The 458,295-nt window shown below is 36.4% G+C and overlaps 11 protein-coding genes and 1 long non-coding RNA gene across 19 annotated transcripts; 5 read left to right on the forward strand and 7 right to left on the reverse strand.

The window, feature by feature from the left end:
- Window positions 1–30,692: 30,692 nt before the first annotated feature.
- On the reverse strand, window positions 30,693–82,287 carry LOC123551393 (aldehyde dehydrogenase family 16 member A1-like). 2 transcript variants are annotated; one of them, XM_053540879.1, is made up of 16 exons: window positions 82,137–82,287; window positions 70,065–70,167; window positions 67,811–67,937; window positions 65,823–66,001; window positions 46,866–47,128; window positions 46,420–46,572; window positions 45,826–46,023; window positions 45,046–45,144; window positions 44,274–44,417; window positions 42,875–42,973; window positions 41,806–41,945; window positions 40,546–40,713; window positions 38,019–38,223; window positions 37,294–37,479; window positions 36,638–36,825; window positions 30,693–33,626 (listed from the first exon to the last, which is right to left on the reverse strand). In XM_053540879.1, exons 1-16 carry the CDS (start codon window positions 82,236–82,238, stop codon window positions 33,515–33,517), a joined length of 2,466 nt encoding a protein of 821 aa, XP_053396854.1. In that variant the 5' UTR covers window positions 82,239–82,287; the 3' UTR covers window positions 30,693–33,514. The 2 variants fall into 2 exon arrangements, with proteins under 2 accessions (XP_053396854.1, XP_053396855.1); XM_053540880.1 differs by lacking the exons at window positions 67,811–67,937; window positions 70,065–70,167; window positions 82,137–82,287 and adding an exon at window positions 66,817–66,828.
- Window positions 82,208–106,663, forward strand: LOC123551396 (PIH1 domain-containing protein 1-like). Of its 5 annotated transcripts, none has more exons than XM_053540883.1 (11): window positions 82,208–82,320; window positions 85,801–85,895; window positions 86,734–86,806; window positions 88,118–88,185; window positions 88,912–89,029; window positions 90,339–90,482; window positions 93,244–93,337; window positions 102,466–102,555; window positions 104,816–104,903; window positions 105,686–105,829; window positions 106,557–106,663. In XM_053540883.1, exons 2-11 carry the CDS (start codon window positions 85,821–85,823, stop codon window positions 106,593–106,595), a joined length of 933 nt encoding a protein of 310 aa, XP_053396858.1. In that variant the 5' UTR covers window positions 82,208–82,320; window positions 85,801–85,820; the 3' UTR covers window positions 106,596–106,663. The 5 variants fall into 5 exon arrangements, with proteins under 5 accessions (XP_053396858.1, XP_053396859.1, XP_045196240.2 ...); XM_053540884.1 differs by having other exon boundaries at window positions 82,246–82,338; XM_045340305.2 differs by having other exon boundaries at window positions 82,247–82,352.
- An 8,291-nt stretch (window positions 106,664–114,954) lies between these two features.
- Window positions 114,955–154,099, reverse strand: LOC123552797 (DDB1- and CUL4-associated factor 6-like). The gene is made up of 12 exons (XM_053542125.1): window positions 153,922–154,099; window positions 150,584–150,676; window positions 144,106–144,264; window positions 143,259–143,306; window positions 138,796–139,069; window positions 133,879–135,732; window positions 129,397–129,568; window positions 128,419–128,572; window positions 126,854–127,010; window positions 122,584–122,672; window positions 120,249–120,354; window positions 114,955–119,670 (listed from the first exon to the last, which is right to left on the reverse strand). Exons 1-12 carry the CDS (start codon window positions 154,018–154,020, stop codon window positions 119,594–119,596), a joined length of 3,282 nt encoding a protein of 1,093 aa, XP_053398100.1. The 5' UTR covers window positions 154,021–154,099; the 3' UTR covers window positions 114,955–119,593.
- A 15,324-nt stretch (window positions 154,100–169,423) lies between these two features.
- On the reverse strand, window positions 169,424–193,114 carry LOC123551397 (NADP-dependent malic enzyme, mitochondrial-like). Its single transcript, XM_053540886.1, is given in 12 exon segments — window positions 169,424–169,656; window positions 169,659–169,724; window positions 170,448–170,593; window positions 173,160–173,383; window positions 174,720–174,817; window positions 175,452–175,561; window positions 175,980–176,083; window positions 179,805–179,966; window positions 183,733–183,808; window positions 184,217–184,500; window positions 185,063–185,213; window positions 192,989–193,114. Coding segments are annotated over 12 exon segments (1,638 nt in total). The 5' UTR covers window positions 193,051–193,114; the 3' UTR covers window positions 169,424–169,501.
- An 8,098-nt stretch (window positions 193,115–201,212) lies between these two features.
- Window positions 201,213–246,173, reverse strand: LOC128556590 (NADP-dependent malic enzyme-like). Its single transcript, XM_053542126.1, has 8 exons — window positions 246,059–246,173; window positions 226,012–226,162; window positions 224,863–225,146; window positions 222,474–222,549; window positions 217,752–217,913; window positions 208,799–208,902; window positions 208,304–208,413; window positions 201,213–201,343 (listed from the first exon to the last, which is right to left on the reverse strand). The coding sequence occupies exons 1-8, from the start codon at window positions 246,118–246,120 to the stop codon at window positions 201,213–201,215; spliced, it is 1,080 nt and encodes a 359-aa protein (XP_053398101.1). The 5' UTR covers window positions 246,121–246,173.
- Window positions 246,174–248,026: 1,853 nt separating this feature from the next.
- On the forward strand, window positions 248,027–252,762 carry LOC123533565 (uncharacterized). The gene is made up of 2 exons (XM_045315243.2): window positions 248,027–249,558; window positions 251,256–252,762. Exon 1 carries the CDS (start codon window positions 248,053–248,055, stop codon window positions 249,109–249,111), a length of 1,059 nt encoding a protein of 352 aa, XP_045171178.2. The 5' UTR covers window positions 248,027–248,052; the 3' UTR covers window positions 249,112–249,558; window positions 251,256–252,762.
- On the forward strand, window positions 249,940–338,792 carry LOC123551399 (uncharacterized). Its single transcript, XM_053542127.1, has 23 exons — window positions 249,940–251,551; window positions 276,371–276,547; window positions 276,819–276,941; window positions 278,425–278,646; window positions 278,994–279,136; window positions 285,742–285,937; window positions 290,233–290,457; window positions 292,564–292,731; window positions 300,872–301,000; window positions 301,957–302,133; window positions 302,533–302,669; window positions 308,485–308,665; window positions 313,107–313,265; window positions 313,679–313,825; window positions 314,029–314,166; window positions 314,712–314,894; window positions 323,066–323,253; window positions 323,645–323,748; window positions 324,635–324,845; window positions 325,654–325,869; window positions 327,888–328,111; window positions 328,790–329,020; window positions 330,010–338,792. Exons 1-23 carry the CDS (start codon window positions 249,940–249,942, stop codon window positions 330,173–330,175), a joined length of 5,457 nt encoding a protein of 1,818 aa, XP_053398102.1. The 3' UTR covers window positions 330,176–338,792.
- Window positions 338,793–349,660: 10,868 nt separating this feature from the next.
- Window positions 349,661–397,008, reverse strand: LOC123551400 (glycoprotein endo-alpha-1,2-mannosidase-like). The gene is made up of 4 exons (XM_045340313.2): window positions 396,956–397,008; window positions 389,032–390,100; window positions 370,224–370,333; window positions 349,661–365,787 (listed from the first exon to the last, which is right to left on the reverse strand). The coding sequence occupies exons 2-4, from the start codon at window positions 389,672–389,674 to the stop codon at window positions 365,092–365,094; spliced, it is 1,449 nt and encodes a 482-aa protein (XP_045196248.2). The 5' UTR covers window positions 389,675–390,100; window positions 396,956–397,008; the 3' UTR covers window positions 349,661–365,091.
- LOC123552799 (DNA ligase 1-like) lies at window positions 351,542–352,165 on the reverse strand. Its single transcript, XM_045342541.1, has one exon. The coding sequence runs from the start codon at window positions 352,163–352,165 to the stop codon at window positions 351,542–351,544; it is 624 nt and encodes a 207-aa protein (XP_045198476.1).
- Window positions 371,294–372,960, forward strand: LOC123561382 (uncharacterized). The gene is made up of 3 exons (XR_008370544.1): window positions 371,294–371,459; window positions 372,031–372,218; window positions 372,483–372,960. It is a non-coding gene; the product is annotated as an uncharacterized LOC123561382 (long non-coding RNA).
- Window positions 397,009–397,127: 119 nt separating the features above from the next.
- LOC123552800 (SR-related and CTD-associated factor 4-like) lies at window positions 397,128–456,523 on the forward strand. Of its 2 annotated transcripts, none has more exons than XM_053540887.1 (18): window positions 397,128–397,264; window positions 415,350–415,478; window positions 425,172–425,333; window positions 425,645–425,762; window positions 426,820–427,022; window positions 430,787–430,993; window positions 431,245–431,318; window positions 431,967–432,132; window positions 435,763–435,950; window positions 439,522–439,608; window positions 440,612–440,694; window positions 441,013–441,113; window positions 442,446–442,553; window positions 444,113–444,278; window positions 444,557–444,697; window positions 448,510–448,685; window positions 452,980–453,085; window positions 454,165–456,523. In XM_053540887.1, the coding sequence occupies exons 1-18, from the start codon at window positions 397,235–397,237 to the stop codon at window positions 455,883–455,885; spliced, it is 3,966 nt and encodes a 1,321-aa protein (XP_053396862.1). In that variant the 5' UTR covers window positions 397,128–397,234; the 3' UTR covers window positions 455,886–456,523. The 2 variants fall into 2 exon arrangements, with proteins under 2 accessions (XP_053396862.1, XP_053396863.1); XM_053540888.1 differs by having other exon boundaries at window positions 435,799–435,950.
- On the reverse strand, window positions 402,859–406,693 carry LOC128556296 (uncharacterized). 2 transcript variants are annotated; one of them, XM_053540897.1, is made up of 3 exons: window positions 406,200–406,693; window positions 405,718–405,900; window positions 402,859–405,269 (listed from the first exon to the last, which is right to left on the reverse strand). In XM_053540897.1, the coding sequence occupies exon 3, from the start codon at window positions 404,189–404,191 to the stop codon at window positions 402,935–402,937; it is 1,257 nt and encodes a 418-aa protein (XP_053396872.1). In that variant the 5' UTR covers window positions 404,192–405,269; window positions 405,718–405,900; window positions 406,200–406,693; the 3' UTR covers window positions 402,859–402,934. The 2 variants fall into 2 exon arrangements, with proteins under 2 accessions (XP_053396872.1, XP_053396870.1); XM_053540895.1 differs by having other exon boundaries at window positions 405,718–406,693.
- Window positions 456,524–458,295: the final 1,772 nt, after the last annotated feature.

Genomic DNA, 458,295 nt, shown 5'->3' on the forward strand with positions numbered 1-458,295 from the left:
AGGTTGCAATATAATGGCCCAATCTTCATGAAAATTGGTCAGAATATTACTTCAATAAAATCTCAAACAACATGTAAACTGGGTCACCTGTGGCCAAAAACTAGGTTAGTAAGTCGAATGATATGAAAACCTTGTTAATACCCTAGAGACCATATTTTTATGCCCCCCTTTGAAGGAGCGGTATATTGTTTCGCAGATGTCGGTCGGTCTGTCTGTCGGTATGTAGACCAATCTGTTTCCGGATGATAACTCAAGAACACTTGGGCCTAGGATCATGAAAGTTGATAGGAAGGTTGGTCATCACCTGCAGATGACCCCTATTGATCTTGAGATCTGTATGTCAAAAGTCAAGGTCACAGTAACCCTGAACAGTTAACGGGTATCCGGATGATAACTCAAGAATGCTTGGGCCTAAGATCATGAAAGTTGATAGGGAGGTTGGTCATGACCAGCAGATGACCCCTATTGATTTTGAGGTCAGTTGGTCAAAGGTCGAGGTCACAGTGACCCGGAACAGTAAAACAGTTTCCGGGCGATAACTCAAGAACGCTTGGGCCTAGGATCAGGAAAATTAATAGAAAGGTTGGTCATCACCTGCAGATGACCCCTATTGATCTTGAGGTCAGTTGGTCAAAGGTCAAGGTCACAGTAACCCTGAACAGTTGAAGGGTATCCGGATGATAACTCAAGAATGCTTGGGCCTAGGATCATGAAAGTTGATAGGGAAGTTGGTCATGACCAGCAGATGACCCCTATTGATTTTGAGGTCAGTTGGTCAAAGGTCAAGGTCACAGTGACCCAGAATAGTAAAACAGTTTCCGGGCAATAACTCAAGAACGCTTGGGCCTAGGATCAGGAAAATTGATAGGGAGAATGATCATGACCGGCAGACGACTCCTATTGATTTTGAGGTCATTCGGTAAAACATCAAGGTTACATTGGCCAGGAACAGTTAAATGGTTTCTGGACAATAACTTGAGAACGCTTGGGCCAAGGGTCATGAAAGATGATAGAGAAGTTCATCATGACCAGCAGATGACCCCTATTGATTTTGAGGTCAGTAGGTCAAAGGTCAAGGTTACAATGACTCGGAACATTTAAACCATTTCCAGACAATACCTTGAGAACGCTTTGGCCTAGGATCACTAAACTTAATAGGGAGGTTGATCATGACCAGCAGATGACTCGTGTTGATTTTGAGGTCAATTAGGTCAATGTCACATTGAACCAGAACAGTAGAACTTTTGTTTACAGTGAGCAAATAATTTCTGTTCCTTGTGCAATTACTGAATGCATCAAGGGGGGCATTTTGTGTTCGACGAGCTCTTGTCTACTTGATCTTCATAAAACTTTGCCAGAATGTTTGTCTCTGTGAAAGCTAGTTTAAGCTTATAACTACATTTGTATTACCTGAGCTCAAAAACCTAGGTCACTAAGTCAAATCTTAGAAAAACCTTGTTATTAATAAGAATCTTCGAGTCCACATTTTCTACTTGATCTTCATAAAACTTTGTCAGAATGTTTGTCTCTATGAAATCTAGGTCAAGTTCAAAACTTGGTTATTTTTTTATGCAAGCTTGCCACAAGGATGTTTTACTGGTATGGGAACACAACTGAAACTGGAGCATATCCGTACGACCTGGATTATCAATGTAACTTTATAAGGACAGATTTATGTCATTTGTTTTTAGCTCCCCTGTTGATTGCAAAATGTGGTCTCTTATTGTGTTCACAAGCCAAAAATAGCAAATTTTGGCCCTTTAAGAGGCAATAACTCTGGAACGCATAATGGGATCTGGCCAGTTTTCGAAAGGAACCGAGATATTATGCCAATACAAGTTGTGTGCAAGTTTGATTAAAATCAGATGCAAATTATGGTCTCTTTTTGTGTTCACAAGAAATTGTGAACCGACGGACAAAGGGCAATCACAAAAGCTCACTGTGACAGGCGAGCTAAAAACACTTGTTGAAACTATCAACTTGACTGTTTTGACAGTTAAAATGTGAATGACGCATGATTACAGACATAGACACAGGGCCATCACATTTGTGCTTCATGCTCAGCTGACCTTAAAATCCACCATATGAAAAATTCCTCCTGTGGAAACATGTACAAGGATGATTTGTTTGTTTTGGGTTTAATGCCATTTTTCAACAGTATTCTAGTTGTGTAACAGAGAGCAGTTAACCTGTTCTTCCCCACATGAATCAGAGGTGGAGGACAATTGATTTCAGACACAATGTCTTCCATCAAATCGTCAGAAAAAACATACGCCCCACCTGGGGACTGAACTCATGACCTTGTGATCCTTAGATCTGCACTCTCCCTATTGAACTAAGCAAGGATGAGTGAAATAAAAACAAAATATTGTGTATATATAATATCTATTCAATCATAAATGTGCAGTTACATTTCACAAAATGTAGTGCGAGTCAAATTCTGGTATATATGTACATAATAATTATATAAAATTCATCTCGGCCTGGCAAATATATGCTTACCCATCTTGAACCTTAACCGTGTTTGATTTTCAAAGGGACATTTTGAATGTTTCTGAATAATAAATGTGTTAACAGTGTCTTAAGCCATGATAAACTGTGTGTTTAACAGTCACTGTGGTTTAATAGTGTAAAGACACTTTACTGACTTAACAGTATGTTAAAGTTAACTAGATGGAAAAACAAATCCAGACACATGCACGCACATACATCAAACAGCCATTTGGACGACTCTGTCTTCGCTTCTGCAAACAGGCTAGACAAAAAAAAAACTCTCAAGAAATCAACGAAAGAGAGGCATTTCTAATGACCTACTCTTATAATATTTGCAAAAATATATAAACTGACCAACAACTACATGTCACCTCATCATACAAGAGACATGCATTTTACTAGATGTTACCCACAGAAAGTGCATGCTGTTAGATAAAAATTGAAACATTTGCTATTCCAGAAAACAGACTATACACGCTGAGCAAAATAGAGTTGTCTCTGGTTAATTGATGTACCAATGTCCCACTGATTAACTTTCTCAATATGAGAACGTTCTGAACTCAGAATTACAAAAATGTTTCTTGACATGGGTAATCAATAGATTCAGATAGAGAAAGCATATATTTCTTCAAACCTTATCACAGATACATCAATGTTAAAGGCCTATATTCCGTAAGTATACAATCAATATGTGCCTTTGTACATGTCAATACATAACTGGTCATACAGAGAACACTTGGAAATGAATGTGAGCCAGTACATAGACCATAGATTACATACACTTGGAATAATGACCTGAAAGTGAAAATGTATAATGTATGGATACAATACATCAATATGTAAACATTCAATATTGAAACTAAAACTTGTAACAAGCTATAAATTCCTAATAAAATCAAATACAACAAAAAATTCAAAGGTAAATCATTTAAATATTTTCTTTGGAATAATTCCTTTCTAAAGTTAATATTGCTTTAAGTTATTGTACACGATTAATGATGGACAGGCTCTATAATTTACAGTCAATTCTGTTCAACATGCATTATTGTACCATAATTATACATAATAATACTCATTGACTTTTCTAACTCCACACCTACTTTTTTTTCATCTCTTTGAATGAAATTTGGGCACAATGTTTAATGATTATTTTATTATCACAAAATACAACAACAATAATAATTGAAAGTAAACACAATACTTTCATGTCACTGTTATTTCAGTAAAACTGCAAATGCTGTGAGCTTTTTATTTTTGGCAAGTAATATCATTTTATTAACATGAACATGATTTGGTCTAGGGTTAATACAACATACCCTGTATCTACAACTATCTGTTCCATTGGCAATATATCTGGAAGAGTACCCATTTGAAAAAACAATTGGACAAACTGAAACTTAAGATGAAACTATGATTGGTAGGGATGGACCAACACTGACTAGAGAAACTAAAGGTGAAAACAGTGTATCTACACAAAATATGTTAAAATAGGTAAAAACAAGCATTTACAAACAGAATGCTACACTGCAAAATTTATAAAATATGCAACATCAGTATTGGGATTTCACACAGTTTGCAAAATATCAATTACATCAGTATTTGGATTTCTCTAGTTTGCGAAATAAATTACACCAAAATTATTGTAATTTTACACTGTTAGCAAAATAATCTATATTAGAATTTTATAATGCAAAATAATTTACACATGAATTGAACTTTTACATTAATTGCAAAATGATTTAATTCTATTGGAATATTTAAAAGGTAACATAAATGGGAATTTGACTTGTCTGCTGAAATAAATATTGAAGGCAAACTCTTTGGTGATATATGAATTCCAGACTTTAAAACTCTTATCAATGGGAAGTTGATTTGTCAGTTGAAATTAAATGTTGGAGGTAAACACCAGCTTCATTAGTTCAAACATACATGTATGAAAGCCACTTCCTTCCCAAAATAACAGAGATTGTAGTGACATACATAATGTGAACACTTTAGTGAAGCGCTCTACTGGCTAGCGACCACCAAGTCCGGACAACCACCAAACCGAAAAGTTCCGTAAATGCTTTATTTCGGTCTTTAACCTTGCTTATCTGTTTATGATCAAATGGACGCTTGCTTTTATACAACACAGAGAAGTTACAACGGTTAAATTTAAGTATTTTACAATAAATGCTACATTTCATTTTGTCTGTACGCACGAAGCATGTTTACCTGGCGGGGAAGTTGGAAGTGGCGTGATGCGCATGCGCAGTATTTCCGTGAGGTCCCCCAATGCAAATTTGAGGTAAGCAGACGATACGTTTAGTAAGCACTTAAGCCAGGAAAATACAGCTTTGATAATTTAGTGTGTGATTTTAATACACCCTAAAACACATTTTCATATCAAAATATCCACTTCGAAAAGTGAATTTTTTAAAGATTCAGTCGGGAGAGATAAGATCAAATAATCGATTCAAGAGATGTAATTTGTACAATTCTATGACTCAGACACAGTACGACTAGTTTCCCTTGGTTGAAAATAAAGTTTAATTCAATATTGAAGGTAAATTGAAAATCAATGAAGTGACAACTCGCTATCCATATATGATCCGGAAATATAGTACTGTTAGACCTTAAAACAACGTGATTCGGTGGCCCTTCGTTTAGGCCTCGAAAAAGGATTTTACATAATTTTAGAAGTAAACAAATTAGCTCTTTAGTTGGGAAGAGAACCTAACTTTGTTCATGTGAAATTTCAACCATTAGATATATCTATTTCCCGTGTTATCGTGAAAAATATTGCAAAAGTGTCCGGTTGTAGGACGCTAGCCAGTACACCAGTGATAAAGTCTCTGTTTAAATGTGCCCGATAAAATTTATCAAGTGACTTGTTACAAGTAAATCTACATGTCTAAAAATTTAAATATTAGATTATCAAAGTACATTCTAGACTGTGAATATCTGAACATTGTAAATTCTGAAAACAAAGAATAAAATCCTACATGTACATTTAAATATAAAAGTAGTTTAAATCACACTCACTCCAAAACTAATTTTATAGAATGTTACAAAGCAATAAAACCATCTGTTATGTAACTATATTAAATAACACCTCATTTACACAAATATTAATCACATCAAGCAATAAAACACCAGCTGCTGTCTGTTAGAAAGCTTACTCAACCACAGGAAAGTAAGTTCCTAGGGTGAAAATCCAGTATATGTAGTTTTTTACCAATGTCAATGCCAACAATACCCAGATTCTTTGGATAAGAAAGCTTAAAATGAGATCACTTTAACACTCAAGTAAATAAAACTACAAGAGGGCCATAACTCCCTCACCTCAAACTGACCTTGAATGTATGTATGACACACTGAATCATGAATGGTAATAACTTTGTTTAGACAGTCAAGTGCCCCAATTTAAACAAATCTGAGAGGTTCTTACAAGGATGATACAGGCATAATTTATTGAAGATCTGCCTGAAAAAAAGTCCCTTAAAGGTATTTCTATTTTCAGCTAAACTGTCCCTTAAAATGCCTAAATGTTCTATTTTTAGTTCCAGCAGCCCCTTCAAAGGATTAAGTACCCTCATTTAAATAAAGAGGACCTTGCTAGGATGTTACAGACCAAGTTTGGTGTAACTGAGACAGGTAGTTTTAAAGATGATGATGTTTACATACACTGTGGATGACGAAAGATGGATAATGGATGACAGACCATCTATCTATACTAACAGCTCACTATCTGGTTCAAGCGAGCTAGTAAAAATATACAAACTGATAATCAAACTGATATAACATAACAAAATATCATAAGTAATGTTATAAATATACAAAATTTAAATACAACAAAGTAATTTTTGATTTTTAGATTGTAAAAAGTGCCCTTTTTTCAAAATTTCGTAATACACCATTACAATGGACTAATTTAACTTCACCCAAACCTGAAACTCACATTCAGAAAAGAAATGGTATTCAGGAAGGTGTAGGGATAAAATCAATTCGTTAGTAACTATGCAATTTTTCCAATATGATCTGATTACTTGGTAAGTTACATAAAGAAGGAAAGCAACCGTGGTAAAATCTGCAATAAACAACAAGGCACACAGAGCTGAAAGCACCAGCCTGTATATCTGCTTTTCTTCATGCTCCACAAAATTTAGGAACACCCTTTAGCCTAAAACACTGCAATTTCGACACTTTACAATGGAAATATCTAGGGTTTAGTACATCATCATTGTTTATTGTCACATTAATGACTGTACGTAAATTCTGATCCTCATAATCTTACCAAAATATTGCAAATTTAAAATTCCAAACCATCATAAACTTGAAAACAAACAATCATAACTCATTAATTTTATTATTTCTTAAACAGAAATACTTAATACTTAGCTAAAACATACCTGTATTATCTGTGTTTGGCAATACACAATCTCCGCAATAGTTACAGCATGTAACATACTCAACAACAACAACCACCAATATAAAACTTTGGCTCTATACATTAGTCATTTCTGGGAAATAATTTCAATATAAAACACACAGAATACACAAGCTGAAGCGCATATATACATAATACTCTAGAGAATACAAACACGGTATATGAATGTACAAACAACAGAGTGTTTAGAAAAATCACAAGCTATCAAAGCTGGTATCAAATTTCTACAAAAAAGATACATTGTATATAACTAAATGCTTTACTGTAAAAGTTAAAAAATCTCATAATAAAAAACGACACTGGTTTGATTTGAAAAACTTCCCCACTAGAAATATCTTTATTGCTCTCAAAAATATGGCATTGTGCGAACTGTCATAAAATACTTTGTTTTTCTAAATACATACAAAAACTGCAACATTTAGTATACATATATTACTTCTAAGACTGTATGAATACTTCATAATATTTTTTTCATTAATGATTTTTGTGTATTTTAAATCATTCTCTTACAATAATAAAATTTTCTGCTCTTTATCATATTCCATACTGCTTCCACCACAGTGCTCAAGAACATTTGGAGTTTATAAAGTATCAATAAAAACTGCTTCCTACTTCCCCAGATTGATCATATTTACATGCATGTTTACCAACCCTAGAAATTTTTATCTGCTACTTTAGTATTGTTCCGCCACATTTTAACTTTTAATGAATCATTAGAGGCTTCTGACATACACTATTTATAAGTGTTAAGGAAATATTGTACTTTTCTATCTTTTGCCGATCTACCTATCTCATATATATAGGTCTTGTAACAGGAAATAATTTTTTTTTGGCCTAATCATGATAATCAACACAAAGTAATAAATATCAACTTCATAAGTACAGATGATATGTTAGAATCAAATCTTTAAGGGCACTTCAAATGATATTAAAACATCACCATTTATAAATATATACTTTCTAAATCTAATGAAATACTGAGAAATTCTGCGAGATCATCTAATTTCTAGAGCAAGGAATTTTGTGAATTTTACAAAAACGGCAAGTACATGAGGACTTGAATTAAAGAATTTCAATTTCTGAAGTTGAAATTAATGAAATTTTATTTTTTGTTTGGAGTTAATTTCGTGCATCGACACAACCACAAAATGCAAGAAAATTAGTCCCACACGAATAATAATAATTTCACAGACCTGAAGAAATACTGATGAAACATAATGCATATTTTTCATTTTTGCAGCATCACTTTTTCACTGCAGTGAAACATTTGTACTTTCAACGGCTTCCCTGAACAATTATTGCATCCTTGAGCATTGATTCTGACATCATCCGAGGGGAAAACAGGCATATAAATAGTGTACTAAACTACCTCCCTACCTTTTAAAAATCTAAAATTAAGGTACAATTTTTCTGGTATTTGTAACAGTGTAACAAAAAAAACTGGCATGATTCCAAGTTATATGTCCTCATTCTTTTTTAAAAGAACAATACCTCTATGCTACTGCTTGTCCAGTTCGTTTCATAACTAACAAAACAAAAAAAAAAAACACCAAATACACATTTTCTAAGAACAAAGAGGGCCAAAATGCATAATGCATGCAAGTGTTCTGGTTATTTGCATACTTACATGTTTTACTATGATGAAGTCTACAGTACGAAACTTTTAAGCTATTGCTAGAAGTTTTTAATAAAAAAATCAAAATTCTAAACAGAAATCTTTACCAACCACCTTGCAAAAGATCAAGAAACAACAGTACAGTCATTTTTTAAAATGAGAAGAGTTAAAAACTCTGTATAAATCTCTCTATCATTATCATACACCTAAAATATCACCTCAAATAAACTGATTCATGACTTTGGATATTAAACACAAGTTGTAGCAGTTAAAAACAAGAATGCCAGGCTGTCACAAAATACACCCATTGCTTCAGTCACACATAAAGTGATAGTCATTGCCATAGTTACTGCATGTAAGTATTTATTTATTACAACAGCCACACAAAATGATGATTGACATTTTAATAACATTTTTATGGTATGGAATTTTGACACTCCTTGGCCTATATGGAAAGCTGCTGTTGGTATAAATGCAGGGTTGAAATATTTCATCAGGAATTGAATTGCAGTGGCTATAGTAAATGCTTCAGTAGACAGAAAATATATTTGTACTTTATATTGCTGAGTTATTGTTTTTGTACAATGTTTCCAATTTGTGAGACTATAAGGTGATTATACTAAATTCTAGACTATTTTCCCTTACATTATTCCCTTCCTTCTTGACAACTTATAAAGGAACAGGGTAAAAACAGCTCATACACTAGCTTCAGACTCTTTACGCCTGTTTTGGAATCTGATGGCGCATGTGTCTGTCTGTTTGTTCGTCCATCTGTCTGTCATATTTCTTGTCTGTAGTATAACTCAATAACCGTTCAAAATATTTACTTTAAACTTTGCATATAAATAGATGATGATGAGAAGATATGTAGATCATATGAGTCTGGTCATTAGGTCAAAGCTCAAGGTCCGAAATGGAGTTCAAAGGTCAAATTAGATCCACATATTTTGTGTCCAGAGCATAACTTAGTAACTGTTCAAGCAATGGACGTTAAACCTGGCATGTATGTAGGTGGCAATAAGATGATGTGTAGAGCTTATGAACCAGGTTGGTAGGTCAAAGGTCACAAATGGAGCTCAAAGGTGAACTTTGTTTTTATGTTTCGTGTCCGAAGCATAACTTGATAACCATTCAAGGTAATGACTTCAATGTTTATCGGGCCTCTGTGGCAGAGAGGTTAAGGTTGCTGACTTCAAATCACGTGCCCCTCACTGATGTAGGTTTGAGCCTCACTCGGGGCGTTGAATTCTTCATGTGAGGAAGCTATCCATCGTCTTACGGAAGGTCGTTGGTTCAGCTCAGGTGCCTGCTCGTGATGAAATAATGCACGGAGGGGCACCTAGGGTCTTCCTCCACCATCAAAGCTGGAAAGTCGCCATATGACCTATAATTGTGTTGGTGCAACATTAAACCCAACAAAACAGTCCGGAACAGACTTGATAACCATTCAAGGTTTTGAATTCAGACCATGCCTATAGGTAGGTAGCAATGAGATGGTATGCATAGTGCATGAACTTGTTCCATAAGGTCAAAGGTCAAGGTCACAAATTGAGTTCAGATCTGTCCTTTGTATTTTGTTTCCAGAGCATAACTTCAAAAATATCTAAGGTATTACTTTAATTTCGACATATAAGTTGGTTATGACCATTTGATTTAAGAAGTGCAATATTCCACGTTACTACCCACAAGGCTTAGTACACAGGCACATGAACCAGGTTGATAGGTCAAAGTTACAGCAAGATCAAATTTGTCCATTTTGTGTACAGAGCGTAACTTAATAACAATTTAAGGTATTTACTAAAACTTGGCTTGTAGGTAGGTGGTGGCACATGAAATTGGTCGATAAGTCAAAGGTCAAGGTCATAAGACTACAAATCTATTTTTGTATTTTTTGCCAGGAGCACAACATAAAAGTATTCATGGTATTGGTTGACTTTAATCTTGGAATAATGGTGGATGGTGTTGAAATGATTTGAGGAGCTCGACAATCCATATTACTCTCCCCCCCCCCCACACACACACATTAACCATACACACACATTAACCGCCTTCCCCTCCCCACCAACAAATGAAAAAGAAAGGAAAGAAAAGAAATTCACTATTTTCTTTTACCTAAGTATTCCGTCACTGCTGCCAAACAAAAACTCAAAGCCTAGTGCCACAGTTCATCCCCCCCCCCTTCCACTCTTTGAACCCCTAGTGCCACAGTTCATCCCTGCTCCCCATCCTTCCACACAAACGCACAAAAGTACTTTAAACTTTACTTCCCTCCTCTTACCTTGAATTTGGACGTCCGCTTTGTGGAGCTCTTGCTATAATTCTAAGGAAGTAGTCATTGTATTTTTCCAGACACACTGGTTGATTATATAATCTGAGAGTTTTTTCTGTATTTCAGTGATTTTACTGATGAAATGGATGATCTCATTTTCTGAAGTGAAACATGGCACATCATATGGTCTGCAGGGAAACCAGAATGGAACAAAGAAATCACAATAATTTCACAGTAACGCCACATAGATTTTAACTCATAAATGTTGCCAAAATAGCCTGATGAGTCATTTCATTTTGTGTAAAGGAGAAACCTTTCTAGAGCAAATTCCAACGGGTAGACTGTGAGAATCTTTCACTGGTTGAAGATACAGATCGAAATAACAGGCTCAAGTGAAACTGTTTAGACGTTAACAAGATTCTGCCAAGTTGCTGCAAAAACAGTTACTGTAGATCCAGATATTTCCATCCAGACCTACAATGAGCGATAGATTCTTTTTCTTGCATACAGTATATATCAAATATTAGTGTTGATCCAGAAGTAATGTCACTGCATCCATAGCGCTTTAATCCAATGTTACATTATTATAAAAATTATATCACTCGGCATCCTGATTCAGATGCAGTCACATGACAAATATTATTTTCCAAGCTTGTTTCATTTTAAATACACAGAAATTTATATTACACCACTGGCTATAATGTTAGTATCAGATACAGGAATAGCAATCAAATATGTACAATCACCATTTAACATTAGAATAATAAGCCAAATCATGTAAAATTATATTGATGTTAACTAATGTCTTCCATTAAAAATTTCAGCGATGGAATTGCAGAGTAAAGTCTGATATGTAGTACAAAATTTGGTAACTGCTTAATAACAGATTATTTGAATTCTGTTCTAGAGAGGTTTATTTATTAAGAATCTTACTCAATAAAAGAAAATATCTGTGTTTTCAGAGCGGTGTTGGCTCCTTGGCGGTGTTGGTAATAGAGGTTATTCTGAATTTTATATAAGCTGGGTACCTTTCTGCTTTTTCACCAGACAAATTATAATACCTGAAGTGGTCTTATAGCTAAATAATTGTCTCCAGTACAACAAGCTTTGTATTTTTGTAATCGTTCAGTTTTAAGCACTGGCATTCGATTTAGTCAAATATTTCATAAGTCTTTATATAGTTCTTTCAGTGAGAATTAAGTTAGAAAATTTCTGATTTTTTCTTTCAGTGAGGATTAAGTTAGAAAAACTCTGATTTTTTTATCGTTAAAAAAATATGCTTTATATTGATTTTGCCTATTCACTAATTAAGTGCTAGGTGTAGTAATAATTGCTGAAGAGATATATTTGATTCAGTTACCATGATTAAGTTGCCAAAGAGAATTATCTTTGATGACCAGTAAGTTACCAAAGAGAAATAAAGAGAATTAGCTTTGATTAAGTTACCAAAGAGAAATAGAGAGAATTAGCTGTGATTAAGTTGCCAAAGAGAATTAACTTTGATTAAGTTAGTTTGCAGTCCCTTAGATAAATCTAAACAATATTATCTAAGCTTAAATAGTTTTTAGCTTGACTATTTGAAGAATATGTAGAGTTATTGCATTCACCCATTTGTTCCAGTTTATTCATTTCCATCCTACTGTTTTGTTGGTTGTTAGTCTTTCGTTACTCCATTTGGTTTCCACAGCAACTAGGGAGTACTTGGTCTCATAGTGGATCATTGCCTATGGTCAGTAGATGAATCCTGTATGGTGGTCAGTAGGTCAGATGTCCAGTTAACAGTGACCTTGAGACTAAGAACGTTTCCTCTCATTGAGCAATATTCGCTTCAACCTACAGTCATCAGACTTAAAAGAATGAATCATTAGAAAACCCCTCTTGTTTTGGGGATCATTGTTAATCAGTAGGTCAAAGGTCATGGTCACATGACCTAAAGACTGAAAACGGTTTCCTGTCAGTAATTAAAGAATGCTTTGGCTGTCAGTCTTCTTAGACAACAATACGAATATAGTCAGCATTGGCTGTCTTACCAATAGTTCTTGTTGCTTAAGTTTTTTCTATGTAAGCAGGCTGAAACTTAGCGCACTTGGTCACAGTAATGTTATGACATGGTAAACACAGGTCTCATAACTCTGTATTGCTTTTTTCCCCTTTTTCAACACGACAGTTTTATGGCATGATCTGTGATGTCATTGAGCACTATAAGGGTTAAAAGTTTCATGCTTTAAAATTATTGCCCCTACTTTACTTGTTTTAGTGTATGTTTTCATTATATTAACTTTTTTGAATGACAAAGCTTTTGAATAGCTTAGCATTGCTGTCTTCCTTTCAGCATACACCTCTTGCTACTTGAAATGGGAAAAAAATTAAATGCTGCTCTGAAAAAAATGTTGAGAAACAGATCACTAAAAATCCAACTAAATTTTGTATTTATTTAAAACAAGTGTATTTATGTTTAAGATTTATTGATTTATTTTATCATTGAAAACCATTTACATATAGTGTTGTTTTTCACCGCAGCAGGACACTAGTGTATTTATGCAGTTACGATAGTTTAGCGATGGTTTGAACCTTTACATAACAGCTGTATGGTTAATGGACCTTGATATACTTTGTTCTTGTTTATAGAATTTTATTTATATGTAAGTATATACAGATATTTTGAAGATGCTGCTGGATTTTTATTAGCATGTTATTTAATTGTTTTACACTGCATTTTATATGACTGTACCATTGAAATAAAATCCTTCCACATTCTTACCGTCATCCTACAAATATAAGACGCACATTTTTTACCGAGATTCTGGTCTCGAAGGACCGATGCGTCCTATATATAGGGATAGAAAAAGACCAAACATTTCCCCGACTAAAAAAGAAAAAAAATCGATCTTTGTTTACACCGCATACCTCTATATTGAAGAGAATTCAAGGGGAGTAAATACCAATGACTCAGGCATAGCTAACAGCCGGTATTAGGACCCAGCGTCTTAAATTACTTTTGAATAAAATGTAAAATTTAGAGCTCACGTAAAATCTTAAGATAAATAAATGCTGTTTTTCATTAAAATATATTTTACAACGCATTTCTGTAACTGATCATTAAGTTTTTAACAAGACCTGTGTAAAACTTTCCTGGCGTGGTTTCACACATTTTGCATTAAAATACTTTAAACTCCATATCAGGTAGCCCGGAAATCGATTATCTAGTCTTCAAACATAATTTTGATAGTTGTCTATAATCCTCTTGTTCATCGAGAAGTTCACGCCCATGGCATTACTTATCTTACACCTACTGTCGCAATCTGCAAACAATTAACCGTTTAATCATACCGGGAGGCAATTGTAAACATGTGCATGAGAGATTTTAGACTGATCCAATATGATCATAGTCGCTGATCTGTAATGTTCAAAATAATTTGCAAACCAGTCTTAAAATTACATCATTTTACCGCCACATGCGAAAGTGTACTTCCGTTTTCACTGGCGTCAATATTCATGGAGTGATCAGAGGATGCCGCAGTTTAGTGCTTACACAGAGTTTATGCTTTTCAATTTAAATACTTTCACAACATGCAGAGACATCGACAGTGATTTAGCAAAAACCGGCGAGTTTGTAGAAACTATAGCGAATTTCGGACAAACATAAATTCAGATAAGTGATTAGTGGGTATAAGCATTTTTCTAGAATTCTGCTGATACTTTTTCACTGCTTCCTATACACTATAATCGGCCAATTGCGGTACATAAAAATCAAATGTTTGTATATATTGCTCCAGGTTAGCATCATTTTTATACGCCCGTCTCTGAAAAAGTAGGGCGTATTATGTGAACACCCGTGGCAGGTGGCAGGCGGGCGGGCGATCAGCGTCCAAAGCATGTCCGCTCTCTAAGTCGAACAGTTTTCACCCGATCTTCACCAAACTTGCTGACAATGTTTGTGGGCATAATATCTCAGCCAAGTTAGATAACCATCCAAATCGCCCCACCAGGCACTCTTGGATTATGGCCCTTGAATTACTCGAAAAAATGAGAATTTAGCCTTGTCTGCTGTTTAAGTCAAACAGTTTTCTTCCGACTTTCACCAAACTTGCTGGCAATGTTTGTGGGTACCGGTATAAAATCTCGACCAAAATCGATAACCACCTAAATCGCCCCAGGCACTCCTGTATTATGACCACCTAAATCGCCCCAGGCACTCTGGATTATGGCCCTTGAGTTACTCGAAAAACTACAAATTTAGCCTTGTCCGCTCTCTAAGTGGAATGGGTGTATTTTGTGACAGCCTGGCATTCTTGTTTTTAACTGCTAGCAACTTGTGTTTAATATCCAAAGTCATGAATCAGTTTTATTTGAGGTGATATTTTAGGTGTATGATAATGATAGAGAGATTTATACAGAGTTTTTAACTCTTCTCATTTTAAAAAATGACTGTACTGTTGTTTCTTGATCTTTTGCAAGGTGGTTGGTAAAGATTTCTGTTTAGAATTTTGATTTTTTTATTAAAAACTTCTAGCAATAGCTTAAAAGTTTCGTACTGTAGACTTCATCATAGTAAAACATGTAAGTATGCAAATAACCAGAACACTTGCATGCATTATGCATTTTGGCCCTCTTTGTTCTTAGAAAATGTGTATTTGGTGTTTTTTTTAGCTCACATGTCACACAGTGACAGTGTGAGCTTTTGTGATCGCGCAGCGTCCGTCGTCCGTCGTCGTCCGTGCGTCCGTGCGTGCGTGCGTAAACTTTTGCTTGTGACCACTCTAGAGGTCACATTTTTCATGGGATCTTTATGAAAGTTGGTCACAATGTTCATCTTGATGATATCTAGGTCAAGTTCGAAACTGGGTCAGCTGCGGTCAAAAACTAGGTCAGTAGGTCTAAAAATAGAAAAACCTTGTAACCTCTCTAGAGGCCATATTTTTCAATGGATCTTCATGAAAGTTAGTCAGAATGTTCACCTTGATGATATTTAGGTCAAGTTCGAAACTGGGTCACGTGCCATCAAAAACTAGGTCAGTAGGTCAAATAATAGAAAAACCTTGTGACCTCTCTAGAGGCCATATTTTTCATGGGATCTGTATGAAAATTGGTCTTAATGTTCATCTTGATGATATCTAGGTCAAGTTCGAAACTGGGTCACGTGCTGTCCAAACTAGGTCAGTAGGTCTAAAAATAGAAAAACCTTGTGACCTCTCTAGAGGCATATTTTTCAATGGTCTTCATGAAAATTGGTCAGAGTGTTCATCTTGATGATATCTAGGCCATGTTCGAAAGTGGGTCATGTGCGGTCAAAAACTAGGTCATTAGGTCTAAAAATAGAAAACCTTGTGACCTCCCTAGAGGCCAATTTGTCAATGGATCTTCATGAAAATTGGTCAGAATGTTCATCTTGGTGATATCTAGGCCATGTTCGAAAGTGGGTCACGTGCGGTCAAAACTAGGTCAGTAGGTCTAAAAATAGAAAAACCTTTGTGACCTCCCTAGAGGCCACATTTTTAAATGGATATTCATGAAAATTAGTCTTGTTCATCTTGATGATATCTAGGTCAAGTTCGAAACTGGGTCATGTCCGGTCCAAAACTTGGTCATTAGGTCTAAAATAGAAAAACCTTGTGACCTCTCTAGAGGCCATATTTTTCCATGGATCTTCATGAAAGTTGGTCTGAATCTTCACTTTGATGATATCTAGGTCAAGTTCGAAAGTGGGTCACATGCAGTCAAAAGTAGGTCATTAGGTCTAAAATAGAAAAACCTTGTGACCTCTCTAGAGGCCTTATTTTTGAATGGATCTTTATGAAAATTAGTCAGAATGTTCCCTTGATGATATCTTGATCAATTTCGAAAGTGGATGACGTATGGTCAAAAACTAGGTCATTAGGTCTAAAAATAGAAAAACCTTGTGACCTCTCTAGAGGCCATAGGCCATGAGATCTTCATGAAAATTGGTCAGAATGTTCACCTTGATGATATCTAGGTCAAGTTCGAAACTGGGTCATATGCCTTTAAAAACTAGGTCATTAGGTCAGATAATAGAAAAACCTTGTGACCTCTCTAGAGGCCAAATTTTTCAATGGATCTTCATGAAACTTGGTCAGAATTTTTATCTCAATATCTAGGTCAATATCAAAAACTGGGTCACATGAGCTCAAATACTAGGTCACTATGTCAAATAATAGAAAAAAGCGACGTCATACTCAGTTCAAAACTGGGTCATGTAGGGACAGGTGAGCGATTCAGGACCATCATGGTCCTCTTGTTTTGTTTTGTTAGTTATGAAACGAACTGGACAAGCAGTAGCATAGAGGTATTGTTCTTTTAAAAAAGAATGAGGACATATAACTTGGAATCACGCCAGTTTTTTTTGTTACACTGTTACAAATACCAGAAAAATTGTACCTTAATTTTAGATTTTTAAAAGGTAGGGAGGTAGTTTAGTACACTATTTATATGCCTGTTTTCCCCTCGGATGATGTCAGAATCAATGCTCAAGGATGCAATAATTGTTCAGGGAAGCCGTTGAAAGTACAAATGTTTCACTGCAGTGAAAAAGTGATGCTGCAAAAATGAAAAATATGCATTATGTTTCATCAGTATTTCTTCAGGTCTGTGAAATTATTATTATTCGTGTGGGACTAATTTTCTTGCATTTTGTGGTTGTGTCGATGCACGAAATTAACTCCAAACAAAAAATAAAATTTCATTAATTTCAACTTCAGAAATTGAAATTCTTTAATTCAAGTCCTCATGTACTTGCCGTTTTTGTAAATTCACAAAATTCCTTGCTCTAGAAATTAGATGATCTCGCAGAATTTCTCAGTATTTCATTAGATTTAGAAAGTATATATTTATAAATGGTGATGTTTTAATATCATTTGAAGTGCCCTTAAAAATTTGATTCTTAACATATCATCTGTACTTATGAAGTTGATATTTATTACTTTGTGTTGATTATCATGATTAGGCCAAAAAAAATTATTTCCTGTTACAAGACCTATATATATGAGATAGGTTTGATCGGCAAAAGATAGAAAGTACAATATTTCCTTAACACTTATAAATAGTGTATGTCAGAAGCCTCTAATGATTCATTAAAAAGTTAAAATGTGGTGGAACAATACTAAAGTAGCAGATAAAAATTTCTAGGGTTGGTAAACATGCATGTAAATATGATCAATCTGGGGAAGTAGGAAGCAGTTTTATTGATACTTTATAAACTCCAAATGTTCTTGAGCACTGTGGTGGAAGCAGTATGGAATATGATAAAGAGCAGAAAATTTTATTATTGTAAGAGAATGATTTAAAATACACAAAAATCATTAATGAAAAAAATATTATGAAGTATTCATACAGTCTTAGAAGTAATATATGTATACTAAATGTTGCAGTTTTTGTATGTATTTAGAAAAACAAAGGATTTTATGACAGTTCGCACAATGCCATATTTTTGAGAGCAATAAAGATATTTCTAGTGGGGAAGTTTTTCAAATCAAACCAGTGTCGTTTTTTATTATGAGATTTTTTAACTTTTACAGTAAAGCATTTAGTTATATACAATGTATCTTTTTTGTAGAAATTTGATACCAGCTTTGATAGCTTGTGATTTTTCTAAACACTCTGTTGTTTGTACATTCATATACCATGTTTGTATTCTCTAGAGTATTATGTATATATGCGCTTCAGCTTGTGTATTCTGTGTGTTTTATATTGAAATTATTTCCCAGAAATGACTAATGTATAGAGCCAAAGTTTTATATTGGTGGTTGTTGTTGTTGAGTATGTTACATGCTGTAACTATTGCGGAGATTGTGTATTGCCAAAACACAGATAATACAGGTATGTTTTAGCTAAGTATTAAGTATTTCTGTTTAAGAAATAATAAAATTAATGAGTTATGATTGTTTGTTTTCAAGTTTATGATGGTTTGGAATTTTAAATTTGCAATATTTTGGTAAGATTATGAGGATCAGAATTTACGTACAGTCATTAATGTGACAATAAACAATGATGATGTACTAAACCCTAGATATTTCCATTGTAAAGTGTCGAAATTGCAGTGTTTTAGGCTAAAGGGTGTTCCTAAATTTTGTGGAGCATGAAGAAAAGCAGATATACAGGCTGGTGCTTTCAGCTCTGTGTGCCTTGTTGTTTATTGCAGATTTTACCACGGTTGCTTTCCTTCTTTATGTAACTTACCAAGTAATCAGATCATATTGGAAAAATTGCATAGTTACTAATGAATTAATTTTATCCCTACACCTTCCTGAATACCATTTCTTTTCTGAATGTGAGTTTCAGTTTTGGCTGAAGTTAAATTAGTCCATTGTAATGGTGTATTACGAAATTTTGAAAAAAGGGCACATTTTACAATCTAAAAATCAAAAATTACTTTGTTGTATTTAAATTTTGTATATTTATAACATTATTTATGACATTTTGTTATGATATATCAGTTTGATTATCAGTTTGTATGTTTTTACTAGCTCGCTTGAACCAGATGGTGAGCTGTTAGTATAGATAGATGGTCTGTCATCCATTATCCATCTTTCGTCATCCACAATGTATGTAAACATCATCATCTTTAAAACAACCTGTCTCAGTTACACCAAACTTGGTCTGTAACATCCTAACAAGGTACTCTTTATTTAAATGAGGGTACTTAATCCTTTAAAGGGGCTGCTGGAGCTAAAAATAGAACATTTAGGCTTTTTAAGGGACAGTTTAGCTGAAAATAGAAATACCTTTAAGGGACTTTTTTCAGGCAGATCTTCAATAAATTATGCCTGTATCATCCTTGTAAGAACCTCTCAGATTTGTTAAAATTGGGGCACTTGACCGTCTAAACAAAGTTATTACCATTCATGATTCAGTGTGTCATATTATATTCAAGGTCAGTTTGAGGTGAGGGAGTTATGGCCCTCTTGTAGTTTTATTTACTTGAGTGTTAAAGTGATCTCATTTTAAGCTTTCTTATCCAAAGAATCTGGGTATTGTTGGCATTGACATTGGTAAAAAACTACATATACTGGATTTTCACCCTAGGAACTTACTTTCCTGTGGTTGAGTAAGCTTTCTAACAGACAGCAGCTGGTGTTTTATTGCTTGATGTGATTAATATTTGTGTAAATGAGGTGTTATTTAATATAGTTACATAACAGACAATTTTACAGCTTTGTAACATGCTATAAAATTAGTTTTGGAGTGAGTGTGATTTAAACTACTTTTATATTTAGATATACATGTAGGATTTTATTCTTTGTTTTCAGAATTTACAATGTTCAGATATTCACAGTCTAGAATGTACTTTGATAATCTAATATTTAACTTTTTAGACATGTAGATTTACTTGTAACAAGTCACTTGATAAATTTTATCGGGCACATTTAAACAGAGACTTTATCACTGGTGTACTGGCTAGCGTCCTACAACCGGACACTTTTGCAGTATTTTTCACGATAACACGGGAAATAGATATATCTAATTAGTGTTATTTCTAGAGCTCAAAAAGGGCAGGGTGCTGCCAAAAAGGGGCAGGGTGCTGTCCGAAAGGGGCAGGGTGCCCTTTTAGATGTGAAAGTTACCATAGCAGTAGTTGCATTTCTAGATGTCTATAGTTAATACAAGTATGTATTCCATTTATCTTTATTGCACACTTAAAAGAAATGTCACAGAATAAAGTGCTTAATCTTCCCAAAACTAGTAACAAAGTTTACAAAGGCTTTTTACTTACTTTATAGTTTAGGTTAAACCATTCAAGCCTTTCTCTTAAAAATGCCACCAAGAATGTCAACTTATTCATATGAATGTGAAATAGTGGATGGCCTTAATATAAGCTTAATCTTGAAACCAAGATCATGTTGTAAACAACATAGTTAAAGGCCTGTTTCAGGTCACATTGTGAACTGATAATTATCAAAAGTCCTAATGTATTTATCAGGTCTTTCATCAATATTTCATTAACAGAAAAGTGCTATTACAGTAAGGTTAAAGTTTACTAAATCGCATATCCAAAATATACTATCCGGATACTGGTACACTTTCAGAATGTTGTCTGAAAGTGGTTTTTACTCAGTTTAAATGACCCACTTGGGTAAAGCAGAGATAGTTCCACATATTTTGATGTTTCTCATCAATTAAAATACACCGACTGTCAGCTTTTTTGAAGGAAATATGGAAAAATTGCATACGACATCGGGAGTAATAAGACTCGTGAACGGACATTCTAAACTTTCTTTTACTTTCGATAATCATTAAAATGTGTGCATTTTCTAGTTTAAATTACAGTAGAATCAAACTGCATTGATATATACTTGTTATACTAAACGACGGTCTAATTTAAATTTTGCCCAAAGAAATCTAGGGCACTTTTCACGTGCTCGGTAATCAGCTGGCCGCTTACGCACGCTTTTTTGAAATTTCGCAGGATCCATACTCTTTATCAATTTGTTTTAACACTTCATTGATTCTCATTACCTGTGTGCACTCGCCGTGACGTAATTTGCTGATCAAAAAATCGTCGAGCCATGTCAACAGGGAATTTGGCGGGATTTAGCATAAGATCAAAGGCGACAGGGCACATTTTACGGGCAGCATGGCGGCAGTAAAAAAGGGCAGGGCGGGGCGCCCCGCTGCGTCGCTCTAGAAATAACACTATCTAATGGTTGAAATTTCACATGAACAAAGTTAGGGCCTCCTCCCAACTAAAGAGCTAATTTGTTTACTTCTAAAATTATGTCAAGTCCTTTTTCGAGGCCTGAACGAAGGGCCACCGAATCACGTTGTTTTAAGGTCTAACAGTACTATATTTCCGGATCATATATGGATAGCGAGTTGTCACTTCATTGATTTTCAATTTACATTCAATATTGAATTAAACTTTATTTTCAACCAAGGGAAACTAGTCGTACTGTGTCTGAGTCATAGAATTGTACAAATTACCTCTCTTGAATCGATTATTTGATCTTATCTCTCCCGACTGAATCTTTAAAAAATTCACTTTTCGAAGTGGATATTTTGATATTAAAATGTGTTTTAGGGTGTATTAAAATCACACACTAAATTATCAAAGCTGTATTTTCCTGGTTTAAGTGCTTACTAAACGTATCGTCTGCTTACCTCAAATTTGCATTGGGGGACCTCACGGAAATACTGCGCATGCGCATCACGCCACTTCCAACTTCCCCGCCATGTAAGCATGCTTCGTGCGTACAGACAAAATGAAATGTAGCATTTATTGTAAAATACTTAAATTTAACCGTTGTAACTTCTCTGTGTTGTATAAAAGCAAGCGTCCATTTGATCATAAACAGATAAGCAAGGTTAAAGACCGAAATAAAGCATTTACGGAACTTTTCGGTTTGGTGGTTGTCCGGACTTGGTGGTCGCTAGCCAGTAGAGCGCTTCACTAAAGTGTTCACATTATGTATGTCACTACAATCTCTGTTATTTTGGGAAGGAAGTGGCTTTCATACATGTATGTTTGAACTAATGAAGTTGGTGTTTATCTCCAACATTTAATTTCAACTGACAAATCAACTTCCCATTGATAAGACGTTTTAAATTCTGGAATTCATATATCACCAAAGAGTTTGCCTCCAATTTTTATTTCAGCAGACAAATCAAATTCCCATTTATGTTACCTTTTAAATATCCACCAAATAGCCCTTTTGACAAAAAATAAGTTGAAGGCAGACAAAATCTGTTCTTATTTCTAAGTGGCAAGGAATTCCTTATTACTAAGCAAGTATTGCCTTATTGTACCCCCCGACAACAAAGGTGTAAGAGGGGGGTATACTGGTTTCAAGTTGTCTGTCCGTCTGTCTGTCTGTCCAATTGTCTGTAGACACAATCTTGTGCGCACCATCTCTCCTCATCCCCTTGACACAATTTAATGAAACTTCACACAAGTGATCAGTAAAAACAGTAGTTGTGCATGGGGCATGTTAGGTTCTTTCAGAAAAAAAAAATGCAGAGTTACGGGACTTTGTTTTTTGTTCCTTTACTATATACATAGACACAATCTTGTGCGCACCGTCTCTCCTCATCCCCTTGACACAGTTTAATGAAACTTCATACAAGTGATCAGTAACAACAGTAGTTGTGCATGGGGCATGTTAGGTTCTTTCAACCGCAAAAATTGCAGAGTTATGGGACTTTGTTTCTTGTTAACATACTATGTACATACAGTCTGCATATGCAATCTTGTGCGCGCCTAATCTTCCGAACCCTTGTACACAATTTAATGAAACTTCACACAAGTGATCAGTACCAACCCTAGTTGTGCATGGTGCATTTTACGTTCTTTTAGATAAATATTCTGCATAGTTATGGGACTTTGTTTTTATGCCCCCAAAGGGAGGCATATAGTTTTTGAACCGTCTGTCGGTCTGTCAGCAAATTTCGTGTCCGGTCCATATCTTTGTCATCGATGGATGGATTTTCAAATAACTTGCCATGAATGTGTACCACAGTAAGACGACGTGCAGTGCGCAAGACCCAGGTCCGTAGCTCAAAGGTCAAGGTCACACTTAGACGTTAAAGGATAGTGCATTGATGGGTGTGTCCGGTCCATATCTTTGTCATCGATGGATGGATTTTCAAATAACTTGGCATGAATGTGTACCACAATAAGATGACGTGTCACACGCAAGACCCAGGTCCGTAGCTCAAAGGTCAAGGTCACACTTGGAAGTTAAAGGATAGTGCATTGATGGGCGTGTCCGGTCCATATCTTTGGCATCGATGGATGGATTTTCAAATAACTTGGCATTAATGTGTACCACAGTAAGACGACGTGTCATGCGCAAGACCCAGGTTCGTAGCTCAAAGGTCAAGGTCACACTTAGATGTTAAAGGATAGTGCATTGATGGGCGTGTCCGGTCCATATCTTTGTCATCGATGGATGGATTTTCAAATAACTTGGCATGAATGTGTACCACAATAAGATGACGTGTCACACGCAAGACCCAGGTCCGTAGCTCAAAGGTCAAGGTCACACTTAGACGTTAAAGATCATTTTTCATGATAGCGCATTGATGGGCATGTCCGGTCCATATCTTTGTCATTCATGCATGGATTTTAAAATAACTATGCATGAATGTGTGACACAGTAAGACGATGTGTCGCGCGCAAGACCCAGCTCCGTAGGTCAAAAGGTCCTAAACTCAACATCGGCCATAACTATTCATTCAAAGTGCCATCGGGGGCATGTGTCATTCTACGGAGACAGCTCTTGTTTGTTACTATACTGTATAGATACAGTCTATATACATACAGTCCACATAATTATGCAATCTTGTGTACGTCAAATTGCAATGTACTGTGTCAGTGCATGCGGGGGGTACATTCATCACCTTTAGTGATAGCTCTAGTTATAGCAGCTACAGTTGTAAATTATTTTGAGAACTATGAAGTATTCCAATAGAATTAAATCATTTTGCAAATGATGTAAAAGTTCAATTCATGTGTAAATTATTTTGCATTATAAAATTCTAATACAGATTATTTTGCTAACAATGTAAAATTACAATAATTTTGGTGTAATTTATTTTGCAAACTTGAGAAATCCAAATACGGATGTAATTGAATTTGCAAACTTGTGTGAAATCCCAATACAGTTGTTGCATATTATATAAATTTTGCAGTGTAGCATTCTGTTTGTAAATGCTTGTTTTTACCTTGCTTCAGCTTTATTAACATATTTTGTGTAGATATACTGTTTTCACCTTTAGTTTCTCTAGTCAGTGTTGGTCCATCCCTACCAATCATAGTTTCATCTTTAAGTTTCAGTTTGTCCACTTGTTGTTTTTTTTTTCAAATGGGTACTCTTCCAGATATATTGCCAACGGAACAGATAGTTGTAGATACAGGGTATGTTGTATTAACCCTAGACCAAATCATGTTCATGTTAATAAAATGATATTACTTGCCAGGAATAAAAAGCTCACAGTATTTGCAGTTTTACTGAAATAACAGTGACAGGAAAGTATTGTGTTTACTTTCAATTATTATTGTTGTTGTATTTTGTGATAATAAAATAATCATTAAACATTGTGCCCAAATTTCATTCAAAGAGATGAAAAAAGTAGGTGTGGAGTTAGAAAAGTCAATGAGTATTATACTTTCAATTATTATTGTTGTTGTATTTTGTGATAATAAAATAATCATTAAACATTGTGCCCAAATTTCATTCAAAGAGATGAAAAAATGTAGGTGTGGAGTTAGAAAAGTCAATGAGTATTATTATGTATAATTATAGTACAATAATGCATGTTGAACAGAATTGACTGTAAATTATAGAGCCTGTTCCTTGTTAATCGTGTACAATAACTTAAAGCAATATTAACTTTAGAAAGGAATTATTCCAAAAGAAATTATATAAATGATTTACATTTAAATTTTTTGTTGTATTTGATTTTATTAGGAATTTATAGCTTGTTTAAAGTTTTAGTTTCAATATTGAATGTTTACATATTGATGTATTGTATCCATACATTATACATTTTCACTTTCAGGTCATTATTCCAAGTGTATGTAATCTATGGTCTATGTACTGGCTCACATTCATTTCCAAGTGTTATCTATATGACCAGTTTTGTATTGACATGTACAAAGGCACATATTGATTGTATACTTACGGAATATAGGCCTTTAACATTGATATATCTGTGATAAGGCTTGAAGAAATATATGCTTCATCTATCTGAATCTATTGATTACCCATGTCAAGAAACATTTTTGTAATTCTGAGTTCAGAACATTCTCATATTGAGAAAGTTAATCAGTTGGACATGGTACATCAGTTAACCAGAGACAATTCTATTTTGCTCAGCGTGTATAGTCTGTTTTCTGGAATAGCAAATGTTTCAATTTTTATCTAACTGCATACACTGTCTTTGGGTAACATCTAGTAAAATGCATGTCTCTTGTATGATGAGGTGACATGTAGTTGTTGGTCAGTTTATATATTTTTGCAAATATTAGAAGAGTAGGTCATTAGAAATGCCTCTCTTTCGTTGATTTCTTGGGAGTTTTTTTTTGTCTAGCCTGTTTGCAGAAGCGAAGACAGAGTCGTCCAAATGGCTGTTTGATGTATGTGCGTGCATGTGTCTGGATTTGTTTTTCCATCTAGCTAACTTTAACATACTGTTAAGTCAGTAAAGTGTCTTTACACAATTAAACCACTGTTAAACACATAGTTTATCATGGCTTAAAACACTGTTAACACATTTATCATTCAGAAACATTCAAAATGTCCCTTTGAAAATCAAACACGGTTAAGGTTCAAGATGGGTAAGCATATATTTGCCAGGCCGAGATGAATTTTATATAATTATTATGTACATATTACCAGAATTTGACTCGCACTACATTTTGTGAAATGTAACTGCACATTTATGATTGAATAGATATTATATATACACAATATTTTGTTTTTATTTCACTCATCCTTAAACATGTGTGCCTGCTTAGCTCAATAGGGAGAGCGCAGATCTAAGGATCACAAGGTCATGAGTTCAATCCCCAGGTGGGGCTTTTGTTCTCTGACGATTTGATGGAAGACAGAAATTCTGTCTGAAATCAGTCATCCTCCACCTCTGATTCATGTGGGGAAGTTGGCCGTTACTTGTGGAGAACAGGTTTTTACTGGTACAGAATCTAGAAACACTAGTTAGGTTAACTGCTCTCTGTTACATAACTAGAATACTGTTGAACAAAAGCTGTTGCAGGACAGCAATGCTCAACTGTTCAACAGCCTTATCAATTGAATGAAGACAAAAGTCGAAAAAGAGGCATAATTTCGTAACAAGAGGGCCATAATGGCCCTATATCGCTCACCTGTTATCATTGCACTTCAGGACAAGAAGGTCAAAAAATCATAATCAAGATCAATCAAAAGAATCGTGAGTTAATATAGTTGAAATTTTCTTAAAGGTACAGATATGTCAAAATACACCTAAAAATTGGAGGTACCATCCATGTTGTACCCCAGAAAAGTGGTCTCGGTTTTTCCCTGTGGCCAATAATAAAGAAGTTACCAGATAAGCTATTTATAGTAACATAAAATAAAGTAACCCCTGGGGGGGGGGGTCAAGATTTGAAAATGTTTTGTAGAGGTCCACTAGGCAATGCTGCATGTCAAATATCTAAGCTCTTCTGGTTTATTTTTAGAAAATTTTGAAGATTTTTCTATGTACAATCAAGTAACCCCATGGGGCGGGGTCATAATTTGAACAAATTATGTAGAAGTCTACTAGGCAATGCTACAAGTGAAATATCTAAGCTCTAGGCCTTCAGGTTTATTTTTAGAAAAATTTGGAAGACTTCCCTATGTAAAATCAAGTGACCCCTAGGGCGGGGTCAATTTTGACCCCCGGGTCATGATTTGAACAACTTCTGTAGAGGTCCACTAGGCAATGCTACATGTCAAATATCTAAGCTCTAGGCTTCTGGTTTTTGAGAAGATTTTTTAATATTTTCCTATGTAAAATCAAGTGATCCCTGGGGCAGTCAATTTTGACCCCAGGGGTCATGATTTGAACAAATTTTGTAGAGGTCCACTAGGCAATGCTACATATGAAATATCTAAGCTCTAGGCCTTCTGGTTTATTTTTAGAATTTTTTTGAAGATTTTCCTATGTAAAATCAAGTGACCCCTGGGGCGGGGTCAATTTTGACCCCGGGGTCATGATTTGAATAATTTTTGTAGAGGTCCACTAGGCAATGCTACATGTCAAATATCTAAGCTCTAGGGCTTTCGGTTTTTCAGAAGAAGATTTTTTTATGCCCCCGAAGGCAGGCATATAGTTTTTGAACCGTCTGTCGGTCTGTCCACAATTTTCATGTCCGGTCCATATCTTTGTCATCCATGAATGGATTTTCAAATAACTTGGCGTGAATGTGTACCACAGTAAGACGACGTGTCGCGCGCAAGACCCAGGTCCGTAGCTCAAAGGTCAAGGTCACACTTAGATGTTAAAGGTCATTTTTCATGATAGTGCATTGATGGGCGTGTCCAGTCCATATCTTTGTCATCCATGGATGGATTTTCAAGTAACTAAGCATAAATGTGTGGCACAGTAAGACGACGTGTTGCGCGCAAGACCCATGTCTGTAGCTCAAAGGTCAAGGTCACACTTAGACGTTAAAAGTCATATTTCATGATAGTGTATTGATGGGCATGTCCGGTCCATATCTTTGTCATTCATGCATGGATTTTAAAATTATTGGGCATGAATGTGTACCACAGTAAGACGACATATCGCGTGCAAGACCCAGGTCCGTAGCTCAAAGGTCACACTTGGACGTTAATGGTCATATTTCATGATAGTGCAATGATGGGCATGTCCGGTCCATATCTTTGTCATTCATGCATGGATTTTAAAATAACTACGCATGAATGTGTGGCACAGTAAGAAGACATGTTGCGCGCAAGACCCAGGTCCGTAGGTCAAAGGTCCTAAACTCTAACATCGACCATAACTATTCATTCAAAGTGCCATTGGGGGCATGTGTCATCCTATGGAGACAGCTCTTGTTTCTTATGTAAAATCAAGTGACCCCTGGGGCGGGGTCAATTTCGACCCCGGGGGTCATGATTTTAACAAATTTGGTAGAGGTCCACTAGGCAATGCTTCACACCAAATATCTAAGCTCTAGGGCTTCTGGTTTTTAAGAAGAAGATTTTTTAAGTTTTTCCTTTTGGTTGCCATGGCAACCAAAGTTCTGCATGGAATTCAATTCTTTGAACAATTTTGAAAAGGGGCCACCCAAGGATCATTCCTGTGAAGTTTGGTGTAATTCTGCCCAGTGGTTTTCAAGAAGAAGATTTTTTTACAAATTGTTGACGCACAACTGACGACGCACGACGGACATCAAGCGGTCACAATAGCTCACCTTGTCACTTCGTGACAGGTGAGCTAAAAATGAAAAACAGGGTTATGGAACCTGCACAGTGCTTATCAGCTCATGACAGTGGAAAAGTGTGTGAAGTTTCAATCCATTCCCATTAGTGGTACTGAGATACCAGCTTACATACAAAACATTAACCAAAAATTACTAAGTTGAAAAAGGGCTATTATTTTGTAAAAATACAAAGCAGAGTTATTGAACCTTTGCATTGCATGTCACATCATGACAGTGAACAAGTGTGTGAAGTTTCAGTCCTTTCTCATCAGTGGATACCGAGATATTAGCTTACATACAAAACCCTAACCAAAAATTTCAAAGTTGAAAAAGTGGTACAAATTTGATAAAAAGCAAAATAAGAGTTATGGAACCTGTGCAGTGTAAGTCAGTTTATCACAGTGAATAAGTGTGTGAAGTTTCAATCCATTTCCACAAGTGGTTACTGAGATACCAGCTTACATACAAAACCTTAACCAAAAATTTCTGAATCGAGAAAGGGGCATAACTTTGTAAAAAAGCAAAATAGAGTTACGGAACCTGTGCAGTGTAAGTCAGTTTATCACAGTAAATAAGTGTGCGGAGTTTCAATCCATTTCCACAAGTGGTAACTGAGATACCAGCTTACATACAAAAACTTAACCAAATCGGGACGCCGACGCACGGGCGAGTCCAATAGCTCACTATTCTTTGAATAGTCGAGCTAAAAACGGCATTAAACCCAAAACAAACAAATCATCCTTGTACACGTTATGACAGGAGGAATTTTCATATTGTGGATTTTAAGGTCAGCTGAGCATGAAGCACAAATGTGATGGCCCTGTGTCTATGTCTGTCATCATGTGTCATTCACATTTTAACTGTCAAAAAAGTCAAGTTGATAGTTTCAACAAGTGTTTTTAGCTCACCTGTCAGGGTGAGCTTTTGTGATTGTCCTTCGTCTGTCCATTCACAATTTCTTGCAAACACGATGATAGAGATCATATTTTCCAACTGACTTTAATCAAACTTGCACACAACTTGTATTGGCATAATATCTCGGTTACTTTCGAAAACTGGCCAGATCCCATCATGGGTTCCACAGTTATGGCCTCTTAAAGGGCCAATATTTGCTATTTTTGGCTTGTGAACACAAAAGAGACCACATTTTGCAATCAACAGGTGGACTAAAAACAAATCACATAAATCTGTCCCTATAAGTTACATTGATAATCCAAGTTGTACAGATATGCTCCAGTTTCAGTTGTGTTTCCAAACCAGTAAAACATCCTTGTTGCAAGCTTGCATAAAAAATAACCAAGTTTTGAACTTCACCTAGAATTCATACAGATAAACATTCTGACAAAGTTTTATGAAGATCAAGTAGAAAATGTAGACTCAAAGATTCTTAACAAGGTTTTTCTAAGATTTGACCTAGCGACCTAGGTTTTTGAGCTCCGGTAATAGTTCTAAGCCTGAATTAAATTTCACAGAGACAAACTTTCTGGCAAAGTTTTATGAAGATCAAGTAGAAAATATGGTCTCTAGAGTATTAACAAGGTTTTCATATCACTTTAGCTACTAACTAGTTTTTGACCACAGATGACCAAGTTTCATGAAGATTGGGCCAATATTGCAACCTCTAGGGTGTTAACAGTAAAATTGTTGACAACACATGACAGACGGGCGACATGGCACAATAGCTCACCTTGAGCACATTGTTCTCAGGTTAGCTAAAATATGTGACACACTGGTTTACCCATTGGGGATCAGAGATATGGTTGGTTTGGGCTATCTAAGGTGAGCTGAAGTGTTGAAATTATCAAACATGGGGTCTAGTGAATGTAGTTGGACTGTAAACAGCACCGTATTGAAATGGAAGAACTTAATTGTCGTCTGCACTTTTATGTTACATCAAGAAACCTGAAGTACTTTTACCCTATAACTGTTTAAATAGCTTTCGACTTGTCAGCACAAATGTTATAATATAAGCACTACCTGTTACTATATCTTTACTTTATTATTCAAAGAAAACTCTAATAATATTTGTATATCTTTACTTTATTATTCAAAGAAAACTCTAATAATATTTGATTACATAGTAAGACATAAACTCAACAAAATGTAATATATCGGCATTACACCTACAGATCATTAATAAAATCAAATGCGTAGCAAGAGCTAATATCTAGCACAATATAATAAAACCTACAATCAAGAGGTAGGTGACCATATGACGCACATTTGTTTGCTGAAAATTAGACATGCAATATATTTCTAAACAATACGGAAAAAAAAACAATTTGTAAACTGCAGTGTATGGGACACTGGATTTTAGGCTGATTCAGCACATCTGAAACCAGTATTCAATATAGAATTTTATTAAACTGTATTTTTCCTAAGTATCATTATAGTTTACATGATTGAAATTCAGCTAATAAAAAAAGATAAGTTGTGTGTTTGAATCTTGTTTACTGCATACTGAAAATACTGGTCCTTTGGTTAATTCTGACAATATGCTTCTATTAGAAAATCACATGTTTGATGACATTTTTTTGTATAGAGAAAAATTGTAGATTTCACCTATTTTCAATTACAAATTAAATGTATAGGTCTGTAGCTTTACATGTATTTATCAAAATGCTCCAAATATAGGTTGGAGTCCTCACACTTCTGCTTAATAATAATTAAAACAGCTACCAGGCAACAATCTAGGCTTTACGACAAATGACTTTTTTGGTACTAGCGCGGAAATACAGCAATCACACACTGATAGAATGTATTCAAACAACAATGACTGACTGTCGTAATGAGTCCACCATAGGAATGTACATACTAATTATGAAATCATTTTGATTTTCACAATAAACTGACTAGCTTTTATTAGATTATACAATATTATACAGATTACAAATAATTATTGTATACAATTCTCTTACTGTTTTCAAGGTCTAGAACAAAGTACTACCTTCAAAATTTTGATAAAGTGAAGTAAAAATTAAATCATACATTTTAAATTCTCATTAAAGTTTCATTTAAATTTTCTTTCCAGAACTTTACCCTCTTTACATTTCATTTCTTGACATAATTCTTTCTTCTTTTGTCTTAACCCTTCATTTCTTGACATTAAAAGAAAAAACACCATTTTTACCTTTATTTTCTAGACATACAAGTGGTTGCAGTGAAAAATATATATATTTCTGAAGAAAAGTACAGTTTATTGCATAATAAGAAAATAAAAATAAGAACACTTATCTGATGAAACTGAGACAAGAGTAAAACTAAATAAAATTATTTAGACTTCATTAGTTAATAAAATAATATAAAATACACTTTAGTACAAAACAGAGTTTAACAAAAACTGAACTACATTTAGGCTGATGCTACAAAATTACTGTAGCAAGTCCAGAAAGTACATGAAACAAAACTATTTCTCCCAATCATCTCTACAGTAGTGTTCACAAAAAATACAGTAAACAAAAATATTTTCTGCAGTCATCAATTCTGTAAGATATTCACAAATTCACTTCTCATATGAAACATTTTCACATATGCAAATGTGAAGAAAACTGAAGTCCATATTTATCAAAACTTAAGAAACAAAAATTACTTACTGTTCCACCAAACTTTTCCATTACAAGGTTTTTCCTGATTTCACTTTAAATATAAGACTATTATAATCATATTAATAATAAATATTCATCATTCTACAGAACTACAAGCATGATAATGGGAAATATTTTTTTACAAAATACCTTGTGTAAGTTAAGAATTTCTTACCACTGATATGGATAGGCTATTTTAAACAATAAAATGTTTTAAAATTTCCAGCTAGTCGACGGATTGTTATGCAATTCTCGGGATATCTTAGTTAACATAAAAGCAAAATTTCCAAGTTAATGTTACATAAAATTTGAGAAAACAAAATCAAAATCTTTCAGTCATAATACTGGAACAGTCTGACAATGTATAGAGAGATCCCGACACTTCAGGTAAGACACACTGCATGACAGTATCACCGAGATTGTTTCAATATCTAAATACTGTTCTATGTAAAATATACCAATCACGAACACTGTCGATACACTAAATATCTATAACTAACAAAACAACCGAAGTCACCCACTAATGTACATCTTATATCTTATAACAAGTTAATACTGGAGATTCTTTTTTTATAAACACAATTCTATCTTCCAGAATATATTTTAGAAAAAATGTCTCTTGAGTAGCAAGTTACATCTACTATTGTGTAAATCTTCCAAACAAATCACAGATTTGTATTTAAAACCAAAAATCAGGAAAAATACTTTAAATTTCCCTGCTTGCAAAGGACTCAACAAAGTAAAGACGGAGTTTGTAAAGAAAAAACTTTCTATCATGTAAAAATAAACTTCTGAGTTTGCATCCACTTAATAAACATAAATATGATATTTTACCACAGCTGCCATAATCATAAAGTACAGACACAACAAATAGGCTCTTAACTTAGCATTCATCTAACCACAAAATATTCATTTCTTTTTAGCAGTTTGTTTTAATATTTATGTTTGAATCTTCAATTTTCTTGGTACTACCAGTCCAGCTGTTTAGAATTATCCTGTTTATGGAGAACTGGTCCTTATCCTGTTTATAGAGAACTGGTCCAGTTTGATACGAAACCAGTCTAGTTTGAAAAGCCTTTTCTTCTGAGCCCAGTCTATTTACAAAGACATTTTCCTCCTTAACCAGTCTACTTTAAAAATACCAATTCCATTACAGGTCATATCTATATATTTTTCAAAACCTTTCCCTGAAAGCAGTCTTTATTCATCATTATTATCCAGTCTAGTTAGCAAAGACATCTCCCATCGGAACCCAAATATTTTTCACTTGTATGGACTGGTACAAGAATTCTTCTCCTTGACCCTGTTCAGGATCCTCCCAATCCCTTTCAAACCTGTAAATTCACAAAAGAAAAAACTAATTATGAAAGTACTTAAAGCCCATATTCATCAACGTCTGGTATCTTTGACTCAAGAACTGCAAAATTCAGTTTGTCACAACTTGGTTAACTGCAAACATATAATGAAATTTTCCTCAGCTGTTTGTATCTGCAGCATGCACTTTCATGCAAAGTTTCATTACAATCTGTATGATATGAAAAAGATCAACACATCAACACAATATTTATAAGAGTTGTTTGTAAAACACATATAGCAATTTTCAGGTGTTATCCTACCTTGGCATACATAGATAAGCTTAGTAAACTTATGAAAACTGCACACCCACATCGTCAAAGTAAGGCCCAATCAATCTCTTTTGACAGATGTAAAATGTGAGTTAACACTGCTTCTACAAGAATGAAAACTTGAGGCCAAAATGGCCCTAGGTCGCTCACCTGAGAAACACCCTATAACAGTTTAAACATGTTTGACCTAGTGATTTTATGGAAACAAATATTCTGGCAAATTTTCATTCAGATTGGAACAAAAATGTGGTCTCTTAAGTTTCAACAAGTATTTTCTTAGATATGACCTAATGACCTAGTTTTTGACCCCAGATTACCATATTCAAACTTGAATCAGATTTCCTCAAGGCAATTATTATGACATAATTTTATGAAGATCAATTGAACAAGAGCTATCACTAATGGTGACAAATGCCAACCCCCGCCCCCCCTGCAGCGCCTTGACCTTCAACCTGGTGACCTTGACCTGGTGACCTGGTGACTCCAAAGTCAGTAGGGGTCGTGTACTCAATAAGTACTATCAGCATGTGAAGTCTGAAGGTCCTGGGTGCAGTGGTCCGCAAGTGAAGTGCCTTCATGCAAAAAGTTAACGTTGTGACGAACAAACGAATGGACAGACAGTTGAAAACTAATAATGCCTCCCTTCGGGGCATTAAAATACAGCCTTTATCGCATACACAAGGTTTTTCTTTGATTTGACCTAGTTTTTGACCCCAGATGACCCCTATTAGAATTCAACCTAGATTCTATCAAGGCAATCATTCTGATCAAATTTCATGAAGATCAATTGAAAAACACAGCCTCTATCCCGTACACAAGGTTTTTCTTTGATTTGACCTAGTGACCTAATTTTTGACCCAGTGACCCATTTTCATTCTTAGTCTAGATTTCATCAAGGTTATCATTCTGACAAAATTTCATGATGATGAGTTGAAAAATACAGCCTCCAGCACATACATAAGGTTTTTCTTTGATTTGACCTAGCTTTTGACCCTAGATGGCCCATTTTTGAACTTGGTCTAGATTTAATCAAGGTTATCATTCTGACCAAAATTCATGAAGATCAATTGAAAAATACAACCTCTAGAACATACACAAGGTCTTTCTTTGATTTGACCTAGTTTTTGACCCCAGATGACCCATTTTCAAACTTGGTCTAAATTTCATCAAGGTAATCATTCTGACAAAATTTCAAGAAGATCAGTTGAAAAATACAGCCTCTATCCCATACACAAGGTTTTTCTTTGATTTGACATAGTGACCTAGTTTTTAAACCCAGATGACCCATTTTCGAACTTGGTCTAGATTTCATCAAGGTTAACATTCTGACAAAATTTCATGAAGATGAGTTGAAAAATACAGCCTCTAGGGTATACATAAGGTTTTTCTTTGATTTGACCTAGTGACCTAGCTTTTGACCCCAGATGACCTATTTTCAAACTTGGCCTAGATTTTATCAAGGTTATCATGATTCTGACCAAAATTCCTGAAGATCAATTGAAAAATACAACCTCTAGCACATACACAAGGTTTTTCTTTGATTTGACCTAGTGACCTAGTTTTTGACCCCAGATGACCCATTTTCAAACTTTGCCTAGATTTTATCAAGGTAATAATTCTGACAAAATTTCATGAAGATCAGTTGAAAAATACAGCCTCTAGCACATACACATGGTTTTTCTTTGATTTTACCTAGTTTTTGACCCCAGATGACCCATTTTCGAACTTGGCCTAGATTTCATCAAGGTTATCATTCCGACCAAAATTCATGAAGATCAATTGAAAAATACAGCCTCTATCGCATACACAAGGTTTTTCTTTGATTTGACATAGTGACCTGGTTTTTGACCCCAGATGACCCATTTTTGAATTTGGCCTAGATTTCATCAAGGTTATCATTCTGACCAAAATTCATGAAGATGAGTTGAAAAATACAGCCTCCAGCGCATACATAAGGTTTTTCTTTGATTTGACCTAGTGACCTTTTGATCCCAGATGACCCATTTTCGAACTTGGCCTAGATTTCATCAAGGTTATCATTCCGACCAAAATTCATGAAGATCAATTGAAAAATACAACCTCTAGAACATACACAAGGTTTTTCTTTGATTTGACATAGTGACCTAGTTTTTGACCCCAGATGACACATTTTCAAACTTGGCCTAGATTTTATCAAGGTTATCATTCTGACAAAATCTCATGAAGATCAGTTGAAAAATACAGCCTCTATCCCATACACAAGGTTTTTCTTTGATTTGACCTAATGCCCTAGTTTTTGACCCCAGATGACCCATTTTCGAACTTGGCCTAGATTTCATCAAGGTTATCATTCCGACCAAAATTCATGAAGATGAATTGAAAAATACAGCCTCTATCGCATACACAAGGTTTTTCTTTGATTTGACATAGTGACCTAGTTTTTGACCCAAGATGACCCATTTTCGAACTGGCCTAGATTTCATCAAGGTAATAAATTCTGACAAAATTTCATGAAGATCAGTTGAAAAATACAGCCTCTATCACATACACAATTTTTCAAGCTAAATGTTGACAGACAGACGACAGACGACGGACATTGAGCGATCACAAAAACTCACCTGAGCATTGCTCAGGTGAGCTAAAAATCAACTTTTCATTTAATATTGCATTTGCATGTCTTTTAAGCTGTTTTGACCCTCTAAAAGTTTAGTATTCTTGAAATAAAACCTAAAAATACCTACCCATAATTCACCCAAGTTCGCTTCACATTCTCTGCAGAAATATATTCAACATATTTTGATCCCTCAGCACAACCAAAGTACCACATGGACTGTATATCCTGATGTTCTGCTAGAAACTTTGTGAGATGGTCCCTGTCACCTGTGATAATGTTGACAACACCCCCTGGCAGATCAGATGTATCAAATACCTAAATGAAGAAAAATTAAAGACATCTGGCTTCTCAGAATGATGACCCAAGGTGAGGGAGCAGGTGGGGGCAAGCAAACTGATGACAACCACCTTAACAACTTGGCCTCTATGACTCTTTTGTTTCATTTTTATGGGTTTTAGTGGTAATAAACAGATTTGTAAAGCAGTTCTGACTTAATTACTTATCATCAACCACTAAAGTGTTCAAATATCAATAACACTGTCAAACCAAATTCATCCAACTAAAAAACAAAGAAAATATGAAAAAAAAAACTTGTCATTCAGAACAATCTAAAACTGCACTAGTCAGCAGTTCTCATCAGGAAAACCGATGACACCATAACTGACAATGACGATTTATTTACTGATGTTGGCCACCAGCCCATAACTGAGTGTCCAAGTATTCTCTATGGAATCACTAACTGATTTAAATCTTATACTTACAAATGGTATTTAAAACACTGACCTGATAAAGATCCATGGCCATCAGAGGATATCTCTCACTAGGTATAATGACCATAGTGTTTCCTCTGACAACAGCTGGTGCAAACAGGGATACAAATCCTAGTAAAGGGTAATCATCGGGACAGGCTATACCGATCACTCCAACTGGCTCATGTATCTTTATTGTTGCTCCATATAATGTTGTTTCCTAAAATGTAAAATCTAAATCATTCAAGCATCTTCAGTATTGCAGGTTTGTTAGTTTTGTCAGGTATTTCAGCTTTACTAACATAATTCAGACCATATGCAACTTTTCCTGCTTTATCATGTGAAAAGTCGCCATATGACCTATAATTGTGTCGGTGCGACGTTAAACCCAACAAAAAAAATTATCATGTGAAGGCATTATTTCTTGCAGGGGTCGTGCATTTGGGAAAACCATCAACCTTTTAAAAACCAGCAGTAATTTAATACATATGAAAGAATTTTACACCAAAAAGTACTGAGTAATCACTAGTTTGATTTCTAAGAGGTGATATGAGGGGCAAGTGATTAAGAGTTGAAGATCATAAACACATCACAGTGTCAGCCCTTGTCACAGATATATAACAAAAACAACCAATTGTAAGGTGAATCCCTGCATATGCATAAAAATTTATTCTCTCCTTCTTCAGTACAAAGGTAGAGTGTTTCATGAAAATTTCAGCAATTACTGCATTTGAATGTTGAATCAACATAGTATATTACCTGAACAGAACCTCCATATTTATCACAGTAAGCTCCCCAGTGGAACAATCTGTTGATAGACAGATCCACTTCCCTCAATGCTTCCTCCATTTTCTTCCCTGTCATTTCTTGAAGTCTCCCTGCAAGTTCTTCCCTACGTATCTCTAGGTTTTCCGCCATGTAATACACAATCTGGGCTCTATTGTGTGCAGCTCTCTTGCCCCAGCTTAAAAATGTACATTATTGCATAAAACAGTCTATAAAGCATATTCCTTTTCTGTGACTTTATACAATTATGGAAATACATGTTGCATTTTAAAGCCAATTTACAAAAGAATATGTCTTATTTCTGCAAAACTAGCGGAATTAGTAACAAAACACAAAATATTTCACACACGAGAGTATAAATTAAATCTAAATATTGGATACATTTCCAGACAAATTCATTGTAACACATAAATTTATATAGCAGTCCAAAGTAACTTCTATAATATTTAAATAATATCTTTTAGCAGAAAGGAAGCATGTCCTGCAAAGAGAGTCCTTAACAAGACATGTTTGTAAACCACATATGCCCTGCTTGATGGCCTATTGGAGGAAACTCACTGGTGTATGTAATAAATATTATTTGACCATGACATTTGATATAATGAGATCAACAAGAACTATTGGCACAAATGCCCCCGAAGCGTGCCCAAGAATGCTACAGTTGTCTGTGCAAAATATGCCAGAATAGTTTAGGTATGGATCATTTTGTGACATGACCTTGACCTGAGAGATCCGAGTCATAAGTGTGACACACTTCCTTAATATGGTTTAACATTTGTGTCAAATTATTTTCAAATCCCTTGATAAATGGACCAGACAAGAAAAAGACCATGTCAACCTTTGACTTTTAAGTGTGACCTTGACCTTGGAGCTGGAGGTCTGGGTTTTGCGCATGACACGTCTCATTATGGTGAACATTTATGCCATGTCATTTCAAAATCCCTTTCTGGATGGCAAAGTTACAGAACAGACAAGAATTTAAATGGATGCACACATGAACTCACAGACAGACGGACACAGTGCCATTTTAATATGCCCACATTCAAGGGCATAAAAACAACTGGAGTCATCTCTACTGGCAATCATTAAGTTTTAAGGTCATTGGCTCAAGCATTCTCCCAATACTGATCAGAAACCTTTGACCTTGACCTTTCTTCTACTGGTCTCCAAAACTCTATGGGTCATCTAATGACAAGTAAAAGGCTATATTTGAGAGCTGTAGAACAAAGTTTTCTTTAGTTACTGAGCAGAACCATTTTCACTGTCAAGGGCACTCCTTTTACTTTGATTTATTGACCCCCCCCCAACCCCCACCCCCAAAAAAACAAAAACAATATGGTCATCTTCTTGACACAGACAATAATCCTATGAAGTCTAATGTCTGTAGGTAAAAACATACTTCAGCTATTGAGTATAAATGTTTTGTCCCAATGTCATGCAGACCTATGACCTACTAACCCCTAAAACAAATATCTACAGACCACAGGAAATATCCTACTGAGTCTGACCACTGTAGCCTATGCATAATTTAGTCATCGTTCAGAAGCCAAATGGTCTACCGACTGACTGACAGGCCAACCGACAATGAGCAAAACAATATACCAATATGAAAATACAGTCGAATACCGTTACCTCGATATTCAAGGGACTGTAAAAATTGCATCGACGTATCCGAAGTTCGACCTTACGATATCGACTATGTGGGACAACTTTGTACTTGTGTCGGACGTCTATATTGTCACTATATCCAATGATTTTTTTCCGAGGGTTTGAAAGGGGAAATAAATAATATAACCTAAATACGATTTTAATTTTATTGACAAAAAAAAACCCATCTTAATTAAATAGTAAATACATACATTTAAGTTTTAAATTTTTCAAAATATATGTGTAAACATTAGCATTTTATTCCTTCCATAAACAAGTCTGAATGCAGCTGTAATGTTCCTAGTTGAGTAGTCATTTTGACTGTGCTTCGATAACGAAAATTTGCCTGTGTAATACGCATATTGTTACTCATTCTTAAATGGCAGATACAGAAAAACATTTCATCCAAATTAGTTGTTATATTGGAAAACAAACTGCCCGCTTGCACGCTGTTTTATAAGACTAATTATTGGGAATTAAATGCAAACTTCCTAACATTTGAATTGGATTTAAGATTAAATAGTAAGCACACTAACTTAATTATGATAAATACATCACCGGACAACAATAGGTTGCTTTTCACACCTTACAAATATCATGGATATTTTTTGACACGCTTTGATATCGACGAAACCAGGTGTTAAAACATTACAGGTAAGTTGACAGGACTGAAAAATCTCATCGAGCTAAACAAAATATCAAGCTAATCATATCGAGGTAATGATGAATAATTACATTAGAATATACAGGGAAAAATCGGGACCAACTAAAACACATCGTGCTAACCGGAGTATCGAGCTAACCGATATCGAGGTAACGATATTTAACTGTATTTTAAAAACTTCAAAGTTACCCAGAAGCAGCATTATGGGCAGCCTCGACTGCATTTCTGATGTCCTTCCTGTTACCCTCTCCAACATGGCCAACCACTTTACCGTCAGGGTTTATCACAGGACGGGCATAGGGAGCATCTGGTCTCTTCTGGGCTCCCCCATAATACATCTTGTATGTACGGTCAATCCTGAACACAGATAGAATTGATAATAAAGTTTTCATTATCTTAATGTAATACTTACATGTATGTCCAAGCTTCTTACTTTATCAGCAGTTATTATTTTTGCACCAAGAAATTAGTACACTAAAATTTCCTCAAATTTATTAGATAAAAGGACTTGTCTGTTTGTTGGTCTGATACAGATTTAATGTCATTTTCTTAACAGCTCAGCTTATATAAAGGCACTCAATTCATTTTTCAAGTATTCTTGGATTCTTTACCGAAATTAAAACAAGCTTCAAGAGGTAACTAGCAATCTGCCTACAAAATCAGTAGGAGGGAGAGATCAAACTCTTGACTTCTTCATTTCCAGTCTTATAACGTTCTAGGCATCATAAAAAAGGACATTTTATAAAATAACTCTGTTCTCTCTTTTAATGAAATATTTAGAATGGCATAACACCCAAGGCAGATTACATGACTACTGATCTATTTACAGTTTAACATGAAATTTTATTGGACTAAAGTCGAACTTCAAGAAAACTAGAGCTGCTTTTGAGAAAAGCGCATGTCTCCCACAACTGCCTAATCATCTGAATAGTTATGTATCTGAGTCAACCATGCACCAATGACTTAGAGTGCGGATACTGGCATCTGTGTACAGAGCGATTTTCGGTAATTCAAGGACCATAATGCTGAGGTGCCTGGGCTGATTTGGCTAGTTACAGAACTTGGCTGAGGACTTATTGGCAAACACATTTTGTTCAAGTTTGGTGAAGATTGGATGAGAAATGTTCGACTTAGAGTGCGGACAAGATTTGTGACAGACACACACACACAGACAGGAGAAAATCAATATGTCTCCCACCACAGTGGTGTGGGAGAAATAACAGTGGTGTGGGAGAGTAAATATGAAACTTTCTTTCTGATAATTTCTAAATAAAATACTTATTGAATAGCTTGCCAGTCAATAGTCAAAACTAGTGACCCTTGTACATCCAGACCTCTACCAAATTTTTTCTACAGATCGGCAAAACATGCAATAACTGTATAATACGGTATCCCTTGTGCAAATTGAAATAGAACCCATCTTAATGGCAAAAATTTAATCTAGCTTACTTTGGTATTTGGCCATCATTTGATCCAGCACCTAATGTTGGTCTATTGGCTATAGTTGCACCAAATGTTTTCAGGTCAAGTTCAACACTAGCCGGACGTGGTCTCGACTCCCAGGAAGGCCTCACATACTCATACAATCCCTAAAATTCGATTTAAATAGATGCAACAGGTGGTATCCTAATGGTTCTAATAGAGATAATTGTTAGTTTTAATGTTACTGTTTACTTTTTTTTCTGCTGGGTTTAATTCTGCACTTACACAACCATAGATCTTATGGTGACTTTTCAGTATTCTGATAGTGGATAAGGACTGCAGGTGCCCCTCTTTGCAGGACTTCATCCTGGGCAGGCATGTAGGTAGAATCGCCAATCTTCTGCTGGATTGCTTCCTCACAAGAAATAACCCCAGCAGTGTGAGGCAAGTGATTCAAAGTCAGAGATATAACCACTCAGCTGTTAAATAATATCGTCTATCAATATATACCAGTTATAACGCTTGTACCTCACTGAAAACTACATGGCTTCATTTTTCCATTTCATTGCCATAATTCTGCAATCCATTTGTTTAATACAGAAATAATAGTATTTGTTTGTTGGGTTTCACGTCACACTCAGTTACAGGTCATATGGTGGCTTTATTTCATACAACTGTGAACACCCGGGTAGAACCATCAACCTTCCATATGCCAGCTATATGGTTTTCTCACATGATAGAATTCTATACCCTAAGAGCAGTTTTGAACCCACAGCTGTGAAGGGCAGATACAAAGTCAGTGACCTTAACAACTTGGGCATGGTGGCCTCTGCTAAATAATGTTGTGATCTCAATAGTGTCATTCAGGTAACATAAGCTGTACAAATTAAGGATTTTAGAAGTTATTTTATGGCTGAGTAAATTCCACAAAAAAAAAAAATTACTGGAATCCGAAAAAGAAATTAACTGATATTGCACAGGATGAGGATTTGTTAATTATTCAAAGACCGTTTTTTTTTCTTCCTAACTGCAAAATCTAATGTGTGAGCCCTAAATACTTTATGCACAAATATCTATAACCTGTGTGCAAACATACCTCCTTGCCTCCATCCCTACCATACCCACTCTGTTTGTATCCACCAAAACCTGCTGCTGCATCAAACATGTTGTGAGAGTTTACCCACATTGTTCCGGTCTAAAATATCCACAAATATTCATGAACAATAATAAATAAAACATTTTGCTTTTTTCTTTCATTCAAACTGATAGATTAATAACCTGTACGTTTACAATTTCTTATAAACAGAAATTGTTATAATGTCACTAGAAGCCAGACATTCCCAGAGATCATTACACTTGTTAAGCTACAACTGTACACTAGTACACACGTAACATCGTCATATCAGATATCTGCATTACAGCAGATCTTACCAATGAAAAAACTTCACACTCTTGGTTGAAGTTTCAATCAAATATATATAGTTGTTACTAAGACAAAGCTTGACAGTTAGTTGCACACAAAACTTTAACCAAATTTTAGGTACAAAAGGGCCATAGTTTTTATATATTTATTTTGTTGGGTTTAAAGTCGCCCTGACACAATTATAGGTCATATGGCGACTTTCCAGCTTTGATGGTGGAGGAAGACCCAGGTGCACCTCCGTGCATTATTTCATCACGAGCGGGCAGTAGAACCACCGACCTTCCATAAGCCAGCTGGATGGCTTCCTCACATGAAGAATTCAAAGCCCCGTGTAAGGCTCTAACCCACATCGATGAGTGGCAAGTGATTTGAAGTCAGCACCCTTAACCACTCGGCCACGGCCATAGTTTTTATCAGTCAATACTATTTCAGTAGGTCTCGTGACCAGCAAGCTTTGTGTAAAGTTTCAAACCAGTACATACAATGATTGATGAGATATGCATGCAAAAGTTTCACCAAGAGGTGGTGCCGCCACTGCCGCCATTTCTGGCAAATGAGTAAGTACTAGAATAGCTCTCACTATTCTAACAATAGTGGATCTTATTCAGTCAAATAATACAAAACAGTTTCATTCTTCATGAAGGGTCATTCAATACTATATCTCAACTTGAAATCATTTTACTACACAAAGACCTGGTAGGAAACAAAATTTTGTGTCTGTTTACACAATGAATGTGTAGTTGGACACAAAAATATCAGTAAGTGCAGTACATAGTATCAAGAGTAATTTTGCATGGAAGCATACTGAAACATGTAGCAAACATTACTTGCAGAGATTGTAAAGTCTAGCCAGACATTTCCATTCTTTCAAACCCTGGACCAACACGAATTCATGGACCCGTGTGTTAAAAAGCTGAGTTAGGAATCCTGTCAAAAAAACTGAATGTACAGTTTTGAATTCACTAAAGACAAGGTGGTATTCCTAAACTGGTCTCTAAACTCAGTTTTATAACCATGCACCCATTGTCTTAAACTACTGAACCAAACAGATGCTGCTGGCCACATGACTTACTTTTATACTGATAGCAACTTCCATGGCCAGGGAGATATTTTCTGTCCACACACTGCCACCCAAACCGTACATTGAGTTGTTAGCCAATGTTATTGCTTCCTTGGCTGTTCTGAAGGGTAACACCACCAATACTGGACCAAATATCTGTAAATATAAATTATTTTATACACTTAACTTATGTTCTTTTTGGCAATTTATTATTCAGCTGAAATATTGGACACAGTATTAGATAAATTGTGCATATCATATGCCAGTAGAACCTCACTGAACCAATATGAAAAATAGTGAATATGAGAAAATATGCGATTCAAATACTCTGATCAGTTAAACTGAGGGGGCCGACATGGAGTTGAATAATAGGATAATTATTATCACTAATCATGTGATTTCATACTGGCCCTATTATATGTCATCCGGCAATCATATTCACCCTTGGCCTTGAAACAATGTGACATCCTTAAGACAAATAACAAGGCCAATTTATAATATTATTTTTATTAATAACCTTATACATGTATTACTGGATGCTGAAGTTCAGCATGAAACACACTTGTCCTGCAAAGAAGTTCATTTTCTGTAGAGAAGTCCATAAAATGGCTGTTCAAATTTATTTGTTTCCTATTTATACATCCATACAATAATAACTTTTTTAATGCTAATATCTACATCTGGGACAGGTTTTAAGTAATTCATAATAACATGCATGACATTTCAGACAAATCATTATATTGACATTTATTTTCATAAACTGTGAATCAGTCTTAAACCTTACCTCTTCTGCTACAACTCTAGACACAGTCTGTACATTTGTGATAAGTGTTGGAGGATAAAAACAGCCCCTAGTTGGAATGCAAGCTGTAGCCTGATAAACCTGAATAACAGAAAAGTATATCAACCTAACACATTTCACTGATTTTTCATAGGGTTATAAATATTGTGTACAACTTGCAACAGTAAAACATGACTGTGTCAAATCTGTCTATACTCTGAATAAATTACACCTTAAATGAAGAGAACCTTTTAAACCTGTAAAATACTGGGAGATGAGAAGCAGTCTTTGATAACATGCTGTCTGATATAACTGGCAAAGATGCAATGCTTATGATTTAACAGACAGAAAAATTATCCTTTCAAAGCAAAGTTTTAGAGGCGGCAATGTGAATAAAGTCTTGGCCACTCATGTCTGTGGTAATTATTTGGAATTTAAAAAGTCACCACCTAATACAGAACAGATACAATACTTTTTCAAGAAGCAGACTCAAACATGGTTAAAATAAACAAATATCCTGTGGAAAAGGTGCTGACCTGTAAATCTAGAGGTCAATGGTTCAAAACCCATGCCTCCCAATATGGCACCAAATCTGGTTTTTTTTCTAGGAACTAGACTTTATAGTGATTCATAAAAACTTTAAGATCTGTACACAAATCAGCTCAATGTAATCAGCAAGGAGCTTAAGTTTTCCTCCAAACCAAATCAAAGTAAATCTGTATAGACTACAATAAACATACATTTATAAGAAAGAGAATCCAAGTAAGCCCTGCAATGTATTACCTCTGCCCCTTCTCTGCGTGCATCTTCAACAAACTCATCTATAGTTTTTTTCTGTGAGTCATCCACAATGGCACCCATGTCTACAGTTTTATCTAGACTGTCACCTACTCTGAAGTGAGTCAGTCTGGTTTTCAATTTTCCAACTAATCTTCCATAGACTGATTCCTGAACAAGAAGCCTTGACCCAGCACTGCATACCTAAATAAACAAGTTACACAGCATTATGTGTGTAGACAAATAGACATTGTCTAAATTCTAGCCAATTAACTCCATATAACAATATCTAGGATTCTGAGCATGAAACTATTGTACCTTCTTCTTAATTCATATACAGTAACAACAGATTCGCGCTCAGCTCACGATATGTATATTTAGTTATTAAGAAGAATACATTATATTCTGTGTTTGTAAAAATGTGACTCAAGCATTAATCTTCAGAAGGATGTCAGACTACAGAATGACATACTAACCTTTACAGTTACAAAAGAATCAAATTGACATAAGTATGCAAACTTTCTGCCATAATAATTTTATAACTTACATATTGTTATCAAATAAGAAATGAAAATATGAAAATATCTAAAAGAATTTTACCTGTCCCTGATTGAACCATATGGCATCAACTAGACCTTCCACAGTACTGTCTAGATCTGCTGACTCAAACACAATCACTGCAGATTTACCTCCCAGTTCCAGTGACAACTTTTTCCCAGTACCAGCAATCAACCTTCTCAGTGTCTGCCCTACCTAAACATGAATATACAAGTACATATATCAACTGTCTGCACCACTGGCCAAACTTTTACTTTTAAACTGGGACATCTATATATAAAACAGTTTAAATGACTTTCAAATATGGTCACCACTTGTTTTTTGTTCAGGGACAACAACTTGGATAAAACTTTAGACAAAAGCATTATCTTTTGGACAAAGGTGGCAACTGCATAAGCAAAACTTCAAATGAGAAGGGTTGGAATTAAACAGAATGATGCTTAACAGTCACTAGACAAGATCAATAAATCTGACAGAAAAAATCTTACTCCAGTTGAGCCTGTGAAAGCCACTTTGTCGACATCTTCATGTGCTGCCAGCATGCTTCCCATCTGTCCACTTCCTGTGATCACATTGAACACACCAGGGGGAAGTCCTGCCTCTGAGCAAATCTCGGCTAACAGCAGGGCAGACAGTCTCGTGTAGGTGGCAGGCTTAAGAGTTATTGTGTTGCCCATAGCAAGAGCTGGACACACTTTCCATGTAAGCAACATCAGTGGAAAGTTCCAGGGAACTATGGCTCCAATCACGCCTGAAAATTCAATTACATCACTTTAAAACAAATCAACATGAAACAAGCAAACTAGATGAATTGTTATCCCCCACATGGGTTTGTGGTGTGGTTTACATGTACATTTGAACTTAAAAGAACAGATGTCCTTAAGAGAGCAGTAAGAAATCTGAAATATGGGGGTGGGGCTGCATGATCGGGGTGCTGTGGGGGTGACGGGGTCGGAGGAGTGAGGTGGAGGGTACAACTTTACATGTTGATAGATATTCAGAGAAGGTTTAAGGTTTAAAAAAACAAGAGGGTCATTGACCCTTGAGCGCTCACTTGTATACAAGGCTTCAAATGTGTTTGTATAACGTAATGGTACATAAACACTGTTAGATTTTTTCTATGTTAGTCTATATTATATATATGTCACACACATTTTTGAACCTAGGGCAATAATTTGAACAATTACGGTAGACAGTACAACCCTGATATCACACGCCAATTATCAAGGCTCTAGCTATTATTGATTCAGAGAAGATTTACAAAGTTTCTTATATACAAACCTATAGTTACAGTCCATAAAATAAACAAGCGTGTTTGTAAACATGGACAGATCCAAATGAAAGGGGAAGCATTTTATAGAAATATTTCAATGGCAAAATACTGTACATATCGTAGCCCTGACCAACCTATAAATCGGGCCAAATAAATTAAAAATGAAATAGCTGAGTATTCTATCCATAAATATTGATCCCTACTGGGTTTAGAGTACAAAGCTCGTGGATCCAAGAGTATTACCTGTTATATCTTATATTTTTGTGTTATTTGCTGTCTCTGGGTCATTCTGCATGATTTCAATGATTTTGATTTGATATACTATTACTGCACGTTTATTTTCACTCTATTGTGTGGCGCTGTATTATTAGTGCCCGGGTTAACTGTTGTGCTGGCATAGCTAGAGGCAAGTGTAAGGTTGCATAGATAGTTGCCGATGCTGGAGTTACCGGCACCATAGCATCGCTAAAAATAGAAACCGGCACCAAGCCGGCTCCAGGAGTATCCCAGAAAGCCATATAAAAGCCAAACCGGCCCCATACCGGCTCTGGCACCGGCACCAACCAGCACCAGAGAGTATATAACCAGAATGCAGCATCACACTGCACATAATGCAAAACCAAACTTGCCTTAAAAGTCATTACGGTCAAGTCCTCTGAAGAAGTTCACAACTGCTGAACGAAACCGGTCAGGGAAGATATCTAACCAACAAGAGAGCATGTCTTCCATGGCTCACACCCAACCACATCATACTATAAATCGGGCCAGTCTATTTTATAAGTATAACAACACGGTTGACCCATTTAAACAATTTGTAGTATATGTCACACACAAGGGCATGGCCACTTTTGACATTAGGGCAATAATTTGGACAAGTATGGTAGAGAGTCAAACCCTTATATCACATGCCAAATATCAAAGCTCTAGAGAAAAAGGCTTTTAACCCTTACCCTGCTAAATTTCTATAATGAACTTGTCCATCTTTCAATTATGAAAAAAACATTAAAATTAATGTTAAAAGGGGTGCATACTTAAAAGACACTGACTGAATGGTGAACAGCGCAGATCATGATCTGACTGCATGGATGTGCTGGCTGATCATGATCTACACTGGTGGCAAACGCAGAATCAATCGTGTCCAGCATGAGAAGGGTTAAAGTCTGATAACTGAAAACATATTTTTTAACCAAAAAGGCCCGTATGTTCAATGAACCCGAATCATTCAAACAACCATGAAAGAGGGCTACCCAGAGATCATTTGTGTAATGTTTCATCAAAATCCATTCCGTGGTTATGGATGAGATGCAGTTTAAAGAAGCTGTTGATGAAAAGTGACCACACCCTCTGGCGGCTATGTGTTTTGACAAACCAGAAAAATATTTGTCACACAAGGACAATGTGTGTGAAATTGTTTCAAATGCGGGCTAACAGTTTTATACAAGAAGATTTTCCAAGTTTCTACTACATATAGGAAAAAGTAACCACTCCCCCTGGCGGCCATGTTTTTTGATGTCAATCAGAATAAGAACAATCTTGGTAGAGGGTCACACAAGAACCATTTGTGTACAATTATTTTAAAATTGGGCTAAGAGTTCCACACATGAAGATTTTTTTAATTTCCACTATATACATATACTTAAAAGAGACCACACACACTGGTGGCCATTTATTTTTTGAAGAATCTGTATAATATGAACAAACTTGGTAGAGGGTGACATATGGACCATTTGAGTGAAATTATTTCAAAATCAGACCATCTGCTTAGGAGATGTTGTTTGAAGATTTTTCTATTTTTAGCTCTGGAGGCCCCTATATGCAACCAAGCGAACTGTTTAAACAACTTTGGTAGAGGACTATCCAATGAACATCTGTGTCAAGTTTCATCAAAATCCATTCAGTGGTTTTGGAGGAGATGTCGTTTAAATACAATTGTTGATGACTTACGGACGCATGACGGACACAGCGTGATGATAACTGAGGTGAGCTAGAAAGAAAAACTGAAAGCAAAAAAATTTGTGGGTTGCGGGGTTGGGAGGGAGAGGGTGTGTGACCAAATGGGTGTGAGTACACAACTTCACATGTTGATAAATATTCATGGAAGGTTAGTTAAAAACAAGAGGGCCACGAAGGCCCTGTATCGCTCACCTGACCTATTCACCCAAAGATAATCAAGATAGTTTCATTAAGATATGGTCAAAAATGCGGCCTCTAAAGTATTAACTAGCTTTTCCTTTGATTTGACCCAGTGACCTAGTTTTTGACCCCACATGACCCAGATTCAAACATTCTGACTAAAAGTTTCATGAAGATACAGTCATATATGTGGCCTCTAAAGTGTTAACAAGCTTTTCCTTTGATTTGACACTGACCTAGTTTTTGGCCACACCTGACCCAGAATTGATCTTGACCTATAGATCATCAAGATTAATATTCTGACCAAGTTTCATTAAGATATGGTCATAAATGTGCCCTCAGGAGTATTAACTAGCCTTTCCTTTGATTTTACCTTGTGACCTAGTTTTTGACCCTACATGACCCAGATTCAAACTGGACTTTGAGATCAACATGAGTAACATTTTGACCAAGATACATGAAGATATAGTCATAAATGTTGCCTCTACAGTGTTAACAAGCTTTTCAACTGATTTGACCTGTTGACCTAGTTTTTGACCCCAGATGATTGATTTATTGATTTATTTGGGTTTTACGGTGCACCAACACAGTATAGGTTATATGGCGCCAAACAGGACTACAAATTTTGGTTTCACATCTCATTTACATCGAAATAAAAACATGACCCAGATGACCCAATATCAAACTCGTCCAAGATTTAATTGAGGGTAACATTCTGACCAAGTTTCATTAAGATTCGGCCAAAATCATGTCCTCTCGAGTGTTAATAAGCTTTTCCTTTGATTTGCCCTGGTGACCTAGTTTTTGACCCCAGATGACCCAATATCGAACTCCTGCAAGATTTTATTGAGGGTAACATTCTGACCAAGTGTCATTAAGATTAGGCCAAAATTGTAACTTCTAGAGTGTTAACAAGCTTTTCTTTTGATTTGACCTGGTGACCTAGTTTTTGAACCCAGATCACCCAATCTCAAACTGATCCAAGATTTCATTGAGGGTAACATTCTGACCAAGTTTTATTAAGATTGGGCCTAAATTGTGACCTATAGAGTGTACACAAGCTTTTCCTTTGATTTGACCTGGTGACCTAGTTTTTGACCCCAGATGACCCAATATCAAACTCGGCCAAGATTTTATTGAGGGTAACATTCTGACCAAGTTTCATTAAGATTAGGCCAAAATTGTGACCTCTAGAATGTTAACAGTCAAATTGTTGACGATGACGGTCCCAGACGACTGACGACGGACACAGGGTGATCACAAAAGCTCACCTTGAGCACTTTGTACTCAGGTGAGCTAATAAAAGAAAAAATGAAACAAGAGCTGTCTCCATAGGATGACACATGCCCCCGATGGCACTTTGAATGAATAGTTATGGCCGATGTTAGAGTTTAGGACCTTTGACCTACGGACCTGGGTCTTGTGCGCGACACGTCGTCTTACTGTGGTACACATTCATGCCAAGTTATTAGAAAATCCATCCATGGATGACAAAGATATGGACCGGACACGCCCAACTATCATGAAAAATGACCTTTAACGTCTAACTGTGACCTTGACCTTTGAGCTACGGACCTGGGTCTTGCGCGCTACACGTCGTCTTACTGTGGTACACATTCATGCCAAGTTATTTGAAAATCCATCCATCGATGACAAAGATATGGACCGGACACGAAAATTGCGGACAGACTGACAGACCGACAGACGGTTCAAAAACTATATGCCTCCCTTCGGGGGCATAAAAACATTTTTTGGGGGTGAGGGGTTGGGGAGGGGGAAGGGGTGTGACCAGGGTGGTGGGGTGTGGGTACACAACTTCACATGTTAATAATAAATGTTCAAGTTAAGGAAGTTCAATAAATTTCTACAAATTTCACTTACTCACTCACTCACCGGGTTCGTTTGTTTTGTACAAATATGTGGATTCTTAAACAATTAAAGTGCAATAACTCTGGTTACTATAGAAATCATGGCGAAATTGTGTGTGCACTACCACATTACAGTGATCTAAATCGTAGTTCTAGGTCAAATATATCACAAGTTATGAAGCAGAATTGCCAAATATATAGTACCTAATAATAATACAGTGTGTATAGCAGTTCCGAATCACCTAACAGAAAACGTTCAATATGTCAAACAGAATTGTGTCCTTTGGGGTTTAGTGTTCATATGACAAGATGAAACAAGAGGGCCAAGATGGCCCTAGGTCGCTCACCTAAGAAACACACCATAACAGTGTAAAACATGTTTGACCTAGTGATTTCATGGAAACAAATATTCTGACCAATTTTCATTAAGATTGGACCAAAAAATTGGTCTCTTGTGATAAAACAAGCATTTTCTTAGATTATGATATGACCTAGTTTTTGACCCTAGATGACCCATGTTCAAACTCGACCTAGATTTTATCAAAGAAATTATTCTGACCAAAATTCATGAAGATCAATTGAAAGATACAGCCTCTATCACATACACAAGTTTTTTCTTTGATTTGACCAAGTGACCTAGTTTTTGACCTCAGATGACCCATATTCAAAATCGACCTAGCTTTCATTAAGGCAATCATCCTGACCAAATTTCATAAAAAATCAATTGAAAAAAAAACAGTCTCTATCGCAAACACAAGATTTTTCTTTAATTTGACCTAGTAACCTAGTTTTTGGCCTCAGATAATCCATATTCAAACTCGACCTAGATTTCATCAAGGCAATCACTCTGACCAAATTTCATGAAGATCAATTGAAAACTACATCCTCTATTGCATACACAATGTTTTTCTTCGATTTGACCTAGTGACCTAGTTTTTGACCCCAGATGACCCATTTTCGAACTCGGCCTAGATTTTATCAAGGTAATCATTCTGGCTAAATTTCATGAAGATCAGTTGAAAAATACATCCTCTATCGCATACACGAGGTTTTTCCTTGATTTGACCTAGTGACCTAGTTTTTGATCCCAGATGACCCATTTTCGAACTCGGCCTAGATTTCATCAAGGCAATCATTCTGACCAAAATTCATGAAGATCAATTGAAAAATACCGCCTCTATCGCATACACAAGGTTTTTCTTTGATTTGACCTAGTGACCTAGTTTTTGACCCGAGATGACCCATTTTCGAACTCGGCCTAGATTTCATCAAGGTTATCATTCTCACCAATACTCATGAAGATTAATTGAAAAATACAGCCTCTATCGCATACACAAGCTAAATGTTGACAGACAGACAACAGACGACGGACGACGGACGCCGGACATCGAGCGATCAGAAAAACTCACCTGAGCATTGCTCAGGTGAGCTAAAAATAAAAGGTATAATTTCATTTCTTGGATTACTAGTTTGGTCACAGGGTACATACTGATTTTCGTCGAAAATTTGCAAATAATTGCCATTTTAAAGAAAAATATACAGAATTATGAAAAATACGCAATAAACATTCCAAAATATAGCCATGACTGTTTATTTCCATCTGCAAAAAAGTTATTTTGAAAATAAGAAAGCCTTCAATTTTATATGAGGTCATTTCCAAACGTAGTCAGTCAATTAGTTCCGAATCACTTTTTACAACATTTATCTCCCCTGCAAGAACAATATAACACGCAACTTCTCAAAAGTTTGTGGTATTATTTGTGTTACTAAAAAAATTGAAGTGATTTGGAACTGCTTTAGATTCGAAATACCTAGACATACTGTAGTATACAGTTAACACTAGAAACTACTAAGGGCCATAACTTTGGTGTTACTTGGGCAATCTGACTGAAACCTGATGTACTGCATTTCCCTATAGTGGTGAACAAATATTATATAGTTTTACTTCAATGTTCTAAAATACTTCCTAGATATGGCTCAGGACGGACCAACGGATGACCTTCAGACAGACAACGCCATAACTATATCCCTCCGCCTTTGGCAGAGGATAATAGGTGGTCCTACCAAGCTTGTATGATGGACCAGTCCATTTTAGAAATATAGCAGGGTATAGGATTAAGATAGGTAACAACTGGCTATCAAATCCAGATTAAATGTTTGAGTTATCCTCCTGTTCAAACAGAAAGCGGAAGTAAAATAGGAAAAACCGTAACTAGGCATTTCAAATATCCGATCTGATCTGAAGAGGTTTATAAAAATCCATTTGCTTATTTCAAACCAAACAAAGGTATGTAACACATTTAAAGTTATATTAACTTGAATTAATTTACAATTTTATGGGTTCATTCAAAACAGTTATTTCACAGGGACTTGAGTATGTAGATTTAAAACTAGAACTGTCACAGGAGTGCCAAATACCCCCACAATACGGTCTTGTCACAGAAGAATGGCAACCATAAGAAAGACATGGCCACTAGAAGGTGCAATTTAAATTGAACTTGACCTGTATTTTATGATGTTACACCTGTGTACCAAAATCTACCTAAATCTGTCAAGCCTTTCGTGAGTTATTAACAGTCTGGCAACAATGAGTTTGGCAAATTTTAAGTTGGAAAGGGCCATAACTACATAAAACAAGAGCACCGCCTTGCGGGTGCTGACGCTCATCTGATTTTTATGTCTCTGTATAATAGAAATATTGTCCTACCCATGATTTTCTAAGTCCAAAAAGGGTCATAATTCTTACAAAAAGCAGGATGGAGTTATGTTTCTTGATATACAGAGTCAGCTTATGATGGTAAACAACTGATGCAAGTTTCAAAGCAATAGCTTTGATAGTTTAGGAGAAAAGTTGACTTAAACATAAAACTTAACCAAGAAATCTGATATTTTCTAAGTCCAAAAAGGGCCATAATTCTTATAAAAAACTGAATAGAGTAATAATTCTTGCTGTATGGGGTCCAGCTTGTGATGATGAACAAGTGTTGCAAGTTTCAAAGCAATAGCTTTGATAGCTAGGAGAAAAGCTGACCTAAACACAAGTTTTAACCAAGAAATCTAATTTTCTAAGTCCAAAAGGGGCCATAATTCTTGCAAAAAGCAAGATGGAGTTATGTTTCTTGCTGTACAGGTCAGCTTATGATGGTGAACAGGTGTTGCAAGTTTCAAAGCAATAGCTTTGATAGTTTAGGAGAAAAGTTGACCTAAACATAAAACTTAACCAAGAAATCTGATATTTTTCTTGATGTATGGGGTCAGCTTGTGATGATGAACAAGTGTTGCAAGTTTCAAAGCAATAGCTTTGATAGTTTAGGAGAATGGCTGACCTAAACACAAGTTTTAACCAAGAAATCTAATTTTCTAAGTCCAAAAGGGGCCATTATTCTTGCAAAAAGCAGGATGGAGTTATGTTTTTTGCTGTACAGGCTCAGCTTATGATCAAGTGTTGCAAGTTTCAAAGCAAAAGCTTTGATAGTTTAGGAGAAAAGTTGACCTAAACATAAAACTTAACCAAGAAATCTGATATTTTCTAAGTCCAAAAGGGGCCATAAGTCTTGCAAAAAGCAGGATGGAGTTATGTTTCTTGCTGTACAGGGTCAGCTATTGATGGTGAACAAGTGTTGCAAGTTTCAAAGCAATAGCTTTGATAGTTTAGGAGAAAAGCTGACCTAACATAAAACTTAACCAGGCAACGCCGACGCCGACACCGACGCTGACACTGATCAAGTGATGACAATAACTCATCATTTTTTTTTCAAAAAATCAGATGAGCTAAAAATTTGTGGTTTGTAGCCAAATTTGAACTTTATCTGTGTTTTATGATGTTACACCTGTGTACCAAAAACATTTAAATCTATCAAGAACTGTCACTGGAGTGTTTAATGACTCCAATGGTGGATGAATATTATATTGCACAATAGCTTGAGTCTGTGTTAAAAAATATCAAATAATAAGAGAGGTACAGATAGAGTGTATGAAAACACTATAAAAATATAATTCTATGCAAAAAGGGTGCATAATTCAGGAAATATTGGTGCAAGAGTTATGCACCTTATGTCATATGATGTGGGTGATGATGTGGAACAACTACTTCAAGTTTGAATCAAATGCATTCCGTAATAACTGTGATATAGTGAAAATGCATCAAATTAACCTTAAATTCTAAGTAAAAGGGGGCATTATTCATGAACAAGAGCTGTCCGTAAGACAGCGTGCTCCACTATTCGGGGATTTGACAGTAAAATGAATATATGTCTGAATAAGAGACCTCTAATATAAGAGGAAGATACACCAAGGGGCATAATTCCACCAAATACACAAATTAGAGTTATTAGGATTGTTACAACAAATGCAGATGATGATGGCAGGATATATTTTGAGTTTCAAGTCATTATCTTATATAGTACCAAAGTTATGTCCAGAAAACAAAGATTGTTAAAAAAAATTAAGTATAAAAGGGGCATAATTTGGTCAAAAATACAAATCAGAGTTATGGGGATTGTTACCACACATGCAGATGATAGTGATAAAGATACATTTTAAGTTTCAAATCTTTATCTTATATTGCATTAAAGTAACATCCAGAAAGCGAAGACTGCAAAAAAGTTTAAGTACATAAGGGGCATAATTCTGTCAAAAATACAATTAGAGTCATGGGGTATGTAACCACACATGCAGATGATGATTATAAACAAATGTTTTTAATTTCAAATCATTATCTTTTAAAGTACCAAAGATATGTCTATTAATAAAGCTTTCGAAAAAATTTAACATGAAAATAATTCCAAGTATAACTCCTTTGTGACCTTGACCTTGGGTATAATGGGCCAAGCCCCTGCATATACTATGTTTGTTATACTGGACAATGTTTATGAGAACTTACAGTAAGATATAAGCAAAAGTAACAGTTATGACAGAAAAACAAAGGTTGCCGAAAAACTTTAACCTTAAAAATAACCTAAGTAAAAGACCTTGGTGACCCTGACCTTGGATAAAATGGGCCCAGTCCCAGTACATACTTTGTTTGCATACTGGACAATGTTTATGTGAAGTTACAGTAAGATATAAGCAATAGTAACAAAGATATGACAGAAAAACAAAGGTTGCCAAAAAACTTTAACCTTAAAAATAACCTAAGTATAACAGCTTGGTGACCTTGACCTTGGGTATAATGGGCTCAGCCCCTACACATACATTGTTTGTATACTGGACAATGTTTATGTGAAGTTACAGTAAGTTATAAGCAATAGTAAGAAAGATATGACAGAAAAACAAAGGTTGCCGAAACACTTTAACCAAGAAGGGTCACGCTGACGTCGTTGCGAGTAGTATAGCCCCCCTATTCTCCAAATAGTGGAGCTAAAAATTGGTGTCAGAGTTATGCACCTTGTGTCATATGATGTGGGTGATAAGGTGGAACATCTCTTTTAAGTTTGAATCAAATCTATTTAGTAACAACTGAGATAGAGAGAAAGTGTATCAAAACTTTAACCTGAAATTCGAAGTAAAAAGGGGGCATAATTTATGAAATATTGGTGCAAGAGTTATGACCTTTGTGTCATATGATATGGGTGAAGATTTTGAACAACTATTTTAAGTTTGAATCAAATCCATTTAGTAATAAAACCTTTCCAGGCACACTGAAGTTATGGAGCAAAAACCAAATACCTAATCTTTAACCTTGAATTGTGACCTTGACCTTTGACCATCAGGCATAGGTGATGTGTTCAAAACGTCATCTGGTCTTGCAGAATAATAATGTGAAGTTAAATTAAAATCCTTCCATGCATATAGATTTCGGGACGGGACGGGACGGGATGGGACATGCAAAATTTACTCCTATATAGCCCCCCGACCCAAAGCATGTTTTGAATAGGTACAACCACACACAATACAAAGCTAAATTTCCAATCAATATCAAAGTTTTCACAAAAGTTTAAAATGCAGGTTAATATTATACAATTACCGACTTTTTCATAGGTTGATATCAGGATTTATCAACCCAAAAAGAGTTATATTCACCGAGCTGCAGCAACATGCCCCTAGCACCAGCTTGAGTGTAACTCTATTATAGAGGTACTGAATGGACTCCATGGTCCAAAAGGACCAGAAAACAAAACAATACTGAATCCAGGTACAGGGAGAACAGTACAACATAAGACCTTTATCTGCAAGGCCAAATGGTTATTTTTAGCCCACCAGAGCATCAAGTTTTGTGCCTATAATCTGTCTATTAACCACTATGAACACTTTTCAAATTACTCTGGTTCATATAATAACCCTTAGTATGCTGGACATGATTGATTCTGCTGTTGCGACGGACTAGTGTAGATCATGATCAGCCTGCACATCCATGCAGTCTTATATTAATCTGCACTGTTTGCCATTCAGTCAGTATCTTTTTGGTAAACACCCCTTTTAACAGTTAATGGTAGTGTCCAAACTGAAAGATGGACACATTCATTATAGAAATTTAGCAGGGTAAGGGATAATGGCCCTTCAGTAACACATGATCAAGTGATAAGAATCTTAGAGAGTGAAGTCCTGATTTTTCACACTGAAGCCTTAACCCTTACCCAGCTAAATTTCTATAACAAACTTGTCCATCTTTCAATTTGGACAGCACCATTAACTGTTAAAAGGGGTGATTACTAAAAATATACAGTCTGACTGGATAGCAAACAGTTCAAATCATGATCAGACTGCACAGACTTCCTTTAATGTGAATATTTTTTTCTGTATTTCTTAATCAGTTATTGCTTTACTTACTTTTCAGAATGTTTCAAGCCCCAGATTACATAGAGTCAGTGTCAGTAATACTGTCAGAGGTTCTTTCTGATATAGGAGTAGATGAGAGGATTGTACTTAAGAGAAGAAGAGCAGCTTTACTGGCTGAAACTATGGACTTAATATCATTACAACTATGGGACAACGTTACACTATATTATTTTGGCAGCCAGACAGAGAGCACAACTACATTTCTACTTAATCCAGACTTTGACATACTAATGTGTCTCAATGACTTTAATGTGATACAAGATAGGAGTGATTGGAAACCGGGTGTAATGAATTATCTGATGATCCAGGATGATACTGTATCACCTGGCTATTGTCTTCTGCAACCTATGAGAAAAGATACTCCACTTCCATATCATACTGTGCCTAATAACTATTTCAGTGAAAGAAAAGGAAAAATATTGCTAAAAAATACAGCCATGTTTGAAGTAGCCGCTGCTGTCTATACAGGAGGAATAAGACACGGTCCAGCACAAACATTACAAGATCAACCTGGTCATAGCGATCAGGACTTTGTTGTTGCTTATCACTGTAAATCCTGGCCTCTCCAAGCAAGGCAGTGGCTAGACTGGCAAGGCGTAGGTCAGTGGCCTTCAGCTGACATGTGAAAATACTGCGGCAGTACTGGATGTTTCCTCGTTGGTGTTGGAAGCAAGGTCAGTAAACATGAGGAACTTGAATGGAGAATATCAACATCCCTAGCAGAAAGATGCTTGATGTTCAATCTCAATATTACACAGATTCGATGTTACATCTTGATGAAGATGATACTGAAGGCCTTTATCAAGCCATACTTTGAAGACACCATTTCAAGTTTCATGTGTAAAACAGTTATGTTTCATTGTATTGGAAATACACATTCTAACATCTGGAGAGAAAACAACATACTTGGGTGCCTATCATTGTGTTTATTTGTCCTACACAACTGTATTTTGAATGAAAATTGTCCACACTTCATCATACCTGGAAACAATTTGATGAGAGGAAATATACCACACACAGAAAAACCATACATTCTGCAAAAACTATGTGATGTTGTAACTGGTAGGTGTAGAGCATTACTGGGGATTGAGTGTGAAAGTCTTGGTTTAAGGCTTCAGCTTAAAATGAATAATTTAAGCTTATTCAAAGCAAGTGATATTGTTTCAGGACATATATTAAAGTCACTTGCACACAACATTGATTATGTCATAAGACCTTGTCTAGCTTCTATCAGCAACAGTAGTAACGAAGAAGCTGTACAAACACTGCTGAAGTACATTATCAAACTTGTTGATATTTCTAACCAATGTGAAGGAGTGGATAAAACAGCATGCTCTCTTCTTGCACCAATTTTCTGCACATCCCTGGGAACTGCCCTAGCATCCCGCAGCATTTATTTTTACAATGCAGTATCAGCAAAAGCTCTCACCTGGATCTTCCTCGGTTTGAATACAGATGCTTCATCTGGTAAACTGAAGCTTGCATCAATCTACTACTGTACAGGGGATACTCGGAAAACGGAAATTACTCTTAGGGATATTGAAAGAAGCTACGACCTAAACACTGTTGAGCCTATTTGTCGTTGAGATCTTTACATCAGACAAGCTCCAAGAAAAGGATTTCTTGCAATATCTAATGATCGTAACGAAGAAGCTATACAGCACATTACAGCATTCTGTGTTAAATTTTTGCCATATGAAATAAAATGTGTTCCACATGAACTACAGTATGAAATGTTTAGATCTTCGAAAGACGATCTAGCTTTCAGACCCCCAGATGCTGACTGGATAAAATGGGCTGTGGTTGATTCTCTCTCATACCTGTACTTTCTACAATACAAGACCTACAGATGTCTTGGAAGACAAGATGAAAAGAAAAGAGCACTCTCCAACCTTCTCAGGACAACTGACCGAGAACCAAATCTTGGACATAGGGAAACAGCCTTAAATTTACTAGGACAATGCATGGAACAAGAGGACCGGGCTACAGATGCTTTACGTTGCTATTTAATATCCTTAAACCTAAGAAAGAGATACAATGCTGCAAAGCTCCACATCTGTAGACTTATATCAAGTTTACTAACTAAAAGGTAGAGGTTAGGAAAAGCAGACTGGTTGGCATCAAAAACTAGACACTCAGTTTATTTCTTGACAAATAATTTACTCATTTTTGTACATATTTCACAGTTCTGCTCATCAAAACAAGCTTCAATTCATTCCCTTTCCTTTGACACCACATATATTTAGAAATAGGGCATGTTTTTTAACGGTCCTAAAACAGGGTACCTGAAATTTGCCCTTTTCAAATTTTTGCATCATGACAGATCAAATCAGCAAGTGATTTTTTCATCATAAAATTCGAAAACATTGGAAAATATAGTACTTGTACTATTTTATAGAGAAGTGCTGTATAAACAGGTGTACCAGTTTTACAAAGTCTGTTGACTGCAGTGTGCAATGTTATACAAATCATGTGCACCAGTAAATTTCAGATATAACTGTAAATATCCACATGTGTTAGAAAATGGTACCAGTATTAAAAGAAATTTAGATAAACAAAAGAATTGACTTCCTCCATTGAAAAAAAAAATTAAATTGTGCACAACTTCACATGCTAATTAACAGTTCTATAATGTTTCATGTAAAGACTTTTTGAGATTGATATGACACAAACTTTTGGACTCATTATGCATATTTTTGACTAAGTCAAGGGGTATAACTCTCATCTGGCTGAATGAAATCAGAAACAAGACACCAAGTGCACAACCTTACATACTTAGTAATATCTCTAATATTCTCTGTAAGGTTTCATGATTCAAGGTAAAATACTTTTTTCAGAAACCTGTGTGAACCTTCATGTATGAACTTTCTAAGTTATGGGCCATAATGCTGGTCTGAAATGCCAAACAAAACCCTGGGTGTAACCTTTACATGCTGAAGAACAATCCTCTAAAATTAGATGACTCTAAGTCAAAAGCTTTTTGAGATATGCACAACACAAATTTGAACAGACTGACAGACAAATGGACAGATGTATGTAAGGACATACAGACCAAGGTAAATGTAAGTGCCCATTCCTGTCTCCCCAACATTTTGATGGGTACATGGAATGTACCAATGAACAGAAAAAAAATATGACATCATCTGTTCTTGTTTACCAGATTCGGATTTCCAGAGACTTCACTGGTGCTGCAAAACTCTGTCTGAAGGAATATCCCAGGGTTTAAGGTGACCTTGAACTTTGACTTGGTGACCCCAAAGTCAGTAGGGGCCATGTACTCAATAAGTACTATCAGCATGTGACGTTTGAAGGTCCTGGATGCAGTAGTTTGCGAGAAAACTGCCTTCATCCAAAAACTTAATAATGGCCCCTGTGACCATGACCTTTGACCTGGTGACCCGGAAGTCAGTAGGGATCATGTACTCAATAAGTACTATCAGCATGTGAAGTTTGAAGGTCCTGGGTACAGTGGTTCACGAGTAAAGTGCCTTCATACAAAAAGTTAACAGTGGCCCCTGTGACCTTGACCTTTGACCTGGTGACCCGTAAGTCAATAGGGTCGTGTACTCAATAAGTACTATCAGCATGTGAAGTTTGAAGGTCCTGGGTGCAGTGGTTCGCGAGTGAAGTGCCCACATGCAAAAAGTTAACATTGTGACAAATGAACTAACAAACGAGTTAACATTGGCCCTGTGACCTTGACCTTTGACCTGGTGACCCTAAAGTCAGTAGGGGTTGTGTACTCAAAATGTACTATCAGCATGTGAAGTTTGAAGGTCCTGGATGCAGTGGTTCGCGAGTTAAGTGCCTTCATGCAAAAAGTTAACATTGTGACGAACGAATGGATGGACAGTTGAAAATGTCTCCCATGCCTCCCTTCGGGGGGCATAAAAATACATAATGTTACGCTGCAAATAATAAAACAATATTTGTCTATAAAACGCCATGATGTTTTGTCTTTCCTGTTTACAGACATTGATTTCCCGCACTTTGTTAAAATGTAAGAAAAACATTGCTACAAAGTAATTTATTCATTTGATTTTTTTTTCTATTGTTTGTTGAATATGGTTACAGCTCTCAGGTAACTGTATACATATTAACTCAGCAGAGCCTCGATAAGGCCCACACAGTTATCTTTGAGCCAGATATTGCCATCTGCACCTACAACCAGCTAAAAAATCTTATCATATACCATTGTACAAATATAATCGTATTTGTACAGCTGTGATACCCAGCCCAATATTTCATATTATATTCATATAGTGATTTCATGTTTAAATCAATTTATTTACTCTTAAGGTCAGTGTAACTGTGCTGAATGGGAAAACAACAGTGAATTGCTAATTCAGTTTCACTTAATATAATAAACTTTGCCTGTTGGTTGTCTGTCTGTCTGTCTAGATGTCCGTCCGTCCGTCCATCTGTCTGTCAGAAAACAATCACCAACTCTCCCCATCCCCTTGACACAATTTAATGAAACTTACGTAATCAGTATCAACAATAGCTGTGCATGGTGCATGTTAAGTTCTTACAGAAAAAAATTTGCAGTTACGAAACTTTGTTTTCTGTTACTTTACTATAGACATAGAGTCTGCACATGCAATCTTGTGCACGCCTAATCTCCCGAACCCTTGCACACGATTTAATGTAACATCACACAAGAGTGCCAGACTCACAAAATACTCCTGTCTAAATATTCAGTTACATATCATAAAGGTAATATTATTATGTTGATGTTGTATGCCTTTAAAAAGTAAGAAGGAATCAAGGTATTTGTGAGGTTCAATGTGGGATGAAATTGACAATCAGATCAAAACTGTTCGAATGGACAAGGCTAATTTCGCAGATTTCAAGTAATTCAAGGGCCACAATTCGAAAGTGCCTAGGGCGATTTGGGTGGTTATCCAACTTGGACGAGATATTATGCCAAGAACATTGTCACCAATTTAGGTGAAGATCTGATGAAAACTGTTCAACTTCACAGAGGGTGGACAAGGCCAAATTCACAGTTTTTCATTGAAGTAATCCAAGAAGTGCCTTGGAGTGCGATTTGGATGATTATTGAACTTGGCCAAGATATTATGCCCACAAAGGTTTTCAACAAGTTTGGTGAAGACCGGATGAAAACTGTTCAACTCGAGAGCAGACATGCTTTTGGACACCGACCGCCTGCACTCCACCTTTGGCAGGGGATAATAAAATCTTCACACTGCTCTTGAGAAATTGTGAAAATGGTAAGTAAAATAACCACATCTTTTTCACAATTTTATGCACAGAAACTGGTTCATGAAACTTACTTTATTTAAAATTCAAGTCAACAGTAGCTAAAAATGTACACTAAATTGGCGAAAATTTTTGGATGAATATTAGAATAATGCAGTAACTTTACATAATTCAGCTTGTTTACTTTCTAGCTTTAAAGGGACTCACCCACACAGGTGAAATATAATGTCTCCCAAAAATCTATAACAAGAGTGCGAGAATGCCGCAATATACGCCTGTCATAACAAATTTCTTTATACTAGCACCTGTATTTGCAAATGGAATTTTAATTCTGTTGTTGTGTAGTAATTATTGTAATTCTTTTGTTTTTCTAAGTCCACAAAAAATCCTTACCAGGCAGAAATACCTTAAAATACACCTAAAATTTGAAAGTTACATCTATGTTGTACCACAGAAAAGTGGTCTTGGTTTTTCCCTACAGTCAGTTATAAACAATAGAGCCATGAAGGCCCTGTATTGCTCACCTGACCTATTCACTCAAAGATCATCAAGATTTGACCCGGTGACCTAGATTAACATTCTGACTAAGTTTCATTAAGATGTGGTCATAAATGTTGCCTCTACAGTGTTAACTAGCTTTTCCTTTGATTTGACCTGTTGACCTAGTTTTCGATCCTACATGGCCCAGATTCAAACTGGACCTTGAGATCATCAAGATTAACATTCTATCCAAGTTTCATGAAGGTACAGTCATAAATGTGACCTCTACAGTGTTAACAAGCTTTTCCTTTGATTTGACCTGGTGGCCTAGTTTTTGACCCCAGTTTGAAAAAGTTACAATATAAGCTATTTATAGTAACAACAAAGGGAAGTAATTCTAAAGAAGGGACCTGCGCATGACACTCTGTTGCATGATCGTGTACAATTGTGCGAAGTTACATCAAAATCCCTCCATGCATGAAGAAGAAATGTTCCGGACAAAGTCATTCTTGTATCAGACCTTTGACTTCTAAGTGTGACCTTGACCTTAGACATATGGACCTGGTTCTTGCGCAAAAAACTCCGTCTCATGGTGGTGAACATTTGTGCCAAGTTATATCAAAATCCCTCCATGCATGAAGAAGAAATGCTCCGGACAAAGTTTGCATTCATGTATCCTTTGACCTCTAAGTGTGACCTTGACCTTAGACCTAAGGACCTAATTCTTGCGCAGGACACTGTCTCATGATGGTGAACAAAGGTGCCAAGTTACATCAAAACCCCTCCATTCATGAAGAAGATATGCTCTGGATAAAGTCATTCTTGAATTTGACCTTTGACCTCTAAGTGTGACCTTCACCTTAAACTTAGGGACCTGGTTCTTGCGCAGGACACTCTGTCTCATAATGGTGAACAATTGTGCCAAATTTTATCAAAATCCCTCCATGCATGAAGAAGATACGCTTCGGACAAAGCCTGTAGACACAGACAAACGCCCGCCCGCCTGCCAGGGGTGTTCCCAAAATACGTCCCGTTTTTCAAACAGGCGTATAAAAAATGAGTACTTTGAAAGTGACTAATGGTAAATACTTATTGACATAAGATTTTTGCAAGATATTCTTACAAACAACCCAAAATAGTGTGCAGAAGATAGTAAACTATTGCAATGCAATACATTCTACTTGCATTTTCATCAATAACTAACAATATCTATCTAACTTTTATTTTCATCAACTTTATCATTTTTCAGTGTCATATACGTACATTCCATGCCAAACTTGGTGGAAATGAACATGTTGAAAAATTTTACCCAAAGTGTGGCGAGTAGCTTTAATTGTGAAGGAAGATCTGAGGTGCCACTCAAGACACTATTCTAGGTACAACCATCAACCATTTCACAAGCTAGTGGGACAGATTCATCATATGACAGATTTCTTCATCTCAAACATTTTGAACACACAATGGAGAAGGGGAATTGATTTTATGTCAGTACCCATAACCACTCTGCAACCATTAGGCCCCACTTTCTGCTTCAACTGTGAATTTAGGTGTCTACCTTCTCAAATGATACAGCAAACAAAGGAAACCACAGAACAGATAAGATTAGGTCCTAAGTAAACAGATCAATAGAGAATACTACAGATATAGGTATATTATAGTTAAGCACATCTCTGAGAATAATACTGTCATACCAACAGACTGCCATCCTCTCATCTCTGTATCCATGAGTTGAGCCCAGCCGGCATGGTGGTACCAATGTCTTACCATAACTGGAATATCTGCATCACGAGTCTCCCGGAATGGTTTTCCATTATCCATAGCTTCTACAACACTCAACAGACGCTGATGCTTTTGGATATGTCTTGCCACACTGAAATGTATTCAAGGTTTTTTTCTGTCTCTTTGTTCTAGAACTAAGGAAAGTGGTAAGAATGTGTACCCGGTATTTCCTGCCTTGCTTTACTTCTTTGAGTTTCACATGACATGAGACCAGTACCAGTTTTTCCAGGAGGCAGATATAAGAGTGATTCAAAAAGCTCATGGCTTTCATCACAATCATGCTATTAAAAAATAAGTATAAACTCAAGACGGTTTTTCAAACTGTGTTCCGATTTTTCTTTTCAACAAATATCTGATGAGTTTCAGCATGAATTCAAAGAAGATGATAAATTACTTACTGGCTACTGGTCTGATTTTGTTCACCTTGCATTAGCAAAGTGGTGTCACATCAAGAATTATTAACAAATAAGAAACTCCTGATCTATCTAATGTAAAAATGGATTGAGCATCAACATTACAAAACCATGAGATTGCTACAAGTTGAAGTGATGGAACTCTATTGAATTTTCCACTTTATACCAAAGATAAACCCAACAGAAATTAGAGAATACTAATAACATCATTAGTAACTGATTAAAATTGCATAAATACTTTAATATGAGCATTCAGAAGCTGATAAATGGTTAAAGGTAGACTGGTACTTGCAAATCATTTCTAACTAGATTCTTGGTGACATCAGTCCAATGAGTATGAGTTGATATCGTAACAGACTGGGATCATTTTGTATAACACAGTCCGACAGGCACTGAATAAAATGCATTTCTTGACACAATACAGAAGTATTTTCAGTTTGTATAGAAGCAGCAGAGAAAACAGTTCCACTTTGAGGTGTCTAGCTTTGATCACCTGTACATGTATCTAGCTTATCTTTGATAACCTGTAATGTATCTAGCTTTGATTACCTGTACATGTATCTAGCTCCGATTACCTGTACATGTATCTAGCTCCGATTACCTGTACATGTATCTAGCTCCGATTACCTGTACTTGTATCTAGCTCCGATTACCTGTACATGTATCTAGCTCCGATTACCTGTACATGTATCTAGCTCCGATTACCTGTACATGTATCTAGCTCCGATTACCTGTACATGTATCTAGCTCCGATTACCTGTACATGTATCTAGCTCTGATTACCTGTACATGTATCTAACTCTGATTACCTTTACATGTATCTAGCTCCGATTACCTGTACATGTATCTAGCTCTGATTACCTTTACATGTATCTAGCTCCGATTACCTGTACATGTATCTAGCTCCGATTACCTGTACATGTATCTAGCTCCGATTACCTGTACATGTATCTAGCTCTGATTACCTGTACATGTATCTAACTCTGATTACCTGTACATGTATCTAGCTCCGATTACCTGTACATGTATCTAGCTCCGATTACCTGTACATGTATCTAGCTCTGATTACCTGTACATGTATCTAACTCTGATTACCTGTACATGTATCTAGCTCCGATTACCTGTACATGTATCTAACTCTGATTACCTGTACATGTATCTAGCTCCGATTACCTGTACATGTATCTAGCTCTGATTACCTTTACATGTATCTAGCTCCGATTACCTGTACATGTATCTAGCTCCGATTACCTGTACATGTATCTAGCTCCGATTACCTGTACATGTATCTAGCTCTGATTACCTGTACATGTATCTAACTCTGATTACCTGTACATGTATCTAGATTTGATTACCTGTACATGTATCTAGCTCTCTGATTACCTGTACATGTATCTAACTCTGATTACCTGTACATGTATCTAGCTCTGATTACCTGTACTTGTACCTAGCTCTGATTACCTGTACATGTATCTAGCTCTGATTACCTGTACATGTATCTAGCTCTGACATGGGGTGGTGTTTTACTCCATGATTCGTAAGCTTTCCGAGATGACTTCACAGCCAGATCTACATCCTCCTGTGTGCCTTGTAATGTTGAAGCAAGGATCTGACCTGAAAAAAAAAACAAGCAGAATTTATCATATTCAAAGTCAATGCTTTTTGTCTGGATTTGGGGGAAAAAAGACCCTACCCAATTATCAGAATGGATAAAAAAAAATTGATCAAATAACTAATATTTTGGATTTTGTATGATATAATAACTTTTGCACCTTCTGAACAAATTAAATGCCTACAACAAATCAACATTTTCTATATTTCTATTAATTAAAAATCATTTTTATGCTTCAATAAATCAGAATCATGTAATAATTATGACAACTGAAAAATTATACAACATAATAATTAATTGTTAAGTTTAGGATGTCAAATATTGGTCCATTAATAAAAAAATTTTGTCAGTGACTACTTGATGTTAAGGTCACTAATGTATACTGTAAAATCATAAATTTTTGTGGAGGGCTCCTTTTTGTGGATTTCTGGGTAATGTCAATCCATAAAATTAAAACCAAGGGAATACAGAACAATCCTTTATGTTTCATTTTTCGGCGACGCCGTCTAAATTCGTTTTCGTTACCTATGCCACGTGACTTCAGTTTGCAAATCAAACTACTTGATAACGCATTATAGATAATTTATCAAAATGGAGGATTTATGCAACACTCTGCCTGATTGGACGAGAGTGTCAATTTCTTTCACTCTGTTGATTGTGCTATGCTGAGTGAAATGTAGACAAAGCGTCTATCCTAAACGACGCTGTTCACAGTTTTAAAGCTAACTTTGGCTCAGTATATTTAGCGAGAATATTGATATATCTCAAAATGATAAGTAAGTTTAATAAATATGATAAAAACCTGTTCAAATACCAACATATATCAAATTAAAGAAAGAGCTGAATAGGTCTGTGTATCACATGAAAAAGGGTGTGATAAGAGTCTTTTATGTAAAGAAGTGCTTTTTAAAAGATTTTCCTTGTTACAATTGTCGTCTGTATATGAAAAGGTTTCTTGCTTTTGTGACTTATTCAGATTGCATATTAAAATGAGTACTTGTTTGCTTTGATATATTTGTTATAAATTATTTAACTGATTTATTATATATGAATATTTTTCTTTAGTATGGTATGCAAATATTGAACTCAGTTGAAATCTGTTTTGCTATATAATGACTGAATCTCATTACGCTGAAATGAAGGTACGCTGCGTACAGTTTATCTAAGTGATATGACTACGGTCAAACTTTGCTTATGAAACAGAAATATTGAAATAATTACAATTGTATGTTTTGCTTGACCTTCACTTTTTTATAGGTGTGACGTCATTGTCCAAAGATTCATGAATAGCGAATATGCATTTGTTAAAGCGGAATCAGTTGGCCTATTTTAGAAATAAATAAAAATAATAAATAAAAAAAATCCTTTAATTTATTTTTTCTCATGTATTCTAATCAAAGTTGATTTGTAGCATCTTTATTAGGCCCGCAGCCAACTTTGTTCAGCTGGGACATTTAACCCCTTCTAGGGGCTGCTAGAGCTAAAACTAGAAATGCCTTTATACAGCGTCTCATGAACAGCTTGGTGGATCTTTGTCATACTTGGTTTGGAGCATCATTATAAGGTCCTCTTCCAAATTTATTTATACAGGAACTTGGGCCCTATTAGGGACCACTATAGCTAAAAGTAGATATGCCTTTCTTCGCATTAACCACTAAAATGTAATTGATTTTTATCAAACTTGATGTGTAACAATATCATAAGGTCTCCTGCTATTTTGTTACAAATGGGGATAGGGACCAATTTAGCTAAAAATATAAACACGTTTAATGACCTCTTCTCATGAACCACTTCATGAAACTTCATTAAACTACTGCTGTAATTATTCGTCTAAGGATAAACGAAACAAAATTGCAACCCTACGAAACCTTTGCGAAAAATTAAAAGAGAACCATTTAAATTGTTAAAGTGCGGTGTTTAGTTTTGCAATTTGAAAAATGTTAGATGAAAGATGAATGTTAGATGAAAAATTCATAAACTTCTTTCCTTATTACAATTCGCCGACCATCATTTTTAAAGATATTTCTTGTTTAACTTTGACATACATGAACTTAAGTCCCCAATGAAATAGCTGTTTTGGCCAAAGCAACCAAATCTTATGTCTTTGAAATTAAACGATTTTGCCGTACCTGTTGCTGGGTTTTTGGACTGGTATATTTTCCTGCCTTCTGGTTTCACCCATTTTCCATCTATAAAATGTCCAAAACTTCTTTCATGGTCATCTAACCATGCCTACAAATAATATAAACTGCAAATCATCCAATTTATCAATTATAATATAAATTTCAAACTTTGCAACAAATGCACACCTAGAATCATATCAAAGGTCAGAGTGTTGAATCAGATTTGAAAATAACCATATTTAAAATATAATATATACTTTGTTTATTATTTACATGTAATCCCAAAATTTCTTCAGGCTGTCTTCAGCCGCAGGCCAGACACACTCATACAAAGTGTAATAGTTTTTTTCACTGTCTGTGACATTTACAAAGTGTTTGCCTACCACCAATATAATCATTTGTTTCAAAACTAAATAACATGTAAATGAGACTTGTTTATGATCTCACAACCATTCAGGTATTACAAGTAAGACAATTCCCAATTCTTCTACTTGTAATGTTGTTTTCAACAGTATTTCTTATATGTAAACAGTCAGTTTACGAGCTCGGGTTTCATAACTGATTACATAAGTAACTAACAACTTCCACATGGGGTGTTGCCAATGACAACATTAGCCCTGCAAAGGACAATATTAGCCCTGAAAAGGAGAACATTAACCCTGCCAAGAAGAACATTATCCATGAAAAGGACAACATTAACCCTGCCATTACAACAATAAATCTGCCAAGGACAACATTAACCCAGAAAAGGACAACATTAACCCAGAAAAGGACAACATTAACCCTGCCAAGGACAACATTAACCCTGCCAACATTAACCCTGCCAAGGACACATTTTGCCCTGCCATTTTTGAAGGACAACATTAGCCCTGCCAAGGACAACATTAACCGTGCAAAGTACAACACTAGCCCTGAAAAAGACAACATTAGCCCTGCCAAGGACAACATTACCCTGTGAAGTACAACATTAGCCCTGAAATGGACAACATTAGCCCTGCCAAGGACAACATTAACCCTGCATAGGACAACATTAACCCTGCGAAGGACAACATTCGCCCTGAAAAGGACAACATTAACCCTGCAAAGGACAACATTCACCCCAAATAGGACAACATTAACACTGTCAAGGACAACATTAACCCTTCGACGGACAACATTCACCCTGAAAAGGACAACATTAACACTGTCAAGGACAACATCAACCCTGCGAAGGACAACATTCACCCTGAAAAGGACAACATTAACACTGTCAAGGACAACATTAACACTATCAAGGACAACAATAACCCTGCGAAGGACAACATTAACATTGTCAAGGACAAACTCAACTCTGCCAAGGACAACATTCACCCTGAAAAGGCCAACATTAACCCTGCGAAGGACAACATTCACCCTGAAAAGGACAACATTAACACTGTCAAGGACAACATCAACCCTGCGAAGGACAACATTCACCCTGAAAAGGACAACATTAACACTGTCAAGGACAACATTAACCCTGCCAAGGACAACATTAACCGTGCTAAGTACAACACTAGCCCTGAAAAGGACAACATTAGCCCTGCCAAGGACAACATTACCCTGTGAAGTACAACATTAGCCCTGAAATGGACAACATTAGCCCTGCTAAGGACAACATTAACCCTGCAAAGGACAACATTAACCCTGCTAAGGACAACATTCACCCTGAAAAGAACAACATTAACCCTGCAAAGGACAACATAAACCCTGCGAAGGACAACATTCACCCTGAAAAGGACAACATTAACACTGTCAAGCACAACATTAACCCTGTGAAGTACAACATTCACCCTGAAAAGGACAACATTAACACTGTCAAGGACAACATCAACCCTGAGAAGGACAACATTCACCCTGAAAAGGACAACATTAACCCTGAAAAGGACAACATTAACCCTGCCCAAGGATCAAACTCAAAACTTCTCCATATCTTTTTCAAACCCTTGTGCTCTATACACAGGGTTGACATTATTAGACATGTTTAATCTTTGTTGAGGCAGCTGAAGATTAAACATGACTGTGTTCTCTTAAAATTCAAACAGGTGTTTTATTGTTTTTTTAAATGTTGTAGTACCATGGTAACTGGTTTCTTCAGAGTTGATGCTTGCTGACAATATTAATGGATCACTTGTACAGGGTATGTACATTTGTCAGGTAAAAGGTTTTAAACTATTTTAGTTAAGTAATGGATATGTTTAGATATATGGAAGTAATATCAAAATTTGATGTTCCTATCATGAATGCCCAACCAAGATAGAATTATTCTAGCATAAGAATTAATTTCATAATCATACTTATCCTTGTGAATTATATGAATATAAAAAGAACTGTAGTATTACATTTGTAAACAAGAGCACTGCCTTGCGGGTGCAGACGCTCATTTGATTTTATTGTCTCTGTATGATAGAAATATTGTCCTACCCATGATCTTCTAAGTCCAAAAAGGGCCATAATTCTTGCAAAAAGCAGGATGGAGTTATGTTTCTTGCTGTACAGAGTTGGCTTATGATGGTGAACAAGTATTGCAAGTTTCAATGCAATAGCTTTGATAGTTTAGGAGAAAAGTTTACCAAACATAAAACTTAACCAATAAATCTGATATTTTCTAAGTCCAAAAGGGGCCATAATTCTTGCAAAAAGCAGGCTTGAGTTATATCTATTCCTGTACAGGGTCAGCTTATGATTGTTAACAAATGTTGCTAGTTTCCAAGCAATAGCTTTGATAGTTTAGGAGAAAAGCTGACCTAAACACAAAAGTCCAAAAGGGGCCATAATTCTTGCAAAAAGGAGGATGGAGTTATGTCTCTTGCTGTACAGGGTCAGCTTATGATGGTGAACAAGTGCTGTAAGTTTCAAAGCAATAGCTTTGATAGTTTAGGAGAAAAGCTGACCTGAACATAAAACTTAACCAGGCAACGCTAACGCTGACACCGATCAAGTGATGACAATAAGTCATCATTTCTTTTTCAAAAAATCAGATGAGCTAAAAATTAGCAGCTATATATTTAGCTGACATTAATAAGAAATGCCAGTTTTGATACTGCTATTACCTCTCTTTGTCTATCTTGGCCAATGGGTGTGCGACCTAGACATGCTAGAGGGATTGAAAATGAATTTAATCAGAAACTACAAATGTAAAACTAGGTTATACTGAAATCAAAAGAAATACTCAGCTTTTTAAAGACTTTCGTATTAAAGGGGAGTAACTGTAATTTCAAAATTTTATAAAAATCAATAAAATAATGCATTTCTACTAGGGATCTAACTCTTATGTAATGTGGTTTTTTTTATTTATCAGATAAATCTCCAACAGAATATACAGAAAGTGAATAATGTCATTAAATATTGCATAAATTGGGCCAACAACCCTTCACTGGAATGTTTTTAGTTTAGGTGTAGATTGGAAACATGGCTTTGCATAAATACAATTAAAATTCTATTTACAGTACAGTATCTAACTACAGACAGATTTATAAATGATATAAACAGGGAGGGGGAGGAGAGTGATAGCCAATACACTCATGCAACACTGTCATTCATGTTCACATATCCCAGTCTAGCTCCACACTTTTCTCATCTTCTGATATTTATCTTGATTATTTGAAATTTTTATAAACAGGAGAGCTTTTGTTATCACCCTTTGATTGGCATCAGCTTCCGTATCACAAAAGGTTTGCATGTTAGCAGGTTTCTCTAAAACTACTTAGACAAATGCTTTCAAACTTAACACAATCATCATGTATTTGGCATCATGAGATGACCTTGAGGGACAAGTTCTATAACTTTATCTTTTATTTTGTCAAAACTATGCCCCTTTCAAACTTTAGAATTCCAAGTTAAGGTTTTAAACTTTAGCAAGTTAGCAGGATTCTCAAAAACTACACCACCAAATGCTTCATCTTAAATTTAAACCATTGCCCACACACAGCTATAAACTGCTGCTTAAACTTTTGGCTTTTACACATAAACCATCAAAATTTTAATATTTTCTGTTCCTATTTTCTGAATGTACAGTAACAATTCAATGAACTAAAGAGATATAAAGAAATAGGTCACCTATATTTAAATGTCAGCAATAAAAAGTATAAATTTATTTACTGAGTTTCCTATCTAACCTCCTTATCACAAAACAAACAAATCTTCAGTGCCAATATAAAACCATATCAACACCGATATTACTGGTAATCTTAATGCATGAGATTTATAAAATGGACCAGTTTGGTTTTGTATCAAGATAAATACAAACATTCAGTGAGTTTATAGAAATATATACATAGAAATATAAACAAGAACGCATTTGAGAAAATCCTCCCCACTCTCCATGGTATACCTGACATGAATTTTTTTTACTGAGTTCTAAAATTAAACAATGTTCAACTTCTGCACTAACATTTTAGCTACCAAAACATAACATCATGTACCTACATTCCAAATAGAACGCAAATACGCAAATTCGAGGACACAATTAGAGATCTACCTAAAGTAACATGTGGACATTCTTAAAATATACTTGAAAGATATATTATCATTTTCGAATCTTTTACATGAAATTAAGATACGGATATGTGTACAGTTGAAACAATTTTTATTTTTTTTTTGCTCTCAATTTTTCTACCTTATTTGTATGTGGGAAGGTGAATAAAATTTACAGATGAAGGTGTACTTGGGAAATATGAGGCCAGTGTAAGAAATGTAAAATAAAGGATATTTGTGAGGGGTGTGGGGGGAGGCTAAAATTACTTCTTTTTCTGGTGTCTGCAAAAAATGTAAACATTGAAATCACTTGATGGTATTTTGAGTACAGTAACAGAATCTGATGAATGGCATACTGCAAAATATAGATACATTAAACACTTTCATTATGTTCTGAAAGGTTGTGATATAAATGTCAATTTGCCTGTAGATTATGGCAAGCATTTGATTGACCAGGCATTGCCAAGTGTGTTGCCATTTTAGAATCATATGGATGTACCACCGTCACGTGATTTGCTTGAAGGCAGGGATGATTGTTTGACAATATTCCTGCGCAGAAGTTGCCTGTTCATGTGAAGAAGTTGTTTAAAGGAATTTCTATCTTTTAGCTCTAGCAACCCTAAAATGTTGGGGGTGGGGAGTAATGTGGATTGTTGCCTTCTACACATCGGTTCATGATGACACCACCTACCTATATTCCAAGTTTTAAGCCAGTATCTCAAATAGTTTTTCTATTCTTCTGTTTCCTGTGACTTACCATGTATTTAAAACAACAAGAAAAATACGAGAACAAATTTTTGAAATAATCTCACGTTTTAAAAGATAAAATATAGTCTCCTAGCTCTTTGTAAATACCGTTCTCAGTATGCATTTGATTACCGGACCTTAAGCCAGTCCTGTATGGGTTGTCTAGAGGTCTGATAACTGGACCCCTAGCCACTGCCTATTTTTTTCTTCTTTCAATTAAACAGGTCCCAGAAAAGTTACAAATTAGCTATATAGCTAAATCTAGCTATATATAGCTAGAAATAGCTAAAAAACCAATTACAATTGTTCAATATAATGTCAATATCAAATATAAATCCAAATGGTTTATGATATAAAGGACAATCACAATTTATATCACACAGATTGAGGGAGATCTATGCAGTTTCAGTTTCAATACATGTTGCGAATTTCTGCGGTAAGTCATTACAAAATTTGACTTATGCAACAAGTGACACATTCTTCAATGATTTATTGCAAAATATTGCTGCATTCATTAAAAGGCAGTGGCTAGAGAACCGGAACCAGTTCCCTAGACAGCGAACTTATTCGTCTGGAACCGGTTCTCTAGCCAAAGTACCGTGCATAGGCTAGGGAACCGGAATTTTATTTCTAGGTACATGTATAAAGCTGCCGAAATTCACTTTATTTCTTTTGGTAAGTATCATGCATGTTATTATCTTAATTAATTTTACCATATCAGCAAGGCGTGCTGTTGCATTTGTTGCATTTACTGTGTCTCCAAAAGTGTACTTGCCGCATACTGTCCGCCATATTGGAATGATATAAACTATCGTAGTTAGAATTAATGCGTAAATCAGGGAAGCCGAAAAAAACATGAACTTTAAACTTAAAAGGTACAATACAATGAAAGAAACATGGCATTTATGAATTATTGTCCATAAAAGACCCTTTTCGTGATATAAACCTAGCCTATGCACGGTATATTGGCTAGAGAACCAGTTCCGGACGAGTAAGTTCGCTGTCTAGGGAACCGATTCCGGTTCTCTGGCCACTGCCTTATTAAAAAGGCAGTGGCTACGATTACGGTACCGTAATCCTAGCCTCTGGTTCTAGAATTACGGAAGTTCCGTATTCCTAGACAACCCTATGAGGATAGGCTAGGATTACGGAAGTATTTAAGAGGCATAAAATATATGTTAGGACATGCATAACTGACGTTGTAAAATTACTTATTTCACTATTATTTCGTGCTATCGATCCGCTGTTTTGGGTTAGTATAATCTTAATGGTGGCGCGCGGAAATATTATAGAATTATCTATGTTTCTTATATACCTGCAATTTTTGTCATCAAATCAACACAAATGGTCTTTAATAACATACAATATGGTTATAAATAAAAAATTAAAGTATAGAATATTTTTTAAACCTAACCTTTACCCTCATATTCCTATAATATTTCCGCGGGCCGCCATTAATATAGCGTTTAAGATTATACTAACCCAAAATGGCGGATAGATAACACGGAATAATAAGGCAGGCATCAAAAATCGTTATTTTAATAAAGTGAAATAAGAAGTTTACAACATCATTTATGCATGTCCTAACATATTTTTGATGTCTCTTAAATACTTCCGTAATCCTAGCCTATCCTCATAGGGTTGTCTAGGAATACGGAACTTCCGTAATCCTAGAACCGGAGGCTAGGATTACGGTACCGTAATCGTAGCCACTGCCTATTAAAAATGTGACCGCAGAGATCTTGGTTTTCTGTTATAACAAATAAATAGTCTTTACTCTTATAAACCATTGGGACACGATAACGACCATTTTGCATTTAATTTTGACATATTTTGCATTATTGTTACTGGTTTTATTGCTAATTCTAGCTATATATAACTAGATTTCGCTATGTAGCTAACTTGTGACATTTCTGGGACCTGTCAAACAAGTCTTTTCTCGCAACATAGTTCTTATGCTTCAATTTAGCACACAATTATGACCATGCAGATGGGACAGAATGCCTCAAATTCAGTAGAGTAAAAAAAAAAAAAAAAACATTGCTGGGTAGGCTTAAATTTCATTTAGTATTGATCAACCTATAGGCATACAGACACTAAATAGAAAAATGGCGCGAAAAAAAATGGTAGTCGCATAATGGCGGATACAAATAGTCCTCAGTTTTTTCGCTGTGTAGAGCTATTTTCCTTATTTTCTTTGCATTTTTTTTGGTAAATTCACATGACAGATCTATGCTTGACATGAAGATAGCATTTTGATCATGAAATAACACCATGACAAAATTTTTCATGGAAACTTAGATCATACACCACCAGTATAATTTGGGGTCTCATTTTTTAGCTGATTTTGCAGTTTGTGTGTTTGACTGAAATTATTTTTCTTGCATCAAACATGACCCCCACTTTTCTTTTGATTTTTAGTTAGCACTGACAATATTCTTCAAGAAAATGTAAGTTACAGAAATTTAAAATGGGTCCTGATGTGTGCTGCGGTCATTGGAAATAGGTCAATTTTATATAAAATAAAGAACAACAACTATTTAGTGTGTTATAACCTATAAGATGACATTGGTAAAAAATGAAATCTGGCCAGATAATGGTGGAAAAGGGCTAGTTTGATTAGAATTTGATAGAAAATGACAAATTAATTGCAATTTTGTTGAAAATGAGGATAAAACCCAAAAATATCACATTTTCACTGTTTTGGGTGTATTTTTTTCAAAAACTGCATATTTATAGGTTACTGACTGCTATTTTCTGTCCATCAGAGGTAAAAGTGAAGATATATAACAGTTTAAATGTGTAATTTGCATGCAGATCAGAGTAGAAAATGTCAAAACAGGGCAAAACAAGGCTGAATTTAGGGTAACTGCTTCAACATTATGTCGCGACAGCTATTTTTGACAAAATCTGACGCTTTGTCTTATGGTACTGAAAATGCCATAAAAACTTGGAAACAGTTGATATCAAACTAAAACCTTGTATTTCTTCATGCATTTGGGTTTCTTGTACATTTCAAATGAAATTGGCACACTGTCAGAGAAAAAAGTTTTTCTTATAGGCATACAGACACTAAATAGAACAAGAGCACCGCCTTGCGGGTGCTGACGCTCATCTGATTTTTTTTGTGTAATAGAAATATTGTCCTATCCATGATTTTCTAAGTCTAAAAAGGGCCATCATTCTTGCAAAAAGCAGGATAGAGTTATGTTTCTTGATATACAGTGTCCACTTATGATGGTGAAAAACTGTTGCAAGTTTTAAAGCAATAGCTTTGATAGTTTATAAGAAAAGTTGACTTAAACATAATACTCAACCAAGAAAATGATTTTCTAAGTCCAAAAGGGGCAATAATTATTGCAAAAAGCAGGATGGAGTTATGTTGCTTGCTGTACAGGGTCAGCTTATGATGGTGAACAAGTGTTGCAAGTTTCAAAGCAATAGCTTTGATAGTTTAAGAGAAAAAGTTGACCTAAACATAAAACTTAACCAAGAAATCTGATATTTTCTAAGTCCAAAAGGGGCCATAAATCTTGCAAAAAGCAGGACGGAGTTATGTTTCTTGCTATACAGGGTCAACATATGATGGTGAACAAGTGTTGCAAGTTTTAAAGCAATAGCTTTGATAGTTTAGGATAAAAGCTGACCTAAACATAAAACTTAAAGCCCCAACATCCGATCAGACTATCGGATGTAAATGAGCTATAAAGTAGGCAGTGCTTATCAGCTGAATCAGTGGAGGTTATCTATTTATAACTAAGATGTAAACACAAGCATGTTTTACCTTGAATTGTAGAGCCCAGTTTGAAATAGGGGTTTATATTGATGTTTAGGTTGTTTATGAAACTGCAAAATTTAACAATATAATTATATTTAATGTTATCATTTTAACAGATTTTATTATCATTATTTCTTAAATCTTATGCACCATTCAAGCTCCCTGTAAACTAATTTGACCAGTTTATGGACCATTGCATAATATTGTTTTAATCTTTGACTTAGCAGCACCAATTAGTAATAAATAGCAAGTAAAACATCTGGTATTACAGTACAGTATGGATAGATCTAGATAAGATCTGAGGCAGAAGCTGCAGTGTAACAGTAATTTTACAGTTTGTTTCTCAGTGTATATGTGTTCATAAATGGTAATCAGATGTTCTACAAAAGAAATGCAAAATATTGATAGTTTATAACATTTTTACTGGAAGTGATGCTAAATTATATACCATGTTATTGTTATTTTCTGATATAATGAATGTGGACTTCCACTACTAGTTATTGTTATTATCAAATAAAGAGGAAACAAGTTTATTTGGCGTAAATGGATAGCCCTTCCTTATCCTTGACCAAGTGAACCAGTTTTCTAAGGTTGAGTTTATTTCTTCAGAAGGGGCAATCAAACTAAAGAATAAAATGAACACACTAAAATTGCAGATTCATGTTTAGATTTCTGACAGAGAATCTTAATAAAACTTTAGTAGAATAATGTATAATGCACAAATTGCACTTCAGACCCTGTTTAATGTACAAAAAATCTGTCTACGACAGGTAACATCCCCCTAACTTGGAATCCTTGAAGTATGTCCAGAAAAAAAGTGGCGGGTTGGCATTCTTTAGGCTTTCATTGTGAGAATAAAATGGAAAACCAGAAAAAAAATGTATATCAGTTTTGGTAACTGAGGAACAAAAATTAACAACTGAAGCACTATTTAATCATAATAACTGGGAATTTATTGAAAGACACCAATCAAGAGAGTTAGGTGAAAACAGTGGTGAATTAGCTCAAGGTCATCAAAAAAAATAAATAGAGCAGACAACAGTGCACAAGGAATGTCCAGTTCTCAGGAAAAGGATATGATCGATGAATCGGATGATGATACAGATGATGAAGGAATGTGTAAGGAGTGTTTTTATTTGCCCTGTGTGACAACAAATGAACAAGCATGGCTGGGGAAGGGAAAAGCACCTCATGAAAAAAAATAGGGATTGCAAGAAAAATCCGCTCTAAATTTTTTTTGTCAAATCTGGATCGTCGTAATGCTTGGCGCAGTAAAAATAATTATTAAGCAAGGCAAAGGTTATGAAAAAAGACAATCTAAGTGTTGACATTGTAAGGGTACAACGTGAAATAATGCCAGACTGTGTTCTTGAACTTGTACGCTCACGATATCCAAACCCTGTAGGAGTACCATATACTGGACATACCTGTACTAATACATGTATATGTAACAGTGTAAATAACTATAATATATTTTCATATTATTCACATCTGTACACATATATGCTGCAAAATGAAAAGGATTATGTTCTTACTATAATATATCCTATAAAGAATAAATGCCATGCAAAAATAATGTTACATCATAATATAAGTAATACAATATACTGGAATAATGTGAAGTGTATAAATGGAATTTTATGTCTTTTGACTAATCAAATGGATTTACAAAATTTGCTGTCTCTTAAAACTGGTAAGTTTTGCATGATTTGTGCTTGTGTTTACATTTTGCTCTATACCATGTGCTACTGTTTACAAACACAGATCACATGATCATTAATTATTCTGACTCCTCCCACAAAATTCAAATTTCAAACTGTCAGTGCAATATTTTTTTACTCAAAGGCACCTTTTTTCCAATAAAATGTCATTTTATAACTCACAAAGGAATAAGAACAGGCTAAAGTATATGTGCAAATTTTTAAAAAAAAAATTTTATTCATGATTAAAGTTAAAATTCATAAAAAACCATCACTGAACTGAAAAATGTTCAAAATGTAAGGGAAACAACCCATCCGCCATTGCCTCCCTTTTATATTCCTGTTGGGGGTTTAACCAAGAAAACTGATTTTCTAAGTCCAAAAGGGGCAATAAATCTTGCAAAAAGCAAGATGGAGTTATGTTTCTTGATGTACAGGGTCTGCTTATGATGGTGAACAAGTATTCCAAGTTTCAAAGCAATAGCTTTGATAGTTTAGGAGAAAAGTTGACCTAAACATAAAACTTAACCAAGAAATCTGATATTTTCTAAGTACAAAAGGGGCCATAAATCTTGCAAAAAGCAAGATGGAGTTATGTTTCTTGCTATACAGGGTCAGCTTATGATGGTGAACAAGTATTCCAAGTTGCAAAGCAATAGCTTTGATAGTTTAGGAGAAAAGCTGACCTAAACATAAAACTTAACCAGGCAACGCCGACGCCGACAACCGCTCAAGTGATGACAATAACTCATCATTTTTTTTCAAAAAATCAGATGAGCTAAAAATGGCGCGAAAAAAAATGGTAGTCGCATAATGGCGGATACAAATAGTCCTCAGTTTTTTCGCTGTGTAGAGCTATTTTCCTTATTTTCTTTGCATTTTTTTGGTAAATTCACATGACAGATCTATGCTTGACATGAAGATAGCATTTTGATTATGAAATAACACCATGACAAAATTTTTCACGGAAACTTAGATCATACACCACCAGTATAATTTGGGGTCTCATTTTTTAGCTGATTTTGCAGTTTGTGTGTTTGACTGAAATTATTTTTCTTGCATCAAACATGACCCCCACTTTTCTTTTGATTTTTAGTTAGCACCGACAATATTCTTCAAGAAAATGTAAGTTACAGAAATTTAAAATGGGTCCTGATGTGTGCTGCGGTCATTGGAAATAGGTCAATTTTATATAGAATAAAGAACAACAACTATTTAGTGTGTTATAACCTATATGTGGATGGGACAATATATTCGTGATAAAAAGATACTTCGACACCGTGCGTTCACTATTGTTTCATTTCAACTAATCCGGTCTCAATCCTTACTGTGACAGTAGCTGCCAAGTATTTATATTACCTGTGCAACATTATCGGCCTCCGGTGCTGGTCCATAATTCAATGTCTTAAATATTTCTTTGATAGAATTCGGCTGAGCTGATTTCGGTGCTGTGGATGCCATGTTTGAAGGTCAAGGTCAACCGGATGTTTATGTCTGCATTTGTGAAAACTTGTGCCGACTTGAAGAAATTCTGATTTTTGCTGTAATAATAAAACTTTTGGTACAAATTTGTATGTAAGAATTTTAAAGTAGTAAATTTATTGACAGGCTATAGTGTTTTAATCAGTTTCGCTTTTGTTCAATGCACAGTAACCGTTATTTTTAAGTTGCCTGAAAATCGGATTCATACGTTTTTCGGATAGAGAAAGGTGGATATATATATATATATATGTAGGTTACAACTAACAACACACTAAATAGCTGTTCTTCTTTATTTCCAATGGCTGCAGCCTACATCAGGACCTATTTTGAATGTTAAGTAGGGGGTGTTTACAGACCATATTCTAAACCAAATGGGGGACGTTTTGACCAAAATTGGGAATGTTTTGACTAGGAGGTGTTTTGACTAGGGGACGTTTTGACTTGTTACCAGGTTGGTCATGTTTGATGCAAGAAAAATATTTTCAGTCAAACACACAAACTGCAAAATAGCTAAAATATTATTAGACAAGCTGTCGTGAGTGGCTGCTTTTTAATTTCTGACTTTTGCAGCCACCGCAGTTTGACCATCACAATATAAAACAAACTGTATATTTTGGATTAGTTCGACTAGCTAAAGTGTGAGACCCCAGATTGTAGTGGTGGTGTATGATCTAAATTTTCATGAACAATTCTGTCTTGTTGTTATTTTATTATGAAAATGCTACCTACATGTCAAGCATCTAGTCCAAATAATAGGACATTTCAGGACAGCGTGATAACTTTTGACTGTCGCTGTCTCCGTCATGTCCAAACTTATTCTGCATAGTCTTTTATGTGCTTCCTTTTATATGATCTAGAGGAAGGTGCATGCTGAGGGCTACACCAACCTTAGTAATATATGCTACCAGCATTCACTAAATCTTAAAATGCCTAAAAAAAATCTTTTGACCTTTCCTTGTCTTTTTATATAAAGCTGCTGCCAAAATTAGCACCTTTTTTCTGACAATAAACTCACTATGTAGTGTATTTTATGTATGTCATTTCTCTTTTACTTATATACTTTTACAGGTTTGTGCTTATATGCGCTATGTATGCAAGTTTCTTTATAATCATTTAACCATACCATTCTTAATTGCTGTCATTTAATTTATGTTTTAATATGCTTATTTTTCACTTATCTCTCCTTTTAGCCGCTTTATATTTTGTTATTTCTGTTTTTTCTTTGTTTGTCGGGAAATAGCTCATGAGCTAGTGTTTTCTGTTATACTTTATCCAACGTAAAATAAAGATTTTTGTATCTTGTATCTTGCATATTTGTTAGGAATTAAATCCCCAATGAAAATCCGTTGGGAATGTTTTCTGGTATATGTACAAAGTATTTGTAATGATTACATCTCAGATAATGAAATTATGTTGACATTAAAGCATAAACTTGCCTCGCTGACATTTTATGAATGTATATTTTGTGTTTTGTTTCTGTACGTCAGTTTTCTTTTATTGAAACCGGTGTCAGGGTAGATATCTCCTCGCACCTGTCACATCATATTTTCGAAGATTTAATATTTAAGTCTCTTATTTAAAATTATGGATTAAATTCAACCTGTATGAAGTTTCTACATGAATATTAATGTTTAATTTATTAAAGCAAGTAAGTCTGACCAGTATATTATGACTTTTTTGGATTTTTGAAACTATTGTTTTCCTAACAGTAAAATGCAGATATCGGTAAGGCTAAGAGGGATGACAACTATAAAATATCAGATCATAGAATAAGTCATCCCGATAGGCCAAATGAGTAAGGCTAGCATAGATCTGTCATGTAATTTTAGCAAAAAATTGCAAAGAAACTAAGGAAAATAGATCTACAGAGCAAAAAAACTGAGGACTATTTGTATCCACTATTATGCGACTACCACTTTTTTTTTTGCTCCATTTTCCTATTTAGTGTCTGTATGCCTATATATATATGGGTCTGCATTTCGACGGTACGCAATTTCAATTGATGCTGGCACTTTTATTTTCCTTTGTTTATTAATTAAAGTATTCTTGATATTGATTTTAGTAAAATTCGAGGAAGTGTTGATATTTTAACAGGATGAATGGTGTTGAATCCCAACTTGCGCCGGTCGCCCCTAGTGATAAATAGTGATATGACTTACACAAAAAACTTATGCAGATTTACAACATTATTTAACAGTCTCAGTAAAAAATGTGCAGCCTCAACCGGGACTCGAACCTCGGAACTTCGGCTTACCGTGCCAACGCTCTACCAGTTGAATTACCGAGGCCACTCGGTATGAGAACCGCTACACACCTTCCCTCTTATTGCGAAACATTGGCACTCCTGGCCAACTAAACTGCTTCGCCCCCACATGGGCTTCAAGAGTGAACAGCTCGGTGGAATCTCCAAATGTAACAGTCTCAGGAAAAATGTGCAGCCTCGACCGGGACTCGAACCTCGGACGTTCGGCTTACCATGCCAACGCTGTACCAATTGAGCTACCGAGGCCACCCGATATGAGAACCGCTACAATTATTTCATGTATGCCGACTATTTACAAACAATAGAAAACAATTTTGCAAATTAATTAATATTTTGATAATTTTCAAAAGAAAAGAAAAAATATACAAATTGGTCAAACCCACCCTTCTTTGAAACAGTAATAATTTTGCAGGCATCTGGTTACTGGATGGCTAAAATGCAAGCTAGGGACCCTTTCACCAGACGGCTAGACAAAGAATTGTTAATTCTTTAGCCCCATGTGGTTCTGGGACGATTTGTGTATGAAAAGAATTGGAACCACTGCCTTACCCTTGCATGATCGTAAGAGGTGACTAATAGGGTCTTAACACTTGGTTTTGCTGTAACTCTGTGATCCAGCAGGTATGCAAATTTTGATTCCATACCTCATGTTTTTATTTCGATGTAAATGAGATGTGAAACCAAAATTTGTAGTCCTGTTTGGCGCCGTATAACATATACTGTGTTGGTGTGCAGTAAAACCCAAATAAATAAATAAATAATAAGTTAATTCTTTAATAAAGTGCTTGAAGAGACATTTTCAAAACAGTTTGAATTAACAAAATATCATTTCTAGATCGAAAGTTACAGCATTTAATCTTGTAATTTTGATTTTTCCTCCTATAAAGTCTTAAGATGTTGCATCAAGGGAACCAATATTGATAATTTTTTTCACTATTTTGTTTGTATCTTTATATTACAGTGGTATGGATCCATACCTGTAAAATCTGATTTTAGATGTATGTTAGGGATTATCTAGGAGTATGGACCACCTTTTTCCAGATATAGTGGCTTCTTTACATTTTAAATTTTGTTGCAAATGAAACATCAAATAAGATTTTATCAGTAGTCACTTAAAACTTAAATCTGCTCTGGTTCACATGCACCAGCATTCACTCAATAGTTTACATTTACTTACGAAACATAAATAAACGAGTAACACTAAATGAGTGAACTGTTCAGTGCCAAAATACATACAAATATGAATTATATATGACTGATCCTGCTTTATCTTTATAGATTCTAATATAAAATACACCATGGACCCTTCACTTCTTGATTCCAACCTAGAAGACAAAGATGCTCTGTTCAACCAGCTTCTTATGAATGCTGCTGTAAGTAGATATATTCTTTATTATCTTCTTTTTATTTATCACAATCACCTGTTAGATAGGGCAGTCATTGATTAAAAACTTTGTATTGATAACATAAATGGACAATATCTGCAATACATATACCACATATCATTAGGAATCTTGTGCAGAAGTTATGGCAGGGAAAAAATATGATTAAATAACATTTTTACATCCCTGATAATGTTAGAATTTTTTCTTCAAACATTTAGCATGTAGATATGTTTCTGGACTTTGAGATATTACAACTATATCAGAACATTGTATACTCCTCATACAGTTTCCATCCAGTTGAAATAAAACTTGATATAAATTCTGATATACAATGTACATCATCAGCATGACGTGGACATGCGCTTTAGAGTCATTGACCCTCTTGTTAATTTACTGTTTGATATTTGACAACAAACATTGACCCAACTGTCTGATTTCATCTCGAACCATGGTGATCAGTGTGTCCGGACATGGTGATAGCCAGACATTATATAATTGTCTGTTATCAGTAAATTGAATATTGGGATTTTTTGATGACAGCCCTACCAAAGAATTGAATTTCTCTTTGATTATCCAGTTGAATTATGTCTCAATTTTCAGAGTTGTCTTTGCCTAAATGGTCCACATCTGTCCATTAATCCAATTTGTCTTACTCTTTCTTCTACATTTACCATGTATATGTAGTAAATATTTGAAAAAGTTAACTGTGAAACATATAAAGAATTTATTTATCTTTTATTTAACTCCATGAGTAGTTGTGAATGACGTAAATAAAAATGTCTTTGTATTTTAAGTGGATGTTATTGAAGAGTTATTTATATTTCAGGCAGAAGATCCTAGTATACTGTCAGCTCTGAACAAACAAGCCATACCTACAACACAAGTCAGACCAGTACCAGGTGCTGGAAATTTTCTTATTTGTTATAGACTTACAATCAATATACAAAATACTACTCTAGTTTATTCTTTTGGCCATTTTTCAATATATTCCATTTTGTAACATTTGGAAATCAAATAATCAGTTTACTTGGACTCTGAACCTACATCAACTTGTTCTCAGGTACATGGCAACTTCTCAGCATGAATTACAGGTGGAATAGGAATGACTTCAGTTTGTGTACTGTCATATTAGCCTGCCCGCCCACTTAGCTTAGTAGGGAGAGCACAGATCTATAGGTTGAGTTCAATGCCAGGGCATGGTGTATGTTCCCGGTGATGATAAAAGACATTGTGTCTGAAATTATTCATCCACCACCTGAAGTGGGGAAGGCAGCAGTTACTAGCGGTGAACAGTTTTTTACTGGTACAGAATCCAGGAACACTGGTTACCGGTAGGTTAACTGCCTGCTGTTATATAACTGAAGTACTGTTGAAAAACATTGTTAAACTCAATACAAACAAAACTGTCAATATTTGTCTATAGCCAGGAGACTGTTCCTTTCACTGGTGATCAAACTTTTGACATTGAGGTTTTTAGCCTTGAATAATTGTCAGACCAAGTCTTTGTGAAATATTAGGGGTTGAATCAAATTCTGAGAAGAATTGGTAGGTAAAATGATATCATAATTTACAAATGTAGAGGAGAACAGCAAATTCATTAGGGAGAAATTCTGACAAGTATATAGTCCTTAACAAAGAACAAAATCTTGGATGGCAGACATTCTCCTTTGTGAAATTGTGACTTTACAAAAGATAGTCATTTCTCCTTAACCTTTGCTTAAAAAAACCGACAGTTAATTTCTAGGAACAAGTTGATACGGCTGAAAGAAAATGACTAGGTTCCTGAAAATCACGATTAACTGCCATACAGACTGAACTACTGCTTGAAATTGTTTTGAATGTTAAAGCATTCTTTTGTCAAAACGTACAGTTATAAGAACATGTATGCTGCAAGATTGCAATGTTGTCTAAGATCTAACTTTTCAGATATTTGTGAACAGAGCAACATTCCAATTAAAGTGACGACTATTAACTCCAGTCCAAACCTGTGATTTTTGTTAACTTTCCTTGTCTTTAGTAATGTACATAAGTTACATGTTGTATCAGACTGTAATGAAACAAAAACGATAATTAAACCACTGGTTGGACTTAGCTCTTTTAATTTTTAGCACAGAGAATATGACTGTATCCATCAAATCATGAAACAGTATACTGGTATAAGAATATATAACGTTTTTCTTTCAACTTTAAGTATTGAACTTTCTTTCCAGGATTTTGTTTAAAAACAAAGACTGACAAGAATGAGAAAGTGTTTGTCAACATCTGCATGGCTGATAATGTATGTAAATGTTTCTTTTCATTAAATTGTTTATTCATTCTGTTTGAAAAAGGTGGACTCTATGGCTGACAAGTTAATGTTACTGATTGTATCACTTTCACCATAGCATTATGGGTTCAAAACCTTGCTTGTGTTGTAAAATTCTTCATATGCTTGCTTATGGAAGGTCGATGTTTAGCTTACAGAAGGTTGATGTTCTTCCTATGTGCCCACCTGTGCCTGGTACAGTACCTGGAGAACCACTTGTTGTCTTCCTCCACTATCAAAAGCTTGAAAAGTCACCATAAGACCTATTAGTAACCTAAATTGTGTCTGTAAACAAATCAAAATGTGTATTTTGGACCAAGAACAAAGTTCTAAATTCCAGAATGTTGTTTTGAAGTTTCTGTCAGTGTAATGAAATAGAACAATGTTCCAATCTGGTCCCCAGACTTGTTAACACCAATCCATAATAACAACTTTCTTCAACTTTAATTTACCAGGTGATTCTTCTGTCTGCCCAGGATTTGATTCAGCATTGTTTCAACTTGGTGCAGAAGTCTGTTTCATGTTATTCCTTTTCACTTTACATAGAATCCTCAATGAAAGATTTCCATCTAGAAATGAAATTATCAGACGAGGGGAGATGATTTAAGCAATGAAAGAGCATTTGTTGTTCCAACAAAAACAGTAGCAGAAGAAAATATTTCATAAGCATGTGATAGAATTTAGCTTTCATTATTCTAGGTGCCTGCACCTAAAGACATCTCAGATGAAGAACTCATTAAGTTACTGGAATCAGATGATCCTACAGGATACCGAGTACCTATGTCGATAGGGGAACCTCATGCAGAAATAGATAAATGTAAGTTGAGTCTGCTATAGAAATATATGTGATAAGAAATGTAACAATATACATGTACTTAGTTTTAATTTACTGCCTTAAAAATAGAAAGTAGGCCTTGAGAAACTAAAATGAAACAACACCAAATCATAGAAAGAAAGATTTGTTTGACATGAAAATTGAACAGCATGTATAAGATGTATATTACTTTACGAAACAAGTGTCGGCATACTGATATAAACATTGAATTCCAGAAAATGACTGCCTATAGGGGCCCCACTTCCGGACAGTCAAACGCCTTTAAAAACTCACCATTTTCAAAGAACTGTTACACATGTTCATTTTGATGCATTTGCAGTAGCGTGCGAGTGGTGAAATTTCACTTAACAAGGTGGAAAACAGTTTTCAGCAATTGTTTATCTTTATTTATTTACAAATGGCATTCATTTTCAAAGGGAAACAACTTTTTCTCGACGATTACTTAAAATAATCAGAAAAAGTTGTCTCCCTTTGAAAAAGAATGCCATTTGTACTTAAAGTATTCCGAAAAAGTTGTCTCCCTTTGAAAATGAATACCATTTGTAACGAAATAAAGATAAACAATTGCTGAAAACTGTATTCCACCTTTTTTGCGAAATTTCACCACTCGCATGCTATTGCAATTGCATCAAAACGAACATGTGTAACTATTCTTTAAAAATGATGAGTTTTTAAAGGTGTTTAACTGTCCGGAAGTGGAGCCCCTTTAGGCAGTCCTTTTCCGGAATTCAATGTTTTTATCAGTATACTGACACTAGTTTCGTAAAGTAATATACATGTTTTAAATGCTGTTCAATTTTCATGTCAAACAACTCGTTCTTTCTATGATTTGATGTTGTTTGAGTTTTGTTTCGCAAGGCATACTTCTCATCCTTAAAATATTTTTGCTGATTTCACTTTGTATGAAATTTAAGTTCTGTTGTTGTTTTTTTTTGTGTTTTTTTTGTTGGTGGTGGTTTTTTTTTTCTAAGTCTTCTTATGGTAACATCCTGGGAAATCAATACTTATGTCTTTTTAGAAGTTACACCTGTCCTGTATATGTAGTGTTGTTTGAACCCACAACCATCAGGATAAGATATTCCTTATTCAATAGACCATTCTCATCTCTTTTTTTTCATATTGAATTTTTACACTTTCCATTAATAGGACTCAAACAGCATAGAATTATTCTGATAAAACAATAGAATTTTTCTAGTATAAAAGTTGTTGAAATGGTTTCAGTATTTAGTGTAAAATAAATAAGAAAGGAACTAAGAAAAAAGAAAACAGATGTATTGTGTTTTATTTTCAGCTGGTCAGGGTTGTACAGCATACGATGTGGTTGTATCCCCAGCATTTATGGAGAAAATGAAAACCAGTGAATTGTTCAAGACATTTTTCCTGACAGTAATGATGGAGGGGCTGGAGAATAAATATGAAATGTTACTGAGCAGAGGTACAGATTACAGGCCTTTGTATTTACATACTGCAGAATCAGAACTGTTCACAGGGGAATTGTATTTAATGTTCTAGCTTACCATCTGCATTTGCAAAAATAAATACTTATAGAAGTGCCTTTATTGTCATATAAGTTTCACAAGATAGCCAAGTATTCAGCTTCTCATAACTAATTCTGAGGTTAAAAACAGCAACTTTTTAGCCTTCTGAGAATATCTGGTACAGTTTACATTTAATATTTCTTCATTTTCAGCACGTTAATGGTGTTTGTTAAATTCATACAGCCATGTAAAATAAATTTTTGCTTTTTAGCTCACCTGTCACAAAGTGACAAGGTGAGCTTTTGTGATCGCACGGTGTCCGTCGTCCATGCGTGCATCCGCCCGTGCATCTAAACTGGGATAACGGGATTTTAGTAGCCCAGAGGTGACTAGGGGGCCGTTTATAAACAAGGGGCCATGGCCCTTTGTTTTTTGCTGTAAATGAGTCACAGGGCCTCAGGGGAGGTAAAAATTGTGTTTTCAAGAAATGGCCCATTACACAATGTGTCCGAAGATAGCGGGGGAGACCCTTAAGGGGCCATTTTGGTTGATCAGCAGATTATTGGGGGCCATTGTTGACCCTTCTTGGCCCCTTAAAAAATGGCTCTTTGGCTCTTGGCCCACTAAACGAAAGTAGTGGACCGTCAGTCTGTGCGTAAACTTTTGCTTGTGACCACTCTAGAGGTCACATTTTTCATGGGATCTTTATGGAAGTTGGTCAGAATGTTCATCTTGATGATATCTAGATCAAGTTCGAAACTGGGTCACGTGCGGTCCAAAACTAGGTCAGTAGGTCTAAAAATAGAAAAACCTTGTGCCCTTAAGGGGCCATTTTGGTTGATCAGCAGATTATTGGGGGCCATTGTGGACCCTTCTTGGCCCCTTAAAAAATGGCTCTTTGGCTGTTGGCCCACTAAAAGAAAGTAGTGGACAGTCAGTCTGTGCGTAAACTTTTGCTTGTGACCACTCTAGAGGTCACATTTTTCATGGGATCTTTATGAAAGTTGGTCAGAATGTTCATCTTGATGATATCTAGATCAAGTTTGAAACTGGGTCATGTGCGGTCCAAAACTAGGTCAGTAGGTCTAAAAATAGAAAAACCTTGTGACCTCTCTAGAGGCCATACTTTTCAATGGATCTTAATGAAAATTAGTCAGAATGTTCACCTTGATGATATCTAGGTCAAGTTCGAAACTGGGTCACGTGCCGTCGAAAACTAGGTCAGTAGGTCAAATAATAAAAAAACCTTGTGACCTCTCTAGAGGCCATATTTTTCATCGGATCTGTATGAAAATTGGTCTGAATGTTCATCTTGATGATATCTAGGTCAAGTTTGAAACTGGATCACGTGCGTTCCAAAACTAGGTCAGTAGGTCTAAAAATAGAAAAACCTTGTGACCTCTCTAGAGGCCATACTTTTCAATGGATCTTATGAAAGTTTGTCAGAATGTTCAACTTGATGATATCTAGGTCAAGTTCAAAACTGGGTCACGTGCCGTCAAAAACTAGGTCATTAGGTCAAATAATAAAAAAAACCTTATGACCTCTCTAGAGGCCATATTTTTCATGGGATCTGTATGAAAGTTGGTCTGAATATCCATCTTGATGATATCTAGGTCAGGTTCGAAACTGGGTCAACTGCGGTCAAAAACTAGGTCAGTAGGTCTAAAAATAGAAAAACCTTGTGACCTCTCTAAGGCCATACTTTTCAATGGATCTTCATGAAAATTGGTCAGAATGTTCAACTTGATGATATCTAGGTCAACTTTGAAACTGGGTCACGTGACTTCAAAAACTAGGTCAGTAGGTCAAATAAAAAAACCTTGTGACCTCTCGAGGGGCCATATTATTCATGGGATCTGTATGAAAGTTGGTCTGAATGTCCATCTTGATGATATCTAGATCAAGTTCGAAACTGGGTAAACTGCGATTAAAAAATTAGGTCGGTAGATCTAAAAATATAAAAACCTTTTGACCTCTCTAGAGGCCATATTTTTCAAAGGATTTTCATGAAAATTGATCTGAATGTTCCCCTTAATGATATCTAGGTAAATTTCGAGACTGGGTCACGTGCGGTCAAAAACTAGGTCATTAGGTCAGATAATAGAAAAATCTTGTGACCTCTCTAGAGGCCATATTTTTCATGAGATCTTCATGAAAATTGGTCAGATTTTTATCTTGATGATATCTAGGTCAAATTCAAAACTGGGTCACATGAGCTTAAAAACTATGTCACTATGTCAAAAAAAAAAAAGAACGTCATACTCAGTTCAAAACTGGGTCATGTGGGGACAGGTGAGCGATTCAGGACCACCATGGCCCTCTTGTTGAGGTTAGATTGCTAATTAAAATCTGTAGGTAAAGCCAGGATGTCGTAGTTTGGAATCCCAAGTGAGGCATAGTTATTACATTTTTGGTTAGTGACTGAATACTATACAGCAAAGGTCATTCTCATTCCACCTCCGGCTCATGTATGGAAGTTGTCAGTTATTTGCAGAGAACAGGTTCATACTACTAAGAAGTCGAGGTTATCTGATTGCTATATGTAATTGAAATACATTTGAAGAAAAAAGTGTCAAATCCAACAAAAAGAATTTAATGTCACATCTTGGACTAGTTTTATTATAGCTTCGTGCCACCCTTCAAAACATATTTCATATTATATGAAGTTGTATGTGGTTACCTGTTAAAAAGTGAAATAAATGTTATGTATTTCAGAATGGGTGATATTGAAGAACAGACGTTTTGTAGGTACACTACAGGAGCAGAGTGTGAGGACACAGTCCAAGCCTGTTATCATGGAAATGGATCAGTATGAAATAAATTCACTTAGTTTTCTTTATGTTTGAAATATTGTAAATTAATAAAAAATTATTTTGCCTAAAAATAATTACATTTATTTTTTCCCGAAACTAATAGCTATCTCGTTGCTAGGTGTGTTAGCTATAAACTATCGTCGTTGTCAAGTAATCCAGTTTTCTAGTTCCTTGTCTAAACATAACAGATGAATGATAAACGCCTATTCGTCAGGGAACCACTCGAGCGTTATATTAAATCGAGAGCACGTGCAATCTTCTCAGTTGAACTAAAGGTGTATTGGCTAGCGCTTCAGATCGATGTTAAATTGAATAGCCATGCCACGTGGTCGATGCAGAGCCCGCCAGAAAGGTAGAGGCGAGCCAGCCTGCCGAGATGATTATGAAGGGAAGGAAATGAAAGGCGAACTAGACGGCGGATTTGCCAGAAATCCCAGGCATCAGACAAAATGCCGGTAGGTTTGTTATTGATTTCGAACAAATTTTGAAGGAGTCGCAATTAATTCTGCAGTTTGGTAATGACAGTACTTACGTCAGTAAATAGTTATACACAGTTAATGTCTTCCCGTTAACATCTATGCACCGATTATGAATTAATTGTGGATTGTATTAACTGTAAACTTAATACGGGGTGTGGCGACCCTATTTCTCATAATTTTACAGATTCGAACCAAAGCAATAATGTTGCTAGTTCAGTCAACTGTCGTAATAGTTTCTTGATTCCGACAGGCAGTGGTACTTTCAATACACGAGATTATCATAGTGCATTTCCGTTTTATTACTCGTAAGGTGCTCGCAAGTAAGTAGTAACATCGATGACGTCACATTTCATAAGACAATGACATTGTTGTGCTCATTTACTTCCCACAATTAAAATTGCAAATTTTCGGAGTGTTTTACGTTAATGTCCCCTTTATGGGACCGTCGAATAGTTTAGTATTGCAAGGGTATAGTATACGGATTAAGATCGGATGGGTTATGGAAACCAGAAAGATTGTAAGGAAAAATATTTATACAAGGACGCAACTGTAAGATATTAAAGTAGGTTTTCTCAAGCACTATTAATTACGACCCTCACTTTGCCATAAGTTTTACATGACCAGGAGAATCTGTCGGCATGCAAACGCAGGCATCAGCACCTGTTAACGTTGGATCAGGTTAGGCCATTTAACTCTTTCGATATCATAAACAAATATCACTAACAAATTCACTGGTTCAACATTAGACTTAGATGTACTTACATTTCTTCCGACTGGTTTCGGTAATGATCTTCAAATACACTGCACGGGAACACGTGCATCCATAGAATCGAAAATTTAAGATCCACAGTATTTAATCCAAAATAAATAAAGATGTTGAACTTGCTAGGTTGTATATATACAGGTATAATATGTATGTCAGGTGGATAATTTAGGCCCTTCCTTTGATAAATGTGTTTTCGCAACATTATCTGAAGACTTATTTATTCAATCTCTTTTCAGCATAGTTTGTTATGTATAGAGGAATAATTTTCTTATGCTGGGAAACAAAATATGATTGAAATTTAACTAAACACACCGACGTACATATATATCGCTACATTAATTCATGCAATACACATTGTCTTCGCTTAATATGTCACCGTCAATTTTGAACTAAATTCTTGTGTGCCTCATGTATTTTTCATGCAAATCATGTAGAGTTGACGGATTACAAAGAGTACCGTTACTTTGTTGTGCATCTTTGAAATAGAGTGAGGCATGTTGTTGATAAATTTTATGTAACTCGTCCACTGTTATTTTAGGCTAAATGCTCGCAAACGTTTTACAAAAAAAAAAAAAAAAAAAATTGAGTGGTCTATCATGAAAATAACATTCAAACGTTTTTTAAACAGTATTAGTTGGGCAGTTTGTTCTTTGTTTGGTGTTCAGGATTGTTAATTGTTTCACTACTACGTTTGTTAATTTTGTGAGGAAATTCTGTTTCATTGAAGCTCAACTTTCCGTACATTAAATTTGAAACGACTGTTACGTTTCCCGAAACACATTGTTACTTGAATTTTTCGAAGAAACGGGGTCAGAATCGTGTGTTTGTCAATTTAGAGGCTGAAAAACAATATATATTTTGTTATTTTCCATACAGAACCGGGTTCTATTATATTATTATATAGATTAAATCGTTACCAGAGTCAAATAAGATATCACGGAATCTTTGTTAATTCAAGTTGCGGCCTCAAAATTTTTTTACACCATTCTAAACTTTTAAAACTAAAGAGAAATCAAATTGAATTTATACATGTATATTTGGCTAGCTTTCCTATGATATTTTTATTGGTTGTCATTAATTCTTGATAGTATTTAGATAGAGCTGTTCGTATTTATTTCTAAAGGCACTGGTGTCAGTTAACATGACATTTTAAAATGGCGTGACATTGCAAATAACAAGAGAGAACTGTTTTGCAGTTGGTTTCCCATTATATAGTGTCACGTTTTTGTTTGGTGTTACAAACTAACTAATATAAGATTAGGTTATCATAGTTGTAAATATGTAGCGTTAAGATATACTGCCAATATTTAGCCGAATCCAATTTCACAGATCATATTATGGTTCTTAAAATTTTGGAAGTCATCATACTGTATTACAACACTCTTGACTGTTCATAATCGAGGATGATTTTACCATTGGAGTATGTATAGTGAGCAAAAACTTCAGAGCTGGTTATCATGGGATTTGGTAACTACCAGTCGTTTGTTACGTTATGTATGAATAAAATTTTTTTTGGTTGTCTTAATTTTTCTCCTGTTCCAGTAAGTGAATTCTCTTCGAATAGCTCATGTAGCACTATATCATGTTAACGAAATTCTGTAGTTTTTTTTACCTTAGCCCGGAACCTGGATTTCATAAATCAGTGTTGGTTTGTTATATAAATTATTAAAGTCGGATTTTTAATATCTAAGTAAAAAATTTCTTTGACAAACCAAGCCGAAATTATTTACTGAAGACAGATAATGTTAACGTCATTATGTATTAGATTTAGATCTACAAATAAGGTTGACATTGTGTTTTCGTGTAAGTTGAATATCTTGACATATTTCATGCTGTATAGTGCAATCTATTTATAGAACGATTACGTATTTATAAGTAGAAAGCGATAGCGAAACATTATTGGAAAAGTCGATTATTCAGGGTCTTCATAGTAAAGCATGGTTTTCTTTTAATATACGATTCGACAGAAGTACAACATTGATAAATATATCGACCTAGTTCCGCAGTAGATCTATTCACCTATAAATACATTTATAATTGCACGACAATTTTTCGGGATGTGTGACCCATCCGCTATCTTCGGTATTTTACCGCAGTATTATTATAAATTAATAGTCCAGACATGCCTTGATGTATAAATCTCACACGGTAACTTAAACGATAAAATGTTTGATAATTATGATTTTCTTCATTAAAACGTTTCAATACAGAAAACATTTTGTATAAAACATTTCAGTATGCACTTTACTTCTTTCATTGACAATCTTGTATAGGATAGACAACTCGTGCTGTTGTCTACGGGATATATACAACGAGCAAAGCGAGTTGTATATATCCCGTAGACAACGGCACGAGTTGTCTATCCGACTTAGACCACGTGACATAAAAACTGCAATTATTGAAAACTGTCCCACGCGTTCTATAGAAATTAAAATTAACGTGTTTTTATAAGAGGGATATTATCTTTGTACCGTTAGCGCTTTTTGTCAGTTGGGCATGTGAAAGAATGCAGGTTACTTTGTATAAATTCAGTTTTACTCGAATACCAGATTTACTAAAATTTGACGTTCATTAACACTTTGAGTCATTTGCAATCGCTAAACAGTTAAATATGGATTTCTCAAAAATACTCAAAACTGAACTACTGAACAATTAGTTTTTGTGAGGAGTTTGCATGTTGGCGAAACACGATGACAGATACGTTGATCCAAGAAGATAGCCAGGTTCCAAAACTACAAAAAAGGCTGACAGAAAATCGGAGGTAAACATGTTGGATAAAAAAAATACTGTTGTTTGAAGTAATCTGGTATTTTAAGTATGGACTAGTGCTTACTGGTAATATACATAATCACATACAAATTATCAGATTCTATTAGAAATCACTTTTCAACAATCGGTATAAAGTGACAAAATAATTATGGTTATATTCATTTTTGTTCTTATAAAAACAGGAACCAGTGTCGGTGTTTATTTATTTATTTATTTTGTTTATCAGGATATAGTTAGTGCGTAGATGCTGGTAGGACTACGAACACTTTTAACTATATCATGCCTTTCTTGGAAGAATGATGTAGTTGTTCGACTTTCTAACAGGGCCCAGTTGTTCGAAACTTTAACGGGCTGTTAGTTTAGTTTAGTTTAGTTTATACTAATTTGTTTTAGCTCGGTTGTGATTAAAGCTTCAAGCTTATTGTAACCACACTCGAGTCCGTTTCCTGGGAAAACCACTTCTCGTGCCATATGAGGTCATGGTCGTGACCCCAATGGTGCTCGAACCCACGACCCCTGCAGTAAGCTGTTAAACTAACCGCCTGTTAAATTTCTATTCAAGATACTAGTCTTGGTGGGTGGGAAACACTAGTATGATGTTTTAATTTTACTGTAAAGATGATTTAGTGTTTATAATACTTAACAAGTATATTTGTTTTTCTAAGTTTTCTAAACTGTCGAAATATACTAATAAAGTTAATCGACCATTAGCTCATTCGACTGTTAAAGTCTCGAACAACTGGATCCAGTTGTTTGCAAATGTAAGGATCGTGCTGACATGTCTATTTTATAATAAGTGAACATAAAAAGTTACAACTGTTGGAAACGTTTCAGTGAATGTATAAATTACGTATTTACCCAGTTGGTTCTACACTACAAATGTGGAGTTTTTTGTAATTCAATTTGATTTTTATATGTATAGTTATTCCAGTCTTGTATTTCAGTCATGTGAACCCTTTTACTGATATCCAATAACATGGGGTCATTTTTACGATATTAGTATTTAAACGTTGTCAACTGAATTTACCTCCAAGTCAATCTTATTTTTTATCCCATTGATAATTGGTGAGAATATTGCAAGGTCATTTAACTCCGGCGTTAGCCTGTATTGTTAGATGGTAAATTGACACGAAATTCACGCGTTTTTTGCCCAAGTTTCACCCGATATATATACAACGCTACTGTTGTATATGAAATATAGACGGGTACAAGTCTGCTTTGCGATTGGCTATTTACGGATTATCTTGGTCTAACTTGAGTTCAACGATGCATGAGAACCATAACAAGCAAACGATAATACAATGTAGAAACATGCAGTCATTTTAATTAGTATCAAGTTGATCTATACAATAATATTATGTTTAAATTGGTACCGTAGTGTATTGGATTGTGTTGTCATACCCGACCCGATTGAGGCCTGGTAAACTCATTGAAAAGCTAACCAAAATGCACTAACAACATAATGCTTGCAGATAAAAGGGATAGTGCTTGCAAATAAAAGGGATAATGTTTGCGGATAAAAGGGATAATGGTCTTTCTAATTATTGATGTATAGCCTTGAAGGAGTACATATCAACATGGTTGGAATTGAATTTTAATTGGATTAGGACATAAATCTTAAGATAAAACATGTATCCAAACAAATATATTTTAGGTAAGCATTTAAGTTAGCTATTTCTTTCAGACAGAACTATAGATTATCATCATGATGATGAACAAATGATCCGAATCACTCAAGACGATCGATAATCCTTCTGCTCCTTGTTTCATACATTGGCAAAACGTGATCACGTGATGTTGGTGGGATTTGCTCTACTTGTCTTTCAAATAGCCTATCCGATTATGTTATAGTTATATGGATGAACCAGTTTGGTTTTAAAGAACAAATATAATTGTTGTAAAGCTGAGATAGTATGTTTTAGAATTTAAGAAATCGTTGCACAGAATTTTTGGGGGATAAATTTTGGCAAATTTATTGTGGCCTGGAAAAATTCTGTCGACCGTGGGGGCGATCGGGCATGCTTTGGGACGTTTTGATGGTACGGATGTTACGGTGTATATTAAAGGTATTGCTCTAGTGCCTTGGCAATATCTGACTAGCCTTGCTTAAATGTATCATAGCCTTGCTGATGTCATAGCCTTGCTCATCATATAGTATTTGCCTCGCTTAGAATTACAGTACGTTGCCTTGCTCCATTGGTCCGCTAAATGTTCCTCATTACTTTGCAGGTAACGTCGAGTTATGGGGAATATTTAATTTACTGTGGTGTACTGTAGCCTTGCTCATTATAGTATTTGCCTTGCTTAGAAGTACAGTACGTTGCCTTGCTCCATTGGTCCGCTAAATATTGTGGTGTACTGTAGCCTTGCTCGTTGCTTAGAATTACAGTACGTTGCCTTGCTCCGTTGGTCCGCTAAATATTGTTGTGTACTGTAGCCTTGCTCGTTGCTTAGAACCACAGTACTTTGCCTTGCTCCGTTGGTCCGCTAAATATTCCTCATTGCTTTGCAGGTAATGTCGAGTTTTGGGGGATGTTTAATTTACTGTGGTGTACTGTGGTATCCCTTGCGTCCGTGTGGCGCTGCTTGTTGCTCTACAGGTAACGTGGAGCAATGACGTGGTGCTTTACGGGTACGTCTGGTTTCCTCCCGGTCGACTGGTTTTTCAAATAGTTTTCATTGGAGTGGCCATACTCTGCCAACATATTGATAATAACTTTTATGTCGAAAGGAATATTTCATAGATTAAATTAGCACTGTTTACAGTATCTTATGCGCCGGTAATTGAAATATGTGACTGTATTCATATCTGAAATGTACTAATAAACATGTAAAAATGTGAATGTTACTTGTCTTCTGGTTATGATTTCGGGTAATAAAATAATAAAAAATTATTTTGCCTAAAAATAATTACATTTATTTTTTCCCGAAATTAATAGCTGTCTCGTTGCTAGGTGTGTTAGCTATAAACTATCGTCGTTGTCAAGTAATTCAGTTTTCTAGTTCCTTGTCTAAACATAACAGATGAATGATAAACGCCTATTCGTCAGGGAACCACTCGAGCGTTATATTAAATCGAGAGCACGTGCAATCTTCTCAGTTGAACTAAAGGTGTATTGGCTAGCGCTTCAGATCGATGTTAAATTGCCCACCCGCCACACCCCAATAATAATAATAATAAAAATTGTTGTATACTACAATTCATTATATTTTGTATCTTTAATTCTGTTATGACAATCTGACTGTTTTGTGAAGTACTTATGTTGCAGATCATATGCTGCCATTGGGTGCCAACTCCGGAAGTGATCAGACCCCAGGTACTTTCCACAGACATTAATTGAACGGATTCCTGGGCTACAAACAGTTTGTGAAACAGACAGATCTAAAAGGATATTATCATTCTTCCGGACTATTGCTTTATGAGAAATCAAAAGGACAATTTAGAATTTATACATGTATAATTTCTATTACTAAAATTCCAGTTAATTATTTCCATATTTATATACAATTATTTTTTTATGTCACTCCTAATTTTAAGGGCCTGGAAAAATTCTGTCGACCAGGGGGGCGATCGGGCGTGCTTCCGGACGTTTTGATGGTACGGATGTTACGGTGTATATTAAAGGTATTGCTCTAGTGCCTTGGCAATATCTGACTAGCCTTGCTTAAATGTATCATAGCCTTGCTGATGTCATAGCCTTGCTCATCATATAGTATTTGCCTCGCTTAGAATTACAGTATGTTGCCTTGCTCCATTGGTCCGCTAAATGTTCCTCATTACTTTGCAGTTAACGTCGAGTTATGGGGAATATTTAATTTACTGTGGTGTACTGTAGCCTTGCTCATTATAGTATTTGCCTTGCTTAGAAGTACAGTACGTTGCCTTGCTCCATTGGTCCGCTAAATATTGTGGTGTACTGTAGCCTTGCTCGTTGCTTAGAATTACAGTACGTTGCCTTGCTCCGTTGGTCCGCTAAATATTGTTGTGTACTGTAGCCTTGCTCGTTGCTTAGAACCACAGTACTTTGCCTTGCCTCATTGCTTTGCAGGTAACGTCGAGTTTTGGGGGATGTTTAATTTACTGTGGTGTACTGTGGTATCCCTTGCGTCCGTGTGGAGCTGCTTGTTGCTCTACAGATAACGTGGAGCAATGACGTGGTGCTTTACGGGTACGTCTGGTTTCCTCCCGGTCGACTGGTTTTTCAAATAGCTTTCATTGGAGTGGCCATACTCTGCCAACATATTGATAATAACTTTTATGTCGAAAGGAATATTTCATAGATTAAATTAGCACTGTTTACAGTATCTTATGCGCCGGTAATTGAAATATGTGACTGTATTCATATCTGAAATGTACTAATAAACATGTAAAAATGTGAATGTTACTTGTCTTCTGGTTATGATTTCGGGTAATAAAATAAATGAACTATTTGAAAATAATCGTGTGACAAATATTTCACAGAAAAATAAATGTATCTGTAATGCTGTTGTAACTTGCCTGATATTGATTTTTTGGTTAGCCCCAAGATTTAGAAAGAGTGTCAAAGTTTGTTTGTGTTCATGACAATGCTGTGGACTGCCAATCAAAGAATGTCAATACTCAAGTACAGTGGTATAAACTCTCGTTTTGGAGACCAGTCTAAAAACACTAGCATGTGATTGGCCGTTTCAAAGCACAGTTTTAGAACTGACCAATGGCTAAACAGCATTTCAAGACTGGTTTTCTACTGCAGTTCTATAAGCATGATCTTTGATATTTAGAGGAGTGGTTAAAGTCTTACCTACATTTCCTTTGTGGATATAAGAACAAAAAATACAGTTTTGCAGAATTCAGATTCTTCAGTCAAAAAACTGCAATTTTGTAAAATATATTTAACCTATTGAGCAAAACTTTTATGGGGGACAGAGATTCATGGATTTTTGTTGTATTAATTCACAAAATTAAATCCCCTTTAACAAATTAAATTTCCATTCATTTTATCTTCAGAAGTTGAAATCAACAAATTCATGCTCATGAAATACAATGATTTAAAAGTAGTTACATTGCCAAGTAAGTAAGGGACAGATCTTTAACGTTGATTATGTTGAAAACAATCTTTTCCACTTACAGATCCACTTCTCCATCAGCAGGATCTCAGTCTCAGTCACAGAAATCACTTATACAGGAAGTATCATCATCACAGGAGGAAATGAAGTCAAGGTAATTTTGTAGTTATTATAGTCTGCCAGTTTAGCTTAGCAGGTGGAGAACCAGACTAATGTTGTACGGTTGAAACCAAGAAGAGGTGCATGTTCTCCTTGATAATTGAGGACAGTACTTTGGGCCTCCTCCTCCTCCTCCAGTTCATATGGGGCCACCTTCAGTTCATGGGGACCACTTCCCATTATGGAGAAGTTAGGTAAACAGTTGATGCTTGGTTTATGAAAATGCTACTCTATTCTTATCTGGTTTAGAAGATCTGTTGTTTATAATTGTGCATCTAGTCAAGATAATATGAGAGCACACAACCCATGTCACTAATTCCAAATCATGGTCAAACCTGGAGGTCAATGGTTCTGATCATAACACCTCATCTTGTATCAAAGCAGTGTCTGGATATATTTATCACTTTTAGTGATAGCTTTTATTTCAGTTAGGTTTATTGTATGCTACAGACCACATTTGATGAAGATCCATCATGCTGTTCAAAAGAAAAGGTCATTTAAAAGTTTTTCTTTTTGAAGCTCTAGCGGCCACTCAAAGGGGTCAAGGGGAACCGTTTGAACAAATTAAACCAACAGTATGATCTCAAATGTTTGTGTGAAATTTTAATCAAATGCATGAAAAGGTTTCAGAAATATTGAAAGAAATGTCAGTTCTGCGAAATCTTTCAAATTGTATTGAATTTTTAACATTTTCAGTATGGAAGAGAATTACGTTAATTTCACTGAATGGATTTCAGTATAACTTGATACAGTGATACATGTCATTGAGACGAATTGAAAGACACAATTACCACCTGCACTGTACAGTGATAAAGTTATCTGCCCTTTTGTACTTTAGCTTGACTATTCGAAGAATAAATAGAGCTATCCTACTCAGCACGGCGTCAGCGTCACACCTTGGTTAAGTTTTTCATACCAGTCCACATTTTGACAAAGTCTTTTGCGATAAAGCTTTGAAACTTTCAACACTTGTGTACCATCACCATGTCCAGTTTTAGGCAAGAATGCATAACTCCATCAAGCATTTTGGCTGAATTATGGCCACTTTTAACTTAGAAATCTTGGTTAAGTTTTTCGCACTAGATCACATTTTGTGTTAAGTGTTTGACCTATGGCTTTGAAACATTTATCGCTTGTTTATCATAACAGTCTCTATCAGTAGGCAAGAGTACATTACTCTGTCAACTATTTTGACTGAATTATGGCCCTTTTTGGACTTGGAGATCAGTACAATTTTTGTGCAAGTCCATGTTTTATCAAAACTATTTGACATGTGGCTTTGAAAGTTTGAACAATTGTTTATCATCATGATTTCTATCTGTAAGCAAGAGTACTTAACTCAGTCAAGGATTTTGGCTGAATTATGACCCTTTTTGGACTTGGAAATTGGTTCAGTTTTCGTACAAGTCCATGTTTTGTCAAAAATATTTTACATGTGGCTTTGAAACTTTGAACTCTTGCTTATCATCATGATTTCCATCTGCAGGCAAGAGTACATTACTCTGTCAACTATTTTGGCTGAATTATGGCCCTTTTTGGACTTGGAAACCAGTTAAGTTTTTCATATCATTCCATATTTTGCCTAACCTGTTTGTCATATGGCTTGAAACTTTGACCACTTATTAACCATCATAGTCTACATATGTAGGCAAGACTACATAACTAGGGCAAGGACTTTAGTTCAGTTATGGCCCTTTTTGACATAGATATTAGTTATGTTTTGCATACCATTCCATATTTTGTCTAAACTGTTTGATATATGGCTTTGAAACTTTGAACACTTGTTTACCATCATGGTTACACATTGCCATATAGTGCAAGGCACGTTGCCATATAGTGCAAGACTTATGCAAATCCACAAATGCAGGTACATTATTCATCTTATTTATTCTTTTTCTTTTGTCTGAAAATCTCTGATAATATTTTGACCCTATACTTCTGTCAATGCTTCGAATAGTCGAGCGCACTGTCAACAGACAGCTCTTGTTTTTCAATAACTTCAAAGCAATAAACTGAAATGCATAAGAACTGTAATTCTTCTTGAATATAGATAAAATTATCTCCCATAGTGAACATAAAAGGTGTAGCGAGTAGTATTCAAAAAGATAAAGTGAATAGTTTTATAAACAGTTTAACAAGGTAACAGTAGGGGTGTGTATCACATTTATTATAGTTTTAGTTTTATCTAAATGTTCTCTTTAAATAATTCAGTAGGTTGATAAGTTACAGTGACATTCCCATGATAATTTTTCCAGGGGCAAGGAACCAGACTACAGAATAGTACAGGAACCAGCAGAAGGGCATCCAGATTTTCTTGTTGCTGAAATAAATCTTCCACAAGTGGTAAGCTTAGTCACTGTTTGCTGCTTTAGTTATAAGAATTAGTTAAACTTTTCGTATTTATTTAAACTTAAAAATAGATATCATTAGTATTTTCTATATGTAAAAATTTTAAACAGATATCTGGAAGCATTGGCCGAGTATGAAAATGCTAAAAATCTCAGAAATGTGTTTTCTTACATTCTAATACATTTGAACGACCAATTTACGATGATGCCTAACAGAGCCAGGAGGTCGTGTATTACCATCACACTTTAGTGAAATATGTTGTTTGATGTTTTTTATGTTCATGTATAATTATGTAGTTTAATCTTGATGATAAATTACTATACAATATATAAGACAGGCTATCCTACTCACCCTGGCAGCAACCAGTGTCCGAAAGTTGGTTAAAGTTTTGTCACACTTTTACTTTATCTCTGTTATAATACTGTATGCATTTTCTTCAGACTATTCATAGTCATTTCTTATCATCACCAACATCATATAACACAAGGGCCGTAATTCATGCACCAATATTTCATAGATTTATAATCTTTTTTACTTAGCATTCAGGTTAAAGTTTTGGTGCACTTCCTCTCTATCTCTTATTACTAAATGGGTATGATTTAAAGTTAAATTAGTTATTATAAGTAGGCCCCAAATTTTCCGTAGTAGGAACCAACTTCTAAGTCAGTTGCAGCAAATTAAAAATGTTGCACTGTAAAGACAAGCTATATTTTAGATATGAATGGTCTGTGTAGTTGCAGATTCAGATAATAGTCAATAATTCTTACTTCTAACAGAAAGTGAGCAGCAGCATTAACCTTGACCTTGGAGAAGATAGAATATTAGTGCAAACAAGATCTAACATTTATTACCTAGATATCTACCTTCCATTCTACATTGTGCAGACAGAATGTGGAGCACAGTTCAACAGAAAGACCAGGGTAAAGTTTGGACTTCTTTCATAATTATGTTTTATGTATTGTAATTGCTAGTTTTTATGTATTTCCAGAAACTATTTTCAGTTGCCAGGTCACTGACCTTGACATTTGATCCCAAAAAACAATATGGATACTCCACAGGTAGTCATCCTGTAGTTTAAAAGCAGTAGCCAATATACTTTCTTAATCTGGAAACAGTAAATGTTGACAGATGGATAGACAACACCATTCCATAATACCGTGAAATCATTGATATTCGTGGGGGACTAATTTTCATGGATTTCATGGTTGAGTCAATCCACGAAATTTAATCCTAAAGAACAAGTAAAATTCCCATTCATTTTATGTTCAAAAGTTGAAATCCACAAATTCATATCCCTACGAAATTGCTATTTTGACCAAAACCACGAAATTCCATGCCAACGAAATTAAATGATTTTACAGTGTGTCGGCATTTTTCATAATGGGCAAATAAGAAGTTCTAATTCTAGTTCACTATCAACTTTTATGGCATTTATGTTTATTGAAAGTATTGAGCTGTGGTTCCTTATGTTGCCGTCTATTAAAGCCTAGCCACCTATGCCATGAATCTAGGATGAAAATGATCACCCACATCAGACTTAAGTTTTGAATTACATACTTTCTTCATTCCATATGTGCCTTCTGTATTAAGATCATAGCTTGCATTTGGTACTGAGCATTGTGTTAAATATTTTATTTCTGCTTACAGATATTGACCATTACAATGCCAGTGTTGCCAGAGTCCTGACACCAGTTCACCAGTTATTGTAATTTCTTGTTGTATTTTGTTTCTAATAAAGACTTGTTTTACATAAATTGTTATATTGTGGTCATTTTCTCCCTAACATGAGCAGGACATATTATAAAACTTCATATCTGCTTTTCCAAGTTGTAATCTCTTTTCTGGAACAGTCCCAGATTTACCGATATTCTTAAAATATTTGAGCAGACAGTAGAGCATGTTGACCATGAGAGGTTATATTTACCAGTAATTAAGATACTCATACTTTTTAAGTCTCTTTCTTGAGGGATTAAAATAATTGTAGCCCCCGACAACAAAGTTGTAAGGGGGGGTAAAGTGGTTTCAGGTTGTCTGTCTGTCTGTAGACACAATCTTGTGTGCACCATCTCTCCTCATCCCCTTGACAATTTAATGAAACTAAATCACACAAGTGATCAGTAACAACAGTAGTTGTGCATGGGGCATGTTAGGTTCTTTCAGAAACAAGAGGACCATGATGGTCTGCCAGTGGTCCTGAATCGCTCACCTCTTCCCACATGACCCAGTTGATAAACATTCAGACCAACTTTCATACAGATCCCATGAAAAATATGGCCTCTAAAGAGGTCACAACGTTTTTTCATTATTTGACCTACTTTTTGAAGGCACGTGACCCACTTTCGAACTTGACCTAGATATCATCAAGATGAACATTCTGACCAATTTTCATGAAGATCCATTCACAAATATGGCCTCTAGAGATGTCACAAGGTTTTTCAATTTTTAGACCTACTGACCTAGTTTTTGACCGCACATGACCCTGTTTCGAACTTGACCTAGATATCATCAAGATGAACATTCTGACCAACTTTCATACAGACCCCATAAAAATATGGCCTTTAGAGAGGTCACAAGGTTTTTCTATTATTTGACCTACTGACCTAGTTTTTGATGGCACGTGACCCACTTTCGAACTTGACCTAGATATCATCAAGATGAACATTCAAACCAACTTTCATACAGATCCCATGAAAAGTATAGCCTCTAGAGAGGTCCCAAGGTTTTTCTATTATTTGACCTACTGACCTAGTTTTTGAAGGCACGTGACCCACTTTCGAACTTGACCTAGATATCATCAAGGTGAACATTCTGACCAATTTTCATGAAGATCTCGTGAAATATATGGCTTCTAGAGAGGTCACAAGGTTTTTCTATTTTTAGCTCACCTGTCACATAGTGACAAGGTGAGCTTTTGTGATCACGCAGCGTCCGTCGTCCGTCGTCCGTCCGTCCGTGCGTTAGTCCGTCCGTCCGTAAACTTTTGCTTGTGACCACTCTAGAGGTCACATTTTTCGTGGGATGTTTATGAAATTTGGTAAGAATGTTCACCTTGATGATATCTAGGTCAAGTTCGAAACTGGGTCACGTGCCATCAAAAACTAGGTCAGTAGGTCTAAAAATAGAAAAACCTTCTGACCTCTCTAGAGGCCATATATTTCATGAGATCTTCATGAAAATTGGTCAGAATGTTCACCTTGATGATATCTAGGTCAAGTTCGAAACTGGGTCAAGTGCCATCAAAAACTAGGTCAGTAGGTCTAAAAATAGAAAAACCTTGTGACCTCTCTAGAGGCCATATATTTCACAAGATCTTCATGAAAATTGGTCAGAACGTTCACCTTGATGATATCTAGGTCAAGTTCGAAACTGGGTTACGTGCCATCAAAAACTAGGTCAGTAGGTCAAATAATAGAAAAACCTTGTGACCTCTCTAAAGGCCATATTTTTCATGGGATCTGTATGAAAGTTGGTCTGAATGTTCATCTTGATAATATCTAGGTCAGGTTCGAAACTGGGTCACGTGCGGTCAAAAACTAGGTCAGTAGGTCTAAAAATAGAAAAACCTTGTGACCTCTCTAGAGGCCATATATTTCATGAGATCTTCATGAAAATTGGTCAGAATGTTCACCTTGATGATATCTAGGTCAAGTTCGAAAGTGGGTCACATATCTAAAAAAACTAGGTCAGTAGATCAAATAATAGAAAAACCTTGTGACCTCTCTAGAGGCCATATTTTTCATGGGATCTGTATGAAAGTTATTCTGAATGTTCACCTTGATGATATCTAGGTCAAGTTCGAAAGTGGGTCACGTGCCATCAAAAAACTAGGTCAGTAGGTCAAATAATAGGAAAACCTTGTGACCTCTCTAAAGGCCATATTTTTCATGGGATCTGTATGAAAATTGGTCTGAATGTTCATCTTGATAATATCTAGGTCAGGTTCGAAACTGGGTCACGTGCGGTCAAAAACTAGGTCAGTAGGTCTAAAAATAGAAAAACCTTGTGACCTCTCTAGAGGCCATATATTTCATGAGATCTTCATGAAAATTGGTCAGAATGTTCACCTTGATGATATCTAGGTCAAGTTCGAAAGTGGGTCACATATCTAAAAAAACTAGGTCAGTAGGTCAAATAATAGAAAAACCTTGTGACCTCTCTAGAGGCCATATTTTTCATGGGATCTGTATGAAAGTTATTCTGAATTTTCATCTTGATGATATCTAGGTCAAGTTCGAAACAGGGGCATGTGCGGTCAAAAACTAGGTCAGTAGGTCTAAAAATAGAAAAACATTGTGACCTCTCTAGAGGCCATACTTGTGAATGGATCTTCATAAAAATTGGTCAGAATGTTCATCTTGATGATATCTAGGCCAAGTTCGAAAGTGGGGCACGTGCCATCAAAAACTAGGTCAGTAGGTCAGATAATGAAAAAACGTTGTGACCTTTCTAGAGGCCATATTTTTCATGGAATCTGTATGAAAGTTGGTCTGAATGTTTATCTTGATGATATATAGGTCAAGTTTGAAACTGGGTCAACTGCGATCAAAAACTAGGTCAGTAGGTCTTGAAATAGAAAAACCTTGTGACCTCTCTAGAGGCCATACCCTTGAATGGATCTTCATGAAAATTGGTCAGAATGTTCACCTTGATGATATCTAGGTCAAGTTTGAAACTGGGTCACATGCCTTAAAAAACTAGGTCGGTAGGTCAAATAATAAAAAAACCTTGTGACCTCTCTAGAGGCCATACTTTTTTCATGGGATCTGTATGAAAATTGGTCTGAATGTTCATCTTGATGATATCTAGGTCAGTTTTGAAACTGGGTCAACTGTGGTCAAAAACGAGGTCAGTAGGTCTAAAATTAGAAAAATCTTTTGACATCTCTAGAGGCCATATTTTTCAATGGATCTTCATGAAAATTGATCTGAATGTTCACCTTGATGATATCTAGGTCATTTTCGAAACTGGGTCACGTGCGGTCAAAAACTAGGTCAGTAGGTAACGTGGGCCACGTGCTATCAAAAACTAGGTCAGTAGGTCAAATTATAGGAGAACCTTGTGACCTCTCTAAAGGCCATATTTTTCATGGGATCTGTATGAAAGTTGGTCTGAATGTTTATCTTGATGATATCTAGGTCATTTTCAAAACTGGGTCACGTGCGGTCAAAAACTAGGCCAGTAGGTATAAAAATAGAAAAACCTTGTGACCTCTCTAGAGGCCATTTTTTTCACGAGATCTTCATGAAAATTAGTGAGAATGTTCACCTTGATGATATCTAGGTAAAGTTCAAAACAGGGTCACGTACCTTCGAAAACTAGGTCAATAAGTCAAATAATAGAAAAACCTTGTGACCTCTCTAGAGACCATATTTTTCAATGGATCTTCATGAAAATTGGTCAGAATTTTTATCTTGAAAATATCTAGGTCAAGTTCAAAACTGGGTCACATGAGCTCAAAAACTAGGTCACTATGTCAAATAATAGAAAAAACGATGTCATACTCAAAACTGGGTCATGTGGGAAGAGGTGAGCGATTCAGGACCATCATGGTCCTCTTGTTAGACCTACTGACCTAGTTTTTGATGGCATGTGACCCAGTTTCGACCTTGACCTAGATATCATCAAGATGAACATTCAGACCAACTTTCATACAGATACCGTGAAAAATATGGCCTTTAGAGAGGTCACAAGATTTTTATATTATTTGACCTACTGACCTAGTTTTTGATGGCACGTGACCCAGTTTCGAACTTGACCTAGATATCATCAAGATGAACGTTCTGACCAATTTTCATAAAGATTTTGTGAAATATTTGGCCTGTAGGGAGGTCACAAGGTTTTTAGCTCACCTGTCACGAAGTGACAAGGTGAGCTTTTGTGATCACGCGGCCTCCGTTGTCCGTCCGTCCATAAACTTTTGTTTGTGACCACTCTAGAGGTCACATTATTCATGGGATCTTTATGAAAGTTGGTCAGAATGTTCATCTTGATGATATGTAGGTCAAGTTCGAAACTGGGTCATGTGGGGTCAAAAACTAGGTCAGTAGATCTAAAAGTAGAAAAACCTTGTGACCTCTCTAGAGGCCATATTTTTCATGAGATCTTCATGAAAATTGGTCAGAATGTTCACCTTGATGATATCTAGGTCAAGTTCGAAACTGGGTCACGTGGGGTCAAAAACTAGGTCAGTAGGTCTAAAAATAGAAAAAGCTTGTGACCTCTCTAGAGGCACATAATTTTCATGAGATCTTCATGAATATTGGTCAGAATGTTGACTTTGATGATATCTAGGTCAAGTTTGAAACTAAGTCACTTGGGGTCAAAAATTAGGTCAGTAGATCTAAAAATAGAAAAACCTTGTGACCTCTCTTGAGGCCATATTTTTCCACGGATCTTCATGAAAATTGGTCAGAATGTTCAACTTGATGATATCTAGGTCAAGTTCGAAACTGGGTCACATGCCGTCAAAAACTAGGTCAGTAGGTCTAAAAATAGAAAAACCTTGTGACATCTATAGAGGCCGTATTTTTTATGGGTCTTCATGAATATTGGTCAGAATGTTCACCTTGATGATACCTAGGTCAAGTACGAAACTGGGTCACTAGGGGTCAAAAACTAGGTCAGTAGGTCTAAAAATAGAAAAACTTGTGACCTCTCTAGAGACCATATTTTTCATGAGATCTTCATGAATATTAGTCAGAATGTTCACCTTGATGATACCTAGGTCAAGTTCGAAACTGGCTCACGTGGGGTCAAAAACTAGGTCAGTAGGTCTAAAAATAGAAAAACCTTGTGACCTCTCTAGAGGCCATATTTCTCAATGGATCTTCATGAAAAATGGTCAGAATGTTCACCTTGATGATATCTAGATCAAGTTTGAAACATGGTCACGTACAGTCAATAACTAGGTCAGTAGATCTAAAAATAGAAAAACCTTGTGACCTCTTTAGAGGCCATATTTTTCAAGAGATCTTCATGAAAATTGGTCAGAATGTTGACCTTGATGATATCTAGGTCAAGTTCAAAACTGGGTTAAGTGCGGTCAAAAATTAGGTCAGTAGGTCTAAAAATAGAAAAACCTTGTGATGTCTCTAGAGGCCATATTTCTCAATGGATCTTCATGAAAATTGGTGAGAATGTTCAGCTTGATGATATCTAGGTCAAGTTCGTAACTGGGTCATGTGCGGTCAAAACTAGGTCAGTAGGTCGAAAAATAGAAAAACCTTGTGACCTCTCTAGAGGCCATATTTTTCACGAGATCTTCATGAAAATTGGTGAGAATGTTCACCTTGATGATATCTAGGTCAAGTTTAAAGGTGGGTCACGTGCCTTCAAAAACTAGGTCATTAGGTCAAATAATAGAAAAACCTTGTGACCTCTCTAGAGGTCATATTTTTCAATGGATCTTCATGAAAATTGGTCAGAATTTTTTATCTTGATGATATCTAGGTCACATGTGCTCAAAAACTAGGTCACTTTGTCAAATAATAGAAATAACTCCCCATACTCAGTTCAACACTGGGTCATGTGGGGATAGGTGAGCGATTCAGGACCATCATGGTCCTCTTGTTCTATTTTAAGACCCACTGACCTAGTTTTTGATGGCACGTGACCCAGTTTCGAACTTGACCTAGATATCATCAAGATGAACATTCTGACCAATTTTCATGAAGATCTTATGAAATATATGGCTTCTAGAGAGGTCACAAGGTTTTTCTATTTTTAGACCTACTGACCTAGTTTTTGATGGCACGTGACCCAGTTTCGAACTTGTCTTGGATATCATCAAGATGAACATTCTGACCAACTTTCATAAAGATCCCACAAAAAATGTGACCTCTAGAGATGTCACAAGGAAAAGTTTACGCACGGACGACGGACGCTGCGTGATCACAAAAGCTCACCTTGTCACTGTGTGACAGGTGAGCTAAAAAACTTTGCAGAGTTACGGAAATTTGTTTTTTGTTACTATACTATATACATAAACACAGTCTTGTGCACACCATCTCTCCTCATCCCCTTGACACAATTTAATGAAACTTCACACAAGTGATCAGTAACAACAGCAGTTGTGCATGGGGCATGTTAGGTTCTTTCAACAACAAAAATTGCAGAGTTATGGTACTTTGTTTCTTGTTAACATACTATGTACATTTAACATACTATGTACATACAGTCTGCATATGCAATCTTGTGCGCGCCTAATCTTCCGAACCCTTGCACACAATTTAACTATATTCTTGGCAATTATATTTTTTTTTTACACGAAAATTGCTGTTATGTAACAAAGCGAATACGCCGATGATCCGTAGTACACCGAACATGTTATTGTTACAAAATTGTTCAGTTCACGTAATATAATTGGAAAGAGAATAGGGATGCACTTAAACTGCCTAGCTATAGCTACTGCTGTTATATGGAAGTGATAGAGTGTCTGCATTAAATGTAAGAGGTCCTGGGTTCGAGTCCTGGTCAGATCTTGAATATTTGCATTCTGCTATAGCACGTTTTTGCTGTTATGAGACTGTTCCAGATGTTCTACAGTTTTAGCTGACAGTATCATGGATCATTATTTAGCAATCCAGATCACAGTTGAATGTTAAATCAAATGCACCCAAATAGTAAATATTCAATACATTATGTCCCTTTGATGTGTCTGCTCTCCATGTTCAATGAAAGTTACATTTCCTTGATCACAAAATTTTCTTTTATATTAAAATATTAAATGCTGTCTGGATTTCAATGAAGCTTCATAGGAGTGATCAGTACAAAGCCTAGTTGTGCATATCTCCTACACATTCCGCTTCGCTGCACAAAATGGCCGCCAAAGCTAAAGATAGAAAAATCTTGTCCGGCTTTCACAGGTCAAACTGCTGGCTCGCCGAAACTTCACAGGAGTGATCAGTACCAACCTTAGTTTTGCACAGCGCTGGCACGTTACACTTTGCTGCATAAAATGAACACCAGAGCTAAAAATAGAAAAACCTTGTCTGGCTTTCACAGGTCAAACTGCTGGATGGACAGGTTTCTACAAAACTTCACAGGAGTGAAGTACCAAGCCTAGTTGTACATATGGCCGACACATTCTGCTTCGCTGCACAAAATGGCCACCGAGTTAATTAGGGGGAAGACATGTTTTTGTCACAAAAACACTTAGTATACATGGCAATTGAATGAATCTTTATATATGCCATTTCCAAGTATATTCAAATTTGTAAAGTTTCCAAGTACCGTTTGTAATTCAACCAACCCATACACACCAAACATTTCAACTGAAAAATAACAGAATGTGCTCTTGTTAAATTTTTCAACTTTTGGCCCAAAAGTACAATTAATTTCCCATAGGGTTACATACAAATATATCAATGCAAGGCTTTGACACAATGTTCTGAAGACAAATGCAAATACCTTCTCTTCAGAAATCTATCCGAGAGAAACACAAAAATCACTTTTAAGTGACCTGTTGACCTGCTACTTTTCTCCTCACATCTGTCAGAATGAATAGTGTATTGCATTTTTACAAAGTGAAGCGGTTCAGCCTACTTTTTGTACAAATCCGCAGAAAGTCATTTGCCAAAAAAAACATGATTTTCCAGCAATGTTTTACCACTTTCTCTTCATTTACATCAGATCTATAAAATTTGACTACTTTCAGAAGCTCAGGATATCTATTTACAATCAAATCCATCATGAAATGAGGGACCTCTTTTCTCTCGGATACACTTCCTTTAGTTGGGTAACGAAGGGCAGGTAACTGTACCTTATTACCTATTTTGCTGCCAATTATGTTGTCCGTTGTTCATTTTGTCAACTCACAATTATATGTATGATTTTGTATATTGGTGAATACAGAAAGGGGAATAATTCTAAAATTATTCAAGATACAGTTATGGCTTTTGTGCATAACACTATCACCCTCTGCAGTCCATCACTTGTGTCAAATTTGTTGTCTTTCCCAATAGACAGATCAATATGGGATAAAAAAATTCCAATATTGCACACCTACCCAACTCCATTTGTGGAAGTATAATAATGAAGAATACAATTAGAACTTTCAAGCTTTATTCAATAAAATACATGCAACGGTAACAACAATAAATACCCAAAATAACAAATGAGGATAAATAGAACAATGTCTTGTTACAAGGAGGGCAGTATGTAAAACTGAAAGCAATTTATCTGTATAATATAACAAACAACAGCAAACTGAACTACATGCATATAATCTCATCTAATGATTTAAATAGTCTTTCTTTCATCACTAAGTTTAAAATTTGATGACAGTCTTCATTCAATATATCTTTCTTATTTTGTGCGCTTATATTTGTCTTTGTATGTCCATCCATCCCAATTTGTGTTGTGCTTAACTTGTGCATTTGACCTAGAGTCATGAAACATGATATGAATGTTGTTCAGCATATAAAGTTATATACCTGCTGTTTTATTTGGGATTTACACCCAAAGCAGTTATCTTCTCTTTCTTCTTGTTTTGTAATATCCTTAGTTCCCCTACCCTCTTGACTGGCACCCTTCCCCCCAGCCCACCTCACCCAAAGATAATATGAAAGTTTCTTTAGTCTTGCATATATCAACAAATAACATAATTATGACCATACTGTGACAGAAAGTTGGGGTAACAGTGTCCTATGGACACACATCTACAATAAAACGGCACCTGGGCTTATAGGAACACTTTATAACTTCCGGTACTGTATTACTCATATTTTCTATGTTTGGACTGCTAAAAACCCTTGATAAATTGAGCATCTGGAACATCCCCTTGTGATCTTGACGGACTATAACTGATAATAAGAGGGGTTTAGATTCAGTACCTTGTTGAAGGCCTCATTGTAAATATGTGATTTCATTTGTATCTGCTTATGTGATTGCATAATGAGTTTACCTTCGTAAAATAAAGAAATTATTATTATTATTACTATTATTATTATAGTACACATTCATGTATGATCAAGTGCAGGAAATCCCTGAATAGAGATACTACATAAGCAGCTGGTAGAAACCAAACAACACCTTGATGGATGGTATAAGTTAATTTCTAGGGATATGCCACTGATTTATGATATATCAACCTAGTAAAAAGTTATTCAACTTCAAACACAAACTATCTTCATTCTCTGCATGGAGTAAATAACTACTAAGATAAAGATCTAAATACAAATACCAACATTTTTAACACATTTTTCTGGTCACATTATCATCATCTAAAATTCATTTTACCATGACTGTGTGAATTATTATCAGATTTATGACTGACTAATTGGTGATATGCCCACCATCATAAATTAAGTGCTAAAACTGCATGTATTTAATATATATTTTACCCTCTGTAAAACACTGGTCAATGAAACATTTCTGAAAATTTCTTTTTCAAAATTGTACAGTTGTTAGATAAGAATATTTATTTTCAAGCTTACATGGATTGAAACAATCTATCAAACAAGAGCTGTCAGTGGACAGTGCGCTCGACTAATTTTCGGTGCTTGATAGTATAAAATAAGCAATGAGTAAAACTTTAACATTACAATAAGCATATTCTAAGTCGAAAAGAGGCCATAATTCAGTCAAAATGCTTGATAGAATTGCCTCCTCCTTTTTACAGACTGGGGTCATGATGGTTAACAAGTATGCAAAATATGAAAGCAATATCTCAATGGACTTTGAAAATACTTGGGGTTGTATGCAAACTTTAACATTTATTGTAAGTCGAAAAGGGGCCATAATTCAGTCAAAATGCTTGATAGATTTGCCTCCTCCTTTTTACAGACTGGGGTCATGATGGTAAACAAGTATGCAAAATATGAAAGCAATATCTCAATGGACTTTAAAAATAGTTGGGGTGGTACGCAAACTTTAACATTTGTGTGACGCTCATGCCGACGCCAGGGCGAGTAGGATAGCTCCTCTATTCTTTGAATAGTCAAGTTAACAAGAGGACCATGATGGTCCTGAATCGCTCACCTCTTCCCACATGACCCAGTTTTGAGTACGACATCGTTTTTTTCTATTATTTGATATAGTGACCTAGATTTTGAGCTCATGTGACCCAGTTTTGAACTTGACCTAGATATTATCAAGATAAAAATTCTGACCAATTTTCATGAAGATCCATTGAAAAATATGGTCTCTAGAGAGGTCACAAGGTTTTTCTATTATCTGGCCTATTGACCTTGTTTTCGAAGGTACGTGACCCTGTTTTGAACTTTACCTAGATATCATTAAGGTGAACATTCTCACTAATTTTCATGAAGATCTCATGAAAAATATGGCCTCTAGAGAGGTCACAAGGTTTTTCTATTTTTATACCTACTGGCCTAGTTTTTGACCGCACGTGACCCAGTTTCGACACCTACCTAGATATCATCAAGGTGAACATTCAGATAAATTTTCATGAAGATCCATTGAAAAATATGGCCTCTAGAGAGGTCAAAAGATTTTAAAAATTTTAGATCTACTGACCTAGTTTTTGACCGCAGTTGACCCACTTTCGAACTTGACCTAGATATCATCAAGATGAACATTCAGACCAACTTTCATACAGATCCCATGAAAAGTATGGCCTCTAGAGAGGTCACATGGTTTTTTTTATTATTTGCCCTACTGACCTAGTTTTTTATGGCACATGACCCAGTTTCGAACTTGACCTAGATATCATCAAGGTGAACATTCTGACTAATTTTTGTAAAGATCCATTCACAAGTATGGCCTCTAGAGAGGTCACAAGGTTTTTCTATTTTTAGACCTACTGACCTAGTTTTTGACCGCACATGACCCTGTTTCGAACTTGACCTAGATATCATCAAGATGAACATTCAGACCAACTTTCATACAGATCCCATGAAAAATATGGCCTTTAGAGAGGTCACAAGGTTTTTCTATTATTTGACCTACTGACCTAGTTTTTGATGGCACGTGACCCACTTTCGAACTTGATCTAGATATCATCAAGATGAACATTCAGACCAACTTTCATACAGATCCCATGAAAAATATGGCCTCTAGAGAGGTCACAAGGTTTTTCTATTATTTGACCTACTGACCTAGATTTTGATGGCATGTGACCCAGTTTCGAATTTGACCTAGATATCATCAAGGTGAACGTTCTGACCAATTTTCATGAAGATCTTGTGAAATATATGGCCTCTAGAGAGGTCACAAGGTTTTTCTATTTTTAGACCTACTGACCTAGTTTTTGAAGGCACGTGACCCAGTTTCGAACTTGACCTAGATATCATCAAGATGAACATTCTGACCAACTTTCATAAAGATCCCATGAAAAATGTGACCTCTAGAGTGGTCACAAGCAAAAGTTTACGGACAGACGCACGGACGGACGCACGGACGACGGACACCGCGCGATCACAAAAGCTCACCTTGTCACTTTGTGACAGGTGAGCTAAAAATGAAGCCAAAATTGAAATTTTTATACCTGAGTGTCCAAAATAACTGAAATTAACAATGGAAAAGAAAACAATCTACCATTATTGTTTTCTTTATAAATGAATGTGAAAATAATCATAACATTTTGTCAATTTAAAAAGATCAAATTATCATTATTTTTCTCAAGAAGGATGTTTCATATGAATGGTATTATCTTATTAAAGGAAAGTCATGTTATTGACAAGAGTTCCTGATAATTGTTTATGTGACAAAAATTGAAATAAAAATATCTCACTTTAATATAAATTATAAACATATCAATCTTAAAACAGGCATTCCTCAAAATGTATGTTTATTTTTTAGAAACAAATTTTCATTTGTCAGCAACAGCAAGAAGACAGAAGAGACTAAGCAACTCTCAGTTGTATAATGCAATTATCAATAAAAGCAGTAAAATTCTTTGTAAAGCATTGTTGTAGAAAAACTTTTTTAATGATTAGTCATGCAGTAATACTGGTAGTACAAATTCTGCTGTATATAAAATATTACCTGTAAAAATACTGATTTATCATTTCTGATACTTCAAAGAGATTTAGTTTCCATTTGGAAATATTGATGTTGTAATATACACACGTAGGCATATCCCTTTAAATCTTTGATAAACAAACATAAATTTAATTATATATGATTTGTTATATAAATTTTTCTTTAGTCCAAAATTTGTGTTACTGACAGGTCTACAGTTCAATACTAAATTTTTGCTCCTTCAAGAAAAAAAATATAAAAATATATTCCTTATGTCAGATAATAAAACACTTACTGACTGGCTTGTTGGTCAATAGACAAGACTTGTTGCTTTCAGACACTGGGCAATAGTTTTGACTATTGACCAGCAAGCCATTCAGTAAGTGAATACTAATAAACAATACTATCTTATACCTGTAAATAGCATGGAGAATGGCAGAGACAGAAATATATCAACTAATTTCATTAATCGTGTTATTTTCGACAATGCCCAATTCTTCTATTTGATCAAATCGCAATCAGTATTGACACATGCAAAATTTTCTACAATCTTGTAAACTTGTAAACATGATATAACAATTTGTTTCCCTAACAAAATATGAGAACAATATATGCTAAACAAAACTGCTGTGAAATCGCAACATGATGTCGGGCGGCTAAAAAAGCAACTGTATTTTTGACATTGAAGCAAAAAAGGAAACAACCATCCTTTATGTCTTTGTTCATCAGAACTCAGTGCTAGACTGTGACTTTAAGATATTTTATTCGTCTTCACTGGCAGCCTCATCCTGGGCTTCCTCAACATTTTCCATGCTATTTCTTTCTGCTGCTCTTCGACCTGAAATATATTAAGTGATGTGAGAGGTGATCATGATCATGATGAGGTCAAATCCTGAACAAATGGGACATGACATGGACAGGTTGAGGTCAAATGGTACATTTGATTATAATCATGCAATTTTTGTACTGATTAATTTGTTACATTTATTAACATAGAAAGTCTGATGGGTTCCTAATACAGTAATACATTCAATATCTGTTTCCATTCTAAGTATTAACCATTCTCAAAACTGAAGCATCTGTTTGGTGGCATTTGAAATCCATCTCAAACTTGTCCACTGACAGAGCTGCATTCTGTGATTGGCCTCCAAACTGGATTTATAACCCATGAAGCTTTGATACTTTTTTTTACCACAGAAACAATTAAGGTCGAATGAAAACTGCTTTCCAGGCAATATTTTGACAAAGGCAAGTACCAGGGTAAGAACCACCAACCTGCTAGCCAGTTTCTGCATGGCTTTTTCAAGTAAAAGTGAAGAACATGTGAGACAGTCAGTGACCTTAACCACTGGTCAAAGGTTGTCACACTCGTGTTTGACTTTACCAGAGGGACTACAAATATCAGAGATAACTTACCCGAGCGTATACTGTTAATAGAGGCAAGCACTCTCAACATAAAAGCTGCTGGCACAGTAATAGTATCCCTTGTCTCTTCTAGCATTATTTCATTACGATGTATTACCTAAATACAAAAAAAACAAAACTCTGATACAACAATAAAATAAAGGAGATGTTTGAGATGTTACATTATATGTCTAAAACAAGATGTCCCAATAAAACCAGAACAGTTATCCCATAAGCATACACTCAAAGTTTCAAACATTTTAAAAACGCCCCATCTATATATTTGGACAAATTGATCTGACAAGATTTTCACAATACATACATTTATGAAATATGTAGTATAAGTAAAGGCAAGAAGGTGGTTATTTGTCTGTGCTAAAGGAAACATGACTACCGCACATGGAGCTCATATTTGTTGTTTTATTTGGCTATATACAGAGATTCATTTGTTGATGCTGGATAAGAATATCAAATATCCCTTTGAATCGTTACACCACAAATCGACCAGTTTGTCTAATGATAAAAGGATAAATTGACTGCAACACGCCAAAGTAGGTGACGTTGACATAATTCAAAATGTTCATATGGTGGTGTCCAATGAAGATCCTTAGTGCCACAGCTTGTCAAGCATAATTTGGCGACTCTCCTATACCATCATATATGTTTCACATTTTTGCTTGTTAGCATTTTAAAGATTTTGAAAAACACCTTCTAATGAGAAGAACGAAAGTCACTACTGATATTAATAAATGGGTCTTTAATTTAATGAAAGTCAGAGAAGTTTGATAAAAATGTAGTTTGGCTGACTGATGAGTTCTACACATCGTCTTGATGAGGTGATCATTTGACCCAAGATTCTTGAAATTCCTTCAAGGAGTTAAGGAAATACAGAGCGGACAAAAAATGGAAAGCCCAAACATTTGACCCCAAGTTGTGATTTTGACCTTGAGCCGACATGGCTGATTCATGTTCTGCACATCTTGGCCAGGTGATCATTTGACTTAAGTTTTATGAAAACCCTTCAAGGGATTTAGGGGATATAGAGTAAACACAAAATTGAAGGCCCAAACCTTTGACCTCGAGTTGTGACCTTGACCTTGAGTGGACATGACTGGACTGGTAAGTTCTGCACACTGTCTTTGATCGGGTGATTATTTCACCCAAGTTTCATGATTATCCTTCAAGTGGTTTAGGAGATACAGAGCAGACATGAAATGGAAGGCTCAAACTGACTTTGAAGTTGTGACCTTGAGCTGAAATGGCTGACTCATGAGTTCTGCACATTGTCTTGATGAAGTGGTCATTTGACCAATGTTTCATGATTATCCTTCAAAGGATTTAGGAGAGAGTTTCAAATAAGCTTTCAGCTTCCTACTCAATCCTGTATGCATTTTTGATATATATATATACATGTTGTAAATGAATTGTGATTATTAAATGAGCCGTGCCAAGAGAAAACCAACATAGTGGGTTTGCAACCAGCATGGATCAAGACCAGCCTGCGCATCCGCGCAGTCTGGTCAGGATCCATGCTGTTCGCTAACGGTTTTTCTAATTGCAGTATGCTTTAAAAGCAAACAGCATGGATCTTGACCAGTCTGCGGGGATGCGCAGGCTGGTCTGGATCCATGCTGATCGCAAAACCACTATGTTGGTTTTCTCATGGCGCGGCTCAAATATTGTTTAAACCAAAGGATTTAGGAGATACTGAGCAGACATGAAATGGAAGGCTCAAACCTTTGACCTTGAGTTGTGACCTTGACTTTGAGCCAACATGGCTGATTTATGAGTTCTGTACATTGACTTGATGAGGAGATCATTTGACCCAAGTTTCATGAAAATCCTTCAGAGACCATTCCTATAACAAGAGGAGCAAAATCAGGTAATATAAACCCCAAATTCTAGATCAGAGGGGGAGGAAGTAAATTTTAAAGAATTTTTTTAAGGGGTTTGTCAGAGGGGAGATATTTGGGGTTGGGGGGGGGGGGGGGGGGTTTGTTTTCAATGTGTGAGTGTGGTGGTGGGGGGGGAGGGGGGGAAGAGAGTAATATGAACAAAATTTAGGACCTTAAACCTTGACCTACCAACCAAGTTCATGTGCACTACATATAGTCTCACCATCACTTGCCTACATGTCAAGTTTGAAGTCAATACCTTGAATGGTTATTAAATCATGCTCCAGACTTATCTTGCTGTGACCTTGACCTCTGACCTGCTTCATACACACTGCACTTTGTCTCATAGCCACCTACCTATACCCAAAGTTAAAGTCAATGCCTTGAATGGTTATGGAGTTATGCTCCAGACATGAAATATGATACCAGGGTTACCAGAAATCAAGAAATACCTCATGTGCCCTCTCTTCATCAAACCCAGACTGCTGAAGTAGAGGTGTCCAGATCTTAATGTCATAGTCTATACCACTGGTTGCAAGCACTGAAATACATAAAGACAACAATTATATAACTAGTCTTAAAAGTTCTTTCCTTGATTTTCTACAAACAGAACAATTTAACCACCTGTTAACACTTTCTCAAGGTGGTCAGACTTAAATGTATCACATTATACTGACACCGGGCTGACCAGTCGTAGCACTACCCTCTTAATCCTGAGCGCCAAGCGAGGAACCTACTAGTACCATTTTTTTACGTCTTTGGTATGACACGGCCGGGGATCGAACCCACGGCTTCCCGAACTCGAAGCGGACGCTCTACCAATAGGCTACCGAGGCGGTACATCAACAAGAAGTCCTTTGAATAGCTTCCACAGTCTGCAAGTCAAACATGGTTGCCAGCAGGTACCTGCATGAAGGGTATCAGTTACAATACTACTAATGACACCTCAGCAGAGCAAATACAACTATTTTCTTTTAAAACAGAGGATAATCTAAGTAAATTTATGTTTCAAGAGCAACATGCTCTGTATAGCAAACAAATCTCAGTCCTGCAAATGGTGTTTGCTCTTACAAGGCTGCAATGTACATACAGGGAATCAGTCCTGCAAATGGTGTTTGCCCTAACAAGGCTGCAATGTACCTACAGGGAATCAGTCCTGCAAATGGTGTTTGCTCTTGCAAGGCTGCAATGTACCTACAGGGAATCAGTCCTGCAAATGGTGTTTGCTCTACCAAGGCTGCAATGTACCTACAGGGAATCAGTCCTGCAGATGGTGTTTGCTCTTACAAGGCTGCAATGTACCTACAGGGAATCAGTCCTGCAAATGGTGTTTGCTCTACCAAGGCTGCAATGTACCTACAGGGAATCAGTCCTGCAAATGGTGTTTGCCCTAACAAGGCTGCAATGTACCTACAGGGAATCAGTCCTGCAAATGGTGTTTGCTCTTACAAGGCTGCAGTGTACATACAGGGAATCAGTCCTGCAAATGGTGTTTGCTAGTACAAGGCTGCAATGTACCTACAGGCAATCAGTCCTGCAAATGGTGTTTGCCCTAACAAGGCTGCAGTGTACCTACAGGGAATCAGTCCTGCAAATGGTGTTTGCCCTAACAAGGCTGCAGTGTACCTAAAGGGAATCAGTCCTGCAAATTGTGTTTGCCCTAACAAGGCTGCAGTGTACCTACAGGGAATCAGTCCTGGAAATGGTGTTTGCCCTAACAAGGCTGCAGTGTACCTACAGGGAATCAGTCCTGCAAGTGGTGTTTGCCCTAACAAGGCTGCAATGTACCTACAGGGAATCAGTCCAGCAAACTGCAAATAGTGTTTGCTCTAACAAGGCTGCAATGTACCTACAGGGAATCAGTCCTGCAGATGGTGTTTGCTCAAACAAAGCTGCAATGTACCTACAGGGAATCAGTCCTGCAAATGGTGTTTGCTCAAACAAGGCTGCAATGTACCTACAGGGAATCAGTCCTGCAAATGGTGTTTGCTCTTACAAGGCTGCAATGTACCTACAGGGAATCAGTCCTGCAAATGGTGTTTGCTCAAACAAGGCTGCAATGTACCTACAGGGAATCAGTCCTGCAAATGGTGATTGCTCAAACAAGGCTGCAATGTACCTACAGGGAATCAGTCCTGCAAATGGTGTTTGCTCTTACAAGGCTGCAATGTACCTACAGGGAATCAGTCCTGCAAATGGTGTTTGCTCAAACAAGGCTGCAATGTACCTACAGGGAATCAGTCCTGCAAATGGTGTTTGCCCTAACAAGGCTGCAATGTACCTACAGGGAATCAGTCCAGCAAACTGCAAATGGTGTTTGCTCAAACAAGGCTGCAATGTACCTACAGGGAATCAGTCCTGCAAATGGTGTTTGCTCTAACAAGGCTGCAATGTACCTACAGGGAATCAGTCCAGCAAACTGCAAATGGTGTTTGCTCTAACAAGGCTGCAATGTACCTACAGGGAATCAGTCCTGCAGATGGTGTTTGCTCTAACAAGGCTGCAATGTACCTACAGGGAATCAGTCCTGCAAATGGTGTTTGCACAAACAAGGCTGCAATGTACCTACAGGGAATCAGTCCTGCAAATGGTGTTTGCTCTTACAAGGCTGCAATGTACCTACAGGGAATCAGTCCTGCAAATGGTGTTTGCCCTAACAAGGCTGCAATGAACATAAAGGGAATACGTCCTGCAAATGGTGTTTGCTCTTACAAGGCTGCAATGTACCTACAGGGAATCAGTCCTGCAAATGGTGTTTGCTCAAACAAGGCTGCAATGTACCTACAGGGAATCAGTCCTGCAAATTGTGTTTGCCCTAACAAGGCTGCAATGTACCTACAGGGAATCAGTCCTGCAAATGGTGTTTGCTCTACCAAGGCTGCAATGTACCTACAGGGAATCAGTCCTGCAAATGGTGTTTGCTCTACCAAGGCTGCAATGTACCTACAGGGAATCAGTCCTGCAAATGGTGTTTGCCCTAACAAGGCTGCAATGTACCTACAGGGAATCAGTCCTGCAAATGGTGTTTGCCCTACCAAGGCTGCAATGTACCTACAGGGAATCAGTCCTGCAAATGGTGTTTGCCCTAACAAGGCTGCAATGTACCTACAGGGAATCAGTCCTGCAAATGGTGTTTGCTCGAACAAAGCTGCAATGTACCTACAGGGAAACAGTCCTGCAAATGGTGTTTGCTCTACCAAGGCTGCAATGTACCTACAGGGAATCAGTCCTGCAAATGGTGTTTGCTCTACCAAGGCTGCAATGTACGTACAGGGAATCAGTCCTGCAAATGGTGTTTGCCCTAACAAGGCTGCAATGTACCTACAGGGAATCAGTCCAGCAAACTGCAAATGGTGTTTGCTCTAACAAGGCTGCAATGTACCTACAGGGAATCAGTCCTGCAAATGGTGTTTGCTCTACCAAGGCTGCAATGTACCTACAGGGAATCAGTCCTGCAAATGGTGTTTGCCCTAACAAGGCTGCAATGTACCTACAGGGAATCAGTCCTGCAAATGAAGTTTGCTAGTACAAGGCTGCAGTGTACCTACAGGGAATCAGTCCTGCAAATGGTGTTTGCTCTTACAAGGCTGCAGTGTACCTACAGGGAATCAGTCCTGCAAATGGTGTTTGCCCTAACAAGGCTGCAATGTACCTACAGGGAATCAGTCCTGCAAATGGTGTTTGCTCTTACAAGGCTGCAGTGTACCTACAGGGAATCAGTCCTGCAAATGGTGTTTGCTCTAACAAGGCTGCAATGTACCTACAGGGAATCAGGCCTGCAAATGGTGTTTGCCCTAACAAGGCTGCAATGTACCTACAGGGAATCAGTCCTGCAAATGGTGTTTGCCCTTACAAGGCTGCAATGTACCTACAGGGAATCAGTCCTGCAAATGGTGTTTGCTCTGCCAAGGCTGCAATGTACCTACAGGGAATCAGTCCTGCAAATGGTGCTTGCTCTACCAAGGCTGCAATGTACCTACTGGGAATCAGTCCTGCAAATGGTGTTTGCTCAAACAAGGCTGCAATGAACCTACAGGGAATCAGTCCTGCAAATGGTGTTTGCCCTTACAAGGCTGCAATGTACCTACAGGGAATCAGTCCTGCAAATGGTGCTTGCTTTACCAAGGCTGCAATGTACCTACTGGGAATCAGTCCTGCAAATGGTGTTTGCTCTTACAAGGCTGCAATGTACCTACTGGGAATCAGTCCTGCAAACGGTGCTTGCTCTACCAAGGCTGCAATGTACCTACAGGGAATCAGTCCTGCAAATGGTGTTTGCTCAAACAAGGCTGCAATGTACCTACAGGGAATCAGTCCTGCAAATGGTGCTTGCTCTAACAAGGCTGCAATGTACCTACAGGGAATCAGTCCTGCAAATTGTGTTTGCCCTAACAAGGCTGCAATGTACCTACAGGGAATCAGTCCTGCAAATGGTGTTTGCCCTTACAAGGCTGCAATGTACCTACAGGGAATCAGTCCTGCAAATGGTGTTTGCTCTACCAAGGCTGCAATGTACCTACAGGGAATCAGTCCTGCAAATGGTGCTTGCTCTACCAAGGCTGCAATGTACCTACAGGGAATCAGTCCTGCAAATTGTGTTTGCTCTAACAAGGCTGCAATGTACCTACAGCGAATGACTTTCTTCCAGTACAAATATCACAACACTGTTAACAGATTTTAAAAATTCAGCTTTAAAATAAAATAACAAAAGCAAAAAGTTACAAGTATCGAAGGGATGTGGCTGTACACAGTTAACCACATGTTTGTCTGCCTCCAGTAACATAACCACCTCAGTCGTATATTTGTCCCAGATAAACACATGTCCACAGTCAGAGCCACTTAAAACAAATCTGTCTCCCCAAAAGTTAGACTCTTTGATCTGAAAGTTTATCAAATAGACAAATTCAGAATAATAATTGCAAAATCTTTTACCACAATTTAACATTTGTCTTAATTTCACTAAGGACATAAACAGATATTATTCCAAATCCTGATTCAACTCAAAATTCCTTACAAGTCTTTTAGTTCATCTATAAGATTCCTACTAAATCTTAATTCAACCAATATGTTAAATACCTACCAAATGTTGATTCACCTTAAAATTCCTACCAAATTTTAATTCACCTTAAGTTTATAATTCTTACCAAATATCTTGAAATCTTTAACTTGTAAGAAATCTTAATTCACCTTCATAAGAAATATCTTTAAAGCTCCTAATAAATCCTTGTTCATCTGCAAAATTCTAAGAAATTTTATTTCATCTGTACAATTCTTAACAAATCTTGTTTTAACTTAATACTGGCACCACTACTGTGTAGCTCCATCTCTGATGCAATAGTGCCACCCTTTTCAGAAAATACTGGAATATTTCTTTTGAGGAAGATTTCATTTAGTCTTATGTATGCATTAAGTATCATGCACATTTACCGGTAGCTTATTTCTATGCATGACAGTGTCCTCACAGTGTGTCTATGCATCAAAATGTAGTTGAAATACAAACATATACCAAAATTTGCAAACATGCGAATCAGGAGAAAAGCTCCCGACACCTTAATTTACATGATTTTTTAACAAATTTATGGTCAACCTGTTGTACTAATGTTCTTACACAGCACTACCTTCTCGATTTTCAAAATAAGCTCTATTAATCCAAATATAAAACAAAATGTATATTTTATCTACTGGTTTAAAATTTGAAACTGGTGATAGCTGCACCACAGACATGGCAATAGCTCCTTTCCTTATCACCACTTTTTGGTGGTGGAGCTAGGGTTTAGTAGCTGTGTATAATGTTTCCTCTGATTCCTGACATTTGTCCAGAATACAGAAGAAATACTCATCTTCCCTCTTGCTCAATTTAATACCCTTTTTATCTTTTTGAGACAGTCACCACAATTTTTAATTAATACTTTAAAGTGGATAATCATCACCACAAAAATGTTATTTTTCAACTTATATGAATATGCTCTTAATATGTTTTTTTAACAAAATCACAGGGGGGATTTTGTCCATTCTAGTAAAATGAAGTGGAGTGATTTTGTGTTTCATTCCATTTATCCATAAACAGGATTTAGGTCAAGTAAGTAAACCAAAACAACTGCAAAGCTGGCAGTATTTAGTACATTTTTAGCTACAATATAATTCTTCCAAATTCATAATTGCGAACTGAAAACAAACAAAGTTATTTAAGAAAAAATGTCTGCCTTGATATTAATATTCACAACTTCCTCTTCTTGCAGAAGTATAAAACATCCCTTAATATGATCAACCATAATAGCAAAACATACCATTGTTCTTGCGTTTCTGTGACCCTTGAACATCTTCTTCACCTTCGGCATGAATACATTTTTTGTCTCCATTTCCTTTTTCTCCTTTGCCTCTTGACGCAGGCGATGTAATGCCTGAAGCTTCAATGCAGCTGTGGTTCTCTCAAAATCAGTTCTGGATCATAATTGTAGTAAATCTTCATTATTAATTAAGTTGATTTTTTGACGGCATATAAAATGCAATTTTTATCTCTAGATTTGTAGCCAGTCTGTTTAAATTTTACCATTATATATTTTGTTTCTATATTTTCAATTTCACTGCATAAGTATAAAGTCAGTGTACTGTTCCTTTTTTCTCAATGAATTATCTGTTTTGGATATAGACTAGACTAAGTACTAATTCAGCAGAGGATCCACTCTACAGCTAGGTCAATACCATACATTTGTGGTCATAAGGTAATGAATTAGATTTGTTAAGGGTCTTTAAAAAGCAAACATTCATTCACTAAAATGGCACAGAAATGAAAAACATTTTCTTTACACTAAGCCACTCGCTACAGGAATAACAGTAATATTTATACATACAAAAAAATATCCCGAGATGGTACATAATTTCTATTTCATCTAGAAGTGTTTTGTTCACACTCTTTTTTGCTTCCACTATCTCTACTGCTTGCCCCATGTAAGTTCCCTACAGCAGGCCTCCAGTCAGTCCCAAAGTGCAAGTCATATGTCACTTACCTTCTTCTTGCTGTATTCTGTTCTTATTCTACATCTTCTTCACTACTGCTATCTCTACTGCTGGTCCCATGAAAGTTCCCCAGGGGAGGCCTCTAGTCTATCCTAAAGTGCAAGTCATATGTCACTTACCTTCTTCTTGCTGTGTTCTGTTCTTGTTCTACTTCTTCCTCACCACTGCTATCCCTACTGCTGGTCCCATGAAACTTCCCTACAGGAGGCCTCTAGTCTATCCCAAAGTGCAAATCATATATCACTTACCTTCTTCTTGCTGTGTTCTGTTCTTGTTCTACTTCTTCCTCACTACTGCTATCCCTACTGCTGGCCGCAGGATCATCATACAACTGGAAGTTCCCTGTGGGAGGCCCACTGTGTCCAATACGTCTTTGTCTAGGCCTTGAAGCGGCAGTTGCACCAGATGAACTTAGATTTCCTATGTTCAGAAGAAGTATATATTCAAACGTTAGTTTGGGTTCAAGATAGATATGATATATTAATACGCAAGGACAAGAGCTGTCAGGGGATAGCAATGCTCAACTCAACTATTCAAAAGTCTTGTCACTGAAGAGTTAAAATAATGAAAACATAAACAAGTACAAAAGGGGCAATAATTTTGGGTCACAGAACTTTCCCGTCCTATGATGCTAACTGAGGTAACAGATTACACAACAAGGAGCTGCGTTCAATAAACGCTTGATGCCCATCCTTGTCGATAGATTTTGCACCTAAGTCCAAAACGAGGTCAATGTCAAGGTCAAACTGAGGTCAGGTGATGTTTGAAGATGAGGAATGGTCACAGTTTACATCTGTATAAGTATCAATTCATTCTTGTAATGGGTACTGATGCTAGACGAAATGGTCCCATTTGGTTAACCAAGAGCTGGCCCATATAAAGCAACCTAAGTCCAAAATGAGGTCAAGGTCAAGGTCAAACTGAGGTCAGGTGATGTCTGAAGATGAGGAATGGTCACAGGTTACATCTGCATTAGTATAAAGTCATTCTAGTAAGGGGTATTGATGCTAGATGAAACGGTCCCATTTGGTTAACCTCGTACGGACGGAGGAATAGACGGATGCACAGACAGGACAATCACTATATGCCTCCCGCATCAGTAGATGCTAGGGGAATAAAAAATACTGAGATAAGAATTTACAACAACAGCTGCAGCTGCCATCACTCGTCTGTAAGTATGGACAATATGTAAGAAAAGAGTTATGTTTCTTGGTCCTCTTACTCATCTTAACTGATTACAAAAATGTATGAAGTTTCAAAGCTATAGTAAGCATTCAAGAAAAATGAACTTAAACCAAAATCAACCAAGAAATACTGATTTTCTAAAATAAAAAAGGCCCATAATTCTTATAAAATGCAAGAGAGAGTTATGATTCTTGACCTACTTACCAATGTAATGATAATAAACAAATGTAAGAAGTTTCAAGGCTATAGCTCTTATAGAATTCAAGAAAATGGATCTAAATAAAAAGAAATTCAAACTTTTCTAAGTACATAAAGGGCCATAATTCACACTTATGGCCTATGAACTCACCTAACAATGATAAACTATTAAGTCTGCAAAGTGCTTATAGTATTCAAGTAAAGTGGACTTAAACATAAATTTTAACCAAGAAATTCAAATTTCCTAAGTATAAAAAGGGCCATAATTCTGACAAAATGCATGTTAGATTTATGGTTCTATGTCTATTTACTCAAATAATGATGATAAACAAGTGTGCAAAGTTTCAAAGCTGTAGCTTATAGCTTTTGGGAAAAAGTGGACCTAAACAAAAATTTTAACCAAGAAAATCAAATTTTCTATATACAACAAGCAAATTCGATGAATTGGGTATCCCCCGCCGAAAGGGTTTGTGGTGAGAAATGGCAAAAAAAGATATCCGGCAAAAAGTTAAGAATGTTACTAAAAAGCAAATAATTTCATAAGTCAAAATCAGAAAATGAATGTTTTTTTTTTTGCGGGGGGGGGGGGGGGGCAGCGGGGACAGCAGGGGGTGACCTGGTGAGGGTACAAAACTTCACATGTTGATTATAAATATTGATGGAAAATTAAAACTGAAAAACAAAAATATGGGGATGTATGATCGGCGTGGTGGGCATAACGGTGGAGGAGTGAGGTGGGGGAACGGTACAACTTGGCATGTTGATAAATATTCTTGGATGGTTTGAAAAAAAAAAATAAACAAGAGGGCCATGCTGGCCCTAGGTCGCTTACCTGAGAAACACATCATAAAAGTGTAAACATGTTTACCAGATAACCCATATTTGAACTTGGCCTAGATTTCATCAAGGCAATCATTCTAAATTTTATGAATATCCAGTGTAAAATGCAGCCCCTATTGCATACACAAGGTTTTTCTTTAATTTAACCGGCTGACCTAGTTTTTGACCCTAGATGACCCATATTCAAACTCGACCTTGATTTCATCCAAACAAACATTCTGATCAAATTTCATGAAGATCCGGTGTAGAATGCAGCCCCAATTGCATACACAAGTTTTCTTTGATTTGACCTAGTGACCTAGTTTTTTACCTAAGATGACCCATATTCGAACCTGACCTAGAATTCATCAAGGCAATCATTCTGACCAGATTTCATGAAGATCAGTTGAAAAATACAGCCTCTATCCCATACACAAGGTTTTTCTTTGATTTGACCTTGTGACCTAGTTTTTGACCCCAGATAACCCATATTCAAATTGAATCTAGCTTTCATGAAGACAATCATTCTGACAAAATTTCATAAAGATCAATTGAAAAATACAGCCTCTATCACATACACAAGGTTTTTCTTTGATTTGACTTAGTGACCTAGTTTTTAACCCCAGATAAGCCATATTCTAACCTGACCTAGATTTCATCAAGGCAATCATTTTGACAAAATTGCATGAAGATCAATTGAAAAATACAGCCTCTATCGCATACACAAGGCTTTTCTTTGATTTGACCTAGTGACCTAGTTTTTGACCCCAATAACCCATTTTTGATTTTGGCCTATATTTCATCAAGGTTATCATTCTGACAAAATTTCATGAAGATCAGTTGAAAAATACAGCCTCCATCGCATACACAAGGTTTTTGTTTTATTTGACCTAGTGACCTAGTTTTAGATCCCAGATGACCCATATTCAAGCTCGACCTTGATTTCATCCAAACAAACGTTCTGATCAAATTTCATGAAGATCCGGTGTAAAATGCAGCCCCAATTGCATACACAAAGGTTTTCTTTGATTCGACCTAGTGACCTAGTTTTTGATCTAAGATGACCCATATTCGAACTTGGCCTAGATTTCATCAAAATTATCATTCTGACCAAATTTCATGAAGGTCAGTTGAAAAATACAGCCTCTATTGCATACACAAGCTAAATGTTGACAGACGACAGTCGACGGACATATAGCGATCAGAAAATCTCACCTGAGCTTGAGCATTGCTCAGGTGAGCTAAAAAAGGAGGGGGTGGTGGGGGAGATTGGGGAGGGTGTGTGACCAAGGCAAGGTGGTGACCAGGTGTGGGTACACAATGTTTATAGTAAATGTTCATGGAAAAGAATGTAAGAAGTTTAATGAAATTCTACCGATTGGTTGGTTTGTTATGTACAAATCTGTGGATTTTTAAACAATTAAAGGGCAGTAACTCTAAAAGTTAGTAAAGAAATCCGGACGACATTGTGTGTGCTCGACCATATTATGGTGATCTAAATTCAATTTAAGTTTCATAGTTCTAGGTCAAATATATCACAAGTTATGAAGCAGAAATTGCCATATTTACATGTATAGTACCCTATTTAGTTAACACAAGAAACTTCTAAGGGCCATAACTACCGTGTTACTTGGGCAATCTGCCTGAAACTTCACGGGCTGTATAACCTCATAGTGGTGAACATGTTCATGAAATTTTATTTAAATATTCCCAACCACTTCCTAGATATGGCTCCGGACATGAAATTTTCATTAAATCAAGGGCAATAACTCTAGGGAAATTGACCAATCCAAAAAAAAGTTGACGGGCATCATCCTAGTATGTTGGTTCATGTTTATTTCCAGTTTTATTAAATTCTACCTGCTAGTTACTGAGAAATGGCTGCGGACGGATGGATGCATGCACACACAGACGCCATTTCAACCCCCCCACCCCCCTCCCGATTTCATTGGCGGGGGATAAAAAGGGCTAAAATTCTGACAAAATGCTTATCAGAGTTAAGGTTCTTGGCCTACATAGTCACCTAATGATGATAAACAAATGTGCAAAGTTTCAAAGCTATGGTTGGTATAGTTTTTGAGAAAATGTGCACCTAAACAAAAATTTTAACCAATGTCGACACAAAACTCAGACAAGCAAAAAATTTTGAAAAAGGGGCATAACTTTATTAAAAAGAAAAACAAACAACAGTTATGGGATCTGTGCATTGCATGTCTTGCCATCACAGAGAACAAATGTGTAGTTTCAATCCATTCCCATTTGCGGGTACTGAGATTCCAGCTTACATACATTACATCCAAAATTGCTATTCCAAATAAAGGGGCATAAGTATACTCAGACTGACAGAGAGACAAGATTGTTCAAACACTATATGCCACCAGTGTCTTACACACACACCTGGAGCATAAACATTTCTTATCATATCTTCAACACAACTACTTATCAACCAACATTTATAACTGTAATAGTTTAAAAAGCCTGTCAAACTCCAATACAAAGGAAAATTAAAATTTTCATCAAAAACCTACCCTGTTCTGAGTCTCTATTTGGTTCGTCAACCACTTCCATTCTTTCTGCTCTCTCAACAAATGTTTGTTCACTTGGTTTGCATTCTGAACTATGTGTTTCACTACCTTTTACTTCAACAGCTTCAAGTTCATTTCTTTGAGAATTATCTACATTGGCAATTTCCTCAAACTGGCTAGTTTTTCCCTGCTTTGCTGACTCTTCTACATGGGAACTACAAGATGGCACTTCGAATGATATACCACCATGAGTATCTTTATGTAACTCGGTTTCTTCCAAACCTTCATCAAGAACTAAACATTGCTCATTGTCAGGAGATTTCACAGAAAAAGGTTTAAATGCACTTACATTATCACAGTATTCAACATCCATTGCACATGCCCCTTGTTCACCTGCTAAGTTTGTCTTAGAAAGTTCAGTCCCTTCTTTTCTTGGTTCACTTTTACAATCTGATTCAGCAGAATGGACACTATCTATTTCTAATCCACATTCAACTTCACTTGTAGAGTTATTCAACACATTATCCACAATATGATTATTATCACTTTTGATATCACCACCTTTTTCTTCATTAATATCATCACTATCTCTGACTTGAGAAACACTACCATTATCTTCATTTTTAATGTTTAATCCATTCATATTTTGTTCATTTTCAGATCTTTGAATGCCAAGTTCTGGATTTTCTTCAGCAATCTCTTCCTCAAGACTCTGAAACTGTGTAAAACCAACTTTAATCATACTAGCAGAAGTTCCTTCTGAGGAGTAATGCAGGCTAACTACAGGTTTTACATTCTGTGCTCTAAGGGAGCTAACTGCTGCTGATACAGTCTCTCGGTAATGACCCGTTTCAACCATACAAGGTGGTTCTTCGTCAGAATGACTTTCAGAATCATTACTCAGTGCTTCGTTCTGCACAGATGAGGCAGTTAATTTGTCATTTCCACTTTCACTAGATAGTTGTTCCTTTTCTGGCAGTTTCTCTGACACAAGAACAGAATCCAATTCCGTTTCATTTCTTGCTGGCAAGGGGGAACATTTTGACACCTTTTCTTGCATAGTTTTAACAGAATCAATTTTTTCACTGCTTTTTTGAATGCTTATCATGGGATTAGGGTAAGAAGTTGGTTCTAAGGGATTATATAAGTCCTCTTTCTTTACACTTTCTATGGTATCATTTAAATCATTTTCTGCTTCTACATTTGAAGATTCCTTTATATCATCAATATTCTGTCTAAAAGGGGACTTAGAATCACTGTCATCTACACTGATTGCTTCAATCTTGTGGACAAATGATGACTGGGACTCATCCGATTTTGAATCAGAGGAGTCTTGATCTGATCTTAAACTTGAACAAATTTCATGAGTTTCGGACTGTTCTTTTACTGTGGGAAACTCTTGTTTAGCATCAGAATGCACAACAAGTTCTTCAGTTATTAAAGACTGGTTTTCAGAGCTCTCTTTATTTTGCTTTTGTGCAATATCCTCAGAATGGGCTCGAGATTCTCCACTAAAATCAGTCCTAGAAAATTCTTCAGATACAGTCTGGGTATCAACAGACTGATTCCCCGAATTTTCTGCAGACAGTGTCTGTGTATTTTCTGCAGGCTGTGCCTGCACATTTTCTGCAGTATGTATCTGTGTATTTTCTGTAGACTGTGTCTGTGTATTTTGTGTAGACTGTGATGCACCCTCAGTACCATCAGATGTAGACTGGTTCTGTTCAGTTCTTTCAGTTCCTTCCTCCCCTTCCTGCTGATTTTGCTGATCTGAGCCTTCTCTCATGTTGCCATATAACCATCGTGTAAGCAGGTCTGACATACGGTTCATTATCGCAGCTCTTGGCCCACCAGGTGCTAATAAAATCAAATCACAAAGTCAAATGGAAAAATTAAAATGTGGTCTTAATTTTCAGGTGGTATATATTCACAGGACAAAATACACTACAAATGCTTACATCCAAACTGAAAGTACTGGTCTTTTAAGCAAGGTGGTCTTTGTCCACAGGTTTAACTTTAAAACAAGGATGTTCAAGTATATAATTCTACTCTGATTACACAGAATGTGTGATGTATACTGGTACTGATGATAAACTCAGACAGAAAATGAGGTTCTTTACCTTTAACTTTTATATTTCTGCAAATTGTTATCAATGGTTGGTATCATAATAAAGCTTAACAATTGCTGAAAAATTGACATAATTTAAATTTATATTTAGTAAGCAAACTCACACGAAGTGAGGCTCTGAAAGGGATATGTAAAATGGTGACTGAATGAACGTTGACTAATGATAAATTTGACCACTTTGTCATTTACAAAATTTTCTCCATAGTATTATATTGAAACTTTCCCAAAAATGCTGCAACAGTCATTCCGGATCAAGTGAGGAAAAGTGACCAAATGTCAGGCCTTCATGTGTTGACTGTGAGCATGCGCAAAAAACACCCTCTTCTCCAGTAACTTTCGATAAATATTTTTTAAACAGATAAATGTAGTCCTTTATTTATACATTATATATACCAATATGTTTTTGTTTACACCAGTTGGTGTTGTAAGTGGTTGCTATTAGACGGCATGTTCAATTATATAAATAACCGATTGCTATTGAATAATTCGAAGGTGGTCGACTTTATCATCAGTCAGAGTTTATTATCAGTACCAGTAAAGGACTGTCCAATAAAGATGCACTTTAACTACATTTTACGCATCTTAAGCTTTTCCCCTTTTAATCAAAATTTAAAAAATACCAGCTGAAGATTACTTTACTTGCTCAGTTCAAATGATTGCTTTTGTGTGATTAAATAACATTGCTCAACAGCATTTCAGTCATGTAATGGTGGATAGTAACACTGTTTCTTGATTTTCCAGTACAAACTTAAACAAGAGGGTCATGATGACCCTAAATCGCTCACCTGAGTTATATGAGCCACATGTTTCAAATGGCAAACTGATGCTAAAATATTAAAAAGTAGGTCAGTAGGTCACATTAATGGTAACTGAAAGTCAGTTTCATGATCGGTATGCAAAACTGTACATGTCATCCAAATTTCGAAGCTGTATCTCAAAAACAAGAAAGTCGGTCAGTAGGTCAAGGTCACAGTAAGGTGACATGTAATCACTTGGGTACATCAGGTAAATATAATTAAACAGTCTAGGAAATATGATCTGATAATTTCTGAAGTATTTTTTCCTATAAAACTAATATAACAAGTGACCACCAGGGCAGGGCCTCTTATAACCCCAGAGGCATAATTTAACAATCTTGTTAGAGGTCCACCAGGCAATGATACATACCAAATATCAAAGGCCTAGGCCTTAAACTTTCAGACAAAAAGATTTTTTTTTTTTTTCCCTATGTTAGTCTATGTTAAACTTGGACCCCCGGGACAGGGCCGCTTTTCATCCCAGGGTAATAATTTCAACAATTTTGGTAGAGGACCATAAGGCAATGCAACATACCAAATATCAAAAGCCTAGGCCTTGCAGTTTCAGACAAGAAGATTTTTAAAGTTTTTCCCTATATAAGTCTATGTAAAACTTGGGACCCCCTATGCAGGGTCTCTTTTCACCCCTGGGGCACAATTTGAATAATCTTCAAAGAAGACCACAAGGCAATGCTACATACCAAATATAAAAGGCCTAGGTCTTGTAGTTTCAGACAAGAAGATTTTTAAAGATTTTTCCTATACAAGTCTATGTAAAATTTGCGGGGCCTCTTTTCACCCCAGGGTAATAATTTTAAACAATTTTGGTAGAGGACCACAAGGCAATGCTACAGACCAAATATCAAAGGTCTAGGTCTTGTGGTTTTAGACAAGAGGATTTTTAAAGTTTTTTCCTATATAAGTCTATGTAAAACTTGTGACCCCCGGGGCAGGGCCTCTTTTCACCCCAGGGGCACAATTTGAACAATCTTGATAGAGGACCGTAAGATGATGTCACATGCCAAATATCAAGGCTCTACGTCTTGCGGTTTTGGACAAGAAGATTTTCAAAGTTTTTCCTTTTGGTTGCCATGGCAACCAGAGTTCTGCATGGAATTAAGTTCTTTGAACAACTTTGAAAGGGGACCACCCAAGAATCATTCCTGTGAAGTTTGGTGTAATTCTGCTCAAGAAGATTTTTAGAAAATGTTGACGAACACACGATGCACAACGCACGACTGACGACGCACGACGGACATTGAGCGGTCACAAAAGCTCACCATGAGCCTTTGGCTCGGGTGAGCTAATAAAAACTAGAAGGTGTTTTTGTCACAAAAACCCTATGTCTCCCCCCATGTATATCTTTAGCTCTGGCAGTCATTTTGTGCAGTGAAGTGGAATGTGTCAGCGATATGCATAACTAGGGTTGGTACTGATCACTCCTGTGAAGTTTCATCGAAATACGGCCAGCAGTTTGACCTGTGAAAGGTGGACAAGATTTCTCTATTTTTAGCTCTGGCGGCCATTTTGTGCAGTGAAGCGGAACATGCGGGTGATATGCACAACTAGGCTTGGTACTGATCACTCCTGTGAAGTTTCGTCGAAATCCAGCCAGCAGTTTGACCTGTGAAAGCCGGACAGGATTTTCTATTTTTAGCTCTGGCGACCATTTTGTGCAGTGAAGTGGAACATGCCAGCGATATACAACTAGGCTTTGTACTGATCACTCTTGTGACAGTTCTTCTAAATCCAGCCAGCAGTTTGACCTGTGAAAGCCAGACAAGCTTAATGTGGACAGATGGACAGACAGACGGGGCAGGCTAAAACAGTATGTCTCCCCCACCTATAATAACCAATCTGAACTTATCAAATGGACACAAGGTCAGGAGTTTGATGTCGCCCATTCATCAAACAATGCTTGACATTTTACCCCTATACCAACATTTTACATTATGGAAAACCTGGTTAAAAAAGGTAAGTCTTTTTATGTCATACCTGTTGCAGGAGCAACTTGCTCATTATCATTAGACGCCTGGCTGCTTGATGTTGACTGTCGTTCCCTCTCAGGCCGAGCTCTAGGTCCTGTATCAGACCAGTCACCACGCAGACGAAGGCGCTTAACAGGTGGCGCTCTAGAGGAACTATCATCATCCGGAGTGGATGTGGAGGTTCCTGGAGTTGGCTCTGAGGTTACAGTCAGAGGCCTTGATGTCTTAGGTGGGGGTTTAACTGTTTGATCAGAGTCACTGCTTTTTGTTTCAGTTTCCACCTGTAAAATAAACATCTGTTTGTTCTGCCTAGCCACTTAATGCTTTTATTTTCAATGGTATTTAAAGTAAGTAACATATGGCAGAATCCCAGTATTCCTGTATTCCTTACCAGAATTAACCTGTTCTTCACTTGTAACTGACAATTTCCCCACATAAAATCTCTTGTTGAAGTCTTAGTAATAAATTTTGTTGTACTGCCTTCAGTCAATTGTCAATAAGATCCTACACCTCACCAGAGTTTCAAACCTATGACCTCCTTGTTCTATATATTAAGCCACCTGGCAGCCATAAGTCATTCCATGAAAAGGAAAGCAAGGAGCTGCGTTCAATAAACGCTTGATGCCCCCGGTGGCATCTTTGTCGATACAAAGCTACCTAAGTCCAAAACGATGTCTAGGTCAAACTGAGGTCAGGTGATGTTTGAAGATGAGGAATGGTCACAGGTTACATCTGTATTAGTATTAATTCATTCTTGTAAGCAGTATTGATGCTAGACGAAACGGTCCCATTTGGTTAACCAAGAGATGGCCCATATAAAGCAACCTAAGTCCAAAATGAGGTCAAGGCCAAGGTCAAACTGAGGTCAGGTGATGTTTGAAGATGAGGAATGGTCACAGGTTACATCTGTAATAGTATCAATTCATTCTTGTAAGCTGTATTGATGCTAGATGAAACGGTCCCAGTTTGTTAACCAAGAGATGGCCCATATAAAGCAACCTAAGTCCAAAATGAGGTCAAGATCAAACTGAGGTCAGGTTATGTCTGAAGATGAGGAATGGTCACAGGTCACATCTGCATTAGTATCAAGTCATTCTAGTAAGGGGTATTAATGCTCGATGAAATGGTCCCATTTGGTTAACGTCGGACGGATGGACAGGACAATCACTATATGCCTCCCGCATCAGTAGATGGTGGGGGCATATCAAAGGCCTGAAGGGCCTGAGAGTCGGCTAATGATTGATGTACTGGTAGTATAGTCTACCAGTTTCAGTTTGGTTTTAGTTTTTTTCCCCAACTGAACAGAGATCTTGTTACAATAGATGACATTCAATCGATGCCTAGTAAAACTTTGATTGACATGATACAAGTATTTAAACCCAATATATTTCTCTAAAATTGAAGAGTGGTTCGCAAAAACAAAAATGTTGAAAGTACAAACTACAATTTGACAGGTGACACTAAGATACTGCCCATGACTATAAATATTTTTCCAGTAAACATTTGCCTCCGGCATTACCAAAACAGGCAATTATCGGCTGGTATATATTCGCACATGATAAAATTTGAATATGAAAATTTATATATTGAAATTTTATAGCGCGGATTGCCACATACAATTTGTAACGGATGGACGAAAGAACTGTTCAGATATTTTTCAGATATGGGGCCTGGCAATAACCGTGTCACACGCTAGGTATTGTTCAATCAAATTATAAGGTATGTGAATTTAAAGTATACTTACTTTTGCGTTTAAAGATATGTAAATGTTGCTGAGTGTCAATATATAGTGTCATGAATGTTTACACTGACAGGAAAATTGCGCATTCGAAACTAAGAGAAGTTACTCGGACTAGCTACCAATTTCGGAAAAGATAACCAATATTAATAAATGCAGTTCTTTTTTAGTTAAAACCATCATTTATTCTATTTCAGACCTGTTAACCCCTTAAAAAACCATGTCAGTAGTCCCCAAGTGTATGTACTTTCAATTATCCGTTTTGATTCATGTAGACAGACAGGCCCAGACTTGGCTGAAAAATGTTTGAGCCATTTTTACGTGGTCGGTAGCAGGGTGGGTGTGGGAAGGGGTGTTCCTTCCCGCTTTGAACTGCAGTCAGATTTTGAAATGGGCATTGTGGCAGGTGGTAAAAGGGCAAATGTATCAAACTGTAAAGTGGCAATATGGGGGGAGGGTGTGGGAGGATACCTCCTCCTGCAAGTAGGGTTTGAGTTATCACCACAAGGAAATTTTGAAAATGTAGACCCTTGATACAGCCTTTGGTGCGATTTCTAACTGAAAATTTTATGTTTCAATTTCTAAATATTACCTAGATTCTTTTTAGTATTACAATATTCAAAGTATGAATGACTGTCACTTCATATTTTTACTTTCAGGTCATGCCTCAGCACTAGAATATAAGTCTGATATTGATTCTACGTATGTATTATAAAAATAAATTCCAGAATCATTTCTGTTACAATAATATCTATCATGTCTGTTACTTGAATGTTAAAATTTCATAACACAGCTCGATATTTACCCAAAATATTATATCCGGATACGATTACACTTTTCTCCAGTTTCAACAATATATTTTACAAATTGTGATAATAGAAGACATTTAGCAGCACTTGGCAGTATCTGACATTGAAGTTTACGGTTAAATCACCTCTTATTTAAATCTTTTCATAAAAAAGTTGTTTCGTTTCGTCAAAGCAGCCAAACATAGACGATCTACTTTCGATTTCAAAAACTACAATAAAATACAATTTAATATTTCGCCGATTTGTTTATTTCTCGAAAAATAAGAATTAATATCATTTTTAATATCAGTAGTAACTAAACAAACCAGTAAGAGCTTCTTCTTCCGATAATTTATCCGTTTACTGACTACAAAATTCAACCCACGCAAAGTCGCAGAAGCATTGTTATAAACAGGTCACGCGTGTTCGCCGAGAAGTGTCCACAATGTAGTTAGGATTCATCCGCGAAGTCTCGCGGAAGAATTAACGTACTGCACATATCTTATTCGGGTCATTTAAAATGAAGCTGTCATAATTTAATTTCATCGATGTGGTAAACTCTTTGATAAGAGACATTCCAATGCTTTCCCACTCAATAAAATACTAGCAGTATGTTCTGGAACTATATTTTGTCTTTCGCTGGATGTTACGCAAGCTTTGTAAGTCTGCGCAATTCATAAAATGCACAGCACAATAAATTTGTTATTTGCGCAATTATTTTAAAGATTATTTTTTGAAACGGACAGGGTAACAAATGGATAATTTGGCTAATAAGTTAATATGCAGTTTTTATTTGAATTTGTGAACATCATATTTGCTATTTTGTGACAAAAGGGCTTAAAATTCGTCACCACAATCATATGCGCAAATGTATTACCAAATCCCGCAGAATCGTTATGCGTGTTTATGCTTAATGAGTTACCGCGGAAGAAAATACGTGGCTTTATTCGAGTATTGCACAATTACAAGTCATAAATATGACAGATTACATCGTATATTGGTCATAGCAAATAGGATTGACATAAATGAACTTCATTCGATCAATGAACTCTTTGAAATTAGAGACAATCCAATGGAACTACATCACTTCGCTGTGTTGTGAGGCCATTTAAGAATGAGAAATCGTGCGATAGCAAGGACTCGTCAAACGCTTGACAGCGTTTAGCCGACTCAAAAAATGACTCCAGATCTGTTTGCTTTTTGATTTGAGAAAACACTTTCATAATTATGTTAGTAAATGCATATCATCATTATCTATTTTTATACTAGAGCTATCACTGAATGTGATTATCAATCAAGCACAACAGCTTTGTCAGGAGAAATAATATATTTAATATATAGTCAGTAAAATATGTAAGGAAGCTCTTTACTTATTGAGTCACTAAGTACAAACTAAAGCATCATAGCTCCTAACATCACATTGGAGTTTATCACTGAAGGTGATAAATGTACCCCACGCACATACTGACATAGTACATTGCAATCTGACGCACACAAGATTGCATAATTATGTGGACTGTGTGTATATACTATAGTAACCAAAATCGAAGTCACATAACTCGGCAGAATTTTTTTCTAAAGAACCTTTACATGCACCATGCACAACTAGGGTTGGTACTGGTCAGTTGTGTAAGGTTTCATTAAATTGTGTGCAATGGTTCGAGAGGTTATGCACGCATAAGATTGCATATGCAGACTAGTATATTAACAAAAAACAAAGTCCCATAACTGTGCAGAATTTTTTTCTGAAAGAACCTAACATGCACCATGCTGTGCAGCACAATTAGAGTTACTACTGATCACTTGTATTAAGTTTCATTAAATTGTGTGCATGGAAGCTGACAGACACCAGGTCAAGTAGGATAGCTCTCCTTATACTGCGTATAGCATATAGGAATATAATTTAAAAGGTAATTTTTCTTCCATAGAGATTTAAAATCATACCTGTGGTTTTGGAACTTCTTTGGTAAATTGCTTGCATTCTTCTTTGTTCTGAAGACAAAGTATTTCGTTAGCATTCAAAACCTGTTTCATTTTGACATGAGATGTTTGCACTTATAAAGTAACAGATTTTTTTTAAATTGCAAATACAGTGCAACCTTTGCAGAGCAACACCCTTTGGGAGATGCAGATGTTTACCTCTGTTGAGAGGTTGTTGCTCTATAAAGGTTAAATTGATAGTAATTTCAGCTACGGGAAATTTTGATGATGCTGTTGTGGAGAGGTTTTTGCTATAGAGAGGGCTGCTCTGTACAGGTTGCACTGTTTAAATATAAAACGCTAGTTAATGACTGTGAAATGTAGCTGGTTCTATTTAACAGCACTTGTAGTTCATTAAATACTGGCTGCTAAATCAAAAAATTTAAAATTTTATTCCTTTATACTTAAGCCTTCACTAAATTCTGTATAAAACCCCATAAATGTTACATCGCATACTGAATAACATTCCTATAAAGTTTCATGACTCTAGATAAAGTTTTTTTTTGGGATATGTACAAGCTTTTACGTCATATATGTTTAATCAAGGGCCATAACTGTGGCATTACTAAATGAAATTCCAAACAAAACTCTAAGTGCACAACTTCAAATGCTGAATAATATTCCTTCAATATTTGATAAACTCTTGAGCAAATACTTGTTAACTTTATCAATACTGTTTTGGTGTTATGTTAATTTTCTTCTACTCCTTTTTTTGTACTGGAAACACTAAACACCAGTAAAGTTAACAGCAAAATAATTGTTAAAATCATTTTGGTGTTTATCCTTTTGAATTTTAGTGTATGGTACTAACATCTGTTCCAAACAAGTAGATGAATTCTGAGGAGTAGCTAACAAGGACGTCTTTTCCGTCGGGGCTGAAGTTAAGGGAGGTTACTCGATACGACTCTTGTTCCAAACTGGGTGGTGTGAAGGAACACATTAATCCAGTGATACCCTTCCTGTGTAGTTCCTAAAACACAGAATACATGCAAACTTTAGCAAGTAGAAGTATTGTTCCCCCCCCCCCACACCCCCCACCCACCCCCACTTACTGGCATTGAACATCTTATTTTTTGTAACTAATTTTTTCGGTTGATCTATTAGTAGCAAAGAACATTAAAACTTGTATTGGACAGGTAAACAACTGGGTGATACGCTTGCCTATGTTTTTGAATATGCACAAGCCAATTTTAACCATATTTTGGACGAATATGACAGGTTTTAGCATTTTGCAATTGTGTGTATACACACAAGTAAGCGGACTTTTGCTAAAGAATGTTAACAGTCTGTATTACTGGACGATACTGCTTACAAGGATGTTGCAAATTACATTCATCTGTAATTATACATTTTATATACTTTCAGTAGAAATCTACTAACACATTGTAGCAAAACAGTAATTGGAGCATGTTCATGGTTTTGCTTCATGAAACTTTCCTTCAAGATTGAAGCTAATCATGTGTTTACAAAGAAAGACATTAAACACTGTACTAAACAAGAGCACCGCCATGAGGTGTCGATGCGCATCTGTGTTTTGTCACCGTATATATTAAGGCACTATTATTGTCCTACCATGATTTTCTATGTCCAAAAAGGGCCATAATTCTTGCCAAAAAACCAGGATGGATTTAAGTTTCTTGCTGTACGAGTCAAACTTATGATGGTGAACAACTGTTCAAGTTTCAAAGCAAAAGCCTTTGACAGTTTAGGTGAAAAGTTTACCTAAACATAAAAAACTTAACCAAGAAATTGATTAATTTTCTACGGCCAAAAGGGACCATATTTCTTGCAAAAGGGGGGGGGGGGCAGGACGGAGAATGTTTCTAGCTTACAGTGTCACCTATATGACTGGTGAACCAAGTGTTGCAAGTTTACAAAGCAATAGCTATGATTCGTAGGAGAAAAGCTGGACCTAAACACATAAACGTAACCACTAATTCTGATTTTCTACGTCCAAAAAAGGGGCCCATAATTATTGCAAAACGCAGAATGGAGTTATGTTTCTTGCTGTACAGAGGTCACTTATGATGATGGTGCAACAGAGCTGCAAGTTTAACCAAGCAATCGCTTAGATAGTTTAGGAGAAAAGTGGCCCTAACTCACAATTTAACCAAGAAAGAAATCTGATTTTCTAAGTCCAAAAAGGGGCCATAATTCTTGCTCAAAAAGCAGGATGGTGGTTATGTCTCTGCTGTACAGGATCCGCTTTATGATGGAGTACAACTGCTGCCAGTTTCAAAGCAATAGCTTTGTAGTTTAGGAGAAGAGTTTACCTAAACCCGAGAAACTTAACACGAAATCATGATCTATTCTAAGACCCAAAGGGGCATAATTTCTTAGCCAAAAAAAAGCAGGATGGAGTTTTGTTTCTTGCTGTACAGGGTCAGCTATTAATGGTGAATCAGTTGTTGCAAGTTTCAAAGCCAATACCCTTTGTGTTAGGAGGAAAAGCTGACATTAAACCTTTAACCTTAACCAGCAATGCCAATGCCGATTTAAGTGATGACAATTTAAACAACTCATCCTTTTTTTTTCAAGGCGTATGCTAGAGTTTCTGTATATGAGTTGGGCGAAATTTTTCCCAGTAACAGAATTTTCTTCAAACTTTGGATATTCCAAATAAATGCTGTTTTCAAGGGCCGATAACTCTTTTTCAATATTGGTGACCCATGACTTTTATTGCATTATTTTTAGATGATTGTCATTCAATATCCAAAGTTTGAAGAAATTCTGTTATTGAGAAAAATTTCACCCATCTTATATACAGAAACTCTAGCGTACCCCTTTAAACCAAACATTCGCTGCTACAAAATGCTAGCCCTGAGCTTTTGATCTTAATTAATAAGCAATAAATATCATTGGTAAAGTCAAACAGTTTAAAATACATACCGTTGCTCTTGGTTCCAGCATCCTTCTGTCATAAATTCACAGAAGTATCTGAGCTCCTATTCCCAGTTGCAATTGTTAACACTGGGTTGGCAGTATGTGAGAGTGTGAGTGACTTTACAGCTTCTTAAAACATCCTGTGATAGAAGCGCATTTTGTTTGTTTAAAATTGGTTAAATGCCAATTTTTGTCATTATTTCCATTAGATAACAGCAACTGATTTTGTTGATTTGGGCATTACAGCACATCAACATAGTACAGGTTATATAGCACCAAACAGGACTAAAAAATTGGTTTCATATCTCATTTACATCGAAACAAGTCAGTTAAGTGAATGGTTTCCCCCGTCGAACAGGTGAAAGATTTCACCCTTGAAGAAGCATTATCTGCCTATAAAAAGAATGTAAATCCAATACCATTTCAGTCTCTTTGAAAGCTACTCAATCCTTACTAAATTATTGATCGAAAACCATCTTTTATATTTAATAACACTGACCTTGACCAAAGCTGCCAAAATGAATCAAAAACATTGAAAACTACCTAATTACAGGTTTGGTCAGGCTTACTCCTCCTATCAATATTTCTATTTTTCGTTAACAATGACCTGACTTGACCCAAGCACTCAATATCCATTGAAGCTTGGCCTCAACACCAAGTTTCTAATTATCACGTTTGACTGCATACCCTATTCTGGTTATTGAGAGAAACAATTTTCATATCTTTAAAAACATGGACTTGAACTTGACGGATCCAGGTACCAGAACACATACTACACATCAGTTGTTAAGCTATACATATGTACTTGCTTTGTCACAATATCTCAAAGCGAAAATGGACCTGAAAATGCCACTAAAGCTACAAAGAAATATTCTATATAGAATTTATCTATTTTGTTGGGTTTATCGTCGCACCGACACAGTTATAGGTCATATGGCGACTTTTCCAGCTTTGATGGTGGCACCCTGGGTGCCCATCTATGCATTATTTCATCATAAGCGGGCACAAGGATAGAACCACCGTCCTCCGTAAGCCAGCTTCATTGGCTTCCTCACATGAAGAATGCCACTCTATAAACATTAGTAAGTACTAGGGGTAAGAAATCTAATATTCTGCTGCCTTTTTCTGAATTTGCAGGGCCAAATTTCCAGTAAAAGTCAATGTTTTATTAAATCTGATCACACAGTGAGACAAGACTACCGGATGGACAGAAACAGTCTATTTATGTATTATATTATAAAATACAAAGGGCATAAATCTTGTCATTCTTCAAGCAATCCACTGAAACTTGAGGGCTGATTTCTTTATAACAGTTCCATTTCAACAATGTTTGTTGAAATCCTACACACCGATGCTGAGATATGACCTCGGACAAACGAAAAATCGAATAAAAACACTATGTACTAAATATATAATTGCAAACAGCCATAATCTTGTCTCCCCCAACCAACCTGAATAACCCATTGCCTGTGGCAATTAATATTTCTATCCTTTTTACTGAAATCCTTCCAACATTGTCTGAGACATGACTGGATGGACAGAAAATGGAATAATACACTATATATGTATTATATTAACATGTTCAAAGTGCTATAACTCTTGTCTTACTAAGGCAATCTAACTGAAACTTGCAGGGTGGCATTTCCCTATAGCAATTAACATTTCTATAATGTTTTACTTAAATACTCCAAACCATATCATACATATGACTTTAGACAGACAAACTGACATATGGAAAGAAGGACGGACTGACAATTCCAAAATTTTATCCTCATCGTCTGCCGGGGCCATATAAATTAGAGGTATAAAATTAAAACCTTCATACTTGCTTGAATAACAGAGATACACCAAAGGAAGTGTTCAAACCCTAGTGAATATCTCTTATGATAATACAAGGGTGAAAGTGGTTCCAATTTTGTTCAAACACAAGCTGTCCCAGAACCACATGGATAACAGCAGTAAACCAGCCTAAGCAGTTTTCATATTCCATACCATTTCTACATGTGGTTGTTTACTACAGGTAACTGGTAGCAGTTTTTACTTTGTGTTTTACAATTGGCAGTAAAACCATTTCCTTCTTTTCTTTTTAATCTACTTCAAAAGGTCCGCTTTTTTCGAAGTGCGGGAGGTCGTTGGGGTTCGATCCCCGGATCGTCATACCAAAAGACGTAGAAATGGTACTAGTAGCTTCATGTTTGGCATTCAGTGAAGGGACCAGTGCTAGGACTTGTCAGCCCGGTGTCAGATAATGGGATGGGTGGGCGTATCATGCGACTTGTCCACAGCGGATATTCCACAGTGATGCAGCCACTATAAAGTTGGGCATGGCTCATTGCACAAGCTAGACACGTCGTTTTATGACTGAAACATTTGTTTTAGAAAAAGATGTTAAACCCAAACAACAACCGCACATAATCTACCTCAAAATTGACTAAATTTTTTTCCCCAGGATTTTGGGTGAAAATCCGGGGTGGGTGTCTGTGTGTGTGTGGTGGGTGCATATTCTACATGGGTACGCTTTATACATGGGTATCTATGTTCATTGTTCCTTAATACTGTAAAATCATTTAATTTCGTGGGCATGAAATTTCGTGGTTTTGGTCAAAACTATCCTTTGTGGGGATATGAAATTGTGGATTTAACTTTTGAGCTAAAATGAAAATGACTGGGCATTTTACTTTGTTGGGATTAAATCATGATATTAGACCCAACAAATATCAATGATTATACAGTAAACAGTATAACCTCTCTTACTGGACACCAACATCTCTCCTACAGTAGCATATAATTTTCTTTCATCTAAGCTAAACTTGTTCGTTCAACTGGTGTACACCTGGCTGAGGTGCTATGTCTACTTGTAGACTTACATCCCTTACGACCTTTTGTTGCTGCAAGATGTTTTGGCTCTCAGAATAAAGAACCCTCACTGTGCCCTCTACCACAAGATAGAAAATGTTGATGCCTCGTTATTGGTTCACCCAATCCACTGACCGTTATTTCTCATATTTAAAATTTGCCCTTATAGTCTCTGTTGTGTCTTAACCACAGAATTTAAAGCAGCAGGTAGCTTTAACCAGCAAGTTTCACGACCCAAAATCATCAGCCACTCAGAGAGATTGAACAGTTAACAGCAGAATAGCTTTACATTATACATGTAGGTACTATAGATCAAAGTAATTACATCTTTTTTCCCTAATTTCCCTGTTTTAATATTAAATCGTCTTGTTTGACGCAAAAATGAATTATCTTTACTCTACCATACTAAAGTTGATCATAACTTACTATTTCATCATATTGTAAAAAGGTTGATTGTTGAAGCATTAAGTCAAAAAACATTAAAGCAGTGAAGCAAAATGTACATATATCTAGAAAAAACCTCCTTATCTTATTTTTCTGTTTTGTCTGGTGAAAATAATGTTATCTGCATTTAAGCCGTTTTCAATTTTCCATCAATTGTGATAGGAAGGCCAACTACTAGATATAGCTATGCTTGACAGTACCTGAAAAATACCTACCTCTTGTAAGAGTTGTCATTCTTTGCTAACACAGGTACATGTATAAGAAAAATCTCAAAAACTTCAATTACTGATGTAAACAAAACTTTTTAAAATGCACATTTGTGAAATAGTTTTGGGTTATCTGAAGGACAAATAAATAAAGTTTTTGATTCTTTTTAATGCGTGTCTATCTCTGAAAATTTTCCATTCTATTTCTAAATGGATTTTATCAATTCATTTGAAAATGACCATCACTGTTATTGGCTGGATGTATTCCTGCTACATTCATTATATACATCACTATGGTTCAATCCCTAACTAGTACCTCATATGCAGTTCCAAATGAAATCGAACATGTAGGTTCCATAGTGTCATACGTCTACACCTTAGTGTAGGAAGATTTTACCATCCCCTGAAACAAGCTCTTAATGTTGTGTTATCATTACACTTGGAGAAATTGTGCACTGAAGCTATTCTGTTCTATGACCTGAGCGGATCTTGTGAATAATCTACAAGCAAACATGAAAATACTGATGAAAATTCCTAATGAGTTTTCAGATTGCTTCCTGTTTTTAAAGGGACATGTCTCCAGATATTATTAATATATGTCATATTTTTCTCCAGATAAAAGCACCCTAATTCATATAGTTACAACACATTTAAATCCCGCAGGCTAAGTTCTAAATTTATCATTGAATGCTAGATATACTTACTTTCATTTCTACAGCAATAATATCAAACCTTCGACCTCTAATATCCTACAAAGCATACTGACTTCTATTAAACTGTGATACACAAATGACGAGAATGTCTAGCAAAAATTCTGTGACAAGCAGTATTCAAACCAATCACATACAGAATGATGAAAATATTTTTGTCGTAAACATTGTAATGAGATAAAGAACTTACCCTTCCTGTATATGGATCGGTGACCATCAAATGCTGATCATCAGAACCTGACAAAATACTTGTGCCTTTCCCATTCCAACAAATTGTGTTCACCTGCAACAACAGAGAAATATTTTCAGTCAGGTACTTTACCTTTAGCCTGCTGGCAGTAAGCAGTTTTGCCTTTGCGAACAGTGCAGACCAAGATCAGCCTGCACGTCCATGCACGCTGATCTTGCTCTGCACTGTTCGCTATTCAGTCAGTAACTTTTATGTGAATACTCCTTTGAATAAGAAGTGGCACTGTCCAAACTGAATGATGGACTGGTCTGTCAATTTTAAGTGTTAAAGAAAATTTCACCAATTTGTGCATTATTAAACAAGGAGAATTAAACATGAGCTTATCATGTTTATCTGTTGACTGTGATAATTTCAATTTGATCATTTCAATTTGTGATACACTAGTAGATGTAATTTTCATTTAAACAATATGTTAAAATAATTGCCTCTCTATGTCATGCCACTAATGCTAAGGACCACAATGGAAATAAAAGCTTGCTCTTTATTGTGTTATCCTTGGTATTGAGAGCATTCCATGGTTTTCTTTTGCATAATATAATATTTAATGATGCCTATTGTTTTGTTCTATATTGTGTTTGTTAATCATATAAATGTTATCCTTTGCCAACATAAATCTATTTGTCTATCTATCTCTTGCAAAAAATATCATATGTCTAAGTCCTGCATCTACTATACTTTAAGTTTGTTAAGGTAACTGTATACAGAAAACTTGAGCAGCTGTAAATTAAATGACAGGGTCCTGGTTTAAACAAATTTTTCACACGACTATTTATCATGCTCATGGTTACTATATCCTAAGTCTACGCACACACTATGTGAAAAGACAACTTTCTAATCTTTCAAAATATCAAGAGCTGTTTGCAAAACACATATGCGCCCCCTCCATCCCAGAAAACTGGTTACTTAATTTTCAGTTACTGAACAACCTTGATGTCATTGTGATCCTGATCTTTGGCATTCTGATTCTGACCCCCAAAAATAATGGGTCACCAGCTGACTACTGGCAATTATCTTATTAAGTCTGGAGGATGACTTTGACATTCACTAAAAAGCACTTACATTTATTGGAGGTCATTTGATGACCAATAGACAATGGAAGTTTGAAGGCCTGTAGGCCCTTAATGACTGTTGTTTTAGTTATTGACCGGAAGATGTTTTACCCTTGAGGTTACCGTGACTCGACCTTTGACCCAAAATAGTTGGTGTGGGTCAACACCTATTCAATGTTACCCCCCCCCCCCCCCCACCCCCCACCCCCCCACCCCCCCCCCCCCCCCCCCCCCCCCCCCCCCACCCCCTTCCCCCCCCCTCGACAAATTAACTCTGGACAAATCTTCCTTGAAGTTGTCAATTGTAGGCCTAAGCAGTCTTAGGTCATTGCGAGGAAAACTGTTTTCAATCTCAAGGTCACTATGACCTTGACCATAGGCCAGTCCTACTGACCATGGCAACCATTCCTAATGTATAGATGAATTACATTAGCCTGTTCCGTTTGTTATAGATATAAAATTTATGCATTCCTACTCTACGTAGGGCCAACAAGAACATCACCCCACAAATGTAAATTATCAAAACAGACATGTCAGAGTGTGCCCTATCGGACTTAGACCATGTGACATAAGATTAAGAACTCACTACTCAAAACTGTCCCATTATGGGCAGGGCATTAAAATGATAGGCCCCTTGAACATATTTGTTTACCTGACTACCATGATTCCTGGTTAAATCTCTTGCAATTATTTAGCAGATATTTTTAACAAGGTTTCACAAATCTTTGCAAATCACCTTAAACAACCAAAATCTTTAGCAAAAAGCACATCCTTGTTCATTTCAAAATCAATGCTGTTTTAGGAGGAATACATTTGTTCCTGGAGGTAGTTTTTTAACATCAGAGAAGCAGACTAAATCTTTATTCAAAAACAGTCATTTTATGATGACGGTACTCATTGCTAGCAAATATTTCTTCAAAACAGTTGATGGCATTCAGATGAGCTAAAGAAAAAATAAAGACAATTTAACTTACACATCCAGTTTGAACTTCAACAAAAAAAACAGGGGGGCCTTTCCTCTTTCAAGTTCAGTCGCACGTCTTATAAAGACACATTACCTACAACGAAAGCAGATCCAATTAAACAGCTTCATTAGTTTTATATGAAATTTAACTAGTTATGTACTAAAATATAACTGTAATATATAAACCATGGCCAGAAGTACTGGGCCCTAACTGATGACCGGTCAAAACACATCCAACCAATATGAACTATATCGTAAAGTCAAAATGTCCCTAAAGATACATGTAATGCAGGTATCTGTTTTAAACTGGCAGATTTTTCTTGGACAAATACAAATGGGCAAACTTCAAGTGTGAATTCTGTGATCACTGTGGTCAACCTTCCTGCACTTTTCCCTTGATCATCCCCATTTATTACAAACAGTGTGTTATTTATAGTTTTCTTTTCCATTTCATTTTATTGTCTTTTTCTTTTATTTCCCTTCTCTTCTTTTTTTAATTCTATATATAAACACAATAAATTATAGACATAGTATTCAACGCATACATAAACTGACATCATCATAACTAGTTGTAAGTATGAGATTTATAGTAACGTAGCTCAGATAATAAAAAAAAATGAAATAAACAAAAACTATAAAGGGACTTAATTGTTGCATTAAGTTTGATGTCATCGCCTGATATGACACTCAGAGGGGTCAGGATAGTTGGCTGACACTCAAGACACTGAAATACATCAACATTTATAGCAATATGTGAGGGGTGGAGGAGATCTCCCTCTTGTGCTCTCCCCTCTCTCCCATGGCCGGACCACTTTTTCAAAGCCGGCGACAGCCCTGCATTTTCCTGGGATTAAATATAATTATTAATTATACATTTGTTTCCTGTATGCACATGTCACTTACAATGTATTGATATTTAAAAGCGCAATCTTTTGAAATAATCTCTGGTTAAAATACAATATAGTTTCCTCTTTTTAAATACTGTTCTAAATATTCATATTTATTACCGGACCTCTAGGTGTAGAGGTCCATTTACCAGACCCTAGCCACTGCCATGATACTACTATTTGTGGCATTTTGAATGGTTGTCTACCAGAACTTAATATCCCCTTTCCTTTTTCTATAGGCCTAGTAGTGATATAATTATTCAAGGGAATATAAGTCTATGAAAATCTGATATGATAGAAAATGCAGAAAAATAAATGGACTCGATATGAAATAAGGAACATCCAGATTTAGTGGTGTTCGGCCTAAATTCACTGAACAATCGACAAACAATAAAGAAATGCATCACCTCTAGCTGCATTATACAAGATCTGTCTGTCACCAACACCGTAACATCGTGTCTGTAGATGCTGAAACATATTTCTGTCAACTGACGCAATAAAAGCCCCAAGTTATCTACGTACAATTTTGACAGATTTCTCCACCACCATCTTTCCACGTCAGGGGAGGTAACTTCAACGGGCCGGAAAAATATATGGCATACGACAAAATAAGATGGCGTCATGCGTGGTGTCCATTGCACTGGAGACGGAAGTGATGAGTTGGAGATTTGGGAGTTTGTTTCTTTTCATATCAGTTCAACAGTTGTATTGATTACATGATGAAGGTCATATAAAAAGAAGGCAAGTGGTTGAACGAGAATGTTAGAAATGACACAGCTACTGATGATGATGATGACGATGACGATGATAGTTTGATAATGATGTCTATGCAAAGTATGCTGATACTGCCTTTGTCAATGTTTATAATAATGCTGATGATGACAATAGCACTGATCAATGTGGGGGAACACGTGACCTGAAATGATGCGTAATACAGATAAAATGGCGGCCGCAAGAGCCAAATTTCACGGAAAATGCGAGGTTAGTGACATTTATTCTTATCCAATTTTTATGCAAAAACAAATATCGTTGATCAATATTTTGATGTCAAATATAAAAGATATTCATAAAAATGATAAAAATGGTGCTTTACACGTAAATATTTTCTAATTAAAGAAGATGATGCTTTACACGACTGTTTTTTTTTTTTCAATAATGCTATTTATATGAAATTATATTCATCTGCTGGTTGTATGTTTTACAGGAACGTTGCCTATACAACGTACAAACTGGCTGAACACACAGGAAGCCACGTACCATTTGTGTAGGAGTAGTTTTAGTTCAAAAACAAGCAATACATGTCAAAACGAAGTAAGCTGAAAGTTATACCTGTTAATCTAGCTGCTCATAGATAGATAAAAAAATTGGTCAAAATGTTCATCTTGATGATATCTAAATCAAGTTCGACAAAGGTGTCACGTGCCTTCAAAAAAGTGGTCAGTGGTCAAATATGAAAAAAACGTTGTGACCTCTTAGAGGCCAATATTGTTCATGGGATCTGTATGAAAGTTGGTCTGAATGTTTATCTTGATGATAATTAGAGAGTCAAGTTTGAAACTGGGGGTCAACTGCAATTCAAAAACTAGGTCAGTAGGTCTTAAAATAGAAAACCTTGTGACCTCTCTAGAGGCCTTACCCTTGAATGGATCTTCATGAAACATTGGTCAGAATGTTTCACCTTATATATTAGGCTTAATTTGAAATTGGTCACGTGCCATAAAAAAACTTGGTCCGTAAGTCAGTAATAAAAAACCTTTTGACCTTCCAGAGGCCATACTTTTCATGGGATCTGTATGAAAGTTGGTCTGAATGTTCATCTTGTGATATCTCGGTAAGTTTGAAACTGGGTCAACTGCGGTCAAAAAGATAGTGTCGAAAGGTCTAAAATTAGAAAAATCTTTTGACTTCTAGAGGCCCTATTTTTCGATGGATCTTCATGGAAATTGATCTGCATGTTCACCTAGGTGATATCTAGGTCAGTTTCCGAAACTGGGTCACGTGCGGTCAAAAAACTAGGCCAGTTGGTATAAACCTAGAACAAACCTTGTGACACTCTAGAGGCCAATTTTTTCACGAGATCTTCATGAAAATTAGTGAGAATGTTCACCTTGATGATATCTAGGTAAAGTTCAAAACAGGGTCACGTACCTTCGAAAACTAGGTCAATAGGTCAAATAAGTTTGGCAGGTGTCTACTTTTCAATTGTCAAAAATCGTTACATCCGCAATTAACACCTGACCGGAGGGCGTTTTTATTTCTTAGGTCTTACGTTTCTATATAAAATGAAGGGTTTTATTTGGTAAAGTTGATAAAACCAACTTGACTTTCAAAAAGTGAAGATTCGGATAGCAAAACGCCAGGTATGTTGATTTTCTTTTATAATGTTACCGTGACGTCCTCTTTTTCTATTTCAGACTCCTTATCTTTATCGTCCATCCGTCCGTCCTGCAATTCTTGTCGGTAGTATTTCTCAGCAATCGCTGGCTGGAATTGAGCAAAAGTTCGTAGGAAGCTTTATTCCCAAGAAGAGATGTGCATATTAACTTCGTTTTATGGTCGGATGATTTTTCATCGAGTTCTTGCCCTTAGAATATTTAACATAGTATACTATACTATAGGACCATTTCTTGGCATGAGTATTCCTCAGCAACCGTTGGCTGGAATTCACGAAACTTTTCAGGAAGCTTTACTCCTAAGTGGAGATGCTCATACTTTCTTGATGTTTCGGTCAGATGATTTTTCACTTGGTTATTGCCCTTTGATTATTCAATAGTAGTAAACTATAGCGCCATCCTTGTCCGGATTATTCCTCAGCAACCTCTGGCTGAATCTTCACTCCACATGGTTTTATTATTTTTAGATATATGTGACATAATCTTTTAAGCACTCTATGTGTATACTTTACTAAGTCAAGGACCATGACTCTGTTCTGGCGGCTGAGAGAAATACCAAACAGAACAACACCAGGTCCACAGCTTCACATGCTATATTACAATTCTCTAATATTTTATGACTCCAGGTCAAATACATTTTGAGCTACGGGGCACAAACTTTTATGCCCTTAATGCATATTTTTGACGAAGTCAAGGGCTAGAGCAGATGACTCTGGGTTAATTACCTTTTGAGAAATGCCCGACAACGACTTGGGGCGGACGGACGGCAAAACCGATGCCGGGCCGATATTGACAATTATTTCGGCTCGATATCGACTTCATCTGAAATGTTTGCTGGAACTTCCGTAAAAACATTTAAATTCACCAAGAACGGAATGGCGAATCGTGTGTACAGGGCGGCGTAAAACAGCCAGACTAAAGCTATAATCAGCGAACTTGAATGCATTGTCATATCCTAGTGATAAAAATATTACAAAAATAATCATAAGTTAATATGCAGTTTCACGATAACGTTGATGATGTTGATTTACTTTCATTGTTACCGTACGATTTATGATATGTATTACCATTGTGGAAGGTATATTGATACATGTAGGCCAATACTAATTATAATAATAATAATAATCACTATTAATAACAAAACTTAGTTAAATCTATTTCGTTCAGTGTAACTACTCAACCTAAATATTCTGACTAATTGCCGTCACTAATGTCACTTTCACTGGGAAAGGATATAGGAATTATAACAGATGATACGTTATGTGCCATCATATTCAACGCCTATAACATGCTAACACACACATTAAATGAAGGTTCTATATAGAACTTAGCTAATCAGACAATACTTTATTGTTTTTTATGTAATCTCAAATCATGATTATATGCTATGTGAATACTCCTGTGCTACGAGAAAGTGAATATTTTTTTAATCCCCGCCGTGGCAGGAAAGGGATTATAGGACAGGTCTGGTCGTCTTCTGTCCGTCGGCTTCCGTCGTAACAAAATCGTGTGTCCGGTCCCTATCTCTAAACCCCCTTGAAGGATTGTCATGACACTTGGGTCAATGATCATCCACATGACGATGTTGTTATGCAGGGAACCATGAGTCAAGCCTTGTCGGTTCAAGTCAAGGTCACAACTCAAGTTTCAACGGTTTGAGGCCTGCCATTTTGTGTCCGCTGTATATCTCTAACTTGACAAGGAATTTATAAAATCTGGGTTGTCAAATGTCCCCTGCTCAAGACGATGTGCCAGAACATGAGTCAGCCATGCGGTAAGGTCAAGGTAACTCAAGGTCAAAGGTTTTGAGTGCCATTTTGTGGTCCGCCTCTATATCTCTTAAAACCCCTTGAAGGAATTCTTTATAAAACTAGGGTCAAATGATCACCTCATCACGACGATGTGAGAACCCATAAGTCAGTCATGCGGATCAAGGACAAGGTCACATTGAAGGTCAAGGTTTGAGCCTTCCTTTTGTGTCGCTCTATGTCTCCTAACCCCTTGAAGGACCGACATTTTATAACACTTGTGGTTTAAATGATTATGTGCAGAAATTAAGAAGTCCAACATGCCAGTAAGGTCATGTCACAACGAGGTCGAAAGTTTGAGCCTTTCCATTTGGTGTCCACTCTGTATTCCTAACCCCTTGAAGGATTTTCATCAGATTGGGTCAAATGATCACTCATCAAGAATCGTGAGTCAGCCATGTCAATCTCACGGTCCAGGTCACAACTGAAGGTCAAAGGTTCGCTCTGTATCTCTAAGACTCCTTGAAGGCATTTCATGCAAACTGGGGTCAAAGATCACTCATCAAGACCGTGTGCAGACTCATGCGTCAGCATGTCAGTTCAAGGTCAAGGTCCAGCTAAAATCAAAGGTTACCCTTTCACTATCCATAGCCCAGTGGCGGGGGATTTAGCTGTCTTTCAGACTGCCTTGTTCTCTATGGTCTCAGATCAGATCACGATTTTTAACTCTTTTTTTTCAGATTGCTGTCACCATGTCTACTTCCAGCTGTTCCATTCCTCATATTGACGATGACAGAATAGGTCTACTCCGTAACTTCGCCGGATCTTGACAAGATGTTTTGGAAGATGTAGCAGTAAAAATGAAGGATGCGCTCAGCAAATTCGGTGTCTGCTACTTCAAGAACCACGGCATTGACCAGGATTTCATTGAAAAGTATTTGTCTGTAGCGGAAGATTTTTTCAAACAAGCTAATGAGACGAAAATGCAGTATGTTCGTGGATCAGTATGGCAGTTTGGTTATTACCCGTGTGAACAGGAAAATCTAAACACCTTGAGCCGGACAGGAGATTGAAGAGTCTTTAATTTACCCCGCGGACAGCTGATGGACAAATCAGAGTTCCAGGGGTGTAAAGAGTAGATTTGTCTTTGCAAAAGTTTGGGAACACTGTTTTGATGTCTTACTGTAGGTCTTGGTCTCTCACGCAAAGTTTTTTGAGAGAATCACTTAAAATACATCGGACCAATGGACATCTGTCAGCTCTCAGAACCTTGTATATCCTCCGATCCATAGATGTGTACATTAAATCGCAGGTCCGTCTGGCGGTGCACTTGACTATGGAACAGTTTCCTACTCTTCCAGACGAAAGTTGTGGGTTTAGAGGTAATTGCCAGGTAAAGGGCTCATACCGGTGACCCCTATACCCGGAACTATTGTAATCCTTGCTGGTGACCTTCTTCAAAGATGGCCTTCTTGCTCGCTGTTTGGCGTCAAGCAATGGTACATTTACTGAGGCAGAATCAAAGAAGAGAAAACCTAGACAAGTCGGCTGTATTCTCATAATGGTCTAATGATTGCTTGGTGAAAACCTTAGATGGGTCAGAACTGTACCATCAGTCCGTTGTATTGATTCACGTAAACGCAAAGTTGAAGCCCAGAGCAGGTGTTACATATTAGAAAGACTGACGTACACAGAAGTGACTCTGCATATTCTAGCATATTTAACCGCCATAATTTAAATACTGTTTACAGGTACATGTATATAGTAATTAAAGTGAATAGATCTATAGCAAGTTAGGTAGTTCCCACCTATCACACACTGTGTCATTTGAAAAATCACGTCACATGGGTTTTACAGTTTAGGTGTTTTTGTTTAGAAAGGTTACCTTATTTCTGGATTTCGGTTTAGACAGCATGTGCTGAATTTTAGTGCGGGTTCGACTACTAGTATTTCATACAAGATTAGCGAAAATAGAAACTTGAGCAATCTTAAGTCAGAACCTATGATGCTTCTTAATAGCTAAGTGCAGAATTCTTTTGCAAACTGTCTAGTGCCATAATAGGTTGTCTAACAAGTGATGTAACTATCACTTAACATCAGGGGACGTAAACAGAGTTAAAGATTGGTACTATTTATTAGTGTGCACATATATGTTGAGTAGTGTCAAATAGGAAAAGAGGTATGTCATAGGCTGTGTAAGAACTTTAAATGACCCTCCATTACGGATATACTTTGCTTATCTTTAAGTATTTTCTATCTGTAGCTCTTTGTATATCGGTCGGTTGGTAGACCATGTTGTTTCCAATCAATAACTAGAAAAGTCAAACTTCGTGGGATGATTGCCTGTGGTCAGAAGATAACCCTTATTGTTATAAGTGTCAGTAGGTCAAAGGTCAAGATCACACTGCCTTGACCAGAATGGTTTCATCGGTAAAAAAAATAACCTTATATTAGTGATCTATTTTATGTAGTTTCTGAAGATCATCAATGGGTTACTTTGTTTAGGTGGGAATTTCTTACTTTTAACACAATTAAAGGGCAGTAACTTGCAGTTACTGAATACTGCGATCACCAACGTATAGTGGTTCTACACACAGTTTCATCCACGCTCATCAAGATACAGTCAAAATACCTCTTTTATACCAAATATGGGGTAAAAAACGGCTTTTACTGGGTCAAGCGGATAAAACTTCATTGTGGAGCAAGGTCATGTGCTAATTAATAACTCCTTATGGTTTGGTGATTCTAGTTTAAATGCTTTTTGAATTAAAAGCATTTTCAATTTGGTCGGAGAGACAGCCAAACGGACACCACCCAAATAACCTATATCCTCACCTTCGAGCAGGGTTTTTTTTTTGTTTTTTTTATCACAAACCCACAAAAAAAAACATACACTGTTGAATGGATGGCAGTGCCAGCATTCCGATGGGTCAACCAGAGCGAGGCCAGCCACACATCTATTCAACGCCTTGTCAGTTGAAAGAAAGACGGGTCAAAATTTTGTAAAACTGCAAAGAAGAGTACTGGCACCAGTGATACATGGTCAGATCTCACTTGAACACATGTGTGAAGTATCATTCCATTGCATTAGCGGGTATGAGAAACAAGCTAACATACAAAATGTAACCAAAAATTTCGGTGAAAAAGGGGCATAATTGAAAAAGCAAAATAGGGTTATGGAATCTGTGCAATGTAAGTCAGGTCATCACAGTGAATAATTGAAGTTTCAATCCATTCCCACAAGTGGTTAAGTTTAGCTTGGGGGTCCCTTAAACACTGTAGAAATTATGTCCGACTTGTTTCATAAAATTTACAATAATTTGGTAGCCTCACAGCTCCCTCTCCCCCATCTCCAACCTCCTATTAGGATAAAAGGCCTTCTGTACCCTTATTGTCTCCGCCAGGTTATGTTGGCACAGATTATTTCAAATTCTCTTTCCCTTTTTCCTCATGCTACAGTACTCTGGAAAGGTCTGCCTAATCACATTGCTATCATGCCAGGCTTGGACTCCTTCAAGTAGGCTGTCTCAGAATTAATCTATTAGACCAGCAAGGGACGTTTGTAACCCTTTTTTTACTTTCTCTTATTTCTACCTTATTTCATATTTATTCAACATGCTATCTGCTTTTATTTTACGTTCTATCTAGTCTGGAGAGAACTTTCCCAGCAGTGTTTAACAGTTCCCTGGCAAGCACTCCTGCTTATAACACTCAAAAGAAGGATGTGACAGATAGATAGACAGATAGATACAAAAGTTTATGGAGAAACTCACTAGAGTGTAAATGAATAGAAAAACAAATATTTTTATAAAATTGCAGTTTTATTCCTTCAAATGCAATAATTTTTTTATAAATCAAGTATTTCTTTTACCAATAACTACTAAAATTGTGTATGCTAAACAACTGAGATTCTTTTATTTGTCCAATTTATACTAAAACTAAAGCAATACAAACACCTCGACATATAGAGTACTTGCCCCCAACATGTATCAAGCACTGAGCAATAGGTGGGTCTTTATCTGCCGCTACAAATGAACAATGTTTTTTTGTTGTTTTTTTTTAAGTTATTTCATGTGTTTACCTGAATATACTAAGTGAAGAGTATTTTATTGTTTTAATATTACAGAAAAGAAGCTATGATAAAATAAAAATCTATAAGCATGGTTAACTCTTAAAAATAACTTTCACTGCTATGTGAATGCTATTAAAAATTCTAGTATTGGTGCACTATTAAATTAAGCATCAGGTTGGCTTATAAGACAAGCATTAGTTTAAGATAAGCAATAAATAAGCTTGCTGGTAGCACATTTATACAGATAAACTGACATTAAATAGTGTATATGATCAAGAAAATATGTAAACAAACAACAAGATATATGTGTTGATCTACAATAACATTAAGCAATACTTTCAAAAGCCTTTCATTCTTCTCCAACCTCATGCTGCACCCTGCATTATTACTCGTGGGATGTGTGCGGAATATGACACGTAGACGATAGCTGACATTAATCTAGAATAAACAGTTACATAACAGAACCCTGACCAGTTTCAAACCCCAGCATCCCTTTGGTTGTTTTTTGTTTATATGTTTTAAACTGATCAATGGCAAAGTAGCAGTCTGTGTTTGGTCTCCACGTCTTTATACATATGAGCATTGTTAAACTTAAGAACCAAGATTTTTCTGAATAAAATCTAAACTACTGATTACTGACGCCAGCCATCACTTATATAATTAAAACATCTTTTAAATACTTTTATCAATCACCCCAGTCCTAAACCTTGATATCAAACTTAGCCAACAATAAACCCATAAAGATTAGTATAAAGTATTTCTAAACCCATAAAGATTAGTATAAAGTATTTCTATTTTTAGAACAAAGCACTACGTGGTGCAACATTATCCAATTATGAATGCGAACGTTCTTCATTTCACACACTTGTACCAATTAATTAATGCAGATCTGGCACACTATTTTAGACTGCCTGGTTACACATCAACTAGGGCATAAAACTAAATAAACATGGGCTAAATATAAATGCATTTTTTTCATAAAGTTCTTATCCTGTTCTCCCCCGCTCCTTAACCTGTCTCTAAAATAACATTTCCGGTATATTGCTGCGACAGTGTGCAAACTCACAACCAGATCTCACCCCTTTTTTTTTATTCACCAAAGAGTTAAGTAAACTAAATGAAATTCAAGGAATGGCTAGGTAATACATTTAAAAATAAACGTTTCTATTTTTGTCTCACATACGCCTTGTAAGTAAAGGAGGTAAAGTGTGGAATGCAAATTAGTACACACTTTAAAAAAAAAGTTTTGATTTATATGCTTATCACATTTACTGCGCCCTTTCATTAATAGAAAAAGATAATACTTACAGTGAAGAAGCAAGGTCGTAATACTGATAAGCTTAAAAACATAACATCTGAAGAAAAAACAACATTTCTTATCAATCTCAATATTTTCTTGGCAGATCTGTACAAATAATCCATAAAATACAGTCAAAACACAAAACCAGTCAAATTCCAGAAGGCAACATGTGTCAAAGCACACCAATATATGAGCCGTGCCATGAGAAAATCAACATAATGGCTTTGCGACCAGCATGGATCCAGCCCAGCCTGCGCATCCTGCGCAGTCTGGTCAGGCTCCAATTTCTGTTCGCTTTTAACCGGCTATTGGAATTGGAGAAACTGGTTGTGCAACTCAGCCTGGTCCTGAGCCAGACTGCGTGGTATGGCAGGCTGGTTGGATCCCTGTTGTCGAACGCCATCTATGTTGGTTTTCCCATAGGCGGATACTCATTATATGGTATCTAATTGGTCTACATGCTCCTTCTAAGGCTTTATCACACTCACCATGCACACACAAGTAAAGTCACTACTAACTCTACATATTCAGAATTGCCGACTTATTTTACTGTCTATACATAGTATCAAAATATCATGCCATCACCAGACACTGTTTTTCAAAAAACAAGTAGTGCCAGGCTGTTTTAAATTATAGTTGCATTTTATGTTAATCCAAGCGCCCCTTTCACAGCACACACATTCTTAACAGCCTTCAGGAAAGCTAGAAGTCTACACAAATAGTACCACCTACAGCTTCTTTTAGAACACATTCTAAACCCAAGTCTTTAAAAGAATGTTTTGATACCAAACAAAATGCGTTCTATCATGTGTTTCTTATAAGCAACAGTTGTATCTGCCAACTTACCAACTTTATAAAAGCTTACAGGGACGGAGAAGAAAAGAGAAGAAGAAGAAAGAAAGGAGGAGAGAAGAAACGACAGAGAAGGAAGAAGAGGAAAAAGAAGAGGACGAAAAGAAGGCGAAGAAAAGAATTTTGACAAGAGCAGAAGAGCTGCCGGGCTGAGTGTTGGAGGGATGCACAAGAAAGAGAAAAGAAATTAAGGAAGAAAGAAAGAAAGATTGTGAAGAAACAATTTCAAAGAGACGAAAGAAAGAAAGAATTTAAGAAAAGAGAAGGAATTTTAAGAGGAGAATAAGAAGAAGGGAAGAGACAAGAGAAAAGGAAGAGCTGACGAAAGAGAGAACAAGAAAGAGAAAGAAGACGAAGAGGAAGATAACGAATAAGAACCAGGAGACGGAAAAGAAGATTTAAGAAGGAATGAAAAGAAAAGCATTAAATGAAACGAGTAAGGAAGAAGGAAAAGAGAAGGAGGGGGAAGAAGTGAAAGAGAAGGAAAGAAGAAAAAAGAAAAAGGATAGAAAGAATTTAAAAGGAAGAATTTTGCTGTTGGTAACTTACATAGACACAGTCTTAAAGGACAATATAGGTATTTTTTAGAAATACTGATGATGGATGGGATTACAAGTGTCAAAAACTTTTCGTGCGGATTTTTTTCTGATATTTTGGAGTTTAAACAATTATGAATGGAACTCATTTTTTTATAAAAAAAATTTAGTATTAATATCAATTATTCAAACATCGAACAATGAACAAATGTTATGTTGTTAGCAGTTTTGTAGAACAGTAGACAGCTGTTTAATAATAAGAACATGTACAACTTCGGAAGCACACAACCGCCTTAATTTAAACAAAAACTTTACATACAAATACTGGCATATATAATACACACATGAAGCTGTTAACAAAACAATAACAAACAGAGAGACATAATGGAAGGGACTAACTCAAAAGAAGTGTAATAACCTTGTGTGATCATATAGTTTGTGATTTTTACTGGTATAGGAGTCATGAGATTTATTTAGGATTCATCTTTATTTAGACAAGCAAATAAGGAGTAAAAATTAAAAAACATAATTTTCCCACCAAGATCAACATATTATTGTAAAATACAAATCTTAAGGTGGAATATATTATAGACAGGCAAATTTATTACACATGCAGAAGAAAAGCTAAACCTCTCTATAAAAGCTGAAATTTTGCGGTGACATACTCGGTTATGTTAGCTACTAACTCGCTTAAACTTGAGAAAGCGCTTGTTATTTTATAATAAATATTCATATTACTTGGCAAGATGGCCACACACTCAATTAATAGTGTACTTGTAAACCAGTTCTCGAACTTTTAGCCACAAGAAAATAAAGGAGTTATACAATCAGCACATGATTTGCTTTCTGTGTTTGTTCACTTGATGTTTCTAAATATTTATCCAAGACAATTTAAAATCCTGTTGTCGGTAAAAAATAAGAACGCAAAATAATCTGTTTCAAAAAAGCTAAATTCATATAGAAGATAACATTCTGGTCGCAAATATGTAATTTTTTTTTTTTAATTGTTCATCCAGTTTGCACCCTTTTCACGTTGTGTAGGCAAATATATTAAAGTGAACTTACTTTTAACATTTAGGGGAGTAACATAATGTTATATAAATCTTGTTATTGCAAATGGTCACAAAAACACCTTTCTTTATCCAGTCTGAGTGCAACTTTATAAAAAAACAGACCAAAATGAGACATTTGACATAGTTAATACAATCAATTAGGACGTAGCCTGGCCCACACTTTTTGAAATCAATAGAAATAAACCGTAATCGGAAGCAAATCATTATTTCAGTTAGATGGTTCATGGTGGCTAAAACACAAATGTGCTACAAGAATCACACAAAATAGTGTTTGTATATTGTAGATTCATGTGGTATTTAATTTACATTACTCACAAACTATTATCAGGAAATAATGTTTATCCATTTGTCCATATTTCTACAATTTCCTTCCCTTTTATACACACTATTGTCAATGTAATTTTCAAAGTGATGCCTATCTTGGTGGGGCAATATTCAAGTTGGTTTTTTTACTTTTGTCCGTATATTTCCCCCCCCCCCCCCCATACAATTCAAAACAGAGTGGACTATTAGCCACCATTATGTTCAAAAACAAAAACAGGAGTAATATTTTTAACAATGTCAATTAAGCCGCTAATTACAAAACAACATGAAGAATTCCTATTCTTCTGTCATATGTCCATAATCACACTACCTTGCTTTCTTTGTTCATTACAAAAAATCTTATACATTTTCAAATAACAGGACTTTAATTCTATTGACTTTACAAAATTAACAAACAAATAATTATTTCTGTTAAAATCTGAATTCTTTCCGGCTGTATACCATGTTATACATGATACAATGTAGTGGCACACATTTACAACCGACAAAAGTTGTTTTTGGCTTTACCATCATGATTTTCATGAATCAAAAAGTAAACTCTCTCCTTGAAACTTTTGTTACCAATAATACAATGTAATACATTTTATTGCTTATTGATAATCTAGAGCTGATGATCATTACAATTATTCAATCCCTTTTCGGACCATATTTCTCCGGAAACAATATTTCTCCAGTTTCTAATAACAACTAACCTCCAAATTCCATTATATATACACAATAACACTAATCCACCAACAATAGGTCAGAAAAGGTCATTCTCAAGCACTTGCTTCTATCTCTCACTTTCTATGCAATTATTTTGAAGGAATAGACCAAGGAAACTGTACAAACCCAGTTGCCATAAGATACTGCCATATAATTTATTTACAAAACATTGTACTACAGTAGCGTCAATCTTTTCTGGCAAAAAGCTACTTGAAATTAAAAAACAAATCTAAGATGCTATGTAAGATTTATTCAACTCTTCAACATTTTTTTGTGTTGTTGTGTACAACATCAATATATTAAACTCCTCTGCTTTTCAGTAATATAAACTCACATTTATAAGCATAGACAAAATATGTTAACTTTTGATTTGACTATTATTAAACAGGTATACCACAGTGCACTTGAAAATTCTATGAAAATATGTACAATATGACAAAGCTAACAGTTCTTCTTTTCCCACCCCATATAAATTTACAAAGTCTTTGAAAACACTACAAGTAGTCATAATATGAATTTATTCTGGCCCCAGTCCCTACTCTGGTCACCTGGATTCGTCAGCTGTTCGAGTAATTGATTCCCAAAATTGAGCTCTCTTTCACTCGGTGCGGGGTACCGTGAGGCAAGGTCTTTTTTCAATACACCTAATGTCCACGTTCGTCGCGATCTTAAGAGGACATCCTGTATTTGATAGGGGTGGGCCAACACGTACCACCTTCAGCAATCTGTCGTCAGTTACCATGCTATCACATGCATGCTCACAGAAACCAACAATCAACATCCTACATGAACAAGTGTTACTGTAAAATTTGCTTTTTTTTTTGAAATTGTCCTTTTTTTACCTATCAAGCCCAGAAACGAAATATATCTTACCTGGGAAGACTTTATACTATTCTCATGTGTATAAACAACCAATTAGCTGACCATAATTTAAAAATATGCTAGATATTAACTATATTCAGTTCCCAAAAGAAAGTTGTGCCCTATTTCAAGTTCTAAATATTTCAACAAATTCCCCGGAGTTTTTGTCATTTCTGTTTCATTTTTTTCATACACTAACGTCAGGTATAACTCAAAATCTAAAATGCACACCAATTTGTTTATGACTGATTTTCTAAATTTTGGTAAACATTAAAGATTCATGAAAATAACGAGAAAAAATAACAGCCAACTAAGTGCACACTTTCTTTTGGAACTGAGTGTATTTTCAATAAATAGCTTCATAACAAATGCAATTCCATATAAATGAAATAGTTTTCAAAAGATAACCTAACTGAAATGACTGTATGAAAAGTTAATAGTCACTACTCAGCTGTATTTTTGAAAATTATAACCATTGTTTGTTCTGTTGGACAAAACAATCATTACACACCCCAAGGGACCTATTATGGTTGTCCACCTACTAGTAATTTCATTTCCGCTCAATAAAATGTGAATGATTTGACATATGACCCTAACAACATGATATGGCACATTGGCCATGGGCAGCGGCCTGACCATAGTGATTTTGAGGTTAGAGTAAAGCCCAAAGTGATGACTCGTTAATGTAACAAGATTGCTGTCGAAAATGTTGATAGATAAATGAACAAATCCAAAACAGCGGTCTAACTATAAATAATAGACATGGAGGTCATGGCATTATGGTGCATGTCCATTCTGTATACAAAGTTTCATTTGAACTGAAATGAAGGAAAACTTCAGTACACAATGTTCTGAAGTTGCTATAATATTTCAAAGTCCAAAAAATAGACACAACTCAATATAAGTCTCCAGACAATGTGCATACCCATTCATAGCTGTCCCACTGCAAGAAAATGGTTCGTATATGGGAGTGAAGCCATCCCATATATCTAATATACTGGGTATACGGAACCATTATTCCCGTATATGGAAACATTCAGATGGGAAACCCGTATTCTTTAATTGGACATTCATGTTTTTCTCACATGGATCCGTTCATTCATACATAGCATAAATACGTTTCCAACAGTTTAGTCAGTATTCAACGTTAGGATTGTCAAGGTCCAAAAGTATGTTTAAGGCGTAGGTTTTGATCATTCTTTCAGGAAAGTACTTTTATATGAAATTCGTATAATAGAATATACGGGATGTATATCCCGTATTGGACATATTTTTCCAGTGTCCCCTTTTAATAAGATCTATCCTTCTGTGAGCTTTGATGCTGGGGAAGCAGGTAAATGATGCAGTGAAATTGAGATTTCCATAAAACTTTAACCAGCACTATTACAACATTTGAACCATGTGACCTTGATGTTTAGGATATCTGACCCTAAACTAAGAGCTGTCGGCCAATTACACGACCCCCAACTAATGTGACGTTTGCATGATACTAGGAGCAGGAGCAGTAGCTAAGAACATATATAGGGAAACTGAGAAGTCTTGTCATATACTTTAACCCTATGCAATGGTGGATACTGCGTAACTAGCTCGGATACACTGAAAGTTGATAGACCTCCTTATTCTTCGCATTTGTTGCACCAAAAAATGGTTTTATTAAAAGTCTTGAGAACGTCTATACCTACAATCCTCTTGCTAATGTGCAGGAAATTACCTCTACTGATTTTGTGATCATAGAGTCAAAGGTCAAGGTCACAGTGACTGTTAGTTCAAAAACTATTTCATTTCAATATTTTGAGAACAGCTCAACCTACAACCCTCAAACTTGGCAGCTACATTGCCAGTGGTTAGTTAACAAACCCCTGGTAATTTTGTGGTTAGTGTGTTAATAAGTAAACAATATTTCAGTTATGTATTACCCTCAGTTACCATAACCTATCCAATATTACTGGAACAGAACTAATGTGTTAGCAAATCTCCAGATGAGTCACACGTGGAATGACTTAGACTAATTGCATTTGGTATGAATAGCATTCGCCTTGTTCAGAGATTGAACAGGATAGCTTTAGAACAGCAGTTTTGAATCTCTGTACTAAGTCAGCCTAGTGAATATTCAAGTATGTTGGCTGACTCATCTGAAGATTTTATACATACCTGTGCAGCTTTTAAGAAGATAGATTCTGGAATATGTCGAACTTGGAAAGCTATCACTCCTAGAGCAACACCTGGGAAAATATACGCATTGTTACCTGCCCTGGGATGAATTTTCTGACATTGACAGGCCACAGGTCAAAGGATGCGCTAGCAAACACCAGCGCCCTGTAAAAAGCAATTAAAATGTTTGTTTTTGCTGAGTTTTTTTAAATTAATATCTTTAGCAACTTCCAGCTTTTAATGACGAAGGAAGATCCCAGGAGCCTTTCCAGAAATATCTCATCAGTATGGTGGTTGTACTATTGCCCTTCATGAGCCAGTGTGTACTGGCTCCTCACATGGAGAATTTTGAATCCAACAGGCGTTCAATCCCAGGAGGCAGAGGAAAGAGATATTAAATCACAAACTTTTAAAAACTTGGCAACATAAGGACAGAATCATGCAATATATATTTACTGCCCTGCATTTTTTCCTTTACATGTACAATATATATGTAAGCATTACTCTTACTGCACTTACATACATTACTTCCTATGCTTTTTAAATATATGACCATCCTCATAATTTAGGCACTCAGTACTTACATTTTGACGTTATACACATGGGATTTTCACTTCCAATGACTGATAATAGCTTAAAAAAACAAGCTTCAATTGCTCAAGATCTGTCAAAACCAGTTGTCATACAGAGACAGCATTTACAGGACTGCAGTGTTTTGTTAATCTATATTTTGCTAACTTTGAAATTGCAAGGTCTACTATCAGTGACTAAAATCTGACTCTAATAAAAAAAACACTTCTATTTATAAATGGCTCTGCCAGTTTTTCCAGTCATATGTTAATAAGCCATAGAAGTTATTTCAGAGCATGTTTAATCATTTCACGACGTACCTCTGTAAGATTGTATGCCTCCTCTGCTGTACATTCAGCCATACTCGTAGGGTTTGAGAGAGCGAAGATAATTGGTCGCTCATTGAACTTGGCCATGTCTCTTATAATGGTTTCAGTAAAAGCTCCTGGCACAGCAGCTGCACCTGTTGTACACATTCCAATTTATATATCACTGGTAACTATTCTCTTTAAAATTTCATATTCATTTATGGTACTCTTTTGTAGATTAAATTAGATGTGTCACCATAGGACACAGATGTCCCCACTTCCTATCACTGTACTGTAACATGATGTTACTTACTGCCAATACAATATCAGTAGGATGTGTGCGGGGGGGGGGGGGGGGGGGGGGGGGGTGCATGCGAAAAGTTAAATAAAACCTAAGGTACAAATGAACACCACTCTTATAGTTTCATGACTCAAAAAATACTTTTTGAGATGTGATATAACAAAAACTTTTATGCCCTTTAATGTATAGTTTCACCAAGTCAAGGCACTTAACTCTGGTCTTGCACAGTGAAATCCTAAAAAGCCAGGGTGTACTAATTCACATGCTGAACAATATTCCTACATGGTTTCATGATTCTAGGTAAAGTACTTTTTCAGTATTTATACACGTCAAAAATTTAGACATTCACTCAGACCTACGGACAAACAGACAAAAGTACTGACTAAAGGAAATCCAAATCTTTAGGGTGGTGGAGGCACAACAACATAACAAGTTAAAGTCAATATCAAAATAAGTCATGATGTTTTGTTTCTTTTACTGGATTTAGCAACATTTTAAGGAGTATCTCAGTTAAATACAGAGGCTGGATAACAAAGAATGTGTTCTGAATTCTTTACCAGCATTACTTGATTTGCACAAGTAACTGAAAAGTTCACCACTAGAATTAGATGTAGGCGATGAATGACCATAGGTGTGTTGTCTTCAGTCAATGTTCATGAAGAGCATAATCATGCTTCCTGCAGTTCAGAAGCTCGAAACTTGAGGGTCCTAGTTTTTAATTAACCGAATGGAAACTTCAAAATATAACAAGAGGCCATGATGGCCCTGACTCGTCACCTCTACCCACAGGACCCATTTATGAGTTATGACGGCGTTTTTTCTATTATTTGCATAGTGACCTAGTTTTTGAGCTCATGTGACCCAGTTTGAATTGCCATAGATTTTATCAAGCTGAAATTCAGACCAATTTTATGAAGATCCATTGACACATATGTTCACTAGAGAGGTCACAAGGTTTTTCTATTATTTGACCTATCGACCTAGTTTTCGAAGGTACGTGTCCCTGTTTTGACTTGTATCTAGATTCATCAAGGTGAACATTCTCACTATTTTCATGAAGATCTCATGAGAAATATTGGCCTCTAGAGAGGTACACAGGTTTTCTTTTTTATCACTACTGCCTAGTTTTTGACCGCCGTGACAGTTTCGACCCTGATCTGATCACATCAAGGTGAACATTCAGTCATATTCATGAAGATCTATTGACAAATATGGCCTTCTAGAGAGGTCAAAAGATTTTTCTAATTTTAATATCTACTGACCTCGTTTTGGACGCAGTTGACCAGTTTCAAACTTGTCATAGATATCATCAAGATAAACAATAGACAACTTTCATACAGAACATGAAAAGTATGGGCCTCTAGAGAGGTCACAACGTTTATTATATTTGACCTACTACCTAGTTATTTAGGACATGACCATTTTCACACCTGACCTGCTATCACCAAAGTGAACATTCAGGACAATTTTCATGAAGATCCATTCAAGGGTATGGCCTTAGAGAAGGTCATCACAAGGATTTTTCTATTTCACGACCTATGACCTCGATTTGATGCAGTTGACAGTTTCAAATTGCCCTATATAACATCAAGATAAACTTTCCGACCAACTTTGATACAGATCCCATGAAAAATATGGCCTCTAGAGAGGTTCACACGTTTTTCATTATTTGACTCTGATACTTTTTGATGGCACGGGACCCACTCTCGAACTGGACTGTATCATAAGATGACATTTGACCAACTTTTTATGGAGCCATTCACAAGTATGGCCTCTAGAGGAGGTCACAAGGGTTTTTTTCTATTTTTAGGACTACTGACCTCGTTTTTGAGAGTGACCCAGTTTCGAACTTTACCTAGATATCATCAAGGTGAACATTCTGACCAATTTCATGAGCTCTCATGAAATATATGGCTCTAGAGAGGTCACAAGGTTTTTTTATTTTTGACTATGACTCGTTTTTGAAGGGCACGTGACCAGATTCGAACCTGACTAGATACATCAAGGTAAAATTGCCTGATCACCTGTCCTAAAGATTCTATGAAAATGTGCCTTAGAGTGGTCACAAGCCAAAAGTATTATACAGAGGACGGTTGAGCCGGGAGGGCGATCACACCAGTCCCCTTGTCATTTGTGACAGGTGGGTGAGGTAATAAAAAATTTTCAGTAAATCTTCCTGTAAATGTGAACTATTTGGCAAATACACTTAATTGAAATTTTGAAGAAGCTTCCGAAATTAGTTTAATTACGATAAAAATCTTGATTTGGATTACCTTTTAGTGAAATTTACAGCTTTCACAGAAAAAATTTACATCCATGTAAATCTTTAGTTTATTTGACAACCACGTGGCCTTGATATTTTTAACTGTCTGCAACAGGTTTTAATTCATATTTATACCAAACTTCAATGCAGTTGGTTTATATTTTTTTTTTGGTTAATCTGCTCTTTATAACTTCCTTAAGACTATCGATAGGTCTAAAATCTTTGGCGAAATCTTGCTTATGTCCGGTAACTCCACCTTTTGGCCTGTTGTTAACAATAAGACCACGAGAATCAACCATCCAGATCTTGCTGCGTGCTTCCTCTATCGGGGTACCTTCAGCTTCCATAGCCAGAGATATCAAGTTTGCGATACCAATATTTGCCTGCAAATTTTCACAACAAACTAGAAATTGTTTTTCACAAAAAAAAATGTGTCTCCCAATATTTACCAGGAATAACGTATAAAATGCCACAAATAAGGGCAATTAACTCCAGGGGAATCACTGAACCAAAACATCCCAACTATATATGCAACTATGCTTGGCATAGGTAAATCCTGTGAACTTTGGAGGAATTCCAACCAGTGGTGTCAGAGTAGTTCAGATCAAAGAATTTGACAAATCAAGGGTTAAATCAAGGGTCATGACTCAACTGAAAATTAATTTAATCAGAACATGACTATTTAAAACTATACTTCACATTAACCACTTGTCAAATGCAGCCTAATTGTACACAGTAAGTGGTGAATATACAGTTAAATATGACAAATCAAAGGCTACAACTATGTTGAAATTCACTGGACCAGAACATGCCAATGAACTATGCTTGGCATTGATAAATCCTGTAAGGTTTGGTGGAAATCTGCCCAATGGTGTAAGAGAAGGTGCCAAAATAACATAGAAAAACAAAGGGTTATAACTGCTGAAATGCACAACTAGGCTTGGCAATGATCACTTTTGTGAAGTTTGGTGTAAATTCATCCTTGTGCTATTGGAACAGTTGCCCAGACAAGGTAAAATACAACATATCAAGTGCCATTACTCTACTGAAAATCACTGAACCTAAACATGCTAACAATATGAACAATGAATCTTGGCACTGATCACTCCTTTATGGTATGATGGAAATCCACCCAATAATGTAAGAGAAGTGGCCAAAACATCATAAAATTGGATGAATGAAGGGCCATAACTCTGCTGAAAATCACTGAACTTGAGAATGCTGATTATATGCATAATAAGGTTTTGCACTGATTACTTCTGTAAAGTTTGGTAAAATTCTGCCTAATAATATAAGAGAAGTGGCTAAAACATTATAAACTTTGATGAATCAAAGGCCATAACTCCAATGAAAATCATCAAACCAGAAAATGCAGAAGACATGCACAACAAGGCTTGGCAATGATCACTCTTGTAAAGTTTGGTGTAAATCCATCCAGTGGTGTCGGAGTAGTTGCTTGGACAAACTTTGTGACAGACGGACTGACAGCACTAAATCAATGTTTCCCCCACTACATGTGGAAGACATAATTAACAGTACCAATACAATTAAATATAGTTTTCCAATAGGTATTATGAAAATACCAAAAGCCACTTAAATGTAATAACTTTGGTAAAAACATGGATATAAGAATATTGTGAAAACAGTAATATAATGTCCCATGCCTTGGTTAAGAAGACCTCATTCAGAAACTTTATGACATTCTTTTTGACTACTTACTTCTCCCGCACCTTGCATGACAAAGATATTGTCCGAGAGTTTCTTGCCGGTGATTCTCAGTGAAGCAAATATACCAGCAGCGGCAACTGAAGCAGTACCTGTGGAGGGAAAAGTTCTGTTTTAGCTTAATGTAGCAATGTCACAATTTAAGTAGCAACAGCAATGTTCATGTAGCAATGACACAGTGTTGCTATGACACAGTTTAGGTTGCAGTGACAAAGTTTAAGTTGCAACAGCAATGTTTATGTAGCAATGACAAAGTTAAACAATGCAGATTAAGTAGCAATGACACGGGCAATAACCATGGTCTTGTTGACTGTGGTCTTGCTGACTGAAATCTCAAACAAAATCCCAGGTGCACAACTTCATATGCTAACAAGGCAGTCTGAAAGATAGCTATATCCCCCACCGCTGTTATGTAATTCAATGACTCCAGGTCAAATACTGAGTTAGATACATGCAACACAATCTTTCAGGCCCTTTAAGCACATTTTTGACAAACAAAACGTTAAAAACTTTGTATGCAGAATAACAATTATACTCTAGGTCAAACACTTTCTGAGATATGTAACACACAAATTCAGACAGATATATGGACAAGGTTAAATCTTAATGGCCCCCCACTCCACTCCCTCAAAAGAAATTTTGGTGGGAATAGGGGCACAAAAGTCCTGTTATGCAGACAGGTCTATGTATGAAATGACCCGAGTGTATAAAACTTTCAGCACTTACCTTGAATATCATCATTGAACACACAGTAATTATGTCTGTATTTTTCCAACAGTTTGAACGCATTGTTATTTCCGAAATCTTCAAACTGTATCAGAGTGGTCTGCCCATACCTGCCAACAAATAAATAATATTAAGTATTTGCAAAGGAAATTTTACTAATGAAAGACATCAATAGTCTACTTTTATTTCAATTTTTTTTAAATGAATTTTTGAATCTTTATTCATACAAAGAGCTTTGACATATACAGCTGAATGCTTAGGTAATATAGTTTTGCATTGTGCTAATTATATCATATTAATTTATAATACAATCGTTCCTGAAATCCAACAATTTTTGAAAATTTTCACGCATATCTTTTAACAGAAAAATGGAGAGGGAACTAACAGGCAATTGTGCTATTTGCATCTACCAGTGTGTTTTGATACTACCTTTAGCATTTCTAGTTGTGAATATGAGCTGCGAAAACAATAACAGAGTTTAGAAATACAACAAAAATGTTAGGTTTATGTAGGGTACCAAGACGATACCTTCTAACTATTGCTTCAACGAATTCATCAATGAATTCGTCATACTCTGGTCCAGTAACGCGAGGCTTTTGTCTTCCGATGTAAAGTCTGTCTTCCAATAAAGTCTGCAAGAGTTTTCTTGTTAGCCAACATATAATATACAAGTACTTTCAAAAATAAAATGAATTTTCAAGATGGCACAAGCCTCCCAGCAGGGTATAATTAAAGTTTTTTCTAAAGTTTGTTTTTGCAAAAATAAAGGTTATCTTGGGCCTTTTCGGGTGAAAATAAAGGTTAATTCTCTGATCTTATTCCAGTTCCCTACTGCAATGATACATGCATTTTCTGAACTATCCACCCTTTTGTCTTCAAGAGTATAAACCTTCTTTGCTCGAGGGAAATAACTTGTTTATAATAAACACTGTCAGCCTTAACTCTATCCAAGGTATTGTAATGCAATGGAAAAGTAATCTATATATGCTACCTGTAAAACAAGAGGGTCAAGATGGCCCTAGGTCGCTCACCTGAGAAACACACCATAACAGTGTAAACATTTTTGACCTAGTGATTTCATGGAAACAAATATTCTGACCAATTTTCATTAAGATTGGACCAAAAATTTGGTCTCTTCAGTGCAAACAAGTATTTTCTTTAATTTGACCTAGTGACCTAGTTTTTGAGCCAAGATGACTTACATTAGAACTTGACCTAGATTTGATCAAGGCAATCATTCTGACCAAATTTCATCAACCTCAATTGAAAAATACAGCTTCTATCACATACAAAACGTTTTTCTTTGATTTGTCCTAGTGACCTAGTTTTTTACCCCAGATGACCCATATTCAAACCTGACATTAATTTCATCAAGGCTATCATTCTGACCAAATTTCATGAAGATCAATTGAAAAATAGTCTCTATTGCATACACAAGATTTTTCTTTGATTTGACCTAGTGACCTAGTTTTTGAACACAGATGACCCATATTCTAACTTGACCATAATTTCATCAAGGCTATCATTCTGACTAAATTCTATGAATATCCAGTGTAAAATGCAGCCCTTATTGCGTACACAAGGTTTTTCTTTAATTGGACCGAGGGACCTAGTTTTTGACCAAAGATGGCCCATTTTCAAAACTGGCCTAGATTTTACCCAGGTAATCATTCTTAGAAAACTTCATGAAGATCAGTTGAAAAATACAGCCTCTATCGCATACACAAGGTTTTTCTTTGATTTGACCTAGTGACCTAGTTTTTGACCCCAGATGACCCATTTTCATACTTGGCCTAGACTTCATCAAGGTACTCATTCTGACAAAGATTTATGAAGATCAATTGAAAAATACAGCCTCTATCGCATACACAAGGGTTTTTTTTATTTGACCTAGTGACCTAGTTTTTGACCCAAGATGACCCATTTTCAAACTTAACTGTTCAGGGTCATTGTGACTATGAACTTTGACCTACTGACCTCAAAGTCGAACTTGACCTGTTTTTATGTTACACCTGTGTACCAAAAATTGTTTAAATCTGTCAAGCTTTTCATGATTTATTGTCTGGAAACCATGAAAACCAACATACCGACAGACTGACCAACATTTCACTCCTATATCCCCCCTCAAACTTCGCTTATGGGGGTATAATAACCTTTCACAAAACTAAAGGTTTTTAAAGGTTTAATAGGCCCCACTGGGAGGCCTGGATGGCCTAAATTGAACAGCAGAACCTGTGAACTGAAGCCCTTGACAAGGAAGAATTTATTACAGGAAAACTCATCTTTACAACAACTCAAAGGATCAAACACAAAAAGGAGCTGCATTATCAAAATGCAAGATCATGCCCCCCGGGTGAATGACCAAAGATGTTGGTTATTGAGGTTTTAAGTTTAAAGGTGAAAACAAATTAATTTGGTCATTTATGTGAGGGCTGTAGGACCAAAAATGTAGTTAAGGCTTTAAGCTTAAAGATGAAGGTCATATGAGGGTCAGGGTCAATAATATATAGGTCAGTATGTAGGTCATGCCATAATGTTTTTTGAGCGTGAATATGAACTAAATTGGGTCATTTATGTGTGCTGTAGGACCAAAAATGTTGTTTATTAATGTTTTAAGTTTGAAGGTAAAGGTCATATGAGGGTCAAGGCCATCTACATATAGGTCACTTTGTAGGTCTTGCCACAAGGATGGTGAGTATGAACTAAATCGGGTCATTATTGTGGGCTGCAGGCAATCTGATCTGGACGGACAGTTCAATCGCTATATATGCCCGGGGGCAGAAATACAGATATTTACTTTCCCATTAGATAAAATTCTTAGTATATTAACATCTCCAAGCAAAACATTTAAGTCTTCCCAATTATGTTCACACTGCAAAGGTTCCACAGTATTAGATAAGCTCCACCTCTCTTCATTGACCTCCGTCTCCATTTTTTTCGTATCAAAAAGTCCACTCTTTTGTTATTCATTTGGATAACTTCTAGTATTACTAATGTGTTAAAACATCATGGAGACAACCAAGGTTATTTAAAATTTATGCAGGGCACTAGCAAAAGAAAGACTGACAAAGCTTCAAAAAAAGAAATTCAGTTTTAAGAAGTGTTTTCCCCAGACTTTTCTGAAAACATTTTAGTGTAACTTCTTGTAAAAAATACTACAACATATCATGCCATTTTATCTGAGTTTAAAACCATGGTTTAATGGCATGAAGAAGCTTAAAATAATAATTCTCAGGAAATATGTTTTGTGATGTTATGTGATTTGAATATTCTTTCCAAGTGAAAGAGCCATATTGCAAAACTGTCTTTAGAAAGGGAGCATGTTGCAGTCCGTTCACGTCTTGGCAGGCTGGTGAAAACCCTGACAATCGTTCTGAGACACAGAAAGTAAAAATCTTTTAGGAAGAACATTTGTAGATTGAAAGATGACACAATTTCATACTAAGCAGAGTTGCCTGTTAAAGACCTATGTTCCCTCAGATAGCCTGTTAGAGGTTACAGGAAATATAAACTACTGACCTAGTAAATTCAAGGGAACTGTCGTCTTTACCCTTTGACCTTAACCCCCTCGCCCGACCCGTCATAAAAGGACATGTTTCAGTCTCAAGGTTAGATTGACCTTAATCTTTGACCTACAAATCTGAGGGAGTCAGGCCCAAATATCCTCCAGTAATTGATCCAAACAAATCGTTCAGTTTTAATGCCATTATGACCTTGACCTTTGACTCCACCAAAAAGTAAGGTTGATATAATGATTACAGACAATCAACCTTTGAATTCTGACATTTGCAGGCAATCTGACCAGAATAAGCAAAATAATATTACCCCTCTTCTTCAAAAAGAGGCATAAAAAGCTTAAACAAATACTTGCATTTAGTGTTTTAAACAGTATAATTGAACTGGAGCCATTTGTAAAACATCTTTTTTGCGTGTCCTATTTTCAGTCCCCCATCCCTCGAGATCAGAATCTTTGATCACCAACATGTTAGAAACAATCTTCGAACCATAGGCAATTATCGAATGAAGTTTGGCTACTATAGACCACAGCATCCTTTAGTTAATGCATCAAAACCGTTTTCAGTCTGAAGGTCATTGTGACCTTAACTTTTGACCTACTGACCCCAACACAATAGTGGCGTCTACTGACAACAAGCAATCAGTCTGAGTAGTTTTTGGAAGTTTGACCATTGTGAGATCAAGCATTCTGTTACGAACTCAAAACCAATAGGTCTACCAACCGACTGACAAAGTGCAAAACAAGGAGGGCATACATATTTGCATGCATTTAGCTTCATAATAAGATTTTTATCAAAACTAACAAAAAGTGCATGTATTCAATCAAAATGAACACACCTTATTGTTGGTTCCCACATCAAGCATGACGGGTAACGTCTGCTGCGGCGGGATACCTCCCAGTGCTGTGTAGAGTGACAACTTCCCCACAGGGATACCCATTCCATTCACACCCAAATCTCCCAGACCTAGAATCCTCTCTCCATCTGTTACTACAATAGCCTGTAAATATGGATGATAAACAAAAAATTTCAGATAGTACAATAACAAAATATTCTAATATTACCATAATTTCACAAAATCTACTTCTGTGAAGTTTACGTAACTCCTGAAAGTATTTTTGAAACCACTAATTTGTGCCACACAACCAAAAGTGCCGAACAAGCAGCTAAAATAGTCATAATTAAAATATTTCTGATTTTGCAATACAAAAACAGAACTGTAAGAAGCAATCTGAGGAGTATTTATTTATCATTGTAGGGTTTAACATCACACTGACACAATTATAGGTCACATGGCAACTTTCCAGCTTTGATGGTGGAAGAAGACCCCAGGTGTCCCTCTGTGCATTATTTTATCATGAGCGGGCACCTGGGTAGAACCACCGACCTTCTGTAAGTCAGCTGGATGACTTCCTCACATGAAGAATTCAAAGCCCAAAGTGAAGCTCGAACCTGCATTGGTGAGGCAAGTGTTTGAAGTCAGCAACCTTAAAGACTCACCACAAAACTAGTGGCCTACTTATTCCTCCCCTATGAACTTCCTGAAAATTATTCTGATAATACTGGCATGCAACAGCTATGTTACAAGATGACAGTGGACAATTTAGGCCTTCCCAGAATTAATGTGTTTAAAACAGTTTTCACAACTTCATCTGTAAACTTATTCAGTCAACCTCTTTTCAGTGTAATTTTAAAAACATAGGTAAATAAATATCTTACCCTGTAGAATGAAGTGTGGTTGAAACTAATACTAAGCATACTGTTACATTCATTCAATAAAACGTTCAGATATTAAACACACTGTCTTGGCCTAATATTATGTCACTGTCAATTTGTAACCAGATATAGAGCAAGACATTTGTGAAACAATTGTGCACTTCCTGTTAAAAGTATGAAACTTGGCATGATTGGAGATGAATGTATTGTGCTTCATTTAAGCTTGGGAATTGGGTTGTAAATATTCAAAATGGCCATCAAAATTCAAGATGGCCACAATTATTAACAGTTTTGTAAAGAAATGCTCCAGCACTGTATATATGGCGAGAAAAAATAAACAAAGTTAGCATTACAGCAGAAAGTAATATTAAGCTACAAATAACCTTTATATGCACACAGAAAAAGTCCCAATATGGCTGCCCTAATCCAAGATGGCCACCATAGAATAATTTTTCCATGAAAATTGCTCTTCAAATGGGAATATTGAGCAAAAATTATGAAACGCTGTATGATAGTTCATATATTTGTAAAGTACGCTCCTCTTCAATTTACACTTATATTGGATAAATAAATTCAAGATGGCCAACAAAATTCAAGATGGCCCCCACAAAATATTTTTCAATGAAAGTCACTTCGTCATGCTGTGTGAAAATTATGAAACGTTGCATGGTAGTACATATATTTGTAAAACATGCTTCTCAAACAATTGGAAAAATAACATTGGATAAATACATTGAATATGGTCAACAAAATTCAAGATGGGCACCATAAAATAATTTTTCCATGAAAATCGTGCATAAGTTGGGCATCTTGTGATTGCATAAAGAGGCTAGTCGCATGCCGTAACTAGAGTCTAGTTATGACTGTGGTGTTGAACAGCAGCTTTGATAATATATATTGAGTGGTATAACTCTTTTTTAAAGTCTGCATTATTAGGATTCAGGTCTGCAGGACATTGCAGTGGATGTTTGGTAGTTTCTGGGCATACAAGACAATGTTTAATTTCAATACCCTCCTTATCTGGTGAGCTTACATCTGACTTGCTGATTTATTAGTAGAAGCTAAGCACTATATAACTGTTAATTTTTCCCATTGTAAATGTCATATTGCAAAAACATATACAGTAGTAAACCACTACCAAGCTTGCCATATTATTACCATTGTTTTATGCTGAAAGAAATTATATATACTGGTCTAGGCAACAGTATAGTAATTTCTGTACTAAAACAATGCAACACTACAGATGGGTATGCTATTTACAAATTAATGGGTATGTACGTAGCACAAATAAAGATTGATTAATTCACAAAACAATAAAATGAACAATAGCACGAATTGAACACTTGGTAAATCATTCAAATTCATAAGTGTACAAATGTATGTTATTGTGCAAATCATGTGGTTGGGATAACAAAATGTGTAGTTTACTAGTTTCATATACCTTTGATAAGGGACTGTAATTTTGTACTTTCATTGTCAGTAAATTATCTCCATAATCAATATTCATCTGTCTGTGTGTGTGTTGCAAAGTTATCTTTTTTACTTTTTGTTTTATTATCTCAATAAAATCTGTGTCTGTGTCTGTGTTGCAAAGTTATCTTTTTTACTTTTTGTTTTATTTATGAAAACAAGCTAATATCAAAATTGAAAAACAGCTTTCCATTCTGCTTTATGTACAGTACACTAACATATGCATTATTGACCTGACAAGTACCTGCTGTATACCTATCTGAGCCAAATGTTGCCTTTCTTTATAATCACAAGCATTTAATATGAACAAAACTTTCTAATAAAATTAGTTGGCAAAATAATTTTTTCACTAATTTGAAAGGTTTGGAAATGAAGTTCTGAGCTTTATATCCTATTTTTACCTTTTGACATTTAGGTACTGTTGCATTTAAATAAAGGGGGACAACTTTCATTCATAATTTTTACATCTAAACAAAGGGAAACAGCTTTTATACATAACTGTTCAGTATCAAAGAATACAAATAAGATAAGATAATGTGTATTTTCAGTCCGGACAATGTAGGTCATTTTGTGGAAATCCAAGATGGCCACCAAAATCATGGATCATTTTGTTGGCCATCTTATGGTGTATATTGTGGCCATAATGGATTTTGTCTAAATATGGCTGTCTAGAATATATATTACATAATACAGTTCAATAACAGTTCAAATATAGATCTCTTTTACGAGATGTAATCAGTTAATTTTGCAATTTTCAAATAATGTATGATTTTTCACCGCCATCTTGGATTTTGGTGGGCATATAGATTTTTCAATATAAATCGCAGACTGTTTCGAGGTGTAGTATTATATTCCAAAGGTTTTTTTTTTAATGAGACATTTTACGCACACTTGTTTTGCCAATTTTCTTATAAAACTGAATCATGGTGGCCATCTTGGATTTTGGTGGCCATCTTGGATTTCCACAAACCGCTTCCCCAGCTTAAGTGAAGCGTATTATATTTATGTATCACCATGCTAAGTTTCATGCTTTTCACAAAAATTGCACAATTTGCCCATTTGCTACACGGTTTTCTTGCACTAATATTTGTATTTCTCAATTTATTCATGCAAAACATGTATAATTACCATCATGGAAATACTAAACAATACAGTTATTTTGTGGTGCATCTTTAACCACTCAGCCATGGAAGCCCTCTAATCAGAGGAGTAAACATTAAACAAGACGGACTTATTCACAATACTTCTTAAGTTAATAGCCTGTACAACGTAGTCCCAAGCATATATTGCTTTACTTTAATAGTATTGTTTGCTCACTCTGTAATTCAGATGAGACTGTATCTTGTTAAATATGAACCTACTGCGAAATCATTTTATTTCATGGGCAAAAAAAACCAACATGATTTTGGCTAAAACGGCTATTTTGTGGAGACACGAATTTGATGATTTCAAAGTTTGAACATAAAACAAATGGAATTTTTAACTGTTCATAAAAGATTTAATATTCTGAATTGACTTGACAACAAAATCAATGAGAATCAGTCCCCTAAAATATTAATGATTTCACAGTAATTGTTTACCTTCACGTTATTCTCTGGCCAGTTACATATCATATCGTACAAATGTCCCTTGTCATTGATGGACAGAAACAAACCTCTGAAAAAACAACAACAACAACTTGTCATCAGAATTCTGCAGGATATGTCCAGCTTGCATGCACTCTGTTATTGACCAGCGCTGAATAAGTATAATTTAAAACAGATCTTCTGTTCATGAAATCTCTGTCTTAATGTTAAATGCTACATTTTATTCTGAGGTTCAACGCATATTCGGTGTCTTTTGGGCCATCTTTGGGGTCGTAATTAGCAAGTTCTCCATGACAAACATCTGTCTAAAGACATTGAATACAATATATTTCAACTCATTTGTCCTCTTTGATTAATGTGGGGAAGTTCTCAATTAACATAATAGAACAATAAATCAAGGAATACAAGTAAATTAACTGGCAAGAGTTTCATCACTAAAAAACTGTTGAAAACAGCCACTCCAAACATGGTTACAAACCGTGGTCTTCTGTACAGAAGGCCATATTGCTGACATGCTTGTCCGACAGTTGGTGTATAAACAATAGGCATCATTTCCTCGACATGTTCACACAAGGAACGATAAAACAGGCATTCATTTCTGTCATACAATGCCATCAAATAGATGTAACGATCAACATCAGTGGGTCTTTTCCGAAAGTTAACGATGACACGATTTAGCTGAGTCTCTTGATCTATCACAATCGGTGGTAAGAGGCCATGTATACCCATCAACTGACGCTCTCTGAGAGTGAAAGCTTGACCCTGTAATAACAGACATTGAGTTTGTTGTTATTTGGGGATTACAGTTACACCTACACAACAACCTTTCTAGCTTTTCCTGGTAAAGGAAGACCCCAGGTGCCCCTCCAGACACAGTTGCAGGCATGGGTAGGCACATGAGTAGAACCACCTATCTTCCATAAGCCAGCTGGTTGGCTTCCTCACATGAAGATTTCTGCACCCCGAGCAAGATTTTGAACTCTCAATGCGGAGCAAGTGATTCTAAGCCAGCAACCGCAACTAACCAGCCACAGACGTCCCACAGCAGACATAAATCTGTTATATACCCTTTAGACCAAAATGTTTTACATTCAATCAGGCTGCTGGTCACATGATGAAAGTCTGATTATATGGGATATATACATGTGTATATATATATATATATATATATATATATATATATATATATATATATAGGGGAAAAAAAACAACTGGGCAGGGATTAAAGCTGGTGTTCAATAAAAGAATAATTTTATAATTTTAAATAATGTTTTTCTGTTTTGAAATACTGCTAACAGATCGAAATTAAGAACTAAGATTGTACCTTATTGAGTCTAGGGTCTCTCAATATGTCAATGCCTCTAACTTTACTATGGTTGATTAGCTCCTTTTTTGGATCTGGTAGAGGAGACTTCGGTCTTCCACTTGTTGGCTGACTGGTATGAAACAAGGAAGAGCTCACAACTGGACCGCATCTGAAATTGGAACAGTTTTTTAGAGGCAAAACAGGAACCATGAATAAATGAATGCACGTTAATTACACAAACTGAAAAGTATTTTGGAACTTTGAGTATACCAAATGGTTAGTGACATCAGCACTGCTAGGTATCTTATATTGTTTCAGTTACATATACATTGTTTTATCTCATAATGCCTCACTTGCACCTTTTTTACATCATTGCACATCAACCCTTTCCCCAATGTCAAAAGTATATAAAACTATGATGTATATATGATGAACTATCGCAGTACCTGAATTAGGCGGCTGCCTTTCAAACCACAAGAAAGCATGACAGACATTCAGATTCTAAACGTGTAGCCTCTGTCTGACACAAGTAAGAAGGCAAAAAAATTTTAAGGTAAGAATTAATTTTACAGCAAGTCAACAATGTGAATAGTACTGGTAGTATTGGTATTTACCAGGGAATCAGTGGTGCAATGATTACAAGGTTAGATCACGCCTTGTCTACCAGTGAAACTTATATCCAGAGTAGTGTTCAATACTGAGGGATTTAACTTAGCAATGTTCCCAGCAGTATCTGCCTAGACTGGGTGTTTGGGGGGAGAATATTACACATGTTGTGGTTTCATTGGAAACAAATTTTTCAATCCATTCCAGGTGATAACTTGACAAACCATGTAAGCAAATTTTAGCTTCATAATTAAATGAGAAGAAAGGTGAATAATAACCTTTTATTTAATAAGCTCATTATAAATTGATCAGCTTTAGCAAGTAATGTCTTAGATGGACTTAAAGAGATCAAACAAAGGCACCTTTCTTTGAAACAGCCCACTTACTTTAATCAGCTTAAAGCATGTAATGGCTTAAAATTAAGTAAAAAGATTATATACTACTATATTTATAACTATGCAGATCATATGGTGAAATAATGTATTACCTAGGTAATCCCACATGTACTGGTCAGAGAACTTAGCTTTTGGTTCCCATTTTGATTTTGAAAAACTGTGGTGTGTTCAAAAATGGTTCTTTTTCTTATTTCATAAATGAAAGAGACCAGAGATCAAAACTTACCAAAACATTGACAGTTAGATATAAAACATCACAATGGGTACCCATGCTTGACATTAGGCATCAGCAAAGAGAAACTGACACTTAAAATATTGGATGAACTGTTCAATACATGCATTAACAGTTTTACATTGTGCATGTGCCAATAAATAAGCCCAGAAGAGCTTCCATTTCTTTATAGCGAGTAAACAAAATAGACAAGGCTCTCACATATAAGAACAAAAAAAAAGCAACTTCCGAATTCTATAAATATTTGTTAACGTAATAAATAGGAATCAACACATCAAATGATCTACATTATGTTCGGGCGAACGATTATGTGTCAAACAAGTGAATGAACACAAGTATTGCCATGCAATACAAAGTCCCCTACTGGAAGGAACCTCATTTTCTCCACTCTGTCAATTATGTATAAACAATAATGTACTATATATACAATATGTTATAACACATCACCTAGATTAAAATTTGCATATTCAAAACTCTACAGTTGTTGATAGTTTCTTAACATCTATAAATATAACAAGGCAGTCTGAAAGACAGCTACATCACCCCGCCAATGATATGGATAGCGAAAGGGTTGATGGTATTGGGTGGAAACATTGACGTTGTTAAGTATATTTTATAGTCCATGTATGACGACATCAATGAAATTAAAATCCTTTAAAAGGTTTATGAGATACAGAGTGGACACAAAATGGAAGGCTCAAACATCTGACATTGAGTTGAGACCTTGACCTTAAGCCAACATGGCTGACTCATGAGTTCTGCACATTGTCTTGATGAGGTGATCATTTGACCAAAGTTTCATGAAAATCCTTCAAGGGGTTTGGGCGATACAAAGCAGACACAAAATGGAAGGCTCAAACATTTGACCTTGAATTGTGACCTTGACCTTGAGCTGAAATGGCTGACACATGAATTCTGCACATCATCTTAATGAGGTGATCATATATTGTAATAAGCAACAAATAATATACTTAGAAAATTGTTTAGTTCTTTTATTTGATCACTTTAATTTAAAATTGTCATCCCCACTTTTCATTCATGTTTCACCCCCAGTTTTGTTTGGCTGGAGGTGAAAACACCCCTGGCCAAAACTGTAATGGGAACACTGTGTTAGGAAGAACTAGGTGGACTGAGTAGCATAGGAAACCTGACAGTCTTTTTACTTTCTCTAAATCCCCATGCATGACCATATTATGATAATGTATCAATACTGAACATTTGGTATTACTATTAATGATGATGATATGTTACAATTCTTCGAAAATGGTGAGCTTTTAAAGGCAATGAACCCTCCGAAAGTGTGGACCCTTTTGGCTTTATGCAGTCCTTTTCCAGAATTCAATGTATATACCAGTATAGTCTTCCTATGGCAGTTTTTAGGTCTTCGACCTGGAACAGCAGCTATCACATGGTTTTTAATTGATTAGTATTACATTTAAATTGTTATTGCCATGTCATCTCATGTTCTGTCATGTGCTAGAAATGTTTTTAGGTTAGTCTTACAAACTAGATCTCACAGTTGTTGCTAAGAATCTGATTCTAGAGGTACAGATCCATACCTCTAGACAAGCCTGCTAGGGATTTTCTAGTGGTACGGACCTCCTTTTTTTGAGAGATTTAGGGTTATTTACATCATAACGCTTGTTGAAAATGAAAGAACAATTAAGGCTTTATAAGTATTCACCTAAAACTTACATCTAAACTCCAAATGAATACACTGTTTCATTCCTTTTAATTTATTGTAAAATAAACTGGTATTTATCAAACCCTTGAATGAATTATATTTAAAATTCAGCAGAATTTTTTTTAAAAAACAAACTTTACGGCATGACAAGGCACATACACCCATTTATATTATTATCTAACAAGATATAATTGGTACGAAAGAATTTGTTTTATAGTCAATTAACCGACACAAATAAAAGGAACTGTTTGTTAAATCTTCCCTTTTATCTCAAGATGGTTGTCAAATGTGTGGAAAACATAACTAACCTAATTATTATTACAGCAATTGTTAGTCACAACGTAAACTAACATTGTTTTATCTCATCTTAAATCTTTTTGTGCAACCTCGATTCCTCGTGATTTATCTGGTATTCCTCGGTTATTTACGTTTCGAAAAAAATATAAACAATCTGGTGAACGATGGTGTCAGTGAATCATTTAGATCCAAGTTATAAGTGAATACTAATTCAACATTATTTGGGCTTTCATTTTCAACAAAATTTGATAGGTAAATAACCCTAAATCTCGACAAAAAGGGATCTGTACCCCTAAAAATCCCATAATAGGCGTGTTTAGAAGTACGGATCTGTACCCCTAGACACTTCCTTGTTGCTATGTCATCTTATGTTCGTTTTGTGCTAGAAATGTTTTTCGGTTAGACATACAAAATAAATCTCTTAATGCTCGTAGTTCTTTTAATCATGTCTTTCTTTTACAGCTTTTTTACTTTTGTTCCTTATAAATTTATTAATATATAATCGGTTCAAAAGCACCTGGAGAGCTTATGTTGCATTGCTACTTAAACTTTAAGTACTTATCTTGCCACCTCAAAATAAAATTGATCTTATACTGATAGCGAGCTCAAGAGCAGGCCAAAACGGCCTGCTCGAGAATCGAGCTTTACAGTAACTCAAGTATACTTTGACACTTGGTGATGGATTTTAAAAGTTTCTTCGGAAGTTATGAAAAAGCGCCTCTAGCGGAAGGAAGTACTTCTCTCCACAGTGACTACAGAACTTCATTCGATTGCTGAAAATTATTCATCAGTCAAAAACAATGCAAGAAAGACTTCCAGTTGTTTAAAAAAAATATTATTTTCTTTTAAAAAAATTCCATCATTGGCCAGGAAATGGAAAAAATGTCATTAACTATAATAAAGCCACGAGAACGTGGCGAATATGTATTGACGTCATCGTTGACACCAGCTGCCTTCCGAGAAATTTTGCAACATATGATATTCGCTGTTAAAGGTATGATGACACTAAATGTTGAATTTCTTTTCAAGTGAATAGGTTTCTAGCGAATTTTTTAGAGTAGTGAATAGTTTTTTTGTTGCAACAAAGAGCTATAAAAATAAATAGATCGGCAACTTGAAAGGCATATAGAGCAAATCTCGCCAAAATCCCATGGCAACTGAATGAGATCTCGTTGTACTTGTAGTAAGCGTCTGTTGATTTGATCATGATTGATCAAGTCAGCAAACACTTTGAAATAACTTTCTATCAGATCGTTTGTTTATAATGATAATGGTGCTTTTTTAATGTTGTTAGTATTTTCTACACGGGGACGGAATGAATTTTTGACTGGAAGTCTTAGAAATCAACAGTTGTCGTTTGAAAAATGGACTAGATTCGGTTTATTACGCACTGGCCGTACCGCCAGTTTTATACTTTAGGAAGCATCTGTTGATTTGATCACGATTGATAAAGTTGGCAAACGCTTTGAAATAAGATAACGCACTAACATGAGATTATCTCCAGTTTCCATTCTGTGTATTTTATAGTTCTTTGGTTGCAAATATATTTTTAGTTAAACCAGATTTCTTTGAGCTCGCTTCAAGGCTTTACCTTATTTCATATTAATCGTTTTGCAGATTAAAATTGATGTTTTTTGCGTTCTGTTTAACTTTCATGTAAGACAACACTTCGGTGGTGTTTGATTTTTTTCTCAAAATGCAAGGCTAAGGCTTATTAAGGTACTTCCGCCATCTTGAATTTAGAGTGACCTTCATTTGAGGTGTGAAAATATAGTGAACCAAAGCTTTCAAATGCAGCTGTTCCGTAGCACAAAAACAGCTCAGTTTGCAAGACCTGAACTAAATGTAGCTGTATAAAAAGTGATACTAAAATTGGGAAATAAACAAAGCAGATATTTTACCTGTATTTTTCCAAATTTTTGGTTAGATTTATAAATCCTTTCAAAATACTTTATTAAAAATTCATGAATGGCAAAAGTTAGTTCAAAGTTTCAATTAGTGCATAGGAGAATTGTCTTACTGAATAGAACTTAACTTATTACAAAATCTGTTTTCAAATCTGACCACTTCATGTATTAAAACGAAAATACATTTGTACATATTGCTATTTTCAACATACATAAAAGTAGTGCAATGTGCGCACAATGATTTTTCTATGTATGGTGTACCAAACTGCCTAAAATTGTTAGAGAAATCTCCGACTTAATGCGACCAAGATTTGGCAATGATCAAAAATTCGTTTAAAGGATTGTGCAAGTATAAGAAAGGTTTAATTTATTACAGCGGAATTTATGTACTTACACGCTGCTTATCTCAAGGAAAATTTGGAGCAAATGGAATTTTCGAAACTTCCTGCGGTAACTACCGAAATTACTTAACGTAACTTTCTCACACATACGTGATTTTATATTTATTAATTATAAAAACAATCGAAATATTTGTTTTATCACGATATATGCAAACATTTTAGACAATCTTGAAACATTGGGCCACAGTATTTCCGCATACTGGTCCGGGACAAGTTCGATGTGTATAGAGATTCCTTATTAGATGTTTCATGCGTTGTAAACTAACCAGTTTTGATCTATCGACTTTTTATACACTATGAGAATTTATGCAGCATGTTTTTAAAAACGCAGTGAGATTAAATCGCAGACAAAAATGTACAGCCAAATATGTTAGGAGGTAATACAATTTGTATACAATTGTAGATAACTACAAAACAAACAAAATGCAATCAGTTGAACTTTTCAGGCGAAAACCTGATGATTAAAATCAGAAATATCTCATAAGTTACTGTTCTTCGTTAAACAATAATATTTTTTCACACTTCCATAGATATATACTGATAATAAATGTGTATTGAAATTCCGGCATAGAAATGGACAATGACTTTATATTACTGCGGTGTTGACAGCGGAAGCAGCGGTCCAGTACTAAGACTGTCTACGAAACCAAGGATAACGAGTACAAACATAAGGCTCAGTGTTCAGTATACACCTGAAAATAATAGACTTGCTATTTGCCGAGTGCACACTTGTTTTCTATAGTCGTTAATATATAGTAGACTTTGAAATATGCGCACACATGCATAATCTCATAAGCACTTCTTTAATGTATGAACCGCCTCGGTAGCCTAGAGGTATCTAGCGTCCGCTTCGAGAGCGGGAGGTCGTGGGTTCGATCCCCGGCCGCGTCATACCAAAGACGTAAAAACTGTACTAGTAGCTTCCTCGCTTGGCGCTCAGCATTAAGAGAATAGTGCTAGGACTGGTCAGTCTGGTGTCAGTATAATGTGACTAGGTGGGGTAACATGCCGCGTGTCTACGGCGTGAAATTCCAGTGAGGCAGCACTATAAAGTTGGGCATTGTGCTCACTGCTACAAGAAGACACCGTCGTTTATGACTGAAAAATTGTTGGAAAAGACGTTAAACCAGAACACACACACACACACACACACACACACACACACACACACACACACACACTCTTTAATGTATGTTCTCTGAAATTAACAAATAACTGGCTCAACTGAGACACCATACTTTAAAGTAAATTCAGTTTATTCACCACGAGGTTCAAAATGCACGGGAGTCTCGTGATAGTACATGCCTTTAATTTCACATGGTTAAAGTGTAAACAAATAGTTAAATTTGCTTCGTTTTATTTCTCACAGAAAAGATCGGACGGTTTTTGATATTGGAATAATTTTAGAACATATATGCATTTAAAGTTGAAAGTTGATCGTTTTCTACAGGATGTAAAACTGAAACAAGTAAGCACTTTTACTTTTTCAGCAATGTGCCTCAGGTGAACTTTGACACTGTTTACAAAGAGAAACCAGTTTTGTGTCATCCTGAAATGCGTTGTTCGGCTGAAACTTATAGTTCCCGGAAAAGTTCTAAAATGGTTTATTTAGGGGATTTTTGTTTTATTTATGTATTCAACACAATGTGCAATATTTTCAGTATTTGAAAATGATTGAAATTGAGCTTTATTTTAGAAAACGTTCCGATCTTTCAATAATATTTTGCCAGCGGATGCTTACAAATTTTAAGTGAAACGGCTTTCTTGTCCAAAGGTGGTGTGTAAAGCGAAAAACTATCATTACACATTGCGTTTATTCTTTAAATGTAAAGGATAGGTAACAGATTAAGGAGATCGGGCAGTGCTAAACTTTTCTAAATGGATATCTCTAACCATGAATAAGGAGGCATATATATTTCAGTAAGGAAATCTGAGGTAAAAGAACAATCATATATTTAATTCATTGAAATAAACATGGCGGCGAAATATTTTAGAGAAACTGTGCACGTGTTTTGCGCATTAGAATGTTTAACGACATTTTCTTGAAAAAGTAACGCTCGTGTGCACTATTTTGACATTTCTTTGATTTGAAAATAAATATTTTATAGCAATTTAGATTGCATACGATACCGAAATTTTGCACCAAAAATGTTCACTCATTTTCTTCCAAAGCACTGTGGAGATATGGTTCAGCGTAGCTTTCATGCTCGCAAGTTTACCTACAGATATATCTTTTCAACTTTTATCATATATTTTTTGTGTCCTTGCATTTCGAAAGCTGTTTTGAGGATATTGATTTTTCACATGAATTTTTAATTTCAATTTGCGGAAGTACCTTAAAGCGACAAGGTCACCTAATTAGTGTACATCAAAACTGTCGCATTTCACAAATTGTCTGCATAAAAGATGAAAATAGCTGTACTTTGAATGCAGTAAGGTCGCTGTCAACCGTTTTGAAGCAATATTCAGCATATTTAAGGCCATAACAGCAATTTAAACATCAATATTTTCCCTAAGCCGGTGAATATTTTTTCCCATTCGGTTGACCTTGACCCGGTGATAATGTAATTATTTTGAAACGTGCAATGCGGTATATGCCTAAAGTACGAAAAGGATTTAATATACGAAAGGGACTTATTTTTCCAACTTAATAAATCACATATTGAATGATGGATTCTTGTTATTCACTGAATTGTCTAGTCGTTTGAGTATCCAGTAGTGTCTTATTACTAGTACTATATTTGTCAAGTTTATCAAATCAGAAACCAGACCAAGCTGCGGGACAGGATAACATAAAGTCACTTGTCCTAAAAGAACTTTGAAATGAGATTGCTAAAGTTATTAAAGTTATAGAATAACCATTCTTAATATTAACTGTAGGTCCATAAAAAATAAAATCCCAGATCTCCATCAATTAATACAACAGGTCAAACCAGATATCATCTCTTGTACGGAAACCTGGTTGAAACCAGATATCCAAACCTCTGAAATCTTCCCCAAGGACCTAATTAAACTTCCAGGTTTTCAGGGATGATAGAACCTCAGGCCAGGGAGGAGGTGTCCTTACTGCAATCTCCAAACACCTCATTTCTCAAGAACAACCTGAACTGAAAACCAACTGCAACCTGTCCTGGGCGAAAATTACTATCAAAGGGGCCAAGGATATATACATTGGCACATACTATAAGCCCCACGAAAATGATGAGGACTCCCTCACAGAGTTATGGTCACCCCTTTCTAAAGTACCCCAAGATAGAACAATTGGTTACTCGGTGACTTCAATCTACCTGATATAGATTGGTCATCTGAGGCCCCAAGTCCAAATGCAGATTCAAGGAATGTATGAGGACTTCATTGATAGGATAAATTCCTTTAATCTACAGCAAATGGTCAAGATCCCAACCAGAAATGAGAATATTCTGGACCTGTTCCTCACTAACTTCCCTTCCCTAGTTCAATGTACTAAAACAATCCCTTGTCTAGGTAAATCTGACCACGACATTGTCTTCCATGAAATCAACATAAAGATAGGCCGTCCCCTCCAGCCCAAAAGGTCAATAAAATGCTTTAACAAAGCAAATTGGGAAGATTTCAAAAGGGACCTATCGGAGTTTGGAAAGAAATTCGCTGATTCTGACCACTCTAGCTGACCCCGCCTCAGACTGGAATCTGTTCAAAGATGAACTAAATCGACTTAGTTCTCTACACATTCCAACAAAAACTACTAAGACACGCTGCGACCTCCCATGGTTAACTCCCAAGATCCTTAGGCAGATCCGCAAGCGTGATAAAATGTACACCAAATTGAGGAAATCCAACCAATCCCCATGCAAAAGTAACATCTTCAAAGCCCTTAAATATAGCATCCAAAAACAGCTAAGGAACTCGTATTGGTCTTACCTAGAATCAGTCATATTCATGGACGATTCACAACCAGGTAAAAATAAGAAATTCTATTCCTTCATAAAACATAAGAAAACAGAAAATTGTGGTGTAGCACCTCTTAAGCATGAGGGTCTAACATATACTGACCCTGCCACCAAGGCCAATATACTAAATAGGCAATTTGAGTCGGTCTTCTCAAAACCACAACCACTCAGTTTGAAGCAACTCTGCAAAAAGGTTACTACAAACACTTCAGCACCCAACATGCCCATGATCTCCGTTACAGAAGAGGGTGTTGATAAACTCCTGCAGGGGCTCTCTCCAAACAAAGCCTCTGGCCCAGACGAACTCTCACCAAGAGTTCTAAAAGAGCTACACCACGAGATAGCGCCCATCCTTACAATTATATTTAGGTCATCCCTGGAAACTGGATGTGTCCCGCCAGATTGGAGAAGTGCAGTTGTCGCCCCTGTTTATAAGAAAGGCCCGAAATCCAAGGCCAGTAACTACAGGCCAATATTTCTCACCTGCATAGCTTCCAATTTATTGGAACACATTCTAGTCTCCAACATCATGACACATTTTGACACTAATGACCTCTTAAGCCAGTACCAGCATGGCTTCAGATCTAAGCATAGCTGTGAATCACAACTGATCAGCTTTACACAAGAAGTTTACGACAACCTTGAGCAAGGTCAACAAACAGATGTAATAGTAATGGATTTTAGTAAAGCATTTGACAAGGTTGATCACAATAAATTGATATTTAAACTTAATGAGCTGGGTGTCCACCCTCTGGTATCACAGTGGATAAGTCATTTCTGAAGGGTTGAACCCAAAGAGTAGTTGTAGACGGCTGCACTTCTAACACCCTGCCTGTCCTGTCCTGTCCGGTGTCCCTCAGGGATCCGTCCTAGGGCCCTGTCTCTTCCTGGCTTACATTAATGACCTACCAGATTCTATTAGAAGTAAGGCAAGACTGTTTGCAGATGATACCATAGTATACCTTACAGTCAAGTCCTCATCTGATGCCCAAACACTACAAAAAGATTTGTACGCCCTTGAAAAGTGGGAACGGGACTGGTCAATGGAATTTAATCCAGACAAGTGTGAGGTGCTGAGAATTACTCGCAAACGAAACCCTGTCATGTTTCCTTACACCCTGCATGACAAGGAACTGAAATCTACCGATACCGCTAAATACTTAGGTGTTACACTAACTAAAGACTTAAACTGGTCTGAACATATTAATAATATTTCCTCTAAAGCAAACAACTCTCTTAAATTCATCAAAAGAAATGTTCAGACAACAAACAAAAAGGTCAAAGAGAAAGCCTATAACACCTATGTCCGTCCACAACTCGAGTATTGCTCATCCATCTGGCACCCCTGGCAAAAGTCCCTCTCATACAAAGTCGAAAAAGTGCAAAGATCAGCTGCACGGTTTATCTTTAACGACTATAACTATACAAGCAGTGTAACCCAGATGATTAACATCCTAAACTGGCAAACTTTAGAACAACGGCGCATACAATCTTCTCTCATCTATTTTTACAAAATCCGAACGAATCATGTATGCGTCGACCATAACCATCTAACTCCGACCAGAAACCTGAACTACCTAATTCCACAGTCCCGTACTCAATACCACATGAACTCCTTCTTCCCCCGTACAATCAGACTATGGAATGGCCTTCCTCAATATGTACAGTCCAGCCCCAGCCTCAACATATTTGCTGAGCGGCTGGCTACTGTACATCTGCAGTAACTTCCTTCACTATGTTTTTAACTTAGCACATGTAGTAATTTTTATTCTTTGCACCTAATGAGTTTTCTCATTTTTAACACTGCCCAGACAAGCGCCTTCCAGTCATAATCGTTAATGATTGTTGGAAGAATCATGTAGATGTAGATGTATTTTTCAAAAATCTTTCATTTAAGGTATATTGCCGAAAGTATGGACACCAGCAAATGTTTGTCCCCTTTTTAAAAAGGAAATAGAGCAAGCCCCGCAAATAACCGTCCCATTTTCCTCGTCTTATTTAACTAAATATATATTCTTTATCATCTACAGAATGGCTTCAGGGAATGTCTCTCCCGTGAGACCCAAGTCAAACTGATCTATTTATTTTAGATTTTAGCAAGGCATTTGACAAAGTCAGTCATCTAAAATTACTATATAAACTGCAAGGACATGGCACCAACAACATAACTTTATTATGGATTAAATCTTTCCTTAGAGGTCGTACACAGGCAGTTATTCTTGAAGGTGAAAAATCAACTGAAGAAGCTGTTACATCTGGAGTACCACAGTGGTCCGTACTTAGGCCTTATTATTTTTATGTCCCCGAAGGTGGACATATTAAAATCGCACTGTCCGTCCATGCGTCCGTGAGTCCGTGCGTCCGGTAAATTCTCGCCAGGCTGTAACTCTTCCATGTATAAAGGGATTTTGAAATAACTTGGCATAAATGTTCACCACAATGAGACGACATGTCATGCGCAAGACCCGACCCAGACCCCTAGCTCCAAGGTCAAGGTAACACTTAGAAGTCAAAGGTTAACATGGTCTGTTTCGTGTCCGGTCCATAACTCTGCCATTCATGAAGGGATTTTGAAACAACTTGGCAAAAATGTTTACCATAATGAGACGATGTGTCATGCGCAAGACCCAGGCCTCTAGCTCCAAGGTCAAGGTCACACTTATAAGTGAAACTTTAACAGGGTATGTTTCGTGTCCGGTCCATAACTCTGCCATTCATTAAGGGATTTTGAAATTACTTGGCATAAATGTCCCTCATAATGAGACGACCTGTCATGAGCAAGATCTAGACCCCTAGCTCCAAGGTCAAGATCACACTTAGAGGTCAAAGGTTAACATGGTCTGTTTCTTGTCCGGTCCATAACTCTGCCATTGATGAAGGGATTTTAAAATTACTTGGCATAAATGTTCCCTATAATGAGATGAGGTGTCACGTGCAAGACCCAGACCCCTAGCTCGAATGTCAAGGTCATACTTATAAGTCAAGGGTGTTTCTTGTCTGGTCCATAACTCTGCCATTTATCAAGAGATTTAAAAATAATTTGACATAAATGTTAACCGTATTGAGAAGAGTGTCACGCTTATGACCGGGGCCTCTTGGGTCAAGGTCAAGGTCACAAAATATAGTGATTTTTTGTGCATTCAACTGTGGCATTCTTGGGTCCTATTTCGGGGTTTTTGTCACCAATAGTGACAGCTCTTGTTAAATTTAAAAATTTACCTTCCCGAAACCCTCAAATCACAAGTCGCTTATTTGCAGATACACTGCTGTCTCCCTCTACTATATGTGGCACTCCAGATTCCCACTTTCTACAAGAAGACCTAATTAATTTGGAAAATGGGAAGAAAAGTGGGAAATGAGTTTAATCCAGGTAAATGTACTGTCTTAAAAAATTACTAGACTGCATTAAGTCGTTAGAGTCATTAATTAAATGCAAGGCATTTGGGCAATAACATCAATCCTCTCTGATAGCATTTTAAAAAAAAATTACAATACCTCTTGCCTCTGTCGAATGAGCCTAAAGAAAATGTTTTCCGAGAAAATATCGTGTCAGTATGAAGAAAGACATTAATATTATTACAGATTATTTGATCTAAACATACTTTGTAAGTCTAAAACATTACTAAAAAATAAGAAAAAAAAAATAAAAGTTTAACTGTGTACTTCATGGTCATATTTTAAAACATTTTATGATGCAAAACACCTGGGCCCTTGACATCTCTAATTACCTCTCCGGGAATAACAATAAAATAGAATAACATCTAACTCTAATAAAACTTTTGTCATTCTTCGCAGGAACTCATCAGCAAAAATGAGAAGATAACAACTTCCTATGAGATCTTGTCAGACCGCAATTGGAAAAACTTTTCATCTGGCTGGACCCCTTACACCCATTTAATTTTGCCCAAAATTGAAAAAGTCCAACGTAGATCTGTCCACGGGGTTCAAAGTATCTATCTATATCAGACAGTGTAATCTCTATGAGAAAGGGACTTGTGGTCAGCCCATAGAAGATAGAAGAACTGAGACAAACTATGGAGACTGTGGAGTTTCCCTTTTCTAGTTATTACTCTTTTTTAAAATTGTTAACCTTTTAGTAGAAGTTCCTCTCCGTCACACATTGAGCGCCCCATGAGAATGACCCGCCGTATGTATTCCTTACCATATAACAGACCATACCGCTGCCAATTATTTCAAGTTTCCTTTCTCCCTTATATGGTGTGATATGGAACACCTTTCCCTTTCATAGTCCGTCTTGCAACTGATCTTGATAGATTCAAGCAGCCTGCACTCCTACTACTGTCCCCAGATAGATAGATACTGAAGCAGAGTTTTAATGTTTTAACTCACCTGATGACGCCCTGTCATCTTTTAACTATCACTTTTGACACCTCTTGTCAATTATTTGTTTTAACTTTTTCTCGCACTGACGCGCACTTCTAGTAAAATCAGAAAGGGAGTTAGCAAATCTTAGATAGATAGAAAGAATGGCCATCTTTTTATTTAATGAACGATCTCGACTTTCTGTGTAAATCGTTTGGCAAAAACGTTAGTGCTTGGTGATATTGATTTAATATTAGCTACTTTTTGACTGTGATTCCTCTTACTGCTTTTGAAGGTGGTCAATCACATTTGAGAAAACATTTTGAGACATTTTTTATTTTTAGTACATTCTGTTAGAAATTTATTTTAAGGAAAAAAATGGACCCATTCAAAGATTTATATCCCTATTAGCTTTTGGTGTTTTATCTTTTTTTTAAAGGGAATTTTGTAATTACTCCCTTTAATACAAAAATACTAAAAAAGTGGACTATTTCTTTTGATTTCAATATAATTTATAATTTTACACTTGCATGTGATACATATACGATATTTATACAATCTGAACCAAAAGGCAAGTTTTAGAACAGTGTATACTTCGAATTCATATATTTCCAGTATATCCTGGTTGCGCAACCAAGATAAGTAAAGGGGGGTGATAAAATATTTACAAACTTGCATATCTAATGAATTTCGGCTTAATACCATATTTTTAATGTAGATATTTGACAAATATAATATGAAAGTTCTAATATTCATTTGACTTCTTTGGCAAATTTTGTTTATAAAATTTATACATAAGCTAAAAACTAAAATCAATCAAAGGAAGAAAATCAAATTTTGAAATACCTCCGGAAAAATTTCTAACACGAATTAAGCAGTCATGAACACAAATAATGCAAAAGATCATTTGTTAAACTTTCAACCAAATCCATTACTTGATCAAATTTTGATTAACCACTTTAATGTGCCTTCTTATATAATATATCCTTGTCAAACCTTTTAATTTTTTCTCAATTATTTTGGGTATAATTTTGATATTTGTTAAGTCAGAGGCTAATTATGTTTTGAAATTATGCTCGACTATAGATATAATCTGGTATCTAGATCCATAAAATAAATTTGCGATAAAACAATACAACGGAATGACTTTTAGCCGTTACTTGTTCGGCTGTCGAGAATCTTTTTTTGTTCAGAATATGAAGTTTATTCAGTTGGTCATATCATAACATCGAAAGCAAATAACTCTCTTCTAAAGATTCTGTATCTTTACATCTTTTCATATACGTAAAAGGGACCATTTTCTGGTATTATTCTTTTGGCAAAAGTCTGAAACGGTGCGAAGGCTTTTTTAAAACCATTGTTTGTTGTTTGGGGGTTTAACGCCGTTTTTTCAACGTATTTCAGTCATGCCCGTCGTTACATGACAAACCTGTTCTCCCGCAAGTAGCTGCTAACTTGCCCACAGAATTATCAGAGTGGGGGGACGAATAAATTTCAGACACAATGTCTTTTACAAAATCGTCACGGAGAACATACGCTCCGCTCGGAGATCGAACTCGCGATCCCGCGATCCGTAACCAACGCTCTCCCTACTGAGATAAGCGGACGGGCTCTTTTAAAACCATGCGATGACCAGGTGGTTCCAGTGCACTGGTGTTTCCACGAAAAAAAAGTTTTTTTCTTAATGGGACAAAAAAATCTCTATTTTTAGAAATGCTGGAAAATCTAATCTCACATGGGTTATCCCACACTCCTGTGACGGACTACTTCATGCCTGAATATACATATTATTTGGGTAAAATAATTAAAATCAGATCCTTTAATCTTTTCTCTCCGTTCCTTATAGTGTATTTCCCTCGATTCAAATTCATTACTTTATAAAAGAACGTACCGTTACGCTACAAACGATAAAACTAAAGCGGAACTTTGTTATTGTGCGTCACTGAAATGTCACGACGTCACTTCTGCTTACGACGCCCAACTTCCCGGTTTTAAATAGTTTCATATTTTCATGTTTGTTTTTATTGTTTCTGTTGTGGTAAGTGAGAAATAGAATTCATCATGTGTTCGGTGAAGATGGGAACCCCAAACCCCTCGGCTCACCGCCCAAGTCTTAAACTCGGCACAGCCGTTTAAGACTTGAGCGGTGCCCCCCTCGGGTTGGGATTGTCTGATCTTTTACCGAAGACTAATGACAATTCTCTATATCTATCCACTATCTTCTTGCAGAGGTAAGTGACATTTTATTGCAGTGTCATCTGCAAATAGACGCACTTTAGACTTGATTTTTTGTGGGGGGAAATTTTAAAGTATGAAAGGGAAGAGATGGACCCAAGCCGGACCCCTGCGGAACTCCGAAGACAGTAGACATCAGAGCATGTAACCGTTAAAGGATTACGGATTAAAGCCTTTGTCGAGAAAGCTCTTAATCCATTTCAGGGTTTCGCCACGAACATCATAGCTGTGTACATATATTTTGAACGGGACTTTCTCAGGGCTCACTTTATCAAATGCTTTCTTAAAATCTAATAATATAGGTTCATCTGTTGTTTGTTGTACTCGTTTTGACAAGGAAATTTAAAAGCATAATTAGTTATGTAACACGGGATCTTTTTCTCGGAAACCATGCTGGAGATGTACATAATCCCAAAGGCTTCTGAAGTGTTTTGTAATTGATGAGACATTGTATGCCCCAGAGTTTCAAAGCACACATGTAAGGAATAGGGGCCTGTAGTTGGCTGGGCCTGACCTGTCCCCAAATTCTGTGGATGGGGTTACATTTGCATTTTTTCACTGGAAGCTATAGATCCCTCATCAGTGGACTTTTGAAAGCTAATTTCAAGGATTGTTGACATTTCCCATTTGAAAGTGTTTTAAGAATGTGGTTTGATCTTGTCTGGCCCACATCCCTTATGAAAGTTGAGATTTGATAGAGGTTTCTATGCCATTGCATTTACATGATATTTGGCATTTCGGTAGTTTTGAGGGTTTGACTGTCTTTTTGCAGAGGATCTAAGTTTAGAAGTGATTTGAGCTAAAAACCGCTGGAATTGCTTAGTTTAGAGTTTTTTTATACTGATTTGTGTAAGTTTTGGAATTACTTAGGAAGACAGTTTATTGATGTTTGCTGTAAATTTTGACAGTGAAAAATCTGTATATGATCTCACTTATCTAGATGTCTGTTGGATTTGCCCTGCCACAAAATTATTAGGGTCCACTGCCGGCACCATACCCCTTCTGTCTTGTAGAGCATCACCAGACGGTCTTATAGGGAGTCGAGTTCCGAGTGTTGAGCATCTTCGTTACACACCCTTCTTCTTAAATTGCAATTATTTAGGCTGAAACGAGCACCCAGTCGTTAAGCTTTTCCAATTTTTAATTATCTTTCTTTAATATGGGGCCCAAGTCTAGTTGCGATCTTACTTAGCAATAAAAGCTGTTTTTCTCATTTAATGGAAAATGTTTCAAATTTCGCTTGCGAAACGAAATGTTGAGTTAGCAATTTTGCAATGTGGTTTGACCATGTTTAATCATACAAAGTAGTTGAAGATAGGGGTTAAGAACCCACATTTTCAGAAGTTTTCATTCACAGAAGTTGTTCAATTCATAGAAGTGAGCAGATTTTACTTTTTACACTTAGGAATGTAACACTTTTTTTGCGGGGAAATTTTTTGTTTTAGCGGGAATTTAACCTTTTGACCTATTCTTAACTTTTAAATGTAACAGTTTTAATGAAAATTTGATCAGTTTTCTGCAATACAATAATGTGCAAACGTTTATTTATAAAATAAAAAAAAAAAAACATTTGATGGTATTTAAAATTTTGCGCTAAATATTCTAGGAAACAAAAAAATAAACTAAAAATATTATGTTTTTTCAATCTTTTTAGAAAAAAATTTCACCAATTTTTTGGGAAAATTTAAAAATATTATCTTAATAGCTTCCCAGCTATCTCGTGGCAGAAATATGCCACCATTTTTTCTAAACTGCAATAATTTGTTTCATTTATGTATCATTTTAATGCAATAACGGAAGTTCCGATTATTTTGAAAATTACCCTTATGATTATCCGTGACTGAGGTGGATACACGGCGGTGGTGTTGAAAATAAAGTCTATTTCTACTGGCGGGTTGTAAATAAAGATAAGTAATCAAGAAAATGTTATTCAACAACAATATAGTTTATAATCAACAAAATTACTATGGCAACGTCCTGGTGCCAGAAAATTTTAAAGATATAAATTTGTCTTACGTACGACTTACTTTCTCCTACGTAGACATAGTATCCCTACTAGGATTTAGTATCTCCTACGTAGGAGTTAGTATCGCCTGCCGAGGGCTTCGTATTTCCTACGAGGGCTTAATTCTCCTACGTAGACTTAGTATCTGCTACATAGGAAAGTATAGTGACACTAACTTTACATAGGAGATACTAAGTCCGACGTAGGATATACTAAGTCCTACGTAAGAATAGTATGTCCTACGTAGAAATACTAAGTCCTACGTAGGAGATACTAATCATATGTAGAGATACTAACCCATACATAGGAATACTAAGTCCAACGTAGGGGATACGAAGTCCTACGTAGGAATACTAAGTCATATATGTAGAAGATATTAAATCCAACATAGGAGATACAAATCCGACGTAGAAGAAAGAAGAAAGGCGATTTGACTAGACCTCTTCACCGCTTGAATACTTTGAAAAAACATTTATTTTTCTTGGGCATGAAAGTTCGTTGTTTTCGCCAAGACTGCTATTTCATGGATTATGAATTTATGTATTAACCTTTTAAAGTTAAAGTTAATAGGAAATCCATCAGTTCGTTGGGATTTACGTAAGCGGATTTGTGTAACCACGAAAATTAGCACCCCACCCTCCTCCCCCACGATCCACTTACATTTTGAGAAATAAATTCAAACAATACCAAAGCATAGAAAGAAAAGGTTGTTTTTATATGAACATTGAACAGCATGTAAAACATGTATAATTTCCCCAACAAAACAATTAAATACATTGAATACTGAAAAAGGACTGCTAAAGGGGGTACACGTCAGCTCCTTAACAATCACCCTTTTCAATGCATTGCAATAATCATAATGTACCAGTGCGGAATTTTTACATTATTATAATGATTAAGCTTTGTTAAAAATTGGGTACAAAAATTTGAATGGGCCCAATTGAAACCCCATCATAGCGGTATTTCGTAAATCTGACTTTTATTTATGTTCATTAATATAGTATCTTTGTAATTGGATCGTGTTTTATCTATATGGGTAATTAAGCGTGCGCTTGTCGACAGTCATTAATGATATTTGTGTTATTTGATTTCGGGCATTTTAGGCCTGACTTGGTCTGTTTAATACACTGTGAGATTCACCGACCGAGTGAGATGGTTTACTTTACGAACCGAACGATTATATCTTTTTTTATTAAATGTGGCAATCAAACTTTCACAAATATTGGTAAATACACAAGTCGCACAAGATAGCTAGTATGTTGGAAGTTTTAGTAAAGACCGTACCCACAACATTAATAGCAAATTCATTTACGGTGAAGACAGTCCCCTGTCGATTTTAAAGAAACAAAAAAAAAAATCCATTAATGATTTCAATTCGTCCACTTTTAGCTCACCTGAGTACTTTAAATGCTCATGGGGGGCTACTGTGATCACGCTGTGTCCGTCGTTCATCGTGCATGCGTCCGTTCGTCCGTCCGTCCGTCGTCAACAATTGTGTTTTAAAAACGACACCTCCTCCTAAACCACTGAATGGATTTAATGAAACACAGCCTTGTGTTTCCTATGGGTGTTCCTCACCAAAGTTGTCCAAACGATTCCGCTTTTGGGTTTCTCATGGGACTGCCAGAGCTAAAATTAAAAAAAAAACAAACGACATCTTCTCCTAAACCGATGGGCCGATTTTTTAAATAATTTCACACAATGGTCCTTACGTGTTTATTGTGGAAACTTTAAAAAATCTCTGTGTAAACGCTGGCCCGATTTTTAAAAAAATTTTACACAAATGGTCCTTGTGTGACCCTCTACCAAAGGGTTTTTAAAATTATTTTGATTCGTCAATAAACATGGCCGCAGAGGGGGTGGTTATTTTTTCCCTATATGCATATAGTGGAAACATAAAAATCTTCTCGTGCGAAACTGCTGGCCCCGATTTTAAGATATGCTCAGTACATAGAAACGCAACGCTTTTTCCCTCGATTTTTTCATACTTTCCTTTTACATGTATATTTGAAGTTAATATTAGTAGTATTGTAAAATCGTGTAGGGAAACCCCACCATCATCCAACACCAAAACCAAACAAGAGGGCTATGATGGCCCTATATCTCTCACCTGAGTTTAATTGCTTGCTTGAACAAATTCTTTGCTAAAGCTTTAAAAAAATTGGGGAGAAGGTCATGGTAAAGATTCTCCAAGATAAGTACTGAAATCTGTTAAAAATTATACAAATCTCTTTGCTGTACTTCAAAAAAAAAGAAATTAGGTCAGTAGGTCAGGGCTAAGAACATTAAAGATGAGTATTGAAATCTTTATCGAAAGTTCTGACGTGCCCCCAAACTTCTTCTATTATGATCGGGGTGCAAAACTGTGCATGTCACCCAAATTTGAGACTGTATCTTAAAAAACAAGAAAGTAGGTCAGTAGGTCAAGGCAATGCTACATACCAAATATCAAAGGCTTAAGCCTTGAACTTTCAGACAAGAAGATTTTTAATTTTTTTCCTAAATGAGTCTATTAAAACTTGGGGCCCCCGAGCAGGGCCTTTTTTACCCCAGGGGGATAATTTGAAAAAAAATGGTAGAGGGCCATTAGGCAATGCAACATACCAAATATCAAAAGCTTAGCCCTTTCAGTTTCAGACAGAAGAATTTTAAATTTTTTCCTATATAACCTAGTAAAAAATTGGTACCCCCTTGGTGGGGGCCCCTTTTTACCTCAGGGCCTATTTAAATAGTCTTGGTAAAGGACCACTAGGCAATGCAACATACCAAATATCAAAAGCCTTGGGCCTGGAGTTTCAGACAAAAGATTTTTAAGTTTTTTTCCTTATAAGTCTATGTAAAACTTGGTACCCCCGGGGGCAAGGCCTCTTTTCACCCCAGGGGCATAATTTGAACAAACTTTGTGAGGACCACAAAGCAATGCTACATCTCAAAAATCAAAGGCCAGGGGCTTGTGGTTTAAGACAAGAAGATTTTTTTAAAAATTTTTCCTGTATAAGTCTATATAAAATTGTGACCCCGGGAGGGGCCTTTTTTTACCCCAGGGGAATAATTTGAACAATCTGGTAGAGAACCACCAGGCAATGCTACATACCAAATATCAAAGACCTATGTCTTATGGTTAAGACAAGTCTATGTAAAACTTGAGACCCCCGGGCGGGCCTCTTTTCGCCCTAAGGCATAAATTTGTACAGTCTTGGTAGATGACCACTAAATGATGTCACATACCAAATATCAAAGCCCTATGCCCTGTGGTTTTGACAAAAAAGATTTTCAAAACAAATTTCTTATATAGTCAATATAAACCATATGACCCCCGGGCGGGGCCATATTTGACCCCAGGGGATAATTTGAACAAAATTGGTAGTGGACCACTAATGATGTTACATACCAAATATCAAAGCCCTATGCCCAGTGGTTTTGGACAAGAAGATTTTCAAAGTTTTTCCCTATATAAATCTATGTAAACCATGTGACCCCCGGGGTGGGGCCATATTTGACCTTAGGGAGATAATGTGAACAAACTTGGTAAAGGACCATTACATTATGCCACGTACCAAATATCAAAAGCCCTAGCTACTGTGGGTTTGGACAAGAAGATTTTTAAAGTTTTTCCTTTCGATTGCCATGGCAACCAGAGTTCTGTATGGAATTCATTTCTTTGACTAATTTTCAATGAGGATCATGCGAGGAACATTCCTGTGAAGTTTCATCAAAATTGGACCGGTGGTTTAGGCTGGGAGGTGTTGACGGACGACGGACGACGTACGAAGGACGAAGCAGGACGCCGGACAGTCACTGACCACAAAAGCTCACCCTTGAGAACTTAGTGCTCAGGTGAGCTAAAAAAATCAAGTAAGTGCAATTTTCTTCTCAATTATTAAAATATATTGACTGAAGACCAAGTGTTGCGTTTCTAGATATACTCAGTATAACTTTACACAAATGGTCCTTGTGTGACCCTTTAGGCATACAGGCGGACACAAATAGTCCTCAGTTTTTTTTTGCTCTGTAGAGCTATTTTCCTTATTTTCTTTGCAATTTTTTGGCTAAAATCACATGGCAGATCTATGCTTGACATGTAGGTACATTTTCATAATGAAATAACAACATGACAAATTTGTTCATGAAACTTAGATCATACACCACCAGTATAATTTGGGGTCTCATTTTTAGCTGATTTTGCAGTTTGTTGTTTGACTGAAATTATTTTTCTTGCATCAAACATGACCCCCACTTTTCTTTTGATTTTTGTTAACACTGACAATATTCTTCAAAAAATGTAAGTTACAGAAATTTGAAATGGGTCCTGATGTGTGCTGCGGTCATTGGAAATAGGTCAGTTTTATATAGAATAAAGAACAACAACTATTTAGTGTGTTATAACCTTTACCAAGATTGTTGAAATTGACCAAACGCCGGCTGTCAGTCAAACCAATAAATCGATAGGCGATCAACCAATCAATGCGCTTGATTCGACGCACACCTCTAGACGGTGTTAATATAAATATTACCCTCCGACACTGCGATCTCGACACCGTTTAAAAGTAACTGATAAATTTTTTTGAAAAAGATTATATATAAAAGCAAAAAATTATTAGAAATGGTTTAAAAAAGGTGTCAGTGGGGACTTTGCAAGTCCGACAGTCGCTTCCCAGAACGCCTAGATTATTCCTTTTCCAAAACCTAAGTAAAGTTTTGAGAAGTGTCTTCGCTGGATAAAGACTTGTGGACGTCCTCACAGACAATTGAAAGTGGATAAAATTGGCGGAAACTACCACATATTTGTATATACAACGGTATAATTATATATATCTAGCTTTCACTTAATTCACATTTGACCCGGGCGCCGTGCGATAAATTAGTCTAAATTTGGCATCGTAGGTGGCTACGGCTAAGGGGGATGTTTCACATTAAAGGGGGCGCATACTTTGAAATTAGAAAAAAAATGGGTGGGTAGGCCCTTTATGTATATTTTTGATAAGTCAAGGGCCACAACTCTGCTGTTACTTAGTGAAATCCAAAACAAAACCTGAAAAACTTTGTATGCAAAATAACAATTCAGCTCTAGGTCAAACACTTTCTGAGATACGTAACACACAAATTCAGACAGATATATGACAAGGTTAAACCTTAATGGCCTCCCACTCCTCTCCCTCAAAAAATTTTTTGGTGGGAATGGGGGCACAAAACGTCCCGTTATGCAGACAGGCCTATGTATGAGTACAAAACTTTCAGCACTTACCTTGAATATCATCATTGAACACACAGTAATTATGTCTGTATTTTTCCAACAGTTTGAACGCATTGTTATTTCCGAAATCTTCAAACTGTATCAGAGTGGTCTGCCCATACCTGCCAACAAATAAATAACATTAAGCATTTGCAAAGGAAATTTTACAAACTCAAGAAATACATCAATAGTCTACTTTTATTTCAATGTTTTTCAATTGAATTTTTAATTCTTTATACTTTGGACATACAAAGCTGAATGCTTAGGTAATATGGTTTTGCCTTGTGCTAATTATATCATATAATTTTATAATACAATTCATTCCTGAAATCCAACAATTTTTGAAAATTTTCATACGTATCTCTTTACAGAAATAAAATGTTGTGGGAACTAACAGGCAATTGTGCTATTTGCATCTACCAGTGTGTTTTGATACTACCTTTAGTTGTGAATATGAGCTGCGAAAAACAATAACAGTTAGGTTTATGTAGGGTACCAAGACGATACCTTCTAACTATTGCTTCAACGAATTCTTCAATGAATTCGTCATACTCTGGTCCGGTAACGCGAGGCTTTTGTCTTCCGATGTAAAGTCTGTCTTCCAATAAAGTCTGCAAGAGTTTTCTTGTTAGCCAACATATAATATACAAGTACTTTCAAAAATCAATGAATTTTCAAGATGGCACAGGCCTCCCAGGGTATGATTAAAGTTGTATTTTAAAGGTTGTTTTTGTAAAAATAAAGGTTATCTTGGGCTTTTTTGGGTGAAAAAAAAGGTTAAATATCTGATCTTATTCAAGTTCCCTGCTGCAATAATACAAGTACTTGCATTTTCTGAACAATCCAACCCCTTCGTCTTCAAGAGTATAAACCTTCTTTGCTCAAGGGAAAAAACTTGTTTATAGGAAGTAATGAAAACTGTCCGTCAACCTTAATCCTATCCGAGGTATTTCAATTCAATGGAAAAGTAATTTATATATGCTACCTGTAAAAAAGAATAGCACGGTCATGCATCTTACAGTCCTCAAATTGTTTTACTAATTTTTCCTATTTCTGAACATCTGTCCCATACTTTGATGCATATATATTGGCAGCAGACACTTTTCTTTTCCCATCAGTAACTTTATCAGCATATTTCACTTAACCTTTTTTAAAAAAAAAAAGATATTTGTTGACAAATTTCACTAAAGAAAAGTTCACAATTTCCCGAGAGTATTTCTTGATATGACCTTTACATATTTCTTTTTTTCAAATTGCTGAGCACTGACCAATTTAAGTTATACCCAAATCTGCCTGCACTAATTATGTTTTCTTTTTCCAAAAACAAGAGGTAAACTAGAGTTGCTTTTGAGAAAAGCGAATGTCTCCCACATCTTCCTAATCATCTAAATAGCAAGTCAAGTCTTTATATACAGTTTACTCACTACAAATATACCTTTGAAGAGTAAAAAGGCCAATTTTGGGTAATTCAAGGGCCATAATTCTGGAGTGCCTCGGGCGATTTGGCTAGTTAATGAACCTGGCCAGGGAGTTATGGTCAAAAACATTTGGTTCAAGTTTGGTGAAGATCGGATGAGAAATGTTGGACTTAGAGCACGGACGAGAGTAAAAAGGCCGATTTTTGGTAATTCATGGGCCATAATTCCAAAGTGCCTGGGCCCATTTGGCTAGTTATCGAACTTAGCTGAGGACTTATGGTCAAACACATTTTGTTCAAGTTTGGTGATGATCGGATGAGAAATGTTCGACTCAGAGCACGGACAAGAATAAAAAGGCCGATTTTCAGTAATTCAAGGGCCATAACTCCGAAGTGCCTGGACTGATTTGGCTCATTATCGAACTTGCCCTACTAGAGCGCATGCACATTCATCAAGCCAAAAGGACTCCTATACTACTCAGATTGCATGTGCACATTCCTGGAGCCAAAAGGACTCCTATACTACTTATTAGTAGTATAGGGGTCCTTTTGGCTCCAGGAATGCGCCTAAAATCTGAGTGTTTTTCGGTAATACAAGGGCCATAATTCCGAAGTGCCTGGGCCTATTTGGCTAATTAACAAACTTGGCCGAGGTCTTGTGGTCAAACACATTTTGTTCAAGTTTGGTGAAGATCGGATGAGAAATGTTCGACTTAAGAGTGCGGACAATCTTTGTGACAGACTGACACACAGACTGGAGTAAATCAATATGTCTCCCACACCACTGTGTGGTGGGAGACATAACTAGAGCTGCTTTTAAGAAAGCACATGTCTCCCACAACTGCCTAATCATCTGAAAAGTAGTATAAGATTGGATGAGAAATGTTCGAGCGTAAACCCTACTCCCTATATATTCTTAATTCCCAATCAGACTTTCAGCGCTTTGATTACCAAAAACAACCCAGCTTTGATACAACCCAATCAGTGCTTTGATACAACCAATCAGACTTTCAGTGCTTTGATTATCAACAAGAGAGCCAAGATGGCCCTAGGTTGCTCACCTGTGTAACACACCATAACAGTGTAAACATGTTTTACCTAGTGATTTCATGGAGACAAATATTCTCACCAATTTTCATTAAGATTGGACCAAGATACGTGGCCTCTTGAGTGTAAACAAGCATTTTCTTTGATTTGACCTAGTTACCTAGTTTTTTACCTCACATGACCCAGATTCGAACACGTCCAAAATTTCTTGAAAACAAACATTCTGACAAAGTTTTGGGAAGATTGGAGCAAAAAAGTGGCCTCTAGTGTATACAAGCTTTTCCTATGATTTGACCTAGTGACCTAGTTTTGACCTGAGGTGACCCGGATCTAAAATCGTCCAAGACTTCACGATAACAAACATTCTGACCAAATTTTATGAAGATAGAATAAAAAATGTGCCCCCTAGGGTGTAAACAAGCTCAGCTTATTCTTTGATTTGACCTGGTGACCTAGTTTTAGACCGCACATGACCCAGATAAAAATTCATGCATTATTTCATGCAGACAAACATTCTAACCAAGTTTCATGCACATCAAATGAACAGGAGTGTTAACAAGCTTTTCCTTTGATTTGAATGGGTGACCTAGTTTTTGACCCCATATGACCCAGTTTTAAACTAGGTCTAGAAATCATCAAGATAAACATTCTAGCCAAGTTTCATGAAGATAGGCTCATAAATGTGGCCTCTAGGTTGTTAACAAGCTTTTCCTTTGATTTGACCTGATGACCTAGGTTTTGACCGGACATGACCCAGTTTCGAATCAGACCTAGAGATCAACAAGATAATCATTCTGTGCAAGTCTGTATCAAATCAAAGCATAAATTAAACCTCTATATGGCTGAAAGGGCCAAAATTGAAAATTTTGCCGCTTTCAGGGGCAGTAAGTCTAGAACCCATGACAGAATCTAGCCAGTTTTCAAAAGGAACCAAGATCTTATTGTGACTCAAGTTGTGTGTAAGTGTGGTTAAAATTAAATATAAAATGTCACCTCTATCGTGTTCACAAGGTAAAAATTACCAAATTTTGGCTCTTTCAGAGGTAAATCAGGGGCCGTAACTCCAGAACCTATAACTGGATCTGACAGATTCATCATGGAATCCAAGATTTATTGTTGTTGAAGATATTTTGCAAGTTTGTATCAAATCAAACCGTAAATGAAGTCTCTATATGGCTGCAAAAGCCAAAATAGCAAATTTTGGCCCTTTAAGGGGCCATAACTCTGCAACCCATGATGGGATCTGGCCAGTTTTCGAAGGGAATCGAGATATTATACCAATTCAAGTTATGTGCAAGTCTGATTAAAGTCGATTGCAAAATGTTGTTTATCGTATTCACAAGCCAAAAATAGCAAATTTGGCCCTTTAAAGGGCCATAACTCTGCAACCCATGAAGGGATCTGGCCAGTTTTCAAAAGAAACTGAGATATTATGCCAATACAAGTTGTGTGCAAGTTTGATTAAAGTTGATCGCAAAATGTGGTCTCTATCATGTTCACAAGCCAAAAATGGCAAATTTTGGCCCTTTAAGGGGCCATAACTCTGGAACCATGATGGGATCTAGCCAGTTTTCGAAAGGAACCGAGATATTATGCATATACAAGTTGTGCGCAAGTTTGATAAAAATCAAATACAAAATGTGGTCTCTTTCATGTTCACAAGGGAATTGTTGACGGATGGACGGACGATCACAAAAGCTCACCCTGTCACTATGTGACAGGTGAGCTAAAAACAATGTTTCAAAGGCCATAATTCCGACGTGCCTGGGCCGATTTTGCTAGTTATCGAACTTGGCCGAGGACTTATTGGCAAACACATTTTGTTCAAGTTTGGTGAAGATCGGAGGAGAAATTTTCGACTTAAGAGTGCGGACAAGATTTGTGACAGATGGACGGACGGACAGACAGGAGTAAATCAATATGTCTCCTACAACATAGTGGTGTGGGAGACATAACAAGAGGGCCATGATGGCCTTAGATTGTTTAAATGAGCTTCACATCTCACACAGTTAATAATTTTGGTTCTGTCATCTAAGAAAATTTCTGCCAAAATACCGTGAGAACTGGCATGCATATTCAGCGGCAGGTTGGCTTTTTAAAAAAACAATCAAGTTGGTTTAAGTGATTTAAGAAGATCTCCATTTGTATGAAATTGCCTTTAAACTGGACTGAAAAAGGTTCAAGAGATTTTGTTTGATGATTTTTATATTGCAGCTCTAGCTACCATGTTATCTAACAAATCAGAAAATTCATAGTCCTGCCATTATTTTTCCAGATTGTGAACTCTGATGCACATGCATCTAAAACAAGTAATGCCTACTTGGAGTTTACATTTTTTGTTTCAATGCCTAAACTGTACAAAGATCATCTCAAGTCAAAGAAATGATGCATCCCTCCTAGACCATTGTTCATCCCTATTGTCTGTCAAACCAAATAGACACCATGGAAACAAACGATGGTATAGGAAAGACTGCAGCATCCTGAAAAAACTCGAGACTTAGAAATTATATTTCCCTTACTCTTCAGTCTATTGTTGAAATATTAGTTAATTCAATTCTCTTTCCAACAGTTTCAATTTTCAAAACAACTGTAATCATGACAACTGCTTATTGGGAAAATAAAGGTTTAATGTGTAAATTAAAGGCTTTTTTCTCTCAGCAAAAAGCCGTTACAGGAGTGACGTATTATAGCCCCACAATATGGCCTTGTCACAGAAGTAAGCCAATGTCAAAGTCGAACCTCAAAATCAATAGGGGTCATCTGCTGGTCATGATCAACTCCCTATTAAGTTTTGTGATCCTAGGCCCAAGCATTCTCAAGTTATTGTCTGGAAATGGTTTAACTGTTTCGGGCCAACAGGGGTCATCTGCTGGTCATGACCAACCTCACTATCAACTTTCATGATCCTAGGCCCAAGCATTCTCAAGTATTCATCTGGAAACTGTTTAACTGTTCCAGGTCACTGTGACCTTGAATTTTGACCTACAGACCTCAAAGTCGAACTTGACCTGTATTTTACGATGTTACACCCGTGTACCAAAATTTATGATCCTAGGCCCAAGCATTCTCAAATTATCATCCCGAAACCGTTTAACTGTTCTGGGTCATTGTGACCTCAACCTTTGACCTACTGACCTCAAAGTTGATCTTGACCTGTATTCTATGATGTTACACCTGTGTACCAAAATTTATGATCCTTGGCCCAATCGTTCTTAAGTTATCATCTGGAAACTGCTTAACTGTTCCTGGTCATTGTGACTTTGAACTTTGACCTACTGACCTCAAAGTCGAACTTGACCTGTCTTTGTGATGTTACACCTGTGTACCAAAAATTGTTTAAATCTGTCAAGCCTTTCGTGAGTTATTGTCTGGAAACCATGAAATCCAATGGACCAACAAACCGACCAACATTTCACTCCTATATACCCCCTCAAACTTTGTTTATGGGGGTATAATAACCTTTCACAATACTAAAGGTTTATAAAGGTTTAAAAGGCCCCACTGGGAGGCCTGGATGGCATAAATTAAACAGCAGAACCTGTGAACTGAAGCCCTAGACAAGGAGGAATTTATTACAGGAAAACTCAACTTTACCTCACCTTAAAGGAACAAACACAACAAGGAGTTGCATTTTCAAAATGCAAGATCATGCCCCTGGGTGAATGACCAAAGATATTGTTAATTAAGGTTTTAAGTTTAAAGGTGAAGATCAATTAATTTGGTCATTTATGTGAGGGCGGTAGGACCAAAAATGTAGTTAAGGCTTTAAGCTTAAAGATGAAGGTCATATGACGGTCAGGGTTATTAATATACAGGTCAGTATGTAGGTCATGCCATAATGTTTTTTGAGCGTGAATATGAACTAAATTGGGTCATTTATGTGTGCTGTAGGACCAAAAATGTTTTTTATTAAGGTTTTAAGTTTGAAGGTAAAGGTCATATGAGGGTCAAGGTCATCTACATATAGGTCACTTTGTAGGTCTTGCCACAAGGATGTTGAGTATGAACTAAATCGGGGCATTATTGTGGGCTGTAGGCAATCCGATTCGGACGGACAGTTCAATCGCTATATATGCCCGGGGGCAGAAATACAGATATTTACTTTCCTACTAGTTAAAATTCTTAGTATATCAACATCCCCAAGCAATACATTTTAGTCTTCCCAATTATGTTCACACTGCAATGGTTCCACAGTATAAGATAAGCTCCACCTCTCTTCATTGACCTCCGTCTCCATTTTTTATATCAAAAAGTCCACTCCTTTGTTACTCATTTGGATAACTTCTAGTATTACTACTTTGTTAAAACATCATGGAGACAATCAAGGTTATCTAAAATTTATACAGGGCACTAGCAAAAGAAAGACAGACAAAGCTTCAAAAGAAATTCAGTTTTAAGCAGTGTTTTCCCCAGACTTTTCTGAAAACATTTTATTGTAACTTCTTATAACAAGAGAACCATGATGGTCCTGAATCGCTCACCTCTTCCCACATGACCCAGTTTTGAGTATGACATTGTTTTTTCTATTATTTGACCTACTGACCTAGTTTTTGAGCTCATGTGACCCAGTTTTGAACTTGACCTAGATATTATCAAGATAAAAATTCTGACCAATTTTCATGAAGATCCATTGAAAAATATGGTCTCTAGAGAGGTCAAAAGATTTTAATAATTTTAGACCTACTGACCTAGTTTTTGACCGCAGTTGACCCAGTTTCAAACTTAAACTAGATATCATCAAGATGAACATTCAGACCAACTTTCATACAGATCCCATGAAAAGTATGGCCTCTAGAGAGGTCACAAGGTTTTTTTATTATCTGACCTACTGACCTAGTTTTTTAAGGCACGTGACCCACTTTCAAACTTGACCTAGATATCATCAAGGTGAACATTCTGACCAATTTTTATGGATATCCATTCACAAGTATGGTCTCTAGAGAGGTCACAAGGTTTTTCTATTATTTGACCTACTGACCTAGTTTTTGATGGCACGTGACCCACTTTCAAACTTGACCTAGATATCATCAAGATGAACATTCAGACCAATTTTCATACAGATCCCATGAAAAATATGGCCTTTAGAGAAGTCACAAGGTTTTTCTATTATTTGACCTACTGACCTAGTTTTTGATGGCACGTAACCCACTTTCAAACTTGACCTAGATATCATCAAGATGAACATTCAGACCAATTTTCATACAGATCCCATGAAAAATATGGCCTCTAGAGAGGTCACAAGGTTTTTCTATTATTTGACCTACTGACCTAGTTTTTGAAGGCACGTGACCCACTTTCGAACTGGATCTAGATATCATCAAGGTGAACATTCTGACCAATTTTCATGAAGATCTCATGAAATATATGGCCTCCAGAGAGGTCACAAGGTTTTTCTATTTTTAGACCTACTGACCTAGTTTTTGACCGCACATGACCCAGTTTCAAACTTGACCTAGATATCATCAACACATTCAGACCAACTTTCATACAGATCCCATGAAAAATATGGCCTCTAGAGAGGTCACAAGGTTTTTCTATTTTTAGACCTACTGACCTAGTTTTTGACGGCACGTGACCCAGTTTCGAACTTGACCTAGATATCATCAAGATGAACATTCTGACCAAGTTTCATGAAGATCTTGTGAAATATATGGCCTCTAGAGAGGTCACAAGGTTTTTCTATTTTTAGACCTACTGACCTAGTTTTTGATGGCATGTGACCCAGTTTCGAACTTGACCTAGATATTATCAAGATGAACATTCTGACCAACTTTCATAAAGATCCCATGAAAAATGTGACCTCTAGAGTGGTCACAAGCAAAAGTTTACGAACGGACGCATGCACGCACGGACGGACCACGGACGACGGACACCGCGCGATCACAAAAGCTCACCTTGTCACTTTGTGACAGGTGAGCTAAAAATACTAAAACATATCATGTCATTTTATCTGAGTTTAGAACCATGGTTTAATGGCATCTGCCACTAGACAGAAGCTTAAAATAATAATTCTGAGGAAATATGTTTTGTGATGTTATGTGATTTGAATATTCTTTCAAAATGAAGACACTGAGCCATATTTAGAAAGGGAGCATGTCTTGGCAGGCTGGTGAAAACCCTGGCAATTGTTCCGAGACACAGAAAGTAAAAATCTTTTAGGAAGAACATTTGTAGATTGAAAGATGACACAATTTCATACTAAGCAGTTGCCTGTTAAAGACCTATGTTCCCTCAGAAGGAACAGGAAATATAACCTACTGACCTAGTAAATTCAAGGGAACTGTCATCTTTACCCTTTGACCTTTACCCCCTCGACCCCCCACCCACCTCGTTCAGTTTTAATGCCATTATGACCTTGACCTTTGACTCCACCAAAAAGTAAGGTTCATCTAATGATTACAGACAATTACCCCTTGAATTTTGACATTTGTAGGCAATCTGACAAGAATAAGCAAAATAATATTACCCCTCTCCTTCAAAAAAGAGGCATAAAAAGCTTAAACAAATACTTGCATTTAGTGTTTAAAAAAGTATAATTGAACAGGAGCTATTTGTAAAACATCTTTTTTGCATCTCCTATTTTCAGTCCCCCATCCCCCGAGATCAGAATCTTTGATCCCCAACATGATAGAGACAATCTTCGAACCACAGGCAATTATCGAATGAAGTTTGGCTACTATAGACCACAGCATTCTTCAGTTAATGCATCAAAACCGTTTTCAGTCTGAAGGTCATTGTGACCTTAACTTTTGACCTACTGACCCCAACACAATAGTGGACATCTACTGACAACAAGCAATCAGTCTGAGTCATTTTTTAAAGTTTGACCATTGTGAGGTCAAGCATTCTGTTACGAACTGGAAACCAATAGGTCTACCAACCGACTGACAAAGTGCAAAACAAGGAGGGCATACATATTTGCATGCATTTAGCTTCATAATAAGATTTTTATCAAAACTAACAAAAAGTGCATGTATTCAATCAAAATGAACACACCTTATTGTTGGTTCCCACATCAAGCATAACGGGTAACGTCTGCTGCGGCGGGATACCTCCCAGTGCTGTGTAGAGTGACAACTTCCCCACAGGGATACCCATTCCATTCACACCCAAATCTCCCAGACCTAGAATCCTCTCTCCATCTGTTACCACAATAGCCTGTAAATATGGATATCATAATAAACAAAGAATTTCAGATAGTGCAATATAAAAATATTTTAATATTACCAAAATTTCTCAAAATCTAATTCTGTGAATTTTACATAACTCCTGGAAGTATTATTGAAACCACTCATTTGTGCCACACAACCAAAAGTGCTGAACAAGCAGCTAAAATAGTCATAATTAAAATATTTCCGATTTTGCAATACAAAAACAGAACTGTAAGAAGCAATCTGAGGAGTATTTATTTATCATTGTTGGGTTTAACATCACACTGACACAATTATAGGTCACATGGCAACTTTCCAGCTTTGATGGTGAAAGAAGACCCCAGGTGTCCCTCTATGCATTATTTTATCATGAGCGGGCACCTGGATAGAACCATCAACCTTCTGTAAGTCAGCTGGATGACTTCCTCACATGAAGAATTCAAAGCCCAAAGTGAAGCTCGAACCTGCATTGGTGAGGCAAGTGTTTAAAGTCAGCAACCTTAAAGACTCACCACAAAACTAGGGGCCTACTTATTCCTCCCATATGAACTTCGTGAACATTATTCTGATAATACTGGCATGCAACAGCTATGTTACAAGATGACAGTGGACAATTCAGGCCTTCCCAGAATTAATGTGTTTAAAACAGTTTTCACAACTTCATCTGTAAACTTATTCAGTCAACCTCTTTTCAGTGTAATTTTAAAAACATAGGTAAATAAATATCTTACCCTGTAGAATGAAGTGTGGTCGAAGCTAATACTAAGCATACTGTTACATTCATTCAATAAAATGTTCAGACATTAAACACATTGTCTTGGCCTAATATTATGTCACTGTTAATTTGTAACCAGATATACAGCAAGAAATTTGTGAAACAATTGTGCACTTCCTGTTAAAAGTATTAAACTTGGCATGATTGGAGATGAATGTATTGTGCGTCATTTAAGCTTGGGAATTGGGTTGTAAATATTCAAAATGGCCATCAAAATTCAAGATGGCCACAATTATTAACAGTTTTGTAAAGAAATGCTCCAGCACTGTATATATGGCGAGAAAAAATAAACAAAGCTAGCATTATAGCAGAAAGTAATATTAAGCTACAAATAACCTTTATATGCACACAGAAAAAGTCCCAATATGGCTGCCCTAATCCAAGATGGCCACCATAGAATAATTTTTCCATGAAAATTGCTCTTCAAATGGGCGTATTGAGCAAAAATTATGAAACGCTGTATGATAGTTCATATATTTGTAAAGTACGCTTCTCTTCAATTTACACTTATATTGGATAAATAAATTCAAGATGGCCAACAAAATTCAAGATGGCCCCCACAAAATATTTTTCAATGAAAGTCACTTTGTCATGCTGTGTGAAAATTATGAAACGTTGCATGGTAGTACATATATTTGTAAAACATGCTTCTAAAACAATTGGAAAAATAACATTGGATAAATACATTAAATATGGTCAACAAAATTCAAGATGGGCACCATAAAATAATTTTTTTCCATGAAAATCATGCATAAGTTGGGCATCTTGTGATTGCATAAAGAGGCTAGTTGCTTGCCGTAACTAGAATGACACAGTATAGTTGAGATTGTGGTGTTGAACAGCAGCTTTGATAATATATATTGAGTGGTATAACTCCTTTTTAAAGTCTGCATTATTAGGATTCTGGTTTGCAGGACATTGCAGTGGATGTTTGGTAGTTTCTGGGCATACAAGACAATGCTTAATTTCAATACTTTCCTTCCTGGTGAGCTTACATCTGACTTGCTGATTTATTAGTAGAAGCTAAGCACTATATAACTGTTAATTTTTCCCATTGTAAATGTCATATTGCAAAAACATATACAGTAGTAAACTACTACCAAGCTTGCCATATTATTACCATTGTTTTATGCTGAAAAAAATATATATACTGGTCTAGGCAACAGTATAGTAATTTCTGTACTAAAACAATGCAATACTACAGATGGGTATGCTATTTACAAATTAATGGGTATGTACGTAGCACAAAAAAAAAAAAAGATTGATTATACACAAAACAATAAATGAACAATAGCACGAAATGAACACTTGGTAAATCATTCAAATTCATACATGTACAAATGTATGTTATTGTGCAAATTATGTGGTTGGGATAACAAAATGTGTAGTTTACTAGTTTTATATACCTTTGATAAGGGACTGTAATTTTGTACTTTATTGTCAGTAAATCATCTCAATAATCAATATTCATCTGTCTGTGTTGCAAAGTTATCTTTTCTACTTTTTGTTTTATCATCTCAATATACATCTGTGTCTGTGTCTGTGTTGCAAAGTTATCATTTTTACTTTTTGTTTTATTTATGAAAACAAGCTAATATCAATATCGAACAAGAGCTGTCTCCATAGGATGACACATGCCCCCGATGGCACTTTGAATGAATAGTTATGGCCGATGTTAGAGTTTAGGACCTTTGAGCTACGGACCTGGGTCTTGCGCGCGACACGTCGTCTTACTGTGGTACACATTCATGCCAAGTTATTTGAAAATCCATCCATGGATGACAAAGATATGGAACGGACACGCCCATCAATGCACTATCCTTTAACGTCTAAGTGTGACCTTGACCTTTGAGCTACGGACCTGGGTCTTGCGCGCGACACGTCATCTTACTGTGGTACACATTCATGCCAAGTTATTTGAAAATCCATCCATTGATGACAAAGATATGGACCGGACACGCCCATCAATGCACTATCCTTTAACGTCTAAGTGTGACCTTGACCTTTGAGCTACGGACCTGGGTCTTGCGCGCGACACGTCGTCTTATTGTGGTACACATTCATGCCAAGTTATTTGAAAATCCATCCATTGATGACAAAGATATGGACCGGACACGCCCATCAATGCACTATCCTTTAACGTCTAAGTGTGACCTTGACCTTTGAGCTACGGACCTGGGTCTTGCGCGCGACACGTCGTCTTACTGTGGTACACATTCATGCCAAGTTATTTGAAAATCCATCCATCGATGACAAAGATATGGACCGGACACGCCCATCAATGCACTATTCTCTAACGTCTAAGTGTGACCTTGACCTTTGAGCTACGGACCTGGGTCTTGCGCGCGACACGTCGTCTTACTGTGGTACACATTCATGCCAAGTTATTTGAAAATCCATCCATCGATGACAAAGATATGGACCGGACACGAAAATTGCGGACAGACTGACAGACCGACAGACTGACAGACCGACAGATTGACAGACGGTTCAAAAACTATATGCCTCCCTTCGGGGGCATAAAAACAGTTTTCCATTCTGCTTTATGTACAGTACACTAACATATGCATTATTGACCCGACAAGTACCTGCTGTATACCTATCTGAGCCAAATTTTGCCTTTCTTTATAATCACAAGCATTTAATATCAACAAAACTTTCCAATAAATTAGTTGGCAAAATAATTTTTTCACTAATTTGAAAGGTTTGGAAATAAAGTTCTGAGCTTTATATCCTATTTTTACCTTTTGACATTTAGGTACTGTTGCATTTAAATAAAGGGGGGCAACTTTCATTCATAATTTTACATCTAAACAAAGGGAAACGGCTTTTATACATAACTGTTCAGTATCAAAGAATACAAATAAGATAAGATAATGTGTATTTTCATATTACAGTTCAATAACAGTTCAAATAAAGATCTCTTTTACAAGATGTAATCAGTTAATCTGCAATTTTCAAATAATGTATGATTTTTCGCCGCCATCTTGGATTTTTGTGGGCATATATATTTTTCAATATAAATCGCAGACAGTTTTGAGGTGTAGTATTATATTCCACTGCCATTCCAAAGCTTTTTTTGCATGAGACATTTTACGCACACTTGTTTTGCCATTTTCTTATAAAACTGAATCATGGTGGCCATCTTGGATTTTGGTGGCCATCTTGGATTTCCACAAACCGCTTCCCCAGCTTAAGTGAAGTGTATTATATTTATGTACTACCATGCTAAGTTTCATGCTTTTCACAAAAGTTGCACAATTCGCCCATTTTCTGCATGGTTTTCTTGCACTAATATTTGTATTTCTCAATTTATTCATGCAAAACATGTATAATTACCATCATGGAAATACAAAACAATACAGTTATTTTGTGGTGCATCTTTAACCACTCAGCCATGGAAGCCCTCTAATCAGAGGAGTAAACACTAAACAAGAAAGACTTATTCACAATACTTCTTAAGTTAATAGCCTGTACAATGTAGTCCCAAGCATATATTGCTTTACTTTAATAGTATTGTTTGCTCACTCTGTAATTCAGATGAGACTGTATCTTGTTAAATATGAACCTACTGCGAAATCATTTTATTTCATGGGCAAAAAAACAACAACATGATTTTGGCTAAAACGGCTATTTTGTGGAGACACGAATTTGATGATTTCAAAGTTTGAACATAAAACAAATGGAATTTTTAACTGTTCATAAAAGATTTAATATTCTGAATTGACTTGACAACAAAATCAATGAGAATCAGTCCCCTAAAATATTAATGATTTCACAGTAATTGTTTACCTTCACGTTATTCTCTGGCCAGTTACATATCATATCGTACAAATGTCCCTTGTCATTGATAGACAGAAACAAACCTCTGAAAAAACAACAACAACAACTTGTCATCAGAATTCTGCAAGATATGTCCAGCTTGCATGCACTCTGTTATTGACCAGTGCTGAATAAGTATAATTTAAAACAGATCTTCTGTTCATGAAATCTCAGTCTTAATGTTAAATGCTACATTTTATTCTTAGGTTCGAGGCATACTGTGAAATCATTTAAATTTGCTGGCATGAAATTTCGCGTAAACGGTAAAAAAGACAGTTTCGAGCTGGCTTTAATTCGTGCATTTTCAATTTAAGATGAAATTTTTAAAAATATTCTTTTCAGAAATCGCCAGCATCGCACGTGTCACTATTATGTATCGCCTGTCAATAGAAGTGGCCTGTTTATGAACTAGATTAAAAAATAATATGACAGTCCAACTTATAATTGTTGTTAATTGACAATATGGTTAAGATACCCGTTTATGACCTTAGTAAAAAAACAATATGACAGTCTAACTGACAATTGTTGTTAATTGACACTATGGTTAGGTAGAGTGTGAAAGAGTATCAAAAGACCGATTAAAATAAAAGGAGTTTGATGTCTTCTAGTCCAATTACTCTAAAACAACAATGACAGGTGCGAATAATTACGAAACTGCGCCGTCACATTTAATAACGCAGCTTGACAAATTTGAAATTTGCGCACGACGAATGAATTTATACATATACGAATTCAAATATTTACATAGTTTTTTGTCAAGGATTGAATGATAAATATTTCGTAGCATTCGTGAGACGATGATGATATAAAACTAGCCTAACTTACGCCGTAAGTAACTGAAGAGTTCGTAAAGAATAACCAGTTAATATAAATAATTTAATCAGATTTCATAATCTATTTTATGACCTTAGTAAAAAAACAATAGGTCAAAGGTCAAGGTCACATTTACCCAGAACAGTAGAGCTTGGGTCATCTGCTGGACATGATCAATCTATTTTGGTATTACTAAAAACAAATAAATTCCTATCAAGACAAGCTTTAGTATTAACTGCCAATAAACTGAGATTTTGAGAAAACTTGAAATATACAGGTCTTATAACATACCTATATTTCGGACAGAAAATCAATTTGGATAACTATAAACTAAATGGTTAAATAATAGCGCGGTCTTAAATTCGTGCATCGGTCGTAGCGCGAAATATGCGAAAATTCGTCCTGCGCAAACAAAAATGATTTCACAGTATTCAGTGTCTTTTGGACCATCTTTGGGGTCGTAATTAGCAAGTTCTCCATGACAAACATCTGTCTAAAGACATTGAATACAATTTATTTCAACTCATTTGTCATCTTTGATTAATGTGGGGAAGTTCTCAACTAACATAATAGAACAATAAATCACGGAATACAAGTAAACAAGAGCTCGTAGAACACGAAATGCCCCCCTTGATGCATCCAGTAATTGCACAATGAACAGAAATTATTTGGTCATTGTATACAAAAGCTCTACTGTTCTGGGTAAATGTGACCTTGACCTTTGACCTATTGACCTTAAAATAATTAGAGGTCATCTGCTGGTCATGATCAACCTCCCTATTAAGTTTCATGATCCTAGGCCCAAGCGATCTTAAGTTATTATCCAGAAACCGTTTAACTGTTCTGGGTCACTGTAACCTTGACCTTAGACCTACTGACCTCAACATCAATAGGGGTCATCTGCTGGTCATGATCAACCTCCCCATCAATTTTCATGATCCTAGGCCCAAGCGTTCTTGAGTTATCATTCAGAAACTGTTTAACTGTTCAGGATCACTGTGACCTTGACCTCTGACCTACTGACCTTAAAATCAATAGGGGTCATCTGCTGGACATGACCAATCTCCCTGTCAACTTTCATGATCCTAGGCCAAAGCATTCTTGAGTTATCATCCGGAAACCATTTAACTGTTCCGTGTCACTGTGACCTTGACCTTTGACCTATTGATCTCAAAACCAATAGGGGTCATCTGCTGGTCATGACCAACCTTCCTGTCAATCTTCATGATCCTAGGCTTAAGCATTCTTGAGTTATCAACCGGAAACCACTGAACTGTTCTAGGTCACTGTGACCTTGATCTTTGACCTACTGATCTCAAAATCAGTAGGGGTCATCTGCTGGTTAGGACCAATCTCCCTATCAACTTTCATGATCCTAGGCCCAAGTGTTCTTGAGTTATCATCCGGAAAGGGATTGGTCTACATACCGACCGACATCTGCAAAACAATATACCCCTCCTTCTTCGAAGGGGGGCATAATTAACTGGCAAGTGTTTCATCACTAAAATACTGTTGAAAAAAGCCACTCCAAAACATGTTTACAAACCTTGGTCTTCTGTACAGAAGACCATATTGCTGACATGCTTGTCCGACAGTTGGTGTATAAACAATAGGCATCATTTCCTCGACATGTTCACACAAGGAACGATAAAACAGGCATTCATTTCTGTCATACAATGCCATCAAATAGATGTAACGATCAACATCAGTGGGTCTTTTCCGAAAGTTAACGATGACACGATTTAGCTGAGTCTCTTGATCTATCACAATAGGTGGTAAGAGGCCATGTATACCCATCAACTGACGCTCTCTGAGAGTGAAAGCTTGACCCTGTAATAACAGACATTGGGTTTGTTGTTATTTGGGGATTACAGTTACACCAACACAATTGAGTGATATAGCAATTTTTCAAGCTTTTCTTGGGAAAAAACCCAGGTGCCCCTCCAGACACAGCTGCAGGCATGGGTAGGCACCTGGGTAGAACCACCTATCTGAAGCTGGATGACTTCCTCACATGAAGATTTCTGCAACCAAAACAAGATTTTGAACTCTCAATGCAAGTGATTCTAAGCCAGCAACCGTAACTAACCAGCCACAGACATCCCACAGCAGACATAAATCTATGTTATATACCCTTTAGACCAAAATGTTTTACATTCAATCAGGCTGCTGGCCACATGACGAAAGAATAATTTTATAATTTTAAATAATATTTTGCTTTTTTTAAACACTGCTAACAGATCAAAACTAGAGATGCTTTTGAGAGAAGCGCATGTCTCCCACAACTGCCTAATCATCTAAATAGTAAGTCAGCCTTTATATACTGTGTACTTAGCGCACATGTGCATGCGCTTTTTTGACACCAAAACGTACCCTATACTACTAATTAGTAGTATAGGGTATGTTTTGCCTGCAGGGAAGCGCATGCGAAATGAGTATTTTTCGGTAATTCAAGGGCCATAATTCCAAAGTGCCTGGGCCGATTTGGCTAGTTATCGAACTTGGCCTAGGTCTTATGGTCAGACACATTTTGTTCAAGTTTGGTGAAGATCAGGTGAGAAATGTTCGACTAAGAGTGCGGACAAGCTTTGTGACAGACAGACACACACACACACAGACAGACAGACAGGAGTAAATCAATAGGTCTCCCACACCACTGTGTGGTGGGAGACATTATTAAGAATAAAGAGTGTACCTTATTGAGCCTAGGGTCTCTCAAAATGTCAATGCCTCTAACTTTACTATGGTTGATTAGCTCCTTTTTTGGATCTGGTAGAGGAGACTTTGGTCTTCCGCTTGTTGGCTGACTGGTATGAAACAAGGAAGAGCTCACAACTGGACTGCATCTGAAATTGGAAAAGTTTTTTTAGAGGCAAAACAGGAACCATGAATAAATGAACTCACATTAATTACACAAACTGAAAAGTATTTTGGAACTTTGAGTATACCAAATGGTTAGTGACAGCAGCACTGCTAGGTATCTTATATTGTTTCAGTTACATGTACATTATTTTATCTCATTTATGCCTCACTTGCACCTTTTTACATCATTGCACATCAACCCTTTCCCCAATGTCAAAAGTATACAAGAGCTCGTCAAACATGAAATGCCCCCCTTGATGCATTCAGTAATTGCACAAGGAACAGAAATTATTTGCTCACTGTAAACAAAAGTTCTGCTATTCTGGTTCAATGTGACATTGACCTTTGACCTATTGACCTCAAAATTTACAGGGGTCATCTCCTGGTCATGATCAACCTCCCTGTCAAGTTCCTAGGCCCAAGCGTTCTCAAGGTGTCGTCTGGTAAGGGTTTAAATGTTCCGGGTCAATGTGACCTTGACCTTTAGCCTACAGATCTCAAAATCTACAGGTCATGACCAACCTCCCTATCAAGTTTCTTGATCCTAGACCCAAGCATTCTCAAGTTATTGTCTGGAAACTGTTTAAATGTTCCGGGTCACTGTAACCTTGACCTTTGGCCTACTGACCTTAAAATCAATAGGAGTCATCTGCTGGTTATGATGAACCTCACTATCATCTTTCATGACCCTTGGCCCAAGCGTTCTCAAGTTATCGTCCAGAAACCGTTTTAACTGTTCCTGGCCAATCTGACCTTGAACTTTGACCAAATGACCTCAAAATCAATAGGGGTCCTCTGCTGGTCATGATCAATCTCCCTACCAATTTTCCTAATACTAGGCCCAAGCGTTCTTGAGTTATCACGTGGACACCGTTTAACTGTTCCTGGTCACTGTGACCTTGAACTTCAACCTACTGACCTCAAAATCAATAGGGGTCATCTGCTGATCATGACCAACCTCCCTATCAACTTTCACGATCCTAGGCCCAAGTAATCTTGAGTTATCATCTGGAAACCGTTTAACTGTTCTGGGTCACTGTGACCTTGAACATTGACATACTGACCTCAAAATCAATAGGGTCATCTGCTGGTCATGACCAACCTCCCTATCAACTTTCATGATCCTAGGCCCAAGCGTTCTTGAGCTATCATCCAGAAACCATTTAACTGTTCAGGGTCACTGTGACCTTGACCTTTGACATACAGATCTCAAAATCAATAGGGGTCATCTGCAGACGATGATCAACCTTCCTATCAACTTTCATGAACCTAGGCCCAAGCGTTCTCGAGTTATCATCCGGAAATGGATTGGTCTACACGCAGACCGACCGACCGACATCTGCAAAACAATATACCCCTCCTTGTTCGAAGGGGGGCATAATAAAACTATGATGTATATATGATGAACAGATTCAAGGAAACTTAAATAACTATTGCAGTATCTGAATTAGGCGGCTGCCTTTCAAACCACAAGAAAGCATGACAGACATTCAGATTCTAAACGTGTAGCCTCTGTCTGACACAAGTAACAAGAGGACCATGATGGACCTCTTCCCACATGATCCAGTTTTGAGTATGACGTCATTTTTTCTATTATTTGACATAGTGACCTAGTTTTTGAGCTCATGTGACCCAGTTTTGAACTTGACCTAGATATTATCAAGATAAAAATTCTGACCAATTTTCATGAAGATCCATTGAAAAATATGGTCTCAAGAGAGGTCACAAGGTTTTTCTATTATTTGACCTATTGACCTAGTTTTTTAAGGCACATGACCCAGTTTCAAACTTGACCTAGATATCATCAAGGTGAACATTCTGACCAATTTTCATGAAGATCCATTCAAGGGTATGGCCTCTAGAGAGGTCACAAGGTTTTTCTATTTCAAGACCTACTGACCTAGTTTTTGATCGCAGTTGACCCAGTTTCAAACTTGACCTAGATATCTTCAAGATAAACATTCAGACCAATTTTCATACAGATCCCATGAAAAATATGGCCTCTAGAGAGGTCACAACGTTTTTTCAATATTTGACCTACTGACCTACTTTTTGATGGCACGTGACCCAATTTTAGTACTTGACCTAGATATCATCAAGATGAACATTCAGACAAACTTTCATACTGATCCCATGGAAAATATGGCCTCTAGAGAGGTCACTAGGTTTTTCTATTATTTGACCTACTGACCTAGTTTTTGATGGCACGTGACCCACTTTCGAACTTGACTTAGATATCATCAAGGTGAACATTCTGACCAATTTTCATGAAGATTTCATGAAATATATGGCCTCTAGAGAGGTCACAAGGTTTTTCTATTTTTAGACCTACTGACCTAGTTTTTGACCGCACGTGACCCAGTTTCGAAACAGATCTAGATATCATCAAGATGAACATTCAGACCAACTTTCATACAGATCCCATGAAAAATATGGCCTTTAGAGAGGTCACAAGGTTTTTCTATTATTTGACCTACTGACCTAGTTTTTGATGGCACGTGACCGAGTTTCGAACCTGACCTAGATATCATCAAGGTGAACGTTCTGACCAATTTTCATGAAGATCTTGTGAAATATATGGCCTCTAGAAAGGTCACAAGGTTTTTCTATTTTTAGACCTACTGACCTAGTTTTTGACCGCACGTGACCCAGTTTCGAACTTGACCTAGATATCATCAACATGAACATTCAGACCAACTTTCATACAGATCCCATGAAAAATATGGCCTTTAAAGAGGTCACAAGGTTTTTCTATTATTTGACCTACTGATCTAGTTTTTGAAGGCACGTGACCCAGTTTCGAACTTGACCTAGATATCATCAAGGTGAACGTTCTGACCAACTTTCATGAAGATCTTGTGAAATATATGGCCTCTAGAGAGGTCACAAGGTTTTTCTATTTTTAGACCTACTGACCTAGTTTTTGAAGGCATGTGACCCAGTTTCGAACTTGACCTAGATATCATCAAGGTGAACATTCTGACCAATTTTCATGAAGATCCATTGAAAATTATGGCCTCTAGAGAGGTCACAAGGTTTTTCTATTTTTAGACCTACTGACCTAGTTTTTGAAGGCACGTGACCCAGTTTCGAACTTGACCTAGAATTTACCAAGATAAACATTCTGACCCATTTTCATAAAGATCCCATGAAAAATGTGACCTCTAGAGATGTCACAAGGAAAAATTTAAGCACGGACGGACAGACGCACGCACGGACGACGGACACTTCGCGATCACAAAAGCTCACCTTGTCACTTCGTGACAGGTGAGCTAAAAAGGCAAGCAAATTTTAAGATAAGAATTAATTTTACAGCAAGTCAACCGGTAGTATTGGTATTTACCAGGGAACCAGTGGTACAATGATTAGAAGGTTGGATCACAGCTTTTTACCGGTGAAACTTATATCCAGAGTAGTGTTCAATACTGAGGGATTTAACTTAGCAATGTTCCCAGCAGTATCTGCCTAGGAGGAGAATATTACACTGTCACATGTTGTGGTTTCATTGGAAACAAATTTTCCAATCCATTCCAGGTGATGGCTTTAACTGACAAACCATGTAAGCAAATTTTAGCTTCATAATTGAATGAGAAGAAAGGTGAATAATAACCCTTTATTTAATGAGCTCATTATAAATTGATCAGCTTTAGCAAGTAATGTCTTAGGTGGACTTAAACAGATCAAACAACTGTACCTTTCTTTGTAACAGCCCACTTACTTAATCAGCTTAAAGCATGTAATGGCTTAAAATTATTTGTTTTGTTTGTTTGGTTGGATTTAACGTCGCACCGACACATGATAGGTCATATGGCGACTTTCCAGCTTTTTAATGGTGGAGGAAGACCCCAGGTGCCCCTCCGTGCATTATTTCATCACGAGCGGGCACCTGGGTAGAACCACCGACCTTCCGTAAGCCAGCTGGATGGCTTCCTCACATGAAGAATTCAAAGCCCCGAGTGAGGCTCGAACCCACATCGATGAGGGGCAAGTGATTTGAAGTCAGCGACCTTAACCACTCGGCCACGGAGGCCCCGGCTTAAAATTAAGTAAAAAGATTATATACTACTATATTTATAACTATGCAGATCATATGGTGAAATAATGTATTACCTAGGTAATCCCACATGAACTGGTCAGAGAACTTAGCTTTTGGTTCCCATTTTGATTTTGAAAAACTGGGGTGTGTTCAAAAATGGTTCTTTTTCTTATTTCATAAATGAAAGAGACCAGAGATCAAAACTTACCAAACAAGAGGACCATGATGGTCCTGAATCGCTCACCTGTCCAAACATGACCCAGTTTTGAACTGAGAATGACATCGTTTTTTTTCTATTATTTGACATAGTGACCTAGTTTTTGAGCTCATGTGACCCAGTTTTGAACCTGACCTAGATATCATCAAGATGAACATTCAGACCAACTTTCATACAGATCCAATGAAAAATATGGCCTCTAGAGAGGTCACAAGTTTTTTTCATTATTTGACCTACTGACCTAGTTATTGAAGGCACATGACCCAGTTTCAAACCTGACCTAGATATCATCAACGTGAACATTCTTACCAATTTTCATGAAGATCCATTCAAAAGTATGGCCTCTAGAGAGGTCACAAGGTTTTTCTATTTTTAGATCTAATGACCTAGTTTTTGACCGCAGCTGACCCAGTTTCTAAGCTGATCTAGATATCATCAAGATGAACATTCAGACCAACTTTCATACAGATCCCATGAAAAATATGGCCTCTACAGAGGTCACAAGGTTTTTCTATTATTTGACCTACTGACCTAGTTTTTGATGGCACATGACCCAGTTTCGAACTTGACCTAGATATCATCAAGGTGAACATTCTGACCAATTTTCATGAAGATCTTGTGAAAAATATGGCCTCTAGAGAGGTCACAAGGTTTTTCTATTTTTAGACCTACTGACCTAGTTTTTAACCATAGTTGACCCAGTTTCGAACTTGGCCTAGATATCATCAAGATGAACATTCAGACCAACCTTCATGCAGTTCCCATGAAAAATATGGCCTCTAAAGAGGTCACAAGGTTTTTTTATTATTTGACCTACTGACCTAGTTACTGATGGCATGTGACCCAGTTTCGAACTTGATCTAGATATCATCAAGGTGAACATTCTGACCAACTTTCATGAAGATCCATTCAAAAGTATGACCTCTAGAGAGGTCACAAGATTTTTCTATTTTTAGACCTAATGACCTAGTTTTTGATCGCAGCTGACCCAGTTTCGAACTTGGCCTAGATATCATCAAGATGAACATTCAGACAAACTTTCATACAGATCCCATGAAAAATATGGCCTCTAGAGAGGTCACAAGGTTTTTCTATTATTTGACCTACTGACCTAGTTTTTGATGGCACGTGACCCAGTTTCAAACTTGACCTAGATATCATCAAGGTGAACATTCTGACTAATTTTCACGAAGATCTTGTGAAAAAGATGGCCTCTAGTGAGGTCACAAGGTTTTTCTATTTTTAGACCTACTGACCTAGTTTTTGACCGCACGTGACCCAGTTTCGAACATGACCTAGATATCATCAAGATGAACATTCTGACCAACTTTCATAAAGATCCCATGAAAAATGTGACCTCTAGAGAGGTCACAAGCAAAAGTTTACTCACGGACGACGGACGCTGCGCGATCACAAAAGCTCACACTGTCACTTCGTGACATGTGAGCTAAAAATTGACAATTAGATATAAAACATCACAATAGGTACCAATGCTTGACATTTGGCATCAGGAAATAGCAACTGACACTTAAAATGTTGGATGAACTGTTCAATACATGCATTAACAGTTTTACATTGTGCATGTGCCAATAAATAAGCCCAGAAGAGCTTCCATTTCTTTATAGCAAGTAAACAAAATAGACAAGGCTCTCACATATACGAACAAAAAAAGCAACTTCTGATTTCTATAAATATTTTTTAACGTAATAAAAAGGAATCAACACGTCAAATGATCTACATATGTTCGGGCAAACGATTATGTGTCAAACAAGTGAATGAACAGAAGTATTACACAGAAGCACAGAAGAACAGAAGCAATACAAAGTCCCCTACTGGAAGGATTCTCGTTTTCTCTACTGCAGTATAACTTAATGATCTGACATCTGTCAATTATGTATAAACAATATTGTACTATATATACAATATGTTATACAGATCACTTGGATTAGAATTTGCATATACAAAACTCTACAGTTGTTAATTTTTTCATAACATCATTAAATATAACAAGGCAGTCTGAAAGACAGCTATATCTCCCGCCAATGTTATGGATAGTGAAAGGGTTGATGGTATTGGGTGGAAGCACTGACGTTGATTATATTTTATAGTCCATGTATGATGACATCAATGAATTTGAAAATCCTTCAAAAGGTTTATGAGACACAGAGTGGACACAAAATGGAAGGCTCAAACATTTGACCTCGAGTTGTGACCTTGACCTTGAGCCAACGTGGTTGACTCATGAGTTCTGCACATTGTCTTGATGAGGTGATCATTTGACCCAAGTTTCATGAAAATCCTTCAAGGGGTTTAGGCGATACAGAGCGGACACAAAATGGAAGGCTAAAAAATCTGACCTTGAATTCTGACCTTGACCTTGAGCTGACATGGCTGACTCATGTGTTCTGTGTATCATCTTGATGAGGTGATCATTTGACCCAGTTTCTTGAAAATCTTTCAAGGGGTTTAGGAGAAACAGAGTGAACACAAAATGGAAGGCACCAACCTTTGACCTAGTTGTGACCTTGACCTTGAGCAAACATGGCTGACTCATGAGTTCTGCACATCGTCTTCAAGAGGTGATCATTTGACCAAAGTTTCATGAAAATCCGTCACGAGGTTTAAATTATATGGAGAGGACACAATTGTTACGGACGGAAGGAGACCATTGCTATAACCCCCCACCACTCGTGTCGGGGGATTAATGAATAAACTTAATGTTCTCTTTAATATTAAATAGTATTTAAGACACTGTTTGTGCTCAAGAATTGATGAATTTGTTTTACTGCTTGGGTGAATAAATAACAATAACTACCGGAAATCGCTAAAATGCTGTTCTATATGTGATTGTCTCGGACGCGAGTGAAAGCTTATACATTTGTAAATAAAATATTTACAAAACGTAATGACAACTGATCATTATCATAACTTTTACCAGCAATTACCCTATACACTGACTAGTATTACAGTAAATAATAGTACATGTATATTGATTACCAGACCTCTAGACTCCGGTTCTGGAGGTCTGGTTACTGGACCCCTAGCCACTTCCTTTTTTTACCACAACTGTTACAGCCTTCCCATTCATGTAAACATGTATGTGTTTCACACACAGATTTTACATTCCACGCAATGAAAAAGTCTCCTGAGGGTGAAATCACGAACAGAAAAATAAATACGACATCACCGTCCTTCATCAATTTTCCTTAATATTGTTGTTTACCTTTGTTGTGGTCACTAATTAAGATATTTATTCAATTCCGATGCGAGTTGACTGTTTGACTTCTTTTTCGATTCATTGTTGAAACCCGGATGCGTGACGTAGAGGACTGGTACTATAAAACTCAACAATGCAGTATCGGTAATGTACAGAAAATTTCTCTTGTGCAGTACACAGTAAACCACATGATTTTGACGTCACATAGTTGTCTGCAACAAAATGGCGCAATGAAGACTTTCTGATAAGTTTGGAACTGCAGGTGGCAGGGATCGAATTTAACTTTTTTTTCCACTAGCAAAATGGTGGGTCCCACTAGCAATTATTTCACAGCTGTTTTACGTGCTAAGTTTATTAAGTTGTTTTGTTGTTGTTTGGTTTCATATAAAAGTTTAAAGTTCAGCTCCGTTTCCCACTTTTTCACGGTTCAAACAGGCCAGAAGTTTTTTCTCGGAAATACGAACCAAAGTATTCGATGATTCTTTGGACTTTTGGCTGGTGTCGCTAGTATTTAAGGTCTCCGCGGGGCTTTTTCCCCCATAGAAACTTGTAATTTTCCTCTCCATTTCCGCAGTTGCGAATCACCGACCAAAACGAAACAAATATAGTCTAGACGCTTAATTAGATATCCGATAATTACAGGGTTCTCGGAAACGCCGAAATCGGCGTCCCTGTACGCATAATTGGTCCCGATATACGCGTGTTTATTGCAGCTTGGGAGTCCCCGGACGCACGTTTCTGCAGTGAGACGCAATGAAAATTAATTGATTACATAAACCTGTGAATACACAAGGTTTGACTCGAGAGCAAAATAAGTGGGCGGAGTCACTCGCTTGTCACCGATAGCCGCGTATAGCCAATCAGCGTTGCCCGTTTACAGTACACCGAGAGATAAGCTGCATATGTATAATTAACTCGAATGTATACATGTGATTGTCGGCGTGATTGCATAGGTGACAATTTCTAATTGTTAACGACGGATTACGTAGTGTTTGGAGTAACTCCGATTGTTTTCTCACGTACTAATTACCAGGCAGTTTTAAAGAACTTTTTTAGAACAAGAGATAATTAGGAATGAATGTCCGAGTAATTTTAAGATGCTGTCGATGCCAGTCTTAGTAACGTGATTATTTTTCTGCAAAATCGATGATGTTACTGAAGAAGCATTTATTATATGTTGATCATAGACATACTGTGCATTCTTAATGTATTTTAGACCGAATGTTTTAACTTTAATAAATATCAAAATAAAAGCAGTAATTGTTCATGTATTTTTTTTTTCACTGTATGTTTATATACGTTTCCATTTTGAAATAAAAAGGTAAAGATAAAATTATCACCATGAATTTTGTCTAACTTGATATTTTTACAAGGGGAATTTTGTCCACCTTGATAATTTCACTGGGAGATTTTGTCCAGGAAGATCAGAAACAGAAAAGGGGGGGGGGGGGGGGGGGTTGTGCAGGGGGGATTTTGTCCTACATTAATTTTTGACTACATTTTACCTTTACCTTTTCATCGCACCTTAACACTATTTGGGTGAAGAATTGTGATTACAAAATGTCTGTCGGTCTACACTTAATTTGACAGTACAATAGAGGCCTGGGTTTTGACGAAACATTTAAGTCTGTCTGCAGTCTAGTCAGTAGTTGGGACTGCAACTTTTTCAGCTTTGGGAGTCCCAAGACTGCAACTTGAAATTGCTAGTGAGAACCCTGAATTACATTTGTATAACGCGACAAGATCTACAAGCGGTCGCGTGATTATCGGTAAAATAACTACCCCAAAGGAGTTTTTAAAGAGCAAAGGACAGTTTGAGCGAATTCATCGATTTTCGAAAGTGATCGTGAAAATATTTGAGTGCCATGATTTCCTACTCGCATTTTTTATTCTTACTTGAATTTCGCGAGTTAGCGACTGCTAAATTTGATCCCTGGGTGGGAATTGCAACATGAAGACGCAGCTTCCTCAACAAAGCCCAAACAACACGAAATTGACAAACCCTTCTTGACCTGACTTTGACGAAAAATAGGTCATTGAAAGAGCATGCCTGCTAAAAAAGTCTTAAGCTGTTAAACACTTATAATGACCTCTCTTTCATCGAAGTCTGGTCACTTCTTATTACAAATTTATAATATTGTAATAAACAACAAATAATATACTTAGAAAAATGTTTCTTTTATTTGATCACTTTAATTTAAAATTGTCATCCCCACTTTTCATTCATGTTTCACCCCCAGTTTTGTTTGGCTGTCGGTGAAAACTTCCCTGGCCAAAAACTGTAGTTGGCACACTGTTAGGAAGCACTAGGCGGACAGAGTAGCGTAGGAAACCTGACAGTCTTTTACTTTCTCTAAACCCCAACACATGACCACAATTATGTATCAATATTGAATGTTTGGTATTACTATTGATGATGATGATATGTAACATTTTCTTTGAAAATGATGAGTTTTTAAAGGCATAATCCTGCATTGAACCCTCCGAAAGTGTGGACCCTTCTCAAAAAGTTTTGGCTTTACGCAGTCCTTTTCCAGAATTCAATGTATATACCAGTATACTGTCTTCTTATGGCAGTTTTAGCAGCTATTACATGGTTTTTAATTGATTAGTATTACATTTAAATTGTGATTGCCGTGTCATATTATGTTCTGCCATGTGTTAGAAATGTTTTTAGGTTAGTCTTACAAACTAGAGCTAACTGTTGTTGCTAGGAATCTGATTCTATAGGTATGGATCCGTACCTCTAGACAAGCCTGTTAGGGATTTTCTAGGGGTACGGACCTCCTTTTGTCCAGAGATTTAGGGTTATCTACATAATATTGCTTGTTGAAAATGAAAGAACAATGAAGGCTTAATCAGTATTCACCTAAAACATGCATCTAAACTCCAAATAAATACACTGTTTTGTGCCTTTTAATTTATTGTAAAATAAACTGATAACGAGCCTATCAAACTCTTGCAATTCAGCACCTATTTATATTATTATCTAACAAGATATAATTGGTATGAAAGAATTTGTTTTATAGTCAATTAACCGACACAAGTAAAAGGAACTGTTTGTTAAATCTTCCCTTTTATCTAAAGATGGTTGTCAAATATGTGAAAAACCTAACTAACCTAATTATTATTAAAGCAATTGTTAGTCACAACGTAACCTGACATTGTTTTATCTTATCTTAAATCTTTTTGTGCAACCTCGATTCCTTGTGATTTATCTGGTGTTCCTCGGTTATTTCATTTCGAAAGAAAATATAAACAATCTGGTGAACGTTGGTGTCAGTGAATCATTTAGATCCAAGTTTTAAGTGAATACTGATTAAACATTATTTGGGCTTTCATTTTCAACAAAATTTGATAGGTAAATAACCCTAAATCTCGACAAAAAGGGATCTGTACCCCTAAAAATCCCATAATAGGCGTGTTTAGAAGTACGGATTAGTACCTCTAGAATCAGGTTCTAGAGGTACGGATCTGTACCCCTAGACACTTCCTTGTTGCTCTGTCATCTTATGTTCTGTTTGTGCTAGAAATGTTTTTCGGTCAGACATACAAAATAGATCTCTTAATGCTTGTAGTTCTTTTAATCATGTCTTTCTTTTACAGCTTTTTTACTTTTGTTCCTTATAAATTTATTAATATATAATCGGTTCAAAAGCACCTGGAGTGCTTATGTTGCATTGTTACTTAAACTTTAAATACTTATCTTGCCGCCTCAAAATAAAATTGATCTTATACTGATAGCGAGCTCAAGAGCAGGCCAAAACGGCCTGTTAGAGAATGGAGCTTTACGGTAACGCAAGTATACTTTGACACTTGGTCATGGATTTTAAAAGTTTTGTCGGAAGTTATGAAAAAGCGCCTCTAGCGGAAGGACGCACTTCTCTCCACAGTGAATACAGAACTTCATTCGTTTGCTGAAAATTATTCATCAGTCAAAAACAATGCAAGAAAGACTTCCAGTTGTTTAAAAAAAATATTCTTTTCTTTTAAAAAAATTCCATCATTGGCCAGGAAATGGAAAAAATGTCATTAACTATAATAAAGCCACAAGAACGCGGCGACTATGTATTGACATCACCGTGACACCAGCTGCCTTCTGAGAAATTTTGCAACATATGATATTCGATGTTACAGGTATGATGACACTAAATGTTGACTTTCTTTTCAAGTGAATAGGTTCTCGCAAATTTTTTAGAGTAGCGAATAGTTTTTTAGTTGCAACAAAGAGCTAAAAAAATAAATAGATCGGCAACTTGAAAGGCATATAGAGCAAATCTCGCCAAAATTCTGTGGCAACTGAATGAGATCTCGTTGTAGTAAGCGTCTGTTGATTTGATCATGTTGATCAAGTCAGCAAACACTTTGAAATAACTTTCTATCAGATTGTTTGTTTATAATGATAATGGTGCTTTTTTTAATGTTGTTAGTATTTTCTACACGGGGACGGAATTAATTTTTGATTAGAAGTTTGAGAAATCAACAGTTGTCGTTTGAAAAATGGACTAGATTCGGTTTATTACGCACTGGCCATACCGCCAGTTTTATACTTCAGGAAGCATCTGTTGATTTGATCACGACTGCTCAAGTCGGCAAACGCTTTGAAAGAAGATAACGCGCTAACACGGGATTATCTCCAGTTTCCATTCTGTGTATTTTATAGTTGAAAGTGGCTATTACTACGGTCCCGTAAGAATAGCCTCACAGGCTATTCCTACGGCTCTCCCGTAAGAATAGTGAAATAGTCCGCAGGTGGCTATTCCTACGGCTCTAAAGACAGTTTTGTATGTCCATCTTGTACTGCATTGTACTGAATTATTTCAACCGGTATATTTTCGAACAAATTGTTTACTTTTCAGTATCACATCGAGAGAACAGGAAGTGGTTTCGAATATAGGAGGAAAAGGCTATTTAATATTGTTGTCATCGAATGATATATATATGTAGAGATATATGCAACAATTCAACAAATGTATTGTCTATTGATAATAGTGTGAGTAATAAATATGTCATTTTTTGAAGTTTACATTTGATGTTTTCAATATCATGTTACATGTTGCATGTTTTATGTTCCCTTCATTTCTCGGTGATAAGACATATAAGAGAAGAGAATTAAAGATTGACCATATTGAGAGAGTTTCTTTCGTGAAAATGTACGGTCCTAAAAAGGATAAGGCCTTAAAACACTTGCCTTAAAACAGAATACATTAAAATTTCAGCACATTCAAACAAGACTGCAAAGCTGAAATACGCCTGCGCGCATCGGCCGACAATCAGGAACTGGTCGTCTTTCCTGTTTACGGACGTTGGTTTCCCGCGCTTTGTTTAAATACACTGCCATAAGAAATAATTCTAAAAAGAAAGCCGTTCAATTGATTTTTTTTTTATTATTATTTCTTGAAATCGGTATGCAAGAAAAAGGTTCTGTCAATGGTTATAGGTGCAGATGGAAATTATCCGGCTCTCAGGTAACTGTTTAGGCGGTAACTCGGCTGCAAGGGAGCCGCCTAAACAGTTACCCTCGAGGCCGGATATTCCCATCTGCACCTACAACCAGTGGAAGAATCTTATAGTCTTTTGAGCCGTAGGAATAGCCACCTGCGGGCTATTTCACTATTCTTACGGGAGAGCCTAAGGAATAGCCTGTGAGGCTATTCTTACGGGACCGTTGGAATAGCCTGTGAGGCTATTCTTATGGGACCGTAGGAATAGCCACTTCCTTTATAGTTCTTTGGTTGCAAATATATTTTTTGTTAAACCAGATTTCTTTGAGCTCGCTTTAAGGCTGTTGTATTTTGGTAAGAAAATCATCTACCCAGTGTAGGACTTGAACCTAAGACCCCCTGCTTGCAAGTCAGGTGCTCTACCAACTGAGCTAACCGGGCTCCTGGTCGGTTTCTCCTGGTCTACCAGAAGCCTCAAATCACTACAAGGCTTTACCTTATTTCATATTAATCGTTTTGTAGATTAAAAATGATGTTTTTACGTGCTGTTTAATTTTCATGTAAGACAACACTTCAGTGTTGTTTGATTTTTTTTCTCAAAATGCAAGGCTAAGGCTACTGCGACAAGGTCACCTAATTAGTGTACATCAAAACTGTCGCATTTCACAAATTGTCTGCATAAAAGATGAAAATAGCCATACTTTGAATGCAGTAAGGTCGCTGTCAACCGTTTTGAAGCAATATTCAGCATATTTAAGGCCATCACAGCAATTTAAACATCAATATTTTCCCTAAGCCGGTGAATATTTTTTCCCATTCGGTTGACCTTGACCCGGTGATAATGTAAATTTTTTGAAATGTGCAATGCGGTATATGCATAAAGTACGAAAAGGATTTAATATACGAAAGGGACATATTTTTTTCAACTTAATTAATTACATATTGAATGATGGATTCTTGTTATTCACTGAATTGTCTAGTCTTTTGAGTATCCAGTAGTGTCTTATTACTAGTATTATATTTGTCAAGTCAAAGAAGTATAAAATACTTATATATATATTTTTTTATAACTCTTTGGTCAAGTTTATCAAATCTGAAACCAGACCAAGCTGCGGGACAGGATAACATAAAGTCACTTGTCCTAAAAGAACTTCGAAATGAGATTGTTAAAGTTATTAAAGTTATTTTTCAAAAATCTTTCATTTTAGATATATTGCCGAAAGTATGGACACCAGCAAATGTTTGTCCCCTTTTTAAAAATGAGATAGAGCAAACCCCGCAAATAACCGTCCCAAAATCAACTGAAGAAGCTGTTACATCTGGAGTACCACTTGGGCCTTATTATTTTTATGCCCCCGAAGGTGGACAAATTAAAATCGCACTGTCCGTCCGTGAGTCCGTGCGTCCGGTAAATTCGTGTCCGGGCTGTAAAGGGATTTTGAAATAACTTGGCATAAATGTTCACCACAATGAGATGGCGTGTCATGCGCAAGACCCAGACCCCTAGCTCCAAGGTCAAGGTCACACTTAGAAGTCAAAGGTTAACATGGTCTGTTTCGTGTCCGGTCCATAACTCTGCCATTCATGAAGGGATTTTGAAACAACTTGGCATAAATGTTACCTATAATGAGATGATGTGTCATGCACAAGACCCAGACCTCTAGCTCCAAGGTCAGCTTATAAGTCAAGGGTTAACAGGGTATGTTTCGTGTCCGGTCCATAACTCTGCCATTCATTAAGGGATTTTGAAATTACTTCACATAAATGTCCCACATAATGAGACGACGTGTCATGACCAAGACCCAGACCCCTAGCTCCAAGGTCAAGATCACTTAGAGGTCAAAGGTTAACATGGTCTGTTTCTTGTCCGGTCCATAACTCTGCCATTGATGAAGGGATTTTAAAATTACTTGGCATAAGTGTTCCCTATAATGAGATGAGGTGTCACGTGCAAGACCCAGACCCCTAGCTCCAAGGTCAAGGTCATACTTATAAGTCAAGGGTGTTTCTTGTCTGGTCCATAACTCTGCCATTTATCAAGGGATTTAAAAATAATTTGACATAAATGTTAACCATATTGAGAAGATGTGTCACGCTTAGGACCGAGGCCTTTTAGGTCAAGGTCAAGGTCACAAAATGATATGTGATTTTTTGTGCAAACAACTGTGGCATTCTTGGGTCTACTTCGGGGATTTTTGTCACCAATAGTGACAGCTCTTGTTATAATATATATTTAACCTTCCCGAAACCCTCAAATCACAAGTTCGCTTATTTGCAGATGACACTGCTGTCTACTCTACTATTTGTGGCACTCCAGATTCCCACATTCTACAAGAAGACCTAATTAATTTGGAAAAATGGGGAAGAAAAGTGGGAAATGGAGTTTAATCCAGGTAAATGTACTGTCTTAAAAATTACTAGACTTGCATCAGTCGTTAGAGTCATTAATTAAATGCAAGGCACTTGGCAATAAAATCAATCCTCTCTGATAGCACTTTCTGAAAAAAAATACAGTATCTCTTGCCTCTGTCGAGATGAGCCTAGAGAGAAAATGGTTTTCCGAGAAAATATCAGTGTCAATATGAAGAAAGACATTAATATTTTTACAGATTATTTGATCTCAACATACTTTGTAAGTCTAAAACATTACTAGAAATAAGGAAAAAATAAAGTTTAACTATGTACTTCATGGTCATATTTTAGAAACAGTTTATGATGCAAAACACCTAGGCCTTGACATCTCTAATTACCTCTCCTGGAATAAACATATAAATAGAATAACATCTAACTCTAATTAAGAAATAATATATCTCATCGGTGATTTGTCGCTGAATAAATCACTGCTTGGAGTTCAGATGCGAAGAAATTATATCACGAGGGCGTAGCCCGAGTGATATAATGCTACGCATCTGAACGACAAACAGTGATTTATTCAAGAGCAAATCACTAAATGAGATATATTATTTCGATTCTACCACGTTATCAAGGACTTTAAAGTACACCTTGTCGACATGCATTAAATATTTGCCCGTTTTCAATCGGGTTCTTTTCCAACGCGCCGTTACACCGCTTGACGCTATGACGTAATAGTTGTGACGTCAGAACAGTGAATTGTTGTTTAATAAATCACTGTCTCCAGCCTTCTTTGTTTAATAAGAAAATGAATCGGATCGTGTTAGAATAAAACTTTTGTCATTCTTCGCAGGAACATCATCACCAAAAATGAGAAGATCAAACAACTTGCCTATGAGACTCTTGTCAGACCGCAATTGGAATACTTTTCATCTGGCTGGACCCCTTACACCCAGTTTAATATTGACAAAATTGAAAAAGTCCAACGTAGATCTGTCCACTGGGTTAAAAGTATTTATCCATATCAGGACAGTTAATCTCTATGAGAAGCAGATTGTGTGTCAGACTTTAGAAGATAGAAGAACTGAGACAAGACTTATGGAGACTGTGGAGTTTCCACTTTTTCTAGTTTATTACTCTTTGTAAAATTGTTAACCATTTAGTAGAAGTTCCTCTGCCGTCACACATTGAGCGCCCCATGAGAATGACCCGCCGTATGTATTCCTTACCATATAGACAGGACCATACCGCTGCCAATTATTTCAAGTTTTCCTTTCTCCCTTATATGGTGGTGATATGGAACAGCCTTCCTTCATATGTCGTCTTGCAAGCTGATCTTGATAGATTCAAGCAGGCCCTGCACTCCTACTACTGTCCCCAGATAGATAGATACTGAAGCAGAGTTTTTAATGTTTTAACTCACCTGATGACGCCCTGTCATCTTTTAACTATCACTTTTGACACCTCTTGTCAATTATTTGTTTTAACTTTTTCTCGCACTGACGCGCAGCTTCTAGTAAAATCAGAAAGGGGAGTTGAGCAGAATCATTAGATAGATAGAAAGAATGGCCATCTTTTTATTTAATGAACGATCTCGACTTTCTGTGTAAATCGTTTTGGCAGAAACGTTAGTGCTTTGGTGATATTGATTTAATATTAGCTACTTTTTGACTGTGATTCCTCTTACTGCTTTTTGAAGGTGGTCAATCACATTTGAGTAACATTTTGAGACATTTTTTATTTTTAGTACATTCTGTTAGAAATTTATTTAAGGAATAAATGGACCCATTCAAAGATTTATATCCCTATTAGCATTGTGTGTTTTATCATTTTTTTAATGGAATTTTGTAATTACTTCCCTTTAATACAAAAATACTAAAAAAGTGGACTATTTCTTTTGATTTCAATATAATTTATAATTTTACACTTGCATTTGATACATATACGATATTTATACAATCTGAACCAAAAGGCAAGTTTTAGAACAGTGTATAGCTTCGGAATTCATATATTTCCAGTATATCCTGGTTGCGCAACCAAGATAAGTAAAGGGAGGTGATAATATATTTACAAACTTGCATATCTAATGAATTTCGGCTTAATACATATTTTTAATGTAGATATTTGACAAATATAATATGAAAGTTCTAATATTCATTTGACTTCTTTGGCAAATTTTGTTTATAAAATTTATACATAAGCTAAAATAACTATATCAATCAAAGGAAGAAAATCAAATTTTGAAAATACCTCCAGTGAAATTCTAACACGAACTAAGCAGTCAGTGAACACAAATAATGCAAAAAGATCATTTGTTAAACTTTCAACCAAATCCATTACTTGATCAAAATCTGATTAACCACTTTTAATGTGCTCTTCTTATAATGATATATTCCTTGTCAAACCTTTTTTCTCAATTATGTTGGTATAATTTTGATATTTGTTAAAGTCAGAGGCTAATTATGTTGTTTGTATTTATGCTCGACTATAGATATAATCTGGTATCTAGTATCCATAAAATAAATTTGCGATAAAACAATACAACGTGAATGAGCTTTTTAGCCGTTTACTTGTTCGGCTGTCGAGAATCTTTTATTGTTCCAGTAATATGAAGTTTATTCAGTTGGTCATATCATAACATCGAAAGCAAATAACTCTCTTCTAAAGATTCTGTATCTTTACATCTTTTCATATACGTAGAAGGACCACTTCTGGTATGTATTCTGTTGGCAAAAGTCTAGAAACGGTGCGGGAAGGCTTTCTTAAAACCATTGTTTGTTTGTTTTGGGTTTAACGCCGTTTTTCAACAGTATTTCAGTCATGCCCGTCGTTACATGACAAACCTGTTCTCCGCAAGTAGCTGCTAACTTGCCCACATGAATTATCAGAGGTGGAGGACGAATGATTTCAGACACAATGTCTTTTACAAAATCGTCACGGAGAACATACGCTCCGCTCGGAGATCGAACTCGCGATCCCGCGATCCGTAGACCAACGCTCTCCCTACTGAGATAAGCGGACGGGCTCTCTTAAAACCATTGAGATGACCAGGTGGTTCCAGTGCACTGGTGTTTCCACGAAAAAAAGAGTTCTTTTCTTATCGGACAGAAAAATCTCTATTTTTAGAAATGCTGGAAAATCTAATCTCACATGGGTTATCCCACACTCCTGTGACGGACTACTTCATGCGCTGAATATACATATTATTTAGGTAAAATAATTAAAAATCAGATACTTTTATCTTTTCTCTCCGTTCCTTATAGTGTATTTCTCGATTCAAAATTCATTACTTTATGATAAGAACGTACCGTTACGCTACAAACGATAAAACTAAAGCGGAACTTTGTTATTGTGCGTCACTGAAATGTCACGACGTCACTTCTGCTTACGGACGTCAACTTCCCGCGTTTTAAATAGTTTCATATTTCATGTTTGTTTTTATTGTTTCTGTTGTGGTAAGTGAGAAATAGAATTCATCATTGGTGTTCGGTGAAGATCGGAAATCCCAACCCTCGGGCTCACCGCTCAAGTCTTAAACTCGGCACAGCCTCGTTTAAGACTTGAGCGGTGCGCCCTCGGGTTGGGATTTTCTGATCTTAACCGAAGACCAATGACAGATTCTCTATATCTATCCAGCTATCTTCTTGCAGAGGTAAGTGACATGTTTATTGCAGTGTCATCTGCAAATAGACGCACTTTAGACTTGATATTTTGTGGGAGGTAATTTATGTATGCAAGGAAGAGATGGACCCAAGCACGGACCCCTGCGGAACTCCCGAAGAGACAGTATGACATCAGAGCATGTACCGTTAAAGGCCGGATTACGGATTAAAGCCGGTTGTCGAGAAAGCTCTTAATCCATTTCAGGGTTTCGCCACGAACATCATAGCTGTGTACATATATTTTGAACAGGACTTTCTCACGGCTCACTTTATCAAATGCTTTCTTAAAATCTAATAATATTAGGTTCATCTGTTGTTTGTTGTACTCTGATTTGACAAGGTAATTTAAAAGCATAATTAGTTATGTAACACAGGATCTTTTTCTCGGAAACCATGCTGGAGATGGTACATAATGCCAAGGCTTCTAAAGTGTTTTGTAATTGATGAGGACATTGTATGCTCCAGAGCTTTGCAAAGTACACATGTAAGGAATATGGGCGTGTAGTTGGCTGGGCCTGACCTGTCGCCATTCTTGTGGATGAGGGTTACATTTGCATTTTTTCACTGGGAAGCTATAGATCCCTCATCAGTGGACTTTTGAAAGCTAATTTCAAGGATTGTTGACAGTTCATTTGAAAGTGTTTTAAGAATGGTGGGCTTGATCTTGTCTGGCCCACATGCCTTATGAAGGTTGAGATTTGATAGGAGGTTTTCTATGCCATTGGCATTTACATGGATATTTGGCATTTTCGGGTAGTTTTGACGTTTGACTGTCTTCTTGCAGAGGATACTAAGTTTAGAAGTGATTTTGAGCTAAAAACCGACTGGAATTGCTTAGTTAGAGCTGTTTATACTGATTTGTGTAAGTATTTGGAATTACATAGGGAAGACAGTTATTTGATGTTTGTCTGACTAATATGTTTGACAGTGAAAAATCTGTATATGATCTCACTTATCTAGATGTCTGTTGGATTTGACTGCCACGAAATTATTAGGGTCCACTGCCGGCACCATACCCCTTCTGTCTTGTAGAGCATCACCAGACGGTCTTATAGGGAGTCGAGTTTCCGAGTGTTGAGCATCTTCGTTACACACCCTTCTTCTTAAGATATGCAATTATTTAGGCTGAAACGAGCACCCAGTCGTTAAGCTTTTCCAATTTATAATTATCTTTCTTTAAGTATGGGTCCCATAGTCTAGTTGCGATCTTACTTAGGCAATAAAAGCTGTTTTTCTACATTTTAATGGAAAATGTTTCAAATTTCGTCTCGCGAAACGAAGTGTTGAGTTAGCAATTTTGCAAATGTGGTTTGACCATGTTTAATCATACATAAGTAGTTGAAGATACGGGTTAGAACCCACATGTTTCAGAAGTTGTTCAGTTCACAGAAGTTGTTCAGTTCATAGAAGTGAGCAGATTTACTTTTTACACTTAGGATGTAACACTTTTTTGCGTGGAATTTTTGTTTTAGCAGGAATTTAACCTTTTGACCTATTCTTAACATTTAAATGTAACAGTTTTACATGAAAAGTATGATGCAGTTTTCTGCAATACAATAATGTGCAAACGGTTTATTTATAAAATAAGAAAAAAAAAAACATTTGATGGTATTAAATTTTGCGCTAAAATATTCTAGGAAACAAATAAAATATCTAGAAAATATTATGTTTTGTTTCAATCTTTTCAGAAAAAAATGCACCAATTTCTTGGAAAGTTTACAATATTATCTTAATAGCTACCTAGCTATCTCGTGGCAGAAATATGCCACCATTTTTGCTAAACTGCAATAATTTGTTTCATTTATGTATCATTTTAATGCTAATAACGGAAGTTTCCGATTAATTTTTGAAAATTACCCGTTATGATTATCCGTGACTGAGGTGGGATACACGGCGGTGGTGTTGAAAATAAGTCTATTTCTACTGGCGGGTTGTAAATGAAAAGATAAGTAATCAAGAAAATGTTTATTCAACAACAATATAGTTTTATAATCAACAAAATTACTATGGCAACGTCCTGGTGCCAGAAGAATTTTTAAAGATATAAATTTGTCTTACGTACGACTTACTTTCTCCTACGTAGGACATAGTATCTCCTACGTAGGATTTAGTATCTCCTACCTACGTAGGAGTTAGTATCGCCTGCCGAGGACTTCGTATTTCCTACGTAGGACTTAATATCTCCTACGTAGGACTTAGTATCTGCTACATAGGACGTAGTGACACTAACTTTTACATAGGAGATACTAAGTCCGACGTAGGATATACTAAGTCCTACGTAAGAGATAGTATGTCCTACGTAGAAGATACTAAGTCCTACGTAGGAGATACTAAGTCATATGTAGGAGATACTAACCCATACATAGGAGATACTAAGTCCAACGTAGGAGATACGAAGTCCTACGTAGGAGATACTAAGTCATATATGTAGAAGATATTAAATCCTACATAGGAGATACTAAATCCGACGTAGAAGAAAGAAGAAAGGCGATTTTGACTAGGACCTCTTCACCGGCTGGAATACTTTGAAAAAACATTTATTTTTCTTGGGCATGGAAGTTCGTTGTTTTCGCCAAGACTGCTATTTCATGGATTATGAATTTATGTATTCTATCGGACCAATCCACCCTTTGAGAATTCTAGGAGTGAACTCGCCTGCTGTCACGTGACCTAGCCTCAGAACAAAGAAAGCTTTCACGTGGACTAGAACTCGAAAATAAACGAATCAATAATCGATCTTTTCATTATATTCAAAAGTGTTGATTCCGGAAATCTTTTTGGAATATAAAACAGGAACACATTATTTATCAAACTGACGGAATATTTTTAGTGTCAAAGCATTTGATTTATGAAAATTTCGTCTTTTCTTGTACAGTACTATAAGCACTTGATGCTCGAATAATGGCGGCCCCTTACTAACTTTGTATTCTACGTTCGTTTGTGAATATGGATAACAATCGGATTGATAAAAGTCTTAGGATGCCGTCTGGAAATGAAACATATAGTTCGTTGGAACAACATAACTCGGCTGTAACTTCTCGGAATAATCAGTCTCAGACTGCCGAAGTTAGGGGTTTGGTCGGGGATTCTATCCACAATCAGATTCACATTGTTGGGGATTCCTGTGAGGACCCCACGGAGCACCCTTCACGAGAAACCAGTAATGGACTCGGCCAAACTGACGTTCATGTGCTTGCGCATGCGCCAGTAACTATAACTGGAGACAATTCTGGGTTTTCCCGTAACTACAATGACGTTCATGCAACTACGCATGCGCCATCAAGTATAAACATTCCTTTGAATGCTGGGATCGCCCAAAGCGGCGGAAGTGCAGGGGAAAACAGTAATACGCACGCGCAAATGAGTGTAAATTCGCATTTGCAAATGCAAATGTTGCAAAATCAAAAAATCATGTTGGAGCAACAGTCAACGGTGGCAGGTTTGGTTAAGAAATTCGACGCTTTAGCCAAACAAATGGACAAACGCCGGCGCAGTGATCTTTTAAAACTGCCACGACAACCGAAACCTCCGACAATAACCGGAAGTGGGTATGAAGATGTTTCCGATTCGGATAGTTCGTACCCGTCCGATAATGACGCTTCGTTATTGGACTCGGACGATGATGGATCAGTGGAAGGCCACCAAGTGGGGAACAACGACTGTTCTTCTGAAAGTTTAAGACTTTTAGCGGAGATGAGTAGAGATTTCAAAAAGCCTGAGGAAACTGGGCCAAAAGTTGATCGTGTGTTAGCGGATACGGTGAACTTTGGTATAAGCCAGCCGGTAGACCGAAAGATAGCAACAAAACTTTGTGACAATCAAAAGAGACCAAGTAATTGTGAATTTCTACGGGTTCCAAAGGTGAACAAAGAACTGTGGGTGAGCTCAAGTCTCAGTAAAAACATTAAGGAGAGAGGACAGGAAAATGCAAACAATACAACAATACTTGACAGCAGGGTTGATACCTCTAGTAAACTTGATGGACAAGTTGTTAGAACGAAATGATTCGGATTCACTGGAGCTTGCTCGAGATTCTTTTCAGTTAATGGCCTACGCACATAGGGATATGACAAATCTCAGGAGACAGCAGATAAAACCAGGAATAAATGAGAAGTACCACCAGCTATGCAATGATTCTAAAGAGGTGACCGAAAATTTATTGGGAGACGGTTTGGATAAACAGCTGAAAAGTTTGGATGACATGAGGAAACTTGGTAGAGACATGACTAAGCCTCAATTTAAGCAAAGTCGGAAGAGAGATCATCAAGGTCAGTTCAAGTCAAAAAATGACGTCATCCGCCGAAGAGACAATAGAGATCAACAAACACAACGATATTCACAAGATCCAAAGTCTTTTTTATCGAAAGGATACCGGCAGAAGCCGGTGCATCAAAACAAGTTCAAAAAACCCCGGAGGAACAATTACAACAACAACAAACAGGATTAAATCATGTAAGTCAAGTTTTTGATAAGTTAGAAAATAAACCGGAAAATTTTAAGGCAGGCAAAGTGTCTGCTTTCTATGAATCATGGACAAATATAACTTGTGACAAGAAATTACTAAATACCGTTAAATATGGATATACTATTGAATTCGAAGAAACTCCTTCTGATTTAACAGCTGCTCCCTGTATAAAATTTAACACTCATGAACATCAAATTATTGCATCGCTCTTGGACGAATTAAAATTGAAAAATATTATAGAGGAGACGAATCATGAGGTAGGAGAAGTGATATCAAATATATTTATTCGGCCAAAAGCGGATGGTTCTTATAGGTTAATTTTAAATTTAAAACGCCTAAATGATTACGTGGATAAAGTACACTTTAAGATGGAAACATTAAAATCAGCATTGGCATTAGTGAAGCAGGATTGTTTCTTTGCCAAGATTGATTTAAAAGATGCGTATTACAGTGTAGGAATAAATCATGAAAGTAGGAAATATTTAAAATTTAGGTGGGATGGCAAGTTGTATCATTTTACCTGCCTCCCAAACGGACTTTCTTGTGCCCCAAGAGTTTTTACTAAACTTTTAAAGCCTTTATTTTCAACTTTAAGAAAAGTAGGGCACGCAAATGTAGCATATATTGACGACAGTTTACTATCAGGGGACACATTTGAAGATTGCAGTCAAAATGTTCATGAAACCTTGTCTTTAGTGGATTCATTAGGTCTCACAACTCACCCTAAAAAATCAATAATAGTACCTACACAAAATATAGAGTTTGTGGGTTTCTTGCTAAACTCGCAGAGGATGACTGTGACATTAAATGAAAGAAAATCCATGGATATTAAGCAACATTGTGAGAAATTGTTAAAAGAGAAAATAGTTACAATAAGAGAATTTTCTAAGTTGATTGGGAAAATGGTTGCAGCAGACCCAGGGGTACTGTATGGACCTTTGCATTATAAAGCTTTAGAGATTGAAAGAGACAGGGCTTTAAAATTGAATATAGGTAATTTTGACGCTTATATAAAAATAAGTGAACAGGGTGAAGAATGCTTGAAATGGTGGTTAGATAATATTGGTCATGTTTTCAAACCTATTTCACATGGGAATGTTGATAGAAAAATTGAAACGGACAGTTCTATGACTGGTTACGGAGGACATGATACGACATTTAACCGTGTTATAAGTGGACATTGGTCATCCGATGACAAAAAACAACATATAAATTATTTAGAACTGAAGGCAGCATTTTTATGCCTGCAATTTTTCTGCGGAGGTGTACAAAATGAACATGTGCAGTTGTACTTGGACAACACAGTTGCCATAAAATACCTCTCAAAAATGGGGGGTAGGAAAATACAACTAAATGAGCTCACAAGAGAAATTTGGGAATGGTGCGAAAAGCGTAACATTTGGCTTTCTGCGTATCATATACCAGGAAAATTAAACACAACAGCAGACACACTCAGTAGAATGAGCAAAAAGCTAAATGATGACATGGAATGGTCATTACATGAAAGTGTGTTTAATTGTATACAGGAAAAAATGGGCACATGTAGTGTTGACCTATTTGCCTCTGCAGCAAACCACAAACTAGATCAATATGTGTCATATGTCCCGGAGGGCCATGAAATAGCGGTTAATGCATTCTCTTTATCTTGGTCCAAAGGTCTTAATTATATATTTCCACCTTTCAGTTTGCTGGGGAAAGTACTTCAAAAAGTAACGGAAGACCAGGCAGAGGCAATCTTGGTAGCCCCTATTTTCACAACACAGCCATGGTTTCCGCGTCTTCTTCAAATGATCTGCAGTCAGAGCTACATACTTCCAAGGATGGAGAATTTGTTAACATCACCAAGGAAGAAAAACCATCCTCTAGTGTCCATGAAAATGGGGGTTTTCAGGATATCCGGGAACATCTTATTCGTTCAGGACTACCAGAAGAGTCTGCAAAAATCATCATGGCGTCTTGGCGACGGTCAACGCAAGATCAGTATGGGTCACATATCAAAAAATGGTTGCGTTTTTGTGGTCAAGAACAAATTAATTCAATTAAACCATCTATGAATCAGGTAATTCTATTTTTGACAAAACTTCATACAGAGAAGTACAGTTACAGAACAATAAGTGCAGCAAAATCAGCAATATCAACTTATATAAGTCTTTTTCATGACATGGATATTGGAAGTGACAGAAAAATAAAACGCTTCATGAAAGGGATATTTGAAATTAACCCTGCATTGCCAAAATATAACGCCACATGGGATGTTAAACAAGTCTTAAACTGCATAAAAGGAATGCCAACCAATGATTTATCATTACGGTTGCTGAGTGTAAAATTAGTAGTTTTGTTGGCACTCACAACAGGACAACGGTGTCAAACTTTAGCTGCATTGGATATTGAGGATTTGCATATAGAACAAACATGTGTAAAAATCAGAGTTACAAGTGTGCTTAAACAAACAAAACCAAATTCTCATTTAGCAGAGCAATTTATTGAAGAGTATTGTCATGATAGTGAATTATGTGTTGTTAGGGCATTAAGAATTTATTTGGAAAAAACTAATACTCTAAGAAATACATCAAAATTATTCATTACTCTGCAAAAGCCACATGGTGCAGTGACATCAAATACTATCGCAAGGTGGATAAAATTAGGCCTTAAACTAGCTGGAATAAACATTTCTACTTTTTCTGCACACAGTACAAGGGGTGCTTCTACTAGTGCAGTAGCATCAAAATCTATTCCAATTAATACAATTTTAAAAACAGCAGGTTGGAAAAGAGATTGTACATTCAGAACTTTTTATAACAAACAAATAAGTAATGATTCATCCTATAGCAAAGCAATTTTAAGTATAGTTGATGATTAATAAGACAATGCATACACATGTCATAGTTCATGTGCAAAATTATTGCATAAACTCAAGAGTACTAAGGTTGATATTACATAGATTAGATTAAAAATTGTTTTTTCTGGAGAAATTGTGTATAGTTATATGATTTTAATTGCATTTTATGACTAAATTGAAACAATTTATGAATTTTATTATGCATGGAACATAATTAATTTGTCATTTGTGTTTTATTGCTTTATATTAGCTTTAGTATGACTGAAATATTATTTCAAGATAAATCAAAGCTTTTTTGAAATGTATCAATTGTCACAATGACATTATGACAATACAGGATTTCATCAACTCATTTGTTTCTTTCTGATACAAATCCTTTAGTTAAAATACTATTTTTGGACATGGACTCTAAAAACTCCTAGAATTCTCAAAGGGTGGATTGGTCCGATAGAATTGATAAATTAAACGAGACTTACCTGTAAGGTGAAGTTTGATTTCAATTCTGTCGGACCAATCCACTGAGAATTATAGGCCCTCCCTCTTTTTCGAAACCCACCCAAATTTCATTATTTCCATGTTCACAAAAATATAGTATAATACTCTGAAGTCTGAGGCTAGGTCACGTGACAGCAGGCGAGTTCACTCCTATAATTCTCAGTGGATTGGTCCGACAGAATTGAAATCAAACTTCACCTTACAGGTAAGTCTCGTTTAATTTATCAATTAACCTTTTAAAGTTAAAGTTAATAGGAAATCCATCAGTTCGTTGGGATTTACGTAAGCGGTTTTGTGTAACCACGAAAATTAGCACCCCACCCTCCTCCCCCACGATCCACTTACATTTTGAGAAATAAATTCAAACAATACCAAAGCATAGAAAGAAAAGGTTGTTTTTATATGAACATTGAACAGCATGTAAAACATGTATATTACTCTACAAAACAATTAAATACATTGAATACTGAAAAAAGGACTGCATAAAGGGGCTACACGTCAGCTCCTTAAACAATCACCCTTTTCAATGCATTTGCAATAATCATAATGTACCAGTGCGGAATTTTCACATTATTATAATGATTATAAGCTTTGTCAAAAATTGGGTACAACATTTTGAATGGCCTAATTGTAACCCTATCATAGCGGTATTTTCGTAATCTGACTGTATTTTATGTTCATTAATATAGTATCTTTGTAATTGGATCGTGTTTTATCTATATGGCTAATTAAGCGTGCGCTTGGTCGACAGTCAGTAATGATATTAGTGTTATTTGATTTCGGGACATTTTAGGCTCTGACTTGGTCTGTTTAATACACTGTGAGATTCACCGACCGAGTGAGATGGTTTACTTCACGAACCGAACGATTATATCTTTTTTATTTAAATGATGGCAATCAAACTTTCACAAATATTGGTAAATACACAAGTCGCACAAGATAGCTAGTATGTTGGAAGTTGAGTAAAGACCGTACCCACAACATTAATAGCAGAATTCATAGACGGTGAAGACAGCTCCCTGTCGATTTTAAAGAAACAAAAAAAAATCCATTAATGATTTCAATTCGTCCACTTTTTTAGCTCACCTGAGTACTAAGTGCTCATGGTGGGCTACTGTGATCACGCTGTGTCCGTCGTTCATCGTGCATGCGTCCGTTCATCCGTCCGTCCGTCGTCAACAATTGTGTTTAAACGACACCTCCTCCTAAACCACTGAATGGATTTTAATGAAACACAGCCTTGATGTTCCTATGGGTGTTCCTCTACCAAAGTTGTCCAAACGATTCCGCTTGGTTGCTCATAGGGACTGCCAGAGCTAAAATTAGAAAAAAAAATCAAACGACATCTTCTCCTAAACCGATGGTCCGATTTTGAAATAATTTCACACAAATGGTCCTTACGTGTTTATTGTGGAAACTTTAAAAAATCTTCTTGTGTGAAACTGCTGGCCCGATTTTAAAATAATTTTACACAAATGGTCCTTGTGTGACCCTCTACCAAGATTGTTAAAATTATTTTGATTCGTCAATAAACATGGCCGTCAGAGGGCGTGGTTATTTTTCCCTATATGCATATAGTGGAAACATTAAAAATCTTCTCGTGCGAAACTGCTGGCCCCGATTTTAAGATATGCTCAGTACATAGAAACGCAACGCTTTTTCCCTCGATTTTTTTCATACTTTCCTTGTACATGTATATTTGAAGTTAATATAGTAGTATTGTAAAATCGTGTAGGAACCCGACCATCATCCAACACCAAAACCAAACAAGAGGGCTATGATGGCCCTATATCTCTCACCTGAGTTTAATTGCTTGCTTGAACAAATTCTTTGCTAAAGCTTAAAAAACTTGGTGAGAAGGTCATGGTAAAGATTCTCCAAGATAAGTACTGAAATCTGTTAAAAATTATACAAATCTCTTTGCTGTAGCTTCAAAAACAAGAAAGTAGGTCAGTAGGTCAGGGCTAAGAACATTAAAGATGAGTATTGAAATCTTTATCGAAAGTTACTGACGTGCTCCAAACTTCTATGCTATTATGATCGGTGTGCAAAACTGTGCATGTCACCCAAATTTTGAGACTGTATCTTAAAAAACAAGAAAGTAGGTCAGTAGGTCAAGGCAATGCTACATACCAAATATCAAAGGCTTAAGCCTTGAACTTTCAGACAAGAAGATTTTTAATTTTTTTTCCTAAATGAGTCTATGTAAAACTTGGGGCCCCCGGAGCAGGGCCTCTTTTCACCCCAGGGGCATAATTTGAAAAAAAAATGGTAGAGGACCATTAGGCAATGCAACATACCAAATATCAAAAGCTTAGGCCTTGCAGTTTCAGACAAGAAGATTTTAAATTTTTTTCCTATATAAGCCTATGTAAAACTTGGTACCCCCTTGGTGGGGCCTCTTTTCACCTCAGGGGCCTAATTTAAATAGTCTTGGTAAAGGACCACTAGGCAATGCAACATACCAAATATCAAAAGCCTTGGCCTTGGAGTTTCAGAACAAAAGAGTTTTTAAAGTTTTTTTCCTATATAAGTCTATGTAAAACTTGGTACCCCCGGGACAAGGCCTCTTTTCACCCCAGGGACATAATTTGAACAAACTTAGTGGAGGACCACAAAGCAATGCTACATCTCAAATATCAAAGGCCTAGGTCTTGTGGTTTAAGACAAGAAGATTTTTAAAGATTTTTCCTGTATAAGTCTATATAAAATTGTGACCCCCGGGGCGGGGCCTTTTTTCACCCCAGGGTAATAATTTGAACAATCTTGGTAGAGAACCACCAGGCAATGCTACATACCAAATATCAAAGACCTATGTCTTATGTTTATGGTTTAAGACAAGTCTATGTAAAACTTGAGGCCCCCGGGGCGGGGCCTCTTTTCGCCCTAGAGGCATAATTCGAACAGTCTTGGTAGATGACCACTAGATGATGTCACATACCAAATATCAAAGCCCTATGCCCTGTGGTTTTTGACAAGAAGATTTTCAAAACAAATTTCTTATATAAGTCAATATAAACCATATGACCCCCGGGGCGGGGCCATATTTGACCCTAGGGGGATTATTTGAACAAAATTGGTAGAGGACCACTAGATGATGTTACATACCAAATATCAAAGCCCTATGCCCAGTGGTTTTGGACAAGAAGATTTTCAAAGTTTTTCCCTATATAAATCTATGTAAACCATGTGACCCCCGGGGTGGAGCCATATTTGACCTTAGGGAGATAATGTGAACAAACTTGGTAAAGGACCATTACATTATGCCACGTACCAAATATCAAAAAGCCCTAGCTAGTGGGTTTGCAAAAAGATTTTTAAAAGTTTTTCCTTTCGATTGCCAGGAACCAGAGTTCTGTTGGAATTCATTTCTTTGATTTTTTTCAATGAGGATCATCGGGGAAAAATTCCTGTGAATTTTCTCAAAATTGGCCCGGGGGTTAGGCGGGAGGTGTTGACGGACGACGGACACGTCAAGGACAAAAGCAGGACCCCGGACGTCCTGACCCAAAAGTCACCTTGAACTTAGTGCTCAGGTGAGCTAAAAAAAATCAAGAAAAAGTGCAATTTTTTTCTCAATTATTAAAATATTTTGATGAAGACCAAGTGTTGGTTTTTCTAGAAATATCAGTATAACTTTCACAAAGGTCCTTGGTGCCCCTTTAGGCTTAAGGTGAAAAAATAGTCCTTTTTTTTTTTGCTCTGAGAGTTTTTCCCTTTTTTCTTTGAAATTTTTTTTTGGCAAAAAATCACAGACGTTTATGCTTGACTGTGGTGCATTTTCATAAAAAATAAAAATGAAAATTTGTTATGGAAACTTGATATCACCACCAGTATTTTTTGGGGGTTCATTTTTTAGCTGTTTTGCATTTTGGTGTTTGATGAAATTATTTTTCTTGCAAAAAACAACCCCACTTTTTCTTTTGATTTTTAGAACACTAAAAATATTTTCAAGAAAATGAAAGTTACAAAAATTTTGAAAGGGTCCTGTGTGTGCTGCGGTCATTGGAATAGGTCGTTTTATATGAATAAAGAAAAAACAACTATTTAGTGTTTTTTAAAACCCTTTTACCAAGATTGTTAAATTTGACCAAAACCCGGGTGTCTGTCAAACAATAAATGATGGCGATAAAACCAACAATCCCTTTGATTCGAGCACCCCTCTAGACGGTGTTTTTATAATTTTTTTCCCCGACACTGCGATTCGACACCGTTAAAAGTAATGAAAATTCCTTTTGAAAATGTTTTAATAAATAAAAAATTTTTTTGAAATGGTAAAAAGGTGTCGTGGGGATTTTGAAAGTCCGACAGTCGCTTCCCAAACGCCTAATTATTCCTTTTCCAAAACCTAAGTAAAGTTTTGAAAAGTGTCTTCGCTGGATAAAGACTTGTGGACGCCTCACAGACAATTGAAAGTGGATAAAATTGGGGAAACTCCCCACTATTTGTATATACAGGGTTTAAAAATTATATTATCTAGTTTCACTTAAATTTTCCATTTGCCCGGGGCCCCGTGCGAAAAATTTAGTCAAAATTTGGATCGTAGGGGCCCGGGGCTAAGGGGTTTGTTACATTAAAGGGGAGCATACTTGAAATTAAAAAAGGGGGTGGGGTTTTTAAAAAATTTCCTGCAAAAAGTACAAGGTTTTGGTAATAAAATGAATCTGTTTCAACTGTTTAAGACACAAAAGTTGTCCTAAAATAAAAATGAGAAAAACTAAAAACAAAAAAGTTATTGTTGAATTCATAAGACTTTTTGTGTACATTCAAAGTCAACAATTAAGTTTTTTTGGTGCGAAAATAATGCCCTTCACTTGCCCAAAAACATTTTCAATGCCTGGTTTTTTAAAAGAAAGAAAGTGAAAAATTTCCCTGTTTGTTTTTTTCTTTCGCAATGTGAGCTAAAAAAATTATTTAGTTTGTTTAAAAAGTAGTGCATAAGAAAGAAGGGGGTAAAGGAATGCCACTTTTCCAAAAAATAAAAGGTTATTCCCCTTAATACATTAAAATTTATCGTTACAAAAGTCTAGGGGCTTAAATAAAGGCCTAGAAATGTTGCCATCTTTAAATTTTTTAAAACTTGGTTTCATGAAACTAAAATGCACTTAAATATCAAAACCTTAAAAAACTTTGAAAATGTATTGTTTAAAAATTCCCTTAAAATAAGGATGAAATTTGGTTGGAGGCCCAAATAATGTGTATATGTGAAAAGCAACTTTTCTAATCTTGTTAAAAAGTTACTAATCCCAAAGCGGGAAAATGTCATGATCAAAATGGACGAATATACAGTTATCCTACTTAAAGTCAATTTATTTTTGTCCTGAATTCCCACCCATACTTTTCATAATTCTGTTGCCGGTTGCCGAGAATGTGTCATTCACGTAAAAAACGGGGGTCAAATAAGTTTTGGTAAAAATGCTATCACTAAACTATTTAAGGGAAATATGCAGTTCAAGTAACTTTTTCTCATAACGTAACGAACATGTTATGTTGTAACAAAAAGTTTATTTACACTGATTTAATAGCATGTCGGTTATAAGTGACTTTATTGATTCATTTTGTCTTTTGTTATGGTTGTCAAAAGGTAAAACGGAAGTGCCTCACAACGAAGCGGAAACCAGTTTGATGCGCAAAGTAGTCCACTGTAAGTAATTAGGGTTTTGACAATGTCCACAAAATTAATAATTTTCTAATATTAAAGACGAATATTGAATAGGATTCATTATTTGATAAAAATTTATATCTCGAATGTTTTTTAAAAAACCGTAACGTGCTGCCCACCTAATTTGTTCCCGTTGTTTATTAGAGTTACCTTTCTTCCGGCAGTAATACATTTGGGCAGTGAATCGCCGGAAGTCGGGGGAAAATTAAAAACCATGTAAACAAACTAAAATTAAACCCACCTTTCAAGATGATTTCAAGGATCGACATTTTGCAAATTTAACCGCCTGACCTGTGTTAACATCTTAGATTTTGTTCTAAGGTATTCATTGTGTAGATGTCTGGTTATGCCTTGCAATGCTAAATCCCACCTGATTTTTTTGTTTACATTTTTTATCAATGTGAAATATGAGTCCATCCCGGATTGAACAAGACGTGGCGTTAAATTTTTAATGTTAGGCAAACCTGGTGTGTTAGAAAGAAAATCTCATCCTTCAACATTATTTGAACACTGTAATTGTTAAAAAAAACTGTATTTTCCTAATAAAAAAGGGCTTTACATTTGGGTGTTGAAGTACTTTCACCAAGACCTCTGTTTTCCTTATTACATTATGGGAATGTACCACATCCTTATCCAAAAATTACTGAATATTAAAGGTGTCCATCAGTATTATATCATTTAGAAATATGATTTTTATTTTCCCCAACCATCGATTTCTGGAATATGCACCCCTTCCGCATTGCTGTATGAACTGTGAATGTAGCAATATGCGTCCCCTTAAATACGAGCATCGTGCTATTTATTTTTTTGTACATGCCGGGAGAAATTCTTACACATGCTGCGCGGAGATTATACGAAAATCGTGCAATTTCAGTGCAGTTGCCTTGCAGTCACCGCAAGCTTCCAACGGAAATCTTACGTGCTGAAGATGACCAATATATATAACCATCTGAAAAATGTTATGCCATATAAAGGCCGTCGCACGGAGATTATGTGGCCGCTGTAGAGTTGCCGCGTGATGATTGCTCAATATCCATGCGATTTCATTCGGTATTGCAGCAAGCAGGAACTCTGTGGCCCAGCGAGTGCCGTGCGAAGGTCTCATGTGTCTACAATCTCCGTACGATTTCTTTTAGGCACTTTGTCTACGGAAAATCGTGCGTTGGCTGCACGATCAGCCCGATGCCCGTGCGGAGATTGTGCAATGTCACCTACGACATGTCTACGGTCTACGGGCTACCGGCTTTCGATTAATTCAAATATGTACAACTTTTCGCTAAACAAAGTCGTGAGGCTGCGGACCCCGTACGAAATCGCACATCCATACCCCCTCCCCCCAACCCACCCCCTCAAAACACAAACCCACTGCCTCCACATGGAGGACACACAGAAAGGAGGATACGGGCAGTCTACGAGTTTCGCTGACACATCGTAGGCGAAAGATAACCTAGACATTGTTGGTTTATTTCACAGCCATAACACTTCTTAACGAGAAATTGTGAAGAGAAAGTGCCAAAATGTTCAAGTAGCAAACATATGAACTAAAAGTGCTACATTATTTGTGCCCAAACTTTTCATTTGCCTCGATCAACATGTTCTTGGAAAGGCATCGGTGATGCGAATTCTTTTTAGGTTGAGGGAGAAGGGCTATTTATACCTAAAATGTAAATGTATCATTATCGTTCAATGCACTTTTTCCATTTTTGCACACGGGGCATAAATACTGGTAGAGTACAAGTCAAGAAAATACTAATAAAATATCAAACTGAATGATAAACAAATATTTTTATAATAATAAAACACGCATAAACTCAGTGATTTATTTAAGAAGCAACACATAATTTTCAACAATAAATATCATCAGTAATTGTCGTCATGTAACCTTCTTCCGTCCTCTTTTGTCTTCTTAATATACATGCTTTCTCAACTAATTCCGTCCCCGAATGTCGGAAAATCCCAAAACTATCAATGTAAGACGCCTAACAGTACTTTCTCAAAGTTCATCTAAATGTTTTAAAGACACATAATAAGACAGAAATTTCTTGCCAATCTCTCAGAAATATCGCGTTAAGTAGCAGCAGCAGCCATTATCGATCTAAATGTCGGAGGTCTAGTATTTTGTGGTACCACGTGACCTGTAGGCGGAGCCTGGCGTCTGGTCAATTATCCCGGTTCGTCAAAAACATGGCTTCTAGGAGGCGTGGTCACTTTTCCCTATATGTATTTAGTAGAAACTTGGTAAATCTTCTTGTATAAAACTGTTAAAATAATTTCACACAAAATTAATGGTCCTTGTGTAACCTTCTACAAATAGTGTTCATTTTTTTATTTGTTAAAAAACATTGCTGCCAGAGGGCGGAGTCACTTTGCTTCAACAATTTCTTTAAACAACATCTCCTCCGAAAAAACTGAACGGATTTTGATGAAACTTTACCAAAATGATCTCTGGGTAGCCCTCTTTTAAAATTGTTCAAATGGTTCCGGTTCATTGAACGGATGGGTCTTTTGCTTAGAAATAGGTTTTCAGCTATCAGACTTTAAAATTCTTTTTCTCTAGAGCTTTGATATTTGGCGTGTGATATAAGGGTGTGACTCTCTACCATAATTGCCCAAATTACTGCCCTAAGGTAAAAAATGGTCATGCCCCTGTGTGTGACATGTACTTACTATAGGCTTATGTATAAGAAATTTTGAAGATCTTCTTCTCTTAATCAATCATAGCCGGAGTCTTGATATTTGGCATGTGATATCAGAATAGTGCTGTCTACCATAATTTTTCAAATTATCGCCCTAAGTTCAAAAATGTGTGTGACATGTATATAATATAGGCTAACATAGAAGAAACCTAACTTTGTACTTGTACCATTACGTTACACAAAAACACTTGAAGCCTTGCACACAGGTGAGCGCTTTAGGGTCAATGACCCTCTTGTTTTCTTCATTTCTCGATTGAAAATATATTATATGATTGAAAGTGGAGAAACTATTCCGCTCGTTTAGTCTGTACAATCTGTTTTATGTCTTCAGTAAAATTTGGGACCGGTTCCAGTATTCAACGAACTTTGCTACTTAAGCTCGTCGAGTTCATTAGTTAAAAATTCCTGTTTTTATCTAGTTCAGTACACTGTTATAAGTATAGAGTAACTTTTTTAAAACAATTTACATAGGTATCAGGGCACTTGAAATTAAGAAATAAGAAAGTAGCATAATAATAACCGTAGTATTTCAAACACAAAATTTGAAACACGTGTTATTTGTGTATGTTCTTTTTTCGTGTTCCCCTCCCCATTTTATTTTATTTTATTTTATTTGGGGGTGGGGGGGGTGGAGGGCACTCAGAGTTGCACTTGTATTCCAGTCTGTCCGTTCGACCGTCCGTCCGTCCATCCGAATTTGTATCGTTCATATCTCCAAAATTAGAGGCACCAGTGGTTTTAATTTGGATCACGCACAGCCAGGTAAGAATTATAGTCCTTGACTTTGTAAAAATATGCCTAAAAGGGCCTAAGATCGTGTCGCATGTATCTCAAAGAATACTTGATCCAGTATTATGAAACATTACAGGAATATTATTCGGCATGTGAAATTGTAAACTTTGGGTTTTGTTAGATATATTACTCAGCCAAACCAGAGTTGCGATCCTAGACTCAGTAAAATTATGCATAAAAAGGCATAAAAATTGTGTCGCACATACCTCAAAGAGTATTTGACCTAGGGTCATGAAACATCACACGAATATTATTCCGTATGTGAAGTTATGAACCTGGGATTTTGTTCCGGATTGCTTTAGACAGACCAGAGCTATGGCTTTGGTTGTCAAAAATATGCATAAATTGGATACAAGTTTATGTCGCATGTATCACAAAAAGTATATGACTTAGAGTTGTAAATCATTAGGAGATTGATATATAGCGTGAAGTTGCACACCTGGCAAAAATTAATATTCAACTTTAAAGTTTGTGTCATAAAATTCTACATTAAACTGTAAGACATGCTGTTCCTCATCTTGACCGCGGGAAACAAGAGGACGAAGGTATTCGAAAGAACCTCACACTATCTATGACCAATGAAGACTATCCTCCGGAAACATGGACCCATGTCTATACAGATTAATCAGCCACATGCGCCATCAAAGACAGAGAAGCAGGAGTTTTCATTCTATACCCATTTGGCAATAGAGAAACACTACTGCAGCCACAGGAAAAACTTCAGCAATTACAAGGCGGAGACTGAAGCACTCACGAAGGCCGTCTCAATGATTGAAGACTTGGCAGAAGAAAGCTCCTCAGTCGTCCTTCTCACGGAAGCTCTGATCAACAATAAAGCTCCACAGCTAGCCAGGAGAATGCAGAGCCTGAGTATCACCTGCAAAGTAGCACTTAAGTGGATTCTATTCCATAGTGGACTTGCAGGCAATGAAGAGGCAGACCAACTGGCTAAGCTAGGAGCTCAGTCAGAACAACCAACAACACCTGTGAGCTACAAGGAGAAAGTCACCATCATCAAGGCACTAACGAGACTAAGGATAGAGGAAGATGCTTTTCATCTCCATGATCGATCTGAACAAGTGATGCTGGTCAGGCTTCGCTCAGGGCACAACAAGCTACAAGAAATACAGATTGGCACCATCACCAACCAGTCCATGTGGCGAGGAAGATCAGACTACGGAGCATATACACCAGAAATGTTAAAGGCATGACCAGGAGCAAGCTGCGACTTGGCCGATGGATACCTCAATCCACCAGAAACTATATGGAGGCATTGAGGATCTGCGGCAAACCACACGTTTCATCGAGGCTACTGGTCTGACAGTGTAGGGCGAAGAAGACGAAGAAGACGAAGAAGGTAGAGTCGTGCAGTAACGTCTGTGCCATATAACTTTGAAAACCGGACTGCAGATTCAGATGAGGGTATTTTCATACCTTTTAGAGGTATTAGAGAAAACGAAGCCACCGTCTTTTTCTGACAAATCAAGGTAGAATAATATTACTAAGTCCAAAATGGGCATAAGTAAACAAATGATCACAAAACTTCCACCAATAATATGCACATGTCAGCTTGTTGTTCCAAGTTTCATTGAATCTGGAGTTTAGTAGACAAGGCACAAATACAGTTGTACTATTGTTAAGTCCAAAAACGACACATTGCTCAGAGAAAAAATAAGTTAACGTAAAAATCCTGACAATCTGCACATGTCCAGTTTATGTTGATAATGTATATGAACTTTCATTCGAAAGAAAAGGAAGCCATAAGGCTGAGTTATCATATTGTAAAACCCCCAAAGAGGCAAAACTGGTGAAAAATAATAGCTTTTAAAAATATGCGCGTGTCGATGAAAATTTTGCGAACGGACGGAAAGACGGTCGGAGAGTTCAATCATCATATGCTTCCCGAGTCTTTGACACCGGGGATGTAAAAATTACTTAAACTTATAATTGAGGAGCGAATCATTGAAAAGAAAACAGTTGTTCTAACAACCATTATTTGTCTTAAAATGTTCTGTGATGCTCCCTAAAATTACATTTGCGTTCGGTATCGGCATAATTCGAAAAGATGCTTTCTCGTTGGATCAGGTTGTATGCAGGTTGTATGTGAACTAGGTGTGTGTGAAAATTAGAGAGGATATCTATTCAAAGAGGTTTGAACACCATGATAATGAAATACTGTGATGATATTGCGGTTTTCAGTGTTGTTATATTTTCTGGCACTTTGGGATCATGGAGTCCATTCAATATTTGTGTAATAGAGTTCTGCTTAAACCGGTGCTAGGTGTCGTTGGAGGTGTTGCACATTTCATTACCTCTCATGAACAGACTCAGTCAAACCGAGTCTGCTATTATTCTTCTTGGTTGCATCCTATGCTTCCAAAGGATCTTTTTACAGATTTTATTGTTAAGACAATTTACTGATGGAATGGTAGAAATTCGGTCAGAATGATACGAAAAATATGGATAAGCAAGAACAAATAAAAGTACCTGTATTTAATGACGTAAATGAAAAACTATATTACTTTAGAGAAGTATGGGTCTGTACACAAATTAATATTAAGTCAGATGGCCAACGAAAATATTTGTCTCGCCCGAGGTTGACAATTTGACCAACCCGAAAGAAACTTGGTCACCGACCAAGTTTTAGTACAATATATATTTAGCAGACGTACTGACCCGATTACGATGAATAATGAGACCACTCTCACTTTTGCAAACCTAATACTGTGTGTGTCAACAGAAACAATAGATTTTTTTGTACTTATAACGGTCGCTAATTAAGCGTTACAGTCTTTATAATTTGCGTACAAAATATCTTACGGTTGGATTTAAGGACTGGCGGACAAGATGCTCTTCATATACTTATTTATTATTGCAGTTTTTCTACAAGCGACTGGTTTGTTGTGTTTTTTTCTCTTTTCATATGAGATATCAATTAATATAATTATTTTTTCATTTGTTTACAAAATTTTAGTTTTTCGTGCATTTTAAATACCGAACTGTAAAGTGATGATATCAAATGGTTTTATATCTTCCTCTATAATGTATGCGCACAAATGCATTCTTTTCTCTCAATTCTAAGCGTTTCATTTGTTATTGACATGCGTTTTTATTTCAGAGGCTGATGTTGTTTTTTTTTTCATAAATATTACGTAACTATTAAAAACATAGAACTACTAAAGTCATGGCGTTGAAAATATCTGCTTAACATTTTCTTTTTCAGTTAAAATCTGAAATTTTAACTAAATCCAACATCATTATGTAAGTGCGTTTCATATTGCATACTGGCATTGATTACAAGCATTTCAGACACCTAATTACGCCAATTTCAATGAAATTAAGGTAAAGAAGGCGTAATGAGCGGGAATTTCAAAAACAAGTTGCAACCTTGATAACATGTTTAAATAATAGAAAAAGCTGATCTTCACCCGATTTACAATTGTTAAAAAGGTAAAAAGCAAATTTTTACGCAAATGGCGTCGAAAAATCACGTTTTAGCCTTGCCCTATATGGCTGTGACGTTGCCGTTTTTACGGCGATTAATTTAGTTTCGAGGCGTCCATTTAATACCTTTTTTTCCTTTTAAAATAACAAGCCCGTTGAAACCTATACGGTGATGTAATTTTAAAACATGTTCTCCGATTATTCGCCGACGTAAAGCTTACTTTATGCAAAAATCATGCCAAAATCTTTCTATGAAATTATTGTTTTCGAGCGGAATGACTAAGTAGTGTGTAAAAACTGTCCCATAGAATTTTTTGAAAACAATTAAATTTATCATATAAATTTATTTTACTGTAAAATGAGTGAAAAAATATGGGGGTCTCCGACTTCGTTTTCACTGTATTGTCTTAAAAAGTTAAATTTCCCCTACCCCCATTTTCATGCGCAGATTTTGTGCATCAAAATTTCATAAAGAACAGTTTGTATTTTAGGGGAAAATAAATTTATCACAAAAGGGCTTACAACAAAATAAATTTCATTTTAAGCGTGTCCTGATTTTGTAAGCCATTTTCCGATTTCCTTCTGATTCTTCTAGTCAAACTTGTATACATGAATGCATATTAAACATAAAAAGCGTTATGAAAAAAAAATAATACTTTTGATTAAACATTTTACTGATCATTATTTCCTCCATAGATTTGTTTTTTTGATTTTCTGAAAATGTTCCTGAAACGTTTTTGAATAAAATAACATTATAAAACTCCTTGATTAGTTTAGGCAGAGTTTAAACGTTACCTTTTTTCCCCCGTGTTTTTCAACCAAATTCACATTGTCTGTCTGTACGAACGGTTTGTTGCATTATGAATTGGTTTCAATTCGTTTCAACTGTTTCATGAATGGTTAAAATCAATTTTACCCGGAATCAGAAGAAATTAGTTTGAGCCCGACTAGCTGCAGCGTTCCATGAAGTGGGAAAGTTGTCAACTTTTCACAGGGAGTGCCTACTGGTTAGAAACTATAAAGAAAGGTTTTGTAAGCAGACCGCCGTGACATATTTGAAGGCTGTTGAGAAACGGCGTAAAGCCAACACAATATATGGCTATCAAATGCATAAGTGCGATAACATTATTTCATGTCCGTGCACTTTAATGTCTGGCGTTAACTTAATGTCGTTTTCGACCAATTAAAAGTCAGAATTAGTCGGGAATAATCATTGTTTGTTTTTGGGTGTTATGCACGTTTTCGTCAACATTTCATTTTTTTTTACAAGCACTTGACTCTTTTTCCACACAGTAACCTACAACTGTCCCTTTGAAATATATAGAATGAACTGAGTGACTGTACTGGACGCCAAACCTATAACCGCTCTATCGACGGGCGAACGTTCAAACCAGTGTGTTATTCGGTCCGACATGTGGGATGGGGTCATTTTTGATCGGACAAATTACTAGTAAATAAGAAACTATTTTTTAAGGGTCAGTTGTATTTGGAGTTTTCAAAACGGGAATTATTCTAAAATCTGAATTGCACATATTTGTTAACCATGGATGAAGACGTTCATTTAAAAAGACGAAAGTTAACATTGTGGGAATGGCTGTATATGTAATATGTATTTGTTGAGATAACTCGATCTAATTGTTGTTGTTTTTTTTGGTTTTTGTTGTTGTTGTTGTTGTTATTTATGTTTTGTGTGTGTGTGTGTGTGTGTGTGTGTGTGTGTGTGTGTGTGTTAAAAAGACATGCTTATATTATTGTATTATTTTATGTATGAAACAAAGAGCTGTCAAATATGATTAAAATAAATGGAATGAAGTTAAAATGTGAAAGCTCTTTTTAACACTACCTTTCCCGATAATTCATATTAAATTTTTACTTTGTACATTTGATAGTTCCGTTTTAAAACAGATTCTGCGCGATCATGTTTAGAGAGACCAAGATTCTAATTTTTTTGCGTAAACGTTTGGAAACGGCATCGGTCTTTCATATTTTATACCTCAGTTCATTCATATCACCCGGTTTTGTTTCAAACTAAAGTTGAAAATGACAGCGATTTAGCAACTATATCCAGCTATTCAAATGTTAAAAAAAATCACATACAGATTAAAACGGTGCAAGTATTTATCTGAGTGTTAGATATGAATACTGTCAAATGCTTACAAAATCTTAGGCATAAATAGATAAATACTTTTTGTTTTGCTTCAATGCGTTCATTCTAGCTTTGATGGAAAAGAATATATCAGAAGATATATTTGAAATAGGCAGTAGTTATAACCGCTCTTTTTCTGAACTTCAAGTAGATATCTAATTGTGACGAAAAGCGTGATGCGAAGTGAAATCAGCATACAAGCTGTTTAACGTCAAAGCTTAGAACGCAAAGATGCGGCGTCGTCAAGGCGCAGAATTACGCCTTAAAAGACGAAACGGTTTCGTCTTGTAAGAACGTCTTTTTACAACGTTTGAAAGATGCTTTTTTGTAACTAGATAAACTTACCCTTTTTTCGACTTCAAAAATGTACACCATGAATCTTATGACCCGATGAGAATGTTACACGTAACGCACACAATTACTTTGAAATTTATTTAAACTTTGACAGACAAAATTATATTACATGCATATATATAAGATAAACTTAGGACCTGTTAGATAAATAATATTCACTGAAATGTTTTAACAGCTTTGATCGCGGGGGTCGGATATTTGCTCCTTAACCATTGAAATGAAAAATATTATTTACATACACGTTTGTACTCTCCATAAAGTTAGACAATAGGTTTGGAATCGTCAATTTTGCGTATTTGCGTCTGAATTTATCGGGTGCTCGGCGTCATCTTTTTATACACTATTTTATGTATGTGTAGATATGTATGTAATAAAAAGATTATTAACTTTGCATCGAGAAATATGCGCTCGTTCTTTAACAGAATAGCGCTCCAAAAGTCGCGCAATATATCCGATGCAGAACCCGTGCATATTTCTCAATACAAAGCTAAAAACCTTTATCCTGTCACTTGCAGTATTTTCGACCCGATATCAGTGTGCCGTATATCTTTTTGATATACTGTAAGTTGTCATGTGACCAGTGATATACGGTCAGTTTATCATGTGACCCTTTTGATCGATATTGTTGTCTAATGCCCAATCACAAACCCAAAATAGTTCTCAAAAACGTTCAACCGTCCTAAATTTATTTTAAAAAAGGGCTGCGATTTTGGTAGAAAGCTTGAAATTTGGCCGAAAATATCCATAACGCGATCATAGTTAGTCTTAAACAGTTTTCGATACGTCCATTGCGTTTTTATCCCGTCTAAAGTACGTTTATTAAGTTCAGTTCGGAAATAATGCCCGTTCACCTCAGTAACACCCTTTTTTAGGCATCCAAGTCCGTCTGTAGTCAGATTAAAGAGTTTTGTAACTGTCCTCTTCGTTTCAGAAGTACGTCGAAATACGTTCTAATAGTTGTTAAACTCGACCAAACCGTTCACAGACAGTTAACTCGTTCAGGTTACGTCCTATATTCTCCCTAGTACGTTCAGAACATAAATGCAATCACGTTCTACACAAATAGGCAGTATCAATAAAGGGACTCAAAGAAAAGTGAAAGCCAAAAGGATAGGGTGTAAAGTGTTAAAGCAGTAAAAGACCAATGCCATACAGTTCCTGAGTCAGCCCGAACGTGAAAGCCGAGGGATGAGTTTTTTTCGATTATATATTCCCTGCACCTTCTGACGACTCTGTCTTCAGGTCCGGGATGAAGGAGACAGAGTCAGAAACCAAAGGCATAAATTGGCTAAATGTGTGCCCAAATCCTTGAATCTGTACGAAAACGGCATGTATTTTAATACCCTATTAAACTGTGTAATTGTACTACAGAGGGATCGACGTTGTAGGCATGTGAATAAAACGACTAAACGTACTTAAAACGTGCGGATGGACTGAGAACGTATTGGGAAACTCTTAGAACTGTTTTTGAAACGTTTTTGCAAACATAGTTATTTTATTTTGATCGTATTAGAGGAAAAACGACGCATAAAGGATTAATACGGGCGAGTTAAGCCTTTCTTGTGAAGGGTTTTAAACGAGCTGCAAAACGGATCGGTCGGTGTGCACACGTACTTAATTGGACCCCCGATCGCATCACGTCATACCACGTCTTAGCAGTCTACGATCGAAGTACACGGTTCCGTCCTAGTACGTCCATTCTCTTTTTTTAAATACGTGTGTCATCCGTCTAACTGTAGAAGGAAGATCGCGAAAAAATTTTTGAGTAGGCTCAAAGTTCGAAGCACCATTCCCGTTCAGGCTCCGTCCAAGCCAGTCCATAAAGTTCTTTGACAGATGTTGAACGTCGTACTAAAAGTTGCTCCGTTGCCACACAGTTTGACCCGTTCGGTAATTTTTTAGAAACGTACTGTAACGAGCTTGGTTTTTGTTGGGGGTGTAAGAAATTTTACAACGAAAACTATATCATTGTGTTGGAAAATGTTTCCGAACTAAGAAAATGAAGTGGTCAAATAATGAGTTTTTATTCAAACGAGAAGTTATTGCGTTTTTGCCGAATCAACGTCATAAAATAAGGACGTCATTACGGAATATGAGTCATTAAAGCGGTTGTTTCGCACACGTATTTTTGTAAAATAATTTGCCAAATATCGGAAAATGAGTTTAAAGACAAGATAAATAGAATATTAGGTTTGTGCTAAATGGAGAAGTTTATCTGGCTCGGGTCCGGGCGTTATCCGGGCGCCTTCGGCTCCACCGGATAAACCCCCTCACCTGCCAGATAAACTTTTCTCATTCTAGGGGCTACCCTAATTTCTTTTTATCAGTAGATCTACCTGCTTGCTTGGTGTTCAACGTTAACAAGTAAAATGTTTTTGTTCTCTTCTTTCATGCGATGAATAACACAAAGAATGCTTTTTATGGCATGATTAACATTATTTAAAAAAAAAAAAAAACACGTATACCTTTAAAATGCAAAAAAAAGATCACTTTGACATAGCTGGAGACCTTTACATTGACGTATAGCCTAACTTATATCAGGATGCAGCAATACAAAATAATGAAATCTTTGTTACAAATTAGTTGGACCGAGCAGTGAAATTTTGAAATCATTCAAAAACCTTATACAATTAAGAACAATTATCTGTAAATCTAATAGCGAAAAATATTGACGTTTAAGATTCCATCGAAACTTAACGGTGTTTTTGAATGAATAAATGTAATAATTATGCACACTGACGTTAAAATTTCATATCGAGTGTGTGACGTCAGTTTCATGTATGTCGTCGCGTATAAAAGATTTTTTTACGACATTTTCAATTTCACTCAGGCTTACAAGCAAATCTGTATCATTTATATAATAAAATGAGAATGGTATGTAATAAAAAGATTACATGTATTAGATTTGCATCAAGAAATATGCACTCATTTATTTCGCGGAATAATATTGCGCACTTTAAGTCGCACAGTATTTCCGCTGCAGAACTCGTGCATATTTTCTCGATAAATTTTAATAACCAAAAACATGACCTTCAAATTGAGAGGAGAGAAAGAGGAGAGAGGGGAGAGGGGGGGGGGGGGTGGGGGGGGTGGGGGGTGGGGGGGGGGGAGAGATCGTATTGTTTGGGACTTCTCTTTTTAATCCGTAAAATTGCAAAAACAAATTTTTCTTAAAATTGTTTTTTCTGAGGTGGAGCTCTATTAATAACAATCCAGGAACTGTCTCGATACACGAGAATATGTGGCACTAAAATTTGTGGAGTGTTCGGCCATGCTATGTGAGATACGTACTTACAGTGTATACTAAAAAAATATTTTGCTGTATTGGTTTTGGGAAAGGGGGGGGACTGCGTGCACAAAATTTTCAAGCCTATACCTGTACGCAATGTACCTGACGTCTCGTGCAATTTGTTTTACTTTGTTCAGACCCCCTCAGGAAAAATTTTTAAAGAGTGGTAACTTACAATTTAATCAAAGTTTGTCTATCATATAAAGTCCATTGACCTTAAAAAATACTTCTTACATATTTTTTTTTTCTTGTGCAAATTTTTCAAAAAAAAATAATGTTTTATTTTTGTTTAAGGTTAAAAACGTTTTTTTAAAAGTCTTACTTTATTTCCCCAAAAAATCAAATGGCCCCTGTTTCAGGACCAAGACAAATTTTACACACACCTAAATGTTAAGTTTTGTATTTAACTACAGGACAATTTTAATTTTGTCTCTGAAAATGGGGCACACACACTTGTTCCCCATTGTCTTATTTTCCAAAAAATATTGACGATGCAGGTCAAAATTTTTAATAGGCAGACCAGCTTCGATGCCCATTTAAATTTAATACACACGACGAAAAAATAAAACATGAGAGTCTACCCTGGTGAATTTTAAAACTTTCTTTATAGGTTCGATGTTCAAAAGAAAACGGTACTGACCCGAATTGGGTCCAACATTAACGCCGCGGTTGTCTAACGCGGTGAATCCCTTCTGTCAGTGACAGCTAAAAGAAAGGGTTGAAACCAAAGGGCGGTTGCTGGATCGTTTACAGTTTCTGTGTTGTGCTAATCCACCGACATTTTTACTACGCTGTGAGTTGTATTTTTGGTTTATGCAAATTTTTTTCATTAGACCCACCACCAATTAACAAATTCTCCTGAGTTTCCCCGAAGCATCGCGATTTCGAATTTGAAACGAGAGTTTTTCTTACAAAGCATCCGTTGCTTTTTTTTCCCCACACTTCGGCTTTAAAAACCTTTCGACGGTCTTTTTTTTCCTTCCCCTTTTATGTCCGTTTCTTAAATTTGTCATCTATCAAGGAAGACAATATACTTGGGCAAATGTTTCCCCGATAAGACTGTGTGTTTTACACAAAACCCAGGGTCTATCTCAAACGGCAATGTAATTAAACCTAAAAAAAAGATCCTTTGGAAGCACCGGAACAAGGCAAAAGTAAAAATTGCGACTCGGTTTTTTTTAAAGGGGTTTTTTTCAGAAAATAATGGAAAATGAAAAACGCCCCCAAACTAGCACCGACTTTAAAACGATTCAATCTTCATTAATTACAGAGTTGAAATCAATGATCCCCAAGGACAGTATTGGGGGTCAATGGTAAACACATTTAAAGGGCTTTGTTTGTAGGGTCTGTAAACGCAGTATCCCTTAGTTTTGATGCCCCCTTCGAAGAAGGAGGGGTAATTGTTTTGCAGGTCGGTCGGTCGGTCGGTAGGTCGGTCGGTGGGGGCGGAAAGTAGACCAAACCGTTTTCCCCGGGTGATAACTCAAGAAAGCTTGGGCCGGATCATGAAAATTTATAGGGGGGTTGGTCTGACCAGCAATACCCCCATTGATTTTTTAGGTCGTATGTCAAAGGTTTAAGGTCACAGGACCCCGAATAGTAAAACGGGTTTTCCGGGTGACAATCAAGAACGCTTGGGCCTAGGGAAAATGAAAGTTGATAGGGAGGGTTGGGCATACCAGCAGAGACCCCCCTTGATTTTGGGTCACTATGTTTAAAAATCAAGGTCACAGTGACCCGAATTAAAACGGTTTCCCGGGTGATAACTCAAAACGCTTAGGCCAAGGTCACGAAAATTGATGGAAGGTTGGTTGACCAGCAGAGACCCCTATTGATTTTTAGGTCAGTAGTCCAAGTCAAGGTACGTGACCCGGAACAGTAAAAAGGGGTTCCAAGCAATAACTTAGAACGCGGGGGACGCTTGGGCCTAGGATCATGAAAGTTGTAGGGGGTTGGTAAAGACCAGAATGACCCCTATTGATTTTGAGGTCACTGTTAAAGGTAAAAGGGCACAGTGACCCTGAACAGTAAAAACGGTTTCCGGGTGATAATCAAAACGTTAGGCCTAAAGGTCAGAAAGTTGATAGGGAGGTTTTGGGCTGAAGCAGATGATCCCTATTGATTTTGAGGTCAGATGTCAAAGATCAAGGTCCGTGACCAGGAACGTAAAAAGGTTTCCAAGCAATAATTAAGAACGCTTGGGTAAGTGTCGGAAAAGTAGTTAGGTTGGCCATGCCCAGATGACCCCTTGATTTTGGGTCATTTTCAAAGGGGCAAGGTCCAAAATGGCCCGGAACGTTAAACGGTTTCTGATCTTCTTGTCCAAAACCTAGGGCCCAGGGCTTTGATATTTGGTATGTCAAATTAGTATCTCTACAAAGTTTCAAATTATTTCCCCCGGGGTCAAATATGGCCCCCCCCCGGGGGGCAATGGTTTTACGACTTTCATAGGAAAAAAAAATTTTAAAAACCTCTTGCCAAACCAAGGGCCTGGGGTTTTTAATTTGTATATGACATCCTATGGTCCCTTTTAAAAAAGTTCAAATTTTCCCCAATGGTCAAAAATTTGGGTCCGCCCTGGGGGGCACAGGTTTACATAGACTTTTATGGGGGAAAAAATTTTAAAAATTTTTCCGACAAAAGATATGGCTTTAATTTTTTGTCATGTAGCATCATTTAGTGGGGTTTTCTACCCAAATTTTTTTCAAATTATCCCTCTGGGTAATAGGCCCCGCCCAGGGTCATAGGTTTATAGACTTTATAGGGAAAAAAAATTGGGTCTTCAGTCCATAACTTACATCATTCAAATTTGGACCCAGTATAGTTTTTAATGGCAAGATGAACCTTTACAAAGAGTTGACCCTTTTCTTGACCAGTGCCCACTTTCACTTTTGTCTACAGCCCTTTAAATTGGACCCATGCAAGGTTTGTGTCCCATAAAAATTTTACCTGTTATTTACCCAGTGACCTACTTTCCCTTTTTGAAGGGACAGGCTTCAAATTTGGCCCCATCACAATTTTTTGTCAAAAAAAAAAATTTCCTTGTTTTGACTTTTTGACCCACTTTCACAGTTCTCAAAGCTAAAGCCTTCAAATTTGAACACAAACATGTTTTTTGTACTGAAATGTACTTTGATCTTGAGATTGAACTAGTGACCCACTTTTCCCTTCTGAAGGTACAGGCTTTAAATTTTGGACCACTTGCATGTTTTTGTGTTCCGAAATAAAAATTTTACCTTTATTTTTTACCCCGGACCTACTTTCCCTTTCTCAAGCTTGCCTTCAAATTTCAAAACCCCATGCAAAGTTTTTTGAAACCCAAATGAACTTGATCTTGAGATTGACCTAGTGACCCACTTTTAATTTCCAAGCTACAGGCTTCAAATTTGGACCCCGCATGCATATTTTTGTGTTCTGAAATTTAAAATTTTAAATTTTTTTTTCCATAACCTACTTTCACTTTTTCAGGCTAACCCCAAATTTGAAAAATGATAGTTCGTTCCGAAATGACTTTTACCTTGAAAATTGTCTAGTGACTTTCTTTCACTTTTTTTAAGCCAAGCTTTCAAATTTGGCCAAACACATTTTTTTTGTCCAAAAAGAAATTTGCCCCTTTATTTTTACCAGACTGTCTTGAAATTTTGGAAAAATTTTAAAATGGCTCAGTGGATGGCGCCAAAATCCTCTGTAATCTTTGTAAGGTAAATAGGTAAAGGTCAAGGGCAATTAAACCGAATGGTAGAAATTTTGTTTAAGTGAATATAATTTCTGTTCCTTGTGCAAAATTTCGAAGCCCAAAGGGGGGCATTTGGTTCGACGAGCCTTGTTTTAATTTGTTCGGCTTTAAAAGTTCCCCGAATGAAACTGCCAGTAAACCTAGTTTCCAAGGTATAGCAATGTCCCTTTTGATATTTGATTTATAGATTTTTCCCTTCCGCTCCTTACTAACCAAAAAACCCCTCCGGGGATTTACTTTTCCAAGGTGAAGCATACTGGCCCATAAAGTTTCGTTTCAAGTTAAACGATCGGAATGGTTTCCCTGTTAGGCCCCTGTGACCTTGACGTGCCCGGTGCCCCCAAAAACAATAATATCATTACTCGGGATGTCCAATCATCTGTGAAACCAACTTTGGGTCAGGTGGGTTTTAAGTTTGGATTGGAAACGGTTTTCCTTGTTCTGGCACCTTTGACCTAGACCATTGAAAGAGTGGTCCCAAAATCAAAAGGAGTCATCTACTTGGCGTTTCCAATCTTCCGATGAAGGTTCGAGGTTTTGAGTTTAGAAGTTCTTATCAATCATCGAAAACAGTTTTCTATTCTGGGCCCCGTGACCTTTGTGTATTCCGAAGTATTAAAAAAACTGAAACTGCTTTATTTGATTAAACGCCTAATTTTACACATAGTATATTCACTGGCGTTGTACATTAAATTTTACCAGATTTATATAGCGCCCAAGGCGCTTTTCATAGTTCAAATGCAGCCACATAGGGCGCATAATTCATCCTCTACTAGTACAGACACAGAGCGATCTGACCAGAGGGACAGAGTGAGACAAAGCCCCCACGACAGAGAGATCAGAAATCAGATACAGGCTTATCCGGCTAACTTAGCCTAGCTCGTTTCGAATACACAGCCTGGTTCTTTAACGTGCCCAGTGTATAGCACTGATACACGCAAGGATTGCCTGGGTTCCTGTCCAGTACACCTCTAGTTGGGTGGGAAACACTGAAAAGCGTTTCTGAAAATTCCCGAGTAGCTGCCAGGGATCGAACCCCGACCTCAGGATTGGAAGGCCAGTGTGCAAACTCCGTCCACCCTTAATTTTTATTAATAATGCACTTCTTCGTACAATATGGATTTTATAATATATCTCCACCCTTTTGGTTGATAATTTGTTATCGATCGAATCTTCAATGTCTATCGATATTAAAATAGAACTGAGTGTAGCTTTTGTATGCGCAAAAGGTACAATACGGATTTTTTCTGCCTGTAAAATACAAGCCGTATTTTTTACAGAATTTATATAAGTATATAATAAATATTTTTATTATGCATTTCTTGTTAACTGTATTAAATTTCAAGCGGGAAATTCAATCAGTGTCTCCCATGACACGGCCGGTGTAGGGTCGGTTCTGAACCAGATTGTACCATCTACGGCTGACAATGGTAACGACTATGACTTTGCCAGCTACCGACAGAACAGTGGACCTGAGGCGTCTTATCTGCATGGAACATCAGATCTCTTTTATCTGGACACATGTACGTATTTCATCTTGTGCGTTTCAGTAAGTTTGTACATATGTATCTATCACGAAAGTGTTTTTGTCACTTCAGACCAAGTTGTATATAAAACTTCAAGAACAGAGTCATTAGATGAGATACGTATCCAATTTGAAATACTCAAAGTTTAAGGCAGAAATATTGTACAGTGTTATGAATTTATTTTATTTATATTTTGTTATTTTGAAATTCTTACGAGAACAGACTTATTAGAACATCATTCAAGCATGTCACATTGTGTGTATTTCAGCAAATGGTCAAGTAAAAGTTGGTAAAGACTTGACCTTTGAATTTTCTTACTACTTCACCATGAATTTATGTGTTTATGACAGAAGGCACAGAGAAGTTTGCCATGATCTCTCCATCACTCTATGTAAGTAGCGTTTTAAGTCTATTCAACAACATATCCAACTCCACACCTTGTTTTATGTTGTTTCCTCTGTCAAATATTGATATATTTCAATGAATATTGGACCCGATATAATTATTTATATTATCTTATTTCTAATACAATAGGACAACGATATCATTTTGAGTAGCGATATTTACACCATGATATTCCTAAAATAAAATATAACAAAATGAATGCGATCTGGTGCTGGTCACTATGTGGTAAATAGTGCCATCTGCAGATTCTTTTGCGGCAGATTTTTTCTCTACATATTCAAGACATAGAAGATAAACCGTTTCTTTGTCAAAGGACACTATTCCGCAATTTTACGTCAGTGTATCTATAAATGTGCACGGGTTCTGCAGGGGAAATGGTGGGCGACATTAATCCGCGATAGAACTAGAAATTTCTTCTCATTTCAAAAGTATTTTTGTTGCATGAATACTTTAAAAACACATCTAAAAGTTTTATATGTATATAGGAAAAACTTTTCCTACGGACTGAATTTCTTTAAACTTCGTGTACTGACTGAGAATCAAGTTTAAAACGGTAATATATATTAAAAACCATAGGTACCGGTGCTCTTGAATATCTGCCCTTGAAAATAGATTCATGACCAAGGCTGGGTACCTGGTCTTTCCCATGGACCGAATTTCTTTAAACGTTGTATACAGAATGCAAATGATGACTAAAGCAGAAATATAAATTAAAATGCACAGTTTCCTTGCCTTAAAATTGAATTACCTGCTCTTGAAAATTGGATTTTTTCAGTATTTTCTGATTTCCAAGGGCAGATAATTCAAGATCAAGCACGGTTCCTATGATTTTTAGTACATAAACATATGACCTATAATGCGATGAACTAAATTATATAGGTCCACTGTGCTTATTTTTGAAATATTTGACTATGGTTAAAGTGAATCGCACATTTCAAGCTATTTTAAAGACATTATTTTGAATTACTTAACATGTCAAATGTGTTAATATCATATTTTAATTTTACAAAGATAGTTACAGTGCCATTTTAATAAATTCACTCACAGGATATAATTTATTCAGAAATTGATTATTATTTCCGTACGCCGAATCATGCCAGGCTTTATTTTACGTTTTCCGGATAAGTGACGTCACGAAATCACTTCCGGATTATCAAACGTGCAGAACTACTAAAGGTGGTCACATGGTGCCACTCAATATTTCTGTTGAGGGTAAGTAGATTTTAACGTCCAGTTAGGCTAAAAATAAGTAGTCAATAAACAAATCAGTGATCGGGTTTATTCGTGACCTTCAATGGAAATATGATGGGTCAGTATTTCCTCTAACGCATCTATCCACCCCATCCACATCCCAGATGGTAAATAATTTTTCCGTTTAAACAAAGATATTTAACAAAAAATAAGAGGTATTAAACAGAGATATTCAATCTAAAGCAATGACCGCTCAAACAAAATTTCTTTGGTTACAGGGGCTTGTTTTCAAACGCCAACCTGCGGGGACCAAGCGGATTACAGTGTACATGACACTTACGGAACTTACACCGGGCACGGAGGAAGTAGTAACACACTTTTCAACATGGATTATCCCGATCCAGATGAACACTTTCCAGCATTCAGTACGGACTGGCATGATCTAACATGGACATTTCACTCTAATGAATTCCCAGAGGCAGCTATAAACTCCGATACAGGTAAAGTTAAACAATAGCACACGATGTCATTTAAGGTGCTAGAAACTATTTGTTCTGGTTTTGTTTCTTTTTTAGGTTTGGCTATTACTAACCTGTATTCAGACCGTTGTTAAGGAGATAACTCCTGAAGCTTTGGGAAATTTTGTATTTCTGTTCTCAAAACATAGATAATCAGATTCAGGAGGGAATATCTCGCTGGTGAAAACCTACATTTCTATACAGTATACAAACAAAGGAATTACCTTTAAAGGTGTTTCGGTATGTAGGAAACGGTTTCTAGTTTATTTAAATGTAACAAATGAATATCTAAATATATATTTTGTAACAATTATGTGCATTTTTTTCAGGAGAAGTATACGTTACACGTAATATAAGTATATGGCCAGCCTGGCCAACCAAGGATTACACCATCGTAGTACGTGTGGCCAACTCCGAGTCATGTTATACTACGACATGTACACTCACAGTTCGAGTTCACTACACAAACTGGGTATACATGTGCACTGTTTGACTGTTATCAAACTTATTTCATATGTCCGAATTGATGGCAAACTCTTATTACTTTCGAATTACTTTTGTGCAGTTATGCCCTTTCCTCGTTATTCCGAGCCCCTTAACCGGTATTTCAGTTCTTGTCGGTACCAGTTTTAAGTTTCAAAAGAGTTTTTGCTATAGTTTGACACTCCAACACCTAAACCTAAAAATCCCCATGAAAAAAAATTATAAGGATTGTTGGCAATGAATAATCCAGGATTTCACATGATGACCCTCACCCTCTGAAACAGCCAGATGCTTTCTCGTTGAACCGAGACTTGTGATCATTTGTACTAGCTCTCGAAAACTAAGGTTGTTTTTGAAAAAGTTTTTTTTGTAGATAAAGGACAGATATATAATTGTGTTTGTAGACAAACGTTTTACAGTAAGTGGTTTCTGCTTTCTGTAAGAAGGTTATATATCACCCCAATGATTTTAGATAAGAAAATTTTGTGCCAAAATTTCTGTTAAGTATATTTCTATTTTTTTGTGAGTAATACTATTTTCTTTTTATTTTTGTTTAAGTGTCATATGATTTGCCACAACATACATAAAATTTAGAAACAGGAATTAGCTGCAAGTGCATATTTTCCAAAGGCTTGGATCAATGAGAAGGCTCGGAATTACGAGAAAGAAGCACAAAAGCAGCAGTAAATCAAAATTTTATAGATGTGTGTGTGTGTGTGTGTGTGTGTGTTCGTGTTTAACGTCTTTCTCAACAATTTTTCAGTCATACGAACGACGGTGTCTACTTGTAGCAGTGAGCACAATGCCCAACTCTATAGTGCTGCCTCACTGGAATATCACGCCGTAGACACATGACATGATACCCCACCCAGTCACATTATACTGACACCGGGCTGACCAGTTCTAGTACTATCCTCTTAATGCTGAGCGCCAAGCGAGGAAGCTACTAATACCATATTTTACGTCTTTGGTATGACGCGGCCAGGGATCGAACCCACGACCTCCCGCACTCAAAGCGGACGCTCTACCACTAGGCTACCGAGGCGTAAATTTTGTAACAAAAGCAATATCTGCATATAAATGTCATCATAGTTTGATATATGTAAAGCGCTTTTGAACGTGTTTATTATGAAAAGGGCCCTATATAAATATGGTATGATGATAATAATGATAATAATAATAATAATAATAATAATAATAACATTGTTTCCTAGTACAGAAATTTGCCCTATGTTATGTAAAAAGAGTGTAAGTGGAATTTATCAGCCTCTGGATTCCAAAACGGGTAGTACAATCGTTTTGCAAGCATATTATAAATTGTTGTTTCGCTATTCTTCTGCGCATTTATTGTACACTTCTGTTTTGCCTTCTTTTAGCCCAGAATAAAATCATTGCGGTAGTACATTTACTCCCAGGCACGTAGGAAGCATTTTCAGATTTCGAGGAGAGGGGGCACACGTTTTGAAAAACAGCCTAAAATTGACTCGCTGTCAAAACAGTGCTAGGACAATAACCTTAATCGGTCAAATTATTGGGGGATAGGTATTCCTCCACACGATCGTTTGCACTTTTCATTTCATCCAATTGAATTCAGCTGTTTACCAGCTAGCGTCTTCCTTCACAAAGACACCTCCATTTACTTTCTGTTGCAGCCTATCTAGGATAGCATCAAATCTCTATCTATTGATATCTGTGGCTTACCAACAAGCGTTTTCTTTCGAGAGTACACGACCAGTTGTATTTTTTATTGTAGCCTATTGATATCTGTGGTTTAAAAAAAAGCGTCTTCTTTCAAGAGGACACGATCACTTATACCATTTATTGCAGCCTACTAATATCTGTCGTCTTCTTTCGAGAGGACATGGTCAATTGAACTTTTTAGCTCGACTATACGTTAAAGTTAAAGTTAAAATTCGATTTGATGCACTTTTTTCTTGTCTCTGTAATCTAGGTGGATTTGTTTCAAACTTAAAACAGTTATTTCTCACCATCACCCACATCATATGGCACAAGGCTCATAACTCTCGCATCAATGTTTCATGAATTATTCCCCCTTTTTACTTAAAATTTCAGGTTAGTTTTGATGCATTTTCACTATATCTTAGTTTTTACGATGTCGTTCCACCTTATCGCCCACATCATATGACACAAGGTCCATAACCCCGGCACCTGTTTTCCATGAATTATGCCCCCTTTTTACTTAGTATTAACTCATTCAGGCCTGATAACTTATCTCTGATAAGAGTCTAAGGGTTTATCTATAGCTGGAGTCTACAGTAAAAGTGATAAACTGATAAAGCATGTACAAGGATTTTGAACAACATGCATATACCATGCAAAAAAGATTGTAACTGGGTCATTATGAAATACAGACTCACCAAACTCATATGCATATTAGGTATACTTGTACCTTTCTTGTGATATGAGTTAATCCAATATATTTTGTATTTAATTAAATTCCTAGGCTTGAGATAACACAAAACACTGCACAATTACACTGAATTTTCCTGATTTCACAGCCTTTGCACTTATTTTCTTTTTATTTTCATTGAATAACACACTTTCAAGGGAGCTGGTAGTTCTTTTTCTAATTTTATATAGAAAAAAAATGTAAAAGGGCTATATATATATATATACATGTATGTATATTATTTACAATAAAGATCTGGGCATGCTGTCAAATAAAATCATTTCACTTATATACAGTAATGTACAATATATGTGTATTTTTTTTTTTTTTTTTTTTTTTGGAGGGAGTGCTACCAACAAGTGCTACCAACAATAATGAATAACGCACACAATTTCACTTTCACATAACTAGTCGCGACACTGCCTTGGCTCAATAAACACTCATTTCTAATTTAGCACACTTTCAAGAGGGCCAGTAATTATTTTGAATTATTTAAAATGTAGAAATGTTAAATCACTGATAGACTTTATAATGAAACATATTTACATCAAATGTCATTCTTGTTGATTGACAGGTAATGATGATACCATATAGGGGCCGCGCCATGAGAAAACCGACATAGTGCGTCTGCGACAAGCATGGATCTAGACCAGATTGCGCTTACGCGCAGTCTGGTCTAGATCCATGCTGGTCCCAAATACACTATGTTGGGTTTCTCATGATGCGGCTTATACATACAAGGATACTGTTGTAAATAGAGAAGTTAGTGCAGTAAATTTATAGATTTTTATACTTATATTTATTTAATTTAATATATTGTTAATGAATTACAAGCCCTCTTGATGTTCAGAAATTTAATTTATTTACACACTGATTTTGAGCACTATTTCCCAAATCGATCCGGAAATTTTTCAACGTGGTACGGCTTATAACACTCAACACAAAGATTCACTCTGCATCCTTCACAACCATACTGTGTTTCGCGTCGCTTTCCATTTTTGCACACATCTTACAGGTTCGCCTTTTTCCCAAATTAGCCGGCCAGCATATCCTGCCTTGTAGCTGAATATTTTCCTTGAGCACGTCGCGTTTCCTTTTCTGCATAAAGTTCCCAATTAGCTGCTTCGCGAGTTTCTTTCGAAAATCAAGTTGTGTCAGTGGCTTAGGTCTTCCAGTTCTTGTCTTCTGTTGTCCATCAAAATATCGGCTCCAACTGGCAAGATCAACTAAAAACCAGAAAAGATATTTCCACCACTTGGCTGACTTGCGCGCGAGACTGTACATTGCCTGTAGCTGATCCGCATGGTCAACACCGTTTATATACTTTGTGTAATTCCGTACTCCGGGCAAGAAATATCTTTCTGGCTTCCGTCTTTCTGCCTTCGTTGAACTGTTGTCCTCGGCGTTGTTGGGTCGAAGTTTGTAGATAAAAAGAATACGGTCTTCTTGTCCCTCCAAGCTGTCGCAACCATGTTTCCTTTCTGCATCATGATAGATGTCCCTTGTTCCTTCAGCTTCTGTTGTTCTATTTCGTCCGGAATTCATCGTCAGTTGGATCTAAATGTTCCACACGCGTAAGTTCCTTGCTGTTATAATTCTTCGAATAGTCCTACCGTAGTGAAATAATTGTCACAATACACATGATGTCCGCGATTCAAGATTGGTGTCACTAAATCCATCACAACTCGTTCCCCTAAACCCTTGTCTCCGTCACGGTTCTTCTTACCTAAATACACTTGAATGTCATTCACATATCCATTGTGAGGGTCCGCCCATACCAACACTTTGATCCCACGTTTAGTCGGCTTCAGTGGCACATATTGTTTGAATCCTAAGCGACCGGTATATCCAATCATAGCCTCATTAACTGTCGTTTCACGGTGCGGTTTATAATTGGCCATCAAATTTGCACGCACGGCCTCAAGAATCGGTCGAACATGTGAAAGTTTGTCATGGCCTGGTTGTCCGCGTGCCGGGTTGCACGGTGTGTCGGATACGTGGAAGTACTTACTGATTTTGTCATACCGATCGCGTGTCATTCCCTCTATTTTCCACATGGACTAAACATAGGATCACTACTCCAGTACATATCAAAATTAGGTTCTGCAATAATCCCCATCACAATCTGAAATCCAAGGCTCTTATTTCACTAAATGTAACGTTCCTCCATTTATCATCAGGTTTCTCCAGCTGCTTTTTTGTTGCATATTTGTCAGTCTCGTCCATGATTTGTTGAATCATCTGCGGTGTGAATAATATATTTAAAAAATCCATTTCAGTTTTATTTACATCCACAATTACGGAAGATCCCGGATTTCCACTGAAAAGGTTAACATTTATAGGTCTAAAATTGGCACTCCATTCTTGTACCCCACCCGATCCTCGTCACGTCGGTTCACATTCTGTCGCTGAATTAAGTCCACTAAAGGCACATCGTCGTCAGAATCATCGTCACTAGACATAGAAATATCCGAATCATTCACGGTTTCATTGATTCCCATCATATATTCCATTTCTGTGTCGTCTATATCCGGAAAATTATCGTCATCAAAGCTTGCCATGTTTACAATTTTTATTTTTTTTTTTTTCGTTTTGAAATTCCCGCATTTACATAAGAATAAAGCCAATCAGAATATTTTTAACATCATTTCGAAGTTAAAGCTTTTATCTGATTGGCTAAATATTTTGGAAAGCCGTGTTTATAATTTTAAACCAATCAAGCGTTTTTTAACAAAGGGTTGATCACGAATTAATGCGGGACCCAACTTAAGCTATATCGTTATCATCACGCATTAATAAGGGATTCGACTTGGAGCGCTTATCTCATATCACGGATTTTCAAGGGATTATGCCTGAATGAGTTAAAGGTTAATTTTTGATGCATTTTCACTATATCTCAGTTATTACTATATGGATTTGATTCAGATTTGAAGTAGTTGTTTCACATCATCACTCACATCATATGACACAAGGTGTGTCACTCTTGTACCAATATTTCATGAATTATGTCCCTTTTACTTAGAATAATGCTTATCTAATGTTTTGATACACTTAATACTTTTGACACAGACTCAAGCTATTGAACAATACTTTCATCCACATATCAGTCATTAAACACTCTAGTGACAGCTCCAGCTTCCTCAGGTTTGCCCAGTTTCACTATCCAGAATCGCCCGCCCGCTTAGCTCAGTAGGTAGAGCGTTGGTCTACGGATCGCGGGGCCGTGAGTTCGATCCTCGGGCGGGACGTATGTTCTCCGTGACTATTTGATAAACGACATTATGTCTGAAATCATTAGTCCTCCTCCTCTGATTTATGTGGTGAAGTTGGCAGTTACTTGCGGAGAACAGGTTTGTACTTGTATAGAATACTGGAACACTGGTTAGGTTAACTGTCCGCCTTTACATGACTGAAATATTGTTAAAAACGGCTTTAAACCCAAAACAAACAAACAAACTATCCAGAATCGAAATTGTCGAGCGCGCTGTCTCCTGTGAAAGCTCTTGTTATTGTAGTCAGTTGGTATGTGTGGGTTTACCAACGAACGTCTTCTTTCGAGAGGACACGATCAATTGAAAAACGTTTTATTGTAGCCTATAGATATCTGTGGTGTACCAACAAGCGTCTTCTCTCGAGAGGACACGACCAGCTGTACATGTTATTGCAGCCTATAGATATCTGTGGTGTACCAACAAGCGTCTTCTCTCGAGAGGACACGACCAGTTGTACCTATTATTGCAGCCTATAGATATCTGTGGTGTACCAACAAGCGTCTTCTCTCGAGAGGACACGACCAGCTGTACATGTTATTGCAGCCTATAGATATCTGTGGTGTACCAACAAGCGTCTTCTCTCGAGAGGACACGACCAGTTGTACCTATTATTGCAGCCTATAGATATCCGTGGTGTACCAACAAGCGTCTTCTCTCGAGAGGACACGACCAGTTGTACCTATTATTGCAGCCTATAGATATCTGTGGTTTACCAACGAGCGTCTTCTTTCGAGAGGACACTGCAAGTTGTACCTGTTATTGCAGCCTATAGATATCAGTGGTTTACCAACGAGCGTCTTCTTTCGAGAGGACACGGTTATCATACTATCTATTGCATTCTATTGATATCTTCAGTTTTCCAAGTAGCTTTTCCCTTTACGATGGTACGATCAAGTGTACTTTTTATTGCAGCCCATTGATATCTGCAGTTTACCAGCTAGCTACTCCCTTTTCGAGGACTATGACAACGAAATCATGATACATCAGTTATACGTCTGTGATTATAACTATTACTGGGAGGATAACAACACCTGCGAAATAACTGACTGGTCCCCAAAGGAAGATGATATGTTTGAACTCAGACATAATGGAAATTATGCGTACAACTGTAAGAATCATTTCCTTGTGTAGCTTTTTAAAAATATTTTGTCGATATTAAGTACATATAGACATAATCATGATTAACTACAGTAATAGTGCAATTAATGACAAAATTATATTATAGCACAAAAGACAAAATATCGGCTCACATTGTCTACTACTGCACGTAAATGTTTTAGTCAATGTTTTAGTATATAATTACACATACATGGAAAACCGTCAAACTGAAGAACTAGTATATAGCAGACAAAAAAAAAATACTAAAGAACAAAGGAATTTTGCTTTGCGTCTACAATTTAATTACTTTTTATATTTTTTACTCTGTTAATAGTATTTTTCTGATCGGGATATGTTAGCGATATGCTGATAATTCACGTCGCCGACCAATTAGGATTAAATAACGATGTAACTGATGACGAAATTTTAAGTTTGACCATACGAAATGTATGTAGAGCTATCCTACCCGACCTGGCGTCGGCGTCGGTGTCCATTCCGCGTCACACCTTAGTTAAAGACTTGGTGAACATTCTGCTTATCTCGGCAACTACTTGAAGTGTTTTCTTTAAACTTAAAAATTTCCTTATCATCACCAACATCAAGCGGCACAAGGGTCGTACTCTGGCAGCATTATTTTATGAATTATTCCCTAGTGTTAGGGTTAGGGTTAGGGTGTGCAGTTGCTAGTGTATTTACTTTAACGCAGCTGTAAATAAAATATATACGCACTTTTAATTTTGCATTGCATTGATTACAACACGAACTCGACGAATACGAGATATAACTGTCATGTTTCAAGTAACAAGAAAACACCGTAATAATATTAAAGTGAATGTCAAAGCAGTTGCATAGAAATCATATATGGATGCGGCGTTTTTAGAGTCGTTGAGTCTATTACATTACCGACTTGCATTTTTATCAGTATCACTATTTACGACAATATAAGCTGCTGAAGCTTGTTTATACAGTCCACTGACATTTCGGAATAGAATACATTATTCTCACACAATCTCAAAGAGCAACAACAACAACAAAAAATTGAAAGAAAAACCCTAAAAATTTGTTATTAATACAAAAGTGATACAATATAAAAGTACTTACAGATTGAAACCAGTCAAAAATGTTTGGCTCTGATTACTTGGAATAAAACAAATATTCTATTTAAGCACTTGGTAGTATAAACATTGTCAAAACTTATAACAACAGATTATGTCTGTATTTTATAACATATATTGAAACACTGAAGATGCTTAAATTTCCTTTCAATGATAATAAAAGAATTTATGGTTTTAAGATCGCCTACCTTCATGAGAATATTTTCTTTGAGAATTCCTATAGTTTAATGTTGTAGTCTGTAAAATGATATTTATGTTTTATATGTACATCAATTTTTCTTGCAAAATTTAGATTTTTTTGTGTCTGTATTTCAATCAAAACGTAACTTTCGTAATTTACTCATAAGCTGTGTGTTACGAATTGGTTTATTACTCGGATCAGTTGTGCTGTCTCTGTCGAAACAATACTGGTTACTATTTTCTTCCTACGGTATGTTCTTCAAATAGGGTGTAACATAATTCATATGCTTTGCCCTCGTATCAAGCAAAAGTTGTGTTTCAAGAAAATTTTATACTTTGTCCTGGTACTAAGCAAAAATTGTGTTTCAAGAAAATTTTACACTCTGTCCTGGTACCAAGCAAAAGTTGTGTTAGGAAAATTTTATACTTTATCCTGGTACCAAGCAGAAGTTGTGTTTCGAGAAAATTTTATACTTTGTCTTGGTTCCAAGCAAAAGTTGTGTCTCGAGACCATTTTATACTTTGGCTTGGTACCAAGCCAAAGTTGTTTTTCAAGAACATTTTATACTTTATCCTCGTATTAAGCCGCAGTTGTGTTTCATGAACATTTTATACTTCGTCTTGGTACCAAGCAAAAGTTGTATTTCAAGAAATTCTATACTTTGTCCTGGTACCAAGCAAAATATTTGTTTAAAGAAAATTTCATTTTTTGTCCTGATATCAAGAATAGGTTATGTTTCTAGAAAATTGTTACCAAACAATACTCACATGTTCGCTGCTGAAAATAATGACAGAAAGCAATACCAGAGTTAGTATGTCATAATTTTCAGCAAGGTTTTGTCAATATCTTATAAGCTTTGAACTTCAGGTGGTTCGGAGCTTCACCTAGATACCCAATCATTATATCACAGAACACTGACTAACATATTGATTGTATGTTATGAAAGTTGTCCGAGTTTAAAGATGTTGGTAGGGGCGTGAAACGTATTGAATTATTAATGAAGCTTGCTGGTCAACGATTTTCTTATAGGGAATCGATCCTACCGATTTTCGTCGCAAAACGGTAACATGCGGCATACCGAATGAGTTATATACTATCGAATTGATAAATACACAGAGGGTCTGACTTCGGATTTTTTTGGAGAATACGCCTTTTCCTTTTGCCTAACAAGCGTCCACATAACTTGTCCGAACCGCAACGTCTTGCACATCAGTACAAATATGGGCAGCGTTTTTATTCCAAAATCTACCTTTAAGGTATTGGAAATCGGAAGAAGTCCCTAATAAATAGATCCTATTTTTTTCCATTTTTCGCGCATTGCGCGTAAATTTGGGGCCAAATGGGCATTATTTCAGTCGTGGAATGAATTTTAAATAAAACAGGACACATTTCATGCTAATATTCGCATGTTTTCGAGTTGTTTACTTGAATACGAAAGGACTGTGACTCAATGCAGACTTGGAGCGCCGGTATAAATTACAGTCTCCGGTACATACCGGATTAACTAAATTTGAACGAAAATATCTTAAATATATATATTTTGTAACCATGGTGATACTAACCCTAACCTTTAGTCAGTATTTTATGCATATAGTACACTAAATGCATGCGGACATGCAAAAATATGCATATTTTTGCCGTGCGCTAGAACTGATAATCACTTTCGGGCATGCACAGAAGACCACTCCAAGTCTGCAATGAGTTACATCGATACCAAAGTAGGGTGTTTATTCAGCGGACCGCTTTCTGAAATGCGGCAATATGAGGGTACCTGACTTCAGTTGACTTGCATTTCACTGCATACTATTCAACACCCCTTTTTCTTTTCATTTTCTTGAAGCAAATGTATGGATATCTTATGGAAAATAGGTCTACGACGGAGTGAAAATCTAGAAACTGTAAAAAAATGTTCTGAAGTAGCTGAATTTTATATGAAACAAAGAACAATTTCTTTTATTGGTATATAGCCTATTGGACCCGTAATAGAGTACCTCCTTTTTGAAGAGTATTCAATTTCTACCATAAACCTACTTTGACTGCAGGTTCAAGCCCCGCTGGGACCAATTTTTTTTCTCCATATTTTCCTTTTTTCTAGTAAGTTTTTACTTCTAACAATACTTATTATGGATGTATTGTACAAATGTGGAAAATTTTCATTTAATGAGCGATTTCTTGCTGTTCAAAGTGAATTTACCTCTGAATCAGGAGGGGTAGAGTTAGACATCTTTAAAAATACTGAGTTACATGCGGTAAAATTTCTCTGTTTTGCCTTCATTCTTTAGATTACATATTGTGGAAGAAATGCAGGTAGGTTTTACTTCTGCCCCAAGGTTATTTTTGAATGAAGTGAGCAAAATTCAAAACAGACTCACAGGATTCGACCTTATTTTTTCAATGTTGGAGTTAGAATTCTGTCTCATTAAATCTGTTTATTCGAGGCACCCTTGAAAAAATGATATTTACAGTTTTATTTTGTGTTTTATAATTGTTTAACAATAGTTTGATATTTCTTTTATTAAAAGTAATGCTGTAATGAATTCTCTGCAAACGTTTCAGATAGTGGCCATCACATTGAAATTTGTCTCTACTTGAGCTTGAGAAAATATCATAAATTATGCAAAATTTACAAAAACGGCACGATAAAAGTTGTTTAAAATTTGCAACACAGTGCGAAACATGGTCAAGTTAAAGAATATACCAAGCAAATGCCATTTTTTAACATTACTTTTAGGGGTCCAATACCTTAAAATGATATGGAATCGATGGTGTCATTAGATAGATGTAGTTCTTTTCAAATCGTATGTGTTGAGTTGAAGTCGGATCGATTCCCGAGTGAGGCAGTGCCTTATTTCATGTTAGATTTTCTAGTATGCAATATGACTTAAGGGGATGCATTTTTATGAATCGATATGAAATTAGTTACTTGTTGTACTCTTCATATTAGGCCCAAGACTGTGCATATATCATGCGGATATATTTTTGTTAGAAATTCTAAACGACTGTTTGCAGCGTATACGCTGTACAAGCTAAGATGTCAAGACCCAGGCTGTGGGTACAAGTACCAGTCTCCAATACCCTACTACTGCGATACCGATATTGGATGTTTGACTCATAACCGGACACAGCAATACACAGTTACAATAAGATGCTCAGACGGATACAATACAACGGACACTGATGTTTTCACTTTCAACGTCATAAAGAACCAAGCGCCAGTATATAGACATTTACCAAGTAAGACCAAAGTCTTATACACTTTACTAATCTTCTAGTGCAACCCTTGGTATTTTTCCTTAAACTTAAAAACCACCGACCGAATTATTTGATTGCTGTGGCTGGAACTCATAATATGACAATTTTCATTCTAAACTTTTGCGAAATTTTTAAGAATTGGTTTCAGATTTTAAACATGTGTATATATATTTTACTCTGTGTATATATATTTACTCAGTCAAATAACACAGAAATCTTGAACGTCATCAAAATCAGAAGTGATCTTTTTTTTTAAACTAAACATGGTAACAAAGTGTGAGAAAATTCAGTTTTACAATACATTTGATGTTGAATGGACTTCTTTCGTGAACTATGCCATCTGGTATAGGCCCCATTTTAAGTATAATCACAGAAATTTAAACAGAGAAAAAGATACTGCTAATCAAAAAAGACATAATTGTTAATTGTGAACGTTCATTTGCAACACGTGACCGTACAATGTATTACCTTATTGGACGCACTGGCGTACAAAGAACCTGTATTTTTTCCGTTTTTGGACGGTTCAAAAAGTCTCATGTTAAACATACGTTAAAGGCCTAACTAAACTAAAGGAACCAGCGTGGGAGCCATCTGGTCTAGTCGCGTAATGGCTGCCAGGTATTTGAACACTAATTTTTCACTTGGCATGGCAACAGAGGTCTAAATTGAAGCTAGTTTCTGTTTAAATTTCATTGTGGATGTATTTTTGACATTTTGGTAGGAAAAATGGGTGCGCAGGTTGTATTTGGTGAAGTGAAGCTCAATTTTAGTATGAGTAGTACTTCCAGGTCACAGCAGTGTGATTTTGATGTCAGTTTACAGTAAGCAAATGTGACCAGAGAAATCTCTCTTAGAAGATACATGACCCCTACTTATCTCTTCATTTTATATCAGTTTTATCATAAATTGAGGTAAGGATTTGTTCTCTGAAATGGGTCTAGCTATGTTTGGTAGCTCTTTATAAAAGGTCAGTTTTATATAGAATATATAGGGGAAACTATTTAGCTAATTGTGACCTAAAGCCCGAAATGCGTGAAAATGTTCCGAATGTAAATCGGGTGAAGTAGGCGCTCGATTATCCGTCTGGCAGAAATACAATATTCAGTGAATCATTTTTGGTTTTAACTAGAATAAAATAGATATAGAATAGAAAAGTTATTTAACGTTGGACTGTATAATACGAGATATATTTGTAGTCGTACCCAGCTGGGTAGATCATATTGGACTCGCCTAGCGGCTCGTCCATATGGTTTTCTCAGCTTGTTACTCTTCCAAATATATCTCCGTAATTTACAGAACAATGTTAAATAACCTAATAATATTGAGTGGTTGACTCAGAATTATTTCTGATAGATGATTAAACGCCAAGCTACACTGATTTTTTAAAATATATGTCAGGATGAAAATAGTCATTTTGATTTTTGTCATAATTTTTCTCCATTATATCTTTTATAACATGGTTGAGGTTGAAAAGGAAATGAAATCTCTCCGATCTCGTTGTATAAATATATATAGATATATATTACTTAAAACACAGTTTTCTAAACATACTAAAATGTTCATAGATATAATGTTTGTAATAGAAAAGATATTGCAAAGATATCGAGGAGACGTTGGAAGTTTCCAGAGAGGCTAACATTTTTTTTAAAAGAAAGAATCCATTATACATTTATTGCCTGGCTTCGAAGGACGCGGCGCAAAGAATTTTTGCTATTGACCGGAAGCTATTCAAATAGTGTTTTGTTAAATGACATCAGAAATGAATGTTCAGATTTATTTCCCTCATGTTTTGGAATTAGACCAGCAACATTTAGTGGCAGTAGAACAAACCATGGACCGATGTCAAGTGATCATTATTAACATATTATACGACTTACCTGCATGTTGCTATAACGCAGAAATACCTCATCCACCGCAAAACTTCTCTGCTAAAAGACTATTTTCAAGTGACATTGCATCTCATCGCCACTTTTTCCATGTTTAAAAACTGAACAGAATGCTTTTATATAATAAAATATATAGCAAATATAGCTAGATTTATTTTTGGTCTTTGAACGAGTCGGATTTTCACAAAATATTTACTTTCAGCACATATCGATTTGAATCGTCAAACTGTGTCGTATTTGGACAATATATTCGAGATAATGTACTGGGATAACGAAGGTGAAAACTTAATTTACGAATATACATATGAAGACGTCGACACCGGTGTTAATCCAGGATACTTTCTAGGCACCACTGGAGGAAATTACTATGGTTCGTATATCATAACATTTTTATAGGCATATACATTTTATAACATTTTAAACCTCCCGTTCTGGTCAAGTCTAATTCATGAAATTATGTTTTAAGGACAAGTGTTTCTTTTTTAAAATCTGCCCGAAGACCAGCCAATATCAGCAGCGTTTTGCCATGCATGAATGGTATTATATCCCCTATAACATGGCATATGCAAAATTTAGACCCCTGGCTGAAAGGTTTTTTCTTTATAAACAATGAAAAACACAGAAGACTTCGAATCACATGAAAGAATTTTTACATGGCTTTCTATGCGAGCTATTGCAAATGCACTGACAAGCTGAGGATCAGCTGTTACACTTTTTAAACCCAAATAAACTTTTGTTTCCTTTCTTGCGTAACTGGTCGATGGTATAGCAATGTATATACATCACATAATTCACTGACTTTAGCTTAACTAACAGGCCGATGACAAAGCAATACCTTGCACATTGTAATCATCTATAAAATGAATATTTTAAATAAGTGAATGAGTGAATAAAAATAATATGTAAAAAGATCTTTTGGAAGCAAATAATGCAATCAAGAAGAATAGTAACAGACTCGGTTGGATTGAATCTGTTCATGAGAGGTAATGAAATGTGCAACACCTCTCTCGTCCCCTAGCATGCACCGGCTTAAGCGGAACTCTATTACCCATATGTTGAATGGACTCCAATCAAAATTTACAGTAGCCTTTATTGCATATCTAAGAGGTCGGACATGACCAAATGACATAATCATATACAACGTATACTGCCTATTGTTGAAAATTTTAATGCGGCGGAACTATAAGACAGTTTATGGATTGTTACACGTTCTAACTGAGCACACAATTAAGAAAATACCAAACAAAACATCGGAACGTTGCGACACGTTGCGTCGATATCTACTTATATCTTTCCTTTCATTTTATTTTATTTTATTTTTTGGGGGGTTTGTGGGGAGGGGTGTTGTGCGGAGGATGGGTAGATACCTTGCACTACTTTTGTACAATATGACGATATTTTTGGACAAGAATCCCTTTGATGAGACGAAAGCTAGTCCAATATGTTTTCTAGATGGTTACGAGTCCGAATTTATTCCTTATTGTACAGGACAATGTTAAATATGTTACTTTTCCCCGTAAAAAAAGGAAATCAATCAGGCGAACACGTTTTTATCTTAACATACACTGAAACATCATACCAAGCGTTTATTGATGTTCATATTCGTGAAGAAAAAATAGAAATCAGGGATTCCCGAGTTTCTTTGAACGTATCTCCAAATTAGATTCTTAATTGTGTCATATCCATTTTACTTTAAGAACAGTTTTTCAATGGGTTAAAAATTTCAAGTTGGTCTAGATAGTCTTCATTTGGCATTTGTTTACTTAGCATAAATGTTTTCCATAATGAGACGACGTGTCATGCATAAGACCCAGACCCTAGCTGCAAGGTCAAAGGTTAACATGGTCTTTTTCTAATAAGGTCCATAACTCTGCCATTCATAAAGGGATTTTAAAATTTCTTCGCACAAATATTCCTATAATGTGTCATAAGCAATGCACAAACCCCTAGCAACAAGGATAATGTCGCCTTAGGGGATAGAATATTTTCTTGTCTAGTTTGTGACTTTTTATGCATTGGTGCATATTCAAATAACTTGGTATAAATATTCACAATTACGAGACATTATGTCATGTGCAAAGGTCAATGTCACAGGCACCCAAGTTAATTTTTTTTTTTGTACATGAAATTACCTCCCTTTTATATGATATGGTACATGTGTTTTTATATCAGTTTTCCCACTGTTTTAAAAATGAAGTTATGTTTTAAGTCAGATAATTGGTATTGACAGGTAAGAAAAATAAAAATATTTACTTTTATTTATTGGCTCACCTAAGCACAAAATGCTCATGGTGAGCTATTTTGATCACGCGTCCGTCGTCCGTGCGTCCGTCCGCCAAACAGTTCGTCCATCGTCAACATTTGTTTAAACAGCTGCAAGGTCAAAGGTTAACATGGTCCGTTTCTAATAAGGTCCATAACTCTGCCATTCATAAAGGGATTTTAAAATTTCTTCGCACAAATATTCCTATAATGTGTCATAAGCAATGCACAAACCCCTGGCAACAAGGATAATGTCGCCTTAGGGGATAGAATATTTTCTTGTCTAGTTTGTGACTTTTTATGCATTGGTGCATATTCAAATAACTTGGTATAAATATTCACAATTACGAGACATTATGTCATGTGCAAAGGTCAATGTCACAGGCACCCAAGTTAATTTTTTTTTGTTTGTACATGAAATTACCTCCCTTTTATATGATATGGTACATGTGTTTTTATATCAGTTTTCCCACTGTTTTAAAAATGAAGTTATGTTTTAAGTAAGATAATTGGTATTGACAGGTAAGAAAAATAAAAATATTTACTTTTATTTATTGGCTCACCTAATCACAAAATGCTCATGGTGAGCTATTTTGATCACGCGTCCGTCGTCCGTGCGTCCGTCCGCCAAACAGTTCGTCCATCATCAACATTTGTTTAAACGGCATCTCCTCCAAAACCTCTCAATGGATTTTAATGGAACTTGGTATAGAACTTTGGGTCGTTCTTTATCAAAGTTATTCTGAAAAATCTTCAAACGATATCTCCTCCTAAACCGCTGGTCCGATTTTGAAACATTTTCACACAAATTGTCCTTATGTCAACCTCTACCAAGAATGTTCTAATTATACCGATTCGTCAAAACACATGGCCGCTAGGGGATGTGGTCACTTTTCCCTATATGTTTATAGTGGAAATTTAAAAATCTTTTTGTGTGAAACTGCTGGCCCGATTTTTATATAATTTTATTGAAATGGTCCTTGTGTTGACCCTCTATCAAGATTAATTGTTCAAATAATTCCGATTCGTCAAAACACATGCCAGGGGATGTGGTCACTTTTCCCTACATGTATATAGACCTTTTTATCCAAGCTACGGTATGCAAACTCCACAGATGTTTTGATTTTATCGCGCGTGCGCTCTTTACGTGTGGCAAAAAAAACTCTCAACGATAAGAAAACCTACACAAAATCATCATTTTATTACGAATTGTTTTGCCACTATAAGGTTGAATTCAGTCAAGTAATTTATTATACAGTATGCTTTGATTAAAGACATGTATGTTTTTAATCATATCTTACCTGGAAAACTTGCTTTATTCATATTTTCGTCAGAAAAGAACAAGCATTTCCAGTCCATTTCCACACATCATACTAATATAAAACTTGTTCTTTACACTTAAAAATGTCATATTTTTTCATTATATCTATGTTTCCCGCAACTTCAAATCGTTGTTGTATATATTTTTCTTCGACTTTAATGATATCTACATACTCGGGGGTCACTGAGGTTGCTGTTTTAAAGACACTGATTCTGGTATGCCTGGTATGTGGCCTATGGAGATGATAAGGTCTGCGTATTGGCGATAAGGGCCAATACACAAGTCAGGACCATTGGTAGACTTGTTTCTGTTTATCATAATAAGCTACTGTATAGCTACTGTGCAGTAAATAAATTGCAGGTGATATTTCTCACCTTTATAGCAAATCAGTTCTCACCTTAATAACGAGTTTAGAAAGCTTGATTGAATTAGGGCTAAATAAACAAAGTGATAAGATACAACAGTGTTTTATCAAATGTTATAATAAAGTAAGTTTTTTAACAATTACATCTCATTATTGCTGTTTTTTATTATCAAAATATAAAAAATGCATTCAGGCACATAGCTTTTAGAAGTAATAAATTATTGTGTATTTTGAACAATGATATATCTTTATTGCTGGATTTTATTATACATAAAAGAAAGTTAACATTATTTAGACAACACAAGAGGAATTAAGCATTTTAATATATAACATCCTTCTGTCTATATACCTTCTTTATCTATTAAAAATGCAACTGAACGCTTCTTTAATTTCTAATAAAATCCAGCAATTATCTTTTTTTTTTCGTTTTTATTTTGTTACTTTTGATAAAAAGATCATAATCATTGAATAAACAAACTTGTAATTTCTCTTATTAAGTTTTGAATAATTATTTTATAGTGAGAAATGCTTTGCTATAAGAGTTATAATTTAACTGGCCAGGTCATTACTCAACATGACTGAGCAATCAAAATAAGTATCTTATCAATTAAAATAATTTTGTGTACATGCTGTAAAAAGACCAAAAAAAACAACAGCTTTTCAATTAATAAAACGCAAAACACAGGAAATAACCAATTTACCTATAGGCAATAAAATTTATGATTCTCTGACAATAATTAGGCTACATGTCAAGTCTACAGGGTTTTATGGACCCTTATCAGACTGGACAAGACAGGATCTTGTATATTGGGGATTAAAAAGTCTGGTATTTGGGGGGGGGGGGGGGGGGGGGGTCTTCTTTGCCTTTAAGTGATTTACCGGAAATCGTTACGTAACCATCATGCAAATGACATGATAAAATATAGGGCATCGTGGTAATAAAGATCTTTTCAGGGGTGTCCCCTATTTAAAGCGGATCATAAAATTTACTGAAGCATATAAGATGGCTTTGATGTGATGTACTTTAAAGGCAAAGAAAATCTCCTATATAAGTGACCCCCCCCCCCCCCCCCCCCCAAATACCAGACTTTTTAATCTCCAATATACAAGATCCTGTCTGGTCCAGTCTGATAAGGGTCCATAAAACCCCTGTAGACTTGACATGTAGCCTAATTATTGTCAGAGAATCATAAATTTTATTGCCTACAGGTAAATTGGTTATTTCCTGTGTTTTGCATTTTATTAATTGAAATGCTGTTGTTTTTTTTTAGTCTTTTTTCAGCATGTACACAAAATTATTTTAATTGATAAGATACTAATTTTGATTGCTCCGTCATGTTGAGTAATGTCCTGGCCAATTAAATTATAACTCTTATAGCAAAGTATTTCTCACTATAAAATAATTATTCAAAACTTAATAAGAGAAATTACAAGTTTGTTTATTCAATGATTATGATCTTTTTATCAAAAGTAACAAAATAAAAACGAAAAAAAAGATAATTGCTGGATTTTATTAGAAATTAAAGAAGCGTTCAGTTGCATTTTTAATAGATAAAGAAGGTATATAGACAGAAGGATGTTATATATTAAAAATGCTTAATTCCTCTTGTGTTGTCTAAATAATGTTAACTTTCTTTTTTGTATAATAAAATCCAGCAATAAAGATATATCATTGTTCAAAATACACAATTTATTACTTCTAAAAGTTATGTGCCTGAATGCATTATTTATATTTTTGATAATAAAAAACAGCAATAATGAGATGTAATTGTTAAAAAACTTACTTTATTAAAAATATGATAAAACACTGTTGTATCTAATCACTTTGTTTATTTAGCCCTAATTCAATCAAGCTTTCTAAACTCGTTATAAAGGTGAGAACTGATTTGCTATAAAGGTGAGAAATATCACCTGCAATTTATTTCCTGCACAGTAGCTATACAGTAGCTTATTATGATAAACAGAAGCAAGTCTACCAATGGTCCTGACTTGTGTATTGGCCCTTATCGCCAATACGCAGACCTTATCATCTCCATAGGCCACATACCAGGCATACCAGAATCAGTGTCTTTAATGCATTTGGTAATCAATGCCATAATATAAGAACGCACTCGGATTAATATATCACGTGGCGGAGCCGTTTTGTGAATCAAAAATAAACATTTAACGAGGTACCTAGTATTTTAAGTTCTATAAAAATATATTTTGGAACTTTAATGGACATTTTCATTTAAAACTATAAAAGTGTAGTTACAAAAAATCGAAATTCGTAAGATATGAATCAAATCCAGAACTATAACTAAACACACTGAAGGAAAACACCTAATATAAATCTCTACTTATTTTATGTCTTATGTTTACATGGTAGATCATTTTCATATCGAAAATGTATCGTGAGCAGAAGTCATTATTCGTAATTCAATAGAATACTTATGATAAACTTGAATTCCGCAAAAAATAGAACAGATAAAGAATGTAATTGTAGAACCCCCCCCCCCCCCCGCTACACGCACCATCTCTATTTAATCTGACCGCGCCCGAATGAATTCGATAGTGCCATATAAAAACTTTCAAATTCGAAGAATCAATAGAAATAAAAAATAATAACAGTTTTAAAAGGATTATTATTTTATTTATGATTTATATTTATTCATTTTATTTCTTTTTTTTTTCTTTGAATTCGGAATGAATTGATCAGTATGATTGGATAAAAATATCAAAGGCTGAACTTTGTTATTTTCAACTGCGACATTAAAGTTTAAGAATCATGTAAACTAATTGCGACAGGTTGTAAGTTATGTGAGATCATGTTAGGAAATAGAACAAAAACTTTATTAATTCATGGAAAATACCTTTTTTTTCATTTTTCTTAACCTGAATTTGTCGAGAACAACCTTGCTGAAAAGATGTTTATAAATCCAAAATCATCAAAGCTAGATAATGCGCTTTAGTTAAACTGTATTAGCTGTGAGTTGGCAAAGAGGTACATATATTGTCCTTTGTCTTTTAGTGGATATTTACTATAAAACAAACTCATTATTGATCGAATATACTGAAATAAAGTATAACTCTAACGTAATTTACTAGTATATTGTGCAGTCATGTCTTTTTGCCCTACGTAGATTGCGCATGCGCGAAAATTGTTTCCCGTTGCTAAGGAATTAGTACGGAGTAAAAAGGTCTATAGTAAAAACTTAGAAAATCTTCTTGTTGCTGTTAGCCCAATTTAAAGATAATATCACACAAATGGTCCTTGTGTGACCTTCTACAAATATTATTCTTTTTTTTTTCTTATTTGTCAAAAACATGGCCACCAGAGGGCTTGGTCACTTTTCATCAATAATTTCTTTAAAACCGCTGAATGGATTTTGATGAAACTTTACAAAAATGATCTCTGGGTAGCCCTCTTTCAAATTTTTTCAAATGGTTTCGGTTCATTGTTGGGTCATTTTGGTTAAAGAAAGGTTTTCACCTATCAGATTTAAATATCTTTCTCTCTAGAGCTTTGATATTTGGCATGTGATATAAGGGTTTGACTTTTATATATAAGAAACTTTGAAAATTTTCTTCTCAGAATCAATAATTTAGAGCCTTGATATTTGGCGTGTGATATCAGAGTTGTACTGTCTTCCGTAATAATTCAAATTATTACCTTAGGTTCAAAAATGTGTGTGACATGTATATTATATAGGCTAACATAGAAGAAACCTTACTCTGTACATGTACCATTACGTTATACAAACACACTTGAAGCCTTGTACACAGTAAGTGCTTTATGGTCAATGTCCCTCTTGTTTTTCCTTACCAATTTAAAAATTTAATCATAATAAATCTGTTAAATACAGATATTAGCATTTGAAAGCATTCACCATTTATAGATTTCCAGACATTTTCAAACTTCATAATGTATTCATGAATTACATCATATATAGATATGACTAACGACTTTGTTGCTCTGTTACTTAGAATATGTTGTATTGGCATGCACTTTGTTTTGTGTAAAATGTCTCTAGGCAGGGGACGTTGGTAACTCTGTTTCAAATTGTTGTACACTTTCAGAAGACATTTGATACCGTTAATCATTCTGTCCTTCTCATGGAGCCTTGGTATGGTTCAGGTCGTGCTTACCATATAGGCGACAGGCAAGATCAACACACTAGTTTAATAATCCCGATATAGATTTCCATACAAAACTTAAAAACAATGCTAAATTCATTTAGAGGATCGGCAGTGACAATCGGCAATATTTGTTAGATGACGCAATTTCTGTATACAATGTCGGCATTTTCCGGCAGGTAGGAAACTCCTTGTTTTCCTGACCGCCGGAGAATTCTGACGTAGAATATTGAAAAACGTAATCTTACAGAAATTGTCGAGCATAATTACGAGTCTATTCCCACTAAATAATGAAAGAATCAAACAGTAAAACATTTTAGTGTTCATTTTTTCGATGCAGTGTTGCTCCTTATCTATAAAATATGCGATTTATTTCTATATATATTTTTCGATTAAGTGATTTATAATTGTACCAGTTTCGATAACATATATTATATATGTTTGTAGATAATCTCGGAAACATTACAATGACGACCTATCTATGGGATAAAGAGGTCAACAAAACGTACAGTATACATATCTGCGGACACGAGAGAAGGAATGAGATATGTGATGACTTAACGATCGATATTGAAGGTTTCAGTTTTAATTTATATCTTATTTCTATACCGACGAAGACGTAACGAGTCCAGATAGCTCCCTTTTGTATACTTTTATATACTCCTCGGACACTTTTGTTATGTCATGGTTGTAACTGCACGTTTCCGGAATATGTCTTAGAGTGTTGGCTATATTTAAGTCAGAAAATATCGTTTCAGTTTATTTTGCATTTTCTTCCATTGTGTTTATTTGCGTCAGTTTAAGCAAATAATGTTGTTTAATTACTTTTAAAACTGCTTCCAGTCGGCAACTAAAGATTTTAAAAGCTTGGAAACACGCATTTGTTTAGTTTACTTTACTTCCCTGTGTCCTGCATTCCCGTTCAGTGGGCATACCAGCCTTAGCCTTTAGATACGTTTGAATTATTACAGTCGTCAATAGTTTTTTATGTATGTATATCGGTAGAAAGGCAGAGGATATACCTTGGTTTGAAGCATGTTTTCCGTATTTTGTTTTGAACTCAGGTGATCGTGACACAATTATTTTCGGGGAATTTGGTATAAATAAAGTAAGAAAAGAAAAACATTTGAAAGAACTTCAGCATTTGATCACAAAAAAATGAAAGTCAGATACTGATCTGTTTATCAACAAATATGTTTACGAGGTTGTAAAGGTTACTGACTTGGAATTATTTCGGAAAGGCTGTGTTTCTAAACAGGTGTCCGTTTGTGTATACAATAATGCAAGTTTAGCATGGGCACCTGAGTTTAACTTCACGAGTAGAAAGATGGAAAGTTGCCATATGGTTCAAGATTCTGCAGACGTGACTTAAAATTTTACAAAAAAATGAACATTTAGTATATAACAACGTTAGTTTTGGTATGTTGAGATCATATTGGTTACAGCGACTTTATGTTGTAACCTTTTATTTGTAAGATGCATCATTCAAAAATAAATCTAGGCGAAGAGTATCAATTTCAATTTATTTACAGAATATTGCAGTAGCACTCCTCAGTGTTCTGACGCTAGTTTTTCGGCAGATACAGAGTTCGCCATAGGAGATGAGTTGTTCGACATATCCACTCTAGTTTCTGTTGGAACATTCAATGATCTGAGTTACTCTATAAGGGCATCAGAAGGATATTTGTTTTCAATTGATTCATCAACAGGTAAATATGTCTGTTACTACTGTTGCCGAGAAGAATGAATTCAAAAACTAGAATGATATACGACTGGCTTATCATACTTGAAAGATACAAGTTCGTTTTGGCTGAATCGTCTTGTTTTCTGTATTGCAGTTAACATTTCTGCTCAAATAGATCAGCAAGTTATAGCATATTTAGTTAATGTTTAAGATCTTAAACGTTTCTTCATTATATACATATTTTGTCATGTGAATGACATGGTGATGTATAAGATATTTCTATGTATCCAACATACATGTATATAGTTCCGTTTTACTCCTCAAAGGCACATCTATAATATAGTTCTGAAATTAAATTCATTCAAAATCTTCGATGTTATCAAGCTGCATATTACAAAGGTACGCAATTACCGATCAAATTCAGGAAAAGTGACAACAACACAAGCATTTCCAGAGATTTTCGACTCCGCCACATATTCCATCATCGCATATGTATATAATACTGGATCCTGTAGTTACGGCCAATGTCAGCTTACTGTAACAGTTGTTGCTGTTAATTACGTAAGTGCTTCATCATCAATTAATACCGAGAGTGTGGGGAGATATAATTAAATCGCTTTTTATAGAAGGTTGTGTTCTGTGCTTCCAAAGAATTTTCTTATAGATTTGATAAACCTTTGATAACTGTGTTTTGAGCTTCCAAGTTATTATTATTATTATTAGTAGTAGTAGTAGAAGTAGTAGTTGTAGTAGTATACCACACTTATATAACACTTTTTTCACACAAAATATGTACGTTCAAAAGTGCTTTACAAAAACATAAAGAACACATACATTCATATAAATACATGTAAATATATTGGTAAAAGATTGAAAGGAATAGTAATTAAAACAAGATCATCCATAAATTATGGTCAACGCTATATTACATTACGAGAGCAATCCCTTTCTCAACACAAAACAAACCTGGTTTGTTTTGGGTTTAACGCCATTTTCAACAGTATTTCAGATTTTGTTATTTTATATAACATGTGTGAAAGAGATGCGTTTTCAAAGATTTTTTAAATGCGGACAGTGAGCTTGAATCTCTGATGCTTGCTGGGAAGGCATTCCAAAGCTTTGGAACTGCATGCTTGAAACTTCTGTCGTTCAACTCCTCGGAACAACCAAAGTCACCAGGCCATTTGCCGACCTTAAGTCTCTACGAGGTTTGTACATGTCCAGCATATCGACAATGTACTTAGGAGATTCATTGTGCATTGCTTTGGATTTTGAACTCAATGCGGTGCTGAACCGGAAGCCAATGCAACTTCTTCAATACCGGCGTGATGTGATCGTATCGTGGAGTCCTGGTTATGATACGGGCCACTGTGTTTTGTACACATTGAAGTTTTTGCAGTGTGTCTTTGGAAATTCCATACAGCAGCGAGTTACAGTAGTCTACTTTCAATGTAACCAGATAGTCCACAAGTGACTTGGTAGCATCAGCTGTGATGTACTGCCTAATGTGACCTACTTGCCGAAGTTGTGCATAACTAGCTCTACAAAGAGAGTTAACCTGCTGTGTCATGACCGTGTATGAATCCATTCTAGCACCGAGATTCTCCACACAAATTGATGGTTTTATCTGAGCGGGTCCTACTTTCACGCAGATATCTTCGGGTATTTTTGTGTAATTTGTGTGAAACAAAATGACCTCAGTTTTGTCAGTATTGAGCTTCAGCATGTTCTGATGCATCCAAGAGACTATGTCTTTGAGACAGATTTTAATTCGAGATAGGGCTTCATGTTGGTAGGAAATATTTTTTTTTTTTTGCTTAAACGACAAATATAGTTTTGAGTCATCTGTATAAAAGTGATGATTTTTTTTAGTTGTTGTTGGGTTTAACGTCGCACCGACACAATTTTAGGTCATATGGCGACTTTCCAGCTTTCATGATGGAGGAAGACCCCAGGTGCCCCTCCGTGCATTATTTCATCACGAGCGGGCACCTGGGTAGAACAACCGACCTTCCGTAAGCCAGCTAGATGGCTTCCTCTTCAATTGAAAAATTCAACGCCCTGAGTGAGGCTCGAACCCACATCGATGAGGGGCAAGTGATTTGAAGTCAGCGACCTTAACCACTCAGCCGCGGAGCCCCCCCCCCCCCCCCCAAAAAAAAAAAGTGATGATTCAGTGATGACGTTTCATGGTCGATAGTATCAAACGCAGCTGATAAGTCAAGCATTACCAAAATTGTGATTTCGTTTTGATCCAGGGATTTTGAACTTTGAGAAGTGAAGTGCAGTTTCTGTCGAGTGATGCTTTCTATATGCAGACTGGTGCTGTTCATGTAGGTTCTTCAAAATCAGGTGGCACTCAATGCGTTTATCTACTACTTTTTCCAGTACTTTTAATACAAATGGTAGGTTTAAAACAGGCCTGTAGTTCTTTAGCTCATTGGAATCAAGGTCTGTTTTTTTCAAAAGTGGTCTTACGTGAGACTTTTTGAATTCTTTTGGAACATACGCGGTTTCCAGTGATGTGTTGATAATTTTTGTCAAAGCTGGAAGGAGCTCGTGAAGGCATGGCGTTAAAAGCCAAGCTGGTATTGGGTCTAATTCACACGACTTACAGAGAGATGCCTGAATAATATTCTTCACTTCTTCTGGTGTGGCTGGAGTAAAACTGTTTAGGCAAACCTTCATTGGTGGTCGTGTTTCAGTGTCGTCAGAAATGTCAGATACAAAAAAGAATGCTATGTCTGTCCCTATTTTGTCTATTTTGTTTATGAAAAAGTCACTAAAGTCTTGTGCGAGTTGTTTGGAGGAAGTAGACTTTGATAAAGTGATGTTATTTGTAGCACCTAACAGATGCTTTGTGATTTTGAAAAGAATCTTTGAGTCTTTTGACAAGATTCTACCTTATCCGAGTATAAATGTATTTCTTCATTGATGAGGCCGCGATCATATTGAATAGGACAAGTATTTGCACGATGGGGAAAATATTTCATGATGGACCTGTCAGTTCTTTACTTATGGGTGAAACAGGTCTCATAAGCGTAAATACGACTAGCTTCTACTGATTATAAAACATACCGTACGATTTGTTGTGAATCAACTGTTGTTGTACTTTTAGTAGCTCAACCGCCACCCTTGTTTAAGAGCAACATTTAAAAAACACGTTTTTTTTTCATCCTCAAGTAATAAGTAAGTAGACTCGCCCAGTTTAATCAATCTAGACGCATAATCTACATAGAGCGCTTACTTCACCCGATTTACATTCGGAACATTTTCACGCGTTTCGGGCTTTATTACTTGCGGCCTGGAGGCCGCAGGTATATTGGAATGCAACAAGTAGTGTAGCATATGGGGACTAGGTGATTTCACGTGACTTTTTACCGATATGCGATTGGCTTATCGCATTTATGGAACGCCGTTTCTGCAATATAGCCGGCACTCTATATGATATACAGAGCAATGTTTGTGACCTAAATTCCTCATTCATTATTTCATATAATTTATTCAAACTTTCAGCAATGATCAGTATTGATACCTAGTTGTGCATAAGGGATTTTAATTTCCTGGATTATGGTCCTGTGTTGTTTTGCTCTATACTTAGTATGTCAACGAAGTCCAGGTGAGGGCATGAATCACATTTGTATTCGCTCTAGTGAAGTATTTCAATAGTCAAGGAATGTGACCAGTTGAGCTAAAAGTTATTTTTGCTCAAAACAATAACTTTCAGAATTAAGAAAAACATATTTCATAGATCTACTTGTAAATCATGTATAATGGAGTAATATTTCCTACATTTAAGCGTTATTGTATAATTAAAAAAAAGCAAGCACGTTATTCCCCATTAAGTTACTTTTTTAGGCTGAGGGGTTACACATACATCCATAACAATTTCTGATCTGTATAACTTCTGGCCGCAGGAAATCTTTCGACTTGTATAGATTTGATTAACCTGTGATAGTTGTGTTCTGTGCTTCCAATGTATCTTCTTGTAGATTTGATCAACCTTTAATGGTTGTTTTCTATGCTTCCAAAGGATATTTTTCATAATTTGATAAACGTTTGATGATAGTATTCATTGCTTCCTGTTACGTCTAAGGGTAACAATTGCTTGTTACTTTAAATACTAAAGGTAACAGAAAAACAAACCAGCAACTATCAATAATAACATATTTATTTTGAAAAGTAATGTTCAAATTACTATCAGTAAAAAGTCCTAATACAATATAAGAATAATCCTATTCCTGTCCTGGTCAAATTTAAACCCAATCGGTATTTATTCTAAATTTCTAACACAATCCAAACAGAATTTAGTATGTCTAAGGAATATAAATCCTCTCTTTTAAAGATCCACTCTGTTGATGTAAATCCATCAAATAATACATGTCCAAACTGGTAATATTTTGTTATTAAGAAATATAGGGAAGTTTTTCAATAATATCTTACTTTAGGTTCTGCTCTGTTCATTTAAAGCATCATGGAAGGTTCCAGCATTTCCATGTATCACCAAGAATAAAAAGAACATTCTAGAAAAACCCAGTACAACCAAGACTTTAAATAATGAAAAACATCCTATTTATCAGTATTTGTGATGGAACCTTTTGGAAAGCTATACGATATAATTAATTGATATACATGATGCCGTCTCCGAACTAGGACAGGCTTTACTGATAAACATTTGATACTTATATTTTGCGCTTCCGAAATATCATCTAATAGATTGGATACGTTTTTAATGGTTGTGCAGTATGCTTCTAGAAGATTTGATAGATTTGATAAGCCTTTGATGGTTGTGCAGTATGCTTCTAGAAGATTTGATAGATTTGTATAGATTTTGTATACTTTTATATTCTCCTCGGACACTTTTGTTATGTCATGATTGTAACTGCACGTTTCCGGAATATGTCTTAGAGTGTTGGCTATATTTAAGTCAGAAAATATCGTTTCAGTTTATTTTGCATTTTCTTCCATTGATGGTTGCGCTGTATGCTTCTAGAAGATTTGATAGATTTGATAAGCCTTTGATGGTTGCGCTGCATGCTTCTAGAAGATTTGATAGATTTGATAAGCCTTTGATGGTTGTGCAGTATGCTTCTAGAAGATTTGATAGATTTGATAAGCCTTTGATGGTTGCGCTGTATGCTTCTAGAAGATTTGATAGATTTGATAAGCCTTTGATGGTTGCGCTGTATCCCAGGGATCTTCTTATGATTTTGAAGACTTGATTAACATACATACCATTTGGTAGTTGTACAAGTGTTATTAGTATTTCCATATTTATCCGTAAAGTGTTAATATTTTATTATTACGCCAGTACAAGTGTGCTTGAGAGGTGCTTGGGAGGAATTGCTTATTAGCTAACCTGTACCAATTATCAGTATAGATGGAATGGTTAGGCGTGTATCGTATATCGAACATCGTTTGACGTCCACAAAATTACTGTTTTCACACTATAGATAACACTTCTGTCATAATATACATGGAACTTGATCAGAATATTGGCCTCAATTAAATATCGATACTGGCTTATCTGAAATCAGAAAATAGGTTTTTAGGTCAAATAAATGAAAAACTCACTAACGCACTAGAAGCCACATTTTCTTCCTGATGTCACAAACATGTTTATCAGTTCGAAGTTGTGCTTGAAACTGAGTAATCTTGGGCAAAATCTAGGTGAGTAGGTCAAATCATGGATAAAAACTTCGTTAACACCATAGAAGTCACATTTTCTTCCAGCATTAACATTGGTCTGAATGTTTGTATTTAGCATTATGTCACGTTTTTTAAATGCATGTTTTGAATATATCATTATTATAAGTCGAATTATTTCTGTAATTAACGATATTTACCTCGACTACATTTAAACTGTATTGTCCCGGATGTCAACGTAACATTTATTGTCGCTCGAGTTTATTTGCTCACAGCTACTCAGTTTCTAAATTATATTGTTGGTGAATACATTTATTGCTTTACTTTATTTTAACCTAAAATCAGCCTGTATCCATTTAACGCAGCTGTCCACTCGATTTTGATATCTGAGCGTTCACAATAACTTTGTAAATATAAAAAAGCATGCTAACATTGAAATATGCACACTTTTTGTTGAACAGAACGTTTATTTTGTTTCATAGAAAAGAATTTTACATCTTTTTTTGATGAAATAATGTTGCGGCCGCAAAGATAAATAAGTCTAAGTGCCTATTTTTGTAGTCCTCTAGAATGAATTTTTATATAACATCTTTTTTCGAAGCTGCTGTTATAGAATTGGTGAACCAGAACAAAAGTTAATTATATGTTTTATAATAAGCAAATAAAATCTAGTGCGTAGATTACACATACTATTTGCTAACATGTTTGTTTTTATATCTGAATTGAACAGGCAGTTGAAATAACGAATTTACCGGCTTCGGTTTTCATTTCTGAAGACACGACAACATCTGAGATTTTGTTTACAGTTGGAACTTCTGATCCTAATACTGGTGACACGTACACATGCGAAATTGTTAACACAAACTCAGTGGAGCCTTTCTATCTAGATCGCATCCCGCCGGAATTTGGAGGTAAGAACAGGTCTTGGTCAGGATTACGGTTTTACGTACCGACTATGTCCATCTGCAGACAGACTTGTTTAACAGAGCCATAAACGTACACTATCTGTCAAGAAAAAACTCTTGCCCTCTTGCCCTTTAACAATGTTGAATTTCTTATATACTTTAATATTTATTTCATAAACACCTGAAAGAAAAAATCTAAAAAAAAATTCATTCTAGATTTGTTATTGTTTCAGCCATTAGGCCAATACTAGCATCATGGTTTTGTGCTTACACTTAATGTTTTACGCAACATGATTAATATCAGTCAAGCCCGTCCGCTTAGCACAATAGATCTACAGGTCGCGGGGTCGTGAGTTCAATCCTCTGGCGAGAGGCGTATTTTCTCCGAGACGATTTGATAAAATACATTGTGTCTGAAATCATTCATCGTTCATCGCTGATTTATACATGTAGAACAGGTTTGTACTGGTACAGAATCCAATAACGCTGCTACATACCTGAAATACTGTTAAAACAGCATTAAACCCAAAACAAACAAACAAACAGACTACTCAAATCTACACTTTGAAACCGTCTAAGAACAGGTTATACTTACTTATCACACCCCTCAAGCTTAGATGAGCAGCCAGATAAATTTCTCGCCATATGTTGGATTCTTTAATCATATTAAGCTAGTTTTATCGTCAATTTAACGTTTTTTACTCCTTAAAAGTAGACCCTAATATGAAATAAGGCAAAGCCTCAAAGCGAGCTCAAAGAAATCGGATTTAGCTAAAAATATTATGCATCATTTATTTGTCACAAAGAAACTATTCCCTACTTACAAGAATTCAGGAGAACCTATTCACTTGAAGAAGTCTACATTTAGTGTCACCATACCTGTAACAGTGAATATCATACGTTGCAAAAATTATGGGAAGCAGGTGTCACGGTGACGTCATTACCGCGTTCCCGTTTCTTTCTGCTTATTAATGACATTTTCCCCATTTTCTGGCCGATGCTTGATCTTTTAAATGAAAATAATATTTTTTTCAAACAACTGGAAAGCATTCTTTCATTATTGTTGCGTGATGAATATTTTTTAGCAATTGAATGAAGTTCTGTATTCACTCCGGAAAGAAGTACTTCCTGTGAGCACCTATCCGTTAGGGTGCGCTTTTTAAGAACTTCCGACGAAACTTTTCAAATCCATCACCAAGTGTGAAAGTATACTTGCGTTACCGTAAAGCTCGATTCTCGAGCAGGCCCTTCGGGAATCTGCTCTTCGAGCTCGCTATAACTATAAATGGCTTACTTCTATAAAAACCCGCGTTAAACGATATTGTGATAAGCTAGATGAAAGCCCTTGTAACAGCGGTTTTGGTCAGTACAAAATTCTGGCGAAATCCTGCAAAATCTAATATTATTAATTGCAAGTCTTTTTTTGAAATCATTACATTTGTTTCACCTTATCATCCCATGTAATAGGTAAAAACAATCTGCTTTCTTTATATATATGTATATGTTACTTTTCTCTCGTGTGATTTGAATAAAGCTTTCTACGAGTAGCTTAGTGAAACATTATATTTTACTGGTATCGTACAACATGATATTATGTTGGTCTATGATGAAGTTTCCAAAGCCCTTTAATTTTCATTATAAAACAAATTTTCCCAAATAAAACAACATCGAGTAATACAATTATTGCATTTTATTCATTTCAATTTAAAACACTCATGAATAGTGTCCTGCTGTAAACTTTTAAGTTGCTAGGTTCTGAAATATTTGTAGATAATTAAGCTGATTATTTGTTATGCAATGCAAGAGTGCGAAGTGTAGATAATTTCTAACAAGGTCTTTGTTCCATTGTTTGCCACTTCCTTTTATCACTATCATAAATGTGATAAGATCTAAAGAAGACTGTATAAGAATAATTTGCATAATTCGAATATACTGATTGTCAAGATATTAATCTGCGATTTCATTGGTTGAAGATCTTAAATTGAAAAGATAAGAAATAATGCGGGATCCAGGAAAAAAGACAGTTAGTTAGTGGACATCCACAGAACAAGCGTGTTATACTTGAATGTTTAATTTCTTGTTAGTTCGGTTAACCGACGTTGAAAGTGATACAAAATTTCTTATCTAATTATATTAACTGGATAACCAGTGTTCAAAAGCTGACTACTTATTTTGTTATAAATGTATACCTTTTGTTAATTTGAACTATTAATTGTGGATAAAATAAAAATAGTAAAATTGCACAGAAACGTTCGTTCTACATACACCCGACATCCCAGAATTGACGGCATCACACATGGCGTAGAAACCGGGTACAAGGAACTTCTATGTTTACTTGACTTTCCCAGTACCTTCACAAAAGCGAGTGGATTATTCTACAAGATGAATTATATTCCCCAGCGAAGTGAAACACGTCGTACGGATAACCGACGGTGGAATACTTATAAGAAGTGTTCGAAAGGTGGATTATTTCATTCATTTAGTGAATGCCGTGCAGTAATGGCAATTTGTAACAAATGTCAAAAGAAAGGACACTACGGTCGGGTGTGTAGAAATTCAAAAGTCAGTTGCGTCAAAACAGAGAAAACAAGACAACGCGACATCGCGAGATCTATTGCATCTCAAAAGAGACTGATCCTAGAAATTTCACTGCCTTTTCACGGAGTCGAGGATAGTTACTTAAAAGAAAATTCAACAAACACGGCAATCCGTCAGCAGAATGGGACAATAAAACGCATGAACAGATTACGGTACGAAAACGAAAGGATGAAAAGTAAGCTAGAAGCAGTAAAGCTAGAAAATTCCAACCTAAATGCCAAGAACCAAAAATTACGGGACAAAAACGAAAACTTGAAAGCTGAACTTGCAGAAAATCGCACAGAATTGAAATGTAAATTCACGGAAATTAACGTGCTTACAGCTAAGAATAACTATCTTATTGATAACGTGAATTCGCAGGATGAGCTATTGTCAAAATTCAAAAACCTACGTTCGGATTATGAACACTCAAATGAAATAATCAGTGCCATGAAAATGGAAAGAAATAATCTGTTAAAACTACAAGATGAATTAAGCAGGAAATCGTGTATATCATATAACCGTTCAAATCTGTATTGTGATTTTAGTCAAAGATTCAATGATCTGTATGAAATCATTGACAATCTGAAGGCAGAACTGTCCGAATCAAATAAAGGAAATCTTGAACAACAGAAACAAATTAATGAATTCAGACACGAGAACCAAACAGGAAACATCAATAAGCACCAAAAACAAAGGGGTATCATCTCAGACCGCCCACCACGTGGATTTTACGCTAGAAGAGGAAGACGTTAAACGTGTAAAATAAAACCAAACACATAGCATTTCATTAATTTTAATTTAATGTAGACATGTACTCTAATATTTTTAGCATACATCAGATGAAACTGCATTTTCACGGAGTGAAAATAAATATCGGAGGGGCAAGTGTCCTGCTGTAAACTTTTAAGTTGCTAGGTTCTGAAATATTTGTAGATAATTAAGCTGATTATTTGTTATGCAATGCAAGAGTGCGAAGTGTAGATAATTTCTAACAAGGTCTTTGTTCCATTGTTTGCCACTTCCTTCGATCACTATCATAAATGTGATAAGATCTAAAGAAGACTGTATAAGAATAATTTGCATAATTCGAATATACTGATTGTCAAGATATTAATCTGCGATTTCATTGGTTGAAGATCTTAAATTGAAAAGATAAGAAATAATGCGGGATCCAGGAAAAAAGACAGTTAGTTAGTGGACATCCACAGAACAAGCGTGTTATACTTGAATGTTTAATTTCTTGTTAGTTCGGTTAACCGACGTTGAAAGTGATACAAAATTTCTTATCTAATTATATTAACTGGATAACCAGTGTTCAAAAGCTGACTACTTATTTTGTTATAAATGTATACCTTTTGTTAATTTGAACTATTAATTGTGGATAAAATAAAAATAGTAAAATTGCACAGAAACGTTCGTTCTACATACACCCGACATCCCAGAATTGACGGCATCACAATAGGAAACATGATGGTGTGCTTTTATAAAATGTGCAAGTATCACAGATAAAGAGTTTGGTTTTAGGTCGTAGAATCAACACAATTATGTCAAAACATCAATTTTGTTGAAATTTCAATATGTTATTTTGACAACACATTTTTCTAAACGTGTTAGAAATTGCATTTAAATGCTGTATTTGTATGAAAAATATTACTAAAATATCATGGGAGTGTTAGAAGTTTCGTTTAATGCATTATTTTTTTTAGTTATTTTATGTTTTCCTGAAACCTAATTTTAACGCCTAGCCCAAAAGTCTTGCGAACCTAGAAGACGTTAACTCATTTCCTTTTACATCATTCTAGCTGCTTTTAGGTACAATGTAGTCAGTTATATGTAGATCTAATAGTTACAATATTTTTTACTTCAGATTACGTTATAAAAAACCGAGAGAACGGTGCACTGTCGTCTGCTACAACGACATATTCCGTGTCGATTGAGTGCACAGACAGTCATGGAGGAAGTGACGTGGATGTTTTAACTATAGAAGTCACACTGAACGAAGCTCCGGCTTTCACAAACTTTGGTTGTAATTATTCTTTTTATTTGATATCAGTAATTGGCCAAGATGTATCGAGTTTTAATCTGTCTTCGGAAGGAACTTGACGCCAACTCAACATTCCGATATGGCGAATGGCCTGACGATGAAGTAAATCACCCCTTGTTTGCAAAGAGTCTATAATTTGTTTCTAGTGTTAATGAAAATCCGAATATACTAGTAGCAGTCATTTATCTCAGTTAATGCAACATGCATTGATTCTTTTGTCTGCCGATGCAGATAAAAGTGTACATTTTTTTTACTGCACTTAGTGCCAATATAAAATGTGGAATGAACCACAAACATCACGCTGTAGGTCATCAACGGAACTAAAAAAAACATAAAAACAGCTAATAGGTTCATACAGTAACTTGTTATAACTACATATTATTTTCTTTCAACAGCTGGACCAACCAGTATTAATGCAGATCCTATGGACTATAAACAAGGTGATACCTTATACACAGTGGCTGCTACCGACAATGAAGGAGATGACCTCACGTTCTCGTGCACTATACCCAACTCAAAAGTCCCGTTTAAATGCGAAGCAGGTATGTGTTCCCGTCATCAGTATTTATAAAATTTCAGACAAAATACTTTTTTGGTTTTTAGATCTGTTTGACTTACATCGTTTTCACAAAGTGATACAAGCTTATATCTTCCTTGGAGAGAAAACCAGGTTTTCCAAAAGTAAGTTCACCCAGCTGGTAAGAATAGAGAAGATGTGAAATCTAACATTTTTGAAACATTTCAGATGCAACATTTGTAGATGTAAAACTTAGGCGCGATCTTCGAATTGATGATGATAATGGTGAGACATACACTGTTCAAATTTGTCTCAAAGATGAAAAACACAGCGACCAATGTGGAGATTTAGAGGTCACATTAACACGTAAGAATGTAACAAATTTCTGTTGTCTCTAAAAGAGTTTTCTGCAACCATTTACAAGTTGAGAATATTCTACTCTATAATGAGATTATGTATGTAACTCCGAGAAATATTTCAAGCATGAGCTGGCACCATAATTGATTGAACGAACCAACTGGAATGCTCTCCCACATGTCAACCCGAGTGGAGTTCGATTCGACAGAAGTGTGGGACATCAGACTTACCACTCGACATTATAAAGAGGTCCATGTGTTAAAGCAACAGTAATGTATTTATATATCTGTTAGAAACATGTATAGGTATTGCTTAACAATGGTTTCTGGTTTTATTCTAGTGCGTATTCATTAGGATTTCTAGTGAGCTGGGCAGATCAAGATATTAGTATACAGACCTCTATTTTTCTTATGAAACGATCTCTCCGTAAAAAACCTAAAACTTTTAGGGTCACACGTATCAATAGTAAACATATATACATGTATCGATTTGTACAACTGTCATGTTCTCTTAAAATATCAGTTTAATACAGAGAATGTAGATATCTTTTACAGGCGTGAAATCTCGCCCAGAGATAACCAATCTACCAGATTCGAAGACTTTTGCAGAGGATGCCGCCGTGGGCACCACACTGTTTGAAGCTTCAATAAACGACCCAGACCTAGGGGAATCCCATTATGTTGCAATAGACGTAGATCCCGCTTCGGAAACATCTGTATTCAGTTTGGATACATCAAGTAATATTAAAGCATTATCGTGTGTATATTGAAGCATTATCGTGTGTATATTGAAGCATTATCGTGTGTATATTGAACATAACAGCAGGCTCTTCTGCATTTATTAGCTCTCCATTTTGTTTCATTCTTATGACAATTTATTTGCTAATGGCCACCGGTCCATAACAATATTATATTTTTACAATAAACACAGAATGGTACCTATGATAATGAACATATACATGATGATGATGATGAGCCTTTTGCATTTGCTTAATGCTTATCTATATACAAAGTATACTTTAAACATTCTGCTGAGTCTCCAAAATTACCTTACGTTCTTGAAAGGCATAATATGCGTACATAGCTAAATTTGTTACGACATTATCATAGTTGCAGCACATTAACATATTAAACTTATGCACATTTGTAATTTCAAAATATTTCTTAGGTATATATTTTTCTCTAATTATATATTGCAGCTTTGGGCAAACTAAAATAAAATGGTACTCGATCTCTATACCAAAGCTACATAATTTACAAATTCTGTCTTCTTTCGGAGTATTTTGATATCTGCCTCTCACTATTTCAAGGTTGTGAAAAGAAGACCTTCGTTTATCAAGAGAATGTATAAATTTTCAGATATCAACGTAATTCAAATATAACTCGTGAATAAAATGAAACTTATACTGACGATACGAGTACAGTTTGGAACTGTTTGTAATTTGTCCCTTACCATTCTTGATAGTACTGATCCTTTAAACTTTCTTGATTTATACATTGATCAAACCAAACATACCCAAAACCCATTATTACATAATAATTTTCTTACACCTGAAACCCAGTTGATTTGACCAAAGTTATTCAACTTTTTAATCATCAAATAACGTTTCTGAACAAGCCTATCTTTATTCATTTTCAAAATGTTACACCAATATTAATGCTTCTTTTAGCCGTGTTTATATACAATGGGAATCTTTCACAATCACCTAAAACAGCTTCATTTACAGCATTCCGACTTACACATATATAACGTTTACAAGCGTAATTATAAATTAGTTCCGTTGAGTTTTGCCTCTGTATACCCAAACTTTCCGACCCGTACAGTAATAAAGGGCTTATTTTTGTATCGAAAATATTTCGCGGTAACTGACCGTACTCGTGTAATTGCGATAATACTGATGCAAGGACTTGGACTTGTTTAGCCTTTATAGCTTGATCACTCGCCATTCTGGCATGCGAGAGTTGTTGAGTAAACGTTACACCTACGTACATAGCAGAATTGTAAACCGTTTCAATAACTTCCCCATCATAAGTCCATTTTTCATATTTCGATAATATCCCTCCTTTTTTAAATACCATTATTTTTTATTTTTGTGTGTCAGTTTTAACACCCTTTTCGTTACAAAATGTACGTAATACATTTAACAATCTTTGTAGACCTATGACTGTATCTGCCGTAAGTGCAAGATCGTTTGCAAACAAAAGCGATAATATTTCAGTTATATCGGGAAATAGTTGAACGCCTCTTACACCGCTTTTTTCTTTATATTTCACTAATTCATCAATAAATATTAAAATAAAATCGGTGAAGCCAAACAATCCTGTTTTAAGCCTACAGGGCAGTTAAAATTTTCAGTTAGAAACTCACTTGTTCTAACGCAAGCTTGCACAATCTGATACATACCAATAACTGCTGTATATAATATGCAGTCTTAACGCATTCCATAATTTCAAGAAGTCTATAAAAGCTACATAAACTTTACCGCCTGGTTTTTATAGTTGTTTGTTAATGATGGCTTATAAAATAAATACATTATCAATAGTTGAGTAGCCCTCGCGAAATCCCGCTCGCGCTTCGTGCAAATTTTGAGAAATATTAACAAAGAATGTCAGCCTCCTTGTTAATACACTAGTATATATTTTACCAAATATGTGTAGAAGTGATATACCACTATAATTTTCAGGGAGATTTATATCACATTTTTAAACAGGGTAACTACAACCGCTTTGCTCCACTGTTCAGGGAAAGTCTCAGCATCATACTGTCTATTAAATAGTTTATTAATTATAGGCATTAAAATCGATTTCATGTATAAAAAGTTCTGGAACAATGTTACCTTCTCCGCTGCTAGTACCAGTTTGAAGACCCTTAACTGCCCGAAGTATTTCATCGTCATTAATTTCGGATTTAAGATATATTCTTCGATTTCATTTTCCGAATTTCCTGCATGTATAACTGGGTCGTTTAAATCTTTTTCAGCATTCAAATCAAAAAGGTTTTCAGAATATATCTTTCATTCATCCGGAGATGTGCGGCTTTGTTTTCGAACACATCAAGGTTAAATGTCAATGGTAAATGGGATGATTCGGTTCTACTTTCTACATTGAACTCTTTTATAAGAGCTCTTATACTTACTCTCGGAGTATACACATAATCTACAACCGAGGTGACTTATGTATGTAAAATCACCTTTACCTTTCGCCCATTTGCTATCCGAATAATTTACGACTTACAAAAATTCTAATTAATCATTACCAAAACTATTTACTTTTTATCGCACGATACTCTTGTCCATATTAAATCATCATCAAAAATATCATGATACGCTTAATTCAAGTTCATTCGAAACGTGGTTCATAAAAATACAGCCGCTCTTATCAGCAGTATGGGCATTTAAATCGCCAGTAATAATACAATCAGCTCGATTGTTTATTTTTAAATTTATTTATGAATGACTCTTCTAATATTTTAACACCCTTTAGATATTTAGTAGCATAGAAAGGTGAAGAACAAGGTGGTAAATAAACAAATCTGCAAAAAAGGTCTTTACCAGTATTGAAAAACTGGTCTATCCTTAAAAACACCCCAAAATCACATTCTGGTAATACACGTGAAACGAAATTACTAATATTACGCTTTACAAAAATAACTACGCCAGCCATTGCTCTAACGGCTACAGCAATTTTTACTGCTGAAAAAAAAAATCATAAAAAAAACGAACAGATATCTATATCATCGGTTAACCATGTTTTTAATAATGAAATAATTGAAAACTTCCTAAAAGTTCTTATCAAGTCTAAATCAAAGTTTGTTTTTCGGCCCTTAAATATTCCAGCTTAAGGAGGTAGGTTACCTTCATATTTGTATGTGCGCATGCCCAACCGGAAGCTAACGTGACGATTTACGACAGCGTTTACGACAAACCAAATGTGTTTGTATATCCATTCGTCAGAAAAGAAAACATATACCTGTCTCCGATCTGATGCTTAATGGTTTAATTATGCAGAAATAATTAATAAATTGCCGCAGAAACGCTTCAAAACATTGTCGCTTTAAAATGACGTCACTGACGTCATGACGTTACGTGTCAGTTACCGCGTAAAATTAATAGCTTTTATTTTTAATGTACGTAATTCTGAGCATTTTCTTTATTTGAACTATTTTTAAACAGCCATTATTTACTGAAATATTTTTTATGTATCTTTCGCTCTGAATAATAATCAATATTTTGCTTCTTGTATATAGTTAAATTGAAATGTTATGCGGAATGTAAGAAAATGGATGAGGGTAACCAATGTTATTGGGAATATAGCTGGGTGAAAGGTTACTTAATACGGCCATTTTAAAATAAAAATTGGGCAGTTTGATTTGTAATACCCATTTTTCAGTTTCCATTGATAATTTGTTACTTGTATATTAAAACTAAGCTCTAAAATGTTCAAATTTCACTAGAAAATTGTGGTTTATTGAATTGTATTGATGTTACCATGGAAACGAAGCCTGTGACCTATATATCTAAATGTAAAATTCAAAAGCGTTAACACTGGTCTATTTAAGGAACACAGCTTCGGCATTTTATTTTCATTTCATAAATATCCATAATAATAATAGCAGCATGCAGAACGATTTTTCCATAAAAATGTCAGACGAGGAGTACTGCTGTAAGTATTTTAAGCTGTGAAATTTGTTTAAGTAAATGCAAATAACACGAAAATATTACTTACGGTAGAATTAAAATGTTTTAAAGCTACATTAACAAGAAAGATTATCTTATTTAATATTTTTTTACAAGAAATTATGATAAAAAGCAAGATATAAGCTATTTTAAACATCTCTGTTACCATGGTTACTTTAAAATTTAAGAAAAATAGGGTACCATGTAAAGTGTTTGGTATTTTGCTAATAATATTACCCAAATATTCCATGTTGGTCATTGACAGAATGGCACTAAAGCCGTCGAAAAGCCCGTTTTCATACATAGTTGTTTAAAAATGAGAGAAAATGCGTTACCATAGAAACACGAGCCCTGCGACATATATAGTTTAAGCTTATATTAGAAAGCTAACGGGCATACTAGTAAAATTATTAATTATGCAGACTTCTACGGATAACAATGAAACCAAAATGCACTGAAAACTGTTAAATATACGTATTTTCCTTCTTCTTTCTATATAAAATACCTTTAGAGGGTCATGTTCTTCAAACCTGTATAAAAATTGTACTTGAAGAGCCAGAGATAACAAAAATTGCAATTGTAGCAGTCAAAACATTAAATTACACGAAATACAAAAAATTGCTGCGGTTAAACTAATTTGAATTTACCCTGGTAACAAGGTAACCTACCTCCTTAAGCAATTAAAAATGTTAGTGTCGGTAGGGCCTCAGCCTAATTCCTATATATTCATATCATGTGCATACACCACTATCATTTCATTGCCGTCTGATTTCAAACCTGTATTATCTATCTGGAGAGTGAAGATATGGATTGTCTTCGAAAGTTTCCATGTACATAGAATCACCGTTTTTACCAATACCCTGAACAGTTTTCCGTTTTGCTTTCATTATAACTCGTGAATCAGATTTATTAGCTGGTTCATAAACGTGTAGTTTTCCTTTGTAAAAATAATCATTTTTACGCTGATTTTTCAACTGCTCGACTCTCTGCCTCCTAGTCAAGTCATCACTAACCCAAAGTCCCTTTTCTCTGAGAGTACAATACCCTTTCGCACTTCACGTTCTAAGCAATCTATATCCTTCTCCATAGCCTCTATGGAGGTTAGTTTCAAATCAAATTTATCGCTTAAATATTATAAGTCTGTAGCCTCTCCTTGTACTCCCGCAACTCTTCCTGCTCGTTATGCATACTAGAAATTTCCAACACTAATTTATGTTGAATGTTGATCTTGCTCAATTTTAATCATTTCCTGTTTATATTCGTAATTTTCTAAATTTATTTTATCCCCCGCAAAAGGCGGATGGATATAGTTTTGACGTCGTCCGCCCGTCCTTCCGCCCGTCCTTCCGTCATATCTAGAATGTGGTTTAGAATATTTAAATAAAACTTCATATACATATTTATCACGATAGGGAAATGCAGCCTGTCAAGTTTCAGTCAGATTGTCCAAGTAACACAAGAGTAATAACCCTTAGAAATGTCTAGTGTTCTAGAAGTGTTAAAAGCTTTTATGGCCCTTAGAAGTTTATAGGGTACTACAAATATGGCAATTTCTACTTCATAACTTGTGACATATTTGACCTAGAACTATGAAACCTAAAATGAAAATAGATCACCATAATGTGGTAGTGCGTACTCAATTTCGTCAGGATCTCTTCAGTTACTTCAGAGTTATTGCCCTTTAATTGTTTAAAATTCCACATATTTGTACATAACAAACTAACAAATTGGTAGAATTCAGTTAAGTTTCTTTCATTTTTAGCTCACCAGAGCACAAAGTGCTCAAGGTGAGCTATTGTGACCGGTCATTGTCCGGCGTCCATCGGCGTCCGTCGTCCGTCGAGCGTCGTCCGTCAACATTTGCCTTGTGAACACTCTAGAGGCCACATTTGTGACCCAATCTTTATGAAACTTGGTCAGAATGTTTGTCTTGATGATCTCTATGTCCAGTTTTAATCTGGGGTCAAAAACTAGGTCACATGGTTAAATCAAAGGAAAGGTTTGTGAACACTCTAAAGGCAACAGTTGTGACTCAATCTATATGAAACTTGGTCAGAATGTTTGTCTTGATGATCTTTAGGTTAAATTCGAAACTGGGTTATTTGAGGTCATAAACTAGGTTAGAAGGCCAGATCAACTCTGGTGAGCGATATAGGGCCATCATGGCCCTCTTGTTTTCCATGAACATTTATCATCAACATGTGAAGTTGTGTACCCTCACCCGGTCACCCTCACCACCTGGTCACACCCCTCCCCTCTCCATTCCCCAACTCACCCCAGAATTGTTTTCTATCATGCTTTTTTTTTAAATCTTGAATTTTCCATGAATATTTATCAACATGCAAAGTTATACCCTCCCCCAACCTCGCAACTCAACCCAGTCACCCTCCACCACCCCAATCATGCACCCCTGCAACATTTTTTCATCTTTTATTTTCATCAATATTTATTATCAGCATGTGAAGTTTTGTACCCACACCCGGTCTCCTTACCCTCCCCAACCCCAATTTTTTTTTTTAATTTTTCAAACCTTCCATGAATATTTATCAACATGTGAAGTTGTAAACCCTCACCCCCGTCACCACCCAAGTTCCAGATTTCTTACTTGATTGTACTCTCTTAAAGACATCTGTTCTCTTAAGTTCAAATGTAATGAAATTATTTGCTTCTTAGTAACATCCTAAGGTTTTTACCGGATATATTTCTTTGCCATTTCTCAACACAAACCCATTCGGCGGGGAATACCAAATCATCAAATTTGCGTGTTGTTATAGATCTATTCGTTTTCATGGTAGAAATATTTAGTTTTACATCTTTGATTTCTGACAGCAGCCGGTGCTCGAGGGAGCTGCTTGCTGCCAGAATTCTATTTTCACTGTCCTCTGTTACTGGACCTGAGTTTTCTTCTATATCAGCAACAACAACACGTTCTGTTGCAGAGCTGACCAGTAATTCCAGTTTGTAAAAGGACTGGAGAAAGAACCAAAGGTTTTAAAGTTTCAGACATTGGGTCAGCTAATCGGGGTAAACCCACCATAATATGATCATTACAAAAATACAATATATGATGAAAACACAAGAAGCAAACTCTCTGTAGTGAATATCATTGCCCTTGCTAGAAGTCTTATATGCTAAAGAATGTGAATTATTTCACGTGTGGCAATTTCCTGTGTTGACCCCTAAGAAATAACATACTATAATTATAGTATATTAAGTACTATACATGCCCGTATAACTGTCAATCAGTGTAATTCCAGATACTTGCTTAACATTTTCTTTCGATAAAATTTTAATGTTTCTCACAGAACAGTACGATTATTTCATCAAAGGAATGCATTACTGTACTCCAATATGAATAAACAATGCACACCGTTATAACGTACAGCAATAAATGTTAAAAGGGTAGATTTCCCGGAAGTACAGAACACCCCAAACACAGGCATAGAGCCATGCATCACAAAGTAGGCCCACAACAAAAAGATGTTGTAACGGAAAAATATTATAGACGGGTTGCTCCAAAAATTTTAACAAGTTCATTTTAATTATATGCAAAATGCAGAAAAAAGGGAAGGGGTAAGGGATAGATAAAAGGGTCGGAATTTGGGGGGAAAGTGGAACAAGGATGAATATTCAAAAGGGAAAGCCACATTACTTAAAAGCAGTAACCCTACAACGTAAACCACAGCAGTGCAGACATCCACGTACAAAAGACACACACACACACACACACACACACACACGCATACACACAACTAACATACACACAAGTAAGAAAAAAACACTGTGTGACTCTTCTCTCCACAGAGCTATCTGTTTTTATCAAATGCATTGTCATTATACGTCTGATATACGGTCTTAATTGTGTTGTATTTAGAGTATCACTGACACATTCTAGGTCCTATGGCGTCTTTTTTCGGGAAGACACTAGATCCCCATTCGGACATTATTTCAGGTGGTAGAACCAACAACCTGCCGTAAGCCATCTGAAAGGCTTCCTCAAGTAAATACTTCTACAACCAATGCAAGATTTCTAACTCATGTCGGCGAGCGGCATGTCATTCGAAGTCAGTGACATCAATCACCCGATCACCGAGGCACTATATCTAAATAGGCATGGTATTCTCATTGTTGATTAAGTTTGCCTGAATATGTCAAAAACATCTTTAATGCAGTTTTTAGTATAAAACCGTTGTTTTAGAAAACAACATTTACTAACAGTATTTTGTTTTTCAGATGGAATATTGACACTCAGCCAGTCTCTGAACTTTGAACGTATCAATAGCTACATGTTTACGTTCACTGTGAGAGATGACTATCTAACCGGACAGACGGAGAAAACACTGAAAATGGAGGTGACAAACGTAAACGAAGGAAATTCTATAAGTGCTACAACAGTGACCATCACGTTCTCTGAAGATACGGTATCATGTTATTTTAGTCTGTTACACTGATCTGTCTTAGCGAATACAGATATGTAGTATGAACGCGTGGAAGAGTCCTAATGTTATTTTTCTTGCAATAAAACTGTCTATAGTGTGCTTTTTCTTTCAAATACGGGTATCTTAAAAAATTATGCATTTCCATCAAAACCCTTTATTATAGGTTTTACTGCTTATCATGGGCTAATATAGTAAAAACTGAGTTTGTTCAAAAATCAATTTCATTTTGAGTATTTTATCTGTGTTTTGTTTAGTCAGGTTAAAACGGGTCTAAATATAATAATAGGATCATCACCGGTTTTAGTTGGATTTGTTTCAGGGAGTGATAGATTATAGATCCAGTTTTGAATGTAATAATGCCTCTGTTTACCAGGCTGCCAATACAGAACTAACCGATCCTGAATTTACATGCACCGATACGGACGGTGATACAACATCGTATGCGATACACAGTGGTCTCCATAACGACTACTTCAGGTTTCAATTCAAGTTATTGTTAAAATCTCATTTGAAATTTCTATACATCTACTAAAATTGTTGATTTCTGTTGAAAACGAATTATTTCAAACATAATGGGCCTATCAAATTGTCAAGTAAAACATACGTGCTACCCGGGGATCGAACTAAAGACTTCCCGAGCCACAGTTTTGTACACCCAGTATAGACTATACTGAAGCAATTAAGTATTAAAGTGTATAACAGAAACATAAAATAAATAATTTATAATTCCATGACAGTGTTCCCCTGTAGTAAATATAATTACATGGTTTATATTGAATTTCGCTTAAGAGTAGTTTAGCTTCAAATTAGCGTTTTTCATTTCAGAGAACTTGCTTAGCTTTAACTTAAATTTGTTCCTTAAACAATTAGGAAAAATCATGGTTCATTTCAGACAACTTAACTGTAATTTAGATTTGTTCCTTAAACACTTGGGATAAAGCATGGTCATTTTAACATAATTTGTTGAGCTATAATTTTGTTTCTTAAACAGTTCGGATAAAGTATGGTTCGTTTCGGGTAACTTATCTACCACTTACTTTGTTCCTTACACATTGAGATAACGCATGGAACATTTCAGATCTCGCTTATCTATGGCGAAAGATAAAATGATGTGCAATGTACATGTAATTTTATCAAAACAGCCTCCCTCTAACATTTATCATAAATGAAACAAATAAAAAATTTGAAAATAAACATTTAGACTGGTCTTACTTCGAAAATATTCGTTAATTGCTTTTATTGTTGCATTTTGTGTTCCTTTTACGATACGACTGACCGTTAATATAAATACATTCTTAAGGTAGATGCAGTTCTTTTTTTTTACTTGACAGCTGACTTTCATTAAAAACTTACTTTATTTTAGTATTGACAGCAGTACAGGTCGCATCACGCTTGTTAAAGTCTGGGATTTAGAGGATTCTGGCTCGACATTACCATCGTCCACCTCCCTGATAATAAGTTGTACAGATTCAGGTGGTCTAAGCTCTACTATCGCCATTACCGTGAACATTGAAGATGCAAATGACAATGTACCAAACCTGTTAATAGATTCGGGATCTGCATCACCAATATCGGTATTTTTTCTGGTTCATTACCAATATCGATTATCAATAATATGAATATTGAAAAATTATTTTGGTTCATTGCTTGTGACGGTAATTTATTCCGGTTCATCATTTCTATCGGTAATTTATATTGCCTCATTATAGGTACTTTATTCAACGGTGCTTTATTTTTGTTCATTGCTTCTTTAACGGTATTTTATTCTAGTTCATTGCTTGTATCGGTAATTTATTCTGGTTCATTGCTTATATGGTTTATCACAACTGTTGGTGATTTATTCTCGTTCATCGCCAAAATGGGTGATTTTAAGTAAGTAAATAATCAAGAAAATACAGTGCTCTTTTTACAGATGAAAATTGACAAAATATTGTACAAATCTTTTATAGAAAACATTTTTTAAAATAGTAGTAACTTAATTCGTATTCCGTAATAATTTCTTGAATGTTGTTCAAAATTTGAAATTTGAACAAAATTTGAAATAATATCTTTTAAAAGTTTGAAAATATTAATTAAGTGTGTAGTTAAAGTACACGTATTTCTTGAACAAAATTTAATCACAACTTCCTACATAAAACATCTGCATGATGTTCAACGTAATTTGGTGTATATAAAGAACAGTAGTCTGTGAAATATAAAATCAAGAATGAATGTTAACTTAATTGAAACAAACCACTTTACATAACTCCTCACATCAGAATTTGGATTCTATTAGTTTTTATAGTATCTATACAAAATATTTGGATATGCTTCAGCACTTTTTGTTAAAAAATGAAAAAAAACTAAAAAGGCACAACAATTTCATGTATTATGTCGTTTTAGATAAATCCCTCAACATGTCTGTGCAGCGACTTGATGTCATTTAGTGCGAGTGATTTGGACGTTAGCGATGATGGGGACTTTGATTTTGAAATCCTGGGAGAAGGTGTGGGATCTGAATACTTCAGAATGGTGAAAACTGGACCTTCAACGGCTAAACTGAGACTGAAAAAAGCACTTGACTTTAGGAATGATAAAACATTTTCTATAACTGTAAAGGTATTAATTCCCTCGTTACCCTGTCATTCATGTTCAGTTTAATTTCTGAAATATGTTCTTCTGATGGAATTGCTCGAAAACAGCTCAGAAAGTCTTACAGTCGTTATCATGTACATAATAATTCAATTTACCACTTCTTACAAAAACTAGATTCCCATGGGCAACATGTCGAGCCCGCCATCTGTCAAAAGGACTGATCGCGGCATACCTTTCTGTCAAGTTATTTAAGAACATCTCCATCCATGGCTACGTTACAGCCCAGACAAGAGTAACTGCATCAACTTTTGACCTTTGACACCCTAAGTGTGACCTTGACCTTTCAAGTACTTACGCCAGCAAACAATTGTGCCAAGTTATTTAAGAAACTCTGAATCCATGGCTAAGTTACAGCCCGGACAAGGAAAACGGCGCCAAATTTTGACCTTTGACATCTAAGTATGACCTTGACCTTTGAGGTAGGGGTCTGGAAGTTGCACCCAACACTCTGTCTCACTGAGGCAAAGATTTATACCAAATAAAAAAATTGCTTTATGCATGGCAAAGTTACAGCCCGGACAAGCCCTAAAATGACCTTTGACCCCAAGTGTGACCTTGACCTTTTAGATAGGGATCCGTCTCAAAGATGTGAACATTTATGCCAAAGAAAAAAAGATTGTTCCATACTTATCAAAGTTTTGGCCTGGACAAGCTCTAAAATGACCTTTAACCCTAACTGTGACCTTGACCTTTATGATAGGGACCTGGAGTTTGCACCAGACATTGAGTTAAACATTCATGCCAAGCATAAACAAGATTCCTCAATACATGTCAAAGTTATGGCTCAGACAAGATATGACATGACATTTGACCTTCAACTGTTGTGACATTGATCTTTCTTTGAGATAGGAACCTGAGGTTTGCACATGACACTTTGTCTCACTAAGGACAACGTTCATGCCAAATATAAACAAGATTGTTCCATGTATATCAAAGTTATGGTCCGGACAAACAAATCCGGACGCACGGCCGCACTGACGCACGCACCAACAGACGCTTGGACGCACTCACAGACACCGAACAGCTATTTGGACAACTATGTCTGGCTTCCGCAAGCGGGCTCGACAAAAAATCACGTGAACATCTCTAACAGAAAAAAACGTCATTTTAAGACAATTTACCAATGGAAAGTTGCCCTAAGTTAAATACACATCCCTTTTTTGAGACTGTTTTCCAAGATTTCAATCCCTATTGAAGACGAAAGGAAGCAAGGGAAAGGAAATAAATGTCTTATGCATCACCATAATTTGAACAAGACTTACAGCCATGGATAACATATTCCATTTACACTATTTCCAACGAATGACAGGACCTAGTCACAGACATGTCCTTTTTGTACAGAGTCCGTATTTAAATGTCCTAAATTTGTGCCGTTGACAATTACCAAAGAAGAATGTACCTCATTTAATTACATTTCCACATTCCTTAGGCAGTTTCAAGGTAATTTTCTTATGGTTCAGATCATCGTTTTACCAGACACAGTATTACCTGTGTACCTTTTCACCGTTGTTTGTCATATCCCTAATACATAACTAAACATAGCATAAATGTGCAATCTGACTAAAGTACATCTCCTATTACGCTACGCATAGGATCTGAGAACGACCTATTCATAGCCTCGTTCTGACGACCCTTTCGCTAGCCAATCAGAGCTTAACTTACAAAATTTAGCAAATTACCTGTAGCCTTGTCTTTTGATATTTACAATTCTTATGTCGGAATATGTCAGATAGCCGGTTAGCTCAGTCGGTTGGCCACTTGCTTAGCAATCGAGGGGTCCCGAGTTCGAGCCCTGGAATAACTGCACATTTTTCTTACTCTTTGACATTCTAACAAGTCGTCTCATTGGTTAAAATAAAAATAGCAATGCTGGAAATCCAAAATATACAGAAGACGTATGTGAATGGGTCGTTCTCAGATCTTCGTTTAGAAGATCAAGTACTTCAGTCAGATTGCATAAATGTGTAACTTCAGTTTCTTAGGTTTCAGATGGGGAATCTCCGCCGCTGTTCGACGGCGAGACAATAGTTGTGAATTATACAGCGGGTGACCCTGATGAAAGCAAATCGAAGGAAAAAACTAAATGCCTTACCTGCACGAGTACTGGAAAAGTACTCATTGGTGTGCTTGCCGCCGAGGGAGCGATCTGTATTCTGTTTGGTGCCCACATTGTGTGCAATTGCTTTTTTTGTAAAGGGGACATTGTGTGAGTATATGATTCAGGCCTGTTTCTGTACCATTTGATACCGTTTGACTGTCGACAGATACTACACCTAACTTTATATTATATTTTATTGATATTTAAAGAACCAGAAAGCTGAAAAATATCTATATGAGTAAATTACCTAGCCCCTAAATTGACATTCGGCACTTTTAATTTAGATGTTACATTCTTGTTTTACTTCATAAAAACGAAATACTATTTTTTTTTTAATTTTGAAAATTACATAGCAAGAATACTTTTTCACGAAATATTATTTTGTAAAAGTGAAAAAGTATTATTGCGATTTTACGAAATAATCTGTACTTTATTAATAGATATTATATGCAGTTTTATCATGTAAAAACGAGATATTCTTTCGAAAATACAAAATCCTATTGCGGGAAAATGAAATACATTACGAAAATAGTCGTGTTTACCAAATTAAAGAGCAATATCTAAATATTAATATTAATTATTCCGTAAAAACGCAATGCTATTTCGCTATTGCATACTTACAAAATGATAGTTCGTGACAACGAAATAATATTTTGTAAAAACGAACTTATATTTCGTGTTTATGAAATAAAAAAGAATGTACCGTAATATTTTAAACTGAAAGAGTTGAAGGTCACTTAAATTTCGATACTTAGTATTTGAAATTTCTTTTATTTCTTATTATAGTAAAAGACATCGCCTTAACCTGGATAAATCTCACAATCAACGATTCAAACGATTGTCGAAACTGACCAAAGGTTTGACGCCAAGCGCTACAGGCGCCGCTGTAACAACCACAAACGTTATTGAAATGAACAAGATAAGGAAGAACAGCAACAGACGGAGAGAAGAATCCAGCAGTGACTCCAGCAGTTCATCATCTGATGATGATGATCGGATCAGACCGCTTCCAACAAGGTAATAATGAGCTCAGAAACCACCAATTTCAAAAGGTGATTTATATTTTATGTAAACAACCAACAGTATTTTTTCGGAATTCGACTTTTTTTCAAGTGGCAGCAGTAGTTGATGAAACATTTTGTCAACATCAGATACATTTTGATAAAATTACACTTTTATTTAACGTTTTTCACACATCATGCCAACGATATAAACAAGAATAAGCTGTAACGACCAGTACTGGTTATTTAGCTCACGTATACATTGCTACTAATTTCAATTACTTGCCCGATACCACCGCGGATCGAACCCCGCTCAGGGGCTGTTTAATTCGTGTCAACCACTTGGCTTGAGGTAGGCCAGTAATTTTACTAAGGTGCCCGTCAGTATAAGAAATACTGGCTGGAGGGCTATCTTTACCTACCATTTAAGTGTGAAAGTCACCATAAGAACCATTCGGTGAGACTGTGGAGAAAATGTATACATAAACAGTTGGATAAATTTAACCACCTGTTCAATCAAACGTACAGGACAGTTGTAATTGAAAGTCGTAAGTCTTTAGTTTATACTAATCTATTTTAGCTCGATTGTAATCGCAGCTTCTAGCTTATTTGAACCACTCTCGAGTCCGCTTCCTGGAAAAACCAGTGTCATAAGTCTTTAAATACTGTGTGAATAATGGTACATAGTTGAACAAAAAGGAAACATTTGAGATGTTTAGTTATTAGAATGAATGCGAATGTGCTGTTTTGTTCTTCACATCCTTCCAATACCCAGTAGTTCGAAATGTTATGTGATCAATCTAACGGCCGATTAACTTTTAGCATTATATTTCAACAGTAAAACAAATGTATGAGGCAAGGATTTTGGACATCATACCGGTGTTTCCCACCATGACTCATATTTTGAATCAAATTTGAACCGACGGTCAGGTTAATAGCCGGTTTAAGCTTCAAACATGAGCTCTGTTAATTTATCATTTTTCGAAATATTTAATTTCTTTTCAGACTGAATGTTGGCCACAACATGTTCAGACCAGAGAAGCAAAGTAGTGTGGTGAAAACTCCGCAGTCTGTTGGACTTCCATCGCCCATATACAGTTCGAGAGCTGGTTCTATCGCTAGTGGTCAACCCATCTCACCAGGTGGAATCGCTCCTGGCTTTATTGTATAAAAATGCGTTATATGTGACGAATGTTAATTTTTGACGTGTGATTCACTTATTTTTCTTTCACATATTAGGTAATGTGACTACCACTCCACTAGTTCTAATTAAGATGTCGGTTGCTCAGATTCGAATATCGAAAGACTATATATACAGTGATACAGGAACTATATGTCAATCCGATTATGACAAGAATATGAAATTCGAGTTTCTGTGATAAAGTGTAATTTAGTCATGTGATTGTTAGCTCGAATATTCGAATAATAGGTAAAGATATTGGACTCATCCGTGCGTCTGCGTCGGTGTCATCATTTTGATAAGTTTTTGTATGTAAGCTGGTATTTCAGTAACCACTTGTGGGAATAGATTGAAACTTCACACATTTATTCTCTGCACATGATAAACTGACTTACATTGCTCAAGTTCCATAATTCTATTTTGCTTTTTACAAAATTATGCCCCTTTTTCGACTTAGCAGTTTTTGGTTTAAACATATTTTATTTATTTACAAGTCATTACATGAATAATATACAACAACTGAGATAAGGGAATTGGAAAGAATAGCAGTTTTTGGTTTAGTTTTGTATATACGCTGATAGCTTAATTACCTGCGGCCTGGAGGCCGCAGGTATATTGGAATGCAACAAGTAGTGTAGCACATGGAGACTGGGCAATTTCACGTGATTTTTTACAAACATATGATTGGCTAACGCATTTATGGAGCGCCGTTTATGCAATATAAACTGGCATAGATAATTTTTAACGTAAAACTTAATAATAGTAAAAAAAATCACATTTAGATACTATTTTATTTAGCATATTTTGTCTATGAACAGCAATAAACTATGTATTTTATTTTTTTGATGAAATTAATTTTGATTTCGTCAATCTCCGTAATTTTTCGGAAAGGAAACCTGAGATACCACGTGATTTCTTACAGAAATAAAATGTGATTGGCTTATCACATTTATGGAACGCCGTTTATGCAATATAACTTGCATAGATACTTTTTACGTAAAATTATTTAATAATAGTAAAAAAAATCAGGTTAGATACTATTTCATTTAGTATATTTTGTCTATGAACAGCAATAAACTATGTATTTTTTTTTGTTGACACCCATAAGTTACTACTTAGGCTGAGTGGTCAAACATACATCTATAACAGTTTCTGGTCTTTATAAATTTTGGCCGCAGGAAATTTTTCGACTTGTACCCACTATTGAGAACGGATTTAAACTTCACGTACTTGTCCACTGTGATGAGATTACATGCATTGTACAGGTTCTATAACTCTGTTTTGCATTTTACAAAATTGAGCCCTTTTTCGACTTTTAAAAACAAATTCTTTCATCTGAAAAGGCTGTGGAATAGTTGAGCGTTATTTGTTATGTAGATAAAGCAGTTTGTGCTGTGCATTCGCTAGTTTATGCTGGACAATTAATAGTTCGTTATGTGCGTTTTCCAATATATTCGGTACAAATAATAATTTGTCTTGTAGATAAAGCAGTTTGTTGTGTACATTTACTAGTTTGTCCTGTACATTTCTAAGTTTGTGCTGTGTATTCGCTAGTTTGTGCTGTACAATAAACAGTTCGTCATGCGCATTTTCCAATATATTCGGTACAAATCATAGTTTGTTATGTAGATAAAGCAGTTTATTATGTACATTTACTAGTTTGTGCAGTACATCCGCTAGGTTGTGCTGTACAGTTAATAGTTCGTTATGTGCTTTTTCCAATATATTCGGTACAAATCATAATTTGTCTTGTAGATGAAGCAGTCTGTTATGTACATTTAATAGTTTGTTATGTAAATTTTATAGTTTGTGCTGTGCATTCGCTAGTTTGTGCTGTACAATTAATAGTTCGTTATGTGCTTCTTCAAATATATTCGGTACAAATCATAATTTGGCTTGAAGATAAGGCAGTTTGTTATGTACATTTACTAGTTTGTCCTGTACATTTCTTAGTTTGTACTGTATTCGCTAGTTTGCGCTGTACAATTAATAGTTCGTCATGTGCATTTTCCAATATATTCGGTGCAAATCATAATTTGTCTTGTAGGTAAAGCAGTTTGTTATGTACATTTACTTACTAGTTTGTCCTGTACATTTCTTAGTTTGCGCTGTGCATTCGCTAGTTTGTGCTGTACAATTAATAGTATATTCGGTACAAAAAATAATTTGTCTTGTAGATAAAGGTGTTTATTATGTACATTTACTAGTTTGTGGGGTACATTTTTAGGTCACCTCAGCAATGCTCAGGTGAGTTATTCTGATCGCTCGATATCCGGCGTTTTTCAGTCTGTCGTCTGTCTTTCGTCTGTCAACATTTAGCTTGTGTATGCATAGAGGCTATATTTGTCAACTGATCTTCGTGAAATTTTGTCAGAATAATTACCATGATAAAATCTATGAAAAGTTCGAAAATGGGCCATCTGGGGTCAAAAACTAGGTCATAAGGTGAAATCAAAGAAAAACCTTGTGTTGCGATAGAGGCTGTACTTTTCAACTGATCTTTATGAAATTTTGTCAGAATAATAACCTTGATGAATTCTAGGCGGCTGAGTTTGAAAATGGGTTATCTTGGGTGAAAAACTATGTCACAAGGTCAAATAAAAGAAAAACCTTGTGTATGCGATAGGGGCTGTATTTTTCAATTGATCTTCATGAATTTTGGTCAGAATGATGACGTTAATGTAAGCTAGGCCAAATTCGAAAATGGATTATCTTGGGTCAAAAAGCAGGTCACTAGGTCAAATCAAAGAAAAACCTTGTGTATGCGAAAGAGGCTGTATTTTTCAACTGATCTTCATGAAATGTTGTCAGAATGATTACCTTGTTGAAATCTAGGTCAAGTTTGAAAATGGGTTATCTCGGGGTCAGAAACTAAGTCACTAGCTGAAATCAAAGAAAAACCTTGTGTATGCAATAGAGGCTGTATTTTTCGATCGATCGTCATGAATTTTAGTCAGAATGATTGCCTTGATAAAATCTAGGGCAAATTCGAATATGGGTCATCCAGGTCAAAAACTAGGTAACTGTGTTAAATCAAAGAAAAACCTTGTGTATGCAATAGGGGCTGCACTTTACACCGGATCTTCAATTTAATCAGAATGTTTGTCTATATGAAATCTAGGTTAAGTTTGAATATGGGTCATCTAGGGTCAAAAACTAGGTCACCCGGTCAAATTGAAGAAAATACTTGTTTACACTTAAGAGACTACATTTTTGGTCCAATCTAAATGAAATTTGGTCAGAATATTTGTTTCCATGACATCACTAGATCAAACATGTTTACACTGTTATGGTGTGTTTCTCAGGTGAGCGACCTAGGGCCATCTTGACCCTCTTCTTTAGTTTCTGCTGTGCATTCACTAGTTTGTGCTGTCAAGTTAATAGTTCGTCATGTTTTTTTTTTAATTCTCCGACACGAAATCCTAATCCTATGCCAGTTAGCGCTCCCTCCATTTTTGCCGGAGCAGTGTAAGATTATACCTGTGTAAATAAACCGCATAACGAATTGTTTTTCGCACAAGACGAACTGTTATTTCTGCATGACAAATTGACAAGTGGACATGACAAATCATGATATTCACAGACCAAACTGAAAACTGGACAAAACAAACTATTAAATGTACATAGCAAACTGTTTAACCTACATAACAAATTAGGATTTGTACCGAATATATTGGAAAATGCACATGACGAACTATTAATTGTACAGCACAAACTAGGAATGCACAAAACAAACTAAGACATGTACTGCACAAACTAGTAAGTGTACATAACAAACTGCTTTACCTACAAGACAAATTATGATTTGCACCGAATATACTAGAAAATGCACATGACAGACTATTAATTGTACAGCACAATCTTGTGAATGCACAGTACAAACTAAGATAACGTACTGGACAAACTAGTAAATGTGCATAACAAACTGCTTTATCTACATAAAAAATTATGATTTGTACCGAATATATTGGAAATTGCACATGACGAACTATTAATTGTACAGAACAAACTAGTGAATGCACAGCACAAACTAAGAAATGTATTGCACAAACTAGTTAATGTATATAACACACTGCTTTACCTACAAGACAAATTATGATTTGCACCGAATATACTAGAAAATGCACATGACAAACTATTATCTACATAACAAATTATGATTTGTACCGAATATATTGGAAATTGCACATGACGAACTATTAATTGTACAGAACAAACCAGTGAATGCACAACACAAACTAACGAATGTACAGCACAAACTAGTGAATGCACAGCACAAACTAAGAAATGTATTGCACAAACTAGTTAATGTATATAACACACTGCTTTACCTACAAGACAAATTATGATTTGCACCGAATATACTAGAAAATGCACATGACAAACTATTATTTGTACAGCACAATCTAGTGAATGCAAAGCACAATCTGAGAAATGTACTGCACAAACTAGTAAATGTACATAACAAACTGCTTTATCTACATAACAAATTATGATTTGTACCGAATGTATTGGAAATTGCACATGACGATTTATTAATTGTACAGATCAAACTAGTGAATGCACAGCACAAACTAGCGAAGGTACTGCACAAACTAGTAAAATTAATGTACATAACAAACTGCTTTATCTACATAACAAATTATAGTTTTACCGAATATATTGGAAAATGCACATGACAAACTGTTCATTGTACAGCACAAACAAGCGAACTAAGAAATGTACAGGACAAACTAGTAAATGTACATAACAAACTGCTTTATCTACAAGATAATTTGTTGTTACCTAATATGTTGGAAAAAGCACATAACGAACTATTAATTGTAAAGCACAAACTAGCGAATACACAGCACGAACTACTTTATCTACATAGCAAATTATGATTTGTACAGAATATATTGGAAAATGCACATGACGAACTAATAATCATTATGTGAAGGCAGTTTAGGCGTTCCATATATGTTTGCTTGCACATATTTCAAACATACTGTGAAAGGTGCCAAAATGATCTGCACACAGTTATCTGACTTGAAAAAGCTGCGATCCACAACAACATAAATCGTATGTTAACTCACGAAAACATTCATTTTCTTATCTGTCATAAAACGTGAACTCGTACAGTGTTCAAATTAGAATCTACATGTATTAATAAATGCTGTGGACAGGTTATTGTTTGATATTTGTGAAGAAAAAAAAACGAAGCCAAATTTTGCTAGTAACAAATTACACGTCTGTGGACAGAAGGATTTGTAACTTGTCAGCCGTGCTCTGAAAAATTAATGTTATAAAACTCTTTTATTTGAACTTAGCTGTAATTAAGAAAGAATCCTGTGGCTTTCCCTTTTGTTGGTCTTTCCTAAATTATTCAAACGTAGACAGAAGGAAGGTGATTTTGACTAGAACGACTTCACCGGCTGGAATATTCTGGAAACATTATTTTTCTTGGGTATGAAAGTTCGTTGTTTTCGCCAAAAATTTACAAAATTTCAGAAATGCTTAAACAGCGGATGAAGAAAACGCACTATAGAATTAAAACGAGTCGGTGATCTGTGCCTTTCTTCTCTTGTTTCTCTTAGAAACTAATGTTCTTCAAGCTCAAGCTCAAGCTCACATAGTATGAAAAAATCTTAACGGCAGAAAAAACAAGAGCTGTCAGTGGACAGCGCGCTCGATTATTCTCAGTGCTTGATAGTATAATATAAGCTATGAGTAAAACTTTAACATTACAATAAGCATATCCTAAGTCGAAAAGAGGCCATAATTCAGTCTAAATGCTTGACAGAATTGCCTCCTCCTTTTTACAGACATGGGTCATGATGGTTAACAAGTATGCAAAATATGAAAGCAATATCTCAATGGACTTTGAAAATATTTGGGGTGGTACGCAAACTTTAACACTTATTCGAAGTCGAAAAGGGGCCATAATTCATTCAAAATGCTTGATAGAGTTGCCTTCTCCTTTTTACAGACTGGGGTCATGATGGTAAACAAGTATGCAAAATATGAAAGCAATATCTCATGGACTTTGAAAATATTTGGGGTGGTATGCAAACTTTAACATTTATTCTAAGTCGAAAAGGGGCCATAATTCAGTCAAAATGCTTGATAGAGTTGCCTTCTCCTTTTTACAGACTGGAGTCATGATGGTTAACAAGTATGCAAAATATGAAAGCAATATTTCAATGGACTTTGAAAATATTTTGGGTGGTACGCAAACTTTAACATTTATTCTAAGTCGAAAAGGGACCATAATTCAGTCAAAATGCTTGATAGAGTTGCCGCCTCCTTTTTACAGACTGGGGTCATGATGGTAAACAAGTATGCAAACTATGAAAGCAATATCTCAATGGACTTTGAAAATATTTAGGGTGGTACGCAAACTTTAACACTTATTCGAAGTCGAAAAGGGACCATAATTCAGTCAAAATGCTTGACAGAGTTGCCTCTTCCTTTATACAGACTGGGGTCGTGATGGTAAACAAGTATGCAAAATATGAAAGCAATATCTCAATGGACTTTGAAAATATTTGGGGTGGTACGCAAACTTTAACATTTATTCTAAGTCGAAAAGGGGCCATAATTCAGTCAAAATGCTTGATAGAGTTGCCTCCTCCTTTATACAGACTGGGGTCATGATGGTAAAGAATATCTCAATGGACTTTGAAAATATTTTGGGTGGTACGCAAACTTTAACATTTATTCTAAGTCGAAAAGGGGCCATAATTCAGTCAAAATGCTTGATAGAGTTGCCTTCTACTTTTTACAGACTGGGGTCATGATGGTAAACAAGTATGCAAAATATGAAAGCAATATCTCATGGACTTTGAAAATATTTGGGGTGGTACGCAAACTTTAACATTTATTCTAAGTCGAAAAGGGGCCATAATTCAGTCAAAATGCTTGATAGAGTTGCCTTCTCCTTTTTACAGACTGGAGTCATGATGGTTAACAAGTATGCAAAATATGAAAGCAATATTTCAGTGGACTTTGAAAATATTTTGGGTGGTACGCAAACTTTAACATTTATTCTAAGTCGAAAAGGGGCCATAATTCAGTCAAAATGCTTGATAGAGTTGCCTTCTCCTTTTTACAGACTGGGGTCATGATGGTAAACAAGTATGCAAAATATGAAAGCAATATCTCATGGACTTTGAAAATATTTGGGGTGGTACGCAAACTTTAACATTTATTCTAAGTCGAAAAGGGGCCATAATTCAGTCAAAATGCTTGATAGAGTTGCCTTCTCCTTTTTACAGACTGGAGTCATGATGGTTAACAAGTATGCAAAATATGAAAGCAATATTTCAATGGACTTTGAAAATATTTTGGGTGGTACGCAAACTTTAACATTTATTCTAAGTCGAAAAGGGGCCATAATTCAGTCAAAATGCTTGACAGAGTTGCCGCCTCCTTTATACAGACTGGGGTCGTGATGGTAAACAAGTATGCAAAATATGAAAGCAATATCTCAATGGACTTTGAAAATATTTGGGGTGGTACGCAAACTTTAACATTTATTCTAAGTCGAAAAGGGGCCATAATTCAGTCAAAATGCTTGATAGAGTTGCCTCCTCCTTTATACAGACTGGGGTCATGATGGTAAAGAATATCTCAATGGACTTTGAAAATATTTGGGGTGGTACGAAAACTTTAACATTTATGTGACGCTCACGCTAACGCTAACGCCGACTCCGGGGCGAGTAGGATAGCTCCGCTATTCTTCGAATAGTCGAGCTAAAAACGGTCCTACATCCTTAAGCTGCTAAAAATAGTACATTTCGATTTGCCATTCTACATGTTGTATGTTTGCTAGAAAGGCTGATTGACCGGTTGTGTGAAAATCCTACTTAAAGAGTTTTGAAACTCCATATTGATGAGAATGGTATAATTTACACTGTCGCCGTATGAGGAAGACGGGTTTTCTTTGCTCTTGAATCTTACTATAATAACTCTGTAATTTGTGTTGAGCTAGCATGATTGTGCTGAAAATTGGATATAATGGATATGAATGTACTTTGCATCTGAGTGTGCTTCTATGTTGCGGTAGCTTCAGTGATTCAGTGGACTGCATCCAATGAAATTTTTGATAATTTTCTTCATGAATTTACATCAGACATTAGCTGTCGTTCACCTGTAAAAGTATACCTACACTAGAGATCAGTTACTGGATATTGGATCTATGGTATCGAACAATAGCGGATTTGGAAAACTATATAGACTCTGCGGCATATAGAATTATAAAGTTACACAATTTATCCTGTAACAAGAAACCGCATAGATGTAACAAGTTGGTAAAAGTAAAGTAATTCCTCAGCAAAATGGTGTCAACTTTAAAAATTTGATATACATATACCCTAAGAAATGCAATTAGTACAAAAATAAACGCGAACATGTATCTTGCATTACTCTGAACTGTAAATCTGTTGTGAACAAAGATGATTGTATGGGCCAATACCTCATGGATGAGAGAATAGATTTCGCTCTTTTGATTGAAACTTAGTACTCGGACGAATAACAGCATCAGTTTGAAACTTCTAACTTGAACCAGAATGGATATGAATTAAGCGTAACTAATAGAAACAAGAGGGCCAAGATGGCCCTAGGTCGCTCACCTGAGAAACACACCATAACAGTGTAAACATGTTTGACCTGGTTATTTCATGGAAACAAATATTCTGGCCAATTTTCATTAAAATTGGACCACAGATGTGGTCTCTTGAGTTTAAACAAATATTTTCTTAGATATGACCTAGTGACCTAGTTTTTGACCCAAGATGACCCATATTCAAACTTTTTATCAAGGCAATCATTCTGACCAATTTCCATGAAGATCAATTGAATACAGTCTCGCATACACAAGGTTTTTCTTTGATTTGACCTAGTGACCTACTTTTTGACTCCAGATGACCCGTATTCAAGCTCGACCTAGATTTCATCAGGGCAATCATTCTGACATAAATTATGAAGATCAAAAAAAATACAGCCTCTATCGCATACACAAGGTTTTTCTTTGATTTGACCTAGTGACCTGGGTTTTTTTATCCCAGATAACCCATATTCGAACTTGACCTAGATTCCATCGAGGCAATCATTCTGACTAAATTTCATGAAGATCAATTGAAAAATACAGCCTCTATCACATACACAATATTTTTCTTTAATTTGACTTATTGACCTAATTTTTGACCCCAGATGACCCATTTTCAAACTCAACCTAAATCTTATCAAGGTAATCATTTTGACCAAAATTCATAAGATCAATTGAAAAATACAGCTTCTATCGCATACACAATGTTTTTCTTTGATTTGACATAGTGGCTTAGTTTTTGACCCCAGATGACCCATATTCAAACAACCTAGATTTCATCAAAGCAATCATTCCGACCAAATTTCATGAAGATCAATTGAAAAATACAGCCTAGTGCCTAGTTTTGACCTCAAATGACCCATATTTGAACTTGACCTCGATTCCATCAAGGCAATCGTTCTGACCAAATTTCATGAAGATCAATTGAAAAATAGTCTCTATCGCATACACAAGGTTTTTTCTTTGATTTGAACTAGTGACCTACTTTTTGACCCCAGATGACCCATATTCAAACTCAACCTAGATTTTCTCAAGATAATCATTCTGACCAAATTTCATGAAAATCAATTGAAAAATACATCCTCTATCGCATACACAATTTTTTCTACAATTTGACGCAGTGGCCTAGTTTTTGACCCCAGATGACCCATATTCAAACAACCTAGATTTCATCAAGGCAATCATTCCGACCAAAGTTCATGAAGATAAATTGAAAAATACAGGCTCTATCACATACACTTTCTTTGATTTGACCTAGTGACCTAGTTTTTGACCCCAGATAACCCATTTTCAAACTTGGCCTAGATTTCATCACGTTAATCATTTTGACAAAATTTCATGAAGATTAGTTGAAAAATACAGCCTCTATTGCATACACAAGGTTTTTCTTTGATTTGAACTAGTGATCTTCTTTTTGACCCCAGATGACCCATATTCAAACTCAACCTAGATTTTCTCAAGATAATCATTCTGATCAAATATCATGAAAATCAATTGAAAACTACATCCTCTATCGCATACACAATTTTTTTCTATAATTTGACACAGTGGCCTAGTTTTTGACCCCAGATGACCCATATTCAAACAACCTAGATTTCATCAAGGCAATCATTCCGACCTAATTTCATGAAGATAAATTGAATTATACAGCCTCTATCACATACACTTTCTTTGATTCGACCTAGTGTCCTAGTTTGTGACCCCAGTTAACCCATTTTCAAACTTGGCCTAGATTTCATCACGTTTATCATTCTGACAAAATTTCATGAAGATTAGTTGAAAAATACAGCCTCTATTGCGTACACAAGGTTTTTCTTTCATTTGACCTAGTGACCTAGTTTTTGGTCCCAGATGACCCATTTTCAAACTCTGCCTAGATTTTATTAAGGTTATCATTCTGACAAAATTTCATGAAAATCAATTGAAAAATACAGCCTCTATCGCATACACAAGATTTCTCTTTGATTTGATCTAGTGACCTACTTTTTGACCCCAGATGACTCATTTTCAAACCCGGCCTAGATTTCATCAAGGTAATCATTCTGACATAATTTCACGAAGATCAGTTGAAAAATACAGCCTCTATCGCATACACAAGCTAAATGTTGACAGACGAGAGACAGACGACAGACGACGGACGACAGACAGACAGACGCCGGACATCAAGCGATCACAAAAAAAACTCACCTGAGCATTGCTCAGTTAGCTAAAAATAAAACAAGAGGGCCATAAAGGCCCTGTATCGCTCACCTGACCTATTGACCTAAAGACCATCAAGATATTTTCATTAAGATATGGTCATGAATGTGGCCTCTAAACTGTTAACTAACTTTTCCTTTGATTTCACCCGGTGACCTAGTTTTTGACCCCACATGACCCAGATTTAAACTTGACCTAAAGATCATCAAGATTAACACTTTGACTAAGTTTCATGAAGATGCAGCCATAAATGTGGCCTCTAGAGTGTTAACTAGCTTTTCCTTTGATTTGACCTGGTGACCTAGTTTTTGACCCTACATAACCCAGATTCAAACTGGACTTTGAGATCATCATGATTAACATTCTGACCAAGTTTCATGAAGATACAGTCATGAATATGGCCTCTACAGTGTTAACATGATTTTCCTTTGATTTGGCCTGGTGACCTAGTTTTTGACTCCAGATAAACCAATATCAAACTCATCCAAGATTTTATTGAGGGTAACATTCTGACCAAGTTTCATTAAGATTGGGCCAAAATTGTGACCGCTAGAGTGTTAACAAGTTTTTCCTTTGATTTGACCTGGTGACCTAGTTTTTAACCCCAGATGACCCAATGTCGAAATCGTCCAATATTTTATTGAGAGTAACATTCTGACCAAGATTCATTAAGATTAAGTCAAAATTGTGACCTCTAGCGTGTTAACAAGCTTTTCCTTTGATTTGACCTGGTGACCTAGTTTTTGATCCCAGGTGACCCAATATCGATATCATCCAAGATTTTATTGAAAGTAACATTCTGACCAAGATTCATTAAGATTGGGCCAAAATTGTGACCTCTAGAGTGTTAACAAGCTTTTCCTTTGATTTGACCTGGTGACCTAGTTTTTGATCCCAGATGACCCAATATCGAACTCGTCCAAGATTTTATTGAGGGTAACATTCTGACCAAGTTTCATTCAGATTAGTCTACAATTGTGACCTCTAGAGTGTTAACAGTCAAATTGTTGACGACGACGGATGACGGACGACTGACTACGACGGACGACGGACACAGGGCGATCACAAAAGCTCACCATGAGCACTTCGTGCTCAGGTGAGCTAAAAAGGCGGTGGTGTTGCGATCACTTGTAGAAACACGATCAACATGCGAAGGGCAATTCCCGGCACTGTTCGAAGCTTTGAATATGGTATTTGGAAACTCGTTTTCAAAAATTTAACCATACACGTAGTGGGTGTGTATAGACCCCCGGCTCTATTGACTGGTAACCAATTCGTTGCTTCATTTTTTTTATTTCATCAAAAATATTTTACCACATTGTGCACACTGTAACTAAAAATACAAACTTCAAGTAAGGACTATCTACTTTAGATATATGTGTAGCTAACTGCATCAAAGTATGTAGACTGAAAAATATTTCAGATATCATTTTCGGAAAAAGAGTTATTTAAGCTGAAAAAAATGATCCCGGGTAAAATATTTGGAAACAAGAGCTGTCTCGATAGGATGACACATGCCCCCGATGGCACTTTGAATGAATAGTTATGGCCGATGTTAGAGTTTAGGACTGTGGTACATATTCATGCCCAATAATTTTAAAATCAATCCATGGATGACAAAGATATGGACCGGACTAGCCCATTAATGCACTATCATGAAATATGACCTTTAACGTCTAAGTGTGACCTTGAACTTTGAGCTACGGACCTGGGTCTTGCGCGCGACACGTCGTCTTACTGTGGTACACATTCATGCCCAATAATTTTAAAATCCATGCATGAATGACAAAGATATGGACCGGACACGCCCATCAATGCACTATCATGAAATATGACCTTTAACGTCTAAGTGTGACCTTGAACATTGAGCTACGGACCTGGGTCTTGCGCGCGACAAGTCATCTTACTGTGGTACATATTCATGCCAAGTTATTTGAAAATCCATCCATGGATGACAAAGATATGGACCGGACACGAATGCACTATCATAAAAAATGACCTTTAACGTCTAAGTGTGACTTTGACCTTTAAGCTACGGACCTGGGTCTTGCGCATGACACGTCGTCTTACTGTGGTACACATTCATGCCAAGTTATTTGAAAATCCATCCATGGATGCCAAAGATATGGACCGGACACGAATGCACTATCATGAAAAATGACCTTTAACGTCTAAGTGTGACCTTGACCTTTGAGCTACGGACCTGGGTCTTGCGCGTGACACGTCGTCTTACTGTGGTACACATTCATGCCAAGTTATTTGAAAATCCATCCATGGATGACAAAGATATGGACCGGACACGAAAATTGCGGACAGACCGACAGACTGACAGACTGACAGACAGACGGTTCAAAAACTATATGCCTCCCTTCGGGGGCATAAAAATGGAGACAACTCCGCTATGACTTAACTGTAGGCTTAGGTGGCTACTGATCTAGTACCCAATGCAAACTATGCACTTTTTACCTCTACGCAGGGAAAAAGCATGCGTAATTATGCATAATTGCCACAAGGATTAACAATTTGAATAGAAAATTATGTAAAGATCAAACAAGTTAATGCCCTGGGGAAAGTGTGACATTTTCTGTGGTGAAATTTGTCAACAAACAGACGATTATTTTGAACAAGAGGGCCATGAAGGCCCTGTATCGCTCACCTGACCTATTGACCTAAAGATCATCAAGGTTAACATTCTGACCAAGTTTAATTAAGACATGGTTATAAATGTGGTCTCTGAAGTGTTAACTAACTTTTACTTTGATTTGACCTGGTGACCTAGTTTTTGACCCCACATGACCCAGATTTGAACTTGACCTAAAGATCATCAAGATTAACTTTCTGACTATGATTCATGAAGATACAGTCACAAATGTGGCCTCTAGAGTGTTAGCAAGCTTTTCCTTTGATTTGACCTAGTGACCTAGTATTGACCCCACCTAACCCAGATTTGAAACTGACCCATAGATCATCAAGATTATCATTCTGACAAAGTTTCATTAAGATATGTTCATAAATGTGGCCTCTACAGTGTTAACTAGCTTTTCCTTTGATTTTACCTAGTGACCTAGTTTTTAATCCTACATGACCCAGATTCAAACTGGATCTGGAAATCATCAAGATTAACATTCTGACCAAGATTCATGAAGATACAGTCATAAATGCGGCCTCTACAGTGTTAACAAGCCTTTCCTTTGATTTGACCTGGTGACCTAGTTTTTGACCCCAGATGACCCAATATCGAAATCGTCCAAGATTTTATTGAGGGTAACACTCTGACCAAGTTTCATTAAGATTGGGCCAAAATTGTAACCTCTAGAGTGTTAACAAGCTTTTCCTTTTATTTGACCTGAAGATCTAGTTTTTGACCCCAGATGACCCAATATCAAACCAAGATTTTATTGAGAATAACATTCTGACCGAGTTTCATTAAGACTGGGTCAAAATTGTGACTTCTAGAGTGTTTACAAGCTTCTTCTTTGATTTGACCTGGTGACCTAGTTTCTGACCCAGGACGACTCAATATCAAATTCATCCAAGATTTTAGTGAGGGTAACATTCTGACAAAGTTTCAATAAGATTGGGCCAAAATTTTAACCTCTAGAGTGTTAACAAGCTTTTCCTTTTATTTGACCTGGTGACCTAGTGTTTGACCCAAGATGACCCAATATCGAACTCATCCAAGATTTTATTGAGAATAACATTCTGACCAAGTTTCATTAAGATTGGGCCAAAATTGTGACCTCTAGAGTGTTAACAAGCTTCTCCTTTGATTTGACCTGGTGACCTAGTTTCTGACCTTTGATGACCCAATATCGAACTCGTCCAAGATTTTATTGAGGGTAACATTTTGACAAAGTTTCATTAAGATTGGGCCAAAATTATGACCTCTAGAGTGTCAACAAGATTTTCCTTTTATTTGACCTGGTGACCTAGTTTTTGACCCGAGATGACCCAATATCGAACTCGTCTAAGATTTTATTGAGGGTAACATTCTGACCAAGTTTCATAAAGATTAGGCTAAAATTGTGACCTCTAGAGTGTTAACAGTCAAATTGTTGACGAAGGACGGACAAACGGACGACGGACACAGGGCGATCACAAAAGCTCAGCTTGAGCACTTCGTGCTCAGGTGAACTAAAATGTCAAAACCCACAGAATTTCACAAGGTGAAATATGCTGAAAAGGCTACTGCTGGAAAGAGAACAATCTCTTCTGTCAATATATATGCGTCAAAGTATGGGAAAAACATCTAGAAATATGAGAAAATCAAAGAAATCAATTTCAGGACTGTTCAATGCATGACTGTCTTATTATGCATAGCATTTAACATAGATAGATTACTTTTCCATTGCACTGGTATAACATGGACAGGATTAGGATTAACAAACAATTTCGCTATATAAACAGATTGTTTCCCTTGTGTGAAGAGGGCTTAGGGTAAGTCTCTTCATTATGACAACTTACTTATAATGCGCGACTTCAACTTGCATAATATGTTTGCTTGCACATATTTCAAACTCTTACAGTGACTGGACTGCACAGTTATCTTGACTTGAAACAAGAGCACCGCCTTGCGGGTGCAGACGCTCATCTGATTTTTTTGTCTCTGTATTATAAATAGAAATATTGTCATACCCATGATTTTCTAAGTCCAAAAAGGGCAATAATTCTTGCAAAAAGCAGAATGGAGTTATGTTTCTTGCTGTACAGAGTCAGCTAATGATGGTAAACAACTGTTGCAAGTTTCAAAGCAATAGCTTTGATAGTTTTGGAGAAAAGTTTACCTAACATAAAACTTAACCAATAAATCTGATATTTTCTAAGTCCAAAAGGGGCCAAAATTCTTGCAAAAAGCAGGACAGAGTTAAGTTTCTTCCTGCACAGAGTCAGCTTATGATGGTGAACAAATGTTGCAAGTTTTAAAGCAATAGCTTTGATAGTTTAGGAGAAAAGCTGACCTAAACACAAAACTTAACCAAGAAATCTGATTTTCTAAGTCCAAAAGGGGCCATAATTCTTGCAAAAAGCAGGACAGAGTTAAGTTTCTTGCTGTACAGGCTCAGTTTATGATGGTGAACAAGTGCTGCAAGTTTCAAAGCAATAACTTCGATAGTTTAGGAGAAAAAATTACCTAAACATAAAACTTAACCAAGAAAGATGATATTTTGTAAGTCCAAAAGGGGCCATAATTCCTGCAAAAAGTAGGATGGAGTTATGTTTCTTGCTGTACAGAGTCAGCTTATGATGGTAAACAACTGTTGCAAGTTTCAAAGCAATAGCTTTGATAGTTTAGGAGAAAAGTTTACCTAAACATAAAACTTAACCAATAAATCTGATATTTTCTAAGTCCAAAAGGGGCCAAAATTCTTGCAAAAAGCAGGACAGAGTTAAGTTTCTTCCTGCACAGGGTCAGCTTATGATGGTGAACAAATGTTGCAAGTTTTAAAGCAATAGCTTTGATAGTTTAGGAGAAAAGCTGACCTAAACACAAAACTTAACCAAGAAAGATGATATTTTGTAAGTCCAAAAGGGGCCATAATTCCTGCAAAAAGTAGGATGGAGTTATGTTTCTTGCTGTACAGGGTCAGCTATTGATGGTGAACAAGTGTTGCAAGTTTCAAAGTGATATCTTTGATAGTTTAGGAGAAAAGCTGACTTAAACATAAAATTTAACCAGGCAATGCCGACACCGATCAAGTGATGACAATAACTCATTTTTGTTTTCAAAAAATGAGATGAGCTAAAAACTGCGATCGACCACAATTTTAACTGTCTTTCTGTCTGTCCGTTTAGATTCGATACCTTAGTAACTGAATTAAGGCCTATAAGCTGATTATAATATAGTGTATATGATAAAAGAGTTAAAATCGCTTTAGAAAAATAATTTTTCGTATAACTAAAATAATAATTCTCTGATTAACCTTCAAAATGATATTTCATATTATGTTGTTTACAAATTAACAATTCGTTGTTAGATCTCTGCCTTGGCGCACCGTGCCACGCATAGGAACATATTCTAGCACAACCTCGTACCAAGGAACGTGATACTACAGATTTTTGTAGGTGTTAATAGTTTGTTTTTGCGAAAAACATGTAGATTTAAACAGGTATCAATGAATTTTGAAGTCATTTCTAAAATACATTCAGATTTCACGAGCACAAAACACTTTCCAAAAATGGTGTTGCAATATGGTAATACAGTAAATGTAAACGTTTATGCAATGGAACGAATTTTGGAAGTATTGAGAAAGAAGTAACAGTTAATCATAATATTGGACTCGGTATTATAATACAAGGGGTGCGTAAATATCTCCACTTACAACAAGCTTTTTTAAGGGAGCCAATACGACAACTGTATACTCAGCAGTACGAACGCATGCTCCATACACATACCTCATTGTTATAGTCGGCACCTGAAGCCCATATTGGGGGCCTTCAGTACATGATTAGTAATATAAGTTGTACGGTAGTGCAAGCCACAGAAGACGCTGCAATTCAAGTGACAACACCCTCTGAAATGCAAAATATCAATAATGTTCCATGGGCGTCATCCAAAGTCCGAGGCAGTGTAACTGATATGTTCATGGTATTAGCATTATACTTAACCTACATAGCTCTGGTTTTTTGTATTATAATACGTTCAAAAGTTCTTAAATGGAGTTTCTAAAGTTAATGCTTGTTCTGATAAACATATATGCTATCTTTTCTGTGTATCATGAACTCAAGTATTTATTCAATTGCCCAATATTCATTTATTATCTATGTATTTATTTACTTATTTAACAACAACACTGACAGTATTATCTATCCCGTAAACAATATGAGTTTTTTAAACTTACTGATTGTTATAATGTATTTTGTTAAACGTGAAGCTTTCAGGATATTGAGTTGTTTCTGGTTTTATCAAACCTAGCCAAACTTTTTACAGGAATCATTTTGTAAATACTAAAAAATTTAACTCTAAACATTTGGACTTTGTTTTGACGAAACCAGAGTCAATTTAGAAAGAACTTTAGCGGGATATTAACATTTCTGTTACATAACCGGTATTTCTAGACAAGCGAGTCCGAGTTCCAACTATATCGGGTTCTGTATTCTAAATATTGCCCCTGATGAACTAAAATATACTTTACAACTATCGCTAGATTGTTGACTGTCAGGCAATTATGAAAGGTGGACATTTACCTGTAGGCTTACTTCTAGCTCACCCTGAACATTTGGTTCAAACAAGCTGAAACAATACAAACAATACTGGCTGCATCATTTAAGATGAAGATGCGTTTAAAACATCTTGTCCCCAGAGTTTAAGTCCGTATTGCATCTTGAGTTCCCGACACTAGATGATGCTTTCTTGCATACCAGACAGTGATTTCCAGTATATTTACCAGTGCTTGAAAAATCCATCTTACACCCGGGAACCCCGAGATGTAAGATGACTCTCGTGCTGTAAATGACGTATAACGAACTACATATATGTAGTCTAGAAGATGCTTTTGTAGAAAAGTGCATGTCTTCCCCAATGCATAGTCGTACTGGCAAGACGTCAATAAGGGACAGGAGCGAAAGTTAAACAGACACTGATGGTTGGTTTGCAAGAGGGATCATCTACTTGGCATGTCCAATCATCCCATTAAGTTTCAATATTCTGGGACTGGTGGTTCTCAAGTTATGAATTGGAAATGGTTTTCCATGTTCAGGCCTCTGTGACCTTGACCATTGATCGAGTGACCCTAAAATCCGTAGGGGTCATCTACTCTGCATTTCCAATCTTCCTATTAAGTTTCAACATTCTGGGTCAAGTGGTTCTCAAGTTATTGATTCGTAAGAGTTTTCTATGATCAGGCCCCTGTGGCATTGACCTTAGCTCAAGTGACCCCCAAAACGTTAAGGGTCATCTACACTTTAAGTCCTATCACCCTATGATTTTATTTTATTTTGTTGGGTTTAACGTCGCACCGACACAATTTTAGGTCATATGGCGACTTTATCACCCTATGAAGTTTAAAGGTTCTAGGTCAAATGGTTCGCAAGTTATTGACTGGAAATGGATTTCCATGTTCATCCACTGCAACCTTGACCTTTAAAAGTGACCCCAAAATTAATAGGGGTCATCTACTCTGCATGTCCAATCATCCTATGAAGTTGCAACATTCTGGGTCAAGTGGTACTTAAGTTACTGACCGAAATGGTTTTCCATTTTCATGTCCCTGTGACCCTGACCTTTAATAGAGTGGTCGCAAAATCAACAGGGGTCATCTACTCTGCATGTCCATCCTATGAAGTTTCAACATACTGGTACGTAGTTCTCAAGTTATTGATCGGAAATGGTTTTCCATATTCAGGCCTCTGTGACCTTGACCTTTAACAGAGTGACCCTAAAATCAATAGGGATCATCTACTAACGGTTTAGGAGATGTTGTTTGAAGATTTTTCTATTTTCAGCTATGGTGGTTCCTATATGCAACCAAGCAGGACTGTTTGAACAACTTTGGTAGAGGACCATTCAAGGAACATCCAGGTTAAGTTTCATTAATATCCATTCAGTGGTTTTGGAGGAGACGTCGTTTAAACAAAATTGTTGATGATGGGTGGACAACCGGACGGACGGACAGATGCACACACGAAGGATGACAGACACAGCCGGTGGGCTAAAAAAGGACCTCCAAGTGTGATTACACATTAAACCATAATGACTCTTGCTAAACACTTTTATTAAATAAATTAACAAATACAGCATCAAAGTAATCAAAATATGAATTCTGCTTACAAAAACTGGAGTACCTTACAACAACCCCTAGGGAGACGGCTAAACATCCATTTACATCTAGAACCGAGAATAAGCATCCTGTTATAAAAAACATTGTAAAAAACAATAAGACCCTGAATAGAACGGATTTCTAAAAAATTAGGATTCAACAGAATAGATTAATATAAAATTGTTCTTTTAACACACATAAAATTCTCATATAAAAATGCTGTATTACACATACAGCCAAAATACCTAACAACTACATTTTGCTATGCACACATGTAAATTTTCATTATCAAAATTTAAAGGATGTGCAAAAGGTTTGTTCCTCTTTTAACATACAGGCATAATCTAAAACTAACAAGAATACACTGCAAATTTTGAGATTAGAATAGAGGAACTACATGAACAAAATAGAACATAGTGTATAGGTTAGCAATTGCAAACTGTTATATATCATTTAAATTAAACCTTTTTAAAAGAATACATTTTTGTACAGCTTTGCATCATGAAGAATTTATTGGTAATATATACTAGAAGGGTAATTATAGCAGTAGCTTGATCTGGGATGCTGTATTCGGCTCGCTAATTTAATCAGACCTGAAAAAGCCTACGACAACTGAATACAAAATCCCAGATATAGCTACTGTTATAATGACTCTTTTATTTTGTACCACCTATGTTTAGTTTTTTGTTTTATTATTGAACAAAGTCAATATTTATCGATGATGAAATAGAATTGTGTGTAGTTCTGTGTACGCTTTTTATAGACTGTTTCAAGTCATGCATATTTATTAAATGAAAGTAGTCCCGCAACATACAATACCAGAGGTACAATACAGAATTTTTTCTGCCTGTTCATATTTACTTGTTAAATACTAGCTGTATTTTTGACAAAATTTACATAGGTATAAAATAAATTTTGATATTAAACAAGTATGAGTATATGTGTTTCCTAAAATACATCATTTTGAGCTATCAATATTATAAATTCAGAATTTGAAATCACATTATTATATTTGAAATTATGATTTCTCAAATGCTTTTTCACACATGTCATTGCTATGACAAATGTCATCAGTCACTAGATATTTGTAAATTTCTAATATATACAAGAGGACCAAATGGTCCTAGGTCGCTCACATGAGAACATTTCTCACATGAGAACAGCTTAATCAAATTTAATGAATATCATGCTTAAAATGTGACCCCTTTTGCATAGGCAAGGTATTTCTTTGATTTGACCAGGTGACCTAGTTTTTGACCCAACATGACCAGGGCGTCAAGTGCTTTTGGGAGTCAAAAATATAGGTAGGATCCTGAAATATAGGTATTTGGGGGGCCAGAAATATAGGATTATATAGGTTGCTTATAATGAAGAAAACAAATCAGACAATTGTTTTATCCTCCTCCACCACCTACCAGCACTCTCTTTTATTAAACATAAAATACAAAGGAACAGAAAAAGTGGCTACTTTTATGATTTTAAACAAGTAACATTTTAACATATATCTTACTGTCATAATAAACTATTAATTCACCAACAGACAAAACTTTACCAATACTGGTACTCAAATCAGTTTAACAGAGAATTAGGCAAACCAAGCCATATATTGCTAACAACATATATCAGTACATTGTTAATACAAGTATAAAATATTGTGCTGGGCCTGCATTTGTACATGAATGAAAAAGAAAACAATTATAATCAAACCATCTACAGAACAAAATTACAACAGTTTCATACTTATGAATACCATGATCTCTGTAAACATGATAACACATGCAGTCCCTTGACCCAGGGTCCTATAATATTGTTACATTAGACCTTCTTGAATTTCTTGGCATCTGTTTCTTTATCTTCATTCTTTCTCTTGGATGAATGCTTTTCTGATGAATGACTTGACTTGGAAGAAGAGGCAGCTTGCTTGTCTGGTTCAGATTTTGAAGTTCTTGTTGAAGCAGTGGCAGAGCTTTTGGAACTTGATATGGCTGATTCTTGTTTCTTTCCTTTGCTTGATGATTTAGAACTGCACTTATTTAGTCTGTTAACCAGTAACTGTCTCTTTTGCTGCTCAACTTCCCTTTGGTTTTCATGTACCCTGTCCATTTCCTTTCTTATACCCTCTATCTTTGATGTGGCTGTTGCTATCATCATTTGTGCTACAGAAGCACCTTTCATGTCACTACTTTCAACAGCTTTAGAAAGCTTTTTGTTCCCATCTTTTAACAGTTCCTCTGCTACAGTCAACCTTGTCTGAATCTCCATTTCTTTTTTAAGCAGTGCTTTTTCTTTTTCAAGCAGGGAGGAGGTCTTATTCTTCTCTTCTGTTGCAAGTTCTTCCAGTCTTTTCTTTTCAAGCCTTTCTTTCTCTCTCTCCTGTTTCTTTTTCTCTCTTTCTTCTTTTTCTGTCTCAATCCTCTGTTTATACTTGTTATGGGCCATTTTTGCTGCCAGAAGTATTTCACTGTTTAATGGTATTTTGTGAGGTTGCTCATCTACAGGATCACTGAACTTAACTATGTCCTTCAAAGTTCTGATGGCAGTAACAGTTTTCTCACCCAAGGCAACTCTGTCCTTAGTCACTACTCTAGTGTTCACTGACTAACTTCTCTCAACCTCTGAATTTCCATGTGGTAATACCAGAGCTTTCTTGACAAGTTGGGGTAAAAATCTGTACTTGAGCTGCCCACTATCAAGCTTCTTCACAAACACTTGTCTCCAATAATGGTCAATTCTATCTTCTTCTTTCAAATCATCTTCTGTTTGATATACCTTCCATTCATCCACAATATTAACAGTCATATTTTCATCAAAATGCATCTCCCTTGACAAAATTTCAGCATCAATTACAGAGTCTTTTTCAAATCTTCTGACTGGAGACTGGCAACCTAATGACTTTATAAGTTTGTTCTGGAAAGGAAGTCGAGTGACCAAGTATTTTGATACTGAGGTGAAGAATGCTCGAATTCCAAGGATTTTTTTGTGCTGAGCTGCCGATGATTTCATGTTTGATATTTCCTGTCGTGCTTCTCCCAAGACAATATCTTCATCACTAAGCTGATTAACAATACTCAAGTCCTCACACACCATAATTTCAGTTCATGTCCATTGCCATCTACTTCTGATATTAATCTAGCCACCTATCTCGAAACTGACTCTTATTAGCAGGCATTATGAGGCTTAATTATGAAACATTAAGGCTTGTTTATTCTGAAAACAAAATAAAAACATGTGCATTTCCTATTCACATTTTTATACATGAAAGCTTTAAGAAATGGAAAATATTCCAATTGAAACTAGAACTATCACTAAAGGTGATGAATGTACCCCCCGCATGCACTGACACAGTACATTGCAATTTGACGCACACAAGATTGCATAATTATGTGGACTGTATGTATATAGACTGTATGTATACAGTATAGTAACAAACAACAAAGTCCCATAACTATGCAGAATATTTATCTAAAAGAATGTAACATGCACCATGCACAACTAGAGTTGGTACTGATTACTTGTGTGGAGTTTCATTAAATTGTGTGCAAGAGTTTGGTAGATTAGGCATACACAAGATTGCATATGCAGACTGTATGTACATAGTATGTTAACAAGAAACAAAGTCCCATAACTCTGCAATTTTTGTCACTGAAAGAACCTAACATGCCCCATGCACAACTGCTGTTGGTACTGATCACTAGTGTGAAGTTTCATTGAATTGTGTCAAGGGGATGAGGAGAGATGGTGCGCACAAGATTGTGTCTATGTATATAGAATAGTAACAAACAACAAAGTCCCATAACTCTGCAAATTTTTTTTCTGAAAGAACCTAACATGTCCCATGCACAACTACTGTTGTTACTGATCACTTGTGGGAAGTTTCATTAAATTGTGTCAAGGGGATGAGGAGAGATGGTGCGCACAAGATTGTGTCTATGTATATAGTATAGTAACAAAAAAACAAAGTCCCATAACTCTGCAATTTTTTTTTCTAAAAGAACCTAACATGCCCCATGCACAACTACTGTTGATACTGATCACTTGTGTGAAGTTTCATTAAATTGTGTCAAGGGGATGAGGAGAGATGGTGTGCACAAGATTGTGTCTATGTATATAGTATAGTAACAAAAAAACAAAGTCCCATAACTCTGCAATTTTTTTTTTTAAAAGAACCTAACATGCCCCATGCACAACTACTGTTGTTACTGATCACTTGTGTGAAGTTTCATTAAATTGTGTCAAGGGGATAAGGAGAGATGGTGCGCACAAGATTGTGTCTATGTATATTAAGTATTGTAACAAAAAAACAAAGTCCCATAACTCTGCAAAAATTTTTTCTAAAAGAACCTAACATGCCCAATGCACAACTACTGTTGGTACTGATCACTTGTGTGAAGTTTCATTAAATTGTGTCAAGGGGATGAGGAGAGATGGTGTGCACAAGATTGTGTCTATGTATATAGTATAGTCACAAAAAAACAAAGTCCCATAACTCTGCCAATTTTTTTTCTAAAAGAACCTAACATGCCCCATGCACAACTACTGTTGGTACTGATCACTTGTGTGAAGTTTCATTAAATTCTGTCAAGGGGATAAGGAGAGATGGTGCGCACAAGATTGCGTCTACGGACAGACGGCCAGACGGACAGACAGACAGGCAGACAACCTGAAACCAGTATACCCCCCCTTACAACTTTGTTGTCGGGGGGTACAAAAAGAACTTCCATTACTTAAAGCTTTCCTAAAGCTGGGCTGGGCAGGATCGCTACACCTGAAAGGAATACAAATTTCAATGCCTAAAAGGTAACAGCATATTTATAAACTAAATTATCATAGAATTACTTCTTTTTTAATGGTCTGAATGACCTTTGTATTCCTTGCTTACCACAAAATTTCCAGATTATAGGTATTTATAGGTATTTTGGCAAAATATAGGATTTTATAGGTTATTATAGGTAGAGAGCTAATATATATGAAAATATAGGTAAATATAGGTAACTTGACGCCCTGCATGACCCATAATTGAAATCGACCTAGCTTTCATCAAGACAAACATTCTGATCAAATTTCATGACGATCAACTGAAAACTCAGCTCCTATTGCATACACAACGTCATTCTTTGATTTGACCAGGTGACCTAGTTTTGATCCACGACCCATATTTGAACATGACCTAAATTTCATCAAAGCAAACATTTTCATCAAATTTCATGAACATCCTGCCTAAAATTTAGTCCCTATTGCATTCACCAAGTTTTTCTTTGACTTTACTGGTTGACGTAGTTCTTGACCCCAGATGACCCCTACCTGAACTCGACCTAGATTTCATCAAAACATTCTGATCAAATTTCATGAAGATCCACTGAAAAATGCAGCCCCTATTGCATACACAAGGTTATTCTTTGATTTGACCAGGTGACCTAGTTTTTGACTCAACATGACCCATATTTGTACTTGACCTAGATTTCATCAAAGCCCCTATTGCAGTCACAAAGTTTTTATTTGATTTGACCGGGTGACCTAGTTTTTGACCCCTGATGACCCCTATTTAAACTCGACCGAGATTTCAGCAAAACAACTTTTTGATCAAATTTCGTAAAATGTAGCAACTATTGCATACACAAGGGTTTTTTTTTTTTATTTGAACGGGTGACCTAGTTTTTGACCCAAGATGACCCATATTCAAACTCCAACTAGGTTTCATCCAGATAAACATTGTGATCAAATTTCATGAAGAGTAAAATGCAGTTCCTATTGCATACACAAGGTTTTCCTTGATCAAATTTCATGAATATCCAGTGTAAAATACAGCCCCTATTGCATACGCAAGGTTATTCTTTCATTTGACTGGTTGACCTAGTTTTTGCCCCAAGATGATCCATATTTGAACTTGAACTAGATTTCATCCGGACAAACATTCTGATCATATTTCATGAAGATCGGGTGTAAATTGCAGTCCCTATTGCATACATACACAAGGTTTTTCTTTTATTTGACCTAGTGACCTAGTTTTTACCCCATATGATCCATATTCAAATTTGACCTAGATTTCATAAAGGGTCATCACTCTAACCAATTTTCATGAAGATCAATTGAATAATACAACCTCTATGGCATATGCAAGGTTTGTCTTTTTATTTGACCGGGTGACTTAGTTTTTTTATCCCATATAATCCATATTCAAATTTGACCTAGATTTCATAAAGGGTCATCACTCTGACCAATTTTCATGAAGATCAATTGAATAATTTTGTTTGTTTTGGGTTTAACGCCGTTTTTCAACAGTATTTCAGTCATGTAAAGGCGGGCAGTTAACCTAACCAGTGTTCCTGGATTCTGTACCAGTACAAACCTGTTCTCTGTAAGTAACTGCCAACTTCCTCACATGAATTATCAGAGGTGAAGGATGAATGAGGATCAAACTCGCGACCCCGCAGTCAATAGACCAACGCTCTCCCTACTGAGCTAAGCGGGCAGGCTCAATTGTATAATACAGCCTCTATTGCATTTGCAAGGTTTTTTTTTTATTTGACTGCGTGACCTAGTTTTTTTATCCCAGATGACCCATATGCAAATTTGACCTAGATTTCATAAAGGGTCATCACTCTGACCAATTTTCATGAAAGTCAATTGAAAAATACAGCCTCTATCGCATATGCCAGGTTTTTTTTTTATTTGACCAGGTGACCTAGTTTTTTTTACCCCATATGATCCATATTCAAATTTGACCTAGATTTCAAAAAGGGTCATCACTCTGACCAAAGTTCATGAAGATCAATTGAATAATACAGCATCTATCACATATGCAAGGTTTGTTTTTTTATTTGACCGGGTGACCTAGCTTTTTATCCCAGATGATCCATATTCAAAATTGACCGAGATTTCATTCAGACAAACACTGTGATAAAATTTTATGAAGATCCAGTGTAAAATGCAGTTCCTATTGCATACACAAGGTTTTTCTTTGATTTGACCTAGTGACCTAATTTTTGAACCTAGATTATCCATAATTCTAACTTGAACTAGATTTCATCAAGGCAACCATTCTGACTAAATTTTATGAATACCCAGTGTAAAATTCAGTCCCTATTGTATACTCAAGGTTTTTTCTTTGATTTGACCTAATGACCTAGTTTTTAAACCCAGATGACCCATTTTCAAACTTGACCTAGATTTCATCAAGGCAATCATTCTTCATATTTCATGAAGATCACATAAAAATACAGCCTCTATGGCATACACAAGCTAAATGTTGACAGACGACTGACAGACAATAGACGACAGACAGATGCCGAACATCAAGAGATCACAATAACTCACCTGAGTATTGCTCAGGTGAGCTAAAAACTCATCATCATAGTCAAACTAGAGATTGTTTTTCATGAAAAACATATGCATCCCACCACTTTCTAAGCAGAAATTGTTGAATGCCACAAAATTAGGGCTATAACTCCAGGGAAAAATCACTTAATGGTAACATTCCAATGATAAACTTAGCTAGGCTTGGCAGTGGTAACTTCTGTGAAGTTTGGTAAAATTTCAACCAGTGCTATAGGAGAAGTAGCACATATATAAAAGCTTCACACTAATATCCAGTGAGGTTTGGTGAATCCAGCCTGATGGTATTAAGCAAGTATTATCAACACTGTAGAATATAACAAAGCAAAGACCACCTGCTGAAGATCACTGAACCAGAACATGCCGACAACATCCACATGTAGGCTAGCAGAACATGCCGACAACATCCACATGTAGGCTAGCAGAACATGCCGACAACATCCACATGTAGGCTACCAGAATATGCCGACAACATCAACATGTAAGCTATTAGAACATGCCGACAACATCCACATGTAGGCTATTAGAACATGCCAACAACATCCACATGTAGGCTACCAGAACATGCTGACAACATCAACATGTAAGCTATTAGAACATGCCGACAACATCCACATGTAGGCTAGCAGAACATGCCGACAACATCCACATGTAGGCTAGCAGAACATGCCGACAACATCCACATGTAGGCTAGCAACAATCTCTCTTGTCAAGTTTGTTGTAATTCCTCCTAGTGGTTTTGTTTGTTTGTTTGTTTTGGGTTTAACGCTGTTTTTCAACAGTATTTCAGTCATGTAACGGCGGGCAGTTAACCTAACCAGTGTTCCTGGATTCTGTACCAGTACAAACCTGTTCTCCGCAAGTAACTGCCAACTTCCCCACATGAATCAGAGGTGGAGGACTATTGATTTCAGACACAATGTCGTTTATCAAAAAGTCACAGAGAACATACACCCCGCCCGAGGATCGAACTCACGACCCCGCGATCCGTAGACCAACGCTCTTACCTACTGAGCTAAGCGGGCGGGCTTCCTCCTAGTGGTATCATAGTAGTTATGCACAAAGGGTAAAATATGACAAATCAAAGGCCATAACTCCACTGAGAATCACTAAACCAGAAATATGCACAATGATGCTTAGCACTGATCACTTTCTAAGGTTTGGTGGAAATCGCCAAATAATATAAGAGAAGTGGCTGACACATTATAAAATCTGATGAAACAAGTGTCATAACTCAACTGAAAATCACTGAACCAGAAAATGCAAATGATATGTACAACTAGGTTGGTAATGATCACTCTTGAGAACTTTGGTGTAACTCAGCCCAGTGGTTTCAGAAGATTTGTGTGGATGAATTTTGTGACATAAAGACAGAAGGGCAGCACTAAATCAATAGTCTCCCCTACTATGTTTCGGAAACATAATTACCTATAAAAAATATGCCCCTAAAAGCTATAGGAACTATTTTTTTTACGCACCATATAAATGGTAGAATTTCTCATAGTGTGTCTTTTTTATAATTAACACAATGTTATAGTCAGATCTCTAAAAATTTGAAATCTATAGATATTATATATTACATGCAAAATTGTACAGTAAAATGCAATAATAAATAAATTCATACAGATGCTATATATATATATTCTAGACAAAAGCTGTCACAGGAGTCACACTTGATTATCATTATCTCAATGCTGGAGAGTGAAAAAGAAGGTACGTCTGAGGAAGCTGGAGCTATCACTGCAGTGTTTCAGGTATACGATCCACAAATAGGTTACAATTCCATGCCTGGTGACCCCATGTTTTTTTTTCATCCTTTGAAAGAGTTGTCTCTGCTGAACGAGAATTAGTAAATAAGATGACTATAATTAATACACAAGAATCATTACAGTCATTTTTTTTTACTGTAAAATGATAAATCTTACACTGATACAGTAATAACAGGTTTTCTGTTGAAGTATCATTGAAGAACATCCGTCTCGTGATGGTGAAGGGCGTATAACATATTATTGTCATGTAATTAATATTTTCTTTTTCAGTAGACAAAACACTTTCAAATGATACAAAAATTATATGAGCTTACCTGGCATCAATATTTGATATATTTTAATAGCAATGTTATAAAGAACTTGCTTATTTGTGGATCATATACCTTAATGACTCTAAGGCGAATGAGATATTGGACAAATCTGTGTATACATGTGTCAAAAATGTATTTGGTAATAACAAAGACAGGTTAAAACACTTAACCTTTTAACTTAAAAGTGTATCAAAACATTAACAAAGTAAAAATGGGACATCACACAAGGAATACTGTATTTCTGCATGAGTAATGCAGCATATATAAAAATGTAAAACAACTATTTCAAAATGGAAGCAAACCCACTTAATAATAACTGAAGACAGACAATAAGTGGATTTCAACTTTTACTTGAGTTCTAAGTAAACAAGGGGACATAATTCATAAAATACTGGTACCAGAGTTACAGACCTTATATCATACAATGTGGAACAACCATTTTAACTATGAATCAAATCCATTATGTAACAACAGAGATATGGTGAACAAGAGTGTCAGAATGTCACACTCTACGCCCTTTATGTAGGTCAAAATGTCACACTATATGCCCTTCATGTAGGTCAGAATGTCACACTATACGCCCTTCATGTAGGTCAGACTGTCACACTATACGCCCTTCATGTAGGTCAGACTGTCACACTATACGCCCTTCATGTAGGTCAGAATGTCACACTATATGCCCTTCATGTAGATGTTACAGTTAAACATGTTGTGTATAAGCATGTATAAATATTTTGACCAACACCACAAAATGCCAAACCCATGGAGATAAATGATTCACTGTAAAAGCTAAAATTATATCTCATGGATTCTTAAGAACTGACAGTATTTCTGTATGAGATGTGATATATGATTTATCATAATGAAACAAGAGTGCCAGAATGTCACAATATACGCCTGTTACAGCAAATTTCTTTACAGTAGCACCTGTATTTGCAAATGGAATTTTAATTTTGTGGTTGTTTAGTAATTATTGTAATTCTTCTGTTTTTTTAAGTCCACAAAAACTTATTACCAAGTAGAGATACCTTAAAATACACCTAAAATTTGAAAGTAGCATTTATGTTGTACCACAGAAAAGTGGTCTTGGTTTTTCCCTATGGTCAATTATAAAAAAGTTACAATATAAGTTATTTTTAGTAACAACTAAGAAAAGTTAATCTTAATAAATCCAAAAAAAAATTCTAAGTCCACACAAAAATCGTTACCAGGTAGAGATAGGTCAAAATACACCTCAAAATTGGATGTTACATGCATGTTGTACTACAGGAAAGTAGTCTTGATTTTTCCCTACAACTAGTAATGAAAAAGTTACAATATAAGCTATTTATAGTAACAACAAAGGAAAGTAATTCTAAAGAAGGGACCTGCGCATGAGACTCCGTCTCATGATGGTGTACTACTGTGCCAAGTTACATCAAAATCCCTCCATGTATGAAGAAGATATGCTCCAGACAAAGTCATTCTTGTATCTGACCTGTGGCCTCTTAAGTGTGACCTTGACCTTAGACCTAGGGACCTGGTTCTCACGCATGACACTCAGACTCGTGGTGGTGAACATTTGTGCCAAGTTATATCAAAATCCCTCCATGCATGAAGAAGATACGCTCTGGACAAAGTTTTCATTCTTGTATCCTTTGACCCCTCCATGCATGAAGAAGATATGCTCCAGACAGTCATTCTTGAATTTGACCTTTTACCTCTAAGTGTGACCTTGACCTTAGACCTAGGGACCTGGTTCTTGTGCATGACACTCCATCTCATGATGGTGAACAATTGAAAGCCTGAAAGTTTCATCAAAATCCCTCCATGCATGAAGAAGATTATGCTCTGGACAAAGTCTGTGGACGCCGCCCACCCGCCCGCCAGTGGCATTCCCATAATACGTCCCGTTTTTCAAACAGGCGTATAAAAATAACAGAACCTTTAATGTACACATTTCACAAAAATAGGTCAAACAAAAACTATTTGAAGCAACAAGAGAGCCATGATGGCCCTATATCGCTCACCTGAGTTTAGATGCTTGCTTAAACAAAGTTCTTTGCTTAAAGTTCACTAACAAAAACTAGATGAGTAGGTCATGGTAAAGATTATTAAAAAAAAACCTACTGAAATCTGTTTAGAAATTAAACTGGTGGTCCAAAATTCTTTGCTTAGCTTCAAAAACAAGAAAGTAGGTCAGTAGCTCAGGGTTATGAATATTAAAGATGAGTATTGAAATCTGAGTATCAAAAGATATAAACTAGTCCAAATTTCTCTGCTGTATCTTCAAAAACAAGAAAGTAGGTAAGTAGGTCAAGATTAAGACAATTGAATTCAAGATGAATATTGAAATCTGTATCAAACATTATGTTTGTGATCCAAATTTCTTAGCCACTGCTTCAAAAGCAAATATTAGTCTACATAAAACAAGGGGCCACCCGGGCATGGCCTATATTGACCCCCAGGGCCATTTTTTGAACAATCTTGATAGAGAACCACTAGACCATAACACATTCTAAATATCTAAGCTCTTGGGCCTTATGGTTTAAGAAAAGAATCTTTTTAAAGGTTTTCCCCTGTACAAGTCTATTTAAGCCCTTTACTCTCTAGGGCAGGGCCATATTTGACCCCAGGGGGATAATTAAAATAATTTTCATAGAGGACCAAAAGATGATACTACAAATCAAGTATTAAAGCCCTAGGCCCTGTGGTTTTGGACAAGAAGATTTGCAAAGTGTTTCCTTATATAAGTCTTTATAAATCATGTGACCCCTATGACCTGCAGTTTTGGACAAGAAGCTTTTTAAAGATTTTCCTTTCGGCTGCCATGGCAACCAAAGTTCTGTATGGAATTCAATTTGTTGAATAATTTTTACAGAAGACCATCCAAGAAGGAACACCCCTATGAAGTTTCATAATAATTGGCCTTGTGATTTAGGAGATGTTGTTTAAAGGAAAGTGTGAAAGGACACCAGACGGACAAATGCCGGACGGTGAGGGATCAAAATAGCTCAACCTGAGCACTTTGCTCAGGTGAGCTAAATAAATTTCCATGATATCCATACAGACATACAGACCAAATTTGATGAATATCAAAGAAGCCTTCCCTTCATGAGATGAAGTTGATTTTAAAAGGTAATTCTACTTTAAGCTTTGGAAGCCCTTAAATGGGCTACATGGAACTATCTGAACAAAACTGTGAGGCCAAAAAGATGCTACAGATCAAATCTGGTTAAGGTAAATGAAGCTGTTGATGTGAAGGTATTGTTAAAAGCTAATTTTAGTTCAGTTTTGGTAGCCTATAAAAAGGGCTGTTTGAATAAATTTAAGGTTTGGTTACAGTAAATATTGCTGTCCATGAGAGTTAATTCTGCTTTTAACTTTGGCAGCCCGTGGCTATATGGAACTATTTGAACAAAACTGAGAAGTAAACCAAGCTGTTTATAAGCAGAAGTTGTGAAAAGGTATTCTACTTTTTGCTTTGGCATAGGGGCTATGTTGAAGAGAGGTCCATACATGGATGTTACAAATCAAGTTTGGTGAAGATCTATCATGGAGTTCACGCTATGAAGTTGTTTATACATAAATCCTTTTTAGCTCTGGCAACACCTGAGAGGTCAAGCCAAGTTATTTGAATAAATGACTATAGTCTATCAGTCATGCAGAACTTTAAATTTTTCGGTTGCAAATTTATGTTAAGAATTGACACTCTAAACTACCAGTATTGTCAGCATGCTCACCTTAACCCTTATCTTCAACAGTTGGGCGAGGTCTATTCTTGAAAACATTACTATACATCTGCCACCAAACAATTCTCAATTAAAATGATATTGTACTAATACAATCAATATTAACAAAAGATAAAACAAGAGCTGTCGGAGGACAGCAACGCTCGACTATTCAACAGCCTTGTCAATTGAATGAATACAAAAGTTGAAAAAGGGGCATACTATTGTAAAATGCAAAGTAGAGTTATTGCACCTCTGCACTGCATGTCATATCATGACAGTGAACAAGTGTGCGAAGTTTCAATCCTTTCGAATTAGTGGATACAGAGATACCAGCTTACATACAACACGAGGGCCAAGATAGCCCTAGGTCGCTCACCTGAGAAACACACCATAACACACCATAACAGTGTAAACATGTTTGACCTAGTGACTTCATGGAAAAAAAATATTCTGACCAATTATCATTAAAATTGGAGCAAAAAATCTTGAGTATAAATAAGTATTTTCTTTGATTTGACCTAGTGACCTAGTTTTTGACCCCAAACTACCAATATTCGAACTTGGCCTAGATTTCATCAAGGCAACCATTCTGACCAAATATGAAATCCAGTGTAAAATGCAGCCCCTATTGCATACACAAGGTTTTTCCTTGATTTGACCTAGTGACCTAGTTTTTGAACCCAGCTGACCCATATTCGAACTTGACCTAGATTTCATCAAGGCTATCATTCTGACAAAATTTCATGAAGATCAGTTGAAAAATACAGCCTCTATCGCATACACAAGGTTTTTCTTTGATTTGACCTAGTGACCTACTTTCTGACCCCAGATGACCCGTAATCAAACTCAACGTAGATTTTATCAAGGCAATCATTTTGACCAAATTTCATGAAGATCAGTTGAAAAATATAGCCTCTATCACATACACAAGGTTTTTCTTTGATTTGACCTAGTGACCTAATTTTTGACCCCAGATGACCCATATTCAAACTTGACCTAGATTTCATCAATGCAATCATTCTGACCAAATTTCATGAAGATCAATTGAAAAATACAGCCTCTATTGCATACACAAGGTTTTTCTTTGATTTGACCTAGTGACCTACTTTTTGACCCAAGAAAACCCATATTCAAACTTGACCTAGATTTCATCAATGCAATCATTCTGACCAAATTTCATGAAGATCAATTGAAAAATACAGCCTCTATCGCATATACAAGCTTTTCCTTTGATTTGACCTAGTGACCTACTTTTTGAACCCAGATGACCCATATTTGAACTTGGCCTAGATTTCATGAAGGCATTCATTCTGACCAAAATTCATGAAGATTAATTGAAAAATACAGCCTCTATCGCATACATAAGGTTTTTCTTTGATTTGACCTCGTGACCTAGTTTTTGACCCAAGATGACCCATTTTCGAACTCAGCCTAGATTCCATTAAGGTAATCATTCTGACCAAAATTCATGAAGATCAGTTGAAAAATACAGCCTCTATCGCATACACAAGCTAAATGTTGACAGATGACAGACGACAGACAGACAGACAGACGACAGACATCGAGCGATGAGCAGTGCTCAGGTGAGCTAAAAACTTAACCAAAAATTTCTAAGTCAAAAAAGGGGCATAATTTTGAAAAAAAGTAGAGTTATGGGACTTGCTTAGTGCATGTCAGATCATGACAGTGAACAAGTATGTGAAGTTTCAATCCATTCCCATTAGTAAGTACTTAGATACCAGCTTACATACAAAACCTTAACCAAAAATTTCTCAGTCGAAAAAGGGGCACAATTTTGTAAAAAAGCAAAATAGAGTTATGGAACCTTTGCAATGTAAGTCCATTTATCACAGTGAATAAGTGTGTGAAGTTTCAATCCATTCCCACTAGTGCTTACTGAGATACCAGCTTACATACAAAACCTCAACCAAAAATTCGAAAAAGGGGTATAATTTTGTAAAAAAGGAAAATAGAGTTATGGAACCTGTGCAGTGTAAGTCAGTTTATCACAGTGAATAAGTGTGTGAAGTTTAAATCCATTCCCATGAGTGGTTACTGAGATACCAGCTTACATACAAAAGCTTAACCAAATCGGGACGCGGACGCACCGGCGAGTCCAATAGCTCTACTATTCTATGAAAAGTTGAGCTAAAAATTGTCACATATTTTGATTAAATAGAGATTATATCTTAAGAAAAGTGCATACATGTAACATCTGAGTCAATTTTCATAACCAATTTCTATCTATGCATAATTTTATCAACCCATGCTTTTGTCAGGTCTAAATAAAAATTTGGCCCTTTGCTTCCATAATCTTCATACCTCCTCATTTTAATCTTTTTGCTCACTGCAGGCTCTATTTGAGTACCCTCATGCCATTCATTGAATGAGGTAATTGAGACCATACTTGGTTTTACACTCAAGGCACTCGCAAAAGCCTCGTTGTAATACTTTCCATCAAGTCTTTTACGAGTGTTGGCTCCATTCCATGGTCTTACCTCTGTGTCTATGTAGCCAGGTCCAACACTTGGAATAAAAAGTAATCCTTTAGATTGTGCAAGTTGTGCCAGATGTGGCCATGTTTTCCATGTACTTCCATATGTAAATCTGTTTGTTGCAAAATATGTATAAAATCCATCAAAACCCGACTTCAGAACATGTTCCTTATGTGCCGATTCAACAAGAAGACCAATAAATATGCAATCAAGTTCTGTGTTGCGAATACTCCCTCTGCCATTGGATGTTAAAATTGTTGCCCAGTCTTTACTATCAACAAGATATGAATCATAAATGTATATCAGTGGTACATTTCTTTTCCCCTTAAAACTTGTTCGATAGAATGCCGGGTGCTTGCCATATTTTTCTAAAATGTATTCTAGATTTTTCCTCAATGTTACATGATTCCTTCCCCTGTATGGTTCTATATGTATAGCAACCTGAAATAACACGAAAATAAATGCTTATCATATTTCTCTACGTCTGATGAACAGGGAGACATTTATCTGAATATTAACATTGAATTAAAAGAATTTACACTGCATATGGTTTAAGAATAATTTTCAAGAAGTTTGTAAATATATCTTTTATTTTACAACATAATTGAACATATATTAATTTACATCTATAAAAGGCTCCATTAAAATCTACACTGTAGACAAATTTCTATTCCCCGAGAATGTCATCAAAGTTGTTATTTCTCCTCAGACACCCAATATGAAAATGAATTTTATTTACTACAGAATAAAGTTGTAGACGAATTTGTGCTTAATGTAACATATAAATGCCTCGACAGTAGCATGACTGTATTCTTGTCAGACTTGGAGTAGGGCCACCAAATGAATTTAAAGCAAATATATACACTATCAAGAAAGAAATGTTGGAGTTATACCATGGACAAGGTTATCTAAAAAAAAAAATGGAAATCATACAAAAATGGGACCATCTAGAATTATGGTTTCTTGTCAGTGCACTCCCTCTCACTGACCTCTATCAATAATGATAATAACAAGAGCTCGTAGAACATGAATTGCCCTCCCTGATGCATTCAGTAATTGCACAAGGAACAGAAAATATATGGTCACTGTACACAAAAGTTCTACTGTTCTGGGTCGATGTGATCTTTGACCTATTGAAAATCTGTAGGGGTCGTCTGCTGGTCATGATCAACCTCCCTATTAAGTTTCATGGTCCTAGGCCCAAGCATTCTCAAGTTATTGTCCGGAACCGTTTAACTGTTTCGGGTCACTGTGACTATAACCTTTGGGCTACTGACCTCAAAATCTATAGGAGTCATCTGCTGGTCATGACAAACCTCTCTATCAACTTTCACCATCCAAGGCCAAAGCGTTCTTGAGTTGTCATCCATAAACCATTAAACTGTTCCATGTGACCTTGACGTTTGACCCACTGACCTCAAAATCAATAAGGGTCATCTGCTAGTCATGACCAACTTCTCTATCAACTCCCACGATCCTAGGCCCAAGTATTCTCAAGTTATCGTCCGGAAACGGTTTAACTGTTCCAGGTCACTGTGACCATGTCCTTTGACCTACTGATCTCAAAATCAATAGGGGTCATCTGCTGGTCATGGCCAACCTCCATTTCAACTTTCATGATCCTAAGCTGAAGCATTCTTAAGGATGTTGGATACGTTTCAGGCCAATTTGTTCTACAATTAAGAATTTTTTCATACTTTGCATGTTTGAAGATCTTTAGTATCTATTTCATATAAAAGCAAAAAAACGGTAGGTCACCGAACTCCTTTTCATTATATCAGCCATTTTCTACACACACTGTCAAAACAAAAGTGAAATTTGAAAAACCTGGAAAAATTGGGGGTGACCTTGACCTTTGACCTACTGATCTCAAAATCAATAGGGGTCATTTGCTGGTCATGACCAACCTCCCTATCAACTTTCATGATCCTAGGCCCAAGAGTTCTTGAGTTATCATCTGCAAACCGTTTAACTGTTTCGGGTCACCGTGACCTTGACCTTTGACCTACTAACCTCAAAATCAAATAGGGGTCATCTGCTGGTCATGACCAACCTCCCTATTAACTTTCATGATCCTAGACCCAAGGGTTCTTTAGTTATCATCTGGAAATCAACGGGTCTACATACTGACTGACAGACCGACATCTACAAAACAGTATACCCCTCCTTCTTTGAAAGGTGGGGGGGGGGATAAAAATGGTTGCTTATACTGTAAAACGGAACTTTAATTTCAGTAATATTTTCTGTGCTAGTTGAATAAACTAGAAGAAGAATTTTTGTTATTCTTGGACTATCTATCAATTGTACAAGGCCATATTTCATTATCAGATCATTCCATTCTGTGTTTTTAAAATAACATAGTGAATTATCTGCAGAATAATTAATGTTAATATGCCACTGTGAACATAATAAAGCCAAGTTATATACGTGTTATATGTTACATATATATACAGACACAGACGTGATAGGCCCCATGTGGTTCTGGGATGATCTGTGTATGAAAAGAATTGGAACCACTGTCTTACCCTTGCATGATCGTAAGAGGCGACTAATAGAGTCTTAACACTTGGTTTTGCTGTAACTCTGTGATTCCAGCAGGTATGCAGATTTTGATTCCATACCTCATGTTTTTATTACGAAGTAAATGAGATGTGAAACCAAAATTTGTAGTCCTGTTTGGCGTCATATAACCTATACTGTGTTGGTGCGCCGTAAAACCCCCCAAAAAACAGACGTGATATATACGTGTTATATGTTACATACAGCCGTGTTATATACGTTATCTGTTTCACTGATAAAAATGACATCTTTTTAATTGTGTAATGTATAATGTCACCTAGTATGTCTGCAGTCCTAGAGTTTGGGAAGTTAACCTCAACAGCATTCAAGTTGTGACCAAACAAAACAACAGCTCCACTAAGTTGGGCAATATATGCTCAAAGGGTTATATCAGAGGATGACTGAAGCAAAATATAAAGAACTAGAATTGTGTCAATAGGAGAAGGATGCCATCCTCTATATAGCATCCATAAAATGTGTGTGTGTGCATAAAAAGCAAATAATATATTTTTTTGGGGGGTGGGGGTTGTGGGGGGAGGGGCTGGAAGAGGGCTAGGTTTGGCAGGGATGCAGGGTGTGTGTGCAGTGGCAGTGACAGGATACTAAGGGAAAAGAAACTAAATGAAAACAAGAGGGCCAAGATGGCCCTAGGTCGCTCACCTAAGAAACACACCATAACAGTGTAAACATGTTTGACCTAATGATTTCATGGAAACAATTATTCTGGCCAATTTTCATCAAGACTGGACCAAAAATGTGGTCTCTTGAGTTTAAACAAGTATTTTCTTAGATATTCTGTGACCCCGACCTTTGACCTTAAACCTACAGACCTGGATAATGTACTCTGCACATCATCATACCAACACGTCAAGTTTGAAGTCAATAACTTAAATGGTTAATAAGGTATGCTCCCGACACAAAATATAACAGACAGATTTGACCTTTGAGCTCAATTTGTGACCCTGATCTTTGACCTACAGACCCACTTCATGTGCTCTGCAAATCGTCTAATTGCCACCTACTTAATGCCAAGTTTGAAGTCAATACCTTGAATGGTTAGTAAGGTATGCTCCATACACAAAATATGATGGACAGTTTTGGCCTTTGAGCTTAATATGTGACCTTGACCTTTGACCTATAGGACTGTTACAAGCACTCTGCCCATGCTCATCACCACCTACTTATATACAAAGTTTAAAGTCAATACCTTTAATGGAAGGATGGGCAGAAGCACGCACCATAACATAATACAACCCTTTTTTCAAAACGGGCATATAGAAGGGAAATAATTCAAAAATGGTAACATCTAGAGTTATGGTTTCTTGTCAATGCACTCCTGCTCACTGACCTCTATCAATATGTAAAGTATCAAGTCAAGACCATCCACCTATTCTAACAGCTCACCCTGAACAAAGTTCATTTGAACTAAAAACTTTTCCTGCCTTTAGATTTGAACTCTGTCCTCCAAATCAGTAATCCTACTTTTGACCAGTAGAGCTAATGAAATACTTTGTCACTATTGGTGACAAATGCCCCCAAAGTAGGCCCAAGAATGCTACAGTTGTATGCGCAAAAAAATCACATATCATTTTGTGACCTTGACCTTGACCTAAGAGGCCTCGGTTATAAGCTTGACACATCTTCTCAATATGGTTAACATTTGTGTCAAATTATTTTCAAATCCCTTGATAAATGGCAGAGTTATGGACCAGACAAGAAACAGACCATGTTAACATTTGACTTATAAGTGTAACCTTGACCTTGGAGCTAGGGGTCTGGGTCTGGGTCTTGCGCATGACAAGTCGTCTCATTATGGTGAACATTTAAGCCAAGTTATTTCAAAATCCCTTTATGGATGGAAGAGTTACAGCCTGGACAAGAATTTACCCGATGCACACACGCACGGACAGTGCGATTTTAATATGCCCTTCGGGGTCATAAAAAAAAAACTCTTATGGTCATACAAGTATATATCAGGAATTATCATTTTCAACTTAAAATGTTTAGACAGTAGTAGAGTGTTGTATATTCACATGTTGGACACTAACTTTCATTGAGTTATGATACGCCATTACTTTCAGCAGCAGGGCAATAACTCTGTAGTTACTGAAAAGATCCTGACAAAAGATGCGCATTCACCACTGCCCAATAGTGATCTATATTTGTATTAACTTTCATGAAGATCTATCAATGAATTACTTTGTTATTTGGTAACTTATGGATTGTAAAACAAGGCACTTGAACCATATTTTGAGGCTCCTGACAGTGCAAGTGGCATGTGGCATTAAACAGGCATGCCAACTATGCAGCTATCATACCTTTAAATCATATTTTGCAGCTCCCTCAAGAATAAGTGGCATAACAGAGTCTGGTTCCCTTCCCTCATTATCAGCATCACCAGGTGGGTACCAAGACACCACAACTACCCCTGATAAAAACAATAGCAGTTGTTATGTTATTAAGATAATTTAGATATAAACAAGCAAGTCTTCACAGTCATGTGACATTTCACAGATGCCATCTTAAAAGCCACAATCACCAGTATATACATTTTATTGTTTTCATTGATTATGTTAAAGATTTTTTATCTGGGTTCTTTGTAAACTGGACAAAAATGGTCCACATTTGCCTTTAAAACAACCGGAGGCACAATTGGGCCTTTATTGCTCACTGACGAGAACCTTGAACTTGAGTCACCTAGCCTATGCTCTATGAAACATTTATTAAAAATATTTAATTCAGTCTGAACAAACTGGGCATTTTCATTTAATAATCCTTTCTCTTATCATTCAATTCGTACAATTAAACTGTGCCCACAATTAACCGTGTATTCACCGACAGCAACATACACTAATAATGATAAGCGTGACGTAAGCAGTAAGGTATGGAAGTCAGAGTTTAACTTTCGTTTTCCATATTTGACACCTGCTTTTGCAACCGTGATTTTCGGACATATCTGTCCTTTCTAACAAAATTTTCTAGTGCATCGTAATAATTAGTCAATAAGAAGTCTGCATTTAAGAAAAATATGACAACTGTTGCAAAAGCAGCTAATATTTTGAAGCATATTTGATAATATATAGCATGCAAAGGCATCAAACCCCACTCATCATTCTTGAAATAGTTTATTACTTAAATCTGAATAAGCCCTTAGCTATAATAGCATGATGAAATATTAATACCAGGCCCTTCCCCAGCCGCATAAGGCGCCGCGCTACCGCGGCGCTTAAAACACGAAATACAGCTTCCCGCAGCGCTTAATTATCCCGCGCGGTGCCTCAATTATTAGCGCAGCGTCTTAAATCAGTAAGCGATTTCATCCCTGTGAGATACCTCAGGTAAATATCGATCGGGGAAGTTTATGAATACACAGTGTAGCTAGCTGCTGTTTACTGTGTACTGATAAGGGTTTAAAGACGACACGTGTTGATGAAAGTCTGTGTTTTCACAAGTTTGCGGTTAATTGGAGCAGGTGTGATTGGATTATAATTAGTTAAAGATTATAATTAGTCTCTGCAACGAAATGGGATAACAGTTGGTGACGGAATGCATGGGTAAGTTAATTGTTATCGAGTAATAATTAGCAGAGAAAGGCAACTGTATTAAAATGACCAGTGATTCTTTGACTGAAGTTTGAAATCATTGTTCCGGATGAACTGAAGCAAACTTTTTCGAGGATGTTTAATTACAATTTTTTAAGATGCTATTAATTTCTAAATATTAAATTTATCTACTATGATATTTTTTGTTTCACTTTGCTTTTGTATCTCTCAAAGTAAACATGCAGAGACCAAATGATACAAGTTTCAGTGGAATAACAAAATTTAGAGCAGGTTACCAAACCATCGTTCCTGGGAAAGACCAGTTCCAAATAAGCAACTGCCTACTTTCTCACGTAAAGAACCGGGCTAGTCGATAAAAGGGATGAATGAATTCTCTTCTAGTCAATATTTTTATGCTAAATAAACATTGATTAAATTATTTACTGACTATATTTACAGCATCATGTATGGTCCAAAGAATTTTAGAAGAAAAAAAAACAAGAAACTTATCAACTACAAAAAAGTTATGATTCATTTTGTCAAGTCATTGAAACATGTCATTGTAACTTATGTTTCATTTCAGGCTCTTTCATCACTCTTCTCCCTTGAAGAAGACCGGGCGGTTATTGAATGGGCACAGGCGAAAGCCACCCTTACCACAGATGAACACTTTGCGCACCATGGAGTGGATTGTTGGTAATCTGTCCGAGTCTCACCCAAACCTGAGCAAAGTCGCTACAATGGGACTGCTTCTACCAACCTCCACAGCTGGTGTGTATACATGTTCTTTCTGAAACTTGCTGCTTGCAGTAAAATACAGTAGTTAAACTTGAAATACAGAACCTGCTTCTGTGTGTAAAAAAGCTGCAATGGTGTTGTTAACATTCACAAATATTTAACAGAAATACTGTTGCAATTCATTGTGCAGAAGAACACAAGATAAATGTCAAATCTTAGGAACTTTTACAATATAAATCCATTCTTGGTTATCCTTGCTCTGGGAAAATAACAAATACTTTTTTTTTGTACTTTCAGATTGTGAGAGAGGTTTCAGCAGTTGAATGTGTAAAGACCACCCACCATTCACCGGTGAGCATGAAAGTGCTTAATGCCTTACTCGTGGTGTCCATGCGGGGACAAAAATTGAATGACTTTAATTTCAGTGGTGCAGTAAAGGAATGGCACAGAGCCAAAGACATATGAAAACAAAAATGCCTATGTGTTGTTAGTGTTAGTACAAAAGAAGTGGAAGGACATATGTGTTGTTTGAAAATACATATAAAAGAAGTGGACATCTGTTTAGTGTATATGATATATTGATGGTTATATGATTATGTAAAAATGTAGAAGTAATGAAATACATGTTGTTGTGTTTTTTTGCATATGGTATACTTAAAAAAGCACCATTTGGGTTCGATTTTTTAAAAAAAATCGAACACGGGAGGGGAAACCCCTCCCGCACCCACCCCTTATCCCGCCACGCAAACTTTACCCCAGCGCCTTAAAAAATTTCTGGGGAAGGGCCTGAATACAACAACTTTTGGTTAATATTATTGTATTACCAGCTGTTTATTACTAAAGAAAATTCAGTCCATATAATATCGACATCTTTGGACAAAACTCCTGTGTTTTGGAAAAGGACTCTTCAAAATATGGACCCAAGGGTCCTAGGACTCTTGGGTTTTCAGGTCTAGTGGAACCCCTGTAACTTTGAACAAAGTTCAGGTCAATAATTGTGTGAGTATTAAAAGAAACAAGAGGGCCATGATGGCCCTATATCGCTCACCTGTTATCATTGCACTTGAGGACAAGAAGATCCTCAGAAAAAATATCTAATCCAAAGGACAGGAACAAAAAAGGGAAGAAATTTAACCAAAACGAAGAAAAAAATTCTTACAAGATATAGATTATGTCAAAAAACACCTAAAAATTGGAGGTACCATCCATGTTGTACCACAGAAAAGTGGTCTCGGTTTTTCCCTATGGCCAATAATAAAAAAATTACTAAAAACAAGCTATTTATAGTAACGTAAAAGGGAAGTAATTAAAAAAAAATATATTGTAAGTGGACAAAAGAAGGATCTGCCAAATAAATATGTTGGCATAAATGAAATTTCAGATCAGTATCTTCATTAGTTACGGAGATATACCCATTTTAATTTGAAATAAAGGGAGGTAATTTGACATAAAATCAGTCCATAGTTATCTACCCTTATTGTCTCAGTCCAACTAATAACAACAAGAGCTCGTCGAACACGAAATGCCCCCCCTTGATGCATTCAGTAATTGCACAAGGAACAGAAATTATATGCTCACTGTAAACAAAAGTTCTACCATTCTGCTTTAATCTGACCTTGACCTTTAACCTATTAACCTAACAAGAGATTACAGAGTGATCTTGGCGCCATCTACTGAGCCACTTTTGAATGTTCCAAATTTCAAGACTTGCTCAAGGTCAAAATCAATGTCAAATTTCATTTCGGTACAAAACAATGTGTATGTGGTCCAAATTTGAAAGCAGGTCACTAGATCAATTTCAAGGTCAAAGTTCATTTCGGTAGACAGAACTATGCATGTGCTTCAAATCTGAAGGCTGTAGCTTGAGAAATGTGAAAGTAGGTAATAGGTAAAAATCAATGTCAAATTTCAATTCAGAACACAAAAATATGCATGCGGTCCAAATTTGAAGCCTGTAGCTTCAGAAATGTGAAAGTAGGTCACGATGTCAATCTCAAGATCAAAGTTCATTTCGGTACACAAAACTATGCATGTGGTTCAAATTTGAAGGCTGTAGCTTGAGAAATGTGAAAGTAGGTCACTAGGTCAAAATCAAGGTCAAGTTTTATTTCGGAACACAAAACTATGCAAGTGGTCCAAATTTGAAGCCTGCACCTTCAGAAATGTGAAAGTAGGTCACTAGGTCAATCTCAACATCAAAGTTCATTTCAGTACACAAAACTATGCTTGTGGTTCAAATTTGAAGGCTGTAGCTTGAGAAATGTGAATGTAGGTCACTAGGTAAAAATCAAGGTCAAATTTTATTTTGGAACAAAAAACTATGCATGTGGTCCAAATTTGAAGCCTGTACCTTCAAAAATTTGAAAGCAGGTCACTAGGTCAATAACAAGGTCAAAGTTTTTTTCAGTACACAACCTACACATGTGGTCCAAATTTGAAGGCTATAGCTACAGAAATGTGAAAGTAGGTCACTAGGTCAAGATCAAGGTCAACTCATGTCAAGGTTCATCTTGCCACTCAAAACTATACATGTGGTCCAAATTTGAATTATGTAAGTTATGGACATGAAGGTTCTAAGTTTTTCCCTATATAAGTCTATATGAACCATATGACCCCTGGGGTGGGGCCATATTTGACCCTGGAGGGATAATTTGAACAAACTTGGTAGAGAACCACTTAATGATGCTACATTACAAAATATCAAAGCCATAGTCTTTGTGGTTTGGACAAGAAGATTTTCAAAGTTTTTCCCTATATGTCTATGTAAACCATGTGACCCCAGGGCGGAGCCATATTTGATCCTAGGGGAATAATTTGAACAATCTTAGTAGAGGACCACTAGATGATGTCATATACAAAATATCAAAGCCCTAGGCCCTGTGGTTTTGGACAAGAGGTTTTTCAAAGTTTTTTCCTGTATAAGTCTATATAAACCATGTGACACCCGGGGTGGGGCCATATTTGACCCCACCGAAATAATCTGAACATTCTTGGTAGAGGACCACTAGATTTTGCTACATACCAAATATCAAAGCTCTAGGCCCTATGGTTTTGGACAAGAAGATCAGAAACCATTTTAACTGTTCCTGGACATTGTGACCTTGACCTTTGACCTAATGAACTCAAAATCTATAGGGGTCATCTCCTGGTCATGGCTGTAATGTTCTCTAATAGGGTTCTATCATTTTATATTCATATGGAATAGTATGTGTGAGTCCCTGATCCACAGATGTGGTTGAAAGAAACAAATACAAGTGTACTGTTCAACATTTATTCAGAAGACTGATGCTGGCGGGAAATGGTCAAGATCTTGTAGGCATGCACATGTAATGGAATTTTACTGGGTTCTTTGAGAGTTCATGAAACATGATCTCATTACATTTCCCTCTCTTAGAGATATTTAGAATCTTAATTTCTAAATCAAGTAATATTCATTAATTAAGATCTAACAATATTATTAACATAAACATGTTACAGAAATAAAGATATAAATATATAAATGCGTTTATTATTGAAAACTGTTGCTCATGGCTAATTCAAATGTTCTCTCTATGCATTTATTATTTCGGAAGTGTTGCTCATTTATAAATTAATCAAATGTTCTCCGGTGTCAGTTAATCAGCTTCTATTATATCATGTTTAACCATCTAAATCAATGTTCTCCAGTGTCCGTTTTGATCAGATTTTATTTATAACATGTCTAGACATCTTTCCCACGAGTGTTTCATTGATAGAATGCTAACACTTAATCTCGTTGTAATAACGTCTGTTCTTAATCACTTGTCTACCATAACCAGAGCGTGTTTTAGGACAAGGAGGGTTAGAGCAGGGCATATCAGGTAAATGCGGGGTCAATGTGTGGTCATTCCTGGCATTGGGGCGCGAAACGGGAGAATTCTGGGAATATTCCGCTAAAAGTTTAGGCGTGGTATCCCGTATTTCTGGAAATATTTCCTTGGTTTTGTTTATCATAACTCTGTTTCGGCGGTAAATACCACCTGATTCGGTCTGGACTGTGTACGACCTATCATTGTGTGTCTCTATGACCTTGGCTGGTTCCCACATTTTGTTTATCTGAATTCTGACGTATTCGTTTAACCGTAGGGGAGGCAGCTTTCTAGCTGTCTTGTCATAATTTGACTTTTGCTTTTCTTTGATTTTCTGCATTTTTGTTTTGATCAGTTTTGGTTCGATGGTTCTAGGCTGGAGCTGTGCGTTGGTTATGGGTAGAATAGATTTTGTTCTTCTACCCATTAGGAGCTGATTTGGGGAGAACCACATTCAAGGGGTGTATTCCTGTATTCGAGAATAGCTAAATATGGATCTCTGTTGCTTTCTTTAGCCTTACGAAGTAAGCGCTTCGCAATTGAGACGGTTTTCTCAATTAAGCCGTTTGAGATCGGATGGAGGGGGCTGGATGTGACATGCGTAAAACCCCAATCATTTGCGAAATCTGCAAATAATTTTGATGACCATTCTGGACCATTGTCTGTAACCAATTTCTGGCAAATCCCGTATCTAGCCATATGTACTTTGAGTTTCTGATGACCGTCAAACTTTGCTTATTGGTTAAAAGATCTATTTCAAAAAAGCGGGAGTAATAATCCGTCGTTATTAAATAGTCTTTGTCATCAAGAGTGAACAAGTCAGCGGCAATGTTTTGCCATGGTCTGTCTGGAATTTCATGTTGTTCAAGGGTTCTTTCGCATTTGAGTATCTGTGTTTCTGACACACAGAACACTGAGAAACATAGTCAGAAATTTGTTTGGCCATGCCTGGCCAGAACATGAGTTCTCTTGCTCTTAGAGTGGTTTTTTTCCACCCCAAAGTGACCTTGGTGAACTGCCTCTATCAGATGTTTCCTAGCAGTGGCGGGAATAACTATCGTCTGACCTCTGAATATTAGGTCGTCTGCAACGGAAAGTTCGTCCCTGTGATTAAAAAATTCCACTATTTCAGCTTTACAGTCTGCGCGGGAAATTGGCCAACCGTCAATTATTGTTTGTTTTAGGAGCTGCATGTTAACATCGTTTTTTGTGTCGAGCCTTAACGACTCTAGACGGCGGTCAGAGATGTGCAGACCTTTAAGAACTGTGTGAACATGAATGTCAAGGTCATTGTTTTCAAATGTCAGCTTCAGAGGCTGTCTAGACAGAAGGTCGCTAGTGGGAATTTCTTTACCCGTACAAATTGCACGTCTAAGTCGTATTTGCTTAGTGCCAGTCTCATTCTTTGTAGTCTTGGCGGACATGCACATAGATGTTTTTGCATTATCGCACATAGAGGTTTGTTGTCGCTATGAACGGTGACCTTTCTACCATAAATATACTGGTGAAATCGAGAGCATGAAAATACAATCGCGTTCATCTCTCTTTCGATATTGGCGTATCGGGACTCGGTTTCCGTCAGGGTTTTACTTGCAAATGCTACAGGGCGGCCATTTTGGAAGAGGGCGGCGCCACACCCATATAAGGAACTGTCACATTCGAGTATCACCGGCTGTTTAGGGTCAAAATACGCCAGAACAGGACTGTGCGTAATGATGTCTTTCATTTTGTCAAATGACTGAGTCTGCGGTACGTCCCATAAAAACTCAACATCTTTTTTTAACAATGCTCTCATTGGGCTAGTTACCTCTGCCAAGTTTGGTGCAAATTTCTGCATGTAATTTGCCATACCAAGAATATTTTCTAATTCTCGTCGTGTCTTCGGACTTCGAGGTTTGCAATAGCCTCGATTTTTGAGGGGTCAGGCTTTAATCCGGTTGACGTGATCAAGTGACCAAAGAACGGTACTTCTGTAACCCCTATCACGCACTTGTCAGGATTGAACTTGACACCTTTTGACCTTGCTCTCTCAAGAGCGTTCTTTAAGTTCAAGTCATGTTCCTCTCTTGATCTACCATACACAAGTATGTCATCTACAATTGCCGTCAGTCCGTCAAGTCCTTCAAATACTTCGTCGATTTTCTGCATGAATATGTCACTTGATGCAGATATACCGTAGGGCAGTCTCAGCCATCGGTATCGCCCGAACACTGTACTAAATGTCGTGAGAAAAGACGATTTCTCGTCGAGCTTTACGGACCAGTAGGCATGTGTAACATCAAGTATACTGAAATACTTTGCGCCGGTAAGTCGTGACGTCACATCGTCAATCGTTCTCATGGGTAATGTGGACGTTTTATTGCGTCATTAAGATTCTTACTGTCAATACATACCCTCAACTGTCCTGATTTTTTCTCAACTATTACCAGGGAGTTCACAAAATCTGTTGGGACGGTGACCTTTTCTACGATTCCCTCTTTTTCCATGCGATTTAGCTCTTGCTTTAATTTCTCTCTCAGGGCTTCAGGAACTCTTCTAGGGGGGTTGATAACCGGTGTGGCGTCCGGTCTAATATGCAAACTAGCTTCCCCGGGCATGGTCCCCACCCCTTTAAATAGGTCGCCATATAGAGTCATCATTTTGCTCTTGTCTAAGGGTTCACAAGTATCGATAGAGTACGTTAACTTGACCAGACCTAGTGTAAGACATGTGTTTAAACTCAGCAGGGGAACAGAGTTGCTCTCTACAATGTAAACAGCTGATAAACAGCTGACTCCGTTGTGACCTAGATTTAACCTAATCATGCCACGAATTGGCAATGAGTTACCTGTATACGAGGTTAAACCATTATCAGGGGGTTCTAAGGGGTAACTGATTTTAAGTTTTTCAAAATGGCTGACTGGGATTACATCAGCTGAGCTACCTGTGTCTATTTTAAATTTCAGTGGGGTCTGGGAGGGGCCTACGGACAAAACTACAAAGGCTTGCTCTGGAGGAGACAAATTTTTCGAAGATGTACAAGTATTTACCATGTCAACAAAGAAGGTATCCTGATCACTATTATCACTCATATTTAATCCGTTTAAATCCAATTCATGCACTGACTTGTTTCTACATACGCGTGCGAAGTGATCTTTAAATCCACATTTATTACAAGTAGCGTTTCGAGCTGGACATTGTTCATGTCTTTGGTGTTTATTGTATCCGCAGTAGCTACACTTGGAGTTCGCCGTCGTCGGTGGTTTTCGCCTTGGTTGTTGTTGTCGTCTGCGTTGTGACGGTTGCGTGTCTGGTTTTGAGGGTCTTTTCTTCACTGCGTCGATGTTGTTTGCGTTAATTGCCTTCAGTTGTTCCTGGCAATATTCAAGGTTTTGCATAATTGAAATAGTTTTGTCTAATGTTAATTTCTCTCCTTCGTTTATCAATTTCTCTCTTGCCTTGGCGCTGTTCGTGCCAAAAACGATTCTGTCCCGAATCATTTCATCGTTGTTGTGGAATTGGCACTCTCTTGCACTTATTCGTAGACGGGTTAGAAATGCGTCGAATGAGTCCGATCCCTGGACTTCATTGAAAAACTTATACCTGGCAAAAATCGGGTTCAGCTTCGGTTGCACGTAACTTTTGAACCTTTTGTAAAACGTGTTCAGTTTTTTGGCTTCAGCGTTGCTGATAACCCATGTCTGTTTGATTTCTCTTCCGCGTGCACCGACCCATAGAAGCAGATAATTTACCTTTTGTTCTTCAGTTTTTTCACTCAGGGGTCCTTGAAAAATTAGCTTCACATGCTCTTCAAATTTTTCCCATTCATTAACAAGATTAGATGAGTTCCAGTCAATAGTTGGCGTTGGTATTCCTTCCATTGTTTATAAACTATGTAATCCAATTTTTTATTAATATTCCATACTGTCACAATAATCCAATAAAACACTTCTGATACCATGTAATGTTCTCTAATAGGGTTCTATCATTTTATATTCATATGGAATAGTATGTGTGAGTCCCTGATCCACAGATGTGGTTGAAAGAAACAAATACAAGTGTACTGTTCAACATTTATTCAGAAGACTGATGCTGGCGGGAAATGGTCAAGATCTTGTAGGCATGCACATGTAATGGAATTTTACTGGGTTCTTTGAGAGTTCATGAAACATGATCTCATTACAATGGCCAACCTAACTATCAATTTTCCTGACACCAGGCCCAAGCGTTCTAGAGATATTGCCTGGAAACCATTTTACTGTTCCTGGTCACTGTGACCTTGACCTTTGACATACTGACCTCAAAATCAATAGGGGTCATCTACTGGTCACTACAAACCTCCCTATCAACTTTCAAGATCCTAGGCCCAAGTGTATTTGAGTTATCATCCGGAAACCATTTCACTATTCAGGGTCACTGTGACCTTGACCTTTGACATACAGACCTCAAAATCAATAGGAGTCATCAGCTGGTGATGACCAACCTCCCTATCAACTTTCAAGATCCTAGGCCCAAGCGTTCTTGAGTTATCATCCGGAAACGGATTGGTCTACATTCTGACCGCCCGACCGCCCGACCGACATCTGCAAAACAATATACCCCTCCTTCTTCGAAGGGGGGCATAATAATGAAATTTCAAATAAGTCCTATAAGTACTTACTAATATAAATCCATTTTGATTACAATCAGGGGAGGTAATCAGATATAAAATAACTCTGGAAGCTACGCCTGGATCTGATTTGTCATGGAATCCAAGATTTATTGTTGTTGAAGAAATTTTGAAAGTTTGTATCAAATAAAATCACAAATGAAGTCTCTATATGGCTGCAAAAGCCAAAATAGCCGATTTTGGACCTTTAAGGGGCCATAACTCTTGAACCGAAGATGGAATCTGGCCAGTTCAAGAAAGGAAGCAAGATCTTTGGTGATACAAGTTGTGTGCAAGTTTGGTTAAAATCAAATCATAAATGAAGCTGCTATTGTACAGACAAGGTCAAAATAGCTAATTTTGGCCCATTCAGGGGCCATAACTCTGGACCCCAGTATGGGATCTGGCCGGTTAAAGAAAGGAACCGAGATCTTATGGTGACACAAGTTTTGTGCAAGTTTGATTAAATTCAAATCATAAATGAAGCTGCTATTGTGCAGACAAGGTCAAAATAGCTAATTCTGGCCCTTCCAGGGGCCATAACTCTGAAACCCATAATGGAATCTCGCAAGTTCAAGAAAGGAACCAAGATCTTATGGTGATACAAGTTTTTTGCAAGTTTGGTTAAAATAAAATCATAAATGAAGCTGCTATTGTGCAGACAAGGTCAAAATAGCTAATCCTGGCCCTTTCAGGGGCCATAACTCTGAAACCCATAAAGGGACCTGGCTAGTTCAAGAAAGGAACCAAGATCTTATGGTGATACAAGTTTTGTGCAAGTTTGGTTAAAATCAAATCATAAATGAAGCTGCTATTGTGCAGACAAGGTCAAAATAGCTATTTTTGGCCCTTTCAGGGGCCATAACTCTGGAACCCATAATGGAATCTGGCCGGTTAAAGAAAGGAACCGAGATCTTATGGTGACACAAGTTTTGTGCAAGTTTGATTAAATTCAAATCATAAATGAAGCTGCTATTGTGCAGACAAGGTCAAAATAGCTAATCCTGGCCCTTTCAGGGGCCATAACTCTGAAACCCATAAAGGGACCTGGCTAGTTCAAGAAAGGAACCAAGATCTTATGGTGATACAAGTTTTGTGCAAGTTTGGTTAAAATTAAATCATAAATGAAGCTGCTATTGTGCAGACAAGGTCAAAATAGCTATTTTTGGCCCTTTCAGGGGCCATAACTCTGGAACCCATAATGGGATCTGTCCAGTTCAAGAAAGGAACCAAGATCTTATGGTGATACAAGTTTTGTGCAAGTTTGGTTAAAATCAATAATGAAACCACTATTGTGCAGACAAGAAATTGTTGATGGACGCACGGACGCACGCACAGACGACGAACGACGGACGAAGGGTGATCACAAAAGCTCACCTTGTCACTATGACAGGTGAGCTAAAAAAGTGGAATTTACTGACTGGGCACATATAGTTTATCCACTGATGTTGAATGATCAAAGGGCAATATCTCATTGAGAGAAAGAGTCCTCCGAAAAATCAAGGATCCTGTTAGTATCAAACCCTGCTATAATATACTATTGTTGAATAATCAAAGGGCAATAACTCGATAAAATCATCTGACTGGAACATGAAGATAATATGCATATCTCCTCTTGATAGTGAAGCTTCCTATGACGTTTCACTAAATTCCAACAAGTGGTTGCTGAATAATACTCCAGACAATAATTGTACTAGTATAATATTGTTAAATAATCAAAGGGCAATAACTGGGTGAAAAATCATCCAACCGGAACATGAAGATAATATGCAAATCTCCTCTTGGGAATGAAGCATGCGATAAAGTACAGTTAAAATCCAACTGGTGGTTGCAGAGAAATACTCCAGACAAGAATAATTATTGTACTACAGTATACTACTGTTGAATAAACAAAGGGCAATAACTCTGAAAAAAAAACAAGAGCACCGCCTTGTAGGTGCATATGTTCATTTGATTTTTTTTTGTCTTCGATAGTTTAGGAGAAAAGCTGACCTAAACACAAAACTAAACCAAGAAATCTGATTTTCTAAGTCCAAAAGGGGATATAATTCTTGCAAAAAGCAGGAAGGAGTTATGTAGAATTACGGTTTTAATGGCGTATACCTGCTCCAAGTTTTAAAGCAATAGCTTTGACCATTAAAGAGAAAAGTTGACCTAAACGCAAAACTTATAACCAGGAAATCTGACATTTTCTAAGTCCAAAAGGGGCCATAATCATTGCAAAAAGCAGGAAGGAGTTATGTTTCTTGCTGTACAGAGTCAGCTATTGATGGTGAACAAGTGTTGCAAGTTTTAAAGCAATAGCTTTGATAGTTTAGGAGAAAAGCTGACCTAAACATGAAACTTAACCAGGCAATGCCGACTCCGATCAAGTGAAGACAATAACTCATCATTTGTTTTCAAAAAATTAGATGAGCTAAAAATCATCCGACCGGAACACGAGACAATATGCACATGTCCTCTTGATAGTGAAGCTTCGTCTCTGACTACAGAATAACATATAGTATATATTTTAAACAAAGCAAATTAAAGAAAATTGCAGCAATTATAATGTGGAGATTAATATTAAGAAAGGGAATATGCAAGTAAAATAGCAATTACACATTAAAACAAGAGGGCCAAAATGGCCCTATATCGCTCACCAGTTATCATTGCACTTAAGGTTAAGGATCCGAAACATGCGCTCTGCACGTCATTTCCATGAGGTGAACATTTGTGTCAGGTTTCTTTGAAATCCTTCAATGGGTTCAAGAGTTACAGAGCGGAAGGTAAATTGCTAACCAACAGACAGACAGACGGACATCGAGGCGAGAACATAATACGTCCCTTCGGGCGTATGAAAAGGAATCGAGATCTTATGGTGATACAAGTTGTGTGTAAGTTTGGTTAAAATCAAATCATTAATGAAGCTGCTGTTGTGCAGACAAGGTCAAAATAGCTAATTCTGGCCCTATCAGTGGCCATAACTCTGGAACCCATAACGGAATCTGGCTGGTTCAAGAAAGGAACCAAGATCTTGTGGTGATACAAGTTGTGTGCAAGTTTGGTTAAAATCAAGTCATAAATGAAGCTGCTATTGTGCAGACAAGGTCAAAATAGCTAATTTTGGCCCTTTCAGGGGCATTAACTCTGAAACCCATAATGGAATCTCGCAAGTTCAAGAAAGGAACCAAGATCTTATGGTGATACAAGTTGTGTGCAAGTTTGGTAAATCAAATCATAAATGAAGCTGCTATTGTGCAGGCAAGGTCAAAATAGCTTATTTTGGCCCTTTCAGGGGCCATAAGTCTGGAACCCATAATGGGATCTGGCCAGTTCAAGAAAGGAACTAAGATCTTACGGTGATACAAGATGTGTGCAAATTTGGTAAATCAAATCATAAATGAAGCTGCTATTGTGCAGGCAAGGTCAAAAAAGCTTATTTTGGCCCTTTCAGGGGCCATAAGTCTGGAACCATGGGATCTGGCCAGTTCAAGAAAGGAACTTAGATCTTATGGTGATACAAGTTGTGTGCAAGTTTGGTTAAAATAAAATTATAAATGAAACCACTATCATGCCGACAAGAAATTGTTGATGGACGCACGCACGCACAGACGGACTGACGACAGACGAAGGGTGATTACAAAAGCTCACCTTGTCACTATGTGACAGGTGAGCTAAAAAAGAATAAAATATTTAAACATTTATGACAACTGCCTATCTAAGGTGTCACTTGAAGGGGGAGAAATAAATCACAGAAAGCTTTAACAAGAGCTCGTCGAACACGAAATGCCCCCCTTGATGCATTCAGTAATTGCACAAGGAATAGAAATTATATGCTCACTGTAAACAAAACAAAAGTTTTACTGTTCTGGTTCAATGTGATCATGACGTTTGACCTATTGACCTCAAAATCATCTGCTGGTCATGATCAACCTCCCTATTAAGTTTCCTGATCCTAGGCCAAAGCGTTCTCAAGGTATCGTCCAGAAAGGGTTAAATTTTTCCGGGTCAATGTGACATTGACCTTTGGCCTACTGGCCTTAAAATCTACAGGAGTTATCTACTGGTCATGACAAACCTCCTTATCAAGTTTCATGATCCTAGGCCCAAGCGTCCTCAAGTAATTGTCTTGAAACGGTTTAAATGTTCCGGTTCAATGTAACCTTGACCTTTGACCTACTGACCTCAAAATTGATAGGGGTCATTTGCTGGTCATGATGAACCTCTCTACCATCTTTCATGACCCTTGGCCCAAGCATTCTCAAGTCATTGTCCAGAAACTGTTTAACTGTTCCTGGCCAATGTGACCTTGAATTTTGACCTAATGACCTCAAAATCAATAGGGGCCATTTGCTGGGCATGACCAATCTTCCTATCAATTTTCCTGATCCTATACCCAAGCGTTCTTGAGCTATCGCCCGGAAACCGTTTTACTGTTCCTGATCACTGTGACCTTGACCTTTGACCTACTGATCTCAAAATCAATTGGGGTCATTTGCTGGTGATGACCAACCTCCCTATCAACTTTCACGATCCTAGGCCCAAGCAATGTTGAGTTATCATCCGGAAACCATTTAATAGTTCTGGGTCACTGTGACCTTGATCTTTGACATACTGACCTCAAGATCAATAGGGGTCATCTGCTGGTGATGACCAACCTCCCTAGCAACTTTCATGATCCTAGGCCCAAGCGTTCTTGAGTTATCATCCGGTCACGGTTTAACTATTCTGGGTCACTGTGACCTTGACCTTTGACATACAGATCTCAAAATCAATAGGGGTCATCTGCTAGTGATGACCAACCTCCTATCAACTTTCATAATCCTAGGCCCAAGCGTTCTTGAGTTATCATCCGGAAATGAATTGGTCTACATACCGACCGACCGACATCTGCAAAACAATATACCTCTCCTTCTTCGAAGAGGGGCATAATAAAAAATTGTCATAAGAAAGTATTACAGTTAGTGTTACTGGTTGTATATGTTGAGCAAGAAGATCAGCGGGTACATGTTTGCAACAGATTGGCAGATATCATACCTTGCAACTCAAAAATACAAAAGCAAACAAAATATGTAAGCAGGTGTAATAAAAAGCAAAAACAGGTAGAAAATCCATTGACTGCAAGTGAAAAATGAAGGAATTATACAATGTCATATATAGCACAAATATCAGCAATTTATACAAGCAGTCAAGCACATTGCACGACTGTATTAATAAATTAAAAGTAACTGAGTTATAGGCCGACCACATTTTTTGAGTCATGACTAATTTATGCAGGACAGTTGATTCGCCAAAAAAGGGTAGGAACATATATGTAATACATAGTAAAGTGGTATAAGTTTTCGATGAATGTAAACAAATGAATGGCCTAAAGGATATGATGTTGGCTTAACAAAACTTGCTTTTCGAGGTTCGAGTCTTAGTAAGTTCACATTTTTTTCATAGTTTGTTTCAATAAACAGTGCACGCTACATATTGCTATAGACCATCTTCCAGCAACAGTGATCATAGAGCTTAACTCGGATTCCAATACATCCTGACACACAGCTGAAGGGTCGTCAACAGGCACAGCAAGAGAAGTTGAAATTATGTGACATGATTTAATTGAAACCAGCAAATGCGATGAATTGGTATCCCCCGCCGAAAGGGTTTGTGGTGAGGAATGGCAAAAAAAATATATCCAGCAAAAAGTTAAGGATGTTAATTAGCAAATAATTTCATTAGTCAAAATCAATTTAACAGAAAACAAATGTTTAATTAAAGAGTACATAATAAATGTATGAGACTTTGATCCTGACTAAAGAATTTATTTTGAATAAGATATGCTTACTGTAATAAGCTTAGCTTTTAAAATTAAATGCAGTTAATTGAAATGTGAGCTTGAAGTTTAACGGGAACGAAATATTGTCTTTGAGTGGTTTGGCACTAGGTGTTGCTGTTTAACATGTACATTTGAACTTAAAAAGAACAGATGTCCTTAAGAGAACACAATCAAGTAAGATATCTTGAACATGGCTGAGGGCAAGGTTTGTGCAGTCACAACTTAACATGTTGAATGTTTGAACATTTAAAAAAAAAAGGAAATGGAATGGAAATATATATATATGTATATATCTATTTTTTTGGGGTGTGGTGCGGGTGGGGGTGGGGGGGGGGAGACAGGTGAGGAAACAAAATTTCACATGTTGATTATAAATATTGATAGAAAATTAAAACTGAAAAAAAAAGTGTGGGGGGGAGGGGGGAGCTTAGTGGGCAGAGGATGCATGATCAGTAGTGGGCATGACTGGGTGGAGGAGCGAGGTGGGAGAATGGTACAACTTGCATGTTAATAAATATTCATGGAAGGTTTGAAAAAAAGTAGGTGACCTAGTTTTTGATTCAACATGACCCAGATTCGGGCTTGGCCTAGAACTCATCAAGATAAACATTCTGACCAAGTTTCACGAAGATAGGGTCATAAATGTGGCCTCTAGAGTGTTAACAAGCTTTTCCTTTGATCTGACCGGGTGACCTAGTTTTTGACCCAACATGACCCAGATTCGAACCTGGCCTAGAGGTCATCAAGATGAACATTCTGACCATATTTCACCAAGACAGGGTCATAAATGTGGTCTCTAGAGTGTTAACAATCTTTCTTTGATTTGACCTGGTGACCTAGTTTTTGACCCCAGATGACCCAATATTAATCTCATCCAAGATTTTATTGAGGGTAACATTCTGACCAAGTTCCATTAAGATTGGGCCAAAACTGTGACCTCTGGAGTGTTAACAATCAAATTGTTGACGACGACAGATGACGGACATGGGCGATCACAAAAGCTCACCTTGAACACTTTGTGCTCTAGCTGGTGAGCTAAAAACATGCAATGCGATATACAGATACACCTGGATGGATAAATCACTTATCATCTTAGTTCCTGCAAATCAAAGTTATTTATACAGCATTACCTTTAGTTGATATTTAGCAGCAACATTTAACATAAGTGGCATCAATGAATCTGGTACAATTCCTTCTTTATCAGCATCTCCTGGAGGATACCATGATACTACAACTACACCTGCAAACAAATCGGTCAGGATACAAAAACTACACCTGCAAACAAACCGGTCAGGATACAAAAACTACACCTGCAAACAAACCGGTCAGGATACAAAAACTACACCTGCAAACAAACCGGTCAGGATACAAAAACTACACCTGCAAACAAACCGGTCAGGATACAAAAACTACACATGCAACAAATCAGTCAGGATACAAAAACTACACCTGCAAGCAAATCAGTCAGGATACAAAAACTACACCTGCAAACAAACCGGTCAGGAAACAAAAACTACACCTGCAAACAAATCAGTCAGGATACAAAAACTACACCTGCAAACAAATCAGACAGGATATAAACACTACACATGCAAACAAATCGATCAGAATACAAAAACTACACCTGCAAACAAACCTGTCAGGATACAAAAACCACACCTGGAAACAAATCAGTCAGGATACATAAACTACACCTGCAAACAAATCAGACAGGATACAAAAACTTCACCTGCAAACAAATCAGACAGGATACAAAAACTACACCTGCAAACAAATCAATCAGGAAACAAAAACTACACCTGCAAACAAATCAGTCAGGATACAAAAACTACACCTGCAAACAAATCAGACAGGATATAAACACTACACATGCAAACAAATCGATCAGAATACAAAAACTACACCTGCAAACAAACCTGTCTGGATACATAAACTACACCTGCAAACAAATCAGACAGGATACAAAAACTTCACCTGCAAACAAATCAGACAGGATACAAAAACTACACCTGCAAACAAATCAATCAGGATACTAAAACTACCCCTGCAAACAAATCAGACAGGATATAAAAACTACACCTGCAAACATAAACAGGATACAAAAACTACACCTGCAAACAAAACAATCAGAACACAAAAACTACACCTGAAAACATAAACAGGATACAAAAACTACACCTGCAAAAAAAAAAAAAAAAGATACCCCTACAAACAAAATAAGAATTCAAAAACAAAACCTGCAAAAAAAGAAAAACAAGAAAGTCAGGGTACAAAAACTAAGTGATTCCTATAAAGTGTCCCCAACAAAGTTTGTTAGGGGTATAATAAAACAACCAGAAAACAACAACTACATCTGTTAATAAAACATCTACATAACAAATTACTACACCTGCAAAACAAGACAATTAGGTATAACAGCTCAAAAAATGGAATGACTCCAAAAATAATAAACCTCTACACACTGTATCTTCGGCTTATCTGCCTATGACTAAAAAGTTAAAACAGAGGACACTTGACGAACTACAATCCAAAAATGTCATACATTATGTTATATCTAAACTGAAAAAATACAGACATAAAAGCCCTTACCAATTCTTGCATATCTCATCATCTGCATGTGAACATCTATGATTTCAGTATCTCTTGAACTGTATGCTCCTAGCAATGGATAGAAGTTGGATCCAATATCATCGGGAGGTTTATGGGTGTAATTCGGCCATTTCTGAGCTTCTTTTGCATTCCAGTGGCGTATGTATGGATGGCTCCAATGAAAATACTGTCCATCAAGTTCAGGGGTGCCATACCAAGGGTAATAAAATGCATGTACATCATAACTGGGGGGCTCAACTGTCTCCCTCAATTGTAAAATTTCTTTTGAAGCATTAACATTTGACAGCATATTCTTCCTTTGTTTAGCAGGTGTGATTTTCAAATCATCTCTAAAATATGATGATAAGTTTACCTTTGAAATTTGCGACTGGTTTAAGAAAGTTTTTACAGTTGAGTTCACTGGTCTTAAACGCTGTACAAAGGCTGGTAAAATATGGCGTGGATTTAGCTGCACATGGAGATTTCCGTCATAACGTTTGAAAGATTTGCTCCTTTCAATGTTTGTAATGTCATGAAAATCATCAGCTTTGTTTATCAGAACTATTCCAAATAGGATGCTTCCACATACACACACAATGATACAGAGTTTTAAAAACTTTGCAAATCGTTTTGATAATTTCATATTTAACGATGTATACTTGCAATCTGATGTATATAATTAAAGCAAACAAATTGTTTTCAAAATACAAAAAAGAAGCAGCTGAACTTCTATTAACACATATTGATATACTTTGGCATTTTATCACAGGATTATATCACAGCTGAAATCTGACTGCACTTTGCAGTCTTTGATCTTTAATTTTGCTGTTTTATTGGAGATGAAGAGTTACAAAGTTAACTAGTATCCATAAAAAGTATCCAGCAATGTTTGTCTATATGACTATTTTGTTATTTCACAGACTTATATGTTTGTAATGATAAAAAAACATGCTTGCTACCAATATGTCATCTGTCCTTAAGTACAAACATGCAAATGTTCATACAGTGTGTAAGATTTGTATCAGCCTGTCAACATCATCCCAGACAACTGCACTAATTTTGTAACAACCTGAAAAATCAAACAGGAATTTGAGTATCTGGATAAGATTCATTAAACTAGATGCCCACAGGCAACATATTGAGCCCGCCCATTGACCCCTAACTGTGACCTTGACCTTTGAGATAGAGTCTGTCTCATTGAGTTAAACATTCATGCCAAATATAAACAAGAGCTCCGCCAAACGGGGCAATATACACCTGAAGGGTTACATCAGAGGATGACAGCAAAATTTAAAGAACTTGACTGTTGGAGCCAAAAGGACAGGAACAACAAAGGGAAGAAATTCCAAAAAAAAATTCTAAGTCCACAAAAAAAATCCTTACCAGGTACAGGTATGTCAAAATACACCTAAAAATTGGAGGTACCATCCATCTTGTTCCACAGGAAAGTAGTCTCGGTTTTTCCCTACGGCCAATAATAAAAAAGTTTCAAAATAAGCTATTTATAGTAACATAAAAGGGAAGTAATTCAAAAAAAATTATTGTAAGTGAACAAAAAAGGGATCTGCCAAATAAAACCAAAAGCACTGCATAGCAGAGCAATATACACAAAGCGAAGACATATATGACCTTTCACTCCTAAGTCTGACCTTTGAAATCCTTCAAGCAGTTCAAGAGTTACAGAGCGGACACAGCAAAGTCATATATGACCTTTCACTCCTAAGTCTGACCTTGACCTAGAAGCTAGTCATCCGAAACAAGCGCTCTGCACATCGTCTCAGTGTGATGAACATTTGTGCCAAGTTTCTCTGAAATCCTTTAAGCAGTTTAAGAGTTACAGAGCGGACAGAAACAAACTGATACAATTTACAAATTTGTTATTAAGCCTGTGTGAAACTGAAAATATCTTCGTTACAGAACTTTTAAAAGCGACAACATGCATGAAACTGACGTTACAAATGACATCACACACCCAATGTGAAATTTTAACGTCAATATGGAAAAATATTGACGTTTCAATAATTATACATACATACATTTGATTTGCATGTACGTAAGAGATAATCAAATAGTGGTAAAACAACTAAAGTACTGACCTATTTGCAATATTGTCTCAAAATATCATAAAAATTTACTGCTTACTTAAAAATCCAGATATCGACATGTGCAGAAGCATGGTAATTGTGATCGCCAAACATCATTGATGTTATTGATGTCAGAATCTTTTTGTCAATTAAGAAATAAAAATTATTTTTTCGGTGTTCATGCGAAATGAACAACAGAATAGGATTGGCAAATCCATGAAACGCGCTAGCCTTGGCAGTGGTAACTTTAAGTTTGGTCCAGCCAGTGGTAGGAGAAGTAGCAAAGAATTTGCAAGAGTCATGACTCCACTGAAAATTATTTAATCAGAACATGACGATAATAGGCACAACACTTCACACTAATCATTTGTGACGTTTTGTAAAATTTAGGCTAAATGTATGCAGCAAGTAATGTAAACACTGTCAAATATGACAAATTAAGGGCTATAATTCTACTAACTCAAGTGGTTCATCAGAGGAAGTCATTTTAAGGCATTTCTACTTTAGCTCTTGTGGCCCCTAAAAGGGTCCAAGTGCCCTCATAAAAAAAATTATTACGATGCTCCAGTTTGATGAAGATCCATCAAACATTTCATGAGAAGAAGTTTTCTAAAGGTATTTCTTTTTTCATTCAACCATCCCCTAAAAGGGGCCAATTTTAACGAATTGTCCCACTTTGAACAAAACTGAGAGAGGACCTTATATTAAGATGCTACATACCAAGTCAGATGAAGATCCATCAAGTGGTTCATGAGATAAAGTTGTTTAGGTTAGTCTAATTTTAGCTCAAGTGGCCATAAAAGGGGACAAGTGCCCCCATTTGAATAAAATTGAGAGAGAGCCTTATAATTATGCTATAGACCAGGTTTAATCAAGATCCATCAAGCAGTTTAGGAGAAGTTATTACTTTTTTTTAACTCTAGCATCCCCTGAACATGCTGAATGGAGCCAAGTGTTCCCCAATTGAAAAACAAGAGGGCCAAGATGGCCCTTAGGTTGCTCACCTGAGTAACACACCATAACAGTGTAAAAATGTTTGACTTAGTGATTTCATGGAGACAAATATTCTGACCAATTTTCATTTAGATTGGACCAAAAATGTGGCCTCTTGAGTGTAAACAAGCATTTTCTTTGATTTGACCTAGCGACCAGTTTTTGACCCCACATGACCCAGGTTAGAACTCGTCCAAGATTTCATGAAAACAAACATTCTGACAGACTGGAACAAAAAGGTGGCCTCTAGAGTGTAAACAAGCTTTTCCTTCTACTGATTTGACCTAGTGACTTAGTTTTTGACCCCAAGTGGCCCAGCTTCAAAATAATTCAAGACTTCATGACAACAAACATTCTGACCAAGTGTTATGAAGATAGAACAAGAGGGCCATGATGGCCCTATATCGCTCACCTGTTATCATTGCACTTGAGGACAAGAAGGTCCTCAGAAAAAATATCTAAGTCCAAAGGACAGGAACAACAAAGGAAAGAAATTTAACCAAAAAGAAAAAAAAATTCTTACAAGGTACAGATATGTCAAAATACACCTAAAAATTGGAGGTACCATCCATGTTGTATCACAGAAAAGTGGTCTCGATTTTTCCCTACGGCCAATAATAAACAAGAAGCTGCGTTCAATAAACGCTTGATGCCCCCTGTGGCATCCTTGTCGATACAAAGCAACATAAGTCCAAAACAAGGTCAAGGTTAAACTGAGGTCAGGTGATGTTTGAAGATGAGGAATGGTCACAGGTTACATCTGTATTAGTATCAATTCATTCTTGTAAGTGGTATTAATGCTAGACAAAACGGGCCCATTTGGTTAACCAAGAGATGGCCCATATAAAGCAACCTAAGTCCAAAATGAGGTCAAGGTCAAACTGAGGTCAGGTGATGTTTGAAGATGAGGAATGGTCACAGGTTACATCTGTATCAGTATCAATTCATTCTCGTAAGTGGTATTGATGCTAGACGAAACGGGCCCATTTGGTTAACCAGGAGATGGCCCATATAAAGCAACCTAAGTCCAAAATGAGGTCAAGGTCAAACTGAGGTCAGGTGATGTTTGAAGATGAGGAATGGTCACAGGTTACATCTGCATCAAGTCATTCTAGTAAAGGGTATTGATGCTAGACGAAACGGTCCCATTTGGTTAACCTCGTACAGACGGACAGACAGGACGATCACTATATGCCTCCCGCATCAGTAGATGCCGGGGGCATAAAAAGTTACTAAAATAAGTATTTATAGTAATGTAAAAGGGAAGTAATTAAAAAGAAAATTATCGTAAGTGAACAGAAGAAGGATCTGCCAAATAAATCTGTTGACATAAATGAAATTTCAGATCAGTATCTTCATTAGTTACGGAGATATACCCATTTTAATTTGAAATAAAGGGAGGTAATTTGACATAAAATCAGTCCATAGTTATCCACTTTGATTGGCTCAGTCCAACTAATGACAAAATGAAATTTCAAATAAGTCCTATAAGTACTTACTGATATAAATCCATTTTGACTACAATCAGGGGAGGTAATCACATATAAAATAACTCTGGAACCTACGATTGGATCTAATTTGTCATGGAATCCAAGATTTATTGTTGTTGAAGATATTTTGGAAGTTTGTATCAAATAAAACCATATATGAAGTCTCTGTATGCTGCAAAGCCAAGATAGCTAATTTTGGACCTTTAAGGGGCCATAACTCTGGAAACCATGATGGAATCTGGCCAGTTTAAGAGAGAAACCAAGATCTTGTGGTGATACAAGTTGTGTGCAAGTTTGGTTAAAGCCAAATCATAAATAAAATTGCTATTGTGCAGACAAGGTCAAAATAGCTAATTTTGGCCCTTTCAGGGCCATAACTCTGGAACCCTTTATGGGACCTGGCCAGTTCAAGAAAGGAACCAAGATCTTATGGTGATACAAGTTGTGTGCAAGTTTGGTTAAAATCAAATCATAAATGAAATTGCTATTCTGCAGACAAGGTCAAAATAGCTAATTTTGGCCCTTTCAGGGGCCATAACTCTAGAACCCATATTGGGTTTTGGCCAGTTCAAGAAAGGAACCAAGATCTTATGGTGATACAAGTTGTGTGCCAGTTTGGTAAAAATCAAATCATAAATGAAGCTGCAGACAAGGTCAAAATAGCTAATTTTGGCCTTTTCAGGGGCCATAACTCTGGAACCCATAATGGGATCTGACCAGTTCAAGAAAGGAATCGAGATCTTATAGTGATACAAGTTGTGTGCCAGTTTGGTAAAAATCAAATCATAAATAAAGCTGCTATTGTGCAGACAAGGTCAAAATAGCTGATTTTGGCCCTTTCAGGGGCCATAACGCTGGAACCAATAATGGAATCTAGCCAGTTCACCAAAGGAACCAAGATCTTATGGTGATACAAGTTGTGTGCAAGTTTGGTTAAAATAAAATCATAAATGAAGCTGGTATTGTGCAGACAAGGTCAAAATAGCTAATTCTGGCCCTTTCAGGGGCCGTAACTCTGGAACCCATAATGGGATCTGGCCAGTTCAAGAAAGGAACCAAGATCTTATGGTGATACAAGTTGTGTGCCAGTTTAGTAAAAATCAAATTATAAATAAAGCTGCTATTGTGCAGACAAGGTCAAAATAGCTGATTTTGGCCCTTTCAGGGGCCATAACTCTGGAACCCATAGTGGGATCTGGCCAGTTCAAGACAGGAACCGAGATCTTATGGTGATACAAGTTGTGTGCAAGTTTGGTTAAAATAAAATCATAATTGAAACCACTATCGTGCAGACAAGAAATTGTTGACGCACGCACGTACGGACTGACGGCAGACGACGGATGATCACAAAAGCTCACCTTGTCACTATGTGACAGGTGAGCTAATAAAAAAGTGGCCCCTGGGGTGTAAACAAGCTTTTTCTTTGATTTGACCTGTTGACCTAGTTTTTGACCCTACATGACCCAGATAAAAAAAGTCAATCTGAGATTTCATTGAGAAAAACATTCTGACCAAGTTTCATGCACATCAAATGAAAAACGCAGCCCCTATTGCATACACAAGGTTTTTCTTTAATTTGACCAGGTGCAAACTTGATCTAGATTTCATCATAAAACCATTCTGATCAAATTCGTGAATATCAAGTAAAAAATCCCCTGTTGCACACACACAGTTTTTCTTTGATTTGACTGGGTTACCTAGTTTTTGACCCCAGATTACTCATATTCAAATCTGACCTACATTTCATCAACATGAACATTCTGATGAATTCTCATGAGTTTCAAACTTAAATTGTGGTCTCTAGAGTCTTAACAAGAATTTCCTTTAATGTGGCCTAGTGACCTAGTTTTTGACCTCACATGGCCCAGATTCGACCTTGGCCAAAAGATTTCTGACTTACTTTCATGAAGATAGTGAAGATAGGACTCATAAATGTGGCCTCTAGATGGATAATAAGTTTTTCCTTTGAATACCTAGTTTCTGACCACACATGACCAAGATTTGAACATGACAAGTCACATATAAGTCCTCAAAACAATTATTCTGACCAATTCTCATGAGTTTCAAACTTAAACTGTGGACTCTAGAGTGTTAACAAGATGTTCCTTTGATCTGGCCTCACATGAACCAGATTCAAACTTGGGCTAAAAATCATCAAGATAGTACATTCTGACCAAGTTTCATGAAGATAGGATCATAAATGTGGTCTCTTAAGCGTGTTATCAAGCTTTCCGTTTGATTTGACCGGGTGACCTAGTTTTTTACCCCACATAACCCAGATTTGAACCTGACCTAGAGGTCATCAAGACAAACATTCTGACTAATTCTCATGAGTTTCAAGCTTAAACTGCGGACTCCAGAGTGTTAAAAAAAATTTCCTTTGATCTGGACTTAGTAACTGCCACGCACGAAGCTGGAAATGACTGGTCACAATAACTCACCTTGAGCACTTCGTGCTGCGGTGAGCTAACAAGAGCACCGCCTTGCGGGTGCAGACCCTCATCTGATTTTTTTTGTCTCTGTATAACAGAAATAATTTCCTACCCGAGTGTTTTTATGATATTTTCTAAGTCTAAAAGGGGCCATAATTCTTGCAAAAAGCAGGCTGGAGGTATGTTTAGCTAAAAATGGTAAGGACCTTTTTATGATGCTACAAATCCACTACCACTGAATAAAACAAGAGCTATATGTAAAGCAAGTATGCCCCCATGATGGGTTACCCCATTTTCAGTAAATATTTAGTAAATTTAAATATATTTGATGAGAATTTTATACATTTGAAGTAAATATCTAAAGATAAAATATATTAGTTAAAGATTGCCAAGTAAGAATACATTCCTATACCACAAGTAAGAATACATTCCTACACCACAAGAAAGACTACATTCCTATGCCACAAGAAAGAATACATTCCTTTACCACAAGTAAGAATACATTCCTACACCACAAGAAAGAATACATTCCTATCATCCTCTTAGAACATCATCATTCACATTTGAAAAATTTGTCTGCAGTACAATTGTATACATTTCCTTCTAACCAGGTCCAAAACATGTTTGTAATTAACTTATCAGACTCATACTGTGACCATACAGATAATGTTACAAATTTATTGATCTACAATAACCTGCTGAAATCAAAACTCTTCTCTGTCCATACTTGATAGTTTGATTGGAGACTTTATCCTACTTTCAGTTTCAGTTTCAATTGATACATTTGCTCTCTTTCTCCATATTATTTTATAAATCTTCTCCTAAATTCTGAGTAAGACTTCTACAACCTTTGCCTTTATCAGTTAAATTCAAAGCATATACATCCAAATTTAGTGAAAATAATAAATCGCTATAATATATCTACCATATTGAGCCAGCACTGTGACAGGTCACATCTTTGGTTCCCTTTGCCCTTACTAGGCGGCTTAAGCCGAGAAAAAGTATAGATTTGTTAAACACAATTTAAGTGGTTAGTTTTGCATGATGAAAGTCCTTAGCCAATCAGAGCATCTGTAACTGACGTGTGTATTCTCGAGGTATCCGCCATTTTCTCCCACGCCGGAGAATTTGGTTGTAAATTTATTTGTCAAATTACAATTCATTTCTTCGAGAGTTACTTCATTTTTGTAGAAAGAGTGAAAAAATGGAAGCTGTTAGAGCTTTCAACAATGAGGTAATTATATATAGTGACTTACTATGCTAATCATAGGAAAACTAGAACCACTTGCCCTCTGATTTTTTTCGTGATTTTGAGCTTCTCGCAAAGCTACATTTTTTCTCCTTTAGTGCGACAGGTCATAGTAAATGTCAGCATGCTTCACATAAGCATGGTATGATCAGTATAATGATAGTACTTGGCCATAGTTTCTATACTGTTATATTGATACAGTAGCCCCCCAAAAAATTTCCCCACCCACTGCAGTGTTCTTTTTTTATAGTTTTGGGGAAGGAAGTGGCTATTCTTACGGTCCTACGGCTCTCATGTAAGAATAGTAAAAAGCCCGCAGCTAGTTATTCCTACGGCAGTTTTGTATTACAATACATTGTACTGAAGTCATTCAACTGATATATTTTCAACCGAATTTGGAAATGACATTTATTAAAACGTCAAGTATTGACCATATTGACATTATGGATAAATCTGTTTTCCGGTATTTCTGTAAATAGGGTCAGGGGGGCTGGCGAGATTAACCGATATAAAGACCGTGTACAATATTAGCGATTATTTTTTCCAGAAGATACATTAAGGATTTAGGAAAGTTCTTACTTTCCCACAATGGAAATAATATTCTACGACCTCGGCAACATTTTTTTGCAAAAATAATCTGTTTACCTTGAAAAATGCCAATAATTTCACACCTTCGGTATAGAGCCATGGAAGCGGCAATGTAGAATAAAAGATAAAATTTCAAAAATAAAGTAAACTTTGAAGATATTTTTGCTACATCTTAATTACAACAATGTTGATAATCTGCAATACTTTTTTATTTATTTTCTTTGTTTAAAACTTGAAAATAAGGATAATCTAAACACTACCGCCATGTAGCGTAATGGCCGATACCCCCCTCACAGTAAAACCGGGAACGGGCGTTTATTAGTGGTTAATACCGGAAAACGGGATTTATCCTATAATGTTGATATCGAGAATAGGGCAATAAACCTGTTTAGGGTGGTAAAAAATTTGTACTGTTGTGAAAAATTTGCATGTATATGTCGTAGTCCAAACTGGAATCTATTATCTATGCAGATCCGGAATCAGCCTAGACCAAACTAGAATTCTAGTTTAGCCTAGACCAAACTAGAATTCCAGTTTGGTTTAGATTGATTCCAGATCTGCCTAGACCAAACTAGAATTCTAGTTTGGCTAGACTGATTCCGGATCTGCCTAGGCCAAACTGGAATCTTCTGGTAGATAGATAATTATTCATAAGTTCACTGAATTTTCCTTCTTGTTTTGACATTTTGTAACCAATAAGACTCTCAAACTTGTATTACATCATAAATTGAACATACAATTTATGCAATGTTATGTGAGCTTGAAAGTATACATGGGCAATATATATATGGTTATATCTTTGTTGATTTTTAAAGCCTTGATTGGTAATTATTTATTTTACTTAACCAATTAAGGCATTTATATTTATCTTTTGTTCTTATAATAGCTATGTCTTTAACATTCATACTTAAATTAGATAATCTTCAAAAGGAATTGATAACAGTTTTTTAGGGGTAAATATTTGGTTTTATTATATTATTTTGGGACATGTTTTAAAAATACAATTAAGTATCCCTTGTAAATAGAGTTTTTTCCTTACCGGTGTAATGGTCAGTTTTTTCCCCAGTCAGTTCTTTCCCCGGGGAAAAAACTGACTAGTTAGTTTCTTCCCCGGGGGAAAGAATTGACTAGTCAGTTTTTTCCCCTGGGAAGAAACTGACTGGTCAGTTCTTTCCCCCCCTAGTCAATTTTTTCCCCCCAATCGCAACTGGTTACTCTTGATCATTCTTATGGGGGGAAAAAACTAACTAGTCAATTCTTTCCCCCCCTCATCAATTTTCCTGGCTAGTCAATTATTTCCCCTGTTAGTGGATTGGAACTGGTTATTCTTGGCCTGTTTTTCATTTCCGATAGTCGGTTTTCATTTAAATTTCATATAAAATAAGAAATATGTTTCATATTTTGTGTAAATTAAAGAAATGTTTTTAAATGAACTTATTTGAATTTCTGTTGTATTTTTTTATTTGCCTTTTTCCTGTTTCAGTTTCTTCTAAGGTAAGGAAATTACTGCTGGTCAGTTCTTTTCCCACATAGCCAGTACTTGACCAGTAAGGTGGGGGAAGTAAATTGACCAGTCAGTTCTTTTCCCCCAGCCTGTACTTGCTCTGTTAGGTGGGGGAAGAAATTGACCGGTCAGTTCTTTCCCCCCTAGCCAGTACTTGACCTGTCAGGTGGGGAAATGAAATTGACCAGTCAGTTCTTTCCCCACTAGCCAGTACTTGCTTTGTCAGGTGGGGGAAGAAATTTACCGGTCAGTTCTTTACCCCCTAGCCAGTACTTGCTCTGTTAAGTGGGAAGAATTTTTATTGACTGGTCAGTTCTTTCCCCCCTATCATATACTTGACCTGTCAGGTGGGGAAGAAATTTACTGGTCAGTTCTTTCCCCTCTAGTCAGCAGTACTAGCTAGAAAGAACTGACCATTTCTTCCCCCTCTAGCCAGTACTTGCTCTGTTAGGTGGGCGAAGAAAATGTCTGGTCAGTTCTTTCCCCCCTAGCCAGTAATTGACCGGTAAGTTCTTTCCCCACTAGCCAGTACTTGCTCTGTTTGGTGGGAGAAGAAATTGACTGGTCAGTTCTTTCCCCCCAGCAAGTACTTGACCTGTCAGACGGGGGGGGGGGGGGGGGGGGGGGGGGGGGAATTAACCAGTCAGTTCTTTCCCCACCTGATAGGTCAAGTATATGCAAGGTGGGAAAGAACTGACTAGTCAATTTCTTCTCCCCACCTGATAGGTCAAGTACTGGCGGGGGGGGGGGGGGGGGGGGGGGGGGGGGGGGGGAGAACTGACCTGTCAATTTCTTCCCCCACCTGATAGGTCAAGTATATGCAAGGGGGGAAAGAACTGACTAGTCAATTTCTTCCCCCACCTGATAGGTGAAATATATGCTAGTGGAGAAAGAACTGACTGGTCAATTTCTTCCCCCATCTGATAGGCCAAGTATATGCTAGGAGGGAAAGAACTGACTGGTCAATTTTTTCCCCCATCTGATTGGTCAAGTATATGCTAGGAGGGAAAGAACTGACCGGTCAATTTCTTCTCCCCACCCGACAGGTCAAGTACTGGCTAGGTGGGGGGGAAAGAACCGAACGGCCAATTTCTTCCCCCACCTGACAGGTCAAGTACTGTCTAGGGGGGAAAGAACTGACTGGTCAGTTTCTTCCCCCACCTGATAGGTCAAGTATATGCAAGGGGGGAAAGAACTGACTAGTCAATTTCTTCCCCCACCTGATAGGTGAAATATACGCTAGGGAGGAAATAAGTGACTGGTCAATTTTTTCCCCCACCTGATAGGTCAAGTATATGCAAGGGAGAAAGAACTGACCACTCAATTTCTTCCCCGCACCTGACAGATATTAAATAGTAATGGCAATCAAACAGAAGTTACAAAATTTGATTTGATAAATAAAACATTGATTAAAGTTACAAAAAAAAACATACAAGTTTATTCAAATGAAAAACAATACCTGTTTCATCTGAAATTTGTATGGAAAATGAATAGACACTTGTGTCCCAAATAACAATACCGACTAACTAGTCAGTTTCTTTCCCTATCAGAAAACTTTTTCCAAGGGGGGAAAAAACTGACTAGGGGGGGAAGAAACTGAGGCTTAAAATAAAATTAAGTTTGTTTGACCTTTACCGACCGACCCGAAAAAATTGCCCCGACTCAAATAATTTTATTGCATTCCAGAGAAAAAAAATATTTTTATTTTCTTATCAAAGGGAAAAACTTATTTTGGTGCTTGCAACTGGCGATTATTTTATTTAACAAATGCGTACATAATTATGGCAAGTGAGAAAGCAACCCGCGGTCGGCTAGTAGAACTTGATAAAGCGGACTGTTTATCATCTCGTGTATTCCGAAAACGTGTCAACTATGCCGATAACGTTGCCTAAGGCCATAGGATGCAGACGACAATCAAACCGCTTATAACCGGAAGGCAATCTGACGAAAGGACATAATTTTACAAATCTAGTATCTAATTTACCCGCTAAACGTAAAGAAACCAAAACGTCATGCCGGTACTTTTCCATTCCACGAGCACGTGCGAGCTATCGTAATATCTAATTTCCATCACTCGACGTTACTTTTGTTTACACATACACAAAAAAAAAAAACGCGCGTAGTGCATTCATTTTTTTGTTATTATCGCATCAATATTTTTTTAGCACGGCTTAAGAAGTAATATAGTTTGAATTCTATAACGATTTTAATAAGATATCGACAGGAATGTAGGCAAAATTCTATAAAAACGGTCAAATTTAAATTTAGTTCTTTGTAAAATTTCAAACAGTGCGGTCTTAAAATTACTTATTTCTTTCTAAGAGTAAATAAATGATAAATTCTATGGGCATAAAGTTCAGACTTTTGACCAGAAGGTACAGAAAAAAAAAAAAAAAAAAAAAAAAAAAAAAAAAAACAGAATAAAAAAATCTTAAATTATGAAAAAGCGTTAGCAATTTAAATACATGGCGTAAAACGACTTTTAGCAAACAGATTTATGTTAGTGCGGCAAAATAGCTCACAGAGGTAGGATATCCACAATTATCGTTTGACACATTTACTGTCAGTTTATACAGGCTATTGAATTCGCTTTAAGAAATTAAAGAAGAAACTTTTTTATTGATTAATTCAAAGAACCGAGGCGGTACGATCAAACAGTGATGTGTTATATGGCGCGAAAACATGACGTAATTCCATGACAATCTCGGGCAACTGTAACGCTTTGATCTCCGCTTCAGATGCCGTGATACCTACACACTTCTTTTAGCTCTTTGAGGCGGGTGTTACTTGATGATGAAAACAAGGACAAGGACTAAGTTTATCAACAGATTAATTACCGATAATCGTTTACGCTTTTTATTACGCTTTCAACATTGGGTGGATTATGATTATTGTGTCCATATTTTTGGGACACTTTACAAAATAATCATTTTTCGGGAAATAAGTCTTGAGAAAGTGAAAATAACTAGTCCTAACATTTTTGGAAAATACGGTAAGGGCTAGACTGTGATTATTTTTACTACCGATGCAGTTATTATGGAGAGCAACTAGGTGGTGGTGATTACTAAAATTCCCTGAAAGAAAAATGTCTGCTGTGAAAACGAAATTTAAGAAGAACAAATATGATTGATTACAAAGGAAACGTAATGTACATGAGATTATTATTTGTCTACTATGTGTTATATCTGAAAATTGCTTGTACATAATACTGCTTTCATAACAGTGACAGTATTACGGCAATTGACAGGCGAGTGGTGGGAAATTTGATTATCTGTGAAAATATATTATGAACTGACTTAATTGTTGATTCAAAAATTTTGAAATTCAGCGCTTCATTTCCTGCATTCTGGGGCATTTTGGGAGCATTTAAGAACATCCTTTTCACTGCAATTTTATATATAGTATAACCCTTATTTTCACATTTTTATGAGCTCACCTGTTAAATTTGGGAGAAAAAAAAAATAAAATTAAGTTTTCTTAAGTTAAAATTCTTTTTTTCTTTGAGAATTAACATAAACTAGTATCAGTAAACATCATGATCAGAGGGACAGCAGTGTCAGAAATCAGAAAGGATCAAAGTCTGAATCATTATCGGCATCTTCATCAGAGTGACTGTCAAACTCCTCCTCCAGGAGAATCTCTTTCAAGACAGCCCTGATGTCTTCCCTGCAAGGCGTGAATGAGGAGGACTCTTCCGTCTGCACACTGGCATTCCTGGACTCACACTGAGTGACACCCTTTGGAGTTTCTAGTTTTCTCCTTGGTTTCGATGCAAGCCAGGTGTTCACAGCTTTCTTGATTACTGGTTGACTGTGGTCCACATCGGGACCATTGATGCCAACATGCAGCAGACCTTCCAGCATCCCAATGCTCAATCTGTTCCTAAGTTTGGTTTTAATAACTTTCAATATGCTGGCTCCCCTCTCAGGCCAAGCATTTGACACAGGCAGAGAGGCTGCAGCCTCTGCAACAAACACTAACTCTGGATTGAAGTGCCTGAGCCCTGCACTTCTCAGTAGCTGGAGCAGCAACCATTCTGTTGGTGTCATGCGAGCCTTGCCATCTCTTACTTCCTTTGGCATGTTTGGAAGGAGAATGTCATGTGTGTGGTACTTGAATCCATTCCACTGTATTTTCAGCTTTTCTTTCTCAACATCATCTGAGAAAAAATGGTCTGCCAACAAAGCTATCTGGCTATCCCCATATGTCTTAAAGTGTACTTCATCCGACCTGGGTAATGTGGTGGGGTCAAATATAGCAAATGCTGCAACAACTGCTGATGTGTCTGAAAATCTTCTGTCTATGTTCTTTATTAAACTGTCAATATAGTTCCTCAGAAGAGCATGAAGCTCATTGGAGGATTTTGCATTGGATTTGATCTCTGCACACATGTCAGTAAAGCTATCAATGTCTTCAGATAACTTTTGCAAGGGCTCTTCATTTTCCCTAATTTGTTTCAGCTTGTCCTTGCACTGATTAATTGCTGGCAGAATAGCAGAGAAATTCAAGGAATCATGCTGGAAGTGTCTGGACAGTTCTGAAAGTACAGGCAGTATGTCACTGAGAATATAGATGGCACCCAAGAACTTCAAAGATTTCATTTTCATCAACAGACCATGTGCAGCAGCATCCTTTTCTTCCAACAGAGACAGAGTTTGTAGTAAGGCTTCATAGTCCTGCCGAACACCACTCACTGCAGCATCCATACTCAACCACCTTGTCCGACAAGCTTTTTTCAGACGCCTTGTAACTTTTGCTAACTTATCTCCTTCTAGGTTGATAGACTTCAGGGCTAATTGTACCTTCAAGTATGACGCCATTTTTTTGGTGAGTTCTCAAAGAGCTGCCATAACTGACGGAGGAGTGTCTCAACAGTTTTGATGTATGTCAATGCTTCATTTGAATCATTGCATGAAAGAGCTAGGCAATGACACACACAGTGAATATTGATCATTGAAGGATGATCCCGTCTCAGAAGTGCAGCAACTCCTCCAAGTTTGCCTGTCATCACACTCGCACCATCCGAGGAAAACCCAGTAAGCTTAGGCTCAAAATTCTCTACTTCATTGACTAAAAGCGTCTTGATTGCATCATTTGCACTTTCAAAATTCTCTAAAATATTCACACATGAAAGAAACTTAGTCTCAACTTTCTTTGTTTCTGCACAATAAAACTGAATAAATGTTACAAGATTTTCATTCACTGCGATATCGCTGACTTCATCAGTCAACAATCCATAGGCCAAAGACTTATTCACATCCTCGACCAACTCGGTCTTAATTGTATCACCAATTATCTGAAAAATTTCTTGGTGTGAACCTCTCGACTGATGTTTAAAATATTTCAAAGTTTCATCACCTGTTACAGTTTGAATGAAGTCCAAAAGTGGTTGAAACTTTCGATTAGCAATGAACTCTTTCATCAAAAAGTAAGCAACAGAAAATGCCTTCTCAACATAGGTGTATTCTATTTCAGACTTTTTCAATAACTCTCGATGAAAACAAGACGTTTTTTGTAGCATTTCACTGTTCAATGCTTAGGAATGTATATTACTGCTGCTAGGGGTTTTAACAGTATCCTGCTTGAACCTCACACTTGGTGTAGCAGAAAACACCTCCCTGTTATTCTGAGGGTGTTTCATCATATGCTTTTTGCACACTAAGCAGTACATGCCTTCTCCTCCAACATACACCAACCACCAGTTAGTTCTGTTTATGAAAGTACTGTGATTAAACTTCTTTTTCTCAAGCCTCTCAGTTTCTACCTTGCTTAACTTGTCACACATCAATGAGCAGGTATATATAGAATGCACAATTTTGGATCCAAACAGTTCCTCTATAAGCTGTTTGCTTGCATCTGCTGTCCAAGGACTCGGTGTGGCAAATGACGAACAGGGTGCTGAAAGAAAAAAATAGATGTGTTTTTGAAACACAATAACTCCAGGCCAAAGAAAAGTCAACATCATTTTAACTGATTAAAAAAAAGGTGAGTATTTGACCTTGAAAAGCATGTAAATCCATGTGACTTGTAAGAAAGGAGTAATGTGTGTGAGTTTCAAAGAGATTCATCAACAAATGACTGATTAATCAGTTAATAAGCAATGGTCAAGTTTTGTGACAGACAGACAGACAGACAAACAGACCAAAAACAATATGCCCCTGGTCATGCAAGAAGCACTGCTTTTAGTTTATTTCTCAGCCAATACAAAAGATATTAATTTAAACTTTTTAATAAAGAGTCTACATAAAATTATTACAATCAATTTTGTACATTTATTATCAGACATTACATCATCAGATATTTTAATTGGGAATTGATTTGTGTTTTTGTTTTGTTTCATATTTACCAGATGACTCAGACTGGTCACTATCAGGCACTATCTTATTAGACTGGTCATGACTGCTACAAGCAGTCTCAGAATTTAGTGTATCAGCTGGGCTGCTGACACAGCCTCTCTCATTTTGAGATGTTACATCAGTCTGTGTTTGAGTCAGAGAAGATACATCTGTCTCTCTAGACGGTTGACTACCTGAAATAAATGTACACAAACACAAATTAAATATTAGCAGCAGACATATTTACTGTGTTTGATTTGAGTGACTTACAGATTAATCTGTCTCAAACTTTGACTACGATTGACTATAATTTATAATAAAAATTTTTAATTACAAGAAATAATTTTGCGAATGCTACCAGGTCGCTTTACACATTTACTCCCAAATTAACAGTAGATCTAGATTGAAAATTAATCACAATAAAAATCGTTAAATAGTTAAAATTAAATAGAACATTTGTTTTTTAACTAGTTTTATATATTTTATATACTACCTGTATAGATATGGTGCTTTGCAACATGAACATTGAATCTACTCCAGATACAATGATAACCTTTATTTATACTTGGTTTACATCAACGATACGGTAACAAGCTTAAAGCTATTGTCCGAGAAAACAAACGAAGAAACAAGCAAACAAAACGATCTGAAAGTAAACAGTAATTGAGAACATTTGAAAATGCATCCATTTGAATAAAACAACAGGAAATGTGTGCAGTCATGATGCACAACTGAAATTTTCTAAGAATATAAATACAAAGTAACAGGGTCCTGCAGTGATGGGGGAAGAGTGTGGTAGCATTAGGGGAGAGGGGGGTGGGGTAATATTGGGGTAGTGTGTTGAAGTGTTAGGTAGTCCTGCGAAAGTGTGTGGTGTTGGGGTAGTGTGTGGTAGTGTCATGAAGGCACCTAAAAATGGTAGTGAAAATTGTTCAAGGGATACATTACATGAATGGTAAATCACTCTTGGATGGTAAAAATTAAATACGAAATATAAAGTTCACAAAACATCCTGAACCTGGATACAAAACGATGGCCAAGTGGGAGGGGTACCAATAATTTACGGTAAATTTATAATCGACTGATGTTATAGTGATAAGTTCGTAACAGCTGAATAACACATGTAACAGGCTGGCAACTCGCCAGCAATACTAACGATGACACTCACTGACAACGCTAAAATAGCTGTCTATTTTATTGGATAATTTCCTTTTCTTCATGTTTTCGCGTATGTTTACATGCTAAAAATAACACCGACTGCGTCTACAAATTTCGCTGAATTGTATGGTAACAATTATTGGAAATTTTTTAACCAGTCTAGGTAGATGCGCTAATAAGCGGAAGTAGATTTTATTGCCGAAAAGAGCCGTTTTTAGCGGAAAAGAGCATTTATTGCAAAAAAAAAAACTGCCGATTTTTTTTTTTTTTTTTTTTTTTGCGATTTTGAACCGGCCCAAATGTCACTTGAACCGTCCATTTCGGCCGGTTCTTATTGACAACCCTGTAGATGCCAAATATTTTCCCGACTATATCGTTTTGTACTTTTAAGCGCAGATGTAGTGAAAACATTTTTGATATATATATAAAGAAAAAGTATAGACATGAAAGATACTACTTTGCCTTATGTGCAAATTAAGTCTGTGCCCATATTGTGTGTGCATGAATAGGGCTAGGGGTTTATTACAAGCATACATTTAACAGAGCATCTTCCAAGATTATCTACAAGCAATAGGTTTTAATAAATAGACTTTAATTTTTATTATTACTGAGACAACAAACATTAAAAAAAACACTAAAATATAATAAAATTATTTACCTACCTACCTACCCACTGTAAAAATACTGGGTCGGTAAAGGTCAAACAAACTTAATTTTAATTTAGGCCTGACTAGTCAGTTTTTTCCCCGGGGGAAAGAATTGACTAGTCAGTTTTTTCCCCAGGGAAAGAACTGACTGGGGGAAAAACAGGGCTGTTACACCGGTATTCTTCAATGCTTTAATGCAAAAAATATAAACCAGAATATCGATTTTCATCTACTACAAAGTTCATAACAAATATTCCAGTTTGGCCTAGGCAGATTCAGAATCGGTCTAGACCAAACTAGAATTCTAGTTTGGTCTAGGCAGATTCCTGATCTGCCTAGATTCCAGTTTGGACTACGACATAATTATATACACAAAACATAGATCAATAAATTCTCCAACTGGTTTAGTTGAAACACTATAATATTTTTTAGAAGTGTCTAGGGGTACGGATCCGTACCTCTAGAATCAGATTCTAGAGGTACAGATCTGTACTTCTAGACAAGCCTGTTAGAGGTTTTCTAAGGGTACGGACCTCAGTTTTTCTAGAAATTAAGGGTCATTTACATTTCAAATTTTGTTGAAAATGAAATAACAAATAACATTTCATCAGAATTCACCTTAAACTTGGATCTAAATGGTTTACAGATAACAACGTTTATCTGATTCGTTACATTTTCTTTCAGAACGTAAATAACCGAGGAACACCAAATAAATCCATGGATTCGAACTGGCAGAAAAAGAGATATAAAGATTAAACAAAATAATGTTAAATATGTTGGGAAATACTATTTTTAATTGATAATTAACCCTTAGTGTATTTATGTGTTTCACACATTTGGTAGCCGTTACGAGATACATGAGACGTTTTCACAAACAGTTTCTTTTACTTAATGTCGCTTAATTGATATAAAACAATGCCGATTATCATTATACCTTGTTAAATAACAAAATAAATTGGTGCATATTATTATGCCTAATTTATTTATTTATTTTTTGCTGAATTTCAAATAGAATTCATTTAAGGGATAGATTCATTCATTACTCTAGCTGTTATCAACAGTTTATTTGACAACAAACTAATCGGCATGGAGCAGTGTATTCATTCGGAGTTCCTCGGTTATTTAGGTTTTGAAAAACATGTAAACAATCGGGTGAACGCTGGTATCTGTACACCAATTAGATCCAGGTTTTAAGAGAAGACTGGTTAAGACTTATTTGTTAATTCATTTTCAACAAAATTTAAGATATAAATAACCCTAAATCTCTAGAAAAAGGGGGTCCGTATCCCTAGAAAACCCCTAACAGGCTTGTCTGGAGGTACGGATCCGTACCCCTAGACACTTCCATATTTTTTAGTGTTTCAATATTAATAACGTATGTATTTACATCTACATCTGTACAACCAACAATTGTTTTCCGATTTATTTAGAAGACAAATTTCAGTTAAATAAGTATTTTATATATACTTATGATAAATTTGTTGTATTAAAATTGTTTATGTAAAAAATGGAAGTAATAAAATGTGTTATACTAGAGGAAATCACTTCCATTTTTTGTTTTCTCTGGGTTTCCTTACCAGAAAAGTAAAGAAGTTGGGTGATTGAAATTATATCAGTCAAATGAATTCAGTACGATGTGTAACACAAAACTACCGTAGGAATAACCACCTGCGGCTTTTCATAATTGGTACGGGAGAGCCGTAGGAATAGACACCTGCGGGCTTTTCACTATTCTTACAGGAGAGCCGTATGAATAGCCTGCGAGGCTATTCCTACGGGACCGTAAGAATAGCCACTTCCTCCTAATAATGGTGGTGGGGACTGTAAGGGGAAAATTGTGGCGTAACCACTAAAATTTAAAATAGGTGAAAAATTGCATTGTGAAGAAAACAATATTTTTATAAATATGTTACACTAAAATAGAAAATGATGTAAATGGTACAGTTTACATACATTGTTGTAAGGAAGTGTCTAGCCGACTGGTAACCGGACGCCTAGCCTGCGTTCTAGCCGTCTGGTTACCGGACGCCTAGCAGATCATCAGGGGATTTTCATGCAGTCCGGTAATAGATTTCTTAATTAATGAGTAATGATTTTATATAGTTGTGTCTCCCCCAGGAGACATATTGTTTTTGCCCTGTCCGTCCGTCTGTCCTTCAGTCCATCCGTACTTGACCCCGAATGTTGAAACTTCATAGGATGATTGGTCATAAAGAGTAATTGACCCCTATTGTTTTTGGGGTCACTCCGTCAAAGGTCAAGGTCACAGGGGCCTGAACATTGAAAACCATTTCCGATCAATAACTAGAGAACCACTTGACCCAGAATGTTGAAACTTCATTGGATGATTGGTCATGAAAAGTAGATGACCCCTATTGATTTTGGGGTCACTCCGTCAAAGGTCAAGGTCACAGGGGCCTGAACATTGAAAACCATTTCCGATCAATAACTAGAGAACCACTTGACCCCGAATGTTGAAACTTCATAGGATGATTGGTCATAAAGAGTAAATGACCCCTATTGATTTTGGGGTCACTCCCTCAAAGGTCAAGGTCACAGGGGCCTGAACATTGAAAACCATTTCGGATCAATAACTAGAGAACCACTTGACCCAGAATGTTGAAACTTCATAGGATGATTGGTCATAAAGAGTAATTGACCCCTATTGATTTTGGGGTCACTCTGTTAAAGGTCAAGGTCACAGGAGCCTGAACATGGAAAACAATTTCCGATCAATAACTAGAGAACCACTTGACCCAGAATGTTGAAACTTCATAGGATGATTGTACATGCAAAGTAGATGACCCCTGTCGATTTTGGGGTCACTCCATTAAAGGTCAAGGTCAATGGGGCCTGAACATTGAAAACCATTTCCGGTCAATAACTTGAGAACCACTTGACCCAGAATGTTGAAACTTCATAGGATGATTGTACATGCAAAGTAGATGACCCCTAACGATTTTGGGGTCACTCTGTGAAAGGTCAAGGTCACAGGGGCCCGAACATTGAAAACCATTTCCGGTCAGTAACTTGAGAACCACTCGACCCAGAATGTTGAAACTTCATAGGATGATTGTACATGCAAAGTAGATGACCCCTAACGATTTTGGGGTCACTCTGTGAAAGGTCAAGGTCACAGGGGCCCGAACATTGAAAACCATTTCCGGTCAGTAACTTGAGAACCACTTGACCCAGAATGTTGAAACTTCATAGGATGATTGATCATAAAGAGTAATTGACCCCTATTGATTTTGGGGTCACTCCATCAAAGGTCAAGGTCACAGGGGCCGGAACATTGAAAACCATTTCTGGTCAATAACTTGAGAACCACTTGACCCAGAATGTTGAAACTTCATAGGATGATTGTACATGCAAAGTAGATGACCCCTAACGATTTTGGGGTCACTCTGTGAAAGGTCAAGGTCACAGGGGCCCGAACATTGAAAACCATTTCCGGTCAGTAACTTGAGAACCACTTGACCCAGAATGATGAAACTTTATAGGATGATTGGTCATGCAGAGTAGATGACCCCTAACGATTTTAAGGTCACTCTGTTAAAGGTCAAGGCCACAGGGGCCTGAACATGGAAAACCATTTCCAATCAATAACTTGAGAACCTCTCGAACCAGAATGGTGAAACTTCATAGGATGATTGTTCATGCAGAGTAAATGACCCCTATTGTTTTTTGGGTCACTCCGTTAAAGGTCAAGGTCACAGGGCCTGAACTTGATAACCATTTCCGATCAATAACTTGAGAACCACTTGACCCAAATGTTGAAACTTCATAGGATGATTGAACATGCAGAGTAGATGACCCCTATTGATTTTGGGGTCAGTCTATTAAAGGTCAAGGTCACAGTGGCCTGTTCATGTAAAATCATTTTTTGGAAATAACTTGAGAACCACTTGACCTACAATGTTGAAACTTAATAGGATAATTGAACATGCAGAGTAGATGACCCCTATTTATTTTGAGGTCACTTGATCAAAGGTCAAGGTCACAGGAGCCTGAACAGTGACTTGAGAACCACTAGGCCAGGAGTGTTGAAATTTAGGGGGAGGACTGGACATGCCAAGTAGATGATCCCTATTGCAGCCAACCATCAGTGTCTCTTTGACTTTCGTTCCTGACCCCTATTGACTTCTTGCCTATAGGACTTTGCATTGGGGGAGACGTTCGCTTTTTTACAAAAGCATTTTCTAGTTAATTATTAGTTTTAATGTTATTTACTTAAGATATCAATACTTATCTGCAAACAAAATTTCGTGTGAATACATACTAAAGATTTACAATAAATCACTGCATTATTCAGCCGATAAAACGAAAGTTTGCCGAAATCAATAATGGCAAGATCACCGTGACGTCACTCATTAAAATCTGTACATCTGGTGGCTTTTATTGGATCGGAATTTTTAAATTTTAACATTTTCGCTGCATTTTCAAAATTAAAACAGTTTTGAAATACTTAGAATTTTCATATGTTAGTGTTCAAATATTTTTAGCTCACCTGTCACGAAGTGACAAGGTGAGCTATTGTGACCGCTTGATGTCAGTCGTGCGTAGTTCGTCGTCCGTCAACAATTTCTAAAAAAATCTTCTTGAAAACAACTGGACAGAATTACACAAAACTTCACAGGGATAATCCTTGGGTTTCCCCCTTTCAAAATTGTTCAAAGAATTGAATTCCATACAGAACTCTGGTTGCCATGGCAACCGAAAGGAAAAACTTTAAAAATCTTCTTCTCAAAAACCAGAAGCCTAGAGCTTACATATTTGGTGTGAAGCATTGCTTAGTGGACCTCTACCAAGTTTGTTCAAATCATGACCCCGGGGTCAAAATTGACCCCGCCCCAGGGGTCACTTGATTTTACATAGGAAAATCTTAAAAAATCTTCTTCTCAAAAACCAGAAGTCCTAGAGCTTAGATATTTGACATGTAGCATTGCCTAGTGGACCTCTACTAAAGTTGTTCAAATCATGACCCCGGGGTCAAAATTGACCCCACCCCAGGGGTCACTTGATTTTACATAGGAAAATCTTCCAAAAAAATTCTAAAAATAAACCAGAAGGTCTAGAGCTTAGATATTTCACATGTAGCATTGCCTAGTGGACCTCTACAAAATTTATTCAATCATGACCCCGTCCCATGGGTCACTTTATTTTACATAGGAAAATCTTCAAAAATTTTCTAAAAATAAACCAGAAGGCCTAGAACTTAGATATTTCGCATGTAGCATTGCCTAGTGGACCTACGAAATTTGTTCAAATCGTGACCCCCGGGGTCAACTTGACCCGGCCCCAGGGGGTCACTTGATTTTACATAGGAAAATCTTCGAAAATTTTCTTAAAATAAACCAGAAGGCCTAGATCTTAGACATTTGACATGTAGCATTGCCTAGCAGACTTCTACAAAATTTATTCAAATCATGACCTCCGGGGTCAAATTGACCCCGCCCCATGGGGTTACTTGATTGTACATAGAAAAATCTTCAAAAAATTCCTAAAAATAAACCAGAAGGCATAGAGCTTAAATATTTCACATGTAGCATTGCCTAGTGGACCTCTACAAAATTTGTTCAAAGAATGACCCCTGGGGTCAAAATTGACCCCGCCCCAGGGGTCACTTGATTTTACATAGGAAAATCTACAAATTTTTTCTAAAAATAAACCAGAAGACCTAGTGCTTAGATATTTCACATATAGCATTGCCTAGTGGACCTCTACAAATTTGTTTAAATCATGACACCTGGGGTCAAAATTGACCCCGCCCCAGGGGTCACTTGATTTTATTTTTCTTTTTGGTTAAATTTCTTCAATTTCTTGTCCTTAAGTGCAGTGATAACAGGTGAGTGATATAGGGCCATTATGGCCCTCTTGTTTAATGAATAACTGTTTTAAATGACATTTAATTACAATAGCGGCAGCGTGATGTTCAATGAAAACTTTTGGAAAACAGTTCATACTTAGTTACTTACTCCATTTTATTTCGAAATAATAGTCAGAATTGCTTATTTTATAAGCTTTTACATTCTTCAATAATATATAGGGGCCTATATATAAATTTGTGTTTTAAGAATAAAAGTTTAGGCCACTTTTTCAAAACAACATGGATGTTCGGCGATCAATGTTTTATCATTCCTAATAATAGAATATCAACGGATTTAAACACGATCTCATTTGTGTTATCGGCTGAAAAAAATCAGATAAGTATTGATATGTTAAGTAAATAACATATAAAACTATATACAATCATGACTTATTCGTTAAGAAATCAATTACCGGACGGCTAGAAAATCCCCTGAGGATTTGCAGTGACTGGGAAACCCATGAGACATGAGCCATAGTCACATAAAAATGAAAAATGTCTCATAAGTTTTAAGTGCTGATGAGCCCTGTGTCACATGGCTAAATTGTATTGAATGCAAAAGGATGAAACTATTTAATAGTGCAAACCTTACACAAATGAATGTATTCAGTGTGCAGATTCAAAGTGCTTCCAGTGTTTAAAAACATGTTTTAACATTTTATTTTATTCTAGACTTCCATTTTTTGTCAGTTTTCAATAATTTTCTTTATTGACAAGCTGTTACAGTTTTAGTTACTATATTTGTTTTTTACTGAGAGCTTCTTTAATATGAAATGTGTACATACTACAATGCCAGTTCTTAGTTTACAAGTCGCAATTGTCCCATAGAAATTTCTGAATGTCACATAAAATTTTTAAATGTCACATAATTTATTGTGTATGACGAGCCATTGTCCCATGGACAAAATTTCTTTCCCAGTCACTGGATTTGTTAGCTGGACGGCTAGAACGCAGGCTAGGCATCGGGTTACCGGACGGCTAGACACTTCCTTGTTGTAATCATGTAGATTCTACATCTAGAAAGGGTTTTGTTGGTTTGGACAGGTCGGAGACAAATCAGTGTGTTATCTACAAATCACAATAATTATAAAAAGAATTTCTCAAATCTGAAATGAATGTCCTAAATACTGGCTTTGGTATATATGCATGAATTGGTGACGTCATATCCTTACTCATTTGGCTTATCAGGATGGCTTATAGCAGAGATCGCTGTGACATCACGCATTAACATCTGTTTATCTGGTGGTGGGCAAAAACAATGTTTTTCCACCGTTTGTATAATTATGGGATAGGAATTTTTTTATTTTAATAACTTTTTTGCTCAATTTTGGATTTTCAGAATTTAAAAAGTTTTGAAATACAATTTTCTTATTCAAATATCTTTTTTAATGAAAAATAGTTTTAGATGACATTAAGTTTTAATATCCACATAGTGGTAAAATAAGTTTGGACGGGAAAGCGACATTCAAAAGTTATCACGCTGTCCTGAAACGTCCTATTATTTGGACTAGTGACATCACAGCATTTTGCGTTCTCCACATTTTAATTAGCCTAGATGCTTACTAAATACTACTGCTTGCAAGCGTTTTCGTGTATTCAGAACCTTTGCAAAATAATGAATCTAAAAATACCTTGAGGGTGCTCAACGGTTAACCCAGTAAAAAGAAAACAGAAAAAAAACAGATACATGATGTGGCACTGATTGACCATGGCTAAAATATAACAAGCAAGCCCAAACAATGTTTTTAGTTTGCTGTTTTTGTCTTTAAAAATGCACCATATAAACCAACCGATTTCAGGCAAGTAAAATTGTTTCCGGGCAAGTGGTTTTCTTTAGTTACTTGCGAAGGCAGAGACTGTAAAGGGATTTAAACTGTCATTAAATGTCTTCTGCAAACTAAAATTTTTATAGCAGATATTATTTACATTATTAAGAAAATATGTATTGTGTTTACAAACTATTTTTCAGCTGTCAGGTCTGTACGAGACAAAACCGCCGGTGTCTCGGGCAAAAATGGCCCAGGTGACAAAGGGTGCAATAAAGGCAATAAAGTTCTACAAACATGTGGTGCAGAGTGTGGAAAAGTTCATCCAGAAGGTAAAGAATTTTGAAAATACTGCTTGGTAGCAATTTGCATTGTTATAGGGGCGGCATATAGTAATTGCAGGATCTCTCCGTTCGTCCGGTCGGTAACTTTGTCACTACCAAGGGATTTTAATGTTGCCTGGCACGGTCCTTAACATTGTTATCATTGAAGAAATTTTAATATGTATCCCATAGAGTGACATTTCATGCATAACACCCAAACCACATGCCCTAAGGTCAAGGTCACACTCGAGGTTAAAGGTCAAATTTGTTATAAGCCCACCTGGGAAGGATTTTACTATGTATTGTCTTGTCGATTAAACACGCTACTTTTAGCTATTCTGCCAGAAAAGGGATTCCAGATTAGTGCAGAGTAGATGACCCCTATTGATTTTGGGGTCACTCGGTCGAAGGTCAAGGTCACAGGGGTCTGAACATGGAAAATCCATTTCCGATCAATAACTCGAGAACGACTTGACCCAGAATGTTGAAACTTCATAGGATGATTGTACATGCAAAGTAGATGACCCCTAACGATTTTGGGGTCACTCTGTTGAAAGGTCAAGGTCACAAGGGCCTGAACATTGAAAACCATTTCCAGTCAGTAACTTGAGAACCACTCGACCCAGAATGTTGAAACTTAATAGGATGATTGGTCATGCAGAGTAGATGACCCCTATCGATTTTGGGGTCACTCTGTTAAAGGTCAAGGTCACAGAAGCCTGAACATCAAATACCGTTTCCTGTCTATAACTTGAGAACCTCTCTACCCAGAATGTTGAAACTTCATAGAATGATTGTTCCTGCAGAGTTAATGACCCCTGTTTATTTTTTGGGTCACTCCATTAAAGGTCAAGGTCACAGGGGCCTGAACATTGAAAACCATTTCCGATCAATAACTTGAGAACCTCTTGACCCAGAATGTTGAAAATTCATAGGAGGATTGAACATGCAGAGTAGATGACCCCTATCGATTTTGGGGTCACTCTGTTAAAGGTCAAGGTCACAGGAGCCTGAACATGGAAAACAATTTCTGATCAATAACTTGAGAACCACTTGACCAAGAATGTTGAAACTTCATAGGATGATTGAACATGCAGAGTAGATGACCCTATTGATTTTGGGGTCAGTCTATTAAAGGTCAAGGTCACGGACCTGGTCATGTAAAATCATTTCCGGAAAATAACTTGAGAACCACTTGACCTAGAATGTTGAAACTTAATAGGATGATTGTACATGCAGAGTAGATGACCCCTATGTATTTAGGGGTCACTTGATCAAAGGTCAAGGTCACAGGAGCCTGAACAGTCACTTGAGAACCACTAGGCCAAGAGTGTTGAAACTTAGTCGGATGACTGGACATGCCAAGTAAATGATCCCTATTGCAGCCAACCATCAGTGTCTCTTTGACTTTCACTCCTGACCCCTATTGACAGTCAATTTGACTTCTTGCCTATAGGACTTTGCATTGGGGGAGACCTGCACTTTTTAGCTCACCTGTCACAAAGTGACAAGGTGAGCTTTTGTGATCGCGCGGTGTCCGTCGTCCGTCTGTGCGTCCGTAAACTTTTGCTTGTGACCACTCTAGAGGTCACTTTTTCATGGGATCTTTATGAAAGTTGGTCAGAATGTTCATCTTGATGATATCTAGGTCAAGCTCGAAACTGGGTCACGTGCCATCAAAAACTAGGTCAGTAGGTCTAAAAATAGAAAAACCTTGTGACCTCTCTAGAGGCCATATATTTCACAAGATCTTCATGAAAATTTGTCAGAATGTTCACCTTGATGATATCTAGGTCAAGATCGAAACTGGGTCACGTGCGGTCAATAACAAGGTCAGTAGGTCTAAAAATAGAAAAACCTTGTGACCTCTATAGAGGCCATATATTTCACAAGATCTTCATGAAAATTGGTCAGAACGTTCACCTTGATGATATCTAGGTCAAGTTCGAAACTGGGTCACGTGCCTTTAAAAACTAGGTCAGTAGGTCTAAAAATAGAAAAACCTTGTGACATCTCTAGAGGCCATATATTTCAAAAGATCTTCATGAAAATTGGTCAGAATGTTCACCTTGATGATATCTAGGTCATGTTCGAAACTGGGTCACGTGCCATCAAAAACTAGGTCAGTAGGTCTAAAAATAGAAAAACCTTGTGACCTCTCTAGAGGCCATATATTTCACAAGATCTTCATGAAAATTGGTCAGAACGTTCACCTTGATGATATCTAGGTCAAGTTCCAAACTGGATCACATGCCTTCAAAAACTAGGTCAGTAGGTCTAAAAATAGAAAAACCTTGTGACCTCTCTAGAGGCCATATATTTCACAAGATCTTCATGAAAATTGGTCAGAACGTTCACCTTGATGATATCTAGGTCAAGTTCGAAACTTGGTCACGTGCCATCAAAAACTAGGTCAGTAGGTCAAATAATAGAAAAACCTTGTGACCTCTCTAAAGGCCATATTTTTCATGGGATCTGTATGAAAGTTGGTCTGATTGGTCATCTTGATGAATTCTAGATCAAGTTTGAAAGTGGGTCACATGCATTCAAAAACTAGGTCAGTAAGTCAAATAACAGAAAAACCTTGTGACCTCTCTAAAGGCCATATTTTTCATGGGATCTGTATTAAAGTTGGTCTGAATGTTCATCTTGATGATATCTAGGTCAAGTTCGAAAGTGGGTCATGTGCCATCAAAAACTAGGTCAGTAGGTCAAATAATAGAAAAACCTTGTGACCTCTCTAAAGGCCATATTTTTCATGGGATCTGTATGAAAGTTGGTCTGAATGTTCATCTTGATGATATCTAGTTCCAGTTTGAAACAGGGTCATGTGCGGTCAAAAACTAGGTCAGTGGTCTAAAAATAGAAAAACCTTGTGACCTCTCTAGAGGCCATACTTTTGAATGGATCTCCATAAAAATTGGTCAAAATGTTCACCTTGATGATATCTAGGTCAAGTTTGAAACTGGGTCACAGGCCATAAAAAACTAGGTCAGTAGGTCAAATAATAAAAAAACCTTGTGACCTCTCTAGAGGCCATACTTTTCATGGGATCTGTATGAAAGTTGGTCTGAATGTTCATCTTGATGATATCTAGGTCAAGTTTGAAACTGGGTCAGCTGCGGTCAAAAACTAGGTCAGTATGTCTAAAATTATTAAAATCTTTTGACCTCTCTAGAGGCCATATTTTTCAATGGATCTTCATGAAAATTGATCTGAATGTTCACCTTGATGGTATCTAGGTCAGTTTTGAAACTGGGTCACGTGCGGTCAAAAGCTAGGCCAGTAGGTATAAAAATAGAAAAAACCTTGTGACCTCTCTAGAGGCCATATTTTTCATGAGATTTTCATGAAAATTAGTGAGAATGTTCACCTTGAAGATATCTAGGTAAAGTTCAAAACAGGGTCACGTACCTTCGAAAACTAGATCAATAGGTCAAATAATAGAAAAACCTTGTGACCTCTCTAGAGACCATATTTTTCAATGGATCTTCATGAAAATTGGTCAGAATTTTTATCTTGATAATATCTAGGTAAAGTTCAAAACTGGGTCACATGAGCTCAAAAACTAGGTCACTATGTCAAATAATAGAAAAAAAACAACGTCATACTCAAAACTGGGTCATGTGGGAAGAGGTGAGCGATTCAGGACCATCATGGTCCTCTTGTTTACAAAAGCAATTTCTAGTTTTATTTGGAAGAGGTCGACCTCAGTCTGGGTAGGATGTGGGGTGGTGTAAAACGTATTTCGTTACGTAAGGTTGATTTTTTTATCCCCTCAGCATCTACTGATGCGGGAGGCATATAGTGATTGTCCTGTCCGTCCATATGAGGTTAACCAAATGGGACCGTTTCGTCTAGCATCAATACCCCTTACTAGAATGACTTGATACTAATGCAGATGTAACCTGTGACCATTCCTCATCTTCAGACATCACCTTACCTCAGTTTGACCTTGACCTCATTTTGGACTTAGGTTGCTTTATATGGGCCATCTCTTGGTTAACCAAATGGGCCCGTTTTGTCTAGCATTAATACCACTTACAAGAATGAATTGATACTAATTCAGATGTAAACTGTGACCATTCCTCATCTTCACACATCACCTGACCTCAGTTTAACCTTGACCTCGTTTTGAACTTAGGTGCAAAATCTATCGACAAGGATGCTGCTGGAGGCATCAAGCGTTTATTGCACGCAGCTCCTTGTTTGGAATTTTTTTTTGATAATTTAATTTTGCTAATGATTGTTTTAAACAGACAAACTTAACGTGTGGGGAAAGAGAGTGATATCTGATGAGGCTACGGACCCATGGTAATGTAGTTTAAAAGGATTATAGAAAAAAGTCGCACTCCCAATCTCTGACGTCGACCTAAAAAATTTCCTTCCGTAAATACTGTGTGCTAAGACAATCTACATTTCTGAAACTTTACTTAAAGTAATTTACATAAGCCTATAAATGTTGAAATCTATGCATATCATATTATGTTACGAGGAAAATATGCACACATTTAATTAACAGATAACTTACGACATGAAACGCACGTGTATTGTTTTCCTGCCAAAATATAATACAGAGTGCTTCAGCAATAAATTCATTTTTGTGCTCTTGAGTTCAGGATTTTTGTTAACCATTTGTATTTCAAATCGTGAAATGTGAGCTTCTGAGCTATTTTCATACTAACATTATAAATTGATGAATTTTGCGCGGCGACATCGAATAAAAATGGCGGCATCCATAATGTTTTCGGTGGCAGTGCCTACGAGTTTAATTGGGAGAGGTGTATTGAATGAATAACAGGTAACAGGTAACCAGAAATGGACAGGAAATAATTGTTCCCACTGTAAATACTCTTGATTCATATTGACCTGAAAAAGAGACTGGAGCAGGGATTTTTATGCCCCCAAAGGGAGGCATATAGTTTTTTAGCTCGACTATTCAAAGAATAGTCTAGCTATTCTACTCACCCTGGCGTCGGCGTCGGCGTCGGCGTCACACCTTGGTTAAGTTTTTGCATGCAAGTACATACAGCTATCATTTAAAGGCATATAGCTTTGAAACTTATTTATTCTTTTTCTAGGACAATTACCAACCTCACTGGGTCAAGTTCCATAACTCTAACATGTATTTTGAGCAAATTATGCCCCCTTTTGGACTTAGAAAATTTTGGTTAAAGTTTTACATGCAAGTTACTATCTCCAAAACTAATGCAGATATTGAATTGAAACTTCACATGTGTCTTTGGGGTTATAAAACTATTTGATAGCACCAAGTCCCATAACTCTGACCTTCATTTTGGCCAAATTATGCCCCCTTTTGGACTTAGAAAATTCTGGTTAAAGTTTTGCGTGCAAGTACATACAGCTATTACTAAAAGGCATATAGATTTGAAACTTATTTTTTCTTTTTCTAGATCAATTACCTACCTCACTGGGTCAAGTCCCATAACTCTGACATGTATTTTGAGCAAATTATGCCCCCTTTTGGACTTAGAAAATCCTGGTTAAAGTTTTACATGCAAGTTACTATCTCCAAAACTAATGCAGATATTGAATTGAAACTTTACATGTGTCTTCGGGGTTATAAAACTAGTTGATAGCACCAAGTCCCATAACTCTGACCTTCATTTTGGCCAAATTATGCCCCCTTTTGGACTTAGAAAATTCTGGTTAAAGTTTTGCGTGCAAGTACATACAGCTATTACTAAAAGGCATATAGATTTGAAACTTATTTTTTCTTTTTCTAGATCAATTACCTACCTCACTGGACAAGTCCCATAACTCTGACATGTATTTTGGGCAAATTATGCCCCCTTTTGGACTTATAAAATCCTGGTTAAAGTTTTACATGCAAGTTACTATCTCCAAAACTAATATAGATATTAAATTGAAACTTCACATGTGTCTTCGGGGTTATAAAACTAGTTGATAGAATCAAGTCCCATAACTCTGACATGTATTTTGGGCAAATTATGCCCCCTTTTGGACTTAGAAAATTCTGGTTAAAGTTTTGCGTGCAAGTACATACAGCTATTACCAAAAGGCATATAGCTTTGAATCTTATTTATTCCTTTTCTAGGTCAATTACCAGCCTCACTAGGTCAAGTTCCATAACTCTTAACATGTATTTTGAACAAATTATGCCCCCTTTTGGACTTAGAAAATTCTGGTTAAAGTTTACATGCAAGTTACTATCTCCAAAACTAATGCAGATATTGAATTTAAACCTAACATGTTTCTTCGGGGTTATAAAACTAGTTGATAGCATCAAGTCCCATAACTTTGATATGTATTTTGGTCAAATTATGTCCCCTTTCGAACTTAAACTCTTTTGATATTTAACATTTTGGGTAATAATTTCCTGCTTCTGTGACAATATTTCGAATAGTCGAGCTTGGCTGTCTTACGGACAGCTCTTGTTGAACTGTCTGTCAGTCTGTCGGTCTGTCCGCAATTTTCGTGTCCAGTCCATATCTTTGTCATCCATGGATGGATTTTCAAATAACTTGGCATGAATGTGTACCACCGTAAGAAGACGTGTCGCGCGCAAGACCCAGGTTCGTAGCTCAAAGTTCAAGGTCACACTTCAGGGCTTTTTCACCCTATCTCACGGGGCCGATATTCGGCCCCATTCCCAATGTCAGATATGCTCTATTTTTCCCAATCTGGAGCCAAAAATTCCCAATCTAATGAAAAATTTCCCAACTGAAATCAGTTACTTTCTGTTCTTCAATAATAATTCTTGCACAATTAGTTTTGTTTGCCAAGTTAATCAAACAAAATGTTGGAAAAACCATGCAATTCATTTCTGTTTTTAGGTCTGCAACCTCGGCAAAAAATAATTACAAGATTTTACTGAAGAAATGTATGATTTGTATACAAAAACCTCTCAAAATGCATAAAACACAAATATTATTGGATAAAGTATCCAAAACATGTTGACAGGAACTTCTTATACCATTAAAATCAATTGTCACATATTTTCGCGACCCAGTTTTTCACTCGAAAATACACGCACTTTGCCATTCTACTTTTTGCATAATCAGGGGTCCTGAAATAAGCTGTCCGAGTTGTCCGATTCGTGGATTCCTCGGTCCAGACAAGCAGTTTTTAGAAGCTGGCTTGTCCGGGGACAAGTAAAATTTCCGTGGTAAACATTTTATGAAAACGAAACTAATCGGCGTCATCTGTGATTTCCGCATGCCTAAAGGCAATATCTAATCTGTTTGTGATCATTTATGACCCTTAAATTATCAAAACAAAAATGTATGCAGCCATTTATAGACATGTGGACTGGTTTACTACATTGAATGATCATTATTGGAAAATTATACCGTGAAGTTGAAAATGAGTGCCAGTCTGGGGATTCCCGTTATCTACTTTCATTTTTGATTTTCAGAAAATCGATTAGCTAGGTTGGCGCTATGTAAAAAAGTTTAGTAGCCAAAATTTGTGGCTTAATTTTTCGAGTCGATTGTTTTGACATTTAACAACTCGGACAGCTTATTTCAGGTGCCCCTGAAAGACCAGTGCAGTATTCAGTGAATGTTATGGGACAAGGGTAGAAATTCTAGGCATACTGAGACTATTTTTGTCAATGGCATGTGTTCAAGTGTTCTTAATTATTCTCTACTCACTAAACTTGCTAGTCATAACATATTTTCAAGTGGATGTTCTAGTCACTTAGTTTGCTAGTTATAACATATTTTCAAATGGATGGTTCGTGTCATAAAGTAAAAGCTTTATATAAGTCACAATAGAAGTCAACAGAAGTGTATGTTTGTATTATTTGTTTATTTAGTAATGATAATGCTGATCCTTTCCTTTTTAAACTAAAAAGTACGGACAAGTTCTTCTTTGGTACGGACAAGTGGATTTGTGGGCCCAACTTGTCCGTAGACAAGTAGACTCTGAAAATATTTCAGGACCCCTGATAATTTCAGTTATAACTTTGGTGAAAACAAACTGTATACAAAAATTTTAGCATGACAAATAAAGAGTTACTGTATTTTTAGGCAATATTGGAACACAATCCTGAAAAAAAAATTCCAAAATTTCACAAGGGGATACTGTCTACCAGTAAATTTTGAAACTGAAGATTTTAACTAATATATATATATTAATTAAAAACTCACTTAATTTGTCAGTATATTTTCCCAAATCTGACAATTTACTGCGTTAAAAATTCCCAATATGACCAGGGGCCTTTTTCCAAAAACCTCCTGAAAAGCCCTGCACTTAGACGTTAAAGGTCGTTTTTCATGATAGTGCATTCGTGTCCGGTCCATATCTTTGTCATCCATGGATGGATTTTCAAATAACTTGGCATGAATGTGTACCACAGTGAGACGACGTGTCGTGCGCAAGACCCAGGTCCGTAGCTCGAAGGTCAAGGTCACACTTAGACGTTAAAGGTCATATTTCATGATAGTGCATTGATGGGCGTGTCCGGTCCATATCTTTGTCATTCATGCATGGATTTTAAAATTATTGGGCATGAATGAATGTGTAGCACAGTAAGACGACGTGTCGCGCGCATGACCCAGGTCCGTAGGTCAAAGGTCCTAAGATCGGCCATAACTATTCATTCAAAGTGCCATCGGGGGCATGTGTCATCCTATGGAGACAGCTCTTGTTTAAGGCTGATTTTGGGGCTGAATATGGGCCCCATCCCAATTGCAAAAATTTGCTTACTTTCCCAATTCTTAGGTTTAAATTTCCCAAAATTTTACTGACAGTTGAGAGTCTGCGAGTTTCTCACTGAAGAAAATTTAGAAGACACTTTTAAAAGACAAAAAACCTAAAAAAAAAAAAAAGACTTGTAATATGACATCAAACAATAACTATGCTGAAATATAGGTTGTAAGATGGTAAAACTTTTTTGAATTTCCCAATTTTCAGGTTTTACACACCATTTTTCCCAACTGAATGGGCCCTGGGCCCCAGTTTTGAAACGGTAAAAAAATCCCTGTGGAGTAGCCCTTCCACAAATACAATATCAGTCATGAAACGCACGTGCGTCTTTCCCGCCTGAATTATGGTTACGTACCAACAGCTATTTATTTTCGCATGCGTGCACAATCATCTCATTTCAAATTTACCAAAAGTATTCTAAGATGTTGAACAAGAAGTTCTTACAGTTTTGTACATAGTTTTTTTGTGGTTAAATACGTTTTTTTTTAGAACGGACAGCAATATCGCAGCAGAAGACTTTGTGCTCGTGAATAGTTTCTTTTTTAAGGCGCTTTCTATAAAAGATTTGATTCTTATTTGCAACATAATTATTGAAATGTATGAGCAAAAGGGGTTTATTGAAAGTGATAGACGTTTGGGGGGTTAATTGAAAATGCTGCTCTGTCACGTGAATGCAGTTTGGGTTAAAGTTCTGCAGCTGCAGAACTTATAAAAAAAATATTCTGCTCAGTAGGCCAATAAAAAAATGGATTGCGGTATTTTTCGCGGGATGGTCGGGAGACAGCAGACAAACCTAATTTTAATTTTGGCCTAATTAAATGTTAAAAACTCACAAAAAATTTACTTCATTTGTCAATACTTTTATCCCAAATTTAACAAGGGACCACTTTCCCAAAACCCTAGAAAAAGCCTTGATATTTATTTTCCTGTATTTTTTTGAGATAGAAATACACAATTAATATTTGACATTGAAAAAGGAACACCACAGTGATTTATGAATTATTTCAGTGCAAGCCAGAGTATAAAGTTCCTGGTCTGTATGTGATAGACTCAGTTGTGAGACAGTCAAGACACCAGTTTGGTGCACAGAAAGACGTCTTTGCTCCAAGGTTTACAAAGAACATCATCACAACGTTCCAGAACCTGTTCAAGTGCCCTGGTGATGAGAGGGTAAGAACTGTCAATTTATAAATGCTCCTGTAGATTGTACATACAGTTACTAAACAAGCATTCTTGACAGCTTGTAGACTTTATAAACAATTTGCCTGTTTGAGCTCGATTTAAGTGTCAGATGTTAAAACTTGGATGAAACTGAGATAGTTTTTTGTTGACAGTATCAATATGCTTTTACTAGTTTCATGAATTATATATCCTAATACTTAACTTTAAATTAGCAGTTTTTGTTGTTAAAGCTGATCTTTAAATTCTTGATGTCTTAAACTTGTGTAAAAATGCCACATTCATTACTATTTATTTTTTAGAGTAAGATTGTGCGTGTACTTAATCTTTGGCAAAAGAATGAAGTGTTTCCAAGTGAAATTGTACAGCCGCTGCTAGACCTGGCTGCAGATCCAACCAAGCCATCTCTCCTTGCTGCTGGTAAGTATTAGACAGGTGTGGAAAATTATTTGTGAAGTAATTCTGTGGATTCTCTGAAAGAGTGGGGTGTATTATGTGAACACCCGTGGCGGGCGGGCAGCGTCCAAAAGCATGTCCGCTCTGTAAGTCTTATCAGTTTTCATCCGATCTTCACCTAACTTGCTAACAATGTTTGCGGGCATAATATCTCAGTCAAGTTCGATAACCAGCCAAATCGTCCCAGGCATTCTTGGATTATGGCCCTTGAATTACTCGAAAATATGCAAATTTAGCCTTGTCTGCTAAGTCAAAAAGATCTCATGCGGTCTTCACCAAACTTGCTGACAATGTTTGTGGGCATAATATCTGTGCCAAGTGCGATAACCACCTAAATCGCCCCAGGCACTCTTGGATTATGCCCTTGAATTACCCGAAATCTGCAAAGTTAGCCTTGTCCATTCAGACAGTTTTGATTCGATTGTCAATTTCATCCCACATGGAACCTCACAAATACCTTGATTTCTTTTTACCTTTTTTTTTTGTGGGGGAGGGGGTGGGGGTTATACACAAGGCATACAACATCAACATCATTACCTTTATATGTAACTGAATATTTAGACAGGCGTATTTTGTGACTGTCTGGCACTCTTGTTAACTCTAGGGACAACATACAAGATTTTACTTGATGGAAACGTATCGAAGCCTGTTAAATCTACATATAATTTTTAGATAAAAACTAGAGTGTAGAATGTTAACTGAATTACTGATAAGAATTTTACATACATCTAAACACTGTGAAGAGCATTGTTTATTATACTGGCAGGATTCAATATAGACTCGAGTTTTTGAAAAAGTATGCCAGCCAGAAAAATGATTTCATAAAAAGTTGCATACAAGCTACTGACGAAACAGTATTTTGTATTTACTGTGCAACAGCAGTTATAACCATGTCTTGTAATTGGGTTTTTGATCCTACGTAAAGTAGGAAATACACATTCATGTAATGTTTATAGATAATTCTGATGTTCTTAGGTGTGCTTCTATCAAAATACTGTATCGTTTTACGTCATGTTCTCAGCCCAGGCAGCAGTAGATCGAGTGTTGGAAGCAAGTGGGAAAGTCAGCGGCAGTTCTCAACAACACCAACAGCAGCAGCAGCAGGCACCAGCAGCAAACGAACCATCTGATGACGGTATGAACCAGGCAGCAGCAGAAAATATGCTGGCCACACAGAACGATATGCTCAACACAGTCACTCAGCTTCTGCAACAAACTAATTCTGTAAGACTAAGCATGATTATATATAGATAAAGTTATATAAAAGGTGGGGTGTGCATATATAGATCTAATGGAAAGAGAACTCACAGAACTGTAATCAGCTGTACTCTTCAAATTTTACTGGTCTTAAATGATATTTTATCAGAGTTGAAGCTCTTTATCTAAAGGGATTCCAGAATTGCTTGTATTGGGGGTTGGATGGCAACAAAAGTTTTTATTAACATGTGTTGGGGTCCTTCAAAATACTGTAATAATGAGTGGTGGGGTTCATCAGAAAATCATAATTATTGGTAGTGGTTGTCACAAAAATGGTCTTTTATAGGTGTTGGGTTAATTGTAAAAAAAAAACTGTTTTTAATTTGGGATGATGGGTGTTTGATCACTTCTCTTAATTAAATATTGACAATTTCCTTTCTTTAGGTCACCTGAGCAATGCTCAGGCGAGTTTTTCTGATCGAACAATGTCCGCTGTCTGTCTGTCGTCTGTCAACATTTAGCTTGTGTATGTGATAGAGGCTGTATTTTTCAACTGATCTTCATGAAATTTGGTCAGAATGATAACCTTGATGAAATCTAGGCCAAGTTCGAATGGATCATCTGGGGTCAAAAAGTAGGTCATTAGGTCCAATCAAAGAAAAACCTTGTGTATGCGATAGAGGCTGTATTTTTCAGTTGATCTTCATAAATTTTGGTCAGAATGATAACCTTGATAAAATCTAGGCCAAGTTCGAAAATGGGTCATATGGGGTCAAAAACTAGGTAGCTAGGTCAAATCATAAAAAACCTTGTGTATGCGATAGAGGCTGTATTTTTACCTCACCTGAGCACAAAGTGCTCAAAGGTGAGCTTTTGTGATCGCCTGTGTCCGTTGTCAACAATTTGACTGTTAACACTCTAGAGGTAACAATTTTGGCCCAATCTTAATGAAACTTGGTAAGAATGTTACCCTCAATAAAATCTTGGACGAGTTTGATATTGGGTCATCTGGGGTCAAAAACTAGGTCACCAGGTCAAATCAAAGGAAAAGCTTGTTAACACTCTTAGGGTCACAATTTTGGCCCAATCTTAATGAAACTTGGTAAGATATTACCCTCAATAAAATTTTGGACGAGTTCGATATTGGATCATCTGGGGTCAAAAACTAGGTCACCAGATCAAATCAAAGGGAAAGCTTGTTAACACTCAAGAGGTCACAATTTTGGCCCAATCTTAATGAAACTTGGTCAGAATGTTACCCTCAATAAAATCTTTGACGAGTTCGATATTGGGTCATCTGGGGTCAAAAACTAGGTCACCAGGTCAGATCAAAGGGAAAGCTTGTTAACACTCTGGTCACAATTTTAGCCCAATCTTAATGAAACTTGGTCAGAATGTTACTCTTAATAAAATCTCAGACATGTTCGATAGTGGATCATCTGAGGTCAAAAACTAGGTCACCTGGTCAAATCAAAGGAAAAGCTTGTTAACACTCTAGAGGTCACAATTTTGGCCCAAACTTAATGAAACTTGGTAAGAATGTTACCCTCAATAAAATCTTGGACATGTTTGATATTGCAGGGTTCGCACAGGCCTTGAAAAGTCCTTGAATTCGCTGGTAGTCTTTGAAAACTCCTTGAAAATGACTAAAACCCTAAAAAAAAACCTGGAAAAGTACTTGAATTTTGAAAAAAACTGCTTGAATTTGACTTTTCAGTCCTTGAAAACATTCTTTCCGTAACTTTGCTTTGCAAAAAGAATTTATAAGGCTTAGAATAAATCGGAGAAAATGAAAATAAATTCTTGAAATTGCTGGATCGGGTCACTCATTGATTTCCCCGTGTGCTATGATAGTGGTCTACAGCCACATTTTATCGATATTTACACAGAATGCTATTTCTACTGTATCACCGTTTATATGTTTCCGTTTCCGTTTTTAAAACACGGTGAATAATAACTCGCAATTTTTTGCTATTTGCGAGTGTTTCCAGTGAATTAAAATGAGTAAGAAAAATAAACATGTTTACTCAAGTAAGTGGGAGACAAAGGAGGAATATAAACAGTGGCTGAAGCCCTATGGAGCAGACAGAACGAAGTGTATGTGTACGTTGTGTGACAAAATTTTGACGTATCATTAGTGGGAGTGCACTAAAAAGTCATAAGAAAAGCGTTAAACATCAGCAAAATAGTGAAGCATGTCAATCTAACAATCGAATTACGTCATTTTCAAAGGTGTGGCAAGTAACGTTTGTTGTTTTTTTCCATTACATGATGAATACGATAAAAGTTGTTCAGATTAGTTCATGGTTTTGAAAAAAAAATAGTGCTTGAAAAATTGCAAAAAGTCCTTGAAAAGTACTTGAAAAGTACTTGAATTTTGTCTCTGATGTATGAACCATGTATTGGGTTATCTGGGGTCAAAAACTAGGTCACCAGGCCATATTAAAGGAAAAGCTTGTTAACACTCTAGAGGTCACATTTTTGGCCCAATCTTAATGAAACTTGGTCAGAATGTTACCCTCAATAAAATCTTTGACGAGATCGATATTGGGTCATCTGGGGTCAAAAACTAGGTCACCAGGTCATATTAAAGAAAAAGCTTGTTAACACTCTAGAGGTCACATTTTTGGCCCAATCTTAATGAAACTTGGTCAGAATGTTACCCTCAATAAAATCTTGGACGAGTTTGATGTTGGGTCATCTGGGGTAAAAAACTAGGTCACCAGGTCAAATCAAAATGAAAGCTTGTTAACACTCTAGAGGTCACAATTTTGGCCCAATCTTAATGAAACTTGGTCAGAATGTTACTCTCAATAAAATCTTGGACGTGTTCGATATTCGGTCATCTGAGGTCAAAAATTAGGGTCACCAGGTCAAATCAAAGGAAAAGCTTGTTAACACTAGAGGTCACAATTTTAGCCCAATCTTAATGAAACTTGGTCAGAATGTTACCCTCAATAAAATCTTGGACGCGTTCGAATTTGGGTCACCTGGGGTCAAAAACTAGGAAAAGCTTGTTAACACTGTAGAGGCCACATTTATGACATATCTCAATGAAACTTGGTCAGAATGTTGATCTTGATGATCTATAGGTCATGTTCAAATCTGGGTCAGGTGGGCTCAAAAACTAGGTCACTAGGTCAAATCAAAGGAAAAGCTTGTTGACACTGTAGAGGCCACATTTATGACAGTATCTTCAAAAGCCACATTTTTGGTCCAATCTTAATGAAAATTGGTCAGAATATTCGTTTTCATGAAATCACTAGGTCAAACATGTTTACACTGTTACGGTGTTTTTCTCAGGTGAGCGACCTAGGGCCATCTTGGCCCTCTTGTTTTAACTAAAAGTCTTTACTGACGCAATACACAGACGCAATTTTGACCCAAAATGTATGATCATTTTTTGTCTGATTTTTAAAAAAAAATTGAAGTATTGTCGTCACTTGATCGTGACTCACGTTGGTAAAATGTTTTGTTTATGTCCAGCTTTTCTCAAAAACTGTAAGAGCTACAGTTTTGAAACTTGGCATACTAGTTTATCATCATTAGATGACTATGTAGGATAAGAACCACAACTCTGGTATGCATTTTGTCAGAATTATTGCCCTTTTTCCGATTGATTTTTTAGCCATTTGGTCTTATTCCCATTTGAAAAATTATAATTTTTACAGTTTTGAGAGAAAAGAAATCCCCTTATTTAGGTAAAAGTGATCTTTGACAGTTGAGTCAATTTGATCTTGGTTATCACTACTTACTCTGGATCTGTGTTAAGCAGTGATGATATATTACAGGGTAACACAAGTCTGAGTGCTCAGCAGCAGCAGTTACAGCAGTTACAACTTCTGCAGCAACAGTTGATACAGCAGACAGCACTCATGCAGCAACCAACAGGTGGCGCTCCTCTCATAGACGCAAATTTACTCGCACAGATACAAGCACTGACCAACCAACTACTACAGAAAACTGAAGCTAAACCAGATGAAGGAGGATTTAACAAGGTTGGTTGTGTTTTTGCACTCTAAGCTCTTGATTTTGTCATTTCTTTTGCCAGTGGTAAATTGGAAACTAGTTTGTAGTGTTAGAAGTAGACCTTTCTATAAAGCTGTTTAAAAATAACGTCTGGTTGATAGTATCTTGAGACACAGAAGTCTGATGTTAATATACATTCAGTTGAAAACAAAGCTATTGTTTTAAAAATATATTGTTAACAATGTGACACCAGTTTTCAGACATTTTTCTATCCTTACAGAAACTTCTAGATTTTGACTATGGAGAGAGTGATGATGAAGAAGATAAAAGGCCTCCACAGCAAAATATTACTGGGTTAGTCTTTTTAAAAATTCATAGATTCTAAATTATGCTAGAGGATTGCTTTTTATCTCTAATCTGTATATAGCCTAAGGAAAGGATTTTACAGGCTGTTGAAATCTACTCTGATTCTAAAACTGTAACCTTGAGTAAGAGGTCAGCCCTCACCCTTTTAACACTGTCTATATTTTCCATAAATTTATGTAATAGGGGAAAGGAATAATTTTGTATTAAAAATGAAGAAAAAGGTAACTTGTGCAGGAATATTCCATGAATTTTGTCCTATACTAAGTTAATGTTTTGATAAACTTTCATTCTATCTCAGTTATTACTATATACATTTGACTCAAACTTAAACTATTTCCAATATGGTTATCCACATTGGAGTCCTTAAACAATTCATTGATTGTTCCAGCTTCCTCAGATGTACCCTATTTCACCATCCAACATCGAAATAGTCTAGCAAACAGTCTCCTATGACAGCTCTTGTTTGTATATACAGTTCAACTTGCATTAAGAGACCTCTTAGGGAAGAAAAAGAAGTGGTCCCTAGACACAAATCGTCTTCTTAAACAACACAAAAAGAGGGACTGAAAAAGTGATCTCTTAACAGATGTAGTTTGCTCAAGCAAGTTTGACTTTTGTAGAATGATTTTGTTTCAGAGATGTTCAGACAATCTTAAATGACTCTGGTCTGATGCAACAGATCCATCAGGTATCACAGACCATACAAAAAAATAACGAGTACACAACAGAACTCACGGAACAGGAGAAAAGACGTAGAATCCTGGAGCAGCAGCAGGCAGAGTTTGATCATCAGATAGCACAGGTATGTCTTTTGCAGTATGTTGTTTTTACTCAATAGGCAACACCTTCACCTTGTTAGCTCACCTGAGCACAAAGCGTCGGCGGCGGCAGTGTCAGCAGTTTGACTGTTAACACTCTAGAGGTCACAGTTTTGGCCCAATCTTAATGAAACTTGGTCAGAATGTTACCCTCAAGAAAATCTTGGACGAGTTTGATATTGGGTCATCTGGGTTCAAAAACTAGGTCACCAGGTCAAATCAAAGGAAAAGCTTGTTAACACTCTAGAGGTCACAATTTTGACCCAATCTTAATTAAACTTGGTCAAAATGTTACCCTCAATAAAGTCATGGATGAGTTCGATATTGGGTCATCTGGGGTTAAAAACTAGGTCACCAGGTCAAATCAAAGGAAAAGCTTGTTAACACTGTAGAGGCCACATTCATGACTGTATCTTCACGAAACTTGGTCAGAATGTTAATCTTGATAATCTCAAGGTCCAGTTTGAATATGGGTCATGTAGGATCAAAAACTAGGTCACCAGGTCAAATCAAAGGAAAAGCTAGTTTACACTGTAGAGGCCACATTTATGACCATATCTTAATGAACTTGGTCAGAATGTTAAGCTTGATGATCTATAGGTCAACTTTAAATCCGTCAGGTGTGGTCAAAAATAGTCAAATCAAAGGAAAAGCTTGTTAACATGTAGAGGCACATTTATGACTTTATCCTCATGAAACTTGGTCAGAATGTAATCTTGATGACTTAGATGAAGTTCGAATTGGTCATGGGGTCAAAAATAGGTCACGGTCAATCAAGGAAAATCTTGTTAACACGTAGAGGCCACATTTTACTGATTGATGAAACTTGGTCAGAATGTTAATTTGTTGATCTCAGTTCCAGTTTGAATATGGTCATGTAGGTCAAAACTAGGTCACCAGGTCAGATATAAGAAAAGCTAGTTTAAAATGTAGGGGCCACATTTATGACGTATTTGATGCAACTGGGTCAGATGTTAAGCTTGATATCTATAGGTCAATTAATCTGGTCAGTAGGTTCAAAAACTAGGTCACTAGGTCAAATCAAAGAAAAGCTTCTAACACTCTAGAGGCCACATTAGACTGTATCTTCATGAAACTTGAATGTTAATCTGATGATTTTAGTCACGTTCGAATCTGGTCATGTGGGGTCAAAAACTAGATCACGGGGTCAAATCAAGGAAAACTTTTAACATGTAGAGGCACATTTATGATCATATCTTAATGAAATTGGTCAGAATGTTAATCTTGATGATCTTTAGGTCATAGTCAGGTGAGCGATACGGCTCATGGCCTCTTTTTTAGCTCACATGTCACAAGTGACGTGTGAGCTTGTGATCGCGCAGCGTCCGTCGTCCGTCCGTGCATAAATTTTGCTTGTGAACCTCTCAGAGGTCACATTTTCATGGATCTTTATGAAAGTTGGTCAGAATGTTCATGTTGATGATATCTAGGTCAAGTTCAAACTGGGTCATCGTGTGGTCAAAAACTAGGTCAGTAGGTCTAAAAATAGAAAAACCTGTGACCTCTCTAGAGGCCATATTTTTCAAAGATCTTCATGAAAGTTGGTCAGAATGTTCATCTTGATGATATCTAGGTCAAGTTCGAAACTGGTCACTTGCCTCAAAAACTAGGTCAGTAGGTCAAATAATAGAAAACTTGTGACCTTCTAGAGGTCCATATTTTTCATGGATTCTGTATGAAAGTTGGTCTGAGTGTTCATCTCTGAGATGTCTAGGCCAAGTTCGAAACTGGGTCAGCTGGGTCAAAAACTAGGTCATTAGGTCTAAAAATAGAAAAACTTGTGACCTCTTAGAGGTCATTTTTGAATGGATCTTCATGAAATTGGTCAGAATGTTCACCTTGATGATATCTAGGTCAAGTTTGAACTGGGTCAGTGCCATCAAAACTAGGTCAGTAGGTCAAATCATAAAAAAACCTTGTGACCTCTCTAGAAGCCATATTTTTCATGGGACTATTGAAGGTTAGTCTGAATGTTCATCTTGATGTATATCTAGGCCAAGTTCGAAACTGGGTCAACTGTGGTTAAAAACTAGGTCAGTAGGTCTAAAAATAGAAAAACCTCCATAGAGGCCATATTTTTCACAAGGTCTTCATGAAAATTGGTCAGAATGTTCACGTTGATGATATCTAGTTTAAATTTGAAACTGGGTCATGTGCCATCAAAAACTAGGTCAGTAGGTCAAATAATAGAAAAGCCTTGTGACCTCTCTAGAGGCCATATTTTTCATGGGATCTGTATGAAAGTTGGTCTGAATGTTCATCTTGATTATATCTAGTAATTTCAAACTGGGTCAGCTTGCGATCAAAAACTAGGTCATTAGGTCTAAAATAGAAAAGCTGTTGACCTCCTAGAGGCCATATTTGAATGGATCTTAATGAAAATTGGTCAGAATGTTCATCTTGATGATTCTAGGTCAAGTTTGAAACGGGTCACGTGCCATCAATAATAGTCAGTAGGTCAAATTAATGAAAAGCCTTGAGACCTCTCTATAGGCCATATTTTTCATGGGATCTGTATGAAAGTTGGTCTGAATGTTCATCTTGATGATATCTAGGTCAGGTTCAAAACTGGGTCACATGAGCTCAAAAACTAGGTCACTATGTCAAATAATAGAAAAAAAATGACGTCATACTCAGTTCAAAACTGGGTCATGTTGGGACAGGTGAGAGATTCAGGACCATCATGGTCCTCTTGTTTTGAAAAGCTGTCAAAATGTAACAGTAATGAAAAAATAGGTTGTAAATGCATTAAGTCAGCATACTACTACTGTGTGTCTGTCTGTCTGTCACTATAAGTGTCTGTCTGTCACAAATCTTGTCTGTACTCTAAGTCGAACATTTCTCATCCGATCTTCACCAAACTTGAACAAAATGTGTTTGCCGTTAAGTCCTCGGCCAAGTTTGATTTAGCCAAATTGGCCGAGACGCATCGGAATTATGGCCCTTTAATTACTGAAAATACTGATGCCAGTGATAAGGCCTTGGTGCATGTTGACTCAGATACATAATGGAGAAGAAATGCCAATGTAGATGTTTAGGCAGTTGTGGGAGACATGCACTTTTCTTAAAAGCAGCTCTAGATGAAATAATGGTTTAACCTATCATTGTTAATTTTGATAACTTGATAAATGGTCATTGTCTTGTTGCATGTTACTGTTTTTCAGTGAAATCATTTATCAAAGAGGTTAAGAAAGAGTTGCCGTTTACTAGATAATCTTGAGTTTAATCTTGCAGCTAGGGTTTAAATAGTCATGAAGATGAGATAATGATTTTGATAGCAGTTAATAGTAATTTGAGTTACAAATGAAAGTAGTAATTTTAGTTACAAATGATAAGTAGTTATTTGAGTTACAAATGATAAGTAGTAATTTTAGTTACAAATGATAAGTAGTTATTTGAGTTACAAATGAAAATAAATATCTCATCAGACAAACTGATTTCAGTTTATAACTGTCAGATTTTCAGACTGCAGATTTTATGTATAAACAGTATAGAATTGACTTTTGCGTGATTTCGATAAATGATTTTACATCAATCACTAATACAGCTTAGTTTAGTGTTCATACTAACAAAGCACTATTGGCAATATAAAGGGTGTTCAGCAACCACCTCTACCTTTTGGTTCCCAGCCTCCAGCTCCTGATGGCGATTTTGTGGAAGAGGGAGAGTACACGGAAGAAGTTCAAGACGAGGATTTCCGTGAGCACCAACAATTTAGGGATCGAGACGATCGTGATAGACGGGAGAGGAGACGCAGATCTCGGGACAAGTCCCGATCTAGGTATATCAATTTTTAACACTGTTGAATAAAAGAAATACACCTGGCTATCTAAATAGATTGAGCTTTCATTTGTAATCCAGGAACTGTTACTTCGGAGTGAAGAATATATATATGCAGAGACACTGTTTGTTCCCTGAATTTCTAGTTCACCTGAGCAGGAAATGCTCATGATAGCATTTAGGATCATTGGATGACCATCAGTTTTCACAACTTTTAGCTCATCTGATGGTGAGCTATTGTGATTACGCTATGTCCATTATGCTTGTGTGCATCCGTCAGATGTCACAGTTTCTTTAAACAACATCTCCAAAACCACTGAATAGATTTTGATGAAATTTTACACAAATGATCATTCCATAGTGTTCCTGTCCATTGAATATATGGGTCACTATGGTTAAAAATGGGTTTTCAGCTTTCAAAATTTAAAAATCTTCTTCTCTGAAGTGATAATAGCTAGAGCCTGGATATTTGGCTTGTGATATCAGGGTTTGACTCTCTACCATAATTTTTCAAATTATTGCCCTAGGGTAAAAAAAATGGTCACGCCCCTGGGTGTGTCATGTATATACTAGATGCTTATATATAAGAAACTTTGAAAAATCTTCTTCTCTGAAGCCATAATAGCTTAAGCTTTGATATTTGGCATGTGATATAAGGGTTTGACCCACTACCACTACCAAAAAATGTTCAAATTATTGCCCTAGGGTCAGAATTAGCCAGGGCCCTGTGTGTGACATGTATTTACGATGGCCTTATAATTTTAGTTATATATAAAAAACTTTGAAAGTCTTCTCTGAAGCCATAATAGCTAGAGCCTTAGTATTTTGTGTGTGATATCAGGGTTTGACTGGCTACCACAGTTGTTCAAATTATTGCCCATTATGTGCAACATTTATATAAGGAAGACTAATATAAAAGAAACTTTGAATCCATAATAGCTAAAGTCTCTTATTTATGAAAACCTGTCCACCAGCTTAGCTCAATAGGGAGAGCACAGATCTACGAATCTTGGGGTCATGAGTTTGATACCCAGGCAGGGCTGTGTTCTCCATGACAATTTGATGAAAGACATTGTGTCTGAAATCATTAGTCCTCCACCTCTTATTCATGTGGGGAAGTAGGCAGTTACTTGTGGAGAACAGGTTTGTACTGGTACAGAATCCAGGAACTCTGGTTAGGTTAACTGCCCGCCATTAGATAACTGAAATACTGTTGAAAAACGGCTTTAAACCTAAAATAAACCCAAAACAAACGAACAAAATTTATGTAAACCTAACTCTGTACTTGTACTAATACATTATACAAACACACTTTAAGCCTTTTACACAGGTGGGCACATTAGGGTCAATGACCCTCTTGTTTTTCTTTTTAGCTCATCTGATTTTTTGGAAAAAAATGATGAGTTATTGTCATCACTTGATCGGTGTCGGCGTTGCCTGGTTAAGTTTTATGTTTAGATCAGCTTTTCTCCTAAACTATAAAAGCTATTGCTTTGAAACTTGGAACACTTGTTCACCATCATAAGCTGACCGTGTACAGCAAGAAACATAACTCCATCCTGCTTTTTGCAAGATTTATGGCCCCTTTTGGACTTAGAAAATATCAGATTATTGTTTAAGTTTTATGTTTAGGTCAGCTTTTCTCCTAAACTTTTCAAGCTATTGCTTTGAAACTTGCAACAGTTGTTCACCATCATAAGCTGACTATGTACCAAGAAACATAACTCCATCCTTTTTTTTGCAAGAATTATGGCCCTTCTTGGACTTAGAAAATCATGGGTAGGACAATTTTTCTATTATACAAAAAAAAATCAGATGAGCGTCAGCACCCACAAGGCGTTGCTCTTGTTTAAGTACATATCATAAACCACTAAAACTGCCCGCTTAGCTCAGTAGGGTGAGCGTAGATCTATGAATCATGTGGTGGTGAGTTTGATCCCCAGGAGGAGTGTATGTTCTCCATAGAAGACATTTGTGTCTGACATCGTTTGTCCTCCACCTCTATTTCATCTGGGGAAGTTGGCATTTACTTGCGGAGAACAGGTTTATACTGGTTCACAATCCAGGAACACTAGGTGAACTGCTCGCTGGTATATAACTGAAGTACTGTTGAAAAACGGCGTTAAACCCAAACAAACATAAACCACTTTAAAACAGACTTCACAGGAATGGTCCATGAATAGTCCCCTTTCAGATTCCTTCAAATCCATTTCATACATGTAGAATTCTAGTTGCCAAAGCAACCAAATGATTCTCAGAAACTGCTTGTCCCATTTTGAAATAATTTCACAGAAATGTTCCTAGGATGACCCTCTACTAAGATTTTTCGGATCATTCTGTTTTCTCAAAAAACATGGCCACCATGTGGGACTAGTTTTCCCAACATGACTGTATGGAAAAGTTTGAAAATCTCGAACAGCCAGCCAGAGTTTTAAATAATTTCACTGCAATACTCCTTGCATGACCTTAAAAATTTCTTCAGGCCATGTTGATTTGTTAAAAAACATGACTGCTTTGTGCGGTGCTAGTTTTTAACATACCTGAGCATGAAATTCTCATGATGAGCTATTGTGATCACCCTTTGTCCATTGTGCCTCATCAGCAGTGTGACTGTTACCACTCTAGAGATCATAGTTTTGGTCAGATCAGAATGTAACTGATACAGCATTTTTGACTTGATCTTCCTAAAACCTTATCTATGAATTTAAGGTTTAAGTTCAAAACATGTTACTTGAGGTCAAAAACTAGGTCACTCTTTCAAATCATAAAAAAACTTTGTTAACAGATGATTTAAAAAAAAACACTGTCAAAATGTCCGACTCCATGAAATAAGGTCAAGTTCGAAACTCGGTTACCTCAGATCTTAAAACTAGGTCACTAGATCAAATTGTAAAAAGCATTGTTAACACTGTAGAGGCTACATTTTCTACTTGATAATCAGAAATCTTTGTTAGAATGTCTGTCTCTGTGAAACCATGGCGATGGATTCCATCAGGAATGAGATGTCGAGAGTGATTAATGTAAGTTGTAGAACTTCCTTCACAATCGACCTTAAATAAATTATGTACAAACTAAGACTGAGTTATCTGACATCTTAAACTAGGTCACTGGGTCAGATCATAGAAAAACCTTGTAAACACACTATAGACAACATTGTTGACTTGATCTTCATAAAAGTTTGCCAGAATGTTAATAGGTCAAATTATTGAAAAACTTTGATAATGATTTATGTTATTTACTTAAAAACATGGTCAAAATGTTTGTCTGTATGAAATCTAGGCCAAATTAGATACTGTGTTATCTTGGGTAAGAAATAGGTCAGGTGAGCAATACAGGGCCCTCTTCTTTTTATATGACTATATGGAAAATTTTAATCTGGCTTGATTTGAAAACAATTTCTCAGCAGCAATGTTCCTTGAGTGACCCTCCACTAAATTCCTTTAAATCATTCCGATAGTTTGTTTACAACTTTAACTCTTTCACTTCCACAGCAGAACAAGTTTTAAACTTGGAGTAGTATGAATAAATAATAATTAGTTAAAATCATAGCTGAAAGTTCATTTGATTTTCAGAACACCTAAAAGACGCAGAAGATCACGATCAAGGTCCAGGGACCGTCGGCGAAGATCAAGATCACGAGATAGACACAGGAGGTCAAGGTTAGTGCTGGTTTTTGTTATCCAGGAAAAAAACTGTTCTTAGATTAAAGGTCCAATACTAAGGAAAGTGAACATTTTAATTTCTTTTAAAAAGCACAGAAACTATTTCATTTTATTGGAAAATGAAAGTTGGTATGTAGAAATTCGAAATAAATCGCAGTATATGTACAATTATTTTTCTATGAAGTATGAAGAAAGTTAAAAAGACCTGGGGGGTCATTCTGTCAATTCATTGAAATTTCAACACAATACACATACATTTCTTTGAGTTCCAAAGATCTTCTGTAAATTTTGACCTGCCAATCTTCATTATTTAGTGTCTTGCAGAAGTCTATGCACTGGCTATGAAAAAAATTGCCAACTCACTTTCCCTTAGTAATGGACCTTTAACAAAATTTCCTTTATTATTAATTTGTTTTTTATAAGTTCACCTGCACCAAAAGTTCAGAGTAATAGGTGGATGATCTGTCGTCCATCATTTGTTGTCTGTCGTCAGAATTATGCCAAGGCCCTGCCCTCTCTCAAGTTTGTTCAGATGGGGGCTCTTGGCCCCTTATAGGGGCCACAAGAGATAAAAATAGAAAAACCTTTTAAAAAACCTTCTCATTAACTGCTGAATGGATCTTCATCAAGCTTGGCCAGTAGCATCATTGTAATGCACTCTCCCAATTTTTTTTTTCAAAAGGGGGATAATTGGCCTCAATAAGGGTATTGAGGTTATTAGAACGAAAAATAGAAATGTTTTTTACTATTTCTTGTCATGGATCTGCATCAAACTTGGTATGTAGAATCATTGTCCTTGCTCAAATTTGTTTAAATGAGGGCATTTGGCCTGTTTTGTGATTTTGTATGCTAAACACAGATATTACCATTTATGATTTAGTGTATTATATGTTTATTCAAGATCAAATATTCTGGGTCAGGTGAGCAAATTACGGCTTATATTGCTCTCTTGTTAATTTCACCTACAGACTGAAATTCTGCTATTTTGTATAACTTGCAGGTCAAAAGACAGAGAAAAGAAGGAGAGGGAAAGAGATAGAAAGAAGAAGGGTCTGCCTCTTGTGAGAGCAAACTTTGTTACCAGTAAGTATGTCATATTCTGCAAAGAGAATATTAGGTTACTGTCTTTAAAATTCAAATTTATTACACAAGTCAAAGAAAATATTAAGTTGAGGCTTTTAGAAAACAAATGCTACGGAGGAGTACTTCAGTTTCCTTGAGGGATTTCATTATAAAAAATGTTCATGGCAATTGCAAATACATTATATTGTACTAGTTTATGAAAATTGTAGCATGTATTTGTATGTACATAAAAACCATCAGCATGCAGTATTGTAAGAAAGACAGTTTGTATCTATCAGGTTATAGTTTTTGATGTGAGGTTTTTGCTTACATTTTCAGTTTGCACTACAACAATATGGATTGGACATTTAAACAAGTTTACATCTGAGGATGAACTGAAGACTGAACTGGAAAGATACGGACCTGTGGAAAATATTAATGTAAGCATATATTAATAATCTGTGTAAAGGTGTGACATAGGGTGACATCTAGAAAGTGACGCCCAGTTTCAAGAGTTAATGACAGCATCACACAATGACGAAAAGGTCTGTATCTGTGTTATTTCAGGAACAATTTTAATACGCCCGAAGGAACGTATTATGTTATGATGCCGGTGTCCGTCTGTTAGCAGTTTCATGTCCTCTTTGTAATTGTTGAACCCCTTAAAGAATTTTGAAGAAACTTGTCCAAAATGTTCACCACATCAAGACGACATTCAGAGTGCATGTTCTGGGTGCCTGGCTTCAAGGTCAAGGTCACAGGGGTCAAAGATGATATGACTTTGTTTTGTGTCCCTCTAACTCTTGAACTGCTTGAAGGATTTTAAAGAAGCTTGGCACAAATGTTTAGCACATCAAGTTGACATGCAGAGCGCATGTTTCAGATGGCTCTCTACAAGGTCAAGGTCACTCTTAGGGGTCAAAGGTGTCAGCTGTGTAACTCTTTAACCCATCGAAGGATTTAGAAGAAACTTAACACAAATGTTCACCACATAAAGACGATGTGCAGAGCGCATGCTTTGGATAGCTCACTTCAACGTCAGGGTCACATATATGGGTCAAAGGTCATATGACTTTCTTCATGTTTGCCTTGTAACCCTTGAACTGCATGAAGGATTTTAAAGAAACTTGGCACAAATGTTCACCACATCAAGATGACACGCAGAGCGCATGTTTCGGATGGCTTGTGTCAAGGTCACACTTGGGGAACCAATGTCATATGACTTTGTTTCATGTTCGCTCTTTAACTCTTTAACTGCTTCAAGGATTTTAAAGAAACTTTGCATGAATGTTCACCATTTCAAGGTGACATGCAGAGCGCACTTCAAGGATGATTAGATTTAGACATCAGTGTAAAGACAACCTATATTACATGTTGTCATTAACTTCAGAAATTTTTGAAAGTTCGGGGTAATTTTCTTTTGTAAATCTTTCCTATCTGTTTTGGAACTTTTTATATATTTTTTATCACAAGTTGTGTGCTGGCCACACACACATAAGCATTATCTTTGAATTCTTATTTCCAGACAACAGTTTGGTGATATGTCCATGCCTTGGATTTTATTTATACAAAATCAAATACCAAGAATTATTGATGAATGTTTATTTGACAGAAAATAAAAATGGATAACAGTCTAAAAAAAATTCCGAATAGTAGTGTAAGTTTAGGTAAGGCTATATGCTGGCTAGAGTTGCTGATTTTCACAAGTGAAAATGATAGACCTGGAAATGAAGTTAAAAAGAAAAGTTAACGAGTGTCTTGTTCTTTTATAGATGGTGCCTCCCAGAGGTTGTGCTTATGTTGTAATGAGCAATCGAAAAGATGCTTACAAGGCCATAGACCGACTGAAGGGCCATAAACTAAATGGAAGTGCACTGAAGGTAAGTCTGGGTTCAGTATGTGAAGTGTTGCACTTGGGATTTTGTTCCAGATTTCTGTCACGACCACAGTTATGACCCTTGATTGTCATATATACTGACGAGATACGAAAATGAAACAACATGTTTGTTGGGAGTTTTTAGAAAAACTAATTAAACAACACTCATAAACTTGGAATTAATTTAATCAGCAACTGATAAACAATCCATGTAAAAAATGTAACGATGATTATACATTCTCCATTATTACGTAATTGCTCTGTATTCCACATCAGTCAGCTTAAACATTAATACCAGGTATGTCCCCCATTTCTCTGGATCACTTCCTGAAATCGAGAATGCATTGAACGACAAAGATTACTGTAGACTCGACGCGGAATGCGCCCCTACTCATAAACCAGTACATTTGTTAACTCTGTACGTTTGTTGGAGGGTTAGGACGTTGACGTATTCGACGTTTAAACTCATCCCACAGATGCTCTATAGGGTTACAGTCAGGTGATAAAATCGGCCACGGCAACACAGGAATGTTGTTATTGTTCAGTAAGTTCATTGTCACTCTGGCTAGGTAGGGAGGAGCATTATCTTGCATGAATGTAATTTGGGTACGTTGCTGGAATATCGGCAGGACAACGGGCATGACAGTCTGATGTATATAGCTTTGCACGTTCAAATTACCGTTGCATAATCACTGGTTCTGACTTAAAGTTACTGTTGATAGCGCCCAAACCACAACGCTTCCGCCGCCGTAACACTCATGCTCCACAACACAGTTATCTGCAAAACGTTCATTACAACGATGGTACACGCGTACCCTTCTGTCTGCGTTGAACAAATTGAATCTGCACTCATCAGAAAACAAACCCTGTTCCAATTCACGTTGATGATGTTGGCAGGTACCCATTGGAGTCGATGACGTACAGTGAGTACGAGAACTTTGGCTGGCCAGCGGCACCGTATTCTGTAATTACGTAATTGTTTAATCACTGTGGTTCTATGGATTGGTCGACCCCTTGTCCCAACGACTATATTCGCAGTTGATGTCGCTAAGTTTATGATTACGTATATGACGTTGACAGTTGTAAACATTCTAACGTTGCGGTGTTGCCCCTGGTAGCGGACTGTCCAACATGGAGCCAGTACGATTGTATCGCTGAAGCAACCACGATAATTGTCCATCTGTTGATGTTAAAACGTCTATCGACCACTGGTTACATAATTCCACTTTCTAAAAGTCCTAAAATCCGATTTTGATCTCCGTTATTTTACTGCGGCATCACTTTAATTTATAATTATCCACAATTTTATTGATTTTATAAATTATAGGTGCATTATGCCTGTTCTCAAATGAAATTTAAAAGGAACTGGCCACATGGTAAATTTGTAGCAGCGCACAAGGAAAAGTTGCGGTACAAACTATCTGTTGTGCTGATTAAATTTGAACACAATGGGTAGAGGGTATCAAGATGTGTATGTGTTGAAAATTTTAAGGTGATGCTTTTTGTAATAAAAAAAAATTTCAGGCATATGTTTGTTAAAACTGAATGATATTTATCTCACAGACAGCATGGGCACAGAGTACAGGTATAAGAGAGTCAGAGTTTAAAGACAGCTGGGACTTGGATGAAGGTTCTATGTATATACCATGGGACAACCTGCCAAAAGACCTCTCATCTTTCCTAGAGGGGGCAATAATAGATGGTGTATCTCTACCAGACCATTTGAAAGGTACCTAATTGTCCAAAATTGCAATTTTTAATACACTAGGCAGTCAGCCACTCTTTGTTACTAATGTTACATTGTCTTTAACCTTTCAAGTCTTTCTTTCATCTGAACTGTGAATTATTTCCTATGGCAACATAGGTCTTCCTGCACCAGTAAAACTTTAAATTCCTTTTATATAGTGTTTCACAGAAATCATTGATTAGGTCGTCAGTAAATCTAGGATAGTTTTTCCCTACAATTTATATATGTGTACATCCACAATAACATGCATTATATTTCAGATATACCAACAGAGAAAGTGAAAGTAGAACAAACAGAACCACCAGTCACCACAACAGGTCAGGTTACAAATACAGCAGGAATGATAAACATGGCAGGGCAACCACCCATGCCCCAGATGCCAGGACAACCACCTATGATGGGTATGTGTAACTGACAGTTTCTTCAAATCCTCATGCTCTAACTGTTTGATTGTTTCTTTAAATCCTTGTGCTCTGACTGTTTCCTTAAATCTTTGTGTTTCTTTTGATCATGCAATGGTTTTGTTCCAAACCGTATCATCTGATCATTTACACTTATTGATGCTCACTGGGAGCTTTATGCATGATAGATGTTCACTGGTGGTGTTTTCATATCCTGGTTGCCCAACCAAGATAGTGTTATTTAAGCATAAATATAAATTTGATGAATGTACTTTGCCTAAGGCATGATATAAATATAAGGCGTATTGTATTATATTTGTTCATTATTTGCATTGACAACTATATATTAAGTTGAAATTCATTAGAAATGCAAGTCTGAAAAATTATTATTATCTCCCTTTTCCTATCTTGGTTGCACAACCATGATAGATTGGAAATAAATGAATTTAGAAGCTAGACATGGCTTTAAAACTTGTGTTTTAGTTCAGATTGTTGAAATATACCAGTATCTATCAAATGCAAATGTAAAACTAGAAATTACTTTGAAATAAAAGAAAATACTCAGCGTTTTAGATAATTCCATAATAAAGGGTGATAATAGCAAAATTTTATAAAAGTCATTAAAATATACATCTGTAACAGGGATCTAACACTATGTTATGGGTCTTTTTGTTCCTTAAATAATTCTCTAGTAGTATACAAGAAAAGTGAAAGATGTTGCATAAATGTGATTGACCACCTTTAAATCCTTGTGGTCTGACTGTTGCTTTAAATCCTTGTGGTTTGACAGTTTCTTCAAATCCTTTTGCTCTGGCTGTTTCTCTAAATCCTTTTGCTCTGGCTGTTTCTTTAGATCCTTTTGCTCTGGCTGTTTTGTTAAATCCTTTTGCTCTGGCTGATCCTTTAAATCCTTTTGCTCTGGCTGTTTCTCTAAATCCTTTTGCTCTGTTTTGTTAAATCCTTTTGCTCTGGCTGTTTCTTTAAATCATTTTGCTCTGGCTGATCCTTTAAATCCTTTTGCTCTGGCTGTTTCTCTAAATCCTTTTGCTCTGTTTTGTTAAATCCTTTTGCTCTGGCTGTTTCTTTAAATCCTTTTGCTCTGGCTGATCCTTTAAATCCTTTTGCTCTGGCTGTTTCTCTAAATCCTTTAGCTCTGACTGTTTTGTTAAATCCTTTTGCTCTGGCTGTTTCTTTAAATCCTTTTGCTCTGGCTGTTTCTTTAAATCCTTTTGCTCTGGTTGTTTCTCTAAATTCTTTAGCTCTGACTGTTTTGTTAAATCCTTTTGCTCTGGCAGTTTCTTTAAATCCTTTTGCTCTGGCTGTTTCTTTAAATCCTTTTGCTCTGGTTGTTTCTCTAAATTCTTTAGCTCTGGCTGTTTCTCTAAATCCTTTAGCTCTGACTGTTTTGTTAAATCCTTTTGCTCTGGCTGTTTCTTTAAATCCTTTTGCTCTGGCTGTTTCCTAAAATCCTTTTGCTCTGGCTGTTTCTCTAAATCCTTTAGCTCTGACTGTTTCGTTAAATCCTTTTGCTCTGGCTGTTTCTTTAAATCCTTTTGCTCTGGCTGTTTCTTTAAATCCTTTTGCTCTGGTTGTTTCTCTAAAGTCTTTAGCTCTGACTGTTTCTTTAAATCCTTTTGCTCTGGCTGTTTCTTTAAATCCTTTTGCTCTGACTTTTCCTTTAAATCCCTTTGCTCTGGCTGTTTCATTCAATGCAGTTTCTCTAAATCCTTTTGCTCTGGCTGTTTCTTTAAATCCTTTGCTCTGGCTCTTTTGTTAAATCCTTTGCTCTGGCTGTTTCTTTAAATCCTTTTGCTCTGTTTTGTTAAATCCTTTTGCTCTGGCTGTTTCTTTAAATCCTTTTGCTCTGGCTGTTTCATTCAATCCTTCTGCTCTGGCTTTTTAGCTCACCTGTCACAAAGTGACAAGGTGAGCTTTTGTGATCGCGCGGTGTCCGTCGTCCGTCCGTCCGTAAACTTTTGCTTGTGACCACTCTAGAGGTCACATTTTTCATGGGATCTTTATGAAAGTTGGTCAGAATGTTCATCTTGATGATATCTAGGTCAAGTAAGAAACTGGGTCACGTGCCATCAAAAACTAGGTCAGTAGGTCTAAAAATAGAAAAACCTTGTGACCTCTCTAGAGGCCATATATTTCAAAAGATCTTCATGAAACTTGGTCAGAATGTTTACCTTGATGATATCTAGGTCAAGTTCGAAACTGGGTCACGTGCCTTCAAAAACTAGGTCAGTAGGTCTAAAAATAGAAAAACCTTGTGACAACTCTAGAGGCCATATATTTCACAAGATCTTCATGAAAATTGGTCAGAACGTTCACTTTGATGATATCTAGGTCAAGTTCGAAACTGGGTCACATGCCGTCAAAAACTAGGTCAGTAGGTAAAATAATAGAAAAACCTTGTGACCTCTCTAGAGGCCATATTTTTCATGGGATCTGTATGAAAGTTGGTCTGAATGTTCATCTTGATGATATCTAGGTCAAGTTCGAAACTGGGTCATGTGCGGTCAAAAACTAGGTCAGTAGGTCTAAAAATAGAAAAACCTTGTGACCTCTCTAGAGGCCATATATTTCATGAGACCTTCATGAAAATTGGTCAGAATGTTCACCTTGATGATATCTAGGTCAAGTTCGAAACTGGGTCACGTGCGATCAAAAACTAGGTCAGTAGGTCAAATAATAGAAAAACCTTGTGACCTCTCTAGAGGCCATATTTTTCATGGGATCTGTATGAAAATTGGTCTGAATGTTCATCTTGATGATATCTAGGTCAGGTTTGAAAGTGGGTCACGTGCCATCAAAAACTAGGTCAGTAGGTCAAATAATAGAAAAACCTTGTGACCTCTCTAAAGGCCATATTTTTCATGGGATCTGTATGAAAATTGGTGTGAGTGTTCATCTTGATGATATCTAGGTCAAGTTTGAAACGGTCATGTGCGGTGAAAAACTAGGTCATTAGGTCTAAAAATAGAAAAACCTTGTGACCTATCTAGAGACCATACTTATGAATGGATCTCCATAAAAATTGGTCAGAATGTTCACCTTGATGATATCTAGGTCAAGTTTGAAACTGGGTCACGTGCCATAAATAACTAGGTCAGTAGGTCAAATAATAAAAAAACCTTGTGACCTCTCTAGAGGCCATACTTTTTATGGGATCTGTATGAAAGTTGGTCTGAATGTTCATCTTGATGATATCTAGGTCAAGTTTGAAACTGGGTCAACTGCAGTCAAAAACTAGGTCAGTATGTCTAAAATTATTAAAATCTTTTGACCTCTCTAGAGACCATATTTTTCAATGGATCTTCATGAAAATTGGTCAGAATTTTTATCTTGATAATATCTAGGTCAAGTTCAAAACTGGGTCACATGAGCTCAAAAACTAGGTCACTATGTCAAATAATAGAAAAAAGGACGTCATACTCAAAACTGGGTCATGTGGGAAGAGGTGAGCGATTCAGGACCATCATGGTCCTCTTGTTCGTTAAATCCTTTTGCTCGGCTGTTTCTTTAATTCCTTTTGCTTCGGCAGTTTCGTTAAATCCTCATGTCCATCTGTCATAATCAAAATTAACACATGTTCAGAACTTCACAGCCAAACTATCAGATTGGAATTTTTCATAGTTAAATGAAACATTCATTTGAAGCAGCAAGTTCAGATCTGAAGTAAACAAAGTCGAGTACCTACAAAATGTGATTCATTCCAAACCCTGAAATCAAATAGCAACAGAGTTAAATAAATTAAATTTTGAAAGTTTGAAGTTTGTTACATGTATCTGTATATTTGTGTTGAGTAGGTATGATGCCGGGAAACATGCCACCTATGCCTGGTATGATGCCTGGAATGCCAATGATGCCAATGCAGCGACCAGTTGTGCCCGGAATGCCACCTCAGGCTATGCCTATGACACCGGGAGCACCACCTCAGATGATGGCAGGATCTCAAGTACCCACCATGCCAGGGGTCAGACCAGTAAGAATTTTACTGTCTTTGACATTATAAAGCAATAGAGAATAATATTAAATTCAACCCAGTTAGTGCATTTGATAGATTTTGCCAAGTCAGCCTAAAATACTGCTTTGCAAGTGAAATATTCTTAATTATTTGATTCGGAAATCCTTTAACAAAATTACATTATTACATTAAATAACTGATAGTTCATTCTACTTAGAATTCAACTTACATATCTATACACCTCAAGTTGTTGCAGCCTTATCTGTCACAAAATCTTGCTCCCTGTACTCCCTATAGACTTACAGAAATGTATCATGAGGAAGTGAACTTGTGCATATTGCTAGGACTTGAATGTACCAGGCTGTATTTGGGAGTTATAGTCTGTCCAGAAATATTTTTAGTTGACAAGTACTCGGGTTGAGCTATTGTGATTGCTGACTATCCATTGTCCATCCATTCATATTTTTGTCGAGCCCGCTTGTGGTGAGCTCGATATAGTCGCCACTTTCAGGGGCTTTGTGTATGTGCGTGCATGTGTGCGTCTGTCCAATTTTGTCCGGACCATAACTTTGACATGCATTGACCAATCTTGTATATATTTGGCATGAATGTTTACCTCAATGAGAAGGCATGTCATGCTCAAACCCCATGTTTCTGTCTTAAAGTTCAAGGTCACAGTTGGAGGTCAAAGGTCAAATGAAGTTTGTCCAGAGCATTTCTTCTTCATGCGTGGTGGGATTTTGATGCTACTTGGCATGAATGTTCACCATTATGAGATGGAGTGTCTTGGGCAAGAACCAGGTCCCTAGGTCCAAGGTCAAGGTCACACTTGACAGCTGGCGGGCTCAACATTCTGCCCGTGAGCATACTTGTTAAGCTCAACTGACCCTCTTGTTCAAATTTGGGCGATTGCCCCTTGTAGGGGCTGCTAGAGCTTAAAACAGAAAAAACTTTAAACAACTGCCCATGAACCGCTTTATTAACTTTCATAAAACTTGGTCTGTGACATCATGATAAGGCCCTCGTCCAACATTGTTTAAATGACAATGTGTTCGAGTTAAAAATAGAAATACCTTTAAACAACTTTTTTCTCATGAACTGCATGATGCATCTTCTTTAAACTTTGTGTGGGGCATTAATGTAAAGTCTGCTCCCAAATTTGAGAACCCAGACCCATTTAAGGGCCGCTAGAGCTAAAAATAGAAATACCTTTAACCTTTACCCTGCTAAATCTTTAAAATGGACTGGTCCATCTTTGAATTTGGGCAGTACCACTTGTTAATCAGAGAGGTGTACACTGAAAATTTACTGACAAAATAGCGAACAGTGCAGACCATGATCAGCCTGCACGAATGTGCATGCTTGTCTTGGTCGCAAAGGCAAAAACACTTGCCACCAGCAGGCTCAAGGTTAAACAACTTATCATGAACTGCTTGATTGATCTTCATTGAACTTTAGTCTGTAACGTCATTGCAACATCCTCTCTTTATTTTGTTCAGATGGGTGCACTTGGCCCCTGTTAGTGGCCACTAGAGCTAATAATAAAAACACCTTTTAAAATTTCCTCTTATGAACTGCTTGATGAATCTTCATTAAACTTGGTCTGTAGCATCATAGAAGGTCCGCTTCAAAAAAAATTAAAATGGGGACACCCTGCCCATTTTAGAGGCTGCTAGTGCTAAAAACAGAAATATCTTTGAACAACTTTTCACGAACTGCTTGATGGATCTTCAACAGACTTGACCTGTAGCATCATTGTAAGGTCCTCTTTCAAACTTGTTGAAATGGGGGCTGCCTGGTCCCTAATTGGGGGCCGTTGGAGCTAAATATAGAAAAACATTTAAACAAGTTCTTCCCCTGAACTGCTAGATGCATTTAACCATTGTAAAGAGACCTTCCAAAACACCCTCATCCAGTTCCAATGTCTGTGTGTATTTTTTCCACCCAATGTTAAAGATACCTAAGAAGCATGTAGTGTTTGAATTGTTTGTCATCTGCAAGTCCTGTTCTTTCATAGGACAGCAAATGCTGTTGCTCTTCCTGTGTGCAAGATATATTTGGAGAACATAACGTCATTTTATTGTTGACTCTTTTTATGCCCCCCTTCGAAGAAGGTGGGGTATATTGTTTTGTTATGCCCCCCTTCGAAGAAGGTGGGGTATATTGTTTTGCAGATGTCGGTCGGTCGGTTGGAATGTAGACCAATCCATTTCCGGATGATAACTCAAGAACGCTTGGGCCTAGGATCATGAAAGTTGATAGGGAGGTTATTCATCACCAGCAGATGACCCCTATTGATTTTGAGGTCTGTCAAGGTCACAGTGACCCTGAATAGTAAAACGGTTTCCGGATGATAACTCAAGAATGCTTGGGTCTAGGATCATGAAAGTTGATAGGGAGGTTGGTCATGACCAGCAGATGACCCCTATTGATTTTGAGGTCAATATGTTAAAGGTCAAGGTCACAGTGATCCTGAACAGTTAAACGGTTTCCGGATGATAACTCAAGAACGCATAGGCCTAGGGTCACAAAAGTTGATAGGGAGGTTGGTCATGACCAGCAGATGACCCCTATTGATTTTGAGGTCAGTATGTCAAAGGTCAAGGTCACATTGACCAGGAACAGTAATTAGGTTTCCGGGCACTAACTCAAGAACGCTTGGGCCTAGTGTCAGGAAAATTGATAGTTAGGTTGATCATGATCAGCAGATGACCCCTATTGATTTTGAGGTCAAAGGTCAAGGTCACATTGGCCAGGAACAGTTAAAACGGTTTCTGATCTTCTTGTCTAAAACCACAGAGCCTAGGGCTTTGATATTTAGTATGAAGCATCATCTAGTGGTCCTCTACCAAGATGATTCAAATTATTGCCCTGGGATCTTATATGGCCCCGCCCCGGGGGTCACATGGTTTATATAGACTTATATAGGGAAATATTTGAAAAACCTCTTGTCCAAAACCTCAGGGCCTAGGGCTTTGATATTTTGTATGTGACATCATCTAGTGGGCTTCTACTAAGATTGTTCAAATTATCCCCCTAGGGTCAAATATGGCCCCGCCCCGGGGGTCACATGGTTTACATAGACTTATATAGGGCAAAACTTTGAAAATCTTCTTGTTCAAACCACAAAGACTAGGGCTTTGATATTTGTAATGTAGCATCATCTAGTGATTCTCTACCACGTTTGTTCAAATTATCCCCCTAGGGTCAAATATGGCCCCGCCCTGGGGGTCACATGGTTCATATAGACTTATATAGGGAAAAGCTTTTAAAATCTTCTTGTCAATAACCTACAACATTTAAATTTTGACCACATGTATGGTTTTGAGTGGCAAGATGAACCTTGACATGAGTTGACCTTGACCTAGTGACCTACTTTCACATTTTTGAAGGTACAGGCTTCAAATTTGGACCACAGGCATAGTTTTGTGTTCCGAAATGAAATTTGACCTTGATTTTGACCTAGTGACCTACTTTCACATTTCTCAAGCTACAACCTTCAAATTTGGACCACATGCATAGTTTTGTGTACCAAAAAAAATTTTGACAATGAAATTGACCTAATGACCTACTTTCACAGTTTTGAAGGTACAGGCTTCAAATTTTGACCACATGCATAGTTTTGGTACCGAAATGAACTTTGATCTTGAGATTGACCTAGTGACCTACTTTCACATTTCTGATTATACAGACTTCAGATTTGGACCGCATGCACATTTTTGTGTTCTGAATTGAAATTTGACATTGATTTTTACTTACTACTTACTTTCACATTTCTCAAGCTACAGCCTCCAAATTTGAAGCACATGCATATTTCTGTCTACCGAAATGAACTTTGACCTTGATATTGATCTAGTGACCTACTTTCACATTTCTCAAGCCACAGCTTTCAAATTTGGACCACATACACATTATTTTGTACCGAAATGAAATTTGACCTTGATTTTGACCTTGAGCTAGTCTTGAAATTTGGAACATTCAAAAATGACTCAGTGGATGGCACCAAGATCACTTTGTAATCTCTTGTTAGGTTAAAGGTCAAGGTCAGATTAAACCAGAATGGTAGAACTTTTGTTTACAGTGAGCATATAATTTCTGTTCCTTGTGCAATTACTAAATGCATCAAGGGGGGCATTTCGTGTTCGACGAGCTCTTGTTCTTCTTGGAGATATATCAGCAATTTATGAAGGGTATTAAACTGGAAATAATTCTTTCTGCTAAAATGCTATTAAACTTTAAATATCTAGTGTTTCAAACTTTGCAGGAGGTATTTAAAAACTTGCATCAAATGTTGTTGTTTTTATAATTACAGCCTGGTGCAGGGGTTATACCACAAATGCCAGCTATGAGTATACCTAGCTCTGCAGCTGCCAATTCTCTAGCACAGACGATACAGAACATAATGTCTACAACAGCTGGTAAGTTTCATTTCTAGAAACTATCACTTGTTTATCTTCAAGGAATAAATCAGTACAGGAGGTTTTAGCTTTGATATCTGTCTGTTTACCCGTTATTTAATTGACTTACTTTTTGACTGTGATTTCACTCGCTGCACCTGTGACAAATCTTACAAATGGTTTGTGGAAACTACCCATGAAAATATACCGAGATACTTGTTGAAAGGAAAATGCATTGAAATTATATAGCCGAAAAGAGAAGAATTTGTAATTTTATATCCACTTATGATTCATCTACGCAGATTATTAATTCATAATTACCTAATAGTAAAATGTGTGATAGAAATTACTATAATATGCTTAAAAAAAAAGAAGACAACTCAAGTTTGCAACCATTTCCAATCAATAACTTGAGAACCTCTCGACCCAGAATGTTGAAACTTCATAGGATGATTGTTCATGCAGAGTAAATGACCCCTTTTGTTTTTGGGGTCACTCCGTTAAAGGTCAAGGTCACGGGCCTGAACATTGATAACCAGTTCCGATCAATAACTTGAGAACCACTTGACCCAGAATGTTGAAACTTCATAGGATGATTGAACATGCAGAGTAGATGACTGCTATTGATTTTTGGGTCAGTCTATTAAAGGTCAAGGTCACAGTGGCCTGTTCATGTAAAATCATTTTTTGGAAATAACTTGAGAACCACTTGACCTATAATGTTGAAACTTAATAGGATGATTGACATGCAGAGTAGATGACCCCTATTTATTTTGAGGACACTTGATCAAAGGTCAAGGTCACAGGAGCCTGAACAGTGACTTGAGAACCACTAGTCCAAGAGTGTTGAAATTTAGCGGGATGACTGGACATGCCAAGTAGATGATCCCTATTTCAGCCAACCATCAGTGTCTCTTTGACTTTTGCTCCTGACCCCTATTGACTTCTTGCCTATAGGACTTTGCATTGGGGGAGACGTGCGCTTTTTTACAAAAGCATTTTCTAGTTACCTTTAGTTATAGCTCTAGTTTAAATTATCCTATGTCAACTAGTTTGGTGCTATAATGTGCAAGTAGAAACACGTCTGTATATATTTTCAGGTGTAGTACCAAGCTCTCCTTCAGTGCCACCTCGTCCCACTGGGTTGATGCCAGGAATGAGTCCAGGAGGGCCACCGAGATTTGGCTTTAATCCTAACATGCCACCACCAGGGTTCAGACTTCCTCCACCAGGGTTTGGGAGCCCAATAAGACCATTAATGGGTGGTCCAAACAACATGCCACCAACAACCAAGCAATCGGAGTCTAGTCAGTTGGGCGAGAGACTTTCAATGCTGGCTGGTCAGGGAACAAAACAACCAGAAATGGCGTGGCCACCAGACAGCAACGACAAGGATGATGACATGGAGGAAGATGATGAAATAAATGAGGATAGGTCTGAAATTATCCAAAACAATACCTCTTTACCCCCAGGGCAGTTCGGAAGGGCTCAGAATATGCCACCTATGGGTATGGATCAATCTCCAATGAGAATGATGGGTCCGCCACCTCCTGGAGGATTTCCTCCTGGTGGACCTCCTGGACCTACCAATCAGCCATGGAACATGAACCCAAGAATGGGCGGACCTAGACAAATGAGACCGCAAATGGGAGGAACAAATATGGGTCCAATGGGACCTATGAATCAAATGATGGGTGGTCCAGGACCACGAGGGCCACCTTTTATGGGTAATATGCAAGGTGGGCCAGGCTTTCAACGATTTGGCGGTCCCAGAGGTCCAAATCCTGGAAACATTAGAGGTCCAGTCTCCCTGCTGGATCTTGATTTAAAACCTAAGGACACTTTTGTAGGTGAATCCTTTAATAATGAAGACATTAAAGAGCCAGTAGAAGAGGATATTGGTGAAGTTGAAGAAGGGGAAGAAGTTCCAGAGGAAAATATTAACAGTTTCGAAGAGAATGAACCAGAAGCTGAACAGGATATAAGTAATGTTTATCCATTTAATACCTGGAAAACTGTGTCTAGAAATAATGATGATGATAGAAACAGAGACAGATCTGGAACACGTGATAGATCAAACCGGGGTCGTGACCATGACAGAGAAAGGGATAATGATGATAGGGGTCGTGACAGACGAGATTCTAGAGATAGGGATAGACATAGATCTCGTGATCATGGTAGGTCTCGTGAAAGGGATAGGAGTAGAGATAGGGATCGCGGAGACAGAGATAGGGATCGCGGAGACAGAGATCGTGATTGGAAAAGGAGAGATGATCGTCGTGAAGACAGAAAGGACCGTGATAGAGACAGGGATCGTGGAGACAGAGATAGGTCACGCAAGAGTAGATGGAGTGACGTTGATAATGAGAAACAAAATGATAATGAGAAACAAAATATTGATGACAAAAAACATGATACAACACTAGCTCAAGGAGATGAAGGAACAACAGCAACTGAAGTAGAAGAAAGTATTGCTGTTGAAAATTCAGGAAATGTGTCGGATAATGTGCAAACTAGTGAAACTAGTGAGAATGTTGATGAAAATGTGAATAATAGTAATGGTAATGGTACAGAAACCTCAGATAACAAAGAAAATGAAGAAAAAAGTGAAAATGTAAGTGAAACCACTGAGAGTAACAAAGAAAATATAGAGCAGAATGAAAATTTGAATGAATCCAGTCAAAATAATGGTCCAGTAAGCGAGGAAAAAGTAGATACAGCCTCTGAAAACAAGGTAGAACTAGACAAAACTACTGAAGAGAATACAGAAAGTGTGCAAAATGTTGACATGGACCTGGAAGAAGGCGAGATATCTAGTTAAGGGCAATGAAAGTTTTAGTCTCTAATCATTAAAGTGTGTTCATTTCATTCATTTGGTTATAAATGCAGAGTAGTATGTCTTTCAGAATGTTAAAATGTCAGCATTTTTACTGAAATATGAATGGAAGTTATTCACAGTTAGTTTGAAATAAATCTTGAGAATGAAGGGCAGAAGTGCATGTAAGGGCTGATCTGTGAACACCTATATTTGCTTCACTGTTCATAAGTCTGTAGTATTTACAACAGTTTCATGCCAAGGTGATTAAATACCTTTTGAGAATTGTAAATGTAATATTTACAGTGTTGTGTTAATGGTAACCAGTATGAATGAACAGGAATTGTCGGTTCAGCCCCGAACTTGCAATATTGATTATTGATTGAATGATAGAGTGAAAAGAGAAACCATGAATTTTTCAACGTAATTTTCTTTGAACGTTTAGTTATTCCAGGAATCATGACTTGATTAGGGAAACCATGTTCAACCCATTGTACATGTATGTTGTTAGATACATTTTTTTTTTCACTGAAATTATACAGCAAATCATTTAAGAAGTCATTGAGAAACTGTTCAGGCAGAAATGGAAATGAAGGTCTAGAAGGAACTGTTGTGTGAAATGTCTTTGGGGGGGGGGGGGGGGGGGGGGGGGGGGTCAACGATGCCTGTTAAATTTTTTATTTATTATCATCTGACAGAGTGCTGGTCAAATGTATTAACTTGGTCCACCATTAAATCATTTTTCTATAATTAAGTATTGTATTTGGAAGCGAGGGTCGAGTGAAATAGACAGTAGTGGAGCGTTTGGCTGTTGGGATATGTTCAGGCCAAAAACTTCTTAAATTATTTGATGATAAACTGATCAAGATGGTTACATTATTATCTGGCATGATAAAAAACATTTTTCTCATATCTGATTGTAATGGCAAGCAGAGGTTTCTCTTCTTAACATGGGGTATAATTTTATCCAAGTTTTAATTTTTACCTTTCTCAAAGAAAGATCTGAAGGGAGTGAAAGCAGTCAGCTTTCTAAATACTTTATACCGACTTTTCAGTGAATAGGTAGAACTATTGGATTCGCCCGTGTGTCAACATCCCAATTTTGTCAAGTTTTTCTATGTAATCTGGTATCTCACAAACCACCTGTGGGAATAGATTGAAACTTAACACACTTACTGTGATAAACTGACACTGCACATGTTCAATAATGCTAATATACTTTTTTACAAAATTATGCCCCCTTTTTGACTTGGCAATTTTTAGTGAAGTTTTTCTATGTAAGCTGGTACCCACTGATGGAAATGGATTGAAACGTCACACACTGTTAGTGAACTGATATATCCAGTGCCCAGGTTCCATATCTCTACTTTGCATTTTTACAAAATAAGGCCCCTTTTTAGCTCAACTTTTTGAAGAAAAAGCAGAGCTATTGCACTCGCCCCGACATCGCCGTTGGTTAAAGTTTTTGATAAAGTCAAATATCTCTGTTACTATCAAAGTTATTGACTTGAAACTTAAAATAGTTATTTACTATCATGTCTGCACCAGAAGAAACAATCCACATAACTCTGATTTGAATTTTGATATAGTTCTGCCCCTTTTTAACTTAGAATTTATTGTTCAGGTTTTTGATTAAATCAGATATCTCTGTTACTATCAAAGCTATTGACTTGAAACTTAAAATAGTTATTTACTATCAAAGTCTACACCAGGATAAACAATTTCCATAACTCTGATTTGAATTTTGAGCTATGCCCCTTTTTAACTTAGAATTTTTTGGTTAAAGTTTTTACTGGCAAAGCTCTAATTCAGAGACAAGCACTGAGAAAAGTCGAGCATGCTGTCTTACGGACAGCTCTTGTTTACTTTTATATTCATTCATTTGACAATTTTGTTGAATAGTCAGGCTTTGCTGGCCTCCAACAGCTCATATAAGAAAAAGTGTTAACTATTTAGTAAATGCCTTAAAATACTCTTGAAGCTGAGTATCAAAATTATTTTATAAAGTACTAATGGGTTGTTACATCGTTCACTAGCCGGTGCACTAGTTGTCATCTTCTAATGTTATTCTTGTGTGTTTATTTTTAACATTAACATGTGTATGGTCCATTTTCAAAATGATCGAATGATTGAGTTCCACTTTTTACAAGCATATGTGATTATGAAAATATAAGGTATTTTATTTGTAAATTCCTGCAATTTTATATTTTGTAAATTTCATTGATTTATGATGCATGCATTCACAAAAATGCATATTATGAATTGTAATCTCCAATTAAATGGAGGATAAAAGTATAAAAAAAAAACTAGAAAAAAATAAATAAAACTAAACAATTGTTTCTTTTGTACATTTTGACTCTATTGCATGTATTTTACTGGTCCGTTAACGTCATACTTTATGTGGTGTATTTTTTCA

Source organism: Mercenaria mercenaria, chromosome 4 (genome assembly GCF_021730395.1).
Source record: "Mercenaria mercenaria strain notata chromosome 4, MADL_Memer_1, whole genome shotgun sequence".
Lineage (NCBI taxonomy): Eukaryota > Metazoa > Mollusca > Bivalvia > Venerida > Veneridae > Mercenaria > Mercenaria mercenaria.

Bases quoted from the DNA above. Each gene is read 5' to 3' on its own strand.
- LOC123533565 (XM_045315243.2), top strand. From the start codon at position 248,053: ATGGATAACAATCGGATTGATAAAAGTCTTAGGATGCCGTCTGGAAAT.
- LOC128556296 (XM_053540897.1), bottom strand. From the start codon at position 404,191: ATGGCGTCATACTTGAAGGTACAATTAGCCCTGAAGTCTATCAACCTA.
- LOC123552799 (XM_045342541.1), bottom strand. From the start codon at position 352,165: ATGGCCCATAACAAGTATAAACAGAGGATTGAGACAGAAAAAGAAGAA.
- LOC123551396 (XM_053540881.1), top strand. The intron at 85,896-86,733 runs GTAAGTAGATAT...TTTATATTTCAG, and splicing joins AGCTTCTTATGAATGCTGCT to GCAGAAGATCCTAGTATACT. The intron at 104,904-105,685 runs GTAAGCTTAGTC...TACTTCTAACAG, and splicing joins AAATAAATCTTCCACAAGTG to AAAGTGAGCAGCAGCATTAA.
- LOC128556590 (XM_053542126.1), bottom strand. From the start codon at position 246,120: ATGGTGCCGGCAGTGGACCCTAATAATTTCGTGGCAGTCAAATCCAAC. The intron at 217,914-222,473 runs GTAAACAATTAC...CCATATTTACAG, and splicing joins GGCCAGAGAATAACGTGAAG to GCTATTGTGGTAACAGATGG. The intron at 201,344-208,303 runs GTAAGTGCTGAA...CTATATTATTAG, and splicing joins GTTCAATGATGATATTCAAG to ATTTTAAGAAAGCATTTGAT.
- LOC123551399 (XM_053542127.1), top strand. From the start codon at position 249,940: ATGGAAACATTAAAATCAGCATTGGCATTAGTGAAGCAGGATTGTTTC. The intron at 279,137-285,741 runs GTATACATGTGC...TTTTTATTGCAG, and splicing joins GAGTTCACTACACAAACTGG to CCCATTGATATCTGCAGTTT. The intron at 292,732-300,871 runs GTTCGTATATCA...ATATGTTTGTAG, and splicing joins CACTGGAGGAAATTACTATG to ATAATCTCGGAAACATTACA.
- LOC123552800 (XM_053540887.1), top strand. From the start codon at position 397,235: ATGGAAGCTGTTAGAGCTTTCAACAATGAG. The intron at 427,023-430,786 runs GTAAGACTAAGC...GATATATTACAG, and splicing joins TTCTGCAACAAACTAATTCT to GGTAACACAAGTCTGAGTGC. The intron at 442,554-444,112 runs GTAAGTCTGGGT...TTTATCTCACAG, and splicing joins TAAATGGAAGTGCACTGAAG to ACAGCATGGGCACAGAGTAC.
- LOC123552797 (XM_053542125.1), bottom strand. From the start codon at position 154,020: ATGTTTCAGCATCTACAGACACGATGTTACGGTGTTGGTGACAGACAG. The intron at 135,733-138,795 runs GTATGACATAAA...TGATTTTATTAG, and splicing joins GCAAGTTGCTCCTGCAACAG to CACCTGGTGGGCCAAGAGCT. The intron at 122,673-126,853 runs GTAACTTTTTGC...TATGTATTTCAG, and splicing joins GCCACATCCCTTCGATACTT to TGCTTGCAACCAGTGGTATA.
- LOC123551400 (XM_045340313.2), bottom strand. From the start codon at position 389,674: ATGAAATTATCAAAACGATTTGCAAAGTTTTTAAAACTCTGTATCATT. The intron at 370,334-389,031 runs GTAAGGGCTTTT...TGTTTTTATCAG, and splicing joins GATGAGATATGCAAGAATTG to GGGTAGTTGTGGTGTCTTGG. The intron at 365,788-370,223 runs GTATGATAGCTG...GTGTTATTTCAG, and splicing joins CTGCAAAATATGATTTAAAG to GTTGCTATACATATAGAACC.
- LOC123551393 (XM_053540879.1), bottom strand. From the start codon at position 82,238: ATGGCATCCACAGCACCGAAATCAGCTCAGCCGAATTCTATCAAAGAA. The intron at 46,024-46,419 runs GTAAAATTCTTT...TTGTTTATTTAG, and splicing joins TATGGTTCAATCAGGGACAG to GTATGCAGTGCTGGGTCAAG. The intron at 41,946-42,874 runs GTATGTTTGCAC...ATCGAATTTTAG, and splicing joins GTAGGGATGGAGGCAAGGAG to GGATTGTATGAGTATGTGAG.